This window comes from Scardinius erythrophthalmus (assembly GCF_964197995.2).
Source record: "Scardinius erythrophthalmus genome assembly, chromosome: 20".
NCBI classification, from domain to species: domain Eukaryota; kingdom Metazoa; phylum Chordata; class Actinopteri; order Cypriniformes; family Leuciscidae; genus Scardinius; species Scardinius erythrophthalmus.
This window is the reverse complement of record NC_138240.1, coordinates 30,122,937-30,699,652: the sequence shown is the minus strand read 5'-3', so window position 1 is coordinate 30,699,652 and position 576,716 is coordinate 30,122,937. Positions and strand designations below refer to the sequence as shown.

Sequence of the window (576,716 nt, the reverse complement as noted above, 5' to 3'; positions counted from 1 at the left end):
CCTCCCTGACTTTGCACAGCGTCAGTGCGAGAAGGTTAACTGGGTGAAACTCATACTTGCATAGGCCCCGGGTCCAGCTGTGTGCCAGTGCAGAGGGTTTCCTCGGTCAGGGAGTAAAACAACTGGCAGTGGGAGGTGTCCGGAAAAGCAAGCAGGTCTTCCTGAGCGTCACCTAAGCATCTCCAGATCAGCTGGACCGACCAGGGATGGAGCCGCCACTCTCCCGGGAACACTGGCTGTCATGAGAGCTCGTCGGCTGCACAATTCAGCTGGCCTGGAATATACATGGCACGAAGCAAACTAAGATGCTTCTGGCTCCAGAGGAGGAGATGGCGGGCAGGTTGCGACATGCAACAGGAACATAGACCATCTTGATGATGTAAGCAACGGTCGCAGTGTTGTCCACTCTAATGAAGCAATCCGAGCGGCGTCACACCCCTAAATCTCTTCATGCACTTCCGGGAAGAATGGCACTGGGCTTGGGCGTTGATGGTCAGCGTGCGCCGCCCCGAGAAACCAATCATCCAACCTTGAGGACACGGTGGAGGCGTCTGAAGGGGGAAACACAGTCGAGTTTTCATCCCAGAGGACACTAGCCCACCCTCCGATGCAGTGATCGACATCTGATCCTCCGCCGGAGCCCTGAATTAAACGCTAGGTCCCCCATGAGAAGGACCAGCAATCTCCCCCAGAAACTCCACAGTTTGCGATGCGCTAGAGGAGTGAGGGGGCCATGGAGATTGACTCGGCAGCTGGGGCATCAGCTTTGGCATTCACCAAAGTAGCCCTGTTCTGAACACCAGAAGAGGAACTAGATTGGGGCCTAACAGAGGGGACTCTATCTTTTTGCAGGTAATCGAGTCTCGACCGCAGCATCACGATGGTCATCTTCCCGCAGTGGTCGCATTACTCATCCACAAACGCTACCTCAGCGTGCTTTAAGCCCAAACACGTGAGGCAGTGATCGTGACTGTCAGACGGAGCCAGGTAACGACCTCATCGGGAAACACACGGACGGAATGACAGACATCTTTAAAAAGAGACAGTGTCACAACTGTGCTGCTCTTTTAGGGAAATTTCTCTTTTTAAAGAGCTGACACCAACACCGGGGAACCGTCCACAGACTAAGCAGGAATTTAAAGTGCAGCCTGCAGCTGTGATTGATAAATGCTCTTTTAGAAAGCTGAATAAACAGCAGGAAATTTGCCCTGTAGCGACCACCGCCACAGCAATGTCACACCAACAAAGAGCTTCCCAAACTCGTAGACACTTCAACTGATGATTAGAGCTGAGGAGAAACACTCGGCTCCTAAGCAAAAAGTTTGAATTTGGCTAGATTTGCAGGCTTCCTTTATATACCCGCTTTGCGGGGTGTGGTTCGCGATGCAAGTCTTGCCTGCCAATGTGTATTGGCTTGTTTAGTTACAGTCGAAGATGATTGGGCTCTCAGGCGAGATCCCAATTCGTCGGTAGCAGACTGAAAGGGAATAATACGTCACTAAGAATGGTGTAAAAGCCTTGTTGTAAGCCTAAACTTGATATTAAGCACAAAAAATATCCCTCAAATCTGATTGGTTGATTGCAATGTTGTTCCAGGAACATTTTCTACTTGGTGAGATCTTTAAATACTCACCATGTATGACTGAGTTTTGTTTACGCTCTGTTCACAGGTTGTCTTTACTCAGTTGTGGCAGTCGCAGCCGTACTGTTCGCAGAATACTGATTGCTTGTGTAATATCTTTCCTGTCTCTGCTTTCTGCTGTGACCATGGACTTCAACTCATCTTTGGCTCAATGGCAAGCAACTGAAGCTTCACTTAAAAAGCTAACGTCCTGTAGAACAAACGTCACTCTCAGACTCACTATGGAGCTCCAAACATTAAGAAACCTCAGTTCAACAAGAGAGAAAACAGTTCAAAATATCAAGAAAGAACAGATTCTGAACTCCTGGTCCCTGATAATGCTCACAGTTAACCATTGTTGTACTAGTACTGATATGGACAGTTTGGGCCAGCCATGTGGTGTTGAGTTACCTGAGTTTTGTGATAATCTTCAATCCAACCTCTCAGAGTTTCTCAATGCTACAGGGAGAGGTGAGTTAATGGATGCTAATGGTACCACAGTTTTTACTCTTGCAATTGAGAATATATTAAACATGTGGGGCATTAAAGATGTTGACATTGGTCTCCTCAAGCACAACCCAGAGTGGACAGATGTCCTTGCTCTGAAACTGCTCTTAACAGTCCATGAGTTTAACTATCGGTTGATAACAGGTGAAAAGAAGGAAGATATTCAGGATGAAATATGGCATGCAACAACAATCATGTCAGTCATAAAAGACATGTCTGAAAACCTTCATCACTGCTGGATGGAAAACCCTGATATTGAGCTAAACCTGACTAATATAAAATATTTAATCTACTCTACTGCCACAACTTCCGAAGGATCCACAGAGTTGACTTTAGCCTTGGAGAACACTCTGAGATGTTTTCTTTCTAGAGCTGGATGGGCTCTGAAACTGAAATCCAGAGACATCTCTTCCAATATCAGTCTGAAGATCTGCCTGCTTGCCATTGCCTGTCTCATTTACCCCATAGTGCTGCTCTCCTTCAAGCAAATGACGGAATGGATCCAGGACTACGCTCAGACCCTCAGGGAGAAGACAGAAGCCCTGAAGAGAGAAAGACGTCTCGCAGAAGATCTTCTTCATCAGATGTTGCCCAAAACTGTGGCCAAGCAGCTACGCCAAAACAAACACGTGAAGGCTGAGAGTTATGAGAAGGTAAATGGTTATAAGATTTTTTCAGTATATTCCCATATGATCTGCTAAAACAAAAGACATCTTCCCTTCTTCCAAAATTCCCTTTAACAAATCAAACTCAAGTCTAAAAAAAGGCAAGCATATTCATTAGGGATGTTGGCAAGATGGCAGTGTGTGGAAAGCGCACAAGGTTCCATTCTGTTTGTTCTTTTTGTTGTAGTAATTGCCTGTAATTATGGTATTCCATATTCATCAGGAGATAAAACAGCTCATGAGGGAGTGGGGTAAATTACACGTCTGTATATAGGCAAATGTGCGCACCTGAAGCTCGTCCCCTTAGATTTAGAGCACTTAAAGCAAAAAGATTTTTCGAAGAACTGGACATATAGTGTCACATGTAGCAGGATAATAATTTAATATTACATTTCAAAATAACAACACATTATGTGTCAGGTATGTGTAAGGTAAATAAACATTACTCATATGAGCAGATTATATTTATTAGTGGTTTATTCCCGCAGTGGTTAATATTACTTGTTTATTACATTTCATTATTGCTATTATTATTATTATTATTTCTCATAATTAAGGTTAGTGATCTGAACAAACCAATAATGCTAAGTATTAAACTTTGGTGCTTAACTTTTCATGCACTTTTTTTGCTCCAAATGCTGCAAATTGTGCAGCTTGTTGTGTGGATTTTAACCTGCAGATGAATATAATCTCAATATAATCATGAACATCATCAATATAAACTTCTTGTTGTTCTCTTTAGACCCCTTAGCAATGCAATAGAAACTACATTGAAACTACTAACACCATAGCATTGATTTCAATGGGCAAGCAACACTTTGCTCTTTTAGAAAATGTAATCTAGTTAATCGCGCTTTTCTCGATTAGCTGTGACATGTAGACATTGATATACTTGATTATTTTTTTCTAAGAAGCAACTAATACATTTATTGTCTTGCAGGTGACTATTTTCTTCTCGGACATTGTGGGTTTTACTACTATATCAGCCTCCTGCACTCCACTACAAGTTGTTGAGATGCTAAATAACCTCTACATGTGCTTCGACACACGTATTGACTCCTATGATGTCTACAAGGTATCAACATATTCTGAAAATCTCTATGAATTATCTTACAGCAAATAAGTTTATGCTTACAGTGCTTAGGAGAACATGTCTGAGTAATTTTTTTACCCAAAGAATTGTATTTAAAAAATAAAAAGATTCCTATTTTAGGATTTGTTTTTACATTGTGACTCTACATTTCCATGATCATAATACTAAATAAATAAATTGGGACAATGGCGCATTACTTAAAATGTTATAGAACACATAAATATTAAGCATCACAATTGTTTTCAACATTGATAATAAAATAAATATTTCCGAAGGACCATGTGACACTGAAGACTGGAGTAATGACTGCTGAAAATTCAGCTTTGCCATCACAAGAATACTGCAAATGACATTTTAAAACATATTAAAACCGTAACTTATTTTAAATTGTAGAAGTATCTCACCATGTAATTGTACTTTTACTGTATTTTTGATCAAATAAATGCAGCCTTAGTGAACATAAGATACTCAGAAAGATAAAAAAGGATCATACCGACCCCAAACTTTTGAACGGTAGTGTAGTATTTAGTATACTGTATTTAATTTGTGGTAATTAAATAAAGTGCAATTCTAAAGTGTGTATTAAACTGTGTATTATAGTAATGCGAATTTAATGAGAATAATAATAAAAACCAAAAAAATGCTCTACGGTAACGAGAATTGTCACAATTCCAAAAATATATATACTGTTTATATGCAAAATATATATATGTCATTTTTATCTCAAGTTAAAGAAGTATTCTTAATGCTGCTGGATTTCATCAAATACATCTTTAATGTCCATCACAATCATTAGTTGACAAGCTTGTGTGTTTGAATGAAACAGGTGGAGACAATAGGAGATGCATACATGGTGGTCAGTGGACTGCCAGAGAAAAACGAAGATAAACATGCTGATGAGATCGCTAAAATGTCTCTGGATCTGGTGGCTGCGGTCAGACAGGTGCCGATACCCCACATGCCAAACAAACGCCTTCAACTAAGAGCCGGCATACACACAGGTGTGTGTATTCTCTCTTTGCACAAAAACTGATGATTACAGATTTATTAATAAATATGAGGCATATTTGGCATAATGAGGCATAATGGGGAGTTATCAGACTTCAACAATGAGTAATTAAAGACATTTTTAGATTATTTTAGGTAAAACGGCTGAAATGTCATCACTACAACCACTAGTAATATGATTTACCTGCTTCTCACTTTTGGCCAGTTGTCAGCACGACCTATTGGCCAAAAGAGTTAAGTAGTTAAACCACACTGATGTTGTGTGGTCAGTGTGAGGTGGCAATATGTGATGTACGATATGAATATGACATCTAAAAGTGTGTTGGATGTCAGTTACAGCTGCAGATTCAAATCTTTTAATAACTTTTTGTATGAATGGTATTGCGATATTCTGAGCCGATTTTGGTGAATATCGGACGAATGGTCTAGGAGTTGGAAAAAGTAGGTTTTTAAAGAAATTCAAAATGATGGACAGACATTTTGACCGACTATGGCATAATTGGTATCATTGTCTCGGTATGAGACAAGGAATATGTCAACACTAGTTGCAACAACATGGACAGAATGAATCAAAAGCTATTAGAATTTTTGGAAATTTCATTATAATTTTACCATGAGGTTGCGCTGTATCAAAACATTTTGTGTTCCTTAAGCGCATGGTGCAGGTGACATACTGAGTCTCAAGACAATACGCTAATGCGTTTGTCAAATACAGCATTGTACAACAACATTTTTACATGCTCTTCGTAAAATTCATTTGTGCGTTTACTGAGAACAGTGTGGTTTATCAAAATTATTTTAATAACCTTTTGCCAGCATGGTCTGAAGATGATGTGAGTCAATTTGGTGAAAATCTGATGAACCATCTAGGACAAGATCCACAAAGTATGTTTTTTCGAAAAAATCCATATGGTGGAAATATTTTTATGACGGAAAATGACGAATCGAATCAAAAGTTACTAGCATGAATACAAGTAGGCTATATTTTTGGACCATTGGTAACACTAGAGGGATTGAGTTAGAGACTCCAAAATTGCTGTGGTAGTGTTGTCTTTCATGTCTCTAATACCTCTTAAAAGGCCCCTGTGTAGCTGGCATTGTTGGTTACAAGATGCCCCGGTACTGCTTGTTTGGAGACACAGTCAACACGGCCTCTCGGATGGAATCTACAAGTCTGCGTACGTTCATCTATCTAGTTAACGTGAAGTCTTTTCATCTTTTGCTGAGCATTTTTTATTTTACCACCATTGGTACTTCTGTATTCAGAGGTCATGAATATTTTCGCTCACTACATCACCATAGAGACCTCATCGTATTCGTCCATTGAGCTCCATTTCAACCATGACATTAGCATGTGGCTTAGCTAACAACATAATGTGTCTGAGTTTCACCTCAACACCAAAACATGTTTTGCATAACAGGTGAACATTAACGTTTCTTTTATTTGGTCATCAGCACAAAAGATTCATGCAAGCTCTGCTACATACCTGGCACTCATGAAGGACAATGCGTATGAACTGCAGTTACGGGGTGAGATTGAAGTAAAGGTGAGAGTGCAATGCTTAAAATCAGATTTAGTAAATCCACAATGTGGATTATCTATATTTCATTACAACATGATTTGAGGTTATGACATATGAATTAAATGTTTGTCTTCACAATATTTAATCGAAATGCAAAGATGTTAACATTAACAATTTGACATAAATGTGTTTGACTTGGGTTTTCAGGGAAAAGGAAAAATGAACACCTATTGGTTGATTGGTCACAAGAACTACAGTGTTCAGAATGACAGTTTGGTGTGCCACTGGAACCCCAATATCTCAAGAAAGAAAAAGGCCCCTGTGGGGAGCAACGTGTCCATAGAGAATGTAAGTGTTCTACTTGTACTACTACTTGTTCATGGAACATACCCTACCATTCAAAGTTCAGGATCAGTGAAACTTTTTCCAAAGAAATTAATACTTTTATTCAGCAAGGATGTATTAAACTCTTCAAAACTGACAGTACATACTTTCTATATAATCCTTTAAAAAAATCATTACAGCAGAACCACAATTTTCGATTGTGATAATAAAAAGAAATGTTATTTGAGCACTAAATCAGCTTATTTGAATGATTTTTGAAGGGTCATGTGACTGAAAACTGGAGTAATGATGCTAAAAATACAGCTTTGCTATTGCAGGAATAAATTACATTTTAAAATATAATAACATATAAAAACTTTATTTTAAATTGTAATAATATTTCACAATATTACTGTTTTTACTGTATTTTTTTATATATATCTTTGATGAATAAATCCTTGGTGGGCACGAGACCTCTTTCAATTTTTTTTTTTTAACAAATATTACAGACTTTTAAAAATAAAATTAATATATTAAGCATATTCACACATTTTGGAGATCATTTTCAAAAGATTAACAAAATAGTCAAGGTTAAATTTACTAAACATTTGCGCCACTTTACCATTTGCTAATTCAGTGCCTAAAAATAAATAAAAATACAATCCATCAGCAGTCCAACTTTTTCAGGATTGCTCGCCAAAATATAGTTTTAAAGTGATGTTTGTCAAATGATGATAAAAAAATTTAGAAAATCTTTATAATTACTTTGACCATAGTGGTGGAATGTTTCTGTAGAGCCCCGGTAAATTACACTAGATCATACTGTGATCTGTGACCTAGCAGGAAGTATTGTGACTTGATTTGCTTAAAGGTGCAAAAAGCGATTTCTGAGAAACACTGATGATATTTGAAATCAACCCAAACACAGACACCCAGGGCCTATAACTAACTTTTTGCCACACCTGCCAATGGCTGGTGACTCAAGAAAATTTACCGACTATTTTTTGCAAAAACAGGCAATATTGACACCAAAATTTTAGATACCAATGAAAATGCAAAATTTTCTATCCCAATTTCATCACACCAGCTCCAGACAAACAATGACACTCAAAACTGTCCTGTTACTATAGCTAACATTTCTTGGTTCTGTAAAAATATAGCAAAATCAACGTTACTCGCATGGAGCAGAAACAACGCAATCTCTGCGTCTCTTTTCAGGCCTTCCTGCTTCGGTCTCTCTAACGCTGGAAAGCTTTTCTAATATTAACACGGCTCCTAAAGCTCTTGCCTGATCATAACCCTTCTTTTCCCAGCAATATTGTAATGTCTCTCAGCCATCTCTCTTTCTCCAATCTTTCTTCAAATCTCCCTCTTGCTCTCTCTCTCTCTCTCCTCCCCCATCATGTGTGTATACACCTCCTACTGCTGATTGTGTTGTGGTGCTCGGTCCGATCCACTTTCAGCAGCGTTTGTCAGTAATCGCTTACGGCACTTTTAATTCTTGTACTGGATTAGGTGCTCGTAGATGATGACTGAAGTAAACAACACTATGAGCTTAGTTTACAATTCTTAGTAAATTCCTCCTGAAAACTATGTCCTAACTGGGACATGTAAATGTATGTTTTTGTCCATACCCGCCACTACTGTGCAAAGATCGATAAAACATTTTGTTGATCACTTTGATTTGATTTCTGGTGATCCAAAATTCCTCTTTACATCAATACATCAATGTTATTTGTTCGGATAATGTTCCACAGCAGTTTCACACTCAGTCTGGACAAATAGCTTTTCACTGGATATACCTCGTGCCTAGATAGGACACAATGCAAACTTCCATCATACACTTACATATCACTGTACATTATTGGAGAAGCTGTTACACAGTGCAAGAAAATGCACTGCTGTTAGACTGAGACTACATTGCTACAACATCTGCACCACATTTTTCAGTCCAGCATCACTGTCCAAAGTATAGCTGACAGTATCACACCAGTCTCTCAGCCGGAAGTCCTGCCCAAACTGAAGGGGTCAGAGGTCACACTGTGTGTTTGTGCACAGGTGGAGAACTGCGCCAGCAGCTTTGGCACGTTAGGCTCGATGGTGGGAGCACTGCAGGAGACGGAGGAACGTCCACCAGAGCAACACAACGATAAAAGCTCTCTGCTTCCTGGTGCAGTGTCTCACAGCTGATCTGCACTGGCCAGATTTACTAAATAACGTGCACACAATGATTTTACTGTTTTTTGTGTGAAGTTGAATGTGCTATGTGGGCCTTTACTATATATTTCACATACACTTTATATACACATTAATGTTTTAACACATCATCAAGGAAATTCTTAAAATATTGGTACTATATATTTTAAAATATATTTATATAAATGCATTTTAATATAGGTATTTATTTGTAGCTATATACAGTACAGTGTTAGCTACTTTATTTACTTTTTTGGAAATTGGAAGGGTTTCCTTGTTATAATTTGCCGTGATATTGACTATTTTCTTACTCCCAGAATAATACTGCTTATTACTAAATCTCACATATAAGAAAATAATAAATACATACAATAAAATAAAAATAACAGGATAAAAGGATAAACAGGAAAAACACTGTACAGATATGTTTAGGGGAGAGGTAGCAAATATAGTTAGAAATAGTTTTTTTTTTTTTGTCAATAATTTAGCCCTTTATTTGTGAAGTGAGGATATTTGTGAGAATGTTCAGAGGCCTACCTGTCTCAGTCCAATGTTTCTGTTATATTTCATGTTTTGTTCATATTTCTAGAGTATTAGATTTGTGAACTTTCTTTGTTAACTTTTTTTTCTGTTTTTTTTTTCTGTTATCTTGTCCTAGTTTTTATTCCATAATATTTTTTTCCTGTGTGTTTTTCTTGATCACATTTTAATCATAGGTTTTTTTGATGACAATAAATTAAAAATGAGTTGCATTGTATTCAACGGTTAAATAGACCAAATAAACATTTGTGCATTCAACCAAATTCTACTATTTGTGGATTGGGGAGATATAGAGAAATAAGGACCTGTTGTTATATTATGAAGAAACATTTTCCAAAAATTGATATTTTACAATTATGAATTTTGAGTAAATACTGGATGAAGTAAGTTCATTTCATTTCAGCAATTTAAATCAAAGTTTAAATTTCATTTGAATTAGATTATCACAGTAGACATCGGCCATTCAACCCCCAATATTGGTCTACCACTATTTACGACTCAATTTCGTGTTTTACAACAGAGAGAAATTGGCTAATTATGGCTTGAGTCTGTCAGCTTATAGGGTCTGCACCTGGAAATCACTGTAGGTGAAATGCAATAACCAGACGCCGTGAGGGGGAATTCCCCTTCATTTCAGCCTGCAGTTTCTCATGGCAGCAAGTCCTCAGCCAGATCCTCAAAGAACACGGAGCAAATCATCTCAATTAGCAGAAGTGGCAGATAATGAGAGAGAAATCCAGCGCACATGACGAATGATTAGGGATGGAGAAGCTCTTATTTAGAGGCTTTAAAATGACAAAGGCTTGCGCCCAGAGCCATTGTGTTCCAGTTAAATGAAGGTTGGGGTAATTACTTTGGCTGAGGCACAAGCTACTCAGGGTACAATGATACACACACACAAACACACAAGGGCCAAACCCTTCTTCTATAGAAAGTAAAAGCAGTGCCAAGACAGCAAAGGAACAGAAAATCTGTATGACTTTCAGGTTAATATAATGAAACAAACGAACACATTTTATTATCGGTTTTAGATTACAACCTTAGGCTCAGAAATAATTTGGCAAAGATTTATATTCACTCACTTGTAGACATTTTATAGTTTTTATTTATTTTATTTTTTTATCGTCAAATACCATGAGTACCATTTTCCCAACATCAAAGCCTCAGATTCATGTTTTAGAATCTGACCACAGGGGGGAGACATTATACCATATTTCACACACACAAACACATTGCAAGTAGTATTTGGTGTACAAGTACATCATATGGATATGGTAAACAGTAGTGAGAGGATATTTGTTTTTCATGGCCCTAAAAGTTTGATTAAACCATCAAAATATGAGGAAAATATTTGTCTTTTTATATATATTTTAAATATAAAGGAAGAACAAAACACTAAACTTGGTTAAGTTATTTATCTGACAATTTTTTTTGGGCGAATAAGGCAAACTACAGCTACAAGTTTAATTTTACTATCCAAATAAAAAAATACACAGAAAAACAAAAGGCTCAAAGAAAGAAAAAAAAGCATATATTGACTACAACATAATCAATATTTATTTTTCTCTCTTTCATAATCATAACTGGGCCAAAACTTAGGTCCGCACAATTTGGCATGTTTCATTGCGTTCATCACAAATAAAACAACAGACTCCAAGTCCAGCTACAAAATTTGCTTATGAAATCTTTAACAATTTTATAATAATATATGCATAAAGGCCTAAATAGGCCAGACATCACTTTAGGCTACTACTGTATGCATTAAGTTCTAACTTCTGTTTAAAAATTAATTAATAATTTTAAATAATTTTAAATGATGTTTCTTAAACTGGTCTAAAAGTCTAACAACAAAGGATCAATCAAAAATGTAAAAAAATAAAATAAACTGGAACTGGACATTGAAAATATAAAGACTACAATGCAGCTTACTGTAAACTACATTTAAAACAGCCATTTTAAAGACATGCTTTAATCTACCTTTCCCAAATTAATCATCTGACTGTAATTAATTGAACCTATATTGATTATTTGACTAAATGATCCATATCATTTGCCAGTTATGTGTATAATTCCTGTGCATATAGACTTAATCATGTCAGACAACAGTTGACATGACAATTACACTGTAATATGATTCTGTAAGAATAAATCGACTACGAGAAATGGGAAAAAAAAGAAAAGAACTCAGTTGAGCTCAGGTTGTGACTGATGCTGTCATCCTCAACCAGATCAATCCAGTCAGCACCAGGCATGGGAAAATAATGCAAATGTGCCAACAGGTGCGTTTCTCAAGCAGTCATTTGGGCTCTATTCTGGGCTCTGGGATAGTGTTACATAATATCAATTTGGATCTTGCATTTTTGCTGCATCTTGACAGCAGTAAACATTTGTTATGTTTGGGGTATGTAACTGGTTAAACATGTCTTATTCACAATTGTCATTATATGATAGCCTTGCAAAACTTGGGTGATTAACTGAATATTCCCACATGGAAACTTCAGTGCAACCCTCAGTGAGATGAAGCAGGCAGTTGAACCGTGCTTCTTTAATGCACTTCACACACAAGTGGAGTCTAGTTGCACCGGTGTTTGTCAAGTACTATACAGAAAATTAGTTTTCACTGAATCAAAATTGAGGGCATAACCTTGAAATTGAGAGAAAAAAAGCATTTTGGAAAGAGAAATCTGTCTGGAATTTTATCTAGCACTAGAACACATAAAAATTGAACAAATATGATAACAAGGGAAGAAACCAGCTGACTTTTATTTTTGCATGTTAATGTATTGCTGCATATATGTTGCTATTGTTGGTTGTTCAGAATGGATACTACTGATTATTGTTCAAATCTACTGAATACTATGCAGAACATACTGCTGTGTTAAATTATTATTATTTTTTTCATGATAAACATTTAAAAAAATGGTAAGACTGTTGTTGTCACATGACCCCAATCTACTTCGATTAAAATAATGGCTAATACATATTTACAATATACACACAAATCAGTTTTGTGTAAAATGTCTTAACTTTGTTAAGTTTTTTTTTTTTGTTTGTTTTTTAAAGATGTAAATAAAGTGTTTTTGTCTTACCCTGATTTACTATGATAAGCCTATTATAATAGTCCTTTATGGACCTGTCTAAATGCTGGTTTTTGCACTTGACCACTTGTCTAGTTAAAATACTTATTTCCTGTTTTTGGTTCAAATGGGCATGAAGACTGTAGAATGATTGAGTGTAGATCTTTCCAGTTAGTTGCAAATGTTGTACAAAATAGACTCATCTTAGTTTGCACCGATAAAATGTGCAACACTTTGGCCTGGTTTCACAAACAAGCCAGGATTAGGCTTTAGTTCAATTAGGACATTTAAGTAGCTTTTATCAAATAAAATAAAAATGACTGGTGTGCATCTTGAGACAAAACAATGGCACTGACATATTTTAATAATTGCCAGTCTTGTCTGTATATATATTTGTAAAATATATATTTTATATTTTACCACCAAATTATATTTCATTAATATCTAATTAATTTAACTTACAGTGGAATGTTTTCCTTGACATATCGCGATTTCAGGGCACGTGAGATATCTTAATACTATTCAAAGAAATTCGAGGTAGACGTGGGTTTATGCTGAGTGCATTCACGTGCTGTCAGAAATTTTAGGACTATACTTCCCACTTCTGAAATCGTGATTATGAGCTTATCGCATTCAAATTTTGACTTGAGAGGGCGTTCATCCATTATTTTAACAAGGAAACTATATTTCCTATATATAACACGTGAAGGCAGTGTTGCGCACTCTCAAGTGGCCAAGACAAGTTTGAGTATTTGGACGGGCCCTATATTTTAGACCTATCGGGATGGTTTTTGTTATATTCGGGGTTCAGCAGTGAGTTTTAAAGGACTACAGATTTTGCGGAAAATTGCGTACGCCACTCACCCGTGCATGTCTCGTCATATCCGTAAGTTGCTCCAGCAGCTACTTTGACTCCTATATGGTGTGTGAGTGGCATTGTCAGTTACAATCATCCGTTTAAAAAAACGCAGAACAGAGGTAGGCCTGTTTGAAATGTCTTTTACTCAACAGGTTTTATTGAAGATAAATTGCCACACGTAGAGTGAAGGGTCATATTCTTCCGCACAGTCACGCAGAGCCGAAGCACAACCAAAACAATGTTCTTCCGTAAAATGCCTGCAGTTTTGTTTTTGTTTTTTAATCGCTAGAGGGCCAAAAGTTGAATTTTAGAATGTTTTTCAGCCACTTAAGTAGGAATTAAGTATTACGTTAATGCAATTTCATATTTCTTTTGTTGTCTTTTAAATATGGTTAAAGTGTTCTGCCAAGTGTACTGCGTCTACTGACAAGCATTTATTGTAAAGTAATAGGTCTACTTTAACGTAATTTCTATTGAAACTGCAGTTTAGTACATTTCACGAGTTCACATCTACATATAATTAATACAATAAGTTTATGCGTATTTGGCGTGCTGTCCGGGGGGAGGGCTCCGAGCTCGGAGTTAGGCCCGAACCCAAAGTACTCCCCCCAGTTGGTAAGAGTAGATGGAAATGGAAGTGTAGATGGAACTGGAAGTGAGGAGATGGGGTGGAGGAGGGATGCTGACAAACTTTCAATGAACAGAGACAGGTCTGCTGTGAGTTTATACTCTGTCATTGAGTTGATTACTGATTAATCAACAGCTGTGCATGATTTGGTTAATTATCTGAACCTGCTCCTCCCGAACTTTGTTAAATAAAACCTCATTTAAAATATATGAACTTTGTAACATCTAATAACGCACAACAGTTACAATTATAATCAAGTTCTTTACATGTGCTTTAATTTAGTACACATCAAATTAAGTGTACCATTTTAAAGTACAAAAAAGATGATGAAAGCATGATTTCTTTAAAGTAAAACATTTTATGTGACATTATCACAAAGTGCACTTTTTAAAAATGTGTTAAGAAACATGAAATATGTCCTAAAAGTATACTACTCTCTTTCATTATTATTATATTATCTGCAGGTACAGAAAATATACCAATAAGATTTGAAGTACACTCCAAGTGCACATTTAATGGAATTAAGGGCACTTCTTCTTCTTTCTTAAAAAAAAGGGGGGGGGGGATCTCACACTGCGCATTTTGGCAAATGCATGTCATAGTCCAGTTATCTCATGCATTTAGACAACTGTGTGATCATAACCTACATTTGGACTGCAGAGATTGTAAGGAAGCTATTCCGTATACATTTCCAATATCTTTAATGGCTAAACATGTTACAGTGTTATGAAACAATAAAAATAAGTGACTAATTCTCCCGTACAGAAAGGGATTCGTCAAATGTCCCCTGCACCTCGTTACTGACGTCAGAGACAACAACATTAACACTTATTACACAGCTCCACAATTAACCTCTGCATCACATTACAGTGAATGAGGGGCTTGGAAGTCAAGTTGACAAGCATTTCAAACTCCCTCCCTCTCCAGCCCCATGTCACCCACACTCACTTGTCTGGAGGTGTGGAAGCTGGCGGAATCATTATTGGAAATGACTCTGCTCACATTCCTGCAGATAATGTGGTCGTCACGGGTGTAGACGCCACCAGGAACGCTTCATGGCCAGACCTGCCACCTCTGAGATCAGAAAGAGAGCCTCTTTTCTCCCCACGCTGACAGTCATAATCCACAGCTCCCACCGAGTAACTGCATCTCGTTCACAATCAAGTGTCTGTTTTGAAGTGAAGTTCTGAAGAAGTGCGTAACGCTGGGGAATAATTGAACAATGCACCATGGAACTTACAGCTTGCCTTGCATATACAGTAGTCAACATTTGAAGTATGATTGGCAATTTAATGTGAATCCCACTTGAACAATTTTTTAGAACTTGTAAGTGGTGTTTGTTACGGCAAGCATCTGATTAAGAATCTAATCAATTAAATCTAGTTTTAATAGATTTTTTTGGGACCACTTTATTTTGATGGTCCACTTTCTACATTCTATTGACGGAACGTTGCACCTACATGTTAACTAACTCTCATTAGAGTATTAGTAGATTGTATGATTAATATCTTCTAACACTTTATTTTGATAGTTTCCCAACAGACATTCTACTCACTATAAGTAACTTTGCAACTACATGTCAACTTATTCTAACCCTAACCCTGCCCCTAAAAGTCTACTAACACTCTGTCATGATGTACAACATATGTAAGTACAATGTTACTCATAGTCAACAAAGGCGACCATCAATATAAAGTGTAACCATTTTTTTCTCCTCTGAACAAACCATTTATATGCTAATCTGCAGTCAAGCATTGCCGTGCTGTTTGGTTACCAACCTGAGGACAAAAAGTTAAGCCATACTCAGACAAGCGCAATAAACCAGACAACCTTTTTCTAGGAATATGAAGCAGCGTTACCATGGTAACCGTTCAGTGATGGTGCTGTTTAGTACCTCTGTCCAAATATTGCTTTGGAAGCAAAAGAACGTTTAGTAAATATCAGTTCATCTGTCTAAGTGTACCTTCAATCCACTGGGGAAATTATTTCAAATTATACTTAAGGCATTAATATTAGGTTGGTCAGTAAGCCATGACCTCACAACCGTTTATTTTTTCTGCCTACAGAAAAATGATAATCACTGCTCTATTTTTTTAAAAACATAAGCAAAGCAGTATTAGGAATATACAGAGCATCACTTTCACATGTCTTTAGGTACCAAATACCAAGAAAAACAAAGTAACAAGTAGATCAGTAAACAAATAATGCATGTTTATCTTCCTAAAAAATAAAAAAATTGAAATATTTATGAACTCACATTAAGAATATTAAGAATTCACAACTCTTGTGAAACAGAAGTGTGCTTAATTGTTTTGAATGTGTACTTCAAATCTTAAATGTATATTTCAGAAAACTACTTGGATATTATAATATCGTAAAAATAAAAGCCCATTTAAGGGTAGCCTACTTTAAGAGAGAACACATACATATGTGTCTTAATACACTTCTAAAATGTGCAACTTGTAATAATGTCAAATGAAACGTTTTACTTTAAAGTACATTTTAAATCATTGTTTTAATAATCTTTCATCCTGCTTTAAAGAAGTACACTTATTTTGATGTGTTGACTAACAGAATAAAGCACATGTAATTGATTATAATTCAAAATGTTGTGTTATTTGATATTACATTTAAAGTTAATATATTTTAAATGTACTAAATTGTAACTTCACCATTATGTACTTTCAAATATATTTTACAAGTTTCAATAGAAATGACATTAAATTATATTTTAGTTTACCATAAATGCTTGTCAGTATTTTCGCAGTACACTTTAACCAAATTTCAAAAGACAATAGAAGTATTATTAAAGAATTATTTATATTAATATATAGTCAAACCAAAAATTATTCAGACATCAGATTTAATTTTTGCTTTCTTCTTTTTTATTAGTGGGAGCAAGACACTATAGTTCACTTTTGTAAGTGAGGATAGCAAAATAAATTAAACTGTGACATATCATACCCAACAATTCTTCATACAGTGGACTATAAAATTGATACAAATTTGGGACAAAAAAAATATTCAGACACTTAAACCTGACCATGTTTTATTTAAGTTTTTTTCTTTAATTGCTAATGCAACCTTTTTACACCACAGACTGAACAAAATTAAGCATTGCTTGGTAGTTGTTTGACCTAAACTGGTATTATCTAATTGTGTACTTAAATTTAACAGCTGACAGATATTCAACCTAATTCATTTGTGAGACAGTCTAACAGAAGGATGGCCAAAACCAGTGAAGTATCAATTGATTTGATAACTCTGAGTTCTTGTCATATTTTATTATCATTTTCTAAACTATAGCGAATAAACTCTGATAATGTAAGATATGTTGAAGGTGTCTGAATACATTTTGACTGTAATTCAAAAGATCACGGGAGGAACATTTTCAAGTATTTAGATAAAAAAATGAAAATCTATCTGGGAAACAACCTCTGATCAGCTTTCATATTTTCCCCAAATCTGAAGAGAGAAAACCCATGGCCCGTAATGCACCATTTTGCGCTTATATCTAGAACTTTCACAGGTGGGGGGTTGTGGCTACCAAGGGGACTGCCACATTCCACCCCAAAAAAGGCAGTGCCGTGGGGCAGATAGAGCCAGCAGCTCCAGCATGAGTTGACAACACAACAACCAAATATGCAGATCACTTCTTACAACTCTTGCTCATGTTAATGTGATTCAGTGGCTTTGCAGGTTTGAATGGCACAGCTAGTGCTTTTGGGTATTTGGACAGATTTCAAAGGTAGTCATACCTCATACATTCACAGAATAACAATGGAGCTGCATGTGATTGATTAAGGTTTCACCAGCATGTTGCTTTATAAAATCTTTAAAATCTGTTCATTACAAAAAGGATTCATTATTAAACTAATTACACAAGGTTATATGTAGCTGCTGGTTATTGACATGGCAAAGGTGTAATGGCTGAAACAGCACAGAGAATAAAGAAATGTCCCAGACTAACTGAATTTACCCTATTGTCCCTAAAATTAAATCATCAAAAAAGAAAAACTTGTAAGGCAATGTATCTTTTACCCTGGCTAGAATGGCTTCATTTTTCCTTTTTCTCTTATTGTTTCTCCAACAGCAGCCTCCACAGGGAACCCAAGCCCTACAGATATTCATTGATATCTGTCAGTAAGTTAGCAAAGACAGTTTAATGAAGCTGAAAGGACGGCTAATGAATGCATGATGGGATAGAATCTATGTCTGGAAGGGCTAATGTGACATATATATATATATATATATATATATATATATATATATATATATATATATATATATATATATATATATATATATATATATATAAAGGAACTGAAGCTGTCATGTCTTTACTTCATTTATTTGAATGGCATGGCATCTATCCTTTACTGTAGACAAGAATATATAATATCATGTTAAAGCAAAATATTTTATAAATGGTTCCATGTTTAAATTAAAGTCAATTGATTTACAGCTGAGATTTTGGTTTTGCTTTATGACCCAGATTTTACTTTGGACATCAAGTGGTGACCCAGCACAGAGCACAATAGTTTAACATATAAAAACAAAGTCCAACTGAGGAGGGAGGTTAGGGGCTCTGGTGGTGGAGCTGGACAAGCTGGCAGAGGGGAAACCCCATTGTGGAGATGATGGAGGGAGGTGCTTGGGTGGAGCCAGAAAACCGATCGACAGTGATGGAGGTAGGAGGGCTGGAAACTAGTGATGATGAAGGGACCAGGCAACACCGTAGGACCTGGAGGTCAAGGCAGAGCCGCTGTGACAAGTGGCCCCGGTGGAGCCAGAGTGCCAGAGGACTGAAGCAGAGCTGGTGGGAGTGAGAACCAAGGTGGAACTGGAGGGAAGGAGGAGCCAGATGGTGCCAACTGGTCGACGGACCAAGGGGAAGTGACAGGTTCAGTGGCCCAAGCGGAGCCAGGCAGCAGAGTGGAGCCAACAAAGGAGGAGCTGAAGGACTGAAGGGAGTCAGCAGAGGTTGGGCCGAGGAACTGGATGGCGAAGCAGACTTGGAGATGTGCGAAAAACGAAAAAAACTTGGAGCTTGGTGGGACCAACGGCAGCATTAGACTTTGGGGAATCATATTTTCCAATCCATCAATTAATAATGTAGAAACCTGGCACAGCTCAACCTCAGCAGTGGGAGTATGGGCAGGGCTCCACTTCATGCCCTCATACTCAACTAATATGGTTACCTCAACGGATGTTGGTGCCGGTTCTCCTGGTCCGACTCTCTGTGTGGCTTGGGCTTCAGGACAAAGATGGCCTCTGTAGTCTCTGGCACTGTTTTCGTGATGGGCTTGGTCTCCTTGTCTGCAGTGGGCTTAGGCTCTTGTTCCATGGTGGACGTTGTTAAAGTTTTGCTGTGCTCTTAGTCTGGAGTGGTTGTTCCTCGATGTAGATGGTAAAAGAGGATCCACACTGGACCAGGACCTACTCTACAGAGAGCGAATGTCCCTCGAGGACCGTTGTCGGGTAGTTGTGCCTTAGTTCGCTCATCCAGGCTAGTCTGGAAAAACACGCACATCCGGGAAATAAGACTCGCCAGGTCAAAAAAATTCCCTGTATGGTCCTCCTGGGTATGATTCTCTTACTCTAAGCAAAGCAGGCTGACAGCTGTAAAGTCCATAATATTTAACGTATAATCCTTTCTTTTTGGTGTTTGGTTTGTTCTATCACGACGTGGCTGTAGTAAACGCACAATGATTGACGACAAAAAAAAAAATCACAAATCCAATAGGAACATGCAGGAGATCACAGTAATAATACTCATAAAAAAACAACCACATAAAACATAGACAACACTGAACAATGAACAGAGGTAACTAAGTCATAAAATACACAGGGACTAATCAACATAACATGGAACAGGTGCGTAACTCAAATCAGAAACCATGGCAACTTACAGGGAAAATAATGAAGATGAAACCAAAACACAATGAAGCTTAACATAAGCCTGACAGGTTGCATTCATAGTTGATATAGTTTTCTAGTTGTATTTACACTGTTCTATCGATGCTTTTGTTGTTAGGTTTGGGTTAGGAGCACAGCGCGTTCTGTGACAATCTAGTTTACTATTCAAAATGACCCATTCATACTCAAAAACTAACCACTGATTGTTACTGTTATTGTGTATTGTGTACCATATTGAGGTATCTGTGTTCAGTTGGGTACCTCATTACCTATATTGTGTAGATATGGTGTCTAATAGTCTAGATTATACAACATTCAGACTGGTACATCATTTGGCTGGCTGAAAGTCTAACAAGAAATCTGCTAATTGTTATGGTTTTACACGTACATGTAAACCTAGTGGGAAAGGAAAATCCTTTGAGATGTTATCTTAAAGGTGAAATGGATTTAAGGTACACTTTTATTCTAATAAACAGTTTCAAACTAAATAAAATATTACATCATTATGTAAAAGGATCTTGGGCGATTTTATTATGTCTTTAATCTATGGTTACATTTCCCAAAACACCTCAGCACCAAAGACAGGGTCCTTTAAGAGCAACAACCCTTTTACCCATTAAAGGCCAATAAGTAACATGCTTGTTCCAGCTTCAGGGCAGAATATTTCCCACATTACTGTGGTGTGAAAATGGAAACAGTTGATTCACAATGGAATTCATTAAGCTAAAGCAAGGTAACAGAGAGATATAGGATGTACCTTACCCACAGACCTAGATTAATTTGTTGTGTTTGAGAAGGAAAATATCAGTATTACTATTGCTCATACTTAAACTTAAGCACTTAACCTGTTCTTGCACCACTTGTGGATTCAACTTCAGTTATTATTTACATTGAAGGAAGGACCTGGGTGATATCTAGATTATCACAAAAACAAGTGGTGAGCTCTTATGATGTAGTCCAGTAAGCAAAAACCTAGCAAACCCCAGAATACCCTAGCAACCACCTAGAAATGCCCTAGCAACCAAAGAGATCACCCTTGGAACTGCGTAGCAGCGCCTTTTAACTAACCAGAACACTGAATACCTGTCTAAAGGCACAATTGGAGGTGTAACAAGATATTTCTTTCTGTTTTGATTTTATAGCATTGTCAAACAAAACCTAAATAATCATATTTGCATGCAAGTTAAATATAGCAGAGGGCAAGGCTAAATATATCAAACTAGGCCTTGGCCTTATCTTTACCAAAATAGCACCATAGTTGATGGTGCAGAGGTGACAATACTCATGTAGTGTGGAGCGCTGTCAGTAGTTTGGAATGCAGTGGGCTGGATAAAAGCTGAAACAGGGGTGAACTATGATGTAATTTAAGGGATGTGGGAAGGATGTTGAGAAAGATGCAAAAATTTGAAGAGAGGTGTGAGGTGTTTATGAATTTGAAAGCCAATGATCTATCAGTCAATTCAATGATCTGAAAAACCAATTTCCTTCTATAGATAAATATATGTGGCTCAGAGCTTTCACTGAAATACTTCCTCTGGATTTTTAATGCATATTTCTTGCTACTGACCATTAATGGCCCCAAAATTATTTGGAAAAATAAGAATGCAACAAAAGAATGTGTGAATGTCATTGCATAAGATAATAAAATAGCAATGCAAGTGGCATTTACTGTTTTTGTTTTTGTTTTTGAAACAAGTTCTGCCGTTATCAATTATTTATTGAAATGGAATCATTGTTGAGTGTTCATTTACGGTAATATACTTGCTTTGTTGCCACTAGGTCTCATGATAAAACTCAAGAGTGTCATTCCAGAGAGTTTGAGGATGTTGCTGACAGGCTGAATGTCCGACAGAGCATCCTGTGTTTTATCAGCTCTGAGATTCCTTTAGCGGACATGGATATGTGTGACTAACTAAGAGTGTCAGAGTTCTCTTACCCCTTTGCATGGTCATATTGCTTGGCTAGATTGGTATGAGATTGTCAATTCTTTGTTTAGACTTAAGAATATTAAATATGAATTATTAAAAAAAACTGTACTTTAAACATAAATACAGTACCAAAAATGTTAATAAAATAAAATTAAGTAAAATAAACAATATCAATAATGTTGCTTTGGTTGCTAGTTGGTTTGCTTACTGGGCTAAAGTACAGTGAAACTATGAGGGGTTTTCTATTTTATTACCCCAAGGTTAAAATCTTAAAGGGACACTATATGTAACTTTTTTTTGTTCAAAATTAACAAAATTTCATACATTTCATTCAAAGTGTCAAACATCCTCTACCTGATTCACTATGGTAAGCCTATTATAAGTGTTTATTTAGACCTATCGGGATGGTTGTTGCAGGAAATTGTGTACATACCGTCATATCCGTAAATAGAGAAAAGTTGCTCCGGCTACTATGACGCGTATGGTATGAAAAGCCCTATTCGGACGGGAAAAGTTTAACATGGAGAGGTGGGGTAAGGTAATAATTACCAGAGCTTCTCTCTGATTTTATTCCCGTCCGAATGTGCCATCTCAGTAATCATTACGGATGATGTCAGTAAAGATTACAGCGACTTTTACCTTCAGTAAAAAGGTCTGAAAAAATTACCTCAGGTAATTTTAATCCCGTGCGAATAGACCCGCTGTAAATATGTACGTAAATATTTCGGCATTTCCTGTTTAAAAGTAGTTTTCCGTGGTTTTTCAAGTATGAAATAGCATTCATTTGCGTTCTAGACGCTTGGAGAAGTCTGTGGCAAAACTCAAGTGTTTTCCACACACCATTCACATCAGAAAGAAGATCGAAACTTGTTAGAGGCACGGTACATCCTTTAGCATTAGTTAAGTGCCTTTTACCATTTCCATCCTTCGGATGAGACATTAAACCGAGGTCCTGACTCTCTGTGGTCATTAAAAATCCCAGGAAGTTCTTCAAAAAAAAGTAGGGGGGTAACCCCAGCATCCTGGCCAAATTTGCCCCTTGGCCTCTGTCCATCCAGGCTGTATCCAGATCTGATGAAGGACCTGCGCCTGGACACGACGACAATGCAGTCCTGAAGTGTCAACTAGTCTTTCCCCTGTGAAGGCCTCCTTCCCTTAACTTTACCTCTGTACAGACGTTGTCGGGATTATTCCAGTTCAAGTGGAAGCGATAAAAATTATGTAATATAAATTTTAAGGCTAGACAAGTAGTTTGTTGAGGGTTGGTTTGTAAAGAAGGACTACACGCCTGCGCACATATATATTCAAACACGTATACCTATAGACTGAATTCGTAATACGCATGTGCATTGTGCACACCATCAGCGTTCTCACAGGTTCACGTTTTTAAAGTTTGGGCAGAGAGAACTTAAGGGTTTTCTGTTAGAATAGTGTCCTGTTAGCGGCCCCTAAGTTAATAACTAACAATCATTGCGACGGAAGTGAATCAATCAAAACTAACTTTAGCTGGACAATAACTTTATTCTAGAGCTGCTGTAAAGCCAAAACAATCTCTGTTACTTTAATTTCCTAGTACCCACTGTAAAGCTGCTTTGAAACAATCTATGTTGTTAAAAGCGCTATATAAATGAAGGTGACTTGACTTGACTTGAATAGTAAAGGGGACTATTAAAAGCCTGTAGTGTGCACAAAGCTCTTTTAGTTTTCAACTGCAATGGATGCAGAGAAAATACTCTTTTAGACTCCAGTGAATGCAGAGGAAATGTTCTTTAAATGGCAACCACCACTGACGCGCCGTCACACCAACACTCTCTGGAGAGCTACTTCAGGGTTTGTAGAACACACATACAGATGATTGCAGAGCAGAATCAATGAAACGCTCTGCTCCAAAGCTCACTCGAAGGTGAGATCCCACTTTGTTAGTCGTTCTGATGTGAAGTCGACAGTGGCTGACTGATAGGGCCCTAAATTAAAAGATAGCTTACTCTGTGGAGTTTAATTGTGAACAAACAAGTTATGTTTAAATTCGCTCTCAATGTCTAACGTGGAAAACATTTCCTTCTCTATTAAGGGTGGAATATCGTGACAAAATATCAATACCGTATGATATGGAAAAAATATTGTGATAATATTTTTGGCCATATCACCCAGCCTGTTCTAAAGAAGTAACAATTTAAGGTATCAGTCATGTTCTTAGCACAAACTGTTAAATGAATGTTAATTGCATTTTATTTAAGTGTCATTTGTTGCAGCTTTGTTGCATTATTTTACTGTTATATCTGTAAAGCTGCTTTGACACAATCTGCATTGTAAAAAGCGCTATATAAATAAATGTGACTTGACTTGTCATGTGTATTATCATTATGGTGTTTTGTATTTGTGTGAATTAATCTTACTCTCTTGGGGAAAAGCTTGTGATGAACTTTTGTTCCCTTTCAGTCGTTCACGTTCGACGTAGTTCTAGACGCTTCATGCTAGGGAGTCTGTCATCTTCGACAACTATTGAACAAACCAATGCAATTGGCGTGCGTGATTCGCATCACACACTCCGCCCCCACGGCGGAGGTGTTGGATAAACACTCTAGCCTATCGCCAAACCCTCAGCCGTAAACAGACCTTTCGTTTCTCCGGGCCAATGGCTCCTAGAACGAGTGTCCACTAATACCGGCTGAGGGGCCACATGTAAAGGACATGCAGTAACAGAGGTCTGGGTGCCCTCCGACTGCATTGGCATCAATTGCTTTGAGTTGCTTACAGTTTCCTCGCGTCGAGACACCGCTGCTCAGCGAGCATGTACTGGTCTGAAAAGACAACATTGCGAACGTCGGGCTACACTCCCCTCACATGTTGCAACTCGCCTACCACCTCCTCCTTGGAGTCAGAAGCTTCTATGGTCGCTTCATTACACTTATTACTGCTGGCCTGCTCAATCGTGCTGCTGACAAGCCTCATGACACCCTCTGGTCCAGATAGAGTGGAGACTCCATCCCCAGCTGGCCAGCTGTTTGGGACCACTTCGGGGTCGCACAGATACGTCTGTTGCCCCTCCGGACTCGTCCCTCCGCCAGTTGTTTCTTCTCCTGTCTGAGTGCATATCCCTCGTCACACAGTTTTAAAACTCTGGCCACAGTTGGCCCTGGAAATGCATTCCCCAGTGAGCCATCTTGCACTACGGTGCTAAAAACAGGAAGAGATGGAGCAGGTCCGGATAGTTGCCCCTTATTGGCCCAACCGACCTCTCCTCTCGACAGCCTTCCTGACTCATTCCTCTGAGTACATTCTCAGGGATGGGGCATGATGGCACCCATGTCTAGGCCTTGGAGAGTTCCAGGTCTGGTTCTAAAAAGAACGGGACGTGGAGGTTCTGGTTACAACTGCAAGATTTTTCGGTCGTCAGTGGAATATGTTGCCTATAGAGCTGATAAGAAGCACAAACTCTTACACGTTCTCACGTCTGACAAAGAAATGGCTTTTATCAAATCAAATTTGCACCCACCTGTGACCGATGTTGTGCATGTGAAGACTTGATTTTTTTTATTATTTATTTGGTCAATGTAAATTTCATTATTCATGTATGTATGATGTATTATGTATTTTATTATAACATCAGCCTGCCCAGGGACTACGGGTGGAAATTAGCTCTTGAGCTAAAACCTGGTACTATGCATCTCTCCCCTTGAGGTTAATGTTTATTGTACGCTGTCCCTGTTTCTCTAAATAAAAAAATAAACAAATAATAAATGTAAAAAAATGTATGCCGTAGACACCATCACTTCTGTGAGAGCACCCTCTCAAAAAGAGGCTCGCTCCCCCTTAGAAGTGGAACCTATTCATTGGTTGAGTCTTCTCTCAGTGAGGAGATCCCGAAGGTGTTCGATCACTTCAGTGCTTCCTTCCTGCAAACGGTTGGAGTGAGGGCTGTCTCCTCCACCTCAAAATGTTGTGACCTCTGTATTGACGCACATCATGATGCAGTAGATACAAATCCATGGGAAGTACGACTTGATCGTCAGGTTCCTGAGGGGAGCAAGGAGAGAAGAAATAACCTCCTTGCGTCCCCTCTTTACCCTCTTGGGACTTATTTCTGGTGCTACTGCACTGCAGAGACCTCCCTTGAGCCCTACAGGCAATGAGTTAAAATGTCTGTTTTTAAAGAAACAGTTCTCCTGCTTGTTTGGTCTCTATCTAGAGGGTAGGGACTTGCCCGCATTTTTGGTCAACGAATCGTGCCTGGAATTCGGGCCGGCTAACTCTCATGACTCCTGAGACCCCGGTCTGGATGTGTGCCCAAGGTTCCTACCTCTCCCTTAACGGGACCAGGTGGTGAGCCTGCAAGCGCTGCCCCTGAGGAGGCAGACCCAGCCATGGCTTTTCTCTGTCCATCCGCTCCAGTGCGGTTATACGTGATCAGAATGCAAAGCTTAGACCTTAGACCAGTTCTGTCTGTTACGGAAACCAGCAGAAGCTCCTCCTAAGGGTATTGCTCCCTCCTAGGCATTGACAGAGTGCCTCGCTGAACAGATGTTGAATAGAGTTGGGGGCTGGGCGACACCTATACATGTATGCTAGAGAACTAGCCTATGTGTCGAACCGTTGCTTCCCCGCGGGCTCCCTTCACATGAAGCCAGTTTCACTGTAAGCACGGTTCGAAGTGTCGGCTTGCTGTGCCATTCCCCTCCTATGGACTGGATACGTGCGCAATTCTTGCTCCAGTGAGTTCCCTTTCTTAGCCGAACCCTGTCGAGTTCCTCCATACCCTTCGGCAACGGACGTGGCGGAATGTCCAAAGCCAGGCCTATCACTTATATGCACCGGTGGAACCTGTGTTAGGCTGGGTCCATATGTTGTGATCCCTACGGCAATCCCATATGTGTATTCTTCCATGGTACGGCTCCGTGCGGTGAGCCCGTGTCTTCCCTCGGCAGAGTCCACTCTGCCGTCACTGTTCGGTTGATCCTCCCCCCTGTTATAGGTTGGAGTCATCCCAGTGACATTCCATATGTTATACTGCCGGTCATCCACTCAGTCCATATGTGTATTCTCCACATGTTACCTCCCTTCGGGCAGGATGTGGTTTCCGCAGCGTCCCTTCCTTCCTTGATAGGGTACGCTTTCCCAGTGGTCCTGTGGAACAGCAATTGACTTCCCTGGCCTAAGCCTTGCCCTTCTCCACCTCAAAATTGCGGGGGGTCAGGAGGCTTTCGTCCAGGTGTAACTGGTCCGTTCCAGACATGCTACACAGGCACTGGAAGGTGGCAGCTCTAATGGCGCTTTCCATAGTAAATCCCATTCAGTCGAACACCAACTACGTCGAATGTGAACGACTGAAAGGGAACGTCTCGGCTGCATATGCAACCCTCGTTTCCTGAAGGAGGGAACGGTGACGTAGTCCCTTAGCCACTATAACTGGACCACTGCTGACTCCCAGTTACTCCTCAGCGAAAAGCAACTAGTGCGTGCATCCACTTCCGTATTTATACCCGCGCCGTGGGGGCAGAGTGTGTGATGCGAATCACGCACGCCAATTACATTAGCTCGTTCAATAGTACTCGAAGATGACAGGCTCCCTAGCGTGATCCCATTCAGTTGAACGTCGGCTACGTCTCCGTTCCCTCCTTCAGGGAACGAGGGTTGCATACACAACCGAGACGATTCTTCATGTGGCTCCCTCTTTTACCACCTGAATTATCATGATGGTTGCCAGTATTTAATGGATCTTAGTGTGCACTGTAGGATTTACTGATTTCTTGTTTGTAAATTAGTTTGTAAATTTACTGTATGTTTTGTAATGTACTTGTTACATCATGAGAAGAATGGCATCTATGCCAATGTTAGTCTTTCTGTTTATTCCGAGGTTTACTGTAATCAGCCGTATCCAGATCAGATGGAGGACCTGCGCCTAGACACGACCACAACACATCCCTGAAGTGTCAGCAGAGATTGTGTCAACTTGACTCTCCTCTGTGAAGGCCTCATCGACACGACGGCCATCGGCACTGATCCTCAACAAATCCGTCTCCATACCGGCGTGATGGAACTGGATAATATTCTGATTGTTCCAATCCATTCTGACTTCTGACCTATAATGCTGACTGAATCATAATCATACACTGTTCGTTCGTTGGCGAGAGGAGAACTGCCCCCCCCCCTACTGACCCTACTGAGCCAAACATTTGTTTTTTTTTAATGAGGCCAATCTATGAACATTAAAATGCTCACTGCTTTAGTACTGCTACTAAACAATATTAGCATTAACATGATCTTAGTGTGGGAAAAAAATACTAACCTAAACAAGGGACGACTCACAATTATTATATGTGCTAAGAAAAATACTGTTGATTAAGTTTAACTTAGAATATTCTATTAAATTAGGCCACTTTTGTGAACAGTGATCTCAAACATGAAGCCTGTAAGCAGCTAAATCCTGTAAAAAAACAGAGTCTCATGGCAAGATCAAGGTAGGGCAAAAAACTTTAAGATAAATGTATCTCATCCTTTTAACATGACCGCTGGCTATTCAGGTTTGGGTTGAACCTCAAGAGAGGCCTGGCTCAAACCAATAAAGCCCTGAGGCTAGTTTCCACCCAGCATGAGGAGGACAGGTGGCGAGGGCTTGACTGATGATCTCTTGCAAGCTTTCCACTGGAGCACAGTATGAAGGCAAACAGGGACTGATTAGCATTTTAGCGGCCATCGGCATCTAGAGCAGCTATTAGAAAAACAGGTCGGAGGCCATCTGGAAGATATCTTTCCCTCTGCAAGTCTAATGACATGTGGCTATAAAAAATTTAAACACTAATTGCTGTGTTGAAATGGCTAATTTTGAAATTATAAGTTTTTAAAAGGACAATAAGCAAATATCTAAATAGTGAACTATCTAATCATGATTTGCAGTGTACCAGTAGTTTTATTTGTAGCACATTTATTATACATCATGAATATGATCTCTTTAGCAAATAAATGACATTTGAAACAGACTGCAGTGCAGCCTGTCATTAAAATCTTAATTAGCCCCATCGGCTTCTCATCAGGGAAAGAGCAGTGCTCAGTGAACTGTGCTTGAAGTTAAGAGCTTCCCAAATGAAATATGAGAGAATATAATAAACGCAGCCAATAGACAATATGATGGTAATGAGAGACAAAGATGGGTTAAAGCTGAAGTGTGTAATTTCAGAGCCACTGGCGTCACCAAAAGCAACTGTTAGAACAATAATTGTTCTCAAATAGGTTTCCTAAACACTTCTCCTGTCTGCCATTATGTGACCCATAGTCTCACCCCAAGCTCTCGCCACTGACTGAGACAATGTTGCTATGCCAGGCCCAAATACACAGAGCAATGTTTTGAGGAAAATAAACCTCCAAACAGCTTACTTAAAGTTGTCTCTGCAAGGAATAGGAGAAAGTAACATTGATTGAAAAGTTATATATTTCAGCTAGTGTTGAGAAATTGCTTTCAATTGTGTATTGATTATTTTAGTGGTTGGAGTTATGTTTATTTCAGTGTGATTCAAACATCTACCAAATAAAGGGTGGTCACAAATCCACACACATGGGAAAATTCAGCTGAAGACTTCTATTGTGTGTTCCTTTCTATTGTTTGAAGCTTTTCGAAAACATATTTCTACAGTTGTATAGACCTTATTTAGAGCAGCACCATGACAGGTATGGAAGCAAGGCTGTGAAGGATAGACTTACCGTGTTTGCAATGGTATCTGCTGTAAAAAGCTGTTTAAAGCTCCTAGATCACTTATAGGTTTCCACAGTTTTCTCATATTGTCTTTTTTTTTTTTTTTTGTCTACTGAAATTTCTCAGAAAGACACATCAAATTGAATGGAATAATGCTTATGTATTTTAATTGAATAATTGATAAGGATTGATCAATTATTCAGTTAAAATACATAAGGATTATTCAATTCAATTTGATGAAATTTTACTATTAATTCAATTGCGTAAATCTTAAAAAAAAAGGCTTTACGAATCTGATATTTTTGCAGTGTTTCAATCCAAAAACACATTGACTAACAATACAACTCATTGAGGAAATGTGTGTCCATCCCTCACAGCCTCGCTTTCATTCCCGTTAAAAATCAAAGATGGCGCTGCCATCATAAGTTGATTTAAAAATTACATTATCATTTTTATTTTTGCTTCTAGATAGAATATGCCCTTACTTATTTATTTGTGTACAGCCTTTAACTAAATGCACCAAGTATTGGATAAAAATGATAAAAACATTGGATAAAAACACTGAGATGGGCACACTATTGAAAATAAAGGTTCCTTATAGGCATCAACGGTTCCATGAAAAAGCTCAAACGGTTCTGTATAGTACAAAAAAGTAATCTGCACTGAATGGTTCTTTGGGGACCCGAAAATGGTTTTTCCATGTCATCGCTGTGAAAACCCCATTTCGGAAGCCTTATGTTATGAGTGATTGAACTGTTTTGGCATAAAAATTGTTCTTTAAAATTGAGTCAATAACTCTTGGCTTCTATATAAAACCCCACTGAACCTTTTTGTGTGGTAAAATAAAAGTTCTTTACTGGCATCAATGGTTCCATGAAGAACATTTAACCTTTTCAGAGCACAAATAGGAAAAATAATCGTTAGATTACCAAAATGTAAGAAAACTGGTTCTTTTAAGTGCTGTTCTATGGCATAACTGTGAAGAAAAAAAAAAAAAAAAAAAACCTTTTGGAACCTTTATTTGTAAGCGCATAGGCTATTAGGCTATATTAGAATGTACCTCCGTGACAAGAAGACACGAGATGATGTTCTGCGCTTGACATACAGTGCAATTTGAAGGAGGCTCCGGCACACGTCACCATTTTAATGATCGGTGATGAACAAGGTGGGAACTTGATGAAAATGAAGAGCCCTCCCCTTAGGGTCTGCTGGATTTTCCTGGGTGACCGTGACGAAACCAGCGAAATAAAAGAGCGCACCTGGACACGGTGCTTGGGTACGAGCGAAGACTTAACAGAGCCGCGCACAGATACTGAGCTGCTCTCCACAATACAACAATGATCGCCAACATCTCTATTTTCTGCGTGTCTTCACTTCTACTTTTAAACTTGGTCGGTGCCAAACCAGTTTCCAGTTTACAGGTGAGTTTTTCAGTCTTAGCTCACTACTCTGAAACGTTTATCATTAGACCCTGACTAATCATATACATTTTTACAGCAGAGTCTTAAGCAGTTGTTAGACGATGAAGAAGTCAACACGCCGTTTGTGGAGTCGGATGAGTCGACGTTGGAGCGGAAAGATGCGAGAGAGGAGAAGAGCGCACTGGACGAGCGCGCGGAGCAACTGTGGGAATCAGACGCGCGCAACTCCGCGCTGGCGGGAAAAGACAGAGCTTTCGAGCGTCTTCTGGGTGACTTACTGTCCACTTCCAAGCGCTCGTGGACTCGATTCAAGAAAGGCGGACTGAGGAGCTGCTTTGGGGTCAGACTCGAAAGAATCGGCTCTTTTAGCGGGCTCGGGTGTTAAGCAAAGGTATTTTAGGAGATGTTTGCTCATCTTGACGAGATTTAAACATTGGAAATTGTTCAAACGCGTATTAGAAATAAACTAAGTCATGTCTTACTACTTCATGTCATGTCACTTCTTGCAGGTTGGGACTTGAAATACTTGACACACCTGGGCAGGCATATCTTCTATTTAAAAAAAGAAGTGCTGACTGCAAGTTTACCGTAGATTTGTGTTCAAGTGATGCTGTGTGTGTGTTGATCATTATTTATTAAAGATTTAGACTTGTAAATAGTTTGTATTTGAAGATTCCATGACTGCTGATTTGTACTGTTGCATCTGTTTATTTATTTATTTATTTATTATTATTTGTGTCCTCTCTAAATACAGTCGAATAGATAATGTATATTGCTGCAAAATAAATATTTTGCATAACATGTGTGTCAGTGTGTCTGAAACTGAGTAAATTTGACAATGAACTTAGAATGCAAATTAGGCTACTGCGTATGTTCATGATACTTCGTTAAAAGAAAACGAAAAAAACTTAAAGAGCTTTTTTTTTTCTCTCCCAGAAAGAATTTCATTTTTTACTTTTGATTTTCATAACAAACCAGTGATTCAAAAGTGCAAATGTGACTAAAGGGTCCAGTTTCTACTTTAACATTTAAATGTAATCAGTCGATTTTTGACAAATAAAATATTTTTTTTTATTTAGATGTTGCATGACAAAAACATTTGGGTTACATGATAAACCTTTTTACAGTGTACGCTGGATCATAGTCCACTTTATTGTGATCACTTGGTTAATTTATTGACATAATCAATTAAATAAAAATATTTAGTGAGATCTTATCTATTGCCTTTATGCGTGACCGCAACGCGTCCAGATAGACAAACAAAATTCTAGCTATATACAGAAAAAGTAGAGTAGCTAATACATAATTTGCTACTGACTAAAATACGAAGCATTTATAAAAGGAAATCTTCTTTTGCAATTAAACGACTTTATCATTATTATTATTATTATTTTATTTTATGATCATATTTTAAGTGTTAAAGCATATATGTTTTACGTGACTGTTGAGAAAGTCCTCAATTGAAAACTTGATTGTGCCCATAGGTCCTGATCCACAGACCACATAACAAGCTGAAAACTGAAAACTGAAAACAGACTATTTGAGCACAAACTGTAATGTTTCCCTGAGAGAAACAACCTTTAAATACTCTGTAATTGCTAATAATTGGTTATTGGTAATTCCCACAACCAATGCAAGCTTCATTCATTCATTCATATTACGTAATAAACCTAACCATGTTTCTGTCAATCTGTTTTCCTTTATAAACCTCACATGAAATGAACCATTTGGGAGTGAAGGCTGAGAACTTTCAAACAGCACTGATATGAGATATACAGGGCTTGGACAATGAAACTGAAACTGGCTAATATAGTGTTGGAGGTTTCACACCTTTATATGTGCGGCCTGATGACCAATCTTCAAGTCGTCACCTTTATTTATACAATACAGATTGTTTCAAAGCAGCTTTACAGTGATAAAAAGGAAAACTTATGCATTTTGGCTGTTGTTCAGCTGAAGTCAGTTCAGTGTTGATTAAGGTCAGTTGAAAAGATCATCAATTTATTAAATTAACTGATTTAATAAAGCAGTAATAGTCCAGCTCAATTCAGTTCTCATACAACTACGTCAGATCAATAATATTGTTGAATATTAAGTTTCCCCAACTGAGCAAGCCAGAGGCGACAGTGGCGAGGAACCCAAACTCCATCAGGTGACAGAGTTCAGTTCTCCTCAGGCTCATGAACAAACATGGTGTCATTATGATTCATCACGCTGAGCTGAAGCTGACCATAGGGTCTGTGTGAAGGACCTGTCTGGTTCTTTTAGTCTCTGCTGTGGATCTGTGCCAACAAGGCCTTCACAGGGGATTGTCTAGTAGTCACAGTCTCTTCTGACATTCAGGGCTGTGCTGTGGTCGTGTCTAGGTGCGAGTCCACCATCTGATCTGGATACGGACCAGATCCCGCCGACTATGGTGACCTCAAGATAAGGATGAGACAGACAGACTAATATTAGCGTAGAAGCCATTCTTCTTACGACGTAACAAGTACATTATGAGAAGTGTTCCCGGTTCCGGCTGACCTAGTTTATGCAGCCTAACAATCATTTAACTGATTTGAATCATAGAAATTGATAATGTTCTATGTGTATGCCAGGTTAAAGAGATGTTTTTAGTCTAGATTTAAACTGACAGAGTGTGTCTGCTTATCTAGGCTAATTTAGCAGAGCAATAGCACAGCTGTACATGAAATATTGCAATCCACACAACATAATGCAAGACATTTCAGTTCAAAAGAGGACAAATGTTTGGTGCGTGTCTCGCTGGCTCATCTTTGACCAGGACAGCAAGTCTTTGTGGTGTATTGAGTGCCACGGTATTCAGGGTAATGTCGGAATACCTCCATGTAGGATGACCCACAACCACATCTGTTGACGCAAAAGGAAGCTGTCTGAAAGAGATGTTCTGGTCTAGCCCGGATTGTGTCCAAAAAACATAAAACCAAAGTGGCCCAACTCACCGCAGAATTAAATGCACACCTTGACTCTCCTATTTCCACCAAAACGGTTCGTCAGGAGCTCCACAGAGTCAATGTTCGCGGTCGGGCTGCTATAGACAAACTTTTGGTCACTCAGCCAAATGTTAGTTTCAATGGTGCCAGCAGTGCAAATTTTGGGCTGTGGACATTGTGGAACAGGAATTGTTCTCTGATGAGTCCAGAGTGAAGCACAGGGTTGATCAGTGATATTGGGCTGCAATATCATGGTATTCTGTGCTTGATGGACACATCACTAAGGACTACCAATCCTTTCTAGAGGATCATATGCACCTATTGTTCAAACGTTGTATGAAGTTGAACATCTCCCATGGCTTACACAGAACCAGATCTAAATATTTTTGAGCCACTTTGGGATATTTTGGAGGAAAACATTTCCTCCACCAGCTTCACATAGTGACCCAATGTTCTGGAAGAGGAATGGCTCAGAATCCCTCTAGTCACTGTGAAGGACTTGTATCAGTCATCCCCAACATGAATTGATGCTGATTTGGCCACAAAAGGCTGCACTCACCATACTAAAAAATTATTGTGGTCGAAAACCAGGTGTTTCAGTTTCATAGTCCAAACCCTGTATATGCCTATATAGTACATAAGCATACACCTATTAAATTCTTGACTAAATCATTACTATACGTTTGTACAAATCTCTGTTTATTTTAGTGTATTTTTTGTACAAAATCGGCTCTGTGGAATGCTTGATTCTGATTGGTCAATCGCGCCATCCGGTGGAATGTTATTCCTCGATAACAACCACTGAAAACAGATAACACAGGGTCATCCGGGTTACTGAAGTCAGCAGCTTGCTAGAAACGTTTTTTTTTTTTTCATGGAAGTTTTGCTTTTGGTGAGCTAATCAAATATTAAAACTCAGTCGAATCAATATTTTGTATAAAGTTATTTAATTATGCCATCCAGCATCGTTGACTCGCTCTCTCTTGTTTTTGGCTGCTGCCATTTTGTGACTATTTTTTGTACATTTTTTGTAGGGCTTATTATTGGAACTCAAGGTACACATATGTACCTTTTTGAGGGTCAAAAAGCATTAAAAGGTACATATACAGTATGTACCGTTTCTTTTAAAGGTTAAGGTACAATATTGTACCCTTGAGGGTACAGCCCCAGTGGCAAGCCATTGTACCCCTAAAGGTACAATTGTGTAGGCTACTTTATTTTCTGAGAGTGTATACTACCGTATCCCTTGTACATCTAGTTTGAACTTGCCATGCTAGCAACTGCTCTCTCCGTATAATAAAGCTTTGAGTTTTAAGCTCCGAGTCCGTATAATAAAGCTCAAAGCTTTGAGTTTAAAGACCTAATAAAATATTTAAACTCAGATAAATATTTTGTGTCAAAACTTCACTTATGTGGCAAGTAGCCGTGTAATAAGCGGGATAATGCACATCCAGCCGGTTATTATCTCAGAATAAACCCCCTTCAGGCTGATGCAAGACCCCTCCATTTATTCTGAGATAACAACCGCCTGGATGTACATTATCCCTTAGATAATACACATTACACCCGTAATAGCTGTTTTTTATAAACATTATTTAAATGCTTTTCTCCCCTACTCTGATATCCCCTACAAATGTCTTAATTAGATCTTTCTATTGGACAAGACAAGTATCCATTTAAAAAAGTTAATTAAAAGTTCTCATGATCTCACGAGAAAATGGGGGGGTGGGGGGGTGGGGGGGTTCAGTTCAACCACATGTGGTTTCATGTCATCTATACATTACACACCCCGTCGCCAAATCATAGAAAAATTCAGTTAAGACAGTTGTATTTATCTTAACAATACACAACAAATCAATATTGATGTAAAGTTTTTCTTTCTTCAAAGCAGAGACCAGGAGACAGTCGGGATCGCGTTCAACGGAAGTTATTCTTTATTGAGAACTCCTCCGTACGCGGCTGTAAAAAACTTCCAACATGATCTGATCTAACATAACTTTACATGTTATCTTATAGGCATTTTAGGAGGAGGGACTTTTTGAAGGTGGAGACAAATACAAACAAAGCATGTAAATGAGGTATACAGGTTAAGGTAACCTGCCCCAGACCCCAGCGTGTTTACCAGTATCAATTTAATCAGCATACCTATTCAAATGCTGATACTGGCCAGGAAACTCTGGTTCCACGGGCCATCCCAGAGCCATTTAAGACAAAGGGTGCTTCTTGGAGCTACTGGCTAGAGCCATTAAAGACTCATTTAAAACACAATAGAGAAAACAGGTCTGGTAGGAATAGGAGACTCTTGCTAGAGACTCAATAATCACTTTCTCAGTTTATATACTATCTAAATTAAAACCTCAAATGCTAAAATCAGTATTCTTCACCGTGATGTTATGTAAGGAAACATATCTGAAATAGATTCTTAAATTTGGATCCCTTCAATATACAGAAAATCAGATTTCTAAAATAAGGTATAGGCCACGAATCTGTGAGTAGCCTACAGTTTGCAAAACTGAACAGGTGATTTTGTGTAATATTCAGTTACTGTAAGAAACTGTTCCAGCGGGTGGAGATTACTGGTACTGAATATTACACATCACCTGAGTATCGCCTACTCCATTAACTGGAACAGATTTTCACTGGAACTGAATATTACATCCAAATATTGTTATGTAATCAATCAGCATATTGTTGTGTAACTTCACCTATTGGAACAGTATTTCACAATTTTTCTCAGGAACTGAATATTACAAACAACTATTGCGAAAGAAAGATTTACAAAACAACGATTGCGAAAGCGTGCACGGATTATGAATTTGTTCACTGTTACCTTGTATTTAGTTTTTTTGTTTGTTTGTATAGTTATATTTTGTTAATACATTTTGCATTCTATTTTGGCTTTCTCGTGTGTCCCTATTTTTGTTATGTCCCTTTTGAGCCACAGGGCGGAACGGGTACGGATTGAAAAACCAACTGTACGGTTTACAAATCTGCACTCAAAAAAATGATTTTAGCTCTTTGTTCAATTTCATTAATTAAAATGAGCATATACAACACAACCCTTCATAGAAATGATTCCAGCTTAATTTCATTAAATGTAATCAATGTAATTTTTAAAAAATTTGGTTTACCAAATTTTTTTTAATTGAGTCAACATGAATATTTTTCGTTCGTCTTAACCGGATGTCACTCAAAAAAAGAATTTTGGCCTCTTGTTAAAATAATTAATTACAATAAGCAAAAGTAACACGATTGTTTAATATTGTCACAACTTAATTTAATTGTGTTCAATCAACCTAATTCATTTGAGTGAAAACTACATGAATCATTGTTGTTGACATCTAACTGGGCAGTGGATCTGTAGTTCCCAGCATGCTTTGCAAGGGACTGCATTAAGAGGGTCAATTTAGGGAAAAAGTGTTATTTTATGTGTTTTTCAGTAAATGGAAAGATGTTGTTAGTTAATGTTAGTGTTTAATGTTCAGTTATGTTATAAACTTAGAGGACTTTCTGTAATGTTTTTGAATTTTGTGGTTACCATTATGCAGAAGAGTGGCGACTGTGTTTAGGCTGTGGGCTCAGTATTATGCTATATGTGCATTAAACCTCATGTTCAGGCTGTGGGCACTCAGTATACACTGTGTAAACCTCACTCACAGACCTGCACAAGTAATAATTCAATTTAATAATTCAGTAGTGTCTATCATTAGAAGTGACCATAGAGTCTAATTAACTAAAATTATAATGTTGGTTAATTAAGGCAGGACAAAAACTAAATGTAGTTAACCTGACATAACTTTATCTAGCAGGAATGACTAAATTAATTTAAATTCATACAACAAGATTACAACAAATTATATCAAACTATTTAGATTTTGTTGGAAAAATGTAATTCAATTTCGTGGAAAACCTTTCCTTAATTTAATTAAGTTCGTTCAACAGATTATTTTTTTGAGTGTGAGCACAGCTGAGACGTTTTCTCTGGTAGCCTACTTTTGGCGTATGAATGAGTGATGCGCTTTCCACTTTTAAAGTTTTAAAAAATAAGTAAGATATGGCTTGAATGGTTTAAAAGCATAGCAAGAATAAAAGCGCATAGTGTAACGCCATGCAGTCAAAGGATGACAGAAAAAAACGGATGCTGCGTTAATTGCGTTAAAGCCACACCGTGTAACTTTTCAACCTTCATAATATATTTCCAAGACCCTTGTGATGGTACATCGACTTACAATAGGTTGAATGACACGTCTGCCATAGCCTGACGGGGTCTGTATCGCTTTTACTGGCACTATGTAACTTCGGGGTTCGGGTAGTAACCAGAGCACAAAAAGAACTACAAAATTCGACTGCTTTATGGCATACGTCACTTCCCCCACCACTTCCTCAAATTCAGACTTGAGCGTTTATATACTGTCTATGGACGTGAGATGCCAACCAGCGTATGTTTTCGGCTTTCGTGCGTATGTTTTTGTCATGGGGGGCTGTTGTGTTTAGACCTGGCCACTTCATGCGTTTTCTCAGATCGGATAGCTATCCGATTGTGAAAAAACCAGGTGTAAATGCCCTCCGAAACGCATTCAAGACGGATTTGAATCCGATCGCTCAAACCACTTCAGGAGGAGGTCTGAGACGCATTCCAGACGAAACTGAACAAGTGTAAATGCATCTGGTTGTTGAAACCACATATGTAAATTGTACTCCTCCCAAAAATGCTAAAAAATAAATAATAAAAAAAACGTGTGAGAGCGTGTTATAGGATATATAGATTTACGACAGTGCAAGTATTCCACAGCGACTCTAGCTGTTTGACAAAAACACAATTCCTCCACAGTGTCCCTTCAAAAATTCACTTACCACTAGTAAAGTGAGTCTTAAGCTGAGTCTTTTCCCATTTCTACCAGTAACGCTTATTCAACTTCCCGCGTCTACTACCTGCGCAGATATCGACGGCACAACTGGGTTGTAGGTTGCCAGGTTGAGCTCACAAATGGGTTGAAATTTGTATGATGTGTTGATTGCGCGAGTACGATGGGTTTCATTCAAGATCTGGCAACTGAACAACCTTGGAACGGGTTGATTATTCATATAACGACCATTTGGGCCATACAAATTACGGGAGTTTCACGGGAGAAATAACAAAACGGGAGGGGGGCGGGAGATGGGTGTGAAATACAGGAGACTCCCGGGGAAAACGGGAGTGTTGACGTGCTACACACAGCCTACGACGTAGCTACGCCGTGAGTTCGAACCAGAAGTATAAATTGGGCTTCAGTGGACCGCGAGCATATCACGAAACTTTGATTGAGATCGTATACGAATTGAGTTGTTGGTTAATGTTCACAATTTATTAGTTGCACTTGCAATTTCACTTAATATATTTTCAGCCTAAACTGCTCTCTTTAGCATAGGCCTACAGTGTTTGTTACTGACAGACTAATTAGCCTATTAAGTTAGATAAAGTGTTATCATAAAACCTAGTAGCCTACTGTAATGTGCAATGCAAGACACTTGATGTGAATGATTTCAGGGAAGAGAGTACAATGTAATCATTTAGGAGTTTCCGTCACTGGACTCATCTATTAGCTTTAAAGGAGTCATTTCCGACAGCAGCCTTTATCAGACTGAGGTGTTGGAATGCAGCAGCCATTCTTCACATTACTGGCATGTCAAACTTTTAGGTATAAAAGAGCTTGAGGCTCAACTGAGAGTATACAGACAACGACACCGCAAGAAGAAGAAGACGAACAGCAAAAAAAGTCAGGAAACATGAAATCGCTTGACATTCCTCTAGTCTGCCTTATCTTACTCTTCAGCGTTCAGCTCACGGGTGCATTCCCGCTACAAAACTCAGCCTTAGCCACAGAGGACATGGATGTATTAAAGGTAAGAACAAAATCAGGAATAAGAGAGAGAGACTTGCTTAATAATGCTCGCACTAACAGTGACTAATGAGCCACGCTTTCAGCTTCTTCTACAGAGACTGGAAGAGTCCATTCCTGCGTCTTCTCAAGACCAAATACTGGCCAAAGTGGAAGAAGAAGCGGCACGAGAAGAAACCATCGTTAAACCTTATCCCAAGACTGACATGAGAGACTATCTGTCTGCTCTGGACTTGAGGACCGTCCGACAGGACTCCAAGAGATCCTCTGGGTGTTTCGGGAGCAGATTAGACAGAATCGGTTCCATGTCGTCCCTGGGATGTAACACTGCCCGGCGGTCAGGTAACGACTTCATTTCTATATGGCACAGCTACAGTTAATAGGAACATAGAATACATTGAATAAAAATGAATGAACAGTTTTTGGACAAATACGTGCATTTTCTCGACCCCTTAAAATACAGACTTGGTATAATGGTATGATGGTTCTCTAACTTACACTTTTCTCTATTTTTCTCTATTTCCAGGTCCTAAGAAGAAGTGAAGTCTTAATGATCAGCAGCTTCTACACTGCAAACATTGAAACAGTTGTTACGTACTTCATCTGACCTTACAGTGACTTTTTTTGTTGGTGTAACCTAGTGCATTCAGGTTGATTCAGTCATAATCAATAATAATGTTGACTTGAACAAAAAAACTTAAATTTAGATGTTACCATTTGAAGCACGTTTTAGGTTACCTGACAAAATATTTTTATACTGTTATTATTTGTAACAGACTCCAAAAATGTTCTTAACTATGCATATTTATTTATTAAATTATTTAAAAAGTGGAGTTATATATTTATATGCATCTTTAATTTAATTGTCAGTCAAATCAGTTGTATACATCCCCTCTTTAATATACAATAAATGTTTACACATGCCTTGGTTTTGGACATCTTTCATTCTTATTCAATTTTATTTTTTTCTTTAAGAACCCATGCATATAATTGTAGAAAGAGTTTTCACATAATCAAGATTTAAATCATAATGTGATGAGGTTATATTGAACTCTGGTCTGCTTTCTTTAATAGGCTAAGTGTAATAATCATTTTTATTTATAAAGCACTTTTCCTAAGCTCAAGGTCACTTGAGATATAGTTATTTACAAGCGCTATAGTTTAAGGGGAGTGATAATGTTCTTGCACTATTTGCCTGAAACAACAATAATACAGTGATCAAACTGTCCATAGAGTCCACCCTCAGGCCATCATTATCAACGCAACCGGTTTCAGCACCACGGAGAGCGGCATCACCTCACATTACTCAAGGTCATAATCCTGACTACTATAAATTAGACCTATGTTGTAACAAGGTTTGGCGGTGAAATTTAGAACAAAGTGTCTTGCAGTTGAAGTTGTTAAAGACCCCCTGTGGTGAAAATCAAGATTTCAATGTTGTTTATATGTCTATATTTGGTGTTTTTAACATGCTTTAAGACAAACCATGTCCAAAGTTATGTCAACACCATTGCTGAGTATTTTCACCGTAAAACTGTAGTGGGGGGTGGGGGGGGGGGTGGTGGTGGTGGATACTTCGTTTTAGAAGGCAGACTGAGATGGCGAACGGGAACATGGGTTGTGTAACATTAGCAACACATTATTAGCTGTTTAATAACGTAGTCATGCAAATGGCTAATCATATTAATTATCGCCAAAATGTGTTTGATGTTAGAACTAGAACTAGAGAGCTATACATAAAACAGATTACCATTCTGATGCATCCACTTGTAGATGAGCCTGAATAATTCACTCACTCTTCCACTTGCCATTGTGCAGCGTTTACTACAGTAAAGTTGACCAAGTGGATTAGGTATTCTGAGCTTGAGTGATTGAGTGGAGGCTGGACTAATTTGCATATACATGGCTCCACGTATAGTCAAGTCACCTTTATTTATATAGCGCTTTTTACAATACAAATTGTTTCAAAGCAGCTTTACAGAGATAACAGGAAAATCATGCAACAAAGTTTGTTTCCAGAAGGAAATAGCATCACAGTCCAGCTTAAGTAAGTTCAGTGATGGTTCATTTTTGTTGTAAAAAAGTTACTAATTTAGTAACATTTATATATATATATAGCCGCTCTGTCATATTTCATCTCAGTTCAGTTCTCATATAATAGAGTCCGTGCAGGCAGATCAAAAATATTGTGGAATATTAAATTAAATGTCCCCAACTAAGCAAGCCAAAGGTGACAAAGGCGAAATGAAGCAAGGGTGTGGAGTTATATTCAAGCTATTTTAAGGCATTAAGAATTTTTATTCACATGAAAAAAAAAAAAAAAAACGTTTAAATAACTAAATATGGAAAAACTGAATTATTTAACCATAAAGTTGTCGTCCAAACCAAAATTTCCAAGTCGGGAGAAGTTGTCACATGTATAAATCATTAATTAAAATTTCTGTTGGCCAAAACAGGTTGATATTTTCTTGTTCATCGCATGTTTTCTTTTTTTCCTGAACTATTTAGTTTCAAAATTGTTTTATTGTTTAATACATTTGAAATACAGACATTTTAAATACTTTAGATATTATGAATGTGTTCTATATTATATTATATTATATTATATTATATTATATTATATTATATTATATTATATTATATTATATTATATTATATTATATTATATTATATTATATTATATTATATTATATTATATTATATTATATTATATTATATTATATTACAAATTTCAGGGTATTGCCTGTCACAGTAAACCATTTTTTGTTGTCAAGCCCTCAAAGTACATTGACCTCATCCAAACTTTCCCTTTAGTAAAATATTTGACAAGTAGCCTCCGTCTACCTAATCAGCCACTCCAGTATAATCTCATAACCATTATATTAATTCTGCAACAAATTATTTTAGGTTTAGTTATTAGACAGCGAATAAATAAACCAGTCTTACACTGCAGCTTTGCAAATTTCCTGTTTGGCACTGAAACTATCACTCTAGTTTTTACATTGCCTTCTGGATTAAAATGTGTCTATTAACCAGTTTAGAGAAATGCATCTAGTTTAGTTTAGCTTTCACAACAGGGGTAAAAGTAGAGGTGTATTTTTATTTACCGTTTTTCCATAAAGTCCTCTTCTCAGTCAACATCATTGGGCTATATATAGACCATCATCTGCTTTAACCCCCTATGGTATACTTTTGTATCAGTTCTGAGGTGATGCAGGAACCATGTGAGACACTCGTGTAGCGGATGCATTCCCGATGATGCCTGAGGTCACTGTTTGTGTCCGAGTTACCAGACCCAACACAGATCAGGAGTTCTCCAGCAAGGCACCTCACACTGCACCAAACAGCCACTTAAAAGGAAATCTAGTCCAGGAACGTTATCAGAGATGAGGTGTTGGAATGCACTTCACACAGTTTACAAGGGATGAGCTCCTGACAGTCAACTGTCCCTTTATAAGAGTGAAGCAGGCAGACGGCCAGTTCAGAGGGCAAGAAACAGCATCCAGAGGAACCCAGAGATGATCAGAGAACTCATTCTTACGGGACTATTGGTCCTGCTTTGGCACCAGATGGATGTACAAGCGCATACATTGAGCAGACACAGTTCTGCCAGCAACATGGCCAAGCTGAAGGTAATTCTGCTTTGAATCCCTTTTCTTAAAAAACAAAGAGAACTTGCTGTGAAAGCAGATCGTTTGGATCTGTTTACTCAACGAGGCCTTGAATTAAATGAGATTTATTGTGCGCTAAACAGGCAAGAAACTACATTCTTAAAAATAAAGGTTCTTTATTGGTATCTTTGGTTCTGTGAAGAAAATTCACAGAACCTTTCCATTATTAAAATGTTCTAAGAAAAAAAAAAAAAAACGGTAACACTTTATTTTGATGGTCCCTTTGGAACATTCTGTTGACTAGAAGTAACTTTGCATGTCAACTAACTCTCATTAGAGTATTAGTAGACTGTCTGCTTAATATCTGCTAACTCTTTATTGTGTTGGTCCTCCAACAGACATTCTACTGACTATAAGTAACTTTGCAACTATGTCAACTTATTCTAACCCTACCAGTCTACTAATACTCTACTAACACTCAAATAAGAGTTAGTAGACATGTAGGTGCAAAGTTACTTAGACAACGTGAAACCAAAAAGACAGTTATTTATGAACAGGGTTAAGCTTAATTTCGATGGTCCACTTTAGACATACATGTCAACTAACTCTCATTAGAGTATGACCGTTATGTTAGAGTTAGTGGTTAGAATTCGAGTGAGTAGAACAAGTTGACATGTAGTTACTGATAGTCAGTAGAATGTCTGTTGGGGAGCATCACAATAAAGAGTTAGCAGATATTAAGCTGACAGTCTACTAATACTCTACTGAGAGTTAGTTATAGTTAGTAGAATGTCTAAAGTGGACCATCAAAATAAAGTGTTTTTGAGGAACCTATAATGGTTAAATGGGATCACTGCAAAAAAAAAAAAAACCTTGGAATCTTTATTTTTTTAAGAGTGTATATTATCAGCTTGAGCATGCAAATACTATTAAAGGGCACTAAATTATTATGCAGTTATACAGATTTCAAGAGAAGAAAATATTTCAATGGAAAGTCTATTATATTCAATTCAGTTGACTCTGTGCTGCTCTACCAGAGCTTATTGCAGCAGTTCGAGGAGGCCCTGGCCACAGAAGACAGAGCCTTAGATTATGAAGACAGCAACACCATGCTGGAGCAGAGCCCCGCTTCCACGTCCTGGGACAGAGACAGAGAGGACGAAGCAGCACCAGCGGAGGACACCAACCTCCCAGATGGATTCGAGACGCAGAGAAATCGCCTTATAGATCTTCTCATGTCCACCCGGAGCAAAAGCCTGTCTGGCTGTTTTGGGGGAAGGCTGGATCGCATAGGGTCCTCCAGCACCCTCGGGTGCAACTCTAAAAAAGGTTAGCTACAACCACTGAATACAGTGACATTAAAATGACAATATATTTTTATGGTATATAAATTATTTTACATGTGGATAGTTGTCCATTAACTTTTTTTTTTCATTTAAAATAAGGATTTCAGATTAAAAGTTACATTTAAAAGGGGGAAAGTATATTTAAATCTAACTGTCACCATTTCCCCCCGTTTTCAATTACCTTTGCTTTCAATAAGTATTTGTAATGGTTCTGTGGTGTGACAAATAATACAAGAAAAAAGTGCAATTATTTCATGTGCACTGGAAGGAAAATATCTGTAGACATTTTTTGCTAGGGCATTTTCCATTCATTTTCCAGACATTTCCTTTAAGCATGTAAAACACCTGTGAAAAATTAAAACGGGAAATGACTTGCCAAATGTATCTGACCTTTTCTGCATTGCCCCAATGTTTCTGAGCTCATAAAAACTGCATGAGTGGTAATTATGGTTGACATGGAAATTGAATTTGTAGGAGTAGAAAAATGAAAGCAAAATGTAAAACTGAAACTGTGTGAGATATTTAAACATGAAAACTAATGTAAAATGTGGAAATGAAACCAACAAGACTTTGTTACAAAAACCCTTCCATGTATTGACATCTGCTTTGTATTATCTGATGGTTGATATATTTATTACGTACAAGTAGTTGAGTGCTAATCTGAGTGTTGAAATACATACAGTATATGATATAATTATGTGCATTATTAATGCTTTACTCATTCTGCATTCATTTATGAGATTTGAATATCCCTGTTTGCTTTATCCAAGTAGCACTTCTGTTATTCTTTTTGTGTGTCACACATTTCTACAGCTGAAACTGTACTTCGGAATAAAATGTAAAACACATGTCGTTTTTGTCGTTGTTTATATCCCACGTTGCAAGACTTTTGAGGTGTAGTATTGAATGCTAATAAAATCCTGAGTTTAAAAACTTCTTTGAATTTGAATTGAATTTATTTCGAGAAATATATAATTACACATAACAAAGGCAATAAAGAAGCATTCTGATTAATCTATACAACAATATAAATTCATCATACTTTAACAAATAATTCCATCTATTGCTCGAAACGGAGTGGGTAGAAGTCAAACTTATTTAAACCCACCCCGGTATTTAACAGTGAAGCACAAAAACTCAAAGGCTAAACAGAGAAACTCACTCAGCACCTTTCCCTCGTTCAAAGGCATCTATGTTGTGACTCATTTAACACCCACACCATCTCTTCTAATGTCCATTATCAGACTCATTACAGGACACACTATAATGAGTGGAACAGCTGCAGGTGGTTATTACTCCTGAGCTTATCAACACCTGCCCTAAGCCTTAAAAACTACAGCCATGTCAGCTTTAATCCTATTACACAAGCTCGACGGGGTCTCTCCTGATTGCATGAATAATGCCTCCATTTCAGCAGTGGACGGCTCTCGTTAGAAACTTCAGATCTCCTCAGTGAGTGCGTCACATAGGCCTACTAACAGACTGTCCGAGCCTGATTTCTCTGGTCTAGTGTGAATACGGTTAGAAAGCACTGACAAGAGAATGAGCGAGTCGAGACCTTCATATCCTCCAATTAGACGAGCGCTCCTCTTGGAAATCTCATGCCATTCCCGAAGGTGAGGATTGGTGTTAGCCAGCGGGTTAATCCACTGCACTGAGAGATCAAGTGGCAGATGTGATGTATGACCATAGGCAAAATGTCCTCCAGTCAACGGACAATCATTTTTATACTTTCATAGACACTTACTGGGTAGAGCTGTCAGGACAGGATTTTTCACTCACCCAGTGGTGAGCAATCATTTTTATACTTTCTTGTAGTTTTAATGGGTAGACCTCTGTCAGGATAGGATTTTTTTTACCCACTGACCTGAAAAGTAATGAAGGGAATGACAGGAGTAGGTATATGGTCAATTCAAGTCAATTGAGATGACTGTCAAAAAGTGACTCGATTCCACCATATGCTGTAGTTTCTTATGGGCACTTTTGGTTATGTAAATGAAAACACATTTATCACACTTCACTAGTTTATTGCATTTGTCCACTAACAATGTCAGTGGATAGTGATACATAATAATCACGGATGAGAGAATTCTGTCTGAAAGTCATGAATATTTTTTACAATAGATATAACAATTATGTTAATGACAGTGATGGAAATGACTATGATTTTTTTGGGAATAAAATGTCATGGCTAGAATTTTATATCTTGTATATAATAATAATAATAATAATAAGGTTAAGTTTAATCAAGATTTTAGTAGGTAGCAAATTATGTATTAGCTACTCTCATTGACTTTTTCTGCATATTGCTAGAATATTCACACTTCATTTTCACTCGTTTTACATAATTTGACAAAACTGCAGCTTTATTGGATTTTTCTTCGTCTTCCTCACAAATCGCACTTTATATTTAGTTTCAAGCGTGTTCACTGACAATATTGGCACCTTGGTAAAAAAGTACATTAACTTTTGAAAAAGGTTGTGGTAAAATTGTTGATGGAAATGATGCCACAAATATATATAACACACATATATGTATATGTGTATATATATATATATATATATATGTGTGTGTGTATATATGTATGTGTGTATATATATATATATATACTGTATATATGTATATATATGTGTGTGTATGTATATATATGTGTATGTATATATGTATATGTATATATACACACACACACACACACACACATATATATACATATATGTATGTATATATATGCGTGTGTGTATATATATATATATATATATGTATGTATATGTATGTATATATGAAGACTTCAGATGCAAAAGCCTCTAAGTGCCATCTGAAATTTTCTTCTAGAATGATCATTTTTATCAAGCTTGTATATTTAAGTTCAATAATTTCACTTAAATGGCAATGCAAATTACCTATTAATTGTCATTTAAGTGAAATTACTTAAATATACAAGCTTTATAAAAATTATCATTCTAGAAGAAAATTTCAGATGGCACTTAGAGGCTTTTGCATCTGAACTCTTCATATATATATGTGTATATAAGTATATGTGTGTATATATGTATATGTGTGTATATATGTATGCATTGTTGTGAAAGATTGGAAACCTGTACAAGAATTGAAAATGTACACAGGTCCACGAACATGCTGCCTCCCTTATTCACTATAAATTCATTCTTTGTACAAAAGCACAGATGTGAACTGGAATGAAAGCAAAATGACAATGGCCTAATTTGCCATTGAGGAAAGCCACAATTAGCTCAACGTTTTATGAGCCTTGTTTCCTTGGTGGAAATCGGATCTGTGCTGAAATAGTCCATGTCCGACACATCAGCCTACATTAGGAGGTTTGATGCATGTGTCAGAGTGCCTTTAACTCCACACACTCGGCCGTGAAGAACTAAATGAATCCGCCACTGAGCTCCACTGTGAATATGACTGACTGAAAAGCAGGTGCAGGGACTCTTCATTCACGTCAAACTGCTCATTCCTGCTATAAAGTGCCTTTTCATGTTCTCATCATACACGTCTTAATACTGGATACTACAAAAAACTCACAATGTATATAGATTGAAAGCATGTAATTTATTGCTATATCACAGTTAAGTCCATTTGAAATAATTTCACTACATTGCTTTGAGCAGATGTTGCCATGTCCATCTCCCTCTAATGGAAATATTTCAAAGAAAATATGCATACTTTTTTTTACTAATAGTCAATTTATCGTCAAGTTTTGCCTTTGTCACTCCTCAATATCACTTTTATAGTATTATTCATTTAACTAAATGTAATTTCCTTAATGCCATCATCCTCCAGAAAATGACAGTGTTGCATTAGTGATCAATTGAAAATATATTAAAATGGAAAAGTTATTTTATATAAACATTATTACTGTTTTTATTGTATTTTGATTAAATAAATGCAGCCTTGGTGAGAATTAAAGACCTGCTTAGAGTCTTACCGACCAACAACTTCAATGGTAGTGTATTTGTATATGCCGTTCTAGAAGTAAGCCATATATATATATATATTTATGGCTTACTTCTAGAACAACATATACAAACACACTACCATTTAAAAGTACTGTGCAAAAGTCTTCGGCACATTGGTATTTTCACACACACACAAAAAGGTATTAAGCCAGTTATTTATATCTTTTGCTGTAGCGTGTCAGTAGGAAGTATCAGTTTACATTTCTATTGCCATTAATTGTAATAATCTAGTGAGATTTTTGTATGCACAAGGAGACTGACAACAGCCTGTATGATCCACACGGAGATCTGATCTCACCATCACAGAGTCCGTGTATGATTACATGAAGAAAAAGAAAAAAAATTAGACACTAAATCCAGAAGAAGTGTGGCAACATCTCCAAGACACTTGAAGAAACCTGTCAATTCTGATTTAATGGTGACTTTTATCAGGGCTTTTTTTTTTTTACTCTTTGTATAAGTACTTCCTTTAATGGCACACACATAGAAAAAGCATATAAGGTTGTGTTATAGCTGTGTAAGGTCCACCATTATGTACTCTGATTCAAATATTGATTTTTTTATGACAATGACCAACATCTGGTTATGAAAGCTGATTGGCACGTTTTATACAGATCTTCTAGCTTAGCTTAAACATTTCATTTCATAAATATATAATGAATAAAATTAGTTTCCGTAACCATTTTATGCTATAAGAACAGTCTTATAAATCCTACTAGGAATGCTGTAGAAATACTGACCCAAACCTGAACTCATTCTGCCAAGCAAGTTTACAAGGGAATTTTATTTTGACTATATTGCATCGTATCCATCACCTGAAAAACCATAATGATAGAATACATGACATTAGAATGGAGTATTGAGATTACAGATGATTTTCACATAACATTTGCATGTCACTTTATGAAGCTCTTATAACAGACGGATGGTGTTCAGTCAACTGTCTATACCTGCAGCACACATTTAGTCAAATAATCTGTATGGTTATAAAACATACACTTGAAAAGACACTGATGGTTTCACATCACAATAAAAAAACTGCAATAGATAAATGACATTTTAAAGCATAATTTAAAACAATATTTGCAGTGTGATATAATGTGACAAACTCTCCTCAGTGGAACTCATCTTAAATAAATCAAATTTAAAAAAAAAGAGAAGGAATGTGTAGTATATAAATGTGCTATCATTTCTTCTAATACTATTTAGTCTGCTCTTATAAGTCCCTTGAAATCAAACCACAGTCGCATTATGATACTGACATCATGACCGTACATTACAGTGGATGTCAGATTACAAAAACAAGAATATTACATAAATCCCTGTAATTTAGTGACTGGATGGTGGTTTGATTGGTTCATTAATACAAACACACCCTGAGAACTTTCTTCCCTGACAAAACAACATCAAGAATGTCAGGAAATTTCAATGGAATGGGCATAATGATTATTTGAAGATACGCTAATAACAGTAAAAATATTGTTAATGCCACAATTACAATTTTCCACTTGTTATAAATGCCAAAAATGACAGAGAGGTCTCATGAAAACAGGTCAAATTCCACCCCAAATCAAAGAAAAGGAAAAAATGTATTTGTTTAGAGTAAATTAAGCCTTACTTAACAATTTATTTAATTTTGGTGAATGTTAACGTTAATTTTACAATGTATAATTACTGTTATGCGCCATAAATAGATTTGAAGCAATTCCAATTATTTATATTTTGATGACTCTATTTACATTAATGAACAAATACAGAAAATTTTAAAACAAATATCTGTATTATTGTAATACAGTAATTTTATCGAAATCAGAATTTAAATAGAATTTAAATATTCCTTTGACAGAACAGTAACGAGAATAATTCTTCATTTGGGGGAAATGTGCTTCATTGTTATAATTCCATAATGCTAAAAAAATCCTAATGGTCTAAAATAAAAAGCAGCAGCATTTTCTTGATACACACACAAATCTTTCTTTTGATTCTGGGGTGAATAATGACACAGACTTGTTCTTGGTTTCATAATATTTACCCTTTAAGTAAAAAGATCTTGACCAGGGACTGTGGTCAGTGGTTTATCTCACTCTTTGTGCAAAAGCAAACATTCATAAATACACAGAAATGGTCAGCACAATTTAACACATTCAGAACTTAAAGAGACAAAATTAAAAGTGCTACAGTGAGGTTGGTAAAGCATCGTCAGTATGAGGAAATCAGGATGCTTTCCTGAAATGTGTCGATTAATGGTATCTCACCTGCATTAATTGTGTGTGTTTGTGCCTGGACGGGTCAGATACCGAACTCTAGCGGTCCACGCAGTAACTAGGAATGGCTTAAGGGTCGACCTGAAGCAGGGGTTCAGGTCCGGAGGCGATCTGGTCTCAGGTCCCTGGAGCGTTCGGCTCGTCTCCTCTCATCTCAAGCGAGCCGCTACTCGAGTATGGCTGATTGATCGCAGACGGGCGCCAGAGGAGTCTTAGATTGTGATGTAATGCTGTCGAAGTTTAGCAACTAAAAACTCATGGGTAAGATTGTGTCTGGTGATTATTCCCACAATCTGCAAGAGACACAAACAGCAAAACACAAATGTAGGAAACAATTCTTGCACAGTTTACTGAGCTTCATCCAAGAAAATATATTCTGAGAAAAAAAAGAGAAAAGGTTTATCCAAAAAAAATTAATTCTGTTGTCATACTCACCCTCAATAATATGGTTTGTTTTATGTTTAGCTTTTTTTGTTCATTTGGAGCTTTACAGCCCCTGGACACTATATACTTTCACTGAATGGGAAAAAAGCAGCATGAACATTGTACAAAATTTCACTTCTTGTGTTCCACACAACACCATAAATGCCAATGAGTGATGATAAAATTAAACATTTTTGGTGAACTATTCCTTTAAAGGGGTCATATGATGGTTCTAAAAAGAACATTATTTTGTGTATTTGGTTTAATGCAATGTTTACGCAGTTTTAGTAGGGCTGGGCGATATATCGCATGACATTGATATGCACCTCTCGTCAGTAAAGCCGGTTCCTTGATTAGCAGTAAATCGCCATCACCTGCTTTCAAATGGAGCGACATTTACTACACAGAGCCGTAGTTCACTGACAAGCTGAGCCATATCACATTAATTATCGCAGGCGATACGTCCGCATATCAATGTCATGCAATATATCGCCCAGCCCTAAGTTTTAGGTTAAAAAAAAAGTCACTATTTTACACATATCGTACATTATTGTTGCTCCTCTATGCCCCGCCTTTCTGAAACGCGTTGGTTTTCACAAAGCTCATCGTTCTGAAAAGCGCGGTGTGCTCTGATTGGCCAGCAATTCAGTGCATTGTGATTGGCCCGAAAACCTGAAGCGTGTGACGGAAATATCACTCCCCTTACCAGATTTGGAACATCAGCTCCCAAAGCAATAATGACAGGTCACAGGTGATAATGTCGGTACTACCTTATCAATTCGAGAGTGATCGATCAACTTTGCCAGCGCGACTGGACCAGAACTTATCAGATTGGTAAGATTCTATTTCATTGGGGAGATAATTATTGATTATAATGACTTATTCTGTCTTTTTAAGCATTGCGCCGCGTTAACGTTTTGGGGGGTAGAACACTATGTAAACATAAAAACCATATCTGCATTTGAGATCGTAGAAACAGCAAACAATTGTTACTCTCTGCTGCTCAAAACTCTCGTTTGAATAGTCAGCCTGTAAGTATGTTTTCATATTTTAAGAATTTGCTACTGTGTCTTTGAGTCAGAAGCGCCAGAATGCAAAGATGGAATTGCCCCACTTTCTAGAATCAACCTTTGAGCACAGCCGGCCTTGTACTCTCGCGGGTTCTGGAAACAGTCCTCCGAAAAATGCGCAGCACACAGTCGAATATTTTGGTTGTGCTGTTCTGGAACACTGTTGTAAATAAAGACGACCACTGTTTTCTAATTGTGTCCTCTTTTGGAAGGCCACACAAAGTAGTTTGGCTTTCGCAACGAGAAACACAGCGTCTCCACGACATGGCGGTAACAATTACACAGCGAGACTAAAAGTTCCGCCTTCTTTCTTTGCGTATACAATTGGGCGTTGTTATGAAACTCTGCCCCCACATACTGACGTAGATTTGTTGGGGGTGTTTGAACGAAACGTTTTAGGAAGGCGTGGCTGAGCCTTAACTTTTACAAAGAATATCTCTTTAGGTTTGAGACTTTGAGCTTTGTAACTCTGCAGATCTTAGGCCCCGTCCACACTACTGCGTTTTCGTTTAGAAACAGAGAATTAAAACGAATACGATCTCCGTCCACACCAGCGTTTTATCTGCGTATTAGAATTGATCTCCATCCACATTAAAACGACTGAAAACGCGGATCACGTGACCATTCACCAACACTGGGCGTGCGCGTGCCGGTGTAAACACAACTTCATTGATAAAATTATCCCACCATGCGCTGGTTCTTCCCGGGTTAACCCAAAACCAACGCTCCATGTACGGTCGATACCGCCACTGCACACGGGAATTGTCACAGATCGCTCGAATAATAGCTTGCCTCCGGCGCATGTAGGCAGTTATAGCATTGTAAAATGCAGAATTTACTTGGACAACAGCTGCTAGCAAAGATATACGCCATGACTGATGACACCCAATCATAGAGCCGAGTGTGAGCCTCTACTACATCATCGTTTCTAAAGTCCTCCGTTTTGACCCGTCCACACTAAACTTCTCCGTTTTTGCTGTTTTAGTGTGGACGGGAGGTGCAAACGTAGCAAAAGGTCTCCGTTTTTAAACGAAAACGCAGTAGTGTGGACGGGGCCTTATACATGCACAAACAGCTGCATAACACACTAAAGCATTCAAATTAATGAAGACACAGAAGGTTTCTTCTATATCTTTGCCACTTTGTTTCCATCGACGTGTTTAGATGTTTGTGCTAATTAAGGGTGTTTACACAACAACTAAAAACGGAAAAGTTTTTCTTTTGCCTTTCTGAAAACGATCCCCGTTCACACGGGTCCGCGAAAATGACTAAAAACGCTGCATTTTGCATTCCAGGCCAGTAGTTGCCGATGTCACTTTGTAAAGAAGCACTACGCTATAGACGGAACACATAATACGCATGCGCATGATGTCACCATTTCCACAAATTTGCATTTTTGTAGTTTACATGGGGCGTGATAATGGTATAGTTTTCAAAAACTTGCTTATAGTTTACTAAAGACTTTTAAAAGTCTTTAAAAGTTTGCATATTCAGGGCCCCAAAACTCATAAAAAGTTTTCTGTTTTCAGTTGAAAACAATGTAGTGTAAACGTCCCCCTCAGTCTAAGACGTACCTCTCCCACGGCATTGACTACAGGTAAGTGTCGAAGCCCCATGGTCCTGAACAGATTGAATACTTGGGAGACGCGTGTATTTGGAGAGACTGTATTCGGACAGGGGTTCATGTAAGGAGTCACATCCTGTAAAAAAAGAAAAAAGAAAAACAAAATTAGGCTAATTATGTCTGAGAGAGACCACTGAACAAACTGTCATCCCTGCATGGCTCACTTTACAACAAGAGCTCTTCAACGTTTCCAATTAACACCAATTAATAGTCGTTATGCACACCAACACACATCATGTATAACTGATATCCAGCAGTTTATGAACTGCTGTGAGAGTCACGGCATTCCCTGATGAGTTTTATAGGTCAGAGGACTTGCCACAATCATGCGTGGATTGAGAAGGGCCAGGTCGAGATCGTGGATGTCAGGGAATCGTGGGTAGTCCTCAGTCATCTCTGAATGAGAGAGCCGTGGCTGTGAGGCGCTCTACAGAGTGAGGAGAGAGATAGGTTGGTTGACATGTATCTGGTTGATTCGTGTAGAGCTATGAACAAGTTAAACAAGGGCAAATTAAAGTATCAAAGTTCCTAACTTTGTTTGCTGCTAATTCTGCTAAAGGAACTTATAAACTGCTGAATAATTATAGGTTTTTAGCAACCTATAATTTTTTTTTTTTTTTACTTATGGAATAAACTTCAAATATATACTCAAGTGTGAACTGAACATAATGTTTTCTTATCTGCATTTTAATTGGAATTAAATGAAAATGTATTATAGTTTAAATTTATATTAAATGCAATTAGTTTTTTGACACTTAAGTAGAACTGAAGTACTTTATTAATCTTCATTTATTAATTCATCATTATAAGGTTATAGTGTACTGGTAAATGTACTGACAAGCATTTATGGTAAAATAAAAAACACTTTAATGTCATTTCTATTGAAAAATAAATGCCATGTATTTAATTTTTTTTAGTAATTATGCAATTTGTAATTATGAATTTGCAATATTTAAAATATATTAAATGTACTAATGAATAACAGTTAAAATCATAATCATAACTACTTTGTATGTGCATAACAAAAGATTATTAAAACAATGATTTAAAATGTACTTAAACTTTTCATTTGACATTATTACAAAGTGAAATTTAGAAAATGAATTGTGTGAAAGTCATGAAAGTGTATTCTCTTTAAGCACACTTAAGTGGCCTTTTATTTTATTTATATTGTAATATCTACAAGTACAGTTTAAAAAAAAGTTTTACTACTAGAATAGGTTTTCATGCTTGAACATTCAAAAAACATTTTACATTGTTGCAGCACCTCTCTTCCCAGTCTGTCAGTAACTCTGTTTAGTTCCGGTCTCTATGAAGCCCCTCCTTCCAAATAGGGCAATGTGCTCTGATTGGTTGGCTGGACCAGTGTGTTGTGATTGGTCAATCGCTTCCAGATTGTTTGGGAAATATCATGCCCCTTACCATAACTGAGTTTCAACACATTACTATCACAACTCAACTAGGCCTCGCCCCTTTATTTTACATATGCCTTGGGCATGAATTATTTTAAGGGTCCTGTTATGCTTTTTCACTTTTTCCAACTTTAGTTAGTCTGTAATGTTGCTGTTGAGCATAAAAGAGATCTGCAAGGTTACAAAGCTCATAGTCCACTTCAAAGCAACATTAGGAAACTTTAAAATAGCATAATAGGGGCACTTTAACAGTTCAAATTATACGTTTTATGTAGTTGCTATGATGTAAAAAAAGAGCAAAGCTTTGCCTTCACCTGATAAACAACATTAGTGTTGATAGTGTTTACTGTAGCTTTTGTAAGCTCTCGCTTTTGTAAAGCTGTTCACCACCGCTTAGCACAATTAACCATGGTTTTGTGATCGATTACTGTTTGTAATCCTAGCAAACATAGTTTTCCAACAAATATCATGATTAAATGTAAAACGTATAATGAGTATAACGTTTATAAAATGTATAAGAAAATTACCAAAAAAACACACTACTCTAAAACGTCCTGTGAAATCCTGCTTGTGAAGTCTGTGCATGAAATCCGTTCTGGATGATCCTCATGTTTGTTAACATTCTTAAGTCTGAATCAGGCTTGAATTGGTTTGAAATTGACTGCATCCTTAATATTTACACCTGAGCAGATGAAATTTGCAGTTATTGTAAGGGGCGTGACATTTCCCAACGTGCCGAGCGGTGCCAATCACAACACTAACCAGCTAACCAATAACAGCACATTTCGTATTTCCGAAGGAGGAAGTTCATCGAAACCGGAACTATACGGCACGTTCAGAGCCAGATTAGGGAGAGAGGAGCTGTAATAATGTAAAATAATGCACTTTTTGAACAATCAAGAATGAAAGCATATGCTAGTACACCCCAAAAACAACACCATAAAACATTGTAAAAGCGCATTTAAATCAGGAATATTGTGATGTTTTTGTTCCCAGAAAAAACCTTAAGACTACAATGGAGGCATTTCAGGGAGTTCAGAAACTGTGCTTACTGATATAGAGAATAACTCCCTTTGGATTTGATTTGTGCTTTCTAACTTTGCAGACCTCTTTAATGCTCAAACAGCAACATTACACACACAAAAAAAAAAAAGCATAATAGGATCCCTTTAATGAGAGTGGTTAATAATAATACTGTTCCCTGATCATGCTGCCTTGATTAGCCAAATGATGGAGAAAGCTATAAAGTTTTAATAAAATATTATTAAAAAAACAGGAACAATTATTAATAAATTACCTAAATTATAATTGAATTTTAATGTGCACTTTCAAGTAATTATAAGGCATAAACATAAGGGGACTACAGGGATGATTTGACCTCGTCAAAGAATGATGAGAGTAATATAAAGAAAATCGAGGTGGGAAATGAAGGCAGGAGAAAATGTGATGAGACAGGAAGAGAACAAACAAACAAAGAATCAAGGGGGGGGGGGGGGGCGTTTGAATGACACTGACCGACTGGTTTTCAGCATAGCAGACGCCGCGGATCAGCAAGTTGACGAGCTGTGAACGCAGGATGAGCCCGTGAAAGGTGAGCGGCCGGAACCTCTCCTCCATGGTCCACTCCTCACTGGGAGACTGGTCCGGGTAAAGGTTTGGGTACGGCACATGCCTGCCAACATCAACACACAGCAGTCTCATGTTAACGGCTCATGTGGGAAAATAGATTTCCTTCGCTCTTTTTAAATAAAAGGCACAATACTGTCACAGCTCCTCCCCAGTACACCGACATCATTTATTAAAAACAGCAAAAACATTAATTGAAAAATATCAGCGTATTAACATATGATCTCTTATATTTTCAATATTCAGCTAACTGGTCTGCCCTGGATTACATATAGAGGACTTAAAAGTACATGAGCAAAAAAAACTGTTAAAGTCTAAGTGTAAAAGAGAGGATGGAAGTGGTCATCTCACCAAATGGCTGTTTTTAGTGTAAGAAAAAAATTATAAGTGGACTTCTGGGAGCTATAAATGCTCAAAAGTGGAGAATATGCAGTGTTTAAATATTTCTGTGACAATATACACTGCATGCAAAGTACTGTTATATGAATTCATCTTGTCTCAATGCTCAGTGTTCTCATAATATATATTCTTTTCAACTAGAACAGGGTGATAATAGTTCTGGAGGTAAAAGGTCAAAGTTCGTCCAACTGACCTCCTCTCCAGCATCTGCTGAAGCATGTCCTGCCCTTCCTCCGCCGGCTCCACAACAACCTGCTCATCACACACATTGCGTAGCTCACTCGACGGGTATGATTTCATCGACTGACATCTCCGTCTCTGCTCCCCCGCACGCGTCAACACACTGGTTTTCTGAAGGAGCAGAAACAACAAGAGTGAAACAGGGTTTCGTTTTTTTGGACAAAGAAACAAAAATAATTAGTAATCACAAACAATACAACATTTTTTAATTTTGGTTAATGTTAATTTCTAAACATGCTTATTGCTAATACATTTTTAGACAACTTTAAAATTTAATTTGTATCTATCCATCGGATTTAAGATGGATTTTGAGTGGATACATATTTTAGAAGTGGATAAAGTTATAATATATTAATGAAAGATTATTAAAAAGAATCGATTTTTTTTTAAATTACATATAGTCAAGTCACATTTATTTATATAGCGCTTTTTACAATACAGATTAAAAATAAAAATAAAAACACCCCCTAGTCTCTATGATAATCCGATCCCTAACTATGGTTCAGGTCCTTCCTTCAGTATAGTCTATTTTATCATCCGGCAGGCAAAGCGTCACTTCAACTATCAAATAAAGCTCATTTCTGTGTTACTGAGGGGGACGTAAAAACAGTAGACCATTTGCACCATCTTGTGGTCAAATCACTGTAGATAAATACTGGTACAAATGGTGTGATGTACCTTGAATTTGATATTGTTGCTTATGAGGATATTTCCCTTCATAAACTCCTTCTCGTTATCTCGGTTCTCGGTGACGACGGGGAAGGCGTGATAGACTGTGGTCCTCAGGATGCTGACCAGAGACTGAATACGGGTGTGAGGATACACGTATGTCAGGTTGGGCTCCATGATGTCACTGGCTGTCAATCTAACAGGGAGATGGGGATAAATTAAAAACAAACAAGACAAATTTGTTCAAGACAAATTATGAAGGGAAATATTAATTCATGCATGCATGCATTCATTCATTCATTAACAATTTTTTTTACAAAACAAACAAAGGATTTAAACGAATTTTGAGAAATATACTTAGTAATTGAATGAATTTTGAATGAACGCACGAACCAAGGATTTTAAGCAAAGAATGAATGAATGAAAGAGATGAACTAAAGATTTTAATGAATGAATGAATGAATGAATGAATGAATGAGATAAGGATTTTAAGCAGTGAATGAATGAATGCATGTTTTTTTTAAAGAGATGAACTTAAAGGGGGGGTGAATTGCTGTTTCATGCATACTGAGTTTTTACACTGTTAAAGAGTTGGATTCCCATGCTAAACATGGACAAAGTTTAAAAAATTAAGTTGTACGTTTGAAGGAGTATTTTTGTTCCAAAAATACTCCTTCCGGTTTGTCACAAGTTTCGGAAAGTTTTTTTCAAGTATGGCTCTGTCTTACGTAAGATAGGGCGGAATTTCCTTATATGGGTTCTAAGGGCACTTCTCCGGTAAGATCGCGGGCGCGCGCGCACTCGTAAAACAGAGCAAGAGAGTGAAAGCAGTTCGCCATCAAAGCGCCCTGCCCGGCTTTTGGGAAGTCAGTGTAGCCAAAGAAGTGTGTTTTTAGTTGCCAGGGCAAGACAACCCTGCACAGATTCCCAAAGAACCCAGCGTTAAGGGACCCGTGGATGGAGTTTGTTTTCCTGAGCATAAACGGAGTTGTGTAAGACTGTTTGTTCCCTGCATTTCGACGATGATTGTTTTATAAACAAAGCCCAGATCGACGGATTTGCAGATCGTCTAATGCTTAAGGATCGAGCAGTCGCAATGATAAAGGTTCGCGGTCGTGCGTTGGAACCGGACGGTGAGTAAAACTGTTGAACAAATGTCTCTGTGTGTTGTTAGCTATCGGCGCGTTAGCACAGCTTTAGCTCCGCCCACACGGCACGCCTCCAGCCGCTCGTTTTTTTCCGGAAAGACTCGGTACAGCCTATCTTTCTTTTATAAATATAATAAAACTAAAGACTTTTCGGAGATATGAAGGATGCAATACTACTCTATAGGTACTCAAGATTAACAGGAGATTGAGTGAAAATGAGCATTTCACCCCCCCTTTAAGATTTTAAGCAATGACTGAATTAATGAAATGTAAGAGATGAGATAAGGATTTTAAGCATTGAATGTGTGCAATGAATGAATGAAGTGGCCCCAAAAGCATTTAGACACATCATGTACGAACATCATTGCATTACAAAATATTATATTTTTCCAAGAACTTGGATTATTTGAAAGATAATGTTATGAAATGCAGAGATTTTTAAGTGTGTCTAAAAAGTTCAAATTCTTGGAGCCTCTGTGATCCACAATAATAAAAAGCCGCTGTGACACGTGTAATACAAAGGCCTCACTTGTCCATCTCGACTTCTGTTTCCCACTCCAGCAGCGGGACTCCTTTCAGGTGAATGTGAATATCATATATTCCCTTATTAAAGAAATCTCCTGTCCATTTGGCCACCTGACAAAACAATGGTAGTTAGAAGTCATTGAAGGGAAGAATGAGACGACATATGTAGATTCTTCTTTCTTTGTGTGTTTTTTTTTTTACCATATTCAATTTTAATTATGCTATACTGGGAAGACATTTATTAAGGGTGTAGTCTGATAGTTGAAAAGTCACACAAAATGTCCAAATAATAGTATTTATTATCACACAAATTTCCTGGATGATGATTTCCTATAAGACACCCCCCCCCCACCACCACCAAATTCAGATTTTTGTTGTCCTACCATCAGTGTAATCATAATGGGAAGTCCGTAGGTGATCTCATTGGTCGATTCAATTAAGATTACTGTCAGGCTGATGGTCATTCTAACCACGCCTCCGAGGAATGCAGCTGCTCCAATCAAGGCAAAGGTCCCCGAATAGATTTGCATGTGAAAGTTACTGCAATTACACAGTTAAACAACATTTTACATTTATGGCAAAAGATTATGATGAATAAGATGCATTAAATACATGTGTCCTGTTCCAAAAGGTGACCTTGGTAGTTCTTGAGACACTATAAACAGAAATAAATCTTACATTTTGAGGACATTGGCCACCAGGCGTCCAAGTGAAGCTCCACAGAGAAGAGATGGGACAAACAGACCACTGGGTACGGACACACCATATGTCCAACAGCTCAGAAAAAAATACAGCACAAAGAACAGCGAGAGGGTGACCGGGCTGAAGGTAGCTGTGAACAAAGCCAGAACAAGTAGGGAGATAAAAAGACAGAGAAGGTTAGAAAATAGAGTTGTATAGTCATATATACATCTCAGGAAACTTCAACTTGATTGCTACGGACCACAATATCATAGAGGCTGAGGGCTAGATATTAAATGAAAATTTGGATTATAACAATTATGAAAACAAGATAAATCAAGATAAAACTTTTATTGTGCCACATTCCGTTTCACAATGAGGCTCTAATTTTTTTTTTACTTTACAGCAGTGTGATTTCACCCTTGCTAAATGTTTAGTAGTTTTTAGTAGGAGTGGAAGTGCACTACAGTTAATTATTTTTGTCTCATTTATTTTAATACAATTTTTTTTTAAATATTCACTACTGTTCAAAGGTTTTAGATCGGTAAGCCTCTTCTGCTAACCAAGGCTGCATTTATTTGATCCAAAATACAGCAAAACAGTAATATTATGAAATATTTTGACAATTTAAAATAATTTTTATATTTTAATTTTCAGCATCATTACTCCAGTCTTCAGTGTCACATGATCCTTCAAAATTCATTCTAATATGCGGATTAGTCTTCCACCTCCACTAGTCTCATCGTGGAGGTGGAAACTAATTCAAATTACAACTCAAATTTGAGGTAAATAAGATTAAAGATAAATATATGATTTTTATTGAGCAAGGAGGCATTAAATTGATCAATAAATTGGTCTTTATTAAATTGAAGACTGGAGTAATAGGAATTAAAATATTTTTTTTATAATATTTCACAATATTACTGTTTTTGCTGTATTTTTTTACCAAATAAATAAAGTCTTGGTGAGCAAAAAAAGACTTAATTTTTTAATAAAAAAAAAAAATCATAATTATTCCAAACTTTTGACCTGTAGTGGATTATTAATAAGTCATTGAGTAATCATGATCTCAATATTGACCAAAAGATTATCTATGGAAATGTGTAGGTTGAGGTGGAGTAAATTACACACATGTCATATTTTGGGTAAAGGTCTGTAAGGATTAAAATCCTTTTGGTAGAATTTTCTGAAATGTCAATGGAGAACATAGGTTGCTGGAAAAGGGGGTGCTACATTCAAAATAGCAAACCATTCTGTGACTTAAAGAAAAAAAAAACCCTAACCCAAACAGTACATTGCTGCATGTAAGTTTCTTACCATTCTGGTGGAAGAGCTGATGGATTGCCACCTCTTGAGGGTTGAAGAACAGAGTCGCCATGTCATTATATGTGTTGTTGTAGCAGAAGAATCGTCGTATGGTTGAGTTCACCTCCTCACTTACAGAACCCTACAAAACACAAACCATTACTGGACCTACAGTCTAATACGGCACACGAAAAAGGACAGCTTTCTAGAAATTAGAAGTTATAATCTCATAAAAATAAACTGAAGTGTGGACCTGGGGTGTGTTTCCCAAAAGCATCGTTAGCCAACTATGGTTGCAAGTCATTACCAACAAAGCTAAACAACTTGTTTCCCGAAAGCATAGTTCCAAAGAACATTCGCAAACAGCATCGCAAACGTGCGTGGTTGGAACTATAGCTATCGAGCTGTGGTTAGAAGCATAGTTTCCTGTTAAAATGACATGTGGCACAGCATCAAGCTAACATTCATCTTTCATCCCATTTAAATATACATTTTAATCATACATTTTAGCATGTCAACAATCAGCCCCATTTTTGAGGAGTGTGCATGTGGATAAATGCACAAGGGAACTTTGGAGTATGATGTAGAGGATCCCGCGATTAATTAAACATTGAATAAAGCAAAATGACAGGGAACAAAAATAGTGAAGTAGTCCTCAGTTTGTTACAGCAGCATGTCATAAAATTTATGTTACGTGGAGAAAGCTGCTGACTGAATGAACCGCATGTATACAAGAGTAAAGTCTACGCCAAATACTGCATGTTAACGTGATTAAATGCATGCTATGTGTCGTTCAAACGAGAGAGGTGAGGTCCGCTTTAGGAAAATAGTCGTGATTAGCTAGTTAGTTTCTACAACGATGCATCAAACTTTGGTGGTTAAGCAGTGAGTTACGTTGCTGTGCAGGAAACACACCCCAGGTTGTATCAACAGTTCAATATCTTTCTGCTGTTATTTCAGCTCAGCAAATAATCATTACTTTCATCATTACTTACTGTTCATCTTGTATTGCAAAACACTTGTGCTGCTACTGAGTTGGGATACGGGTAAGGTTAAGGACAGGTATGGTGGTATGAGTAGGTTTAAGGGTGGCTTAACGGGTAAGGGAAGGTTCAAAAGTGTAATTATAGATGCAACCACAGAAATTAATTACAGATGTAATTACAACAAAGGCATTTTTACATATTAGTACAATGTAAAAACATCCATGTACTAGAGTTCTGGATAAATTGAGAATCACCTTTTTTTGTTTCAAAAAGAGATCATAATCCTCCCACGACTGAACAACTAAATAAAATAATGCAATTTACTAGAGGTTCTGACAAAATATAAATTGCTGCAGTCTATTTAAAACCGTTTAATTTATTCGAATTAATATTTAAAAAAATGGTTTGAATGAATGATTCAATGACTCACTCATGAGTGGATGAAACAGCGTTTTTGAACAAATCTCTTGAATGAATGATTTAATGACAATTTTTTTTTAAACAGTCACACCTGGTGGCATAACAATGTAATCGATACAATTGTTATTTGAAGCACCAAGTTAAGTTACTTTTTTAAAAGGATATTTGAATACTGCTATTCTGCTACTGATCCCAAACTGAATTCTGACTTATGATGCTGCCTGAATCATAATCACACCATGTTCGTTCATTGGCCAGTTCTCCCCGACTGAGCCAGGTTTCTTCCAAGGTTTATTTCTCAGTTCTGTCACCTGATGGAGTTTGAGTTCCTTGCCACTGTCGCCTCTGGCTTGCTTAGTTAGGGACACTTAATATTCAACAATATTATTGATCTGACTGTACTGATAAATGAGCTGAGCTGGATGACATTTATTTTTTATTTTTTTGTTGCAAAACTGCTTTATAGATGAAATTAACTAATTGAATAATTGATGATCTTTACAACAGAACTGAATCGACACTGAAATGACTTCAGCTGAACAACAGCCGGAATGCATTATTTTCCGGTGATTACTGTAAAGCTTCTTTGAAACAATCTGTATTGTATAAAATGCTATATAAATAAAGGTGACTTGACTTGGAGAAAGATTGTGTGGGTATTTGAATCAAGACTGCAATCTTTTAAGGATTAATCGTGCAGCTCTAGTGTGTACACAGTAAGAACATTGTGTCAAATTATTAATTTAAATGTTATTACAAAGTAGTTAAAGACATTTAATATAAAGTGGGAGAAAATAAGCTAAGAAAAATAGAGTAGCGTTATAAGAGAGAAAAAGAATGAAGTTATAAGAGAGAAAGGAAGCGGGTCTCATTCTGACCTGTGTTGATGTGTTGTTATTTATGGTGGAGACTAAATCTCGGCACTCCCCCAGAGTCACTGAAGCCATGAAGATCACTAGTGTGGTCACCATACATACCAATAGACTCTCCAACACCCTGCCAAAAATAGAAATATAAAATATTGTCAGAAAGCTACTCTCTTTATATCTGGGTAGTTAAATTCTAAAAGTTGTTTTGAGTAGTTTCATTCATTACTAAATCCATATAAGTAAGATATCTCTCAAGCACCTGATGAATCTTGCTTTGGGATGAACGTTTCTCATGCGGTATTTTGCCAGCCGTTTGTTGATGCAGTTGAACAGCGCGCCGAGCAGACCTCCTGCCACCCCCATTAATACAAAAAACGCCAAATCTACTGCCGTCCACAAATGACATGACTTATCTCCATCTGTGCACTAAAGATAGCAAAGAAAAACAAATAAGGCAACACCACAGTTTGCTTTTCATTAATTCATTGATCATTTTAAGTCAACAGGAAACTGCATTCGCAAATAATCAGCAAGCTTAAGGTCAAATTTAGCCTCAAGAGCATCTTAGCATTTATGACTCAATAAATAATAGTTAATGCAGTAATTTAATATCTTTTAATTTAAAAAAAGCATTACCTGCATTACCTATAACATTAGGTTAAATCAAATAGCGTTCTGGCTTCTAACTTTTTTTAAACTAAACATCAGGTGACTTCAGGTGAAAAGGACATTACAATTTTATAAAATATTACAACATTTTTTTTTTAAATACTGTGCACTAATTAATTATTCACAGTAAGAATGTGCAATAACTCTTAAATGCATAACTCTGGTCTTTTTAAAGTTAAGCATCAACCTTAGTGTTCATCAGTCTATTCATAAATAAACAATACAACAATAAAAATATATATAAGAATATCCGCAACAGTAATTGTTTGCAACAGTAATTGAATCTCTGATGACTCAATAAGTGCAATTCACCCTTTATTCTTAAGGGTAAAGAAAGTAATAGGCCAAATAAATATTTAAAAGTAAAGAGGACGTGAAAGGATTTGGTTCTTTTAAATGTTACTACCATATTATCACCTAACTTACATCAACACAGTAAAAATGCATATAATAAAGGGGACTTAATGTTTTCCTTCTGTAGTTCTTCACCTTGAACTCTCCAAAGTTGAGCAGGCCAGGGAGCTGGAATGATCCCCATTTATTGAAGTTGATCCCAGAACGAAAGAAGTTGAGTGTAAAAGTGGCAGACATGGAGCAGAACAACTAAAAGACAGAAGAGAGACAGAGACAGGGAATTATAATGGATTAAGGTCAAGTAGCACTTTCTGAGCACATCCCAAAAATACATGACCAAAACCCAACAAACATCAACATACCACTTTCCATGTGAGAGCCTGGTTCCAGAAGGATGACCCCTCCTCCAGACTAAAGAGTGTGCCCCCTATGGGTGCCCCGAAGGCAGCCGCAACTCCGGCTGCTGCACCCGCTGACACAAAATCCCTTTTGTCCCTTAACACAAACATAACATAAATAAAAAAATTAGGGCAATTTTGATATCCCAGTTATTAATACACAGTCAGTCTCATTGAGCACATTTAGGCTGTGCGCATTATTCTAAAGATGCAAACATTATTTTGTATAATATTATTTATAAAAATATTATTTAAGAATTATAATAAAATAATATCATACAACAGTAATATTCTAAAGATTAAAGGTTAACACTTAACAATAAGGCCTCATTAACATTAATGTATTAACTAACCTCCGCTAACATTAATATTAGTTCATACAAATCCAGCTGTTCATTGTTTGTTCATGTAAGGTCACAGTGCATTAACTAATGTTAAGAAAAACAACTTTTGATTTAAAAAAAAAATATTAGTAAATGATGAAATTAACATTAACTAAGATTAATAAATGCTGTAGAAGTAATTCTCATTCTTACCTCATGTTAACTAATGTTAACAAATGAAACCTTATTGTAAATAGTAACCAAAAAAAGTTTATCTTTTTAAAAGCTACACATGCTATTGGCTCATGTTAACCAAAAAACTATTTCTGTAATCTAGCTTTACACATTGATACATTTTCCATTTCAGTCAATTATCACTGGATAAAATGTTATATACTGCACATTTTCACAAAGAAATATACCACATTACAGAGGTAGAGGGTTGCAGCCAGTGGAGGTAAATGCTGTTTTACATTCATTTTCAACTATGTAATAAATTATTTAGTTTATTAGTAACTAATTTAGTAACTAATTAATAAATTATTTAGTTTATTTGATTTAGTGTTTGGTGTGATGCATTACTCACCTGTCACTGCGGAAATATGGGAAGTGAAAGCGAATCTTCTGGAAGGTGATGCTCTGAAACTAACCAGACATACAAACATGCGTTCAAAACATTTAACTATGACTGTGTCAGGAAAGATGATGCATAAAATGACTTACCAGGTAACATTCAGATCACAAAATCATTAACCATCTAAAGTATTGTAGGGCTGAGCGAATGTGGGTAGAACTCTTTACTGCCCTAGTACTTAAGAAATCCCTTTAATGGTATACATGTGAATTATACGTGGCACAATGGCCTTCATCATCACAGTATGCTAATGCGTATGTAATAAAAGGGATTCATCACTATGCGGATCGAGGACTGATGAGACTCTCCAGGCACTGGATGGCCTCTGAGGAGACAAGAATCGATTGCACCTCAAGGACACATCTGTACCATTTGCAGCACAACACACATGTGCTTTCCACTACAGACTATTTATCTACTGGTGTGTTCATGTAACTATGCCATGTTTGTTCTCATCTGACAGCTTTTAAACCGAACTGAAAGGTGGTGAACTTAGAGATATTTAAAGGTGAACTAAGTAACTTTTTTACCTTAACTGAACAGCTTCGGAGTCATTGGAATGGTTATATTACTTATTTCAGGTTGAATGGTGGTCGTCTCGCACCCCCCTGGTGCCCGTGAGCGGAAAATCCGCACTTGCAACTTTAAGCCGGCGGGCCGCGGCCGCCGCGTCAGGAAGTCTCGCGTGATATCAGGTCTCGCGATGTAAACAATTGCTTTACGGCCAAAAGAAATCTGCTAAAATGCTGTCCTTATTGCGCTCCCTCACGCTGTCCGAACCCGAATGAAGAAGACGTTTTAAAGAATGTCCCATCTGCTTTGATGTCGTTGATCTACTAGCCTCTGGTGTCTGAGAATCGCCAAAGAGTTTTTACAACAGTGTTGTCAAATATCTATTCCGAAGCTGTGGGGGGAGCTCTAGAGAGAAACCTGCGAGCAAAAAGCGAGAATACAGCGAAGAAATCCCGAAACTACTGAGCCCTGCTTTAAGTATCATAATGTACAATAAGGTACTATTTCTTTAAAAAAGCATTGAGGAGAATATGCTAATGTTCTTCTCCCCCTCTTGAACACCACCCATTTGCCTTATCTTTTGGTTTCCTGTCTGTCGGTTTTGTTGTTGGTATTCTACTCATGTTTAAAGGGGTGGTATAATGTCCCTTTTAACAATATGTAAAATAAGTCTATGTTGTCCCCAGAGTGTGTATGTGAAGTTTTAGCTCAAAATACCCCACAGATCATTTTTAACAGCATGTTAAAATTGTCCCTTTTTGAGGGTCAGTAAAAACGCGTTGTTTCGTGTGTGTCCCTTTAAATGCAAATGAGCTGCTGCTCTGCACAGAGGGCGGAGCTTCAAGAGCTTTTGTGTGTGTGTGTGTGAGCAGCTCTGATTACCTCACGCAGACAAGCACTAAAATGTCAAACTGTTCTGCCTTTTATGTTTAAACTAGAGTTGGACGATGACGGAGAGACTCAAGAAGAAGTGACAACATGTAGAATGCCACAGGACGTTTCTGAATGGTTAGTTGATGAATTTATGTTGCTGATGTGGAGTTAACTATCTTCAATTAGCATATTCTGTCAAGATAATCTATAAATTGCTCGTGTGGGAACTGTTGTAAGATGCCTACAGAGTGACATGCTATTGCATTTGTGTTACGTAGTGTATTGCATGTGAAAAGCCGGACGGAACAGCTTGAACAGACTCACAAATGTGCTCTACTACAACTCTTCCTCTTCCTCTTCCTCTTCTCAACATGGACTGTGTGTTTCCGGGGGCGGGGTTTATGTCATTTTCAGGGTTAGTGATGTCATTAACCCGGGAGGAATGTCGTGTAGTCCCTACCAGCCGTTTGTTGTAGTCTTTAAAAAACGATTTCTTTAAAAGCAAATATCTCCCTTTGCTTTAAACTTTGAGCGTTGTAACTTTGCAGATGTTGTTTATGCTCAAACAGCAACATTACACACTAACTAAAGTAAGAAAAGTGAAATCATAATCATCCACCCCTTTAACAATGCTTTGCTCAGGGTATAAGAAGGAAAAGTAACTGCTGACCTGGGAGAAAGGCTTTAACCCTGCCACTCCTAAATACCGGTGCGTAACCTCTTACTACAAGAAAGGCTTTTACGGCCTCTTCTGCACAGCAGTGCATTATGTAACTTAATAAATTACTTTGCTTGCTTTAAAGGCTGTAGGAATCTTTGAAAAAGAAAAAGTAAAGTTGTTGAAAGCTAAAGTAATTGTAACTTTCGTTCTCTAAGTTAAATCTTATGTTTTCATATCAGTTCTAAGAAAGACCTTTACCTTTAAAGAATAAGAGGTTAAAGAATAACAACAACTTTAATGGAGTCAGATTAATTATACTGGAGTCAGATAAATAACTGAATTATGCACGTCATCCTTCAACTTCTTTTTGTTCCGATTATTGGTTCAAAATAGCAGCGTAAGCTTCTAGCCTTACAGTACTGTCAACCTCAACATCTTTCTATGGCAGAAAGGTTAAAGATTAGTGAAATCAGTATGTGTGTTACTCAGCTCACGTTGGAAATATCAGCATATGTACCTGAGGAAGTCCTGCCCCTACTATCGCTCCACTGTGGATCATCGGTCCCTCTTTACCCACAAACAACCCTGAAACAAAAAACAATACTGAGTCAGTCTGAGTCACTGTCATCGGTCTGCAAGGCTCTGGAAAACATCATGTAATTTATCGACATATTACTAGTATCAGGCCAGTTTACACATTTGTTTCTTGAAAGTCTTAACCAAAGAGATTTAATTGGCAATCACCATTAAGTCAAATAGAGCACAGAGCCAGGCTTTATTATAATCTTTGTACGGCTGATATAGGCAATTTTCTCATAATTACCTCCAGCAACAGCAAACAGGACCCCAGTGACTTTACAAACGAAGGTCCGCAGCCGCACAATCCCTGGAATCTTTACTCCGTTAAGGTAACTTTTAATTTCTGGGATACCAGACCCAGCTGCAACAGGCTATATACAGGGAAAAAAATAGATTCATTATATACTCCCCCACACACAAACACTATACAATTATTAAATGAGCATTTTTTTTTAAGAATAGCATGCAATTTTATAATTTTTATAAATTATATATATATTTATGTAATTTATTTCTAAATAATATTATATATATATATGTGTGTATATGTGTGTGTGTGTGTGTGTGTGTGTGTGTGTGTGTGTGTGTGTGTTCACATCCTGATAGCAATCAATAATAAAAGTGGTCTAAATATTAAAACATTTATAAATCTTCTTTGGAAGTCTCAGGATCAAAAAATGTTTGTCCATAGGATGATAGGATGTCCTACCTGCCTGTCAACACATGTATTTCCATTACTTCACGCACCCTACTCGCTCAGACATCACACATCATTAGCACGTTTCATGTTATGCAGAGTTGCAGACAGACTGAGATTTATGCGTTTCTATGTCAACACTATCAAGTTAAGGGCTAATTTAACGCAGTCTTTCATCCCGGGATGCTTTGTAAACTCTGCTGTGCGTGTTCATGTGCTTTGAAGGAGACGTGGCTTTGGAAAGCACTGTGAAGGGAGGGTAGGATCTCATGCTTTCAAAGCTAGGCTGCTATTACTAGCCTCTCTGAAATTCCCTACCATAACTTTAATGTATATTCAGATGTTCTTACCTCAATGAGCACCAGAACACTGGAGATGAAAATGAACATCATATTGAGAGCCAGCAGCTCCAGTAATGAGAGAGCTAAACAGCCATTCTCACTGCAATCCTCCACAGCTAAACAACACGTCAAGGACTCCAATCAGCAAATAGTGCAAAATTACAAGCCAAAACACAAAGCAGCATTGAGCAGAAAAGATACATTGTCCAACCAAGTGGAACTTTAGCTGAGTGAAGAGCCGCACAAAGAAATCCACAAACAGGCCAGTCTGAAAAAAGAGAAAAATCAAAAAAAAAAAAAAAAAATTTATAACCATAAAACCTGTACTGAGATGAAATGTCAAATATTTCAGTTAAAAAAAAAATCAGTTACACTTTATTTTAAGGTGACTTAGTTACATTGTACTTACTCAAATAAGTATGTGTACTTACTACAGGGTTACGGTTAGGATTTGGTTTAGGGTTAGTTTAATTGTAAATATGCATAACTTACTGTTATTTCTATATTAAGTACATGTGTAACTAGGACGTCACCTTAAAATAAAGTGTAACAGAAGAATCTTGATGGTCTTGTAAGACTAGTCTTAGCAGTTTATGCAACCGGCCCTTGCTGGGCACTTTCATCAGTTTAAATATATTTGTATTTGTATGCACTAAATATAAAAACAACATAAAGTTACAGATAACCAATACTAATATCATAAACCAACTACTGACCACAACAAAGACATTAGTTCTCATTTTATATTGTAGTTATCATTTTATATTGCATATTCTACTCCCACAGGATCTACAATCCTCTATAAGTATAAAAACAGATTGCACCATTGATCAAAATTATTTTAGATACATAAACCACCCCGAAACATACCAGGCCTGTTGATACTCCAATTGCAAAGACCAAAATCCACTTTATCGCTTCATACTTTCTGGCTTTCTGTAAGAGAAATGAGATAATTAGCTTGGTAAACAAGGACTTGACATCATCGAATATGATAAATTATGACATAACACATTTTACCTTATTATCCAACCCCTCTAAAACCTCCAAGAATGGCTCATTAATACATCGGTCATAATCCAAACTCTGAAATGTCAAATATTAATGAAGACATAACATTGCAGTATTCATATTGTTCAAACATCACAGGTAAAGACAAAATATCAAGTATGTTTCAAGTCTTAGAATTACTTTATGTCCATTATTCACTGACCTCATAGTCTTTTCTTGGCAATATTTCTTCATCATCATCATCTCTGGTTTCACCCAGTATTGTCTAACAAGCAAAAGCCATCATAAAATTATACAATCAGATTAACACATTCAGAAAATGAGATCAGATGCTTTAGAAAGTAAATGCCCCAATCTGATGGTTTCCTTTTGGTGGTTCTAAGGTTTCCCAGACTGGGATGATCTCAGTCTTCATAATGAACAGATGGCATGTGACGACTCGAAACAATGGAGGGACTCTTTCTCAGTACATTTCTGACATTTCATTTTATTATACCTAGAATAATGACTGAAGCAGAAGATTTGTCTACAATCTCTACAACAATAGTCTTCACAAGAACAAGAAACTCATTAACAGAATTATTAAATCAGGATTATCATCATAAAATCAAGAATTTGATTGATTGAGTGTCCATAACCTAATGAGCTGCCTATCTAGATAATATTTTGGAGATATAATGATACAGTATAATTCCCAAATTACATGACGTCCAAATGACATGATGCCCTAATGACATTTTATCCAAAACTGCTGCACTGGCCAAACATGCCCAACAATGTAGTCTAGATAGGGAGCACACTAAATTCAGAAACAGTTACACTTTCACGTTCAGTGATAATGCATATGAATTCATTTACTGCTCTCAGTACACTCAGTTTGATTGCTAAACTCATTGTTAGTGTACACTAGATTTACATGGTGCTGTTTACAGTGAATGTGGGTGGAGAATAACAGATGAAGCATCATTTTGCGTATCAGAAAGGACGCGCATAACATTCAACAAGGCGCTTTGCTTTCTGAAACAAATAATACACATAAATTAACTCATACCAGCTCTTCTGGGGTTCTTATATCGCCTTCATTGCAGCAGCAGTGACAACACAAACAGCCTCCACAGCACGCCATCTTCAGCAACACACCGCTACTAGAGCGCACCTGATCACATGACCATCACACGAGAGCTGAGGCATTCAAGCGCGCACCAGCTGCGTAGCTGTAACGCAGACAAGCTGAATTCAATCGTTTTTTATTCAAGCGCGCAGCAGCTACGCAGCTTTACGTGTACAAAACGCACTAGGTCCGACACGGGAGCCGGTTAAGTTCATGTGCATTACAATATTACAGGGAAAATAAAACAAAAGACTTAAAAGAATGAAGAACAGTTTGAATAAATAGGTTGACTTTTCGTTTCTTTTTTCTGTGTGGGCGTGTGCGTATCTGCCTATGACAGACCCTGCAGCCAATTAGGACGATCCTATGGGTTGAGGTGGGCGTGACTCGTATGAAATGGGCGTGGCGTACCATAACACCATCCGTCGTCCATGCTGTGTTCGCACACGCTATTGAGCCAGAGCACTGGACCTGTACTATCCTCTCATAACTTCTAGGGGATCGGGAAAAGGTTGAAGGTAATGAAGCAAAGACTTCTTTACACGATTACAGAGCCGGTATGACTGTTATACCTGTTATGACTTTCGGTTAGGTAGTATTAGGTATTTATAGGCTGCAGTCGCGCGGACCCGCATGTCCAGTCCACCCTCTTGCACAATGGACAATACCAAAAGATGCAAAAATAATTTCTGAAATGAGTTATGTCATATAAAACGCTGTTTGTTGCTTGCATTGATTGCCTGCTTTAAAATCATGCCTTGAAACGCAACTTGTTATTATGTCAAATGAGACACGTTGTAATGGGCAAAACTGAATTAAAGTTAGCTTTCATAAGGATCATCATAATTTTTTTTATCAAACTTCACGTAACGTTACTGCTAACCATTCATGTTTATGATAAAGGAGATCGTGAGAAATTACCACAAATTTGCCTGCTGTCATTTTGTATGACTCGTATGCCATAAATATTTGAGAAAGACATTGAACGTAACGGATAACACTTATTGAACTAAGTATTTTAGCTGTCAATAATAAATGTTTAAGTAGTAAACTTTAAATTAAAAGTTTACATAATGATAATGTGCTTTTTTATCTCTTCAACTACGTATGTTACTGAAATAATGATACATAATTTTACACAATTTAAAGATTCAAGAGTCATGTGCACAGAACAGTGTTCTGGATACTGTATCCCAAAATACAGTGGCCCGACTTTTCATTTCCACTGTGAAGTCATTACATGTGCAATTTTTTACACATCTCTTTTGACTCATATGATCAGACTGCCGAATGTTAATACATTTTTACAAAATGTAATTAAAAATTACAAAATACCCATTTTGTTTTATTTGAAGGATGATGTATAATAAGATAGTGAATACCGTTTCACTTGTTATTTTTTGAATTAGTAGAATACAGTAATTTTGTGCAGCTAGTATCCCATTCTGAACATAGTCAGTGTCATCAATGTAGTTTGTTTGCGATTAAAAAAAATGGCCACTAGGATCCCAAACAGACAGGTTTAGAAACATTAAAAAGTCAACCTAGCTCAAAGTGATCATTTTTTCTGTTTTTTTTTTTTTGGGGTGATGTATGAACATATGAACACTTGGTACAGGAAACATGGTGAACCAAAGAGCTGACATAGGTTGGCAGTCCTCTAAGAGCGACTCTAGCGGGGCCAGTAACAGTGGAGAGAGCTCCAAAGAGAGCTCCAGGTGCTCAACCCCTGTACTGGACGCCGACCGCACTGACCGGCTGCGGGACAAGATGAAACGGCGGATCGAGTCTGGGGACCACTGGTTCTCACTAGAGTTCTTCCCACCACGCACAACATCTGGAGCAGTCAATCTTATCTCTAGGTAGGAAAGCAAAAAAAATGCTGATCTACTTTTTATGTTTTTGTAATTGGGTGAATCTCCCAAAAAAACATGTCCACAAATATATCATTGTATATGGACATATATATACCATTGTGACACATTTGAAAATATATTCATATTTCCCTGCCAAATTATCATTATATTTCTGTTCTTTGTGTGTTAGATTTGACCGAATGGGTTCCGGAGGTCCTCTCTTCATTGACATCACTTGGCATCCCGCTGGAGATCCGGGCTCAGATAAAGAAACGTCTTCCATGATGATAGCAAGCACAGCAGTCAATTATTGCGGCCTGGAGAGCGTCCTGCATTTGACATGCTGTAATCAGACGAAAGAGAAAATATCAGCCCATTTAAATAAAGCCAAGCGGCTAGGCCTAAAGAATATCATGGCCCTCAGAGGAGGTATGAACACTGACTAGGTTCAAACACATTTTTATGTGCCATTTTTTTTCACTATGGTTGTCTGTGATCCTGGGTTTGCCTTCCTGGTGAAGGATACATGTAGTACTGCTGTAGAATTTTTGGGTGTGTTCGCACTCGCCATGGTTGTTCCGATTAAAACAAACCCTGGTGCGATTGCTCTGTTTGAGCAGTTCACTTGAATAAGTGTGAACGCTGCCATCCGAATACTGGTGCGCACCAAACCAGCGGACCAAGACTGCTGTTGCGATGTTGCTCATCACAGTCCGATACAGGCGTCAGAACCACGTCTCCTCGCAGAAGATCTTCGTTTGTGTGTGACGGAGGGATTCCTGTCGCTGTTTTGACTCCTTTACACATTTTATAAGCTTTTCATGAGTTCTCAGCTGGTCAAAATAGTATTTTAGCGAGCACATGTAGCCCTGCACACAGCATTGTTTTGGATGTTCGGTAGAGTGAACCCGATTTGACCCGAATTGTCTTCTTTTGCAGATCCTATTGGGGAAGATTGGGTGGAGGAAGATGGAGGTTTCAACTATGCCACAGATCTGGTCAAGCACATTCGCTGTGAATTCGATGACTATTTTGATATCTGTGTTGCAGGTGAGCTTTAGACAGACAAGCAATTAATGGTGTTTGCTTTGGCAAATTACCATTGTTCACAGATGTTCTCCTGGTGGACGATAAAGTGCCATATGCTTACATTGAAGTAGGGTCCTGACCCAGTAACCACCTAGCAACCACTCAGAATACTTTACAACAACACAACAACACATGGTATTTTGGCAGCAAGTTTCTAGATTTCTGGTTCTAGTTGTGTACATTTGTACATTGTGATTTTTGCATGGAACTCTAACATTCACCAGCTCAAACCCCTCTCAAATGTAATGATAGGTTACCCCACGGGTCACCCAGAGGCTGAGAGCTATGGAGATGACCTCAGGCACTTGAAGGAGAAGGTTGATGCTGGTGCTCACTTCATCGTCACCCAGCTTTTTTTCAGGGCTGAAACTTTCCTTAAATTTACCAAAGACTGTCGGGCCATTGGCATCACCTGCCCCATTCTCCCAGGAATCTTCCCTATTCAGGTACATGAACACATTAACAGACCAATCACTGCACCTTGATGATGTGGAAGTCATCCAATTCTCTTATCTGCCAAACAGTGCTGCATAAACTGCCATATGATGTCATATCATTGCAAAAGACCAATTGAATTAATGCAATGATGTGATTCATGTATTTATTGTACCACATTTTTGTACAATAAAAAAAAGTTATCAGGCCAGCAGCACCACTGTGTAATGCTTTCTGTTTGTTTTAAAGTACTTCACCTAGCTCATTTGACTCTTAAAAATCTAATTTCTGTCATTTATTCATTCTTCTGTTGAGGTGTGTTCATGCCATGTCAGAATAACTGAACGGGAAAAAAATGGTCACGTTACTTGTAATCACAAATCGTAAACTCTGAATTATTGGAGAGCTCTGACTTGTACTCTGTCGTAGCAGCTTCAGCAGTAAAATGTAGTTAAGCAGTTATTTTGTAATTTTTCTGTTTAATGATTCCTATATGAGACTTTTGTTAATTGTCAACTTTTGTTAAGAGAATAATCTGCAAATAAACAATAGACATACAATCCAGCTTAATGCAAGTAGAAAAGAGTTGAACAACTATCTAATGTCCTGCTTAATAAATTATTTTTAATAGGTTTATTGTTTTTTTAATAAGGCATTTGCTTATTAAAGGGGGGAGGGGGTCCATAAATAGGACAATATCCTGAAATTTAAGGCAATTTTTACATTTATGCATATGATTATTCAGACTCGTCACATCACCAGATTTCAATAAAATGTTGTGAAGGGTATAACATCTTAGATTTCATTGTTACATTTCTCACACAAAACTATTAGAAGTCTTTAGAAGATTTTGTATGGGCTTTTATTTTGCTTTTTTGTGCATTCTTTAAAACCGGAATGTCCGTTGTTTGCACAGGGTTATCACTCACTCCGTCAGCTGGTCAAACTCTCCAAACTTGAAGTGCCAGAGGAGATCAAGCAGGTGATTGAGCCTATTAAAGAAAATGACGCCGCCATTCGGAACTATGGCATCCAGCAGGCGGTGGAGATGTGTAAGGTTCTGCTGGCCAGTGGAGAGGTCCCAGGCCTGCACTTTTACACACTCAACAGAGAGGTGGCCACCATGGAAGTGCTCAGACAGCTGGGCTTATGGGTAGAGGATCCACGGTGAGTGGCTTTGAAATGTACTTTAATTCTGAGAAACTGCTCTTGTTTTTCCCCCCCCTTTTTTCATTCACTTCAACCAATTGTGTTTTGGTGATAGTACAGCAAATGCTGAAGGCGATAATGGCTCTCAGGTGATTATGGATTGTGATGGACTTGAGTGCTGTATTGATTTTATATAACAGCAGCAGGTGTAATCAGGGTCCAGTTTAATCATATTCAAGGCCATAAAAAGTCTGGTATAATGGTATAACAAAAGTATCATTTTAGGTCTTATATGGGGATGGGAAAACAGGAATTGCGATAAGGCCTGATGGGATTATTAAACTTCAAAATGCATGATTTAATTAAATAAATATGAGTGCTGCATGTTCATAGTCACATTCTACAGGCTTTTGGTTTTACAGCAGTTCTCAAGCAATAAATACTCCACATTTATGCAAAGCGTTTACTTTACGTAGATTGCATATTCTATCTAAATCTTTTTGAAAGAGCAGCTAAAAGTAGTAAAGAATGGGCATTTCAAGATAAGAGTCCCAGTGTATGATGGTTTGCTTATAATAAAAAGTCCTGCATTACGCATAGTCATTTTTTCCTGGAAGTTAAACTGTATTTGGCATAGAGCTGAACGATTAATTACTAAAAGAATGCAATCTCGATTCAAACACCCATGCAATCTCATTCCTTAATGTCAACAATTTGCCTGTGTGTATTAAACCTTTGATAAAATCACACAGGAACAATCAAATCTGCATCGCCGCTGCCGCTGACCCAGAGAAAGCAGTTGTCATGTATGAAACAGCTTCACAAACAGTCCTTTTCAACCACACAGTATTGTTATTTCTATGCTACAAATATTCATATTATAGCAGAAGAAATGGGATAAAAGTTTATAGTTCGGATATAAACACTGATGTCCACTGAAGCAATCAAAATAGAGTAAATCACCTTTTGAAAGCAACATGACGCTTACATTGTGATTTGTCTTTGAATCAAGAGATAAGAGATTAGTTCCAAAAATGCTGATTCAATGAGTAATGAAAGTGATGCACTTATGAGTCATTGAATCATTCATTCAAACCAATTTAAAAAAAAAATAATTCATACAGATTCATTAAACATTTTAAATAAACTGCAACAATTAATATTTATAGAGTATATAGAAAGTAAATATAGAGTAAAGTACATGTTATTTTGTGTAGTTGTCAGTACAGAATCGTGGGAGGATCGTGATCGCTGTTTGAAAAAAATAAAAATAATCATGATTCAAGGAAGAAAAATTTACACATTCACATAGAATCGTTGTGTATTGCCGGCACTGGTTAGGACAAAACATGGAAAAAATACCTTCACTTTAGATGAGACTCAATGTAAAGAGACTTATATACTATATATCATTTCTTATTCTTTTCTTTAATTTGAGGGGAAAATAAAGACATGTTTCTGACCGTTTTTATGAGGTTCACCTATTTACATTGATATTATGTGAACTTTAGGCGACCTCTGCCCTGGGCCATCAGCGCCCATCCAAAGCGTAAGGAAGAAGACGTCAGGCCAATATTCTGGGCTTCCCGACCCAAAAGCTACATCTACAGAACACAGGACTGGGATGATTTCCCCAACGGAAGATGGTACATAAAATGTTTCCTCCCTCATTTCTGGGCTTTATGTGGATCGTTCAAGATGTAAAGACCAAAAATGTTAATTAATGTGTCGCCATCAGGGGTAACTCCTCCTCACCAGCCTTTGGCGAGCTGACAGACTACTACCTGTTCTACCTGAAGAGTAAGTCTCCTAAAGAGGCCCTTCTGCAGATGTGGGGTGAGGAACTAATGAGCGAGGAGAGTGTTTATGAAGTCTTCACCAACTACATCACGGGGCAAACCAATTGCAATGGACACAAGGTAGAGTGGTACAGCCAGGATCAGTATACAACCATGTACGGCTGGGCAGTATGATGGTAAAAGTACCAGTAGAGTTCTGCTATACTGTGGTAGATGTATTTGTGTGGGTGTGACTGGTTTATGTGAAGGAACACAGAGTAGTACACAAATGCAGACCACAGTGTGTTCTGAACAAGTCAAGATGTGCAAGAGCTTGTTATTAATTGGAACGACACAAAGGAAATTTAATTGTTTCTGGTTGCCAAATAATGTCGCAACTAGGCATACTTTTCTTATGAATATAGAATTCAACAAGTACTTATCAGCAAACAAAGTTACAGACAGAACATCTGTTTTATAATTTTTGATTTTTGAGTATTTTGTTTTACACAATGTGAAGCAGCTGTTTTTGCACTAACCAGACTTTGGTTTGTGGTAAAAAAAGAGAGGCATTTCCATATAGTTTCTTAATGTATAAATCACTTTTTTGGTTGAAATACCAACACAAAAAAATGTCTGAACCAACTGATTTACAGTTTCTGTGATGTAAGATTTTGTTCATAGTGCCCACTCATGTCATCAATTGAGTTATGTATGTGTCCTAAATATGCTACAAGTTATAAAAAAATACTACTACAATATTGCATGTAATATTAATATCTTAATGTTTTTTGTAGATCATGTGTCTGCCGTGGAACGACGACCCTCTGGCTCCAGAGACCAACCTGTTAAAGGATGAGTTGGAGAAGGTGAACCGCAGGGGTGTTCTCACCATTAACTCTCAACCCAACATTAACGGTAAAGCCTCATCCGACCCCATTGTAGGCTGGGGCCCTCCAGGAGGATACGTCTTTCAAAAGGTCAGCAAAACACTTTTCAACAGTGTGGAATGTAAAATAAGATATTTTCAAGAATGATCAAACTTCAATTTTCCATAAAATGAAAGGGGAAAAGGTAATAGATTTGTTGAGCTCGAAAAAATTACCATAAATGTAGTCTGTGTGACTTGTGTGTAACGTGTGTGCGTCGGCAGACTGATGAAGACGAAGATGAATAATGTTCCAATACAAGGTTTAATATACAAATCTAAACAGGTAGCAGGAGACACACACACTTAATAGTCTAGATCAGGGAACGGCAACTGGCGGCCCGCGGGCCAAAACTGGCCCGTCAGCAATATTTTCTGGCCCGCCGGATTATTTTGGCAGTCCTAAATGCTGTACAAAACTCTTCCACTACTTGAGAAAAGCCGTAGTCGCGCGGCGATTTCACCGCCGCATACTGTGTGAAACGCCCATAGGGAATCATGCGGTGCAGGATTACATTTTAAAGTATAACTGTGCGTTCACAACGGACGCGAATAGCGCGTCAAATTCGCGCCTGCCGCGTCTAGTTATATGCTTGACCACTTTGTGTCCATTCGCGCGTCAAAAGACGGTAGCGGTCAGAACTCTGGTGTACTTTGGACGGAGCGTGCGGTCTGACTGACAATAGCCAACTCCCGACATCTTTTGACAGCGTATCCGCACTTAATTCTGACCGCCTGTACACCTATCTCTGAGGAGCTGTTTGGTACTGAAACCATTGTCAGTCAACAACATTCTTTTTTTGCAAGGATGTTTGAAATAGTTCGACAGAAAATAGCCTACTTCATTTCGTCAGTAGGGCAATATGATTTTCGTTTATGTTGCTTAGAAACTTGAGTGATAGGCTTTGTCCTATTTAATTCATGTTATTTATATTTCATATTTTTTTTCTGTGACATTTTTTTTCTCTGCTGACAGTACAATGTTAAAATAGCCTAATATTTATACTGACACGAACACAATTTTTGTATAGCATTTATAATTATTATAGGCTACTCCAATCTCCTTCTTTCCATTAGAGACATTTGAATGTGAGATTATGGAAACGAGATCTAAATTTTGTGGACCCGTCAGGTCGGGAAATAAAGCGGGTGAACACCGAGTGTATTTTAAGCGGTTGCTGAATAGAACCTTGTGGGAGCGGGACGAAAAAAAAACAGTCCCACGCAGACCTCCTTAAACCTTAGGTGTGTATGTGTGTGTCCCCGAATAAATAATAATAATAAAAAAGGAATAAAGTTCAAAAGTCGGACTGTACGGAATGAGGCATGATTGCTATTCACACCTTTATTAAAATGGCTGTAATATGTTACCACAATAGTAGCCTACTTGATCTGTTTAAAATGGTTTCCTTGATATATGCATAAGGTGTTAAATTAAAACTTAAAAATCAAAATTTAAATTTGTCTAATCCAGTAATTCATTTTTTCTATTTTTGATCTGAGCACAATCAGAAAATCAGAAAACCCGTCCTTATTTTTTTTTTTTTTCATTTCAGTTTAGGAAATAAATAATGGAAAAACAAGTCGTTTTTCATCTTTTTATTTTTGGTTTTAATTTGAAAAAAAAAAAAACCGATTGAATGAATGATCCACGGACGGTGACGGACCCATCATATTCCGCAATTATAGGCCTATATAAGAGTATTTAATTTGTATCCATAGGCCTACTCTGTGTAGCTGGCCCGCCATCTACTGGCTAAAAAAAAATATTGGCCCGCGGCCAAAGTTACTTGCCGACCCCTGGTCTAGATGGAAATAGGGGTCCACGCGCACCCCCCGGCTTTTTTTATGCCACCTGATTTTTTCAAATCTTTAAAGTGTCTATTTTCAGAATCTGCCAGGTACCAAGCTGAATTAATGTCCCAAAGGCTTCATTTTTAACCCTTTGCTGCACCCGACCGGAACCCGAAAAATCAAAAAATTATATAGAAAGTGGCATAACATTTGAAGTAAACAACATACAGACACAAATGACTTGACTTGACTTGACTTGACAGACTTTATTGTCATTCAGTATACAACAAGTGTGTACAGAACGAAATTTCGTTTGCATAGGCCACAGTTTTTACAGTTTCAGTACAATGCAAATGTTTATGCAAAAAAATTCTGTAAACAAAATATAAATAAATATACAAATAGCAGAATGGATTAAATATTAAATATACAAATATCTAAATAGATGTATGACAGCAGTCTAGTGTAAGACCAGCAGCACTAAGTATTATTTTTTAAGTGTTCAACAGTCTGATGGCTTGGGGAAAAAAGCTGTTATAGAACCTGGTGGTCCTACACCGCATGCTGCGGAACCTCTTTCCGGAGGCCAGCAGAGTAAACAGACCATAATGGGGGTGAGAGGAGTCGCTGCAGATTTTTCTGGCCCGAGATGCACAGCGGTTCTCTGCAATGTCCTGAATGGAGGGGAGAGAAGTGCCGATGATTCTCTCTGCTGTCCTCACCACTCTTCTCACATCCTTCCAGTCAGAGGCACTACAGCCTCCACACCACACTGAGATACAGCTGGTCAAGATGCTCTCTATGGTGCTTCTGTAAAATGTGGTGAGGATAGGTGGGGGCAGATGAGCTCTTCTCATCCTCCGTAGGAAGTACATCCGCTGCTGTGCCCTCTTCACCAGTGATGCAGTGTTTACAGACCAGGTAAAATCGTGTGTGATAAGCACCCCCAGAAACTTTGTACTGCTGACCACCTCCACGGTTATGTTGTTGATGAGTAGTGGAGCATGGCTGGGCTGGTTCTTCCTGAAGTCGACAATGAGTTCTTTGGTCTTGTCGACATTCAGGATCAGGCTGTTGTCTCTGCACCAGCCCACCAACTGCTCCACCTCCTCTCTGTAGGCCAGGTCCTTGTCATCCCTGATGAGGCCTACCACTGTTGTGTCATCCGCAAATTTCACAATGTGATTAGTGGCGTGCCTAGGGACGCAATCATGTGTCATTAGAGTGAACAACAGAGGACTCAGGACACAGCCCTGAGGGGAGCCTGTACTGAGGGTGATGACGCTGGAGGTATTCTGTCCAACCCGCACTGACTGAGGTCTATCAGTGAGGAAATCAAGCAGCCAGTTCCGCAAGGGGGTGCTGAAGCCCAGAGGTTCCAGTTTGTCTACCAGGTGTTGAGGGATGATGGAATTAAAAGCTGAACTGAAGTCCAGGAACAACAGCCTAACATGCGTGTTCTTCTCCTCCAGATGTGCGAGGCTCAAGTGTAGAGCGGAGGAGATGGCATCCTCAGTGGAGCGATTTGGCCGGTAGGCAAACTGAAAGGGGTCCAGCGTGGGAGGGAGTCTGGAGATGATGTAGTCTTTGACCAGCCTTTCAAAGCACTTCATTATGATGGAAGTCAGTGCGATGGGCCGGTAGTCATTTAGAGAGGTGATCCGAGATTTTTTAGGCACTGGGATAATGGTGGCGGTCTTTAGGCACGATGGCACTGTGGCTTGGTCTAGCGAGGTGTTAAAAATATCCGTCAGAACACAAGCCAGCTGGTCTGCACAGTCCTTGAGCACTCGCCCCTGTATGTTATCAGGGCCTGGGGCCTTCCGGGTGTTTACCCTCCTCAGAGACTTCCGCACATCAGCTATGTCCAGGCAAAGTGTCTTTTCTTGCTGATGGGGAACTGCTTTCTCTGCACGAGTGCTGTTTAGTGCCTCAAACCTCGCAAAAAAAATATTTAATTCATTGAGGAGGTCAGTGTCAGCTTCACCTCCAAATGGAGGAGTTACCTTGTGGTTGGTGATAGCCCGTATGCCTTTCCACATGTTGCTGATGTTGGTGGAGTCATGGAACAAGTCCTGGATTTTTTTACTGTGAGTACGCTTTGCTAACCTGATGGCACGGTTCAGATTGGCTCTTGCTGTTCTCAGAGCCTCCACGTCGCCAGACTTGAAGGCAATGTTCCGTGCTTTTAGCATCTTGCGTACTTCTGCAGTCAGCCAGGGTTTCTGATTGGCTCGGGAAATGATGGTCTTCATGATGCTGACGTCCTCTGTACATTTGCTAATGTAAGCTGACACTGATATGGCGTACTCATCAATGCTCGTATGACCGTTGTAGGTGGCAGCTGACTTGAACATGTCCCAATCAGTGCAATCAAAACAGTCCTGGAGTGCCTCCATAGCCCCCTCCGACCATATTCTCACCTGCCTCACTGTAGGTTTCCCACTGATGAGCAGGGGCTTGAACATATGAACATATTTTCCCATACAATTCTGACCCCAGGAATTGAATGGAATGGTTATTTTTGACATTTGAAAACATATTGACCCTATTTCTGGACAAAAATAGCAAAAAATGGCCAAAAATGTCTAGAGGATAACCTATATTTTCATTTTCTCAAGCGCATAGGGTGATTTTTTTTTTTCACAAACTGTTATTTCTTTATCATTCAAGTGTCTATTTTAAAATTAAATTGGGTACCAAGCTGAAATAATGTCCAAAATGCTTTATTTTTAACCCTTTGCTGCACCCGACCGGAACCCGAAAAATCCAAAAATTATATCAAAGTGGCATAACATTTGAAGTAAACAACATACAGAGACAAATTAACATATTTTCCCATACAATTCTGACCCCAGGAATTGAATGGAATGGTTATTTTTGACATTTGAAAACATATTGACCCTATTTCTGGACAAAAATAGCAAAAAATGGCCAAAAATGTGTAGAGGATCGACTATATTTTTGTTTTCTCAAGCGCATAGGGTGATTTTTTTTTTTTTCACAAACTGTTATTTCTTTATCATTCAGGTGTCTATTTTAAAATTAAATTGGGTACCAAGCTGAAATAATGTCCAAAATGCTTTATTTTCAAACCTTTGCACCAAACCCGAAAAATCTAATGTGATATAAAGTGCCATAACTTTTGATGTAAACAACTCACAGAGACAAATGGACACATTTTTCCTTACAATTCTGACCTGGGGAAATTGTTATTTGTTATATTTTACAACATCTTGACCATCTATGGTCAAAAACAGCAAAAAAAAAAAGCTAATTTGACACAATTTTTATTATACTAATAGCAGCCTGAAATGGGGTTTATTTTAACCTTTTACTGCACCTATCCTGAACCTGAAGAAATTGAAAATAGCTTTACTTTTGAAGTACACAAAACAAAGCCAATTAACTTAAAAAGTTTGGGAATGTTGGGGCTTTGCAGTTGGCAGTTGGTGGCTGTCGGTTGGTACCTGCAGATAGCCATCTCCCACTGCTTTCTCTTTTGGAACAATTTCAGTACGTATTTGAAACTATAATTAAGATATACCTTTGAAGTCATAACTAAGTCATAATTCATTTTTCAACAGTTTTTACTATAATCACAGGCTTTCGGAAAGCAAGAAGCTGTCATATCTACACAGTATCCGAGATATGAGACTCTGTTAAGGAGCCAGTTCACCATACCGCATGATGGATATTTGTGAACAGATTCCATTAACATTAGAGGACTTGCCGTTGAATACAATTGGCTTTCACCAATACTGCTATAAAAGCTTTACAGGGAAAATAGATTGTTTTACAAGTGCCAAAGGCTTCTACATCTGGAGAATCATCATTAAAAAAGGACTCTTTGCGCCATGTCAAATCTCTGTCAATTCAATCTGAAGGATAGCCTGGAAATCCAGACCTAAATCTAAAAGATTAATGGTCTGGTGTCGACTAATGAAAATCGGCCAGCTCGAGGGGCGGCACCAAGCGTGCATTTGAAAATCTCACTGCACGCAATTGGATAACACTACTACCAGTCACAACAATAAACCCCATACGCTACCAGCGGAGCTAACTGGTAGATTATAGTCTTACCGTATCCGGTCGGCAAAACAGCAATAACATCCTTCTTGCAAAGGAACGATTCAAGCGCCGTCTTCTGTTCCTCTTTTAGATAAAAAGCCAAGTCTTACTCGTTCATTGTAGCGGCCAAAGCTGTTTCAAACAAATGGTATTCATCCATCTTGCAATGTTTACTAATGACTTCGACGTCACAGCCATAGACAGTAAAAGAAATGGACACAGCGACCCCATTGGATTCAACTGAGACAAAGTGAAGTCAATTAGAAGCTCTCACTTCCTGATGGCTGAGCGTACTGCGCAGACTCAAACTGAGCTTGACGATGTAGATGTGACGTGAGCAACCCGTCTGACTTCTAGTAGCTGTGCCGAGAGAAATCTGAATCATTCCCTTCCGAAACTTGCAGAGATGGAGTAGGAGGTGTCCATGAGCTAGGAGCAGGAGAAACCTTTTGATAAGTATTCTGATTAATTATTTTGTCACTTTGCCTCCACGTCCCCCCGATTGCCCGCGAGCTTCTCCATCTGTCCATACAGTAATCTCTTTACTGTGCGACAGAGAGTCGCGTGGTTATGACGCAATCGTTAGCCTATTTTTACAAAAATTGCTTCTACGGGGCCATAACATAAGCTACAAGGTAATGAAGCCTTTTATACATTTTCGTGTTTCTTTAGAAATAAATAATGGACAAATGGAGTCTTTAAACGCCTCAGATGTGAAGTTATTCGCTGTCAAAGTGACGCCAAAATGAATGGGAGTCAATGGGATGCTAACAGCAGGTGGGGGTCCGCTAGCAAATGGCGGCGCCCGGGGGTACCTTCAAAATAATAGAAAACCCTGCCCCCCTGGTCAGAGCACTTTCGTCATCTGTTTAGCTCGCCTCTGGCCCGCCTATATCAGGTTGGAAAATCAAGGTTCCCTTTCGAGAACGGTCACTTCATATTGCATAGCTAATACGCAGTGGCAAACTCCTTTCCTCGAGAATTTTAAAGCTAATAATTTAAAACGCAGTGCAGCTGCACAGCGAACACAGCAGAGCGTCTAGCTCGCCCATTGGCTGTGCTGCAGCAACTGCACAACCTATGACCAAGCGCCTCTGACGTGATGGGCGCCAAGTCATCTGATTGGGTCGCACGTCAGAGCGCCAACATGGGCGTGGCCTAAGTCTATAAAGGAATCCCATTCTGGCCAAATAGCAGGTTTAAATCGAATGAAGTGACAAACCCCGACAGATTGTAATAGTGCGGCAGGCTACGCAATACTTGTTCCCTTACTCTCAGGGAACCGAGGTTACGTTAGTAACCGAGTACGTTCCCTCTCGAGAACGGTCACTTCGTATTACGTAGCTAATACGCAGTGGGGACGCAATGTAAAATGCCACACTATTAGCAAGTGGCTGCATACAACTGGATCCTAGGGAAGCACCCCGAGGTTCACAGAAACAAGCCATAACAAACCCCAACATAGTGACAGTAACCAGACGTGAGTCGGGTTTCATGAATAAGGGGCTGGAGTATAAGGGTCGCTCCGAACATAAGTCCCAGGACAATTGTGCTAATGGACAGTAATAGGTAGACTAATAAGATTGGACCCTAGCTGGAGTACTGACGATGCAGCGGCCATGAGACCGAGAAGCCTCTGAAACTTCCTGAGGGGCATGCACGCACCTACCCTGAAGGACCCTTTATAGAGAGAGCATACTCTGGTGTGAGCCGCTCTCTCTCATTATTGTAGAGTCGATAACTGTGCCCATAAAGATTACGTTCTGGTTGGGTAACAGTTTGCTCTTGGAAAAATTTACCCTGAGCCCCAGGCATTCCAAATAGCTGAGGAGCCTGTCAATAATCTGTCAATAATTCGGTCTTCGACTGACACATAATGAGCCAATCGTGGAGATAGTTCAGCACGCGCACTCCGTTGCATCAGGGGAGAAAGCGCTGCGTCCATGCACTTTGTCAAAGTACGGGCTGCTAGAGACAGACCGAACAGTATGACCGTGTATTGATAAGCCTACTCCTCGAAGGCGAATCTCAAGAATGGCCTGTGATGGGGCGTTATCTTAATGTGAAAGTAAGCGTCTTTCAGATCCACCGTAAAAAAAACAATCCCCCGGGCGAACCTGTGCGAGGATTTGTTTGGTAGTTATCATTCTGAACGGCCATCTCATGAGAGCTTTGTTCAGGTGTCTCAGATTTAGAATGGGGCGAGTGCCACCGTCCTTTTTTGGTACAAGGAAGTAACGGCTGTAAAAGCCTGACTGGCTCAGTGCGGGGGGACTAATTCTATCGCCCTTTTTTCTAGCAGATTTTGTACTTAGGTGAGAAGCTAGTGAGCCACGCCGCTTCTCACCGAGGTCTCGATGACCGCCTGAAACCATGGGGGTCTGCGAGGGAATTGGAGCGAGTAACCTCTCTTTATAATGTACAAAACCCATTTCGACACTCCAGGGATGTCTTGTGAACCGCTCTGGATCTCCAGCCAACAGCAGTGGGCGGGCATAGATGGGCGGCAACTGCTTCTTCGAGCAGAGGCAGCTTCTCATAACCTTTTTCTGCTGCGCCGTCAACAGAGGAGAGCGTGACGGAAGTAAAAGCGCTCTTGCGTGCTGAGTACGGCGCACGCCATAATTTCGTGAGAGAAAAAAGGCGCTGGCTTGTGACGGGGGCCTGCTGGCGCCCAGGCAGAAACCATCCATCCAGCCTGCTTCTTGGTGGCTCCTCAGGACGAGGCCCATTCGAGACCGAGGTCTAAAACGGCCGCAGTGAGGATACGCAGCATCTCAGTGTCCGAATTAGCCTAGTTCCGGTAGCAGCAGCGCTAGCACCAGACTGTGAGAAGGCGGGGTCAGCTGGGCCGGTCCACTCTTCCTCAAGCGCAGCGATGGAGAGGCTGTCATCGTGTTTTTCGTGCGATCTGCTGAAGGAGACGAGACCTGTCGCTTGAAGGGAGAGGGGGCATTGGTCTGCTTGAGTGAACAGGACCGGCGAAGTAGAAAGTGAGTGAGAAAGTGAGAAAGCGACAGTGTCGCCGTCTCGAAAGAGAGCTAGCCGCGTCCGCAGTGTTGAGATGGGCAGGCTCTTGCAGTGAGAGCAACCTGCGGCAGAGAGTGCAGCTTCAGTGTGGGTGGGTCCCAGGCACGTGGCGCACTCCGAGTGCCAATCTTCCTTGTGTATGCGTGCTCCGCATGAGGTGCACGAGGGGCGAGGCATTTGAAACAACGTTCGCTAAATTTGACTCTTTTAGAACTGAGTGTCGCAGCAGCGAACACAACAGTAGCAGTAAAAGGATATAGCATTTTTCTCGCCGGATGGCCTCAGGAGAGCAGCTACAGAAGAGAATTCGGCTTCGAGGTGAGTTGAAGGCGTTGTCTGCTGTATGCAAGGCTTGCTCTAGCTGTTATTGCTTGTTTCGACGGCAAAAGCTTCAGAAGAGGTCAGAGTCGTGAAGAGTCGCTGAAGGAGATAAAATCTGCTATTTGGCCAGAATGGGATTCCTTTATAGACGAAGGCCATGCCCATTTAGGCGCGCTCTGACGTGCGACCCAATCAGATGACTTGGCGCCCATCACGTCAGAGAAGCTTGGCCATAGTTTGTGCAGTTGCTGCAGCACAGCCAATGGGCGAGCTAGACGCTCTGCTGTGTTCGCTGTGCAGCTGCACTGCGTTTTAAATTATTAGAAATAAATTATCAAAAGAGAAAGCAGTGGGAGATGGCGATCTGCAGGTACCAACCGACAGCCACCAACTGCCAACTGCAAAGCCCCAACATTCCCAAACTTTTTAAGTTAATTGGCTTTGTTTTGTTTACTTCAAAAGTAAAGCTATTTAAAATTTCTTCAGGTTCAGGATAGGTGCAGTAAAAGGTTAAAATAAACCCCATTTTAGGCTGCTATTAGTATAATAAAAATGGTGTCAAATTAGCTTTTTTTTTTGCTGTTTTTGACCATAGATGGTCAAGATGTTGTAAAATATAACAAATAACAATTTCCCCGGGTCAGAATTGTAAGGAAAAATGTGTCCATTTGTCTCTGTGAGTTGTTTACATCAAAAGTTACGGCACTTTATATCACATTAGATTTTTCGGGTTTGGTGCAAAGGTTTGAAAATAAAGCATTTTGGACATTATTTCAGCTTGGTACCCAATTTAATTTTAAAATAGACACCTGAATGATAAAGAAATAACAGTGTGAAAAAAAAAAATCACCCTATGCGCTTGAGAAAACGAAAATATAGTTGATCCTCTACACATTTTTGGCCATTTTTTGTTATTTTTGTCCAGAAATAGGGTCAATATGTTTTCAAATGTCAAAAATAACCATTCCATTCAATTCCTGGGGTCAGAATTGTATGGGAAAATATGTTCATTTGTGTCTGTATGTTGTTTACTTCAAATGTTATGCCACTTTCTATATAATTTTTTGATTTTTCGGGTTCCGGTCGGGTGCAGCAAAGGGTTAAAAATGAAGCCTTTGGGACATTAATTCAGCTTGGTACCTGGCAGATTCTGAAAATAGACACTTTAAAGATTTGAAAAAATCAGGTGGCATAAAAAAAAGCCGGGGGGTGCGCGTGGACCCCTATTTCCATCTAGACTATAACCGAAACGTGACCGGACCAACTCAAAGGGAACACATAGGAACTTATATACTAAAGGTAACAAGGTGAACACAGCTGAACCAAACTAATAACAGCAACCATAGAAACTAAAGAGTGGCGGGAGTCTAAACAATGGAACACATCTGACAAATGAAAAAGTCCATGAAAACTGAAATGAACTTAACATAACAGTGACAGTACACCCCCCTCCGACAAGGCGTGTGAAAGCAGATGAGGTGAGGCAGGGATGGAGGGGGTTTTGGAGGTGAACGAAGGTGTGGGGACAGGATGGGAAGACGACAATCCCCTGCCAGCGTCGGTGGTGGACGGCTGATGGCATGGACCCAGAGCCTGGTAGTGACGACAGCCCATGGTGCAGACAAGGTCATATGAATTTTGACATTTGGGGAATGACCAACGGTGGCGGAGCCAATGGATCCAAGGGCATAGATAGAGAGCCAATATAACAGTGTCATCGCTGGCATTGGAGGCCCAGGCAAAGTTGTGGCAATGACCGCCGAAGGAGAAGCCAGAGTACCCGAGGACTGAGACAATGCCGTGTGACCGCAGACCAAAGCAAGTCCGAAGGGAAGGAGCAGCCGCTGCAGCCATAGGGGTGGAGGAAGTCCATGGCGGAGGTGGTGTGACGACTGACCAAGGGGGAGCCACTGGGACGAGGGAACCCGGTTGAGTCGAGAGGCCGAGGGGGTCTGGTGGAGCCGAAGGTGGGAGAAGCCAGGCCGGAGCCACCAGGTTGACGGGTCCGAGATGATCAGAGTTCGGAGGCGGAGCCACGGGATCGCTCAGCTGCTGGTGGAGGATGTTGGATAAATGAAGTATAAATGAAAACCAACGCGTAGTCTATAGTGTAGAGGCCCCGGCGTAGGTCCGACGCAGAAGTATAAATCAGCCTTAAGTCTGGGTTTCTTTATATTAGCGCTGTTTTGGACTGATTGTTTGTATGCATCCGCTTAACTGGGTTATTAGACTGAAAACTTTTCCGGAGATTAGCAGCTTAAAATGATCTGATTTCAAATAGAGAAGCGAAGTTGGGTTAAGAGGTTGGTATAGAAATTTCCCCCCACCAGGGTTACAGGTGCTTGCGCCATTGTAGATGCTCAGTTTGATAAACTCCAGAATTCCATCTAACTGCGTGACATAAATACGTTAATGACGTAATTCACCGTGCTTCATTAATCTATTTGCGTTATTTGCTCTAAATTATTTGAATGTGTTAAGGATTTTGAATTAATCGCATGCATTTACACGCTAACATTGACAGCCCTAAATATACAATAATTAATTAAACCTTGATAAAAGTTATGCATATAAAAAAAAAAGATAAAAACACAACAAAACTACTAAAACTGTAATTAAAATTAAAATGATAACAGTAAATATCAAAGTAAAATCAATTAAATATATTCCAAGTACAAATTCATGGTTTACCAGGTCTAGTTATGCTTGTAATACTGTGGGAACTGTGCACTTGGTGATTTGTGGGTTTATTTTGGGTTTTCATTTTATTTTAGGTGCTTTTGGAATTGGCTGACTTTTGGAAATAGTTTTTTCAGCGTGTTTATTTTTACCTCTTGAAATCAACAGGCATATTTGGAGTTTTTCACATCAAGTGAAAATGTTACTGCACTTCTGCAAGTGCTGAAGAAATATGAACCTCGTGTCAACTACCATATTGTCAACGTTCAGGTAAAACAAGAACCAGATTACATTATATAATCTCCAGGTTTTAATATTGGCAATTTGAAATGTTTTCTCCTCTTTTTAGGGTAGGAATATCACAAATGCCCCTGACATGCAGCCCAACGCTGTGACATGGGGGATATTCCCAGGCAGAGAGATCGTTCAGCCCACCGTGGTGGATCCAGTCAGCTTTATGTTTTGGAAGGTGATGATTCGTCGACCTAGTAATCATCTTGAACACCCTAGCAACCACCTAACAATGCAAATTTCACTTTGTTTTCAAACCGATGTCCTAAATGAGGTGTTTAATCGGCTTGCTCATCCATGTGTGACGCTTCCGATTCCGAAACCCTCATTGACCTTACATTCTCACACTGTCCCAGTTTAGACAACCTTGGCACGCTTACAGGCACACTCACTGTTATTGTCTCAATGATAAGAGTGATTATGTGCTGTAGTAAAAGATAAAATAGACTAGAACTGAGCTCAATTCTTTCTGTTCCCGCAGGACGAGGCTTTCGCACTGTGGATCGAACAATGGGCAAAGTTGTACGAGGACGAATCGCCCTCACGCATGATCATTAAGTACATCCACGACAACTATTACCTCGTCAACCTCGTGGACAACGACTTCCCGCTAGACAGCTGCCTGTGGCAAGTGATTGAAGACATGTTTGTGCTTCTGGACTCCCCTCAAGTAACTCAGGACGAGGGAAGTGAATTGTAGCACCACAGAACTCAAAAAGTTTGCATGTGCTGCTATCTGATTCAAAGACCTCACAACGCACACACAGAGTACTTTACTTTAATGACACAGTATTTTTAGTCAGTTTCAGAGTTTTAATTTGTCATCACAGTCAATACATAGGAATTTTTTTTTTTTTTTTTTTGCAAATGTAGCACTACACAAGATGATTTGCCTTAATCTTTAAAGGGACTAGTTGGCTGTTTTGAGTGCCATTTTCTTATATTTTTAACTATTTATAAAATGTTTTGGATACTGCATATGTTCAATATATGAAATTAACTCTTGTAAGTCAGGTCAAATGTGTGGACACAAATACAGTATTTGGCTATGGTATTTCACTTAGACTTTATAGGTGGATCCTATGTCAAACAGGTTATTTTTCTCTCTGAATTCAAGACAAAAAACTAATCCCAAAAAAAAAAAAAAAAACAACCATAAGATTTTAGCTCATTTTTTTTCCATCCATTAAAAGTCCAAGCAACCATAATTTTCAAGCTTTGAAATGTACGTTAAGATGCAAAGTAATTCATAAGGATGAGATACAATCACTATTTTAAACAGATCTAATTTAGGCTTTTATCCACATATAAGCATTTGATCAACATGCATACACTGAGCACACATCAAATATGGTCAACAGAAGCTCAAATGTTTATGTTTGATGCACGAGAACCAGTGAAGTTTGTTCGTACATGTCAAGCAAGCACATTTGATCTTCAGCAAAACAATGAGGTTTGTTCTCATGCATGAAGTATGGCCATTGACCAAATTTGATGTGCTATATGTATACAAGTTGATCAATGTTTTTGCCTAAATAAATGCCTAAGTTAAATCAGTTCATCATATAAAGCGATCGTGCCTCTTCATAAGACTCAGATTAAAACTTTGATGTCTTTATGTACAGTACTTTTTGAAGTTTGAACATTTTGGTTGCGTGAACTTCCAATGGATGGACAAAAACGATAATCAAAATTTGTTGATGAATGAAAGTCATGCGTTTGGAACGACGTGCTGATCATTTCTGGGTGACCTATCACTAAAGATTTTTTCAATGACAATTAAGCAGATTTTCACTCTAAATAATAGTTACCATATTGCATTATTCTTTTGATGTTCATTACTGTAGTACAAAACAATTACAACCATGATATATAAATCATTTACAATTGAAATTGTATAGAATTTTTGCCATTTTACGATAATGAGAATTGGGAGTGAACGTTTAAAATGTACAGTGCCTTACATATGACATGTGAACAAAATATATATATATATATCATGGCCACGAATGTACAATTCGTTCACACGACTTACTAATGTGTCAGCATGTTTTACTAATTCGTTCACTCGAGGGAACAAATTTGTACAACATGGCCACAATTTACTAAATCGAGGGAACGGATTATTATATCGTATGCACAATTTACTTAAAACGTGGGGCCACGATTTCCTAAAATGATAGGATGAGTTCTTAATTCATGGCCACAATATATAGGCCTATATTTTTGTCTACTTGTCATATGCAGGTCTCCGTATAGTTGTAATGAATATAATGAAGAAAAAAAATATATTCTCAATCCTTTTAGTCTCTACCGTCATGTGTGAATTGATACTAGTGGAGTAACTGGTTTGTGACAGTATTGATTTGTGAATCACTTTGAATCTTTTTTTCCCCTATTTGGCCTTCTTTTTTTTACCATTTAAGAAGTATGATCATTTCTGTGCTGCCAAAAGAAAACGAAATAAACTTACGCTCCTCCACCTGTGCAAACTTGTCCAAGTTTGACATTATCACTGAGAATGATTTGTTTGCCTGTGATTCACATGTTTTATTTTTGGAGTTCACCTATATCTCAAAGTCCATGCCACTGTTGGGACGATTGATAATGGTGAAGATTTGGAAGAGGATGAAGGATTGGGTGCGCTGCCATCAGCAGATGTTATGTTAAACATGAAGGCATGCGCACATTCGAATCCACGTGCATTGTCTTATCTCATAGTCAGATGATGAAACATGACAGTTGTTGGAAGGAAGCCAACAGTTGAACAGTGTGAACTTGACCTCGGTTTTGCTTGAGTAGGCATGTGCAAATGCCATTGCTTAAACATAGTTATTAGACATGTTCATTTTTTTATGTGCATTTTATTTTCAGCATTTCTCATTGGTGAAGTTTGCATTTTGAATGTCTCGTTTTCTCTGTATACGTGTAAAAACCAATTAAACCGTGTGGTGTTTTTAAGCTAGTAAATATATTCAGGCATTTTTAAGTTTTAAAGACTCTTGACATTGATAAAGAGTTTTTCAAGCTGTTACACTTGTATTCTGCAATAAATATTTCCAATTAAAGATGCCTTCTCAGTAATGATGCCTTCTGAGTAATGACTAATTACAGTGTTATGTTTTGCAACAGGTTTTCCACTTTCATAGAAAACCTGGAAACATCAGGTTATTTTTAAAGTGATTTGCAGGCCTGTAAATATCATGGAAAATAATAAAGTAAATAAAATCAAGGAAAATTCGAAAGCAAATATCGGTTACACTTTATTTGGTAAAACTTTATTTTACAGTGTCTTAGTTACATACTTAGCATAGCAATAACAGTAAATTATGCATAACTACATGCAACTAACCCTCAACCAAATCTTACCCTAACCCTATAGTAACCCTAACATGTAGTAAATGAATATTACTCAATACTTAAATATATAATTACACTGTAACAATGATACCTTAAAATAAAGTGTAAGTATGTAATTTTGTAATAAACTATGTAATTACTTCATTGTAATTATGCAATTAAGTACTGAGTAATATTAATGAACGTACTTTAGGGTTAGGATTTGATTTAGAGTTAGTTGCTTGTAAGTACAGTATGCACAATTTACTGTTAATACTTTTAATATAATGTAACAAGGACACCTTAAAATAAAGGGTTAATAATGTAACATGTATAACAAAAACACTACAATAAAGTATTACCCAAATATATATATTTTCTTTAGTTATATTTGTATTTCAATGGCTAGTTCACCAAAAAATAAGAATTCTGTCATCATTTACTCACCCTCAATTTGTTCTAAACCTGTATGAGTTTCTTTGTTCCATTGAACACAAATAAGATATTTTGAAGAATGTGGTTAACCAAACAGTTGATGGATCCCATTGATTTCCATAGTATGAAAATCAAAATGCTATGGAAGTCGATGGGGACCAGAAACTTTTGTTAACCACATTCTTCAAAATATCTTCTTGTTCAACGGAACAAAGAAACTCATACTGGTTTAGAACAACTTGGGTGAGTAAATGATGACAGATTTTTTTTTTTTTTTTTTTTTTTGCGAACTATCCTTTTAAAAGTCTTGAAATATCTCTAGAATTTTTTTTTTTTTTTTTTTTTTTTACTTTTTTTTTAAGATTATCCAGTAATCCTGGAAACGGATTACTCCTTTTAAGTTTAAAAAGTTGTATTGGACACAGTATGAAAATATTCTACATCAATACTTGATTTAAATACATGAAGTATGTACAAATTGTTTAGTACCTTGGCAAGCTAACTGCCATTTTCTAAAAACCCATGAGAAAATGAAAAACTCTAGGTTCTTCCACTGAGTGCTCCTTCCACATGAGGAGAGGAGGAGGAGTCAGTAACCTGACACTCATTCTATATAGTCACTATAGGGCCATTACATAAGTGAACCCTATGAACCACTGGCACTTCTCGTGAAAGTTCTGGGAACTCTGTTTCTTCTGGAAATATCTATCAACACCTGCGCACTAATATCAGAGTGAAGCGCACTGACCAGGCAGAATGTCAAAGTACTTGAAACTGTTTTAATGAGAACGTTTAGTGAACTCACTGTCACAATTAGTTAGAAGGAGTCACCACCTACTGCTCTTTTACAACACTGAATGAGTTTTTTTAGAACGTTTTAAATGTCTAACAGTAGCTGAAAGAGTGATACTAATATACTATAGGGGTTCTTGCAGTCACTAACAAACCAATTTGAACTTTTTTTACTACAGAGATGAATGATATCTCGAATCATGCAGTTTTTTTAAGGAGAGGTGTTATGTTACTTTTCGATGATGTGGACTTGGTGGATAATACAATAGGTCTGGGGTGAAAAACCCTGTTTGGCTTTAGATCAAAGTATACCCTAGAAAATTAAATATACTAAAATCATGTATTTGAAATACATTTATTTTATGCTAAGTATCCTACAAATACATTTACACATTTATGTTCTTAATATCTGCAATTGTACTTTTGGTATACTTAAAGTCTGCTAAACGACTAATTTTGTACTTAAAGGTGCAGTGTGTGAGATTGACAGTGGTTGAAATGGGTACTGCAGTCCAAATTCAAAATATTGGAGAGTTATTTCCCCCGCCCCCTCCTGCTCAGACTCGACGCTCACGTGGGTTGCCAAATTGAGGACACGCAAAAGGAACCAGTGCAATTGACAATGAAAGGCGAGGAGACTTGCACACTCTGTAAGATGATGAGTTGATTTATTGATTTATGATGAGTTGATATCACGTTTTAATATGCTCCCGTTCATAGAAAAATTTAGATGGGTGCGGAGGCTTTTAGGTCGGGTAGAATCTGTGATCTCTGACCTAGCTGGCTGCAATATGCTGTGTTTGTCGGCCAACTGGCAACCTGTGGTGGTGACATACTATTGGGTAAATTGGCAACATGCGGTATCACACAGACCAAAACAAAAACAGACATTGCGACAGGGAACGCACATTTTAAAGTAAAATAACTGGCTGTAGAAGTGTGTTTTTTCAGAGAAAAGAGTCTGTGAACTCAGCATGTTTCCTAAATATCTGCAAACATATTATGGTATTTTTTTTGCTTTAGTTCAGTCAAAAACTTACATATAACACCTTTAATGCACTTCAGTTATCCGGAAGTAGTGTATCTATTTAAAGTCCCCCTATAGTCAATCATTTTATCCCTTAAAACTCATCTTTGATCACCAAAATAACATATTTAAAAGTTTTAAAATAGCTTGAATGTAACTACACCCTTGCATAATTTAGTATACACAGTTCTATGAATATGCAAATGAGCCCCGCCTCCACTCACTCACACCAGCTCAGAGATCCACTTGTTCATGATCACATTAAACTGTTACTGAATTATTTTGGAGGTGTTGTGGTGATGTCTGGAGTTACTGCAGTCTGCTATGATCTGTACTGGCTGGTTTCCATCTTTTAATACTCTGCTTGTAAACAAACAGAACTGGTTAGGGCTCAAAGGCTGATCCATGGGCTCGCTGCCACCACACTTGCAACACCTTCCAATAAAACAGAGTAGGAAAAAAAAACATTATTATCAATCTGAGTTGTTTGTTTGAATGGGTTAATCTTAGGGAATGGTGTCATTTGTGTGCCATGTGTTCCCTTCACTGATATACTTAACAGAATACTGAATTTAATTACATTATGATGTAAGTCTTACTTGTTTGTTTTTCATCACCCAATTTTCATGCATCCATACATCACATTATATTTTAGTGGCCTAAATGTTGCTTTAGTTAAAATATCATACTTTTACTATGTATATTTAGCATGCTTTTAAAAAAAGAGCATGCTTTATGGAAATAATATACTTTAAAAGGATTTACTTAAGGATGATCTAAATGTAATGTTTTCGGACACTTAATTAAACGTTATTTGCAATTTTCATTTTTATTAAATGCAATAAGTAGGCTAAAGCACTCTCAAGTTTGACTAAAGTAGGACTTAAGTACATCTTATTACTTATATTGTCTTTTAAATTTGGTTAAAGTGTACTACCAACTGTATTGACAAGCATTTATTGTAACTTAAATATACCTGAATGACATTTCTATTGAAACTTGTATATCAAGTATTTAAATGTGTTTGTAATTACACATTTGTAATGCTAAAGTTGCAATTTAGTACATTTAAAATATATGAACTTTAAATGTAATTTTGAACAGCACACTATGGTTAAAATATAAGTACATACATGTTGCTTTAGTATGTTAGTCAACACATCAAAATAAGTGTACTTCTTTGAAGCATGACAAAAATATTATTAAAATACAATGATTTAAAATGTACTTTAAGGACCTTCAATTTGACATTATTACAAAGTGCACTTTTTAATTTTTTTTTTACAAAACAATCATGAAAGGGCACTCTCTTTAAGTACACTTCAGTGGTCTTTTATTTCAGGAAAAATTTTATGTAAGTACAGTTCTCAAAAATATATATTTTTTTAAGATTTAAAGTACACTACTTGTGGATATTCAATACAGTTAAACACACTTCTTTTTCTCAAGGGAGCCTTAGAAGGTAAGCTCTGCATTGAGTCTCTATGACCCATTTCTCCATCTAAAAGCTCAAATTTTGCTCCACATCGCTACACACTGATAAGACAGTGTGAACGATAAGGGGTGAAAGTCAATGTTTATGAGTTTATTCATAGGCACACCGGGTTGATTAAGCACAGACCAGATTACAGTGACCTATTAGAGATACTAAGTGTATAGTGACCCCGTTTATCTTGTGAAAATATGGTGAGATTTCAAAGAGTTGTGGACTGTGTCTGCTTTACCTGGGCCAATAGCATGTTGTTAAAGTTGGCTGAGTGATCAGCAGACACTCTGTTCCTGATGTGTCTCTTTCTCCAGGTAAGCCAGGCTTTTTGCAGCACAGAGCGCTCATACTGCACCATAAAGACAAGGATAAAGTAAAACAAAAAATCTTTGCCATGGTAATGTTCTCAAAATACAAAATACAGTAAAAACAAAGAGACTCTGGTTGTTAGTGGCTTGTGTTCTTGCTGGTTGCTTGCAGGGGCTTGTGGACCCTGGGCAAGAAAATGGGCCCCACCAATACTGACAATATTAGAACTAGCCACTACAAACGTGACAATTGCACTGAAAAATAAATCACTAAAACTAAGCACACTGTACATAGTTTGTTGACAAGTAACATGCCCAATTTTTTCAACATTAAGTTAAAATGTAAAATGCTGCAGGGATGGCGTATGTTTAGGCCAAATCCCTGCTAATGAGTTAGCATTTTAGCATCTCCGGTTTCTGGCATTGTAGCCTTTTTTATGGGTTTTCGGTTAAATGTCTAAAATACTAACAGAAGCTCAAGCTATTTTCACATTTATCCTATGATATAACACATCAGCAAAAAGCTTTAAAAACGTTTTTACTTCGCTCGAAAAAGGTGGTTGCTAACAACTGGTTAAATGGGACTACAGAAGTTGTCATGGACGTTAAATATCATCGCACCAAACAGGGAAACTCATCTACTCACAAGTCGCTTTCATAGTCTCACTGCAGCAAGGTTTTTTAGTAATTCTAAAAACGTCCCTCTTAAGGTTGAGGTAAATGCGTCTTTTGTGTGTTCATTTTTTACTGATTTTTAGCAATATTTCAAGATAAACACCTACTGATCTGAAGCAACTTACATTTACTTGATTATCCATGCATCATTTTTTTTTTTTTTAAATCATGTTAAAATTATGTCAAATGTAAAAAATCTGACTTTTTAGGAATCTCGCAATCACATTTTATTGCATTATATGTGATATGCCATACGCAACATGAATAAATTATAGTTTTTTTGTCAGTTATTTGTTGTTTGGTGATGCCCCAGACAGCCACCTGTGTCGCCTATAGGAAGGTCTGGTCCTGGTTGCTTGGCAGTTCAATAACAGACAGATTTTGTCAAGCAATCATAATAATTAATGTTCATTTATGTTGATCACTTACTTGTTGTGTATACAGCAATGATGCTTCAGTTTGGTTTTTCCAACAGGTCCAGTAGAGATGGATCAGTCCATGAACTCTTCTCTCCACAGCTCTGATATGGCTCATGAAAATATCACTAATTATTAGCCAGATACTAATTACCAATATTCAAAAACAGACACTGCTCATTTCTCAAAAAATACAAACAGAAAAAGCTTTGTTTGTCTTCACACAACGTTTCACAATCTAGCTCTAAATGTATCATATTACTGTGGCAATCTTCTTGAGTTTTTAGGATTTTGTGTAGCCAATGTGAATTTGTTATTGTTGTGTGTGCGCGCTAGTATGAGTCTGTTTTATTTATCTTTTACTTAAAACCAATATAGTTTTTACCTGTGTGAAAGCTGTGTCTGTCTGTGCTGGGAGGCTTTCTGGTATTGTTGGTACACTCTGACCCAATGATGGAAACTTCTAGATACTCCTCTTCCCTCTAGCCAGAGACTCACAGCCTCCCCCATCTGCCTCTGAGCTTTATGATCTGGTGGGGGAAAAGCATTTGGACATTAAATACAAAATATCAAACAAGAGCTACAGGAACTTTTCTCAGCACTAACTAATTTCTGTGTAATTTTTACAATGACTTTACAGTCGTTTTGGTGATTTTTAGTGGCTATATGAAGTCAGTTTCACACAAACGTACAACCATAGGTGAAGTTCATCACATTAACTATAAACATCTTCCGCTACCATTTGACAACCACAAAGTGTCACAATAAAAGTTAATCTATTGTTTGATGTCACATGGTTTGATATTGTGACATTCAGACATATTTAAGGGTGGCTTAATATTATTATATTATATATTGTAGTTCACATTATATTTGCATGAGGTGACTGACCCAAACAGCTTATTCAATCGCCTGTATCACTTCTTTCCATAATTTCTATATTATTTAATAGTATCTGCAAGGCAAAGGTGTACAAATAGGCCTAGCAGTTTACCTTTGGCCCATAGTGACCATGTCCTTAGAGCTAACCGGGCTTCACTTCTTTCCTTCTTCACAAAAAACATATCTGCTACTTTCAACAAATCCCTGCTATGTGTCCAATGCTTGAACCACTGCAAAGAGAAGTAAATACACAACATTAAAATAAATGAAAGCACTTAATATTCAGCAATTATCATTGATTTGACTGTACTGACACTATTGGACGAGAGCTGCATTGAGCTGGATGATGACATCAGTGTTTTCTCCAGAGCTTCTTTATAGCTGAATTGAACTCATTCCATAATTGATGAACTTTACACGGATATTGAACCAAACTGAATCAACACTGAACTGATTTCAACTGAATAATGACACTATTGTCTATTTAGAGCTGCTTCACAGCAGAACTGAATTTAGTTAGCATCACTGCTCATTATTTCCCTGTTTATCACTGTAAAATTGCTTTGAATCAATCTGTATTGTATAAAGCACTATATAAATAAAGGTGGCTAGACTTGAATTTTCTGGATTTTTTTTTTATTTAAATAATAATAATAAATTAATTAATTTTAACTTCATTTTTAAATATTTGTAATATAATTTATAATAAATTATTTTTAATTAGAGACCCTCTTTTTTGCATTTGAATGCAATGAATGTTATTTTATTATAATTGATTTACTATTATATTTTTTGTTACTATTTTAAATTAGATTTTATTTCTATTCTTTTTGATTTTTCTTTATTTTTTTTAGTTTTAGTTATTTTAGCACTTAAACTAAATGAAATTAAGAAAGCCTTGGCAACTAGGTAAAAAATATATATATTTAACATTTTTTTTTTAAACTTTTACATTTTATTTTAGTTAATATTAGCTTTATTTCAAGTGATGAAAAAAATAATAATAAAATAAATAAATAGGTCAATACACTGCAATCTCCTAGACCTCATTTTTAAATTACATGAGATCAATCAGCCAAATGACTGATAAAATATAGAAAATGAATTAAAGAACTGAATCAAACCTTGTGAAGTAATCTGTTGTTAAATGTTTGAATCGCTCTACATTCTGTGGCAGCGGTTCTCCAGTGATGAAAAGCTCTTCTCTGATAGATGATGAGCTGGCTCTCCATTGTACACTTCTGCTGACCTTGGATCAGAGCTCTTCTCCACTGCATGAATACAGCAGCCAACACTCTCATCTCACTGCTGTACTGGAACCAGGCCTCTCTGTACCTCAGTCTTTGCTCTGATACTGTGTGTCTGGACCATGCCAGCAGAGCCCTACATAGAGAGCAAGTCCTGATAAAGCCAAAAATCTGGAATGTGCATACAAATGCAATGCAAATGACAGCACAGAAATGCTTTTCAGTGTTTTTATTATTATTTTGGGGGGCTTTTGCCGGTTTGTTGTGGCAGAGGTTGGTATCACATGCATTGTTTGCTACCAGGTTTGTGTGTGTGTGTGTGTGTGTTTGTTTTCTCATCTGTAAACCAGCAGCTTTGACATTCTGCTAAATATTTCATTTTGTGTTTCATGGAAGAAAGAAAGTCATATGGGATTGAATAACATGAGGGTAAATGATGACAGAATATTCATTTTTGGGTGAACTACCTCTTTAAGGCAAGACACTATATAGACTAAATCCGTTTTGCTTTTAAATGCACTGGTTATTTTGAGATTTTGGGATATTTTGCTTCCATAAGCCTTCTTTCAGAGCCATAAATCTCCACTTATGTAGCACTTACATACACTAAACTTTTCAGTTTCATTCCTATCTATATTCTGACGTTTTTTACAGAGGGGTTTGTTCACATAACATTCCTAATAACATGTTGATTTTTTTTCTTCTTCTGGCTCTTGACAGTATTTTCAGATTCTTAAAGAGATTTCCAAAACCCTGTCAGTAAAACCTTTAAAGGAACACTCCACCGTTTTTTGAAATAGGGCTTATTCACTTTCTTTCCTACATTTAGATAGGTGGGCAAATGCATTTTTGTCTCAGTGCATGCATTGTTTTAGTTTGACAGGGTCGGCGCTAGCTTAGCTTAGCATAATGAATGGAATCCTTTGTTGCCAGCTAGCATGTCCTGAGTAAAAGTGATATATATAAAAAAAAAAAAAAAACACCTAATTACTTCTTGTGGCCTGCATATTCACAACAAGTACAAATAGCAATGCAGATTAACACTAGGCGATTTCCTATGCAGATATTGACTTGGGACTAAATTAGGGGACAGCACAGGCAAAGCACTGGGCGCAGAGATATCACGCCCAAGTAGCAGTGCTTCGCCTGTGCTTCCCTCTAATATAGTCCTTAATATATAAGTCAATATCTGCCTAGGAAATCGCCTAGTGTTAATCTGCATCGCTATTTGTACTTGTTGTGAATACGCAGGCCACAAGAAGTAATTAGGTGTTTTTTTTTTATTTTTTATATCACTTTTACTCAGGACATGCTAGCTGGCAACAAAGGATTCCAATCATTATGCTAAGCTAAGCTAGCGCCGACCCTGTCAAACTAAAACAACGCATGCACTGAGACAAAAATGCATTTGCCCACCTATCTAAATGTAGGAAAGAAAGCGAATAAGCCCTATTTCAAAAAACGGTGGAGTGTTCCTTTAACTTAATTTGTCAACAAAATGGAAGAAGATTTTTTTACCTGGCTTTATGAAATGTATGACAATTAGTGCATATTTATCTAGATAATGCCTCACTTGCATATTTAAACATAACATTTCAGAAAACTTGTAATACAAAACCATTTTGCAATTCTTAAATTAAGTAATCAAAAGGCGGAAGTATGGTAATATCTATTAATTACATTTTTTACTGTGTTCACATGTGGTGTCCCAATCTCACCTCCTCTGCTGTCTCTGTGTACAGTGTCCTCTGCTCCTGACACTCTGTCTGTAAGCTGCTTTCCAACACAGGAACATGTTCTTCATCGTCTGCGTGATGTTTCTCCGCTTTCTGGCTCGTGAGATGTGCTGTCTCCACCGATGCATCACCAGTTGAGCCGTCTTCCTCTCAACAAGTCGCTCTTTGAACTGCCACAGACAGAAAGCTCTCTGCTGTATTCTCTTTGTCCTGACCTCCTCCAGTTCTCTGCTTATGCACAGCAGCTCTGACTGATGCCTGAACTCATGAATCCACTGAGAGAAATATCTGGAGGTAGAATAGAACAGAATCTTGAATGACTTCACCACAGAATGTTTTTTATTGAAGGTTTTTAGCAGCATTTAATAATGTTTGCGCTTATATTGGCTTAATCAACCTCAATAGTTCAATTCAGCTATTGGGGAAAAACAACTTCCCCCAGAAATCCCCATCAAAATTGTTAATTTATTTGTTTATTTATTTACTTCTTATGTGCTTATTTACTTCCTTACTGACATTCAGCCCCAAAACATTTGACAATTATTATTATTATTATTATAGATAATAATAAACATACTGTCATGGTTTTGGTTGTTTGTGTTCAGAGATTCTGAGCTTGAAGATTATTTTGTTCTGTTTTTCCATTTCTTGTTTAGTTCTCGTTTTCTTGGTTGTCGTGGTTTCTAAGTATGTTCTCATTTGTTCCCGTAGTTACTGATTAATTATGTTCACCACCTGTTTCTTGTTCAGTTCTCTTTGTCTTGTGTATTTAGGGTACGTTTACACATCAACGATGTACTAAAAACTGAAAAGTCTTTCCTTTGTGTTTTTCGTGTACAGACGACACTGTTATCAAAACGATCACCGTTCCCATGGATCCGCGAAAACGATTAAAAACGCTGTATTATTCATGCCAGGCCAGTAGTTGGCGATGTCACTTTGTAAAGAAACTACGCGCCTATAGACTAAAGACGTAATATACATGCACATGATGACACTGTTTTCACAAGTATGCTTTTTTGTAGTTTACACTTAGACAATGAATGTATTTGTTTTCAAAAACTTGCACTTTAAACAGTTTTAAGTTTTTACAAAGTGGTGTTGTGTAAACGCCCCCTTAAACCCTAAGTTTGGTTTTCTCTTTGTTTCGTGTCGTCTTTGTTTTACAAAGCTGCCACATTCCTTGAGTTTGAATTATCTCCTTTGTTTCTGTGTAAAATAAAATAATATTGCTACAAATAGATCCCCTGCTCTTTATCTCCCCTGACCTGTTGTGACACATTCTTGAGTAAATCCAATGGAGTACATTTGGATAATAATCACTCATTATTGGTTTATATATATCTTATGCCGACCAATTCTGCATTTACAGTATTTCATCCGAAAAAATACAGTAAGAACAGTAATATTGTGAAATACAATTGAAATTTTAAATAACTGTTTTCTATTTTAAAGCGTTTTAAAATGTAATTTATTCCTGTGACGCAAAGCTGAATTTTTAACATCATTACTCCAGTCTTCAGTGTCACATGATCCTTCATAAATTATATGCTAATATTTCTTATTATTATCAATGTTGAAAACAGTTGTGGTGCTTACTTTTTTATTTATTAATTAATTAATTAATACATTTTTGAAAAAAAAAAATATATATATATATATATATATATATATATATATATATATATATATATATATATATATATATATATATATATATATATATATATATATGGCTATGAGTGTGATATACATATTTTTGTACTTTCTATTCATCAAAGAATCCTGATAAAAGTATCCTAGTACACTGTGATCCTGATACACTATGCTTTTTCTCATTTCCACAAACACACACCTGTGTTTTAAGACTCTTTGGTGATAAAGCTGAGATCTCCTGAAATATTTCTCTGCCTGGCTCCACATGAGAAATGTTCTTCTCTTCATGACAGTCTTCCTCCTCTCATCATACTCACACAGAAGAGCCTGTCGATGGGCCCTATCTAAATCACAAGAACATGCATGTGCTTTTATTGGTTTATTAATAGTTATTTGTTATGTTATAATGCATACACTCAATATACTGCAATATTGCATTGTAATGTTCATTATAAGGCAATATGTATACTTTTTTGCATTATATATACATATTAAATATATCCAGGCCTTTTAAGAGAAATGTTTAAACTAACATTAAAGCATAACAGAAGAGCAAGAAAAAAAATCAATGATACAAATATGGCTTAATTCAATGATGATTTTGACTCACAGTTTTCATGTTTTCTCCACTGTTGTAAGATGATTTTGACTCTTAGGTGGAGTCTGTGTCGTAGAATGCTGTTGGCGAGCCGCTGCTGAGCACAGATGATTCTCCACTGACAGAAACAGACACGCAAGAGTCTGTAGTGTGAAAAGAACAGAGCTGATGCCTGCCTCTGCTTGCAGACCTGCACACACCTCAACCATGCCCCAAACACTCTTAAACATACAGAAACAGACACACACCAACACACACTATCATTAACATGCACTTCACATTGAGTTTCACATCACGTTCCATGTTGCAGTTAGATAAAACTAAGCAAAATATATAATTTAAGGTTAAAACAAGTGGTTGACCATTTCAATGACCAATGTATTTATTAATAATATATTAATAAATAATAATATAACACTTGTTTAGTATATCATTAACACACTAATGTAGTTTTTGTTCATATTTTGAATTATCTTTTATTTTTTACATTTTGTTCTCATTTTCTATTTCAGATAAAGTTGTAATAATTACGTTGTTTTGTCATTTTTATTAGTTTTTAAAAAATATGTCTATATAATGTTTATTAAGTTTTAAATGATTTACTTTTAGTTATTCAACTAAACGAAAATGGGAAATGTTGCCTTTTTTACTGCTTTAGTTGTAGTAAACAATAACCCTGCTTGTTTTATACAATATTTACTGAAATTTCCCTATTAAATTATTTCCATATTTTTTATTTTTTTTATACAGCCATGGTTGTTGATATTGTAAAAGTAAAATATTGGTTGATTAATCAGTCTGATCACCAATATGTGCAATGATAGTGGTGCATAAATTAAACACAACTGCTTTAAAACATGATAGTGACATCTGATAACCACCATAAAACAGCCAAAAATACATTCAGGCTGTCACAGATATGACGTGTACCTGTTCTGTAATGTGCGAATATAAACGGCTTTGGCAGTCTGCTGCTGGCTTACACACGTCACCCATGTGGAGAAGCTCAAGTTCAGTCTGTGTCTCTCTGCTTTGCTCTCCATCTGTTCAACAGCACACGCCTGCTGCTCGCAGTGCGGCCCCGCGGCCTATAACACGCATACAAGATTTAAATATGATTTATCAACATTAAACATTCACAACTCATTTTACTTCTCTAATATTGACAAAAGACAGGTTGTTAGAATGATTTAAGCTAAAGAAACCAAATGTATCTGATATTTGTTAGCCAAATTTTGTTTCTAATTTGAGAAATATTTCTTAAAATGTAATCATCATTATTTGAATCAATCATTCCCCATTCAAGTAGATGAGCTGTGTACCTATACAGAAAATAAGCCTGGGCCCATTACCATGGTGGCCATCAAGTGAACTGATATTCCTCAAAGGGACTTGAATAAGAACATGTATTAATGCTGCCATCACATGCTATGAGAATTATCATAAATACGAGTTTCCTAGTTAAAAATTGGACATGAACCTCTCGATTTGTATTTACCACTGGGGAACTCTGGGATAATTTTGATATGAAAGTTCCTGAGTTGGGCATGCCATAAAACATGGCGGAGGGGAGAACGATTGCTGCTGTGACTGGTATTCTTTATTAGTTTTTTCCACAACAGCTACATCGTCCTTGTCTTGTCATTAAAGTAGTGCATATTTACATGAATATGAATAAACATTTGAAGCATATTGTATGTTTTATACACCATGAAAATAGCCTGTATTTGACCGAAATTCCAGAATTGTTAGCAAGCTGACTATCAGGATAGCGCGGTCAATGTTTATATGGTTGTCAATTAATGGTACGCAAAATTTTCGACATTTTCCGATAGCACGTGAAAGCAGCACAAGGAAGTAAAAAGGGTCCATTATTAGTAATAATGGTACATTTTTATATTGTAAAACAATGGTAAAACAATGAAAAATCTAATTAAAATTAATTTTATACAAACATATTATTTACCCCTTCAACAAGTTTGTTTCCTTTAAAGAACTGGGGTTTCCCACGGTCCTGGAAAATCGGGATATATGAGGTAGCCAACATCTGTTATTTTTGTAATAGTACATTTAACTTTGCTACTTAGCTTTTTGCTGCTATTTTCTTTACTAAACATGCTGAAAGAGTTGTTTGAATCTTTTCAATAGATTTTTTTTTTGTAGAAAACGTACCAATTTTTAGTACAATTTTGAATCTTTCTTATATTGAAAAGGTAAAATGGCAAGTTGTATATCAAGAAAGAGGACAAAAGGACAAAAAGATTGATGTTCTTGTGTTTTTAAGTGTTTAATCAGAGACAGAATAGCACAAATTAGAATATATATATATTTTTTTCTCAGGGCCTGGGGTAAAAAAAGGTTGAGAACCACTGCTTTAAATATAAAAGGAAATAAAATAACAATCCTCCCAATGCTGATGGAGTTTTTCTGACTATATTGATATTTACAGTAACTAGGACAGATTCATAACATACATTTTTTACTTTGTTTTTACCATTCTGGTCCATGAACAGAAGCAGTGTCTGAGTAGATTGGTGTCATGGGTAAGCATTGCGTGCTGTTCCAACATGCGTTTCCTGCATCTCTGCCAAACCATTAGTTTCCAATGAATGACAGTGTGAAAAATCACCCTCCTCTCCTGTAAAAAAAAAAAATGTGTACAAAAACCCAAACCCAAATTTTCTCTTTTCTCTTCCAAAAGGTGTTTTTGTATGATACATTTAAAGAGGATGGAAACTGGGGCTGTTAAGTTCAAACTATATTAAAAACATCATACACGTATCATAAAAGTAGGCTATATGACTCATAAGTTAAATTTGTATTCTTCTGATGTCATACAATATAGCTTTGTGTCAGGGACAAGTCAAATGGTTGTTGTTAAAATCTTTTCCTCCACTGCTTCACATATCATTTTTTTATTTTCACAATCAAATATAGCATGTTAAGACAAGTTGCACAAAGCTATTGTATGGCTTCTGAAGACGTCAAATATATGTATGGACCACTTTATATTCTATAAATATCAGTTTTGGATCTTGACACCTTTTTCCAGTCACTGCATGAAAAAGAACCAAGACTATATATTGCATAATATCCACTTTGATCTCAAACCGGTTCAACGGAGGGCCTAGTGCATGCAGGTTTTCTCTTTTACCTTGAACCAAACTGATTGAGTAGGTCACTAATTGGTTAAGATCTCCCCTCACCTGGTAGTCTAGGTCTTAATTGGGCACTAATTGAAGGGAAAGACCAAAAACCTGCATACACTAGGCCCTCCGTGGAACTGGTTTGAGAACTCTTTACACAGAAGAAAGACAGTTATACATAATTGGAACAACATGGAGGTTACTAAATATTTACGGAACACTCATTTTTGGGTGAACTATTTTAGATATATTAACTATGGCTTTGGCTTAAAGAAAACGTCTCAGGATACATATGTAACCATGGTTCCCTAAGAAGGGTAACAAGACGTGGAGTTCTGGAGTTGACGCTATGGGAAACGCCCTCAGCGTCACTGGTGTCTGAACATGTACCAAACTTGTAATTTTATTGGCTGATGGCAGTCTATGAAATCATGAGCAGAGTGCCCATGAGTATAAGAGGGTGCCTGCAAAATATGTCATCTACTCTTTTGTCTGAAGGAGACGTGCAGGCAACCCGAGACAATCCATAGTTGGCATAGAATAGATTGACTCTACAGATCATCTAGTTGGAGTCAAGGGCTTCAACCACCAGGGCACAAATGTGACTCATAGCCTGCTTAATGGAGCCACTCCCTCAGCTCAATTTCTCTTATAGCATGAGAAGGTATATCAGCTTCTGTGCTCTATTGCAAGGGCAGTCCTGGCCTTTACAACCTTAAGTGCACCAAGAGCAAACAAAAGCTCTAATAATTGCTAGTTATGTCAATGCTTAAAGCGGCTAGGGAGTAGCTTACCAAACAGTCCTCAACTACAATCTTCGGTCTACCACTACTTCCAAGGTTGGGAATATAAACCTCTCTTCATCAGAAAGAATTAAAACAAGAGGGACATAGTGCAAAGGCTCTTGCCATCTCAACTCAACCTATAGGGAAACTGCAGGGGAGCTTAGGCTCTACAGTCACAAGGGAGAGCAAAGATTTTCTCCAGGAAATACTTCAATGAACTCATCTGATCAGAGTGCTGCCATAACAATATAGTTGGGGAGGGAACAAACAAAACCAAAGAATCTCGGAAACTCCATCCTTTCTACTCTACCTCATTGGTATCATGAGGGCAGCTGAAGAAAGGAAACATGACAAGTGCTCAAAACCCTTAGTAATTAGTCTTAATGAATATTTACTACAACTGCCCCTACAGGGTAGAGTCCCCTATACTCAGGAAGGATGGAAATGAAGCAAGGCATAATGCAGTGTGCCCAGTAATCCTCATTTCATAGACTCTAGACCCAAGGAACTTGAAGAGGAGTTTGGCCTTACTTAACGACAACAATGCAACTGGGGAAGAGCAGCTCATACCATGCCTTGAGTAAAGGTACAGCTACAGCTAGCGCCTCAAGACTATTTGGCACCAGGCCATAGTATGTGACAGATAAGAAGGAGAGAAACCCTCAGGCAAACTTCCTTCCATCATTAGCATTGACCATAGAAGACCATCTTCCCAAAGGGGAGTGATATCCCTACCTCATGGGTCCAACATTAATTGGAGAAGGGGGTCAACGGAACAGAGGGAATCTCGAGAACTGTCCATAGTAGCTCCGTCCACCCTACTCTACCCTAAGGTGAATCTTAAGAGCAGATTAAGAAAAGGAGCCTGTCAAGTGCTAAAACCTTCATAATGAACCTTCCAGGCAACAACCTTCACTATTGTTGCCCTTCAGGGGCACCCTAGTCCTTGCTCCTGCTTAGGAAAGGAAGGAGAATGAGAGCAGGGCATAATGCAGTGTGCCTACTAAATCTATTACCCAGACTCTAAGAAGAACAGCTGAACCCTGCCTTTAATAAAGGTACACAACATGTATTTCATGGCAGATAACAGGGAGGGATGCCCACAAGCAAAACACCTCTACTCATTAGTACTGTCACCATGGTCGAACACCCATTCAAAGAGGAGCGATATCCCTGCTTCAGAACCCAACAATAGTTTGAAAGGGTGGTAACTGAAGCATGGTTCTATTCACCCTGCTCTACCTAAATGGTACTTAAAAGCAACTGTCAAAAAGAGCAAGAAAGGCTGCTAAGAGCTGCTGTTCCTCCAAGAGGGAAGCCTACTTCTGTACTTTGCCAAAAAGGGAGGGAAATAAAGCAGGGCATAATGCAATGTGCCCAATAACTCCTACCACCCTACCGCAGGGGAGCTCAGTGCCTACTTAACAAACCCAATTTCATTAGGGAGAGTAGCACACACCCCATTATAGCTATCAATTAGTTTTATTAGAGCACCTATCCAAGGGAAAGCTAAATCCCTACTTCAGAACGTAGTAATAGGGAGATAGATAAAAAAAAGAAACATATAGGGAGATGTGAATGCCAGAGTTCCGTACGAGGAACGCCACCAGGGAGCACGAGGGCGGAGGACACACGAGGGTGCCACCAGGGAGCAAAGGGCGGAGGACAGCTCATACAGACTTAGCTCGTCAATGCGTCTTGATAACACATTCCAAAGAGAGCAACAACAACACAGTCGCCAAAAGTTGAAGGAGGTAATGAAGAGGAGGGGAAAATTTTATTATAGTAAACCCATGCCATTTACTCTATCCAAAGGAACATTAGAGCAGTTCCTCAAAGGTAGCTTGCAAAATGCTGACTTCCCAAACAAGCATCATAGGCTACAACCTTCAGGGCTGCTCCTAATACCAGACAAAGTACCTTCTTACGTGAAAGAGGTATGCAAGGACGAGGACATGCATTGAGCTATCCAGTGCACTGATTACCTCGGTTCAAACCTTTTGGAACCATTGGAAGCTTGCGCACCCTTGCTAAAGGCCCACTTGAAAGCGCTTGTCCAAACAACCACCGGCGACTTCCCATTTCTCACGTGACCAGGCCAAATTTAAGGGCTGGTGGGAGGAGCAGATTCAACTGAAACATCAACATGTTCTTCCCCAAACACAATCAGTTCCTCAGAACTGGAGGTTGCAGCATGCTTTCTGCTGGATCAGAGGAATCCACAGAGCCTCTGGATTGAGCAGATCGCTTGAACAAGCTTGAGGGGTCTGGAAAATACTAATAGTTACTGCTTCCCAAAACTCCTCAGCCAGTTCAACCTGCGAACCCCATGAGTGTAGACGCCGCACTGCCTCAGCAGCTGCAGGCCCTGACCCATGAGGCGCATGCGATTGTCCCTCTCTCCTCGAAAAGATTGAAAAATGTGAATGGAGCCTTCTTACTGTGAACCTGTCACAGTGCACATCCAGCTCCCTTGAGTGTCCTCGGGTGTAAGAAAGCATATACACGGAGGAACACACTGTCGAAAACTCTTGCTCCCACTTGCCATTATTGTCCATGTGCTCATAAACAAACAGCTCCTGAAGACAAAAAAGCAGATGATGTATTTTGCAGGCGCTGTATTTTTCTTATACTCATGGGTGCTCCGCTCATGACGTCATAGACTGTCGTCACCCAATTAAATTGGCGTGTTGCTGTGTACATGTGTTCAGACACCAGTGGGGTAGAGGGCATTCCCCATAGCTCCATGACGCAGTGTTGAAGTTCCACTTCGAAAGGGAACAATGTGTGAAAACATAAAACACCCATTTTTACCAGTGAAGCCATTTTTTCAAAGTTGGCATAGTTATTATGGAACAGCATTTCTGCCAGTGGACCAATATAAATGATTTTGTTGATTAATAATTAATTTACCCAGTGCCGGACAGCCCTGCAGTGTATTTGTGTATGAGCTCTCCACACCCTGAATGCCACAGTCAGGTCTTTACATCTCCTTCTTTTTCTACAGAGATCCCCCTGTAGTCTCATCTCTCTGTTAGTGTGCACTAGACTCCTCCACTGGGAAAAAGGCAGACTCAGATCAGGATGCATCATCCTGCCGAGGGCTCTTAGTAGCACAACCTAGGGAAGAATGAAAAAGTAGCAGATTTAAATGAATAGAACTGACTGCTGAATTGATTTAGTTTGGTCCCATGGGATCCTGTAAAATGATTAACATTTCGGTGGAAAGAATCAATACTCAAGTTATAACAAAGAATAAAAAGCCATAACAATCTAAACTCCTTATATTAAACTGTAATTTAGTTTCTCAAGTAAATTTAGCGGTTTAGATAGCTTTAATGGTAAAGCTAAACCACAAAATAAATAAATATTGATAGATTTAATACAAAAAGAACATGTTAAATATCAAGGAAATATTATAAACATTTTTAAACAAGATTTATGTATAAACAATATAAATTGCAATTGATTGATTGATTGATCAATACTACCTTTGATCCGCAAAGTCTGCAGTGATCATAGGAGCCCCAGAAACAACTATAAGCCATTCTCTCATCTCCTGGGTCTTCATATTGCTCAGAGATTTTACTGTGGGGGAAAAAAAGAACCAACGTAGAATGGTCTTTAGTCTTTAATTTAAGCTGTGTATTCAAATTATTGTAAAATTTAAATTTAATTTTGTAGCTAACCTGGTAAATGACAGCAGAGATCTGTGCTCCTCTGATCCGGTCCATGACATGTGGCTGTGCTGTGATTCTGTGGTCTGTAGAGGGCAGTGTAGCTCTCTGTGTGTCAACACAATTCGCTCCAAACTATCATCTTCTGCTGTGCAGTTTTTACATTCTACCAGAGAACCCTGAATGAATGATTAAACATTCACAATATCAAACATCAAAATATGCTTATTGAGAATACAAAAGTTATACTTTTCCAACTGATTACTTACAGCATGTTCCTTAGGAATTACTCAGCTAAAGAGCAAAACTTTTGACAAGTCGTCAATCACCTTTTTTGTCAACGATACTACAATATTAGCAGTACGGTGGTGCTTTTGAGACCTCCAGTCTGATTTACAAAGTCGTGGTCTAGGTTTTAAGAGCAAAACTAAGATTTTAAAAGCAAAACTTAGATAGTTTGGAGAACAGTTCTGCTAGCTGGAAAAATGCTAATTTAAACAAAACAAACAAAATCCACACAATGGGCAGCTTGCAAGCACTGAGTCTTGTACCTGAGGTACAGCAGTGGATACAGAGCAGGGTGAGGAAGATGACGATGGATGAACATGAGCCAGTTTGGCTGTGAAGAGCAGAACTGCATCAGAGAAAACAGCCTGAGTGTGTCGGTACCACTCCAGAAGAACAGCCCGCTGAACAGCTCTAACTCGAGCTGATCTGTGCGATCTCACAAAGAAATTTAAGAATTGAGCAGGGAAAGGTAGAGAGAGAAATATAGTTACAGAGAAAGAGAAAAAGAGGAGTTTAGCATACTGTGCCAACTGCTGTTTCACTAATATCTCTGTCCACTTATGAAAAATGTTGTGGAGTAGTAGCATGGATGATAGTTCTTGCGCTGAAAATTGTGTTTTCCATTTGAACACTTCCATCGTACAACCTAAAATCCAAACAGATTTTCAACATTGGTAATAATAAGAACTGTTTCTTGAGCATCAAATCAGCATATTAGGATGATTTCTGAAGAATCATTATCATGTAACACTGAAGACTGGAGTAATGGCTGGTGAATATTCAGTTTTAAAATATATTCAAATTATTATTATTTTAAGTTGTAATAATAGATCACAATATTACTGTTTACTGTATTTGTATCAAATAAATGCAGCCTTGGTGAACATAAGAGGATTTCTTTCAAATCTAACCAACCTTAAACTTTTGAAAGATAGTGTATATCACATATAGCTTACATCTTAAACACATAATCATACTCGTAAAATTACCTAACCTGTGTTTTTCTGTCTTGTATGAAACTGGTGGATGAGGAAATCCTTTTGAAGACAGTGTAGCTGTAGAGATCTGCTCCACTGCTGTAAGCATGTCTTGAGTGTCAGAGCCTTTCTGTGATAACAGTAATGCAGAAGCAATGCACTGCGCTGAACCAGTGATCTCCACGCTGATAAACACCTGCCATAAGCACACAGAGAATCAGTGCCACAACATCAATGAGTTTAGCAACACCCTATAAATAAACTAGAGCTCAAAAGTTTGGGGTAAGTACATTTTTGTTTTTCTGGTGGCCCTCTAAGACTATAACAAGTTCCCAGGTAGGCCTCAGCTGTCTGTTACCATGCAAGAAATGAGATACCAGAGGAATCTTCATCAATGTGAATGTGGCAAGCCGAAATAGCAGCCATGTAAAATTTAAGTGTAGCAAGGGCCAACCCTGCTGAAAGATGCTCCTGTAGGAACACAAGCAGTGAACCAACCAGACAATTACCAATACAATTTCCTTGTAGAGGGAGCTCTAGCATTAAAAATGGCTTAAATGATCGTTGCGACGGAAGCGAATCAATCAAAACTAACTTTAGCTGGAAAATAACTTTATTAAAGAACCGCTATAAAGCCAAACCAATCTCTGTTACCTTAAAATTATACGTTTATCTCTGTAAAGCTGCTTTGAAACAATCTACATTGTTAAAAGTGCTATATAAATGAAGATGACTTGACTTGACTTGACTTCAACAACCTAATTTGAGAGACCAGATTCTAGGAGCTGATCCTCCTCAGGGGCCAGACCCACCGGCTCCAAATCTCGGGTCGGGGGTGAAAGATCCCGGCACCTGAGACAAAAAGTCCCTCCTGGTCAGAATCTCCCACGGAGAGCCTTCCAGGATAAACACTAGACGCCCTATCATACACTCTGGTGCAATGCAGCGCCAGGGGCAACGCAAGTGTTTTTTGCTAGTTTCAGCCTGACGCAGTTATCATTTTCACGTCCTGCACCACTTTGTTTAAATAGCAAATACATTTGCGCCCATGTGCGCGCTGGTCTGAAAACGAGGTGTGTTCAGATGCCTTGTTGGCGCGTTGCTATTTTGAGGCAACTGAAATAGACTGCACCATTGACCAAATGAAACCTGGTCTAAAGTCCATGGCACAATTTTTTATTTTTATTTAAAGGGGGCATTAGTAATATGCGCCTATAGGCAACTGGCTTTTAAAGGGAATAGGAGATTAGACTCTGATTGGTTTATTGCACGTTACGCCCAAAGCACACCCATTACTAGAATATGGACAACCCTTTTAGACCATTTTTTCCGTCGTTAAACTAGCAAAAGTGGATTCGGACTAAACTCGGGCTGGCTCTTTCACATCAGTAGGGCGAACCAGAGGACGGTGCCTCTGCCAAATCAACTCAACCACATACGAGTGGAGTTCCCTGGTCCTCAGCCCCTGCCTCGACATCTGCCCCCAGATTCAAGTGTCCAGGGATATAAACCGCCCTTAGCAAGAGCAGTTTGTCCTCTTTCAAGGTCTTTTAAATTCTATGGGTCATATAAACATGGTCATTTAAAATGAATATAAAACAAAATAGCACAGATAATATTAAGTTTGACCTCCTGATGTTGGTAAATAACTTTTTCTGAAAGATAAACTCTTTCACTAACACTTTTATGAACAATTGACAACATTTCAAAAAAGTGTTTGTAACTTTCTTGATTATTTGTATAAAGTGCAAGCTTTTCAACATCTCATTTGAGTGTAACAGCCACAATGCAAATGAGGTACAGGAAAACAAGCTTGACTTACCCTGAGAGTTGAGCTCTTAGTAAATTCTCCCGTACTCTTCTTAACTCTTTCCTTGCCCGAGCGCTTTGACGCCATATTGTAAATCTAGTCCGTATTCTACTTTTATCCTGCAGATGGCACACTCTCTCCAGACATATCCTTGTTTCCTGCATCCTTCTTGTGACATCTCTCCACTTCCTGAAGTTTACTGCACAGATTTCAACAACAGCCATCACTCCCAGGCTGCGTTTAAGTCCAATTTTTTTATGCACTTCCCTCGCTAACTTCCCTCTGTCTTATTCACTCGGATGTATGTCGTTGCTTACGCTGCAATGTGCCCACTACTGGCGGAACCCTTGCACTGTGTAAGGCCTTCATCACTTGGAACCCGATATGGAGCTGATTTATTATTTATATATTTTTTTCCTTATAAATTTGTATGCTTGGGTTGATAAATTAAATACAAACAAATATAAAATATGAATATATTTATATTACATATAAAAAAATACACAAATGAAAATGATAACAATACAATAAACTGTAACTATGTAAAAACAGTCAGCTTAAGTTAGCTACACAATGCGGTTAAATGTCAATATAACTATCATACACTAGAGTTGTGTGGGGTGGGGGGCAAATTAAGCGCAATCTGCTGAGACGTCAAAATCCTGTTGCATTGTGGTCTATGGATCTGCCTGAAGAGTACTACATATTGAGTAGACGCGCTTCCTCAGCCAAAATCGAGGGGTAGAGGGTCTGTCCAAATAAACTTCCCTCGCCCACTTGATGAAGTTGAGCGGAAGGGATTCCCCAGAGGAGAAGTGCTTAGGGAAGTTTGTGAGTGTATGTCTAAAAGTGGAGTTAAACGCAGCCCCAGTCTCTAACCTCAGCAGACTCGTCTAAGTTATGAAAAGACCATAGGCAAAGTGCTGTAAGCGTCAGGGGCTGTTACTGAATGCTGTCAGTCCTGTCTGGAGGAGTTTTTTTTTTTGCTCCACCTACCTGCTAACATCCGTCTGGAAAGCACCCATGGGACTCTGGTGCTCAAACGTGTTAATTTTGTCTTCTGAACGTAGCAATGCCAGGAGTTCAGGGTGCGTCTGTGCAAGAAACAAATTATGTGGTTGCACATTTATACTGTATTCTTCTAGCAAACTCCAATTTGCATTGACACCTTCAGCTAAAAACTAGATTTTTGAACCACTTGCCCATACAAAAAAAAAAACACGCCTCTACAACTATGGTGTTTTATGTGGTTGCTATGGCCTTTCTATGTAGTTACTAGGTTATTTTAGATGGTTTCTTGGACTTTATTTTACATGGCTCTCTGAAATACTTAATTCTGATTGATCAGTCGCAACATTCCAAGGTCAGTTATTACCCAAAAATGTCACTAGCTACACTCTACAATAACCGCTCATCCAGGTATTTGGGGCTGGCGCGTCTTTCATATCTCTCGTATCTCAACACTGACACACTCGCTCTCTTATCATTCAAACGTGTGTTTCCCAAAAGCATTGCAAGTCATCATAAAGACATTTACACTCAGAATAAAGAAGTAACACATTTTTACATTTAGAGGTTCAACAGTTTGTCACTGGGGCATTACCCTTAAAACCCTTGTGCGAACCCTGGTGCGATTGCTCTGTTAGTGTGGTTCATTTGAATAAGTGTGACCACTGCCATCCGAATACTGGAGTGCACCAAACAAGTGGACTCAGACCGTCAAAAAGATGGGTCTCGGTCCACTTCCAAACAAACTCTGTGCGTTCGAATTAAATGTAAACGCAACAGTAACAAAGACATGCAAATGAACCAAAAACAGGACATGATGACACAAGATGCGACCCTAAAAAGGACAGAATCCTCAAGCATACCTGTTTTTTCACATCACAGTTATTACACAGTCACAGCTACCCATTACAGTTCGGTACAGGCATCAGAACCGCGATCTTCATTTGGGTGTGTGACAGAGGGATTCCTGCCACTGTTTTGACTTCTTTACACATTTTATAAGCTCTTCACAAGTTATCAGCTGGTCAAAATACCATCATATGTAGGCTACGCACATACAGTGAACGCATATATCCCAGCACACTGCATTGTTTTGGATGTTCGGTAAGTGCCATTTCGAAAACACGCCATAAAAGCAGACCAATCAGGTTGTGAATGTATCCCTATGCATTAAGGTTTGGTGTTAAAAATGCCAATGTGAATGCTAAGCGGACCAGGAATAAACGTTTTTTTTTTTTTTTTTTTTTTTGGTCCGGACCAAATGAGCCAAGTGAACCAAACTACAAGTGTGAACACACCCTAAGTGTACTGTCCCAGTGACAAACTTTTGTACCCCTAAAAGCACATTTGGTTTTTGTGTTCCATGGTAGTAAATCAGTCATGCAGTGAATGACATGGGGGTAATGATGTGAGAGGCAGATTGACCCTTACCGGCTCAAAACTAACTGTTTTTCTCTCTCTCTTTGACAGGATTCTGCTCTCTTCTGCCAACGATGGAAAGAGTGAAGAAGGTTGCTTATCTGAGTGGACTGCATCAACTTCTCCAGCTTCTTCTGACGGTAACGGATCTTCCATTTCTTCCATGCTGATGCTAACAAATGCATCCTAAAGAAAGACAGAGATCTCATTGATATCTAGGGGAAACATTATGAGATATTTATATAAGATATAGCAAATTCTGAGAATACAAATCAACATTCGGGAGACTAAAAAATATATATACTGCACTAGCATGTGCATGACACAGACATGGATATAGCATTGAGACAATGTCTGTACCTGTACTGATCTGTGGCCAGCTGTTTTCTCTGCCAGGTTAATATCCACAGGGTCCAGGCTTTGCTCTGGAGTCGTCTGTGCCAACACACACATGCCCACCACTCCTGCTGTCTCCTAGAGAACCGTTTTAAACACACCTGCTTCCACAGCAGCCAGTGCTTATACAGTACAGATAGACTGCAGGGTGTAAAGCACATACAGACACACTTAAATACACAACTAGATATTTACATGTGTTTAAGAAAAGGAGAGTGTTGTTTCTAAAAAGAGGTAACAAACCAACCAGGAACTACGTTATGCACAACTAAGATGAAACTCAGGATAGCTAGCAATGGGAAACCCTGATTCCTGTCCAAGATGGTGACTCAGGCATCCCTATTAACTCTTATTCATAGTGAGGTAACTAGATCTGACCCAGATTATGGGATGATTCTTACTGATAATGAATCACAGCTGTTCTGAGCAAACGTAGGTTCCTCCAGGTGGAACATGTGGTCATCAGAAACAAAGTTCTGCTGGGCTGAATGAGTCGTTTTCTCAAAGCATCTGTGTTGCTCTCATGGTGATTCTTCCACTGTAACAGAATGTGCTATTAACTTTAAGATATGAAGTTGAAATGCTTTGTTTAAAATACTGCCTAACACCATGAGCCCTATTTTAACCATCTAAGCTCATGGTCTAAAGCTCAAGGCGCAAGCGCACTTAGGGCGAGTCCAAATCCAATTTAGCTAGTTTAACGATGAGAAAAATGGTCGGCGCGCCCGGTCTAAAAGGTTTGTCCCTATTCTCTTAATGAGTAATGGGTGTGTTTTGAGTGTAACGTGCAATAAACCAATCAGAGTCTCATCTCCTATTCCCTTTAAAAGTCAGTTGCGTTCGCGCCATGGCGGATTGCTATTTACATGGCGGAATTTGCAAGCGGAAAAATTGAACGCTTCTCTAGCGAGGAAACAGATCTGCTCGTGCGCGAGGTTAAAGTGCGCAAGCAGACCATCTACGGGACAAGCCGGATTCCACCATATCTTTATGTACACAATTTTAATCTTTTACATTGTAATCCTTCTATTTTTAATATTTGGCATGTTTGTGTGCTGCTGCATGTCCCCCTGTTTGTAATAAGCAGAGTGTACATGCGTTGTGGACTCACCTATTTGCGCATATTACTAATGCACCCTTTAAAAAAAAAAAAAAAAAAAAAAATTGCGCCATGGACTTTAGACCAGGTTTCAGTTGGTCAATGGCGCAGTCTGTTTCAGTTGCCTCAAAATAGCAACGCGCCAACAATGCGCCTAAACACACCTTGTTTTCAGACCAGCACACCCATGGGTCCACAAATGGGCACAAATGCATTTGCTATTTAAACAATGTGGCGCAGGATGTTAAAATAATAACTGTGTCGGGCTAAAACTAGCAAAAAAACACTTGCATTGCGCCAGAGTGTATGTTAGGACCCCATGTGAAATTATGCCTTTTGACCATCCAAAAACTGTAGTTCATCATAGTTATCATAGTCAACTATGCTGTAAATTTCTGAGGGATATTCTCAGGAAACTCTGCCATTGTTTATAAAACACATTATCACAAGGGGATAGTGTATTATAGAGTATAAGGCTGTTGTACAAATTTCCCACCTGGTAAAAACTCTGATAGAGTATGAAATTACTTCTTCTCCTCTCCACTGCATCTGTATGAGCACAATGCATCTTTGCGGCCAATCTCAGAACATTCAGAGCTTTGTTTAAAACCCGTATTCTGTCATGACAGCAGGCTTGAGAGAGTAACCTGAGTCTTTTGGACCACATTCTCAGACAGCGCAACCGCAGACGGTACCTATACAGATCCTCACTCCTGCATAACACAGTGAAAATTGGCAAAAAAATTAACAGTGATGACAAGTCACCATACATATTTCACAGCCCAACCTCCAGATGAGTCTCTTGATCCCAATCTAAACACAGAACATGGGCTCGAAAAAGCATTTAATTCTATCCATTCAGCTGAGCTCAAAATTACAGGTACAAGTCACAACAAGTAAGAGATGTATTGTTTTATCAGCTCTATCAGAAGGGTTATTAAGCTTTCACAAGCACAGGCATTTGACACAGATACAGTTTGTTTTCTTTACCTTTCTTCTATTTTCTTTTCATCGAAGTCATCATAAGCCTCTGGTGTCACATCAAGCTTTTCAAACGAAAAGAAATATGTTAAAGATGTGTTCGGTTTTCTAATTACATCGAATTATATTAATCCTTCAAAACACCCTAGTCCAAAAAATCTTAAAGGAATGTGAATAGGTTTTCTTGGAAACCAATCCTAATGGAATCAAATAAAGAATCTATCCAGCAGGCATAAGACATTTCTATTTGGTTGAATATAAGTTCTGATGTAAAAATTCAATGATAGGTGTGTTAGACTTTAAGTGGCGCTGCACAGACCGTATAAGTATCGTATGCTTTCGACTTGCAGTATTTTGATGTCATACACCGACCTGTCTGTGCAGCGCCACTTTAAGTCTAACACACCTATTGTCCTGACACTGAATTTTGATCACCTGACAGGGAAGCGTTTTCTCTAAGCATTTACGTCAAGCCAGTGTTGGGCTTTGACTTTAACTGCTTTTCATTTTCAGCCAAAATCGTACTTCTGTCCAACGTCATTCTGGCATTACATTGACGTCCAGTGCCCACTGGGTTCTAAGGATGCGTCACACCCATGTACACTTAATATATAGCTACATCCAGTAATTTATAAGAAACATACATTTAAAAAATATATATATTATAGCAATGTCTTAAAGTCATTCTTAATTTTTATTTTTTTATTAATGATCTCCATTTATGACACTCTGGCTGGGCCATAAGAATCAAAAGGTATACTGTACATATTTGATTCTAATTCGATTTTGCAGTCAAAATGGATAATTTGTCATCCATATTAGAACTCTGGAATGTCTTACTGGAAAACAAAAGGAAATCAGAGGGGGAATGAGTTTTTAAATCTTAAAATTATTAAGGAATTCTCCATTTGAACTGGTTCCATATGATATAAATTCCAGTAGGCTTAATTTAGGATATTTTCATTATGGGATTTTGTATGCCAACATACCTGAGCAGAAATCTGAGCTTCTGTTGCAGCCAAGGCTTTAGACTTCGCAAAAGGTGAGTGTTGATGAGATGTAAGGTATTGCCCTTGAATAGATACTAGTTCATTCCTTCCTGCCAGTGCTGGAGGATATTCCCATGCTCCTCTAAGAAAAACTCTTTGCATAGTTTGCGTATGGTTCTTTGGTTCTTCCTCTCTATCAATCACCAGTGGGTACATTTGACTCAAATTCTCCTGGATTTTAAGCCTTTTATGAGGGTTAATCTCTGTAGGGCTTTCAAAAGCCAATTTGTTGCCATTAGGCCATATGTCTCTGACAAAATCTTTATTTTGTCCAGATTTGTTTGGTTGTTTGCTATGTATAGATTCTCTAGGGACTTGACTAGAGCTGAATCTTGTATTACAGCACTGAAACTGTTCATTTCTTGGTCGTCTTTTGATACCTCCAGGAATGTCGCAACTGTGCCTTTCACTTTCAGTGACAACAGGTATTGCGAGAAAGGAAACGGCTGAGGTAGATCCAGATAAGTTGGGCGTTTGAAGTTCCACAAAAGAGACTGCTTGTTCAGTTGTGTCGAAGTGGAGCATCGAGCAATGCAAGTTTGCAGACATCCACGAGGACTCAAGAAGCTCATGAAAGGTAGAGGATGAAAGCCTTTCATCTTGCTTTTGAAAAGTGAACGCTTCCTTTTGGGGTTTATAAGCAACGTCTGCAGAATTAAAGCAGGTCGGCTGGCTGTCTTTCTTTGAAATTGTGGATAATGAGGAATCCTCAGTAAAATCCCTCTCTTGAGTCTTCCATTGCTCACGCTTATGCTTGGCTGCTGTGTTACAACATATTAGGGCTGTAGCATCACTTGTTGTATCTCTCCTGGCATATTTTGAGCCACTTGCACTCTCTGAAACTGAATAAAAGTTCTTGTGGTGAGGAAGATCAAAAGTGCAGTCTGCTTTCCTCTTGAAGAATGTTTGCTGAATGAAAGGCTCAGAACCAAACGGTATGGGACGTCTACTCAGTGGGGTGTTCTTGTAAAAAGTTGTTGTACCGTCTTTCGGAGCATATGGAGGCTCATCTTCGTTTTCCTCAGGCAACGGCATGATGCTTGTTATTCACATTTTGCCGTTTCAATACAGATCAGTTCAGGTATCATTTTAAAACAAGGTCTCATTCCATCAACTCAATGAAATATTCATGCATAACCATGAGTGCTGCATTAAAAATTGCTGAACTTTTAAAACAATTAAATTAAAGATCCAATAATTTAAATGTCAACTGATTCAATATTTATATTCTTACATTTGGGTAATGCAGTGGCAATTATGATAATCGTTAGGCTACAGCTGTAAAGTATTTACAAAAAATCACTCACCCTTAGGGGCAGCATGTTATATTTGCTAATGCCTCCATGTTGTGTCATCTATAGTTAATGATCTGTATAAATTGTGGGCAAAACCTTCAAACTGCAGAGCGCACGTTGTGTGAGCTAAGAAGATTAGAAACAGATTACTGTACAACCAACCTGCTGGGAGGAGCCGGTAAATTAACTCAGTCTAGTTCTCAGTATAAGCTGAGAGACGACCTTTAAATAAAACTATATTTTACATTTTTGAAGAGAACATTGCTGGTGTTTGCCCATGCAAAACACTGCACCACAATGCTAAGATGCTATGGGAATTGATGTGCAGTTCCTAAGCTGTTCTGAGTGGTTAGTTCATTGCATTGGCTAATCTGGGTGGTTGCTGACTGGCCTGAATCAAAAGAGCCTATTCGCAAGTCTCTATGGGTTTGTTCAGACTGCAGGTAATTGTGGCCCAAATTCGACTTTTTTGCTCAGATATGTGACTCGGATCTGTTTTTGTCATGACAGTGTGAACAGCACAAACCAAATGAAATCTGATCTTTTCAATTCCGATTTGGGCCGCTTCCCTATGTGGTCTTAAATCTGATTCAGGTCAGATGTCAGTCTGGCAGTCGACTTTTACGTCCCTGTAGATAAACCTTTGTCACAATTCTGCGCTCATGGGAGTCACTTTAAAAATGTTACATACCCAAAGTTATCAAGAAAGTTTCGAAAGGTACTGTAGTCAAGTTGACAGTGATGTGTAACTTATAAGTATTACAGTGACATGACAGCTCTATATACATATATCTATCATGTGTTTAAAAACTCTGCTTTCTTATTTCGTATCCTTGTCTTAGTTTTTTTTATATTGCCTGTGCATAAATTCGCTGGTTTCCACGGCAGATCACGCTATAAATAAACACGTAACACTTCCTCTAATGTCCTCTGTGTTTACTTCCATATGACATTGTGCTGTGTGTCATCTTTTTATTGTTCTTTTGCGCATGCGGCTCAGTCCAGAAGATCTGTTCACACTGGAATCTGATATTAGCCATTTTAAAACAACAATGTGAACAGCTATACAAAAACAGATCTACGGAATAAATCGGAAATGAGCACTAAAGCTTGCAGTGTAGCCTATGATATTTTGGTATGTAAGCTGAATGATTTGAAGCATCATTCATGTCTGTGTGTACACTAAAGTGCACAAAGCCTTGCCCTGTTTAGTTTTTTTTTTATTACACATTTTTAAACATTTATTTAAAATAGTTTTAATTAAAATAAATATACAATTGTTTTTAGTAGATTGTCTTGACTATGGCTTGTCATGTTTGTATGGTTGTTAATCACTGTTTGCTAACACTATTGTCCTATTTGTTGTGCTACAGTATGTAAAATTTGACTTAGATAGTTTTGTCAGAAGCAATACACACATCAAATTTAGCAAAAATATCTTATTTTATTTGAGAAATGCTACAATTACCGTTAAATAGTCTGCATAATCAAATTAAATTGACAAATTTCAGGAAGAAATTTGTATTCATTGTCCATTTCATACAAAATACAAAATGTAATTTCCAGGTCATATGATCTTTAAACACTAATTACAGTAAGTTTTACAAACAGTGATGGAAAGTAAAACACAAGGGGTGTTAAATTCCCATAATCTTAATCAACCAAACGTTTACTTGTAGCTTCTCAGATAAACCAATCTGTGAGGCTGGAATTTCTCTCGACAAAGTGGGCATTCGGTCTACAATAAAAGCAACAAAGAAAATTACTTCTCGTACATCATTAATATGGAACTTTACACACCACAGCATTATGTAATATAAAAGTCTTGCCTTGGTATTGCACCACTCAGTAATGCACTCCCAGCAGAAGAGATGACCACAGGGAGTACTAGTGGTGTTTCTGCGCTCCTCCAAACACAAGATACAGCGTGAAGAACGAGACGTTGACTCACTGACCTGACGACTGAAAGGAAAAACAGACGTGTAAAGAAGAACACGAATAACCCAACATAAATCTATTATGTAAGCTAACTATTATGTAAGTATTATGAAAGCTCCCCTCAAGACTCCATAATGTCACATTTATTACCATAAAACGTCTCGGTTACTAATGTAATCCTCGTTCCCTGAAGGAGGAAACGCGAGACGTAACGTTGAAGTGATGACATAACTGGGATCACTTCAGGGAGCCCAATCAACTTCGAGTGTCTACAGAACGAGTCAATGACCGTTGGCGTGCGTGAATCGTGTAACGCGCCCCGCCCCACGCGGGTATAAACAGGAAGCGGGCGCACGCACACATTGTTTTTCGCTGAGGAGTCGAGATCGTGGCGGCCGTACTGCGGTGGTCATTATGTCTCCCGTTCCCTCCTTCAGGGAACGAGGGCTACATTAGTAATCGAGACATTCCCTATCAGTCGCTCACGTTCGAAGTAACGTCGACGTGACAACGTAATTGGGATCCCATGGAAAACGCCACGGATGCTGCCACATCCAGCGCTCTAACGCAAGACTCACAGACCCCCAACTAGCTGGGGTGGAAGGCCTGCGCAGAGGAGTTCAAACTGCTGTTCCGTTATACCCCACACAGTGGAACTCTTGGATAACACCAGGAAAGCGTGCCTTTCCAGGGGAGAGGGACGCTGCGGAAGCCCCATCCTGCCTGAAGGGAGGTAACATGTGGAGAATACACATATGGACTGGCCGATTAGGGGCAGTGCAACATATGGAATGTCACTGGGGTGAATCCAGCCTAAGAAAGGGGAGGTAACACCAAACAGTGACGGCAGAGCGGACTCTGCCAAGGGAAAGACACGGGCTTTGTCTTGAAAGGGAGCTGATCGTGGAAGAATACGCATATGGGATCGCCGCCGGGATCAGCACATATGAAACCCAGCCTAGCACAAGTTACACAAGCATATGAGCACTAGGCCTCCCTCACTAGGCACAGACGCTCCGCAACGTCCGACTGCCGAGGGGGTGTGGAGGAACTCACAGGGTCCGCCTGAGTGGGGAACTCGACTGGAGCAAAAAAGCACACGTATCCGCTCCATGTGGAGGGGAGTGGCGCAGCAAGCCGACACTAGAACGGGAACTTCGGTGTTACCGGCTGGTTGAAGCGAGCACACAGGAAGAAACCGGCTCAACACGTAGGCTATAAAACCTAGCGAACGTGTTAGGTGTCGCCCAGCCCGCAGCTCTACAGATGTCTGTCAGCGAGGCGCTGTGTGCCAGCGCCCAGGAAGAAGCGTCACTCCTAGTGGAGTGGGCTCTCAACCCGAGCAGGCAGGGCACGCCTTGGGCTTCGTAAGCCAAGGCGATGGCATCCACTATCCAGTGGGCCATCCTCTGATTGGAGACAGCCTTTCCCTTCTGCTGGCCTCCATAACAAATGAAGAGCTGATCTGAGGTCCTGAGGCTTTGTGTTCTGTCCACGTACAGACGCAGAGTTCGAACGGGACAGAGAAAAGCCGGGGCTGTGTCTGCCTCCTCCGAAGGCAGCGCTTGCAGGTTCACTACCTGGTCCTCTGAAGTGCCGAAAGGACCAGAGACAAATCCCAAGAGGGTATAGAGAGCGGGCATTCAGTCTCCTTGCTCCTGACGATCAGGTCGTGCTTTCCCAACGACTTACCTTCAACTGCATCGTGATGTGCGGCGATAGCAGCAACATACACTTTAAGGGTGGAGGGAGAAGGCCTTCGCTCCAACCCATCTTGCAGAAACGAGCCGCACTGCCATGCCCATCTCGGGACTCGATCGTGGAGCCAGTGTTGGAGCGGCCTCATATGAAGCAACCCGAGCGACGTTACCACGGCTGCAGATGCCATATGCCCCAAGAGCCTTTTCAGTGTTTCAGTGGTGCCGCTGTTCTGCGTCTGAGCGAGCTCACGCAGTTCAACACTGACTGGACTGTTGCGCTGTCATGTTGATCGAGTCCAACTTCATACTGAGAAAAGAGATCCTCTGCCCGGGGGTGAGTTTGCTCTTTTCCCAGTTGACCCGAAGCCCTAGGCGGCCCAAAGGGTACGACTTTGTACTGATATGCCCGTCCCTCGAACGCAAAGCAAAGAAACGTTCTGTGTCGAGGGAGAATGGAGACATGAAAGTACGCGTCCTTCAGGTCGATTGCTGCAAACCAATCTTGGGGACGGATGCATTTGAAAATGCGTTTCTGCATAAGCATCTTGAACGGCAGCCTGTGAAGGGACTGGTTCAGGACACGCAGGTCTAAGATTGGTTTCCCCCACTGGGGGAAAGAGCGGCGCCTTCGCCATCTCCTGAAGAGCAGTCTGATCCACCTCTGGGTCGCCCGTCTCAGGGTCGTCTGCACCTTCGCTTGCCTCCTGGTTTGGCAGCGGCCTGGACGGGCGGGGTCGACTTCCTGCGGCTTGCTCCACGCTGAGACCTAGGTGGTTGTTGCTGCTGAGGTTTCCCGGAGTGGAGGACGCCGCAGAAGATCGACCTCGGCGACGAGCAGAGGGAGGTTCTGCGGCCGGCGGATGGGTGGGGGCAGCAGCGGTCCGCCAGGGCAGAATGTGTCAGATGGTCTCCGTCTGCTTCGAGTCTCGATCTTAATGTGTCCATAGTCATATTCCCGCAATGGGAACATGAACTATTCACAAAAGCTGCCTCAGCATGCTGAATGCCCAAACATGAGAGGCAACTATTGAGGCCGTCTGCTGGCGCCAGGGAACGACTGCACCCAGAAACACACAAGCGCAGGGTCTCGCTTCTGTTGCTCTTTTAGTTGAAAAAGCGGGGCACTTGACGCGATTGGCTCGTTCTGTATACACTCGAAGTTGATAGGGCTCCCTGAAGTGATGCCAATTACGTTGTCACGTCAACGTTACGTCGAACGTGAGGGACTGAAAGGGATCTAATGCTAAAAAAAAAAGGCAAACAAGGATGTCTGAGATGAAAATTTTTTAAACCTTTTTGGTTTAATCACTCACAAAAGTGAAATGTTATTTAAATGTGATGTAAAAATTTATGTAACCATAAATTAAAAGTTTTGAAACATAATTTTCTAGATTTTTAAATTGCAAGTTAATATTTCACAATTCAGACTTTATCAGAATTGAGTTTATATCTCACGATTCTAATTTTATAACTCGCAATTGCAAGTTTATAACACACTTCTGAAGAAAAAATTAATTGTCAAACTTAGTCAAAATTGTGAGCTGACTTTTTTCTCAGAACTGCAATTTATATCTCGCAATTCAGACTTTATAACGAAAAAATAAAAAAATAAATAAAAAAGTTAGAATTGCGAGTTTTTTGAATATATTGAATTTATATATCGCAATTCAGATTATTTTCTCAGAATTTTGAGATAAAAACTTTTTGAGAGTTAAATAATGTTAGATTGCGAGATAAATATTTGCAATTACGAGAAAAAAAGTCAGAATTGTGAGAAAAAAAAATTAAGAACTTTATGACCCAAATTAAATCTCTCTCTCTCTCATACACACACACTCATGCACTCACCGGCCATTTTATTAGGTACACCTTGCTAATACTGGGTTGGACCCCCATATGACTTCAGAACTGAACTGCCTTAAAGGAACCGTATGTAAGAAATGTATTTCAATTAATCATAAAAAAAAAACTTACTGTGTAGGGTTCGTCACTAGCCATTGGAAGCTCCTTGTAGCAGCCTACGTTCCTGCTGGATCCTGCAGCGTAGCTGGCAACCTCGAGTCAGGGGGGAGGGGGAGGGGATACACCACTCTACAGTAATTTGAAAGTGATTGCAGTACCAGTTTTGGCCACAATCTTACATACAGTTCCTTTAATTTAACATTCCTCCGAGATTGTGGTCCTTTTCCAGCACATCTCAAAGCTGCTCTATTGGACTGAAATCTGGTGACTGTGCAACAACAACACTCAGGTAGGCTGTAACATTTAAACAATGCTCAATTGGTAGTAAGGGGACCAGAGTGTGCCAAGAAAATATACCCCACATCATTACACCACCATAACCAGCCTGAACCGTTGATACAAGGCAGGATTGATTCATGCTTTCATGTTGTTTACGCCAAATTCCAACCCTATCATCTAGAAATCAGAAATCAAGACTAGACAACATTTTTCCAATCTTCTATTGTCCAGTTTTGGAGAGCATATGCAAATTGTAGCCTCAGTTTTCTGTTCTTAGCTGACAGGAGTGGCACACAGTGTGGTCTTCTGCTGCTGTAGGCCAGTTGCTTCAAGGTTCAATGTGTTGTGCGTCCAGATACTATATATATATATATATATATATATATATATATATATATATATATATATATATATATATATAGACGATCTGCTGAAGTCTCAGTTACTGGGATTTTCACAATCTGCTCAGTTACTGGGATTTTCACAATCTGCCCAATCTGCTCAGTTACTGGGATTTTCACAATCTGCTCAGTTACTGGGATTTTCACAATGTGCTCAGTTACTGGGATTTTCACGCACAACCATTTCTAGGGTTTACAAAGAATGGTGTGAAAAGGGAAAAACATCCAGTATGCGGCAGTCCTGTAGGCGAAAATGCCTTGTTGATGCTAGAGGTCAGAGGAGAATGGGCCGACTGATTCAAGCTGATAGAAGAGCAACTTTGACTGAAATAACTCGTTACAACCGAGGTATGCAGCAAAGCATTTGTGAAACCACAACACGCACAACCTTGAGGCGGATGGGCTACAACAGCAGAAGACCCCACCTGGTACCACTCATCTCCACTACAAATAGGAAAAAGAGGCTACAATTTGCACGAGCTCACCAAAATTGGACAGTTGAATACTGGGAAAATGTTGCCTGGTTTGATGAGTCTCGATTTCTGTTGAGACATTCAGATGGCAGAGTCAGAATTTGGCGTAAACAGAATGAGAACATGGATCCATCATGCCTTGTTACCACTGTGCAGGCTGGTGGTGGTGGTGTAATGGTGTGGGGGATGTTTTCTTGGCACACTTTAGGCCCCTTAGTGCCAATTGGGCATCGTTTAAATGCCACGGCCTACCTGAGCATTGTTTCTGACCATGTCCATCCCTTTATGACCACCATGTACCCATCCTCTGATGGCTACTTCCAGCAGGATAATTTCAAATTGGTTTCTTGAACATGACAATGAGTTCACTGTACTAAAATGGCCCCCACAGAAACCAGATCTCAACCCAATAGAGCATCTTTGGGATGTGGTGGAACGGGAGCTTCGTGCCCTGGATGTGCATTCCACAAATGTCCATCAACTGCAAGATGCTATCCTATCAATATGGGCCAACATTTCTAAAGAATGCTTTCAGCACCTTGTTGAATCAATGCCACGTAGAATTAAGGCAGTTCTGAAGGCGAAAGGGGGTCAAACACAGTATTAGTATGGTGTTCCTAATAATCCTTTAGGTGAGTATATATATATGTACTCTGTATACACACACACACACACACACACACACACACACACACACACACACACACACACACACACACACACACACACACCTATATATATGCTGCCTTGGTGAACAAAGGAGACTAAAAAATTTTAATGTTTCCATATTTTCAAAAGAACAGGGGGTGTTAGGAGAGGAAGGAACAAGCCTTAAGGCACTACAGCGTTACCTGGGGACAAGGTTTCTGTGCTGTTTCCATTCCTGCCTTGCTCTCTGTCTTTGCTTGAGGTTGTTAAACTGCAGTGTGAGAGTGACGCCCAGCTGTAGAAGGGACAGCGCACCCAGCAGACGGTAACCGTTACTGATCCTTGGGTCATCGCCAGACACATTCCCCACTCTTAGCTAAAAAAACACATTCACAGTTACACAGAATAAACTTTTACACTACAGGAATATGATGTACACTACCATTCAAAAGTCAGTAAGATTCTTTTTTTTTTTAAACAAATGAACACGTTTATTCAGAAAGCATACATTAAATTGATTAAAAAAAGTAACTGTGAAGGCATTGTTACAAAAAAAATTATTGCTAATAAATGCTGTTCTTTCTATTTTCATTAAGGAATGTTGAATAAAAGTTACCATAGTTTCCACAAAAAACTAAATTAGCAGCACAACTGTTTTCAACATCCACCAAATCAGTATATTAGAATGATTTCTGAAGGATCATGTGACTGAAGACTGGAGTAATGATGCTGAAAATTCAGCTTTGCATCAAAGGAATAAATTATATTTTAAAATATATTAAAACATAAAGCATATTTTAAATTGTAATATTTTACAATATTACATGGTAACATTGACGTCTTTCAAAAAAATAAAACAAATCTTACAGACTTTTGAACGGTAGTGCATTTCAGAGAAAAACAGGATTTTTGAACAAGACAAAATCAGTTAGACTTGATTTTGGTGATCAGGAACTGATGGTGAAGAAAAGGCTCTAAACCTAAAGCTACACTGATATGCTGAGAAGTGGGTGTTTTTAAAGCAATAGCTTACAGAAAAAGTAGCAATGTATTTGCATGTTTTGGAGTATTCCACACTCCACAGTATTCTGTGAAGCACCTTGAGTACCATATAAATACCCTGACATATGATTTTGGTTATTAATTAGTACCATACCATGCATTGAAGTACCATGGTATTATGATCTCTTACAATTATTTTATCGTAAGGGATATAACACAAATCATCTGCCGTTATTACTGTGCTTCATTAAATGGTTAGTTCACCCAAACATGAAAATTCTGTCAATAATTACTCACCCTCATGTCGTCCCAAACCCGTAAGACTTTCGTTCATCTTCAGAACACAAATGAAGATATTTTTGATGAAATCTGAGAACTTTCTGTCCCTCCATTGACAGCTACACAACTGACACTTTGATGCTTCAAAAATTTCATAAAGAGATTGTAAAACTAATCCATATGTATCGAGCGGTTTAGTCCGCATTTTCTGAAGAGACTTTATCGCTTTATATGATGAACAGATTTAATTTGGGCATCACATTTAAACATTGATCAGAGAACATAAACAGAAGCTAAACCGAACCTGCTTGATGCGCGAGAACCTCATTGGTTCTTGTGGAAGCTCAAACGTGCTGCGTAACACAAAAATAATCCTTATTGGTTCTCATACGTCAAGCGAACATGCTTGAGCTTCCGTTTATTATAACTGTTGTGTGCGTTGATGAATGTTTATATGAATAAATGAAATCTGTTCATCATATAAAGCGATCATGTCTCTTCAAAAAAAAATTTGACAAAACCGCTCAATTCATATGGATTAGTTTTACAATCTCTTTATGATCTTTTTGAAGCGTCAAAGTGATAGTTGCACGGACTGTCAATACAGTGACAGAAATCTCTCAGATTTCATCAAAAGATCTTAATTTGTGTTCCGAAGATGAACGAAAGTCTTATGGGTTTGGAACGGCATGAGGGTGAGTAATTAATGACAGAATTTTCAGTTTTGGGTGAACTAACCCCAACTTATTCCCACAGTACAGGTTTTATAATAATAAAAGAACAAAAACTTACATAACTAACACCTGCAGCTCTTTTACCAATGTGGTAAAAGGCTCCACTGATGTAAAAGACAGCCACATGTAGCCTGTGCAGAAGAGTGATTCCCTGCTGCAGGGCAAACACAAGCGGAATCAAAGACTTCCTCTGAGACTCAGTCAGGATCCCCACAGCTCTCTGAATCCAGAACCGCACGCGTGATAACGGGTTCCAGGTTCTGCTCGTCTGGTGCTGCGAGTTCTGAGGTGCTTCTGCTTCCAACTCATTCTCAACACAGATCAAGACCTTGTCCATAAGATAAGGCACAAATGTGTGGAAGAAGATAAGTGCCGTTCGGCGCATTCGCGAGGGGATTCTTCTCTTGCTGGGGTCCACCTGGATGATGCTGACATACTCCTCACCCAGGGTCTGATATCCTAAATGAAATGGACAACAAAAACATGGCTCTGAAATAAAACTCATATAACAAATACATCAGCAGTGTTGCAATACAAGCGAATAACTTACCAGATAAAGTTGTTAGAACATAGTAGGTCAGATCAGATAGTAATTCAATTTCCTTTCTGCACTGTAGCCAACGTCTGGAACCTCAAGGGAAAAAAATTAAAAAATTAAAATTAAAAAGGGACGCATTAAAAGGGACGCATCATGGAAGACAGAATCAAAAAAATTGGATACCACTCTTGCAGTATGTAATATACTGTGTGCACAAGTGTTATTTTAGTATTACTTGTATACTGTTATAGTATTTATTAATATTATGAATTAGCTTGAATTTTTATATTTTAGTTTTATTTTTATACGTTTTTTTTGTAAATATTTCTATTTATAGGGGTTACAAATTGTCACATGAACAAGCAAATCCACAAAGGAAGAATAATAAAAATCATATAGGCTAATGCTAATTAGGAAGTTTTAATTTGGTAAAGTATTTAGATATGTCTTAGTCAAAGTCATCTAAAATTTAAGAACTCTCATAAGTAAAAATAAGACTTAAGATTTTTATGACCTTAAATTTTAAAAACCTTATTTAATACTTAAGACTTTTTAAGGATCCGCGGGAATGCTTTAATTAATTTCATTACAGTTTTAGTTTTAGATAAATTTTTCTCATTTAAACTTATTTATTTTAGTTAGTTGCCAAGTAAACGTTTATTTTACATTTTTTTATTTAAGTATTCCACCTAATATTTATGTTTATGTCAGATGAATACTAAATGTAAGGTTGGCCACACACTTGAAGATTTTAAACCCGATTTTTGGCCCGATTTGCAACCTCCAACGATCTTGAGGGGCGTGGCCCGATTCGAGGCTTCTGGCAACCAACTTTTTGTCCTCAATTGTGTAGTGTCATTGCGATTATTTTACTGTCCCCGATCGCGTCAGAGCCCGCACGATCCCAACGAGATCAAAGGCGGATATCGTGAGATTCACACTCATGCACTGTGTCGCTGATAACCTGGATGTAATTTAAGTTGTGTTGCTTTTATATGAAAATACATATATTAAACAAGACACCCAAAGTACTTGTTAATTATTTCCATCCGAAAGACATGTTAACATCAGTCAGTCATAAATATGACAACAATCACACAACCCATATAAAGATCGCACTGTCAGAGAGTTTGGGAATATTCACACATTATTTAAACTATAGGTGTAACAATATATTGAGTGTCACAATATATCACAATACAAAAATGCAACAATATGTATCGTGGATAGTGACAATATATATTGTGTATAGTTAAAAATATACTGTGTGAGATTAAATTCAAGTTTTCAGTGTAAACTATTATAGATAATTTTTAATGTATAATAATACAATGGGGGAATATCTGTGGGTCCTGATAATGCTAAATGTCTTATGTTACCTGTAAAAAGTGGCCTATAGTATTTTAAATATATCTAGTCAGTGAAAGAGTGCAAGCATATTTTTCGTCTGAAATAATTCGGTATTTTCAGCTTCAGAATCAGGAATATTTTTATTCTGGTGTCACCATTGAATTGGGTTACCAGCACCAGGTCCAAGCCTATTTATTAACACCCACAATGTAATGCCAAATTTAGCATTTTAATCAACAGTTTATTTTTCTTGGAGTATCACAATAATATAGTATTGTGAGTTCAGTATTGTGATATGCATCGAATAGTGACATGAGGGTATCGTTTCACCCCTAATTTATACACATAAAAACATGATATCAGAGTTTTGATTGTAAACATTGTAAAAGAGAACAATACATCACGGTTCTTTAAACCAATGAGCATTAAGTTGTGCCGTCAGCGCGTGATTTTTTTCCCCAAAACTAGTTCAGCGGAAATCTCGCCCTGCAGCTAATTTTCATTGGTTAAGGTTACAGTGACGGGTAGATTTAGGGATCAGTGTTTGGTGTAGGCAATTAGTACAGTGATTGACATGACCAATGAAATCTTTAGAATCGGCTGCAGGGCGGGATTTACACTGAACTGGTTTGGGGGAAAATCATGCTTTTGATCAACGCAGTCGGTGGAGAGCAACTGCGCCTGACTGCAGAATCCGACACGGCTGCCATTTTTAGCTATTTTTTAGGACTTCCGTTCCTGACGCGCAGACTCAAACCGACTCAAACAGAGCTTGATGACGTAGATGTGACGTGAGCAACCCGTCTGTCTTCTAGTAGCTGTGCCAAGAGAAATCTGAATCATTCCCTTCTGAATCTTGCAGAGACGGAGAGCGTGAGTAGGAGCTGCCCATGAGCTAGGAGCAGGATAAACTTTTGCTAGGTATTCTGATTAATTATTTTGTCATTTTGCCTCCACGTCCCCCCGATTGCCCGCGAGCTTCTCCTCCCGTCCATACGGTAATCTCTCTACAGTGCGACAGAGAGTCGCGTGGTTATGACGCAATCGTTAGCCTACTTTTACAAAAACTGCTTCTACGGGGCCATAACATAAGCTACAAGGTAATGGAGCATTTTATATATTGTCGTGTTTCTTTAGAAATAAATAATGGACAAATGGAGTCTTCAAACGCCTCAGATGTAAAGTTATTCGCTGTCAAAGTGACGCCAAAATGAATGGGAGTCAATGGGATGCTAACAGCAGGTGAAGTTCTGCTACAAGATGGTGGCACACGGCCGGCTTCAACTTCCGGTCGACTTCCTTCCCGCTTGATCTCAAACCCCGTTGCACACCGGTGCACGCCGTTTCCAGGAAACATGACGTTCAACCCGGAAACCGTTGCGCACCGTTTTGAACTTGAACGTGCCCCAGGCCTCTCCTTCCTCTTAACATTTGATCAAAGTAAAAACAGTTCAGACATTTTCACATAAAATTGGATGCCATTTCTCTAAGATTAGCATTAGTGTTGTAATGAGGTCAAGCGCCAACAATATGAACAATGTACAACACTGCTATTTAAAGTGTTTATAAGTGCATTTTGTGTACTTCACATATTGTGTATTTCACATATTATTAAATATACAGTAGGAACTATACAGTATACTGCACATTAAGCTATTATTCCATTTTGAATAGCATACTGAAACTATACTGAAAAAGTTGGCCTTTTAATGGTCATGATTATTATGCCACACCTACATCATATTAGCATATGACCGCCCACAAAAATGATATTTAAAATGCCTAAAAACTAAATTATAACTGAGCAAGACATTTTGATTTATAGTTAAGTATTCTTATTGAAAATAAATAGGGGGGGGGGGAAGCTAAATCAAATTTAAAAGTGTAGAATAAGCCCTTTTAATATCCCTAAACCATGCATTCAGTGTGCTTGGGATTGCTTTACCTGCAAAGGTGTGGACGAGCTCATTGGCGTTGTTTGTCAGGTTGTTCTGGTAGAACTCATCCTTCTGACACGAGCGGATCAGCTGCGGCTGGTTCGCAGGAACTAGAGGCATTGCTCAGTTCGGAAGACGTTAACGAGATCCTTAGAGGACGTGTATATACTAGCAGTTTACATATATCTCATTTTACAAAAAAAACCCCACAAGGATATACAGCGTTTATGGTTTTATTTACTGGTCTAGGTCACTTACTGTGCAATGCATGCTTCTAATGCTTCCGTGTTTAGTCATGTGATGCTCACGCGAGCACTCCATTGGTCGGTTGGTAACAGACGCTTCGCTGATTTGCGATCAGTTTTGCGGTTTGCAGTCTACAACAGCAAAATCGCCTTACTGAGCTGAGGTCATTATTTAGAAAGTGAGATTATGGTTCAAGTCTAAATGGTTCATCACATCACCAGATGAGTGGCGGCTCAAACGAATAAATAAACTGAACCAATCTTTTCTGGAAATGATTTACTACGACTTAGCATTCGAACAAGGAGGACATTCTGCTGTCGCATACATGCATGTAGCTAAATGCAGTGAACATTACATTGGAGAATACACATCTGAAACTGTGTAGAAGTTGAAGACATTCGTGAGTGTTTTTTTTTTATCCATTATGTTTATTTATTTATTTATTTATTTTAAATAGAGTTTGTGTAATCCCTGCACTATATATATATATATATATATATATATATATATATATATATATATATATATATATATGATTGGGTTTTTAATGTATCATCATAGTAACAATATATTTCACCCTCCATAAAAAAATAAATAAAATAAAAAATCACTATAAATATCAGCAAAATCTCCTTCAAGGAACAGACATTTCCAGAAAATCTGAGCTCACAAGAGGTAAAAAAAAAAAAAAAAAAAAAATTCAGTCTGAAGAAAAAATGAACTTTAGAAATCTGACCCATACCTTCAAAACAGTTGACACGACTGAACAGGAATAGGCCTATTAGAATAATAATGCTTAGGCCTACTCAATACGCTATACAGTAAACGATGTTTAGGCCTATTGCATTTTTTAAAACGCTATGATAGTTTACGAAGTGTCCTCCACAGAATACAAAAAATACAAAGGGTAATTGCAACTTTTTACCTCACATTTCTGACTTTTTTCTCAATTATTTTACATCTCGCAATTCTGACTTTTTGCCATTCCGAATTACGAGAAATAGCCTAAACTCGCGAGGCTATAGGTGTGAGATAGAATTGGACTTTATAACTCGCAATTGCGAGAAAAAAAGTCAGAATTTAGAGATAAATTCGCAATTATCTTTCAAATTGATGCGTGGCGTAAACATGCTTACATATTTTAAAACATGGCTTATTATATGTTATAGGCCTACTAATTCATTGATGACCCAGCTATCATAGGATAAACAAATATCATGCATTAGCCTATCTCATTAATAAATATTGATATTTAGTATAAAAAAATAAATAAAAAAAAAGTCACGAAATAGACATTGAAAATCACAGCTTATTCACACTTGACCTGAAACATCAAGTTGAGCAGTTAGCCAGTGCGATGTTGTAAACTAGAAATTTTGGCACATTTAGTAGGCTATGTGTGTATTGTATGTATTGAGCAAATGTAGCCTACATAGGCTACTGCACAGTATGCATACACTGAGAGTAAGTGTTTTATGGTCAGGGCCGGATCTAGACATTTGGAGGCCCTAGGCAAAATTCATGTTGGAGGCCCCCCACCCCCAATAAAACACACTTGAAACAAATATGATTCCTAACCTTTTTATTTATACAACATTTAATTTTAAATTTAGTATATTTTTACTTACACAGTACATAAGTTTGGACAAATTACTATTTGTAATGTTTTTGAAAGAAGTCTCTTATGCTCATCAAGCCTGGATTTATTTGATCAAAAATACAGAAAAATAATATAGTGAAATATTATTACAATTTAAAATAATGGTTTTCTATTTTACTAGGCTATACTTTAAAATATATTTCTGTGATGCAAAGCTGAATTTAGTGTCACGTGATCCTTCAGAAAACTTTATAATATTCTGATTTATTATCAAATGTTAGAAATGGTGCTTAATATTTATTTTATAACATGTGATACTTTTTTCATGATTCTTTGATTATTAAAAAGTTGTTTTAAAAAAGTCTTCAATATCACTTTTATAAATTTAACACATCCTTGCTGAATATTCCTGTTTTTTTTTCTGTATTTTTGATCAAATAAATGCAGGCTTGTAGCATAATAATAAACTTCTTTCAAAAACATTAAAAATAGTAATGGGTCCAGACTTTTTACTGGTAGCCTATCAAACTTTATCTAAGCTAATCTCTTTTTTTGTTTAATGAAGATGTTATTGTTATTGTTGTTATTTTGCTGTTTTATTCAGTTTATTCACAGTTCCAGAATACCACTTCAGTAGATGAACATCATGAACGTGCTTTTATCATTTTTCTGCGTTATGGGCAGGATTTTTCCCTCCCATTTAATCAATATTGACTGCAGATATTGTCATATTATTAATATCAGTAATATGTTATTATGTATTGCATTGCTACCTTAAATATGCTATACACAAATCAAGTGGAAGAGAAAGACACGATCGCTACTGAGCAGGAAAAAAAATCTAAACTAATATTCCTATAGGCTATGATGTCAGGGTATTATCTAATCATCAGCATCAGAATATAGAAGATAGACCCATAGATATGAGATCCTTTATTTGAAACATTTAAAAATGTTGCAGTGTGTTGGTTTTTTAACTTTGAATACAAACGTCTTGTCTTTTACTTTTGTAGCTTTTTTACTAGTCAGCTCTGGACGCGATGTTATTCATTGATTGTACGCGCAAATTCAAAGCGTCGCGTCTGGGCACGTTAATGACGCTCGCGCGCTCTTTTAAACTCATAAAGCGGTGAATGGTTTTTCCAGAAATGACGCTGATCTACAGTAGCCCACAAGTTTATATTTAAAATACATTGCAATCACACCAAAATCGATGACCTGCATTACGAGCTGTGCTTCTTTGCGTGCCTATTTCTGCTTTTGCTTCGCACTCAGCACCTGATGGATGCGTTCGTTGACCGCCTCTGATCGCCTCTGACGTCCCCTCGGACTAAACTGGCTGGCGCCTCTACAGTCATGGGCTGGCGTTAATGTGACGTAATGTAACAGTCTATAGTTAAGATAAACATCGTCACTATTTTTAGTTGATTAATAGGCTACATTTTGAAATAAATTGTAGATAGGACATTTAATTTTTTTTTTTTTTTTTTTTTTTTTTGTCCCTCTGTCTGGGCCCCATCCCGCCAATCGGGCCCTAGGCACGTGCCTAGTTTGCCTTTGCGTTAATCCGGCTCTGTTTATGGTACTAGCTATTGACATTCCTAACACAGGCTATGTCATCATCAATGATCATTTACAAAAATGAAATCCATTTATGATCTCTATATTATTTGCATAATTCTTCTGTATCCGTGCACTTTCATTTGCTCTCTCCATTTAGCTGTTCACAAGTCAGCTCTTTTTACAAGGTTGTAAAACCTGTTTCTTTGTTACTCTAATGCGTTTTGATCAGTCCAAACCATTGAAATTCTTAACACACACGCTAAACAACTTTATTCAGCTCTTTCCTAAAGCTGATCACGAAACCCATTAAGGTCAGATTGCAGTCTTGCAGAAGGCTGTTTACTCACAGTGCAGTCAAGGGAGCACTCAACTGTTTACACTTGAGCAAGGGATGTCTTTCTTTCTCATTGAGACTCCCGTGTGACTTCTTGCAGGCAGAGGTGAGGTTGTGCAGAGGACAGCTGAGGAGACCTGATCGTGGATGGAGCAGCAATAGAACCGTCTGAGGTAGGATGCTATGAATCATGGAATTATTCATAGTAATTTGCTTGGTAATTTCATGTGCATAGAGATACTGGGCTTCTATTAGGAATGCACAAGTGTTGTAGTAGCAGAGAACTCGCTTTAGTTTTTAGCCAGGCCTTGGATCTGGATGTATAAAGGTACTGCAGGGAACTGATATACTTAATTGTATTGAATGTGAACTTTTAGTAGGCCTGTAATTCAAATCTTAAAAGTATTTAAAATAAAATAAAAATCCTGTACTTGCAGATAATATCATATTTAATTAAATAAAACACCTTAAATAAAAGACTTAAGTGTACTCCCCTAAGAGAGACCTTACATGATTTTTTTAACACACTTAAGTGCACTTGTGAATAATGTCAAATGTTTACTTTAAAGTACATTGTTTTGATAAACTCTTGCGTGCTTTAAAGTACACTTATTTTGATGTGTCGACTACTAAAGGACATATTGCACATACTTGATTATGCATTTTCACATTTAGCACCAAAACTCTGGAATAGTCTTCCGGATACTGTTCGTTGCTCAGACTCGCTCTCCCAGTTTAAAACTAGATTAAAGACGCATCTTTTCAGCCAGGCATTCATATAATACTTTTAATTCTACAGTTAAATCCGACCTCTAGTTCATAAACGCCAGAGGAGAACTGGCCCCCGACTGAGCCCGGGTTCTCCCAAGGTTTTTTTTTCTCCATTAGGTCACCTGATGGAGTTTTTCGGTTCCTTGCCACTGTTGCCTTTGGCTTGCTCAGTTGGGGATATTTGGGGATATTTAATTTAATTAATCAATCAACGATACTATTGATCAGCATTACCGAACGTAGACGTTCCACTAGAAACAAACATTGATGTATTGTTCTAATTTATTACTGTGAAGCTGCTTTGATACAACCTGTGTTGTGAAAAGCGCTATATAAATAAACTTGACTTGACTTGACTTGACATACTTGATTATAATTTTAACTGTAGTGTGTTATTTAATATTATATTTAAATTTTATATATTTTAAATGCTTTAAATTGTAACTTCATCATTACAAATGTGTAATTGCAAATATATTTAAATACATGATACAAGTTTCAATAGAAATGACATTAAAGTATATTTAAGTTTACCATATATTCTTGTCAGTACATTTGTCAGTACACTTTAACCAAATTTCAAAGATGATAGATGTAATTATGCAATTAAATATAAATATGTATTTATATCCTGCTTAAGTGTTCAAAATGCACACTAAAGTTCAGCTTATTGCATTTAATGTAAATTTAAACTATGATGCATTTTCATTTAATTGCAATTAACAAGCCATTATGTGATCAAAAACATTACATTCAGTTCGCACTTCTTTTAAGTATATTATTTCCATAATGAGTGTTATTTTTAAAAGTACTAAAGTGTACTTTTCTTTTACACAAGGGATTGTTGAAACATATAGAGTATAAACAAACATACATTTCTTTCTGTCAGACAGAAAGAAGTAGTTATTTGAACAACGTTGACAATACTGCAACATAATGTTCTTTGTGGAAAATATTATACACTTACACGCAGAATACATATACTGTATATATATATATATATGTGTGTGTGTGTGTGTGTATATATATATATATATATATATATATATATATATATATATATATATATATATATTTTTTTTTTTGTATGATATAATTTTTATGGATAAATTACATGATTCAGGTACAACCTATGAGCCTATAGGTGGCATAAGAAGTAGACATGCTGCTTTGCACCACTACTCGAGTTCTTACAAGGTCCAGTAAAATATCACACTTTGCTCATTTGGAAACATTTTCATTACATAATGGGCCAATAAAATATGAAATGGTGTTATGGGAAGTCACATCAAAGGACTTTGAACCCTTTTTGTGCAGATTTATGAATGCACAGAAGACTGCACCTGCTGGATGTGTTGCTGTGAAAATTTCAAGACAATATTAAGCAATTGCTTTGTTGAGCACTGCACACTTGGTTGCTTCTATTAAAGAATCCCATAGAGTAAGATTAGTCATTACATTACCATGGTTGCATAACATCATTTAATGTGTTTAGAAAGTAACTGATTTACCTTTAACCCATTTACCTGGCCAATCTGAAACACGTCTCTACACACAAAATGACGGGATTTTAAAAGTTGCAACACCTTTCTGCTGTTTGCTAATGCCATACAATATAGAGAGAGTTCAAAAACCTAAACATAAATGACTGAAATATAATGCAAAACAGTCACAATTTTCCCCCTTTTCTGTTGACTATAAGTAACGTTGCACCTACATGTCAACTACCGGTCATTAGAGCATTAGTAGAGTATTAGTGACAGTTAGTAGAATAAGTTGACATGCACTTGCAAAGTTAATTCTAGTCTGTGGAATGTCTGTTGGGGAGCATCAAAATAAAGTGTTAAACAGATATATTAAGCAGACAGTCTACTAATACTCTAATGAGAGTTGGTGCAATGTTACTTATAGTCAACACAATGTCTAAAGGACACCATCAAAATAGAGTGTTACCATGATTCAAACTCAATTCAAGATGATTTAAACAACAAAATAAATGCTGATGTGAGAATAAACTTCCTTTAAAACTTGCAGACAATATGTCTATTTCCCATACACTGTAGTCGTCTGCACTCCACCCCATATCCCGCCCACCTGTGCAAAGACTCCTCTGCCTTTACTTGTCCAATTTCGACGCAGGGAAAACTGTTGCCCCATAAGGGAACACCCACTGTGTACAAAGAGCTTTCAAATGACAACTTCCTTTACCTGCAGTATGGGTCTGTGTGCCTGAAGCTTTTTGCCTGCAATAAAAAAGGCTTATTCTTTGTACAAAAGAAGATCAGAGCTGTTAAACAAGTGCCTGGAGAAGTGTTTCACTCACTATCACATCATCTGTGAACTACCTGCTTCTGCTCCTACAAGACCCACTTTCACAAAGGTAACGTGAGACTTGCAATACTTTCACAGTTTACTTATTCTTTTCAACATTTAGTAGGGGATTTTACTCGGGCGAGTTTACTCAGAAAAGATTTTCTGGCGCATGCCTGCATAGATGTAGAACTGTGGATGAAAGATTGGAAAGTTTGTTGCTTAGTTTCACTTGGGCTTTTTTTCTCTGGGAGTTTTGTATTCTGAAACTCAACACTTCTCATCTGGGTGCTCAGGTAGAAAGAATGAAAAGAAAGAAAGACACGATAAACTTTTGAGCGGTCTGTTGGTGTGTTTTCTGTGATTGTGATGTGACATTGTGCGAGTTAATCTCACAAAAACATGTCCAGGTTACATTTTTCCCCAAAATCAGAAGAATCAGTTTGTTACTTTTTTTTTTTTTTTGCATTGTATCATCATTTTCATGACATTTCAGCACATTTCTCCTGATTCTCATTCACGTAAAAAATGTTTATGTTATGTTTTTTTTTTTTTTTTTGCTAATTTATAATATTATCAATGATTATTCTCATTAGACTCTCATTACTGTAATACTACACTTTATTTTAAGGTGTCAGTGTAATTATATATTTAAGCACTGAGTAATATTAAGCAACTACATGTAGGCTACTTACTATAGAGTTAGGGTAGGATTAGGATTTGGTTGAGGGTTAGTTGCATGTAATTATGCATAATTTACTGTTATTACTATGGTAAGTACATGTAACATGTAACAAGGACACTGTAAAATAGTGTTACCATCATTTTTATTATATATTCATTACAAATTAAAAAATATATATATAAAGAAATTCACTGTACTGTAATAAGAATGCACTTTTTCTTACACTATAGATAATTTTTTGGTTATTTTCAATGTAATATTATCACAAGTTTCCTGCGATTCCTCTATATAAACAGTTTTTCCTGCATACTCATTGGAGAAACCTGATTTAATCTGTGTCTGTTACACTTGGTCTGTGCTTCAGGCTAAACATGAATCAGGCAGCCATAAATTAAAACCTAACCGGTGTACTTAGGCAGGGAACACCCTTCTATCTATGTCATTTCAGATGTTTATGTGCAATGATTGTAATTCATCTGAGTCACTTTAGTTCCATTTAAAGTAGATTTTGTTTGTCATTGTGGGTGACACAGTTATGCTCCCTGTTTCCTTTGGAAATCTCAACCCAAACACTGCGATGTAGGACGTCTTGTGAGTTGCAGTGCGAACTGGTTGAAACTGAAATAAAAGGTCTATTGTGTCATTCTCTCTGTGTAGTGGGGAGAAACTGAGCGATCGACGCCACGGTCACCGGCCTGCCAGCTGGTACGCCATTAGCTTGTCAACACACATCTGCTATTCGCCGTGCACCATCTCTGATCTATTTTTCCGTATGGACAACAGGAAAAGAAAGAAAAACAACTAGGAACCAGTAGAGTTATACAGACGTTAGGCTTTCAAATACTGGAATGTTGTTTGTGCTGTGATGGTGTGTGTTTGGTTCAGCCAGATTGGCCAGATCTCATGTTACGTTGAGGATTGAGTGCATTGTGTTGAGTGCAGGCTTGTTCTCGGGGGATGTTAAGATCAACCATGTGTCTTTGTTATTGCTTCACAAAAATGGCTTCACTTATCTGAAAGCAAATGATCTGCACGTTTGATTGATAATGACACTCTTTTTGTTTTTCTTATATTATGTTGAAGGGAAGGAAATTAAGGACAAACATTTGCATACTCACTGTGTTTCCTGTCAGTGTTGGGCTCAGGTTGAACACACAATGGCTTTTGTGTGTCTTTCAGTAGCAGATTTAAAGAGGTGCCAGCGTCCGAATAGATGTTTTGTGAGGCAATACATCTTCCTTTATACTTCCTATAAAACTATGGATTCAATTGTCTCTGCCTCTGCTTTGAACCTGGAGTGAATGAGAGAGTCTGTAAACAGTGCTTTTGATTCATTCCAATCTCTGACCTATTTCAGTCATTAATCTTCAGATACCTTTGATGTCACATTAATATTGAATAGACGAGTGAACCTCATGAACAGGTTACATTTCAACAAGTATTTCATTTGAAGCATTTATTGTGACATTAATTTTGTGATAATTACACACATTTCCCCCAAAAGTATCATTATTGTAATTTGCCCAGGAGGTGATTCTCATTAGATTCTTATTAATGCAATGCTCTAATTTACTGTAATATAATATTTTAGCATTTGATTCTGCATAAATTACACATAGTACAACAAATGTGATCACAATAAATAATAATGTTAGAACAACAGAAATAAACAGTATTATTATATTATTTTAATCAAAATAAATTATTATTATTATTATTATGTTACATTACACATAATGTGAGGGTGAGAATGCACTTAATTGCCATGTATATAATGTCCCATTTGTATTTTTTCTTTCTTTATGCAAATTATAATTTCTGGAATCTGCAAACCAAATCACAAATTAAGTCAGTTCAAAAATATTGTAAGAAAAAAAAGAGTCCACAATACAGGTTTACTGAAGAAATTAATAAAATTTACACAAAAATTACCACAAGTACAACTTGTCTTGACTTACTTGTTTTGAAGCAATGTACCCAATAATTATTTACAACATATAATTTGGAACAGGTGAATGAGATTCACCCATACTGTATCACATTAGTCAAGTCAAGTCACCTTTATTTAGCGCTTTAACATTATAGATTGTTTCAAAGCAGCTTTACAGGGATAATAGGTAATTAAAGTAACAGAGATTGTTTTGGCTTTGCAGCAGCTCTAGAATAAATATATTATCCAGCTAAAGTTATTAGACAATATTTATGTCTATAGTGCATTTAAGATATTTGTAATGCATGGCAATGCATTCATAATGCCCTACAGTATAATACATAGCTCAATATGTTGTATGTTCTTGTGAAAGAAGAACATTATAATGCATTATAATATAATTTAACAATAAAAATGAATTGTTTATGTGTCACAGGAATAATATATTATACTCTTAAGGTGTAGTGATGAATATAAGTATTATAGAGTTTTATAGCTGGTTGTTTTTCATAGAAAGACATCATGCTTTACAGTAAAAAAAAAATGCAAACAATAATTTGTCACGTCCCTCAAAAACAAAACAAAAAAAAACATTTTATACAGGCATCAAGTGAAGCATTTTCAAATAGATATCCATTGTTTTGTCTTCTGAGGAATTTAAGCCAGACAGATTTGTTTTAGCTGAGACTAGGGTGTTTTAGAGGGGGAGGGGATTGGTTTTTTAACCCCTCTCATCGTCTTATCTGTTACCTGAGGCCAGGTGTTACTTTGCTGACACGTCCAGTCCTGCATCCTCAGGTATCAACATGTCACGTCAAACACAACAAGCACTCGAAGTGAACATTCAAGCCATTGTTCAGGTTAGCAGGCAGTTGACATGTCTCTAGCACAGCTCCAGGTTGATGCTGCACATTAGTGGTGGTTGAGGAGGTTCCCCCCTTCCACGTAGAGCGCTTTGAGCGCAGAGAAAAGCGCTGTATAAATGTAACCAATTATTATTATTATTAAAGTCCCACTCCTGACAGAGTGGAGAGTGGAATTCAGAAAGAGGTCCTGTAAGAGATCAGCAATGATTACAAAGGGAGTGTTCAATTGTTGTTTCTCTCTTGAAGTATAAGACTTCATTGGCAGCCACGCAAAAATGAAAGATAAGACTTGAGTGATTACATCATTTGTTTTTCATCCCTACAGTAATATGAAAGTTTCCATTCATTCCTATGATCATATGTATGTGTTTCTGTGGCATGGTATCATTGTAGTACTTGGATGAGGTACCAAGATAAAACTGTGTTTTTTAACATCGTTTTGTCGGGGTGGTGGCCGTAGGGGTCAACAATGTTAATAACATGTTCTTTAGGATATGGTCAGTGCTCGAAGTGCTTGAAGGCTGGTACGCACCACAGTTCCGGCACTTCTATATTTCAGCGTCTACCCTTACTTTTTCTTGCGTACCGGCATTTCTCACGTTAGAGATGGAAATCTGTCAATAAAATCTGTCAGCAACTGTCTCATAAAATTTGTTTCTAAATGCTCAAATCATGACAAAAAAAAACACTGAATTTGTCATGCACTACTCAGAACACTGACTGTTTCTGTAACAACGGAGCTTCTAAGGGCAGCTGCAGTGGCGCAATGACTTTACCAATTGGCGATTGGCTATTTTATGCAGAAGGCGGGACTTATTCTGCCAGATTGTGCATTGTACTTTCTCCCATTCATAGTAATATGAGTGCACGCCTTTGTATATCTAAAAGTCTTTGGCATAAGTCAGTACTATGGTATACATTAAAGGACCATCTATAACCATTGTACCATGGTACCAGCATGCACACTGCTTTTTATAAGGTATTTTAAAACTCACATTATTAAGACTGCTCCGGGTGTGTGTGTCCACGGTTTGCGGTCTGTGTGTTGTGTGTTCACTACTCACTGCTCCATAATGTGCACTAACTTGAATAGGTTAAATGCAGAGGACAAATTTCAAGTATGGGTTACCATACTTGGCCTTCACATCATGTCACCTTCACTTGAAAATCCACCCATTTTCCAAACTGCTTTACCCTCTACAGGGTCGCAGAGATGCTGGAGTCTTTCCCAGCATCTCAGGCCGCAAGTGCGGAACATCCTGAACAGATGGCCAGTCTATCACAGACATTCAAAATCTTTATATTTAAGGTTGAGAACAAATTCTAGTACATTGCTGTTGAGGCTTAAGTGCATGTTTAAAAGCAGTCACAACTGATGCCATTTGTCCTCAAGGTTTTCCTTAAGTTTATCAAAATCCCTACTCGATGACTGTTTCACTCTCACACATTAGGGGCTTTCGCACCGGAGGGATCTTTCCATAGTTCTTAGAACTATTGGAGGAAGTACCTAGGCTTACGTCACTTCAGAGTTCCTACTGGCGGTGCGAATGCAACCAGGAAAACGTTCCTAAGGGAACTATTAGTTCTTGGGGAACCATCCTGGTGGCTAGTTCCTAGAACTAAGTTCCTAGAACTACCTGTTGCGAAAGCCCCAATCAGTGAGCTCAAAGACGATTGGTCAAAACTGAGTAATTAATCAAAAAATGTATTGGTTGAAATCATTAATGCATGTCATGTTTGTTTAATTAAGCACAAAAAAAAAATTGTTGGGTATTTTTATGGTGATAGTGTTGTATTTGTTAATGTTATTCAAAATCACATTCCTTGTTTATGATATTATTAGATAGTGTTTTTGCAAGTGCACTGTTAAAAAAACAATTTTTCAAAATAAAATAGAAATGATTAGACTACGTTTTACAAGAAAATTATATTTCAGGTGTTTTACTTCAAAATTTCATGTTTAATTCGATGTGTTACTTGTTTCTTTTGGAATTATTTGAGGTTTTTTTTTTTTTTTTTCAAAAGAAATCCTTAATTTTTCGTAGAAGTACATGTTTACACAATGTTTGAGTAGTTTGTAAAGCCTTGTATTTGCCATTTGTTAACAGGTGTGCATCCCGCTGCAGGTGTGGTTTTGTTCCAGGCCATCAGTACACTGACCTCGTCCTGTCTGAAGGTCAATTACTGGCTGTGGAGCTCCTTCAGATGGTTGTACCTCCAACTCTAATCACTCTCAAACCCAGACGTCCCACCAGCTGACTCTGCCTGAACATCTGCTAAACTTCCTGCTGTACACTGGAAACCAGGAGGAGAAGAGCACCATTGGGAAACAACAGACAGCTTTTTTCAGGAATTTGTCGAACCTAAATCATACATGACTGTTCCCGGGGTTGTTTAATGGTTTTGGATTCCCTTTGAATTAAAGAAACTAAGCAATATGGATACAGTATCTCTGAACACCTCCCTGTTCTCTGGCAGTCAAAGCATCAGTACGGATTCTCCCAGTTTGTCCATGAGATCTTTAGGTTTCACCAATGACACGGATTCTTCCCTCAGCAGCACACTCTTACACTGGAACTTCTTTCTGGCTGGCAACTACATCAGTGTGGGTGAGTTCTTTTTATAAAGTTATAAAAAAAGACTCAAGGAAAAGTTCACCCAAAAATATAAAGGTCTATACCCGGTCATTCTAAGCCATTTTGTTGGAGGAACATGAGTAGATTTTTTCATAAAACAACTTTTAATAGTGACCATGTCTGTCATAACGAAAAAGTCCCTGAAGCTTGCCTCTAACCCCCCATGTTCAGATTCAAAGATGACGTATCTGCATCATTTACATCAAATTTAATCATTTAAGTCAGTTATGACAGACCTTTATTTTTTTGGTGAACAATTCCGTTTATATCGCTGAGTGTCTGTTTGCTGTGCTCTTGTAAGGATCAATATTTGCATGAAGGAATACTTTTAAACTCCAAGCATATTTTGGAATGTTTGGACATTTTGAGTTTAATTTGTTAGAGAGATTTGTTCCATAATATTTGTAGCTAAAGTCAATAATATTTCAAGACTGAACAAATTAATCGCAGAGCTCTATCCAGACTTCTTTTAATCCAGACTCAAAGAAAACATGTTGTACTGTCATTTTTGCTGCTGGTAAAAGATGTACAACATCTCCTGACTCACCATGTGCGATCCCCCTTAATGAATCACTTATTGTTCACAAAGCTCCTGAAATGTATGTGTATGATGGCTGTTTTACAGTGCAGTGATCAGTTTATTGGCTGTGTCTGACTCTTTCATGTATGTGAGGTTATCTCTCGAATCACTGTCTAATCGCATAGCACAAAGTCTAGATCAAATTAAACGGCTGGTGCTGCAGACAATTCGCCGACATTCAGCTTGCTTCTTGTGTTTTGTGGTTTGTGTAAAGCCCCAATGGCATTGATCTTTCTCTAACACTGAAACATTAGAACATTAATTTTATATCTCACATTTTGATCTTAAAAAAGATTATTTATACATATAATATACACCATTTATGCTGCAAAGTATTATATTAAACTAAAAAATAACTTTTTGTTATTTAACCAGTTGAATGTCTTGTCCAAGACTTCCATTGTAAGTTTATTATTCAAAATGTCATATTTGTTTACTTTTACAAATCAAGGGATGAGTGTGAACTATTGTCTGAAGAACATTCCTTTAGTTTCACTTAATCCAGTATCAAATTTCCAAGGTCAGTATTTGAGTTAATTCTGTTAAAGTGTTTTATACTCTTTGTTAAGTGCTACATTGCCATGACAAATCTCTTGTGATGCTAATTTCCGCAATCACAGACATGTACATGTAAATGCTGGGAATCTAATTATGTGAACATTTCTAATGGAATTATTTAAGCTTGCATGTCTTTGCTGTCTCAATAAGGGCAATTACTGGTAATTACTTGTTGAAGGACATTAACACAAATAATTTACAACATCAACTGGATTCCATAACATTTACATAGCAACATGTTTCAATTAAAGGTCAGTTTAAAGCTGTCTTGATTTGATTTTGATAGCATGCTGCTTTACTATTTCTTTTAAATGAATTTATCCTCATTTGTTCCGACTGGTCGGATTATTTAACGGATCTCCTCACGGCTGTGTGAGCATTAGAGAATTCCCCTCACACAGATCTTACTCTACATAGCTCATTTCCTTGAAGGAATTTAAAGTTGGGTTCAATAGTGTTGTGCCACATTCAGAACTCAATTGAGAATGGAATCTCAATTTAATTCCAAAATTTAAGCATGTATTTGAACTAAAGGATAAACTAATGTGTTATATCGTTGTATTTTATTGAATTGAATATTTTCTTATCATTGTGGAACAACACTTTATTACATTCATTTACCCTGCAGTCCAGAGGTAAACAGCATGAAGCAGACTTGCATAATTAATTGCATTAATAATGATATAATTAAGATTTCTTTCAAAACTTGTTTGAATAATGAAATACATTTTGAATTCCTGTAGATTGCAATTCAGTAAATTCTGCTTGCCATCCCAATTCAAATTCCAATTCAACATCCTGTCTATTGTTGCCAATTTATTGTAACGTCTTAATTTGAATTAACCAACCACTATCGCTGGTTTCTGCTTCTTCTTTGGGGCTGTTTACATGATTTTCAGGATTTCAGGATTTTCAACTAAAAACGTAAAACTTTTTTTTGCGTTTTGGGTGGCTGAAGACGCAAACTTTTGAAAACGGGTTTCAAAGTGCATGTTTCTGAAAACTGTCTCCATGTAAACTACAAAAATGCAAATCTCCAAAAACGATGACGTCATGCACATGCGTATTACGTGTTCAATCTACAGTGTTTCATCGTCATCTAGTGGCCTGGCAACAGAATACAGCATTTTTAGTCGTTTTCATGGATCCTTGTGAATGGGGATCATTTGGACAAAGGTGTCCTCTGTACGCGGAAAACTCGTTTTAAGCATATCGTTGTCATGTAAACCTTACCCTTAGCTTGTTTTCGGACCCAGAGATTCTGTACTCTTTCAGAAGATGTGTAATAGGGCCATGAATTGTTGGAAAAAACATGAATTGTTGGAAAATTCCGTCAATGGCAGGGAAACAGTTAATCGGGGATTCATCTAGTCCAAGTGTTTAACATCATAAGATCATCTGTTATCATTTGTTACACTCTTACCAATGGTAACTTGCCAGGACATGTTCTATGTGAAGGATAACGTCAGTTATAAAAGTTTCCTATTATCGAAGCTCCTTATCTTTGTACAAAAGCACCTTTTTTAGTTTTCTGCATGGGTGGACTCTATAGTTCACTTCCAAACCTGTCAAACTTTCCACTTTCCTATTCCACCGGCAACTTGTCCCGACAGACCACTGTCCAGCCCATCGAAACGCCAACTACAAAAGCACACAAAACCATCGGCCCCATTTATCATCATCATCATCTCCTGACAGCTGTTACAGACTCCCAACGGCCGTCACACACTCACACATTGATTGCTCTCTGGGCTTTGCGATACTTTCTGTTAGGACACATTTTATTTCCAGCTAGGACGTATACAGTACTTTGATGCACACTGTACGTCACTCACACATCATTACACACAACATATTTACACAATATTGAATGTAAAGCCTATTTTCGCAGATTTTACAAGTTGGAAAAACAGTGTTTTTGGTTCCTCTTCATGAGGTGTTATCATTCAAATCTAAAGATTTTGATTTTGAGCTGATGCATTCAGATGCCTTCTCTTATTATCCAATAGAGGGCAGAATTAGTCCTTCTGTGGTCTTAATGTTATGTTCAGAATGGCCCACTATCATACTACTTTGACTATTTCTGGAGTATTCACTACATACTGTAATACTGAAATGTGTGTATGCATATAGAATATGACCTACTGCTTTTGCCAAATTGTGCAGCATACGAACAGAGCACTGCTTGAGATTCCTATCTTTCATCTTGATCTTCCATTCCAGCATAATGGATGAACTGGGTGTGTTTTCTTGACCCTTTATTTAAATATAAAAGATATAATGTAACTGTTTATTTTTTTCCGATATTACATGAACTTAACGTGGCTTGCTGAATTCAACGTGCAATGTAACAAAGTCATGTTTAGTGTCGCATAATACGTTCGGTTTTGCACTTTTTTCCCTTTTTTAACATCGTGAGACATTTGCGCAACAGAAAAACTGCAGTGTTTCGCTGCAGAATCTTCCCATGACAATACACTGTATATTGAATTTCTAGTCATATTTAATTATGCTAGTTACAATGTTTAAATTCCTATCAAAATCTCTAAAACTCATAGTACCTGTGTCTATAGAGATCAGCAACATAATGAATCACTTTTTACTGAATCTCTCACATATTGATTGACACTTATAGCTGTTCTGTGCCTTTAAGCCACACTCACTTACATGACTTCCCGTGTAAATCGGTTTTATTTCAGCGGCGCTGTTTAGATACTGAATAGCATATCCCTGGGTGTTCCATTGCCAATCCACTCTGAAAGTCATTATTAAGCAATAATTCTTTAACTTAATACATACCAAAATACTTAAGAGCATATCAGTATCCGAGCCACTCTACTATTCACAGCTGAATATAATGAACTGCTTTTGAAATTTGTTTGGGGTGGGGGGTTTTGGATGTGTTTCTGGTTGTCCTTGTTAAATAATTTGATGCTATCCCTCGTTTGTCATCCTTCTTCAAGAAAAAAAGCATGTGAAATGGTTTACACATGTCCCTCGCGGATCAGTATAATCAGGTACACCTTGTTATTTCTTTCCCTCTCTGTGATTTTGCCTGTTTACTTTTTTTTTTTACAAAGGACCATCTTCATATTGATGGGCTTGATTACTCAGGAAACAATTTTGCTTGCCTCCATAATCAAAAAAATCTGAAAAAGGCTTTGATGGTTATTTATGTAGCGCACAGCCTGAATAATCACAAAGCTAAAGTAGGCCACTGATTTTCCCAGACTCACGTGCCCTCAATCTAGTCAACAAAGCCAAAAACACCTCCCCTCCCCGCAGTATTATTAAAATAAAGCACTGCTTTCCTGAACAACACTTATTAATATTAATGTACAAAGAGAACTTGTCCTTGACCTTTCCTTTTGTACACATCCATTCAAAAGTTAAGGTTGGTAAGACTGTTTTATCTTTTTTGAAAGAAGTCTCTTATGCTCTCAATGCTGCATTTATTCGATCAAAATAGTACTATAGTGAAATATTATTACAATTTAAAATAGCTGTTATGTATTTTAATTTATTTTATAGGGATGCACAATATATAATCCAGACGGCCACCATATTGGTATCGGCAAATATATGTTATTTTTTTTTATTTTATTGGCCCGATAAGAAATACTGTAATTGATTATTTCCTTCAGCTGAGACACTTCAGATGTGCACTTTCGCTGTATATATATTTTTTTTATGTACTTGCGTAAACTATGTATCTCATAAAGATGCAGCTCATCTGACTCTGTTCAACTTGGTTATAGAAGTTATTTCAGGATAACGTGGAGGGCACATAAATTGAATTTTACAAAAAAAAAAAAACAATTTCACAGTTTATAGTTTTTCTCATCTGTGGCAAAGATCTTCTCATTTATCTGTTGTTTGGATCCCCTTGACTGGCTTTTTTCTCTAAACTCACCATGCTCTTCATTAAATTGGGTTTGTTTGTATCACGTCTGCAGGTTTGCTGGACTCTGCTAGAAGATTTTGAACTGCATTCCTCTTACTAAAAGAAGACAGTAGGCTATAATATTTGTTTGCATGTGGCTAAATCTTTGGCAGTGTTTGGGGATTTTAAAGGGGTGGTTGATTATGATTTCACTTTTCTAACTTTAGTTAGTGTGTAATGTTGCTGTTTGAGCAAACACAACATCTGCAAAGTTACAACGCTGAAAGTGCAAAGCAAAGGGAGATATTTGCTTTTTAAGCACTTCAACAAATGACAGATAGGGACTACACAACATTGCTTCCGGGTTAGTGACATCACTAACCCTAAAATGTACATAAACCCCGCCCCCAGAACACAATTTATAGATTATCAAGACAGAAAAAGGACACAAGCTCCGCCCTCTGCGCTAGGAGCAGCAGCTCATTTGCATTTAAAGGGACAGACACAAAAACGGTGCATTTTTACTCACCCTCAAAAAGTGATGATTTTAACATGCTATATAAAAATATCTGTGGGGTATTTTGAGCTAAAACGTCACATACACACTGGGGACATCAGATATTTATTTTACATCGTGTGAAAAGGGCATTATATCACCCCTTTTAAAGTTTTTGAACTCTCTCAATATTGTAAGGTTTCTAGTCAGATACAGAATAAAGTACCCATGTTCTGTTTGCCAGTGAAATTTCTTTGTAATCAGAGTTGGATTTAAATGGGGGGTAGAATTGGGCAAAACATCTGACAAAGCTGTTAGGCTCCATCATATAATACAAAAATGTAGAAAGCTAAATGTGATTTACAATGAGTTCCCACATTAAAGATCCCTGTGTGTGCTGACGTGGTTGTGTCTATACATGTGTTTAGTTGTGTTGGTGCTACTCTGAAGAGCTTCAGGAATGGAATAATTGTTCAGTTGCTTATCAGTGAGCGCACATGCTGTGTAAGTTATCACCACTCATGCACTTATAGTTGTGCTGAGCAAGAGAATCAACAGGCTTCAATGGCTCTCTTAAGGAAGCCATCAGGGCTAATCAGGATGATGCGAAAGGCCATCATTGTAAATCCACAGCCATTTTCCTCCCATAAATAGCCGTGCTTTATGTGTTTATGTGCTGCACTAAAAGGCACATTAAGGCAGAAATGTACTGCTATAAGATACGGATATGTTGGCTTAATAGCTTACTTCTGTCATGAGGTTTTAAGCAAGCACTTCAGGGAGGGTTCTCTAATGTTCCTACTTTGATTTTTCTACTAGTTTCTAACCACTGTGACACACTGCTTTGCAGAAAGCTTTTCTTTTTCGGAAGGATTGGAACAAAAGCCTCTGAGTCTATAAAGACCATTTCATAAAAAAACATTGACAAATGAATTGCGCATTCAATTGTCCCATTGTAGCATTTTTCATAGATCTCGTCATTACATTATTGATGTAAGAACTTGTTCTGCTGTGCCTGGGAGCATCTGTCTGAATGTCTAACTATTTCAGTGTCAATTGCACAATATATGATTGCCGTTTATCTTTCATATCAATTCAAGATAAATTCATTAAAGCAATGTTTTGGGTTCAGTGGAAGGGACTCTACCAACAGCATTTGTGGCAGAATATTGATTAAATCAATCCATGAATCAATCAATCAATCAATCAATCAATCAGTCAGTCAATCAATGATTTAATCCATCCACCCATCCATGCATCCATACATACATACATCCATACTTCCATACATCCATCCATCCATCCATCCATACTTCCATACATAAATACATACATACATACACGCATACAAGCATACACATACACATTCATACATAGACATTTTCATACCAGAATTTTCTAAGCAATAGGTTTAGGACATCATGGAAGAAGCATTATTTTTTTTATTACTACTACCACTACTAATACTAATGTATTACAAATAATAATGTAATACCATAATAATGTAATGTAAAACCGAAGTGCATATTTATGTCTTAATTTCATCACTTTCAATGGCATTGATTGACAGTAAATTCTTGATGATGCCAATGTAAATTCTTCTGTGTTTACACTTTAAGCTTCTGTTGGTATTTGGTATCATTTTCAATCTTGTAAAATGCTGGACACCTCTCAGGAAAATTTCTGAAATTACGAAAAAACTCAGAACACCTCCAGATAAGTATCAATTAGACTGAAGCTTGCCTTTTTTAAAAGCTTTTTCCATTAGTGTGTGCAAATTGCATCAAGGAGCACACTAACAGTGACCTAAAATCATTAATTTTCTATGAGAACTGGCAATTGTAATGCCACAGAAGTGACAGAGACAATAGGAATTGAACTTAAAGTGAATATGCAGCAACATGATGGGCCCTATTTTATCGATCTAAGCGCATGGTCTAAAGCGCACGGTGCAAGTGCACTTAGGGCGCCTCTGAATCCACTTTTGCTAGTTTGATGGGAAAAATGGTCGGCGCACCAGGTGCATGGTCTAAAAGGGTTGTTCCTATTCTCTTAATGAGATTTCGTTTGGGCGTAATGTACAATAATCCAATCAGAGTCTCATCTCCCATTTCCTTTAAAAGTCAGTTGTGATTGCACCATAGCGGATTCGCTATTTACATGGCGGAATTTGCAAGCAGAAAGACTGTGCGTGAGGTTAAAGCGTGCCAAGCAGACAATCTACGGGACAAAGTGTACGTGCGTTGTGGACCCGCCTACAGTATAGGCGCATATTACTAACGCGCTCTTCAAATAACTAAAAAGATACTGCGCTTTTTTTGAGTTGCCTCAAAATAGCAACGCGCCAACAATGCGCCAGAACACACCTCGTTTTCAGACCAGCACGCCCATGTGCACAAATGGGCACAAATGCATTAGCTATTTAAACAACGTGGCGCAGGGTGTAAAAAATGATAACTGCGTCGGGCTGAAACGATCAAAAAACACTTGCGTCGCGCCTGACGCTGCATTGCGCTGGAGTGTATGATAGGGCCCAAAAAGTCTGTTACCAACAGGAGTAAAGTAGTAAAGCTCATGCGATTCCTCCTGATACTACTGATACACCAGTTGAGTAAGAACGTTTACTAGCACCAACAGTAAAGCAGCTGCTCGTCCTTCAGTGATTTAATCACTGTCCTTATAAACGCCCCCTTCAGGCGGTCTGGGGACGATGCACAAGCTTGCCGCTTGAAGCTGGGATTGTTGTTATCATGTAAAAGTTATTCACATTCAAAATACAATGCATTTTTTTCCACACCAAATTAAAGTTTCTTTCCATTCATTGCTTGTAAATCCTGTTGCTTTTTTATAAATGAGATGTTAATGTGTGTTTGTAGTTTGAGAAAAGCTCTTAGTTTCATGTGCCCAGAGTCATCTCAGCCATGATTCAGCACAGGAAACATGATGAGCTGCAGAAGATGGATAACACCACTGAGAATATGACTTATCTCTCTCTTCCCTGGGGAAAGTGATTTAGCTTAATTTTTGCTCTTTTATCCCCAATTGTTTTGAAGAGCATGAAACCCAGAGGATGGGGGATAACGTGCAGTTGAATCCAAACCTCCTGCTGGGGGATGAAATCTCACTCTCTCTTTTTGTGTGTGTGGTTGGATTGCTGTACAAGCAGGTGAGCCTTTTGATGCATTTAGAAGCGAGTGACATCTTTCATGACAACACCTGTCATAAGCAGGCACATAAAACGCTGAGAAAAGTAGAGGAAAAATAAAGACACAAAACACGAAGAAGTGAGAGATGATTATGGCCCTTTCCCCAATTTAGAGTGAGCTGCATTGCTGTCTATTGCCTATTTAGGGTTTTTTAAAGGGCTTTCACATGTATATTAGTGACTATGGGCCCTATCTTGCACCTAGCGCAATTGACTTTGTACAATGACGCATGTATTATTCCTATTTTGCACCTGACGCACAGCGGACTTTTCCCTCGACAGACACGCGTCGGTAAATTAGGAAATTAAATTGTGCTCCCGGGGCAGTTCAGCGAAAAAAGGAGGCGTGTTCTGGTGCAAATGTTCCCTGGTGCTATTTTGCAGTTCCAGAAAACAATTTTCAGTGGCGCCTTCATATGCTATTTTAAGGGCGCATGCTTGGCCATAATGTAGCTTGTGCACAACATGCATACACTTTGCTTCTCTCATCTACACAGATGCAGGCAGCAGTTGCCATTTTTGCAAACCATACATAATTACAAGAAAAAATATTCCACATGAGGGAAATCATTGTGATGTCCATGAAGATGTGAAAAAATAGGCATAAATCTAGCTTACAAATTTACCAAAATTATTATACGCCTGCTTAACCTAAGCTTATTTGGGTGGGTTTCTCCCATTCCCATACAATGTCACTTCTCAGTCTTTTACAGCCCTGACAAGAACGTCGGTCTCCTCGGCTGTGAACCGCTCCTGGCGTGCGCCTGGCAAATCCACCGTTATAATAGCAATCCGCCATGGAACAAGCACCCCTGCTCTTAAAGGGAATGTGAGATGACGCTCTGATTGGTTTATTGCACGTTATGCCCAAACCACACCTATGAGTAATGTAGCTTCTTCAGACCATCCGATTTTAGATCCGCCCACAAAGTTACTTGCGTTTCATGTTTGATACTTGTGTTTCAGATCGTTATAATAAGGCCCCAAGAGTTGATTTGAGGAAATGTAAGCGATAGTCCGCCAATGAACGGGAATCTGACTGATACAGTTGGATACAGTGATAGAAAAACCTATTTGTGACAGTACAGAAATGCTGTAACCTAATTTATTTTGCCAGTTTTAATTGCCTAAAGGTGCAGTAAGTGATTTCTGAGAAATGCTGTTGATAGTAAATCGGACCGAGCAGCACACAATACTTGTAGCCAATCAGCAGTAGGGGGCGTTCCCACTCATAATGGGAGAGGAGAGAGAGTGAGCAAGAGGGAGATTTGATTAAAGACTTTAGAAAGAGAGATGGCTGAGGGACATTTACGAAAGAGAAAAGGTCGGTGGAATATCATTGGAAAAACATGGGTTATGATCAGGCAAGAGCTTTAGAACCGTGTTAAAATTAGAAAAGCTTTCCAGCGTTAGAGAGACCGAAGCAGGAAGGCCTGAAAACAGACGCAGAGGTTGCGTTGTTTCTACTTCATACGCGAGTAACATTGATTTTGCTTCTTTCTTTCTTTCTTTCTTTTTTTTTTTTTTTTTACAGAACCAAGATATGTTGTTGTAATGAGCTATAGTAAAAGGATAGTTTTGAGTGTAATCGTTTGTCTGGAGCTGGTGTACTGCTGGCGACTAACAACGCTTGTATACTCTTTGTGTGTTCATTTGTTCGTCATCTTAGATTTATTTTTCACAAAGCATTATTTTGCTTCACTTCTGCTAAGATAAAAAAGACATTCACTCTTGCATTGCGTGTTTGTGCTTTTTAGGGGCGGAGCAATGAAGGGAGGGGTGTGTTTGTTTGGGTTGATTTCAAATACAGTGTTTCTCAGATACTGCACATTAAATTGCTGTGCAAATGCCTTTTACAGCGGCATCCTGAAAATGAACCTCACAACCAGGCCTACACAGAATCTCTCCTGCAGAACCCCACACAATGATGCTGATTTCCATAGAATTTAAAGACCTATAATTCACAAAGCTCCACAAATCCCCTAATTCCATAGTGTATCATTGCTGAAAAAAATACTGTGTATATATAGTATTGTGCATTGATGGAACAGCACATTTGGTGGGAAAAGAAATCATAAAATTACTTATTTTATTTTAAAAATATTCATATAAATGGATGAAGTGTTGAAATAGCCTTTTATCCTACATCAAAGGCTCACCAGCATGGAGCAAAAGGCCCAAGTACTCACAAATAATTTAGCTGAAGTATTATGTTTTGCTTAATATCTAATTTAATACTTGTTCAAAACAATCTCTTCTGCAAAGTTCTGTTTATAATAAAATATTTTTATTTTTAATTATATTTATTCAAAAAATACACTGTAAAAGTTGACACATTTGACACATCTCACACATCTATCCATGTCCTGTCACCAAACAAAAAAGTCATCCAGCTATTTATCACATCAGTTATTGTGCCAGTTATCCTTTAGCCATGTTGTACTGTACTCCTCTAATGAACCATCCCTGAAGACTCAACTCACAGTCCATTTCAATAGTTTTACTGTTAGCATGTTGCTAAGCTAACAACACAACACTAAAGCAAAAGCATTACATTGCGCATTCATTTATATATTTTATAAAATAGTTGATTTTTAATTAATTTAACTGTTTTTTAAAATAGCTTTTTGGTATTGAGTGATTTCAAAATGTTTCTCTCATTTCGACTGACATCATTTTTACTTAAGGTGCCTTAGAATGCAGAATGATGGTACTGCTTTTTTTTTTTTTTAAGAGCCTTGCATCGCTTTTCCTATGATACCTTAAAATGCAGTCTACGTAGGCATCTCACTAGATTTTAGATCATAGCCCATGTCACATTTAATTCTGCTATTCAACGGCTTAATACAGTAACCAAACGGTTAATATAAGTAATGCACCATTCATCCGCAAAGCATACTCATTAGGCATTCATTAGCCTTGATGATGTGATAACATGTAATATAAATGTAAATGGGCATCACTGTGCTTAGAGTCATGTATTAGACACCATTAGTGACTGTCATTTTGAAGAACTTTTTGATCTATGCCTAATAGCATTATGCTAATTGCTGGAAAGGTACCGCTGGAGCAATCTTAGCATGCAGTAGATTCAGGATTTAATTTTCAACCCTTGCCTTTGCAGGCCAGATCTCAAGACCTATAATACCCCCATCACCAGCATGCTATATCTCATATATATCACTGACATTACGGTTGTATCCTGTAATTGTATATTTTGAGCTAACTTGTGTTAATTTGCAGTGAAACAGTAGTCAGTGAATGTAAACAGTTAAAGGGGCATTCCACCCATTTGAACATTGTTTTTTATTGAAAGTGGGTCATATATGTAGTCGAAATGTAAAATAAATTTTGAATTTGGTGCCTTCGTGACCGAGGAAAGACAAAAAATAACTTCAGGACGCATTTGTATGAAAGACAACAACTCCCACAATGCACCACATTGCACAGCTCCCCAAGCCACTCCCACTAATCCAGAAAGCGCATATCTGCCTATAAGAGAAATCACTCTTCCGTCTACAAGGCTAGCTACCACCAGAGCTTGAAATTCATTTCACATTCACACAAAATGTCTAGTTAGTTGGCGAACTCAGTGCATTACTCCTCGTTTGTATTTCTTTCGAAAAGATGAATTATTGCATGGTACCTGGATGTTCAGTCAGAACATATGCGGTGCGAAACTAGGATAGTTCTCAACACAAACGTCCGTGTCATCGTCTGATTCAGAGATTTTGTCCAGGAGAAATTGTCATTGTTGAAATTCTTTGCTGCGGACGGACTCTATCTCTGTGTTCATAGCGGTTCGTAGTTGCATAGTGAGATCACCGGCGCCACCGGTCCGCCCTAACTCGAGCCAGTCCGGGCTCCTCGTCTGCGGCAGGCAGGTCTTCTGCCTCGGCTGCTCTTCGCTATAATGTGGCTTGTAAAGGTAGCCACAAACACCTGATTCAAGCATCAGACTTCCGAAATCCTCTTCTTCTATATCATATTGAGTACTCTCCTCCGCTATTGTCATAACTGTACATCTGTCTCCACAGCGCCTGTTAGCTTAGCTTCAAACAAGATGGAGGATATTGCTTTCAGTTTCAGAGAGTAAAGTCCCACCCACTGATCTGTAATAGGTCTGTAGTGTGAGCGGGTCCCGCCCCCTGGGAAAGATGAGGAACGAGTGTCTGTAGTCTCAAAAGAAATCCCCCCCTCTTACACTTCCTCCTACAATGACGCAAAATGACGATTTTTGCGTCATTGTAGGAGGAAGTGTAAGAGGTAAATAGCGGATTTCTCCCGTCTCAGGGGAAAATGAGAGAGTGTTGCACGACCATTCAATAGTATGACTGGGTTTCTAACAATGCAAAGCTTAATGCAAATGGGTGGAGTGTCCCTTTAAAGGAAAAAGTACTTTAAAGTCATAGTACAAGCCAGCTAGTCTTCAGGTTACCCCGTTTGATCATCCACCAGATACAATTGTAAGTCGGCTTGCATACAAAAACAACAACACACCTCTCCTGAAAAAAAAAGGAACCATTAAAGTTGCGATAAATATATTTCTAGATATTTTCAACAGTATTGTAATGCACATCCTATGGCAAGCCGTTTTTACATTTAATCATTTTAACCGACTAGTCTCTATTTTCATGCTACTAGTACTTATTTTTTAGATACTAGTATTTATTCCATTAAGTACTTATACTTATTCATTAGCTACTAGTGCTTATTCTTTAGGTACTAGTGCTTATTCTTATATAAACTAACTTTAGATGGAAATAACTTAACTCTGCTGTAAAGCCGAAAATCTCTGTTACCTTAAATTATACGCTTATCTCTGTAAAGCTGCTTTGAGACAATCTACATTGTTAAAAGCGCTATATAAATGAAGATGACTTGACTTGACTTGACTTATTCAATAGATACTAGTTCTTATTCATTAGATACTAGTACCTATTAAATAGTAGGCTGTAATCTCCCAGTCGATTAGTCGATTATTTGGTCGATACGTTCTGACCAAAGTTCTGATTGGACGATTTTTTGCCGTGTTCATTTCATCAGTTTTGCCGCGTTCATTTCATCAGGTGGAAAGAACTAATTGCTAATGGGGGTGTTTTCAGAGCACCCCTGTTTCACAGGTAAGAGTCTGTCTTCAGAACACCCCCCTTGTTTTCACTTCTTTTGGATTAGCCCAACCCACTGGAGAAGAGCGACAGATTGAAGAAAGTAGGCAACTAGAAGGTTTGCTGAATATTATTTATTTAATTGTGAGAGCGTTTAATTCATAGTCAGTCAGTCCTCTTCTACCATGTCAACAAAGACATCAGCAGTGTGGCAGAATTTTTTTAAAAGTTAATAGTCTATTCGTGTCTCAGCCGCGAAGCTGAGCTCCACAGAGCGGCTGCACAGAGCGGCTGAAATGATAACGTTACTGTCTGTCAGTTATTATAATACATATGACAAAAACAATTGTCTAAATTATGTTGCATATTCCTCAAAAGTTCTAGTGATGATATCACTAGTTGACAACATAGTACTATTTTCGTAAATCATAGGCTCTGATATTGCACAGGTGCACGTTATGCAACGCTGTCAGAGCCGACAGACTCGTGTGTCAGACTCATTTCAGTGCAAAATAATTAGGTCAAAAACGATTTAATATACTGCAAATAGCCTACTAGTTTTGTATGTATATTTATAATTCATTTAGGCGGACACCAAGGCTACCAAGTAGCCTACTGCGCACAGTGCGCAGCTAATTAATTTAACGTTTTTTTTCCTAACGTAATTTTTAGCAGATTTTTAGTCGAAAATTTCAGGACTTCAGTCGACCAAGATTTTCTTTGGTTGATTACAGTCCTATTAAATAGATACTAGTACTTATTCATTAGATACTAGTTCTTATTTATTAGATACTAGTACTTATTCATTAGTTACTAGTACTTATTATTATATACTAGTACTTATTCATTAGATACTAGTACTTATTCCAATAGTGACTAGTAACTATTCTTTTGTTACTAGTAACAATTTTTTTTTTTTTTTTTTGCCATTGACTTCTATGGGGATCTGTCATTCAGATATCAACTATTCAGTTCTGACTAGTGTTCAATTGTGACTAGTACATATATATTAGATACTAGTAGTTATTAATTAGGTACTAGTACTTATTTTTTAGATACTAGTACCTATTACTAGATACTAGTATGTATTCAATAAATAGCCTACTAGTACTAAGTCATTAGATACTAGTACCTATTAAATAGATACTAGTACTTATTCATTAGATACTAGTACCTATTAAATAGATACTAGTACTTATTCATTAGATACTAGTACTTATTCAATAGATACTAGTACTTATTCTTTAGATACTAGTACCTATTAATTAGATACTAGTACTTATAAATTAGCTACTAGTACTTATTCAATAGATACTAGTACCTATTTATTAGATACTAGTATTTATTCCAAATGTTACTAGTACGATTTTTTATTTTACTAGTAAGATTTTTAATCAAACTCTCCAGTGGCCGTTCTGACTAGTCATAACATAAGACGAGTAAAAAAGCAGTTGTGACTAGTAAAATAAAAAATCTTACTAGTAACATTCGGAATAAATACTAGTATCTAATTAATAGGTACTAGTATCTATTGAATAAGTACTAGTACCTAAAGAATAAGTTCTAGTATCTAAAGAATAAGCACTAGTAGCTAATGAATAAGTACTAGTACTTAATGGAATAGATACTAGTATCTAAAAAATAAGTACTAGTAGCATGAAAATAGAGACTAGTCGGTTTAAATGATTAAATGTTAAACGGCTTGCCATATACACAGTGAACTAACATGAACATGAACATTTTTATTAACTAACACAAACAAAGGTTAATAAATGCTGTAAGAATATATTGTTCAGTAGTTCATGATATAGTTAATGCATTAACTTTAGATCCAACTTTATCAGCTTAAACTAGTTTTGAATGTTGAGAAATCTAAGATTATGCTTTATTCAAAATCTAAGAAGTCTTTGGACAGTCTTCCAAGTATTTTTACTATACATGCAGATCGAACAAGTCAAATTGTACAAATATTTGGGTATATTAATCGACGATCAGCTCTCTTTTATGTTGCACATTGATAAACTGGTACAAAAGCTCAAATTAAAAATAGGATTTTATTTTAGAAATAAAGCCTGTTTTTCTTGGAAAACCAGGAGGAGATTGGTTGCTGCCACCTTTCTCACTGCACTCAATTATGGTGATTTGCTTTATAGAAATGCGCCTGATCGAAGTTTGTCTTTGTTGGATACTGTCTACCATAATGCATTAAGATTTGTGACTGGATGTAAGGCATCAGTACATCATTGTACCTTGTACAAAATGACAAACTGGCCCTCATTGTCAGTAAGGAGACATATACATTGGCTTATTTTTATTTATAAGTCTATATTGGATATGCTTCCGTCTTATCTTTGCTCCTATATGTCACGTAATATCAGTTCTTATAATTTACGCTCTGGTAATTTGTACTTGTTAATTGTACCTACGGTTCGTACAGAGCTTGGTAAGAAGGCTTTTAGTTATGCAGCCCCAGCCACCTGGAACACATTACAGACTAATTTGCTATTGCGAACTCTGATTTCATTTGGTGAATTTAAACATCGCATGAAAGTGTTGGAAATAGATGCCATAAATTGTTGTCACTGTTTTTAAAATACCTAAATCGTTTTACACCTATGGTAGGTATAAATTGTATTTTTAAGTAGTCTGATGTTGATGTGGTTTGTTTATGTATCTTGAGGATCTTGTTTAAATGTTTCTTGTTGTTGTACGTATGCTTGGTGATCATATTTGTAACTATGCGTTGTTAGTATGCTGCCATTTTGGCCAGGTCTCTCTTGCAAAAGAGGTTTTAAATCTCAATGAGATCATCTGGTTAAATAAAGGTTAAAGTAATATTAACAAACGAGACCTTATTGTAAAGTGTTACTGAAAAATGTCTGTTTAGTTTCATTGTGTTTTGGTTTTGTTTTCTCCTTTCCTATTTTGCCTGTGTTCCTGGTCATTTTCAGTTTCCACGAATCAGTTTCCAGTTTTCTGATTTATCATGCACCTGTTTCTGTTCCTGTTAATTACCTCACTCTGTGTATTTAAGCCCTTGGCTTTCTCAGTTCAGTGTTTTACTGTTGTTAATGTTAAAGTGTAGTTGCCTTGTTAATTTTCTCCTATGTATTCTCCTGGTAAAAAAAAAAAAAAAAATCTGAATTCATTCTAAGTTGTGTGTGTCAAACTACACGTTACAACCAGAGAGAAGTCACTGAATTATTAAATTATGACATTTTGTTTACTTGACAGTATAGAGCGCAACAGTCGGGTTCCGGAAGTAAAAACTTGAAGGAAAATTGATTTTCAAAGATAACTTATAAAGGTATTGCTCTTCGCAATGATTCATGGAATTGTAGTTTTCTCCCTCACTAACACTTTAAGTGAAATTTAGTTTTATTAATGGAAATACATGAAATACATAAAACAAAAAACAATAAGTTTAATTGTATGTGAATGTGCACTGGTTGTGTACTTCAAATCTTAAATATGTATTTAAAAAAAAAACTGTACTTGCAGATGATATAATATTAATTACACATTATGAATTGTTAAAAACCTTATCATCACTGAAATTTGCTCGCAATATTCATCCTGCCAAAACAGCAGTCACATTAGATCGCATGATGAAAGATAGACCAACCAGGAAATGCAATTTAGCCACGGATCAGGTAATTCATGCCACACATGACCCATATACACATACACACATTCTTATGTGGTATGTTGGAGAGCTTTTGGATATGAGCTCTGGACCTCATCACACATAGCGTGGCATTTAAAATCATCCAAGCCTGGCCGCCTGCAAAATCATTTTCTCACCAGCAATATGTTCCACACCTCACTAGGCACTTCACAAATTATTATTAATCTGCTGAGGTTTGCCAAAAGTCCTATCCATTGTAATTGCCTTGAACACTTAATGAGCTTGGGCAAACATGATACTTGAGCTGCGAACAGGGCTGGTCCAACCCAGCTGAATATCTCACACATTGGGGTGCACCAATTGATCCACTGAGATCAATTGACGGCTGGCTTTTTTTCCTGCCAAGCATACTCGCATTGTGCCGCCACAATGGTGGCTGCTGCCTTTTGTGGTTTTGTAAGGTATGAGGGAATGGAATAAGAGGGGAATGTATTGTGTGCAGATGCAATTAGCTACAGTGGAGTGAACATCCATGGCAGCTACATGCTATGTGCTTGAGCACGATTCAAATTACAATGCATAGGTTGAAAATAAAACCTTAAATATATACAGCTTAAGCAAAAATTTGAATTCTGTCTTCATTTACTCACCCCCATGTCTTTCAAGACCTGACTTTCTTTCCCCTGTCTAATACAAAAGGAGTAATTTATAGCAGAATGTCCAGGCTGCTTTTTCCCATGCAGTGAAAGTGAATTGTAGCTATGGCTGTCAAGCAAGATTTTCAAGACAAGATTTTCAATGAATAATGAGTTCAATTTCAGGCTGTTCCTCACACACGCCTTTGAACATTTTGTCATTTTTTTGGTGCTTTTTATCATTTTTAGAGCCATATTCCATATTCATATTCATCCTATGGAAGAGAGAAGCATAGTCATCATTCTAAATGTCCCCCAACTGTAAAAAAAAAACAAAAAAAAACAACAACACTTAAATGAATAGTTAAAGAAACACAGCTGTGGTTGCCAGAAAATTATCATATACATATATGGTAGAAACATTTTAGTTTTATGAACTGAACTTAAATTTACGGTAAAAACCTGTATAGGCCTATTAAAGGAAGCTTGTTTCTGCTGCGTAATAAAATTGTGACGTTTTATCTTATGTTTCAGAATTTTCTTCTCAGAATTGCGAGTTTATATCTCACAATTCTGAAACTGTCCTTCAATTCTGAGTTAAAATACCACAATTCAGATTTTTTTTAAATTGTGAGATATAAACTCACAATTGGGAGTTATAAATTCTGAATTGCAAGATATAAACTGGCAATTCTTAGAAAAAAAAGTCTGACTTTTCTTCCTCGCAATTGTGAGTTTATATCTTTGCAATTCTGGTGATAAGAGAGTGTCACATGATAAATCAAAGTTCATCACTAGTAGCTTTTCCTCAAGCTGAGGTACTACAAGAAGAAACAATTATTTAACTGAAAAACCATGAATGCGAAGTGTCACGCAGGGAATTCTGGCATTAATGGCACAATACTGTCAATTTGTGGTGTTTCACTGTAAATTATAAGATGATTTGTTCTTTTTCACTTCCAAAAACTGTACATTTAACAGACTGTACAATAACATGTAATTTCCCTTTAGAACTTAGCATTAAAAAATGTAAAGGTTTTTACCATATCATTTTTTACACTCTTTTGCTCATTTTTAGACCTGAATATCATAGAGACATGGGGTGTAGATTTGTTTTCTTGGCCCAGTAAGTAAACACTCAAAATGCCTTAGAGACACATCTATAGCAACTCTCCCAAGGCAAAGGATGATGCAAAAGGTAAACAGCATAACTGTGCTGCCTTCCAAGGTCCTTTTACACCCGGCATATGTGTTTTTAATGAATGGATCATGATCAGATGCATCCAAGACTCACTGGAATCAGTTAATTGAAAATGCATTCGGAGACTGATTTTTACCAAAACTTTTGTACGGATAAGCACCACACCATTTCCTTAAGAAAATTTAAAAATCTAGTTTTATGATACATGCACAAATCAATTTCATGCATTTGAACAATTGCATTTTTCGGTGTTCCGCAGTCACACTCCCGTATATTAATTCTATGATCTGATAGCATGAGAGCAACACTTTCATCATTTGGCTGCCCCATTCCTCATTGTATTGCTCTCTTTTTATTATTTTCTATTTCTATTACAATATCTCATATATCCTATTATATCAACAACAACACAGCAGCTTTGACCCAAAATCTCATCCATCCAAATTCATAACAGCTCATTTAAAATGAAAGATGAATACTTGATTCATGCTGTCTGCTGACACGATCGAGATCAAGGCGAATCTGTGCGAATACATGAATACTGAATGAATGGTGGCAATGAGGAACTTGGGAAAACAGCCCATGGCTCCTTCATTCACAATTCAGGGGGATTCTTGGCTTCTGCATGCGTGTGCTGTTCTGTGTGTTTTCACCATGCAATTACCTGCATTCTACAGGATCGGACCTTGCTTTCCACTGAATTCAAAAGGGTGTAGGGATAAAATGTATAGATAGTGACTGCAGGGTGCTTGCGGAAGCATAATGGGGCCAGAAAGTAATGACATGTATTGAGAGCAGTCTTCATGCTGATCCCTAGAGATGTCACTGGAAAAACTCAAGGCGCAGGGAAGTTCAGTGGCGGCAACCCTCAATTTCTGCAATTCTAAATCAGTCCTGAGGGATAGACACATCCCTTCAGCCCAGTGGTCGCTTTCTTGCAGAATATAGCTACCCGGGGACTACAAAAACCAATAGAACAGAAGAGAATAGCATTTAGCTTTCCTTTCCTTTTAGAATTTCCTTTCTCTATTGTACAATCTTCCTGCTCCAGGTTTTCAAACCGTCCACCGTGTCATTGTGATATTTTCCTGGATGGATTGTTTTCCTCATCCCAGTCTTATGAAGACACAGCAGCTCTGTTCCAAAACCTGCTACGCTGCCTATCCAGATGTCAGTCTTCATGCTGATAGGAATCATAGACATGCTCCTGAAAGAGTTTTGGTCACATTCTAAGACAGCATTGCATGTGCTTTTCACAGATAAGTCAATCCCAGAATGCATGACGACAAGCTCAGTGAAACAATTTATTCGTGATTCAAAAATGCAGATTGTAAATATAGGCCCATGTATATTTAATTCTACTGAAATGTATTAAGTAAGGAATAATTGATGACGGGCTGTTGAATTAAACAATGCACACCAGAGGTGGTAATGCAGCCACAATGCAAAGCAGAGTTACACATCAGGTGAGCATTATTTTTTAATAATTTAGTAGACTGGAGTCAATTATTCTGCTTATACGGTTACTAGACATCAAGACATTGTTCAGTTGTCTTATGACATTTGTCCTTAAACCCAGCTAACAAAAAAATGTTCTAAGTTAGTTCTTAGTTAAACGAATGATAAAGTTCCCCTGTAGTGAATACTTTTATCCCTTAAAACTCATGTTTGATCACCAAAATTACATATTTAAAAAAAAAATTCCTGTGAAAAAAATATCTTCATGCCTTAAAATAGCTTGAATGTAGCTTTACACCCTAGCTTCATTTAGTATACGCAAATCTATGAATATGCTAATATCCGCTCGGCCAACTTACTGAGGTAGCGTTTACCGAGGTAGCGTTAGCGTTTAGGTAGCACAATGGTATCACTCTTTGCAAAGTCGGACACATAACGGTAATTAATATGATTAGCCTTTTGCTTGACTATGTTATTAAACAATTAATAATGTGTTGCTAATGTTACACAAACCATGTTCCCATTCACCATCTCAGAGTCAGACAGCTGCCTTCTAACAATCATCGGAAACGGTGACAGCCCTGTGATATGATAGAAGATAAGTCAGTGGCCCCTTTCACACGGCAATCCTGGTAAATTACCGTAAAATTTCCAGAAAGACTTTACCCGTAAATTAAAAATGTGCTGTTCACACAAGCAACGGCGTTCTGTTTTTTTTTTTTTTTTTTTATGATAACAGACCATTCACAAATCAGTTCCAAAATACCGGTAAACTCTGTGATGAGTTTATGCTTGGTTCCTGAAGAACAGTATCACTAACTGTTGTTGACAAATCTCTTCATCCGCCCGGACGAGGAGAAGCACTTTAGTTTCGGCATGACATTTGTAAACAGTGCTGAGTAAACGCGTCATCTGCGTCATAATTTTATGAATGGCCCAGAGCCGTTGCTCTTTTAACTGCTTCTGATTGGCCCAAATCCCTTCTTACGTCAGCGCATTCTGACCTTGTACGTGCAAAATAACGGTAATCTTCATTCCACGTTCACACAGCGCATAATACCGGTAATTTACTGGTAATGTTACAACTTCCCTTACTGGCAAATTGCTGGAACCAATGATGATCTGTTACCGGTAATTTACTGGTAATTTACCAGTAAAGGCTGAATGTGTGAAAGGAGCTAATAGGCCTTTATCGTATCACAATAGAACGCCGGAAGTAGCCGCGAAAAATTGCTGAAGCAGTGTACTGCGTCTTCCGGTTATTGCGTTCACCATGGCTGCCTGTTAATTACATAGACAGTAAAAGAAATGGACACAGCGACCCCATTGGATTCAACGGAGAAAAGTGAAGTCAATTAGAAGCACTCACTTCCTAATGGCTGACCGTACTGCGCAGACTCAAACTGAGCTTGACGGCGTAGATGTGACGTGAGCAACCTGTCTGTCTTCTAGTAGCTGTGCCAAGAGAAATCTGAATCATTCCCTTCCGAAACTTGCAGAGACGGAGAGTGAGTAGGAGGTGTCCAGGAGAATTATTTTGTCATTTTGCCTCCACGTCCCCCTGATTGCCCGCAAGATTCTCCTCCTGTCCATACGGTAATTTCTCTACTGTGTGACAGAGAGTCGCGTGGTTATGACGCAATCATTAGCCTATTTTTACAAAAACTGCTTCTACAGGGCCATAACGTAAGATAATGGAGCCTTTTATACATTTTCGTGTTTCTTTAGATCTTTAATAATGGACAAATGTAGTTTTTAAACGCCTCAGATGTAAAGTTATTCGCTGTCAAAGTGACGCCAAAATGAATGGGAGTCAATGGCATGCTAACAGCAGGTGGGGGTCGGCTAATCAATGGCGGCGCCCGGGGAAGCTTCAGTTTTTTCCGAAACATTGGCCCCTTGGTTAATTATCACTGGACTACTCTCGCATCTCCCAAAAGTTTATTTTTTTGTTTGTTTTCTTGATTCCATTTTAATGGTTTAATTAAGGTATTGTTATAACCAATTATTTAAAATGTAATGATTTAAGCAAAACTTTCTTCAAAGGTTAAACCAAACTTTTATTTTGACGGGTTGCCGTGCCGTCTCTCTGTGTTTTATGATATGACGATAGTTTTTCTCAAATGAAGCTAAAATGCTGTTGAAGTGACTCTCAGAGCGGCTGTGTTGATGAAGTGCATTAATGTCCTCATAGGCTGAAAACTTTGCGAGCGTCAAATCACGACTTCAAACCACGACTCACGACTTCGTAGCGTTCCAGGCCAGTCACGCCAAACTACCATGATCAATGCTGTCAAGTTCAGGTTTACGTCACCTTAACATTTCCATGCGGCAATACACTTTCATTATTGTTTCAGACACATAACATCGTAATACATAATCGTGTGTGTATTATAATCATTATTATTATATTATTATTAATTTGACTGCAACGTTATATTGTCCTTAAGTGTATTCTCACCGTGTACCGCCTGCAGAAACACTGCATTCGTAGGGGCTGCCATTGTTGTTTTGTATGGTTTCTCGGGCTATGTGACGTCAGAGCTCGTAACTGGGAGTACATCGATCTAGTACGAGTTCACGGGTGGGAAGTCACGGGTTTGACTGCCGTTCCAGTGCACTTTCACGGGTATAAGAAAAAAACACGGGTTACAGGTTGCCTGGAACGCACCATAAGTAACCACCGGAAGTGCGAGTACACTGCTTGGCGATTTTGAACGTTACGAATCCAGGAAATGAGATAAAGGCCTATGACTTGGTTCCAGAACTTGTGAGTTGTCTAGCTAGGCTGCATTTCAAGGCATCACTGGCATGCTTTTGATGTAAAGGGTGCATTAGTGCCAGTTCACACAGAACACGTATTTGCTGTTAAAAATGCCAGATGCAGGCCAGTAGAATGAAAAAATAGTGCAAGGTCTAGAGACGGGTTTTTAAAAAAAATTAAACTTATTTTAGTTTGAGCGCCGTGCTTTAGAAAGCTGTGTCATGCGCGAGATGCTGCAAAAGATGCGAGCACAACTGTTAAAGATTTACGTCTAGCGCATGTTTACATGGAAAAATAGTGGAAAAGTAGCGGAGAAAACACGTTCTGTGTGAACGGCCCTATATGCTGCATTTCAAATTTCCTATTTTGGCCAAGTTGTAATGTCAAACCCAGAAAACATTGTTTGAGCTCAGTGAAGACAACGGGATAAAGTGAGAGATTATAAATAACTTAAATATTGATACAGTGCTATGCATAAGTTTAGACACCCATGCTAAAGTTGACTAAAAAGAGGAATAAAAAATCATCTTTTGGAAATTGAACTTAATGCTTTAATTTAAAAAATGAGGAAAAATCCAACCTTTAAGGACACCAATTTTCTTTGTGAATGAATAATGTATCGTAAATAAATAAATGTTCTTCCTTAAAATACAGGGTGCATAAGTTTGGACACCCCTATGTTAAATTCCCATAGAGGCAGGCAGATTTTTATTTTTAAAGGCCAGTTACTTCATGGATCCAGGATACTATGCATCCTGATAAAGTTCCCTTGGCCTCTGGAATTAAAATAGCCCCACATCATCACATAGCCTTCAACATACCTAGAGATTGGCATGGAGTACTTTCCATAAGATCATCTCTCAATGCAAATCAAACTAGCTATTAGGCTAACTGAAATAAAACCATGCCAATCTCTAGGTATGGTGAAGGCTATGTGATGATGTGGGGCTATTTTAATTCCAAAGGCCAAGGGAACTTTATCAGGACTTCCTTATTTATTTCCCCTTATTGTATTGCTCTCTGAAATACTTGATTCCGATTGGTCAGTTGGACATTCTGAGGTGTGTTACTCCCCGATAAGGACTGTCGTCAATAGCAACGCTGAATAACATGCTGCCTATCTGGGTATCTAAATGTTTCATGTCTGTCGTATTATACCGCGGACTCACTCTCACTTGCTTAATAGAAATACAGCTGCTGCTATCTTGCGTCTCTTTTATATTTATGAGTTGTATAAAAAAATGTATATCAGAGGACTTCAGTATTAATAGTACTGTAATGTTTTTACTGTGTTCATTTTCTTGCCAGGACGATTGGTTTTGTACACTGTAATGGATTATAAAAAAATGCAAAAATAAAAACAGGTAAACAGGAAATAAACCAATGAATGGGATACCAATAGTACTCAGTGTTAAGATAATTTATTTTATTTAAATGTAATTCTGTTCCCTTAATAGTTAACATGTAACAAATATGCCACGTATAATTAATAAAATAACTTTTTTATTGCAACATTTTCTATATATACTATATATATATATATATATATATATATATATATATATATATATATATATATATATATATATATAAACAATAAAACTAAATGGTAAGATGAAAAATGTCTTTAGCAGTGAACATTGGCATAATTTTTCGCCTTAATACATTTTTGTCCCCATCGGGTTCTTTTTGAAAAATATTGAAAAGAACAACTTGCTCAACCCATGGAACACGGGCATCTCCAAACCCTTATAGTCTTCATAATTTAATTCATACATGCAACATGAAATTTGTGCTGGGCTCTTATTATCAGATCCGATGACACGATGAGTCAATTATGAGGGTTCAGTTAGAATGCTGCCTTAGGCATTAAACAGCAAAGAAGCTCACTAGGTTTTGGAACAGAGCTACTGAATATATTTCAAATCCGTGTCTCGCTTTCTAGGGTCACCACTACATTAGCTTGCGCGGTATTGCCCCAAGGTCTCTTTATTCTGCTGTCGCTATGGAAATGAGACTTCTGCAGTTTCACTCTTTCCTGAGCCACTTGCTCTGGCAGGAAATCTTTCGGGAGTTCTGGGATGAGATGCTCTGAATGTTTATTTAGCTGTCACTGTTGCATTTCCACTTTTTTATCCTGATAAGGATGTGTCAAAAAAAATATCAACAGAGCCAAGATAGGGACCGCATGGCTCAAAATACTTAATGGACACTATTGCAGTGGTTGGATTGTGGTTTTAAAGGGGAAGCAGATTGCTCCTGTGGGTGAAGCAATATGAGCACCAACAATTTACTACCTAAGCACCTTGAAAGTGAACTTGTCCACTTTTAACCACTTCCAGAGGTAGTCGAAAACGTATTCGACCACTGCTTTCGTAGTCCAAATGCTCATGTGTTCGAAAGATGCCTACTCTCTGCTAATGACCTAATGCGTAAACATTATGGGAAGTGCGCTAAACAGATGGGATTTAAAGTTTGTCGGCTGAAGACCCAAGTTTGGTTTGAAGATGAAAAACACAATGTTCTCTCACCATTGCTGATTTCTAACACACACTCACAGCATTCGGTGGGGTCTTTCAGCTATCAAAGCAGAAACGAAAGCTGCTGCTCTCCATAAGTTTTCCCGTTGTCTCTGGTCGCATTCATTTATAAATTGCATGAGCTCATTTCATCCAATGGATCAAAAGATCTGAAAAAGCCCATAGACCCTCCCCTCGAAGAAATCAGGGCAGAAACGTTGAAAGTGGACAAAAGAGGCAGATTAAAGCACTAGGCTTAAACAGGAGTGTCTTCCTCGTCCACTTGTTACACGATTGCCAAAAATGCATCTTAGTACCAGGTGTAAACAGGGCGTAAATGACAGGTGTTGAAAAATAAGGAGTTATGCCGCGTTCCATCCAGCGTCACAGCTTTTATTCCTCCCTCAAAGCCTAAATTTCACAACCAAATCAGCAAAATAAGAGAGTGTTGTAAAGCGCAGTCTACTGTTGCTAAACTGCGTGATATGTTTGTTATTAAACAGTGTTATTAAAAGCGGATAAAGCCCCAAAGGAGTCATTGTTCCCCAGGCGGCTTTCTGTGTGTGATTCCGTGTCGGAGCCAAAAGCAGATGGGCTTCGGATACGTGCCAAACAAACATAAAATGTCAAAATGCCTTTTTGGAGAGTATTCACAAAAAAACTGTGGGTTATGTCTTAAGTAAACGTACACAGCTGAGAAAAAATAATTGCATTTAATTTCATCTGTGATTATATATATATATATATATATATATATATATATATATATATATATATATATATTAGTTCAGATTAGACCATTTTTCCTGCAGTTTCATATATCTCGCTTTCCTTCACACTCTCACTGGATGTCAACCTCTTCTCTTGATCTCAGCACCGTGGCATTGATTTTTTTTTCCTGCATATCAGCTCTTTTTTTATTGTTTTATGCCATACTACCCCCATCTCTCTCTCTCTCTCTCTCTCTCTCTCTCTCTCTCTCTCTCTCTCTCTCTCTCTCTCTCTCTCTCTCTCTCTCTCTCTCTCTCCCTCCCTCTCTCTCTCTCTCTCTCTCTCTCTCTCTCTCTCTTCCTTTCTCTGCTTATCTCTCCTGCTCTTCTCTCTCTCTCTCTCTCTCTCTCTCTCTCTCTCTCTCTCTCTCTCTCTCTCTCTCTCTCTCTCTCTCTCGCTCGCTCTATCTTGTAACATCATAACCCCCGTCCCCTTGTTGCCACACCGTCACTATTGGTGTGAACATTACAGCACGGAGAAAGGAGAAGGTCTTTCTTTCTTTCTCTCTCTCTCTCTCTCTCTCTCTCTCATTCATTCACACACACTCACACATGTGCACTGAACTCACAGAAGAGCATGGCGAACATTGGAGCGCTGCCTCAAAAGCACAGTACGTACCTTTGAAAAATGTCTCGTTTTATCTCCTCTTCTAATTGCTCTTTCTGTGTATGTTGGATCCTATTCTCCTCATGTCTCTGTACTTTTTAATTAATGCATTTCTGAGTTTGCCTTTGAATCCCTGGTGGAACTGTTGCTTCAGGCATTTCTCTGCATGCTTGACATCATTGTGAGACAAATCACAAGTCTGTAAATGACTAAATGAGACTTGTGACCTGCGGTGAAGTTTTCGAGTCTATAAATGAGCTTTCTCAGTGCATGATCTCTTCTAATGAACATCTTCATATCGCATGTCAGTGATATTTGGATTAGTGATGAGAGCGTTTAACCTCTGCTCTGTTAACTATTGAATTAGACGATCATTTTTTGAAAAAAAAAAAAAAAGATTGGGATTGATTGTTCTTGTTTTAGAAATAAAAGCAAACATTAAGGTGCATGCATCAAATGGTTAATCCAATTATGCATTGTAATTATTATTATCAATTTGTGAGGAATAAAGACAGAAATGCACTGTTAAACATGCATTTGTTATCTTTCCTGACCTTTAATCAATGTAATTTTAAATTCAGTTTATGACTTTAACTGATTGATTTAGTTGCTAGCTTGCTACCACGCAATTTTTTTAGGTTCCTTTCCTTTTTTTGGGGGGGGGTTCAGGGATGTTTTCCCATTATTCCTAATAGCTGAAACAGATAAGGCAGAAATGTAATTCGAATGTCAGCCTTGACGTTGGAATGATGGATGCTCTGGTATTAAGAGAATCAAAGATTTAATGCAGAAAACACTTTATCTTTGAGCTCAGTATCAAAAAACGCTGTCGGATCAAAATGCTGTCAGATCTTTCAGACGCAGGGATAACTGAGAATCTTAATTATACACTTCTCTGCTTGACACAAAGGCACAAATGTGCTTATAAAGTTTTTTTCAAATGTAATTCCTATGTTATGATAATGGTTGTAATACCCACTAACAAGCCCCAGATTTTGTCTTTATGAGGAACAGGGATAAACGTCTGTTCTCTAGAACTACATTATATCTGGGTGTTTCAGCGGTTTCAGCTTTTTCTGTTTACCTGTGTCAGTTATAATTTTTTTGCACCCAAAAAAATATGTTGGTGCAACTTAGGGTGTACAATATAATTATATTTCCATTTAATTGCATACCAGTTAAAACACTTAGTTGTAGGTTACAGTTGTACTTTATCTTATTTGATTGTTTTTTTATATGGAACTTGATGGACAAAATATAGGATTAAACAAATGAATCTGGCATCAGTGCAAAAACAGAATAATAACAAAAAAATATTTAAGGCTGTAATTCTTTCTAAGTGTGTTTGGATGACCACGTTCAAACACATGTGACCATAAATTCAACAGAAGCCCTTACATTATACACTTACACGCCTATCTGACACAGTTTACAGAGTCTGCAATCATAAAGCTGATGCTGATGTAGTCTGCATTGTGTCTGATTTTTGAACATGTTCTGCAGATATACTGCAAAATTAACGGTATATCTACCAATTGACACATATCTACCATCACACAGTATATACCCTCGTATCAAGTCTTATTTCACACTTGCTTGATTTTTTTCTGCAACACAAAAGTCGTTATTCACTGAAAATCTTTCTCTCTGTTGTATCTCTCAAATCTCATTCCCATTCGCATACATAACATTTTTTGATTCAGTTTAATGCTGTTAAAAACCATTCTTTGGTAGCCTGGGAAAACCCAGACAACTTCCGGCAAATTTAGATTTGCTCTGCAATTAAGTCTGGCAAAGAGCTCATTCAAGTCCATTTCCCCATGCCGAGAAATCAAGGCACCAATCAGAAACGTTGAGGCGGGCTTTACACATGACGATCGCTCTGATTGGTTTTAGGTCTAGCCTATCCAGAGGCATTTGAGCGACGTCCACTCCGACGTCCGTTGGTGAAGCGCACCAACTTTTAAATGCATTATTATATTCAAATTGCAAACACATGAGAACAGTCTCCATGAAAGACCCACTGGCAGATGAGCGTGTTACTACATTTCTCTCCGAAACGGTAGGAAATTAAATTAGATTTAATAGAGGATTTTAACTGTGACAAGATGATTGACAGGGCAGTTTACGTGGCAGGATGCACGCGACAGATCCGTCCGATAAAGATGACGAAGTAGTATGTCCCAAAGTTGCCTACTTTTTTGCTACACATTCAAAAGTAAATACATTTTCTTCACAAAAAGAGTACATATGGCGTAGTGTAACCATAGACTGTAAAAAAATAGAGTGTAACATAGGCGAAATGGGACGCAGCATATGGCTTTACACATGACGATATCTGATTGATTTTAGGAGTTTTAGGTCTATCCAATTGCGCCCAGAGGCATTTGAGCGACGTCCGTTGGTGACGCCCCTTTGGAAATGAGTTATTAAAGGAGCTTTGCCAGACCCTAACTCAGTTACTACTGAGAATGGTCTGGTTTTAACCAGGCTAATTCTTTGGCTTAAGAAGACTTGAAATATCGCACGTGACCACTTTTATAGTTCTTGTTCTTGCAAAAATCCCTTTCTCTCATTGCCTTTTGTGTTCCATAGATGCAACAAAGTCATTCATATTTGAAACGACACTATGGCGAATAAATGAAATAAATGTCTACTGTATACTTTATTGCACATATTTCACTTTCTGTAAAGTGGTGTAATTTTGTTCCAGCAGCTGCAGAGGCCCATGAGCTAGAGAATATGCTAATACTGTTTCCAATGAAAACTTTTCTAAGCCAAATAATCCTGCATAGATTTATCTTAATGTAAATAGCTTGGTTGTTTTGACAGTAAGCTTTTGATGCTGTTGTGCTTTATTGTTCTTGCACTGGCAAACATTTGCATTATTAATAATTCACAGCAGCACACGGTTTTCTGCAGTCTAATGTTAACATAATTGCTACAAGTCTAGTACAGAAAGGATATAGTACACTTTATAACCATCATGTGCTTATGACAAGCTGTAAATACTAAAATATGCATTTTAAAGGTCCCATATTGTCAAAACTGAAATTTCCTGGCTTTTTCATAGGGGCTATGAAACTACCATATAAGTTTCAAAACAGTCAATCCACAGACAAATGCACACAGCCTGCATAAAGTAGCTGAGCCTTTTCACGAGCCGTTGTGACTTCCGTATAAATGTGATGTCAGAACTACTCAGTCACTGCCTTCAGTCACCACCCCGAGCACTGCCCACCGTCAGGAAACTACATCATTGAACAGGCTTCCGAACAACATTAATATAAGAGAACAGTGGCTCATGTTTATTTATTCAGAAACGCCACAACAATTTAGTTCGACCTTAAACGTCTGTTCTGCATATTTCACAATTGACTGCTTCGTTAATCAGGCACAGTTCAATGCCAGTTTTTCAAAGAAGCTACTCCTCAAAGATGCTGCAGTCCCTACAGTTCATAGTTTTACACGTTTACCATGGGCGTCAATTGCAGCATATGTTCTCGTGTTCTGTGTGCATCTTTGCACATTTACCACAAGTACACCTTTTACAGAAAAAAGTAACATTGAAAAAGAAATTGTAGCACGTCAACTTACTGTATCAGTAGGAAAGCAATAGTTAAATCGCTCTGCATTCAGTGTCTGTCTGCTAACGTTACATTATAAAGCAGTTATGTGTTTCAAAATCAGTGTATAACTAGCTATTAACGTACATATTTTGGAGATTTAAATCGAATTTGACAAGAAAAGTCTGAGTTTGTTTACAAACAGTTTAAATTAGCGTTAACGTTAAATTTGCGCGCAGCATTGATGTAATGGTAATTATAATACTCTTACAATAACGCCGAAAGTACGTTATTATATATGTACGAGTCCGGCTCGAACATGTAAGGCCGGTTATCATTTCCCTCAGCAATGTCCAGGTGTTTTATTTACCTTACTTGTAAACATCACCAAGCCACCGCAGGCTACAGCATACATGGTTGGCCGTGCGTCACTCAGAAAACAACAGGCCAATTTGAGAAGAGAGGCTCATGAATATTAATTAGAAAGGGCAAAATCCGCCTGTTCTTAGCAGATCTCCTGAGAAAGGAGCTGTAAAAATATATTGGGATTGTTTTTGGTACTTATACCACAAATATATATTCTTAAGGACATCACAACCTAAAATAAAACTTCAGAAAGGTGTACAATATGGGAACTTTAAAGTAGCCCGATTATACGTGGAACAACACAATTACATTTTGAGATCATTTGTAGGCTTCCTTTTAGATTGCAGCATTGTGGATATATTGTGGTTGTGCTTCTTGCAAGAAAAGCACACTGTGTTCATTTCAGGGACTGTTTCAGCACTTACTCTGTGGACAGCTCCTAATGGCCAACTGCTCACTGGATGAATCTTCATCTGAGCACTTTTTATAGGACTTCATGATCTTTGTGAATCATGGCCTATAAATTGTGTCCTTGAAACTCTTATGCCATGGTGCATAGCACACAGATAAAAAGTATTGCGTTACGCCATGTAACTCGTTCATGCCATGGCTTGTTGAGAACAGTTGTGTTATTTTCAGGGGAATCCCATACACTTAAATCGGAATGAACTGAAATTTATCTAGAAACTAAAATATGATAGAGCTTTGTGCTCTTTTGACTTGGAGCAGTAAGCAGCAAACCCAAAATTAATACTTTTATTCAGCAGGGATGCATTAATTTGATCAAAAGTCACAGTATTTATACATTACATGTTATACATTTGATGTCTGTTTCAAAATAAATGCTGCTCTTTTTGGACTGTATATTTATAAAAGAATAAAACAAGTGTATCAGTATTAAGAAGCACAATTTCTAAAAGGAATAAATGATATTTAAAAATATTCAATTAGAATATTGTTATTTTAAATTGTAATATTTCATAATATTACTGTTTTCATTGTATTCTTGATCAAATAAATGCTGCTTTGGTGAGCATAAGACGCTTCTTTAAAAGAAAAATATATAAACATATATTAAATTGAATTTATATTTATATTTATATTATATGTAATCTGTGTTGCGGAAAGTTACTTTTAAAAGTTATGCATTACAACATTGTGTTACTCTCTAAACATTTTGTCACCTGGGCTGGGCTTGCTTGTTTTTTTAATAACAGGAAAAGAAATAAAACACCTAAATGGTCTATTTTTGGCAAATGCAAAAACTCTTTCACAGCAAAAGTGAAATTAATAAGCCTCAGGTTGAAGGAAATGCAAATTCAAACTTGTGTGGGGGGAGACAAATGTGATATTTGGTCATAAATGTGTCATTAGTATTATATCCACATCTATTTTTGTCCACTGTTTCTATTATAAAATCTTTCATATAAATGAATTTGCCTAAGGAATATTTGCTCTTTAGTTTTAAATGAGCATGTCAAATGTTTAGCATGCGACTGTTTAATTACTGTCTTGCATGAACGCACATGCACCACATTATTATTCAAAGATGCATATTATCATTTTATAGCGCACCTCCAGCTTGCAACATATCTGAGCATGCAACTTTTTCTCTGTTTATACATTAATCCCCACTTATTTAATTAGAAAAATGGCATACAGTTGCTGGTGCAGTGGATATTAAGTATGTTTTTTAAAGTATCACCCCCCCCCCCAAAAGGAAAGCAATTAAAACGATGCGGAAGATTCCACAAGAGTGGATCATCTGTCATCGTTTCAATTTAGAGCTCTTTAAAACTGTATTGCTTCCTGTAAGTATTGAGAAGTAAATTAAGCGTGCTGTCAGACTCTCTTTGCTCTTGAAACAGCCTTTTAGAGAAGTGGTTTCTTGAGCTCACACAGCCATGAAACTATTGCAGACACTGGGATTTTACCTGAAGCCAACTAAAATAGTGAAACATCTGTGTGATTTAGCGGTGTCTGACAGTAGCATAATCCAATATATGTGTGGGTTTGTGCTTGTAAAAGAAAGCCAGATGGGAATAATTATTTATCTCTCTCTCAAAACTGTCAAAAAATAAACAGGATACAACATGACTTGTGTTTCTCAGGTGCTGGCTGATTAAACGGAGATGTTGTTGTACCTCAGGGCATTTCCTGTGCTGGATTGATAAGATGTTTTATTATCTGGCTAAAATTGATTGTAGCAGGTTATGATGACAAATTAAATAATGAGACATGAAAAGTTTTTAGAAAACTTTGAAAATTAATCAGGGACCGTTCCCCCTTGTAGCTGCAAAAACACCTCTCTCTCTTCCTTTCTCTATAATAACTGTGTGATCTCATTAGTTTCTGTTGGTAATCTTATGTAAGGTGTGCATGTGCATTTTTATATTTTAATTGACAATGATATGCACAATACTAACATATGGAGAGCTTGTAAAATGCAAACCTTTATACATAAAAATGTCAAAATATTTATTACACACACACACACACACACGTGGGGTTTTCATTGTTTATGGGGACTTCCCATAGGCATAATTATTTTTATACTGGACAAACTGTATAATCTATCACCTAACCTTAAACCTACCCTTAAACCTACCCATCGCAGAAAATGTCAGCATTTTTACATTTTCAAAAAACATAACTTGGTATATTTTCCTCATGGGGACCAAAAATGTCCCCAGTGGTACAAGGATTTCATATATTGCTATCTTTGTGGGGACAATTTGTCCCCATAACATAGGGTTTACACACACACAGTCATCACAGTCACACACAGTCATCATTAGTCATCTGGTCCAGTCATTATGTTTCACTCCAAAGTAAAAAAAAAAAAAAAAAAAATGAACTTCTATTTTGCATGAACAAAATAAAGCACTTTAAAATATATAAATATATATATATATTATATATATAATTTTTTTTTTTCATGACAACAACATTTTCATGACAATTAAGCACATTTCCATACAAAAAGTACAATAGTATAATGCGGGAAGAACCCAATCTAGTTATAAATATTATGACATTTTTTTCATTAAGACGATATGGCAGAAATATTTAAATAATCAGAGTATCGCAGAGATATGTGCTTCATATTCACAAAAAAATAGTATCACAAGGTGAAAAATGCAGTTATTTCTTCCTTTCATTTTTTTGTGAGACTTATATAAAAAATGAAACCTGCATCAAATATTGTACTTCGTAAACAGATGTATGTTCAAAGGTTGTATTTAATGCCAACCCATATCATAAAGGTACATTTATTTTAAATATTAATAAATATTAATATTAAGTTTTTAAAATGTAAAAAAGAATGTTTATAATCTCCATAAGGAATTCTATTATCATCATTTATCACTATATTTTGTCGCCTGCATGCTTGTTTTCGTTTAATCTGCTTTGAATGGATTTTCTTCTCTTTGTAAACTACTTAAGTGTCAGGGTCTGGAGGGCATGTGTGTAATTACCGATATTCTCACGAGTCTGACTCTACTGCATCAGAACTGAGTCTAGTCAATATCTTGTTTCTATTTTAAACAATTTCTTCGATATACAAGGATTTGTCCTTCGTCTATTCAGCAACTGTAATCAGTCTGCAAATAACAGTTTTGACTTAGCTCTATTTGTCTCAGTCCTATAGTATTCCCGCTTGGATTGCAATGTTCTGCTAATTTTTCCCATTGCCCATTCATTACTCATTTCCATTCAGCACTCACACATTGTCACTGGCTCCAATTTAATTGCCTTTATTTTTGTCTAAAAATTCATATAAATGTATAAAATAAATAAAAGTCAAATAATCAATTACAGTTATTATTATTAATAAAAAAGAATAAACAATTAATATACACTGAAAAAATGGTGTGGAAACAGTTTTCACTTGCAATTACAAAGAGAGCGAGTAACACATTTACCTTAACATAAAATGTTTAAGGTAGAAAAACTGAAACTGTATTTTCGGTCCCACTTTATATTAATTGGCTTTAAGTACTATGTACTTACATTGAAATTAATAATTTGATACAGTGTACATATTGTGTAACTACATGCTTTTACATTGTACTTACATTTAAAAAATTCCTGCATGTAATTACAGCTGTAATTAATTTATGTAATTGCATTTGTAATTACACAGCTGACCCTTCCCTTACACCTTAACTCACCCTTAAGCCTACCCATAGCCGCACACCTGTCCCTAACCTTACCCGTATCACACTTCAATAGCAGCAAAAGTGTTTTACAATACAACATGAACACAATAAGTACATTGTACTTATTTTTTGATGTAAGTACATAGTACTTAACGCCACTTAATATAAAGTGGGACCGTATTTTCTTGTAAAACCTACTCCAATCATTTTCAAAAAATAATTGTATTTAGTATTTAATAATGAAATCATTTTGTAATGTAGAAATTGTTTAAGATTCAAATGTAATAAGATTATTATTGAGCATTCTAATGGAGCTTCACAGCATATGAAATGTATACCTTGCTATAGTGGCCTTGTTAGATTTCAATTCAACGGGTGAAAGCTTGAGTGAAGACAATTTACAGCATGTCATAAATTCTCAGAAACTCAAATATAGCCAACTTTAATTTGATATTTTTAATGTTGATAAATTCCTGTTTAGCATATTGTTTGGCTTTGACTATATTTGGCAGTCTAAGTGTATTATGTGGGTAGGAGGCTGGTTAGTCAAATGGATATGTCTCTAAAATCAATATTGATATATATATAATATATTTACAATACTGCACAGCTCTTATACCAACGAGCCAAAAGCATTAAGACCACCTGCCTAATATGCTGTTGGTTCTCTGTGTGCTGCCAAAACAGCGCTGACCCGCCGAGGCATGGACTCTACAAGGTGTCCTGTGGTCTCTGGCACCAAGACATTAGCAGCAGACCCTTAAATTCCTGTAGGTTGTGAGGTGGATTGAACTTGTTGGTCCAGCACATCCCACAGTTGATCAACTGGATTGAGATCAGGGGAATTTGAAGGCCAGAGCAACACCTTGAACCTTTCATCACGTTCCTCAAACCATTCCTGAACAATGTGTGCAGTGTGTCAGCGATCATTATCCTGCTGAAAGAGGCCGCTTCCACCAGGCAACACCACTGTCATGAAGGGGTGTACCTGTTCTGCAGTAATGTTTAGGTAGGATACACGTGTCAAATTTACGTCCCAACAGAACATTGGCCAGAGCATCACACTCCCTCCACCATCTTGTCGTCATCCCATAGTGCCTCCTGGTGCATCACTTCCTCAGGTAAAACGGTGCACACTTGCACGGCCGTTCACGTGATGTAAAAGATAACGGGACTCAGCGGACCCGGCGACCTTTTCCACTGCTCCAATTTCCAGTTCCAACACTTGTAGGTGCTTTCGACGGTGGACAGGGGTCAACATAGGCACTCTAAATTAGTCTGTGCATACACAGCAGAGTGTGATGCACCATCCTCCCATAACCATCATTAAAATGTTGTGTTGCTTGCGCCACAGTAGACCTTCTATTGACTTCTATTGAGCCTTAGTTGCCCTCGTGTATCGATGAGCCTCGGGTGCCCGATTTGTCTCTCGGGTCACTGTTGGTAAATTCTCATCACCGCTGACCAGGAGCAACCCACAAGCCACTCTGACCCAGTCGCCTTGCCATAACGTTTCGTCTCACAGTCGCTCAGATCTTTAAAACTGCCTTTTTATCCTACATCCAACATATTGATGGCGAGAACTGATTGTTTGCTCACCATATAATCTACCCAGACCTTAATAGAGTATGTGGCCTTGTTAGGAGATGATCAACGATATTCGCTTGACCTGTGACAGTGTTATAATGTTTTGGCTCATCAGTGTATGTCTCTAATATCAATCTGTCTGTTCATGTTAGTTGACAGTGCAGTAATTAATGCTAACAAATACAAACTTTGATTTTAATAATGTATTAGTAAATGTTGAAATTAATATTAACTAAGATTAATAAATAGATTAATAAATAACTTCAATAACTTGTTCAGGCCAATCCTGAGCTCAGAGCCCTGAGCCAAAAATGCATAACCTTTAATCTATCTGATTATATGTAAGTGTGAACTCGTGAATTAATTTAGGAAGCAGCCATAGAATAAGCAGGTTAATATCAGCTTACATTGCATCAATAATTATAGGACTGTGCACCCCACTTGTGTTATTACATAAAACCACATACCTGCTCAAACTGTTTTCACACAGTGTTTGTCTGAACTGATGTGATATGAGTTATATGAGTTGAGTTCATATGGCTGTACAAACAACACTGTATTCAATTAAAGCCAGCTCAGATGAGTCACTGTACTTATTATCCATAAAGTATTTATGAAGCCAACGCTAATAAGGTTTTAGAGAGCATCTTTGTGGCTTTTGGCCTTTCTGTCAGAGCTGGTTTGCCTCTCTTTGCTGTTGTTAACCCACACTCAGTGTACAGAAAGGTCAAGGCCTGCACTGCTACAGAAAGGTCACGTGAGCTCTTTGAAGGTTAAAGCTTGGAGTTATAGCATCAGCAAGGATGTTACAAGGGAAGACATGGCACAGAAGTCTGAAAGCGGGGAACGGAAACGCTGACTTAAACATTTTGTGTAGATCAAAGTTACAAATTTGGGCTGGAAAGTTCCCCAAAAGTTCTAAAAGAATCATTAATGGAATAGATAACATGATAGTGAGTAAATTATATCAGAATTTTCATTTTTGAGTGAACTATCCCTTTGGATATGATTTTAATGCAATTTCAATGAACCCTTGTGGAAAAGTTGTTCAATTTTGCATGCATAGATTACTTATTACAGATATCATTTAAATAATATGCTTACTCTAAGTGTGAACTGAATGTAATGTTTTCTAATATTTAACTGTATGTTAATTGCAATTAAATGAAAATATATTATAGTTTAACTGAATTTATATTAAGGCTTTCCATTCTTAAGAGTACTATTTTTGAACCAAAAGTCCTTAAGTAGGACTTAAGTACATCTTTTATTTCATAATTACTTCTATTGTCTTTGAAATATGGTTAAAGTGTACTGCCAAATTTTGGTAAACTAATATATACTTTAATATAATTTATATTGAAACTTGTATGTCATGTATTTAAATCTATTTGTAATTACACATTTTTAATGATCAAGTTGCAAGTTATTTTAGTCAACAAACAAAATAATTATACTTGAAGGCATAACTAAAAGATTATTAAAACATAATGATTTCAATGTAACTTGATTTAAATTGAAACTTTTCATTTGACATTATTACAAAGTGCACTTTTTAAGAAACAGTCATGAACATGTACTCTCTTTGAGTACACTTTATTGACATTTTATTTCATTATTATTACATTATCTGTAAGTACAGTTTTTTAAAAGATACAGTAAGATTTTTAGTACACTGTGAGAACACATTGAGTAGAATTAAGCACATTTCCATTTCAGAAGGCCTCTAAGACTCTCTACAACAATCAATAAAATGTTATAAAATATATTGTAAAATCATATGTGACAACTTCTGTGGATATATGTCAGTGCACTCAACACCATAGAAAGAGAAACTGCAGTGGTTTCATACTAGCAGTGAGTTGTTATTTAGCACTTTTTACAGTACAGATTGTTTCAAAGCAGCTTTACAGTGATAACAGGAAAATAATGCAACAAAGTTTGTTTTGCCTGTACAGCAGATCAGAAGAAAATAGTGGACCTGACACAATGGTGGTTAATCAGCCAAATGAACATTATTGGTGAACAGCGATTATTTCAAAATGACTATTGGGATGTGTTTCCCGTACAACAACTTACAGTAACTGCTTAAGCACTGTAGAACGATCGTATGTATGGTCAGAGAAATGAACTAGCTAGTCACAAATGTCTCTCGAAACCGTAGTAACATGGTCGAACCTCTATCATTTGAACCACACTGATTCAACAGTATAGGACTTTTGTTAATGACCACTGTTACGTTTTGAGTTTGTTGATCTGTTTCTCTGTTCTGTTCATGTTTGAGTTTCTTTGTTAATCTTCTAGTCTGTTAATTAGTTAAGTTCTCCTCTGTTCTCGCCCTGTTTGGTTAGGTTCCAAAAAGTTTGCGAATATTCGTTAAATCTATAGGTTCTGGAAACACAGAATCATTGAACTATGTTGGTATAACAACAAAACTTGCAATCATAGTTGAATAACGATGCATTCAGAAAATACACCCCATGTCAATATAATGGTCTGTCCTTAGATGGAATGTTTAAGAAGGTCTTATAATAGACAATACCTTATCATGAATTCTCACTCTCAAAAAAAGCCTTATCTAGATCCTGTACTAATATTATCTGATATTTTCATAATCCTGCCGAGTCTGAAGCGGTGACCTATTGAAAAAAGGTGAACAGGAGGAGATGACCTTAGCTGTGCACAAATTTCAGGAACACCTCTGTGATTTGATGTCCATCAGACTGCAAATAGTCATCAGGAAAGGAAATAATATATTATCTGTGAAACCTTTTGGTGCTGACAGATATCTTGGAATCCTAGACCTAGATTCTCTCCAAGAGAATTGCATTAGGTGCTCTCTATGGATTTGAAGATTTTGAAAAAACAGGCTAATGTTTGTTGGAGGTTTCTCTGCAAACTCTGGCTGTTCAAACACATGATTTCTGCAGCTGTGCTATATTTGAGGTTGATATTTCTGCCGGAAAAATTGAAAGCTCATGCTGTGTAATATATTAAGCCTTTGCCTGGTTTGCAGAGAGGCGAGAAAGCCACCTTTAAAGATGCCGTAGCTGCCTCCAATCCTGCTCTGAAATGGATTTGAGGTTTTGACTCCCGGTGGCAACGCTAATAAGTCCTTGAATAAGGAGTGTAATATATTCTCATTCTCGTAATGATGGAAATATAGCTTAAATATGGTTTGCTTGTTTGTGTCGCCCGAAGTCAGTGTCTTTTTGCTTACTGATGCATACAGTAGCTCATCTGAAATGGATATTCCACAGTTACTGAATTTGAGGTTTTCTATCTGGTATGATTTTTTACACTGTTTGTTCAGGCAAGCATCACTAATACTTATGCATGCTTATGCTTATGATGCGTTCATACATACAGCAGTTTTATCGCTGGAGGTCGCCAGATGGATACTGTTGGTTGTATTTGGCGTTTCTACTGCTACTGTAGATGCTCTAATGTTATTAGTGGCCTGTGTAACTGGCCTTGACTTTTGAAATATGATCAATAATGAGATCTACTGACTGTTAAAATAATCTGATTCCAATTTAAAATGATAGTAATATAATTAAAAATAATTGGAATCAGATTTTTGGTGCTTCAACACTCTGGAGGTGTTGGAGATATATTGTTTGCTTTATATGTTTGATATAAATTGATTTGTTTTGATGAATCGCAACAGTGCGTCATTGTTCATTTGCATGACGTATGTCATAATGCTGGACAGTAAGTATTAAAATTTTTGCCAGGCAGACTGATAAAATGAGTGGGAAAAAATAACAGATTTACAATGAAGGAGGGACTAGAAGGTCCTAGCACCACCTAGCAACCAGCCAGGACAACTTAGCAACTCACAAGCGGCATCCAAAACACCCTCAAAACTGTATAGCAACATGTTTAAAAAAACACTGAGAGCACCTTAGAAACTGGGGCTTGCTGGATCACTAGGACAGAAATCTGTGAAAATGAATCATATGGTTGTGTTTGTTGTGTTGCATCTTAATATTGGTGTATTCTGTCATGTTTGGTGCTTTATCTTTAAGTATTTGCAGTGTGTATATGTGTGTAGGATGCTGTATCAACAAGCAGTGTTCTCTCCACCTCTTTTCATTTGCTTTTGAAGATACAAAAAGAAGTGTGTATTTTGGGGGGATCACTGATGAATAAGTTACAGCTCCAGTGGAACTTCAGGGCTCCATAAATCATTCACATCCAGCATTAAATTCTGAAAGACTGAAGGCTCTGTGGTGCAGATGTTGATATTGTACATACATACATGTGTTCACCACACACACCCAGTATCAGTCTATGCATTTTCAGCTATTCTTTTATTTCTTTATTTCTTAGTTTCACAGTAATGGGAAATATTGATTTGTAAATTAAATGCATTTTAATTTGTTGGAGCCGTGGCCTAGCAGTCACCCTCACCCAATATTCATTAGGGGCCAAACTGGGGAAGGTCTCTGATGGCACAATATTAGCTGTGCAAAAAATGTTTAATAAAGGTGCACAGTAAGGTTAGCCAATTCGGGGATTTGAACATGTCAGTCCTTCCAGCGTTATCACTGGGATCTCATCCAAATCCTACTACTGACTCCTACATGCGTTTTTGTGATTAAAAGAGTTCAATTAGCATATGAGTGTTAAAATATGAATATTCATGATTACATTATTAATGCATATTAACATTGCAAAAAGATCTATGCTATCTGAAGCTATATAGCTAGCTTTATATCTATCTATCTATCTGTCTGTCTGTCTGTCTGTCTGTCTGTCTGTCTGTCTGTCTGTCTGTCTGTGGATCTGCCCAACCATGGTAACCAATTATTATTCAAATCAGTTATTGTAACTATAATATAAACCGTGGTAACTTAGAATTATTCACGATTTATCACCTCTTTCCTCAAAAACAAAATTACATAATAGTAACTGTGTAATAACTATGTATCGATAGTAAAATGTGTGTCTTAGAGAATGCTATGTTTCCCATGGTAATTTTTGAAGCTGGGCCATGTTCTTCAAATTAATCTTTATCATGTACAGTACTCAGTTTGGATTTATTTACATTGTACAATAATTTAAAAATAGCAGTGAAAAAAAATGCACTGCAGCTTTAAAAGAGAGAAGTTTATTCAAACTAAAATAAATTCCACACCTAAGGCTGAATTATCTACAAAAAAAAAATAGTAATGGAGCAAAATCATGTTAAGCAGTTTGAGCTGAATTAATTGCAGTAAAAGAAAAAAGAAAAAAAGGAAAAAGAAGAGAGAGGAACGTCAGTGCAGTGCTGCAATATAATGACAAGTTCACACACACACACACACACACACACCACGCGCACACACACACACACACACACACACACACACACACACAGAAAACGATCCATTCATTCCACATTCTCTCATCTGTCTTCGGTCAGGCCTTTAGTTATGTGGGTGACGAGTAACCGACTCTTTAGTTTCTGCTAATTGCTCTCATTGAGTATAGCAGCGCATTGCAGTACTGCAGATGAATTATACAACCCTGACAGAAATATCTTCTCTCTAGAAACCCGGTTCTACACACCACAGCACTAATGAGACGTCCTCTCATTTCCAATGGTCATCTGTGTAGTGGTTTTGGCATAATGCAGCGGTAATGTGCAGCCAGATGTTAAGTCTTTGTGCTTGCAAATGTTTAGGGGCTGCTGAATTATTTGCTTTCGTTTTGTACTGAATTACTAATTGTCCGATTTAGTCAAGGTCTCTTGCACTAAAAAGTGCTAATTTAGTTTTTATGAACCATTTTACAGCTTCTTCCTGACCCTTACTCTGTGTCCTAACCAGACGTGATGCAAGAAGATTTCAGTGACAAGCACCAGACACTATACAAGACATGACACAATTCGACAAAATCAGTCATACTCACAACGAAATGAATAAGTACCAGGGCTTGGTATCGATACAGATACATTCAATGATTATGTTTTTACTGGCCCTACCAAAAAAGGTAATAAATTGATACAATATTTTTGTTGTTGTTTTTGACCCATGTATCCTTGTATTTTAATAAGTAAGGTTATGACACCAAAATTTTAGATACCAGTGAAATTTAACAATTCTCGATTACAATTTCGATACCACAGCTAAAACTAATATAAATTTCAAAGATTATTAAAGCCAAGAAAACAGTCATCAAACTACAAGCAATAGCACAAATAAATAAATATAATAGAAAAAAATATACAAATGAAATAATCAGTGCTTCACAAACTTTTCAGGTAGGTCTTACAGTAGTTTTCAGGTACAGAAATTGAATAAAGTAATCAAATGTAAAATAACACTGCATATAATCTTCACTGTATAAATTAAATAAAGATTATTCCTTATTAAAGTTACAAAAGTAATTCAGTGAGTGATTTCTTTGTCTCTTGTAGTTTGATTAACTTCAAAACAGACAGAATCAGGAATATTAGGCTGCTGTCACTTTAAGACTAATGCAGGATCCGAAATATACTGGCACACAAGCTACTTTTTTAATTACATTCACTTAAGGAGCTGTATGTAAGAAATGTATTTCAATTAATCATAAAATGGCCCTGATATGTCACTAGACATTAAGAAATCATGTTCATTTCAAATACTTATATCACTGACAACAGTAGTACGGCCAGGATATTGTCATTTAAAAAGTGAAGTTGCAGCCCTCAACTGATGTTGATGTTGTCATCTTGTGTTTTGGCCTGATGCTCCACCCTCCACCTATCTACCAATCACAAAGTCAGTAGTGTTTCGGCATCCGGGTTGCCAGCTCTGGCAACCTCGAGTCAGGGGGGAGGGGGAGGGGATACAGTGATTGCAATACCAGTTTTGGCCACAATCTTACATACAGCTCCTTTAAGCCATATCTGACTGTTTACTAGGATACTCGCATGGAAACCATGAAAAAGATACCTTTTATTGTGTTGTGCTGTTGCATTGTGTCTGGTTAGGAAAATGTGTCAAAGTGGAATAGAATTGCAGCTTTAATAACTGAATTTTTTGCATATTCTGAAGAAAACCTGACTGGCATTTGCTTATAAAGTTATGTCATGAATCTCTAGATGGTGCAGGCTGATAGGTCCTTAACTCAATCTGCTTGAAATCACATCATTCTCTATAGGGCACAGCTGATTGGTTCCTGCTGTATCAGTAGCCAATGAGCATGTGTCCTCAACCTTCAAATACTTGGTCAGCATTTGCTGTAGCAGTTTGCAGCATGCATTCAGAAACCCTCCACCTTTCCCAGCTCCACCTGTATAGATCTGCTACGGGTAATTCATGTATGCTATATTGTACAGTAGCAGCATGTCTCACTTGCTCGCAACAGCGTTGCAGATCTATTACACCAAGACCAAACATAACATTGTCTTATCTATAACCAGGCCAAACACTCAGAGGGCCCTATCTCGCACCCAGCGCAATTAACTTTGTACACCGACGCATGTATCATTCCTATTTTGCACCCACGCACAGCGGACTTTTCCCTCCACAGACGCACGTCGGTTAACTAAGAAATACACTTGCGCTCCCCGGGGCGGTTCAGTGCAAAGAGGAGGCGTGTTCCGGCGCAAACGTTCCCTGATGCTATTTTGCAGGTTTAGAAAACAATTCCGCCACTGACCAGGAAAAACCTAGTCTAAAGTCAGTGGCGCGTTGCGCATGTTATTCATATGCTATTTTGTATGGGCGCATGCTTGGCAATAATCAATGTAGCGTGTGCACAACGCGCATGCACTTTCCTTATCTCATCTACACAGAAGCAGCAGTTTTCATTTTTGCAAATCATACATTATTACAATAGATAGATAGATAGATAGATAGATAGATAGATAGATAGATAGATAGATAGATAGATAGATAGATAGATAGATAGATAGATAGATAGATAGATAGATAGACAGACAGTTTATTATAAAAGCATAAATCTAGCTTACACATTTACCCAAATTATCATACGCCTGTTTAACCGAAGTTAATTTGGGTGGGTTTCTCCCATCCCCAATGTCACTTCTCTGTGTTGTACGGCCCTGACGAGAACGTCGGTCTCCTCGGCTGTGAACCACTGCTGGCGCGCGCCTGCCTGGCAAATCGCTGTTATAATAGCAATCCGCTATAGAAAAAGCGCGCCTGCTCTTAAAGAGAATGTGAGATGTCGCTCTGATTGGTTTATTTCATGTTACGCCCAAACCACTCCTATGAATAATGAAGCTACTTCAGACCAACCCATTTTAGATTTGCGTCGGGCGCAAGAGTCATTTGTCCCGCCGGTATAATAGCAACAGCGCCCAAGACCCGCCCACAAAGTTACTTGCATTTCGCGCTTGATACTTGCATTTCAGACCGTTAAAATAGGGCCCAGAGAGTTGTCATGACAGAGTTATGATGTGCTGTATTTGCATAAGGTGTTTCTTGCTGCTAGGTCATTGCCAGGTGGTTGCTTGGTGTTTGCTTACTGGCTTAAGTTAAAACAGTGAAAAATCCTCTATGGTATGTCTCTATGATATGCTCGAATCTGTCTTTCATTGAAAGTGTATGGGATTTTTTTTTTGTCTTATTGCATTACTGTTTAGGCTAATTAATAGCACGTTTCGAAGTAGAATGCTGTAGTAGAGGTCTACACGAAGCACCCGAGACCCGAGGACCCGGGACCCGACTCGGGACCTGTACGGGTTCAGGTCTATATTTTAAATGGTCAGTCGGGTTAGACAAAAAGTTGTATTTTTCGCAACGGGTTTATTGACTTGTTAATAGCAATTTAGTGTGGAATATGTGTCATTCAGGTCCAGTCGGGTCAGTGTCTTCCCGCCGGGTTCGGGTCCAGCTTTCAAATTACAGACGGGTCTGGGTCGGTTCCGTGTAGCACATTAAGGGTCCCTTCGGGTTCGGGTACAATTTTTTTTACCCGTGTAGACCTCTATGCTGTAGCCAAACCATGTTATTGTGTGTTTAATCTCAGAAAGAATGAGAAGCTATGGACTAGCTATCGAGGCCCATTGGATTTAGTTTTTTATTGTGTTTGCTTTAAGTGGGAGCAAGAAAAGACAAACTTTCCCTGAGCCACTGACAGAGGATATTTATATCGTTTAGAAGGCCCCTTGAATGTGCCACACTGAGGGCGGTAATTGTGTAGGCCTGTTAGAGTTTATTACTAATTTGGAAACCTACAATAGAGAATTGAGAACACAATTGAGAGCTGATAGGAGTCAATACCAATACCAAAGGCCTGAAGAGTTAGTCAATAACTGACCCTTGCTTTGTGTGGGTTGGTATGCACTTATCCTTCTGGCTTCTATATATGAATAAATGCTGTTATGGTTGGCTAATTACTTTGCATGTGAAATTAGCAGATTATCGAATAATGAAGACTTGAAGAATGAAGATGCACATATATATTCAAACGCGCATACCTATAGACTAAACACGTAATACGCATGTGCACGCAGTCAGCGTTTTCACAGATTTGATAATATTACATTATGTAATATTGTTATTATGAACTCAAAATACTTTTACCTAGGGGTGTAACGATACCCTCATATCACGATTCGATACATATCACAATACTGAACTCATGGTACGATATTATTGCGATACTCCAAGACATATGATAAAAGGTTAACAAAAAAGTTACTGTTTATTAAAATGCAAAATTTTATATTACATTGTGGGTGTAAATGAATAGGCCTGGACTTGGTGCTGATAACCAAATGCATACATTATTCTGAAGCTGAAATACTAGTACATCACTGACTAGATATTTTTACAATAATGTAGGCCACTTTTTACTGGTAACATAAGACATTGGGCCCACAAATATTCCCCCATTGCATTAATACATATAGTTTAATGTAGTCTATAATTGTCTAATACGTTTTCATGTTTGCATCACATAACCATCTCCATATGAATGGCTTTTCTGATGTAGTAAGTTGTTAGGAGGCTCAAACGTGATAAAGCAGTAACTTTTAGCGCCACACTGGACATTTCATTTCTGAGCGATCACGACTACAGCCAACGCAATAAAAAGATGTCAGATTCATATTCATCTGATTAAGATAAAACTGCGCTTTTAGCACCACTCAATAGACATTTCACTTTGAAATTGTCGCGAAATGTGCAAGAAGCAATGAAATATCGTTTTGCACAAAAGTCGCCACAGGCACGTTTTTCCAATGATCCTGTGTTGCTATACTCAGGCAAACAATGATTTGTGTAAACAGATTTTCTGTAAAGAATGATTACAATGAGCACAAATTATAGCCCAGTACCTTATAAACACAGCTTTGTTTTCTGCCAGACTGACTCCCCAGCATGAAATGTTGGGTGGGTTTAAAACCTGTGCATGTAATGATAAACAGGTCGGAAGCAATTGCAAGTAAAAGTGTTTATTTCAGTAAAGAAATACTCAGAAGTCAAACAGCATGAAAACATTCAGCGTCGTCGGGACTCCTCTCTCACTCGCTCTCACTCTCGGGCTATCAGGAACGCAGACAGCAGGAGAGGTGACGCAGGGACTGAGACGGGCAGTGAAGAGTGCAGATGACGGCTGGTGAGTGGTGAGATTGGCGGTGATGTAGTCCAGGATCCGGTGCACACGAAACATGAGGAACAGGGAGACAAGCACACGAACAGGATGCATCAAACAACGATCTGACAAACATGAGACGAAAGACAGGGCATTAAATAAGGCTGATGATGACTAACAGCTGTCCTGATCAGCGACAACGCCCACATGAAACAAGAAACGTAACGAGACACACCCACCCGACTCAAACACATGAGACTAGAATGAGACAGTGGATCTGACAGCCAAGACAGGATTCTTGGCTACCAAACATCGCAACATTCTCTCCAGATCCTGGTTGGCTCGCTCAGACTGACCATTACTCTGGGGATGATACCCCGAAGACAGACTGACCGTGGCTCCTAACAATCTACAAAACTCCTGCCAGAATTTGGACACAAACTGGGAACCCCTGTCAGAGACCACGTCCATCGGGAGGCCATGTAACCGAAAGACGTGGTCAATCACAGTAACCGCTGTCTCCTTGGCTGATGGTAATTTGGGCAAGGGAATGAAATGTGCCGACTTCAAGAACCGGTCCACAAAGGTTAAAACAACCGTCATGCCTCTGGAGGGCGGGAGGGCGGTGACAAAATCTAGCGCAATGTGGGACCAGGGTCTAGAAGGGACAGACAGTGGCTGAAGTAACCCATCAGGAGGTCGGTGAGACGTCATACACATGGCACAATCAGAACAAGCCAAAACAAAATCGTGAATGTTGCAACCCATAAGTGGCCACCAAAATCGTTGCTTAACTAAGTGACTAGTGCGACTTACTCCTGGATGACAGGCCACGTTGGAGCAGTGACCCCATCGAATGACGTCGGACCGTAACTCCTCCGGAACAAACAAACGACTCAGTGGGCAAGCAGGCGGAGGCGTTACCCCTTCCAAGGCTGTCTTGACCTTCGACTCAACCTCCCATACGAGTGTTGAGATAACTACTTTCTCGGGTAAAATGCACTCGAGAGTCACCGGGCGTTCGGATGGATCAAAAATACGAGATAAGGAGTCGGGTTTGATGTTTTTGGAACCCGGGCGGTACGAGAGAGTAAAGTCAAAACGTCCGAAAAAAAGTGCCCACCTAGCCTGCCTGGAGTTGAGTCTTTTAGCAGATCTAATATATTCAAAGTTCTTGTGATCGGTCCAAACGATAAAAGGTACCCCCGAACCTTCTAACCAATGACGCCAATCCTCCAATGCTAACTTGACGGCCAACAACTCTGTTACCAATGTCATAGTTACGTTCGGCAGGCGACAAGCGATGTGAAAAAAAACGTGCAAGGGTGCATCTTGTCGTCTGAGGAAGCGCGTTGGGAAAGAACTGCTCCTACCCCCACCTCTGACGCGTCGACCTCCACCACGAACTGACGTGTGGAATCAGGGGCGACAAGGATGGGAGCCGAAACAAAGTGGCTCTTGAGGTTGGTAAACACAGCCTCGGCTGTGTCTGACCACCTGAACGTCGTTCTGGGGGAGGTCAAGGCAGTCAGAGGTGCGGCTAGCTGGCTGAAATTACGAATGAAACGTTGATAGAAATTGGCGAACCCCAGAAACCGCTGTAGGGCCTTACGGGAATCTGGACTTGGCCAATCTATCACAGCCTTAACCTTGTCAGAATCCATGCGCACTCCCTCAGACGAGACGATGTATCCTAGAAAAGAGACAGACTGTGCATGAAAATCGCATTTCTCCGCCTTAACAAAAAGCCCATTCTCTAACAACCTCTGAAGCACTCGTCTGACGTGTTGAACGTTTTCCTGGAGAGACGAAGAAGAAATCAATATGTCATCCAGGTAGACATATATGAACCGGTCTACCATGTCTCTCAACACGTCATTGACGAGTGCCTGGAAAACCGCTGGGCTATTGGAAAGCCCGAAAGGCATAACCAAATATTCAAAGTGCCCCCTAGGGGTGTTAAAAGCGTTTTTCCATTCATCCCCCTTCCTGATACGGACCACATGATATGCATTACGTAAGTCCGGTTTTGTGAAAATGGATGCTCTCTGCAACCTCTCGAAAGCTGAAGACATCAACGGCAAAGGATAAGTATTCTTTACCGTGATGTTGTTCAGCTCTCGGTAATCAATACAAGGTCGCAGAGAACCATCCTTCTTTCCAACAAAAAAGAACCCCGCCCCCGCAGGAGAAGAGGAAGGCTGGATGAACCCGGCTGCCAGAGAATCAGAAATATATTTCTCCATGGTCTCTCTCTCGGGAACAGACAGAGAGTAAAGCTTGCCTTTAGACGGAGACTTACCTGGCACTAAGTCTATAGCACAGTCATAGGGACGATGCGGAGGGAGCGAAGCAGCTCGAATACTGAACACTTCCTTCAGGTCCAGATACTCCGCGGGCACGTTTGACAGATCCGCTGGCTTCTCATGTAACACAGAAACAGACACAGATGCACAGGCAGAAACAAGACAGGACTCGTGGCAGGGCTCGCTCCACATAGAGATGGAGTTGGAGCCCCAATCCACACGAGGGTTGTGTTTAACCAGCCAGGGGTGACCCAACACAACAGGTGCAACCGGGGAGTCCATGAGGAGGAAAGGGATGGTCTCAGTGTGGTTGCCGGAGGTGATAAGGGTTATGGGGTCAGTAGAATGGGTAATGTTGGGGAGTTGTTGGCCATTCAGGGCATCGACAGAGATCTGGTGATGAAGCGGCGAGATGGGAAGGTGAAGTTGGTATGCAAGATAAATGTCCATGAAGTTACCCTCTGCTCCGGAATCCATGAGTGCTCAACAGGTGTGCGTACTGTTGACCCATCTCAGTCTAACCGGAAGGAGAGTGGATGGTGAGGACTTCCTGGCGGAGATCCCACCCGATAGTAGCCTCAACTTTACTATCGGGCTTGCTCTTTTACTGGGCATGCGTGTAGATAATGTCCCCAGCCACCACAGTAGAGACAGAGTCCCTGGGACCTCCGCCTCTCTCTCTCCTCCCGGGAAAGCCGAGCTCTACCCACCTGCATGGGCTCGTGATCGTCGACGTGACCGACCGTGTTGTCCTCCGGGATGCTGCGTTGAACCGCTCCTGCGGGATCGCGGGTGGCACGAAGATGGCGAACAAGCTGGTCTATGCGAGCATCCACCCGCAACGCCAGCTCTATAAGTCCATTGAGCGTGGAAGGAAGGTCCAGCATATATATCTCTCTCTTTTAACACGGTCGGCCAGCCCATGCAGTAACATATCCCACTGCGCCTCCTCGTTCCATTTGCACTCAGCCGCCAGCGTGCGAAATTCGATGGAGTAATCTGCGAGTTCCGATGAACTCCCCTGTTTAAGGTCCGCGAGTCTTCTGGCAGCCTCCTTACCAGCCACGGCTCGGTCGAAGACCCTCTTCATTTCAGCGCTGAGTGCTAGGAACGAGTCGCAGCAGTGGTCCTTGTTCTCCCACACCGCCGTCCCCCACAATGCTGCACGGCCTTTAGTAACGTGAGAACGAACGCCACTTTACGTCCGGGGCTGTCAGATCGTTCTGTAATGATAAACAGGTCGGAAGCAATTGCAAGTAAAAGTGTTTATTTCAGTAAAGAAATACTCAGAAGTCAAACAGCATGAAAACATTCAGCGTTGTCGGGACTCCTCTCTCACTCGCTCTCACTCTCGGGCGATCAGGAACGCAGACAGCAGGAGAGGTGACGCAGGGACTGAGACGGGCAGTGAAGAGTGCAGATGACGGCCGGTGAGTGGTGAGATCGGCGGTGATGTAGTCCAGGATCCGGTGCACACGAAACATGAGGAACAGGGAGACAAGCACGCGAACAGGATGCATCAAACAACGATCTGACAAACATGAGACGAAAGAAAGGGCATTAAATAAGGCTGATGATGACTAACAGATCAGCGACAACGCCCACATGAAACAAGGAACGTAACGAGACACACCCACCCGACACAAACACATGAGACTAGAATGAGACAGTGGATCTGACAACCGTGACAGTGCATCATCACGCCATTGGGCAGAGCTTGCCAATCAGATCAGAGTTTTGTCATTTTCAGGTCATTTTTGTGTGCCATCTGATTATCAGTGAAGGACCGTGAGCCATTTATGCACTTGCTTCCATCACATCCAAAGGCTTTTTGCCCTCCTTGAAAACCTCTCTTCATAAACACTACATGAAAAAGGAGAACTGACTGTTATTTGAAGGAAACTTCTCATGCTCTGGCGATTTGCACAGGGTTATTAGATATTGGATGTATGTTTCTCTCTCAGCAGGCAGAGGTCCGTGGGGATGTTTCACAGTCCATTAGTGTTACTGGACCGTAGTGTATGTCCGATCTGACAGCTCATCACTCCGTATTAAAGCAGCTATTGAGATGGCCATTTCTGAGATGTCAGCAAATGAGTTGCATCTCTGTTCTCATTCACTTCATATGTGCTTTGTCTCAGAGGATGCTGGTGTTCATAAACCTTCACACAGGTCCAGTTTTAATGGCATTCTTGCTTCTCTTTCCCTCTCTCTATCTCCCTGCCCACCTCCAGTTTTTACTATCTCCATATGTCTTCAGGATAAACAATCATTCCCCTAAATAAGGCTTGGAATTGCCCTGACCATGTAATTTTCTGTATTGGCCCCTCTCTCCGGAGAATAGAGGTGGCCCAAGGCGAGAAAAGACAGAAAGGAAAAAACAGAAGCAAAGGAAGCAGATACAGACAGTATTTTCTCAGTCTTCGTGCCTTTCTCTTTCTCAAATCACCATCAGTTCTTCTGTAGTGATTTGACTGTTGACACAAGATCTGTTTCAAAAGCTAGTGAGCTGTCTTGTAGTGTAATATTAATAGATCAGTATATCTTCTTAAATTGGCCATTTCGAGATTATTGCATGGTTCAATAACTGTACCCACTTGCTCAATAACCGAAACTTTAACTCTCTCCTGTGTCAGTTCCAAAACCTATTTCAGTGGATAATGAAAAATCTGAGAACAAAATGGCCTCAAATGTAACATGATTTGGTAGGGTACTGTACAAAACCTAAAAATCGAAATTAGCAAATAGATCTTTCTCTGAAGTATAAAATGCTGTCTAGGTAGGCATCTCACTTGTTTTTGGATCAAAGTTAAAATGTAGTTTTAGCCTGCTGCCTGTAAACTCCATTCCTCATTAATGTTCATTTTAGATGAATGCAGGTAATAAAAGTGAATGTGCGGCCCCAAACCTTCCCAGAAATCTCATTTACAGTAAGTCAGCTTTATTGCGATGCCATGTATGCCTAAAGTGCTTAAAATGCAATTGAGCTCAAACTAATGAGCTTTAAGTGGTTGCATTCATATTGCAGTGCTACTAAATTAATAGGGATGCTGTTTATACATTGCATGGGCCGTGATACCATTAGAATATTCATAGTAAACAACCTCATTCAGCTCTGTGAATCAAGACTGTAATGGCTAATTCACACCACACTGACAGACGCCAAACAACGGCCACGGACACTCCGTTGGGTTTTGACGGTTCAGTGTTTTACCCCTCAGCATCTGTTGACGCTCACTTTCTTGTCATTCCAAACCTTTGTGACTTTGTTTCTTCAAAAGGAGATGTTTCGAAGAATGTTCAAGCTGCTCTTTTCCATATAGTGACCAAAAATAACAATGTTAAATGTGAAGCTATACAGATAATATACACAGTAATGCTTACATCTGTCATGATTCCTGTCCTGTGTTTCCCTTGTCTTGTGTGCCCTTTTGTTATTTCCTGTTCTGTGCCATGTTTTGTAGTCCTTTGTAGTTTTTCATATTGATTAGTCTCCCCAGGTGTTTCCAATTAACCACACCCCCTTGTTATCTTGTTTAGCTTGTTTGTCCCTGTGTATTTATAGCCCCTGTGTTTCACGTGTTACTTTGTCAGTTGTTGTACATGTAAGGGTTGCTTCTAGTCTTGTCATGCTCGTGGTTTTGTTTCTTCGAGCCTGCACTTCACGCCAGCCCAGAGTCTCCTTCGCCGCTGGTCCTGCCCAGTTCAGAGTCTCCTTCGCCGCTGGTCCTGCCCAGCTCAGAGCCCTCTTCGCCGCTGGTCCTGCCCAGCTCAAAGCCCTCTTCGCCACTGGTTCCATTCATCGTAGGGACTTCATCGACGGTTTCGGAGTCTGTAATGTGCCGGAGAAAGCAGGCGGAAGCGAGGATCTAAACGCAAGGTTTTAATGAAATAAACATAGAACAAATAATAAAGAACTTCAGGGGAAAAGAAACAAAACCACGAGCATGACAAGACTAGAAGCAACCCTTACATGTACAACAACTGACAAAGTAACACGTGAAACACAGGGGCTATAAATACACAGGGACAAACAAGCTAAACAAGATAACAAGGGGGTGTGGTTAATTGGAAACACCTGGGGAGACTAATCAATATGAAAAACTACAAAGGACTACAAAACATGGCACAGAACAGGAAATAACAAAAGGGCACACAAGACAAGGGAAACACAGGACAGGAATCATGACAACATCAGAGTCTCCATGGTTTTTCAATGATTGATTAAGTTGAAGAACTGTTGCTTGTTTTTTTTTTTTTGATTGGTTTGGTTTTCAAAATATTGGGCTTGCTTCCAGTTCATCGCGTTATGTTGGTCGTTCTGTTTGTTATTCTGATTGAAAAGTATCCTGAGTATTTTGTTAATCTATAGTTTGTTAATAAACTTAAACAATTCTGCAATTAGATCCATCTTCATTTTTCCTCTCTGCATCAACCAACTGTGACAACCATTTGTTGAGACTGTGTTGCCTCTATTCAGACACTATATATTTTTTTCTATTTCGATCTATCATTGTGGTATTATAGCCTGTGCATAAATTGCATAAATCTAGACATGTATACATTTATTGTAACATGTCAATCAGACAGGCTTTTCCTCTTTAGTGGGCGTTTCTTGGCCAGAATATGCAGCAGTCAGTACCAGACATTTGGACGCAAGTAGCAATCCAGCTCCCCACTACTCACGTATATAGCACTGAATAAATTACTACTCAAGCTAGTGTATATCCAAAAGTTTGTTGTGATCATGTGACTTCAAAAGCACTCAGATGCAGTTAGATGTCTTAATACATCATATCAATGTCTGGGGCTTTATTTTTTAAATAAGCGAATTGAGGCACAGAAACCTCACTTTTTATATTAACCATGAGCAAACTCAGAGATAGATGACACATTGAAGTCAGTACAGTTTCTGTATCCTTATCTGTCCAGTTTACTTATATTGTGCAGTATGCTATTCACCATTTCTGGCTAAACTTATAACAGATTACATTTGCAGAATGGTTTCTGATTATCATGAAGGAAAATTAATAAATTAATATATTTTTTAATAATTAATACAATAAATAAACAAAAAAATGTAATTACCAAATCCCATTCGCAAGCTGCATTATGGTGTTAAAGGGGCTAATTTTATTGGTGTTAAAGGTGTTCAGCTGTGTGGAATACATCCACACCTCATTATCAGCTCTTTTTTTAACACATTCCCTTTCCTCAGAATGACAAGCAGGTTGTATCTCGAGCAAATCCTCACGCTAGAGTCTATTTTAAAGCAGCAGTCCTCTAGAGAGAAAGATCCTTGTTTGCCCGCAGCCCATTAGGATGGCAGTGGATTATCTGAAGTACTGTGTGTTTCATTTTACATCAGAAAACATGAAGTTTGCGTAGCGTGTGGAATGTATCTGCGCACCTTATTGTTTCTTGGGACACTTCAGTGACCAGACCATGAAACCATAGCTGACATACAACTGTTTACATTTTCCTTAAGTCCATCTTGCCTATGGGAGGAATGTTTGGAAAAATAGCAGTAAAAATGACACTGAGTCCAAAGGAACAGTATTTAATTCACACCACTGGAATCTTTTCATAGATCCTAGAACTATTGACCGGAGTACCCGTTTTTTTGGGCGTGTTCGCAATGCAGGAACTACAGTAGGAATGATTTTAGTTCTAGGAACTCATTTTGGAGGAACTCATTTTGCTCCTACTTCAGAGTAAGGTCTAAACCAGCATTACAAGAACTATCAGTGATGTTAGTGTGCGATGATTGTCAAAACACATGCGAAACACCGGCACCTGCCATTTAAATAAAAAACTGTGTACACACACAGATTATAGCCTTTATATCTACTTAAACTAACTCTACGAACATGGAAAACAGTGATGGATGGATCTCTCAAACTTTACGCTAAGGAGAAAATCCAACGCAACTTTGAGGGGACCAAGAGAAACATGATTATGTATTTCTGCATCAGCTAGCAACACTGGACATCAACCACACGGCATACGCTAATAACTTTTCATTAATGTTTACTTTCTATGTATAACAGTTCTATCTAATATCGTATTAGACTGGACTGTTAAACAGATCGTAAACTAATGAACATGGAGAATGCGAGCACTATGTGTCAAAATAAAGGTCCGCAAAACCGTTAAAAATAAAGGTCACAATAACAAGCGCAGCTTACGTCACTTCAGACTTGCCAATGGCGGTGCGAATGCAACCAGGAAAATGTTCCTTGGGGAACCATTCATTCTCGGGGAACCACCCTGGTGGCTTGTTCCTAGAACTACTCGGTGCGAAAGCCCCTAAAGCTACAAGCCACTCGAGGATGTGTGCCAAAGTGATTTTACCAGGGTAAGGGCCTGAAACCCCCTTAACTGTAAAAATACTGTAACACACGGCCTCACGTGGCCTATTGCTTCTATAAAATGGCAGTATAACCACATTTCCTTTTAAAGAAAATTTGTTAATTTGTTCTATTATCTATTAATTTAAGGAAAACTATTCCATGCAATCAGTTTAGGTCAGTAGAGCAAGATCAAGCTTGTTTAAACAAATAATGTTATGTTGAATCAACCCTAATACACTAGTTCCTATTTCAACTAGCAATATCACATGTTAGTATGCTAAAGTCAAATTTGTTTATTGTTATATATTTAAGGATGAGCAAGTAAGAAGAGTCTGATCTCAGAACTGACTTTAGCACAGTTATTGCTCAATGAATGAAGAAACACATATCATGGTCATCATTTATCCGGCCACAGCCTAAGCGCAAGCACCACTCTTCTACACACTGGTAACCATAAAACTCAAAAACATCTTAACATAACTAAATATTAAAAATTAGCAAGTATTTCTTTTTACTGAAAAAAATATAAAATAACTCTTAATTTCAAAATCTTCTAATTCAGTCCCATGCAAAGCAACTACAGTTGAACTGCAGATTCGCTGCCCAGTTAGTTATATCAACAAAAATGAATCGAGTAGTCCCAACACAAAATGATTAAGTTAACTTCCATTGTTGACAAGCTATTCTTCCATAAGCCTGACTTTACGCTGTTTATGGTTTCTACACAACAAAGCAAATTGAAATGTGTGTTTATCTGCCTTTTACAGCTTCAAAATGTTGCTCATCCAATTAGAATTTACAGTTAGAAGTGTGTTACAATGCAAAAGTAACTAAATAATTCCTACAGAACCATATTATATGAATAAACCTCATAAATAAAATGAATGCAAATGGCTGTAATTATATTCACTCCCCCCAATGCATTTGTCCCCCCTTGTATTACAAAGAAAAAAGCTTATCATTTATTACTGTATTCTTAATGCATCATAGTACCACTCATAATTTCAAATAATACAACCAAATTGCTGTATGTTCTCGTAATAATTGCAAGGAACATGAAACATCAACTCAATGTATTGATTTGAACTTTCGAGCGTGTAGTTATCTCACCATCTACCAAACAAAGGCTGTTGTAGATGTGTCTTAAGATAAATGAATGCTGTAGGTAATATGATTGAGGGTCGCTAGCTGATATATTCTTGATATTGATCTTGATATTGGGATGCTATTAACTGATATTAATTGCATCCCTTACGTTGTGGGCTCTGCCTGTACTACGTTCAATAAGTATGATTCCGGGATCGAAGTAGCAACACTGGTTTATAAGGAACAATTGCTGCAAGACAACAATAGTAGAGATTTATGAATCTGATTTCTTTTTCAGTAGTGTTCTGGGAATATTGGCCCATTTTGAACTGGGGGCATTGATATTCTGCAGTAAAATCACAGGCATTTCAGTGTTCATTTTTCATATTTATATGTACAGACAAATATACACACTCAGTTTCTTCAGTTTGCTTCAGGTCAGTTCCAACATTACATTTATAAAGTATATTAAGCTGAGAAAAAATCATTCCAGTTGCTAATTTGGAAAAGATGATCAGTGAAGCATGGAACATGATGGGACATGCTGATGTGACGGGCATTCAGCAGAACATGATTGTGATAAAGATCCATGACTGGCACAAAATCAAGCAATACTGAACGATGAATGATTATTCACTAGTCTCACAACACACACACACACCTAAATGGGGACATACAATATTGTTTTCATGTAAATTATAATAGAGCGTAGCCTAAATCCTAACCCTCAAAGAAAACAAAAAATATTCAATTTTTTTATAAATCAGTCGATTTAATTCTCCAACATGACAGTACATTCATTTTTTAAGCATTATTATTCACTCCCTCAGTCATATTATTGGCATTCTAGTTTAGTTTTGATATTAGTTTAGTTTTGTCCAAAGGTTTTTCTGCAGTGTTTACAGTATAGAGATTTTCTGACTGCCAACTTAACAAATCCAAACTTCCATCATGGCAAAACAGCATTTTGTGCAGAGCCTCTTTTGTTATGCCTGCACACCAACTCTTATGTAATGCTTGGCTTCTATGCACATATTTACAATAACTATATGGAGTATAAACTATAATATAAAATGTAAATGTGCAGAAAGTCACCTGGATGAACAAATATTTCTGTTATACATAAAATTAAATGCATTACACTTTATAAAGTGTGATTTAAAACATGCAATCACCAAATATATGCAGGCTAAACTACTGATTTACTAGATGAAACTAGATGAAATGGTGTAAATAAATGTCATAGTTAAAGATAAGGGCATTACAGGCAGGGTGAAATAATTAAAAATTACAATTGCTTCATAAAAATAACATTTTTTTTTTTTTTGCTTGCTTGCAGTGTTTCATCATTATAAGGCTATAATGACTACTTATGATTGCTGGACACATTTCCAGTGCTGTTTTATTATACTGTCTGACTGCATGTAAATGCTCATACACACAGTATGATTCTGCATAATGGCTGAACAGAACACAGCTGGGTTCCTTAAACCTTCTCTGTGTTGTGTTTATAACTGCATTATATATATATATAAAAAAAAGAATATTTGAGGGCTACTTTCTTTTCAGATCTTCTGAATCTTCACATTACATTCCTATTATGCAGGACATGTACATGTATGTATTGGATTATTTTAGTTTTTTTCAAACATGGAAAGCATATTACAAATCATAGTTTTGTTTTATTTTATTAAATTATTAAGTAAATTCAGGAATGTTTTCTCTGGTATTGGTTGCTTTGTCTCACACAACATTTCAGCTTGTTTGATAAAATTTCAGAAATCTGTATAAAGATTTTTATTTTTATTTTATTTTCTTCAACAACCTCCTATAAGATAACTGTCAATCACTTACTGATCAATGCTCATAATTAATAAAGCTTAAGTGTCTGAGCCTGACCTGAGCATATTTCTGAATATCTGGTATATATTCTCTATAAAATTACAACACAAATTATTACAATTATAAGTAGTATTAGTATTGCAGTTCAAAGGATGTTTAACAGAAATAGCCTTACTGTTAATATTTTCACATGCTCATTTTTTTAATAGATGTGTATGGGATTTATTTGCCCTTGTGGACAGCCTTCCCTGCCCCATCACTCTTTAAAAAGATCTATGTATTACATGTTTCTGTCTTTCCCAAAAATTACATTCTTGACCATGCAGTTTACATTTAGATATTTAGATATTCCTAAATAATTGAGTTCAGAATAAAATCTCTGTCAGAGCAAATATTTACACCTCTAAGAGACTGAAACGCCAGTAAATTCTTCCCCCGAAGTGCGATAGAGAAGGGAAAGCTGTGATTGAAGGTTAAATTGAAGTCATACTGGGATTGTGATTTGGTTTGTGAGATATTCAAGGAAATGTGAAAATCAAGCTACCTTATTTTCTCATCCATGTGTGTCACTAGACACGTTGATGGCAAGCTTATACTGAGAATTCAACATGGACTGAAAACCTGGCCTTGAAATGTATGTCTTTCAATAGTCACTGCATGGCCTTTCAGTAGAAGAACTGTCACACTTTGGGTCCTTGAAGAAGACTAGAAGGATGGCAGTTCAAATAATTGTGAAGCTTTAATTAGAATAAAAGAGACATCCACAAAACAGTTTGTAGAAAAACACAACCAAAACCAGACAATGAACACAGAGAACAGAAGGTTTTAAATACACCAGATAACAAACTCAAATGATTACAGGTGTGCGTTAATTAATAACGTAATGAATAGCAATGACAACATATGATGAGCGGGAACACAGGACACAAAGAAAAGCAAACTAAAAGTCTTTGAAAACGAAGCCAAAGCAGACTGAACGTGACATGAACACGTTTGTTGGGATGAACGAAGTCTGGATCCTTCAGTTTTAATGGATTTTTCACATTCTTTACATCTTTGTTATCATTAAACAATTCATGAGACATTGCTTCTAATGCAAAGTCTGTGATAAATGTGGCTTTAGTCAATAAATGAGTGGATGTAAAATTGTGTAGTATTGTAATGTCTCTATAGCCTATATACAGTATATTTATTGATTTTGCAGACACTTTTACAGAAACTGCAACCAGTTTTATCATGTGAGTTCCTGGAAAATGCACTTCCGAGGTACAATTACTATAGTAAAATCTCAGCTATCTATACTCAAGCTTCAGTTTAAAAAAGGATGCTGGCATAATGTTTATCATTATGATTAAGAATATTACAATATGAATGCAATAAGAATATTGGTAACACTATAATAAGGTTCATTAGTTACAACGCATTCTCATCCTAGGGCGTCATACACTGACGCTTTTGACATTTCGTCGACATCCGACGCACATGGCACCCTTTAGCGTCAGATTATGGGTAGGTTTAGGTCTGGGGTAGGGTTAGGGTTAGACCGCTAGGAGGCGCCTTCTGGCCCATATTTATCTGCGTCTCATATTGACGCTAAAGGGTGCCATGTGCGTCGGATGTAGACGAAATGTCAAAAGCGTCAGTGTATGACGCCTTGGGATGAGAACGGGCTAACATTAGTTAACTAGAACATGTACTAAGAATGAACAATACTTCTACAGCATTTATTAGTTAATGTTAATTTCATCATTTACTAATACATTATTAAAATCAAAGGTTGTATTTGTTAACATTTTTTTAATGCACTGTGAACTAACATGAACAAACAATGAATAACTGCATTTTTATTAACAATACAGTAACAAATGTATTCCTCATTGTTATTCATGTTAGTTAATACATTAACTAATGTTAACAAATGAACCTTATTGTAAAGTGTTACCAGAATTAAATGTTGTATGTACTGTATGTTACAGACCCTTAATTACATAATTGTATTTATTTATTTATATTACTTTATTTTTAGCAGATTTCAGACTTGGATGTGGGCTGGTGACCAACCTTTTAATTTTGTCCCGGGCTCTTTGAATTTGTGCTACAGCAAGTAACTGACTTGCCTTGAAGGGACTGTGATAGAACCACTGTCAAGTTATTGTCATACCTCATTGAATTAGTTCAACCAGGCAAGCAAACACTTAAATGTCTTTGTAATCCATATTATTGATTATATGAATTAGAGAACTAATGAGCATGAAACAGCGACTCGGCAGAACACAATCAATCTGATGAGCCGTAGCGTTGAGCGCTGAGCTCTGCCTTATCAGCTGAACATAACAGCATCACATCACTCTGAGACTCGCTCCAGCCGCTGGCTGATCCTTACGCTAGGGATGTGTGCAAACCCTATTACGCTGACAGACTCACTGTGTGTGGCACCATCCGAAATTAGTCTGTTCTCTCCGAGAGAGCAATTACAGTAAACGCCCAAAGGACTCGTGCTACAGGAAGGCCAAGGGGACCTAATGCAAACCTGAAGCACTACTGCACTCTTCACCTAGTCAGTCCTGTGCATTTGCTCTTGTCGTCACTGTAAATAGCATTACTGGTAAACGACTGCTTGAAAATGTTCAAATCAATAGATTTTCACAAAGCTAATGATGTAAAGACCATAATCATAGTTTATTCACCCTCAAGTCAACAAAATCCCCAATCTATTTTACATTAATAAAACAGGATTTAAATGGACAGAGCTTGATTCTATGCATCAGGAATTGATTGGATTAAGTGGGTTTTTACCAAAGTCAACTTTTGTTTCTAGACACTCAAATCAGGACGGAAAAACTGCATGTTTCAGGCTGGACCAGCCATTGCGCATGTGCAGTCGCGCGCCTCGAACACTGACTGTTTCTATAGCAACCAGAGCTTCTAAGGGCAGCTGCAGTGGCTCAACGACCAATTGGCGATTGGCTCTTTTATTTAGAAGGCGGGACTTATTTAGCCATATTGATCATTGCACTTTCTCCCATTCATATGACTGTATACCTAAAGTCTTTGGTGTTACATACAGAATGGAACTGAAAATAGGTTGAGAAATATAAAGGACTGGTGATGTCAGCTTAAAAACAGTAGTCAGTAGTTTCAGCAGAGTTACAAGTTAAGCAAGGGGTTTATTAAGACAAACATTTTTCTTTGGAAAAATGTGCACTGATAAATCATTCAGTATAAGATCAGGAATGTGCATTAGGATTCAGATTTCATGTTGACCTTAATAGTTAAAGAAGTAGATTCTTGGGGCACACTAACGCTCCCTCTTACGCCTTCTTCCTTATTTCCACAGAGAAACAGGCCAAAGATTGAATTAAAGCAGGAAGATCATGTTCCATTTCTTGCATTTGTGTACCATGTGGAATAGAATGAGTGCACTCGTTGTTTCTGTGAAAAATGAGACCAGGGCCATTGTCTCATGTTCAAATTCAGGGTTAAGATCACAATCTCTTGAAATGGAGAATTGTAGAGCCTTCTAGGTCACACTGCTTTTTTTAATGTGTGTAGCTGAGAAACTCAGGTGAGAAAGTCTCAATTCTACATTTGACTCTTTATATTTGAAATTTAAAGGAATTATTCATCCCAAATATAAAAATATTGTCATCATTTTCAACTCCCATGTCATTTCAAACCTGTATAACCTTATTATTCTATAGAACACAGAAGTAGATGTTTGGAAGCATGTTCACACTACTCTTTTCCCAGTATAGGCTCATTAGAAATAAGTTTAAAACTCCAAAAGCATACCTACAACACTAAAGCACCAATCACTTCTTTTTCCCTTTTCACACAAATGTTGGCAAATTATCAGGTAATAAAGCCTTATTTTTGTAAGACTTATTTTTCTTTTTTACTTTTGCATTGCATAAATATGACTTTCCTGATGTAGTCAACTTGCTCAGTAGTTCCCATTGTACAGAATTTCACTCAAATTGTACACAATTTCACAAATTGCCAAATTTGAGCGCACGAGTCCTGAGAAACACAAGTAAAAGAGCTCAAAGACTTGTAGAAGCAAGCTAAAATAACACGGTTGTTTCAGAAATTGTGTTTTTTATCTTACGTTTGGTTTGTCTAAATGAATTGGTTAGGTTCAGAGTAGGGTTTAGTGTAGGTGGTGCTTTTTTCCCCAAAAACGATAGATTATTAACCTTTTAGCGCCACTCACCAGACATATAATTTCCAAACTGCAGCGATATGTACAGCAACCAATGCAATGTATCTTTACCAGATTCACGTTGAAACAGAACACGCTTTTAGCTCCTCTCGCTGCATATTCCACTTTTGAAAGTGTCACAAAGCATGCAAAAAGCAGCGAAATATCATTTTACAGAACTGTTCGCCTGTGTTGTCCTTTCCACACAATGAAAGCATATTGTGACCTTGGGCTTTCAATATCCAAAAATGACATAAAAGCACAATAAAACTGCCATAAAAATAGTCCATACAACACATTTTCTGATGTTTTATGGTAGTTTTGTGTGAGGAACAGATTGATATATAATTTGATATTCTTAGAAATTCTCCATTGCCATATCTCTCGAGTCTTATTCACACTTTCACTTATTCATTTACATTTATTCATTTAGCAGACACTTTTATCTATTCAGACTTTATACCTGGAGACGAGTCATGGCAGGTTTGACATCAATGATGCCAAATTTCACTTGGTGACTCATAACCAATCCCATTTGAGAGCTACAGAAGAGAGTTTTTTGTCCTTCAGTGACAAAATCTGAACATCAGTTTTTGGGTCATGTGTAAAGAGCTGCTGCTAATGTACCAAATGCCATTTTGCCAACAGACATTAAAGGGTTATTTCTGTCACTGGTAGCTGGCCTGAATGAGGCGCACGACAGGAATAGTCCAAGGAAATAGTATGTTAATAATCACTCCAACACAGGAGAACACAACCACGTAAATTATAGATGAGAACGGACAGAGACTAAAGGAGAACTCAGAGTTTAAATGCATGGTACAAACAAAGGGAACTAATGAGATGATTAATGAGGTGAACAGGATAATTAACTAACTAAGCCAGGGGATAAACTCATTAGCACAAACACAGACCAACTGACTGAAACAAAAACATAACGACACTGAAAACCATGTCATCATTTACTCACCCTCATGTTGATCCAAACGTTTCTGAGTTTCTTTTGTTGTGTTCAGCAGAAGAAAGAAACTCATATAGGTTTGGATCAACATAAGGGTGAGTAAATGATGACAGAATTTTCATTTTTGGGTGAGCTATCCTTTTAAACACCACCAAAGGACAATGAATCTGGAATAATAGGAATTTTGTTGCTCTTCCAAAACAAACGATTTCAATCTATAGGCTATAACATTGACACTATAACTATGACTATACAAACATTGAGATATACAGATACAAGTAATTTGCATTCAGAAACCTTCAAGGTCCAGTGACAAAACAGCCTATTTCATTCTAAAAGTAAGAGATAAGGTGTGAAATGGCAATAAAATGCATATGACCCCTTTATGTGCTCCATGTTTGACTCCTGCTCTAATTCATTTTGTTTCTCAGTTCAATATTCACCTTTCTGAAGCAGTGGTCACAGAACTGTGGGCGTAAATCAATGGTGCTCATGCGTCTTCTCTCCTCCTTTCTCCCCTGTAAAGAATGCAGTGGCACATGCAGTGAACCGTGTTTGTATGTGTTTGTGTGTGTTGCCCTGAGTTCCAATTAGCATTTATATCTGTGAAACAGGTATGACCCAGGGGTTTGATAAAAAAACGATTATGGTGGTGAGACCACAAACTGCAGAAAATACGAGCAGTATTATCATCACAACAACCTATTACAGCTTGGTATTATATATTAACATCATGTTGTAAATAACAGTATCCTCTCCATGAGGTCCGTCTGTTCAAGTAGGTGCAGATAATTGGTACAGTATATATAGGCTTTTCGCATCATTTATACATTATATATAATGATATACTGTATGGTTTTCGCTATTGAAGATGCATATTATGCAGCATCTCTCTAGGATGTAAATTATGTGAATACACATCAGCACTCAACAGAAATTAGTTGCACGTCTGTGGTTTGAAGGTAACAGTGATTTTAACTAGATTAGATTACATTTTCTGAAAAAAAAAAATGTTGTGATGCTTGCAATACAGGCTCATTGGAAAAACGTACCCGTGGCAACATTTTTGCAAAATGCAAAATACTTACCAATACGGACATATCACTGCAGTTTCCAACAGAAATGAACACTAGAGGCAGTAAAACAGCAAGCACTTTTAATCGTTTTCACACGCAACTATGATTACTGGGGCTGGTTATGGATTAATAAAGACTTGTTTTTAGGTGGCTCCTTGCACACTTACAGTATTTTTATGACCTTAAAACACTTTTTACTATAGTGTAGCCTATGATTTGTTAACTAATATATTTTGGAGTTTGCATAACTTAACAAGCTCCAAATGTTAGGTTTTCCTGATGCACTAAGCTTGCTCTGTAGCTCAGCTGGCACAGTATTGTACTTGTGAGCTTGGGTACAAATCATGATAAAAGAGCTTGAAGACAAGAGTTCAAAAACAAGCTAAAATACTGTGGTTATGATTACGTTTTTATGTCACATTTGCTTTTGTTAACACCATCGGGTAGGTTTAGGCTTTAGTGTAGGTTTACGTTATTTTAAAATGGAGCATTGAACTTTTGGCACCACTCGTCGGCCATTTCAATTCAGAACTGCGGTGAAACTTACAAACTCCAACGTAATAAAACATTGCCATATTCACGTTCATCTGTTCCGGAAAAAACGAAATAAGCTTTTAGCGACACTAACTGGACATTTCACTTTGAAACTATCGCGAAATGTGCATGACACAACATATTTTGCGTTTTGCAAAATTTTTGCCACAGGTGCGTTTTTCAATCCACTGCCACAATGGTATGTTATGCACGTCCTGATTTTGCCGAGTTAGACGCTTTCCTGGGTCAACATATTTTGTTAGTCCAGGAACAATATTCTAACCATATCCCTACCTCTAAACCTAACCCTACCCATAACTCATCCCTAAAATCGGAATGAAATGATGGGTGAAAAACACTGATGTAGAAGCACCAAACCCTGACTATAAGCCTAAACTTGATACTGTAATACTGTACATAAACTGTAAACTTGTCCCTCAAATCGGATTGGTTTATTGGAATGTTTCTCCATGGTTTCCATGGCATTTCTATATAGTTGATTCAGTGTTGCTAGGTGGTTTGTTCAAATCTCTAAACATAAGAATGTGCAATAACAATAGTGATGGTTGCCTTAGCAATCACCACTAATCAATACAAATATTTGTAACAAGGATACTAGTTAAAGGAATAAATCTCCCAAAAATGAAAATTCTGTCATCATTTACTCACCCTCATGTCGTTCCAAAACTCTATGATTTTCTTTTTTCTTTGGAACATAAAAGAAAATATTCTGAGAAAGGTCTCAGTGTTTTTGTCCATCCAGTGGAAGTTATTGGTCACCAAACTGTTTGGCTACAAACGTTCTTCAAAATTTCTTCTTCAGTGTTCTACAGAATAAAGCCATATAGGTTTGCAATATCACAAGGGTGAGTAAATGTTGACGAATTCAAAATTTTTGGTTGAAAAATCCAAATATTATTACTGTAACTAATAACTAGCTTAAACTTGAGATGCATCCAGTGCATCTAGTGTCATATCCATACTTTCTCTGTCCATCTTTCCATCATCCCCTTTTGATCCTCCTCGTATTTCTTATCTTGGGTGTATGGCTGTAACTATTCAAGCCCCAGGGGACATGTATCGCTGAACTCTTGTCCATTAAAGGATGTGCTTGGGCAGAGTAGTGCTGACCAGCCAAACCTCATTCTTTTACATGTAATGCGGTCACATATGACCCTTGCCCTACAGTGTGTCCGCTCTCTCTGATCATCTTTTGCCTTTGAAAGTAGTTATTTTGAAGAACTAGAATAAATGTGTTCACACTAGGTGGTGCTGCTTGCATTTTAGTTAGTAATGGTTTTTTTAATTAGAATTTTTTCAATTAAAATTTAGATAGAATTTTGAAAGATTTTGTTTTTGTTTTTTTGTTATTTTCAGTGACTTACTGCCAAAAAGATGCCACATGCCACATTTTTTCACTGCTTTTTCCAACTGCCAAGTCTCCAAGTCCACATCCAAATAAAGTGAAATGAAAATCAATAATAGCTAAACAGGATCATATATTTCCATTATTCATATCTTGTTTCATTGGTTGTGCATTCTATATGCATAACAAGCATATAAAAGAATTGAGATGAATATGATTGTAAAGAACCCGTTTAATTTAACCTCAGTGCCTGGGGATAAGCACTGGGTTATATTGGATCATTCTTATTTATCCAGCACATTGAGTATATTTTGTCTTCGTCTGTAGTATGTCAGCTGTATCAGCTTCCGTGGAACTCATATAAATATTACAACATAGCCAGCCAGAGGCACTTTAACTGCTCATTATATGATAATGCAGCTTTGAAAAACAATGTCCTGCCTTTCTGTGTTGGGGGAAATGCAGATCAGGTTGTCACCAAATGTGTCTCATTTTGGCACTTCTAGAAAAGAATCTACTGAATCTAAGCTTAAGATAAAATCGACCTGGCGAAAGACGCTTTTGTTCCCTTTTCATCTCTTCTTTTCACTTTACTTCATCCCTTATCTTCCTGTTGAGGCAGTGAACCTATAGGATCCATCGGCGACGACAACTTTAGCACACACCCAGGTCTATCATTGATTAAAACCGCATGGAGAATGGAGTAATACCCAATTCAGGTTTAAAGGATTTAGAAACAGCCTCTAAAATGAGATGAGGATTATGGGAACTCTACAATATTTGAACCGTTTGTTTGACATGTGAAATTTTAGGAAACCTAATTCTTACACTTTATCTCGATAGTCCACTTTAGACATTCTACTAAGTAATATTGCAACAACATGTCAACTAACTCTTATTAGAGTATTAGTAGTCTTTTAGGGTTAGTATAGTCTCAGCCTCAGATGTCATTCCTACGGACCGTTGGCTGAACGTCTAATGCACAAGGCACACAAAATGGGAAACACTTCAGGAGTTTCAAAGTCGTCATCTACAAGATTTCAGGGAGACTTGTGTGTCACATTCTTTAATGGTCCACCTGGAAACAAAGCCTTCGTGATGCCAAACCCTCTAAGAAAGCTGTTGTGTTTACATCTGTGACAATGAGCGCTTATCAGGATCAACTAAACGCTGGGTTTTCAAAAGTATGTGAATTTCACAGCACCGTTGTTGCAGTAAACTTGCATAACATTCTTGAATTAATTATTTAATAGATGCATGCCAGTCTGTTATCGTATAGGGACATCGACTTTACATCTTCACGTCCCTAAACATACCGCGGAACAAAGCGAACTGTGATTGGTTGCTTTACATGTCGGTCAGAGGTTCTCTTTGGCGGTCCTTGGCCAATGAAATTTGCGATGGAGTCCAGACCCTATGCCATCTGTTGAAGGTCTGGCTATGTGAGACTAGGGTTTGTAGAATAAGTTGACATATACTTGCAAAGTTACTTATAGTCAGTAGAATGTCTGTTGGGGGAGCATCAAAATAAAGTGTTCGCATATTAAGCAGACAGTCTATTAATACTAATGACTGGTAGATGACATGTAGTTGTAAAGTTACTTGTAGTAAGTGGACTAACAAACTAGATTTTTACATTTTCCGAAAAGGTCAAAAGTCTCTATGATATTCTTTTCTCTATATATGGCTCAGTTCCCTTTTTCAGTTTAACAGTATTAATAGTGCGAACAGTGCCAATGGTTATGGCTAATCCTGAATGAGCAATAATAATAGAGATTCTTGCCTTAGCAAACACCACTAATTTCACATTTACCAAGTGCCCTTCCAGTGAATGTTATTTTAAGTACATTTTCAGATGTTTTGTAATTAAAATATGAATTTGATAATATTAATTTTACCCAGTGCATTTAGTCAGAACAGTTTGTCATCAGTTTAGTTAACAAAGAGCTATGCAAAAAGGTGTTTTCAATGCACAGATGGTCCAGTTCAGTTCAGTGTGCCTGTTCCTTCCCGTTGGTCTCTTCTGACCTACTTTCTTTGAGCTAAGGGTGATTCCCATAGGCAGACTGCTGGAGCTGTCAGAACCACGGACAGCTCCTGGACGCAGCCGCACACTCTTACTGCGCTTCTCCTGGGCTTTGCTTTCCATCTTTAGAGTAAACACATCCAAGGATTCTGGGTTCGTTTTAAAAGCATAAACAATTATGTATAATTTATTGTGATTTTTTTTTTTATGGTGTTGATCATGTGTCATCTGTTATTACAAGTTGTAATATGAATCCTAATAGATTACAACTCTTTGCTAGAACACACGGCTTAATAATGTATAAAATTAAATATTTATGAATGCATTAAGTATAGCTTTATTCTGTAGTGGATTACATATATAGGCTTCAAGAAAAAAACTTAATTTTTAAAATGCAGAAAATATGGTTTTAATAACAGCTCTGTTTAAATACCGATATAAATCTACTTTTAAGCTTCTGACATTTAAATAAAATCATTAATCCAATGGGGAGACATTTATTGCATCAGATGTGATGCAATAAATGTCTTCCCATTGGATTAATGTTCCAAACCACTTTAACAATGATATAAAATTGCATTAAAAATCAGTTTGTCTCTATCTTCTGTACAGGAGAGACAAACAACTGGCAGTTTTGTGTGTGTGTGTGTGTGTGTGTGTGTGTGTGTGTGTGTGTGTGTGTGTGTGTGTGTGTGTGTGTGTGTGTGTGTGTGTGTGTGTGTGTGTGTGTGTGTGTGTGTGTGTGTGTGTGTGTGTGTGTGTGTGTGTGTGTGTGTGTACTTCAAATGTGATGGATTATGCAAAATTGTATAAGTGATTTTTTTCTAGTTACCTTGTGTATCATGCATCATTGCATCATAAGTGCACTGATGTTTCAAAAATTGGAAGTGAGTTTTTTCCCCCACCATTGTCTGGAAAGCTTTTATTTGATGCACCCAACACATGTATAGCAGACAAAAACCCATTATCATCTCCTAAAGTACTTAAGCGACTGAATGAGTCTCATTGTCATGCCATTCAGGGAAAACTTCTTTGATGCGCTTTAAAAAGCTCATTCTTTACACACTTTTGTCATTTTATGTAGTTTTACCTTGCTTTTATGCAGTTGTTTTTCATTTTCCTAAAAGCAAAATAATTCTGTCATCATTTGCTCACCTTGATGCCATTTCAAACCTGTATAACTTTTTTCTTTTGTGAACTCTAAAGAATTTTAACTTTAGTTTCATCTGTTCATCACACAAAGCATTACAAGATTTCAGAACTCTTGGAATATGGTGAATATAGACTGTTTATGGTGCTTTTTTCCATCTTTTTGGAGCTTGACAGACATGGTTAATATGAAGTGTCATTGTATTCAACAGAGCTATAAGGAATCTATAAGGAAGTTCCTCTTTTTCTGTGTTTGACAAAAAAAATAACAGTCTACAACTTTGGAACAACATAAGCAAATACTGACAGAATGTTTCTAAAATTCCCTTCATATTCCTTCAATATTCTTTTCTTCCCTCCCTCTGTGTCACTGGTTTCCCTTCACCTGTGTTTCCGAAGCTTTCTTTCCTTAGCAGACGCACCCATTCACTCTCTCTGAGCAGAGCACCACTGAATAAAACATGAGATAGAGACAGAGACACTCCACTTCTGCAAATCACCATCACCTCATGCTACTTCGTCTCTCTTTGTCTTCCTCTCTCTTGCCATTTAAGTTCACTGGTCATCCCTTGGTCTTCTACCTTAATGTACTCACCCAGAATGTGATAAGGCACCACTGAACCGGCCACGCACGTGGCTCAGCTTTCTGAGCGAGCTCTTCTTGTACTCTCAGCAGCGTGTGGAGAGAAAGAGCGCTGGATGAGAAGGAGGAGGAGGCAGAGAGAGATAAAGCAAGGGAGGGAGAAGCAAATAATACAATCAAAGCAGAAAGACAGGAGCAGGTGCTTTGGTTTCCCATCTTTAGGATGAGACACAAGAATATGAGTATTCTGCCATTCTCATCTGGAAAAGCAGCTCATGGGATTGTTCTCCTGAACAGCAGCACGCATCTCACCACCTATTGTTAGCACATGGAGGCTTCTCAGTTTGAATTATGGAGGATTTTTGCAATATTAGGAGTCTTAGTCCGGAGAAAGGTAAGCTTTCACACTCTGTGATTTCTTTTGAGAACAAAAAGAGTGATTTCAAGTGAAGAGGCAAATAAGAAATAAAAAAATGGTGGATTTTTTTAAGTAGGAGTTCTTCTGGACTCCTCTCTCTTTCTCAAGGGAGGATTTCTGTCTTCAATGTAATTTCCAATTTTAGCTTATGATGTCCCTGTGGTTCACACCATTAAGCCTGTGTAAATATGCTCTAACATTGTGTGTCTGATTTTATATGCACTATTCCATTGCCACATGCACAGACTAAAAAAAAATTCAGTGCGTCTGGATCTTCTGTGCATGCATTGTAAAAAAGTGAACAAGTGCAGCCTTGTGACCCTTAAAAAAGACTTTGATTAGTGAAACTTGATTGAGTAATATTAACTCATTTTTTGACTTGAATAAAAAAACAGATAGATTTTAACACATAAAGCACATTTCTTACTGAAAGAAAGTGGTTTTATATTGTGCAGACATTTGATGACTGTACTGGTTAAAGCATGAGATGAGGAATGAGATGTGCTGTTTTTGCCAAAAGAGGTGAGTGGAAAGAATTCTGCAATATCATTTTAATTACATCACTATAGGAATATGAAAAACAAAAGTGTCAGCAAGCCAAGCGGAAATCAGTTTTGGAGAAATAAAAGAATTGATTATTCTGGGCTTTTCAGAGATAAGTTTAACAAAGCATGCAGTTTTCTAGACAAGCTGAATTTGCAATTACATCACAGGCATCTGTGTGCAACAATGGTCACCTAATGACATCTCAGTAGGTTCTGTGAGGTCTTGATTGTTAATTGGACATGTAAATACAGTATGACATAATAGCAATCGCAAGTACTGTTTTAAACATAAAAGCAAGCATAAGCATAAGAATAATTATTAACAAAATAATAATCATAAGCGCAATCGCAAATATAATCACCAGAATAATCAAAATCATAAAAATAATCATAACCGCAATTATTTTTGCAAAAAAAGTGTTACCATAAGCATAATCGTTAACATCATAGTAGTAATCATAAACATGATCTAAAAAATAATCAGAAGGTTAAGTGTAATCGGAATTGGGAACTATAAAATAAACAGAATTAACGAGTGAATAGGTTAAACATTATATCACAATTGTATTTATGCCTCTTCTGTGTTAAATTACATAGAGAACAAACTACTGGAGACAAAAAAGCTAAACTGAATAAAATCACTCTTTGCATGCACTGTTGAAAATATAGTGCTGATACTGTTAGATTGTCTTGCTTTACTGCAGTGTTGCGACTGCAGTGCTTCACTGTAACCTCCCTGTGATGCTCTAATGGTGCACACAATGTGAATACTAGCTTCAAGAATACTGCAAGCATCATCGCCTTGCACAAAACCAATCCAAAATAGAAGTGCTCTGACATCTTGAAGTTTTGAGCACCCTTCATCTTGTTATCACATACCCACTGTTTCACATCCAACTGTCACGCTTTCTCCATATTCCTTAGCCTGTACCTGTGGCCCTTGCCAGCTTCCTGTCAGCTGCATCTGCACACTGTGGTCATGGCGTGACTTCAGTCTGAAAAACAGAAGCTGCTTGGATGGTTTCTCCCTTTATGTTTCCATTACTTACAGCTTACGAAGACTCTGGTGATGCCTGTGTTTTCCCTTTGAGGGTCTATTAAACATAAAATGCGTCATTTTACAGTACAGAGAGTTTACATATCACTGTGGCAGTACATGCAGTATTCTCTTTCTTGCTCTTTAGTTTTAATTTTCATTTAAATAATTGATCATGGGATTAAAGGGCTGTCACAAAAGAGTTTTTGTTGAACACACGAATCAGTCTGATGTCAGAGCTTGGTTCATTTAGTTGATGTGAAAGCTGCTTTCTGAACTTGGGTGAGCACCAACAAACGATTTGTATGTCTGCTTGAAAAGATGGCGTGGAGTACCTTTCATTTGGGCACCATTACAGTTCACTATTAGTGCAAAAGTACTGTAATGTAGCCTTGCATGCAGAAGTGAACTGCCATTAATGACATACTGTACAGTACATTTTGCCTGTTATAAGTAAGGGATAATCCACGGCTAAAAGTCTATTAAATTATATTAATGCATGACGTGCAGGCAAAGAACCTCCGTGAAACATTGCTAGCATTGAAAACTTAAAGCTGTTATTGATGTTTGCAGCGCCATATTTAATCGGAAGGGTAAAATTGATGGTTATTTTCATCAGTTATGGCTCGTTCTATCTAGCATTCTGCCCACTTTGAATCAGACAGAGATAAAGTAGTGTGTAAGATTACATTTATTTGAATGAATGAATTATAACATTTATTTTAATTAATTAACAATTCAGTAGCAAAGCTATTTTATTACTAAAAGTCATGGGCAGCGTTGATGACAAGCTTCTGTGCTCCTGAATGTCTCTGTGTGTGCACAGCGCAAACTCCGCTCTCTGTGTGTGAGTGACGTATGTGTGTGCACTTCAATGAAAACAGCGCATTATTATAGAACAGTGATTAAACTGACTTGGAACTACCTGTGCATTAATTTATTGCACAACTTCCAGCCATTCAGAATCAAGTTTTCAGACAGACCATGGTATATTATAACTCTTTGCTGCATGTCTAAGCACAAACTACCTGTAGAGAGCAGCTTAAATCCTGAATCTCTCGCAATACATCCACAGCAGACAGAAGCACAAGTTTGTACGTGTTAAGGTTTTCTTGTAATACCAAAGGGCCAAAAACATAATTTTAACTTTGAGTCATTGCATAGAATGGTAAAAAGCAGCGTTTAGTACTCAAGAGTTTTACAGAAAGTTGATGACAAAATGTAACTGGTTTCAGAACCAAATATATAATAGCAAGAAAACAAGGTGTACTTTAACACTCTTCTAAGTTCTACTTTAGATACCTGATTTTTGTACCAACAGAAATGTTCCTGTCAAAGTGGGAAGGCCTGCTAGAATAAGCTGTGTGGACCAGACTTTGTACTCAGTGTCTGGCTAAGCAAGACAATCAAAGATAGACATTAATGGTTTGGCATGTACAAGGTTAGGACACCCTGAAGAGATTTGGACGTTCAAGCTGGTTCCAGATCATTTCCAGATGAGATCACAGAAATCCAAGGCCTTGCCTGGGTGAATGACATATGTGGTACTTCTACAGACAAAGTTAATTCAGATAGTCTGGCTAGATAGATTAGTCTGGCTATGCAGATTGAGCCAACCCCTAATATTGTTTATCCCTTGGCGAGAATGAAGTTGAATTCATAGTACAAATGGGATCTGAGCAAATCCGTAAAAAATGTTAATATCAAATGCAAAGTCAAAACCATGATGACACCAGGGTTTAAATTAGACTCAGAGCAGCTACCACACATTCATGCTAGACAACAACTCTCACAAAGTATTTGTTTGTGTGTTTGCCTGTCCTGAGATATTGCTTTTGAAGACTTCATGCAAGTATTTCATTAGAATGTCTCTGAGAGAAATTCATCTGTGCAGAGGATGTCAGGCACTGGTATTTGAAAACAATTTCAGGCATTTTATATACTGAAAATACCCAGCTGAAGACATGTTAAAGGTGAGAAGCATCACTTAACCAAAAATCATTGCTCAACCTCTTCTGTTGTGCTTTGAGGAGTTCAAGCTCTCTTCAGCTTTTCCTAACATGACATCTCTCTCTGATCGTGAAGAGGAAGAAAGGGCTGTTTTGTACCTGAGCAATGGTGTCAATAAAATTGACAGTGGAGAACAGAGGACTTTTTTTCAGAGGTTTTACCTCCAAATTCTAGTCAATCAAAAGTTAATTCTAATCAGTTGTATAGTATTTGAAGTTCCTGTGCTGCTATTAGTGTTAATCTTGTTATTGTAATCATTATTTTAAAATGCAGGATTCCATTATTTTATTTGAAAGGCTTGATACCTCATTGAAACCTCAGCTAAAACTTCTTTTCAGCTCCATACATATATTAATTCTGGAAATATAGCAATATTATCATTCTTAATATAGCAATATTGAGAGTACTACTAGGTGCCCGTCTTTGAAACTATGGTATATAGAATTGTACTGGAGATAGCTTTAAAGAGAATTATGGAATTTAGAATTCTAAAAACCCTTTGAGGTTCACTCCTTTGGTGAGATGCTGTATGATTTGTGCTTTTTTCCCCTTAAATATGGCAGAAAAGATTGCTCTTGCAGAGACAAAGCTAGCTGTATGTGGGAGGTGTTCTTTTATGCTGAAGACAGTGAAACGCGCTGGTGTGTTTGTGCATGGTTTTTACTTTGTGTTAGTACTGTAAGCGGTAGTCACAGGTAGAAGTGTAGCGCACAACATTTTGGTTTACTGTGACAATTCAAAGACAGGCTTGCACACTTTCCATAAGATCACAAGGCACAAAGAAGCTGAGTTTATTGCAATGTCCAATTGTCTGTGTGAAAGTGAGCGTTGAAATGTGATGCCTATGCTTTTGGAATTGTGCTTTGAGATCAAATAACTTCATATTGGCTTGATTTTGTTCAAAGGCCATATAATTAACATAGATCATTACCAATGGAGATGTTTAAAATAGCTGAGCCAACATGTGTGGGTTCTTTGTTAGTTCTCTGAACTTGTTGTCTTCCCTGAAGAGATCTCTAAAGAAAGGCAATACGAATTTTGCCAGACAGTACATAAATGTTCTGCTTGGTGAAATAGAAGTTAGTCAAATGTAATAGCTAAGAGCAAATTATTTTACAGAAATAGTATATTTATGTTTATTTATCTGGGTTACCATTCATAGATTATGAATCAAATCCAAGAGCTGCTTAATGGGTGGAAGTGAGTCATGGCACATGTTGAGTCATGGGACTTAACCTGAATCTCAAGGGGACAGTTTGTGCATTTAGAGGAGCACACCAACAATGGGGTCAACGTTTCTCTGGTTAGCTTCAGCGAAACCCCTGCTAACTAATGCTGTAACTACATCGTTATGGTGGCAAAAAGCATCTTTCTTCAATAGCAGCCATTTAGAAAGAGCAGCATATTCTGATTTCAGCTAATCAGTGTTTTTCATGTAATTTGTCTTCAGCACAGAGTAATTAGTATAGCATTCTTTTCAGCCCAATTTGTTTTTTTTAGAGCTAGGTTAGTTTGGGACTTTTGGAGATTTGGTGACCTTGATCCAGGAAAACAGGCACTCGGCAAAATCATGGTCACCCATGGCTCTAAGTCTTATGTAAAAAGTTGCTTTCTTTCTTTATAAAACGTATTAGTAGAATAAGTTCAACAGGGGTTAGCAGTAAACACAGAATACATAAGACAGGGTAAGTTTTTCATTTCAGTCAGTGCCGTCCATAGGCACAGGATTAGCTAAACCAGAACATTTGAGCTCCCTCCCTTGCCAAGCCTTCACCCGGGGAAAGTTTACCAGCAGGGCACTGCATCCTTTCCCCTGTGTTGCCATCTGTTCATTCAGACTCCCTTTCTCTCCACGCTGGAGACTGCCCTCTCTGTGCCGCTTTTGACGCTTGTGATCCAACCGGAGCGTTTCCTGTGAGGGGTGTGTGAGTGTGTGTAAGGGGAAGAGCAATGTGATTTCACTTTCATCTGAGATACAATTAGAGATAATTAAAACAGACCTGCTTGTTTTGAAAAGGATAGACCACAATCTCAATAAATGCAAATTAGTTAGAGTCGATCTTTCAACAAAGCACGTATAAACTATAGTATTGAGTCAAAAGTCAAAATCTAAATGTCCTCTAAATGTCTTTTTTTGTGTGTGAATTCTGATAGTAAAAATATATAGAGCTGTAAAGTACAGTAAAATAACTCAAGTGTGTTGTATTCATTGCAACACACTTCAGGCGCTGTAGATTTTGACCCTGTATAATTTGACCCAATTTCGTGCGCGCCTCCCGCAATGGACAAGGCATTTCTACTTTGCGCTCGCCGATGTACTATTCTTTGAAACGACAGGGTGCGACTCAGTGTAACTGTCATCTAAACCATCAGGAATCAGCGGTGAGAAGTAAGGTACACTCGTGAATGTTTATTTTAGTACAACACTTTAGTACACCAAAACCACACTACAAAATAATCGTTTAATGCAGTAAACCAGATTATTCCTTGTGACATTAGAAAAAAAAATGTCATTACATCATTTACATCATTTCTAAACATTTTTATTTAGTTTTGTGAACCTTTTTATATAACATGGCCATTCATTTTTATTTAAAGGGCTTATGTCTGCTATTGTAGGCTCATTTTGTTAATGTAAGCAACTAATTTAGACGCAAGAACTGGGTGCCGGTGCTGTGAGATGTACATGCTCGGCCAGATTCGGCTCGAAGTCGGGCGTCTTCGGATGCGGAGCCGAGCGCGTTAAAAAGCCGTGCACTGCACACTGCCACGCGAAATGTGGCCTTGCGCACCCAACGCGCACGACTGCCCACACCGCAAAGACGACATTTTTGCCGCGCGCACCGCCGCACCCTCGCGCTCGTGCTTCCGCACATAAATAAGAGATGCTTTATTTTCAGTTTTATAGCTGATTGTCTTATTTTGTTTACATCTTACTTTACACACTTCAGGGCAGGCTGTTGCAGCTAGCTCAGGGGAGAGACTGTATGACACTAGGTGGTACAGCCTGAGACATGCACAATAAAAAAAATTGCCTTCTGCATTTTTGTTTTGCTTTTCCCTCCATTGTACGGAACTCGCACCGAACCGTGATGCCTGAACCGAGGTATGAACCGAACCGTGACATCTGTGTACCGTTCCACCCCTAGTTAATATGCACAAGTTGATGTCAGAATCACTAAAACATCATACAAGTTAATGCTGGCTTCATGTCTTCTAAACGATCACATTTATGAGAAGAACTCACATAAACGTCGCATAAACCACAATGTTAATTACCAGTGTGAAACAGGATTTTTTATACACACAGACTTGTTTAAATTGGAAACGTGCCAATTAAAGAGTCATGCCAGAATATTTATATGTGGTAGAAATATATTTTTGTACGGTTGCTTGCCAGGAAATAAAAGTAATTTCTGATAATTTTCTGGCAGCACAACAATGTACATTGGTAAATCATCAGTTGCAAATGTGCATCTTTTTTCATTTTGCTGCAACGGGGCTAAACAAGTTTCCAGTCTTCGTAAGTGAAATATGAAATTGCCCAAACATTTTTTTTCTTGACTTAAACACATTTCTTCCCAGGATGACTTGAAGGGATAAGACTGAAGCAGACAAAACATCTTATTAGTTTGCTGGTACGTTAATATTGCTGGTGAAGAACACAAGGCTCAACTAAGCCAGATGGTTACTGATGAGGGCTTTCTTTTCCTTTTCACACTTGTTCATTTTGGACAATGTGTGGTCAGATCTTGCACTCAGAATAGAGTAATGGGCGAAGGCGGCATTGTATAGCTGGCATGGTATAGCTGCTGCATGTGTTGGCAAACAACATTGATTGTTTAACCAGACAACCATATGGCCCATCTGTTGAAGGTGAGCTTCCAAAAGACTAAATCCTTCAAGAGCCTGAAGTCTCACAAAACCAGCCTGAGTCTAGACCTTCCACAGAGCACATTTTGCCAGCATGTAGAACCTATGCGAGTGGCATTATGACCCCTTCACATCTGTTCATCTTGATAGCAACATGCCAGTTCAAATTTTTATAGGCTCTGAGGCTACTCCTCTAGCCTTTCAGCTTGGTCAGCCTCACAGATTCAGAACAGGGCATTTGCTTTTTTATCAGGAGAATTTGCTTTCATGACTTTTACGAGATGTCACCATAGAACAGGGTTGCTCAATCCTGTTCCTGGAGATCTACATTCCTGCAGTTTAGCTCCAACTATGAACAAACACAACCAAACCAGCTAATTAAGATCTTCAGGAGCACTTGATAATTACAGAGAGGTGTGTTGGAGTAGGGTTGGAACTGAACTCTGCAGGTAGATCTCCAGTACCTTAGAATCTTATTAAAGGAAAGAGGTGTCCAGTCCTGTTCCTAGAAGGTCACTATCCAACCAAATTTAGCTCTAGCCCCAATTAAACACATCTGAGCCAGCTAATCAAGTCTTTAGGATCACTAGAAACATCCAGGCGGGTGTGTTGGAGCTAAACTCTGTAGGAAAGTGGCCTTCCAGAATTGGACCCCTCTGTGATAGGGGAAAGACAGCACGGTCTCACTGGAAAAACGTACCTGTGGCAACATTTCTGCAAAACACAAAATACTTACCAATGCATACATATCACTGCAGCTTCCAACAGAAATGAACACTAGAGGCAGTAAAACAGCAAGCACTTTTAATCCCTTTCATACAAAATTATAAAGACAGATGATAGATTAATAAAGACTTATTTTCACACGGCTCCTTGCAAAATATTATATTATGACCTCAAAACATTTTTTACCATAGTGCATGATTTGTAAACGAATACATTTTGGAGTTTGCAACACATACCAGCTCCATATGTTTTGCTTTTCTGGCATTCAAAGCTTGCTCGGTAGCTCAGCTGGTACAGAGTCCCGTGAAACACGAGTTATGACAAAAGAGATGAAAGACTTCTAGAAATGAGCTAAAATGGCATGGTAACTTCAGCAGTTTAGGGTTTTGTGTAGGTGTACGTTATTTAAAAATGCGATGGAGCATTAACCTTTCAGCACCACTCACCAGACATTGCAATTCAGAACTGTGGTGATACGTAGGCTACCAAAACCAACATAATAAAACATTACTAGATTTCGAATAAAACTGAACATGCTTTTTTGCTTTTTCACTTTGAAACTGTTGCAAAACATTCACGGCGCAACATAATATCATTTTGTAGAAATGAAAAACAGGGATGTTTTTCCAATGAGTCTGGACTGGGGGAAAATCCCCTAGAGCATCCTAGAGTTGAATGTCTTGCTCAAGGGCGCAATGGAGATGGCTCATGCCACCGTTCTTGTGGGATCAAACAAGGAACATCATGGCTTGCAGCCCTGGTCTGGGTTTCCCAATAACATTGTCTCTTAGCGCGCTACGAAGACTCTTAAGGTATAACTTGACTAATGGTTACCGTTACCCGGTGCTGTCCGTGGTGATGGTGCTGAATTGGTTGATATCGATGGCTCGAGAATCAATTATTCTCTCGTGCAGGGGCTGCTTCACTGCATTATGTGAGAAAGCGGTGTTCTTTATAAAAGAAGCACTTCAGAAAAAATTGAAATTGCATTTATTAGGACTCATGATATATTATAAAAAAAATTATCCAAACTATAATAGCCTATAATAGCCTAGCCTACATATTTTAAAATTGTATTATTCATATTATTCAAATGTTTACATGCTTTCTACTCTTTCCCATTTTTGTTCACTGAGGTGGAGCTGCGATGAAATATTGTTCTTTTAAATACTTTCCAGCATTTCAGTAATAAAAGCGTACATCTTAGGCACGGTGATCGACAGTGATCAAAAAGGATTTAAGCAGTGAATTTTAAATCTCTACTTGTAAACTCAGTGATGTGGATTTAGACGGCAATTAAATTCCCACACGACCTGGGGTGCTTTCCCGAACAACGACGTAACTCGCTGCTTAACTACCATAGTACGATGCATCATTGAAGAAATCAACTAGCTAGTCACGACTGTTTCCCGAAACTGTATTGTCGCAAAGTGGTCATTCAACCACGTTGGTTTTTGACATCATGCACGTGGTGGAGTAATAACTTCTTTTAATGAATCTGTTTGAGATCGAATTAACGCTAGATGTTTTGCTATAAATTACAGACGTGACATCTGAGGACTATTTCAAATTTTTCTCAGTTATTTTGCTTTATTTCCAGATTCAGTCACAGGCTCGTTCTTACATAGAGCACGTTCGCACATGCGCACTCTTCAAAAACGGTGCTTTAAATCTCTTGACAAACTAAAAGACGTAAATGACATTTGTATGTATTCTAAATAAAAGACACAGGTTGTACTGAATGTCAGCTTGCTTATTTTGCTCAAGATGAGGATTTATTAAGTCCACATGTCATGCAAACTAGAAACTCTGCTTCTAACCACAGGTCGAGAGCTGTCGTTCCAACCACACAACTTTGCTATGCTGTTTACAAATGTTCGTTAGAACGATGGTTTCGGGAAACACTGACTCGTTGAACTATGCTGATAATGACGGAACTTGCGAACATAGTTGGCTAACGATGCTTTTGGGAAACGCACCCCTGTTTGTCAAAAAACAGTAGGTACTAATTTGGCCAGGGTTTTTTACACGGGTTTGGGTGAGAAAAAAAACACTGACATTATGGCTCTAAAATCCACGACTTGCCCCTGGAAATGTTTAAAATACCGTACTGTACGAGCCCATGCGAAACGATCAGCGTCCGAATAGGGCTTAACTGACAGTAGCCTATGGTTTCACTGGCCTTTAAAAGCGCTCCGTGGACGGCGCCGTCTTTTAGAACAACTGTTCGCTGTATCGCTACCATAGTTTGAGCAAACTCCCCACCACCATCATTCCCTTTTAAATAGACTATTAAGCCTTTAATGGTTTGAGAGCTGATGTACCTTTGGATAATATAATTAAAAATTTACCAACAATCAGTGTAATGACAGTTTTATTCTTTGCATGAAAACACTTGAATTAGCCTAACTGAATACTGTCTGGGTGTATTAAAACTTTAGAATTATATTCGTATAGACCTGCAACAGTGATGGTAAAGGTAAAGCTAAGAGTGGTCCAGACCAACCATTCCGAACGTATGACTTACAGAAGGCATGCTTAACTAAGAACGTTTTGGGAAACACGTATTAACGATAAGGTACAGCTTAAGGTGTAACTTAAGAACCACGTAGCGTTAAGAAGGCCCTGGACCTTACGTGTTGATGTTCAACATCAAATATCTATATATTGTACACATGTCAGCAAGAAACCTCTCTTTTTGTTCAGAGACAGAAAAAAAATCTTTAGTTAGGCAAATGTAACAAAGAAACTGTAAACACCTAGATCTTAATTTGCACCTGGAATCTAAATTTGTACCTGGAATTAATTTGCACCTGTTTTTTGACCATTCATAGCATTCATGCTAGCATTCATAAGAGGTACACTGAAAAAAGTACTTGGGTTTTTTTTGGGTAAAAAAAAAAAATAATTTGTTACAACCACATTTTTTTTTTTTTTTTTCTCAAATTATAATTACAGTTTGGTTTAAACCTTACATTTCGATTTAATATTATTTAAAAACTTTTTTTTTCATAAAGACAAAAACATTCTTGCTGGGTAAAATAATTATTTATTATAAAGACCATATCATACTTAATATATTTTCTTTAGACTGTAGCCAAAATGTTGCTTAATATGTAAACGTTTTTGAATATTTGATTAGCTATAACATTAAAAAAAATATATTTTCACTTAACATGTTGTTAGTCAATGTTTAATATAAATATTAATAAAGACAGGAATATTCTCTTCGATAAACCTTAATTTTTATTAGTAAATATTTTGCAAAATCTTTTCTGTTATGGACTAATTAATGAATAAATAAATAATTAAACATCTATAACCCATAATAATTTCTGCAGATAGTAAAGCTAGCAAGTATGTGTTCTACACATCAACACTCTGAATTTGAGCGAAAATACTATTTAAATAAAAAATATTTTTACAATAGTGGTATTTGGCAAACTGAACAAAACCATGTTTTTTCAATTAGACCAATATAAAAATGTGTAACACTTTATTTTGATGGTCCCTTTTGAATATTTTGTTTGCTATTTGTAACTTTGCCACTACATGTTAACTAACTCTCATTACAGTGTTACAGACATGTAGGTGAAACGTTACTTATAGTGAACAGAAGGGACCATCAAAATATAGTGAAACCTAAAAAGGCACTTTAAAGGGGCTATATGTAAGAATGTTCATGTAATAATAATTTGTTTATTGCCATTGTGTGAACAGCTTCTAACGAAACTTGACAAAATTAGACCTTCCTCGACTTCTTAAGTTGTCTATGAAAGCCTGTAGACTGATTTTATCTGAAGGATTCTGAATGCTTTTGCTGGGAAATCAAAAGGATGTGACAGTTACGCGCGCTTCCAAGAGCCTTTCTTCTGTTCAGTGAACTTAATGCTTATACAATGTTCAGGAAAATCCCAAAATCAGAATCAGAATCAGAAAGGGGGTTTATTCGCCATGAATGTGTGTTTCTGGTGGGGGTGGGGGGGTCTGTAGAACAGGACAGTCTAATTGTCTTTCAAATCGACAGTAGAACTCATTCAGGTCGTTAGTGGTGTGGGAGGCTCTGGACTTGTCGTTGGTAATCTGCCTGAGCCCCCTCCATACAGAAGCAAAGTCGTCAGCAGAGAACTGATGTTGAAGCCTCTCTGAATACAGTCGTTAAGCCTCATTCATAGCTTTGCGAAACCTGTTTTTCGTCTCCTTAAATCTGTCTATGTCCCCATACCTAAATGCTTTCTCTTTCTCTACCCTCAACCTTCTGAGTTTACCAGAGAACCAGGGCTTATCATTGTTAAAATTCACCCTGGTGCGTGTTGGAATACAGCAGTCTTCGCAGAAACTGATGTACGACGTCACAGCCTCTGTATGCTCATCCAGACTATTGGTAGTAGACCTGAACATGTCTCAGTCAGTAGAGTCAAACATTAGGACAGTAGAGTTCTTTAACATTAGCTCCCACTCACATTCAGTCTCTTGTATGTTACGTGTGCACGAGTGCGAGCACAAGAAATAATTTGCTGGCTGCAGTTCACTTAGCGGCCACCGGTGTCGCTAATAACAGGGGTTTCTGAATTCTACATGTGCCAGAGAAACAAGTGCGCAGCCATCTCTATAATTTTGTCTTCGAACATCCTTTTTGCAGTAGATCTGTATATTTCTATGGCATCGCTGTCGAAGAGTATTTAGCTGGTGAAGTGGATTTACTTATTGTAGAGTTAACGAAAGTTATAATGGGCATTGATTTGTTTGAAGCGGATGTCATAACAAACGTCAGTAGACCGGGAAGTTTTTAAAGCGAGTGTTTCATTCATAAATCCGTAAGACCTAACCTTCATTCTGTGTAAATATAAATTGGAAGACAGAACACCAATTGGAGGGCAGTGCTGAAAAGGGGCGGGGCTATAATAAAATGCAACCTTTTGTACATTTCATTGGTTTAAGGAAATTGCTTGAATCAATAAAGCATGTGAAGGTGGTTTGGTGGAAGTGTGTTTAAGTATAACCCATTCTAGCCTTTGAAAACAGATTGAGTGCTTTTGTTGACCCCGTCTTGTCCTTTATATTGACTGCAGTAGCCTGCAGTGTGCTTGTGGGTGCAAGCGTTTCTCAGGTGCAAGCTGGGGTGGATATTTTTATACAAAGCAGGGAATTCAAGCAGCCAGAGCACTGACACTGTGCCTTTCACCCGGCATTTGCTACTGTATCACAGTGTGACCTCTGCCTTTCCTTTAACCTACAACCTGGTAGACTTTTTATTATCTTTTGGCATTTTTTTTCCATCTGTTTGTTATTCACAGTGTACCCTGACACAGATAATACATTTAAATAATTGTGGATGCTTTTGAGCTTTTTTAAAGTGAAAGATAACCTGTGCTACCGTATAATTTCCTCCGCCTGCTTAGACAGTGAGGCAAAGAAGGACTCCTTTCTTTCATAAAATAAACGCAAAAAACAAATCCTTTAAATAATACTTAATTAGACATTAGGTGACGTAGCACACTTTCATCCCGGTACTGTTGTTCCAAACACTGAGCCAGGAAAAACAAAAACCCTTGTCTCGCTAATACATGCGTTACCTGAGCTACCTACGCTACCTGGCTCCAAATAAACGCTTGTGAAGTAAAGTTGTGTTAGACTGAGGTGGTAACCATAGCAACAGTACTCAGCTTGAGCGCTTTCCATTAGCATCAGTATGGGACATACAGTAGGTACCGTCATTATTTATTACTTTATTACATATTTATGCATCACATTTATATTACAAAAACTTTGTTTTTAAAAGGACATTAAGTAGATATTATAGATTCCTTTAAAAGTTAAGGGAAAATATGCACATTTGCTCATAAAACAATAACATTTACCTGAAACAAGCTTTATCCCATTTAGCAGTTAACTTTATGCAGAATAAAAGGTTATGGAATCATTTATTGAGTCTTATTTGTTGTCTATCATTTCAGTGGATATTCCAGGTAATATATATAGGCTAAATATTACCTGGAATATCCATTTATGCATTGCCTATTTTACCCTCTGTTGACTTAGTTGAGTATCATAAATCTAAACTCTAATAATCAGGGTTAAGGATTGATTTATTCAGGATGAGCAATGGTAACAGGGATGCTTGCTTTAGCAAGAACCACTAAAAACCTGTATGATCTTCCTGTTTATGGGAAAATACAATTACATCGCATCATTACTTTGATGTTCAGCTGTTAGAAACAATCATGTAGATGCTTTTATGATTATAGGAAGAGCTGATAAATGGAATAACTCTCTCTCTATCTCTTCCTCTGTCTCTGTACTGTCTCTGTGGTTCTGGGCGCAATAAGCTACCTAAATCCCCCATCCCTGGATTACAGTTCTGAGGGGATTTAAGTGTCAGCTTGACAGGTGTTGCACAGTCAATAAGTTAGCATCTTTACTAGTACGGCATCTCACAGCATGCCATCGGAAAGACTGCCGATGCTAAAACTGGTCTGATGTCTGCAAGACTATCCATCAAATCCCGTGGGTTTAGACGTTTAGTTTGTGTTCTTGCCGTCAGATTTTCTCGGGAAACGCTGCTGGATGGAGGTTTGCCTAGAGCTTTGTTTGAAAGAGTGATTGTAGGGATATAAAGGCAGGAAGTCAGAAGAAGCAGAGCGCGAGAAAGAAATCAAGGACACGCTAGTAAGTCGACAAAAACTCAAGAGTGATGTGCGCCGCCGTCATGCCTGCCAGTTCGGTCACTTCTGCCGGGATGCCCCCAACATTAGCGCTTGAAATGAAGCCAGTGCCTGCCGCTAACCGGGCAACACCTCTAGCCCGAGTGTCAACCCAAGTGGCAGCAATTGCCTGTTCTAAGGCTCTCCAGAAGCTGACCCTGTCACGACTCATGGCGGGATTCTTTTGGACTGGGGATAAAACTGTGTATGGATCCACATGGAGGCTAGGCTTATTTGGTAAGCGACCAATTAGATAAATCGATTTATTCCTGCCAGTTTTGTATTTCTTTAAATGATTTATTGAATTGTTTCAGTTTAATGAATCTTGACCACTTGTCTATTCATGACCTATTTCCTGTATTTGGTGGGCGTGAAGACTGCAAGTGTGTTTAGAACTTTTCATTACACACTAACAACATAGTGTTGTAAAACTGTAAGTAATGTTTTTACGGAGCTTTATTTACACATTTTGATTTTCAATGCACTTTAAAATAAACTTCTAAATGTCTGTTCAGTAGTCCCAGACAACACGATTTGTGATGCTTCTAATTAAGTGATAAAAAGCAGTTTCAATTGTGTTACAAAATACATTGTTCAACATGGTGGTTTGGTGGAAGTGTGTACATACTTACAATACATACTCATATCTGCACCAATAAAACACTTTATGTTTTACTACCAAATTATATGTAATATCTAATTAATTCAACTTTACAATCTTACCATTTTGGAGCAAATTAACCTGAATTATGGTATACGCTTAGCTTCAAATACTGATTTGAAGGATTGTGTCCATTAAGGTGCTTGAACTTTTAACCTTTTAATGCACACACTCTCAAGTGGCCAAATACCACAAGTGTTGGTATTAGGACACCCCCTTACTAATGCATCTGTGGGTGTACAATACATAGAAAAGGTTGGTAAATGGATCTAGCTCCATAGAGTGACATCAAAACAAAATTATCATGTCCATTCATTCACATATTTGAATTTAATTCTTAAAAAAAAAAAGGTTTTCATCTAAAATGCTGTGTCTGAAATCCTCCATTCAAGTCTAAATTTGATTAGTTTGATTGAATCGCACATCCCACAGATCACTGACAGTTCTGTTATCTTCCCATCCTCATGTTGTTCAAAAGTTGCATGAACAAAATAGTGCTAAACTGTAAAAACTGCCATTTTTCATTTAATTAAAATGTTGATCACTGTCAAGATCAGTATTTTTTTTTCCTTCATTACGAAATATGAAATAGCAATATGCCATATGTTTGACTGGAATTTGAACCAGTATACCCTTGTAAAAAGTTCCATCACAAAATGTTATAAGTTTTAATATGCATAACGGTCATGGTCATATATTATCCTGTTAACTGTCAGTATCCCTGTTGTGGGTAACTTGGCACACTTTTTATCACATATTTTAGCATCATTCAAAAGCAGAAATTTTTTTTAATTAGACATTACATTACTATGGAAATGGTACTTTTAATGGTACCTTTTAGCTGGCTCAATTTTTGTGATATCACCTTCAAATTTGGAAAACAACTTGGTTAGTAATATAGCTTTGATTTTCAAGCAATTAAGTCCAATTTACTTTGTAAAATATGTATTTTTTATAAAATCGAAAATGTTTAGTTCAGTACATATGCTTTACAGTAAAATTAAACAAATAAAAAAACAACTTTTTTACATAAAATTGTTTTGAAGCTGCTTTCACTTCTGCAATAATCTGCTGATTTTTTTCTTCAAAAAGTGACCAACATTAGATGTGTATTCCAAAGCATTCATAAATTACAACCATTTAAAGCCACACCGCGGGACTTTTGCGGGCGCTAGGGGCACTAGACCTGGAACTTTCACGTCTAGCGCCCCTAGAGGCCAAAAGCGCCGCAGCACTGTCGCAAAAGTCTAGAAGACAGTATATCAGAGCCTATGGTCACGTGACGGCCGTAAAGCGATACGTTCTCCAGGTCACATGACCTGTTCGACGACGGTCCGTCTCCTCCAAACTTACATAGGCGGTATTTCAAGAGGGCAGCCCCGCTCGGAGCATTAATAGTGTCAAACGCTGTATATTGGCCTGAGGAATCATTTAAAATAACTCGTATGCGTCAACTCTTTAGGTCACAAAGTCCACGGTGTGGCTTTAAGTTCAGTTATACAGTATGCTCAGAAAGGGGGTGGACAGCTTACAGGTTATCCTGCCTAGGGCATCCAGTAAACCAGCATTGCAGCCCTCTAAAAGAAATGAAAAAAAATTAAAAAAAATTAAAAATAAAATAAAAAAATAGCAATTGAATGTCATTGCTGTCATAAAATATTAGTTGTTTACTTGCTCTCCAAAATTCTTTCCCAGTTGTTTACCACACACCAGTGTGACATTTGGCTTCATCAACGCAGTGAGACGTCAAGAAGGCTGATTTCTTTTGTGTGGCATGATGGAAAGGCACCTGTTTGTACAAGGAGTGACATATGGGCAATCCCTTTAAGCTTTAATTCCCTGATGGATGGTGCTTGAGAGGTTTACCTTACTTTTCTCTGGCACACATCCTGCAGACGAGCCACTTTGACCTACTATGTGGCAGCATTAGAGGCTCAACTCTGATAAATGGGCTTACAATGGCACCAATCAGTGCATCTTCTTTTGACATTTTGTTGCCAACAATTTTCTTGAGCCAACTAGAGTATATGAGTATTCAAGCTGGTCAATTAGCAACGTGGCTAGTCTATTTACCTAAATTTCCATTCAGGTTCCTCAAACGTTTCAACCATGAACCTGGTTTCCATAGCAACCATTTCAGACCCACTAGAGGAGTGTTTTTGATGAGGTACCACATGGGAAACGCTTGCGTTAGACTGCTTTTGCACAACATGGGATACATTCACCAAAGCACTCTTCTCTTTTTTTTTGGTGTCTACTGTTCTAACAATCAAAAAGCAGTTTGGCTTAACCCCTATTGATCCTGAACTTCCTGCTGTGTGTTCAGCAATAGAGATCGGATCAATTTAAAAGACCACAGCTCTTGCGGGGATATTAAGAGAAAAAAAAAAACTGCTGGCTGAATTTACGGTGCATTGAGCTGGCATTATCTCACAGAACTTTTGTTAAACCAGTCTACATTCTATTCAAAGGTTTCTCTGGCAAATCAGCCACAAAGGTTGCCGGATCCATTCCACATTTTTTAAATAAATGTTCTTCAACAGTTCTTTGTGTAACCTTATGATTGTATAACCTATTTGTATCAAGAACCATTTTCCGCTGCTACTGAGTTGCAGTTTAGTTCTTTGGTGAAAATAAAAAGCTCTTGATTTTACTTAATATTTCTTCAAATCAGCATATTATTATTATTATTATTATTGGGGTGGTTTAAACTCCATTTTGACTCTATTTACATTCTTAATGCACATGCCTGGTCTTATTGTAAATGATTCATCTGTGCTTGTTATTACTAAGAAAAGAAATGTTTGTCTTAACTTGAGGCTTCCATTTTGTGATGTTGCCTTTCAAAATTGTGCCTATAGTAATAATTCAGTGCACTTTAACATGAAAGCTGATGACAACAGGCTTGCATTCAGGTCCATTCTGGTATGGAACAGCTACCTTTCATAATCCAGTATTTCACAACAGATGAAGTCAAGCTCCTGCATTTTTGCTTCATCAATATCTTGTTTCACTCAGAGACATGTCACATTACAAAGGGAAAATCCATCCATCCATGTTCGAAAACGCTTGTTTTATGTACGGTCACAGGGATGCTGGATCCTGGATGAAGGGCCAGTCTATCGCAGGAATGCAATTTCATGTTAACCACAAAGAGATAGCCACTTAAAAATGTATTTTCTGTCGTCATTTACTCGCCCTCATGTTGTTCCAAACGCACATGCATTTCTCTCTCCTTTGAAAGAGGTGAACTGTCCTTTTAAAGCACCTTTATATAGATGGTTTTCTACAGAGCTAGAGATCTGCTATGAGATCAGGCTGTAAAACATTTCTGGTTCTAATTGGAACTAAAAATGGTGGATTTTTAGTAGTTGTCATACCGATGATACTGGAACTCTATGAGTAACTAGGATCACCGCTTAGCCTTAGACAAGGTACTTTAGTCATGCAATCAGTGAACAGTCATTCTGAATAACACATAAGCGTATACACCAATCACTCAAACCTGGATTTAGCGATCTGCTCAAATCTTCTTATATTACATCCTGTCTGTCGATGCTCCCCGCGTAATTATCAAATAAAGAGCCACCTCAGATGAGCTCTGCCAATATTAATACCACATTAATACTAAGAGATGGAAACATAGAGTAATGGCACACTATTGTGAACACTTCATTGATTATTATATAATAGTCTCTCAGCTCATCTGCTGTTTATGTAACAGCGGTCTGTTCTCTGAAGAAACTTCTTCATAAAAGCCAGATCTGTGTTGTCTTAAGTGTTACTTCACACTCTTTCTGTTCATAAGTGCATGAATAATGAAAAACAAAAAGCTTGCAGTTCTCTGTTCCTGAAGGCAATTTGGTGGAGTAAAGTCTCCTGGGATTTTGTTCTTGTTAGTTTTTTTCCTTGCACTGTTATGACACTTTAAGTGCCATGGTTATACTATGTTTCTGGATATGTAGCACAGTGATGCAATGTAAATGTCAAAGCATCACTGTCCCATGGTACTGCTACAGTTTTTTATAAGGAGAACAGTACATTTGAAATGTTGTTTATGTTGTAACATTGCTTGGTTATTTCAATAATTTCCATTTTCATGGCAGCTTTCATCACAGTGTTAAAACATTAGTCCAGACAGGTTTAAACATTTTACAACTGGGTGTCAATTGCGGAATGAGCCATCTGGAGAAAATTTAAGAGTGAGAGAATGTGGCAGTTATTTAGAATGCATGATTGTTTCCAACAAGCGGATGCTTTCACAAGTGCAGTATATGAACCGAGAAATTGTCAATCTTGCCGAACAATTGTTGTATTGTGAAGGAAGATGGATGTTTGAAAATTAATTTGGATTTTGATCAGGTACATAAAGGTCACAGTATTGATTGTATTTTGATGGATTGTTAGTCCTCTGGGTAACAGACACATACTGAAATGCTGAAAAATGCTTGAGTGGGGTTTACCTATAATATTATGAGTAGCAGTCAACTTAACCTCTGACATTTGAAATGATAAAAAATATCATTGGAGTATGTTCGCTCTCATACACCACAGATATTAGAACATTATCAAGTTTTATTTATAGTTTTGGGTGGAAAGTGAGTGCGATATCCAGCCAGCTAATGTTTTATTTTTATTATTGTTTCGTTCATTCATCTGTTCATGAATTGATTTCCTATTACTATTTTTTCATTGTATTTCTTTATGAAAAAAGTAGACAGTACTGTACAGTAGAAATGCCTGAAATCATCCCTGTCTCTTGTGTCTCTGTTAGTGGAGAAATGCATGAGCTCCATGCAGACGGGCACTCAGATGGTGAAACTGCGTGGAGGATCCAAAGGCCTGGTGCGCTTTTTCTACTTGGACGAACACAAGTCCTGCATCCGCTGGCGACCGTCTAGGAAGAACGAGAAAGCCAAAAGTAAGTCTCATTCTTATTACTGAGGTTATGCCTCAACTGTCAATGTACTGTACTGTTTTTATTAGCCCTCTCTATTACTGACCACTATGTAAATCTCAGATGTGGCTCTTCAATAGCTCAGATGACTTGTTGATATATTTTAGGCAAGTATCTATATTATCTCAGATGTTGTCTCTGAAGAATAGGGCTATCAAACTAATGTTGCAACACTAAGAGAATGGAGATCTCAGTCATATCTCACTTAAGTATTAGCTTTAAATTTGATGAGAACAGTTTGAGTTCATATTGAGATCTGAGAACTATTGAGCACTGTTGATTGCAGAATTTGCTATCAGGTAAATCTTAGCATAGTTTGAGATATTGTTTGAGATGTCCTCTGAAACTCTAGAGGAGACACATGATAGATTACTCTTTTCTTAAGAGAACAAAAATTAGAAGCGGGATACTTAAGAAAGAAGAGAAACTACATTGATTTCATTCAGTTTTCTTTCGAATGAGAATCATTCTACAATGAATACTTCTATCTATTACAGATGTAATTTGATTGCTTTAACTGTCATGCATATGACTAGAATAGATTATCGTGTCTGTGTCTTGACCTGCCTCTTTTGCCTTACTATTTCCTGGAGATGTCCTCAACTATCATGAGTTATTGACATTACGCCTCACAGGGGATGGTTACTTCAGTAGCACAGCCGATGATTCATGTCTAAATGACAGCGCTCATTGTGTCTCACGAGGGGGGATAAAGAGTCCCAACATTCCACCGCAGGATGGGGAATTAATCAGCTTCTTAAGTTGAGTCAATTATTCATCAGTCTTAACCGGAAAGATTTCAGTATGCACCAGTTGGTTCATAAAAAAAAAAAAAACGTGAGATTCATTAGATAACTTTGAGTCTTTGAGCCTTTGAGTATATATACTGCAACAATAAGATCATCTGAGTTTTACTACCTCCTCAATCTGCATTATTTAACAGCCTAGAGGTCTCCTAGTGGAAATCGCACACAGATGGTACTTTTCATGCTTTTTATACTCGTGTTGTATCTGCTATAGTATAGATAAAAACCTCTTATCTTTATACATAAAGTTTCACTTTAATTTTAAACATTTAATCCATCATAAACCTATACTTTTGAAAACAGTTGTATAACAACATTAAAACAAAAAGATGCTTACTGTCACATTATGTTCAGTTAGTTTCATTATCATGGACTTTTAGTTTGTTTTCATGTTCATCATGTGTTCCTTTGTTAAGTTTTTCTGCTCCTCATTATTAGTTCATATGTGTCAGCTGTGTTCTATTAATCATCCTAATTTGTGTTTGCTATATAAGTTGGTCCCTCACATTCATTCTCTGTCCGATCACTGTTACCCTACGTGTGTGTTACCCTGCTTGTTTGCCTTTCTTGTGGATATTGATCATTAAATGTTATGTTGGAACTTGATTCTTCTGTCCTCCTGAACCCACACGTGACAGATGATCAGACCGCCCAAAAAGGACGAACGGGTTAAGTTCGTCGTCCTGGCTCCTGGCTTTGTTTGGCCATCACCAGCTGCCTGGACGACTAGACCCTAAAGACCCTATTCCGGATTGGGGCAACGTTCCACCAGCATATCGACCTCCCAGACACTACAGGGCTGGACTGGAGGGAGACCGTCATTCGGTGTCTGGAGAGCGTCACGTCCCGATTTGGAATCCAGCCAGACCCAGAGCAAACTTCGACCCAAACAACCGAGGAGAAGACACAAGAGCTCCCACAGATCGAGCAAAACCATCCGCCTCGACGAATGAGCTAGAGCCCGAGGATAAGACGCCAGAGCTTGCCATCACCCCGGTAGTGGAGTGGCTAGCAAAAAGTGGGTATGCACTATATGCGGCACATAGGGGCGCAGCACCATGGGGGCGCCAAAGCGATGGTAAAAATAATTTTTCATTTTTTGGGGTATTTTCTATATGTAGCTGCTATTGTGCGTTTCTAAATCCTTTCTGCATTTCCTCAATGTTATATAAAATTTTAGAGGACTAACTGGCTAGAGTAGGCGCCCTCATAAGATTCAATCATAGAATTTTGACATACAGTAGAAGAGGAGGGGGAGTGGGGTAATATTGTGAAGCAGGCGGGGGCACCGTGATTGCTGAGCAAGCAATGAGTTGTCTTCGAAAAAGATGGATAAAGCAAAAATGCTGTCGAGGGCTAAAAATAGAAAAAGAAAGAGGGAAAAGGAGATGGCATGTCAAGGGATGCGACAGCAGTTAAATAAGTGGATGGTGAAAGGCAACAGGTAGTAATTAAAAAAAGTGTGACGTCTGTGCTTGGAGGCTTGCAAATATTCATGTTAACAGACTAGCTATAACCAGTTAGATGGTAACTTTAAATAACCATTGAATCAAAATAAAATTTTACTCTTTTCTGTGAAATAAGCATGTGATTCAAAATTGCCAAAATTGTTGCTGAATACCCCTCTGACACTGGGTAGTTGCGCCCCTGAGTGAAGTCTCAGTGTGAATCTGACCAGGGGTGTGAGCCCACGACACCAGGGATTGAGGGAATGGAACATGAGAATTGGCTAATGGATTTGGATGGAGACTTGTCGGTTCCCACCCTATCCCACCCGGTGCCTGAATCCTTTGTGGACCATGAGAATTTTCTGGACAATATTCTGCTTGTTTGTTCGGAAGAACCACTGTTTTTGGACTGGGAGCTTTAATTTTCATTAACCTGCATAGACTGTGCCATTGTGACTGTGGCTTTAGCAAGTCTCCTCTCTCCGTCACCACAATGCTCAGCCATTCCTCCAGCCCCATTGCTACTAGATGTCTGCAGCCCTGCGCTGTCTCTGGGGATACCCTGCCAGGATGTCGAGCCTTTCCCAGAGGATCCTGCGGCTCCGCCTCTCGCCTTCGACCTCTTCCCTCCATCTCGGCCTGTCGACCTATCGGCTCCGCCAGAGACCCTCAGCCTAATGGCTCTTCCGGCTTCCCTCATCCCACCGGCTCCCCCTTGGTCTATCGTCACACTGCCTTCGCCACAGACTTTCGGGTCTTTCCTCCCTCCCGTCGGGTACTCCTCTGTCCTTGTTCACACCGTCATCGCCCCAATACTTGGGTGCTCTGGCTCCACCTCCATCGCTTGATTTGATGATGAATCAAACCGCTGATTCCGCGGAACTTGATTCTTCTGTCTTCCTGAACCCACACATGACACTTACTATCTTTAAGCTATTTATGGTATAATATTTTCCAGTATTTTGAATACTGGTTACACTATTTTAAGGTGTCATTAGCCACGTTTCCTCTCGTGATAAGTCATTTAAAAAATCATGGCAACGGACGTTGGTAAGTTTATATATATATGACAGCCACGTCCCGCACTAGACATTATTATTATTATTAAAGAAGGGAACGTAGGCATGTTATCCAAGCATTAATGACAAGGAAAGACCCTTATACTGTGTCTGTGAGCGGCACATATGAAGTGTTTCTGGGTTTTTCTCACTCATTTCTGCTCCGAGGTCTTGATTGTGGCATTTCTTTGAGGTTTAGAATCCAGTATTTCTGTCATTCTTTTGTCTTATATGAATTCAATAAAGAACTCCGTCTCGTATTCTGTCCAAACACACAGCGTCGTCTATGTCAGGTGACCTATAAATGCGCAAAAACTGTTTCCATTGCAGTTTTGCGAAATATTTATTTTCGAATTGCCTGAAAAACCACCTCATGCCAGCGTAAAAACTTTTTTGCGATAAATGGGAGTTTTTGCGAAATTGACGTGTTTCCATTGAGCGTATTTTCAATGCGCAATTTCAATTTGCGCAATTTGAAGGGTAATGGAAACGCGGCTAATGTTACACTGTAATTATACATTTGTGTACTGAGCAATATTAAGTAACTACATGTACTTATAGGGTTAGGATTAGGGTTTGGTTTAGTTTGGTTTAGGGTTAGCTTATAGTTATAACTAGGCCTATAGTAACTACATGTAACATACTGTTTGTAACAATGACACTGTAAAATAAAGTGTTACCAACATACTTTTAAGATTTAAAGTACACTGCAAGTTAAAAAAAAAACATTTGATTTTAATATATATATATATATATATATATATATATATATATATATTTATTTTTTTACTACTGAAACACCAAAAATGTAGTCAACTGTGGATTACACAAGTTGACAAGTGTGGTTTTGTCTTATAGCCAAATATTCCAAAAGCTTTTGGCTACTTTTCTAAAGGCTGTTTGACTCGTTGCTCCAACTTGCTGTTTCAAAATAAAATGTCAACACAAGAAAGAAAACTATGTTTGTTCATTCATTCCATCGGGTCTTTCTTGTAGCTTATCTTTCTTAACTGCACTTTCTTGTTGTTTATCTTTCTTTCTTTCTTAACTGCATTAACAATTTGTACTGTATAGTTCAGTTTAACACACATTAGTATCATTATACAAGAATATTTGAATGAAATTTACAGAAAGCCATGACTGACCATTGACCTATCAGAATCAAGTAATAAACAGAAATGTTGTGTTTTTTTCTCTAAAATCTCATCTTGAAATGTTACATTTCAAACATGGGTGTTTGAAAACAGGCATGTGTTGAATCAGATATCACTCGCTAGAATTGCTTTGTTTTTGGGTGGAGGAATGTGCTATTATAGCATGCTGTTCAGATATGGCTACTCTTGGCAGACATGATCTGGTTTAAATGAGCACAAATTGATGAATTAAGTGTTTCTAGATGTTGTACATTGGCATTGGAGAGTGTTTAATTTGAGGTAGCCATCTGCTCTTCTCATTTACATGATCTGTTCTTGAGGGATTTCATTACACACATTCGTAGCATTAGGATGTTGGTGCACGATGATGTTTCTTTGAGATTTTTGCAGCTTGAAGGAAAGTAGAATGTTAATGAACACCTCAGGATTATAGCATAAATGTCATCTCTTTCTTTAACTACTCAGTCCCTGTTGTCTTTTTCTCCTTCCAGTCCCAATCGACTCCATTCGGGAGGTGTGTGAGGGGAAGCAGTCTGAGATCTTCCAGCGGTATGCTGACGGTAGTTTTGATCCCAACTGCTGCTTCAGCATCTACTATGGCGAGCACATGGCGTCCCTTGACCTGGTGTCAGGTACAGGAGAAGAAGCTCGCACCTGGATCACTGGCCTTAAGTACCTTATGGCCGGCATCAGCGATGAAGACAGTCTGGCCAAACGACAACGCACTCGTGACCAATATCCTTTCTAAAGGAGTTTCAATGACAGAAACTCAATAAAGATGTTGCTATCTACCTTACTATCAATCAGATTTTTAGTAGATTGGGAAACATGAACATGTTTGAACTGTCAGCAGAGTTAGATTCCCTGTTGAGGAAGCTCCAAAACACAAGTTTCTCATAATTTAGTATTTCAAGCTATGCTTTTATAAAATTAGTTCACTACCGTCAACCTATCATTATGAAGACATAGTTACTGTCAAGCCATCATAAAAAAGCAGTTAGCTAGAGTCAAGCTACTGTCCCTGAATCTTCCCAAACTTGTCTTCCTTTTCTGGGAGACGTATAATGCAGTTCAGGATCTTCATCCCTGGGAATCAAATGAATCAGTAGTGACAAAGCCTTTTTATCATGCTACTCATTAAAAAAGAAAAGAAAGGTAGATTGTTACGTAAAAAGATACCCAGTTTTGAAAAAAATATGAGCTATTGTCATACTACTGGTTTAGACATTGTTTGGCAAACTCTAAATTTAAATTCTTGTTATGAAACAGTGCTTAACATAATATTTTGTTGGTGGGCGTGCTTGCCATTCTATGTTCTCAGACCCTTAACTCTTCCCATTACATGGCTGAAGCAGACCTTCGCAGAGGCAGATAAGAATGGAGACGGTTGCCTCAGCATCAGTGAAGTCCTACAGCTCCTGCACAAGCTCAATGTCAACCTGCCCAGACAGAAAGTCAAACAGATGTTTAAGGTAAGCTGACCACCAGGCCATTACGATCAGGAAAATCGGCAGAGATTGATAGAGACTATAGCCACATGCCAAATATTGCCAAATCAACTTTTAAAGGTACAACATCTGCAAAGTTACCAGGGGCTGTTTTAAAACCAACTGACTACTTTCATCAAAGTGTCTTTACCTTTTACATGCTTGAACCGTCAATATATTTTATGGTTTTTGTTATACTTTTTACATAAAGACTAGTCACATTGTAGCTTATTCTGGTCAAAAACACCCACTTAGATAGGAAGTCGCCTTCTTAGTCTGACTGACATGTAAAGTGACCAACCACAGTCTACTTTTTAGATTGTTAGGATCCTAACAGCTACAGTACACCAAAACTATTAGATCCTGCTGGTAATGCTACCAACTATGTCAAAAATGTTGCCAAAATTATGCCAAACCACCAGGAATATTGGATCCAATCTCTTCACCAGATCCCGTCTGAAGATGCCAAAAATGTTAGATCCTTCCAGCTATGCCATGTTGGAATGTTCTGAAATGCCAGGAATCAAATCATCAAATCAACTTTTATTTTTATATAGCACAATAAAAGCAACAGTAGCTGGCCATTGTGCTGTACAACAGGATAAATATCTAATATAAATATCCGTAAAAAAATTATAAAGGGAGTTTACATCAAAAACACCAATCAGAAAATTCAATGTTTTTAACTTAGATTTAAAATCAGACTCTGTGGCTACTAGTCTTAGGGATAGTGGAAGACTATTCCAAAATTTTGGACCAACAATAGAAAAAGCACGGTCACCCTTGGAACCATCAGCAATCTTTGTTGAGATGACCTTAATGATCTAGCAGAGTTATTTAATTTCAAAGATCAGAGAGTTTTTCTTTTCCTTCAATACCCACAGATTGTTCAAGTCATAAGATAAGAATGTTGTGGTCCACCGTATCAAAAGCAGCTCTTAAATCTAAGAGTTAATAAAGCTGACTCAGAAATGTCAGGAATATTGGATCCAATCTTTTCACCATATCCCATCAGAAGATCCCAAAAATGTAAGGTGCTGCCAGCTACGCCATGTTGGATTGTTCCAAAATGTTAGGAATATTGGATCCAAACTCTTCACTAGATCTGTCTGAAGACACCATAAAGGGTAGTTTAATATAACCCTGAAAGCAATGTGGTGTGTTGGCACTGTATTACTTAGTACTAGTTGGTATTTTCCTCAGCCTTGGAAACTCAAAATCAGCCTAGGAAGAAATTGCAGTAGTTAGAGCTTGGTATTTAGAAAATTTGCTTACCATATTTGGAATGTATACACATGAGACAGTCCTGTATTATCATTGCTCCCATTTATCTAGAATTATTCTAATTTGAATATGAAAATACAGATAATTGATCAGCACAGAAGATATTTGCAAAATGCATAATAAACAGTGTTTGACATATCGACATTCCTTTTTTTTTTCTGGGCCACACCATGACCTTCTTATGGTGTGTATGTGTATTGTTCCCACAATGCTCCAAAGCATTTTCCCAGGCCGTCTGGATTATTGTGTGAATATGTGATCGACACCTCAGCTGTTTGCAGGTCACTAAGCTTCACACTTCATCAGCATCCACCCCATCTGCTGTAAATGGACACAGATGGCCTTTAGTGTAAGACACAGTAAACCACAGGGGGGCAATCTGGCCCTGCTATCCAACAACAGAGAGTGACGTCACCTTAAGTCTTTGGCCCTGATTTCTCTGGCTCAACCTCATAAACAACCTGTGTGATTCTCTGTGTGCTGGAATCTTCTGTTTGTTTATTAATTGTGTATAAAACTGAAATCAAATATGTTTGAAATAATTTATAGTAGAGAAAAATGTATCATTTTTAAAAATCGTTTTAGTTTTGTAGTTTTTTTTAAATAATTTATTTAGTATTTTTTTAAATGCACTATATATCGTTTAAAAGTAAAAAGCTATTAAGATTTTTTTGAAAGAATATAATACTTATATTCAGCAAGGTTACATTTAATTGATCAAATGTGACAATAAAAAAAAGTAAAATATTATAAAAAAAAATATCTATTTCAAATAAATGCTGTGCTTTTGAACTTTCTATTCATCAAAGAATCCTGAAAGGACAATGTATCACGGTTTTTATATAGGCCTATTAAGCAGTATGACCATTTTTAAATGTGATAATAATTACTACTAATAATTATTCAAATGAAATAAAATAATTGCTTGAGCACCAAATTAGCATATTAATCAAGTGACACTGAAGATTCAGATTTGCCACCACAGGAATAAATTACATTTTATAATATATTAAAATAGAAAACAGTTATTTTAAATTGTAATAATATTTCACAATTTGACTTCGACATGTAATCTGCACCAATTGTTCTATTGGTGTAAATTATACCTCAATTTATGTTGCTTGTTGTGAAGAGGTGTTTGTCATTTTTCAAACAATTGGACTGGTCTGCCCAATAAAAAAGTGGATTTTTTTTTTTTTTTACATCTAGAGAACAGATTATCATATACATGGGTGGCCTTTTTGACAGTAAGTAACCTAGCAATCACTCGGAATACACTAACAACTGTATGACAATACCCTGACATTTTTAGATTTTTTTTTTAAATGTAATAATTTAATTATAAGTATATTTATTGTATAAAAAGTTCCATTTTTAATTATGTATTTATTTGTAAGGTCCATAATTTAGATACCTCAGTCCTGTACTCAGAGGAAGTGATGCCATCAGTGTGAATGCGGCTCTTCTCGGCATCTTCAGTGTTTGTGACCTGCTTTCACAATTCTCACCATAAAGCACCAATTCTCGGGCGCTTAGCTCAGGGTTTATTACATCCTCCACGCCTCGGCTCACCGCAAGCCTTTGTGTGTGTGTGTTTGACTCAGCAGCTCTCCGGATCAGCGCTGGCGTCTGAGTCTGGGATTCAGTGAGCTGAGAAAACGTTTCTGGGCTCTTATGGGCTGAGAGCTGTAGGAGAGATGTGGAGTCGCTGTTTTTTTTAGGGGTTTGACTTCTCAGCAAGGCCGGGGTTTAATTGTGATAGTGGGTTGCTGTTATTGAATGATCCATTTCTCCAGTTGATTGAAGAGCTGCTGGTTTATCCTCCATCAACCAATGATCAGTGACTGAAGTCATGGATTAGAGGCATATGTGGTATTTTCTGTAAGAGGATCTCTGGATGTAGAACGTGATGAGCAATTTATTTGCATGACATATCTTTACAAAAAAATGATCAGATATGAGGAGGCTAACTCTAAAATTTGTAATAAAAAAAAATCAGGAGAATATGCCATATGAATTTTATAACAAAATTAGCAGTATGTAAAAAGTCATCCAAAAAGAATTGTACACTTATTACAGAAACAGAACCGTTATTACAGTTACAATCCCCTGGAGCAACCAGGGTTTAAAAGAATAGTTAATTCAAAAATGTATTTTTTTCCCCCATTATTTGCCCAATGTGACTCTTTCATTTGTGGAACACAAAAGAAGTTGATTGGCAAAATGTTCACATTGCTCTTTGCAATATAATGAGAGTAAATCGATATGCTCACGGTCAAACTACAAAAAATTACAAAAAGGCATAACCTGTACAGTACAAGTCTTCTGAAGCGGTGCAATAGCTTTATGTGAGAAACAAAAATAATTGTAGTCGTTATTTTCTAAAAAATATTCCCCTCCCCCACAGTTACGAGGCACGTAAGAACCTCGCTGTTTGGCATCATTAACATGAAAATGGAATCTTGATATTTGAATATATGCAATGCAAGTAAAGTAAATTGTAATCCGTTTCTCCCACAAAAAGCCTCATATCGTATGACTTCAAAAGATTTGGAATACCACGCATGAGTCATATAGGCTACTTTTATGGTTCCTTCATGGTGGTTTTCCTTGTTTTTCTGAACTTGACAGCCCCTGAACACTATATGCTTTTGTTGTGTGGACCAGAGCAGCATGAACATTCTTTTAAACGTCTTCTTTTACAATGTTACTTACATGGCAAACAGTTTGATTCACCTTGATGTTCTTTCACTCCAAATTTCTCCATCTTTGATTTTAGGAGGCAGACACTGATGACAACCAAGGCACTCTGGGATTTGAGGAGTTCTGCTCTTTCTATAAGATGATGTCAACACGGCGCGATCTCTACCTGCTGATGCTCACCTACAGCAACCATAAAGACCACCTGGATACAGATGACCTCAAACGCTTCCTTGAGACTGAACAAAAGGTGAGGCGTGGTTGGCAGGTGAAATCCACTTGTAAGATAAAAATACAACAAAATGCTGCAGGTACTGTGAAGCATCAGTCATGCATGTTGTTTTCACGTCTTTTTAACTCAGGCCCATAATTTGATAAGCTCAATGAAAATACAATGTGACCTTTCCATGCTAATGTGACCGTTTATAGGCTTTTTCTCAACATTTTGGAAAGACTGTCCTCACACACCCTCAAATCCTTCTCTTTTATGGTCTTAAAGAACAGCACAGAAGTCAATGAAGCTTTGCTAAGGGGGGCAGCTTAAGATTTATTAGAATTTTTATTAGTGGCCTGAAACACTGTTAACACATTAACAGTACATTAACACTACTTAGTACATTAGCAGGTTGTTCACACTGAAAAATAAAATGTACATTTGCAGTAGTTATGAAATTCCTTGACCTTGTGACCTTGTTTAAACAAATATTTCAGTTTGAGTCCTCTTTTTGGAATAAGTCTGCAATATGGACCGTCTGCAAATGACAGGCATCTACATGCTGTCATATTATGAATCAATTGATTATAAAATTTAAATTCTAAAAATATAAAACACTGATTAAGGTTTATGAAGAAAGCGTTGCGTTACCAACCGTGCATTATGTGTGACTTTGAGAGACTACTTGGTATATTAGAACTTTAAAAAAAATTATCACCATATCTCCTTTTAAATTGAAGTTGTAAAGGTAATAATATGGTGTTAGGTAAATGCTAAACTGAACTGGGGTGCGTCTCCCATACAACAACATAACTCGCTGCTTCACTACCATAGTATGATGCATCGTTGAAGACATCAACTAGCTAGTCTCGACTGTTTCCCGAAACCGTATCGTCGCATATTGGTAGTTCAACCACGTTGGTTAATGATGTCACACAGGTGGTGGAGTAAAAACTACTTTTAATGAATATGTTTGAGATCGAATTAATGCTAGATGTTTTGCTATAAGATATGGACATGACATCTGAGGACTATTTCTCTCAGTTATTTTGCTTTATTTCCAGATTCAATCATTTACATTTATGCATTTAGCATTTTATCCAAAGTGACTTGCATTACATTTCAAGGTACACATTTACATTCTTATCAGTTCTTGCTTTTCCTGGGATTCGAACCCATGACTTTGGCGTTGCAAGCACCAGCGCTCTACTGTTTGAGCTACAGGAAAGCCTCAATCATTGGCTCGTTCTTATTTATATGTATTCTAAATAAAAGATACAGATTTTACAGAATGTCAGCTTTCTTATTTGGCTCAAGATAAGGATTTATTGAGTCCACATGTCACAAAAAACTCTGCTTCTAACCACAGGTCAAGAGCTGTCGTTCAAACCACACAACTTTGCGATGCTGTTTGCGAATGTTCATTAGAACTATGATTTTGGGAAACACAGACTTGTTGAACTATGCTGATAACGAATGAACTTGCGACCAAAGTTGGCTAACGATGCTTTTGGGAAATGCACCCCAGAATGGTGACAGATAAAGAGATGATGGAAGTGTTATGCCTCAACATTCAGGAAATTATTGTATGTCCACATGTCATAACATACAATTGATTGCATGTCATAACTGATTTGTGATTTAATTAGAATATTGCATTCATCTCAAGTGAATTGATATGTTAACAACTATGGATGATATTTAATTCTATTCTAATGTTCATTAACCTATGGAACCTCATTTGTAAAATCAACTCTAATGGTACATTTTCATATTACTTCAACTAGCAAATCAAAAATCCACTTGATGTTTGATTCAAGTGGTGTTTAAAGTAAGTGGTTGACAGAACGCTGATGTTTAAGGCGGTCATTAAAATCTCATTAAAAGTTTAAAAGCATTAATGTACAGCATTATAAAGTAGTAGCATGCAGTCAAATTGAAATTAAACATACACCATTAACTACATAAAATGAGAAAATTAGCATTTCAAGCAAAAATGAGTGACCTTTTCTTCATGATAACACTCCACTCTCATCCATGTCTCAAGTAGTTACCAGCAGAAAAAAAAGTGCCTCTTATCAAACAGCATTGGTTTCTAAATTGACTGTGCAAAATAGAGCTGAGAATAAAGTAGACCAATCCCTTTAAGTTCCACTAGCAGCTAATCATCAACAAGGATGTTGATGTACTGCAGTTTACTCCGTATCCACAGCTGGCAGTATCCCTCCATCCTCCACTGCATTAGCTGGAGGAAATATCTAACACTGATTGGCGTGGATGGGAATCTCATTGACTAATCAGTCCATTTAAACGCCAGCTGTCAGGCGTCACAATCGACTCCAGAGGGGAGATGGGCTAGTTGTGTGAGGATGGCTCCCTGTGGTGTTATTTATCACACATTTCATATGTAATATGAATAAAAATTGTCTGTAACTGTATTAAATGCATGCTTTACACATTTGTAAGTGTTTAATCATTCACTTGTTCATCTTTCTTTACTGTTTGTTTGTGTTTCAGATGACCAGTGTCTCAAAAGAGCACTGCCTCGAAATTGTGTCCAAGTTTGAGCCTTGTCCTGAAAACCAGACACTGGGTGTCCTGGGGATTGACGGTACGGATGTTTTATTTCTAAAATTTAGTTGCACAAATGTTACTTTTTAAGAGGTCAGGAGGTTTAAAGTGTGGTCACATTCCTTTCGATGGGAAATTCACATAATGGACCATTTTTACAACCTGTAATGACACCTTTACATTTAGTTGTTTATATTTCAATTTTTTTTTATGGCACATATATTACTTGGGCATTAAATTACAGATTGACTGGTTTACGCTGCTCTAGAGAATTTCTAATACAATGGCTGAGGGAGTGATGGCAAATTTGACATTTTTCTCTCTTCTGACAAAATCTCTCTCTATATATTTTGGAAAGTCTTAGACCTCAAAAATTATATTTGTTGTAGTTTCCGTTAACTACTATAGAAGTGTATCCAACTATGATGACTTCTGCTTCTGAGAAACCTGGAAATGTAAAAGGTTTCCCATTTCACATCAGAATTAAGTTGGTCATGTGAACTCGGCATGTTTACCAACAGAAAGCTGCTTGGTTTGAAAGTGACTTCTGTGTGAGCACTGATTGATGCATCACTACACTATTGACAGTGGACAATGGACCTTTTCCTCCGCGAATTGTTGCTAATGTGTTTGCGCCTTTAAAGGAGTTTTCAGTTATGTGTCAAGAATAAACTGGATGTTGCTAAAATACTTTAGGAGAAATAAACAGATACAAATAAGTAAATTGGGTAACACTTTATTTTGATGGTCCCTTTTAACATTCTGTTGACTATAAGTAACGTTGCACCTACATGTTAACTAACTCTCATTAGAGTATTAGTTTAACATTCTGTTGACTATAAGTAACGTTGCACCTACATGTCTCATTAGAGTATTAGTTGACTATCTGCTAACTCTTTATTTTGATGCTCCCCAACAGACATTCTACTGACTATAAGTAACTTTGGAACTACATGTCAACTTATTCTAACCCTACCAGTCTACTAATATACAGTAGAGTAGAGTTTCATTGGACCTTAAAGGGTTAGATCACTCGAAAATGAAAATTCTGTCATCAATTTACTTTTTGAAGCAACAAATTGGTAGTTGTGAGGACTGTCAATGGAGGGAAATAAATCGCTCAGATTTCCTTAAAAATATTTTCAATTGTGTTCTGACAATGAACGAAAGTCTTACTGGTTTGGAAAGACATGAGGGTGAGTAATTGATGACAATATTTTCATTTTTGGGTGAACTAACCCTTTAACCCAAACCCTGTGTAAATTGATTAAAATCAGGTATTAATTGATTTGTTGTAGTAGTTTTTTTAACAACAATGTTCAAAATCAATCGACACTGAAAACTTCAGTTTATTTGCAGTCCCATTGTTCAGTGATATGTTCATTTCTCTTTATTAACTACTTTGAATTGAATTGCTGGTGATGAAAATCAAGTTGAAACTTTATAAAAAAATGACATTTTTACATAGGTAGATTCTTTAGTTTTCAAGACTACATTGCATTAGTTTTTCTTTGTACTGCATCAACTAATGTTGACAGGAATTCACAATCTCCTCTAACTGTACCCCACAGGTTTTACAAATTACATGCGCAGTCCTGCTGGGGACATCTTCAACCCTGAGCATTACGAGGTTAACCAGGACATGACGCAGCCACTCAGTAACTACTTCATTGCTTCCTCCCACAACACCTACCTGATGGGCGACCAGCTCATGTCCCAGTCTCGGGTGGATATGTATGCCTGGGTGCTTCAGGCCGGCTGCAGATGTGTGGAAGGTAAGACTGGCCTGATTTTCTATAGTGCGTTTTTAGTGCTGCATCTTAAATAAGTGAATGAATTGTCCACAGTTTGTGATCCAAACTATTCATGAGAAGCAAAGCTCTGTGTGTGATTTGTAAAATATGCTTTAGTTTTCTTGAGAAATACAAAGGAAAAAGTATCAATCACATGTACATTTATTCAATTCATTTAAATGAATCCATTTAATACATTTTAACTTTGTTTTATTATCATCCTTTAGTGGATTGCTGGGATGGGCAGGATGGAGAACCAATCGTACATCATGGCTACACCCTGACTTCCAAAATCCTTTTTAAAGATGTTATTGAGACCATCAACAAATATGCATTCATCAAAACCCAGTAAGAGACATTGGATATATTGGATATTAACTGATTCAGAAGGTTATAGGTAGTGGTCGACTGAGATATAAACAACTAACAGACTTTGTGACTTTTTTTAAGCTGAGAAGAGCAAAACAAAGTATGTATAATTATTTCGAGTCAATTAAAGCAATTTTCAGTGTACACACACAAAGTTATTATGATTACGGGCCAAGCACTGACGCTGCTTCTTCCGCCATGAAAGTCTAAGCTAAGGCAGCCCACAGAACCGCTTGTGGAAAAGTTATGAAATTTGGCACACAGATAGAGGACAGTCTGAAGGACAGTCTGAACAGTTACCATAGCAAATTGGGAGTCTCTAACTCAAACCCCTCAAGCGCCACCAAATGTCCAAATTTTCACTAATGTTTATGCTAAGAACTTTTGAAATGTAAGGGCTAGAAACAAAACAGAAACAAAAATGTTTCCTCTGATTCTTTGGCTCAAGACAGTTCAAATGCAACCTATGATGTCATTTTCCATCATGAAAATGATTCCGTAATTTTGAATTTGATGAAAAACCTACATTTTCAAAATCCTAGAACGCTGCTCCAAATTTCACGAAAATCGAATTAGATCAACTTCAGACCATGCCAACAAAAAGTTATGGAATTCAAGTTGATTTTGTCAAACCGTTCATGTTGATGGCTTTTTCTTATTCTTTTTAGTTGTATAATTAAATACATATACATTTACATTTTTCAATTTCTGTATCTGTGAACAAATTACAATAATGAGATAATTAAACAGAAATCATAAGAAGCTGCTAAAACACTTTAATCAATTTATTATCTTGCCATATAATATATGCATGCTTAATACATAGATGTATATAGATGTATGCTTAAATCATGTGTCTATACACACACACAAGCACATACATATATATTTTGCTTTTCCGGCGTATATATGAGAGAGGACAACTGAAGTTACTCTGAAGTTTTTTTGAAGGTTTATGTGCCTGACAGCTGGCAGTGAAGGACAATCAATGCTAGCCCACAGTCACGCTGTTTTTGCAATTTCCCATTCTCTGAGCCTGACGACAGCACTGTTGAGCAGAGGGTCTAGGGAAAGTGTGAACGTGTGTGTCCACATGAACATTTCACACTGACAGCTTGTTTCTACATGACTTCCTCCATCGCTATGAGTTTCAGGTGTTGTTGTTGCTAAAGGTCATAATGCAACAAAGCCGCACACTGTTAAGGCTTCTTGTAGGTCGCAGTAAACAAAAAGCTATTTTGTGATAATGTGTCATTCATATGTCAGATGTGATATGCATCTGTTATGTGTATATTTGGCTTGCCATATTAGCATGTTTTTTTTATATAAACTGCAATGGCAGTAAAAGTACACAGTTAGCAGTATCTAGGGCTATTTGTTTTCACTTATGGATCTAGGTTTCTTGTACCAAAAATAGTGTTTTCCACAAATAGAGTACGAAATGAGACTTGAAATCACTGAAAATAATTATTGCTTAACCATCAGAAATGTTGTTTTTCCACCTTGCATAAGGATACAACTAAATATTACATGAGCTGTTTTATTTTAAGCCATAAAGATTCTGAAGATTTCTGCATAAGCTATTTGAAGCTTTGGCCACCTTTTTTTTTTAATTGTAAGCTGTTGTTTTAAACGTACATTAAGCGATTTCTGAGAAACACTGTTGATATTTTAAATCAACCCAAAAACACACACCCCCTCCCTTCATTGCTCCGCCCCCAAAATGCACAAACACGCAATGCAAGAGTGGATGTCTCTTTATCATAGCTGAAGCGAGGCAAAATAATGCTTAAATAAAGAGACAAAAAAAAAAATCCTGTCCTGTTACTATAGCTAACATTACAGCAACAGCATATCTTGGTTCTGTGAAACAACGAAACCAGTGTTCCTCATGTATGTAGCAGAATCAACGCAACCTCAGCATCCATTTTCAGCCATCTTTCTTTCTACAGTCTTTGTTCAAATCTCCCTCTTGCTCACTCTCTCTCCCCCTCCCTCATGAGTGGACACGCCCCCTACTGCTGATTGGCTAAGTGTGTTTTGGTGCTCGAGCCAATCCACTTTTAACAGCGTTTCTCAGGAAATGCTTACTACACCTTTAAGCATTCTGTCTCAAACCTGAATGACATTTTAAGTCTTTTTATTAGCCTCACTATTATCATAGATATGTAAATGCATGTTTTTGGACTGTATTTCCTCAGGTATCCAGTGATTCTGTCCATTGAGAATCACTGCAGTGTCCCTCAGCAAAAGAAGATGGCTCAGTATCTGACTGAAGTGTTTGGTGATAAACTGGACGTATCCTCCATCCCCACAGACCCATCTGGAGTCCTGCCTTCACCTGAAGACCTAAAAGGCAAAATACTCATCAAGGTACCTGTCAATTTTTTTTTTTTTTTTTTTTTACAAATGTTCATTCAAAAGCAGCAAATTTATGGTTATGTTCAGATGATGACTGCACTCACTCTGATGTAAAACAAGCATGGTGTAAAACAAATTATTTGTATAAACATACACAGTATAATTAACTATTACTATACTATAATTAAGCTACTAGAATAGAATATGCAAAAATATGCTTTCAATTTATTTTATGCAAATTAAAAAAGTGCATGGTATTAAAACTGTACTGTTTTATTTTATTTGATTGTTTTGGTGCTAAATATGTTGCTTATTTTTCTCTGAAAATGTTATTATGTGTAATCTTTTACCAAAGAATAAGAGAAATGTCTGCTGTTGTTGGTCGTTTTCTATCAGAAAAACTTTTAGAGCAGCAAAACCGTAGAGTCTTAATGATATAAAATCTATTTGCTGAAGTCCAGCCCTCTCCTGTGCTTTTAATAAAGTGTGAGGTTTGGAAATTGGGCCGTAGATAGAGCAGCTCGGCAAGCGAATTGGCGCTATAATTGGAAGGCAGACTGACGTTCCCACTAGAAAGTGAATCCTGAACTGTAAACTGGGCCAGCCGGTCGTATTGACAAATTGCTCGGCACAGGCTGTGAATCATGGAGCACGTGGCTCCTGGGAGCCCAGAAAACAGACTGTGTGTTATAATGCACTCTCATCGCAGCTCAATCGTTGAATTTGACTGGAATTTTGCTTTGTTACCGTTGAACAAAGCTATAATATATACTTAAATGTTTTCGACTCTACCCAAAAATGAAAATTCTGTCACCACCCTCATTTCGTTTCAAACTTGTATGAATTTCTTTCTTCTGAGGAACACAAAAGAAGATGTTTTGAAAAATGTTGGTAACGGTTCCCATTGACTTCCTTTTCTATGGACAAAACAATTCAATGGAAGTCAACGGGAACCAAAACTCTTTGGTTATCAACATTCTCCAAAAATATCTTCTTTTGTGTTCTGCAGAAGGAAGAACAGGTTTCATATAGGTTTGGAACAACATAAGGGTGAATACATTTTTTTGGGGTAGAGCATACCTTTAGGTTTAATTGATAGATTTAGTTTCATTTTAAGTAGTACAAAAGTTACAATACTTTGAATTTAATCCCTGATGATGAAAATCAAAAACTAATAAAACTGGGTATAGAGTTAAAAAGATTTTACATTGTGTTAATGCAACGTCAAAGCCAATAAACAACGCGAACTAACAGCACACACTAAATCTAATTACACACAGTTTGACCCTCTATTGATTTACCCATTTCTGTCTATCTATCACTGACCTCTTTCTGTTAATGTCCCTGTCAGTGTCAGTGCTGCATCTCTGTAGTACATAGATTAGTGCTGTTCTGTGCACTTTAATCATACTTTTTACTGATAAAGCAAAACCGATAAGAACCGGGATGTCCCCTGGGTTTTAATTGTCTTGTAAGATGCTGTTACTTCTATAACACCCTTGGGCCAGAAACATTCTCTACAGAAATGCAGATAAAAATGCATTTAGTATAGCAAGTAGGCAGTTATATGTACTTGCATCATGCGTTCGTGCAGTAGCAAAGCTCAGTCCTCAAAGGGGTGATAAAGTTTCTTTCAAATGTCTGTCTGCTTCCAAAATAGCATACTCTCTAAATAAGTTCTTTTGAATAAGTAATTACTTAGAGACCACTAAAAAAGTATTTTTTTTATATATAGTATACATGTGTTATATGAATGTAAAACTGTTCATGCAACTTGTACTTGTGTTGGGTTATACATTGCATCATGATAAACACAAACATGAAATCAAGCTTTGGTAGCTAAAAACATTTGCTTTCAAACATTTGTGTATAGATCCTAGTAGAGATTTTTTGCTACAAGAAACCGAGAGTCAGATTACTAATAGCTTGAACCAGCGCAAACCCTCTTTTGGCGTCAGGATTTACTAAAGACACACAGTGAAAAATTTGCTCTGAAAAGGCATGCACAGTTATTTTTGCGACTGACCTTATTGCATATGCATTTGTAGGAGAGGAAAGTTTTTAAATGTATCATGCAAGGTGATTTACTAAGGTTTGCGCTAGTTAATTCACTGGTTTTTGCACCATTATTTACTGCCCAAAGCATGTCTTAAACCAGATGCTAATTTGGGCTGCTCTTGCATTGGTCATTATTGAAATGATCCGGCTGTGTCTGTGTTCTTTAATTTGTTGTCAGTAGATTGCGCACAGAACTTTCCATTCCCATCAGCGTTTTCTTTTTTTAAATTGCGCTCTCATGCTAATTTGCCCTGTTTTGCATATCTGGCCCCAACTCTTCCAATTACTGCCAATGTGTCCTTACACTGTGTCCTAATGTAATTACTCTGGTTCTACTTGCACCACTCAGAGCGGGATTCGAACCAGCATTTCTGGCATGGAAGGCTAGCGTGCTAACAAGGACGCTAAAGACCACAGCGTCTACAGAGTCAGACGCTAATGCGCCTCTTGGGGCCAGGGGAGTGAGGTATACTCGCACAGCTCTTACTAGCTTGCCTCTGGTACACTCGCCCCCCTAAACCTCACTCCCATCCGGGTCACGGCACCAATGTAACCCTTTCATTTCTACTCGCAACGCTCCAAGCAGGATTCCAACTGCCGTATCTGGCATGGGAGGAGAGCGCGCTAACAAAGACGCTTAAGACCGCAGCCTCTAGAGTCAGTCGCTAGTGCGCCTCGAGGCCAGGAGAGTGAGGTTTACTTGCACAGCTCTTTCTAGCTTGCCTCCGTTACACTAACATTTCCTGAAAAAATAAATTAAAATGAAAAATTATTTGAAAATAGACAACAACAGCCAATCAGGGTAAAAAAAAAAAAAAAAAAAAGATGTTTAACCTACAGCTGTGCGAAATACGATTTTGGGCCATGTTATATTTCACTGTAGGTTAGGAACTGGATTCCAGAGTATTTTTGTTAGTGTCATCATATTATAGTTTATGAATGGTTGAAAGTGATTGCTCATTAAAACCACCTAATCAGCACCAGAAAGACATAAATGATGTTTACTTTGCCTTGATGATGTCTTAAAGGCCACATTTAGTTCTGCAACATTAGTGTCAACAAAGGAATTACAAAAATAATAGGTGTGTTCGACTTTGTGCTGCTAATCAGTGTCTAACTTAAAGCTGTGCATGTTAGTTGAAATTATGCAGACACATAATTTTCACGTTTTCTATTTGTTTCATAGGGTAAAAAACTGGCTGCAAATATAGACGAGAACGCAGAGGAGGGGGATGTGTCTGATGAAGACAGTGCAGATGAGATGGAGGACGACTGTAAGCTGATGAATGGAGATGTAAGTAATGTTAGATGATTGTATTTTAAATTATACTTTGTGGAAAAAATGTGTTAACTTTTAAGTAATCCGATCAAACAATGAGAGAGTAGCTAATGTTCATTCAACACACTGGAAATAGAAGGGCAAATCGAGTGCATTGTGGGATACAACATTCCATGATGTCCGCTGTTATATTATACGCTGCACATTTTGGCATATGCAGTAGGTCATTAATATACAGAATATACTATATCATTTATAAATATAAGATTTTAGTATTATGAACTCTGATGAAACATTTGTTTCTTCAAGAACTCTGATTGTGTATTTTTAATTAAAATACTAATACTACAAAAAATATAGTTATGTTTTCTTATAATTGTCCTTCATAAATGTTTTTTCATATTATAGTAATAGGAATGAGAGTTTTTTCACATTATAGAACTATTACTAACAGTTGGTGGAGAGATTTAATGTGTTTATTTATCATGAAAATAATGTCATTAGTCTTATAATGTGTTTTATTATTATTGTTTCATTTAGGGTTAAAATATCCCCTAGACATATTCTTGAAAGTTTAAGGAGAATTACCCTAATCCTCAATTCTTCAAGTCCTTCTATGTCTGGCATGTTATTTTAGCAGCACATTTCAATCGTACTGCTTGCAAAAGGCTCTTAGAGAAACCTCAAAGGCTCATGCATTTTAGATGAAAGTTCCTCTCTCTTTTAAGTGGCGTAATGTAAAAATAAAGGAGGCATTTTTGTAAGTGAATATTTGTCATGAATTTTTCTGTGTGTGTAAAATTGGGTCAAGGACTTAAGTTGAACTGACCTGGATATTTTGATGAATTCATATTTTGACCTTGATGTTCTCTGTAGAAAGCTGAAGATGCTATTGCAATGCTAATTTTAAGGCGTCACATGAGGTCCATTCAAATTCAGTTCTCTCTGTGTCTCCCACTTTCCAGACATCTATGAACAGGAAGCAGGCGGAAAATGTTGCAAAGAAAAAATTAGATAACCTCATGAAGGAGTCAAAGATTCGTGACCGGGAAGATCCAGACAACTTTACCATGGCAGCCCTGCCGCCCACGGGAAAACATGACAAATCACCGCAGAAGGTTAATACGCTGTACTTGACCCAAACTGCTTACATGTCACTCCCCCCTTTCCAGGAAACACAGCAAAAAAATCATGTATTCTCAGTATTTTTGTCTTGTTTTCCAGTACAAATATCTAAACATTCTTAAATCAAGCTGCATTTACTTGAGAAGCAAAACAATTTAGTCTTAATAAACAATCAAAATTAAGTGAGTTTATGTGTAAAATAATAACAAATATCTGTCTGTAAGTAAAGAAAAATGATTTTATACTCCATTTGAATTTTTGAATTTTATTGTTTCTGACCCCTCTGAGAGATATTTTTTTATTATTATTTTAAGGTTTCAGAATACAATTTTAAGTAATTTTGCTTCTCAAGTAAAATGATCTTTATTTAAGAATTTTTAGGTATTTGTACTGGAAAACAAGACAAAAATACTGAGCAAGTACTTTAATTAGGTTAGTTCTGCCCTTGTGTGGTTATAATGTGGTTATTTAAGGACTTACTTGAGGCCTAATATTTAAATAAGACAACTACACAGGACTGCTACACTGCCGTCCTTGACGGCCCACAGAGAAATAGGCAAGGGGGGCAATATGATATATTTTTGTAGCATTTTCCCCTGAAGTCCACCCTCTCCCAGTCTATTTAATGTACCTTTTAAGATTTCTAAATCTAAATGACCTATGTTATAGCTAAGTAGCTAAGTTAGTTCACACTGTCATTCATCAAGGTGGATCAATTTGCTAAATACTGAATAATGGGTTTATGTGTAAATGTGGATGATCATATCTTATTTGAGGCTTATTTGTCTTGCATAGTAAGGACATTGAAATAAATGTATTTTGTTAGTGTTAGAGTATGTCTACAGCACAATCAATCATTTAGAAAGAGCAAGAACAATCCTGTTTGAATAGGTTGCTACCGCCACCTAGTGATCATTGTGTCAAAGAATAAGTCTGTTGTCCATCCGCGGCAGAAAGTGTATCTATTGTTACTGTAACTGCACACTGTAAGTGTTTAACTGTCATGATAATGTCTAGTGTATATTTGGTATATTTAGTTTATACACCCCTGTCCAGATTTTCACTGCTATGCATCAATATTTTGAATTCAGGGGAAAGCAGAAGACAGTACTGACACTGGAGATGAGGCCAACGTCGGTGGCAACAAACGTGTGTCTAAATCTTTCATGGGGAGCTTTTCCAAACGCAAGGTACTTACAGATTACTTAGCAAATGCACCCACATTCAACAAAACAATGTTTCTTCCCATAATAACACACTGCACACACTGAAAAATACATCCTCTGCTGCATAGATCAATTATTCATACTGAATGAATGATTAATAGAAATAATAAAATGTGTGTATACAGCTCTCTGGAATACTTGATTCAGCTGTGTAATAAATGCTTTGTGAGTCCTGGCCACCCATTCAAGGTTTATTTTCCAATAGTGTTCGGCTATCTCTTACATATTGACTTAATTAACACTGCATCACCTCAACTCCATCTGTGCACTGTAGAAAAAGACGAGTAAACTGAAAAAATCCTCCAGTTTTGAGGATACGGACACCGATCAGGAGAGCTCGGGTGGGGCGTCTAAAGCACCAGCGCATCACAGCAGGTACCATTAGAACTGTTCATCATGTGTGAATTTATACAGTATACTGTATAGTCAGTTAAATATTTCAATATTTTGTGTTGATATGCTTCAACCTTCATGTAACTGTAACTGTAATCTATTTCAACAGAAAGAAAAAAACCATGAAGTTGTCAAGAGCACTTTCTGATCTGGTATACACTAAATCTGTCGGCATACCTGACTTTGAGGCACAAGGTGAGAAGAACAGAAAATATATGTGAAAATCTCTTAACATTTGCACACAGAACACTTCCTGTGAGGTTGATGAAAACTGTATTCTTTATTTAGGCTCTAGAGTGAAACTCCATTGAGCACTTAACCAATCGAGGAATCCATTAGAAATGTTTATTTTATTAAAGGATTAGTTAACTTCAGAATTAAAATTTCCTGAGAATTTACTCATCCCCACGTCATCCAAGATGTTCCTGTCTTTCTTTCTTCAGTCGAAAAGAAATTAAGGTTTTTGAGGAAAACATTTCAGGGTTTTTCTCCATAAAGTGGACTTCAACGGTTATCAACACCGTCCAGATTGCAGTTTCAATGCAGCTTCGAAGGCTCTATATGATCCCAGCTGAGGAATAAGGGTCTTATCTAGAGAAACGATTGGTCATTCCCCCCACCCCCCCAAAAAAAAATGCTTGTCTTGCACTAGCTCTGCGACCCGCCACGCATTACGTAATCACGTTGAAAGATCACACGTGACATCGGCGGATGCACCGACCTCATGTTTACAAAGCGAACGTGCAAGGACACGTAGTATTTTTTTATGGTCAAACACCATTTTTTATGGTCATAGTATCAAACACCATTGATAGTTTTTATGGTCAAACACCATTTACAACAAAAAATTATAATAATAAAAGGTAAAACAACTTCAAAATCGAATGATTTTGAAGTTGGAGTCAAGTCACCTTTATTTTTATATGGAGACGAGTTTTTTGAGGATAAGTGCCGATGGCTGTCGTGTCGATGTGGCCTTCACAAGGCTGATGAGGCTGGGACTTCATGGATGCGTCATGGATGGGTCCAGGCGCAGGTCCACCATCTGATCTGGATACGGCCGGAATCCGGCTGAATTCAGTTAACAGGGGAGGGACTGCTTGACACTTCAGGACTGCGTTGTCATCGTGTCCAGACGCAGGTCCTTCATCAGATCTGGATACAGCCTGGATCCGGCGGACTGCGGTAAACCTCGGGATAAACAGAGAGACTAATATTAGCGTAGACGCCATCCTTCTTATGATGTAACAAGTACATCAGGATTTATGGGGAGTGTTCCCGGTTCCGGTTGACCTGATCTATGCAGCCTAACATTGAATTATAGAAATTTATAATGTGTTATGTGAATGCTAGGTCAAAGAGATGTGTTTTTAGTCTAGATTTGAACTGACAGAGTGTGTCTGCTTCCCGGACAATGTTATGAAGATTGTTCCAAAGTTTTGGTGCTAAATAGGAGAAGGATCTACCGCCAGCAGTCGATTTTGATATTCTAGGTATTATCAACTTGCCAGAATTTTGGGATCGCAATAGACGTGAAGGACTATAATGCGTTAAGAGTTCGCTCAAGTACTGCGGAGCTAAACCATTTAGTGCTTTGTAAGTAATCAGCAATATTTTAAAATTGATGCAATGTTTAATAGGGAGCCAATGCAGTGTTGACAGAACTGGGCTAATATGGTCATACTTCCTGGTTCTGGTAAGAACTCGAGCTGCTGCGTTTTGAACCAGCTGTAGTTTGTTTATTAAGCGTGCAGGGCAACCACCCATAATAACATTACAATAATCTAGCCTTGATGTCATGAACGCATGAACTAATTGTTATGCATTTTTCATTGAGAGCATATGACGTAATTTAGATACATTTTTAAGATGAAAAATGCGGTTTAACAGATACTAGACACGTGACTTTCAAATGAAAGATTGGTATCAAATCTTTTTGATACTCGCCCTACCCTACATTTTTTAACTGGGAAATGCGTGATCTTTCAACGTGATTACGTAATATGTGGCGCATCGCAGAGCTAGTGCAAGACGAGCATTTGTGGTTAAAAAGTATACTTGTTTTTTTTGTTTGTTTGTTTCTCTAGATAAGACCTTTATTCCTCGGCTAGAATCGTGTAGAGCCTTTGAAGCTGCATTGAAAATGCAATTTGAACCCCATTGAAGTCCACTATATGGTGAAAAATCCTGAAATGTTTTCCTCAAAAACCTTAATTTCTTTTCGGCCGAAGAAAGAAAGACATTAGCATTGGATGGCATGGGGATGAGTAAATTATCAGAATTTTTTTAATTCTGAAGTAAACTAATCCTTTAAGGTTATATTACAATTCAGATTAAAGTTCATTACACAAAGAAATTACACTGAATAAAAAAAAAATGGTGTAGGATTTACTTTGAAACAATTTTCATTCAGAAATGTCTGGTAGATTTTACAAATAATTACAAAGAAACAGAAAAACAAAAACAAAAAAAAACATTTAATTAAACATGAAATTTTGAAGTAGAAAGACATATAGTATTTTAGTAGTATTATTTCTATTTTTAAAATAGTAAAAAGTACTCCAACAATCTTTGTTTTATTTTTATCAAAACATTCCAAATTCAAACATAAAAAACATTTCTTCTAGTGTGTTTGTTTTCATGTGATCAGCTGTGCAATTTTTAACTCATTTGGAAAATGGATTCAGAAAAAACACTTGTCTGTAAATGTCTGTTTTTTTTTTTTTTTGTATTTGTGATTTTATATTTGACTGATATTTGATTACTTCATTAGCACTCATCCTCCATATTGCTCCAGTTGTTCAGATGGGTGCAGTCCAGTGTTTATATGTCAGCACCTCATGCATGTGGTTTGCTCTGCAGTGAGCAGCTGCAGTTGGCAGGTGTCGTCGATGAGCGAGACCAAGGCCCATCAGTTAATGCAGCAGAAGCCAGTGCAGTTCGTCCGATTCAACCAGCGCCAGCTCTCCCGCATCTACCCCTCCCCTTATCGCGTGGACTCCAGCAACTTCAACCCACAGCCCTTCTGGAATGCTGGCTGCCATCTGGGTACGCCAGTCCACCCACAAACAAATATTTATGTTTATATTGGAGAGACTGAGAATAAACCGTATGCCTGAAACATACTGGGAATCTGCTGCTCATTACTCCATGCAGCATTTAAATTTAATATGAAAATGGTTCAATTCTTTGAAGACACAACTAGATTTACAGGAATTATTTATAATAAAAAAGGTACATTTTTATTTTTATTTTAATTGCTGGAATGGCCCTACACCACTGATTTGCTAGTAAATATAATCGTAATTGTCACTTTTTTTTTTCTTTCAGTTGCTTTGAACTACCAGTCAGAGGGTAGAGTGCTACAACTCAACAGAGCCAAGTTTTATTGCAACGGCAACTGTGGTTACATCCAGAAACCTGCCTGCATGTGTGAAGGTGAGTTTCTGCATTCCTATTTTGATAGTTTTTAGTCAGTTTTATTGTGTATGTCTATACACTACCGGTCAAAAGTTTTAGATCGGTAAGATTTTTAATGTTTTTAAAAGAAGTATCTTCTGCTCACCAAGGCTGCATTTATTTGATTAAAAATACAAACAAAAACAGTCATATTGTGAAATATTATTACAATTTAAAACAGCTGTTTTCTATGTGAATATACAGTAAAGTGTAATTTAATCCTGTGATCAAAGCTGAATTTTCAGCATCATTACTCCAGTCTTCAGTGTCACATGATCCTTCAGAATTCATTCTAATATGATGATTTGATGCTCAAGAAACATTTATGATTATTATCAATGTTGAAAACAGTTTTTTACATTTTTATTTCATGATGCTATGATGAATAGAAAGTTCAAAAGAACAGCATTTATCTGAAATCTAAAGCTTTTGTAACATTCCATGTTTTGGAACACTACCATTCAAAAGTTTGGGGTCAGTAAGAATTTTTATTTTATTTTTGGGGGAAAGAAATAAAATAAATCAATACTTTTATTCATCAAGGATGAGTTAAACTGATCAAAAGTTACAGTAAAGACATTTATAATGTTAGAAAATATTCTATTTTAAATAAATGCTGTTCTTTTGAACTTTCTATTTATCAAAGAATTTTGAAAAAAAAATTGTACACAACTTTTTTCAACATCGAAAATAATAATTAATGTTTTTTGAGCATAAAATCAGCATATTAGAACGATTTCTGAAGGATCATGTGACACTGAAGACTGGAGTAATGATGTTGAAAATTCAGCTATCATCTGAGGAATAAATTACATTTTAAAATATATTAAATTAGAAAACAGTCATTTTAAATTGTCATAATATCTCACAATAATACAGTTTTTTTCATCAAATGAATGCAGCCTTGGTGAGCAGAAGAGACTTCTTTTAAAAACATAAAAAATCTTACCGATCTAAAACTTTTGTATGTGTATAATATCTTCCTGGTTTTGTTATATTTCACTATAGTGTAGCTGCATTGTAATTTTTTTTACTCCATTATATATTATACAGTCAAACCAAAAAAGTATTCAGACATCAGATACATTTTTTTATATTTTTTTACTAGTAGGTGCAGGACACTATAGTTCATTTATGTAAGTGAGGATAGCAAAATAAAGTAAACTGTGACATATCATACCCAAAAATTCTTCATACAGTGGACTACCAGTAAAATGTATAAAAATTTGGGACCAAAAATTATTCAGACACTTTGACCTGTTCATGTTTTGCTTAAGTGTTTTTTCTTTAATTGCTAATGCGACCTTTTTACACCACAGACTGAACAAAATTAAGCATTGCTTGGTAGTTGTTTGACCTAAATAGTAGGATGTCCTGTTACTTTATCCTCTACAGTAAAAGACCTGGGTGTTATATTAGATTGCAACCTGTCTTTTGAAAATCATATTTCATATGTTACAAGAACAGCCTTTTTCCACCTTAGAAACATTGCTAAGCTACGTAATATGCTATCAGTTTCTGATGCAGAAAAGTTAGTTCATGCGTTCATGACCTCGAGACTAGATTACTGTAATGCTTTATTAGCCGGTTGTCCTGCAACCTCAATAAACAAGCTACAGTTAGTCCAAAATGCCGCCGCTAGAGTTCTAACTAGATCAAGAAAATATGATCATATAACACCGATTTTATCATCTCTACATTGGTTACCTATAAAATTCCGTATTAATTACAAGGTATTGCTACTGACTTATAAAGCCCTAAACAGCTTAGCTCCAGTCTATTTAACCAATCTTCTATCGCCTTATAATCCATCTCGCTCTTTAAGATCACTAAATTCGAGGCTTTTGGTCATACCTAGGATATCCAGATCCACCAAAGGAGGGAGATCATTTTCACATTTAGCTCCAAAACTCTGGAATGGCCTTCCTGATACTGTTCGTTGCTCAGACTCGCTCTCCCAGTTTAAAACTAGATTAAAGACGCATCTCTTCAGCCAGGCATTCATATAATATTCTTAATCTTACAGTTCAAACTACAATCCGACCTCTAGTTTATAAACGCCAGAGGAGAACTGGCCCCCGACTGAGCCTGGGTTCTCCCAAGTTTTTTTTTTTTTTTTCTCCATAGGTCACCTGATGGAGTCTTTCAGTTCCTTGCCATTGTTGCCTTTGGCTTGCTCAGTTGGGGATATTTTGGGAATATTTAATTTAATTTTACCAATCAATAAATGTCACTAGAAACAAACCTTGTTGTATTATTTTAATTTAATACTGTGAAGCTGTTTTGATACAATCTTTATTGTGAAAAGCGCTATAATATACTTGACTTGACTTGACTAAATTGGTATTATTAATTGTGTACTTAAATTTAACAGCTGACAGATATTCAACCTAATTCATTTATGACACTGTCAGAAGGAAGGATGGCCAACAGAAGGATGACCAAAACCAGTAAAATATAAATTGGTTTGATAACTCTGAGTTCTTGTCATATTTTATTACCATTTTCTAAACTATAGTGAATAAACTGTGAATATGTGAGAAATGTTGAAGGTGTCTGAATGAATTTTGGTTTGACTGTATATTCCATTCAGGAATATTCCATTCAGATTTTACTATTATATTAATCACAAAATCATTGTAATACAATGATAAAGTCAACAAATTACATTTTATTGTTATAGAAACAAAACGATGGCATTTATTAAAGAAATGAACAATATTCAATAGATCAGTCGATCATTCCATAGATCAAGTCAAAGTTAAGGTTAGCTATTCAAAGCTAAGTAAGCAAGCCAAACTAGGAACCTATTTCGCCAAAGAGTTATTGATGTTCTGAGATATGGAATTTAATTTGGAACTGTTATCCTTTGTTCTTGCAGGTTCTTTTAATCCAATGGCTGAGGATCCTTTACCAGGTCGGTTGAAAAAACAATTGGTTCTTAAGGTCATCAGTGGCCAGCAATTACCCAAACCCAAAGACTCCATGCTGGGTGACCGAGGAGAGGTAAATCATGACAGTGCTTAAATAGTCAACTTCAAATGGTCCTTTTAGCATGAACAACAAAAATCTTATTGAAGTTGTTTACAGAAAGCAAGCAGCATGACAATAGTAGAACATGTCCAATCCCATTATTATTACTAAAACTGTCACTCATCTACTCAACTACTTTGCAAGCAAGCAACACAACATGTTGCTTATCCAGAATAATTCTGAATTATGCAACCTATAAGCTTCAGATCTAAAGTTTAGCACACATTTTAAGCTCACACAAATATAAAGGCCAATTCACACTGCATCGACAGTCACAGACCAACTTGGACAATCCACAGATTGTTATACGTCACTTCTCAGACGTTTCATGACTCGTCAAATGGCCGATTCAGCATGTTCAATCTGCAGTAAAAAGCTTCGACAGACACCGACAGAGGTATCACACTGATCCAAAAAAAAAAAAAAAAAACGGCGTAGTGTCTGTTGCAGTGTAAATTGGCCTTATAACATTCATCAGATTGCTTAAAGTTCACACATTTTGTGCATTACGGATTGGACCGTTACCGATTCAAATGCCTCTGATTTACCCCTGCAATTCCTACACACCATAGAAATATTTATGATTTGTTACAATGCATTTAACTTCCATAATGTGAAGAGTGAAACGGAATATTCATTGAGGAATAATGCCAGGGCCTTCTATCCATCAGGATTTGAATGGATTGCGAAACATATGCTATGATATCCAAAACATTTTCTTGAATAATGTGCACTGATAACTAGTTTAATTTATTAAGGAAGAAAATGCAGTCTGTTAGCCTGCATGTAATCAGGCCTTCTCACAGCATGTAATCATTCCTTAAAATTATACAATTATTAGACCATAGCAAATCACCATAAAGACAAGGTAATAGCCTACAGTGTGCTTAAACTCTGTATTTATGTGCAAATCACTACCTACAAATGACACAGGTATGAAGCAAATATGTGTCCCTTAGAAGTTTTGTCCCTCAAGAATTTTATCTTGAGATGTTTAAACAGGTACTGTAACAAATAACAATAGTTGCATAGTTTGATTTTGGGATGTTTTAAATCTTTTATAAATGCTTCTTCTTTAGATAATTGACCCATTTGTGGAAGTGGAGATTATTGGTCTACCAGTGGATTGCTGCAAAGAGCAAACCAGAGTGGTTGATGACAACGGTGAGAGAGCAATATCCCATGACAGATTCTATATTATACACACAAACAACACAGTGTGCACATTTAACCTTTTATTGTTGGGGGATTGGTCAGTAAAGTGTCATTAAACCGTGAGGCCATTACTTAGAGTGTTCATTTGTTTGGAAGAGGTGCAGTATATTTATGCATGATACTTGTACTAGATCTCACCTCAAACTACATCCCTCGGCAACCAAACAATTCAATAATTCATGAACTTGATTTACATTTGCATTTGCATTTATTTTCTGATTCACTGTGATTCACAGGTGCATATAAAGCAGTACCGAGATAAAATAAAGTGACTGAGATTTGAAGTGTCATTAAGTGTTATTTGAAAAGTGGAGGTTTGATTTAGTGGTGGTGTATAGCATCATTTGGAAATTGCAACTTGACAGCATTTTGGGTGTTGTCAAATGCAGACTATTAAGGGATATGTACCTTCTCGAGGTGTCTGTGTGCAATTGAGGTTTGGAATTGGGCTGGTTTTCTTTATGTTATAGAACACAAAGTGTCATGAAGGGCCATCATTTTGGAAGGAATTGTTGAGGAACCGCTCACTCTTGTCGGGGTTGTTTTTCATAATGCCACCAGGTAAAAAAGAGAACAACATTGGCCCAAGAATAGAGCCATGTGGGACCTCAGACTCTATAGGGTACAGAGTATTGAAAATGATCTTTGTCAACTTGTATGTTAGAGCTTTTTGTCTAAGAAGGACCCTATATCTGTTGATTAACTGTGTTAAAAACAATGGACAAATCCATGACAACATTTGAGTGTAACAGTACTCTTGCAAGTTTAAGTTATTCAGCCACTCTGAGGAAAGCAATTTCAGTTAAGTGGCCTGTTTTGTCTGGTTTGGGAATGTCAAGCAGGTAATTTTGTTTGAGTGAAAAAGGTAGGTGAATGTGAACATTCTGACACCTCCAATCCTCTCATCCTTTCCATTATTTCTGCATAAAATAAGCCTATTTAATTCTAATACACCATCCTCTATCTTTCTCTCTCAGGATTTAATCCTATGTGGGAGGAGACACTCGTCTTCACTCTTCACATGCCAGAGATTGCTCTTATACGCTTCCTGGTTTGGGATCATGACCCGATTGGCCAAGATTTTATTGGCCAGAGGACCATCGCCTTTAACAGCATGATTCCAGGTACCAATTTAATTTTACATATCAGAAAAAAAAAATATTTTCAGTAGTCTTTGGCATATATTTAGTCAAGTATTAAGTCATTAATTAAAGTCTACTGCTTATACCTGATTATCTGTCTATATTTGATTGTCAGGTTACCGGCATGTGTATTTGGAAGGCATGGAGGAAGCTTCCATCTTTGTTCATGTTACAGTGAATGACATCACCAGTAAGGTGGGCACCTCATGTCGTTAACAGAACAAATATTTTGGTGCTGTTGTGTGCCAAGGGCATTTCTGGCATTGTTAATCTGCAATTCAAAAAATACTCTGTTCTAATCATGTGTTAAAAGACTGTGGAAAAAAAGTCTCTAACTTTCTAATATTTATTCTGGTCATTAGGCATTGCACATTTACAGTAAATATGTCATTTTAATAGTTTGTTGTAGATTGTCACAGTAGGTTCTTAACATAGCTAAATGGTATCGTAGGTAACTGTACTCCATCAAAAAAGAAATTACTTGAAAGATTCCCTGCCAACTAATTTTAAACTACTCATTTAAAACACTAATTTTATCAAAGTATGTTTTATATATATATATATTTATAGACTCAAATAACATCTATATAGTACAAAACAGGATCTGAAACTCTTTAAAAAAACTTTATTTTTAACAAATCAGTAAAAGGATTTCACAAAATATAGATTATCAACCTTATGACGTCAAATAAATATTATATGAGCGGTTTTATTTAAAAATAAATGTTATATGTGGTTTGCAACTCCATAACCCAAATTGATGTTGAAAATCCTGATTTATGTGATTTCATTACTTTCTAGCAATGAATATCAAACAAACACCATAAACAAATAAATAGGCAAAAGTTTAAGAGCAAAAAAGTTTATAGCAAAAAATTATAAAATAAATATATGATATCAGTCAGTAGGAGCTATCTGTATGTATGTATGTATGTATGTATGTATATATATATATATATATATATATATATATATATATATATATATATATATAAAAATATATATAAAAATGACCTATTAATTGTCATTTAAGTGAAATTGAACTTAAATATACGAGCTTGATAAAAAATGATCATTCAAGAAGAAAATTTCAGATGGCACTTAGAGGCTTTTGCATCTGAACTCTTCATATATATATATATATAGAGAGAGAGAGAGAGAGAGAGAGAGAGAGAGAGAGAGAGAGAGAGAGAGACCGAGAGAGAGAGAGAGAGACCGAGAGAGAGAGAGAGAGAGAGAGAGAGAGAGAGAGAGAGAGAGACCTATACACCAAGAGAGAGACCTGTAGCTAGTGTCATGATTCCTGTCTTGTTTTCCCCTGGTCTTGTGTGGACTTATATGTTATTTCTTGTTTTGCGCCATGTTTTGAGTGAGTCTGCTTTTACTGTGGGTGTCGTGGAGGATGAATGTGATATTCATGATGTACCTGTCACACTACCCACAGTAAAAGCAGACCCGCTCAGCAGCAATGCCAAGTTGATATAAAATACAATACAATCTAGAGTCCAACTAGGATCCCATAGGGGCATGATCAAGCTGAGCATCTCAGATAATTTGTAACGGTGGCAGAGGAACAGGGGTAGGATCCAAATGCAGCAAACATAATAAAAGTAAATTCAGGCAAAACTGATAAATCCAGACACAGGCAAGGAAGGCAAACAGAACTGACAACAAGCACGCACAGACATAAGATCCGTAGAAGGACAACACAAGAGAAGGAACATGAGGAACCCCCAATGGTATATATGGTATACATACACAAGGGGTGATTGGCAAAAAGACACACCTAGGAACAATCAAATAACTAATCAACAATAAAAACTACAAAGGACTACAAAACATGGCGCAAAACAGGAAATAACATAAAAGTCCATTCAAGATCAGGGGAATACAAGACAGGAATCATGACAGCTAGCTCCTACTGACTGATGTCAGCAGTGATACCAGCAGTCTGAATCTGCAATCCTGGTACCCATTCTGATGTGCGTGTGAGTTTCCAATAAATTCCTATAAAAAATATTGTTTTCTTCAAGTCAGCTTGGTAACTGGGTTCAATAGTTGTCTTAATGAATACAGTCAACACTTCAGCTATTTTAATTGTTAATTCCCATAATAATTGTTAATAACCATATATATGTGAGTGATACAGACCTGTATCTACTACCTATTTTTCATGCTATAGGTTAATTTTATGTTAGATTTATCAAATATATCTATATTTGCACCTCTAATGCTATAAAAAGTAATGAGAAAGTTTGTACCTTATTCATACAAAGTGACACATGATGTTGTAAACATGCTCACTGCTTACTTATGCCATGCTTTTGTCCATAATGTGTCCCCTTAACATTCGGCGTCAACAACAAATGTTCTTTGTGTAGTTTGTCTGTTTTTTTCCCCTCTCTCTCTTTCTCTCTTTCTTACTTCTCTTTCTCTTATGTTTGTGATTTCAGTGCACCCATCTTAGCTGTCTATAGAGGCAGGAAATTATTAGGATCCTCGTTCAAAACTCAGGTGTAGTGAGACCCAATCAGCACCCTGCATGCTCCTTGCAAACCCCTCCCGTTCCCCCCAGTGAGCGGTTAAGCCCTGATTCATTTGCTAGCTTTCACCATGCCAACTCATGCAAAATGAGTTGTGACATAATTGTGACTTCCTTCCTTGGCTGCATTCTCATTGACCCCTAAAGCAGATCCAGTGCCAATGTCCATATAGCAGGCGACAGCGTTCACTCCTATTTCACTTAACTCAGGGCATTTAAGGGCAATGATAGGGCTTTGGCTGCCTTGTTCGCAGTAATAGAGCACTCAAGCAGTAGAGTCCATGAGAGAAATGCGTTGATCTTGGTTTGTGAAGTGCGTTACATCCTCTCTATTCCTATCCATGACTATGAAGGTCTACTATGAGAGCTGGAATTTAGCAGGTACTTTTTTACATCCTTTTTTGGAGTTAAACATATCTTATGTTCTCAAAAGATAGCTGTCGTAACTGTGTGGATTAGCATAAATGCACTACATTTACTAGCAAATGCATGAAGTTATTTGATGCATCATTAGTGAAGAGATCAGATGGCTGAACTCTCACATGGATCTACTTGAACACGGTTCATGAAATGACACTGGGTGTTATGCAGAGAAATGGCTGTTTATTTTGAGAGAAAATAAATTCTTAAATACCTCTGTAATTATTAACATAATGTAATAAAGATTTCAAATCCTTGCTTTTCTATTCCAAAAAAGCTAGGCATCACCTACATTGCTTTAACAGATAATCCAGTGTCATTTTCTTCATGAGAGATGTCACCTTTCACTTGACATTTATTCACATTTCTCAGTTATTACTCATTACCACTACAATTTCCTAACATTGTCTGCATCTTCATGTTTAAAGGTCTGTGTTGATCACCCACATTTGTCTGATGATACTAAATTCTGCCATAACATTTGTTATTTAAAATGTCACTGCTTTCTAAAGGTAACACATTTAATACAGGAAGTTGTTGCATTATATTATAACAGAATTTAGCCGACAATTTGTGGATAAATCTTGGTAAATTATTATGTTTCTTGAACTAACAAAACTCATCAAATGATGTTGATCATGTAGCAGGTAAGAAAAAAAAAAGTGTTTTGTTGTGTTTTTGTGTCTCTATTCGATGCTGTGAAAAGCTTAAACCAACCCATTATGATTAGTTGGCCACCAATCTCGGCTGCATCATAAGACAAGTCATTGCCTTCTGATGCATTTGGGAATGCAGCCCTTATTTCTCCTGTCAGACTGGTCTGGTTTGATGGCTTTAGAAGGACATTTGGGAACTTGGCTAGGCTGGGAGGCCCCTTAAGGACCAGCAAACAACCTTAAACTGGTTTAAGCTATTTTTTTCCAGCTGGGCAGAAGTCAAAAGTGGTTTGGTACACATATTTTGTTTGGTTAATAAGTTTGAAGAAGACTTATTATTAATTGTGAAGGGGATTGAAAGAGTAGCTCCCCATATGACAGCCTAGTTATTTGTTATAGTGTTTAGATGATTCCATAAGTCATCTCTTAGATTCATATTGCCTACCCATTTTTCCGATGTCCCATTGCAGGTTCGAGCAGTCAGTGGTATAAAAGGACTGTTTCACAGAAACCCAAAGCAGGCGTCTCTCGACAGCCATGCTGCTGCTCTGCTCAAACGTAAGACCACCTTCGGTGCTCACCTCCTGCGCCGCACAGCCAGTGCCCCCACCAAGGGCCAACCCAAAGTCAAGAGGGGCTTCCCTGAGATCTCCATTGACACAAAAGATTGCAGCTCGGAGGGTGCCAGTGAAGAGCGAGAATCGGAAGAGGGGCCACTTGTCCACCACAATGGAGATAGCGCGCCTGGCAAATCATGGGATCATGGCACCAACGGGCAGCTTCACCCTGACGACAGTAAAGGTAAGAGTACTTTCTTTTATCCTGAGCCCCGTGCAACACCTTACAGAAACAGGGGTGCAGTGAGCGAACCTCTGAAGCGAGCCAACAAGTTGCGACTCCAGGATCCACTGGATGAGAAGCCGGGTGTGTTTGCACGTGTTGCTATCAACAGCTACGGGCGGGTTGGGATGACTTCCAATTGCATAAAGTGTGTAATTGGTTCCAAGGAGAGTCCTGAATTGGAGAGGAAGGATACAAGCACCTTCATCCAATGCACTCCTGCTCCCATTAGACCTGAAAGGGCATCTCGGTCTCCAACAGCTTCCAGACAAGTTCAGCCAGAGCCCATACTCAAACCACAAGCCTTGGCCCAAACTGACTCAAAGCCCAAATCAGACGCCCATGCTATTCCGAAGCCTGTACCCTTACCTAGATCAAAGGCAAAGCTCCGGCAAACATTGGCTGCACAACCCCTTCACCCCACTGAAGACCTAACTGTCAGAAATGCTCGCTCATGTAGCGTTCCACGCCGACTCTTTCAGTCCCCATGCACCCCACCTCCTCCAATTCCAGACGGCAAAACTAGCCTTTGTCGGCAATGCCCTGCACCACCCAACTATGGCAGCAACCACAGCGAGACTAGATCGGTGAATGACATAAAGAGATTGTCTGACAGTGACTCTAGCAGCTGTGACAGTTTGACCAGCCTTGATCTACCCACCATCTTTCCACCACGGGGAATGGAGAACCGGAAACGGGCCGCGGGGACACTGCAGCGTGAGATGAATGCTCTGTTTGCCCAGAAAATGGAGGAGATCCGCAGTAAATCCCCCTTGTTTTTCGCTGGTAAGGTGTACGCAGTTAGATGGATCTTCAGTTTTAGAATGTCCCAGTGCCTCAGTAATATAGATTTCAGTAGTTTGTGATGGAACCCAACAGATACCCTCCAAGACCTTGCGGGTGGTGTGGATCTCATTGAAGGCTCATCTCCACTGTGCAATGTCATCAATGAGAACCTATCACAGTATATTAAGAATTACTGTTGGATATTGTTTTATTGTGCATTTGCCCACCATTTCCTTTTAGTTTATGTGTCCTTAAATATCATAAAACCAGATTTGCATGCAAGACAGTGGGGTCAAAACTCCCTAGCTGACACAATTAGGGCATCCATCATTGTTTCTTTGTGATTTTGAAGTAATTGATTTGTGAAATGTTTGTGGAGCAAGGTTTTGCCAACATTGGCATTAATTACTGTGATATGTGGTCCGTAATTCCCTTCGTAAAACCTCATTAGCTTTTTGACCTTATAACAACATAGCATTCCTTAAAGGGTTAGTTCACCCAAAAATGAAAATTAGCCCATGATTTACTCAACCTCAAGTCATCCTAGGTGTATATGACTTTCTTCTTTCAGACGAATACAATACATACAAGTTATATTAAAAAATGTCCTGGATCTTCAAAGCTTTATAATGGCAGTGAATTGCTGTTTCTGTTTTTCAGTCCATAAAAGTGCATCTATCCATCATAAAAGTGCTCCACACGGCTCAGAGGGGTTAATAAAGGCCTTCTGAAGCAAAGCGATGAGTTTGTGTAAAAAAAAAAAATCCGTATTTAAAACTTTATAAAGTAAAATAACTAGCTTCCGGCCAAACATACGGATTCCACTTAAGTCTAAGCGCAACTTATGCAAGTAATGCGATGTACTGCTGATTTTACGATATGCCATGATGCTCCACGCTACATCCGACGTCACAAGTTGCATAAGTTTGGCCGGAAGCTAGAATTAACGTGTAAAATATGAATATTTTTCTTACACAAACTCATCGCTTCGCTTCAGAAGGTCTTTATAACCCCACGAAGCCATGTGGAGCACTTTTATTATGGATAGATGCACTTTTATGGACTTCAAAACAGAAACAGCAATTCACTGCCATTATAAAGCTTGGAAGAGCCAGTACATTTTTTTATATAACTCCAATTGTATTCATCTGAAAGAATAATGTCATATATGCCTAGGATGACTTGAAGAGGAGTAAATCATAGGATATTTTTCATTTTTAGGTGAACTATCCCTTTAAGACAGAAAAGATTTGTTTTTCTTATAATTCAATGAGATTAAATAGAGAGCAATTACTGTAGAACTCAACAATGTCTCAGATTTACCAAGACTCACAACAACTCATTGCAGCTGTGTCTGCTGGCATTTTGACAGTCAAAAATAGTCGATCTCTGAATGTAAATGAACTGACTCTGAATTTTAGTATTGCTTCTTATATGAGCATCCTTTTTCAAATACAAGGTCAATATTGATTTTCACTAACAACAAAACAACAAATTATCCGTGAATTTATATGGAACTAAGCTTTAGGAGCTTTCCATCTTTACTCTCCTCCCTGTTACGTTGCATTCGGAGATTAACTATTTTTGACTGTCAAAATGCCGGCGGACACAGCTACAGTGAGTTGTTCAAAATCTTTCTTTTTAGTGAACTCTGTGTACACAAACAATGTTCTCAATGCTCGAGTTCATGTGTAGAGCCCCTGGTGATGTTTTGAGCAAAGTTTCATGTTGTGTCGAGCCTTCTTAGTGTTTTAAAAATATCGATTTTCATACTATCATAGAAGTGCCCCAAGACATTATGCTTTTAAAACGAAAGTTTGCCTCAGGTAGATTAACAAAAAGACCCTAGGTTGCATTTTGGCGAGAGTTACCCTTTAATAAAAATAATAACAAATAAAATTGACATAGTGGATATAATTAATATATATTTCTGATATGCCATTTGTGTATGTGTAAAATTAAAATTAACTGATCAAAAGATGTGGTAACACTACTGGTAAAACTGTACATATTTTGTTGTATACATTTATTTCTCTATTAATGCTGCCAAGTAACTGATGGTAGTGCTGTCACAAGACTGTGAGAGTCACAAGACTCTTATATAAGTAGTGAGGATGTGTTCCTGTCCCACGCTCTTGAGCAAACACAAAACAGATGCTTGGTGTTACAACTGGGGCAGGTCTATAAATCACGGGTTTTCTACATGGGGAATATTGACTATTGCTATGTTCTTGCATATTGATGTGTGAGTTGGGGCAGTGGGGTGGAGGGGTTTATCATATGATTTATGAATGAGAGGGTGCAGCTGTGTTTTCTTTTTCCTAAAGGTATCACACACATCGTAGGTTCTAAGCTCCTCGTGATGTTGGTGCTAACCCTCTTAGTCACTACAACTAATTGGATCTCTAAACATTAACCTTCCCATGCCCTCATTCTTTATTGTGCATCTATCTATGGTTATCTTACAAAGCATTCATGTTGTGTCAGTGCATTTTCCTGGTGTAATCTCCTTTTTTACTACACTGAGTCCTTCTGTTTCATTCTGCACTTCTCCTGTTAAAATGCCTGTTTGTTCCTTCCTTCTTGCATGCTTTCTATCCTTAGTGCAAAACTGAGGGGCTGGCCAATTACCAGGTAAAAATATTTTTCAGCTTTTTGCTTAAGCAAGTTTACAGTAACTTTAAAAAAATCCATCATGATGCGTGTTATATTTATCATACATTGAATTTTAGTGTGAATGACATGACTACTGTATGTGATTGTTATTAATGTGTCATCTTGTTACGCAGCTTCAAATGTATGCCCAAAACAAATTTCCCTCTGGGGGACAAATAAAGTATTATCATCATTACCCTAAATAATACAGCAAACTTAAGCACATAACTCTTTATATACTTTATGGACATGATTGATCAAATCAAGAAACTTGTTGAGGAAAGGTCTGCTAATATTTTATGAAATAGATTGGGCTTTATATATTGATATATTTGCATTTGGGCTTAAAGATTTTTTGGTAACACTTTACAGTAAGGTTTATTAGTTAATTACCTTATTTAACATGAACTAAGAATGAACAATACTTCCTCAGCATTTATAAATCTTAGTTAATATGAATTTCAACATTTACTAATACAATATTGAAATAAAAGGTTGTATTTGTTAACAAACAATGAACAGATGTACTAATATTAACAAAGATTAATAAATACTGTAATAAATGTATTTCTCATTGTTAGTTCTTGTTAGTTAATACATTAACTAATGTTAACCAATGAACCTTATTGTAAAGTGTTCATTATTTTTTTTTAAACGTTGATCATCAATGAGAGAGGGATTTGCATGACAAGAAAAATGGACTTTTAATATATATATATATATATATATATATACAAAATCTAATTATTTTTATTTATTTATTCATGTATTGTATTGTATTGTTTTGTCAGTATCTTTTAAATCATTGTATTATATTTTGTTTATTTAAATACAAACGTTTGTGTCTAAATATTTGGTTTTGTTGAACTGCGCTCAAAGCTGAAGTGTGTTTTTTTTTTTTATGAAAAAAAACAAAAGTTTAATATGCACACACAACTTTAAGCCATTTGTAGGTTGATTTCTCCCAAAAGTGCAAATACCATGTCTCTGTGGGTCTATCAAAACATTGACTCAAAACAGCAACGTTGACTCAACCAATGGTGTTAATTTGAGGGCTGGTCTATGTTTTTCTGACCAATGGCAGACAAAAATGTACACGTGTTACAGAAATTACACACTTCAACTTTATTTTATTTTTTTCCTTTTTTGTTTTGCAGTACAAAATTGCATTATGTCATTCATGAGCAAAACTGTATGTTGTTGGCCTTGTTTGACATTCATGATATATTTTATGCAGTCTAATTGTGTGTTTTTTCTTATCTCTAACAGCATTTTAAGTGTCCCTATTTATATCTAATATTTTTCTGCTTGTTATGTGCTTCCAGAAAATTCTGAAGTGCAGAGTCCAACTCCATCTCTGAACGCCTCATGTCTAGAATCCATTTCTGAGCAATTTCAGGAGAACACTCCTTTGACCTCAACACAAAGTCCTCTGGATACCTCACCACGTTGTCCCTCCACTACATTGTCTTCATCATCCTCAGCAATAACAACATCTTCCAATGGGGAAAATATTAGCACCATGAAAAATAATGAGGACATTCTGAAATCATTTGCACTAACCGAGTGTATTGGTCCATACAGCATCAGAGGCAAGGATTCTAGGAATAGCCACATCAACTCTTCACTTTCCACAAATTACCTTGACATTGGATGCGATACGCCCCCTCTACCAGACCAGGCAGATGGTGAGGTTGTGCAAAAAGCAGACATTAACCCCAACATCGCTGAAATAAAAAGAGGACAGACTCTAGAGATAGATGCTGTAAAGGCAACAACTGTTATTCAGAGCTCTCAAAGGATTCAGGCGTTGAAGGGGGTGTTTGACAGAGACATTGGGCGAAGCCTGCAAACAGGACTGAGGACCCCTGTCAGAAGAACCAAAAGTGAAGGACAAATGAAGGCGGTAAAAAAAGCAGACGGCCCATCAGTGGTCCCCGAAGTCTCTATTGACGCCACGATAAATGACAGGCTCTGGAGCAAACTCGACCCCAGCAGCCATCGGGATAGTGTGTCATCGTCTTCCAGCATTTCATCCAATGACACTGTGATTGATTTGTCCTTGCCCAACCTTTCCAGGAAAAGCCTTACCTGTCTTAGTGCTGCCCGGGACTACTCGGACAACCAGGTATCGTTGCCCAACAGGACCAACCAGCCTCGTTCAACCATTGTGGCATGCAGCGTCTCACGTGTCAGCAAGAGCAAGTCCAACCCCAACCTGCGGGATGGTCAGATGTGCGAGCCAGAGGACGAGTTACAGCCTAGGCCTCTGGTGGCCGAGAAAGACCCCATCAGGCCCATGCAGAGGCGCCACACGTGGAGCAGGTTGTACATGGAGGGCTTAAAGCAGTCATCCACGCTTGCTGCTGCTGCTGTCTCCAAGAGGTCAACCATCCCCTCAACAAAAGACATGGACAGCAACTCAAAATCCAAAAGTCTTGGAGATCTCACCTCAGATGATATTGTCTGTAATTTTGAGAGCAAGTATCGCAGCATTAGTCGCAGTTTCATTGTGAGGCCAAGCCGCCAACAAGGGAAACATCTAAGAAAACCCCAGAATGACCTAACAGAGCAGCTCAAGCAGCTCACTGATGTGGAACCCCTTACAAGCAAAGACTTTGCTCAGTGCAGGATCGATTCCGAAGTGGGACAGGAAGAAGAGGAGATGCCCTCTTTGCGGAGGAGTTCCTCACGGAGCCAGAGTCGGGTGAGATACATTGCTAACCGTGCCAGGCAGGCCCAAGAGAGGCAGCGGCTACAAAGCCTGACCAGGACATCTGGGAGCCCCATCGAGGAGCGTGGCAATCCTGAAGGAGCTTGTAGTGTACCCCACAGTCCTTGTTCAAGCTTGGATCTTTTGAGCCAGCTTCCACCAGGACCGCCCCAACAAAGCCCCTTGAGCCCAGACAACGAGGTCTTCTTCATGCTTAAGCTGTAAAAGGACGAGAGTGTGTTGAGTGTTTTGTGGGAAGCAAATGGACACAAGGTGGCCACCCTCCACCTCACAATCGTTAAGATACTCCTGCGGATATGTTGAGCAGTCAAACATTTCTTATGTGCACTTACTGTAACACCTTCCAATTTTGGCTTGACGAAAAAAGTTAAAAGCACACACTTTTTTTTATGTCCATTGTTGACCTACTCCCAACCCCGTTAAATGGGATGCGATGCTAAGCTTTAAACTTTAAATTGGATGCAACCAATTATTTGTAAATGTGCATGCATTTGTTGAAAAAAAGCTAAAGGTTCCTTTTTCCGATGTATAAAAATATACAAGGTTGCATATAGAAATGATTACAAAACAGAAACATTCTAAATTTAGATTATGCCTGTGGCATCTGTGGTACTGTAATATTATTTTTTTTTTTTGTTTGTTTGTTTTTAAGATGCAACCTAGTGCAGTAGATAAAAGCAATAGATAAAAAAAATGTAAGCACTACTGATTCACCACAATAATTCCCTGGATTAAAGGGGTCTTAAAATGCAGTTTCAGATGTTTATATCATGTTTCTCTAAGTTAGTTTATAAAGTTTGTTAACTATTTTGCACAAAAAAGGACAAAAAAATTATTTTCTATCCTCATTTTCAAAGGGCGTTACCTCTTGCAGAAACAGAAGTAAACGCACACTGCTGTGATTGGCTAACTTCTTTGCACCGTATCCACCACGCCCTCCTTTACAGCATTTCATGTGTTTTGATACTTGAGATGGCAAGTGCTATGAAATTTTTGAACCTGAGAAAGAAGAAATTGAAACAACACAACCACAATGACTGCAACAGTCGGATTCAGCGTGGTAATTGCTTTTGCTTGCATAATTTTCACTAGTTCTAATATTACTTGTCGTATTACAAAATAATCTATAAGTTTAAAGTCCCCCAGTGGTGAAAATCAAGTTTTTAATGTTGTTTATTTGTCTGTGGTGTTTTTAATATGATTTAAGACAAACCATGTGCAAATTCATAAGTCAACACCATTGCTGAGTATTTTCTCTTTAAAACGGCAGTGAACAAAAGACAGTCTCAGTAACGCGGTTTGAAATCGCTGGTGTTTCTGACGTCACAAACTACCTTGTAACCAATCACGACAATGTGTGATCGTCAACAAGTGGATCTCGGAGCTAATTTTTTGCATATTCATAGAACCGTGTATAATAAATGAGGCAAGGATGTAGAGTTACATTCAAGCTATTTTAAGGCATGAAGGAAAAAACTTTTAAATATGTAATTTTGGTGATCAAAGATGAGTTTTAAGGAATAACTTTACATTCTATCTCATTTACTTTAATGACAAATTTTATTCTTAGTGGCAACACTTTGTCATATTCTGGTCTGATGTAAGATGTATAGTGGCGTACAAACTGCTGAATAGTTGATAACATTTGCTCCCCTATGTGTTTACCCCTAGATTTATAACAAGGTATAAACAAAGTAAGAATTCCTCCAAAAACACATTGCACACAATTAAATAAAGCATTTAAGGTTAATCAAATGGAAAAGCAACATAAATGTAACCAAATATCTATATATAATGTTTAATAAATATACACTATAATAAAATATATTTCAACTCAAGCAAATATTTCTGATTCGGGTACGTACTGATTTTCTTAGCAACACTCAAACAATGATATGCTTTGAGTCTTAATAGCATTAAATGCTGGTTTGACATTTAACACACTGTAAGATTAAAAATAAATCTATGTGCCGGCGTTGTCTCAGAATAAGAATAATTCACAAAACATTCCTTTGTGAAATGTGAAGCAGTTGCTCAGACACATCATTAACACTAAACTACAGCCATGCATTTGTAATGCTCTGATCTTTAGGAAAGCAATGTTTTTGGAGGTGCAGTTTGTTTACATCCACTAACAGAACAACGTCTGAGTTTGACCGTCTTACTTGACATCTTTATCCAACAGCAGTGTTGCGTGATTGATGGACTGATTGTTCAGAACACACCTCCTTGTTTACATACGACAATGTAAACGAACGTGTCAAATAGAATCATGACATCACAATTCTCCCGATTTCAAATCCGAATGTTTCAGAAGGGTAGAAAAGAATATCTCATATTTTGAACTATAGGAAGTTAGTTCTGAGTTCTGAAACTTGCAGTTGTTGTTTTTTTTATTCTACCACTTATATGTGTAAATATAAATAACATTTTGATTCTCCATTTCATGACCCCTTTAAAATGTTTATTAGTCTGCAGCCAAATACAAATGCATTTTGTCTGTAGTTAATGGTATGAGAACAAATTTTGTAACCAAGCATGGAATGTATTTGTCACAATAATTTATTGTCCCTTGAAACTATTTTAAAAATAGTTTTAGATGTAGTAACATTAATGACTGCTATGTTCTGTTGTTTTAGTTTTTAACTTAGTAAAATTACAATGTACAGTATGTTCTTTAGTTACTAATGAAGTGTAGCTCTAAAATACAGTAATACATATAAAATTGCATATCTTCACTTTATGTACAGTAGTTTACCTTTTGAAATTTAAAAAATTGTCACTTCTCCTTTGGTCTACTGTAGTTTTGATTTAAAGGTTTTATGATTTAAAAATGTACAGTCTAAGTGTGAAGTGTTATTCAATGTCATTGTCCAACTAATACCTTTTATTACTTTTTTAAAGAATGCTACTCAGTTACAGGGAAATAAATTTTTACCAGTTATATCATTCGTTCTTATGTTTACTGCATTCTGCTATCTGAAGTTAACAAACATTATAGTTTCTCTTTCCAAACAGTGAAGATATATCGCTTTTCATACAGTGTATTTCTTAAAATCATTATATTTGTTAAACAGCTTTAACCTCAGGACTGTATAGTGAAAAGTCACAAATGTATCAGGTTCAAAGGTAATCATGATATTACGAGCATTCCATCAAATTCAAGTTTCAAGGATATTTATATAGGATATGGATATACTTTATACAATACAGATTGTTTCAAAGCAATATTCTCATGAATCAGTCATTTCGGTTATGATTACAACTATAAAGTGCCTCTACAGAAGATAATATTGTAACATTATTCAGCTTAATTCAATTCTGTTATTCAGTGACCTCATTCGATAGTGTCAAGTACAGATTAATCGATACGTCTTTAAGCCAATTAACAGTGACAGTGTGAACAGTGTGATTGATAATTCTAAGTTGCAGCACAAGTCAATGTTATTGTAAAATGATGGTACAGTTGTAATCGAAATTATTCAACCCCCATTGCAAATCAGGTTTATTGGGACGATTTACAGACTTTCAGCTGTTTGCAATGAACAAATCAAACAAAAGTAATTGAAATAGCTTAACACAACAAATGTTTCAAGTGGTTTCCCCAAATTCAACTGAAAATGCACTTTTAATGACATTAATGACTGCAGTCTCAAAATCATTCAACCCCTTCATGGTAAGCATCTTTAGTACTTAGTAGAACACCGTTTTGCTGTAATGGCCTGCGGCAAATGAGATGTAAAACTAGACACCAGCTTCTGGCAGTGTTTCTGAGGAATCTTAGCCCATTCCTCATGAGCAATGGCCTCTAGTTCAGTAATATTCTTTGGTTTTCGTGCTGCAACCGCCTTCTTCAAATCCCACTAGAGATTTTCTATGGAGTTCAAGTCAGGTGACTGTAGCCGCGTTTCCATTACCCTTCAAATTGCGCAAATTGAAATTGCGAATTGAAAATACGCCCAATGGAAACACGTCAATTTCGCAAAAACTCCCATTTATCGCAAAAAAGTTTTTACGCTCAGATGAGGTGGTTTTTCAGGCAATTCAAAAAAGAAATATTTCGCAAAACTGCAATGGAAACAGTTTTTGCGCATTTACAGGTCACCTGACGTAAACGACGCGGTGTGTTTAGACAGAATACGAGACATAGTTCTTTATTAAATTCATATAAGACAAAAGAATTACAGGAATAATGGATTCTAAACCTCAAATAAATGCCACAATCAAGACCTCGAAGCCGATATGAGGGAGAAACACCCAGAAACACCTCATATGTGCCGCTCACAAGTATAAGGGTCGTTCCTTACCATTAATGCTTGGAAAACACGCTTACATCTCCTTCGATTAATAATAATGGCTAGTGCAGTGGCTGGGATATAGTACATAAACCTACCAACGTCCGTTGCCATGGTTTTTGGAATGATTTAACTTATCGCAATAGGAAAAAAATGAAGTTTTAGTCGCATATAAGATCGGTTAATGGAAACGGCGTCATTTTGCAATAGTTTTTTGTCGACATTTAGAAAAAATCGCAAAAGTTTTGCGCAATCCTGTAATGGAAACACGCCTTGTGATGGCCACTGTAGAATCTTCCAGGACTTTTTCTGCAACCAAGCCTTGGTGGAATTCTGGGATCCTGTTGGAAGGTCCAATGATGCTCAAGCTTGAACCTGCCTTGTATAGCTACCTTGATAGCTTCTTTTTTAGCCCTGTCCAGGTAGTGTAACCACTGTTCCTTAAACTTTGAACTTGCAAACTATGCTTCCAACGGTGTCTCTAGGAACAATTAGCGCCTTCACTATCTTTTTGTGTCCTGTTCCTTGTTTGTGAAGGGCGATGGTTCCTTCTCTTAACTTTTTGGACCTTTGGACTGCCGCCAAAGGGTACACTGGGATTCCCCCGGTTGAACACTCTGTTGCGATGCAACTGTGTCCTCTGAGCGCTTCATCCTGTGGCAATCCTAAGCATCCCTCCAAAGCCTGTAGGTTTTCGTCTACTTTGGTGGTTTTTGGAAATTATGACACTTCTCAGTTATTTGATGAACTTTCATTAAAATGTCATTGTAGGTTAGCTATTGTACATTATTTATCATTGTGATTTGGACAGCTACAATGCTTTAAAAAATATTTTAAGGGTGGTTGAGTGCCTTCTTTGCTTGCATAATGATGTTTTCTGTGCCACCCCAGAGTAAATGCTGGTCCCTGCCCGGCCACCCCTATGAAAAATTCCTGGGTCCACCACTGCGTGAGGGTATTTCACGGTGCCATTTACTTGTAAAATATCCTAAGTTAACATTATCTGTGATGCTAGTTTTTCTTGGCTTTCTAACGAATTTGTTATGTGTATAAATAACAAATGTGACTTTATTTGCAGCTTTGAAAGGAAGATTCCCCTGAAGCACTTGTGGCAGTTATTGATGAATTCATATATCTGTTTATAAATACAATCTTGAGTGAAATATGAGATAAAATTGATATATATATCAGAGATATTAAAGTAATTGCAGTCGCACTGCATACTGTGTTTTTGTCAGATTTTTTCATCTCGGGGGTCGGGGGCTTCCAACTGTTTCTTTGAAACGGGCCTCCGTATTGCAAAGGCCTCCTATGGCTCTATGCCCAACTCTAATTCTCGTTCTCCTGGACACTCTCCACCTGGATATAAAAGCTGCTGACGGTTCATACATTTTTGATGGATGACCTCGCAGCATGATTGGACTCTTGTCGTATCAAAACTGCTAGGACCTTTTTATGGATGTCGCCATCTTTGAAATTACTTTGGTTATGGTCGATGTAGAAGAGAATACGGGCTTGACTCCTGTTGAATGTTCATTCAGACAGTATTCGAGACGTTACTTTAAGCTGTAAGTTGTTGAAAGGGGACATTTCGAGAATCGCACCTGAAGGTAAATGTGGTTGTCAATCCCAACAACTGACCAAAAAGTGTGAATGTACCCTAAGTAAGTATGTTTGCCTTTGTTGTCAAAGTGATTCATCAGTTGATTTATTAGTCCCTACCTGTGCCTTTTTTCCTCCTTAGTTATCCTGTGTATATATAGTCATAGGTGTCTGTTGTTATTTGTCCGTTCTTGTTAATTGTAATGTGGTTTGCTTTACGTTCACTGTTTTCTTGATTTTCCTGTGCATTTGTATTTCAGTGTTTTTTGGTTAATAAATAAAACTGCTGCGACTAGATCCTGCCTCAGCTCATCCTCCCTGCATCCATTGCTGACAGTAATAGGAGCGGCTTGCGCAAATGTTATCACACTTATAGGTGAATGGTATAGTATCTTCAGTCATGTTGTGAAGATAACTGGTACTAGATGCATGTTTCGGATTGGAACTTAGCACTTATAAAAGGTCTGAACACATAATGTATGCAATTAAAGTTGTTGTAAATTATAGTTGTTCCTGGGACAGAAAAAGAGGACCAACAGGGCTACCCACTGAGTTACCGTACAGTTCTAAGTGGGTGTCCCAGAAGAGTAATCTCAGGTGTAGCTTATCACATAAACTATGAACATGTTCCATTAATGTCTGACAACCACAAAGTTGACAACAGTCAATCTATTCCCTCATAATTTCAATCCTAACAAACTTCTTTTTGCTATATTTAGCTTGTTTATGCTATCTTCCTTAAAAAATGAATGTGATATTTTGATTTCTAGTGATCATAATGACATGATTGTCCAGATACGGCCACTGTATATAATATCTATTACTAACTAGATTCAGATTCAGCAATAGTCTTTAAAGCTAACATCTAAATAAAGAAAATACATTGTTCCTGGTGCTGTAATTTTGGCCCTTTCTGAGAAGACACACTTTTATTTGCCTTCACCCTTCCTAGCCTCTTTAGCCTTGCACAGAGGACTCCCGCTGAGAAAAAAATGTCACAGGATAAAGCCTTGCCCCACACTAGATGTCCAATTACCTCTCAGGCCTAAACACAATTAAAATTTTTCTCACTTTCATGGTGCTAGTTTTTTACTGAAATGGTTATTGTCAAAAACCAAGATGTTTCAAGGATTAGCCCCCTTTTTTTTAACCCTTGATGACCTATTCATCATCACTTATGACTGACATGTTGTATAAAAGCTTAGGCATGCCGAGGGCCATGGTTACCAAGACTATAGCTGGTGAAAAGGACCATATTCGAATCCTTCTGTGCGGCTAAAAAAAATCCCTTGGGATTTGCATGACACTTTGATTGACAGAGATTGTAGGCTGTTGTCTCTCTTAACAAAAGTTCACTTCATTAGGATTCGAGTGGCAAAGCCTCTCGCTTTGGATGTGTATTTATCACTGTGGTTTAGTTTTCACTTCAGTTTTCAAGTTGCCTCATAGACCCATTTTAGCTTGTCTATAGTGGAGCCATGCATGAAAAATCCCTATTTACAATGCCAGAGTCAATTCTTTGAGGTTGTAAATTAGGATTAGGCCATTTTAGAGAGGTAAAAAGAAGTCTAACTATAAAATACAGCTATTCATTGACTTTTCTTTAAGCAGCTGCAGAGAACCATTTCTGCATGCCCTGTGTATTGAACGGCTCTCAGATCTCTTGTTTACAGGGTCACATGTGTCTTAATCTTTGTCCAAATTCCAATCCCCATCATCTAGCTTGCCTATAAATCCTTGTGGATTTGTTATGGTCAGACACAACCACCCCTTTCTCTCCACTCGAGAACGGCCCCTGGTCTCTTATTGGCTGTTTTCACATTCTTGGGTGTATCTGTAAGCTTTATATAGTGTGTTGCCTCATGCACTGAGCAATAATAAGGGGGTGACTAGAGTTTACGGTAAGCTTGCCATGTATTTTCTCATTTCCAGCTGCTTAGTAAATAATACTGTTTTCTTTGAGCATTTGGATCTTGGTTTTGTCTGTACTGTACTTTTAAATATTGGGCTAGAAAAAATTATAATATTTAAAATACTTAAAAGTGTAAAATGACATCTTTAAAGAAATCAGCTGACTTTCAAATGAAAATTTTACTGTATTTCTAACAGATTCTTGAATAAATCATGTTTTGAGAATTGAGCACTATGTATATCATTCCAGTTCAGGTTATTGGCAGTAAAATGGCTCCATTAGGACTCATCTTGGTCTCATCAGCACTACTGGCTGGGGTCTGGGCAGCAGGTAATATCATTACATAATGTAATACCAATTGTAGTAACACTACTATTAGGTCAATGTGTAGCTTTAAAAAGAATACTATTTTTATTATAAAGCTTTTTGCTTAGCCTTATGAATGAACCTTGTCAAGTTGTCAGGCGTTTGTTTATCCAATGCCTGATATTTTGTTGCAAATGGAAATTTGACTTTTCATAGATGTGGTTATGAAAACAAAAGTAGTTTCATCATAGTAGATCATCATTTTTTTAATTTATTATTTGTCTCACCAAGTGTGTGTTTAGCATAAAAAATATTTTTTTTTTAAATCATCGTAGTAACAGAAACCTAATTCAATGAATAATACTTTTGACAAAAGAGTTTAATTTGAAGCAGATCAAAGCTGAGATTACATGACCTATGATCTACGTCTTGCAATTCAACCGAAGTAATAAATTCATATTTAGTAAAAACAGAACATATCTCAAACATTTTGAAGTAAATGTCAACATGTGGGCTGGTCAATCTACAATAACATGACAAACTCCATTAGTGCTCCAGAGCTGGTGGGGGAGGCAGAGAAATTAATACGTTTTATTGACTGTACCATAGGGGTTAAAGGTAAAGTATGTAAGATGTTTTAATGTAAAAAAAAAAAAAAAAAAATGTAAATTATTGACAACTATTAGAATGCCATTAATGGGTTTATCTAGCCCAAAAGTCTAAACATTGAGCCTCCTGGGCACCATCAAAACATTGAGATCTGTTGATCTCTTACCAGCTCAACCAATAGCGATAGTTTGGGGTGTGGCTGCTGAGGGTGAGACAGATTGTGTTTAGTCAGTGTGGGAACATGGCTGACGCATTGCATGGGAAAGGACATACATCTTCGGTTACAAAAGTGCAAACCAAAATATGCTGCATTTAGACCCTTAAAAATGAAACAGGTTCAATACCATACAGAATCATCATGCACCTGTTCAGAAAGACAGATGTTCAAGTTTATAATGTCTATTCAGCATCAAACAGTTGTGGTACATGCCAAAAAAAATGTGCCCAGTGCAGATACTCATGTAACATGTCAACACAGAAAAAAGTATTCCTTACAAGTAGTCTACTTTAATCTGTTGAGATGTCTTTGCGAGTTCCTGTAAGAGCTATTTGTGATGATTGAGTTGTGGAGGTGCAATGCACGAAAGGGGTGTTTACAAGATTGTTTGAAAATATGCTTAGTTTTTTTTTTTCATTCTGCTAGGTGCCACTAGTGGTGCAGAAGCTACCATATAATCAAAATGATTCAACACCCATTGCAAATCAGGTTTATTGGCTAAATTTACAGACTTTCAGCTGTTTGCAAAGAACAAATCAAACAATTGTAATTGAAATAGCTCAACACAACAGTTTTCAAGTGGTTTCCCCAAATTCAAAGCATCTTTAGTACTTAATAGAACACCCTTTTGCTGTTATGGCCTGCTGCAAATGAGATGTAGAACCAGACACCAGCTTCTGGCAGCGTTTCTGAGGAATCTTAGCCCATTCCTCATGAGCAATGGCCTCCAGTTCAGTAATATTCTTGGGTTTGCATGCTGCAACCGCCTTCTTCAAATCCCACTAGAGATTTTCTATGGGGTTCAAGTCAGATGACTGTGATGGCCACTGTAGAATCTTCCAGGACTTCTTCTGCCACCAAGCCTTGGTGGAATTTGAGGTATGCTTGGGATCTTTGTCCTGTTGGAAGGTCTCATGATGCCCAACCTTCAGCTTCCTCACTGATGGCATGACATTTCTCCTAGGATTTCCTAATACTTCAATGAATCCATCTTGCCTTCCACACGCTGCATGTATCCAGTGCCAGAGGATGCAAAGCAGCCCCAGAGCATCACCGAGCCACAACATGCTTAACTGCAGACAGAGTGTTCTTTTCATCATATGCTTCATTCTTCTTCCTTCAGACATGCCTCTGATCCATAAGGCCGAAAAGTTCCAGTTTTGTTTCATCGCTCCACAGAACAGAATCCCAAAACTCCGGTGGCTTATTTATATGATTTTGAGCACTTTTATTGTTCTTTTGGGTCAGTAGTGGTGTAGGCCTTTGGAGTTCTGGCATGCATTTAGTACGCGCTTACTGGGCAAGCTGAAACCTCAGTGTCTGTTGCCACCAAGTCTTGCTGCATGTCTTTTGCAGTCACTCTAGGGTTTTTCTGAACCTGCTTTCTCAGAAATCTGGTTGCCGTCGTTTCTGCCCCATCCAACATACAAGTTATAAGGTGATAAAACAAGCAGTGAAATGTAAATCTGGCCATTTTCTGTGGACTGTGCCATAAAAATACACACAAATACTTTATATAAAGGATGCAACTATATTAAAATAACCTAGCAGTGTGCGTAAAGTGCAGTACAGTGTACTAAATAATTTATCAGTGTCCTTAAAATGCAATGTTTTTCATGTTAGAGTCTGATGGGCTAAAACTGAGAGGCTCAGGAGGAGCTTCTTTCTTTAGGCCATCAGACTCTAACATGAAAAACACTGCATTTCAGACTACGGAGGCGTCTGCCTGATCGCAGAAGGTTAAATAGTGAGTTTCCAGGGTGGGTGGAGTCCTTTAGGATCTTGACAGCCCTGACTTTGCATCGCCTGATGTGAATGTCGTGCAGAGAAGGGAGAGCGGTAGAGCTTTACGATCCTGGGCAGAGCAGTTCCCGATGAGATGCTTTGCCTAAAAATACTTTCTATAGTCCCAATATAGAACGTTTTTAAGATTGCAGAGGAAACCCTACATTTCCTCAGTAGTCTCAGATGGTACAGCCTTTGCCTGGCTTTCTTCTTGAATGTGATCAGTCCAGGTCAAATTCTCAGAGATGTGCACTCCGAGGTATTTGATAGGGCTGGGATGATACACCTATCTCCTGATTTGATACTATCAAGATACTTGGGTGCTGATACGATACTTATTGATATTGATATTGATAATTTGAACTATTGTATCACAGAAATAATGATTCTATAAGATTGAAAAGGCCTTTTGTGAAGCTGTGTCATGACAACTCTCTCTGGGTCAGCGGCAGCGCCAACACAGATTTGAATTTTGCGATATGATTTTGTCAAAAGTTTAATAGACAGACGAAATTGAAGAAGGTCGCGTGGGTGTTTGAATCGAGATCACTGTCTTTTAAAGATTAATCGTGTCTTTTATTATGTCTTGATTTATTAATCAGTCTTTTAAAGATTAATCGTGCAGCTCTACTGTCTTAACTCTCTCACAGTATATGAGTAGCGCGAGGGCTTTTCAGTGCATTCAGTCTCACGTCGCTTCCACGCGTCCACTAGAAAGGGATATTACGCCACTCAAGACTCATAGATAACGACACATTTCATCCTCTGTTGGAACGAAAGTGGCTAACTTCTGTCAACCTCATCTATAAGCAAGGACAAAAAATAAAGCAATTTAATTTGAATTAATATCGATTCTGTAATAAAAAATAAAAATTTATCGTTTAAAAAAAAAAATCGCAATAGTTAGGTGAATCGATTTTTTTTTCTCCTAGCCCTAGCATTTTAGGTATTCCAAGTATTCCAAGTAGTTTAACCACTGTTGTGTTGCTTGTGAAGGATGATGATATCTTCTCTTAACGTTTTGGACCATTCTTTTGACTTAGCCATATTTCTAACATGCAGCCAAACGTGACACTCAACAAACCTAGCCAGTTCAGTTATTTCATGTGTTCTAGCTCAAGCACAACTGGTGCAACTAATAAAGCACTTGATTATTTGCATCAGGTATGCTTGAGACAACATCTGTTTAGCAGAATTATTCTGTTGAAAGGGTTTCTATTCAGGGGGTTGAATAATTTTGAGACTGCAGAAGTCATTAAATGTTGCATTTTCAGTTGAATTTGGGGAAACCAACTTGAAACATTTGTTGTGTTTAGCTATTTCAATTACTTTTGTTTGATTAGTTCATTGCAAACAGCTGAAAGTCTGTCATTTTTGCCAGTAAACCTGATTTGCAATGGGGGTTGAATAATTTTGATTCCAACTGTATACATATTTTGTTAATGTTACTGAAAAAGCTTTTCACTCTTGTTGTATTTTATGTGCCTTTTATGTAAGTGTTGAGGTCTGTGTGTGCGTTTAAATCATTTCATGAGTGTACTTGTGTCCCTGTCATTAGAACAAGGATTTTAGGGGGCTGAGGTGAATAGGGTTTAATAGCACCAATAACCAGACGGTCCATGGACGTGCCGTCTGAGGTAGAGACAAAGCAGGATGTAGATAGAGCCAATATTAGTCTGACACGGCATGTTTCAGTCTAAGGCATAGCACTGCACTGGCACTGTCTCATGACATCCCGCAAGGCATGGAGCAGCCGGCATTCAAAGCAGAGAACACTACTGCTATTCACTATAATGAGTGTGATTAATCAATTAGCCACCACTAACCAAGCAGTCACTAATGTGGGGCAGCCCATGACATGACTTCAGTTTTGATGGCATGTTCGTTTTTCATGGTTTGAATGGGAGGATGAGGGGTGTCAGTGATATGCTGTGATACTGATGGAGGCCTGCTGTGTGTTGCACGGATCAAACGAATCAAACGGAAACAGCACATTCTCACCAAAAGCTGGCAGAACTTAATCAAGATTGCTCAAGCAGTTTAACTCTAACTTTACCTAGAAAGCAAATCTGGTTAGATACAGTTTCTTCTTAAAATCAAGAATGTTGTCAATGAAAATCATTTTAAAAGTAATAGTTCACTCAAAAATATATACTGTTATCACTTATATGTTACCATCATGTCGTTCCAAACTTTTATGACTTTTTTTTTCTTAGATCCCAGAAGAACAAAATCTGAGGTTTTCCATAATCTTAACCATGCAGTTACATAGAACAGGCACAAAGTATTTCAAGCTTAAAGGGACACAAAAGCAACATCAAATTTTAATTGAAATGATCTACGTTTTGTGCAATATTTCAAGACTTCTGAAGTCGTTTGTGTGAGAAACACAAATTAATTGATTGTCGACTGAAAGTTTTTCTTTCTTGTGGGCTGTTAACTGCTGTAACCTGGCTCATTGAGTCTGTGAATTGGTGAATTAACAACTTGAGAATAATGAATAAATCATTCAGAAAGGTTTTGGGTAACACTTTACAATAAGGTTCATTAGTTAACTACCTTATTTAACATGAACTAAGAAAGAACAATACTTCTTCAGCCTTTATTAATCTTAGTTAATATTAATTTCAACATGTATTAATGCGTTATTAAAATCAAAGGTTGTATTTGTTAACATTAGTTAATGCACTGTGAACGAACATGAACAAATAATGAACAGCTGTATTTTTATTAACTAACATTAACAAAGATTAATAAATACTGTAACAAATGTATTGCTCATTGTTAGTTCATGTTAGTTAATACATTATTACCTTATTGTAAAGTATTACCAGGTTTTGTGAACCAGATCAACTAATTTATTGAAAATACCTTTTTGAAAGTTTCTTTTCTTCATAAATTTGACTTGCACTTGCTTGGACTATATTTTATGAATATTTTGTTCTGCTTTTACATCTTTTTGCTTCTTCAATCTTTATTTGCTCGGAAAAGACAATGAAAGACAGTCTAGAAACATTCTTCTTGTTCCACGAATGAAAAAGTCATGTGGGTTTGGAATGAAATGAAGTTAAGTAAATAATAATAATAGAATGTTCGTTATTGGCAATTTTCTGCATGTATAAAGTGCAAATCGATTTTAAATGATGATAATGTATCTTACTTGAAATTGATATTTGCTTCTGTAAAAGTAAATCAGTATAAATTTAAATTACATTTAATAGCCAAAGGATCCTACTCGCAACCCATAATCTGAAAAGAGATCAACCATTCAAAGAAGTCGATGTTACCATGGAAATGTGGAAATACTGGAAATTGTGCAAAAAAGGCAACAGTGGTCATTCATTTCCATGAAATGTTGTGAATGACGTAACTTGAGTATACTGTTAAACATCTTACATATTTGTACACACTATTATTATTATTATTATTCATATGAGTGTGAGAACAATTCATTTAAATTACCAAAAACATTTAGGAATGCATGGAATGTCAGATGAAAAGACCATTTAAAATACAGAAATCCATGTATGATTTAAAAAAAACTACTCTTTGATTCTTGATTTGATTCTCTCACACACATTCATGCATCTATCAGCATGTCTGCTGGTTGATGTGGACTGGTCTGCATTAAACAGGATCAAAACAAAATAGGGAGCAACTTCCAAGTGGACTCTGATGCTGCAGCCAGACGAGTGGGGCACTTTCCCATCATTTTGTGAGCGCTTTCTTTAGAGAGTTACTGGAACTTTCCCAAACTCCCACCGCATCCGTTCCACTGCAGGAGACAGTACACACTCAAAAGCAAGCTTTTGTTTACTTCCAACTATCTCCTTTTAAGTTTCATTTGGTCAAAGTAAGATTAGTGGCCATGAGGCGACCCTTTCACCATAGTGCTGTAGCACAAATGGGACATTGTCTACATCTGCTAAATTTGGGAATATTAGTGGATGTTTGAAGAAGAATGCAAAGTACATCTCAGCGTGACAGAAAGCTTCATTAGCAACCAGGAATGCCATCCAAATGTTCTGCCCTTGTCAAATTGAGACAAGCATTGTTTTTTTTCCTAGTCCTGTTTCTACTCACTGATTCGAAAATTGGATTAGCTCACAAAAAACCCTGACATCAAATAGCCAATTAGACAAAAAGAATAATCATATTATGTAAAAAAAAAAGTAGAATAATTAGTGGGGTTTACTAAGTCAAGCATCACTTTTATTAGTGCTCATACTTAAGACTGGAATACACAACTTAAAATCTAAATAAATAGGAACACTTGTTGACTTTGTAAATAGTTACAGAGAAAAAACATCATACACTAAATGACTGAGGTTTATAGACTACCAAACATTCAAGTTGCTCTGAACACAACACACTAACACAGAAACATGTGCCTCGTTTCTAGGAGACATGTGACAAATGTAAACACTATGCTATTCGTTCCCTAATCGGCTAAAAATATCAAACATATTTGATATCCTGGATGGAATCATAATCTGGAATCATTAGCAATCTTCTATCACTGCTTCTTCGCCTGTTTTGATCCGGAGATTCTGTACAATTTCAGAAGATGCGTAATAGCGCCCCCTTTCGTATAACAGTGACAACATTGATAGCCGGAAAATTCAGTCAGTAGCGGGAAAATTGTAAAGTAGATTTTAAGTAAATTCCTATTTACACTATACCAGTCAACTAAAAATTCAGATTCTCATTTGGGAATATATCCGTTTTCTTTATAAATCAATATTTTCAAACAATGTAAGTTTATAAGACAGTATGTAAAACTATGTGAAAAAGTATTTAATAGGGTACACAATCAAAAGGGTAAACACAACTCCGATTATACTTTGACTACTTAAAGGAGAACTCCGGTCAATTTTAACATTGAGCTCATTTTTTTGTAAATTTGGAGTGCTGTCAATACAGAGAACAACGACTAAAATCGGTGTTGCCTACACTGTGTTATCCTCTTTTTAAAATTTGCACCCTGTTTACTTCAATGGGGCAAGTACTAAACCTGCTTTTAGCCTCTTAACATCCTTGATGTGTCATTACAAGTGCCCAGCCATGTGAGTGATTCCTTCTGAGTGAACACGGGTGAATCTGACTGCAGTAGATGTGAAAGATATGAATAAAAATGTTGTTATTTCAGTCACCTCACATACCTGTATTTACATCCTGTTTTCGGTCGAAGTCCACAGTAGTCGATTGTCGAGTTCACGCGCATAGGTTTAGTTACCTATGATCACGCGTGTGAACTTGACAAAATCGTTATTCGACAAAATATAGCCTATCGACAAAAAATAGTTATGTTACGTTACTTTTTTTATCCGATTTATGATTTTCATCTGGCGATAAAATAGTCAGAGACTTGAGCCATTTTTAAGTATTAAAATATCATATAGAAATTTGGGGTGGGTGGACCCTTTCGACTTGGGCCAGTAAGCAACTAACCAGAACACCCTCGCAACGCTCTAGCAATCACCCAGAAAACCCTAGTAGCATAACAATACAAAAACACCATTCAGAATGCCTCAGCCACCACATAGCAATGTCCTGGGAACCAACACTCAGATTTCATTACATTTCTTTTACAATGATGAACCAAGACATGAGCCGTTCCCTGTAGTAATGTAGAGTTAGAAAAGGATTCTTAAAATTTGTAACAAGTTGAATGAAATGTTGTTTTATATTTTAGAACCACAAACATTAAGAGTTACTACCATCAAGGTGAGTTAAATTCATTATATCTGGGCCACTTATAAATTACATTTTTGTAATGATTTGTAACTAAATAATGTTTTTGACACCATGCAGGAAGAACCATACGCGATGTCTAAAGGTTCCGAAATGGAGGGCTTCTGCATTGACCTGCTGTCAGCTGTTTCTAAGAAATTAGATTTTAAGTATGATATTCATCTTGTGAAAGATGGTCGATATGGTAAGCAAGATGACAGCGGCAACTGGAACGGCATGATTGGAGAGGTTGTAAGAGGGGTGAGTATCACAATCTTTGAGTAGACAAAACCTGTTCCATGTTAATATTTAAATGTTCTAATTTACAAATGCTCACACAAAACATTCAAATCTATTAGTTGTTTGACAACAATTAGAATATAAAACAATTATTAGCGGCGGAGCTTGGCCTGCCTTTTATCTAACTGTCAGTGCAGACCAGTGTTGCCAATTTAGCGACTTTGTCGCTAGATTTAGCAGCGTTTCAGACCCCTTTAGCTACTTTTTCCAAAAAAGCACCTAGTGACAAATCTTGTGACTTTTTGGAGAACCCTTAGCAACTTTCCAAATCTCACTAGTACTGTCCTGCAAGCGCGAGGTCTTGCTTTCCCGCTTTCACACCTCCCTCTGCTTCTGCTCTGTTCAGTGAGTGGCTGAGAGGAGCAATGCATTCCACTGACCGAATGGCAGCTGACATAGACGTGAATGAGCTGCGTATGTGCACACTGTGTTGTCACAGACCAATCACTTATCAGCTTCTCCATTGTTTTAAATTTTAACTTTATTTGACCATTTATTCTTGTCATGTGCTTATATTACGCACTATCACACTGCAGACACGTTTCAGAATGTCAGTGACTACCAGCCGAACAGATTCCATATTGGTTTATGGATACCTTAGTCACATGTGCCAAAAGGAGTTGTGGCGACAATGTGTCGTCAGCACCAACCCCTAAGAACTGTAAAACACGAAAGTATGACATTAGCTATCTTCCGTTTGGCTTTACGGTGGCTGGGATTTAACCGCTGCCCCAGTGCGTTATATGTGCAGATTTGCAGGCAAATGATACCATGAAGCCATGCGAGCTGAAGCGCCATTTAGAAACTAAACACCCGACACTCAAAGACAAACCCTTAGATTTTTTTTCAAATTAAAGTTCTTGCCTTGCACAACAAAAATGCAACATCAGCAAACACACATCAGTGTCCAACAGATGTCTAGAAGCATCCTACCACGTCTCGCAACAAGTTGCTAAATTAGGAAAACCTCACACAATTGCCGAGGTGCAAATCTTCCCTGCTGTCTGAGGTATCTGTCAAATTATGTTTGGAGAGAATTTCGCACAACAGATTGGTGACATCCCCCTTTCTAACGACATCGTTAGCCGCTGCATATCTGACATGGCAAGTGACGTTAAGGAGCAATTGCTAGCTAACATCATGCAAAGCCAGTACCATGTCCTGCAGTTTGATGAGACAACTGATGTTGCAGGGCTTGCACAGTTGCTTACCTATGTCAGATATATCAAATATGAAAAGATGTAAAGGAAATGGAAAGATGCTAGATGTATGCTTTTATAATAAATTGTCTATCTATCTATCTATCTATCTATCTATCTATCTATCTATCTATCTATCTATCTATCTATCTATCTATCTATCTATCTATCTATCAAAAACAGGTTATAGATTAGGTTATATATAGATATATTTTATATAGAATAGATAATCATTAATCCTGGTCTCCTTCAAATGGGGGGTGAGGAGGGGGGGGTAATGCCACATGATAGGGGAGGCTTGGGGGGGCTTTAGTTCCAAAAGTTTGAGAATCCTGCTCTAAGCGATGTTAGTTTTGTTAGTAACAGAGCCACTAGAAAAGTGTCAGAAATTCCTCAGATGCTGACTCCAAGAGCTTGAATGGGAAATCTGACTTCATTAATAGGCTTATTAGATGGCTAGCCAAAATAGCTTTCTAAGATGAGCTTTGAGTGTAGCAGAGTTTCCTGCTAAACGGCGCTCTTGTAGAAACTTCAGAACTCAACCAACCAGGCAGTAGACTGGGTCCAAATATAGCTGTTTGCACCATGAAGCAAAGAGTTGCCATTTCTGGGCATACAGTTTCCTAAATATAAATTTCATTTACATTAATCAATACTAAATTTTAGAATTAGTAACTTACTTTTCAGTCACGCAACTTCAAGCTCTGACGATATCCAGCTCTTTTTGATCAGTTCATTAAATTAGTGAGTTGTTGACTTGAAAACGTCTGCAATTACATCAGTTTGATTCACACATGAATCATTCAGTGTGATTTCAGGTTCATTGGAAAGGATCAGCTCGTTCATGAATCGGACATCGCTATTGTGTTTCGGGACGGGTGTCTATTTCTTCAAAATAATGAGGAACTACAGTATATGTTTTTATGAATTGCAGTGGAGTAAAAAGTACAATATTGTGCTTTGGAATGTAGTAAAATAAAAGTTTCCCCAAAATAAAAATACCCTGATAAAGTACAAATACTTAAAAAATGTACTTAAAGGGTAACTCTCGCCAAAATGCAACCTAGGGTCTTTTTGTTAATATACCCGAGGCAAACGTTGTGGCAAACATAATTAGAATGGAAATGGCACTTTTAAGTTTGACCGTATTTTCGTTTTTGGTCAAATTGCCTTTTGAATGGGAGTGCTTGGGGCACTTCTATGATAGCATCAAAAAATAGCTATTTTTTAAAACACTAAGAAGGCTCGACACAACATGAAACTTTTCTCGAAGTATCACCAGGGGCTCTACACATGAACTCCAGCATTGAGAACATTGTTTGTGTACACAGAGTTTACTAAAAAGAACGATTTTGAACAACTCACTGTAGCTGTGTCCGCCGGCATTTTGTCAGTCAAAAATAGTCTCTGAATGCGAATGAACTGACTTTTAGTATTGTTTCTTATATGAGCATCCTTTTTCAAATACAAGGTCAATATTGATTTTCACTAATGACAAAACAACAAATTATCCGAGAATTTATTTGGAACTAAGCTTTAGGAGCTTTCCATCTTTACTCTCCTCCCTGTTACGGAGACAAAATGCCGGCGGACGGAAACACAGTGAGTTGTTCAAAATCTTTCTTTTTAGTAAACTCTGTGTACAGAAACAATGTTCTCAATACTCGAGTTCATGTGAAGAGCCCCTGGTGATACTTCGAGCAAAGTTTCATGTTGTGTCGAGCCTTCTTAGTGTATTAAAGATAGCGATTTTTGATGCTATCATAGAAGTGCCCCAAGCACTCCCACTCAAAAGGCAATTTGACCGAAACCGAAAATACGGTCAAACTTAAAAGTGGTGTTTCCATTCTAATTATGCTTTTAAATGAAAGTTTGCCTTGGGTAGATTAAAAAAAAAAAGACCCTAGGTTGTATTTTGGTGAGAGTTACCCTTTAAAGGGACAATAAGTAACTTTTTAGGTATTTTATTATCTAAAATCAATATTTTTATTCATAAATATGTCCTCAATGGTGTCCAAATACCTCTGCCAATGATCTGACTTATCCTCGTAAACGAAGAATTTATTATCTTTATATACATGGGACGGGTAGGTCCACGGAGGCTTCCATGTAGTTCCGCCATCTTGAAAAACTATAATAGCAGAGAGGGACAAAAAGTACTAGGCCAACGCGTTTCCACAACGCGTTTTCGTTCAGAGCCCACGTCAAGTGACTGAAACCAGCAGAAACGGAGCAGAGCAGTGAGAGGCGCTTTTGTCACTGCCCCGGCAAGTTTAAAAGGCTGCACTGCACGGTTTAGTCAAAGGATAACGAGTCCTCTTAGTCGAAAAACTCCACAATAAGACCGTAAAAGGAAACGTGATCGGAGATTACAAAAACAAGGGTTATTAGCTATAATGTCGGGATAGCTAATGCAGGAGAAAGCTTTCAAAAGAGACGCTGAAGTTGCCTGCTTTCTTCTCGACAGGTAAGTCAATGTTAAGGTTGTTATGGGATTGCAGGAGATGAACCCAGAAGCAGACGAGGTGCAGACACTCAAGATTTATTAAAACACAAAAACAGAAAACAAAACCCACGAGGGGGCAAAACAAGACAGAGGACAGGTAACTTAGACTAAGACAAGATAACAAACAAAGACTAAACTCTGACTTGACGATAAAGGAAAACAAACTCTCAATACAGAATTAACAGGTCTCTGACAAAGTACTCACAGTGTAGATCATGTAAGACAATGTACCGACACAGGACAGAAAACATGAGGGGATTAAATAGGGAGAAAACTAATCAGGAACACAGGTGATAATGGGTAAAGCAATAATGACTAAACAAGGGTAACAAGGGGGCGGGGTTACATGACGAGACAACGCAAGCACATGGCCAAACAAATGGCCATGTGCTTACACACAAAACATGGGTCTGTCATGATTCTGCCTCAAAACAAGAGAAATCTAGGACACGAAGGCAGAATCATGACAAAGGTCTTAATTACAGGCTTTTTATTTTTTTATTAGCCTATATAGACCAGCGTTTCCCAGCGGGAAACTGTGTAAAAAAAAAACAAATCTTTACCATCAATCTCGGATCGTCGGAAGTCTCTAATAACAACAAATAATGCGCACAAATTTATAATACAAATGCAAATCATAAGTTTTTGGCGTTGAATTGCGGAGGTTGCGCTTGCATGTGATTTTATTCCCGTGCCTCATTCCCAGTGCGTCCACATAAAGCTGCCTATTTTTCATTGATGCGCTTACAGTCAAATACACACGAATTGTCACAACGTCCGTCTTGCCGCGTATTCACATCGGTTGTGCTGCTGTCAACGCAACGCGTGCGATTAATATTTTTCAATTTAACACGTTAAAAATATTTAACGCAATTAAAGCAGCATTTTTTTCTGTCATCCTTTGGCTAGCGTTACATTATATAATCACGTTCTTCTTCATGCAAATGCTTCTAACCATGCAAGCGAGAAAATACAAAAGAGAATGCGCTGTCCTGTGATGCTGACACGACGCGCGCCAGACTCGACTTCTCTTTCGAGCTTTCGCTTTGAGTATCCTCATGAGAGCAGTCTTAAATTAGTTAAATAAAGTCTTAAATGAACGTTAAGAGTTGTGAGAAAATGGGACGCTTGTGGGATCCACATGTGACAGTGCAGCAGTGACATCAGAATCAAATAACACTTCATTCATAAAAAGATGCCATTAAACAATTATTTGAAATATACTGTCTTTATGATGTTTCTACATTAATTTGGAGATTTACTGTGAAATTATTAGGCTACATAAAATATAGTAAAAACAAGCTATCTTGTGCAATTATAACAAAATTATATATTATATAAAATTAAAAATGTTTAATTCATTCATTCATTTGTAACATGCATGAACGAAGAAAAAAAAGGAACAGGAAGAAGAAAATCTTATGGTAGCCTACCTGTCATTTATTTGTGCACATCAAAAATAATAATAAAAAAAAAACAGCACATTTCAAAGTATAGTATCAAAGTAGTATCGTGACAACACTAGTGTAGGGTGCCACACATTTTTTTTTAATTTCAAAGGGTGCCTTGACTGAAAAAAGGTTGGGAAACACTGACAGTAGAACATAGTTAAAAGTTAAACAGGCTCTTTGATGAATAGCAGCTATTGAGTAAAGTAGAGATGGTCCTATAAACAAGGTTGTAAGTTTTGTTTGTTCAAAACTGTAACATTCGTTTGTTCGTTGTGTCAAGTTGTAGTTTGTTTGAAATAACAAACCAGTTCACCAGAAGGAAAACTCGACGAGGTGCTATTAGAAGACATCCTGTCAAAGCTTTTTGGTACATATCGCTTACCGTAGATGCAACGCGCATTTGAAAACGCGAGGCGCTGGAGAGCAAAATTAGTTTGATTGCAAAATACAAATTCACCACTAGATGGGAGTAATTCTTACTTACTGCCCCTTTAAGTACAGTAACGAAGTAAAAACACTTTTTTCATTAATTCTACTGTCCACTACTGATGCCCAAAGGGTGAAACCTCTGCTCTGAGTCACCGTAGCAATATGCTTCTACTCAGGCTATAACTGGGCAGCCATTCAAGACCGTACACCAGCCCTGAGGGGAGCATCCGTCGCAACACTGGTAACATCAAAATGCCCCAAGCAGGGGACCGAAGGTCGACACTGGGGTCTGTACCACAGAGAAAGGGTACAAATGCCTCAGCACATAACTCTTATGACTCGCAATACTCGGACAGTGGAACCTCTAATTTGAGTCTCTTTTGCAATATGCCTTCTACAGAGGCTATGAGCGAGGTGGTCATCCCAGACCATACCCCGGTCCATGAGGGAGACATCTGTCATAACACAGGTGACAGCAACATGCTACAAGGGTACAAATGCAACAGCGCATAACCCTTGTGACTCACAGAGGGATTCCTGGAGGCCGGAAACCCCACCTTTGAGCCATCATGAAAGCATCCCTGAAAAAGGCTAAACAATATGCCCAGGCCTATCCTGATATCACCTACAGAGGCAAGGATCGGCAAAAACATGCAGGGAATATATGCATGCATATTAAATCCCACAGTACCGAAAAGAAGAAGCTGACACTGGCATGCTTCACCCCCAAAAACAAACCTGGGGAACTTCCTATATTCAGGCAAATGACGTAGGTAGTAACAGTGTCACTGAAAAAGGCCAGGAGGCGAGATCTGGGCAACCAAGATTCCCTTTCATTCCCTTTGATCCCTGATAAATCAAGCCATCGATGCCTACGAAACGGCCAATTACATGGACCACTGAAGGCTAAATCTGTGGCCAAGCAAAGTTCTTTCACCACATAAGGGTTAGTCCTTCACCATTGAACCTAATTCTTTCAGGAGGTCAGCCTGGTATGCCTGCAAACCCATGTGGTGTGCAGAGATCCACCAGCCTGACCCGCTGCTGAATAAGCTTTGCTAATCAGACCAGGTGTGACTTGACAGGGTCTGGAAGGCAAAACAGGGCCCCTAAAGGATGATGCCAAAGAAGGGAAAAGATAATTGGATAATGTCTCTTCAACCCTGGGCATCACCCCATCTCCATGCCCATGCAAACCCATGATAGTCAAATAACTCAGCATCACAGGACTAAAAACACAGAATTTGATCTCTACACCTCAGTGTTTTTTTCTTTTTTTAAAGAGAAAAAATTATGTGGGGAGGAGAGAGAGAGAGAGAGATGCCCCTTGAATCTGCCTGCTTCAAATTTACCGGCATTCAGTTCTTCAGAGCTGGATACGGCCAGTACTATATCCTAATTTCGATTGGAAGAAACAGCTGAGTGGCCTTTCTGATCTAACGTGGACATCAAAGACAGAAGAAAGAGCACAAGAAAGAATACCCGTCTCAGCTCTTCTGCCAACCCTACATGCGATTCCCATGATCGGAGTCGCCGCAACGCCTCGGCAAACTCAGGACCCGAACACAGGGTCCACATGCCTGACTCTCTTCCTTCGAAAAGAGACCCAAGTTGGAGTGGAGCTTCTATCTTGGCATTTTATGGTCTTTATGACATGCCATGATACGCTACCTGACCCTTCTGTCTGCCAATGAAACTGGTGTGATTGCACTCATTCTCCAGACACTGGCAGACTGGAACATTGAAAGTGTTCCCATAGCCTCAACACCATGACGCAGCGCTGAGTTCCTGAAAGAGAACAGCATATTAGAAGGATTTCTGAAGGATCATGTGACACTTAAAGATTCATGTAATAGCTGCTGAAAATTATTCTTTGCCATCACAGGAATAAATTATATTTTAAAATATATTAAAATAGAAAACATATTTAAAATTATAATAATATTTCACAATATTACTTCCTTCCATTCATTAATTCTTGCATTTTCTGTATTTATACTTAAAGGCCCACTAAAGTCGCTTGAAAACGCGCAGCATTATTCAATGTGTTGACGTAATTTCCACTGAAACAGGAAGACAGGGCTGGACATATTGAACCGCTCCTCCCCTTTTTTATACCACATACAGCTCGGCCAGAGCCGTTGAGCTCAGTAAAGCCGCTGTTTCCTCCTAATCTCTAACCATTTCTCCTTCCAATCTCCTCCATGTCGCTTTAAAATAGACAATTCTGTGCAGAATTCAAATGGGTCTGATGTGTTTTCTGGTATACGCAGGCTCGTGGATATGATCCGCTCTGTGCTTTTGTGTCTCTGGAACGCAGCAGACCATGTGCGCTGCGGCGGTTCGTGTGACACTAACGTGAAACCAGACTTTATTTGCCCCAGTGGAAGGCATATTTACACTGTCTGAATCGTTCTCTATCCCCTATATAGCAAACTATGTGCCATTTGCCATATAGAAAATAGTAGTTGTGTTAACAAGTGATCAATTTTAGCCGCAGCTTCAGAGTCTATTTATAGTGTATGGGGCAGGATGCTTCAGATTCTGAGCATTTCATTGGACAGATAATCTGATGAGAATCTGAAGTCTACAGTGATATCATCAAAATCATTGCTTATATCTTCAAAATGCAGATTTTGTCATTGTTTTGACGCGTACTAACTTATAACAGTAAGGCTAACATATTCATCCTAAAAGCCAAAAAACTTCAACTTCTATGATTTCATGGGGACTTTAAATATATAATTTATTTCTGTGTTCGTCTTATCTGAAAATGTGAAGGTGTGCCTTTCTCATTGAGGCAATACTCTTAAATCTACACTTATAAATCTACACCTGTTTCTACAAAATTTGACCTGTATTATTTAAAAAGAGTCAAAAAGAAACCCTCCTTGTGTGTGTGTCCATGTGTATGTTGCTGATTTCTACAGGAAGCAGACATCGCTGTGGCACCACTAACTCTTACAGCTAATCGCGAGATGGCTGTGGACTTGAGCAAACCCTTCATGCAGACTGGCCTTAGTTTCATCCTAATAAAAGACTTGGCTTCAGATGACTCGCAGTTCCTGAGCCTTCTTAACCTGTTCTCCACTGAGATGTGGATGGGTGTACTGGTCGCCTACCTGTTGACCTCTGTCTGTATCTTCTTTGTGTCACGGTAAGGGTGGGATGGTAATATCATGGCACTTTGAAATGTAGGATGATAATGAATATGATATATCATATGATATGCCATGGTATTTATTTAGTTGGTGTTCCAAGATCCTTCAAATTGTCATGATATCTAAAAAAAAACTGCAAAACCATGCCTATGGTCTGTTTTTCAGGATAAGCCCCAGTGAATGGGAGCAACCAGAGAAAGAAAATAATTGCTTCACGCTCTCACACAGTTTTTGGTATACCATGGGAGCAATGACTCTTCAAGGTAGCTTACATAGCATGGATAAGTATGCTTACAATTATTTACACCCTCACACACTTTACAATACAACAACTTAGCAAATCGTGGGCTATTTTTCAAATTGGATTTGGATTTACCTGTATCATATTAAATGGTTAAGAGCCAGTTCATGAATAAACATTGGCAATTGGTGTATGATTTTGTTTAAATACATTGCAACAACCATAAAAGCATCATAGGCTCACTGGGGAAACGCCTCTATCCTTCAAAAACATACTGTACATAGGCTACATACATACAATTCACTACAGTTTTCAGCTAAAATGAACATCTGGAAGCCTAGGCTACAGAGTTTATGATAGGGCAGCATTGCACTTGCTCGGATATGAGTTGGCCTTCCTACTGTGAAACATGAGTCATGATAAAAGAGTTCATAGACTAAGATAAGCAAGCTAAAATGGCATGGTTGCTTCAGAAAATGCGTTTTTATCGATCGCTTTCTCTTGCATTTGTTAAAACTATCGATTGGGTTTAGGTTCAAGGTGGTAGGCCTAAATTATTTTATTCATACGCGATTCAGCATTTAGAGTCACGCACTGGAATTTATTTTTCGAACTGCCACAATATGTAGCCTACATCAACCAAGGTAATAAAACATTGCCACATTCATTAGTTTCATTTAAAACTGAACTCGCTTTTAGTGCCCCTCACTGGGCATTTCACTTAAACTTAATATAATTTTGCAGAATTATGCCACAGGCATTTATCCAGTGAGCCTAGGTTGCCAGATTAGCGACTTATAGTTTACTAAAAATTAAAAGTTTGTTCTAAATTTTACCGCAGGTGCTGGTCCTCACCCAAAGGCTCTTTCGGGAAGGGTCATTACAGCTATCTGGTGGCTGTTTTCATTAGTGTTGCTTGCTTGTTACTTTGCCAACCTTAGTTTATGGCTGCATTCAGACAACCAGCAACTGTCAATCAAGAGCTTTGAAGACCTTGCTAATCAAAACTTGATTGAGTATGGTACCATTAAAGATTCTTCTTCTTTTGCATTCTTCAAGGTAAGACAGAATTTATTCAATACAATATGATAATTCAAATTTGAATATATAAAATGATTATTATTATAGTTCATCAGAAAACTGAAAAATCTGTCAAATCACTCACCCTCATGTCATCCCAAACCTATACAACTTTTGGTCATCTTCTGAACACAAATGACATTTTTAATATTCTTTTTAATAACAATTTTTGTCCAGTAGGCCTAGGTAATCAAAAATATTTTCTCTTCAAAAAGTGTATGTATTTAACAAGTCTCCTGAAGAGACAGGATCACTGTTTTATTTACTTTAGGCTTTTATTCACATTTAAAAATTGGTCATCAGCAGCTTAGTTTACTTGGTGCACCGAGAACCTGTTCACCATATAAATACAGAAAACTTAGAATAAAAGGTTAGATTGGATTACTTTTATGATGTCTTAAATTACATTTAGAAGCTTGAAAATGTTGATTACAACTTTTAGTTGATGGACAAAAATCATGAGAGAAAATATCTTAATTTGTGTTCCGAAGATGAAGTCTTATGGGCTGAAATTGGAACAGCATAAGAGTGAATAAATGATGACAGAATTTAGATTTTTGGCTGTGTTTGACGCAATACTTTTAAGCTGTGATTTGACAGTATTGATAGATGACCAACAGCATTTTTAGAATATACAAAACCTTTCCAAACTAAGTCTGAATCTTGAATCATTTAATGTCAATTGCATGACTTTAAGCATTATTTGAAGAGCAGCTGCCAACTACTGAATGTTTTACTGTTACTTGCCTTTGACAGAACTCAAACAACCCCACACACCACAGAATCTATGAGCACATCAAGAAAGCTCAGAGCTATTCACTCAATGCAGAAGAAGGTTTCCGCAGGGCTCAGAAAGGCAACTATGCTTTCATCGGCGAGTCTGTGTCCCTCGACCTGGCAGTGGCAAGATACTGCAACCTAACACGTGCCCCAGAAATCATCGGCATGAGGGGTTACAGCATTGCTGCTCCTTTAGGTATGTTCTCTGTTCCATAAAATGATAGATTTTTGCATATGCCATGGTATTAGCATCTAGTACCACCACAGTACTCACCGTGTGTGTGTGTGTGTGTGTGTGTGTGTTAATGTCCTCAGGCTCTCCTCTACTGAAAAACATAAGTGTTGCCATTCTCCATCTGAGTGAGACGGGTGAGCTGGATTACTTCCGCAGTAAGTGGTGGGCTAGCAGTTGTGTGGCTAAAAATGGCAAGAGTGCTCCACTGAAGCCCAGCAGTCTGAAGGGAATCTACTTATTACTGGCACTCGGTCTGGGACTGGGCCTTTTCTTGGCTTTGATGGAACTGGCTGCCAAATCACGCAAAATCGCTAACTCTCAGCAGGTGAGAAGCCCCCCATCTCTCTGTATATGGATGGACAGTGTGATTTTGCCAAGTAAAGGCCCGTTCACACTAAGAACGATAACTATAAAGAAAGATAACTATATTTGCGTCCACACCAGTGGATGATATTGTTCCTTTTTGAATCTAAGTGAGTGCTTGTCTGCCACTTTAAATGCTTGAGCTCGTTACAGTAGGATGAATTCAGATTGGCTGTCATTGTTTTTATCGTTCATCAGCTGCGAAAAAATCGTTCTGACCCATTCCGATTCCAACTATATCGTTTCTCTGTGCCGTTATTGTTATAGCTGTGGCGTGGACTTTGCTATTCTTTGATATTGAGAATGATTTTTAGAACTATATCTTTATCATTATCTTTATAGTTGTGAACAGGTGTGAACAGGCCTTAAGACATGTTCCTGGATCCTGGAACAAAATTCCTATTTGAAAATTTAGTTCTACTCCTAACCCTATCCCTACTCCTAAGCCTAACCTAAAGCCTGATCAGAGGAAAATGGTAGGTGAATGAATAACACCGATGTAGAAGCACCTGACCCTGATTGTAAGCCTAAACATGACATAAACTGTAAACTTGTTCCTCAAATCTGATTGGTTGAGATTGGAATGCTGTTCCAGGATCAGCAAATATGTTGAAATCATGTTCATCATATCATATATATTTATTTCTAATTCAAAGGCATGTTTATAAAAAGCTTCTTAAATGTCCTAATTTAACTAAGGCCTAATCCTTGCTAAATCTAAGCCCAGTCTGTGAAACCAGGCCTATATATTTTATATATGTGCCTTAGAAAAAAACATTACTGGTGTGCATCTTGAGATAAAAACAATGGCTGACATATTTTAAGATATGTCAGTGCAAGTTGCTTTCAGTTAAAACAGCTCAAACATGCATTTTAGTCTAGGACTGAGTTTAAGCCTTATCTGTGAGAGCAAGAGCCTAATTTATCTGCCAAAGATTCCAACATTTAAAACAATGTAGGATGATAAGTTCATGATTAAAGTGGTAACAGTGTTTTCTGAAAATGGACCATGGTATTAAAGGTGCTATATGTAACTTTTTCATTCCACTAAAGCATACAAATACCATAATATGTTTACAGATATTTAGGAAATATCTAAGTTCACATACTCGTTTCTCTGAAAAACACTTCTAAAGCCAGTTATTTTACTTTGAAATGTGCGTTCCGTGTTGGAATGTCTCTTTCTGTTTTGGTCTGTGTGATCTCGCCCACTGCTAGTTTACCCAATAGTATTTTGACACCCCAGAAAGCCAGTTGGCAGGAAACACGGCCTATTGTAGCCAGCAAACAAACTGGGTCAGAGATTGCAGATTCTACTCAACCTAAAAAGCCTCGGTAAAAAAAAAAAAAAGCGAGAGCGTATAAAAACGCGGATAAATCAACTCATCAACTTAAAAAGTAAGTCTCCTCAGCTTTCATTGTCAATTGCGCTCGCTCCTGTTGCGTGTCCTCAAACTGGACAGGAAACAACGATCTCCGATATTTGGAATTTGGACTGCAGTACCTATTTCGAACACTAGCTGTCATTCTTACAGACTGCACCTTTAAATTGACCCGAGAGAATGGTGCACACACACACACACACACACACACAGAAAGTGAAAATGACCTACTTTCTTCCAGAAATCCTGCTGCTCCGTGATGTCAGCGGAACTCAGTCAGCGCTTCAGAGGTGGAGAGGTGACGTCACCGGAGTCCTCTGAGAAAAGCAAAGCCTAAACCCAATCAAAGCATTGAAACATGCATTTAACCACTTAACCTATTAAGTTCACATCAAAGTTATTCTCTACTAACTAAACAGGGTGGGTGAAACTCATTCAAAAAAATATATTTTTCACACTTTATTCAGTGCATTGTGATTTTTGAATTCCGGTGTTTTTTGTTTTGTTTTGTTTTTGGTAATGATTCACCGTAATAAACATTACCGTTATGTAAAAACACTTTCCAGTTTAAATATTATATTATTATGTTTTTACATTACAGTAACGAGAATGAGACTTATTCACACTTATTTTGGTGTGAAAAATCTTTTTGAAAGGTTTCATGAGATTCACCTGGGTAGTCTAGCATTGTGTATTTTTATTTTTAGTTTCATTTATTTTATAAAAAAAAAATCTAAGGTTTAGTTTTATTTGGGTTTAGTTGGATGGAGGTTACATCATTATTTTATTAACATCTTATGTTATGTTCTTTCAATACAAGATCGGTTACAGCTCTTAAGCTATAACATTTATTGGGAGAAAATAAAGATTACCTACAATTTTGAAAACACACACATTTCTGACCAAGTTGTCATATTCAACCTTTTTATTTCTAGATTACTGTGATCAACCCTTGTGCTATTTTAATATTGTGTGCCATGAGTAAAATTGTGATATTTCTAAAAATGAAAAAAAAAGAGACGGCATAAATATTTAAATGTTTTTTTTTTTTTATTCCTATTATAATAAAATGACGCATGCAACATTTCTGCCATGACTAAGCTCTCTCTCTCTCTCTCTCTCTCTCTCTCTTTCTATATATATAGTACAGAAAGCAGTTCCTTATTTTATGCATGGTTTTATTTTAGAGAATTTTCTTAACAAAATAAAAAGCTGAAATATGCAGTTCACATATAATTCTTGTTTCCAGTATTATTTTTACATATTAATAATTCTCCATCAGATCGGTGAATGGGATCGACTTCTTTGCATGCTTCAGTTCTGAAACAGAATTAAACAGGCTTTCCTGCAGTATTTCACTATGTTTTGCCTCATCCATTCTTCACTCTGTTTTTAAAAGAAAGTCCAGTCACTAAAGAGGACCATGGGCTGCAAGTTTAAGCTTTGGATTGGGTGTAAACAGTTCTTGGTCTCATCCAACCACAAAAACCTTTTCCCACGCTGAACTAAATCACTGTTTTCTTCACTGCAAATTCACATGGTTCTTTTTGAGTAATTGCATCTTTGTGCCAGCCTCTCATAGCAGCGTTATTCACGGCTCTTCTTCATTTGGTCAAGTGGGTCACCTTTACTCTGTTTTAGCTACTGAATTCTGCAGCTCTTTCAAAGTGAACGATGGCCTCTCTGTGGCTTCTCCCACAAATCTCCTTCTTCAAGCAGTGTTGAGCAATGCTCCCTCTAGTTTTTTTAATTCTCTATTGGGCGGACATTTTGGACCAAAAACATTCTTTATACCAGACCCGTACAGCGTAACACACAAAAACATCATGCAAGTTGTAACTTTTAACTTTAATGTGCTTTTTCTATTTGAATTGAACCTTGATGTAACTTAGTGATAATACATCATATTTTTATTCAATTTTATTTTATTAAAAAAAATATATATATAATATATAATAACTGAATATAATAATGAAGCAGTTACAATGAGATTTGGGACAGCCATGTGTTATTGTACGATTATTGGCAATTATAAGTCAGACAGTATTAAACCATCAAAAATAAATGTTTATTTAATAGCCTATAAATTTGCAAGATGGTCTATATCAGGGGTTTTTAAACTGTTTAATGACAAGGAGCCCTAACCAATCCTTTTGTGCAATCAATTCTTTATAATATAATATAATATAATATAAAGAATTTAAACTGATATAATATCAGATATAACAACTGATATAATATAGTATATCAGTTTAAATGTTTCTATTTGTTTTGATAGCCTATTATATTGTAATATTATGATATGAAAACAAACTGAAGTATTTAAACGGATCTAATAGGTAAATAAAAATAAATTAATTAATAAATAAAAGTGAACATGTGAATTATATTATAGTTATCTAAACATCCCTGAAACCCAAGGAAAAAAAAGTAGGCTAATTTTGAGTTTGAACGCTATAGCCTACCTGTGGTGGGTTTGTGATTATAAATCAGTGTGGTTTGAGGAACCCTGTTGTAAATGTCTCTGCCGTGCTCTGTGCCCAGCTCTTCTTTAAAACATGGTGGCGTTTTTACCTACATGTGTTCCGAGTTGTCTCTCGTATTATTTGGTCCGCGACTGATTTGGCTCACTGCCGTTCACGCGCTCACATCATTCTCTTTCTGAAACCCGAAAACCGCTTTCGCCGTTTCTAACTCAATAGCGACACTAACTCTTTAGCGGTGGACAGGAGCGCTGCAATTATTTCTCATTTAGATTTTTTCATTGCGATTTTTACAACAGGTTACATTACAATAACGTACAAACACTCTTTCAAACAATAAACAAGTTATGGCTCAGTAGTTAACAATAAAAATTATATAAAGAATTAATCTAATTAACCTATTCAAAAATATTTCCTAAGAAATGAAAGAGAAAGAAAAAAAGGGTGAGGGCACAAAAATTAATAACAGCATATTAAGAAAGAATTTTAAACATGGCACACATTCTATATATATATATAGCTTTCATATTAACAGACATTGAGATTGTATTTTAAACAAACTCAATTGTTGTTTGAAGATGTTAAAGCGGGTTTTACTTTTTGTATAATTATTTACATTTATGGATATAAAACTTTAAAATAAATGAAAGAAGGTTAATTCACAAACATGCTTTGATTAGATTCTTGTCATTAATATAAAACCCAAAAAAGAATACACTTGACAGGATAAAATCTGTAAATATTTTTATAAGATATTTCTTTAACTTTATTTGTTTTAAATTTCTGAGGGAGTGACCCAATATATACGCCCACTTAATATCATCAAAAATGTTCCAATAAGAAATGATGTAAGGAATTGAGGTAACAAGGTTCAAAAATAAAGACCTGGTTTTGCAAATGGATTTTTGTACAGAGAAACAAATAAAACCAACAACAGTGGATTCAGAGCTGGGGGGACAAACAGAAATCATTGAGACACTATTATTGTTTCTGAAGAGCAAATACGTTTCCAAAGAGATGGCCTTGAAAACTGGATTCAGTTCTTTCCCAGATGGAAATTAGTATCTCGATATAAAATCAGAGTAGCTGAATAAATGACCATCATTTCCAAACAGCTGGTCTACTAACATCGCTCCATTACTAAACCAGCTTTCAAGAAACAAGGATTTCCTCTTCCAAATAAAACATTTGCAAGGCGAGAAATTATGCTTGTAAATAAGTCGCCAAGCCAAAAGTATTTGCTGCTGATAATTGGAAAGTTTAATAATAGAATAATTGCACATTAAAAGGAAACCTATACCTAATTGAGAAAAGACATATAGGATTACACTCCTAATTGAAGATTGATTGTGGAGTAAGCGTTTAAGCCAATTAATTTTTTGGGTAGGGAGTCAACATCAATCAAATTTAAGCCGTCTTTGTTATAGGAATGTAATATAACTGATTTTCTAATATAATGAGTTTTATTTTTCCATAGAATAAGCAACACTAGTATACATCATTCTACTTACAAGTAGACCTATCCACAAATAAGGACTGAGCAGCACAGGACATCCTAATGGAGATAAGCAGAGCTCTGTCTTTCAGGGATAAATCTCTTATAACCAAAGATTTATTTGATTTATTTATTCTCTTCAAGAATTGAGTAAAAAAATCACCTGACATCTTAATTTAGTAGGCTATTTTTTTTATTTTTTTTTATTCATGAAACTTTCTTTAATTGGTATATTACAGAGAATGTAGCCTATATTTTTTAATCGGGAGTAATTCACATATACTGTATTAATATTAAGCTTAAGGCCGCACATGTATTCCTCCACACGTTCTGCGTCTGTCCTGACAATGCTCTTAGTCTTAGAGGGAACGTTGAATAGATGTTTTCAAAGCCAACAGTGTCCACCCAAGGACATTAGCCTACAACACTCAGGTATTGTGTTGTACCATATTTATAAATCCGTTTTAAGTTAAAGTATGAAGGTAAAATATGGGGGAATAATATATGGAAGTCAATGGGGCCCAGAAAATGTTTGCCCAGCTAACAGGGAACGTTCCCATAACTTTCACTAACGTATGTAAAACGTTTTTACGTATTTAGAACGTTGTTTTCTTGGTTTATGTGAATGTTAGAGGAACATTCTATCATTTTGGAAAGGTTATGAAAACGTTATTTCTGAATGTTTTTTAAACATTCAAAACATCCGGTTTTTAAAAGGTTTAAGAACGTTTTGTACTCGTATTTACATACATGGAAGTCAATAGGGCCCATTCTGGAACAGTCTTATAACGTTGAGTGAAAATGTGGAAAGTCTTTATGGTGTTAGTATTTGTATTTTACTGATGTTCTCATAATATTGAGAGAAAACGTTCTTATAGAACAACATCCACAGAAAACAAAAATATGTTCTTAGAATGTTTTGGTAACATTCCCATTAAGTTATGAAAACGTTATTTCTGAATGTTTTCTGAACGTTTAAATTTTTTATTTAGCCTATTTACGTATTTAAGAACGTTGTTTTCTTGGTTTATGTGAATGTTAGAGGAACATTCCATTCTATAATTTTTGAAAGGTTATGAAAACGTTATTTCTGAATGTTTTTTAAACATTCAAAACATCCAGTTTTTTAAATGTTTTAAGAACGTTTTGTCCTCACATTTACATACATTTTAAAGAACGTTAGTGAACGTTCTGGGAAGGTTCTCTTTAGGTTATAAAATAAAACCTAAAAATAACCTGCAGGGAACGTTCTGGAAAGTTCTCTTTAGGTTATAAAATAATAATCTACAGGGAACGTTCCTAGAACGTTCTTATTTGGTTCCCAAAAAAAATAACCAAACGGGAACCATATCATGGGAACGTTAGGGGAAGTTTCTGTGATTGCTGGGTTCCTCTATAGCTTGGACTGAACCTAATGCATTAATCAATCCGGACTTTGAATTTCCCTTCAGCTATACAGCATTTCATCTGATTCTAAACTAAACTCTCTCATTGTCTTTATCACTCACAACTCTGCTCATGCGTTCCATTCCACGCCATCTTTAAACCAGACATCCAGCATCTCCAGACAGCCGTTAAGGTCTCTCTTCAACTTGAAGCATCACTGGAAAATGACAATGTTTGAAACTCCATATGAAACAATTCATATACACAGAACACAATCTTGTGGTGTTTTCGTTTTCTCTTGTGTTGTTTTTCGAATTACTTGTTAGTATTATCTGATATTTTTGTATTTCCAATATTTAATGCACGTAGAAACTTTTAAACTCTGGAAAATTTTAAGAAATGTGTCTGTAACAAATGAATATGTAAATAAATATAAACAGGGCAGCACAGTGGCACTATCATCACCTCCTCGAGTGTAGGCTATGTGTGCGAGTCCGGTGATGGACGGGCCATCCGATCAGGATGTTTTGAATGTTCAGAAAACGTTCAGAAATAACATTTTCATAACATTTCCAAAATGCTAAAATTGGAATGTTCCTCTAACGTCCACATAAACCAAAGAAAAAACGTTCTTAATACGTAAAAAAAAAAAAAAAAAAAAAAAAAAAAAAAAAACTAGATGTTTTTAACGTTTTTAAAAAATTCAGAAATAACGTTTTCTAATGGGAATGTTAGCAAATCATTCTAAGAACATATTTTTGTTAGCTGTGTGGTTACCAACATTCTTCAAAATATCTTCTTTTGTGTTCAACAGGACAAAGAAACTCAAGTTTAGATACAATTTAAGAACAGCTTGGATGGATGACAGAATTTGTATTTTTGGGTGAACTACACCTTTAACTTTTGGAATGCTCTTTGGTCTGATTTGTATGATTTCTGGTTGGATTTTTTTTTTTTTTTTGTTTATTTTTATACAAAAAAATACAACAGCTATAAATATACAACAGTATATTGTTTTTTATACAACAGCTTTTGCTACACTGGGGCTATACAACAGAAATACAGGAATTTCAATAATTTTGAAGTTGTTCTTGAAGTTGAAGATGTTCTTTATTTAAATATTTTATTTTCATAGCACACAAATAATTTTGATAGGACTTTTAAATATATTACATTTTATACTTACAGTATATGGTTAAATATGATATAGTTATCAATCTGCCATAAGCGAAACGTGTAATATAATAATGCGATATAAGTTTATTCAGTATATATGTATGTCTCGGATTCATGTATTAATTTTTAAAGTCATTTTAATATAATGTAACTGAATGCGGCTAAACGGAAAGCGGAAGTAGGAGGTTGGCGGCGCTTCCGGTGTGGCTGATGATGTTCTGTTGGTTTTCATCAGCACTCATGACTGTCGCTTTGTGCAGTTCTCGCGCTTATGGATTCTGTTTTTACCAGCAAATACGTTTAAGAATTCAACAGGTCACAGATGAGAGTTTGCTTTGAGGGTCTACCTGTAAGTACCCACTTGCGATGTTGAGCGATCATGAGTTGAAATGATAATGTTCATAACAAAGCGGTTTGCTGTGAGCGGCCCGTCAACAGAGGCCGAGCAGACATGAAATCAGCTGATGATCTCTGACAATCAGCCGCACATAACGATCATCACATACAATAATCTGACGATGAGCTGATGAAGGTGCTTTGGTGTTTGACGGTATAAAGCTCATCTGATAGACCTGGAAAAGCAGAGAGATATTTATGCTAACATGATATTATCACCTGATATTATTATTAGCATTACTAGTATTATTAACTGGCAACTCTACGTGATATCTGTTGTGTAGAAGACATGGTTCACAAGTAATAATATCGTTATGTATTAAAAGTGTAATTTTGGGATTGATTTGACTTCCCGTCACCTAGATTTGATAGCAGCTCGGCTAACTGTTAGCACAGGCAACACACACGTACAACCGGTCAAACATGTCTTTGACTCATCAGCTGATTCTGACTCCAGGGATCTAAAACATCTGATGGCTCACACAAATCACTTACAGATCGGTTTAAAACATGTCACTTCTCAGTAAATGTGTGTTAGTTGGCAGTAAAGGCTGTTCATCTGCGCTAATGGAGTTTAAACATGAATGTGTGAGTGACTGTCGTTTGGATGTCATGGGGCGTTCGGTACTTTTTCCATCCAAGTAACGCATGTTACTGTAATCGAATAGAAATTGAGAAACACCCGTAAAGTCCGAAAAGTGCTGGGTAGATTACCTTTAAATTGTAGTCAGTTACTGATTCCAAATTACAGGACAAAAATTGTAGTTATTTGTAATGTAATCCATTACAGCACACATTTAAGGTAATATAATCTGATTACTTTTAGATTTCTTATGGCCTAACTCGTTTATCACATTGATTTGAATAGGATAATCTTGTACCATATTAATATAAAAAAATAAAAATGAAGAGAAAATATAGTCCATTCTTTATCAACAACATGAAGTGCATTAAATATTACATTGTAATATTTGTGTGGTTTGTGTGGTTCAATGAACAGCTGTTAATTAAATCATACAAAAAATAAATAAATAATTTTAAAAACAATACTTACTAAAAGATGTTTTTTTTAATGTTTACCTGCATGTCATGACCATTACCCGACATCAGAGAACTGTGAAGTAAACTTAATTCTATTTATGATTATTAATATTATTGACTTAATTTAATTATTGACCTAACTTATTAAATTAAAATTTTAAGGGCTTACTTCAAGTAAATATATTAGGTCAAAGAGGTCCAGCTGACAAAAAAAGTTGGGGAATCCCTTGCATTGCATTCACTTATGAAATTATGTGAATTTTAATGTTTGAAAGACAAAAGCCTTCCAAAAACAGTAATGCATTGCATGGTTAAATGATTTACATGATTTCATCATAAGTGATGATTCAAATAATACTGTTAATCACACTGTTAATCCTGGTACCGTGCACAACTGCACCTTTCACATTTTATTTTCACTCTGTGTCAATTTTGGGATAGCAATTATAATTTTAATGAAAAGAAGATCTACAAAACAGTACAATCAATGACAAACTCGCTTATGTTAAGCGTAGATCTTTTATTAACAAAATGAATAAGACTGCTTTATTAACAAATAAAGCGCCCTGTTGGGCAAGTTATATAATTAATGTGCAGCTGAACACTGTGTAACGCCAACTATCGCAGCAAACCTAATTACGTATATCTAAATACAAGTACTTGATTTTTGGAATCTGATTACGTAATCCAGATGACATGTTATCAATTATTACCCAAATCGAATTGCACGTTTGGAATGTGGACCAACCCTTCTGAACTCGCCTGTAACGGCAGCTTTAGGGATTCCTAAACCTTTTTTTTTTAAGTTAACATTTCAATCATATTAATATTAATGTTTGTTTTTTTTCCACACATGTTTGAGTGTGTTTTTGGGTCCCATCTGTCTTAATAAAGCAGCTTGCTAGTTTTGAAATGCAACAAGTACAACCAATGATTGATCTGTGGCACTTAAACTGGTTCGTCAAGAAACTGCCAAATGACAGTTAGTGACACTGCAAACCCAGGTTTAAAGTTGAATACTATTGAGATCAGCAGCTGTTGTTAGATTATGTCTGTAATACAAACCAGGAGCTGCTAGCTGTATGAATCTTGTCCTCATACGTGTCTTTTGGAACTCAATAATAAAAGCTCAATTTATAATGTTTTTACAATGCATTGAGCAACACAGTATTTCCGAATAAGAAGAAAGGTTAACAGTCATGTTGGAAACATTGTGTATTTTGTCCTTTACAAGCAGGTTCACTACTTTGAAACCTTTCAGTTTGAGAGTTTCAGTTTCCACAGATTGAATGGATGACTGTTATTTGAATAGCTTTTTGCTTGTGTCAGTCAAATGTTGTATTTTTAATGGGTCACACCAGCAAAACGTTGTTTAGTTTTCCATTACAGTTTTCACCCTCTCTCTAACCCTTACAATTAAACAAGCTGTTGTAGCTTCTATACCGTTTGGACTTCAGATTAGTTTTTTATGATTATTGAATCTATTCCCATGTGAAATAAGCAACACCAATAACCAATTTATACTTCTGTTCTATTGTCCTTGACAACCTCTTTTTTGCACCGTTTGCATTGCAGTGTGACAGGTTCACAAAATGATTAAACTTAACTGTACCACATCAAGATTATGGTAAGATGAGCCATATATAGACACCACCTGGAAAATATTATCAGCATCACCTTTTTTTGGCATAATAGCGTCTGTCCTACTTCCTCCTCCACATCACTCTTACCAACTTCGCACCCTCTCACATAGAGCCGAGATTAATAACATTCCTCATGCTAATGCTTAGTTATTTCTGAAACCTCAGTGGCTTGTATTTCCCTCCTATTGGAAAGTACATAACGACTGCTCATCATTTCTGCGGTAGATTTTGCATACAGTGCTTGCATCTGATTAAATGCAAACTGTATTAAGGGGAAGGAGGAGATTTACAGTTATCACGATTTACAGATATGTTTGCTCAACATTATTAAATGAATATCAGCTCCTGAAAAAACACATCGCAAAATTCTTTATATTATGGCTGTGAGTTTTAATCTAATTGCATGACATGCGATTTATTAAATCAAATTTTCATGAGAAAAGCCCTTAATGAAAAAAATGTAAAGACATTACAAGTAAGGCATGATATAAATACATGTATGTTTTCTTCTCTATCCTGCAGGTTGCCAGATCTTGTTGAGGGTTGTATGCTGGTTAATGCATAGAGGAAAAAGGCTGAAACTTGAAGACGACACTGAAGGTAGTTGGAAAAGGTACGGCAAGGTTTTTTTTTTTTTTTTTTTTTTACATTACCCCATTTTATATAAATCAAATGTCTTTTGAGTGTGTGGCTGATGGGTCGCTCCTGTGCTCAGTTTTGCAGCTGTCAGAATGACCGCAGTAGATGACATCTCGGACAGCACAGAGGTTGTGGAAATGGAAGACGTCCCCTCCCAGTTTTTTGTGGAGAAGCACTCATGGGATGGCTTGCGTGACATCATTCACGGCAGCCGGAAGTATTCGGGAATGATCATAAACAAGGCACCCCATGACTTCCAGTTCGTTCAGAAGCATGATGAGTCCGGCCCTCACTCGCACCGGCTCTACTACCTTGGTACTCCTTTTCATGAGAATGCAGCTTCTTGTATCAACAAATGCATCAGTTCCTCATTTCGTTATTAAAATATAGGTGTTTTTTTAGCCTGTATGTTTTTAAATGGAACATGTTTTTAAATTTCAAATTTTTTAGACGCATACCAAGTTGTTAGGAATGAATCATTATAAAACAACCTGAAGCAAACTTGGCTTGTCATAAAAGTCAAATTACCTGATGTAATGACCTAGACACAGTCATGAGGATCTGCAGGGTGCCTCTGATGTCATTTCCTGTTTTGTTTTTCCCCTCATGCATGTTGGTTGGACCACATGACTTTGCAGTTTGCACCACATGACCTTATACACTATTGTTCTAAAGTTTGGGGTCTGTAAGATTAATATTCAATAAACAGTAAAAATAGCAATATTCTGAAATAGTTAAAATTTTGAATAACTGCTTTTTAAAATATATTTTGATATATTTTTCTATTTTAATAATTAACTGCTTTCTGATTTGTTACTCCAGTCTTCAGTGTCAAATGATCCTTTCTTATCAGTGTTAAAAAAAGATTAACAGATAATATATAAAAGATAAAAGATTATCTTTTATTTATTGTCTATATAAATATTAAATATATATAAATTTATATTTCATATATGTAAAAATGATAATATTAAAAGACAATATTTTTGTTGAAACTGTGATGCATTTTTTTCAGGATTCTTTAATGAATAGAAAGTTCCAAAGAAGCACATTTATTTGAAATATAAATCTTTTGTAAGATTAAAATGTCTTTACTGATTTAATCAGTCTAATGATGAATAAAATTCAGTCCTTGCTGAATAAAAGTATTAATTTCTTTAAAAACAATATCTCACTGACCCTAAACTTTTGAATGGTAGTGTGTCTTTTAGTTGTCTCACCAACATTTTTGATGTTTTGATTCTGATGAGTCAAGTTTTTCTGCCTTTCTGTTCAAATTGTTCCAAGTTTCTTTCATTTCTATAATTTTCCTAATGTTTTCATCTTGTCATACTTAAATAGGAATGCCCTATGGGAGCAGAGAAAACTCATTATTGTACTCTGAAATCCCAAAGAAGATTCGGAAAGAAGCCCTCCTGGTGTTATCATGGAAACAGATGTTAGATCACTTTCAGGTATAATTTCTTGGTTTTGTTCTAGGAATATGATGCTAACAGCAGCAGAACCACATATATGAGCGATTATAACATTAATAACACATTAATTATATCATTCATTCGTGTTCTTCCTGTAGGCGACCCCGCATCATGGTGTATATTCCCGTGAGGAGGAGCTTCTCCGTGAGAGGAAGCGTCTGGGAGTCTTTGGCATCACGTCCTACGACTATCACCCACAAAGCGGCCTTTTCCTCTTCCAAGCAAGCAACAGCCTTTTCTATTGCCGTGATGGCGGCCATAACGGATTCATTGTGAGTCTAGCTGTTTTTATTCTGCTGCCCTCGGTTTAATCAGGGATGTGATTTTTCCGGATTAATCCGGAATTCCGGATTTTCCGACCTGAAAATGTGACCTACGTGAATCATGCAGATCTGTAAAAAAAAAAAAAAAAAAATGGGGGCCGGGGGGTAATCTCACAGCCGTCACCATGGTAACCCGGGACGGAACCACAATCGCCGCGAATCGCGGCCACACCGGGCGGCACGTCAACATGGTTACAGATGGCAGAGAGATGCAATCTTTCCGCGCCCAGCGAGTGCTTGAAGTGCGTCAGAAACAGAGCGCGCGCGCGATCAGTTGTTGGTAATTTGTTGTGTAGTGTGCGCGATGCCGCATCCAATGTAGACAGCATTGCTTTTGTTTGAGGGCGCTTAACACACAGGCTCGTAGAAACGGGCCTGGCAGCTCGCGCCAGTTCTAGACGCGGTGAAAGTTTCCTGATTGTGACGGATGGCCGAATTTACATGACACATTATAAATGAGCATTATAGTCTGCGATAGATACAGTGCCAAAAAGAAGAGAAGAGGATAAAAGGGGACAAAGACAGAGGTAAAGTGATGTAGTGAATGAACAGTTTATCTAATTGCATAGTCTATATAATTTCATGGCAGTTATTTACTTAATGTTAGCAGTTGTTCTGAGTTCCCCAGAGGCTTCAGACTGTGTGAGTTTGTGACAATCATGTCAGTTTTAAGACACATTTTTTATTATCACTTTTTTATTAATGTTTTACTCTACAGTTGTGCAGTTTTGGGGTGAATACAGTGCAGGCCAAAAGTTTGGAAACATTACTATTTGTTTTTGAAAGAAGTTTCTTCTGCTCATCAAGCCTGCATTTATTTGATCAAAAATACAGATTATTTTTTTTTATATTGTGATATATTATTACAATTTAAAATAATTGGTTTTCAATTTATTATACTTTAAATTATAATTTATTTCTGTGAAGCAAAGCTGAATTTTCAGGATCATTACTCCAGTCTTCAGCCAGTGACAGCCGGTCTATCACATGATCCTTTAGAAATCATTCTAATATTCTGATTTATTATGAGTGTTGGAAACAGTTCTGCTGCCTAATATATTTGATGAATAAAAAGGTTAAAAAGAACTGCATTTATTCATTTATCCAAATATTTTCTAATATAAATCTTCTTTACTATCACTTTTTATCAATTTAACACATCCTTGCTGAATAAAAGTATTGATTTATTTCAAAAAAGAAAGAAAAAAAAAATCTGAACCCAAATCACTGACCAGTAGTGTATATTGTTGTTACAAAATATTTCTATTTTTTTAAAAAAATTCTTCTTCTTTTTTTTTTTTTTTTAAATTTTATAACTTTTTATTCATCAAAGTATCCTAAAAGTATCACAGGTTAGGTTATTAAAAAATATTAAGCAGCAGAACTGTTTCCAACTTTGATAATGAATCATCATATTAGAATGATTTCTAAAGGACTGGAGTAATGATCCTGAAAATTCAGCTTTGCATCACAGAAAAAAAAATATAATTTAAATTATAGTCTAAAAATGGAAATCCAATTATTTTAAATTATTTTAAATTGTTGATGGCGCACTGTTGATGGCGTGGATTAGACACTTGACTTGGCTTTGATTTCCACTGCGACACATCCACCAAATAAGTTGTCATTTGTCATACTGTACAAAAAAAGTTGCATGTTGCACAACTAGCTGTAAAATAAATCAAAATATATTTTTTTGTTCAAATAAGTTGTTATGGGTCCTGCTTTACTATCCATATAGATCTGCCACCAGTTTGATCGGCGGGATGGGGGGGGGGGGTCTTAGTATATTTTCCTGCTTTTTTGTCCTTAGCCAATCACATGCCTGTTTAATATTCTGGGAAATTACTTCATAATGCATGCGTGTCTCTATGCCTGAAACTCATGTGATGTTTAGCAGGCTGCCTCAATGAAGCCTGTGGAAATAAAGACTCAGTGCTCAGGGATTCGCATGGACCCCAAGATCTCGCCCGGTGATCCCAGTTTCATTGCCTTCATAAATAATAACGACCTGTGGGTGACGAATATTGAAACTGGAGAAGAGCGAAGACTTACTTTCTGTCATAAAGGTTTGTTGAACTGTTAATATAAAGCAGCAGTTATGTTGTTTACCAATAAGGGTATAATCTGGGTCTTTTCAATTTAAAGGATTAGTTCAGTTCAGAATTTTAATTTCTTGATAATTTACTCACTCCCATGTCATCCAAGATGTTCATGTCTTTCTTTCTTTGGTCGAAAAGAAATAAAGGTTTTAGAGGATTTTTCTCCATATAGTGGACTTCAATGTGGGGTACAACAGGTTTGAAGGTCCAAATTGCAGTTTCAATGCAGCTTCAAAAACTGCAATTTGGACCTTCTAACCGTTGAAGTCCACTATATGGAGAAAAATCCTGGAATCCTTGGATGATTGGATGATTTTTTTTTTTTCTCTTTGAACATTGATCTATAAATAGAGAACATCAGGTTAAAGTGATTAGATGTTTCTGAAATCTGATATCTCTTCTACACTTGTCCAGGATTGAATAATGTCAAGGAAGACCCGAAGTCTGCTGGTGTCGCAACCTTTGTGATTCAGGAAGAATTTGACCGCTTCACCGGGTACTGGTGGTCTCCGGCTGCTCCTGAAGGTTTGTTGATCGCCAAAATCACAATTTCCATAATATTCACAATCAGTTGTGGTTAAATGAATTAACCACAGTTTATTTTATGATTTCCCACATTTTCAAGAACTGTTTGTTCTTCAATAAATACAGTAGTTAGTGAGAATCACTGACCTAGAGAGTTTATGGTTGTTTTATTTCGCTTGCTGAAGCCTTGTTTATACTTGACGCGCTCGCCATTGTACAGTTCTTTAAAACGACAGGGGTCGACTTGAAGTAATTGTTCTCTAAACCATCAGGAAGCAGCCGTGAGAAGGTACACACAATGATGTTTGTTTTTAGTACACTTCACCAAACCCACACTACAAAAGAATCAAAGAATCGTGTAAAAAAACCAGTTTGTCTTGAAATTACTACTTGAGATATTAGAACAAAATATATGGATATTAGAACATTTGTATAAAACTAAATGAAACAACAATATTTTCTAATTTCTTTAAACATTTTCATTAAAAGAAACACTTCAGTTGGAAATTGACAACGTCAATGTAAACCCATATTGAATCTGTTATTTACGCATTCGTTCCATTCCATTTGCCATTTATTGTAAATGTACAAACTATATTAGGTCAATCCAGTACTAAATCAAGGAGTTAATTGTTATTATTTTGGAAATAGAGATGACCAGGTTGTAAATACGAGATGCCGCATTGGACATTAAAGACTCACTCATTCATATTTATTGAAAGGGGAAGAGAAACTGGTTTGTGATTGTGTAAGAATTAAAGAGTGTAACACATATTTTAATAAAATGTCCTTTTTTAAATGATATTAGACAACGTTTTTATTCACAAAATATATTAATGGACATTTTTAAAAAGATTTCTCCTGGAAATATTTTAGAATTTCTATCAAATATTAAAGGGATAGTTCGCCCAAAAATTAAAATTCTGTCATCATTTACTCTCCTTCAAGTTGTATGATTTCCTTTCTTCTGCTAAACACAAAAGAAGATATTTTGAAGAAAGTCGGTAACCAAACGACTGATGGACCCCATTGACTTCCATAGTAGGAAAAAAAAATACTATGGATGTCAATGGGGACCAGCAACTGTTTAATTACCAACCTTCTTTAAAATATCTTCTTTTGTGTTTAGCAGAAGAAAGGAAATCATACAGGTTTGGAATTTTCATACAGAATTTTCATTTTTGGGTGAACTATCCCTTTAAATTGCCTCAAAGTTGTGCACCTTCAGAAGCGGAGCCGCATGCAAAGTTACAAACAAATGTTTTGCACACACCGTGATGATGTTATTTTTTCTGAATGCACTTGTGCAGATGCGGTGGGTATAAACCAGGCTTTGTTTTTGTTTTATTTGGGTCAAAATCCATTTGTACATTAGCCTGATTGGACACAAAATGCATCGACCACCTGCTGCATACCCTTATTCTGTTTGCGTTTGCTTGTAGATGCAGATGGAGGCAGAACGCTCCAGTTGCTGTATGAGGAGGTTGATGAATCAGAAGTAGAGATTATTCATGTGCCCTCACCAGCTTTGGAGGAGCGGAAGGCAGATGTGTACAGATATCCTCGCACTGGTAATCACAAACACACACTGTTAAAACAACACAAACATATGGTTGGGAACCAAGAATCAATTCCATTTAAAAAATCCATTTAAAATAAAAATACTACAAACATACAGTGGAACCAATGTAGTTTGTTTTGTGAATAAATGACTCCTGGGTTGCTAAAGACAACCTATGAATCAGTGAACTGATAACTCTTACTGAATCGGTCAAAGAGGTTCTTGACTTAACTATTGGACAGCAAGTCATTACTCTTAACCTGTTAATATGAATGATAGTAATGTTTGAACTAGGGCTGCACGTTTTCAAGTTTTTCATTAACCGTTAACCGAGGCCCTTAGCGGTTAATACTCGGTTAACCATAGTGTGCGCGCCGCAACCCCGAGATAGGCGTAATTTGCGGGTGGGACATGTCCCCACCACTATTTTCTAAGGTCGATATTGTCCCCACCACTTTTGAAACATCTCGCGACACGAATACCAATACAAATAAACAAAACATCTCCAGTTAACTAGAGCATTCATTTCGTTCGTTTTTTTTAGGCGATAGCGCTGAAATGTTTTGTTTTTTAAATCAAGTGATCAAAGTGCTCGTTGCCGCTGCGATCGAGAAGGGTCTTGTAAAACGTGCTGAGGTATTAATTATTCGTGGCCACGAAACAATTCACCTGAATATTCACCAATAAAAAATAAATAAATAAAAAAAGGAATAAAAAGCTGTACGAGATCTTCACAGGTAAGAAAAATAGTTTAATCATTATTAATTTGTGGCCACGAAATAATTCACCTGAATATTCACCAATTCACAAAAAAATAGGTCTTTAGCATTCTAATTAATAGTATCAAACTGTTTTTGGCCACGTTGTAATTCGTTAAATCAAAATGAGGGAGGGAATTAGTTCAACGTGTCCACGATTTATTAAAACGAGGGAACAAATAAGTCGTCGTAGCCTAACAACTAATTATTTAGATCAGTGGACAGGGCGCATAAGAACAGTGAGAGAGCCCCGGCCGCGCGCGCGCGCACTCTCACCGCCTTCAAACAACACGAGCGCTGTATTGCTCTCGCTCCCTCGCGCATATCAACACAATACTAAAAGGTCGGAAGACCGATTGTGTTTTATAGATTAGTAGTTTGTTCATATAAAGTGTTTGATTAGCAAGTACATGTTTAGGAAATGCATAATACAAATTGTATGGGTTAATGTAACGGTAAACGGACTCTGCGGGTAAAACTGTTGTGATGAAACTGCGCACGCCCGGGGTAAAACTGCTGGGGTAAAGCTGTGGCTCTGCGGCTCTGCAGACAGATATTATTGTGCTGCGATCAGTGGCGCGGATACTATGTTTGTTTCTGGCTCGCGCACAGCCTTCACTCTCGGACGCGCGCTTTCTTTGCCCGCTTAATATTAGAAAACTGGTCTAGCGGTCTCTGGTGGTGCAAAAATGTATTACAACTAAATTCAATGCACGCCATTGACGCCACTTAACCGAGCAAAATGTTTCACTCGGTTACACAATTTTTAACGGTTAATCGGTTAACCATGGACACCCCTAGTTTGAACATGCAATACTGACACAGATTTAACTGCTGTGACATATAACATGTCTTTATTTATCTTAAAATGAAATAAAGCCACTTCTCATAAAGAGACAAGAACATGGTCTTCTTTTTAATGAATGATATATGCATTCTTTATAACAGTTTGCATGCAACAGTCTTCATTATTTCAAGCGGACAAATTTATTTGTATAAAGTAAATAATTAACACTTTAATTCTTAAAAATGCAGGATATTCTTTGCATCGTTTTGTTTACTGTCAATATTTTGTCAATGGAGTTGTGCTTAATGTTAATAATTAATGCTGATGATCCCCTCTCGATGCTTTTAGGAAGTAAGAACCCTCAAATTAGCCTGAAACTAGCAGAGATTCGAACTGACCAGAATGGAAAGGTAGGTACCTGTGCCCAAGCTCACTTTTTCTTTCTTTATGCCTGGCAAAAAGGCTTTATAACGATCTCTTATTCTTTTTGTAGATTATTAGCGCACAAAACAAGGAGCTTGTTCTCCCATTCACAACACTCTTTCCTGGGGTTGAGTACATTGCGAGAGCTGGATGGACAAAAGATGGCAAATTGTAAGTAACAACAAATAATTGCTTTAAAGAAATTCACTCTCATGTCTTTTCTTTATACTGATGAGCCAAAACATTTTAACCAGTCACAGGTGAATATTGATAGATTAGATTAGATGGTAAGCAAACAATCAGCTCTCTTAGTAAACGTGTTGGGTTCAGGAGAAATGGGCAGTAATAAAGATCTGAAAGACCTTGACAAAGGGCCAAATTGTTATGGCAAGGCTTGTGGGTTGCAGAATTTACCAACATTTGTCCGAGGAGGGACAAACCACAAACCGGCGATAGGGTGTTGGACGCCCAAGGCTCATCGATACACGAGGACACGAGGCTATGCTGTCTGGTCTGAGCCAACAGAAGGTCTACTCTGACACACACAATTTTAATGATGGTTATAGGAGGAATTTCACAACACACAGTGCATCACACTCTGCTGTGTATGGGGTGGCCACAGACCAACCAAATTGCCTATTATGATCCCTGTCCACCTTTAAAAGCACCTACAATGGGCATGCGAGCGTCGAAACTGGACCTTGGAACAGTGGAAGAATTTCTCCTGGTCCGCTGAGTCCTGTTTTGTTTTACATCACGTGGACTGTAGTGTACATGTGCACTGTTTACCAGTGATGGCACCAGGATGCACTGTGGTGAAGGGTGTGTGATGTTCTAGGCAATGTTGTGCTGGGAAAACCTGAGATATGAAAATTGACACGTGTATCCTACCTAAACATTATTGCAGATCAGGTACGCCCCTTCATGACAGTGGTGTTGCCTGGTGGAAGCGGCCTCTTTCAGCAGGATAATGATCGCTGCCACACTGCACACATTGTTCAGGAATGGTTTGAGGAATGTGATGAAAAGTTCAAGGTGTTGCTCTGGCCTTCAAATTCCCCTGATCTCAATCCAGTTGATCATCTGTGGGATGTGCTGGACCAACAAGTTCGATCCACCTCGCAACCTACAGGAATTTAAGGGTCTGCTGCTAATGTCTTGGTGCCAGAGACCTCAGGACTCCATGTAGAGTCCATGCCTCGGCGGGTCAGCGCTGTTTTGGCAGCTCGCTGAAGACCAACTGCATATTGGGCAGCTGGTCTTAATGTTTTGGCTCATTGATGTATATAAACTCATATAAAAACAAGTAATAATAACTCGGTGAGTGTTTTAGCGCAATTTTCTCATCTCATGGGATCACAACACTAAGAGATAGTAAATCTTTTCCTGGATTTTTTTTGTGCGTTCCCGAGATTAGACCTTCCTTAACATAATGCCGAAAACCCGAAGTCTCTAGGTGGTCTGGTTGAGGAGTAGATAGAAGTGCAAGATTGCTGCGCACAGACGCACAGAACAGAAATCATGAGTTAACAATCGCAATTTGTCCGGTGGAAAATTGCGCTAAAAATGAGTATATATAAAAACAATGACTAGAAGATAACTACACATAAGCTGCATAAATTCATCAACTAACCCTTCAGAAATGTCCTGTTGCATTCTACATGTTGTCATTTCTTCTTGAGTCTCTCCATTTTGTCCGACTCCGGTTTAAACATAAAAGGCTTAAAGTTGTTGAAATTTTCAGTGCGTGTCTGTGTGAGGTAATCGCTCTGCCCTCTGTGCTGAGAGCAGCAGCTCATTTGCATTTAAAGGGACAGACACAAAAACGGTGCGTTTTTGCTCACCCTCAAAAAGTGACTATTTTAACATGAAAACATAAAAATATCTGTGGGGTATTTTGAGCTAAAATTTCACATACACACTCTGGGGACATCAAAAACTTATTTTACATCTTGTGAAAAGGGCATTATATCACCCCTTTAAGACACTAACAAATTAATGGTGGTAGACAATTAAGGTCACGGTTTCAAGAATTTGGGACACTCAAGAGACCTTTCTACTGACTGGGATAAACAGCAGGAGAAAGATGGCCAGGTTTTCCTGATCACCTGTGTAAACATGCCATAGGCTGCAGCAGAAGGCATGAGGACTGCAGATGTGACCAGAGCAATTACTGTGATGTCCATAATGAAAGACACCTAAGACAGAGCTAAAGGAAGGACAGCTTGATCGTCCTTGCAGTGCCAAACCACGTTACCAGATGTGCTTGAGAACTTGCAAGGGCCTTGATGAAAGATTGGAATAACATCTCACAGCAAGAACTGGCAAATCTAGCTCAGTCCGTGAGGATGAGATGCACTAAAGTACTGGAAGCAGCTGGTGACCACACCACATCCACTCTGTTCAGTATTCCATTTCTGTTCGTCAAATGTCTGTTTGTCTTAGTTGCCGAATCTTTTTATGTCCATACAAATATTTTTTTTTTCTTAATATGAAAGGAATACCGTGAAACACAAAAAGACAATTCTCAAAGTGTTCAGTGATCAGGGACTGAAAAGCTCTGGAAAAACAAAACACAATAAAACCAGTCCATAAAACAAGTCGCCTGAAGTCTGTAACTTTAGCTCGGTTTGAGCAATAGGTCAAAATTTAAGACATTAATCACAAAAAAATGGATCTTCCACTGTGGCATTTAAAGCTCATTTGCACATGAAAACTTGATGTGTCATGATTTTGTCATGGCATTTTTTGGCCATTTAATTGGTATGTTTTATATACAAGGGTTTATTAACTAAAACTAAGGCCTGGTTTCACAGACAGGGCTTAGATTAAGCCGGAATTAGGCCTTAGTTTAATTAGGATATTTAAGGTGTTTTCATACCTAGTTCATTTGAGCCCTCCAAACGCTTTTATAAACATGCCTTAGAAAAAAATACATTACTGGTGTGGATCTTGTGATAAAACAATGGCACTGACATATTTTAAGATATTTCAGTGCAAGTTACTTTCAGGTAAAACAGCTCAGACTTGTATTTTAGTCTGGGACAGGGCTTTTCTGAAACCGGGGGTAAAACCATCAAAAACAGCTTCATTACTTACCGTAAATTTATTTTATTTCAGTCAAGGTTTATTTTAAGTATATATAAATGTATAATTTATGTAAAAGTATATGTAAATAATGTTGTTGTTTTTTTTTTTCAGCTAGTTGCCAAGGATTTTTTTTTAGTTTATCTTGATGTACAAAAGTAACTAAAACTGAAATGAAAACTTCATTTTCTCTCTTTCCAGTGCTTGGGCAGTGTTACTAGACCGCAGTCAGCAGAAGCTTCAGATAGTGCTTTTACCACCTGCACTCTTCATACCCGTGAGCATGGATGATCCGCAGTGGGAGGAGCATGTGGAGGCCATGCCTGAGGGAGTCCAGCCCTTCATCATCTATGAGGAGATCACTGACATTTGGATCAACGTAAGACCCTTCAATAATAAGAGTAGTTGTGCACTGATATCGAAGTTTACAGACCACAGATTGGCTGATTACCAATACGATGGTCAATATACAGGGGGGGTGAGTGAGCTGTAACATTATCTTGCCTAATTAGAATATAGCAGAGTGCGGGCTAAAATTAATATTGGTTGATAGTGCTCTAGTCACTGACTAAAACAAAAGAAACAACCATGAAGCTTTCAGCATATCTTGCATATGTATGAAAGATATTTAACACCATGCCATATAGTTCACACTGGGTGCCTTAATTCCAATTTATTGCTCAGATCAGATTTTTTTTTTTTTATAGTTGTTCACATTGTTGTTTTAAATGTGGCCAATATCAGATTCCAGTGCGAACTGACCCACATGCGCAATAAAACGATAAAAGGCTTCACGCAGCACGCTGTCATACAGAAGTAAACACATAGGACTTTAAAGTAAGCGATTACGTGTTTGTGAATTAATCCACACAATATAAAAAATACAAAGACGAGGATACTGAAAAAGACAGCAGAACTTTTAAACATTAATGATACGAACCCTCATGTTTTGCTTGTATATAGAGCTGTCATCATAATACTTATGAGTTACACATCACTGACCTTCCACTGATAACTTTTTTGATAACTTCGGGTATGTAAAATCTTTGAAGTGACTCCCATGAGCACAGATTGGTGACATACGTTAATCTACAGTGATGTAAAAGTCGAATGAATTCCTATATGACCGTTGGCAAAACATCTGACCTGTATCGGATTTAGGACCATATATGGAAGTGGCACAAATCTGTATGGAAAAGATCAGATTCCATGTGATTTGTGCAGTTTACACTGTCATGACAAAAACAGATCTGAGTCACATATGAGCAAAAAAAAAAACCCTGCACATTTACCTGCTGTTTGAACGTAGCCATAGAGATGTGAAAGAACACATTAAAATTTGGGGTCTGTAAAAAAAAAAAAAATATGTATATACTTTTATCAAGGAATCATTAAACTGATCAAAAGTGACATATGTTGTAACATTATAAATGTCTTTATTATTTAAAATAAATGCTGTTCTTTTGAATTTTATGTTCTTTAATGAATCCTAAAAAAAGTGCCAAATCCCATTTCCAAAAAAATATTAAACAGCACAACTCTTTTCAACATTGATTATAATGAGAAATGTTTCTTGAGCACCAAATCAGCATATTACAATGATTCCTGAAGGATCATGTGACACTGAAGACTGGAGTAATGGCTGGTGAATATTCCGTTTAATTAATTATTTATTTTTAATATTAATCATTTTTATTAATACAAATTTAAAATATGAAGTTGTTTTAAAATTGTAAAATTTCACAATATTACTGTTCAAATGAATGCAGCTTTAATGAGCATTAGAGGAAAACAAATTCTTACCGACCCCCCAACTTTTGAATGATAGTCTATGTATTCTGGAATGTTATACTAGAGGACTAGTTTCTGCAAACTGCACAAAATGCTCAGGATGAATCTTTTAAAAGCAGCATGTGAAACGGTACACATAATGTGGGATAATTTGGGGATACATTTTCCATGTAGATGGTCATGAGGGTCTATGCACACAGAACATTTGTGTACTATATAATTGAAAATAGTGTAAGAATATGTTATTTCAAACATGACCATAGTCTTGGTTTATTTGACTGTTTTGTATTCATTTCTTGTCTTATTTCCCAATAGGTCCATGATATCTTCTATCCCTTCATTCAAACAACTAATGACAAGATCAGCTTCCTGTGGGTGAACGAATCACAAACGGGCTTCTGCCATTTGTACAGAATAACCAGTCTCTTACAGCCAGGCTGCCAGCAGTGGTCCAGAGAATACAGTCCTTCAGAAGGTCAGTGTTAAACATGCAGTTGTGTATGTCTCTTTGTATGTGTATGTGTATGTGTCTGTGATATCTGTAAAAATAACATACTGTACATCTGTCCAGTTGATCTGCCACATCCTGTACAAAATTCCAATCTATATCACTATATCTAATGTTTCTATGTGTGAGCTCTGCAAGGACTGCCTCCCTCATTTCCAGAAATAATACAGCAGGGCTCGCAAAATTTCAAAATCGCTGGTAGCCCTTCGGGCAGCCACTCTCCAGATTTTGGTAGCCCGAAATGAATTTTACTAGCCCAGATAAAAAGACAATTTTATTAATGTAGTCAAAACACAAAATATCAATAAATATGCATCTGGTTCTAACTGAACTGAAAGGTGTGTGACCAGTATGTAAAATGAATCAGTCTGTGTCTGTGGCTCAGCCCCCAATGAGGGTATGATAATAAAAAAAAAAGTAACACTTTAGTTTAGGGTCTAATGCTCACTATTAAGTTTCATTAACCTGCAGATGGCAGGGTTTTATCATCACTGAGGTCCCGAATGTGAGGTAGACTAGTTAGGGGGGTTCGGGGGCACCCCTGAGAAAATTTTGATTTCTCTGATCTACATATGTGCATTTTAAGATGTTTTGAGGGCCAAAAAAATTGGATAACAATAGCTTTAAAACCATGTAAGTGGGCAGCTGATTATTTTTCGCTCCTCATCAGCATCACACTCCTATTCTCTTTGTTTTTCTCTTGCTCTGTCTCTTCCCCTCCTAAAGCTGAGCTTTGACTGATATAGGCTTTTCATTTTTGTCTGTCAGTGAAGTAAACATAGGGTCAACTGATAGGTTGATTTATAAATCATTTTCTGAGACGCATTAATTTACTGAAAGCTACTAGGAAAGCTAGGTAGCCTAACTAAGTTTATTAAATTTATTCACAGTATGTACACATTCATTATTGATCTTATTCCTAACACAGGGCTTTATAATCATATAGGCCTAGGTCCTACATTTAAGGTTATTAGGGGGTTAACATTTTTTATTTCTCTGATATGTCCATTTCAAGACGTTTGAATGCCAAAAAAAGGATAAGAAATAGCTTTAAAACAATGTCAGTGGGCAGTAGATTATGTGTCAATACCTGCTCTCTCCTCTTATCCATCACTCTTTCTTTTTCTCTCAGTCTCCTCATCTTGCCCTGTCTCTTCCCCTCCTAAAGCTGAACTTTTTTAATTTACTGAAGGATACAAATTGTATATTAATTCTCAACATGTACACACACATTCATTATTAATCTTGTGCCTAACATGAAAACGGCTTTGTTAATGCTCTAATGTCCCCTCACAATGACAGTAAACTAATTATTAGTCACGTTACATAGGCCTATTTTCAGTTCAAAATGGCGAAATTCGACAAAAGTATATTCGTTTGTCTGATTATTTTTGTCTATCGTTTCATATTTATGACCTAAAAAAGCTGTCAAATATGAAATGTTTAGTTTAGCTACTTGCATCTTATCTCGCACTTGACCGTAAACTGAAGCGTCAGTTAGTTGCTCTGCTCAAATTCGCGCTCTGCAGCTTCTTGTGAACATAAAGCCCGCCTACTTCGATTTGATTGGTCATCTAAAATATTCTGACATTGACAGACCAATGAGACTCAGATAAACACACACACACACACACACACACACACACACACACCTTTCTGACGTGCGCTCTGCTCTGAGCCGCTACGGATTGAAGATGAAGAACGCGCTGAATCTGATTATAACAAGACTGACGCGAACACTATTTTAGATAGCCCGTCGGGCAGGCCGGTTATGAATTTTGGTAGCCCGACTGGAAAACACAATAGCCCCGGGACGTCGGGCAGGCGATTTTGCGAGCCCTGTACAGATAAAATACAAAGAATAAACATAAATACAGAAAATAATAAATTAAAGAAAGAGTAATACAAAATAAATTCAGGATTAATTTGAACAAAAAAAGAATTATTTGTTTTATCAAGTCATTTATTATTTTATTTATTTTCCTATTACATTTACTTATTTATATATTTATTTAAATGTCCCATATGGTGACACTTAAACTTATATTTGTACTGTTTATATGTCTATTAAACACTAATTTAATAGTGTTACCAAAAAAAAAGTTGAGTTGATTTTCCCACACTTTTCTGAGAGCCTTTTTTCTCCCCTCCCACAAACGCTTGGATTCGCTGCTGGATGGAATGTTCACGTTCATGTTTGAAAGTCACAGAAACCACTTAGACTAGAGTGAATGATGTGTTTTCATGCTATTATCATACTTTCGGTGATGTGTCTGTGTTTATGTTCCGGTGCACGGCACATAGTGTTACCTGACACACGCCCACCTACTCTTTCCCCGGCTCTCTGTGCGCCGCTGTTGCCTGGAAAAGGCCGCTAGTAGACGATATAGTACGACCTTATTTGTAGTTTTATAAAATGATGCATTTCTCATGGCCGGTTTTCAGGGACGACTGAACTCCAGACATGATTCCCGCTTCTTCTCGGATTCGAGAAAGTAGGCGGGGCTAGGTCGAGTTTTGGAACACAACACCCATTGGTTACCCTGGTTCCACGTAGCAAAATACATCAAATTCTAACTGGCCCGTTTAGCTGGCAGGCGGTCTAGTTTTGTGGGGGGTGGAGAAATGTCGGCAGTGAGCAATTTCATATTTTCACAGCTTTAAATTTACACCCCCGAGCCTATATTACACACAAAATCCCATAAAAACCCATTTTCACCATATGGGACCTTTAAGTATTTATTTTTAATTTCTGCAGGTTTTATGGACAACTATGGCTTGTCCTTCTATCAAAATGTAAGCATGGGGCCTTGTAATAACTTACCTTTTTTGTCATTATTATTATTAGATGATTTTAAATGCCAGATAGAAGAGGAGGTGACTATAACGAGTGGAGAGTGGGAAGTCTTGGCTAGACACGGATCAAAGGTTTGCTGTATTATTCAACAAATTCAAAATACATATGTCTTGCACACATTCCCGTTCTTTTACATTTTTCTTTCACCTATATTTGCAGATCTGGGTCAACGAAGACACCAAACTGGTGTACTTCCAGGGCACTAAAGACACTCCACTTGAGCACCATCTTTATGTTGTGAGCTACGAATCTCCTGGAGAAACCGTCAGACTTACTAAGCCGGGCTTCTCTCACAGCTGCTCTGTTAGCCAGGTGTGTGTGTGTGTGTGTGTGTGTGTGTGCGTACCAAATCGTTGGTGACAAAATGGCATTCTGAAACGTACAAAAATAGCAAATGATTTTTTACAAAAAAAGGCTGAACCGTATTTATTTCTGGCAAAGAATCCCCTGGAAATATAGTCTGGAGAATATTGGTAGTTAATCATTTATTTTTGGCTTAGAATATCCAGAATTTGCAACTTTTTTTTGCAGTTTTAGTCAAGAATTTCATGTCGTTGCATCATGGGTTGTATCTTACAGGGTGCATGGGTGAGGAAAAATAGATGTTTCAATTCACTAACACATTAGAATACGATTGTATACATTGATGTTAGATAATACAGTAGTACTGTGAACTAAAAACAATACTTTTACAGCATTTATTATTCTTGGTTTATGTTATTTATGTTAAGGTTAATACATATTTTTTCAAGTTGCATAAACATTAGTGTTAGTTAAACAAGCTAGCATTTTTAATTAATAATTATTCTGGTTTATTGAAAACCATACACATGACTAAACAGATAACTGATGCAGATAACTGTCCTGCAGTATATAAAAAAAGCTTTGTTTTACAATATTTTGCAGAAGCAAACCAAACAGTGTTCCATGACCGGCAGTCTCACTCTGACTATCTGTTTCTCTGTTCTGTTTCAATACAGAACTTTGACATGTTCATTAGCCACTACAGTAACGTGAGCACCCCTCCGTGTGTTCATGTCTACAAACTGACGGGTTCTGACAGTGACCCCATACACAAGGAACCGGAGTTCTGGGCGAGCATGATGGAGGCTACAGGTGAGGTCAGGGTGATGTTGCACAGCTGTTGGAAAGAATAACAGATGCCCTAATAACCTGTTTGCTTTTGTCTGTGTTGTGCAGGTTGTCCAGCTGATTATGTCCCTCCTGAGATATTTAGCTTCCCTGCCAATTCCGGTTTCCGCCTATATGGAATGCTGTACAAACCACACAACCTGAAACCAGGCAAAAAACACCCCACAATCCTGTTTGTGTACGGCGGCCCACAGGTTGGTTTGGCTGAAAAGTATCACTATAGATTTTTTTGAAAACTGCCCATTAAGATTTAGTAATAGTTTCACCCAAAATGTAAATTCTGACCACCCTCGAGATGTTCCTTTGGCTGGGTCTTTCAAAGCTCCAAAATAATAACAATAAAAAAAATGATACATTTGGCCTGTATGACTTGTGCAATATGTGATTTGTTTGTGAAACTTAATTGATACAGTTCCTGAATTCAGTTCACTGATTATTTGATATGGTTTCAGGCATTCACAACCCATTGGAAGGAAATATTTAAATACAAACTTTTTTTGCTCTGATTCTCTATGAAAACTGTTGTATTGTTTGGAATGTGGTGCCATTTGTTCTTCGAAAGCTCCACTCACCATTTATTGTAACTGCAGTGAAAAAAGCAACTGGTAAAAAAAAAATTCCCCCATGGAAGAATTAAAATACAAACAATGTGAGAGTGAGTAAGTGATTACACTTTATTTTTGGGTGGGCTATGCCTTCTGAATTACAGTACTGAATTGAATGTCTTTAAATTTTGGTTTGTGACACAGCTAAAAGTTGCATTGTAAATTCTTAAATATGTCTAATTTTAACATGTTTCCCTTTTTCTTTTGTTTATTAGGTGCAGTTAGTAAATAACTCCTACAAGGGTGTGAAGTATCTGCGTCTGAACACGTTGGCGTCTCTGGGTTATGCAGTGGTGGTCATTGATGGAAGAGGGTCATGCCAAAGAGGCCTTAAGTTTGAGGGGGCCCTTAAAAACAAAATGGTAACTAGAATTGACAGTCTACAATTGTAGCCAGACATTTGACATCTGAACAACATCACAGCAAATCTTTGCTAAGGAACTGCCACTTACATAGGAAGAGATTGTTTGTTTGATTGTATTTAAAACAAAAAAAGGTGATTGGTCATATAATATATATTAACATATAGTAAATGCTACTTTTCAGGAAATGGAAAAAACACTATTTTTTAAATAATTAAATACCACATTGTCAAAGTTGATATTGTGACTTTATATATGGCCAGAGACAACTTATTATTAACATTTTACCAAAATCAAGCTCAAATGGAGTTACAAGGTTTTTGACCAGTGAATTTCGGACGTGTGTTTTGTTTGAACGGCCACATGACCTCATCTGAGGCAGTAAATGCATCACATTACGTTTTCATCAACTTACAGATTATACAGTTTATTGTAGCTATGTGAGTGCTCCGCTTTTTCTTTTATTTGGCTAAAATCCCATGTTATTAAAGATGAAATGCTATGCACGCACATTCATTTAAGACTGTATTGGCTATGACTCAATGAAAGATGCTAGACTAAGTCACTCCTCTCCACTATACAGGGTGGGCCATTTATATGGATACACCGTAATAACATGGGAATGGTTGGTGATATTAAAGTCCTGTTTGTGGCACATTAGTATATGTGAGGGGGCAAACTCCTCAAGATGGGTGGTGACCATGGTGGCCATTTAGAAGTCGGCCATCTTGGATACAACTTTTGTTTTTTCAATAGGAAGTGGGCCATGTGACACATCAAACTTATTGGTAATGTCACAAGAAAAACAATGGTGTGCTTGGTTTCAACGTAACTTTATTCGTTCATGAGTTATTTACAAGTTTCTGACCACTTATAAAATGTGTTCAATGTGCTGCCCATTGTGTTGGATTGTCAATGCAACCTTGTTCTCCCACTCTTCACACACTGATAGCAACACCGCAGGAGAAATGCCAGCACAGGCATCCAGTATCCGTAGTTTCAGGTGCTGCACATCTCGTATCTTCACACCATAGACAATTGCCTTCAAATGACCCCAAAGATAAAAGTCTAAGGGGGTCAGATCAGGAGACCTTGGGGGCCATTCAGTGTGTGAAGTGGGAGAACAGGGTTGCATTGACAATCCAACACAATGGGCAGCACATTGAACACATTTTATAAGTGGTCAGAAACTTGTAAATAACTCATGAACGAATAAGGTTACGTTGAAACTAATACACCATTGTTTTTCTTGTGACGTTACCAATAAGTTTGATGTGTCACATGGCCCTCTTCCTATTGAAAAAAACAAAAGTTGTATCCAAGATGGCCGACTTCTAAATGGTCACCACACCCATCTTGAGGAGTTTGCCCCCTCACATATACTAATGTGCCACAAACAGGACTTTAATATCACCAACCATTCCCATGTTATTACGGTGTATCCATATAAATGGCCCACGCTGTATATTTGCATTACAAACAAGCAGAGATGGTCCAAACCGCGTGCGGCACGCACAATAGAGGCCAGGTGGTTTTACCTATGTTTTAGGTATTAAGATGCGTTTTGGTTGATCGGATCACAAGTGGATGACGCTAAATAGAAGTGTAAACGGGGTCTAAAATGTTTTAAGCTTGTCCAATTCTGACCACTTCCAGAGGTAGTTGAAAACTCATTTGGTCGGATTGCTTTCATAATGTAAATGCTCATGTGGTTGAATGTGTTTGAATAGCTGCAAAAGACTGCCTACTCTCCACCTACTGATCTAACCGCGTAAACATTATGGGAAGCAACGCTAGCCAGACGGGATTTAAAATTTAGCTGGAGACCAAAGTTTGGTTTGAAGACGGGAATGTACCAAGCACAATGTTCTCTCACCATTCCTGATTTCTATCACACACTCACAGAGTTCAGCTGGTCTTGCGGCTGTCAGTGCAGAAATGAAAGTTGCTGCACTCAGTATTTTTTCTGTTTTCTCCGGGCGCATTCATATGTAAAGTGCGGGAGCTTATTTTGTCCATTAGAAAGAAATATCTGAAAAAGCCCACACAAGTGGTTGAAAGTGGACAAAAGAGGCATTAAAAGACCAGGTGTAAACGGGCATGTGTCTCTTTCCTCTACTTCTGATTCTAGCGACCAAATCGCATCTTAATACCAGGTGTAAACAGGGGCTTAGACCCCGTTTACACCTGTATTTAGCGTCGTCCACTTGTGATCCAATCGGCCAAAACACATCTTAAAGCCAGTTGTAAACAGTTGCCTCACATTTAACACATTAGGGTCTGCTTTTAAAAGGTCAGCCAGCATGTGTTGAAAACAGGTTGCATAAATGCTTTATATAGACACAAATATGATCATGCTGCAATTTAAGTGGCTGGAATGGTTGGTCAAGAAATGTTAAGGTGTTAAAATTATTACTGAGTGACAGCTCACACTGGCTCTGACATATGATCCCACTTATTACTCACAGTCAAAGACTGAATTAGACACCTTCAGTTCTGTCCAACTCATCTCTATCACTGCTTATTGAAGCTTACTTAGGTGTGATATGAAGTCAATTTGTATGATAACTTGTATTGGGACATAACTACTGCTTGTTAATTACAAGTTAACGTTTTATAAATAAAGGATAGGCTGTTTTGTCTCAGAACAGTAAGAAACCACTTAACATTCACCCAGAACAAAGCCATCTAGCAACGCCTGTATATACACTGTGGTTCAAAACTTCAAAAGTTTTCTTTTTTGGAAATGAATACTTTTATTCAGAAATTCATTACAGAAATTTAGGTGACAAAAGACATTTAGAATGTTATAAAAGATTTCTATTTCAAATAAATTCTGTTCTTTTAAACTTTCCATTCAGCAAAGAATCCAGAAACAAAGTGTATCATGGGTTTCCAAAAAAAATGTTAAGCAGCAAAATTGATAGGAAATGTCAGGATCATGTGACACTGAAAACTGGAGTAATGCCAGTTGAAAATTCAACTTTAAAATCACAGGAATAAATGATATTTTAAAATGATTTAAAAACAGAAAACATTTTAAACTGTAATGTTTCACGACATTGTTTTACTGTATTTTATATCAAATGAATTCAGCCTTGGTGAGACTTCGGTCACACTTTAGATTAGTGTCCAACTCTCACTATTAACTAACTATTAACTATGACTTTTGCCTCAATAAACTCCTAATTTCTGCTTATTGATATTTAGTAAGGTAGTTGTTACCTTTAGGTATTGGGTAGGATTAGGAATGTACAATAAGATCATGCAGAATAAGGCATTAATATGTGATTAATTACTAATAAACAGCCACTATCCTAGTAATATGCATGTTAATAGTGGGAATTGGACCCTAAACTAAGACTTCTTTCAAAAACATTAAATAAATCATTCTAACTACAAACTATTGAACATCAGTGTGTAAGTTTAAACATTGTTTATGTATTTGAAAGAAACATGTAAATTACCTTGAGTGTTTCACATGGTTGAATGTAAAGATCATTGAATGCAGCATACCAGGCTTTAGGTAAGGTATATAAAACATGGAATACGGTACTCTTTATTCATATCCCTATTATTTTCTCCTCAACCTCAGGGGCAGGTGGAGATTGAAGATCAAGTGGAGGGGCTTCAGTTTGTGGCAGAGAAGTACAAGTTCATAGACTTGAGTCGGGTTGCCATCCATGGTTGGTCCTACGGTGGATTCCTCTCTCTCATGGGCCTCATTCACAGGCCAAACATCTTCAAGGTGAGATTTACAGCTGCCCCAATGTTACGTCATCATCTAACATCATCATCTTTTTTGCTCAACTGTCCCTCAACCCCACCCATTCATGCGCTTTCACCAGCAGGTGGCGTCTCAAATGCACCTTACTAGAGATTGAATTGCTGAACTTTGTTGCTTTTCTGAAATTGTAATCATGGTCAATTAGCTTTTTTATGCTTTTGGAATTACCATAATAGAAAATAAGAGCTGTATTTTGGATATAAGGGAAGAAACATTTTCAAACGTGTGTACTTTGAGACTAAAATTAGTATCTGTACGTTTGTTCTGATCATTCTGTGCTCCAGGTGGCCATAGCAGGAGCTCCTGTGACGGTGTGGATGGCATACGATACTGGCTACACCGAGCGCTACATGGACGTGCCTGAAAATAACCAGCAGGGATATGAGGCGGGCTCCGTCGCACTGCACGTCGACAAACTTCCCAACGAGTGAGTTACTGCGGCTCAGGCCAGAGGACGTGCAACGTTTGTTCACCCTAATTATATGTTCTTGGCATACAACTTCATCTCAGTGATTGTCTTCTAACCTTAAAAAAGCCCAGCATCTGAAGTTGCTTGGATTTTGTTATAATAGTCAGAAATCTCTTTTATTTTTTTAAGTTTGAGCATTTAGACAGGATTTTGCATGTTTTTTTGTTTTTTTTTTGAGTATCATATTTAATATTATTTGAGCCATGAAAGCCTGATGGATGAGATATGAGAATATGGAGGTCATACTTGAGGCGAGAGGGAAAAAACACTTACATTTTATTCAGATGTGTCAACTGAGCTAAGGGGTTTCTGAAATTTATATGGCCAAAGTTTAAGATGAAATTATAATAGCTTGCAATGTAAATCAATGAGATCCAGCACTACTTGCAAAAAAATGCATATAAATATAAGTTGTCACTTTATATCTCCCAGTAAGATGATATTTAAATGCTTAGTTTTATGATCAAATCTCTGTAGTTTTTATTGTGTTGGGGGGTTGCATCGCTTTAAATATAATGCAATGCAATACAATATAATGATGATTTAAAGATGTATAAGTAAGCATTCCTCAAAAGCCTGATGTATTGTATTTGATCAGTTTTAATATGATTTTTCTTTAAAAAATACATAAACTATCAATCGAGTAGACGAAATTAATCGAGTAGACGAAGATATGAATCTCTCCAGTTCGATCAAACCATATAGTTAACTCCTAATATAGCTAGCAATTGATTATCTTTTCACTTTGCTAACTAGACACTAACGTTTTTCCTTTGTTTTTTTTTCCCAAGGCCAAACCGATTACTGATTTTACATGGGTTCCTTGATGAAAACGTGCACTTTTTCCACACCAACTTCCTGGTGTCTCAACTCATCCGTGCAGGAAAGCCATATCAGCTACAGGTTTGAAAACAGAGTCTTAAAAATATACAATGTTACTATTTTTTTTCCTCAACCAAATAAGTCATCACACTTTTTCTCCATAGATCTACCCCAATGAGAGACACAGCATTCGCTGTCCTGAGTCCGGTGAGCACTACGAGATCATGCTACTGTACTTCCTCCAACAGCACCTCTGATCAGGGCCTTCTCCATTCCCACCCTCCTCCACTTCCTTCAGCAGGAATGACAGCATACCGGTCCCCGAACCCATCTTTTGCTTTCTAGCACTCTTTCTGGAAGGAGTGTCTTTGCAGCAGTCAGAAACAGACTCGTCCCCAAACTTCGTGTCATTTTGCGCATGTCGGCACACTTTTAACAGAAAGGACACGTCTGAGAACGGAGAAGAACCCAGTAGCTCATTAACCTCATTAAACAGATTTTGGATTATGTGCCACACCTAGGTAATGTTTCTTTTCCGGCTCCCTTTGGAACACTGTTTATGTTGCCAAATGTGTCTTTATTTTTTAAATTTGTAGTTAGTGGCTTATCAGAATACAGAGACTGGATTTCTACACATACATACAGATATGCTCTTATCACCCCATCCCCCTTTTCCTGTTAACTGCTCATTTAACTTAAGCGTTTTCAGTGCTATGAATGCAGTCGTGTCTCGGTCCAACATGAATTCCAGCGTCACTGTTAGCCGCACTCGTGTGGCTCTCACGTAAGGACACCTCACACTACTACCTGCAGTTCATATTTTAAGTGTGTATTATTAAAGGAACATATTTTTTATGAAGTTGTGGCCATCTGACTTGTATGCTGTTTTAATTGAAGTAGTGTATTCTTTTCATTTCAAGCTTTCTGGTATATGATGTACTGTATTTCCATGGGACTCAAAATATTTAATGAGGAAAAAGGGTGGGGCTTGATTTTATTCTATCAGGAATTGATTGGACCGTGAAAGGTGAGTTGTCACATTTATTTATATGGCGCTTTATATAATACAGAAAATAAGTGTTAATGTTTGTAAAATTCATGTAAAGCAGCTCTACGGTAATTATTCAGCTCAGTTTTATTCAGTGTTTCAATTCAGTTCAATAACTGTCAGTGAAGTCTGTCTGGCTAGTGATGTCAACTGGGAAGGAATGTCACAGGTGGAGCAAGATTTTATTTAGATGGTCAGTTCTTCTGTCCACCCAGTCCATTTATTAAAACTTAAAGGGTTAGTTCACCCAAAAATTAACAAAATTTCATTAATTACTCACCCTCATGTCGTTCCAAACCTGTAAGATTTTTGTTCATTTTCGAAACACAAATGAAGATATTTTAAATAAAACCTAAGATTTCTGTCCCTCCATTGACAGTCCATGCAACTACCAGTTTGACTCTTCAAAAAGTTAATAAAGAGATTGTGAAACTAATCCATATGATTCAAGCAGTTTAGTCAAAATATTCATTTATATGATGAACAGATTGAATTTAGGCTTTTATTCACATTTAAGATCAACAAACATAATCTTATCCATATGTGCTTGATGCATAAGGACAAACCTCATTGGTTCTCGCACGTCAAGCAAGCATGATTGAGATTCCGTTTAGCATAACTGATGTGTAAGTTGCTGAATGTTTAAATGCCATAAAAGCCTAAATTCAATCTGATCATCATTAAAGCGATTGTGTCTCTTCAGAAAATTTGGACTAATTTGCTCAATTCATATGGATTAGTTTTACGATTTCTATGAACTTTTTGAAGCATCAAAATGATTGTGATGACTGTCAGTGGAGGGACAGAAATCTCTCAGATTTCATTCAATTATCTAAATTTGTGTTCCGAAGATGAACGAAAGTCATGTGGGTTTGGAATAACATGAGGGGGAGTAATTGAAACAATTTAGGTTGAACTAAACCTTTAACTGCAAAACTGATTTGTTCTGTATTTTTCATTTTTTAATATTTCCTACCGCTTTTATTTCCATGCAAAGAGGTTAACGTCTCGGGTTACTCACCATAACCATGGTTCCCTGAGAGTATGGAACGAGACATTGCGTCACTAGCTGACGCTTTGGGGAAACTCCTTTCACAGAAAATACTGAAGCCTGTTTGAATCGCACTATTGCAACTGCAATAGTCAATGGCGCACTCGAGCGAGGGGCGGAGTCAACCGCTATGTAGCTCTGTGCTGAGCGCTATTGCCTCAGAATCTTTCTACGAGAGAGAGCATACATGCAAAGACACTGAGGAGATTTTACACGGCAACTTACGCAATGTCTTGTTCTCTACTCTCTCAGGGAACCAGGGTTACATAAAGTAACCCGAGACGTGTAAAATCCCCGCCGTTTAAAAACGACACAGTCCCTAAATCTAAAAAAAAAAAAAGTTGAAACTGGAAAGAGATAAAAACATGCCTCGTGTGGCATAAGCAGGTAGAAGAGTGCCGAGCGCTCCTTAGGTTGGTCACTGGACCTAGTGGAGACACTCAACCAGTCAGTTCGCAATCAGCCAAGAAGGCACAGGGTTGAAGCCACGGCGTTAGACCAGTGTAATGCAATGAGAGGAGAATAAGCAACAATAACACATTGGTGCATTCATAACACACGATCAGCTCAGACGAGCGGATCACTGACTGAACACAGCCCATAAACGCATAATACATAAGCACAACACGGGTAAAAATGACAATGTCCTGCACTTTGGGAGGCAGGCAGCCAACAGCTGGAGCCTCATGAAAATACCAATGCAGAACACTGCAGGTTGTGCGATTCAATATACTTGTTATTAATTTAGGACATAGAAAGCCAGCACATCGCGGGACCGAGCAATGATAAGCCAGTCATCGAGATCATTTGAAATGTGCATCCAAGTCTCAAGGGGGAAAGCGCTGCATTAATACACTTTGTGAACGTGCATGGGGCCAGAGCCAGCACAAATGGCAGGAGTTTGAACTCTCAGAAAGCGCCGTAATGAGGAGCTCTTTGGATGGGAAAGTAAGTGTACTTTAGGTCACGTGTCGTGCTTGTCCGGGAGCTCTATAGGCCCACCACGTATGCGGCACATTCCTTGCAGAAACATCTTCCTGCCGGATCGCAGGAGGGGATCGCTGCTTTGCGTCGTCTACTCAGGTCCACAGCAAAGTAGGCTTCAAAGTGAAGGAGAAAGATTCTGCGGCATTGGCTATTGCAATTGCAATAGCACGGTTCAGTCAGGCTTCGGTATTTACGGTGAAAGGAGATTCCCCAAAGCGTCAGATAGTGACGCAATGTCGCGAGACCTACCTCGAAAGGGAACTGATCAGAGCTTATTTACATATAGAGTCCTAAAGTTACAGGAGGCAGCGAGTTTCAGTCAAGAGAGAGGGTGGAAAACGGTCATACAATAAATTGGGGAGGAACTTCAGGAGGAAATGTGTATGACCTCTTGAAGATTTGTTTGTTCTTGAAACATGGCTGTGCTGCCTTTTATTTGCATCCACTGCGGATCTGAATGCAGTTTAGCAATGTGAATGAACTTGTTTCCATGGGGAAACAAAAGGAATGAATAGCTGGTATGATTCACAGCATTTTCCAAATAGGCTTTCAAAGTGTCTTACTGCAGGTTTTTTTTTTTCAGGATTTGTATTCATTGAACTTTTATGGTAGATTTTAAGATGTTAATAAATCTTTTCATTTTAATTATGTTTAAGTTGGTCGCGATAGTCCCATTTAGACATTCTACTAACTATAACTTTGCAACCATATACGTCAACTAATTCTTATTACATGCCAGCTAACTCTGAGTATTAGTAGACTGTTATTTTAGGGTTAGTAGAATAATTTGACATGTACTTGTACTTGTCTGTTGTGGTGGGACCATCAAAATAATGTTAGACGATATAAAGCAGACAATCTACTAGTACTTTAATTACTGTTAGTTGTCGTGTACTAAGTAGAATGTCGAAAGTTGATTATTGAAATATTGTTACCTTTAGATTTAGTGCTGCCCAACACTTTAGCAGTCCTCTACAGTCCAGTTTAGATGGTTCTAATATTGAGAAATGTAAGCGTCATTCTGGTGCTACACTGATTTTAGCAAGTATTGTGCTCATGGCTGTGAACATCTTCAACTGTAAGGTGGAAGACTAACCTGTGTCTTGCCAGAGGCTGGAGTGTGAAAGAAACACACACAGGCAGCATTGTACATTTAGCTTATTGCACAAATTTCCACTAAAAGTTGTTCTCGTATTAAAAAAACATTTTTGTCTTCTAACAGATTTCTGTGCATAATTGTCATGAACCTACATCTTTAAAGAAGTAGACTGAAGCTACACACATGTAGTCAAGACAAGACTCACTAAGCCCCAGATCTCTTAGTCCAAGAAAAAGTTCATTTTAATTGAGTTGAAATGGAGAAAAGGCATACATTTCAAAGACAGAGCCACGCTGTACAGTGGCTAAGCAAGCCGTTCAGAACCATGCAATTCTTGAAAATGATCTGTAATGAAGATACCGTGCAGATTAGTGGTTGAGGTAATGATCAACTTCAGTACGGTAGAAATAGACTGTGGTCCAGCCTGAGACCATGAGTTAAGGCCCAGATTCAAGGCCACATTTAGGTGCAACATAAAAACTCCTAACTATGCCAAAAGGACACAGCATTCTTTGGTTCTGATCAACTATTCTTCAAGCCTATAAAGCAACAGAACCCATTATTACCATTATTTTGACCAGCTGGCCATACAAATGCAGGTGGTTCACCTATTGACGGCAAATGTTCTGTAATGATATTCTTTTTATTTAGGTTTCTCATGTTTTAATATGATCCAGGCTTTGATATATAGGTCAATGTGATGTTTTATATAACCAAAATGCACTATTTTAGTGTAGGTAGGTGCATTCTCTTAATAAGTAACTGGCATTAAATAACTTTCCTTTAATTGTACATTTAAAAAATGCTAACTTAAATAGCAAAAGCTGCATAGCATGATACAATCACTTAAACAAAGCATTGATACCATATAAAATAGACAATAAACAAAAATACAGACAGACCTAAAATGATACAAAACCATTCTTAAGTATGGTTAAAAAAAAATAGTACAATTGAATACATCAAAATATGTTTAAAAGAGCAACTAAAGGACGTTTGCCTGCTTACAGTGTTGCTGCAGCATCTTTGGGCAACATTAAAGATTGTCTGTAATTGAAATCTACAGTAAACATTCTAGTTTAGTTTAAGAATTTTACAGGTATTTAACTCAACACCTGGTTTCTTAATTTGTGTAAAGTGCTGAGTTCAGTTATCAGTGTATTGACGTTAGTGAACCAAGCAAACTCTGACGGACAGCAAAAAATTATAAATGGAAAAGAAATCTTACGTAAGTGTCCTAACAGAGTAACCACAGATTAGTTAATCACATTAACTGTATGTTCTACTAACATTTCACAACCACAAAGTATCATGATTTTAAGCTTAACATCTGAAAAGTGCTATTTTTCTTTCAAATGTCACTTGTTTTGATTCGTCTAAATACTGTATGTTTTGGAGATATTCCTGACTGATATAATTTCTTCAGTTTTTAAGTTCAATTCTGTTTAACCCTTCTGTGATTGGTCCATATCTCTTTTTTAAAAGCGAGACAATGTCCATTTAGCTCAAACAACAGATCACAAGGGGGGGGGGGGGGGGGGAAATACCACCATCAAATCCAGACATGACAGACTATGTATGTAATGGCTGACTCTGAGTTTTATCCAATTAGATTGGAGGATAAAAATAAATGTAGAACTGTGGTGGAAAACAAGGGTGGAGTCCATGTAGGTGTTTTCTGCTGCCCTTTTTCAAACAGCATGTAATTACAGTGGTCACAGGTTGCCTGCATTATGAAGCCACAATGCCTGAGATTAATGATTATTGAGGGGTTGAGTTTCTCAAATGTGGGATGAAGGATTCACCCTAATCTGCTGCAATACTTCGTCCTCATATCTGAACAACAGGACACGTTATTATGTTGTTATGATTTGCACATGAACTATGTAATCACAATAACATTACAGCTAAGCTGTGGTCATCCCAAATACCTTATTTGCTTATTTAAACACGATATCACGGTAGGACAATACATTTACTATAGTAAATACACCTGTTGAAGATTAAAAGCAAGTAAAATTCTTGATCTTACCTACATTAATGTTTACATAATATTTTACATAGTAATGTTGCGGTATAGAGCATTAAAAGTGGATAAAAAAAGTATTCAGTGAATAAATATAAACTTGTAACATAGACATTATTAATCTTCTAGTAAAGCTGGTTAATCTTATTTTTATATCCTTTTTGTACTTAATGTGTCCATACAGTATGTCACTCTGAGGGCCATGTTTTTCTAGGGCTGGCTTTAGGTGATGCCTAAACAAAGAACAAACACAAAAGTTATGTTAGTAACCACAATGGTAACTTATTTCTCACCAGAATTATACAATTTGAATGATTACATTTTAAATGAATGTACTAATTTTTCATTCATTTACATCTCCTTTTAATCTGATGTCAATTAGGTTGCATGGACTGTTGGGTAATGTTAACCAGTAATCAAACAACTATTTCGGCATTGCTTCAACAAACTCCCATTCACATCTGGCTCCATTTTGGTGTGTAGCATTCATGACCCAATCAATCCCAAACTGCTGAAATCAAGTCTCGCCCTACATTTTACTGAATTAATATCTTTATTTAACAAGTTTTGTAAAGTGACCATTAAAAGTAATTAAACTGCTTGTTCTACTTAACATAAACGGTCAGTGGGAGAGGACTTACTTCCGCTTGCGTTTTAGAGTAGTTCATGTGGGCATACAGTAGAACTGCAATGTCATTGTGGGATGCCTCCAGGGCAATGGAGAGAGCATTACTGCCATCCTAAAGGAAAGAAGCCAAAGGGCATACATTTAACCATAATGCATTGTTGGGTTGAATACCAGGTCCCACAACATTAAGGGTGTGACTTTTTCTGTGACATCATTTTCTGGAAAACACACAGTACAATATCCTACTATAATGGAACAAGCGACTGCACTGGATTTCAAACATACACAATTACTTTGGGCCCCACATACTGTATATGGCCAACAGGAAATGACTTTAGAACAATAAAATCAAGATCTTTAAAATACACCATTTATCTGCTTCTTATGGAAGCTTGTTTCCGCCACAGAATAAAAAATGACAAAAAGTACTTTTAGCAAAGTAAAGACTTTTTATCTCACAATTCTGACAATTTTTGCGAGTTATAAAGGTCAGATTTGTAAGATATAAACTCACAATTGTGGAAATATTTATTTTATTTTTTACTCTGAGGCAGAAACAAGCTTCTATAGCATTCAAATATAATATTGAAAATAAAAATGATTATTATTCATTTTTAACCCAAAGTCTTGTGGGTTCAATCAAGTAAGACAAGCTCAAGGTGGCTTTATAATAAGAATTATAACACTGAAACATTAGTCATAAGAAAAAAAACATGGCTAAAATGTATTTCTCTATTTGTCACACTAGAATTGGAAGGTCAAGCTGAGCTCATTGCATTGTGGAATAAAGTATTTCAAATGTAGTAGGTCATCCATGTATTCACGTCAGAAATACTGTGTTCACCTTCATTTGAATGTTAGTGTGGCCAACAGTTTAATAATTTATCCCAGACAGCAACATAGCGTCGGCCCAGATCCGGCCCACATCTTGTACACGTGGATTCCACACGGCCCGGATCTGGGCCGACACTATGTCGTTGTATGGGATGGCTTTATTTTAGGATACAGTGTTCTGCCGAAAGTGTGTCATCATGGTTGTATGAAGGTATTTGTGGGGTACTCACATTGTCCACAACCGAAATGTCACACCCCGGCTGCTCCAGCAGCAAGGAGACAATCTCAGCTCGACCGTGTTCGCTTGCACACATCAGAGCAGTGGAGCCCTCGTCATCTTGGATGTTCACGTTTGCACCACAATCGAGCAGGGCTCGCACCATCTCCTGCCGCCCATGACTCACGGCCAGCATCAAAGCCGTCTGTCCTGCCTAACCACAGACAGGACGAGAGATAGGAGCGTTTAACTAAAGGGTCTTTTGTCTGGCAATCAATGCATCCCTTTCATTAACTTGCACTCTGTTTTTATTTTTTTTCAAATGTGCACAAAAACTGATATATAGTAGCCCCTAAATATTATTTAGACAATTAAGCCAGACTGAATGTAATATCCGAATTTCATTGCGTTACATGCAAAATATCAAACCAAGTGGCAAATCTGCAAATGTTCTCAGAACTTAACTTCTCTGAGCCATTTTGCCTGTGATTAACTCTCTTTAAAATGAATTCCACTTGGTTTTTTTTTTTTTAATCTAATGAAATGACAATGACTTCCATACATTTTTAAGTGTATAAAACTTGAGAGTCCAAACTTTTGACTGATATCAGAAAATCTTTTGAATGGCACACTACCGTTTGAAAGTTTGGGGTTGGTACGCTTTTTTAATGTTTTTGAAATAAGTGTCTTATGCTCATCAATGCTGCATTTGTTTGTTCAAACACATAGTAGTATTGTGAAATATAAAATATGTTTATATGTTAATATATTGTAAAATTATGTAATTTATTCCTGTCAAGGCAAAGCAGAATTTTTCAGTCTTCAATGATCCATTCAGAAATCATTCTAATATGCTGATTTGATGCTCAAAAAGCATCTCTTATTATTATCAATGCTGAAAACCTTTGTGCTGCTTTTATTTGTGTGGAAACATTGTTCTTTTTAGGATGCTTTGCAAAATAGAAAGTTCAGAAGTACTGTATTTACTGAAATAGAAATCTTTTGTAACATTATAAATGTCTTTACTGTCACTTTTGATCAATTTAATAAAAGTATGAATATCCTAAAAACAAAATCTTATTGACCCCAAACCTTTCAACAGTTGTGTACATGAATGGAGAGCATTCTTTTAAACTGTTAAACTCAAAACTTCAAAAATAAAAGTTCCAAAAAGGGGTTTTCGCAGTGATGCCATAGAAGAACCATTTTAAGTTCACCAAATCTTTCAGTGAATAGTCCTTAAAAGAACATTTTGATATTCTGAAGAACCTTTTTCCACTATAAACAACCTTTTGTGCAATGAAAAGAATCCATGGATGCTAGATTCTTCATGGAACAATAGATGGCAATAATAAACCTTCATTTTTAGGAACATGACTTGAAATGCCATTCTCAAATTAGCACAGGATATAATCGCAGATGAATATCTAATTAACCGGGTGACTTACTTGGCTCGCCTTGGCATTGACGTTGCCCAGACGGAAGAGTTTCTGGACGACTGCCATGTCGTCCTCTTCCTTCACCGCTGAAAGGGCTGCCAGCATCACAGCTGTATATCCGGCTTTATTTTGCTGATCAACATTGCACATGCCTGCACATGAACACACACAAAGCTGAATATGCTTTGCCTGAAGTTGCCTGTATTGTAACAATGTCCCAAACATTGGACAACTCAGAACAGCTCAATACCATATAGTGTATAAAGATGCTAAAAGATTATGTGTATTTCAGTTATCTTTGGTCAGATGCATTTACTTTATTAATGTGCCACAGATGCTATCAATTGAAACTGTGTCTGTAAAGGTGTGAACCAAAAAGCCCATTCAGACGTATGGCCCATAGAAACTGATTAGTGAATCAATTAACCTATACCGCCAGATGGCCCATACAGTACGTCCAAATGGCCCATAGAATTAGATTATCTAATGGGTGTATTGCAGGATCTCCTGTGGAAGGTCCTAACAGCATTGCATCTATTGTTTGTAGCAGGTATAAAGTTCAGTTCCACAGACAATTCTTCAAAGGCCAACATGCTAACACTGTTGCTGAAGAACTGTGACACTACTACCTTCAATAAATTCTTCTCCCCATAAGAACTCAAGCTTACTTATTTTGTGTATAAGAGAAATCTAACATACTTTTCCTAGCATTAAGCTAAGTAATGTAGCTGGGTGCATTTTCCCATGGTTTAAGACCCATTCAAACCAAGAACTAAAATTATAAAATAACTATAACGATAAATATAGTAGCGTCAACACGAGCGGACGATATTGTTCTGTTTATTCTGAGCGCACATTGCAGTTTTGTCGTCTGAGGCTTTAAATGCTTGAGCTCTTTAAAGCCAGATGGATTATTATTGGCTGTCAATGTTTGTATCCTTCATCAGCTGAAAAAATCGTTCTGAAAGTGATTCCAATAAAATTGTGTCTCTGTGCCATTATTGTCATTGTAGTTATCGTCCTTGGCACGAACGGGCCTTTATTCAACCGTGCTAGCTGTATATTTTAAGGACACCAAAAGTTGATTTATTCTCAAACTTACATTCATTTACTACATTACTTCCTTTGCAAAAGAATGAATTCAGGAACACTATTAGGTACTGGTTGTTATAATCGCATGTTATTCTGAAAAAAATTCAATTAACCTGTGTCAAGCAACAGGTCCACAACAGCAAAGTTGGAATGGGAGACGCTGTAGTGTAAAGCAGTGTTGCCATTGCCGTCGGTCATGTTGACTATGTGTTCCAGAAGGATGGGGGAGACCTCTGAGAAAGCCATCAGGTAATTTGACACACGTAACGGCTGGACCATCTTTGCACTGGATACTCGGAACCACTCCAGCTGAACGATATGAGTGCTGGACAACTGTGGAAGTAAACAAAGTTTTACTCAAAGTCAAGTTTTACTGGAAGGAATTGATTAATTTGGAATAATAACCACAATGTGAATAAAATATAATATGTGTAATTTGTTCCTACCACTTCTTTACTCTTCACTGTTTTGGCTCCATCATTAAGATGGTTCTTCACAATTAGACAAGCCTCTCGCATTTTGGCACTTAGTTCAAACCTGTAAGATAATGTCCATTTAGTGTTGTACTGTATACGTATATGTCTATACATAGAGCATTTCTCGGAAATTGCTTACTGCACATTTAAGGCAAACTACTTTTTTATTGACTTCATCCACCATTTTTTTTCACTAAATTCAACAAAAAACATTCTGAGATTGCTTTTTTTCAGGACACATATGATGCTCATTACTTTTTTTTTTTTTTGCCAATAGGCTTTAATTATTTCATAGCACTGAACGAGGATTAAAATCAGAAAAAAATCTGTAGTAAAAGATGAGTCAATAACATTTTTAGTCAACATGATTTTTTTGCTTAAAATTCATTTTTAGAAGTAATCTAGCAAAGAGATTAATTTAAAGCCGAGACATGTGGACTAAAAGACAAAACTGTTTTGTGATATGTGACATTTCGGTCATCACAAAAATCTACATGCACTTACTTTTCCTTCACTTCGTCTGCCTGATCCTTTAAATCTTCAGTCCCAGCTGGCATGTTTTCATCACTATCAGTTTCATCCACATTTATATTCATCTCTTCTTCGGATGTATCCTCTAGAGCTGCCTCTTCTTCCACGCTGCTGTCTGAACATGCACCAGCCTCACTCCCATCAGAGGAACTCTCTTCATCCTCTTCTTCATCCTCTTCACTAGAGGTAGACTCATACCTGCAAGAATTTAGGTGGAGAAATTCAGTATAGTATCATCAAAATGGAAGAGCCAAGTTGGAAGCCAATGATATACATCCATTTGTTACTTGGCATAAGAATTATTTATTATAATTAAAAAATGTAACTGTCTTTTATCATATTACTATTGTTGCCATTTTATAAAAGCAATTCGCCGTGAGACGCATGTCGGTGACATTGATGTTATTATAGTAAAGGCACTTTGTACCATGCCTAACAATATTTAACTATTTTAAAAATCTGCTCTAGCAACTCACCCTCCATTTAGAATTCCAACAAACTTCAAGCTCTTTTTGCCACCACTGGAAGCTGCACCAGCACCACTCCCATCCTTCCTCTTCATGATAGATTTCAGAGGGCCTGCGACTTTATTGCAAAGAAATCACTCTTGAAGGGGTTTTCCAGATATATTTAAATCATCATGAAACAGCATTCTCAATACTTTTGAGATAAAGGATATTACACAAGTAATAAATGTGTGGTTGGATTTGATTTTATCCATTCTAAATTGACTGGATTGTGCCGTAACTTGTGATTGTGTGATTATGATTACATGAATGCTAACAGGCTTTAAAGTATTGCTGCATTTATTTAACTGCGTTAACTACTGGCAACATGTTAGAGAGGCTGTATTACCTCCAACAGTAAAGTAGCAGTGCAAAAGTGGAGCATTTATCTTAACAAGGCAATTTTTTTCTTTGGAGTAACTGTGCAAAGTATGAACAAGAACATGCTTTAAGAAAGTACAAATTTTTGTTGACATTTAAAAATAACAATGCTTACTCTCTGCAGAAGTTGTCTGTTCTTCACTGTCTCGTGCATCAGTGACGTAGAGACATTCCCACTGGATACCAATGCTTACTAACTCCACAGTTTTTTCCTTTGAAGATTCCACAGGATCTGTTTGAACGCTTTGGTCATTTTTTAAAATGTACTCCGGGTCAGTCACATCTGGAAACAACACTCCAACTGAACAAACTTCAGCAGGACATGTTTGCATTTGGGCATTGACTGCCTCTGGTTTCGCTATTGTCTCTTTGTCCAACATAATCTTAGACGTCCTCACAATTTCCTGAGCCCTTAAAGTTTCAAGATCTTGGCTGGTCTGAGTTAATTGTGTCTCAAGAACCTGGATTGACTCTTGTTGAAATTTGATAGTGTGTTGCAGGGTATCAATTTCTCGTTCTGTCTCACTTTTTAGCCCTAGAAATGACTCTGTTACCCAGACTGCCACATCTTCTGTATCCACTCCAGTCTGAATTCCCTCATCATGCATGACCGTAGTCTCAGTCGCAATAGCTGCATGACAAACATCAATAGTAGTTTCGACAGCAGCATCCTTGAGTGCTTGACGATTGAAGAATACCACAGTCTCAAGAGGAATGTCACTACCTACTGCTATGGATATTTTTTCTACAGGAGAGGTGGTTTGCTTTTTATCTTGTTCATCACTTTTGCTCTCTGGCCTTTTATTCCAAAGTGATGGCGATGGTAGGGGTCCTGGTTGAAAGGCTTCCACTACTGCATCAGTGGAGACTTGTAATTTGAGCGTTGCATCAAGTTCTTCTGTTTTCTTTCGAAGTTCCAGAGCCAATCTTTCCTTTTCTGCACGGAGCATGGCAACTTCTCTTTCCAGAGCTGGTACTCCTTTCACTTTCTCTTCCATCTCTCTCAGCTGCCTAAGGGCTGTGGCCATCTGTTCCCGCACTGTCTGAAGCTGCCCAGGAGGCAAAGTTCCTGAGTTGGAGGCTGGAGTGCTCCTTCCAGATGTCTGAGGACTTGCTCTGGTCCAGATCCCGGAAAGGGGTGTCTGCACAACAGGGGATATCTGCAGCAAGTGAGCATCTGAAGCAAGCTGAGAAGAAGCTAAAGAGAAGTCCCTATTAGATCCACTGGCTTTGGAACTCACTTTGGAAAGGTCGGACAAATTAGAGCCTAAACCATTTGAAAACTGACTCTGCTCTTGTTGCAGACGAAGGCTAGTTTCGAGAAGTGTTCTCTCAACCCTAGGGTTGCGTGGTGGAGGTGGTGGTGGCACTTTGGACCAAGTAGGTTGACTGGGACTGACCACTGGTAATGGAGAAAGTGGTTGTGATTTACTAGGTGATGCAATTGTGCTCTGGAGAAAAGGTTGGTTAGTCTGGCCATTTTCACTGGTTGTTGAGGAAAGGGACTCAGTGGAGGTCCAACCACTAGTCCGACCCCCAATACCCAAATTCCGCTGGTGCCCACGGTCACCCCGAGATCCCCTCCGAGGGTTCACATTAGCTCTACGAATGCTGTGTCCACTCTCGATTTCTTCAACATACTTGAGAAAATCAAGGTCCAGCTGGAATCCGTAGGGTGTCTGTACAGAATAGGAGCCACCTTGATCTGTTTCTTCCTCAGTAGAGCAATGAAAAGGGGCACTCAGATCTGCAATGCAAACACAACAGATGCTTAGTTCATCTTGAAACGATACTATCTATCGAGAGCAGCAAAACATCTACTTACTTGGCAGTTTGGAGGTTATGTGCACCGATTGGGTCATTTTAGGGAGCCTTCTGTTGCCCCTCCAGAAGACAAATCAGCACACCTGCAAGCAAAAGACAAAATTTCAGTGCCATAGAAAAATCAGACTAATGAAAAAATAGTTTGGGAGCTGCAGAGCTGGTGACCTGCAACTGAACCTAAAAGCATCTCTAGACTGTTTGATTCTACAACATGTTTTTGATCTATATGTATTCGCTATCAAGGTTTTAAGGGTTGAGCCAATGGTAGGTCCTAGATTGTCATAATTGACATGTTGCATTGCATGTTTATTCAGTCACAGCAATGATGGATAAGCCAAGATGACAGTTTCTAGCTGAAACATGCTCTGGTCTTACATAATTGAAATAGCTGTTTTTAGACACATAGTCCTGAGGTTTTTGTGATCATATGAATATTGTGGTTAGCTCTCCAGCAAACTTAATGGGTAATATCAAAACAAGATTTGGCTGACAATAAATACAGCTTATAACAAGTAAACTGCGTGCCTTATTGCATACCGTGATCTTTTTATTTTTGTAGTATAATGGGTTATGCATTACTGTTAAACGCTTAGATTGTAGTATTGCACACTTGTAGTATTGTAGCATTATTAATTTTTCTGACTGATAAATTGCTTGTCTTTTCTTAATTTCTTTTCTTTTAAAAAAAAATCATCTGCAAAATAAATAAATGTGTAATTTTGCTACTTTAAACTCATTTAATGTACTATAATAATTTATCAAGTTACCAATTTTGAGCTTCATTCTTGACTATGATTGTAAATATCCTTATACAACCCCCTATATAAAGCCAAATATGTTAAATTGAAAAATAATAAAAGATTCTGCTGTTCAGTGCATCTACAGAATTAGATTAAAATATTGTTGAGAGGGAATACAGGGGTTTTCTTTGGCCATGGTACCATGGTAATACTACAAATTATACACTCACCTAAAGGATTATTAGGAACACCTGTTCAATTTCTCATTAATGCAATTATCTAATCAACCAGTCACATGGCAGTTGCTTCAATGCATTTAGGGGTGTGGTCCTGGTCAAGACAATGTCCTGAACTCCAAACTGAATGTCAGAATGGGAAAGAAAGATGATTTAAGCAATTTTGAGAGTGGCATGGTTGTTGGTGCCAGACGGGCCGGTCTGAGTATTTCACAATCTGCTCAGTTACTGGGATTTTCACGCACAACCATTTCTAGGGTTTACAAAGAATGGTGTGAAAAGGGAAAAACATCCAGTATGCGGCAGTCCTGTGGGCGAAAATGCCTTGTTGATGCTAGAGGTCAGAGGAGAATGGGCCGACTGATTCAAGCTGATAGAAGAGCAACTTTGACTGAAATAACCACTCGTTACAACCGAGGTATGCAGCAAAGCATTTGTGAAGCCACAACACGCACAACCTTGAGGCGGATGGGCTACAACAGCCCCACCGGGTACCACTCATCTCCACTACAAATAGGAAAAAGAGGCTACAATTTGCACGAGCTCACCAAAATTGGACAGTTGAAGACTGGAAAAATGTTGCCTGGTCTGATGAGTCTCGATTTCTGTTGAGACATTCAGATGGTAGAGTCAGAATTTGGCGTAAACAGAATGAGAACATGGATCCATCATGCCTTGTTACCACTGTGCAGGCTGGTGGTGGTGGTGTAATGGTGTGGGGGATGTTTTCTTGGCACACTTTAGGCCCCTTAGTGCCAATTGGGCATCGTTTAAATGCCACGGCCTACCTGAGCATTGTTTCTGACCATGTCCATCCCTTTATGACCACCATGTACCCATCCTCTGATGGCTACTTCCAGCAGGATAATGCACAATGTCACAAAGCTTGAATCATTTCAAATTGGTTTCTTGAACATGACAGTGAGTTCACTGTGCTAAAATGGCCCCCACAGTCACCAGATCTCAACCCAATAGAGCATCTTTGGGATGTGGTGGAACGGGAGCTTCGTGCCCTGGATGTGCATCCCACAAATCTCCATCAACTGCAAGATGCTATCCTATCAATATGGGCCAACATTTCTAAAGAATGCTTTCAGCACCTTGTTGAATCAATGCCACATTGAATTAAGGCAGTTCTGAAGGCGAAAGGGGGTCAAACACAGTATTAGTATGGTGTTCCTAATAATCCGTTAGGTGAGTGTATTATTAGCATGACACTTTTAGTGAAAATTTTTAATGCTTAGTATGTCATCATAGTATGTCACCCTTTTAGTTTAAATGTGCAGTAAGCGATTTCTGAGAAACGCTGTTGATATTTTAAATCACCAAAACAAACACACCCCTACTCAAAAGGATCACACGTCTATCTTGATAGCTTTGCTCCTAAATGCACGACCACGCTATGCAGCACAGGCACCTCCTTCCTCATGGGTGTATACACCCCTTACTGCTGATTTGCTACAAGTGTGTTTTGGTGCTCGGTCAGATCCACTTTCAACAGTGTTTCTAAGAAATCGCTTACGGAACCTTTAATGACAGCAACACTTAAGCTGAGCTGACATGAACAAAACCCGATGATCATATTTTCCACCATGATTTAAGAATGATAAAACAGCATTTTGCATCTAAATGAAGAAAATATATGACCTATTGTACAAAGAAGTTCACTGCTCAATGTCTTCAATTTGCTTTTTGATCAGTGACCTTAGAGCAGAATATTAAATATTTCTCATTCATTAATTATTTCTGAGTTTTCATTGTGGTCCCGACAGTAATTATTACCATGCATCCAATATAGTGTATCACTATTTCATCATGGCACCACTACATTCATTTTATATGATTTCAATAAATAACACACACCTCACATATTATTAATAACAAATATTATGCACACATCCTTTAGCATGCTAAATTCCAATACCAACGGACAGAGCAGGCCATGGAAATATAGTTAAAACACACACACCCACCCTGTCAGAGGAGGGGAAGCATGTTACACATAACTGTTTTCACAGAGCCCCAGGCACATTCCACCAGACACTTCCTATTTCACACAGTGCTAATATGACCAGGCTCGGACATGTCATTCAAGCACAAAGACTCCACAAAGGCAGTAAACGGCTTGAATGCAGGATATAATGAGCAGAAGAAAAAAACAAAAACAAAAAAACAGAAGCACTACACTGGTTTAAGTGGTGCTGGCAAAGGCTGTGTCTAATTAAAAGCATACTGCGTACCGTTTGATCACATTTAACAGGCCAACGCTGTTTTTTCCACTGACTGAGCAAAGTAACGGTACCATGTGGAGACTGAACCCGAATGCTTCAATATGTTTTGCATTGGACAAACTGACTGTATCTGGCGCAATCCAGCATGTTGTGCATGCAGCTGACCAGGTTTCCAGTCCCTGCAACTACAACTGTCTAGCCTGTCAACTCAAAGCGTGTTCTCTTGATTTGCAGCTTGCAGGACTTCCCCGTCCCTCCAGCTGTGAGCTGAGAGGTATCACTGTGTTTGCCTGCTGGTAACAGCCTAATTACAAGGCAAGAGGGGAAAAACACATTCCTGTCTAACTCCAGCGCTTCTTAACCAGCATGCTACAAACATGCCAGGCTCACAAAAACAAAAGCGGTTTCCACCATTTGACAAAGAACTGAACATTTACACTACAAGATGCAAGTTTGGACACACCTACCCTTTTTTGTCATTATGTTTTTCCACATTTTGGGGGGGGGGGGGGGCGATCCACATTTTGGAATCATCACAACTACAAAATAACACAAATGGAAGTATGGAAATGATGTATTGACTAACTTTAGCTTCTCCAAAGTTGCCATCCTCAGATTCCAACTCGGGACACTTGGACATTGATCCAAATTCATGAGGTAATTCCTGGGAAGCATTCTGAACATTATAAAAGAAGTTTCCACATATGCTGGACACTTGTTTATATTTGTCCACTACACTATTTTAAGTGAGAAATCTTTCGATTTTTTTTTAAGAAGACGAGAAGCATAAGTTCAATCGAGTTCAAACGTTTGACTGTTACTGTATATCATCTATTTCAGTGCTTGTCAAGTCAAATCAGAAGAAATCTGTGTTATAACCCTGTAACTTTCATTCTTTCACTTAGTTCTGGTCCATAAAAAAATAAGAGCTTTGTGAATAACATTCAACACTTTGAACATGGGAACAGTGACTTCTCAGAGCAGGCAAATAACTGGAACAAATCTTTCACTGTGGCGTTGTCTGAATGGGAGTCATGTTTTGAAAGTGACCTCATAGCACTCCCTCCCGTTTTCCTGCAGAGGAAGCAGGAGGTCTCTATTCCCATTATATGTTATGTGAACTCTGCAGGCTGGGTAAGGTCACATCTTACTTATAACAGGGCCAATTTTATGAGTGGGCAGTCCCATAAAAATCTTTGACAGAGCCTTCTGACGCCAGCCTTAAAGCACTGTCAGGAAACTGTGTCCAATCACATGACTTTAAGGAATAGCACACCAAACAATTGTCATCATTTATGCACATTCATGTTGTTTGAAACCCATGTGACTTCCTTCAATAGAACACAAAATTAGATATTTAGCAGAATGCCTAGGCTTCTCCTTTCCATATAATGGAATCATATAGTTACCATTTCATATATTTCTGAAGCAATATGATGGGAATAGATAGATGGGAATAGTTAGAAATAAAGGCCATTATATATTTCAGTAAATAACTTAAATTTAGTTGTTTATTGGTTCTTGCGCGTCACACGCTCACATTTGAGCTTCCGTCTTTACCATATTTGATGTGCTCTAAGTGTGTTAATCATTGTTTAGATGTGAATTAAATCTGTTCATCATATAAAGCAATCATATATCTTCACAAGGCTTGGATTAATCTACTTGATTCACATGGATTAGATTTACAATGACCTTTTTGTAATGCCAAGGTTTTGCTTGTGTGGACTTTCAATGGAGAAACAGAAACTTATCTTGATTTGTGGTTTGAAGAAGAATTCAAGTAAATGATGACACAATTTTCATTTTGTGTGAACTAAGAAATATTGGAATACAGAGCACATTTATATGGAAACATGATTCTTTTATGGCATTTGTCATTTCGGAGCTCTGTAATTACCTTGTTTTATGTAAAAGCATTCTGCTAAATATCTCTTTTTCTGCTCAACATATGAAAATAATTCATCTTTGGAATTATTTTATAGTACTTCATAGTGCCCTTTGTCTTCATGGCTTTAGAGTCTTCATTTTTGGGTGAACTATTCTTTTAAGCTACAGAAAGACGGTGCATTGCATTGTTGTTTTACCAGTGTCCCAGCCTGCGCAGCAACACAGCTGCTCTTTCCTGAAGGGAAGTGGGCCTGATAAGACCCCAGGGTCTCCTGGAAAAGCAGCTATTGTCTTTCAGGACAGTGAGTGCTAGACATTTGATCAATATATCAAAAGCTGTTTCCTCAAGGACCAGGCTAGGAAAAATAAACAAAGAAATGAAGCCAGTGCAAATGCTCTAAAAACGACATCCCTAGTCCCTTCAGGATACAAAAGCTAATGTTTAAAGTCGTAGATGCTCCAGGAAATAAGATTTTATTTTAAAGACCAAAACATGTTATTCAGTGAGCATCAATCACATTTATCATGCTTATGTACACGTCTAACAAACTTCACTCAACGTGAATTGGCTTTGAAGATGGCTGAATCCTTCTAATCTCATCTTCACAAGTTCACATCTATGAAACAAAGAATTGATTAAATGATAATAGGGTTACATTTTTACTAGTCTCAGCGTCAGACGGCACACCCAAGGTCTGTTAACTGAACATCTGACTCATATTGCACACAAAAAAAGCACACAAAGAAATGGTTGGTTAAAAAACTGCCCGTTCAAAATGGACTAGCTTCGAGGGGTCAAGGCGTGCCATTTACAATTTAGAAATGTCGTTTTAACAAACATTTGCAAGTTGTTGCTACATTTACATTTATGCATTTGGCAGACGCTTTTATCCAAGGTACACTTTTTGCATTCTTATCAGTTCTTGCTTTCCCTGGGAATCGAACCCATGTCCTAGCTGCAGGAAAGCTGACAATAAACACTTTTGAAAAAGAGCTAATCGCTAGATTTGCCAGTTTGAGATTCGTGGCATCAAATATTTCAAAAAGATTCAATTTCGTTTGAAGCACTTACTAGTAACTAAATCACATATTCATGAGAAGAACTGTATTTTTAGGTTTAGTTAATTTTTTTGTAAAATAGAGTGGAGCAGGTATGACGTCAGAACCCGGAAGACTACTGTAATTCGTCGCTGTGGGATCATATAATCATTATAATGGGGGTTGTCGATTTATGTGTAAAATAAAGCCTGTGGTAAACATAACTTGACTATACTTTGACGTTTCATTTTTGAAAATTTACGTTTTTAACAAGTAACTAGATAAGACAGCTTGGTTTGTGAGCGTGTGCAGTGTACATATTGTAGAACAAAACATCAAAGTATCATCAAGTTATGTTTACCACACCACAGGCTTTATTTTACTCATAAATTGAAAAACCCCATTATAAAACTCCATAGGAAAATGAGCGAACCAGCGGGTGAATTAGACTTCCGGGTTCTGAAGTCATACCTGCACCACTCTTTTTAAAAAGCATGTTATGCCACACACAGAATTATAAAAACAAAACTGCATTTATCTTTATATAAAATGAAACAGCATGCCAACACAGAGCATGCAGTACACTAGACGTGTATCAACAGAATCACACGTATCAGGACACATTCAGTGACATCATAATAAAGCTGAACAAATCTGGCAAAACATGAGAGTGCTCTTGCAAGATCAATACGTACATGTAGAATACATGTTTTAATGACTGCACAACAAGGTTAATGCTATTAATGCTAAGAGGGTGATCACCAAGAACATTATGCAATTGTTTTACTGGCTAGTAGTATGGCTTGAAAAAAAAACTATAAAATACTGACAGATGGAACAATCTCTCAACATGGTTGCACCATTTTACACACTTACATAGAAAAAAAAACCTATTATTTAGTTTTTTGGTGTAAAATTTTAGTAAAACACTACTTAGTGCATCTTTAAAAAAGCCTGATAGAGGCCAGCTGCTTTGACACAGTTTGGTCAATAACAGCAACATCCTTCCATTGTTTCTAAAAGCTGCTTCAGAAAATGGACTCTTCCTGTGAAAAAAATAAAGCTAATTTACAGAAGTAAAAACAGATTCTCAAGGCCAGTAACAGACAGTGGAGTCATTATTTAGTGGTGCTTTCTTCAGCAAGCATCACTGCTATTGCTGCACATACTCAAACATCGGGTTATATAAATATCACACACTGAGTGTGTGATACGTACCAAAAAACTTTAAGCTGGCTATGATTAAACCGCTTGTTAAAAAAACGCAACTTGATCCTTCAGAATTAGTCAATCACAGGCCGATCTCGAATCTACCTTTTCTGTCAAAGATATTAGAAAAGGCAGTATCCTCACAACTGTGTTCCTTTCTTGAAAGAAATGATATCTGTGAGGATTTCCAGTCCGGATTTAGACCGTACCATAGTACCGAGACAGCTCTCGTTAGAGTCACAAATGATTTGCTCTTATCATCCGTTCGTGGTTGTATCTCGCTATTAGTGTTACTCGATCTTAGTGCTGCATTTGACACCATCGACCACAACGTTCTTTTAAATAGATTAGAACATTATGTTGGCATTACGGGAAATGCACTAGCATGGTTTAAATCATACTTATCTGACCGTTATCAATTTGTAGCAGTAAATGATGAGATGTCTCATCGATCACAAGTTCAGTATGGCGTACCACAAGGCTCAGTACTAGGACCGCTGCTGTTCACTCTGTACATGCTACCCTTAGGAGATATCATTAGGAAACATGGCATTAGCTTTCACTGTTATGCCGATGATACTCAGCTCTATATTTCTTCAAAACCTAACGAAACTTATCAATTCACAAAATTAACGGAATGCATAGCGGATATAAAAAATTGGATGACTTGTAATTTCCTACTTCTAAATTCTGAAAAAACAGAGTTTCTAATTATTGGACAAAAAACTTCCTCACGTAATAATCTAGAATACTGTCTAACACTTGATGGCTGCTCTGTTAAGTCTTCGTCGTCGGTTAGGAACCTGGGTGTGCTCTTTGATACCAATCTTTCATTTGAAAGTCACGTGTCTAGTATCTGTAAAACTGCATTTTTCCATCTTAAAAATATATCTAAATTACGTCACATGCTCTCATTGACAAATGCGGAACAATTGGTTCATGCGTTCATGACCTCAAGGCTAGATTATTGTAATGCTCTACTGGGTGGTTGCCCTGCACGCTTAATAAACAAACTACAGCTGGTTCAAAACGCAGCAGCTCGAGTTCTTACCAGAACCAGGAAGTATGACCATATTAGCCCAGTTCTGTCAAAACTGCATTGGCTCCCTATTAAACATCGCATCAATTTTAAAATATTGCTGATCACTTACAAAGCACTAAATGGTTTAGCTCCGCAGTACTTGAGCGAGCTCTTAACGCATTATAGTCCTTCACGTCTATTACGATCTCAAAATTCCGGCCAGTTGATAATACCTAGAATATCAAAATCGACTGCTGGCGGTAGATCCTTTTCCTATTTAGCACCAAAACTCTGGAACAGTCTTCCTACCATTGTCCGGGAAGCAGACACACTCTGTCAGTTCAAAGCCAGATTAAAGACACCTCTCTTTGACCTAGCATTCACATAATACATTATAGACTTCTATAATTTAATGTTAGGCTGCATATAGTAGGTCAGCCGGAACCGGGAACACTTCCCAAAAATCCTGATGTACTCGTTACATCATGAGAAGAATGGCATCTATGCTAATTTTAGTGTCTGTGTTTATCCCGAGGTTTCCCTGCAGCCTGCCGGATCCAGGCCGTATCCAGATCTGACGAAGGACCTTCACCTGGACCGATGTCAACGCAGTGCTGAAGTGCCAACTAGTCTCTCCCTATGGAGGATCCCTCTACCACTATACAGATAAGGCGTTGTCGGGAAAATTCGTCTCGCGGTCCTACCCCAAAGCAACAAATAAAATATAATTCCTTATCAAAATTTATAAGGAAAGACAAGTATTTTGTTTAGGCTTGGCTTGTAGGGAATTCCAAACCTGCGTATATTCTAACGCACATAACTATAGAACCCATTCTAAATGCGCATGTGAACGCGATCAGCGTTTCTCACAGGTTCGCGTTTAAAGTCTATGTAGAGAGAATGGTGTCGTCTTAGCTGCCCCTAATTTAATAACAAATGATCATTGCGACAGAAGCAAATCAATTAAAACTAACTTTAGATGGAAATAACTTAACTCTGCTATAAAGCCAAAACAATCTCTGTTACCTTAAATTATACGCTTATCTCTGTAAAGCTGCTTTGAAACAATCTACATTGTTAAAAGTGCTATATAAATGAAGATGACTTGACTTGACTTGACTGAGCAAAAAATAGGGCTGCATGATACTGAAGAAAAATGCGATATCCGATAACTCATTTAATAATGCGATATTCGATATGTGATATGATAATGCTTAAATGTGTGTCTTTAAGCATGACCGTGCTTAAAGTGTGTAAAATAAATAAAAAGGATATTTCAAATGTATTAAAAATTATACAACCAACTTATCTTTTTGTCAGAAGAAAGCATCCCTACAACTTCTGATAGTGGACAGCAGTGTTTTACTGTAGCATAAGTAGTCCTTTTAACATCAGTGTAACCAGGGGGAATAGGGTTTCAGGTAGGCTTACATTGGGTTTATTTAACAGCAGAAACTGAATAATCAAATGTAAAAATAAAGCGCTGCTTAGTCTTCACTGTATGTATTAAACATGCGAAGAAGTGCCATCTGAAATTTCATTCATTTTTATCAAGCTTGTATGTTTATGTTTAGTTATTTCACTTTAATGGCAAATGACCTATTAATTGTCATTAAAGTGAAATTAATGAACCTAAATATACGAGCTTGATAAAAATGCTAATTTTAGAAGAAAATTTCAGATGGAACTTAGAGGCTTTTGCATCTGAAGTCTTCATACACTGATACTTATTAAAGCAACAAAAGTTATTCAGTCAAGAGCAGTGAGTGTCTCATGTCTTTTGTCCCTGACCCCAGTTATTGCAAGCCTCAAATTATGCTGCTTGTTTAGGAGAAGTGTGCTATTACTTTTAAGAGGTCACTTTTGAAGGAGGGACCCCAGACACCAGAATGTCATGGATACTTGAGGTTGTGCTCTTTTGACTTGTAGCACTAGACAAGCAACCAACAACCACTCAAAACAGCTTAGCAAGCATAGTATATGTCAGTATTCATTATGACAAATCTATATGCAAAGTTGTAATCAAGCTCACCTCTGCATATAAAGAACAGAATGTGCAGTTCATTATATCTAGCACTTGATGTGTGTTTATTCTGGGGTATTATTGGCCTTGACAAGCAGAAGGTTGATCTTACATGAGTCTATTTCCAACTTCCAACTTCCAAATTCAGGGTAGGTAGTTCTCCCATAACAGTACATGACAGTATGTTTCTTCCACTTCATAGATCATTTGAAGTGTCAAGTAGTGCAAGAGAGAAAGTTTGATAGTCGCTAGGGGTGTAACAGTACACAAAAGTCACAGTTCGGTATGTACCTCGGTTTTGGGGTCACGGTTCAATACGAGTTCGGTACAATACGAAGAATGGTCACACTTAAATTTAGTGTCCAACTCTCACTATTAACTAACTATTAACTATGACTTTTGTCTCAATAAACCCATAATTACTGCTTGGGATGTACAATAAGGTATCATGCTATTAATATGTGCTTTATAAGTACTAATAAACAGCCAATGTCATAGTAATATGCTAGCCTGGTAATACCAAACTCTGCTACTTCGCTTTGCTTCGTAGACAGAGTCTGGCATGGCATAATTGAAAAGTGTTTTCTTTCTAGCGGGGGTGGGCGCTTGTCTGAAGTTTAAAATCATTGGTTACCCGTAAGCCAATCACATAAAGTTTGGTTATGACGTGTGTTATGCGCAAGCTCAGCCGCATCTAACTTCCACTGTAAACACATGTATGATGCGAAAACAAAACCATCGAGCGAAATACCGGAGTGAACATGGCCGTGAACGACTTTTGCAGATTATATGAAGTAAATCTACGCATCCTAGGTACAATCAGCGTCTACGTCACGGCTCTCAGCCCGCCCTCTGTTTGTTGATTGGCCGGCTGTTTTGAGGCTGGAGGAAAACGGGGAGAAAGGTCGCTATCTCAGACTGAGTACAGAAGCGAACTGAAATTGAGCGGAAGTATGAAGTCTGACGTAGTCAGGCTAGTTAAATGCATGCTAATAAGCAACTATAATAGTGAGTGTGCGAGCCTTTCAAAGTATGCATTCGACGAGTGCACACTATCTAGGGGACTTGTTTTCAAGCGCTCAAGTCATTCACACATGCGCTGCAATTCTTCTGCTCTTTTTCCTGTTTTGGCAGCTAGCAAACAGCATTGCATTACAGAGCGTGCCACCTTTTGGATTGGAGTGTGGATCGCCAGTAACTTTGACTGACTGTATTCTTCATCTGACTGCATGCACCGAATCATTTCGTCCTTACCGTGACAGTTCGGGACGAATGCATGTACCGTTACACCCTTAATAGTCGCACATGAGCTTGTTGAATCAACAAAGACCAGACAAGGAACATTTTAAATTCTCTGCCTGCATTTCTGCCATTTTGCTAACTTCATGCCAGACATAACTACTGAATTGATGTCCCCATCCCTTCAAACACACACACACACACACACATACACATACCTCATGTCTGCCAACCCGATGTCACTAAACCCTAGATCACTAAATTCAATAACAATAACTATGTGAACTGTAAAAAATTGGCTGATTTGAACTGATTTGAAAGGCTCATACTGCCACAAGTTTCCTATACATCCAATTGTATTTTCTTCACACTGGCTACAAAATGGTTCTTTTATGGAATCACTTTCATGTCACTCACATTTTTTTAAGAATTAACGCTGTCATTATTGTTGTGCTAAACATTCAGATAACTTCATGTGGAGACTAAATAATACCCTTCACTGACTTTCATTGAACTCCATTGTATAATTTAACTTCACTGTATTCTCTGCATTTCTCCTCTTTCACAGCTTCCCTCCTCATATGGCTGTCTAATTAACCAGGCATGTTATATTACGAATATTGTTGGCTGTTTGACAAATTGTTTTTGTTCCTCTTTTGTAAGTCGCGTTAGATACAAGTAGCTGTTAAATACATAAATATAAATGAACTGTCACAGTACAGATAAAAGCAAACAAAAAACTAAGTCAAAGACCACTTTAAAATGTTCTATGCTGATGTCTGTAAACGTACAGATATAAAGGCACTAACTTTGTGATGTGCTAATTGGTTTAACGTTTTCAGACAGAGCTCTGTCTCCCAGCCTGGTACAATGTTCGGTATTATCCACACATACCGACAAATAATGTGATTTAGAGGAAGAGAAAGTCTCTAGAACATGCTGCTGTGAACACTGCAGGCTCTATTCGCCTGTAAACAACTTATACAAATTCGGATGAACAAAGAACTATTGTCAGGAAAGTGAGTCAAATCATGTCCCACTATTTAACTATATTAGATTAAGGATGAGATTGTATTAGACCACATTTAATAGTGAATCAGTGCAAAGCAGCAAAAGCCAGCCTTACTTATAGTATGGGGCACACAACAATCAGTTTTTACTATTATGACAGGAAAGCACAATATACATGTCAGCATTGTTCTGAATGTAATACTTTGCATGTATTCCACTTAATATGTAAAAGGAGAAGGGCAAGTGGAGGGGCGACCCAGACAGAGGAATGGCCCATAAATAGAATCATGAGACCTGAAGCATGTGATTCTTTAGTGTTTTGGAGGCAAGTTTAATTTTTAAGCTACAGAACTTTTTTGGGACAACAACATTAAACTCTATTGTTAATGGTAGTTTTGTCTGCAGATAACATAGGTTATGCAATGCCATAATTCTTCATTTTGAACTATTTTCTCCCTTTGTTCATATAGCATTCATTATTTTTATTAATAATATTAATTTATTCATTGCGTTCCAAGTAAAGAGACTTTGAGTATGCATGGTACAAAACAGTTAAAACACATATCACCTTTTTTCTATTTTGTATTGTCATACATATTTTTTTTGCAATCCTGTTACCATAATTTAGGGCATGTTTGAATGCAAATTAAAACCCTGATATCTGTGACATTATTTTTCTTACAACAAACATTAAATAAACATAAACATAATAAATAAATCAGGTTAAATGTTTTAATAAAAGAAAAATGCTTCAGAATATAAGGGTTTGAGATGTAACCCTTCACTAGTTTAATCACTCAATAGCTTGTTTGGCACCACATTGTTTTCTGTAGTTACTGATAAACCTATAATCTTCCCATTCATTTAATACATTTGCGAACACAATAACTTTGCAAACAGGGTTAAATGGTTGAGCTTCATGAACGCAGTGAACACGTTTGTGTACAAAAACTAAATTAATTTTAGCTTATATAGGCCTAATATATCTAATAGTTATTTTCCCCCCATGCAAAGACTAAAGGTTTGTGCTTCAATCAATCAATAAATAAACAAATTAATCAATCAATCAATAAAGAAATTGGACATTAATTTGTACCATACTGTTGAAGCAATGGGCTACAGGCTGCACTATAGCCTACACATATTGACACTAACATACAATTCTTTATCTTGACTTTAATTAATCTAAAGCCTTGTCTCAGTTTAAACTTTAGTTGTGTTATTCTGCGGATATATGAAAATGCTATTGGTGTTAAAATACTAAACGTGCCAGAACAAAAAAAATTAAAGTCAAAAAGGCATAAAGTCCCGTGTAGCCTATCTCTCATGTAGGCTATTGCGATACAACGTTTTAAATACCAAATTATTGCAGTGACAGCCAAGCTTTATCATTGTTAAATCGATTATGTTAAGCCAAACCCTTTAACTATCATCAAAGTAAGAGCAATCTGGTAATAGAAGAAACAGCACTCTCCACACTGATAGTCTGCAGACTTTTCGGAAGTCAAGAAAATGTTCTTACCCTTTGGGTGAAGTTTGCTATTTTTTTTTTTTTTTTTTTTTTTTTTTTGCGCTATAACAATCCGGATATGTGCTGATTAATTTTCAGCCGTCAGACGAGCAGTAGTTAGCGTTCATTCCGAGTTCGTGAATTATTAACGGTGTGTGGCGGGATCCAGTTGAAATGGTGTGTTTTACTGTATCGCTCGCGCTCATGGGCGGCGCTCGTGGCTTCTGCTGGCATCGCTTTGAATGGGTGGTCCTGATTTCTTCCCACCCATGTAACTACGTCCTAATCTTCATGTTCAAGAGCTCTACATTTAGACCGATCTGAGTCAGGCACACATATTGAATATCGCAGACTGGAATTCCCCAAGAAACCCAATTATTGAATGCAAGGGCAGATGTGCTCTTATGTGTAAAGTATGGTTAGTAAATGTATGTGCATAAAAATAGCTTTTTAAAAGTTGATATAGGCTATAGACTAGACCTGAACACAATAAAAGCCTAATATGTAAAATTATTGGATACATGCCTGGTCATAATATGTTTATGTAATATGGCATTGTTCCATGTAGCCTATAACAATAGCAGAATATCTAATATGGACTAGATGTGAACTATATTGACAGATTTCAGTCTTTTGTTAAATTAAATTCAATTAATTTATTAAATTATTTAATAAATATACTACCAAATAATATTGTGTTAATCCATTACAATATGAATGATACATACGAAAATGCTGCTTTTACACTGAAAACTATGTGACAATATATTTACTTATTGTAATGAACACAATTTTATATTCAATATTACACTTCATAATGTACATGTAATAAAATATATATTTGAACATATACTGTAGGCCTATATGTAGGCTACTCAATATATATGTAACAATAAATATTCACCCTCCTCCCCACCATACGGCAGCGTGATGTATCCCAAGCAGAAGGAGTTGGATGAAATGTTCTGAATGATATCAATCCACAATCTGACTTGTGTGATGCAGCCTAGAATCATAATTCCACTATGTTCGTTTGTTTAGCCAGAGGACTGGTCCCCCCATGGCGTATGGTTTTTCCCAAGATTATTTTTTTTTTCTCCATTTCTGTCACCTGTTGGAGTCTGGGTTCCTTTCAACTGTCACCTCTGGCTTGCTTAGTTACGAACACTTAATATTCAGCAATATTATTGCCTTGACTGCACTGACACTGACGAGAACTGAATTGAGCAGCATGCATGATGACATCACTGTTTTCTGCTTTATAGCTGAATTGAACTCATTTCATACACAGTTATTGAACTGAACTGAATCAACACTGAACTGACTTCAGCTGATCAATGACACTTTTGTGTTTTTTTTGTGCTGCTTTACAGCAGAATTGAATTCTGTCTACATTATTGATTATTATGACCGCCGCTAGCGTAGCTAGCGAAAGCGGTCATATGGGATTGTCAAAGTTTTTTTTTTTTTTTTTTTTCGTCACCTTACTGAATTTTTCGTCAACGATACCAGGGACACCGAAGCACCGGGGAACATGAAATTTGGTAGGCATGTAGCCCCACTAGACTTCTAAGGAAAAATTTCGTTTGGTCCCCGGGGGCCACTCCCCCCCCGCGCTGGGCCCCCCCAAACACCAAAAAATGCAGTTTTTCCTAAATAACTACCTGAACCGTGGCACCGAGGATGAAGAAATTTTTATGGTATGTTGGTCTACTAGACTTTTACAGAAAAATTTCGTTTGGTCCCCGGGGGCCACTTCCCCCCCCGCGCTGGGGCCCCCGTAAATTTTTCGTCAACGATACCAGGGACACCGAAGCACCGGGGAACATGAAATTTGGTGGGCATGTAGCCCCACTAGACTTCTAAGGAAAAATTTCGTTTGGTCCCCGGGGGCCACTCCCCCCCCGCGCTGGGCCCCCCCAAACCCCAAAAAATGCAGTTTTTCCTAAATAACTACCTGAACCGTGGCACCGAGGATGAAGAAATTTTTATGGTATGTTGGTCTACTAGACTTTTACAGAAAAATTTCGTTTGGTCCCCGGGGGCCACTTCCCCCCCCCGCGCTGGGGCCCCCGTAAATTTTTCGTCAACGATACCAGGGACACCGAAGGACCGGGGAACATGAAATTTGGTAGGCATGTAGCCCCACTAGACTTCTCAGGAAAAAATTAGTTTTGTCCCCGGGGGCCACTCCCCCCCCCGCGCTGGGCCCCCCCAAACCCCAAAAAATTCAGTTTTTCCTAAATAACTACCTGAACCGTGGCACCGAGGATGAAGAAATTTTTATGGTATGTTGGTCTACTAGACTTTTACAGAAAAATTTCGTTTGGTCCCCGGGGGCCACTTCCCTCCCCGCGCTGGGGCCCCCGTAAATTTTTCGTCAACGATACCAGGGACACCGAAGCACCGGGGAACATGAAATTTGGTGGGCATGTAGCCCCCCTAGACTTCTAAGGAAAAATTTCGTTTGGTCCCCGGGGGCCACTCCCCCCCCCGCGCTGGGCCCCCCCAAACCCAAAAAAATGCAGTTTTTCCTAAATAACTACCTGAACCGTGGCACCGAGGATGAAGAAATTTTTATGGTATGTTGGTCTACTAGACTTTTACAGAAAAATTTCGTTTGGTCCCCGGGGGCCACTTCCCCCCCCGCGCTGGGGCCCCCGTAAATTTTTCGTCAACGATACCAGGGACACCGAAGCACCGGGGAACATGAAATTTGGTGGGCATGTAGCCCCACTAGACTTCTAAGGAAAAATTTCGTTTGGTCCCCGGGGGCCACTCCCCCCCCGCGCTGGGCCCCCCCAAACCCCAAAAAATTCAGTTTTTCCTAAATAACTACCTGAACCGTGGCACCGAGGATGAAGAAATTTTTATGGTATGTTGGTCTACTAGACTTTTACAGAAAAATTTCGTTTGGTCCCCGGGGGCCACTTCCCTCCCCGCGCTGGGGCCCCCGTAAATTTTTCGTCAACGATACCAGGGACACCGAAGCACCGGGGAACATGAAATTTGGTGGGCATGTAGCACCCCTAGACTTCTAAGGAAAAATTTCGTTTGGTCCCCGGGGGCCACTCCCCCCCCCGCGCTGGGCCCCCCCAAACCCCAAAAAAATGCAGTTTTTCCTAAATAACTACCTGAACCGTGGCACCGAGGATGAAGAAATTTTTATGGTATGTTGGTCTACTAGACTTTTACGGAAAAATTTCGTTTGGTCCCCGGGGGCCACTTCCCTCCCCGCGCTGGGGCCCCCGTAAATTTTTCGTCAACGATACCAGGGACACCGAAGCACCGGGGAACATGAAATTTGGTGGGCATGCAGCCCCTCTAGACTTCTAAGGAAAAATTTCGTTTGGTCCCCGGGGGCCACTCCCCCCCCCCCCCGCGCTGGTCCCCCCCAAACCCAAAAAAATGCAGTTTTTCCTAAATAACTACCTGAACCGTGGCACCGAGGATGAAGAATTTTTTATGGTATGTTGGTCTACTAGACTTTTACGGAAAAATTTAGTTTGGTCCCCGGGGGCCACTTCCTCCCCCCCCCCCCCCGCGCTGGGGCCCCCGTAAATTTTTCGTCAACGATACCAGGGACACCGAAGCACCGGGGGACATGACATTTGGTGGGCATGTAGCCCCACTACACTTCTACAGAAAAATTTTGTTTGGTCCCCGGGGGCCACTCCCCCCCCCCACGCTGGGCCCCCCCAAACCCCAAAAAATGCAGTTTTTCCTAAATAACTACCTGAACCGTGGCACCGAGGATGAAGAAATTTTTATGGTATGTAGGGCCCACTCTTAAGGGCCCACATCAACCTAGCCCATAATCAGTCATTTGTGATTTGCGCCCCTCCCATAAAAAATGAAAATGCAATATTATTCTGCTTTAATCGCCCCTATCTTCAGTGGAGATGTTCAGAACTGCACCATATTTCATGTGTATGATTAACTTGACATCCTCTGGGGGTATCCTCTGCTAAGTTTTGTAGAATTTCATCCATGGGGGGGGTATAAAATAAATTCATTTATGTGCACATTTAGTGATTGTACACTCATCGGCCTGTAGATGGTGCTGTTGAGCGAAGGGTTGCTGGTTTAGGATGATACTGTCACACACACACATGCAGGAATACAAACAAATGCAAGCATGCACACACACTGACATCCACACGCACAGACACACACCCATACACACACATACAAATCCACATGCACAGACACACATACATACACGCACAGACACACACACACACACACACACACACACACACACACACACACACACACACAGACACACACATACACAAACACACACACACACACACACACACACACACACACACACACACACACACACACACACACACACACACACACACACACACACACACACACACACACACACACACACACACACACAGACAGACAGACATGCACATACTATTACTTTTTATAGGTATATACATAAACACGCAATACAGCCAAATTACTCCACGTCATTTATTTTTGTGGAAAGCCAGTGCAGGCCTGAGCGGCGGTCATATTTTGTACCGCGATGCGGTACATCTAGTTATTTTCTTGTTTATCACTGTAAAGCTGCTTTGGAACAATCTGTATTGTATAAAACACAATATAAAGGTAAATAAAGGCCTATGGCAACATGTGCAATATAATTATGAGGAAACTATGCCTATTTATATTTGTAAAATCAAAATTTTCACAACGTTGCCATAAGAGATCCAGTTGTCATTTTCCCTCATACATACCATCACATTTTTCATATATGAAATGTGAAATATGCAAAAAAAAAAAAACCTAGTTTCCCATATATAGAAATGTATTATCTCATTAGCCTATATTTTCAGTATATTTCCATATGCTATACTTTTTGTTTTGTAAGGGATAGGCCTATATATATTGGTCTATCCTAATCTGCTATATTTATATATTCACATATATCTGGATCAGTTACATCTATCTATTGTTTTAAACCTACATCTAAAAATGGTCCTTATTGAGTCATTATCTCTCTCTCTAAACAAGTGGTTAAATTGGTGATTAATAGTGCTTTTCATCCATTGAAGGAATAGTTTACTTAAAAATGAAAACTCTGTCATCATTTACTCATCCTCAAGTTGTTTCAAACCTGTTTGAATTTATTTCTTCTGCTGAACACAAAGGAAGATATTTTGAAGAATGTCTGTAACCAAACAGTTGCTGGACCCCATTGACTTCCATTGTATTTATTTTTATTTTTTTCTACAATGGAAGTCATGGGGTCTATCAACTGTCTGGTTACAGACATTCTTCAAAATATCTTCCTTTGTGTTCAGCAGAAGAAAGAAACAACTTGAGGGTGAGTAATGACAGAATTTTCATTTTTAAATGAACTATTCCTTTAAGCAGTCGATGTCGTTAGTTTGCGTTTGATTCGACAGGTGGCGCGAATTTCTGCAGCTCTTGCGGATGTGACGGTCACTGAACCAGAGAATAAGAAAAAGACTTCCGGCCCGCCGGTCCTTTTGATGCTGCTGCATCTGACCCAGGATCAGCTTCACTTCCTTACATTCTCTTCATGGTTGTGGGGTATCGTTCAACTAAAACTGATTCAGCAACAGATTCACAGTGAACAGCGATTTCACCTTGACACCAAGTATGGCGTCGGCTACGAAAATTATCCAGAGACTGAGGAATTATCTGTCAGGGGTGAGATGATGATGATGATTTTAATCGTTTATCAGTCATGCACCGTTAGACATACAGTGTGACAACGGGTAGAAAAAACGTCCGTGTATTCATGTGTGTATTTGCTTGCTTGTCTCTGAGTTGGTAAGCAGAGGCTACAGAAACTTCACATCCTAATTCTTGACTTAAGGTTTAAAAAGATGTATTTCCTCAGGGAAGATACCATCACCGTTACAGAAAAGATTCTGAGTTAGGATGTTTCTGTAATACAGCCACAGCTATTTTCATGTCTAGATAATATTTGGTTCAGTACATTGACTTTTCTCGTTCCTTAACAGCAAGATCTCCAATCAAAACTACAACTTCGGTACACCGAAATTGCAAAGAGGTAACTTAACGTTAGATATATTTGCATATTTCACATAATACTTTGAGGTCTTGAAATGGATTATCACTTTATCAGTAACACTTTGCAATAAGGTCTCATTCCTTAACATTAGTTAATGTATTAACTAACAGAAACTAACATTTGCATTATTTATTATTTTTTGTTAATGTTAGTTAATAAAAAATACAGTCGTTGATTGTTTGTTCAAGCTAGTTCACAGTGCATTAACTAATGTCAACAAAAAACTTTTGGTTTTAATAATGTATTAGCAAATGCACATTAAGTAAGATTAATAAATACTGTAGAATCATTGTTCATTCTAAGTTAATTTTAACTAAAGTAGTTTACTGATGTTAACTAATGAAACCTTATTGTAAAGTGTTACCGGACTATCTAACTGAAACCAACGTTATACATTTTATTAAAATAATATTTATAGATTTTTATGAATGGGTAGTTGACAGATTTAGGTAGAAATTAAGTATTTGTATAAAATATATATATATATAATTGTGTCTTCATTTCAGTTGATCTGCAGTTAAATAATTAAATTTAGTTGAAAATGTGTAGTAGAAATATAAAGACTGGCCTTTTTCTTTGAAGACAGTAAAGTTGTTGTCATGTGAACTGCCCAATATATTTATGTATTTAGATTTACTTTAATAACCTTATTTTCAATATAAGTTATGATGACAGACAGTGAGTGCAATCATTAATCCATGGTGAATATTTATTAATTTCATTTATGGTAGGACTCAGCCACCACCCAAACTTCCTGTTGGACCCAGCCATAAATTTGCAAATAACTACTACTGTCAGAGAGATGGACGCAGAGAGTCTGTTCCTCCGTCTGTGATCATGTCTTCCCAGAAGGCCCTAACAGCTGGAAGGTGGGTTGGCATTGCTTAATTTAAATGATTAAAAAATATTTTGTACAGTGTATATTTTATGTTTTTTAGTAGAAATTCCTTTACACAAGCCACCTCAAAATAGTCAGCTAAACAACAATCGTTAGATAGGCTGTGAATACCTATTTGGAGAAGCTCTTATGTAAATTCAGTAAATTGATATTTCATTTGTTCTGAATTAAGTACCCCAGTCTAAAAAAAAAAGCAATTATGTTCCTTGACAATGGAATTCATTATTTGGTTTGTTTTATGAAGATGTTGCTTGCTTGTTATTAACAGTTGGGTGTAATGCATTACTAAGTAATTAAAGGGTTAGTTCACCCAAAAATGAAAATTCTGTCAGTAATTACTCACCCTCATGTTGTTCCAACCCCGTAAGACTTTCGTTCATCTTCGGAACACAAATTAAGATATTTTTGATGAAATCTGAGAGCTGGATCACTCCTCCTGCAGGCTTATGGACACCTTAACTTGCTGGCCCAGAAAATGTATTAAAGACATTGTTGATATAGTCCAAGTGACTCCAGTGGCTCAATCTTAAGTTTATAAAGCGACGAGAATACTTTTTGTGCGCAAAAACAAACAAAAATAACGACTTTATTCCACTTTTCATTTCCTTCTCTCTGGACCTCGAGTCTTTTTACGTAGTGTAATAGCGTAGCGCGTCTGTGTTTCACGTCACCACGTATCACACATGACCAGAGTAGCCTACGTGGTGACGTGCAACACAGACGCGCTACGCTTAAACACTACGTAAAAAGACTCGAGGTCCAGAGAGAAGGAAATGAAAAGTGGAATAAAGTCGTTATTTTTGTTTGTTTTTGCGTTTCAAGATTGAGCCATTGGAGTCACTTAACAATGTCTTTAATACATTTTCTGGGCCAGCAAGTTATAGTGTCCATAAGCCTGCAGGAGGAGTGATCCAGCTCTCAGATTTCATCAAAAATATCTTAATTTGTGTTCCGAAGATGAACGAAAGTCTTACGGGGCTGGAACAACATGAGGGTGAGTAATTACTGACAGAATTTTCATTTTTGGGTGAACTAACCCTTTAAATACTTTTCCATTGAAAAAGTCAAATAAGGGATTACTCAAATTTTTTTCTGTAATTCACAGTTACTCCTGATGTAATTGCATTTAATACTTTAATGCAAAAATTCAACATCTAATGTTAAAATGTATGTTTTTAATGTAACCATCACCCTTTAAATGCTTTGGTCAGTTCAAGAATAATTGATACAATTTTATATTATTTATTTGAAATTAAAAAATTAAATTAAAAAATTAGAAATTAATTTTTAGAAAAAACTTTTAGAAATTAAAAGAGTTTCATGTACGTCCTTGTATTGTTAAACTGGTCAAGGTTGATAAAAGTAATTAGTAATGAGTAATGCAATACTCTTTACAGAGAGGAATTGAGTAGCCTACATACATCTAATTACACTGTTGAAGATGTAATTAGTAGTTAGTAATTAATCACTTTTTAAGAGTAACCTACCCAGCACTGGTTATTAATACCCCAATACATAGAATAATCCCAAAGTTATTTGCAAGTTTGTGTTTTTCCCAAGCATGTATTTTATTCTTTCCATATGTATAAAAAGGATAACTGATTGTTGTGGAACAGAATTTCTTGACACATTCTGTGCTGACATGATAATGCTATATACAGTTCTCCTCATAAGTTTACATACCCCTTGCAGAATATGCAATAAAAGCAGGGGGTGTAAACTTTTTAAATTGGATGATCGGGGTAAATTGTACTGATTTTGTTTTTGGGGAAACATCTTAGGTAGCTTCTGAAAGGCATTGCTAAAAAAAAAAATAATAATTAACAATATAAGAAGAAATGTACACCTTGAGCATCATTGAATGTTCTCGCCTTTTTACATAGTTGTGTATGCATCCCTCAATGTTAAAAGATTATTGGTCTCAAAATCATAGTCCCTGTTATAAATATGCAGATGGTGCTAGAAAACCAATGAATATGCAGGACCTGGAGGAGTTTTCTGAAGAACAAGTGCTCAGTCTAACTGTACAGGACAAACAATGGACTCATGAACAACTATCAGTAAATGTAAAAACAGTCATGGTAAGCTAACAATCAGTTCTCGTAATGAACATGTTGGATGCAGATGAAATGGGCAAGAATAAAGATCTGACTATACTTAACAAGGGCCAAATCCTTATGGCAAGGCGACTAGGTCAGATTATTGGCTTGTGTGTTGCTCCCAGTTAACAGTGATGAGAATTTACCAACAATGGTCTGAGGAGGGACAGACCACAAACCGGCTCATCGATGCACGAGGACACGAGGCTGTCCTGTCTGGTTCGAGCCAACAGAAGGTCTACTGTGGCACAAGTCACAAACATGATGGTGATGGGAGGAATGTGCCACAACACACAGGTGAATCAGAGTGCCTATTATGACCCCTGTCCACGGCCGAAAGCACCTACAAGCGTAGCGAGCGTAGGCATGCGAGCGTTGGAACTGGACCTTGGAGCAGTGGAGGACGCCTGGTCCGATTAGTCCTGTTTTCTTTTACATCACGTGGACGGCCGTGTAGGTGTGCATTGTTTACCTGGGGAAGTGATGGCACCAGGAAGCACTGTGGTGAAGGGTGTGTGATGCTCTAGGCAATGTTGTGCTGGCAAAACCTGAGATATGAAATTTGACACGTGTATCCTACCTAAACATTGTTGCAGAACATCTTGGTGCCAGATACCATAGGACACCTTCAGGGGTCTTGTAGAGCAGGGGTTCTCAAACTTGTTCTGCTGGAGAACCTCCAGCCCAGCACATTTTGTATGTCTCCCTTGAATTGAATTGAATTGAATTGAAATATCTTTAATGTCCCCAAGGGGCAATTTGGTTCACAACAAGTAGCCAACACATACACATACACATTCACACAAAAAACACATAAAACCATGAGATAATAAATAGATAAAAACATAAATACACATGTACCTATAGTTTGTTGAGAAACCCAACAGCTAATGGTACAAATGATCTCAGATATCTGTTGGACCTGGCACGTTTTCAGTAGGTATACCTCCTTCCTGATGAGTGTAATGGGTGAGTGGTGTTAGCCAAAATGGCCATTGCCCTCTGTGTAGCTCTGGCCTCGTACATATGCTCAATGCTGTTGAGATCAGTGCCAATTATTTTCCGACATATGCTTACATTTCTTCCCAATCTGTTTTTGTTAGTTACACTCAAATTGCCAAACCAACAGATCTGACATCCAGTTCAGGTCTTGCAGTCTCTACTAATGAGTTGTATGAGTTGAGGACATGTTTGACAACCCCTGTTGTAGAGTCCATGCTTCGGCGGGTCGGTGCCGTTTTGGAGGACCAACAGCATATTAGGGAGGTGGTCATAATGCTTTGACTCATCGCTGTATGTAAACATCTGTTATGAAAAACAGCTTATTCCAGACTGTACTAAAAAAAATTAAATGCAATTTTTATGATCCCTCTAATTTTCTTTTAGTGTTATTTGCATCTTGCATATTCTTCAGGTGGTGTGTAAAGTTATGAGCAGAACTGTATACATCTATAGCACTCTGTCATGGTTTATTTTGGTTACTTATTTGGTTATTTTTTTTTTTTTGGTGCCTTAGTCAATGCGTGCATGAATTAGCCTGGGTTTTGAAAACATCTTAAATGATACATTCATATTTGAATGAAATTTACTTGTTTAAATTTCAATAAGATTTTTTGGGAAAATGGGGTTTAAATTCCGTCAAATTATGCCTTTCCATAATAATTGTCATTAATCTCTTAATATTTTCTTTTTTTTTTTCACAGTGATGTGTCTGGAAAACTAAAATGCCCTGTTGTGCCCGGGCCCCAGCCGAAGGAGCTTCCAGTGAGCGCTGACTAAATTTATGGTGTAAAATATGTGTAACTCTTAATAAAGGATGTGTATATACAAGAAACATATTCATTGTACTCTTTTCGTTTATTATTATAATTCTTTTTTGATTATTATTTCTTGTGGTCGTCACAGCTTTACTAGTACTTCATGAGTAATTGATGACCATAAACAAGAAGGTTTTGTTTGTTTTTATGTATCTTTTTTTAGTAAGTAAGTACAAACCTTGTGACAACCTACTAACAGTGATTGGAGAAAAAATGTCTTTTAAATATAAAATACGATCTAATGGGAAAATCAGTCTTCCACTGCACATCTGTATTGAAAATATAATCTTAATACTCTTCACCGATATGTACAGTAATTATGAAATCAGCAGAAGTTAAATGAAGTGGAATAAAAGGACATTATTTAAAGCACAACATTCAAATTGTCCCATTATAAATGTAAACCGCTCTAGCATGCCCCGTTTATTAAATAATAATAATGATAACCTTGTCCTGAAAACACAGTACCTTACTGTATTTAAATGTGATTTTATTGTATGTTGATTCAACATCTATAGCAAAAATATGATGAGAATGGGATTTCAGCTTTGTACAGTATTCACAGAAATATAACAGGCTATTAAGTTTTGATCTAGGCATTTGAAACTAACATACAAGACCACTGCTGGTGAAAAAGCATTTGTGTAATCAAACGTAATTGGAATGTATAATACATAATTATAGACAAACACAATCAGACTAACACAAACGATTGTAACTTTCAGTATCTTTTTTTTTATTTTTATTTTTTATTGAATACACTGAGGACTTATGCATCCAAGTTTCTGAAGGCTTATATTTAACAATAAATTCATGTTTCTGAATCAACTAAACATTTACTGCTGTAGTCAAAGAAGCTAGTTGTAGAAAGCTTCTAGAAGCAGATGCAAAACCAGCTGCTTTTATGTGTGAACCCAATCTTTCAATCTTTGTGAACACGAGATGGCAGTAACAGAGCTTCAATTAACCGTGGCACTATGGCAGCTTTGGGTAGGGTTGGTACACATTGTAGGCTACTAATTTATAGTATTTGACCCTTTATTAAAAAGGATCCAATTATATTTCACATTTTCGGAACTAGTAGATTTAAACGATTATACTTTTTGTGAACAAACGTCTCTTGTAGAGGAAAAAAACAGTCCCGAGGTCCAAATGCGGCTGAATGGTTGATTCGTCTCTCTGAGTCGTAATTGTCACTCGGTTGTATCCGTAGAAAGTCCTCCTGGTTACCGTAGTGACGTCATGGGTGAACGTTTTTGAATCGTTCATATGAAACTCATGTGTGTAAAAATTGGGAAACATTAATAGCTCATATTTCTGCAGTCTGGAGTGATATACGCCTGAAAATAGCCATGAACGTCCAGCCTTCAAATCCCAATAACCCGATAGTGTTTTTCGACGTCACCATTGGAGGGCAAGTAAGTTTAAATTCACATTGTTGTCTTCATTAGCAGATCAGCTAGCTGACACTAAATTACGTAGAGCCGTTTTTTAAAACATGCGCGCTATCTATTTAAGTAACGTTAGAAAAAAATAGCATGTGGGGCATCAGAGTAAGCTGTCAAGTTGGCCAAGATGCTAACTTACTCTCGCTTCATTTCTAAAAATGCTTAACGTTATGGTCTCAACTCTCCTGCTTGATTATCAAGCGTCATTCCATCTCAAGTGGTCCAGATATTTAAACGTTGGTTGCCTGACCATTTCACTTTTTTTTTTTTCTCGGTTATCGGTATCGGCCAATATTTTCATATCGGTGCATCCCTAAAAAACAGCAATGTCGAATATATATATTTAAGCTGATAAATAATGGATTATTTCCTTCAGCTGAGACACTTCAGATGCACAATGTTCACCATGATGATTCTGAATTGCTTGAAATATGATTGGAATCACTTCAAAAAGGGAAAATGCAGAAATTTAAAAATGTTCTGTCATATTAGGCTACATACAATTATAATGAGAAGGATGGCTTTTAATTGTGAGACTTTTGTTTTTGTAATCAGGCTCTCAAAAATTATATTAAAATTTGGATTTAGATTTACCGGACAATATATCGGTTATTGGCTTTCAAACATAAAGAATTATCAGTATCGGCCAATATTTTCATATTGGTGCATCCCTGAAAAGCAGCAATGTTGAATAGGGGTTGAATAATTATGGCACAGCTGTATTATGAATAATATAGGCTAATACATAATATATAGCCTAATATCACGTTTGCTATGCCACTTAAGTGTTATAATAACTCTGGATGCTTAGAAAAGCTAACATTTTTACAGACTCTGTAGGGTTGAATAATTTTGATAGGACACAACAGTATTGTAAAAATGAACAATAATGTTGTTACAATTAAATTGGTACAGTAATTGTTTATGATTGACATCCAATAGCTTATGCTTGTCAGTGAAGTCTAAAACTTGTGGTTAGGACTTCAGAATAAACAATAGTAATTAAGGGTGGGCGATATGGCAAAAATATCATGATTTTTATCATATCGAATAATTTTGAGACTGCAGAAGTCATTAAAAGTTGCATTCTCACTTGAATTTGGTGAAACCACTTGAAACATTTGTTGTGTTGAGCTATTTAAATTACTTTTGTTTGATTTGTTCATTGCAAACTGCTGAAAATCTGTAGCTACATTTTGCCAATAAACCTGATTTGCAATGGAGGTTGAATGATTGCGATTACAACTGTATGTCATCTTTTCAACTCAAGTTATAAGCGGAGGACAGAGGAGGATACTATTTTTGTAAACATAATCCATCTCTGTCTGCACTGTTGATCGCAAGAACGACAAACAATATGAGTTACACTATACTGCACAACTCTATATTTGAACAGTCAATAGCGAATACTTTAACAAATAATAAAACATACTTACAGGCTTTGATTCAGAAGTACCAGATTGCCTTAACAAAGTTGGAATTACCCCATTTTTTTAGAAATAGCGTTTATGAGAGGGCAACAAAAAATGAACGAGGGGGGGGTTTCTGTGAGTCTTATTGTCTTTACAGGACTGTCTGGGATGTGTGTGAACACAAGTAGCCTACAGAATACATGTAAACTCTGGCAGTGTAAACACACAAAATCAAGAAATCCAGTAAGGTTATACTGAATGTATTTTCTGTAGATGTTTTGGAATCTCTGTGTGAAAGGGTCTTATAATGTTTCCTACTAGATTCTCCTTACTGTAACAGTCACTTTTACTTCATACAGTAGACTAGACTACAGTAATCATACTTTTGGAATTATCATACTCTTTTTGTCTACAAAAGAGGAGTAGGGCCTATCTGTTTCATTTCAAAATCAATGTGTAACTAACTACCGGTAACCTAATAATAAAATGGGTTCAGTACAAGTTGAACTCAATCAATCACTTGTGGTGTAATATTGATTATCACAACAATTCATTTTTTCTTTAATTAAAATCTGGGTTCCAGTGAGGCACATACAATGCAAGTAAATAGGGTCAATCAGTTAATGTTAAAATACTCACTGTTTCAAAAGTATAGACAACAAATGTAAATAATAAAACATTATTATTGTATTGTGAATAAAAGTTATATCTGATTTTACAACTTTATTTCCATGGAAAGTTACACCAAAATCCATAAAACGACTGTAAAATCTACAAGAATGTCTAATGTTTAAAGTACTAAAAAACACAAACTTTAAAAATAAAAAAAAATAAATAACTAAAATAATGTCAGTTTTTTTTATACAAAATCATACAAGCTTCACATTCCTTCATTTCGACCCTCCAATAAAATAAAATAAAATAAAAAAGTCTAAAAAATAAAAACTTGTGTTAAAGTTATGCAAATGGTTAATTATTTAGTCAAGTAATTCAATTAAACTAATTAAATAGTCAAGTCTTGTAAAAGCATTAGATTGAAAACATTTCATATAAACTAATTTCATTAAGTGTGTTTAGAGACGCAGTTCAAAATGACCTTTCTTTAAATGCAAATGTTCATTGAGTATTTCATTTGTGAAGGTAAATCATGTACTCACTATACTCCTAATTACAAGAAGAAGAAAAAACTGCTATTAGACTGGGTGTGTGACTGGCTGTGGAATGGGGTTTGGCCGAGGAAAAATTCAATCAATTTTTTTTTCGCTTTAACCCCTGTACTGTATGTCTCTCTTATTTAATACACTGTAAAACCCAACAAGATAAGGTAACTCAATCCATTTGAGGAAACTGATTGCCTAATTGCCTTAACTAATATTTATAAGTACTGTGAACTTATTCAGTTTGAGTCCACATAATATTATATTAAACTATAATTCAACTTAAATACTTTGTGTAGCTGAAACTTCAGATTCTTCTAAAGAATCAGATTCTTTAATTTAACTCAACTCTTTTACTGTTAAGTGTTAACTGCTATTAGCAACAAGCACAACTGCATGTACTAAAGTAATTAGCATAGAGACTGTGCTGAACTGCACGGCTGTAAATAAAACAACATATAGAATTCATGTTATTTGACCAATGCTCGTTCTAACTTCAGGCTCTACTCTTCAGCACAATGGTACCCCTCAAAACTCCCGAGCATTAAACACTAACAGATCACCCCCTATATTAATCCTGGTGAAAAACCCCCCATAATATAACACTTTAATTTTAATATTTACTCTCTTTTAACAGTCAGAAAAATAGCATGATGGAAACTCTCCTTATGGATAAATCTCCTGTAACTCATTCCATTTGAGTTCTGCTGCTTAATATAATCAGTTATTGAGTTCACCTAACTTTTTTTCTAGCACTTGCCAAACAACAATTGAAAGTAAAAATCTGCATTGGCAGGCATATGAAATGGTGTTGATAACCAGTTGGCCGGTAACAATTTTTGAATTCTAGCAACGCATTGTTGTGAGAGTGATACGTTTTGATAAGTGTAGGCTATCTCTACTATTTTTCTGACGTTAGTAAATCAAATGTTTTTTGTTTTTTTTCCAAACACCCGATCACCAGATATACAAATATTAAAAATAGCCAAATGTTCATTGATTATTTTTATATGTGAAATGAAATTTAAGTATATCAAACATTTCTCTTGACTTATGTCATGTTGGATGTTTATTTTTTAATTTAGCTTGTAACAATGCAATACATGAAATATACATGAAATATACATGTGGTACTGGCTTAAATTTTAAATGAGATGTCTTAGAAAATGGCACAATTATGCTGCTTAAATTCATCTATTTTATAAGTGCTTGTTAGATCTTGCTGTGAATGACTTATCCATGTATACTTATACTTTTTTTTTTTTTTAATTGACCAAGTAATATTTCAATAAAAATAACGAATTCTTTAGTGAAACCATAGACTTCTCTCTGGACTTCTCCAGTCCAGTCATTAAATCCACTTAAACCCTCCACAATTAACTTCAAGCTCACATTTATTTTTGAGTTCAACGGCTACATCTCAAAGTCCAATCAACAACCGATGGATAGAAGCATGTCCCTACATAAAAAAATAAAATAAACATTCTGATGTACTTTACCAAATGAAAGAAAAGATCTTTTGCAACATCCGTTTCATTGCAACTTTGGAACAGAGCTATTTGAACATGCTCATAACATGCATGTTTGCAAGAGAGTATCATACCAGCCCTGAAACTTGTTAGACTAGATCTCTTGAAAAGGCGTAGTGGGCTTGTGAACAATTAATCACGTAGGCAGCTTTGTGTCCACTGTCCACAGTTGATGATGTTTCTTTGCTCAAGTGCCAGTAGGTGTTCCAAAAACAAGTGTCATCTGGGAGTTTGCTGTAAGGTCCAATCCTGTCACTTCTGAACCAAAAGGCAATGCCAACCAGTGCACTGTTGGCACAGGCCATCCACAGAAGGTTGACACTGGCATAAGATGGCACCATAAAACCCACCAACTCACATGTCAAACACATCAACAGGTAGGGCACCCAGTTCACAGCAAAACCTAGTGTCAGACTGACAAAGAGAGGAGGGGAACTTTCTTGAATTTCCGATTTTCCATATTCCCCAAAATGACTATAAGTGAAGTCTTGATCAGAAACAAACACTGTGTTTGTCAGCTCTGCCAATTTATTGGCTCTACTGATCCAACCAATTACCAGTTTCTTAAAATGAAGCGCAAGTATGAGACCCACTGCAATAGATATCAGCATATTAAATTGAAACACTACGTTAGATCCGTGAACGGGACACGCTAGCACACTCAACTTGTCTTTGTAAATCTCTATAGGTTGTGTGTCTGTGAAGTTGTAGGTGAAAACAAAGGCTGATGCCCACATAAACGCAACCGTAATGCAGTAACTAACAAGCCTGCTCCGAGAGCTACGGGTAATGTCTAGGTTTGGGTAGCTAGCGTAGTCAAACGCCCCAGCGATGAGAATGAGTAGAGGAAGCAGGGCGTAGACAGCCGATCCATGAGCCAGGATGAAGCACATCCAGGTAGAGGTGGGTAGGTGTTCTTTGAAGAGCCATGCGCTGGAGACCGCACAGACCAACAGCACGTCTGCCACGTATATCGAGACACTGCAGAGCCCCAGGAGTGACTTGAGAATGCTATGCCTCCAGAAAGACAAAACGAATGTGTTCAAAGCTACTTTGGTGCACAGAATTAACAGGTACTGCAGGGTCTCATCATGGGGAAAGTTCTCATTTATCCCCTTTGACAAGATGACAGCCATCATAATTGCTGATGAGTGCAGATTGAACATTTGGTCTCAGTTCACCCTAAAATCACAAAATAATCAAATGAATGGTCAAAGTTAATAAAAGACATCTCCCATAGTCTAACAGTGTCACTAAGCAAATGTTTTGAAATTAAAATTCATCATATGCACCAATATAAAATTAAAGACCCCCTGTGGTGAAAAATCAAGTTTTTAATGTTTAATTTCTATATGTGGTGTTTTTAATGTTTTAAGTTAAACCATGAGCAAATTCATAATCAACACCATTGCTGAGTATTTTCTCCTTAAAACTGCAGTGAAAGACAGTGTGAAAAATGCAGTTTGAAATCGCCTGTGTTTCTTATGTCACAAACTACCTTGTAACCAATCAGGTCATCGTGCCGGCGGGCTTTAGCATATCATTACTATGACCGCTGTGAAACGGGGGTCTCAAGAGAAGCCAAGTTACCAGGTTATATTTTTCTGTTGCTGTGAAAAATCAAGCACATTGATTTAGCAATATAGCCGGGTGAATTATGTATATGATGTATATTAGGATGTTATGATAAACTATAGGCCTATGCCTTTCTCCACTGACGTTCTAAGTTGTTTAAAGCGTTTCTAAGGATGCAGACTTTTAGAAGGCAGCTGTTCTATTAAAGGTCCCGTTGCATGCGATTCCATGTTTCAAACTTTAGTTAGTGTGTAATGTTGCTGTTAGAGCATAAATAATATCTGTAAAATTATAAAGCTCAAAGTTCAATGCCAAGCGAGATATTTTATTTAACAGAAGTTGACTACAAAAAACGGCTCGATTGGACTACACCCCTCTACATCCTGCATTAGTGACATCACCAGAACCGTTTCTTGACTAACCTCCGCCCACAGGAATGCTCCCTCAACTCTACTGGCTACTTGCACACTTCTTATAACTTAGCCTACTGTGTTTACTCAGCTCTTACGGTGATTTTCTGAAGTAAAACTGACGCTTCATCTTTTGTGTGATGTACAATAAACTTTATTAAACTCATCAGTACATGTTTGATCATCATTCAGACAGCAGACTTGTAGGCTATTAATAAATAATGGATACATAGCCTACAAGCAGATGACAAATACGTTATAATAACCGTAATTAAACTACTAAACTATACCTGTTTCATCTCTATACAGCACTCTGACTCTGTAGGCATTATTGTCCGACTCGAAATGAACGCCGTTACTGAGAGTTTCTGATATTATCATCATTCCGTGAGATGAATTTTTCCTGACAGACTGAGCACGAGCTCATGAAGCTCCGCCCCCTGTGTCGTCCAGCAGCACCTCATTTGCATTTAAAGGGGACACACTGAAACGGCTCGTTTTTCTGAGCCCCAAAAAATGTCAATTTAAACATGCTGTAAAAAATGATCTGTTGGGTATTTTGAGCTCAAACTTCACATACACACTCTGGGGACATCAGAGACTTATTTTACATCTTGTGAAAAGGGGCATAGAACGGGACCTTTAACGTTTGATAACGTAGTCAAGCCAAAAGCTAATCACAGATTAGACTCTAAGCTTTCAAATGACATCAACTTTGTGTTTATCAAGGCAAGATTTTTGAAAAATACGGTAATGAATATTTTCGCAGCTAGGTGGCGCCTGCTGGCGGTACACTCGGTTTTAGAGGGATTACTCAGCAGTCGTTAGGAGTTAACAGAGGTGGGAGTAAGTCACACATGTGCAAGTCACAAGCAAGTCTCAAGTCTTAACCTTCAAGTCTCAAGCAAGTCCAAGTCAATTTTGTAAAAAGCAAGTCAAGTCAAGTCAAGTCACTGCTTTATGTCAAGCAAGTCAAGTCAAGTCGTAGCTTGGGTCACAAGTCACGGCAAGTCATACAAACGTTTGATGATTTCACAGAATTTATATATTAAAATAAGTTAAAACTACATAAGTTGTGGACTATGGTTTTATTTGCAACATTTTTTTAAATATGCATTTCCACATACAGCTGAGTGGTTAAAAATCTAAAAAAAGAAATAAAATTTCAAACTACATAGCCTAAAATGTAAATGTAACTGAAATTAGACCAACATTAAAGCATGAAAAAATATATATGCCTCAAACATCGCAGAAGACCATTAAAAGATATTAAACAATTCACAATTCAAGTATAATGGTTCCTATGCCACCAAATGGCATTCTTCAAACTGGCATCCCCTTATGGATCATGAACACATCCTTAACAACAAGTTAGATCTTTCCTTTTTAACAAAAGAATAACAAGAAAAAAAAACAGTAATAATTGAATTGACACAAAACTTACACCTGTCAATCAGGTGGATTGACTATTGTACATTATTAATCTGTGCGAGTGAGTGATTTATTAATATTTGTGAATGATGTGTGTGCATGTGTATGAGTGAAAGGTGTATTGTTTGCATGTCCATGGTTGTGTTTGACTTTCTCTCTCTGTGTGTGTGTGTGTGTGTGTGAGAGAGAGAGAGAGAGAGAGAGAGAGAGAGGTGATTTGATTGAGTGTGATTGATTCATTAATATTTGTGAGTGAATGTGTGTGTGTGTGTGTGTGTGTGTGTGTGTATGAGTGAAGAGTGTATTGTTTGTTTGCATGTGTGCATTGTTGTGCTTGCAAGTTTGAATTTTTGTTTTGTTTATTTGTGTATGTGTATTTGTGTATAGGTTCGAAAGTCTGTATGTTTTTTTTTCTTTGTGTGTAGGTGTCTTTTTACAATCTTTTATGTGCATCCCCAAAAACTATCCAATTATTAGTCACTGTACACATGCTATTATGCCATTAAAGGACAACTCCGGCGCAAAATGAACCTGGGGTGTAATAACACATGGGAACCGAGTCGACCGTTCTCTGGGATTTGTTTTCATGATAATCGAATGTAAAGAGTTTTATCTCTAAAAACTGATTAGCTTATAACGCTAGTGTATGGGGCATAGAGTAAGTAAAAAGAAATCGCTAGTTAATACCACTAACAAGGCTCAAAATAGCCTCACACTAACATGGTAGCATAATGAGGGTGCTTGTTAGTGGTATTAACTAGCGATTTCTTTTTACTTACTCTGTGCCCCATACACTAGCGTTATAAGCTAATCAGTTTTTAGAGATAAAACTCTTTACATTCGATTATCATGAAACAAATCCCAGAGAACGGTAGACTCTGTACCAATGTGTTATTAATTATTATTAAATTACAGTTACATTTTTTTTATATTTCTTTTAACATTCAAGTCAACCCTGGGATAGCAGACTATATTGGTAGCATATAACTAGACAGTACAAAGGGATGTATGCAGGTAAGAAAAACTGGAATATGGCATATTTTAACATATTTTAACCCAATTTTAATTTTCAAGAAATGTTTTGTTTTTCGCTGTGCTTTTGTATGTAAGGGATTATTCAGATCATAAAAAAATCATTAATCCAAGGCACTCGAATATTATTAAAAATATATAGAAAGCCTTTATTTCATCATGGCTTTAATATTTTAAAATCAGGTGACAAGTAGCTACTTGCACACCTATGCGTTGCGGCTAATGAGCCTTCGTCAGGGTGTGTGACCTTAAGCCCCTTTCACACAGAGATTCCGGAAAATACACGGATTAAGTGACCCGAGATTTGACTCGGGTTAGTTTGATTTAGGTTCATTCACACTGCCAGTGATTTTCCGGAATAAGAGAGTGCGTTCACACACAACCCGTAAAAATCCCGTAAAGACATGTGACATCGATGTGACTTTAATGTCTCAGCAGCGTCTTAAGTTTGCTTATGAGCTGTGATTTCTCTCTCGAGAAACCATGCTTGTGCATTTTTTTCCTCTCCGATTCGATCATAAACTTGCGCATTACATACCGTTTCACAGCTGGCGAACGATCCCGCGCTTCAGCGTCATCACTACAACACGCGGCTTTTGTTCACACAGCGCGTTCCTGCTGCGTCACGTGATTGTTGCGGTGCGTTCAAATACAGATATTTATTTTTAAAAAGACAAGTTATTTCGAGTCATTTACCTCAAGTCCGAGTCAAGTCTCAAGTCATGAATATCAAGTCAAAGTCAAGTCAAGTCTTTTATTAATATTTGTCAAGCAAGTCTCAAGTCCTAAAATTTGCGACTTAAAGTCCACATGAAATCAAAATTGACCATATTTACTTTGTTTGCCTAAATTGATCGTTTTGTGGTGAACAATTCATCCATGCAAGTCAATCCACACAAAAAAATTTTTTTGGCTTCGTAATCTTTAATCAAAATCTGAAAATGCCCCTCCCCTCTGCTTTGGAGGACCTTCCCTGATGACGTAGGTTTGAGGACTTGGGTTGGGAAACGCTTAACCACTCCCCTCAAACCGTTAGTCTGCTATGAGCAGAGATGGAGAGGAGGAGCGCTAGAGTAAAACCCTGCCCTCTGTTCAATATTCCTTTTCACTGGGAAATACGTCACAACACTGGAGAAAAGTCGTTTGCAACTTCCGGTTCACGCGGACTTTAAGTCTGACTCGAGTCAAGTCATTGACTCGAGTCCCCCATCTCTGGGAGTTAATAAATGTAATTAGATGCATTAAAAAGCTGAGATCCTAAGCTTAAATGTGTTCCATTCAGTGGTTGCTTAGTAATTAATATTTTTCTTTTCGAATGGGAATAAAAATAAATAAAATAAAAAAATAAAAAAGCTATAGGCAGCCTATAGGCGGTTATAGGACATGACACATATTAATATATTTTAAAGCCACTAGATGGCGCTCTTCTCACTTGAAAAATTTTTTTTTTAGGCCTGCACTCTATTTTGATGTGAAATGTTGCATTTATAAAAAAAAAAAATATATATATATATATATATATATATATATATATATATATATATATTAATTCTAATGGAAAAAATAGCTCGTATATATAATTAATGCAAAGTATCATAAAAAACTCAAAAAATTCTAAATAATAATCAGAAAATATTATAGAACAAAAATATATTTGATTGGTTATCCTGGGAAAAAATAAAGTTACATTTTAAGGCTTCGTCCGTTTTTGACCTGGAGGAAGCTAAGTGTGACCCATTTACGAAGAAGCCTAGATGGATAAGTTAAACATTAAAACACATTAGCAGGTTTATAAGCCCGATCCCACGGGTCGCATTTGAATATAGACCTACTGTCTTTGATCACTTGAGATATAACGACTTTGTTTACTGGGATACTCGCCAAGACGGGCGTTTTTACATAATTTTGTTTGAAATCGTCCGTTCAAGGGCAGGACATGAAATAGAATTAAATTCTGTATTCGTGCGCTGTCTGAGACGGCGGCAAACACTAATACGTGGTTTTTGGTGTTTTTGTTTGCCACCTGCAACAGTCCTGTAATAATGTAGGTAACCACTCGTCATACATAAATCACGAAATACTTCATGTTTTACTTGCATACGATTTAGTTTTAATCCAAATGACACGTGTGCTGAGTTAACGGCCAGCAATCAAGAGCATGCAACAGAAGCTCTCTCTCTCTCCTCCTTTACAGTCAGTTAACGTTAAAGTGGTGTATTTTCCCATAGGCTTTTGGATTGTCGCTAAAAACGAGCTCTGTGACCAACAAAAGTTTATGATACTTGCACGTTTTGTCCATCAAGATAGTTAGCCTATCACTGATGAACACAACTTTTCTAAATTTTGAAGCCTAAATGCAGACACCAGAAGTGCAACCACTTACCATATATATTTTTTTATTAAATTCAACGAATAATTTTTTTCAGTGCTGCTGATAAGTGGTATGAAAATGCCTTTGCTTCTGGTCAAACCTGACAAGCAGGATATTGTGGTCTGCCACTTTAGTTCTGTTTACAAATAGACAGAGGTACTTCCTTAAAAGAAAATTGTAAAGATGTTGTTTAAAGCAGTGTTTCTTTCTTCAAGTTTTCCAAAAAGCTAGATCTATCCCATGCAGTCATGTAATATAAAATGTTCACATGACAGCAGTATAATAATGTAATAAAATCCAGTTAAATACCTTCTGAAATTGTAGTTGTCGTGATCTTGATAAACATTCATGAGCTCCATCCCTAGCAAGAGAATCTTTAACTGAGTCTGTAACCTAGTCTTGTTAGGTGAGTAAATGAGATGTCAGAGCACACTCTTTAAACCACACCTATTTACCGGTACATTCATTCTGTCCCTGTACAATAACTAGGCGGTCCTGACTTTTTTGGACTCTGCTCATGTGACCCTCTTTTTAGAACAAGACAGAATATATTGGAAGTTGTGTTGCCTTTTTTTATAACACTCATATTTGGTTTATGCTTTTCTTAATGCTCTAGTTTATGAATTGAAAGCCGGGATTAAGATAATTGCTTGTGGGATTGTGTAATATAACTAGTAACGCAACTCTTAATGCAACTTGATGTCTTTGCATGTCTGTCCAGACTAGCTTCCCTTGTGGTATGGGTGGAGATCAGAGCTCGAATGATTCTTAGGAGATATACCATGTTTTTTTTAAAGCAATGTTTGGAATAGATACATTGCTACTTTGGTACTAAACACACTTCTTTGTGTGTGTGTGTGTGTGTGTGTGTGTGTGTGTGTGTGTGTGTGTGTGTGTGTGTGTGTGTGTGTGTGTGTGTGTGTGTGTGTGTGTGTGTGTGTGTGTGTGTGTGTGTGTTTGTGTGTGTGTGTGTGTGTGTGTGTGTGTGTGTGTGTGTGTTTAGGAGAGAGAGTGGTAGAAAGTAAATATTTTCATTTTATCCTATTGTTTCTCATAATAATCAGTTTTGTTGTGGTTATTTCGCTGCTGGCTGTATGGCTCTTCAAAATATAAAAAATAATGTGATGGAGTGATAAGGAACTGAATTGCGTTCCAGACCTGCAATTACTTTAAAGTTGTGCAGTTTTAGAAAAATCATCAACCGTGCCGTGTTTGAGTTGTAGTATGCAATAGAAATGACACCGTAGCATAGGCAGAAGTGCTAATATATAAATAACCTATATATATATATATATATATATATATATATATATATATATATATATATATATATATATATATATATATAGCCTATATAAATAGGCTATATATTAGTTAGTTAGGCCTAGTTATTTAATTACCACAGTTATAGTTGACATCGTGGCATTGGCAGAATTGGCCAATTGCCACATTGGCTGTGTGTGTTTATATATATATATATGTTGTTGCACTGTCATTATTAATCATTAAACTTTCAGTAAAGTGAGTAGTATAGGCTACATATCAAATTATCTGTAAAAGCAAAACAATAGTGACACATGGTAAAAGCACTGTTACTCACACTTGTGTGTTGTAACGTTACTGTCGGATTCAATATAGTCAGCACTGCATCAACTTTTACTTTCAGTCTCTAGAAAAAGCTAGAACTGTGAACTGTCTTGTTTAAAAACGATTCACCAGTATGAAAATGAACAGTGTCTTAATGATGCAATCTGGATTTTCATAAAAATAAAGTTCAGGATCGCAAGGATGGCAATGGAAAGACTGGTTTTCCACAACTTTGCACTGCAAAAGGTCTTGTAATCCTCAGATGCATCTCTATTGTTTTGCTGCTAGAGAAATCCTGTGTTTGTGATTCTCTGGTATTTACTCACTCCTACACGCGTGAATCGGCGGGCGGGGCTAAAGAGGCAATGATGTTGAAACAGGTGTTGATCTTCTCTAGCAATTATTCTTGTCATACCTGTTACTGCTCCTTATTCAAACATGTGTAATGAAACCCCTTCCCTTGTGAAAAAACTGCATACACAGAATGCCATCTCATTGTTTGAATGTGACGTGGTCAATTTAAATGTGAATATTTGCCTCTTTGTTTGGAGTCAGCATTTTTTTTTTTTTTTTTTTTTTTAAATAGGAAGTTGGCAGAATGAAGATAGAGCTTTTTGCTGACATTGTTCCAAAGACTGCGGAAAATTTTCGGTAAGAAGATTCCTCAGTCCATTTATGTATGAAAACCAGAAAATACTATGTGTGTGTGTGTGTTATGTAAAATGTTTAACCCTTTTCTTTACTACTTGCATGGCAATTTATTGGTTCTTCTAAATGTAAGTTCTAGATTTTGGTTTATTTGTGCCAGTCCTCATGTGAATCTGTTTTTCTGTCTTTCAGGCAGTTCTGTACTGGTGAATTCAAGTAAGTCAGTCTCAGATTTCAGTGGGTTAATTAGCCTAAGGGTTGTTGTACTTTAACCACATGTATGGCTGAACGTATATTACCAGATACTCATTTTACGTTTGTTTGTTTTTTATTATGTGTTATTGTGACTGATGCTTTTGAGTATGTTCAAATCATCCTATAAGACACATGTGCTGGATAAGGCTACAGATTAAACCGCTCTTTCTCTTTCTGGTTTTGTGTATTTGCATGTACTTTGACCATGTGCTGCTTTTGTTCATTGTAGGAAGGATGGAGTTCCTGTGGGCTATAAAGGCTGCACATTTCATAGGTGAGACGCTTTACTCGGTATTGCTCACAGATACGAAATGAACAAAAATGTAGATAGCAAAATTTATTAGAATATTCACTACTTATACTTAACTACTTAAAAGCCATTGCTGTCTCAAAAGTTTTTGGCAGAATATGGAAAGTTGTGTGTGGAGTGATGAATCACAATGAAACACGAGTTGCATGGTGATGCTCCAGAGTGCTGTCTTTAAAAAAATCTGCTGAGAAATGTAATAATAAATGCATCTCTAGCAAGTAATGAATAATGGAGGAGGAGTGTCATTGTGTGGGGAGCCTCTTTAGCTTCTGGTATTGGTGAGCTGCTTCACTGTGAAACATCATTTAAGACTTTGGAGTACAGGAGAATATTGCAGAATGGCTTGCTTCCCACAAATGAAAAGTTATCTAAAGAGGAATGATCAGAGGTTATTTTTCAACAAGACAATGCTCCTGCCCAAATTGCAAAGACAACCTAGAAGTGGCTTGAGAACGAGCCCATCTGGCTCATGTTTTGGCCTGGTAAGAGTCCAGATTTGAACCCTGTAGTGAATATTTGCTCTCAAATTAGACTCAAACCAACTGGGAGACAATTTTTCAATGTTGTTTTTTTTTTTTTTTTTTTTTTTTTGGCCAACATATTGGAGAAATTCAGTTATTATTGGTACTGGCCAAGCCAATCTATTACTGTTGCTCATAATTAGAATTAGAAGTTTGTTCAAGTCCATACTTCTAAGTATAAAGCTTTGGCTTATTTGGCTTATTATGTCCTACAGACAGTATTTAAATATTTAGTAGTTTTTTCATTGATCAAAGTTTCAATGCAAATACACCTCGAATGATGTTTTGCAATTCAAAACAGTACTATGATGTTGTCGTTTTCAAGTCACGTTTACGTTGAGTCAGTTGTCAGATAGTGAACATGACAGACCAAATTAATCCTAGGCCAGGAGTGTCAAACTCTGTTCCTGGAGGCCGGCCGCTGTCCTGCAGAGTTTAGCTCAAATGCAGTCAATTGAAGACAGTTTTGGATACTAGAAAATTCTTTAACTACATACATCTCATAAGCTTAAAGAAGTCATTCAACTCATTTGAAATTTAGAAGGAAAAATATTGATTAATACCTAGATTATAATCACTCATTAGATATGCATTGAAGCGGCAGTGGATTCCAGAATCCACCCACTTCAGTCCCCCCATAAAGACCAATTTGGGGTCCTAAACACTACATCTGGTCTACCAATTGAGGCTGCTTCAAAATTTTAGATGAATGCCTCTATGTTTTCCAATTTATTCTATAATACAACAAGATGGATTTATAAATCCAATTCTTTCACTACACCCCTTACAGACGATTTTAGGTTCAAAACACAACGATGGTCTAGTTAGCCTGGAAATCCAGACCTAAATCTAAAAGATTCCTTCTTGCAAAGGAACGATTCTAGCGGCGTCTTCTGTTTCTGTTTTAGATAAAAAGCCAAGTCTAACTCGTTCATTGTAGCGGCCAAAGCCGTTTCAAACAACTGGTGTTCATCCATAGCCATCTTTCAATGTTTACTAATGACTTCGACGTCACAGCGCTGTCGTCTTCTGTTTAGCTCGCCTCTGGCCCGCCTATATCAGATAACCCGATGTGATTGGTGCAGCTCAGATCGAGGGGCATATTTAATGAGCATCATTACTCGACACCAGAGTAAACTCGCTGAGCAAATTCAACTTGTGCTCTCGCGAGAACTCTGGATTACCAGGGTAGGTCTAACTAAAAATAAACTGAAAAAAAATAAGACAAACTCATAATATTCCATCTTAACACTTTAAGTTTCTAGTGAATGCATCCTACATTTTACAGTTTACAGACATATAGCATGTACCATATTGATTTCAGAACATCGTATAATTTTGTTTTTCAAAAATAGAAATAAAAGAAATCACATCATTTCAATCATTATTTCCACTAAAACTTAATAACCCTGTGGTTTCACCACAGACCCATTTACAGTCTTTAACGCCAATAAAATAGAACATAAATGAACATAAACTTTGTTAATGTTAAAACATTTCATCAAAATGACATCAGTATCAAAGCATATACATTCAATAATAGTAGCTTGTTCAGCATGCATCTTTATATCATTATAAAGTTAATATAGTACTGTTAATCATACTCAATACTAATTATTTTTAATCTAAAACTCACTTTTCATAGAATTTCACAGTACTCCCCCTTCGTTCATCTGTGTCATTTTGCAGTGATACTGATCATCAAATACTCATTAGGCTTGTCAAAACACCAAAATTGTTATAATTTGAACAAGAACTGACAGATCTTCATAATCTTCCATATCACTATAAATTATACAGATTTTTTACTGTATAAGGCATCATCAATTTCTTTAAAGCTGTTTTGAAACAGTTTTACATTTGGAAAAGCACTGTTGAAGTTCATAATAACATTAACTTAATTTGACAACAGGTGTTCATAAATAGTTCCATAAATCTGAATTTTTATTTTCATAACATTCATTTTAACTGCTTTACATCACTGTATTCCTCTATCAAATTGTTAGTCTTCAGATGCAAAAAGTATTATCAGTATTGTCTCAGTCCCACTTATCTCTCTTCATATATTTTGAATAGTGACTTAGCCAACGTGTCACTGTTTCTCTGCCGTCAAGTCTGTTAATTACATTTACCATTTTGGATCACATAGTTGACCGTATTCAGATTTAGACCCTCAGTTGAATTTAGACATCATTTTAACCCATAATGGACGCAATCATCAATTTCACTCTTCGGATTTTCATAAATACACTTAAAATCCAGAGAGTAATTCAAATCAACATCACAAATGACAAAAGTAGTCATAAATTACCAGTAGCAGACAGAGCTGGATAACCAATCCACTAAATCCAATCCAAGCTCGTCCCATGTTCTGTATCATCTATTCATCAGATTCACTCAGAATTATCAGCTTCTTTGAAGTTTGTAGTTTCACTTAATCCATCTGTAATGATAAAACACTAATTCCAGAGGTTAGTGACACTATACACACAATCAGGACAGAATAGTTCCCTGAATTAACACATACAAAACATAAAGTGTAGGCACCATCACTAACGCTCACACTAGACACGTGAATATGAACTGCTCAAAAATTTAAATGTTGCATTTTTCTGCAGGTTTTACCTAGCTTTTACATGGACTCTTGTCCAGTTTAAGAGCATGTCTCTTTAGTCACCTGGGTTTTTTTGGTTCATTATCATTGCTTTTTGTTTAAGCTTACTTTGTTTAAGTAGGCTGATAAGAGACCGAGTACCATCCCTGCCTCCACTCAAGCAGTCTCTCTCACCTATCTTACTGCACAAATGGTCTTTTCAACAGTCTCATAAGACTGTAACTTAGACAGAATATAATATTAAATTCATTACAGTATAGAACCCTTAATCATTTACAAAGGTTAAAATGTAAATGTTTAACTCTCAAATAAAAACTTGTGCGACTAAAATACATTATGCTAGGAGCCTTTATACCGGATATATTTAGTTTAAATGCTGAATTCACTTAACCTTGTTCTCCAGACTTTCTCTTGAATCTGCAAAAGTGGTCTTCATCTTTAGCCACCACCATGTCTTGGAATTATCCTTTGCCAGTGCCATGTCTAATGACCTGCAGGAGTGAAAACTATGATAGAGACATATTAGTTCAATATTAACACAGCCTCACAGATTCAGGGATTAACCGTAATGCTGAATCTGAAACTTCTATACAGTTCTTGCCCATAAGGCAACCAACATCATGCTCATCATATAAATTTATTAGTTTTGCTATGGTCTACACAGGAATAAATGATGGTCACCTAATGGATCAGCAAAACAACCCCATTCAAGGAATGTGGTTTCTGGGGATAAGGTATGGAGGAGCTCACATTTTTGCGTCAGACTGCTGTAACTTCTCAAAGCTCATCCCCCCTCAATGATGCTGCTGGCCTCTCAAGCATCTGCTCAGCTTTCATACACATCTCACGTATCACACCTCCTTTCGGCGGTAACCCCCTGTCTTAGGTTGTCCCCTGTTTGGCCAAAGAAGATCTTACCCATCATTGAAAAATCACCTCTCACACACTGGCAACCGCCCTTTCCCACCACAAAATCTTTGACCTTTTTCTTCAACAGAATCAGATGTTTTTTTGGAGCTTAGGGAAGGTGCCTTCAAGAGCCACCAGAGCCATTTGGACTGCCTAGTATCATTAAAACAGGGAGACAGGTTAATTACAGCAGTATTTAATCACTAAAATCACTTAGAGACCTTCAAAGCAGCTACATAGCAATGCTGAGATTATACTCAGTGAATTTAGTCATTCAGTGAATTGTTCTGGAACCAGAGCCACCAGCCCAGTATCATGGTGGAGACTAAGATGAGACAAAAAAAAAAACGTTCTGGTCATAGAATAAATTAGTCAAAAATGTCACCACCTATCATTTGAGGTCTGTATTATCATTTTAAAGACTTCTTTTAAAGTCCGTGAGTTTTACTTTGAAACATTTAACTACAAATTGCCCTCTTTATGGCAATCATTTGTTTTAACATCTATGTAAAATCTATGATTTACTATACATAGCTTATTACTTATGACACAGGCTCAGATAGCAACTTTTAGCTGACTTTGAATAAGAGAGAGAGAGACTCTTGGGGCATTCAGGACTGGTAACTGCTTTTTTTAAAATAAACTTTTAGCATCAGACTTGATCTACTATCTTTTAGCTCTAGCCCAGCTTAAAAACATCTTTGTCAGAAAAGACAAGCGTTTTCAAAGAAACTTCATTTTTATATTTGCCACATTTCGGCATACTCTGACCACATTTTATTTTATCTGATGAATTGGTTTCAGCCTCTAGAGCAGCAGAAACTTTGTCTATAGTTTGAACATTGTGAGCTTGTAAATGGCTCCAACTTTACAGCACACCATCAAATCAGTGTGTCCCAATTAGGAATGTATACAGAGCCACTGATAAGCAGTTCTCTGTATACTTTTGACAGTCCTCCGATGGCGGATTGAATCACACTAGCCGAATCATAATCATCTTCACTATTTTTAGCAGCACAGTAATATTCATATGATGTATGGAAATGCTTAACATATTCTAAGGGGTTTTCACCAGGTTTTTGTTTAACTTGTGTCACACTTGCGTCCAGGGAAATGATCCCCGACCCCAACCTCCGAGGTCACAAAACTACGTTTCTAGGCACCAGCAAATCGAAGAAAACATGTAATTTCATCTCCCCAGGGTGCCAGTTGTCCACTCTACCAATACAGGACCTGTAACAGAGAGTACTAGCACACATACACAGGATACACAACTTCACCAAGGGTGGGGTTGGTTGAGCTCTAACTAGAAACTTATTCTTATTCTCTAGTTTGAATAGAGAAAAGTAATGCTTTAAGTCTACATGGCCCCTGTGACCTCTGCTGTCTTGTCAGCTAGAAGAGTAAATTTGTTTTAACATTTTTTATGTGCCATTCAAAAATATTGGGAGTGTACATTCCATTAAACAGACATTTAATTCTTTAACTACATAAATATCATGTCATTCAACTCATTTGATATTTAGAAGGAAAAACATTGATTAATACCTCAATTATAATCACTTCCAGAATCCACCACCTTCACTATATTACCTCTAGATCAGAAATTTATATCGAACAATATACATTTTTAATATCACAATCAATGTAATAAGTATAATGACAAAAAAAAATCACAATTACATAATATATTTACTGGAGTGCCCCAGTTACTGCGTACTTACAGTAAGTGTACGATATCACAAAAACTGTTTAAAATCTCACAAAAATTGCCTATGTTACTAATTCTAATGTATGTTCTGTTCTTTTGGTAGGGTGATAAAGGACTTCATGATTCAGGGTGGCGATTTTGTCAATGTAAGTTTTGCCTTGTGATCCAGACAGTGGAGTTGAATTTCGCTTGTTTGACATTATAGAAGGTTGTTTTTTTGTGCAAACAATGTTTGCACTCTGTGTACTGACTGCCATACATGACATCCATTAAATCAAATAAGGATGTGCCCTTATAAATAGGCAAATAAGGTAAATAAGGATGTACCCTTGTATTTGCAGTAATCCAGCTTCTGTTTTTGTTTGATATTAATTTCCCATTAATACACAGGCAAACTATTTCTGACATTGTTTGTATAGATCAAGGAAGAGCTGTCAGGTTTAAATCAATTTAAAATAATTAAATCAATATACATTAAGTTTTAAGTTCTGATATGGCGAATTCTTATTACATTTTCACTTTATTTCTTAAACTAATACCATTTTTTTTATTTAACCCTCATGTGGTCTTCGGGTCATTTTGACCCGGAGAAGATTTTCTTTTTCCCCAAAATACTAGTTAATGTTATCGCATTGGACTGAAACTTAGTGACTCTGTTCCCAAAGGGTATAACTACTTCTCAAATGTTTTTTGAAAATTTTCTTACTTTTTTAGGGGGGGTTTTGTTACCTTGTTACACTTGTGGTCTTCCCGGGTCAAAATGACCCGCCTATAAAAAATAGCTTATAAATCACTCATTATACCATATTTTCACCAAATCTTGGATTCAATCTTTTTGTCAACTTGTTCTCGTTCAATTAGGACTGGTTTTGTATTTTCATTTGCATGTGATTAATTGTGGGCCTCATTTATCTGAGAGTAGGCATCTCATTTTTTGAGTAAAAAAAACGTAATTTTTTAACAATTTTGGATTTTTGGATTTTTTTTTTTTTTTGAAAATTGGTACTGTTGATCACACTAGTCTACTTTAATGTTTCACCGGGAAGTTTGTTTTGAAAAACTTTTATTTTGTAAAAAATGGTACATAGTCACACTTGTGGTCTTCCCGGGTCAAAATGACCCGCCTATAAAAAATAGCTTATAAATCACTCATTATACCATATTTTCACCCAATCTTGGATTCAATCTTTTTGTCAACTTGTTCTCTTTCAATTAGGACTGGTTTTGTATTTCCATTTGCATCTGATTAATCGTGGGCCTCATTTATCTGAGAGTAGGCATCTCATTTTTTGAGTAAAAAAAAATATATTTTTGAATAATTTTTGGAAAAATAAAATAAAATCTGAAGAAAATTGGCACTGTTGATCACACTAGTGTACTTTAATTTTTCACCAGGAATTTTGTTTTGAAAAACTTTTATTTTGTACAATATGGCACAGAGTTACACTTGTGGTGTTCCACTGGGCCATTGAGGGCCATTGTGGGCCATTGTTTCAATGGGCCATTGAAAGTGAATGGGAGAGACCAATGCAAAAAATGAATGGAACAACACAAAATATGTATCATTTTAAAGCTTAGAATCTCAGCTTTTTAATGCACCTAATCACTTTGATCAACTCCTAACGAGAGCTGAGTTATCACTCTAAAACAGAGTGTTCCCCCGCAGGCGCCACCTAGCTGCGAAATAAATAATCATAATATTTTTCAAAACTATTACCTTGATCAACTTAAAATAGGTGTCATTTGAAAGCTTAGAGTCTGAAATTTACAATGAATGTAGCCAATTTGATAAACTCCTAAGTAGTGCTGAGTTATTTGCTGATAAATAGAAAAAAAACAAATTCATAATTTATAAACTACTTTTTTGTACTACATTCAGCAATATGTCAAATACATCATACAGCTCAGATAGTCCTGTGTCATATGTCATTTGAAAGGTCTCAATTAGTAGAATACAGCAAGCATAATTGTTTCAGGCTTTTTACTAAACTTGAGTGAGATTTTTGTAAAAGAAGCCCTTCAAGAGACCCATGTGTAAACCATACATGGATGGTACAATTTTAGACACATTTCCGCTCGTAACTTCATGAAACATGCTCCGATTGTGGAAAATCACACATCATTATTTACAGCAGATGCTTACAATTAAAATGAGTCCAAACTCAACATAATCCATCACTCAGAACTAAAGATATTCCTCATGGAGTTCTAACACAAAAAATACTACAGACACACAGACTCACATAGCCAAGCAAGGTAGCTTAGACTTGGCCTTTTTACTCGTAACTTCATGAAACATACATCGATCATGGAAAATGACACATCGTTATTTACAGCAGGAGCTCACGATTAAAAAGAGCCCAAACTCAATATATTCCATCAATAAGATCTAAAGATATTCCTCATGGCGCTCTAACACAAAAAATACCACAGACGTACCTAGCCAAGTATATACTCATGAAGCTCTCACGTTTGGTTTTTGCTCATAACTTCACGAAGCATGCACAGATCATAGAAAAATGTACATCATTATTTTCAATAGACTATCACAATTAAAAAGAGCCCAAACTCAGCATAATCCATCACTCAGATCTAAAGATATTCCTAATGGAGTTGTAACACACAAACCCCCACAGGCGCTCACAGAGCCTTGAATATAGATGTAGCCTAGCACTTATGTCGCGTTTTAACTCGTAACTCAATGAAGCATGCATAAATTGTGGAAAATGGCACATCATTATTTACGTGAGATTGTTAAGATTAAAAAGAGCCCAAACTCACCATAATCCATCACATGCTCATATGTGTACATAAACAATGAACATGCTCCTGAAAATGTTTCAGTCTCTCCCATTCACTTTCAATGGCCCATTGAAACAATGGCCCTCAATGGCCCAGTGGAACACCGCAAGTGTAATTCTGTGCCATTTTGTACAAAATAAAAGTTTTTCAAAACAAAATTCCTGGTGAAAAATTAAAGTAGACTAGTGTGATCAACAGTGCCAATTTTCTTCAGATTTTATTTAATATTTCCAAAATTATTCAAAAATAATGTTTTTTTTACTCAAAAAATGAGATGCCTACTCTCAAATAAATGAGGCCTACGGTTAATCAGATGCAAATAGAAATATAAAACCAGTCCTAATTGAAAGAGAACAAGTTGACAAAAAGATTGAATCCAAGATTGGGTGAAAGTATGGTATAATGAGTGATTTATAAGCAATTTTTAATAGGCGGGTCATTTTGACCCGGGAAGACCACAAGTGTGACAATGTGCCATTTTGTACAAAATAAAAGTTTTTCAAAACAAAATTCCTGGTGAAATATTAAAGTAGACTAGTGTGATAAACAGTGCCAATTTTCTTCAGATTTCATTTAATATTTCCAAAATTATTCAAAAATAATGTTTTTTTTACTCAAAAAATGAGATGCCTACTCTCAAATAAATGAGGCCTACGGTTAATCAGATGCAAATACAAATATAAAACCAGTCCTAATTGAAAGAGAACAAGTTGACAAAAAGATTGAATCCAAGATTGGGTGAAAATATGGTATAATGAGTGATTTATAAGCTATTTTTAATAGGCGGGTCATTTTGACCCGGGAAGACCACAAGTGTGACAATGTGCCATTTTGTACAAAATAAAAGTTTTTCAAAACAAAATTCCTGGTGAAATATTAAAGTAGACTAGTGTGATAAACAGTGCCAATTTTCTTCAGATTTCATTTAATATTTCCAAAATTAATCAAAAATAATGTTTTTTTTACTCAAAAAATGAGATCCCTACTGTCAAATAAATGAGGCCTACAATTAATTAGATGCAAATAGAAATATAAAACCAGTCCTAATTGAAAGAGAACAAGTTGACAAAAAGATTGAATCCAAGATTGGGTGAAAGTATGGTATAATGAGTGATTTATAAGCAATTTTTAATAGGCGGGTCATTTTGACCCGGGAAGACCACAAGTGTGACAATGTGCCATTTTGTACAAAATAAAAGTTTTTCAAAACAAAATTCCTGGTGAAATATTAAAGTAGACTAGTGTGATAAACAGTGCCAATTTTCTTCAGATTTCATTTAATATTTCCAAAATTATTCAAAAATAATGTTTTTTTTACTCAAAAAATGAGATCCCTACTGTCAAATAAATGAGGCCTACGATTAATTAGATTCAAATAGAAATATAAAACCAGTCCTAATTGAAAGAGAACAAGTTGACAAAAAGATTGATTCCAAGATTGGGTGAAAATATGGTATAATGAGTGATTTATAAGCTATTTTTTATAGGCGGGTCATTTTGACCCGGGAAGACCACAGGTGTTATAGGGTTTTGAACACCACATGAGGGTTAAGGGGTGAGCAAAGCCAACAACAAACAGAAATAACTAGCTTTCAAAACAAAAGCACCTAAGCTGCTGAATAAAGAAAAATACAATGCGCTCCCTACAGAACCGTGAAGCAAGAATAAGCATTATATACATCCACTAAAGTTTCCAAAGTCAGATTAATATTTCCAAAAGGTGTTTTATTATACACTCAGTCAACGCAGACAGGTGTGTAGTAGATCAGTGGATCTGCCAAAAGTGCACATTTTGTATGCCTCCCTTATCCAGTTTCCTATGGCCCATGACTCTTTGTGTGAATTATGGGAGTAACTTAGTAACTGTTGAACTGTAAACAATCAGCGAAATATTCGCTCTATAACGCAATGCGCATTTTCAAAAACTGAGTACAATGAGATGATATTCTACTCACCCCTCAACCATCGAACATTAAAAGGACATTTTAAAAGCATTAACAAATTACTTCCACAAACCCCTGAGTAACCCCTGATTATTTCCACAGCAATATTACAGACATTAAATATCATTGTATAATATATGTCTGTATTATGTAACACATTGCCGTAATCAAATATGTTCTTTAACTGGAACACTGAGTGATAATAATTCAAAGTGCTCTCCATCATTGTGACAGACTGTAAATATTGTACTTGTAATTGTATTGGGGACAATTACATTTCGTGTGAAAACACACCTGGAAAGAGACGTGAGGATTTGTGGAGAAAAAACAAGAGATTCTTAGTGCATTCCAGTAAATTATTAATGGGATATATTCCATATTAAACTTACAGAAAGCAGATCACAAGTGCGCTGTATATGTTGTATTTTTTCATAGTGTTGCAGCGGAATACAAAGGAAAAAAAGGAAATAATCAGGAGGAAAATAATGCAGCAACTGAAACGAGCTCTTGCCATGGATGTTGTTGTACCACATCACATTAAAATACCAAGCGTTACGTTATTCTCTTGAACATGAAGGAAATTTTCAAACTAAAAAGTTTGTCAAACTAACAGATAAGGATTATTTGTAACGCAACATTATGCTTTGAAATGATTTGTTTCAGTCTTTTTGAATAGAACTTCCTCCCATAATCTTAAACACAGTAGGCTTGTTAGGAAAAAGGTGGTTATGAAAAGCCAATTTTTTGTCTATTAGTGAGCTGACAAGTTGAATCAGGTGTGTTTGATTAGGGATGCATACAAATGTACAGAGTTGGCGGGACTCCAGAATCCGAGTTAGGAACCACTGTACTAGTAGACCAATCACGAGTCCAGTACTGCTCCACACACAACCCTAACACACAACAAGAGAAACAGCAAAACATGCAGAGAGCTCCTCCCAGAGGTCTTGCAGTTGCCTTTAAACTCCATGTGCCTTGCCTTACCAGTCATCAGCAAAGATGAATTAACTTCGGGTCCAGTCCTGAGAAGCGGGTGAGACAGAACAAGGAAGGCGGGGCGAAACAGCAGCAACCACAATGCAGCACTATGTAAAAAGTTCTGTAAAAGTTAAGCTCAAATGACAGCATTTGTGGCATAAAGTTAATTTTAACTGTCAAATTAATTTCCATACTTTCTTCAGTGATCTACTGATATGATGCAAATTTTCTATTTTCAAATATTTTAGTTAATTGTAAGTATGAACAATCTTTACTGATTTTTGTAAAGTGAACATGATCATTACTTTTATATTGTTATTAATATTTTAAGAGGAACACTTACTGGACTGAAGCAAGGTTAGGTTTATCATTTTTTTTAGAAATAAAAGTATCAAATATAATACATCAAGCTTTTGAGGAAAGTTTTTGTTAATTTCTCAATCATCTTTGCATTTCATTTTAGGTTTTTCCACCTCAATAAAAACAACTGAATTTGATCATAAAACTAAGCATTTAAAATTCATCTGACTAAGACATATTTGGAGATATACAGTGCTATGCATAAGTGAATACACCTATGCTAAAGTTGACTAAAAAGAGGAATAAAAAAATCATATTTTGGAAATTTAACGTAATGCCTTAATTTAAAAAATTAGGAAAAATCCAACCTTTAAGGACACCAATTTTCTTTGTGAATGAATAATGTATCGTAAATAAATAAATGTTCTTCCTTAAAATACATGGTGCATAAGTGAGTACACCCCTATGTTAAATTCCCATAGAGGCAGGCAAATTTGTATTTTTAAGTTTTTTTTTTTTTTTTTTTTTTTTAGGATACTATGCATCCTGATAAAGTTCCCTTGGCCTTTGGAATTAAAATAGCTCCACATCATCACATAGCCTTCACCATACCTAGAGATTGGCATGGTTTTATTTCAGTTAGCCTAATAGCTAGTTTGATTTGCATTGAGAGATGATCTTATGGAAAGTACCTCATGCCAATCTCTAGGTATGGTGAAGGCTATGGTATGATGTGGGGCTATTTTAATTCCAAAGGCCAAGGGAACTTTATCAGGATGCATAGTATCCTAAAAAAAAAACTTAAAAATAAAAATCTGCCTGCCTCTATGGGAATTTAACATAGGGGTGTACTAACTTATGCACCATGTATTTTAAGGAAGAACATTTATTTATTTACGATACATTATTCATTCACAAAGAAAATTGGTGTCCTTAAAGGTTGGATTTTTCCTAATTTTTTAAATTAAGGCATTACGTTAAATTTCCAAAATATGATTTTTTATTCCTCTTTTTAGTCAACTTTAGCATGGGTGTATTCACTTATGCATTGCACTGTATAGTGACAATTGATGTTTATATGCATTTTTGAAAATAGTCTGCCACACTGTTATAAAGATCCCATTGATTTACGTGACCGCTATCAGAATTGTATCTGTTTTCAGCTGCACCAAATTGGGTATTTTTGATCAATCTAAATATCTGAACAAGTAATAAATGTTTTTCCTCCTTGAATATAAGGTCCATATTCTCCTATATAATACATGAGTCATAAAAGCCTGCTGTATCAAATATGATACTAAACAAAAACACACATGCAATGTCTTAATGACTATGACTTTGCTAAAAGGGTTTTGATAAAGTGGTGGGTGTAAAAAAAAAAAAAAAGCCAGTTCAGCCAGTCCAGCACATTCCTTGTGTATGTTTGTCTGCCTCTAGTGGTCATATGAACCTACTGCAGACACACAGCTATCTCTTGACATGTAGTTCTTAACAGTTTGAGTGAATCAGATCTTCTAAATGTGAATGGTTTTAAATGTTATATTCTTGTCTGTCAGGGTGACGGCACTGGCATCTGCAGTATTTACAGGGGACCATTTGCAGATGAAAACTTCAGAATGAAACACTCTGGCCCAGGACTCCTGTCACTGGTAAATCTATACACACTGGCCCTGTAAAGAAACTCTTGCTGTACCTTTACAGTATGCTTTATGCCAGCATATCAGCAGTGTTAGATTAACAGTGCTTAAATTCTGTTTAAGTTGACTCTCGGTCAGACTCGGTCAGAGTACTGTTGTAACGTCAAAAATCTTTGTGGCCCAAAATCTTGTGGAAAAAAAATTGATTTTCCAAATTTACTCCAAATCTAATGCGGAAAAATTTCAAAAAAGGAGGGTTATTATATTATATATACTTTATTTTGTGTCCTTGTTACGTTGTAATTATATATTTAAGTACTGAGTAATATTAATTAACAACATGTAGGGTTTGGTTTAAAGGAATAGTTCACTTTAAAATGAAAATTCTGTCATCATATACTCGCCCTCATGTTGTTTCAAACCTGTATAAATTTCTTTTTTCTGCTGAACAGAAAGAAAGATATTTAGAAGAATGTCAGTAACCAGACAGTTTCTGGGTCCCATTAACTTCCATAGTAGGAAAAAAATATACTATGGAAGTCAATGGGACCCAGAAACTTGACCAATTTTGAGGGATTTGCCAAATGAGGCTTTTAAGATTGTATTACACCGATATGCTTCAAACAGAACACTATATAGACATATACATTATAAAATAAAGTCAATTTAATGTTTAATGTAACTTTAGAATTTGTTTCTCATTTTCCTGACAAAGTGACTGGCAAGACCTTTAGCACTTGAGAAGTCAGGCAAACATACAGTACATTGATACTATAGGATAAACACACTCCATCTACCTATCAGATTATTTATTCTCTACTGTTTCCAAAGGAGACGTTAATGTTTGTTTTTTCCCGATAGGCCAACAGTGGACCAGGAACAAATGGCTGTCAGTTTTTTATTACCTGCACAAAGTGTGACTGGTTGGATGGGAAGCATGTAGTATTTGGTAAGTCTTGACAAGTCCTGTGTTGATTCTGTACTGAGAGAACTCAATCACTGGTCACACCATTAACTGCTTTGGGTTTTCCTTACAGGAAAAGTGGTGGATGGTTTGCTCGTCATGAGGAAAATTGAGGTGAGACGATATTTTAAGTTTTAAGTTGATTAATTTCAAGGTTCATAATCCTTTCAAAGGAATTTATTAGTGATCCTGTTGAAGATTTATAAGTTAACTAGTGTGGCACTGGCAAGAGATCTGCTGTGCTTAAAGTAAATTAAGAAATGGGATATGTCAGCAATCTCTGCACTTACCTTAGAGTCTGAGAGAATTCTTTGTTGTTATGTATGAGATGGATTTCACAGCACTTAATTGGTCTCTTTGAGTGTTTAACCAAGAGAAAAAAAATCTGAAAATATTCACTTAAATGCAGCCAGCTGACTTTTAAAATAAAATGATAATAATAAAACTACATCTGGAGTCAGATAAATAGACCTGGGACCTGAGTGCTTTTTGTGACATTAATCGTATTTCTCCATAATTCTCCATTACAGAATGTACCAACAGGACCCAACAACAAGCCCAAGCTGCCCATTGTCATTGCCCAGTGTGGAGAAATGTGATATGTGATATATTTTGTACTGTTACACATCAGCAAAGACACATGACCTTTGCTTTAAAGTAAATAGATAAGCCATTTTGGATGACTTGCCATTCATGATCTCCATTTGCAAATCACATCCTTTTGAATTTTTTTTTGTAATTTTGTGGGATTTACTGATTATTTGTGAAAAATTCTTGGTTGAACAAGGTTGTAGTTTTATTTTGTACAATGTTAATTACAGCAGAAGTGAAGGTTAGAGGTCGTCACTGATTCAAAGCCGATTTCATGATTAGCTCATATGTCACTTGCAAATGTCCATAAAAGACAAACTTGACATTCAAGATAGAAACAAACATGTAATCTTTATATATCGTGAAGAACAAGGCTTTTTATTGTTGATCAGCCTTTTGAAAGGGCCTTGTTGAGGGTTTTTTTTATCCTTCAATAAATTTTGACCCATGTTTTTTAAAGCTTGGAGCATTCTTTTTCATTTTAAATTCAGAGAGAATCGAAATCAGGACATTTCCTGAATCATAAAGGGCTTTTCGAGTTTATGATACTAAACCAACACCTTAAAGGGCACGCCACTCAATGCAAATTCCTTATGAGTGTACTCCCCTTGTCTTTTTATTGTTACTTACCCTAACCCACATCCTAACCCAGAAACCCCTTCCCCCATCTCTTGGACCGTGTCCCACTCAGACAAAAGGGCTCTTTCAGCTGAAGTGCAGGAAGAGTTTGGGCTCGGTGGGAGGCTTCTAGGGTCAATGTTAAAGCCCGTCTTTGTGTGGGACAACAGGGCCGGGCCATTAACAATAAAATCACACTTCAACCAGGTCTCCTCAACAGTGCCAAAAACATATTTACATGACAAAGGGGAAGGGGGTAGTTTGGGTCTGTCTCACAACTAGCCAGGGTCTGTCTCATCTGTGGTCGTTGAGTGCTCCCTTTATAATGCTGTGGGAGAAGTCAATGATGGGATTTATCTAAAAAACATCATCCTTACATTGAAACCATTCCCTATTCCTGTTCCGAATCTCTCACTGATGAATAAAGCCTGCTTTATTTTTGTTCCTTGTTGGTTTGGTGTCTGTTAAATATTTTGTTGATGAGATGACTGCTGGAGAGATAATGCATAAAATTAAGACATTTAGATATAAATGGGATTTTAATGATATTACATATACATTACATATACACCAATTCCCAAAATTATTTACATTAAATTACCAAAATAATTACATCCTTCTTGTCTCTGAACAACCAGCTGGATGTCAACCAACCTGGCTTCAAGAAAGGGCATTCAACTGAGACTGCATTACTGTCGGTCACAGAAGCCTTACGGATCGCAAAATCTGCTTCCAAATCTTCAGTTCTCATTCTCCTGGATCTGTCCGCTGCCTTCGACACTGTGAATCATCAGATCCTTATGTCCAGCCTCTCATCACTGGGCATCGCAGGAACTCCTCTCCACTGGTTTGAGTCCTATCTCACAGGTAGATCCTTCAGGGTCGCATGGAGAAGCGAGGTATCCAAAGCACATAAACTGACCACAGGGGTTTCTCAGGGCCAGTTCTTGGACCCCTCCTCTTCTTTATTTACACCACATCACTGGGACACATCATACAGGCACGTGGTTTCTCTTACCATTGCTATGCTGATGACACATAGCTCTTCCTCTCATTTTAACCAGATGATCCCACAGTAGCTGCATGTATCTCAAGCATTGATGAAGGAACATCACCTGCAGCTCAACCTGGCAAAGACTGAGCTTCTCGTCCTCCCTGCCAATCCGTCTCTACAGCACGACTTCACTATCTAGCTAGATTAATCATCAATCACCCCATCAAGGTCGGTCAGAAATCTTGGAGTAATATTTGATGACTAGCTGACCTTCACAGATCACATTTCAAAGACAGCTCGATCATGCAGGTTTGCACTGCACAACATCAGGAAGATCAGGCCTTTCCTAACTGAGCATGCAACACAACTTCTCGTCCAGGCCCTGGTCATCTCTAGGCTTGACTACTGCAATGCTCTTCTGGCTGGACTTCCATCATGTGCAACTAAACCCCTACAAATGATTCATAATGCTGCAGCTCGTCTTGTCTTCAACGAGCCCAAGAGGGCACACGTCACTCCACTGTTCATCTCTCTGCACTGGCTACCTCTCGCTGCTCGCATCAAGTTCAAGGCATTGACGCTTGCTTACAGATCTATCACAGGCTCAGCTCCCTCCTACTTTCACTCACTCCTACGAGCCTACATCCCTACCAGACGCCTACGATCGGTCAACTAGCGACGGCTCGTGGTACCATCACAGAGAGCCACAAAATCACTCTCCAGAACATTCTCATTCATGGTTACATGATGGTGGAATGCTCTCCCCACCCTCATCTGGAATGCAGAATCCCTGACAACATTCAAAAGAAAACTGAAAACTCATCTCATTAAACTCATTAAAAAAAATCCTTTAATCCTCCCTTGTCTGGCATTTGCTATCTGAGCAATACCTGTATTTTGTATTTTGAGCACTTCTTGCGGTGTGTTTGTCTCTTCACCATGACTCGCTTATTTTAGTCCTAATTTGTAAGTCGCTTTGGACAAACGACTAAATGTAAAAATGTAAATGTTTTATACCAAACAAATAATGGAAAGAAAAGAAATATGCAATATAGCAATAACAATAAAATAGTATTGCAATAGGGTGTTTAAAAAAAGTTACAAATAAAATATACAATTAAAATTATATATATATATATATATATATATATATATATATATATATATATATATATATATATATATATATATATAATATATAAGCTATATATATATATATATATATATATATATATATATATATATATATATATATGTATATATATATATAGCTTATTTTATATCAACTTTGTACTTAATTCAATTCAAAAGAGCTTTATTAGCATGACTAGGGATGCTATATTTAAAAATAGCTGAAATGTACATTATCGTTCATGTTCTGGTCAGTATTTTCTTTATGTTTGGGTTTTACATATATGCCAGAATGTCTGGAAGGTTAAATGGGGTCTTGAATTCTGGGCGGTGGTAAAAAAAATTCTAACCAATCATAGCCAGACTTAATGTTATTTCCATTTGATTGACAGTAATTGTATCCAATACGCATCAGTGAAATAATTGACGTTGCCAAATCACAAGTTAACCGACCAATTGGATTCAGGAATGGGTGGAGAGATGTGACAGAATATCGTCCGGCATCTTTACTCAGTCCGTCCAGTTCGATCGGCAACGGGAGCGGAGAAAGGAAAGCGGAGAGCCCGAAGGCAGCAGCCCCCACCACCGCCGGCCCAGGTTACCATCTAGCACCGGGAAAAAACACACTAGAGAGCCACCGCCGGCTTTAACAACAAGAAAACAACATGAGCAGCGAGGCCGAAACACAGCAGCAGCCGCCGCAGCCTGCCGCCGACGTGGAGAGCCCGTCCAGCCCGGCAGCCGCAGCTACCGCGGGGGATAAGAAGGTCATCGGTAAGTCTTAGCCCTTTACCCTACGGTTTTCGTTCCTTCAAAATAATATATTTTCTTTCATGCGTCGACGTTTCAAGTTTTTATACACTTTTACGTTAACGGGTTTTTCAGTTAGGGAAAGCGTGTGGCCTCACCGCGACTGTGTGGTGTCATTATTTAGTCACAAACTTACTAGTAATGCTGTATACCCGTGGCTACCTGTCTTAGAGTTTTTGTAATGGAGTTGCCTGTCTATTTCATACATATTAGGATTTAAATGGGTTAAACTTTAGACGTTAAACGGTCTCAGTAAGTTTAAATGTTCGCTCGCGCGCCGCGTTCCAACACATCCGCGTGTGAACTGATAACCGCCATGACGCGTGCTCGAGCCCGCGGCCTACTACATTGAACAAGAGTCACAACGCGGTTCTCGCTTTATAGAACTACTATCGTGATAGAGCCACTATCATTATTATTTACTCCACAAGATACCCCCAATACGATAATTTTATTGTAAATATACGTATTTGTTTACTAATAAAGACTGCCCATGAAACCCTTGAGCTTGGCCTTGAGCGTGACATGATGACCCAGATCATTTTGAACTATTCGTATAAAACACATATACGAGTCCAGTTGTCGCGGTCGGCCCGAACCGCGTCGGATTTTAAACTTAATGGGTTAGTTTGAGGGTTGGATTCTTGGGTAAGCCAGGTTAAGCGCTCGCTCAGTTTCCCTTTGTTCGTGCGTGTTGTGCGTTTGACGCGTCGTGCATACGTGTCCTCATCTCTATTAACACCATCAACGCCGTCCCCGGAAGATCCCATCATCCCACAGACGATTTATTGTATAGCTTACAAGACGGTAGTAATATGGATAATGATAATCTATATCAATCTCACCACACCAGATATAAAATGTCCGCCATGGTGTTTGGATGATGGACGCTGCTTTTGTCTGATCTGCCGATACAAACCCAGACACGTTTAACTTGAAACGCTAATCGCTTGTCAAATCTAGAACTAAACGTATAGATGTGTCTTCTCGTAGTGCCTATCGTGTCCTGTATTGAGGATGGAGGATCAGGGCTGTTTGGCTTCAATCCGGCCACATGGCTGAGGCTAATGTGCTAACTGCAGTTAGCATCTCAACATCATCACTTCCTACTTCAACAACACATTGGGCAAATGAATGTGCTTATTAATATATACTGCAGTGTAAACTGAATCTATTGAACCAACACCTTTCACCCAAAGACCTAGGGATTTGAAGCCCATTTAAAAAATTATTAATTTTTTTTACCTGAGTTTCTTTGTAATATTGCTGTCAACATCAGTGGTGATTCTTATTACTGTAATAAAGTGACTTTTTATGGTAATGGATATTTGGATTGATTGTCATGAAAATGTGAAGCAAACCTAACACAATATATATATATATATTATGTGTGTATATGCATGTATATACGTGTGTGTCTATTTATTTATTTATTTTTTTCCTTAATGCACATTCATTTATGGTAATGGTAATTTGGATTGATTGCCAGGAAAATGTGAAACAAAACCAGCAAGGTCATAACAAAGACTTTTTTTTTTTAATTTTTTTTTTTTTTTATAAGACTTCTTGAGCTAGTGGGAATCTCACAAACCTTTTTTCCAGTCTCATGCAACATTTTTGGCCTCAGCAATTTTTTTTTTAAATGGAGTTTTCCATCTTTTAAATGCCACAGGCCCCCAAATATGAATATCCTTGTGCAAATGACTCCCATCCACAAATTTAAAAGGCATCCATTTATTTTAATTTATAAAGACACAATTTATACTGTGAAAAATCAATATTATAAATGTGTAAAACCTATTTGGAACCTACGTTTCTATTGTTGCATTGCATTTTTTTTTTCTACTTAATATAGTACTGTACGGTTAGATGTTTATTTTAATTAATTTTCTTACATTTTTACACTGTCTCCCTTGTGGTCCCCCGGGGGTGCCCCGACTCCAGATTAATGTCTTTATTTCTTTAAACTCTTGCCTGAATCTTAATATTCTTAATTCAGAAATTGGCATGTCAGTCATCATAACTTGAATAAGATGTTAATAATGTGAACTCTGAGGGTCAGAGCCTTTCATGGTGATGGAGGTTCTTCTGATAAGAGCAGCTGCTTTTGCATCACAATCTATTAAAAGCACGCCAGTTGGAGGTTATAAATAGAGGACACAAAATGATCTCCACTCACAAAGAGTTGCTTTTAAATGGCTTTGCTAGTTTAATGCATCTTTTTCTGTCAACAGTTGTAATTTGATTCTTGAAAATACTGTTTTTGACACATGTTGGATCTATCTAAACAATCTGTCTGTGGTTTTCTTTTCTCTTTGTAGCAACAAAAGTCCTGGGGACAGTTAAATGGTTCAATGTAAGGAACGGCTACGGTTTCATCAACAGGTAAATTACATTCAGCCTCTAAAGACTCTCTCTAATATAATATGTGGGTCAGGGAACATCCACAATCCTATTACAGCCTTTATGTGCTTATAAAGCTAGACCTGACTTGCACGCTATTATTTATTCAAATATTTAACTTGCTCTTCGACTCTGCATGCTTGTTTTCTCCATCTGTCCTCAATTATTAACTTTTCACTCGGAACTTTCACAGGAATGACACAAAGGAAGATGTCTTTGTGCACCAGGTAATTATTTTTTCTCTGATTGTCACCATATTGACATACTTACATACAGATGTGTTTTCTGATTGCTTTTGCTTTGTATCCAGACCGCCATTAAGAAGAACAATCCAAGGAAATATCTTCGTAGCGTTGGGGATGGAGAGACTGTGGAGTTTGACGTCGTAGAAGGGGAGAAGGTGAGCTTGAGTTTTCTTTGTTGATTTAGAGTTTCACCGAAATACTCAACTTTATAGTTCCTTGCATAACATTAGGGTTGGGAATTGAATCAATTCAGTTTAAAATACTAACAAATAAAATGTTTTCATGAAATTCGTTAAAGGGATCGTTTTTGTTCACCCAAAAATTAAACTTCTGTCTCAAAGGAGAACTCCGGTCAATTTTAACATTGAGCTCATTTTTTTGTAAATTTGGAGTGCTGTCAGTACAGAGAACAACGACAAAAATCGGTGTTGCCTACACCATGTTATCCTCTTTTTAAAATTTGGACCCTGTTGACTTCAATGGGGCAAGTTTTAAACCTGCTTTTAGCCTCTTAACATCCTTGATGGGTCATTACAAGTGCACAGGTCATGTGAGTGATTTCTTCAGAGTGATCACGGGTGAATCTGACTGCAGTATATGTGAAAGATATTAATAAAAGTGATGTTATTTCAGCCAGCGCAAATACCTTATTTACATCCTGTTTTCGGTCGAAGTCCACAGTAGTCGATCGAGTTTACGCGCATAAGTTTAGTTACCTATGATCACGCGCGTGAACTCGACAATCGACTACTGTTGTTCTCTGTACTGACAGCGCTCCAAATGTACAAAAAAATGAGCTCAATGTTAAAATTGACCGGAGTTCTCCTTTAATTACTCACCCACCTGTTGTTCCAAACCTGTAAGACTTTCGTTCATCTTTGGAACACAAATGAGGATCTTTTTGATGAAATCTGAGTGATATCTGTCCCTCCATTGACAGTCCGCACAACTTCCACTTTGATGCTTCAAAACGTTCATATAGAGATCGTAAAACTAATCCATATGAATTGAGCAGTTTAGTCCAAAATGTTCTGAAGAGACACGATCACTTAATATGATGAACAGATTGAAGTTAGGCTTTTATTACATATAAACATTCATCAACTTACACATCAGTTGTGGTAAATGGAAGTTGACGACGGGAATTAATAAGGATTATTTTCGTGTTACGCAGCACGTATGAGGTTGTCGCGCGTCAAGCAGGTTCAGTTAAGCTTCTGGTCCGCTGATCAATGTGAATAAAAGCCTAAATGAAATCTGTTCAGTGTATAAAGTGACGAGTCTCTTTAGAAAATTTGGACTAAACCGCTTGAAACATATGGATTGGTTTTACAATCTCTTTATGAATTTTTTGTGGGAGTTGTGTGGACTGTCAATGGAGCAACAGAAAGCTCTCAGATTTCATCAAAAAAAAAAATCTTCATTTGGTTTTCAAGACGAATGAAAGTCTTAGAGGTGTGATACAACACGGGGGTGAGTAATTAATCTGCACCAGAAACATTGTGCTATGCATAAGTTCATACAGTGCTATGCATAAGTTTAGACACCCATACTAAAGTTGACTAAAAAGAGGAATAAAAAATCATCTTTTGGAAATTGAACTTAATGCCTTAATTTAAAAAATGAGGAAAAATCCAACCTTTAAGGACACCAATTTTCTTTGTGAATGAATAATGTATCGTAAATAAATAAATGTTCTTCCTTAAAATACAGGGTGCATAAGTTTGGACACCCCTATGTTAAATTCCCATAGAGGCAGGCAGATTTTTATTTTTAAGTATTTAAAAAAAATTTTTTTTAGGATACTATGCACACATCATCACATAGCCTTCACCATACCTAGAGATTGGCATGGGGTACTTTCCATAAGATCATCTCTCAATGCAAATCAAACTAGCTATTAGGCTAACTGAAATAAAACCATGCCAATCTCTAGGTATGGTGAAGGCTATGTGATGATGTGGGGCTATTTTAATTCCAAAGGCCAAGGGAACTTAATCAGGATGCATAGTATCCTAAAAAAAAAAAAAAAAAAAATACAATACTATAGTATGGGTGTCTAAACTTATGCATAGCACTGTATATATATATATATATATATATGTATATCAGTCAAGAGTTTCTTTGGACATCTTTAATGCATTTTTAATTAAAGCCTTAAATTTGTTTTGGATACAGAAATTGAATTTCCTTAGAATATTAATTTGAATGCGTGTGAACTTAAGAAGCTGGTTGAAAGAATGTGGAGAGACTAGATTGGCAGCTTTGAAGAAAGTGACTTTGTTTTTAAATTACAACATTTGTTTGTTCACTACTTAATTCCAATACGTCCATTTATTTCACAGTTTGATTTTGTCTAAAATAACAATTAATTGTTAACAATTTTGACTGAATGTATAGTTAGGACCATTAGGGTTACTTCCTCAAATGTGCTAAAAGAATTCTTAGTGGATCCAGAAAAAAATGGTTAAATTCTCTACTTTTAACTATATGAAGGAGATATTGATTAAATATCACATTTCTGCCCAGACTATAGTAGAGCAGCCCTTTCAGAGTGACTTACAGGAAATTCCTCCATTCTGCGGCCATTATCCAAACTAAATGTGCGTCTATTGAATTAGCAGACATTTGATGTACATTTTGTCTTCATTCTATCAGGGTGCCGAGGCAGCCAATGTTACTGGCCCCGGTGGCGTCCCTGTGCAGGGTAGCAAGTATGCGGCTGACAGGAACCGGTACAGGCGGTACCCACGCAGGAGGGGCCCCCCTCGTGACTACCAGGAGAACTATCAGAGCGACGGGGAGGGAGAGGTACGGGAGAAGAGAGAAGGGGAAGAAAATCCCCCTGAGGGTGAGATGGAGCAACAGCAGCGTAGACCCACCTACCCCGGCAGACGGCGCTACCCACCATACTTTGTGCGGAGGCGTTACGGCAGACGTCCGCCCTATTCCAACACACCCCAGAGAGGGGACATGACAGAGGTAGGCAGACAAAGAAAAGTTATAATATTGCAAAATCAATATTGTTGCAAGCTCTTTGACTGAGAGATGCTGTTCTTGGCTTCTAGGGTGGGGAAGTTGAAGAGAGCCAAGGTGGTCCAGACCCAGGCAACAAACCAATGAGGCAGAACTACTACAGAGGCTTCAGACCAAGGTTCAGACCCAGGTTTGCATGTTGTTTTTGCAGACGTGAGGCTGTAGCATGTGAAAAAAAAAAAAAAAAGTTACAAATAACTAGCAATTGTGAGTTTATATCCCACAATTCTGAGAAAAAAGAATTGCGAGGGGGGGAGGTAGAATTGTGACTGAATGACTCATAATTCTGACTTTATAACTCGCAATTGCGAGTTTATATTTCACAATTTGGAGAGAAAAGTTAGAATTGTGAAATTTAAAAAGGCGCAATTAACCTTATTTTGTTTATTCAGTGGCGGAAACAAGCTTCCATAAGGATGAAATCAAAAATGACCGTTCTAATTTAATAGAATATTAGTGTTTATTATAAATGATTTATCCATGCAAATTTATTCCTTTTTCCCCTCATAATCTTTAATCAAAATGACTTCTCTGTGTTTACTGTTGGCTGGACAACCTGTCACTCACAGGAGATTTACCAATAACAAACCACAACGATTCAATCAATTCCTCATGGACAATAGTGCCACTCTACAATTTTTCTTTTTTTTTTTCATTGTGTATATACGTCACAATAGGGAAGACCCCCGTTTCATTCCAATTATAACTCTCCTAACTCAGAGTTCCTCAAATCCTCTGGAGAGCCACTGCCCTGCAGAATTTACATCCAACTCTAATCAAAAACACTTGAGTAAGCTGATCAAGGTCTTCAGAGTTACCGGAAAACTACAGATAGGTGTTTGATCTGGGTTTAAACTAAACTCTGCAGGGCTGGATTTGAGGAAACCTGTCCTGAATACTGTAATTTGACTAGTTTTGCAAGTTTTGAGTCACAAGTATGAGTGACAAAAGTCAGATTTTTAAACCTCACTAGCAAAAATGTAGTTGGCAAGTTTGGTATAGTTCTGCTAATGTCCAAACTGTCGGTTTTAAATAATTAATTTAAAAGGTTTATTCATCACTCACGTCTGCATGGCATTTTGCATATTAAAATGTTTTGGAAATGAACAGCATTTTATGTAGTTAAGCTTGTATGTTTTCTATGTTGTTGATATACTGTATAATAATGTTGAAAATGTGCCTTTCTGCTTGCATTTATTTATTTTGACTTTTTTTGTGAAGTTCAGCTTCAAACCGTGGTGGAAATTAATGCTGCCTTCACACGAGTTTCCTAGTGTGAAATTGGACATGAACGCCCTCAAGTTGTGTTTGCAACTGGAAAACTCTGAGAAGTTTGAGTAGGGCGGCCCATGAACTTTAAACGGTGCAGGGGAGAATTACTGCTGCGACTGTTATTTTTATTTTTTTCATAACCAATAGCTACATCACTATATCTCATCTTTAAGTAGTGCATATTTACATATGACAAACCATTTGAAGCATATTGTATCTTTTACAAACTGAAAAATACTTTTTTTGACCTTAATTTCTAGAATCGTTAGCAAGCTATCTGAATTGTACTGTGAATGTTAATATGGTTGTCAACGAATGGGACGCGACATTTGAATTAAAATTAATGTCCAGTACATTTGGCTTTAATAAGATTTTCTCAAGAAATAGGCAGGAATAAATCTTGTCATGATTCCAATTCTTTTCAAAAACAAAGCACTTGAACAAGACAAACCCGTAATCGTGACTTAAGAAGTGGAAAGTAGGACATTTCCGATAACGTGAAGGCAGAATATGTAGTCAAGTATGACTATGTACTGGGGCAGTTGCACAGACTGCTAGGACTAGTCTTACTAGTTAGTCATCTATGTATATTGTTTCTTTAATGAAATCATTTTTGGGTGAACCATCCCTTTAATTACTCATCCTCATGTCATTTCAAAACTGTAAGACTTTTGTTCATCTTCAGAACACTATCTTTTTTTTTTTTTTTTTTTATGAAATCTGAGAGCTTTCTGTCCTCCTATAGACTGCTACGCAACTGATACTTTCAAAAAGTTAATAGAGATCGTAAAACTAACCCATATGAATAAAGCGGTTTAGTCCAGATTTTCTGAAGAGACTCGATCACTTTATACTCTGAACAGATTTAATTTAGGCTTTTATAAACATTGATACAAACAGAAGCTCAACCGAACCTCCTATGGAAGCTCAAACGTGCTGCGTAACACGAGAATGAGCTGTTTTGTTTTTTTTTTTTTTTTTTTTTTCACATCAAGCGAACATGCTTAAACATGCTATAAAAACAAGTCTTACAGCTTTGGAACAACATTAGGGTGAGTTATTAGCCAAATAATAAATGTTTCGGTGTAATAACCCTTTAACCCTTTAACTGTCACCCCCCCTTTTTTCGCATAGACAAAAAAATCACTATACAAACTTAAATGGTTGTAATTCAAGAATGCTTTGGAATATAGACATATGGTTGGTCTTGTTTTTAAGAAGACATTTGCCAGATTATTGTAGAAGTGAAATAAATTATGAAAGTGAAACAGAAAAAAAGTTATATAAATTTGAGTTTATGAAAATATAGAATGTAAAAATTTAGAATGTAATTATTTATATTTTATATAAAATATATATTTTACAAAATATATTTTACTCTAAAACTGCTAGAAAATTAAAGCCAAAAATCTAAACAAGTTGTTTTCCAAATTTTAGGTTGATATCTCAAAAAATGAGCTTTCAGTAAGATTTTATTTGGGCGCAGTACCAAACATTTTCACTAGATGGACAGCCAGCTTCCTTAGTAACCATATAAGGGCGTCTCAATTTTCATATATGTTTTGAGTGATCTAAACCATGTATTTCCATAATTTCATACAATTTATGAAGTCTACATCCTATTCAGAAATAGTATGGGTGTTTTGGCAGTATTTGATTTGGTTTCAACCTCTAATAAACATATAAAGAGCACATATGCGCGTTATAGCTCGCTGCCGCATCACAAATCGAGAATCCATAATATTTTTCTTTATATTCTAAACATTTTCAGACCTTTTTTTCTCTTAAAATTTAATTGGTGTTATCTTTTGAACTCTTGGCATGAAAACAAACTGAGGTTTCTACCAATCTTTCATGATTTTTCATGTTTATTTCTATTTCAAAATAAAGGCCTAAACATGCCTAATGAATATGAAATATTCTTGTTGCATATTGATAAATTACTGCTCCTCTGTAATTTATTTTAAAAAACAGACACCAAATATGACAACTAGAGATTGTAAGCTTTCAAATGATATATAGTTTGTCAATATTACTTTAGGTTTTTACTAAGATATTTTTGTTTTAAATATATATGGGCAAACGTCCCACCTGTGGGACGGTGACAGTTAAGAGGTTAAAGACAGCTCATAACTTTTTCAAAGTCAGATACATAAAAACAGATTGATCTAATTTGATACCGAAAAGACTGATTACCCATAACTAACTGCTAGTTGGTCATACTAATTATTAACATAATGGCTATGTTTATGCAACCGGCCCCTGGTCCCTTTTAATGGCTCATATTTGGCTCGATGTACCTCTGAGAACTTGACCCTGATTGATCCTCGACTGCAGCTTCTTTTGTGGCCATTTCTCTTATTTGAACCTTTAGGTTTGTTGGGTCTTTCAAGCTTCATGTGTAATTGAATGTGCATTAGATCCTCATGTACACCAAGTTCCCAGCATAACCAAAAACAAATAATTTTTTAGCAGGGGTCCCCCACGTCCCCGGCCAGTGCGGGAACCCCGGGAAGGGGAGGAGGACAAGGAGAACCAGAGCGAGAGTGGGCAGAGCCAGGAGCCCCGTCAGCGCCGCTACCGTCGCAACTTCAACTACCGCCGCAGACGGCCCCAGACAACCAAGCCTCAGGACGGCAAGGACAGCAAGGCAGCCGATGCATCAGCCGAAAAATCAGCCGCTCCCGAAGCCGAACAGGGCGGAGCAGATTAACCGGCTCGAACATCTAGACCATCCGGCCGGGTGGGTTAACTGCTTCAGATGAGAAGTTTCTGCATGTAAATTAACATACTTGTTTATCAAGTGTGTTGTGATTTCTTTTGACTGTAGCGCTCTTTCTTAGCGTGAACTATTCATGGTTCCATTCTGTAGTAGTCTTTTTTTTTTTTTTTTTTTTTTTTCCAGTCTTTGGGCTGCTTTTTCATTTTCTTTTCTTTTTTGGTAAATAACATGAAACATGTCCAGACTACATAACTCCCAAAATAAAATAAAAAACTAAATGCAGAAAAAAAAATTAACAAGAAAATAAAGCCTTTTTGTTTGAGCACTAAGATTTATCTTGCATTGCCATTTCTTTTCATGACAATTGAGCACATTTTCTCCCAGACTTTTTTTTACATGTCATGGTAATGTTTTACTGGGTTTTGATGCTGATTACAAAATGTATAATTTTACAGGAAAAGTGCTTGATTGTCAGGAAAATGTCTATTGTAAAATAACTCAATTTATGTATGTTCGTGTGAAGTGACTAGGATGTTTCCATGAGATTTCCATTTGATCAGATTCATTGTTTCATTAGCATCAATTATATGTGGGAGAGGATGGGTGGGGGGTCTGCACATAATGGATGGTGTTTCAGCTTCAGTTTGCACTTTTCATTGATGGAAGGCTAGATGATGATAATGCAGTGGATTTGATTTAGCAGACGGTCTGCTCTGTCCTGGCAAACACTCATGTGCTCATAGCAACTTCTAAAATCAATCAACCAGTAGCACAAGCATGCTAATCTATTTTTGTGTGTGTGTGTTTGCCTTTTGCAGTTTTGTCAAGAAACAACATCCAAGATCTGAGCAATAAGAAACGGATATGATCGTCTAAGCTTGCAAAAATGCATTTCGACCAGATTACCACCGATTGCCTGCAGACTCTATGCAGACCTGTTTTCTTTTCCATTCTTTTTATGTGACAGCTAAAAGTTTTGGGGAAACAGCAGATGTTTTTCTAAATCGGTCTTAAGTTTTTACACCAAATGGTTTTTAAAAGTAATTTGATATCTGGTCAGTTTGACATTTTTAAATAACTTTTTATGTATCCAAACATGAATTTTAACAAAGGCAAGCTGAAATAAAACCAGAAACAGTTCTTCTAGTGTGAGTGGTGTTTGTTGTCAACTAACAGTTCATGCTGACAGTGTTCTACATTACAAGCACTTCAGACACTCTGTTTACAGAGATCCTAATAGTTTATGTATCAGGAGTACAGTATGTTCCAGTCCGCTCAGACGTCAGTCTCCTTGCGTAGTCGCGCCATACGCTGTATGTTGTTCTCCATCGCAGTGCGGTTCGTGATCTGAGTGGCACAGCTGGCAGGAAACCAGCCCCTCTCGCCGTCTCTCATCCGCTCTCCATGACACCAACCTACAACACAGCCGATCACTCTCATTCACTTAATTGTTCCATATGTACACAGCAACTCGCAAATAAGAAAAAGCATTTACCACTGAGTCAGTGTATGTGAACAGCTCAGAGTAGAGGCACAGTTGTCAACTCATACTTATGACGCAACGGCTGCATAGTAGGTGAAATAAATTACATGACAAAAGAATGTCCAAATTCACAGTACTCAAGAGTAGGCGGTGAGATTCTGAAGTGTGCATATGATAGACACTTTACTATCCCATGAGGCCACTGGAGAGGATTTGTGAATGGGAGTGAAGCAAAGTAACTGATGCTGGTAGGTCACATGATGATAACATGGCAAATGTAGTATGTCAAGAATACATTCGTACTGCAAACATTTATACTATATAGAATGTATTTTTTGTGGTAAAGTTATTATTCAAAAAAAGTGCCTACTCAAGAGTATGCAATTTCAGATGCAGAGTTAGCGTGTGAAAGTGGGGTTTGAGGAGGAGGGTTAAATGGTCTGCCTGGTGTATGATTGAAACGATGACAGAAAGCCACCATGCTTACCGTCCACTTCCTGTAAAACGATGACCACTTCTGCCTGCTGCAGGCTCAGCTCATCTGGCGCTTTTGGCATATAGGCTTTGGTAGCTTCATATTGAGGCAGATCTTGGAATCCCCAAACAAAATTAAGTGTCAAAGATAGATGTTAACATGACTAGCTTAACCAAAACGTGGTTTCCAAACTCAATTAATGTGCACAAAAATCAAGTTACAAGGCTACATTGACAAATTACATTCAATGATCAGACTCACCATCATTAGCAATGCTGTTGCTTTGTTTGACATCACTGAGTCCTGTGACCCATCGAGCTCTGTCCAGCCTACAATACATTTCAGAGGAATAATCTGAATCAATCTGACACAAGTATATAGCGCAAAAACAAAATATTATGATCTAATATTTAGATTACAGTAATCCTGGTGAAAAAGTTACTTTTCAGTATAATTACCTGGTTAATATGGTTTTGAAAAAATAGTCATGCATATATAGCCTTACACACACATTCACTAAGTGATATTACATTAGTTTCATGTTGTGTTTAACCTTATAAGACTTGAGTCATATTTGATGCACAAATTTCTAGAGTCTTCAGATCATCACCACATTTAAAACTTTAACCCAAAAGTCACATAAAAACAGCTATTGATAACTTACTTGCTTTCTGCAACGAATATCATCTGTTCGCAACGGCCTTCGCTGTTGGGACTCATCATCAGCTTCAGATTGAGTTTGGAGTCTGTGATTTCCTCTTCCACCTCCACCTTCTCCACAGTGGCATAGTCCAACACAACATAACTCTCCTCACTAAATGAAAACGGAGTGTTACTGACATACCAGCACCCATAATATCACTGCAAATAAACCTTAAAGGGGTAGTTCACCCGAAAGTAAAAATTCTGTCATCTACTCTCCCTACTGTCGGTCCAAACCCGTAACACTTCGGTAACACAAATTCACATATTTTTGAAATGAAACCTGAGAATGAAAGTGCAGGTAACCAAAACTTTGCAGCGTAAAATGAATCCATATGAATTGAACGGATTAATCAAAGTCTTGTGAAGTGATGTACAATAGCTTTATATGATCAGCAGATTTAATTTAGGCTTTTATTTCTATCTAAAAAAGCAAACATACATATAGCACATCATCACATAAAGTAAATGAAATCTGTTCATCATCTAAAGCGATCTTATCTCTTCACAAGACTTGCTCGATTCACATGGATTCGCTTTACGACTCCTTAGGACCTTTCAGGATCTTACAATTTTTGGTTACTTGGACTTTCAATGGAAGGACAGAAACCTTACAGATTTGGTTAATAATATATGAACTGATGTTTCAGAGATGAACCAAAGTCTTATGGATTCGGAATGACATGAGGGCGAGTAAATGACCACAATTTTCTAAGCCTTTAATGCAAGTTACTCCCCATTAACTGAAAGCGGCAAGGATGGAGATGTTCTGTCTACGTTTGGCAAATACTGTATATGCTATAGGTTTACATTTTGAAATGACTAGATGAAAGTCTGTTTTTAATAAATAAATAGCATTTCTCAGCAGTAAGAACGAAGCATGTAAAAAGTTTGCAGTATGAACTTAAAGATGTTGAAATGGTGTCTAAGCTCATTGATAGCTGAAAGTATTAGCAAATTATCCGAAATATTTTTACCAACACGGAAGGGGTCTTGAATTCTGAATGTTTGAATTCTGCAAGGCCAGATTTCAGTGCAGGATCGGTCATGTAAGAAACAATCGCTGATACACTTCTGCTGAATTATTTAAAACTAATGCACATTTGTGCACATTTACTGCATTAATGTTGAATGATTCAGCAGTCCTGTGTCAATTAACCACGTTTGAATTCTGCGTACGTCAATGTTATTAAACAACTTCCTATCGCCCCAGAATAAGTATCTTGATGAACACAGTAACTACTTCAGAAACACTCTAATGTGGTCAGCACCAGAATTAATGACTGAAAAGAGTGCTGTGACTTGACAGAGTTGGCACTGAATGAAGTTGTCATTTGGTAAAGGACTGTAACGGCATCACTGGTCTGACCTCTTTTTCTTTGTGACGATGAGCACATCATTGAAGAGGAACAGGTAGAAGCTCTTGTAGCTGAAAGCCTTCCTGAAAATGCTGAGATCATCAGTGTACGCAGCCAGCTCACCACTCTTTTTTAGCCAGCGAGATGACGACACTAACGGGAAAGGCTAAAACCATACATGAAGTGTAAGAGACACACTACAGGATTATTAAAACAGTATGACAAAGATTTTAAATACAAAGTTTAGGTTCGAGGAATAATCCTTTCTTTCTTAAAACACATCCCTGAACTTACGAGTTTGTCTTTACCTTTACCTCCAAAAACTTGGGATGTAATGTTCACTTTTTATGATCCAATCAATTCCAGATGCATAAAATCAATCAATTTTTTCCATGTTAAATTTATTTGGTAACACTTTACAATAAGGTTCGATAGTTAATGTATTAACTAACATGAGCAAACAATGAACAGCTGTATTTTTATTAACAAAGATTAACTAACACAGTAACAAATGTATTCCTCATTGTTATTCATGTTAGTTAATACATTAACTAGTTACTGTATTAGTTCATCTTTGTTAATGTAAGTTAATAAAAACGCAGCTATTCATTGTTTGTTCACGTTAGTTCACAGTGCATTAACTAATGTTAACAAGTACAACTTTTAATTTTAATAATGTATTAGTAAATGTTGAAATAAACATTAACTAAGATTAATAAATGCTGTAGAAGTATTGTTGATTCTTAGTTCATGTCTACTAAGGTAGTTAACTAATGAACCTTATTTTAGGTGTTACCATTTATTCAGTCAGAAATAAGTCTGGTTATGGTTAACCAGAAATATGGTTGCGAAGGACCAGGTTTTATTTTTGTATATATTTAAAAAAATCTCAAAAGAATGAAGGACAAAACTCGGAAACAAGAGCATTTGATCACTTCAAAACTTCAAACCAAGTCAATGTTTTTTTTTGAATGGGTTTTTGGTAAAATGCTTGAAATAAGGTCTGTGGTGAACACAAGCTCAAGACATATTCACGTTTTATTCTATGATATACAATACATCAGTTATACCTTCTTGTCATTTTTACAGCTTTTGCTTGTCTTGATATTAAAAAGTGGCAAAAAAAATGATTCCATTCTGTCACCTGAACCTGAGTTTTGGTTCCTTGCCACTGTTACCTTTGGCTTGCTTAGTTTGGGACACTTAATATTCAACAATATTATTGATCTGACTGTACTGACACCATTATGAGAACTGAGCTGAACTGGATGATGACATCACTGTTTTCTCCAGAGCGGCTATACATATAAATCAACTAAATTAATAACTTTTTTACAACAAAGATGAACCATCACTGAATTTACTTAAGCTAGTCTATGATGCTATTTTCTTCTAGATCTGCTGTACAGTGAAACAAACTCTTGCATTAATATTCTGTTATCACTGTAAAGCTACTTTGATACAACCAGTATTGTAAAAAGCGCTATATAAATAAAGGTGACCTTGGCGTAGTTCGTTTATACTAACCTACGTTTAACTTTTGACTTCTGACGACTGTATGCGCTTCAAAATTCGTAAAATTTGTGTTTGTTTGTGAAGATTATCAAGACAAAAAGTGTATGAATCATAAGATTTTGTTAGTCACAGACCTTATTTTCTGAAATAATCCAAAAAAGCCGATGGAAAAGTCTTATTTGTTTTTTGTCGAGGGAAACAGGGTGATGCTCTGCAAGAATACGTCATTACTGCAAAACCTTATATCTAAAAACTAGGCCTCAACTGGGTCAGAAAAGTCAATTGCTTTCTTTAATGTGTCCTTTATCAGCCACCTGGGCAAACATGTACCTTGATTTTGCCAAACTCCATCTGTTTCTGGATGGTGTACATCTGCTCCGTCCGCTCCATCCTCCGTGCTCCATCATTACAGTTCTTCACCAACTGACAGGAGTAAAGAGAGAAAAAGCTTGAGAACTATGAAAAACTGCTTCGGTACAGCACAGTTTGTGATACTAAATCATTTCTGAGAAACACTCATATTTTAGGCAACTTTATTATATAGGGGTGAATTCAGGTTGATTGGGACACTTTTTGTCATTGAGATGACTGAAAATATATGTACCTGAATCCACCCCTATGAAAATATAAGTACTAGAATAAGTAAGCTGTATTTCTGTAACTTGTGGCTTCAACAATAGCATATATCAGTTGTTAACCACTGAGGTTTTGTTGAAATTTTTTTTGGAACAACAAAACCTTCGGTTATTTATCTTGTGGACATGACTCCAACTTTTACTCTTGTGAAGTAGACGTCCAGACACCTAGTACATTTTGAAAAGGTGCACTTTTTCACATCCCAAGTTGATGGATAGAGAGAAGCACCATACCTTACTGATAGCTTTTAAAGCCCAACGGGCAGCATAGTATTCAGCTTTATCGTGTGGGGTTTTCTGACAGATGGTCTGTGTAGATATGGAAAGACAAACAAAATAGCACACAAGTTCAATACAAATTCTGAGGGTCTTCAGGCTCACTTGAAAATGACAAGTAGGTTTGCCGCAGTGTGTTATGCTGCTTTCAAGACGAGTGCACATGAACACCAGCAGTTTATTACAGGCTTTTCCAACAAAATCATTCCCTGCGGCAGCACATGAAGGATAAAATACATAAAGCATTCATTAGATTCCTCATTTACAAAACATTAGCAAAACAAATCATTCATAAAACCATGCTTTTGTAAATTAAGTAAATCGTTTTTTAATTGCTCACCAAAGCTACATGTATTTGACCAAACACAGTAAAAACAGTAATATTTTGAAATATTATTACCATTTTTAAATGTTTTTTTTTTTTTTTAAAGGTCTCTTATTATTTTCTCAATGTTGAAAACATTGTTTTTACTGTTTAATACTTTTGGGGAAACCGTGAAACTTTTTTTTTTTTTTTTCAGGATTTATTGATGAATAGAAGGCTTTTGATTGGTAGTACAGCACATTCCCTAAAAATATTAAGCAGCTGTTGATAAACATTAATAACACTTTACAATAAGGTTCATTAGTTAACTACATTAGTTAGCATGAACTAATAATGAACTGCACTTATACAGCAATTATTAATCTTTGTCGATGTTTTAATACTTTATTAAAATCTTGTTAACATCAGTTAATGCACTGTGAACTAACATGAACAAACAATGAACAGCTGTATTTTTATTAACTAACATTAACAAAGATGAACAAATACAGTAACAAATGCATTGCTCACATTGTTAGTTCATGTTAGTTAATACATTAACTAATGTTAACTAATGAAGTGTTACCATAAAAATAAATCCATTTCAGAAAAAAGCACATTAGAATGGTTTTTGAAGGACCATGTGACACTGAAGACTGGAGTAATGGCTGCGGAAAATTCAGCTTTGCCATCACAGGGAGAAAATAACACTTTAAAATATATTCAAGTGGAAACGGTTATTTAAAAATGTAACAATATTTACAATTACAAATAACAATATATTTTATTTTCTGCATTTCTTATCAAATAAATGCAGCCTTGGTGAGCATAAAATCCTTCTTTCAAAAACATTTCAAATCTTATTTATAACTTTTGACCAGTAGTGTATTCCATAAGACTAACTGCAATAATGCAATCTTTAGTTTATTTACTAGCCACAAACAACCTTCTTATGGCTGTTTGCAAAGTGAAATAGAGAGAAAGCGAGATTTTATTCCAATTTCCAAACTCATAAACTCATATAAAGCTGTTGGTAACAGGAGGAATGTGTCTCTTACGTCCAAAAGAAGTGGCAGACGGGTAACTCTCTGCATGGGTAAGATGAGGAAGGAGATCATGGGCAGACCACCACACTCTTCACTGCCTTCAATCTGCTTCAAACTCTCTCGAAACGCATTGTTGCTTGACCTAAAACACAAAAATACATCACAGGCCACAATGAATTCCACCTAAACACTATTTTCCAATCTATACCGTTTTGTTAGCATCTGTTGTTTATTTAATATTGTATTGTGTGTATTGGCACTTACAGTAGTTTCTGGAGTGTTCTCTGCTGGAAAGTCTCATTGGAACAATACACAATATACGGCTCAAAGTGGTGAGTCGCATGATTCTGCACTATATCACTGATGTCCTGAATCACAGGGTATCTTTGGTGACGCTTTTCCAGGTCTTCAAAAAACCTGAGAAACATTAGGGTGTAGAGAGTTTGGTAAAGATATGTGGGTAATTCTATGCAAAGTGTTGCAAACCACGTCTAAATAATACCATATTTAAAAATAAAAGTAAATAATTATTTCTATTTCTAAATAAAATAAATATTTCCTAATTCTATTAGGTAATAAAAAATAAAAATACTAGCATGTAAACCTGTTTTGAGGGGATAACCAGCCTAACTCGAACCAAACCACCAGGGGGCGCAAAAGCAACTTGTAACACCCTCTGTTTTGTTGTGAGGGGAAACTTTTAGTATAATTGTAAAAACATCAACATTCGGGTCATGGTGCAACATATCTATTTACTTTAAATTCTTTACTGATCTTTTAATAAAGTAACATGAGGATACTATTTATATTCTTAGTAATATTTCAAGATCAACACTTACTGGACTGAAGCAAGGTTAGGCTTACATCATCCATAGGCTACATGCTTTTTAGTTTTGTTAAGAAAATCCTGTTAAAATTAAAGTATCAAATATGATACATCAGGCTTATGAGGGTTTCTACATCTCTCAGTCATCATTGTATTGCATTTGTATGTTTTGCTCCCAGAACAGAAAATCAAAGAGCTTTGATGCAGTCAAAAGTGGGCCTTCTAAATAGAGGGGTTTTTCCTCCCCAAGTATGAGCTCCATATTTTTCCTATATCATACTATATAAGCCATGAAAGACTGACGTATCAGCCATAAAAAAAGGTTAAATGACTAACCTTAATGTTACATGCTTCTGTCTAAATGTTAAAAGACCCTTCAAATATACTATCATGACCCCAGCCTGCGTTCCACTGGTCTTGTGTGGTCTTATGTTATTTCCTGTTCTGCACTATGTTTTGTAGTCCTTTGTAGACCTTGACTAGTTTTGTTGTTCATATGAGTGTTTCTTATTATGTTTTCTATTTTCAATTCTTCAAAGTAGCCATCTTTCGCTTTGATGACCACTTTGAATACTCTTGGCATTCTCTGTAAGCCTTATGAGGTTGTCACCTGGAATGGTTTTCCAACTATCCCAGTTCTCAACAGTTCCCAGAGGTGTTGCGTACTTTCCCTTCACTCTCCGGTCCAACTCATCCCAAACATCTCAACTGGATTTAGATCGGTGGTTGTGGAGGCCAGGTCATCTGATGCAGCACTCTATCACTCTCCTTGGACAAATAGCTCTTACATAACCTAGAGGTGTGTTTGGGGTCACTGTCCTGTTACTAAGCGCAAACCAGATGGGATGGCATGTCGCTGCAAAATGCTGTGGTAGCCTGGTTAAGTTTGACTAACTACAGTGTCACCAGCAAAGCACCTCCAAACCATCACACCTCCTCCTCCATGCCTCACAGTGGGAGCCACACATTCAGGAACCATCTGTTCACCCTCTCTACATCGATCAAAAACTCATCAAACTAAAGGACAGTTTTCCACTATTGATTCTTGGCCCAACAAGTCTCTTCTACTTGTTGTTCTTCCAAAGTAATGGTTTCTTTGCCAGAATTTGACCATGAAGGCCTGACTCACGCAGTCTCCTCTGAACAGTGGATGTTTAAATAGGTCTGCCACATGAACTCCGAGAAGCTTTTATGTGGGCTGTTATCTGAGGTGCTGTGAATAGGTGGTTTCCGAGGCTGGTAATTCAAATAAACTTATCCTCTGCAGAAGTAGCTCTTGGTCTTCCTTTCCCGGGACGGTCCTCATGAGAGCCAGGTTCTTCATAGCGTTTGATAGTTTTTGGCGACTGCACTTGGGGATACATTTAAAGGTCATGAAATTTTTCGGATTGATTGACCTTCATTTCTTAAAGTAACAACGGACTGTCTTTTCTCTTTATTTTCCCTCTACTGAGCGTTTCTTGCCATAATATGGATTTGTAGTTGTAGTAGCACTTATAGAGCTATTGACTATAGAGCACATTAAGAAGGCAAGAAATGTCACAAATGAACTCTAGACAAGGCACACCTGTGAACTGAAAACCATTCCAGGTGACTACTTCGTAAATCTGATAAGAGAATGCCATTAGTGTGCCAAGCTGTCATCAAAGCTAAACAATAGTCTAACGTTACACTATCGCTTTGAATCTAAAACTGTCATGATCAAAGACTTCAGAAAATGTAAATAAATTAAGTATTTAAATAAGATGGAATTATTGACCACTTGGCTGATAAGTTTGTAAGATAATATATGGTTTGACTTGAACTGTAAAGCTACATAATTCCATGCATGTTCTTTCATAGATTGTACATTAATACTGAAGATATCCAATGTTGAAAATAATAAAAATTATCTAAACGTTTGACTGGGGTGTCACACAAGACCCACACTAACTTGATGGTTAAGCTAGTCTCTTCTAGTCTAAACAACTGGCTCACCTTAACACGGTTTCATTTCGCATCAGTTACTTGCCTCTATTTTCAATGGAAGCTTGTTTCCGCCATAGAATACATTTTTTTTAAAAGGTAATTGCGACGTTTTATCTCACAATTCAGACTTTTTTTTCCCTCACAATTGCGAGTCTTCACTGTCACATGATTCTTCAGAAATCATTCTAATATGATGATTTGATGCTCAAGAAATATTTCTCATTATTATCAATGTTGAAAGTCAGAATTGCGTGATATAAACTCTCAGAATTGCATAATTCTTACTTTACGCAACATTCTTACTAACACGCAATTGCAAATTTATAATCACACAATTCTGACTTTATATCTCGCAATACTGAGAAATAAAGTCGCAACTAAATGTTTTATTCTGTGGCGGAAAACAAGCTTAAATAATACAATACAAAGGTAATACAAAGTTCAATTTTAAGCTATATGTGAGATGCATATCAAACAGAACATTTTAAGTCTGTTCTTTATTAGCTCTAAGGGCAACTCCCAGACTGGAAGGAATCACTCCCACAGTCAAGCTAATTTAGTGTGCTTGTTTCATAAACAACACCAAACTGCATGACACAACATGTTTCAAAAGCTTTAGTATAGATTACAGCCACTTTACTTTAGCCTATAGAGCCACACCATTCAGTGCTTACCGTAGAACACATGCACAGCTTCGAGGGAAACGGGTATAAAGTTGCATTGTAAATGTGTGAAAGACCCTGTTTTGAGAAACATGAATCCAGGCAGCAGCAAGCTGCTTAACCAGTTCAACTAGCACGTCTGAACACGTCCAGCAGTGCATTTACTGCACTCAGGTCTGCTAGAAACTCCTGCATGATCCTGCATCCGTTTTTTTATTACTGGTTCAGCACCTTTCTGAGCCAGATCTAATACAGCTCATTAACCTCAGAAATGTGCTGAACCAGTAATTCCACTATTAATGTTACACTATCGTTTCATATCTAAAGCTGTCATGCTCAAAGACTTTAGGGAAATTAAAATAATCACAGATGTTTATGCCACCCTAAAATGAGAAGAAACAAACCATATGTGATATAAACTAGCACTCTCTAAGGACCAAATGATTAAAGTGTTGAGTAAATAAAATGGAATTATTGGCCACTTGGCTGATAACTTTGTAAGATAATATATGTTTTGACTTGAACTTCAAGAACAATTGTCTGACTGTCACTAATGAAAATGATCAAATCATATTTAAGAAACTGAACCACACCATGATAGAAATCTCTAGACATGCATATTCTAAAACCCTTTACTACTTTCCACAATCAGATGTTTATCTACAATGCTTCACAATAAGACATCATGCAGCAAGGGAATGACCTGCACTTGAACAAATAATATTAAAGTCGCAAAACGGAAGTAGCAACAGATTTCAAAAAATTTATATAAAATTAATATAAAAATATATTATAATATATATATATATATGATTATACAACTCCTTAAAAAAACTTTTTTTTCTCAACAGTTGTTGTATCCTAATCCATATTAGAATTTGGAACATAAGAGGATCTTTGTACCATTTGATCCATATTAAAATTTAGAAGGTAAAAGAATATTCATACCGTTTGCTGACTTCCTGGATGACCGATATGTTGGAGAACAGGTGATGGTGTTCCGTTGCTGTCATGGTCTTTTTCAAATCTGTGCTGTCCTTAAAATGACGCACCAGGATGCTTAAACTGTGCTGGTAGGAAAATTCTGATGTGATGATTTCAAAGATGGCCTGCACAAATACAGAGACACAATATAAATTGTTTAATACACAGGTATTACAAAATACTGAATAGGTTGTATAACTTATGCTGATTTTTTCCCCCTCAAATGGCAGGAACAAGATGCCAGGAACCAATACCCTGATGTAGAAACATCAAGAACTTTTCTAGTCTCCAAAGAACCATATAACAACTCAAGAACCCAAAAAGCTAAGAAACGTTCATGATAAAAAGAGGATTCTATGAAGAACCTAAGGTAAACGCAAGTTGTTGTTTAATAAAAGAAGAAGAAAAGGCCAGAAAAGGCCTTTTTCTAAGTGCCAGAGCTATGATCTCCACCCACTGGATAACGAAATCACACAGACTTATTGAAGGATGACCCGAACCATATGTTGAGAGTTGAGACAATATCATATGCAGTACTAAGAATTATAAGAGATCTGTCGTGTTTCTTTTACTCTCCTGAAGAGACTTATCTTATTTACCAAAACATGTTTTATAAGAGAAGTTGAAAGTTCATGGCCTAAAAGCTTTAGAAATGAATGGCTTTTCCATGAAAATACACAAGACAGCCTCATTGAAGGCAGCAGGGGGAACAAAGGAGCAGGTAAGAGTCAGGTGTCTGGGTGTGTCTGTGTGGAGTGCACAAAGTGAACTTTAGTATTTACACAGCCGTGCGAGTACACTCATATACAACAGCCATCTGATGAAAGGACTTCATATACTAGTGCTCGTCATATTGGCCCAAAATATATTTGGATACACTGATAACTTGTCATTTTATTAGATTGGTCTTTCTCAATCATGTTTCCTGAGGACTCCAAACAGTGCATCTTTTGGATTTAACACACCTGAACCCACGATTTGCTCATTGGTGGAGCTCTTAATGAACTGAACTGGGTGTGTCAAATGGAAACATCCAAACTGTGCTACATCCAACTTTGCAAAAACCTATATTCAGTCTCCCAAAACTACATGGAAACATGTTTTATGCTCTGATAAAACATAGATTGATATTTTTGAATATTGTAATAGGTATGTTTGGAGCAAAAACAACAGCACATCAGCAAAACACCACCATACCCACGGTGATGCATGGTGCTGGCAGCATAATGCTTTGGGGCTGCTTTTCTTAAAGGATTAGCTCATTTCAGAATTAATTTCCTGATAATTTACTCACCCCCACGCCATCCAAGATATTAATGTCTTTCTTTCTTCAGTCGAAAAGAAATTAAGGTTTTTGAGGAAAACATTCCAGGATTTTTCTTCATATAGTGGACTTCAACGGTTATCATTGGGTTGAAGGTCCAAATTGTAGTTTCAGTGCAGCTTCAAAGGGCTCTACATGATCCCAGTCGAAGAATAAAGGTCTTATCTAGCAAAACGAAAATAAATAAATAAATAAATAAATAAATATTCATTCCTTCAGATTTATATATATATATGGCCATATTATTTATATATATATATATATATATATATACATATACACACACACACTACTGGTCAAAAGTTTTAGATCGGTAAGATTTTAATGTTTTTAATAGAAGTCTCTTCTGCTCACCAAGGCTGCATTTATTTGATAAAAAAAACAATTTAAAAAAACTGTATTATTGTGAAATATTATGACAATTTAAAATGACTGTTTTCTATTTTAATATATTTTAAAATGTAATTTGTTCCTCAGATGAAAGCTGAATTTTCAGCATCATTACTTTAGTCTTCAGTGTCACATGATCCTTCAGAAATCGTTTTAATATGCTGATTTGATGCTCAAAAAACATTAATTATTATTTTCAATGTTGAAAACAGTTGTGTAAAATTTATTTTCAAAATTATTTGATGAACAGAAAGTTCAAAAGAACAGCATTTATTTAAAATAGAATATTTTGTAACATTATAAATGTCTTTACTGTAACTTTTGATCAATTTAACTCATCCTTGATGAATAAAAGTATTGATTTATTTTATTTCTTTCCCCCAAAAATAAAATAAAAATTCTTACTGACCCCAAACTTTTGAAAGGTAGTGTTTAATGTTACAAAAGCTTTAGATTTCAGTTAAATGCTGTTCTTTTGAACTTTCTATTCATCATAGCATCATGAAATAAAAATGTACAAAACTGTTTTCAACATTGATAATAACCATAAATGTTTCTTGAGCATCAAATCATCATATTAGGGTGATTTCTGAAGGATCATGTGACACTGAAGACTGGAGTAATGATGCTGAAAATTCAGCTTTGATCACAGGAATAAATTACACTTTACTGTATATTCACATAGAAAACAGCTGTTTTAAATTGTAATAATATTTCACAATATGACTGTTTTTGTTTGTATTTTTAATCAAATAAATGCAGCCTTGGTGAGCAGAAGATACTTCTTTTAAAAACATTAAAAATCTTACCGATCTAAAAATGTAGGGTAGGGCAAAAAACTCCATCTCATTTTCTCCTCCAACTTCAAAATCGTCCGTTTGACTTGGTCTTTGCACATTCGCTTTGTAAACACTAGGTCAGTATTTCCCCCTACGTCACGCTTGACCTTTCAATGCGTAATGCGTGGTGCATTGCAGTGCTAGATCAAGACGAGAATTTGTGATTAAAAAGTATATAAAGGTTTTTTTTTTTTTTTTTAATGATCGACTGTTTCGCTTGATAAGACCCTTTTTCCTCAGCTGGGATCATGTAGAGCCTTTGAAGCTGCATTGAAACTGCAATTTGGACCTTCAACCTGTTGTACCCCACTTAAGTCCACTACATGGAGAAAAATCCTGGAATGTTTTCCTCAAAAACCTTAATTTTTTTCCACATGAAGAAAGAAAGACATGAACATCTTGGATGACGTGGGGATGAGTAAATTATCAGGAAAGTTTAATTCTGAAATGAACTAATCATTTAAGCTGGAACTGAGGCTTTAGTAAAGGTGGGGGGAATCATGAATAGCTGCAAGTGCCAGTCGATTTTGGCATCTGCTAGAAAGCTGAAAATCAAGAGAACTTTCACCTTTCATCATGACAATGATCCAAAACAGATCTAAATCAACAAAAGAATGGCTACAGCAAAGACAGATTAATGTTTTGGAATGGCCCCAGCCAGAGACAAGACCAGAATCCTGTAGAAAATCTGTGGGTTGACCTGAACAGATGCACTTTATCAGATCTGAAAGTTGGGTAACACTTTATTTTAAGGTGACGTAGTTACACTTTCCTACATGTACTTACTACAGTAATAACAGTAAATGCACAATTACAAGTAACTAATCCTAACCCTAAACCATACCCTAACTATAGTAATTACATGTAGTTAATTAATATTACTCCGTAAGGTAACTGCGTCAACCTTAAAATAAAGTGTAACCAAACATTGTTGCAAAGAAATATTCCCAAGTCAAGATGAGCCAAGCTAATAGAGTCCTATCCAAATAGACTGTAATAAAATCAAAGGGTGCTTCAACTAGGTATTAGTTCAGGGGTGTGCAGTTAGTTATTTCAAGTTTATTTTGTCTGAAATTTGTCACTTTGGTTTCAGTGGCATTGCATAGTTTGTCATTTTTACATTAAAGGTGCAAAAGTTCTGATATGATTTATATTTGTTTCATTTTTTACATCACAAACACCAGTGAACATGCTAAGACTCACTTCTTGTCTTTTGCGTTCTTCAGGAGAGATGATATCCAAAATGCCCAAATCCTTCACCTAAGTTTGAAATAAGAAAATAAAAGTACTGATCAGGAATCAGCAACTCTTATACAAGCCTAAATATATATATTTATAGATTAAGTCTAAATGTCGTGTTACTGGCAGTATTTCACAGCCACGACATTTTCTCCCTTCACAGAGGTTTCAACCAGAGCTTGATCAAAACCGAGTGACTTTTCAACAGCATTTGACCCTCATCACCTGTTGTAGTTGACTCCATGTTATGTACGCTGCCCTGTAGTTCTTCACCACAATGCCCTGATCCTCCTCCGGTGGCTCGGTCGGTGTGAACTCATCATCCTCAGTGCTCAGGTTATTGGCGTTCAGACCTCGCTCCCTTATTTCCTGGTAAAAGCGCGGATCTATGAGAGAACGATGCACAACTTACAACTTGCTGTAGTTCAGCTCAGCTTCTCCTGTTTTTTGGGGGAAAGGGGTGGCTTTGACAAGCACTAGCAAATTCAAGCCTGCAGTACTGAAGAAAATGCAATGTCAAAATATGTTGATATCTGGTTTTCATTTTATCTTATAAATCACAACAAATATTACAGTTTTTACGATCGTTAGGACACATTTCTCAATACTTGGGTCACAACTCTTTACACAGTGAAACACAACATCAGTCTGAACGGCTAAACTGTGGATTATTAATCATTGCTTTGGCACAAAATGCATTCAATGACTTCATTTAAATTGAACTGAATTCACATTTCTCACTTAGACACAACCTACGGCAAAACTCTATATACTACAAGGCCAATTTGCACGTTTACGTACTCTTTTCAAAACTGTTAAACTTAAGTTCAAAACATAACATAATACAAAATTGAATAAGACAACAATTTGCTACATTTATACAGTAATAACATATTGAAATGTTTTCTGAATCTAAAAACTGAAATACTATCAGAACAATTATATGTAGCTGAACCTACACAGGTGTTAGTCTTTCAATTTCATTAGCATCTAAAAAGAAACAATCATTTTGTACAGTAATGTGACACTGCAGTGAATTCTAAACAGTAGAGTGTCATTCTTGTTTTACAAAAGAAAACATTGTATAATGCTACCTGTTGTTAGTGTTTTTAGGTCAGAGTTGATTTGAGACGTGTATGAAGTGTTTTGGTATAGTTTTAGTGCATTTTAATTGAGATTAACTGGTTGAAAGTTGGTTAGGAGAACTCTGTGAAGAGTTTTGAAAAAGTGACCCAAGTATTGAGAAATGTGTCCTAGCGATTGTAAAAAACTGTAAGAACAACAGTTTGGGCTGTTAAAAGTTGTACAACAATCCCTTAGGGAGTAACATTCCATCTCATTTTATTTATCTGTTTTCAAACCAAAATCTAATTTCTCGGAAGTCAGACTGCATTTATAGGTACAATAGTGACACAAAATGAAGTAGAAAGTGAAAGTTCCATCCAGGCAAATTAGAATGGTGTTTTGACAACATCACTTTGCATATGCTTACAGTGGTTCTCTTGGTGACCCACTGCTGTGCACATTTTGTATGTTTCCCTTATTTGACACACTCAGTTCAATTAATGGAGCTCTTTCCGGTCACACTTTATGTTAGGCGTCTCTAACTACTTACATCAAAACTTAAGTACAATGTACTTATTGTGTTCATGTTGTATTGCAAAACATGTTTGCTGCAGGTTTGGTGGTATGAATAGGTTTAAGGGTGGATTAAGAGGTAGGGGAAGGGTCAACAGTGTAATTATAGATGCAATTACTGAAATTAATTACAGATTTAATTGCAGTATTTTTTTTTAATATAAGTAAATATATAAGTGAATTGTACCAAATGGTTAGTTTAAACGTACAGTAGAGGCGTAGATTGATGACGCAACATTTGCTAAGAATTATGGATCTTGTCGTCAACGTCAAGCCGACCGATCTAATAATGTTTATGGATGTTTATGGATGAGTAAATACATTGATGCTTTTATCATGACTGTGATATAAAGCAGTTCGGGATTGCTATCAGCAAGAGAGACAGCTATCAGCTCCAAACGCGACGTGAGTCCCGCAGATATAAAAGGAATACGGACATTTCATTCTACCGAACTACACGCAGAATTACTACTCACAGGTCAGTTTATTAGACAAATAAAACTTGTGAGGTAACGCAGCGCTGTTACACTTGGTCTAACATTACACTATAACACTAAACTGCATTTGAGTGTGTTGAAATGTAGCGTTATGTGTTAGTTTGTCTGTATGAGACTAGCAGTAAACTAGATCAACATTAGAATAACATACAGATCATATTCGACATTTTATCATTGTTGAACTATAAAACATTGATTAGTTTTATGTAAATGTGCTCACCTGTTTAATAAAGTACATGTAGGATCGGTCGAAGTCTCGGACGTGGAGCTCTCGTTTATATAGGCTACTGTCTATGGGAGCTCTCTGCATCTCGAAAACACCGCGCTGATATTGATTCTCGTTTTAGTTCTCCTTTTTTTATCCAAAGTCTGCTTGCCATGGTCCATAATGTTTGAATGAAACAACAACAGCGTGCAAATAGACATTGGCAGCACGAGTGGAAACCAGGGACAACGCGGATATGACGGCATTGGCGGCGACAAAACGGAAATAAAGAAACGGGACGTTTCTCGAATTAAATTACAAATTTCTCCTGGTTTGAAAGTTGTTGTAAACTGTCGGGAGAATGTAAGTACACAACTAAAAAAAATATATAACATAGATATAGTGATTTTTGCTATTTTTAAAGCAAAAAAGTTACATATTGTGCCTTTAAATGTTAGTACACAGTAGTTAAAGACACCTAATATAAAGTGGGACCCTCTTTCCTACCAAACTAATGATCTGAATCAGGTATGTTAAATACATACAAGATACAAAAATGAGTTGAGAACCGAGGTCTAGGGAACAACAGCGAAAAACAAACCATCTTTAAATGAGCCAGCATGCTTCCTGTTCCTGATCCTCCCCAATGTTTTCTGTGAGGAAAGACAGCATATGAGATTGTGATATCAAAAAAACTTGATCTCTGCATGCTTAAAAATGTAAAAGTTTCTTTGATATTTGATTACTTGGGAATTATTAGCATTCTTAGTTTGTCTTATCTAAATTGATGACATTCCATGGAATTACATAAACTCTTCTAATGGTTTGAATGAGGACAGAGAATATTTGTTGCCTTTACTGACAGAACAGCATAAAGTGGAAAGCTATATTTAACATTGCTGTAATCCTGTATAAAACTGAGTTTGATTAGGGCTTTTTACACTTGAATTAGGTAACCCTGGGTCATTGTAAACTGAATCCTGGGCTATCTTGCTTCACGTTTCACACTGATCATAATTTACCTAGGGTTAATCCTGGGTATTCATAAGATGCCGTTTCACACTGTACAATCCTAAACCCTGGTTTAATGTCCTTATTTGCATATTTCTGGTTCACTGATTTGAAAAACAACGAACACAATATGTCTACATTAATGCTTTACTATCAAGTTTATCCTGAATGGACTTGAAAACTAAAACGGTCTCTTTTTCACTCCAACTGTCGCGTTTCCTCTCAAACACTTAAAGGCCCCAGTTTTTCAGCTTTTAGTATGAATAGGATAGTCTTAAGGTTATGAATAAGCTGGTGTGTTCCAAAACAATGACAAAATACGCATTTAGGAGATATAAGCATTCAAACCGTACAGTCTCTCACTTCCGCTAAAATGATCACGGATTTTTATGATATCAGATTCAGCTTCTCATCACATCTTTTGTCCAATCAAATGCTCATGAGAATCTAAAGCTCCGCCCCCTATACTATAAATACCACCTGGCCAAAGCGACCGTTGACACGTCACAGAGCAGTACGGGTTGAAGATGTGTGTTCAGTTGCTCAAACCCTCGATTTTTATTCTGTTTTCCAACTGTACATTACTTAAAAATGAAATGGCTAGAATTTATTCACACCTCTACTATTGAATCAAACGTATCATCAGCACTCGGATTCACTTCCATGGTTCTATTGCAGTCTGTGAGGTAAACTAAACGCTATTGGATATTTATAAAGGGGGAGGAGCCTTTCAATATGTCCCGCCTTAGCTTCCTGTTCCATTGGAAATTACGTCAATGCATCATACAAAGCTGCGCTTTCAAGGGCACTTCAATTCTAATTCTAACATCGGATAGTATCACACTGTACAAGTTTGTAAAAAGCTATGCTAACCCCGCTTCTAAATTACAAGTGTGAAACGTTCCTTTACCCGCCTGGTGTTAAAAGCGGTGTTTAGAACGACGATAACCCAGGGTTAAGCGCAGTGTGAAAAGCTCTGTTGTGAATTCAACAAACTACATAAATTCAAAAGCATCCAAGTGGTTCAATAACATAATAATCCGAGAACAAGACACTTGCCTTGCGTCCCGATTTGTGTGCTTGCTTTTGGTTGGCCGCCTTCGCTTCACTGACCAGTGTCAGCGTTTCTGTTTGGAGTTCGCTTGGCAAAGCATCAATATTCAAACTGGTGACTGCAGCACGGTACGACTGATTCCTGCGGTTTCTCCTCAGTGAAAACCCATCACCTGCATCGCTGTCATAGTCCTCCCAGGAGATATCCGTGGCCTGCAGGGAGACGGGCAGCGTCACCACGGTCGTGTGGTGGCGGTTTTTTGGGCGGCTAGTCACAGCCAGGTTCTTGGGAATGAGCTGTTGAGTGCCCAGCTTCCGAGCTGCATTACTCTGGGTGCTGAGCACTACAGTTCTCCTCTCATCTTCTGGTGAACTGACAGTGGACAGGTTGATGCTCGAAGTCGAACGTCCTGGCGGCTGGTCCAGCGTAAGGGCTGAGCTGAAATAGCTCCCCGGAACAAGAAGAGACTTGTCACCCATGGAGCCATCAGATTTTCTGTGAGACATGGCACCTTTACTTGGTTTCCTGTTTGGCTGGTTGAAAGTGTTTTTCACTTATAGAACATCAGCTTGGGGTCCACAGCAGATCACTGCCAAAACCTGTGACAACAGAGATAGATTGTTGGTGGCCGATCTGAATTCTGACTTATGATGCTGCCTGAATCATAATGACACCTTGTTTGTTCGTTGGCCCCCCGACTGAGCCTGGTTTCTCCCAAGGTTTTTTCTCCATTCTGTCACCTGATGGAGTTTGGGTCATTGCCACTGTCGCCTCTGGCTTGCTTATTTGGGGACACTTAATATTCATCAAAAATGATTGATCTGACTATACTGACGCTGTTGTACGAGAACTGAACTGAGCTGGATGACTATTTTTTATTTTTTTGCAGAACTGCTTTATAGATGAAATTAATTAATTGAATAATTGATGATCTTTACAACAGAACTGAATTAACACAGAACTGACTTTAGCTGAACAACAGCCGAAAACACATCACTTTCCTGTTAACAATGCAAGTGATGCAACTAATGCCTATTCACCACCCTTTTTCATTCAACAAAGTACTTAATGAAGTGAAAGGAAATGTTATTATGAACTAGATTTTGCTTATACTGTTTAATATATGTACCATCTAAAGTTAGCCTAATGCAGCAACATATCTAGCTTTTCACTCCGATAACAAAATATAAACCAATATTACATAAGTCTTTTTTTTATACATTATTTATATTATAGAGATAAATCAGCATACATTTTAAACAGTATCATAAATACTACCATAAACACACAATATATATATATATATAAAGTCAAGTCACATTTATTTATATAGCGCTTTAAACAATAAAGATTGTTTCAAAGCAGCGTCACATTAATAAACAGGAAAATAACAGTGTTAATGTTATAAAATCCATCAATTATGAAACAAATTAAATTTCAGCTAAAAAGGGTCATTATTCAATTCATTGTTAATTCAATTAAGTTCAAAACAGTGTCAATGTTGCAAAATTTGGGTCATTCTCCAGCTCAATTCAGTCCAAATGTTGTTCTCTTCCGATAGTGTCAGTGATTTAAATTGATTACTGAATCAATAAACAAAAAAAAGTATCAAATATAACATTTTATGATGAGAAATGAGAATTAAACAATAGACATGTCTTTCAGTTATATGCCACACCAATGTGGGTTTTATTTTAAATCTTAGTTTACAGTCTAAGTCTCCCTGTTCTTGTGCATTGCAAATAAGAAAAATATGCTGCATGTATAGGCCTATCTGTTTTAATTACTTATTTGTGACCCTGGATCACAAAGCCAGTCACAATATACCATGTTGCACGGGTACATTTGTGGCAATAGCCAACAAAACATTGTATGGGTCAAAATTATAGATTTTCCTTTTATGCCAAAAATTATTAGGATATTAAGTACAGATCATGTTCCATGAAGATATTTTGTAAATTTCCCACCTTAAATATATAAAACATTTATTTTTGTGAATGGATGCAGCACTATCGCCAATAGAAATGGACAACTTTAAAGGCGATTTTCTCAATATTTCGATTTTTCTGTACCCTCAGATTCCAGATTTTCAAATAGTTGTATCTCGGCCAAATATTGTCCTATCCTAACAAATCATACATCATTGGAAAGATTATGTATTCAGCTTTCAGATGATGTATGAATCTCAATTAAAAAAAAATTACACATAAGACTGGTTTTGTGGTCCAGGGTCACATTTTATATACATGTTTCAGGATTGCCAAAGCGTGATACTGCAACTGCCGCTAATAACACTGTCTGTTTTTTTTTTTTCCAGGAACCCTGTCTCACATCTGTTTGGAATGTCCCTTGATCACGGAAACAGGTGCAATCATTAATCATGGGAGACATTTGTAAAAGCCTTGCATAATAGCCTCACATAAACAAACAATTATGCCACTTGGGCAACAGAATTAGTTCAGTAGCCATTTACACTCAAAAATAAAGGTTCAAAAAGGTGCTTTTCACAGCAATGTCATAGAAGAACCTTTCAGTGAACATTATTTTAACTTTTTTTTTTATTCAGTGTGAAGATGAAGCATTTTTTGTATTTCTCAATATACTATAATTGATCTGAAGATCTTTTCAGAGCTTCCATGGATGTTAAAGGAACCATAGATGCCATTTGCCAACAAAAAAACATTTATTGTACAGATTGACATTATCAAGTAGCCTGTGTTAATGGCACATGGGGTCGAAATAGATACGCTATAATATTTCAAAATGTAGGCTAATAAAAAGTCCAAACTGTTAGTCTGACTGAACTTTGTTCTTTAGAGACGTTTCGACATATAGCATAACGTTGGGTACAACTCTATAGACACGGTGGGAATATTTTAACACACATTACTGATCGCAGTCACCTGGATAAAGAAAACTCAACTCAACCCGGACAGACTTTATCAAAACAACAGCACTTTCAGTCTGTTTAAAGGTCATACATAAATAATGGCTGGACTTACCCGGCTAATTTCACATGCACTGTGCTTTTAAAAAGTGTGAAGATGTCAGATTTCCCTGCCTGCACGGACCCAGAACATATTATATATCTTTTTAGCAGACCTTCAACACATTCCTACGCCGTCTCTGTATTAAAACGCAACACGTCACTCCAGGTGAGCCGAGAAACACCCACCGGTGATTGAGTTTATACTTCCTCAAACTCTCACACTTTACAGACACTTGAAAACGTATTCTTCTTTTCGTACAAACGAGATATTGATTTGAGCACTTAGGACCAGACCGAATATGTGTTTAATTTATTGTTATATCTATTTTATAATCTACAGGTTTTCCAGTAACGCACTTCAACGGTAAATATGCTCATTGCGCCATCTGCTGGTGAAGGTTGACACTACATTAACACTTCGCTAAACCCCGCCCCCTTAGTTACTGGCTGTTTCTGATTCTGAATTCATGAAGTAGCCTACGTCGTTTTAAAGTGAACATCATGGAAGATGTTGTTGTCAAATTTCCCCTGAGACTATTAATCATCTATTTTGGGAGTGTCCCAAGACCCAAATATTTAGGAAAGAACTGAATGGAAGTAATTACCTACAAAGAAAAGCTATGATTACTGCTAACTTTGAAGAACTAAAATGTCTATATCATTTGATGGTGATAAAAATATTTTGTTTATATTTTATTTAATTATTATACTTGCCCGTTACTATATTCATAAAGTCAAATTAATGAAAAAAAGCCAAATTTCGGAACAATTTAAAATTAATAATAAAATATATTTAGAAACAATATCAAAATATAAAAACTTAAAAGCAAGGAAAACTACACAGCTGTTTAATAGGTAAAAAAATAAATAAAAATAAAACAAAAATCTGTAAAATGCCTTTTTTTATTTTATCTTTCTTTCTTTCTTCGTTTTTTTCCCCTTTTGTTTACCCCTGACATGTATGGTTATATGTACTCCTGTATGTAAACTATGTTTAATGTTTATGTATGTTATGTCCTATCACATTAATGTTAAGTTATTTCTTGCTTGCATTTATTTGTAACATTCAGTCCTGTAACTTAATTTGTATTCACGAACACTCTGTAAAAAACAAATAAATCAGCTAGAGCATCTTTGAAATGTCACTGAAATTGATATTTCAGACTGCTCCTTGTTTAACAGTTGTCACTATATAGGCCTATATGGATTGGATGTGTTTTTTTGTAATGTAAATTAAATATTTCACAGGCAAAAATTATTTACAATTTTTATTACATTACTTGTTTTGCCACTGGGAAAATGAAAGTTTACAATTAGTATGCCTATGAAAGTCAGGCTGAAAAACATTTAACTGATATTATAGGGCCGTAGGAGTTTATAAGCATTTCTGTATGGAGTAATTATGAATAGAAAATCTTCGAATGGCAATGGCGATCACATCTTTGATTTCAGCATCATTATGGCATCTGATAAAAGCAGAATGTTCCTAAACTCAAGGAGGGCCATGCATTTTTTTTTTTTTACAGTTGTACAGGAAAACAAAAACAAAAACACTTAAAATACATCAACTCTAACCATCGCACAGTGTATGACACAGGATAGACAAATGACATTTACATGCACGTGTATGCACACACATATACTTTCTCACACATGCACGCACACATACAGATTCACATCCCGCACTTTTCTGATGTCTAGTTACTCTAAACACATTAACAATAGAGAATAAGCAGAGAAAGAAAAAAAAAGCTTATTTTTGGGGACCACAGCATGACTGAATACAATGCCATGATTTCATGACATATTAAGCTACAAACATCATTTCCCCTCCTCCCAATGTAAACTTCCTATGTAAATCTCAGCACAGATGACTTTTAATTAAAGATGCAATAGAGTATTTAAGACATTGGCTTCTTATGGGTTTTAGCGCTGGTTTGATGGATAGGTCTGATAAACATTATCTGGGAAGACCTGCTATGGCCAAATATCAATTGTGACCTCTGACACCATCTTCTGGTGAAATATTGCTGTTGCATTATGAACAATGAACCCATTGCTCTAACATCCAAAGAAACTACTGGTAAAATATGTATACTTGATATTTCCAAATTGCACAATTATTTAATATAAAGAAATAAAGATGTACCATAACACAAAGCATCACTTATTTTATGCAAGAATACACCTGTTCAGAACTATCATACTTCGTAGATTATGACCACATGAAGTAAATTGAAAAAAGCATTCAAGCAGAGTACATGTGATTTCCTTGACATATATTATCTATCTATACATAAAAATACTACTAGAGATTTGAAATGAGACGTAAAACAAGTATGTGTGAAGCTGGAAGTGTCAAGCTAACGTATCAGGTGGCGAGTGCTAAAAAATATCTTCTGAAAAATAACTTGCACATCTTTTTAATTCTCAAGACTGCCAAATAATCATATACATAAGACTTGACCATAGTAAAACATTAGTTTGATTCATTTTCATCTTCAGGGCTAAATAACATTAGGAGACTCTGAGGAAGTGATGATGAAGTGGTCGAGCAAGCCAGAAGGTGGTCTGGTGACCCGTCCGGGGTTTGTGTCTAAAGGGTCTGGCAGATTCTGACCCGTGTCAGCAGAGAGTTGTGCAAGAGTGATGAATGTGAGTTTACTACTGTTTGGCTATGTCGCCTTTCTTTAAAATGATCTGCCGTTGCCACGGCGCCAGCTTGGTTTCATCATAGCCTAGTGTTCGTAGTCGCTCCTGTTCCGACTTCTCCTCGTTCTCTTTCTCTTTTCGCCGTCGTTCCTCCTCTTTTCTGCCAGGACGAGAAAAGAAAAGAAAAGTAAAGGAGGGTACATTAACAATCACATATAATGCACATTAATACAATCAAAATGTAGCATAGTCTTGATTGAATAGAAACTGCTTCTACAACTACTTTTAGTACTGCAACTATCACTAGCAAAAGTCTTACCTTTTCTGTTCCCTGTCCATCCAGGAGTGAACAAAAGAAATTAGAGGATTACACGTATATTTATATATAGATATATATATGTGTGTATATTTTAAAATGTTTGTACAGAAGTCACTACAACAGTCAAAAATACTACAACAGAAAATACTTTACAGTTTTACTTACTTATTATCACTTTGGTATTATAATCCACAAAAGATATTGAGAGTAAAAGACAGAAAATTCATTTGCATGGAAGAAACTTCAGGCATAACTTTTAAAGGCAGTACTATCTGTCTTATCCATTAGGTTTGTCATAAAAATAAAAATAATAATAAAAAAAACCCACAAAAAAAAAACAAAGCTAATACTTTTTGATATTAGAAATGGGCAAAAGTTCCATTTATCTGTAACCCTCTGGTGCTCTTCGCGTGGGGAGTCAAAAAATACTTTTTTTGTTTCGTTTTTTTTTTTTTTTTAATGAAAGGAATGTACTATATTTTAGTTTGATAATGTTATTTATTTAATATTTTGTATTTTTAGGGGATTTTATGGTACAACATTATATTTACGCAGTAGTTATAATCCGTTTATTCACGTTTTAAGCATAGACCTGATAATTTAATTTCCAACTTAAACTGCCGTAATTCTTGAATGCTTTTAGAGTACAGACTTAAGTTTGATCTCTTTTTAAAGACGACACTTGTCAGATTATTGCTAAAGTGAGAAAAGTTCAAAAAAAGTGAAGTGAAGTGAAAAAAGTTATATTTGTATGTTTATTGTAATGAAAAATGCCCAAAAATACAATTTTCAATTTTTGTATGAAATCTATCTTTTCAAAAACACGTTTACTCTAAAACTGCAAGAAAATAAAAGCCATACATCTAAACAAGTTGTGTTGAACTTGATATCTCAAAAAATGAGCTTTCAGTAAGATTTTGCTTGGCCGCAGTACCAAAAGTTTTCACTAGATGAAATTCGTCTCCCATTCATTTCCAATGCGGTCATTTTTATTTTTTTTCAATGCGGTCATTTTTGACCACGATGAGCACAAGTGTGACTATTTTTTTCAGGACCATTTAACCTTTTCGAATCATGTCCATGATTTTTGTTTGTTTTTTGTTTACAGAGCAAGTGCCAAAACCTTTACCAAGTTTTATACTATTTCGATGAAGTAAAATATTTTATTTTTAAATACAAAAAAACATTACATTTTTCAGTCAAAAAGGACAGAAGAGCACCAGAGGGGTTATGATTGTTCATAGTAATGAAATAAACACTAATGTGATGAAGGAGGTTTACAAACAGTAAATAGAAAAACACAGGAGACAAAAAGAAGGAAAGAGAAAGCCAAAAGCAAGAGCCCTGGCTTTAACTTACTTTTCTTCATCCATCTTTTTCTTCATAATATCTCTCCTCCAGGCAGGCAAGGAAGCCAGACGAGCCGCCTCTTCGTCAGTCTGTCACAAACAGGAAAGAAAGACACATAGCTGAGGATGAGATCAGCAAAGATTTTTTAGGTTAATAACATTTCATGTAGACAACTTCAAGATCATTTTGATGTCACTTCAGTGACCTAAAAAAATTAAATAAAAATAAAAAATCACAAAGCATTGGAGTGCATACTGGTACTGTCAAATCTGCCAGCTGGAGTGCACATGATACCCACCAGAGGGCACTCCTCTCCATTCCAAAACTATCAGATCATGCACTTCATTTCCCATAACTCATTGCCTGGACTCATTATGTTGTGATTACATTCAGCTGTGTCTCATTACCTTGTTAAACTCTGCCTATATAAGCCCTGTATTTTTCACTTATTCTTTGTGAAGCCTTGTTAGTGTCACACTGTACTTTTGTGCGCACATGGGCTCGTGTATCCAGTCTTATGATGATTCCGCCCGGTTCCCGGATTTCCCTGTATCTTGGATTCTGTTATTGTTTAGATTATCTTCCCTGTGGTTTTGATCCTTGCCTGTCATTTTGATTTCGATTGTGGATTACCCTTAATAAATGGCTGCGTTTGGATCTTCAACCTGCGTGTGTTAGAGCAGTTCATGACAGGTACACTCTCTGAATAAAAGGAACAAACACTGGTGTGGGACACTTTCAAAAGATACTAATATGTACCTTTATGGTGCTAACATGCACCCCTTTGGGGTAAATAAGGTACAAAGGTGTACCCTTTTGAAAGAGTCCTAGTGACAGCTTTTGTACTTTTTTTTTTTTTTTTTGGAGAGTGCATGTACAAGTATCTTGAATGCTAGAATATTGGAAACACTATAAAGCTCAAGAACTACATTTTATAATGTGAAGTACAATACATAAATCTAAAAATAAATATAAAGAAAAAAACAAATCCTATCAGTGTATAATTAAACAGGATATATATATATATATATATTTATAGGGCTTGTGTATAGGACATGTGAAAAGGAGATCCTGAATATTTCTATCAGGCCATGCCATATATGTTCAGGCTGTACTGAACATAACGACAATATAGCAAAGCAACTCATACTATTGTGCTTATTAACATTTACAACCAGTCTAAACTCGAGGTGACCTCGGGTGCTCCAGTGCAACCACAACTCCTCATACATGGTAGCATCCTACTATTTAAACAAATTCCATGGTTTTCATACAGACTATTCCACCGAAACCCTTTAACACACTCTTTAAAAAAGAAAGAAAAAAAAAACACATTTTCTGTATACACTCCCCAATAAAGTTTCTCTTTCTTTCACTCAGACAGGTAGTATGTGCACAGTGTGAAAAGGGATCTTCTTCCTCCATTCAGATGGTAACTATATCCCAGCAGAGGAGGTGGCCATCTTCAGCTTCTCATTTCCCCTTCAAACGGATTGATTACCTCAAATGCTACCGTGAAATGCTATTGGTAACAGCCAGAGTAAACTAATCCGTGTATTAATATTTCATTATTCCCCTGGGAATTATATGCCAAAAAAAAAAAAAAAAAAAAAAAAAGACACGGAAAAGAAAACTAAAAATGCCAAAGATGAAATGCTTTGATACATGCAGAAGTTTAGAGGGTGCCGCAATGAAATTAGCTGTTCTTTCATCATTACCTCCATTAATAATATAGTATTGCTTTTCTTTTAAATGTTGGGTAGCCTTTGGATTTTTCCTAATAATTTGGAAAATTTGAAAGACATTAAATGACAGATATAAAAATATTTTTGAACCTTTTCAAGAAAAAGGCTATACTGAATCTATAGAAGGAAAAGGAAATCCATTGCTGTAGAGAACCCAGTTACTGTTGAAAGTTTGTAGTTGAAAGATTAGTGAAAAATTACACACACACACACACACACACACACACACACACACACACACACACACACACACACACACACACACACACACACACACACACACACACACACACACACACACACACACACACACACGTTAGTTAAGAACGATATTTCCAGACTAGGGCTACTCCAACAGAGAGATCAATGTATTCGTACAGAGAAATATTTTGGTCTCATTAAAATGTCATATTTTACCTGAAATCAAAAGAAATGGTATTTTGCATAAAAAATACAGCATATTTTTGTACCATTATGCATTTACATTATTTTCATGCGATTCCCCCAAAACTGTCATTATGGTATGTGTCCAGATGATTTAGATTTTTTTTTTTAAGAATCAGCATTAGGGTATAAAAAAGGCTTATAATAAAAATATAATATTACTTTTGATTTGGGGGAAATATGACCTGAAATACGACTAAATTATTTGAGTGTCTATGATATAATCAGAAATAAAACATTTTATTTTTTCCTTAAAATATACAGCATTGTTTTAACATGGTGCATATTTAATATGTGCCATTATATACTTTTCTAATTGACATTGACACACACTTCCTTCAGTCCTGCCTTCTTAAGAAAACGGCTGCTAAATGCCTTCAAGAACACAGCTTGAGCTTGACTCCAAAAATAGCCGTGATGCCATAGTTAACTCTCTAATTCTTATTTAACTCTTTAGCTAAGTAAGTCCATGGAACCTAACAGGAGTTAATTGTAGGGCAATAAATAACTGTACTAAGCAAACATTAAATGGTAAATTTAAGTCACTAAGTAAAACATATGTTCTTAAAAAGGTGTTCAATAATTGTAATAATGTTATAACAGGAAATCACAAATGAAATGATCTCGACTTATGTACCCAATGATGAACTTTAGATTTATTAATTTTGTGTAAATTTCTCAAAAAATTAACAAACCATCAAACCGACACTTCAAACATGGCTAGATGGAACAAAACCGTAACAGTTGAATAATTTAAACCTCAATGTTAGGTGTAAAAAAAACAACAACAACAACAAAAAAAGCGTATGAATATCAATGGCAAAAAAACCCTTTGCAGTTAAGTAGAAATCCATCTGCTTTTTAAAACCTCTCAAAAACAACATTGCCAAACACAACGGCTAACAAAAGACAATAAAACTGAAAGATAAAAAGGTCAAGAATGCTCATACACAAATGCATCATGGTTGAGTAAATAAAAACATTGATTATTTTCAGAAACTAAGAGCTGTGTATTCTTACCTCAAAAGAACACCAAGAAAAGAGGGAACACATTCACTCCTATCCTAAAAACGATTTTGATATTTTCCAAATAATTACGCAACATGCAAAATAAACCATTGAAAACAGATGATGTAAAACATATTGCAACTGTAATTTATGTCAATGGGCTTATGTGATAGCTTCTGATACACCCAATTGTAAGTCATACAAATACCAAACAATATAGTTCAAAGTTACAAAATTCAAATGGCTTCTTGTAATGAATGAATCAGAAAGAATTCAATCAATAAGCAAAATGATGTTTAAAAAAATGGTCAGAATAATCTTACACTTTAATTTCAAGAAAATGTATTTTGTGCTTCAAAGTGTGAGCTGATTATTTTATTGTTTTATATATATACACTCACTGAAAAGTTGTTGTTCTGCTAAAAAAGACTGTGATCTTTCCTTCACTTCACCCGGTGAGATGAGGTGCTATGATATTTCTATGTATCTATTGTTTTATCTGCATGACAGCAGTTTCCAAAACGTCTGATGACAAATGATGACAGGACAGGTTGTTGCTTAAATTCAGTTAAGCTCAACATTTGATTGTTTCTTTTAACAATCAAGACCTCAACATTTTCTAGAACTAAACTGCCTTTCTGACCAAACTTTTGCTGATCTGCTTAACACAAGCATTTATTCTGTCTCCTTATAATTGTGTTTCATCCTTCAAATAATTTGACCTGATAAGTCATATGTCAAACATCTCAGCTTCCTTCTCTTTCCAGAAGGCGAAGCTTCGGTCAATATATCTAATAATTTCCTCATTGCTAAACTCTTTAAGTTCATAAATAAGCTTGATGGAGTCCTCATTGGGCTCCTCTTTGGTATTTGCCGGGCCCTGTTTATTCACAGTGTGTGGAGCTTCCGTCTGGGGGCTTTCAACTGTTATGGTTGCTTGCGTTACTGTGTTTTCTGACTGTGGTGCATCTTGTGCTGCAATGGGTGGTAGTTCAACTTCAGTACCACTCTTCTGTATTGTTGTATGATTTTTAATGTTCTCCGCTGAGTCTTCTGAAGAGCCCTGTTGGGTGGCCATTGGACAGTCATCTGAAGTTGGTCCTGGGTGTTCAAAGGGGATGTCTGGTGGTGAAATACCTGAGAGACTTGCATCTGGAGCCCTTTGTGATATGCTTACGGATGCCTGCAGAACCTCTGGTGGGAGAATGAGCTCAGCAGCTTCCAGCAGCCCACCACCCTCAACAGAGTGACCAAAATACTTCACCTTGATATCTTCAAATCCATCTGACCAATCACGTTTCCCTTTCTCAATACTCTCCATTACCTCTCGGTGGAACTGGCGGATCACTTCCCATGGGTGACTGCCAAGTCTGTCAAACATTTCATAGCAAAGCAAGTGGCGGAACTTCCGCTCAGTGCGGGACATGTTCATCTCAAGAAGCTGGAAGTAGCCAAGCATGAAAAGGTCAAGGGTTAGACTCTCATATTGAACAGGTGACCCGTTGATGTGGGGAAGGAAGTGCTCAGGCCAGTAGATCATCTGAGCTCGACTGAGTCTCCGGATTTGTCGCGTGGGCACCTGGCTCATAATGGTCCTCCAGTGGCCAAGAAGATTTCCCACAACCTGTCTCTGTTTCATGAAATACAGCAGTTGGTCATCCTCCGTTTGCATGGTACCATCTGGCTTAGCTAGGTTCTGATAATACAGGGAATGACGGTCATTCTCTTCAACACTTAGAGTCTTCCCTCTTCCTGAACACTTGAAGGATTCAGTCATTGTGTACTTTCTCCAGTGTTCCAGGAACAGAAACACAATCCTCTCCTTTCGCATCTCGATGCACTCCTGGACGTAGCTCAGGTCTGTTTGCACCTCTAGACTGCGGGTGAGCTGTTCTGAGGTTAGTGGATTCGTAGAGATGTCAGGTTGGTCATGGTGTTCTGAGTCAGATGGTCCTGTTCTTTCAGACCCAGTGTACATCAAAGTTGCATGGGACGGTGTTATAAGTTCCTCATTCACCAATGGTACATTTGGATCTTGCTCTATTGGTGACCCATCTCCGATTTGGGAGTTACTCTCACTGAGAGAGAACAGCAGCTCATCCTCCAAGATTGGCTCTGATGGGTAGCTACATTCACTAACTGCCGGCAAGGACCTTGTACGTTTGTATACGCGGTTCATTTTGTCATCCTCATACTTTGACTGGCTATGAATTTCATAATTGGCTTTCAGGTTCTTCACAGACACACCACACTGCTTAATCTCCTTCTCCACCTCCTCTCGAGTGGAGAATGATTGCGATCGACCAATGTTTCCAGAGGCAACTGTATCTGAGATCCCTGTCTGGCCACTCTTTAGACCTTCGTACGTATATCCTTGAGTGATCATTTCCAGAATATCGATCTCCTTTCCACCCAAAGTGGCAAGCAAAATGGCCATGCTTTTGAGCAGTGTCGAGATCTTGCTGCACCAGGCAGGCAAGTCTTCTGCTTGCCCATGAACCTGTTTGGGGTTGACAGAGAAGTGGTCTTGGTTCAAAGCTGCAGACACAGGCAAGAGTTGCTTCAACTCTTGCTCCAGCTGTTCCAGATCTTTCTCCACCTCTGTCACTTTGTGCATGACTTGGAGGTTCTCAATCTGCTTCTCAATGCGGATAAGGTCGTCCTCTGTCATTAGTTCTCCAAATGGACCCAGAATAGCATTGTGCACATGAGAATAATGCCAGTCTTGGGCTTGATAGTATCCACTGCCAGCAAACTAAAGTAGGTTTAGAGGAGGGTATAGAAAGGAACAAAACAGAGGAGGGGGTGCCCTTCAGCTTGTAGATCCGATGCGTTACATACACGCTTTTAAAGTCTCTTCACCCCAAACGTTTCAAACTTTACATGAATTTAGTGGTGCGATGATACTGCCTTGTTTTCACTGAGTTGACTTGCACAAGAAGATTCAGGCCAAAAAAAAAACAAAAAAAAAACACAAAAACAGCTTATTTGTCTTAAAATTAATTTGATGGTTTTGGTTAGAATCTATTAATTATATTAAATGAATAATCTGGGTTACTTTCAAATGATTGTCTATGGATACAATCAGTGACATGCTATTGAATACCGAATATTGAACACAATAATTTAAATGCAATTCAGTTTTTAAAAAAAGAAGAAGAAACAAACAAACAAAAAGGGACTATAAAACGCATAGTATGCAAGTCTGGTAGGTAGGTGGGCCAGTGGATTTAAAAGCTCTTATTTTTGTAAAAGCACTTCAATTCCTTGAGCCATAAAGTTGCCTAAACTGTCCCTGTGGGTTACCAACATAATCTTTGTGGATGGAGTGTGCATGACTCAGTTCCATGTAAATACTTCTTGTTTTCACATTAAGCTGATAAATGTGTTATGTCACTTCCTAGTATTATTGTGCAGATACCATCAAACTGGGTTTATTTTTAGCTGGTTGTGACATTCATTTAAAGATTAGTTACAACTTTGTACAGACAGGTTTGGTAAGCAATTCTATCACACCAGTTTAATAATAACGTGTATTATTCAAGATTTGCTGGCCACTTTTCTGCTGGACTTCCATTGTTAGGGTATTTAGAGTAATATAAGTGTTGTACGTGTGTTGTACACTTTAAGTGTATGTACAGTACATGTTTCCCATTCAGTTTGATGAATACAAGTCTTAATTTAATGCCAGTAATTCCACAGCCTGCCATAGATGCTGTCCATAAAGACATTCATTTGAAAATGACCCAGAAGTTTCCTTACTTTATCTGTAAATTATATTTAGCCTGTGTTTCCAGGAAACTTGACCAATTTCCACAAATCTAAAATAAATAAATAAATATTGAGAAGTTTTCTGAGTGTTAACAAGATGCATGAAAGTATAAGATAAAAATAAAAGCTTAATGAGTAGAATGAGCAAGATGACCAAGCACCAGTTGCAGTGTGAAGGGGCTTTGCATCACACCACTGAATCCCCATGTAAAAACTTAGAGCTGTCGTGCACCATCGCCAGTAAGCCACATTAAACTAATACTTCCTTAGTAAATGTCAAACACACTTAGGCTTGTCTTTGGATAGTCACAACAGCCCCAAATTAAACACTGCATCACTCAACACAAAGTATAGGAAAAGCCAACCAAATGTCACGCTACACGATACTATAAAAACCATACCAAAAATAAAGATTGAGTATTATTTTTAAAGTCTATCTTTGCCATGGGCTGAAAACTATGTCTGATCAGAAATATAAAACTCTTTACACTTTAAGCTTTTTCAAATCAGAGCCAACTCTTACATACATGTTTTTTTCCCCAGCTATTTGACTTTGTAATCAAGTACATGCCAGAGGGACACATCGATGTATTCACAATAATTAAATAAATAAATATGTAGGAACAAAGTAGCCTGTAAAAGTGATTCGATAATACCATCTAAGGCAAGTAGAAGTAATCTAGCCTAGCTGACTGATGCATGCTGTCATGTAAAGCAATGTTCCCTGGATAAAATATATACACATATAATAACCACACAATATTATTGATTCAATCACCAATTAATATCTCATCCCAACACTAATTCTCAATCCTTTCATCTATTAACAACATATTTCTAGGACTTATGTACTGACAATTCCTGCTAACCCATATATGGCCGCAGTTATGAAATAATTCAGAGCTGCACAAATGTTTGCTCATTCACACGACACTGCTATGGTTACCCAAAGATCATAAATTCATTAGCCAGTTTCTCATTAGGGTCTAATGGAGAAGTGAATGATCACAATTTGTTTTAAATTTATAGATATTTTCTAAATGGTTGGATATAGTTTTCTAAAAGAGTGTATACTCGAAAATCGGTCACACTTTAGAGTATTGTCCAATTCTCACTATTAACTAAGTATAAACTACAACTTTTGCCTCAATAAACTCCCAATTACTGCTTATTAATAGTTAGCTGTGAAGTTTATGTATTGGGTAGAATTAAGGATGTAGAGTATGGTCATGTATAGAATAAGGCATTAATATGTGCTTTATAAGAACTACTAAACAGCCAATATCCTAGTAATCCTAGTAATATGCATGCTAATGAGCAGCTAGTTAATAGTGAGAATTTGACTCTAAACTAAAGTGTTATCCAAAAATCACCATGCAGAGACTCATTGCTAAGCTATCCTCCATGTAGAAACTGTAGCTCAAACCTCAATTTCAAAGTTATCATTTACATTTTAAATCATAAGCCTTTATAAAATCTAATGAGGTGATACTATAGCCCACACTACTAAAACTACAGGAGGATACTGTTGATCTCATAAGCTGAGAAAGTGCACTCATTTCCAATTATCAATTGTAAATGTTAAATTGTTAGTCATTTTTTTATAAACAGCAGTCTATATAAACATTTCAAAACAATTAGAAATGAACTGTGAGATTGACTATGTTCAGAAGTACACTGTATACTGCATACTATTAACAGCAGCATGATACATTGTTGTCACACGACCTCATCATGTTACATGTGAGTGGCAACCAAGTATCATCTTGGAAATAAACATGGTTACTTTGTATTTTAAATGATATGATAATGATAATCTTAACATGTCATAACTTTTGGAAGCCCAATTAAATAAGTCAAGAAATCACACCTTATATTACTTTCTTTCATTACAATGAAATTAAAGGTCAAATTAAAAATTAAAGGAAATTAAAGGAAATCAAAGGTCGAATGAGGTGCATTCCATGTATAAAGACAATTTGCATACTGTGCACAATATTCATGTACTGCAAAAACAGTAGTATATTAGTATGCTATTCCGAACATAGTGATTATTTAACATGCTTAAGGACCCCATGAAATGCCTTGACATGCAGTTTTTTCTCTTGTGCTGACGGATATCCTACTGAAATGTGAAGTGGGGCTGGCACTATTGAGGAGCTTATCCCCTTTTTAAAAAAATAGCAAATAGCCTTTAGTTGATAAAACATAAAAAAAAAAAAAAACATTGACAAAAGAGTTTTAGACTGAATAAATACCAGCTACTTCCTTTCTAACCAATTAATGTATGGGAAAGGAAATATATTTGATCGATAATTTTGGGATGTTGGGATTGCATGCAGGTTCTGTCAGCTCTTAGGAATGTAGGCCTATTAGCATATAGGAGTCAAAGCTGGAAAACTCTAATTGTGATTCTGTGGGGTCTTTAAGTATGTTATGAGGCTAGGATTTAAAAGCTTTGGTTAAAGTGTCTAACTGTTGAAATCTAAGCTGGATAAGAGATGAGATGCACTGCCTCAGCTTATGTTTAAAACACCCAACTGATTCATCACTCACCTTTCTCTTGTTCTCTTCCTCCTCCTGCATCTTCACTTGTAGTTTCCTCACCATCACCTGTCTCTTCCACTCTGGGATGGCTCGGCCCTGCTCGTCATGTGTGGGCACCAGATTCTCAACATCCACCACACTGGATTTGCTCTGGCCAACAGCAGTATTTCCATTGACGGTGGCTGCAAGCTGCTCACTGCTCTGTGAAACGGACAGGTTCTGGGGTGACCCACCACTGGTGGTGGGGGTGGGTGGCGTGGGTGGACAAACAGGCGGTGGAGATTCTGGCTTCGCGGATTGGGTGTCGTTGGACTGGGGTTTTGGCAGAGGCTGTGGCGGCGATGATGGACGTTCCTCCTGGAATTCAAATTGATAAATCAGAATTGAATGTTGCAGAAGAAAATATAGATACAATGGCTGCTGAATTGAATAATAAAAAGACACTCTTAAAAATAAAGACTCTTCAATGGTTCTTCGCAGCATCTAAGGGTAGGGACACAGCAAACTGACGCCGAAGAACTAGCGCTAATGAAAGCCGACTGTGTTGTCGCCTCGCGTTGCCTGCGTTGGGGCAAAAAATCTGCACTTGAACACACCAAGAGAGCTACAGCTGACTGCCAACTAGCATGTGCTTTCTGCGCCTGCGTATAAATAAGACAACTGTCTATTTCGGAAGATTTATTTGTCTATATTCGTTGTTCAAAAAGGGAAACCGCTGCAGGCTACAGGTACACAAATTGTAACACAAATCGCCCAGGAACACTCTTCTATATAGAACAGCCTTCTATCTGTACCGTTTTGACTTCTTTGCTCGCTGTTTTGTTATTATTCTAGTGCACTGACTCATTCTAAAAGCTGAACAGCCAATCAGAGTTCTCTCTCTCACCGAATTGGCCCAAAAAAACCCAGCAGCGTCCGACTAGAGCCAACATTGCAGAAAACACCAAAAAAACTGAGTCGGCTGGAAATTGTCAGCTGATCGTCGGCTTGGTGTGTCCCGAGGCTTAAGGATCAGTTAACAATTGTCTTCCTAAAAAGAATTGGGTTCACTTGCAATGAGGTTAAACGTGATCTGTGCAAACCATTGTTTTTGCGAGATGAATTATTGGCTGTCTATATAGTTCTTGTTAATATTAATAAATGTCACTTATCTTATAGACTTTTATTTTTATTTTTGTACAACAAACCATTTCTTTTTGCATTTGCTATTTTATGTTCAATGTAAAATCTGATTTTTGAAGCAAACACTTTTTAAGAACCATTTTTCTTATAAAGAACCAGGGTTCTTAAGTTGGTTATATGGTTCTTTAAAAATCATTGTATGTCGCATACATTTTAAACAATGCATTACAAAAATTAAGCAATTCAAAAATTCCATCCTAATTTTGTCTTTGTCAGACTCAAAATCACTGTTTGGTAATTCATAATTTTTTGACAGCTCAGACTTATCCAAATTTACCGTTGTTATGTAATAAAACCAGTACATTACAACTTCAGTTCAGAGAATAAATGTCTTCAACACAACAACAAAGTCATCTTGTAATTATGATACTTGTAATAGTTACTCAACATTAAACTTTGGAAAAATTGAAACATTCATTTACATAAGCAACCATACGTGTGTCAGACCTCTTGTTCTAGTCAAGAAATTACTGGTCAGCAAATTAAGTTAGATGAAAGGATTCGAACGCTCCAACTGTCATTTCCTCAATTACATAACTTTGATAAATTGTGCTATTGTGTTACAGTACCAATAACTGAGTTACACAAGCGTCTCACTGAACTGGTTGAATTATCCTGGACAATAGATTTGGAGCCCGATTGCTGAGCTGCACTTTTATTATGCACCAAACTACAACTTTATACACTGTAATTTTGCTCTGAATTTCATTACTTTTGTGGCCCTAGCAGTTTGGGAATACTGATCCATTTTTAATGTATCTATCTCCATAATAATAACTGGAATTTTTTTCTATGCGTATTCAATACATTATTCTTTTCTCATGTTTTTAAAGAAATATCACTCCATGTCCATCCTGCCCATTGGTATCTATGTGACATATCTGATTTTACGGTGACGCATTGCTGCCACATACATATTATTTTTTCCACATAATTATGTAGTAATAACGAGATCTTATGTCGTTTTAACAACATATTTTCTCGTAATAACGAGATCTTATGTCGTTAAAACGACATCTTTTTCTCGTAATAATGAGATCTTATGTCGTTAAAACAACATATTTTTCTCGTAATAACGAGATGCTATGTCGTTAAAACGACATATTTTCTTGGCCTTATAAGGACATGTGTAGTCATGAACAAAATATGCCTTTATCCACCTAAAATTGACAGCCTATCCCGCCTTTATCACACTTCTACATTCAAAAAGCTGAAGCAGCCCCCAATGGACATTCATGTTAAAAGATCAAATTCTGTACACACCTTATTAATAGCAGATGAGCCCAGAATACGAACATTGCGTTTAAAGGCACATTAGGCTAAGCATTTTCCTCCCATAGAAAACCCTTATAATAAAGAAAAAGCTTAATGTGGCTCAATAGGCTACTTCAGTGATAAAGATCAAATGCTGTACACACCTTATTAATAAACCATACTATCCTACAGAAAAGCAGATGAGCCCAGAATATGAACGCAATGCATTTAATTATACGTTAAGAGTTTTCCTCCTATAGAAACCCTTTATTATATTAAATTATTATTATATTATATAATTATTATATAATTATAATTATTATTATATTATATATAAATTATATTATTATATTATATTATATTATATTATATTATATTATATTATATTATATTATATTATATTATATTATATTATATTATATTATATTATATTATATTATATTAAGAAAATATAGGTGGCTCTTAACGTGTCTCTCTATGGGAGGATGGCATTGCGGTGCACAGCAAATCCAAATGGTATTCAATGCAAAACAAAAATGAAAAATACAAGTAGCCAATAAAATAAACAAATTATTGTGGCATTAATTAGCCCACAAACAATATTTATTTTAAAGCCTAAACAAATTTATTTAAAGAAAAACACCAGCGTTGAGCGTTTATCTATCTGTATAGGATAAGTGTATCAGCCGCCCTATTCAAACTGACGCAATAAAATGCAACAGAATTTGATTTGTTAAACATGAAGAGGATTATCCGTCTGGCATGGCCGCTCGCTCTAACATTAACCTATATAAATGTTCGCAATTATTAAGTGCATATCCAAGTGTTTGTGCGGAGTGTGGAGCGCGCACTGCTTGACATGGAGGCGCCGGTGCCATCACTCGCATTTTCCTATCAACAGTGGAAACAACTTAAAATACTCCATCATTTCTGGTCATACAGAAAAGAATAATACATCAGTCGCAACTACTTTTATTTGTGTAAACTCAAAACAACAAGAAAACGTTGTGCTTTTGTAAAATAAAATAAAATGAACAGGGCGCGCTTTCATGATTTCTGTGAATTGGAGCGCGTCTCAAAAATGAACTGAAAAACAGTGTATAGACAAGCCTCACAGACATGAGAAATATAACTATCTATATAAAGTTTCTAAAAAAAAATGTCCACCAACGAAAAAATCCAATCGAAAGCAAACACGGTACCATCTGATCTGAATCTGATTATGCAATCCTGTCCGTATGAAAGGCGCATCTAGGCTACATTACAGCGCAGATGTATGGAGATATGTTTGCAGGCAGCCTACACTGATTTAGAAAAGACTAGTTCATTAATAAACAATTAAAATGCTTCGTTATTTTTTTCAGACACATTTATTATATCATTAGCCTACTTTTGCCGGTGCTTTGCGGCAAGTTTTATGCATGCGCTTGAGCGCGGAATATAGGCTATACATGCACCCTGAATATAAACGTGCGATTAGTCCTAATTGCTTAAATGAATGGCTAGTAGTCTAGAAAAATCCTTTAGTCTATGGCAACTCTAATCAATAGCCTACATTTAATATTTGACATTATTAATTAGTAATTCGTATCCAGCTCTTTACATTAAATTAGATGAGTTAGCATAATTAGTTAATGAACTAATAAAATAATAAAAATAAAGTTTAAATTAAGATACTACCGGTAACCATATATTTCTATATAGCATTGCTTATTCCACCACACAAAGGACTGTTTATAAGGTGACAATCCGTTATATATGTGAAGATTGTATGGCTGTATCTTGAAGATTTTTGTATTGTATTGTATCTTCTGTTATAAAGACGAAGACTGACATTTCGTTAATTAAACAAAATAAGAACACAATGTTGTAAAAAATAAACAACTTAGGTGTTCTGTTGTTCTAATGTTCTGTTAGATGCGTTTTGACTACTTTTTGTTTAATTATATCTCTAGGTAATGAAGATATAGCCTATTAACAAAAATAAATATTATATATAGGCCTAATATATTATCATAAAAAATGTATAGGCCTATATAAAACATATTTTAAAAAAAGGGCCTCATTGATTAATTTTGCCTGATTGGGGGCTGCTACTATTTGCTTAAGCTTTTTGAACGTAGAAGTGTGATAAAGGCGGGATAGGCTGTCAATTTTATGTGGATAAAGGCATATTTTGTACATGACACATGATGTCCTTATAAGGGCAAAAAAAGATGTCGTTTTAACGACATAGCATCTCGTTATTACGAGAAAAAGATGTCGTTTTAACGACATAAGATCTCGTTATTACGACATAATTGAGGGAAAAAAAAATATGTATGTGGCAGCAATGCGTCACCGTATGATTTGACTTTTGTTTCTATCGATAAGCATCAGTATTTCTAATGCAAACAATATTACTTCACATCTCAAGCCAAACAATGCAGTGACACCCAAATGAGAGATCACAAGTTAGAAGTAGACAACAGCTGTAACTCATATAATAAAATAAAATACTTTTCATTTCTGAGAATCACTATTAATAATATGTGACCCTGGATCACAAAACCAGTCACAAGTCGCATTGGTACAGTATATTTGTGGCAATAGCCAACAATACATTCTATGGGTCAAAATTATCGATTTTTCTTTTATTCCAAAAATCATTAGGATATTAAATAAAGATCATGTTCCATGAAGATATTTTGTAAATGTCCTACTGTAAATATATAAAACATTTATTTTTGTGAGTGAATGCAGCAATATCGCGAACATAAATGGACAACTCTAAAGGTGATTTTCTCAATGCTCGATTTTTTTGCACCCTCAGATTCCAGATTTTCAAATAGTTGTATCTCGGTCTAATATTGTTCTATCCTAACAAACCATACATCAATGGAAAGCTTATTTATCAGCTTTCAGATTATGTATAAACCTCAGTTTAAAAAAATTTACCCATGTGACTGGTTTTGTGGTCCAGGGTCACATATACATAATACTAACTTATATCAACTATATAAACTTATAAGCTCAAAACAAACTTACAGTATAAGTAAAACATTACAGTAATAACAATGCTCTTGACATGCTTCAGGAAATGAAGTGTTTTCACTTTATAGGTAAGAACTAAATTTAGAAAGGAAAAAGTAAAATTAAAAAAGAAAGGGAGTGTGACCTACATTGTTCCCCGCTGGGCCGCTGTTAGAGAATACGGTCGTGTAGCCTTTAGTGTGAGGTGTCGGCTTCAGACTCTTCCCAGCTTTAATTTCGGCCAGAAGCTCAGAATTATCTCCAGTGGGGGACATCATGTTGAAGGATTTATTGCCTGAGATAAAGACAGAGGGAAACTGAGCCAGGATGAATGGATGCGTGAAGAGAAAGAGAGAGACACACCGGACAAGCTTCTCCCCTAAATATTTCATTTAAAACCCCAGACGTCAAAACAAATGTCTAAAGCACTCAGTAACTGTGCTAGTACTTAACAGTACGAATTAAAAGAATCCACTCACTAAATAAAGTTTTGAAAAGAAAGGACCAAAAGTAAAGAACATAAAAAAAAAAAACATTCAGGCCTTTGTTGAAGTTTCAACCATCAAAATGATTTAAAATGTACATGACATATTCAAATGCCTTGACCCACTGCTGTGTAGAAAATACTGAATGAAAATTCACAAATATATTACAATAATAATTCTAATTACCATAATTATTTGCAGAAATTTGGTGAATGTGAAAGAGAACGATAGGATAGTGGATGGCAAATGAGGACAAATGGGATTTTATGAGACTTGTGGTGTGAAAATATAGAACTTATATCTTAAATTTAAGATTGTTATATAACATAATCTACTTGACCAAATGTGGCCTCTGCTCTTTAAGTTTTAGTGCCACAATACATTGCAGTGCCAGAAAACAAAAGGTTGTTGTACACAGTGTCTAATAACAATCTCTAAACAATCTACAAATTTGACTCTTAACATGATTGTATCCTCTTTAATTATGGAAATTATATAAAGTAAAAAAAAAAAAAAAAAAAAAAAAAACTTTAACCATAACGTTTTAAACCACCAGAAAAGCACGTATTACCGAATATAAATGAATGCTGACAGCTACAGGTATAAATAGAACACAAATCTACTCTGCAAGAAAAAAACTAAAGAGCTAAATTATGTAAAAAAAATAAAATAAAAATACATACAAATCTGTATTTAAAAAGTATAACCATAGACCACTGCACTACTCAAACTCTCAAATTAATTTTTAAACTTCTTACACATACAAAACTGAAATAAATGAACAATATTAAAGAAATAATCAAATAAAGTACATCACCTGGTGTTCTTGATTTAAATCTCCAGAATGCCTCGTAACAGACGTTCTATTGTTTTGTCATAGCTGTGGTTATGAATAAGTCTTCTCAGACCGAGAGAACCAGTCAGATCTACAACCCTCCTGATTCAAACTCTCCTCTCCTCCCCCAAGAACAAAAAAACTGCGTTCGCTTACTGCCGGTGGCTCATCACAGTTGGGGGAAGTCAGAACGGATCAGCGGTAATCAACTCTGACAAGAGACGGCTGCCAAATTGGAGCTGGATTTGAAGTCCACTCACTGACCCTACGTCCTCTCCTCACTCTCACTGACCCTTCTCCTTACTCACAGTTCTGTCCTCTGATCAGCCACCCTCTCGCTCTAACTCTCCAACTCTTGCTCAGCAACCAGCTGAGTGGATTAACAGGAAAGTCTCACACATCATGCTGAGCAACACATAAACGGTGAATAACACACCTGAAAAAGATGCTTTCTGTTGATTTTCTTTCATAAGCTGTCAGTAAATCCACCCATGTCTACAAATTACCTTACAATGACCGTACAAATGACCATTGCCCGCTGAAAAATAAACAACTTAAACCAGCCTAAGATGGCGTCTTAGCTGTCTTAGCTGGTTAAAACTGCTCTACTTGGTCTTCCGTCCTGATCAAACAACCCTTCAAAACCAGCAAACAATAAGTCATGACAGTCATGACAGCATGGCTGGGAGCCCCAGACCAAATGCAACAATGAGCAATTAATTGAAGGGGGGGTGAAATGCTATTTCATGCATACTGAGTTTTTTACACTGTTAAAGAGTTGGATTCCCATGCTAAACATGGACAAAGTTTCAAAAATTAAGTTGTACGTTTGATGGAGTATTTCTGTGCGAAAAATACTCCTTCCGGTTTGTCACAAGTTTCGGAAAGTTTTTTTCGAGTATGGGCATGTGTGACGTCAGATGGAGCGATATATTCTATAGATATATACACTAGATGTCGCCTTCGCTACTGCAGTTCATTGGAACGAAACCGTAGCCAAGGCGACATCTATATATATATCTATACCCGCCCGCGCCCTCAGATCATTTGGACGCGGCTGTGTTCAAGAGGTAACAACGATATAAATACTGTTCGTTTTCTCACACAAACCGCTCGTTTCGTGTCTTAGGCCATCAATGTGTACTTACGATGGGGAATTGTTTAATTTGGACGATGTGGAATTGTTTTAATTTGGACTCTGTGCTTGCTCTTTGAGACAGTGACCGTATAACAATACGTTACCTGCATTATATGACTGACAGACAAGAACGGTTTGGCCTAAAAATATCAAAATTGAAACTACTGCGGAAAAGAAGACACCTACATCTTGGATGCCCTTGAGGTAAGCTAAAACATACCAAAATTTTATTTCAAAGTGAACTATCCATTTAAATTTGGCTGAAAATCACTAGTAATATGATTTAATGGTTTATCTCTTTCGACCAATAGGTGACGTTGTGAACAAATTGATGTGGTGTGGTCAGAGGTGATAATGACACATGCAAAGTTTGGTGTCAATATGCCAAACTATTGCAGAGATAGAGCCTCAGTAGTTTTGGCATCATGCCATCAATTTGTTGATGTGATATATATGAGAACTGTTTCATCTATCGATAAGGAATCCATGTCTGAAGATGGTATAATTTAATTTTGGTGAAAAATGTACCACCGGTCTAGGATGAGTTTGAAAATGTACGTTTTTAAAGATAATCAAAATGCCATGATAGGCAAGTGATGTAATCGGTGTGCGACTGAACACAGTGTAACCGACTATCGCAGCAAGAAAATTTGGACAGTTGGTGGCGCAAAAGCGATTGAGTTAGAGACTCAAAAATCACTGTGGTTAATGTTCAGACTGTCCTCTATCTGTGTGCCAAATTTCATAACTTTCCAGCAAGCGGTTCTATGGGCTGCCATAGACTTCAAGAGCAGAAGAAGAAGAAGAATAGGAACACTACGCAACTTCAGTGCTTTGACCCTAATAATAAAATGCAACTTACAACATGTCATTTGCATTGATACGACAGCAATACTGTATGCTTAACAACTTTTAAAGGGATGTTTGTACAAACTCTTTTGGAACAAATATCATGCCCTAATCCTCAAAATCCTCCCAAAAAAAATCCTCATTACCAAAACGACAAAAGAAAATATGGGCCAGATTACAAATACACAGTTTTGCAACTCTGTGGGCTTGCCAAATGATATTAAATGTAAAATTTGGGTTCTGAAGAAACTAGTTGATAACCACCATTGATCATATTCAACAAATCAATTTAACTAAAATGTTACTTCTGCATTTGGGATATCACTTAAAATGTCAACATGTATAGGTAAACATTGCAATTAATTACTACTGTATGACCTTATTTTTTAATGCATATAAATGAAAATGACTATATATCACTCCTCCCTTTGTTCGCTTTGTTCAAGTATGGAAAACATTATGTTAATCATTCTTTACTTTGTTAACACTGACCATTTACTTGGTAACAATGTATATTTGGTTGAAATAATAGTTCCTCTGATTGAACAAAACATTACCCTTTTAGTCATTTCAGAGTAAATAAAAAAAAGAAAGAAATTCATCAAAATATAATTTATGTTTCAGCTATTTTGCCCAGCATTAGCTATTAAATAAATCATCATATATCTCAGTAAAAACACACTATACGTTACCTTCAACCTTTACTTGACAAATCTTCATTTATGAACTGTAACTAAATATCACGTTAATAACTTAAACAAAGGCAAACAGAAGAACTTGAGCCTGAATACGAGCAGAAAAAAGAGGATCAAGATGTTAACAATAGCTGTGCATAGTGAGGAATGATGTGACGTAGGTTGAAGGTGTTGCATTGACGGGAGGGCAGAGTCAATAAGGCCGCCCACTGTTTACACACCTTCGTACTCATTCACTACAGTATGACTCTGCAGACCAGTGTCAAATGACAGCACTTTAATAGATGAATTGCTTGTAAATTCAATACATTTAGCAAAATTGTAAACGATTTTTAAGAGGATAAGTCAACATGAAAACAAAAGTTCCAATGGTTTTATTGTAGATAATTCATCGGTGCATTTCATAATCTTTCATCAAAATATAACAACTTGCTCTGTGTCTGAAACAACTTAACTTCTGCTGATGATGTCTTCAAGACCTCTTGGTGTCAACCAACCACCTGCCTCCATTCTGGTATGACACGCCCACTTTTTATAACAATTTATCATTGACTATCCTGTTTCACTCAGATATACATCAGTAAAATGGGTTGTGAATGCCATTTCATGTTGACTTTTTTTAAAAAAAAAGTGTGTTTTGAGCCACAAAACAACCTCACCCTCAGCACAATTTCATCATTCAATATAGCTAAGCTGTATTAATAATCACAGCTGACGTGCCAGAATCCCCACAGCATCTGGGAAACCTGTGGGCTGATCGAAACTGGAATCACAGAAAAACTCACTCTGGGTGCTGTGGTTTCTTTGGCTATCTGAAGTGACTAGAATATTCATGGTAATATTGAAAATGATTGATAATTGAAAATGAAAATGATTACTTCAGCTTGTGGTCCAGTAGCCAAACAAACAACACACTTAATGCTCTCAATGAAGGGAAATTAGAATAATTAATGTAAAGAATGAAACATATAAATGTCAAAACACACACGCGCACACACACACACACACACACACACACACACACATAATGAGGTTTGGGGGAAAATACTTACTCTTCCTCTGACGGAGTGTTTCTGGAGCAGGGTTGACAGAGGAAGACAGATGCGTAGAAGAAAGATCTACTTCTGTAGAGTGATTGCGTCATAAGAAGAGAATAATATGGAAAGCCAGAAGGCACAGCAAAGTAAGTGTCCATGCAAAGCAGACAGCCAGAGAGAAAGAGAGACAGATCCCAGCAGACAGGTGTTCAGTAAGACAGGTGTGGTGAAGGCAGACACAGAGGATGATGGGATGACAAATACAGTAAGGACATGGAGGAGATGAAACAAACAAACAAACAAAAAACGAAACACAATGAAACACAATATTGTTTTAATTAACTTGTTTGGCTCTTCACTAAATACAACAAGTGCCTTTTTAATTTTTAAATCAATTCAATTGGCAAAAAAAAAAAAAATCAATTAATTGTGTTCATTATGATCTATAAATGCTCTGAAAATATTTGATTGAAAACATTTATTAAATTCCTAAACCAGTAAAATGGAACAGGGCAATAAAACACTGGATCTTTGTCTAAAGTGCTTGCAAAACTTGCCCTCAGGCAGATGGTTTGGTTGCTAGGTATTTGCTATGAGGTTGCAAAGGTGTTCTGAGGTCTTTTAGAATGCGCAGTAGGTTGCTAGGGTACTCTGGTGGCTGCTCGGGTGTTTTGTGTGGTTGCTAAAGCATTGCTAGGGGGTTTCTATGGTCATCTGAATGCTACCATGGAATTGCTAAAGGAGGTTGCAATGGTGCCCAGGGTGGTTGCTACAGTAGCAAGTAAGCAGGATGTTTGCTAACTTGTCCAAGCCATTTTTACCCATTTTATTATCTGACAGGTGAAAATTGCACCTTTCCTAATCGAGTCATACAAATTCAAAACTGTGCAGGACAAGTCACACACTTAACATTTAAAGGATTAGTTCACTTTCAAAAAAGTTTTTGCTGATAATTTACTCACCCCAATGTCATCCAAGATATCCATATCTTTCTTTCTTCAGTCGAAAAGAAAATTAAGGTTTTTGAGGAAAACATTCCAGGATTATTCTACACAAAATGGACTTCAATGGCAACCAACTAATGTTCAAAGAAGGTTCAAATGTCCGTCTCAATGCAGCTTCAAAGTCTTTACACGATCCCAGTCGAGAAAAGAGGGTCTTATCTAATGAAACGATCTGTCATTTTCTAAAAAATAAATAAATAAATAAATAAATAAATAATATATATATATATATATATATATATATATATATATATATATATATATATATATATATATATATATATATATATATACTTTTTAACCAGAAATGCCATGATTGTACCATCTCTGAGATGCATTACATGATGTATTACGTCATCACGTTGGAAAGGTCATGAAAAAAAAATGAAAAAAAGATGTCGGACGATTTTGAAGTTGGAGGAGAAAATGAGATGACATTTTTCGCCCGTCCCTACCTTTTAACCTGAGTACACAGACAAATAACTTAGATAGATGACATGAAGCGTGACCTTTCCAACGTGATGGTTTCCATCTCAGAGATGGTACATGACGAGCATTTGTGGTTAAAAAGTATATATATATATACACAGTACAGGCCAAAAGTTTGGAAACATTACTATTTTTAATATTTTTGTAATAAGTTTCTTCTGCTCATCAAGCCTGCATTTATTTGATCAAAAATACAGAAAAAAAATGTAATATTGTGATATATTATTACAATTTAAAATTATTGGTTTTCAATTTATTATACTTTAAATTATCATTTATTTCTGTGAAGCAAAGCTGAATTTTCAGGATCATTACTCCAGTCTATCACATGATTCTTTAGAAATCATTCTAATATGATGATTCATTATCAAAGTTGGAAACAGTTCTGCTGCTTAATATTTTTTCATAACCTGTCATACTTTTTAAGGATACTTTGATGAAAAAAAAAAAAAAAAAGAAGCAAATGTTTTAAAAATATAAATCTTTTGTAACAACAATATACACTACTGGTCAGTAATTTTTTTTTTCTTTTTTTGAAATAAGTCAATACTTTTATTCAGCAAGGATGTGTTAAATGGATCAAAAGTGATAGTAAAGAAGATTTATATTATTAGAAAATATTTTTTTTATTTTGAATAAATGCAATTCTTTTTAACCTTTTATTCATATTTATAATCAAATATATTAGGCAGCAGAACTGTTTCCAACACTCATAATAAATCAGAATATTAGAATGATTTCTAAAGGATCATGTGATAATATAAAGTATAATAAATTGAATTATTTTAAATTGTAATAATATATCACAATATTACATTTTTTTTCTATATTTTTGATCAAACAAATGCAGGCTTGATGAGCAGAAGAAACTTCTTTCAAAAACATTAAAAATAGTAATGTTTCCAAACTTTTGGCCTGTACTGTATATATATATATATATATATATATATATATATATATATATATATATATATATATATATATATATATTGATTGATTTTTTTTTTTTTTTTTTTTAGAAAATGACAGATCTTTTCGCTAGATAAGTTCCTTATTTCTCGACTGGGATCGTGTAGAGACTTTGAAGCTGCATTGAAACGGACATTTGAACCTTCTTTGAACATTGGTATAGTTGGTTGCAATTGGAGTCCATTCTGTGTAGAATAATCCTGCAATGTTTTCCTCAAAAACCTTAATTTATTTTCGACTGAAGAAAGAAAGACATGGATATCTTAGATGACATCGGGGTGAGTAAATTATCAGCAACATTTTTTTTGAAAGTGAACTAATCCTTTAGTATACATGGTTATGCGTTTGTTCAAATGTATAATCAATAACTATGATGGAAGAATTAGAGATTCATTATTTCATGCTTGAGTACCTTAAAACACCAATTCTTTGCAACAGAATAAGGAAATCAGGTGTCCAGGTGTGGGCTTTCTGTCTGTGTATTCACTGCTTTTGTTTTCTCTTTCACAGGCCACCATAGATGCAAATGGACGGTGTAAATCAATGGCTAGTGACTGTATAAAGTGTTACATTTCCCTGACATAACACTGAATTGTACAACACATCATGGATATTGTCCTGTCCTGAAGACATGTCAAGTATCCCTTGGAGGAAGAACAATTAAGTAAATGGTAGAACACTAAACCCGATTTCAAAGTAACAATAGCCCATGCACATTAATTCGTAAATAGACTTTGGAATGAGCAGGCCGCCAGATCTCATGTTAACAGGCTAGAACTTTGTAAGATTTACCTTGTGGCCGTTTCTAAGTCTTCCATCTTGTGCTCTTGGAGAGCACTTGGTGATATCGAGAGTTGGGCTGAACATGGACATGTCTACTGATATCCACAACATCTGGTTTAAATAAACAGTTTAGGATAGCAGACTAAACAGCATGAATATTTTAAATTGGATGTTAGATTGGTTGCACATTCACCCATGGCTGAAGATCCAAGCAAACACAAATACGTAAATTGACACCTATGAGCTCACACCAGTCATGTTAGATTTCATATTAAACATTTTAAAGGAATATTCTCTGTTAAAAATAATTAACAATCTGTCAACAGGATCTGTGACATACTGTTGATTACCACATACAATTATTTTATTGTTTGGCTTTAGATGGTTATATTACAACTGAAACTTGAAAGAGCTTGAGAGTGGCTTTTGCGTAATAAAGAAAAAATTGGAGAATCCATACTATTTACAATATTTCATAGACATAATGTTTCCAAGGTCTGGCTCTCTAAAATATACCCTAACATTGATGACAAATGCAACAGATGCCTGGCTTCCACTCAAATGGGGCCTCATTTATAAAACGTGTGTATGCACAGATTTGATCTTAGAGTGTGCGTTTGCCAAAATCCATGTCAACATTCAAATTTTTTAAAAACGGTCTTTGACGTGAAAAAGTGCTTATCGCCATGTCAGGTTCTAAACAGATGTACGCACTTTTCCTTGCGGCACAGAGTCGGAGTACTGCAGTTATTTGGGAATCTAAGCAATTCTTGCCACTCGCCATTCTCAATTAAAGGATTTGGACGTTGACTGGAGAAACCATTAAACTGTGCAATATTTATATATATTTTACATCTGGAAGAGAAACGTACGTACATTTTTTGTGCGTACATTCGTTCTCTGAATCACACATTTGCTCATTTGAGAAATGATTGTAATATCAAATGTAGGATGGTGCCTATGCAACATTTTTAGACCCCTGGTGTTTTTCCAATAGTCTAAAGAGTTTGGATGAATTACTTTGTCAAAAGTACTCAAATTCAATGTACTGTAGCTATTTGCCCTGCTGCAATTAGTTGGTTTCTCAGCATCTGGACTTTTAGCCTTTATCTACTGTATACTATTTCACAGGATATTTCTCAAATCACCAACTATTTGACAAAGGCTTTTAGATAGTCTAGCTGTGTTCTGATCGACAGGATCCTTATGCAGTGTTCACTGCTTCCGGTTTATCAGGATATAAGCAGAAGTTCACCTAACTTAATTTTTTTTTTATAAATGTGTTTATTCGGATCAACCTGCAACATCATCACACAGGCAAAACTTTAGTCATTTATATTAGGGGAGTTGTATATAACACTATACAAAACACTTTTCTGTGGTAATCCACATCCTGCAAAAGATGCCATCAATAGCCCTTTACTTGTTTTTAGCCAGAAATATTTCTTTAAGAATAAAAGTTGATCCTGGATTTTGGCACAATAAATGTACTTGATAAGGCCATCCTGGGAGTCTTGTTCCTGAGTCTTCAGCTTCTTATAGACATTTTCTTCCTCAAAAGTGCACAAATAAGTATTTGACAAATCTACTGGCTATTATAAAAAAGCCTAAACAAAAGTATCAACGTATTAACTTATTTTGTACAATCTGTCAAAGCTGTGACATAGCATGGCTGTATTTGTCATCACTTTCTGGCACTAATAATCTGCCCTCTAGGGATAGGAGAAGATAGGGGTTATGTCGAATACATAACCCCTAAGTAAGCATTGTTACTTATTTCAAAGGCAAAGAGGTCAGCTAAATATAACTAAAGGCCTTCACGTACAAGTCTTAAGGGGTGCTTGCATTGTCAATGGTTAAATTCATAAAGTAGATAGACAAATCTCACTGCTGTAAGGCTAAAATGTGTTCCTTCTCCATCACTGTATCAGGCTACAAATCACTGTCTACACACCCCCATTAGTAGTCACCACATTGCATTGCTGCTCATTATGCAACTTCATTTGCGTAAATCTGAGCCGTGGTCAACTTTGTTGCATTGTCAATGGTTGCTGTCACTCATGTTGCCTCAATTCGCTAACTGAAAATAACTAAATCACTTTGTCATTGCACATTGCTGTTAGTATGAACGCCCTTTAAAGTTACCATAACAAAAACAGCCTGGTCAATTATAAAGCCTGTGACACACCAAACAGACATCAAAGAACCAGTGATGTTAAAATGTTGAGATTGAATACATTGCAAAGACTACTAGTACGTATGTTCTGTGCCTGCGTGAGAGGAAATAACTGTCTATATAGAATAGTATAGAGTATAGTACATATATGGTATAGTCTACCTTCGTCTGCGGGTATACAAACCATAAAGAATGAGAACTTGCTTAACATTTTGAATATGTTGATCAGTTGGTTTTTACTTTCTTCATTCCAGACGTCCATGCTGTAGTGAAAATATTTACATTGAAATGCTCAGATAAGTGAAGATGTAAAATTAAAAGAGCTGTCTGTCTGTACACTCCTAGCATCACATTTTTATTGCTTTCTTGCTCTCGTACACTCGTTCAATAAGTTGAACAGCCAATCAGAGTTGTCCCTTGCACCAACTGTCTGATGCCAATTCAAAATAACCAACCGGCCAAAAAGTTGCAGACAGGCCGCAAAAAACTAGACTGACAGCCGCTCAACAAAGGCTCGACTTTGGCCAATGGCTGACCATCGGCTTGGTGTTACAGCCTTAAAGGGATAGTTCAACTAAAAATGAAAATTCTGTCATCATTTACTCACCCTCAAGTTGCTCCAAACCTGTATAAATGTCTTTGTTCTGCTGAACACAAAGGAAGATATTTTAAAGGATGTTGGTAACCAAACAGATCTCGGGCCCCATAGGAACTACCATAGGAGGCCCCATAGGAACTACCATGACTACCATAGGAAAAAAAATACTATGGTAGTCAATGGGGCCTGACATCTGCTTGGTTACAAACATTCTTTCAAATATCTTCCTTTGTGTACATCAGAACAAAGACATATATACAGGTTTGGAACAATTTGAGAGTGAGTAAACAATGACACTATTTTTATTTTTGGGTGAACTATCCCTGTAAGGACTGTTTAATTGAAAGGCACCAAAAACAGAGTATAACCGCAAAAGCTGGCTTGTGTTGTGCTTTCACATTGACAGTATATTGTTACTTGGTATGAAATATACAATGAAAATGAATGCTGTTAATGCATGACCCCTTTAAACACTTTATATCATCATTAATTTCCAAGAGAGATAAAAGATTGTTAAAGGAGAACTTGGTAACTTTTTTAACTTAATAAAACTGTCTAGAAATCATTTGGATGGTTAAACAACCTGTTTTGGTGATATTGGTGACTTTCCCCGCTCCCCCCAGCGTTCCCAGGCGGAAAACCAACCTTGCAACTTGGGGACTACCGTCCCGGCAAAATAGAAATTGGAAGTCTCGTGAGAAGCGAGAACGAGAACGAGAACGAGAACGAGCGCGAAACACGAATCGCTTTACGGCAATTCGACATAAACACACACGCATGTATGATGTATTACCAGATTACCCACCTCGGTAGACAAAGCTCCACACGATTCAGTTGGCTTGCTCCGATCAAAACAAACGCACATGAGCAGCGGTAGAGAGGGGGAGGAGGCCGCCGCAAGTGAGTTTTTTACGACCGTGTTGTGACATATACGCCCCCCCACAGCTGTAGGGGGAGCTCGTGGGGAAAACATGCGACAACAAAAGGGAAAATCAGCGAAGAAGTGACTAGAGTTCGCTAGAGTTGCCGAGTTCTCCTTTAAGTTCTGGATGAGATGTGCTAGTACTCACTGCTGGAGGAGGAAGACATGCGACGCTGGGAAGGGGCTGGTGTGCTGGTGGATGGGGGAGGAGGGGGCAGATCCGATGGAAGAGGTGGAGGAGGAGGTGGAGGAGGGATGAAGGTGCTGGTGGGTGGGGGAGGTGGTGGAGGAGGAAGGGGTAGATCCTCTGCGGTTCCTGTCCCGTTCTCAGGAGCAGGGGCTTTGTCTGCAGAGTCCTCCAACAGTGCTGAACCCTGTAGAGAGAACAGGTGAGCATGGATCATTCACATGGACTCCACATATCTTATCTAAAAACCTTCATTTGTGTTCAACTGAAGAAAGAAAGTCATATACATCAGGGATGACATGAGTTTGAGTAAATGATTAGAAAGTTTTAATTTTTGGGTAACCCATACCATTAATATACAGAGACCACTGTAATTGAGTAAGGTAATTGTAAAACTGTTTCCCTGAAAATTGTGAACAATTTGCAACAACCCTTATGAAAAAGAAGTATGCTTCGAGTTCATTTTATAAAGTATACTTAAGTAATGTTCAAGTAGTACTATTTCAATACTGCTTGGGACTAAATTGGCTCACTTTTAGTACATAAAAGTATACGTTTGTAGTGTACTATAAATGTAACAGTAGTAAGCTTTAAGTGCACATCTAGTTCACAACTACATTTCTCGTTTGTACTGTCTCTGTACTATAAGTGAACTTATAAATATACAAGTAGTTTACTATTTTAATGAGTGTAGTAATTTTTTTAGTTTATGAAAGTACACTTTGTAGTTTTATACTGCAAGTATACTTGTAAGTTTTCTTTAAGTGAACATAACATACTTATAGTTTACTATTTATTCATTATTTTTATACATAAAGTATACTAGTGTGTTCCAATTTAGGTATTAATTTTTTATACTTGAAATATAATTGTACTGTAACTCTTTATCACTACTTGAAAAAAGCAACATTTTAAACAAAAAGATGAGAAAATCGCATATTCTTGTCAAAGACCGGATTGGATTCAGAATGATCCCCCAAAGCTTCACAGTCATTTCCTCTTCATGGGTTCAACATTTCATTCGGTAACATTAGGCAGTTTTGATTTATATGCTGTTTAATGTTTGATGATCGCGTTGTTTTACATTTGTGTAAGCTATCTTCTACTAGTTTCTACTTCTTCGCATGTGTTTTGATCTGGAGATTCTGTACTAGAAGGCCCTGTCCCAAATGGCAGACTTCTTCATATGCACTTTCAGTCTTGTGGACTTACAACGGTTGCCGTGTGCGTGTGTCCGTTAAGTCCATGAGACCGTAGGGTGTCTCATTTGTCATTTTAGGTTTCAGAAGTGTACCCGTGAGCTCCCCCTTTGCAGTCAATATGAGCGATGCACACTTATGCGAGCCGACAGTCAGATCGGCGTTACGTCACAAAAGTGCGGACTTGTAGGAAGACCGTGAGTGCTTAGGGTGCCATTTGGGACAGGGCCGAAGATGCGTAATAGCGCCCCCCTACTGTATAACAGTGAAAACATGGACAGCCAGAATATTCCGTCAATGGCGAAGAAAGAGTAAAGTTGATTTTAAGTAAATTCCTATGTACACCAGTGGACTAGCATACACAAAAATGAATATGCTCAGAATTAAGAACACGTTTTTTGTTTGGGTGAAGTTCTCGAGGGAGCTGCCTGTGCAAACTGTGAGCGTTTTCCTTTGAGAACGCTCTGCTCTCGTCTGGCCCTCTTCTCAAATGTGAAGATGGTTCAGCGTCTGGACCTCGTGGTTCGGGTCCCACTCGTGCTGAGGCAGAGCGGCGACGAGCATCATGGGGTTCCCAGATGGAGCTCGCCGATCGCCTTGAGAGGGGAATAATCCTCTCAGACGACTCAGTGGCTGACGAGGGTGAGCCGCATTTCTCTCCTCCACCTAGCCCAGCAGTGAGTGCTCTTCAGGATAAGCAGGAGATGGATGATGAGGGTGGTGATAATCAGATCAATGTATTCTGAGCTGGTGGATGTAATGGATCGTGCTGCAGGCAGGCTGAGGTTGCCTTGGCAGTGCGTTAGGGGAGAGATCGCTCGCGGTAGGCTTGACGATCGGTTTCTCCCCGGCCATAAACCACTAGCTCAGGTGAGCCTTCCATTCCTTCCTGATCTCCATACGGAGATCGAGAGGGCATGGAAGAACCCATTTTCGGCCCGTATCCACCGACATCAGCGGGCTTGTTTCGCTGATGTTGAGGGCATAGGAGAGCATGGGTATGTGTCAATGCCGCCCATCGACGAGACGTTAGCAAACTATCTCGCGTCTGGGCGGGGATCGACACTGAGAGCTCCAACCCTGCCATCCAAACCTTTGAAAGCAACATCGTGTTTGAATGGCAGAGCATACACAGCAGCGGGTCAGGCTGGTGCTGCCCTGCACACGATCTGCTGGGGCATCTCGACCAGGGGGCAGGGATGTCCCCTGAGGCAGTTGCTGAGCTGCGCCGCACCACAGATCTTGCTCTCGGGGCCAATAAGCAAACTGCTGCCGCGATCGGCCGGTTGATGGCGGCGATGATGGCAATAGAGAGACATCTGTGGTTGAACTAGGCCGATATCGGGGAGAAAGATAAGGGCTTTCTCCTCGATTCGCCAGTTTCGCCCTCCGAACTTTTCGGCACCTCCGTGGAGGCGGTGGTTGGAAGGTTCAGAGAGACGAAGGCGCGCTCAGCTGCATTTAGGACCTGCATACCGCTGAGATCCGCTTCCGTGCCCAGACAAGCGGGAGGACCGGACCCATAACGGTCCGAGGACTGTAAAAAGGAACAGAGAGCCAGCGTCACCTCTCGTGCGCCCCCTCCATGGAGGAGTAGGTCGCAGAAGGACTCCCGCAAGAAGAAGTATCTGACGGAGGTGATCCAGCACAATTGCACACAGTGTCGTGATGGATCACCTCCCCTGAGGGCGTAATTATTTCTTAGCCCTTTCCTCTCTTCCACGACTCCCCAGGCGCTTCTTACTTCAGGCCTGAGGCTGGGCCCATGATGAGTGAAATACGATATTCTGATTGCCCACCTTGGCTTGGTTAGTGAGAGTGCCTCTTTCAGGCATGTAATGGTGGTAGACCCCAGGTTCAGAGAGAACTGTGGGTGAGTCTGCACTTCGCACGCCACAGGTGAGCTCATTCTAGATGTAAACTATGTTAACAGCTAGGCTCCCTCTCATTATGAGAGCATTTTGAGGCCACGGCTCATTTCTACTGGAATGTTAGCGGAGCACTAATTGGCAGAACATCATTTAAAAAAAGAATGGAAACGTTGAATGCTGCCGCTTGGTTTATTGTCTAAATACATCTGTTTAAGCCCTCAGGCTATTAGCCATCACAGGGAAGAGTAGTTTGTCTCCTCTCTTAAATAATTATAAAAAAAAAATATTAGAGAGTATATAGATTTCCTTCTAGAGACTGACGCTGGAGCTTCAGATCGATCTTATGTCCGGCCCACGGGGCCGTCAGACATTTTCCTGAGTACATCGCTCCCTTGAGCTCTGTTTGGATTTTTCATACAGGCTTAGTGGTTTTTGCAGCCTCTCATAGGAGAAATCTTTCCCTTGAGGCTGTTGCTCCTCCGAGCCTCAGGTATATCTATGCTTATAGGCTGGCCCTCACCAGGGCTGCCTCAATAGCTGGCCTAGGCTATACTAGGGATAGTGGAGGCGGTCTGCTGAAGCATTTCTGCCTCTGGCCTTTCACTATGTGAATTTAGGCTGTGTTAGCATCCCTAGATGACAGCCTCCTCTCAATGGGAGTCGTTCGGCCAAGGCCTACCCCCTTCTCTGCATTCGGGGGTGAGAAGAGTAATGCAGGTTGGTGTAGAGGCATGACTGATAAAGACCTAGGGTTAGGCTTTCCAATAAGGCCTCCCCAGTACAATGGGTCTTTTTGGGCAGGGTTAGGTCGTCTTTTGCTCTGCGAAGCCCCACTCCCCTAGGCTGGGCATAGAAAAATTTCTGTTACCTCTAGAGCCACTGGCAGACCCGCACCCTGTTAAATTCTCAGGGGCAGGTGGTTGGTACTCCCCTGTTGATACAGGGTAGTTCTGAGAACTCCACACTCAGCTCTGTATCATTCAACCTCACACCACTATGGCACGGGTCGAGCGGAAAGTTCTAACCTACACTTCATTTTGGTTTCCCTTGAAGCCAAAGCATTGCCATGAGCTGATGTCCATGAGTATAGATGATAGGCCCCTCAATCTGGGGCCTCCATTGAGGCAGGGTGGCTTATGTTGTACTCCCCTTGCTTAAAGGGTGTTGCGTTTTTTCTGAGTACACTGCCATGGGCAATGTGGTTAGGTACCAGGATACTGTAGGCGCTTATCTGCCAACGAAGGCTGCACGCTGTCAAGTAGTAGGCCTCAGCAGGCCTCCTTGACTGGGAGCCCCCAAAAAAGGACTCTTCAGGCCAGCTTGCCTCAGGTGGTTGGCCTTAGTAGTTTGGGCAGTAGACTCACTGACTGGTAGTAGGCCTTAACAGGCCTCCTCTGAAGAGAGTCCCAACGTTGTGGGACATAGCTGCAACCAGGTAGCCAGCCTCAAGAGGCCTCCTGTGGGTGGCCCCAATATTTGAGTTGGTGTAGTATGGTTCCCAACGGTGTTGTGTTCGTAGCAGAATAGACTTGTCATCAGCTTGAAGGCCCTACCAGGCCTCCCTGGAAGCGAGTCCCCAGCAGTATGGGTAGTTGGCTGACAGCACTGGTGTGCCTCAGTGCTGTCTCATGAGTTTTCAAATGACAGGGTACACAGCCAGCAGATAGGGTGCTTGGCTGTTAAATTCCCTGACCAATCAGACAATTGGCTTCAGTGGGCCTCTCTGGAGGCGAGTCAAGTCAAGTCAAGTCATCTTCATTCATATAGCGCTTTTAACAATGTAGATTGTTCCAATGTAGATTGTAGCGAGCCCCGATCATGATCAGCCAAATAAGATTTGCCACTGTATAGTTGGCCGTTTAGGCCACCATGAAGCAGTCCCCAACCTTACTGTGCCATGGCAGTCAGTTCCTTACCTACCTTTCTTACAAGTTTCTTACCTTAGCAGGCCACTCTGGGACTGACACTCGGAATCATAGAAACCAGTTTTCTAGCTTGCTATCAGGTAGTAGGCCTCTCCAGACCTCCCTGAAGGCGAGTTCCCACATATGGGCAACTGGACAGCTAGCCTGACTGGCTATTAGGTAGTAGGCCTCACCAGGCCTACCTGTAAGTGGTTTCCCAGCGATACTGGGTTCTGGCAGTTAGTGGTCGCTTGCTATCAGTCCAGCTTACCTTAGCAGGCAGCTTCTGAAGGCGAGCTTGCACCCTAGCACGATTAAAGTGTTCACTTTCTGCTACTGGTTCCCTCTCAGAATTTCTTTTTTAGCCTACAGCCTGGTTTGACTACCAGGCAGGCCATGTGCTCCCCTCACTGAGAGTCACTATGAGTACTCGGCCTCCTGAGTCAGGTCTCTCGTGAGGCCTCCCAGTTAGATCAGTTCTTAGGCCTTTTCAGGCCTCCTCATTGCTTTGAAACACAAGCGCTGGGTAGATCTGTGTCCAATGTAAGTGACTCCAGGTCAGGTCTTCCTGGTGGAATTTCGGGTGAGTATTTTACCCTGAATAGTGATTGGCTGGGGCTCCTTCGGGTTCCCTAGCCATATTCCCTAGAAGGGACCCCTTCTAATTTGAAGCTGTGGTCCTAGGCCCTTGAGCAGGCCCAGGTAGGCCTTTCATTAAACAAAGTTTATGGAGGTTTTCCTGTGAAGCGTATAGCTTGGGCCCACTGTGACCTGAGGGTGAGTGGTTCTGGCATTTCATTTAAATTTTGCTGGTTCTGACAGTTGTCACTGCCAATGGGCATTCAGTCCCCTTAGCACTGTGGCATTGGTATATCGTTCCCCAAAGCGTCATCAACGCAGTGCGAGTTCCCTTTCGAAAGGAAACGTCTAGGTTACGACTGTAACCTCTGTTTCCTGAGAACAGGGAACGAGACATCTTTTCGCCATGCCTCTGGACCTGCGTGCCAAACAGTCCCTTCAGATGAAAGGTGATTGTCATGTTTGCAAGGCACCCTTTTATACTTCCGGGTTGCACGTTAATGAAGTTAGTATTTTTAATGTGCTTTAAGACAAATCGTGTGCAAATGCAAAGCCAACACCATTGCTGAGTATTTTCTCTTTAAAACTGCAGTGAACAGTCTGAAAAATGCGATTTGAAATCACTGGTGTTTCTGACGTCTCAAACTACCTTGTGACCAATCACGCCAACGTGCGAATCTCTGAGCTGGTGTGAGTGAGTGGAGGCGGGGCTAATTTGCATATTCATAGAACCGTGTATACTAAATGGGGCAAGGGTGTAGAGTTACATTCAAACTATTTCACTGCATGAATTTTCTTTTTTCAAGGAAAAAAAATTTAAATATGTAATTTTGGTGATCAAAGATGAGTTTTAGGGGATACAATTATTGACTACAGGGGGACTTTACAAAAAGTGCATTACTTTTTGTATTTAGGTGACACAAGTATCAGAAACTAGCCAGAACATGTTTTGAAGTGGTCATCTGTCATCTAATTTATTATCCCTAAAGCCTAATGTATCATATTTATTATGTAACTTTATAAAGCCTAAATTATCAACATGATCAAGGTACATGCCTTCAGGCCTGTAATTGATACTTTAAGTACAAAAAGTCACTAAAAGTTATTTTTAGTATAATTCTAAAAATGTCCCCTTCAGGTCGTAATACACATATGTTTTTGCAGTGAAATCTTTAATGATTTGTATAAAATAAATAAGAATAACTCAATATGAACACTTGCTGGACTGAAACAACTAAGGTTTACTAGATTATAGTAGTGTGCTGTACTGTTATTAAGATCTCTGAATTTCGTCTTACTTTTTGGCTATATAAATAGCACCAAACTGCATATTTTTGCTCAGTTTGGTCCTCTGAATAAAAACTTTTTCCCCCTCTTTAAGCGTGAGCTCCATATTGCCCTACTGTATATCATACTATATGAGCCATAAAGTAATAATGTATCAAATTTGATACAAAAAACATGATTTTTTGTTAAACTTTTTGTTAAAATATTTTGTCTAAATATTTTGATAACTATTATTTCACATGTCAGGCTTTACAGGGTTAAAAGTTCAATTTAAAAATTAAATTTTGGACACTAAAATGATCATAGGCTGAATAAAATAACAAATATATTTCCCAAAACCACTTAATCTGACCCACATACCTCCCACTGCACCCCGCTGTATGCATTACCACTGGTGAATACACAATTAGATCTAATTGAGTGGTTTGCTGGAATGACATGACATCTGCTAAGCTAAGAGCGGCAGTCCTTCACACTCAGAATCTCTAGAGACCACCCGCCCCTATCGACTGACGCCAAGTAAACAAGCCCTGACCTTTCAGCCCATGCACCCCCACCTCTTGGACGCGTGCCACGCACGTGCCAGTTATCCCCTCCCCTCCTCATCATCATCACTATCTCCACCATATGGTGCGTTTCATGTCCCATGCATGTCCGTGTTAATGGGTAATTCCCCAAAGGGACATGTGGAGTACCATCTGGTTCAATCAAGTGGCCAGATGCCCCACTGGGCATCTAATTGGCTCAATGAAGATTAGATCCAATAGCAGAGAGGGGCTATATGAAATGCTGATATCTTGCAAAATATTCTTTCTTTAGATATGACAGATGTTTCTCCAAAACTTCCTTAGGATTAATTAAAATAAACAGAAATTGGACCTTTTTGGGTAACACTTTATTTAGATAGTCCACTTTAGACATCTTACTAACTATAAGTAACTATGCAACCTCGTGTCAAGTACTAGTCAGTATTAGCAGATTGTCTGCTTAATAATAATAACACTTTATTTTGATAGTCCCCCAACACACATTCTACTGACTATAGACCCCTTTTGCGCCGACGTCACAATTACGTCACAGCGTTAGCTGGAGGCAAAACAAACGGAAAACTGGAGGCGGCCAATACAAACCAGCACAGATTCGGCTACATAATAAGGAGCTTAAATTATTATTATTGTTATTAAATGTCATCTTGTTGTGTTGTTGGGTGCCAGATTTGACGGAGTACAGGCTCCAATTTGAAATTTTATCGCATAATGTTTTCTAAATTATTGTGATTATTTGTGAATCATCTATGATTGTAATCATTGTTTTGATTGATTGTGACTAGACTTTTTGAAGAACCTGGTAAGAAAGTGAAATCAAATACATAGTTAAAAAATGAATATGCTGTATCTGGTATTTTTATTTCTAGAAAATATTCACATCATTAAAATTGCACCGTAATGTCACTCTTTACATTGTCGTCTTCTGTCTGGCCTTGGCGCTGGCTAGGCAGAACTGCGGATCGTAGGCTACCACACAAGTCTTGTACGTGACCATTTAGTACAGTTCTAAAGATTAATATATCCTCAGTTTCTCTTTACACTCAGTTTCTCTATCAGGTCGGTGTAGAAGTCAGGCCACTCAACCGGAGCGTTGACGTTAATCCTGTCAGATCGTCTATCCATTGACTGAGCGTGTACGGGTCAGCCAATCTGGGATGTCCGTTAAAATTGACTTTTGCAAATAACAATCGTGGTCCTGGACAGTGAGTGACCTTGCACATTAAGATACAATCGGATTTTCTCCAGTCATTGTTAAAAAACAAGCTAACAAAACTTGCACACTAACGTTAATGAAGCGCCCAGAGGGATCGTTCTGTCTCCACCTAAGCTCCACCCACAAAAAAAGTCACCATGTTTACCAACTGAAAAAGGGTCTATAAGTAACTTTGCAAGTACATGTCAACTTATTCTACTAACCTTTATAACCATATCCCTAACCTAACTGTCTATTAATACTCTGCGCCCTATCTTGCACCCAGCACAATTAACTTTGTACACCGACGCATGTATCATTCCTATTTTGCACCCGTGCACAGTGGACTTTTCCTTCCACAGACGCACGTTGGTAAATTAGGAAATTAACTTGCGCTCCCGGGGGGCGGTTCAGCGCAAAGAGGAGGCGTGTTCCGGCGCAAACGTTCCCTGGTGCTATTTTGCAGGTTTAGAAAACAATTCCGCCACTGACCAAGAAAAACCTAGTCTAAAGTCAGTGGCGCGTTGCACATGTTATTCATATACTATTTTAAGGGCACGTGCTTGGCAATAATCAATGTAGCGTGTGCACAACGCGCATGCACTTTCCTTATCTCATCTACACACAGACGCAGCAGTTCTCATTTTTCGAAAACCATACATTATTACAAGGAAAACTATTAACACAGAGGGAAATCATTGTTGTGTCCATGAAGATGTGAAAAAATGGGCATAAATCTAGCTTACACATTTACCCAAATTTTTATACGCCTGTTGAAACCGAAGCTAATTTGGGTGGGTTTCTCCCATCCCCATACAATGTCACTTCTCTGTCTTTTACGACCCTGACGAAAACGTCGGTCTCCTCGGCTGTGAACCGCTCCTGGCGTGCGCCTGGCAAATCCACCGTTATAATAGCAATCCGCCATGGAACAAGCGCGCCTGCTCTTAAAGGGAATGTGAGATGTTGCTCTAATTGGTTTATTTCTCGTTACGCCCAAACCACGCCTATGAATAATGAAGCTACTTCAGACCACCCTATTTTAGATTTGCGTCGGGCGCAAGAGTCATTTATCCCACCGGTATAATAGCAACAGACCCCAAGACCCACCCACAAAGTTACTTGCGTTTCACGCTCGATACTTGCGTTTCAGATCGTTAAACTAGGGCCCTCTAAGTGTTAGTTGACATGTAGTTGCGAAGTAGAATTCATTTAATATTCAACAATATTATTGATTTGACTGCACTGATACTATTGGATGAGAACTGAACTGAGTTGGGCTGCGTTTCCCAAAAGCATTGTATGCCTAAATCGATCGTAGAACCGTTGCCACCAATGCTCTCTACGATCAACTTAGGCTTACAGTACTTTTTAGAAATGTAGCCCTGGAAGATGACATAACTGTTTATCTGCAGAACTGGTTTATAGATTAAATGAACTAATTTAATAATGGATGATCTTTACAACGGAACTGAATCAACACTGAATAGGTCTCCACTAAACAATGACACTATTTTCTTTTAGAGCTGCTGTACAGCCAAAATGAACTGTTTGCATCATTGAATCATTTTCCTGTTATCACCGTAAAGCTGCTTTTAAATAATCTGTATTGTATAAAGTGCTATATAAATAAAAAGGGGGGGGGGGTATTTTATAGTTTAGAAATAAAAATGTAACACATTTTTTACATTATTTACCCTCATTACATTATTGACCAGGGCTGTGTTTCTCAAAAGCCAAATGGTGCCAATGGTTTCCACAATCTTCTTAAAATGTACAATCCTAGCTGCTTTTCAAATAATAAAAGTGGACAGGGATCAGGGGCATATGTGGTCACTTTAATTTGGAAAAGAGCAGCTTCAACATTTTGCTAGAAAACTCCTTTTTCATTCCATGGAAGAAAGAAAGTCATACAGGTTTGATACAATGTATTTTGTTGATCCTGGAACAACATTCCTGTCCAAAAACATAGTCCTAACCCCTAAATCCCTACCCATAAAGCTGACCCTACCCATAACTTATCCCTAAAATCAGAGGGAAATGACAGACGAATAAGAATGGCGTAGAAGCCCCTAACTCTTGTTTTAAGCCTAAACTTGACTTTAACTGTAAATCTATCCCTCAAATTGATTGGTTGATGGATTGGTTGATTGAAATGTAAATGTTAATTTTCTTTCCCATGAGTTATCCTTCATTTATAATAGGAGAAATCTGCGCTAGTAAATGGAGAGTTCAGGGGAAAACACAACAGTTGTAGGCCCAGCCGTCAGACTTACATAGAACAATAAAGAAAAGGCAGTACTGTTTACCCAGTAGCCCAATGTGTTTACAATAAATGTTGAACTGCAATGCTAGCTCTGGGATGCCACACCTTGCATGGATTTATGTTGCAATGTGACAGGTGATGAAGTGAAACCAGCTTCATTTAGAAAGAAGACAGCTGACTGCCCAGGAAACTGCTTTGTGTTTTGGCAACCATTATGGTTGTGGTTTTCCAAGTCACATGATGTAAGGCATTGTTTCCTGCTATCGATACATTTATCATTCAGTTATTTGCAAGTGTGAGCATTTTAGTGTAGAAATGCATAAAGACAAAGTGTTTGTGCTTTGCATTGTTTAGGATCTTATTAAAAACTATGAAATGCAAGCATATAAAGCTTTTTAAAGGGGTCCTATTTTGCTTTTTTAATTTGACTCATTTAAATAATCAGTGCCCACAAAATATGCAAAAAATACGCCTGGCTGAGCTGATGCTATGTCAAAGAGACACTGTTTGAAACTCATTTATTTGACCTTCCTAAGGCTGATGAACTTAGAGTGGTTAAAATTTATATTAAACACTGTACTGTAGCTTTTGTAAGCTCTTGCTTTTTGTAAGGCTGTTCACCGCCCCTTAGCAAAATTAGTCATGATTTTGTGATCGATTACTGTTTATATTACCATAGTTTTCCAACAAGTATCATGCATCATTAAATGGTGTTTAACTTCAGATCTAAAATGTATAAGAAAAAAAATAAATAAATACCACTCTGAAAAGTCCTGTGAAATCTGTGCTTGCAAAATCCATGCACGAAATCCGGTCTGGACGATCCTCTTGTTTGTTAACATTCTTAAGTCTGAATCAGGCTTGAACTGGTTTGAAATTGACGCCATCCTACATAGTCACATCTGAGTAGAGCTTGCGGTTATGGCAAGGGGCGTGACATTTCCTGAACACGCTAAGTGGTACCAATCACAACACACTGGGCTAGCTAACCAATCACAGCACATTTCATATTTCGGAAGGAAGGGCTTAATCGAAACAGGAAATAATCGTCACGTTCAGCATAGACTGGGGAGAGAGGAGCTGTAATAATGTAAAATATGTGAAAAAGAATGTTTTTTTAACAATCAAGCATGAAAGCATATTCTAGTACACCACACTTTTTTATTCTGTGGCATTGTTAGTCTTACAGATATTATTTGACGTCCAAGTCCTAAGTCCAGATTTAAGATGTAGCAAGCATACAAATAACCATTCATCCTCTTACTGAAATAGAAAAAAAATATGAACATGAATATGTAATTGCTTTACCTCTTCGTTGGGTGCCATGGCTCTGTTGGGGTACTGGTCCGTGGTATCGCTACCCAGGGTTTTGTAGTAATCCCCAGTGCTGGGCTGCTTGCTGAAGCTGCGAGACTTCCGATTAGAGTCGACTCTTCGAAGTCTTTCGTGGCTCTCGCCAGGATTCAACTCCTGCCGAAATGAACAGCACATGTTCAGAGATGGAAACAAAATAAAATGCAGAATTTGAACAATCAGTCATTGAAAGAAAATCATACGAATCAATCACTTCATCTCAATGTTGGGGAACGTGCCTATGGTCTCTAGGCTTTACCAGTAATATGTGGATATCTGTAAAATCCAAAGAGTTAAAGTCACCATAAAATCAAATTGATGAATCATATTTTTTCTTTTAAATGTATGTGCCCTTTTTTGTATTATTCTTCAATAATAATAACTCCCTCTTGCAACAACATCTCTTCTCTTCATGTAAGGTGTGTTTACTGACGTTTACTGCCGCAAGGGCGGGGAAACCTGTTACTCACATGAGATTGATGCAAACAACAATGATCCAATGATCCAATCAATTCCAGATGAACAAAATCAAGTCCTGCCCAACATTTAAGACTTTCATTCATCTTCAAAAAACAAATAAAGATATTTTAAAATTGTCCCTCCATTGACAGTCCATGCAATTATCAATTTGTTGCTTCAACTAATGAACTAATAGTAAAACTAATCCATATGAATTGAGCAGTCAAATTTTCTGAAGAGACTCGATCGCTTTATATGATGAACATTGAATTTATTGCTTCCGGAAGCTCAAACATGCTGCGTAACACGAGAATGAACCTCATTGGTTCTCGCACGTAAAGCAAACATGCTTGAGCTTCCGTTTACCACAACTGATGAGTGAGCTGATGAATGTTTATATGTGAATAAAAGCCTAAATTAAATCTGTTCATCATATAAATCGATCAGATTATTTGGACTAAACCACTCGATTCATATGGATTGGTTTTACAATCTCTTCATTAACTTTTTGAAGTGACAAAGAGGTAGTTGTGTGGACTTTCAATAAAGATTTAATTAAAATATGTTCATTTGTGTTTTAAAGATGAACGAAAGACTTACGGATTTGAACGACATGAGGGTGAGGAATTTCATTTGTGGATAAGGTACATTTTTGGTTTCCATTGAAACGGTTAAACCATTGAAGTTTAAAAAACAATATTTATGAGTACTGTTAACCTATTTCAAGAGTCCATTAAAAAATATATTTTTATAATTAAATTACACTATAAACTCTACTCAAATACTTAGAGTGACTAAAACTTAACTGAACCGAGTAAAATCCTTAAAATTAGAAACATCCATTTAAAGGGGTGGTTGAATATGATTTCACTTTTCTAACTTTATTTAGTGTTTAATGTTGCTGTTTGAGCATAAACAACATCTGCAAAGTTACAACGCTCAAAGTTCAAAGCAAAGGGAGATATTTTCTTTTAAAGAAATGGCTTTTTAAGGACTACAACAAAAGGCTGGTATGGGACTACCGGGTTAGTGACATCACTAACCCTAAAATTGACATAAACCTGCCCCAGGGAATGCAATTTATAGATTATCAAGACAGAATATGCTAATCAATGACTAGAAGATAACTACACATAAGCTACATAAATTCACCAACTAACCATTCGGAAATGTTGTCTACATGTTGTCACTTCTTCTTGAGTCTCTACATTTTTCTGACTTCGGTTTGAACATAAAAGGCTCAAGTTTTTTTTTATTTCCAGTGCATGTTTGTATGAGGTAAAAGGACACAAGCTTTTTGTGGCCCTCTGTGCTGGGAGCAGCAGCTCATTTGCATTTAAAGGAACAGACACAAAAAAAGTGTGTTTTTGTTCACCCTCAAAAAGTGACAACTTTAACATGCTATATAAAAATATCTGTGGGGTATTTTGAGCAAAAATTTCACATACCACTCTAGGGACATCAAAGACTTATTTTACATCTTGTGAAAAGGGCATTATACCACCCCTTTAACATAAATCTTTTGGAGTCAATTGCTTGCTAGCAGTAGTGCACATGCATGTGCTAACATAACTAGCAGATTATCACTGTATTAATTTGTGAACAATTATTGTGTTTTAAATAAAGCATCACGCAGCAATAATATAATCACAATATTCTTTGACCCATCCTTGACCAAACCACAGACCCTACCCTTCAGCACAATGGTAACCCTTAAAACTCCAGCATTATAGAAACAACTTTAAATCCTGACAGAACATTAACATGTACACATCTCCGCCTATATTATTATTGAGCAAACATTTTTTGTAACATTTACACTCCTTATACAGTGTCAATTTTTTAAATGGTATATTTTAGGGAACTGGTCAACATTTTTTACACTCTTTTTAATAAATGTGTATAGGGTTTTTTTTTTTTTTGGAGGAGGGGTGTAGCAAATGAAATATCTAAAATATTATGTGTTTATAAAAAACATATGAATAATAAGTATATTACAAGAATTATAAAAAATATTTTTTAAATTAGTTTTAGAAGAAGTTGAATAAGTATAGCAGAAATTTTTAAAAATAGCAGTCACTTTTTGAAATGACACATCACCTTACATATTTGAATACTGACTTCCCACCCCCACACGCACACCATGAATACTAAATAAGGTTATATTAACTTTGTATGTGACAGGCTTTAGTGTCAGTATGAGATTTTGACAATTCTCCTTCCCATTGTTGATAGCACTGCTTGAAAATGCCACAAACCATTGCCAGATCTTCTGTTTTTACACAATTCTAAGTAATCTGAAACAGACTATTAATTGCATTTTCATCCCATATTAAAGTTGCTCCACTTTAGAAAAACCTGACAAATTAAGCCACATAAACTCTCAGTAATTCCCCTTGAGTTTATTTGGAAAAGCCTCATGTGACCAGCTGATTTACCTGAAAACAAAAAGACTTTTCATGGCACAAAAGCTGAACTGTAACATGGATTTCTAAGCCTCACCGTCTTAGTAGAAGGCAAACAACACAGCAGGCTAAAAGAGAGACTGTCTGACCCCTTGTATGTTGTTTCAGTATCAATGCACTGAACGGTTTCACTTTCTACAGCTGTCACTCACTTGTGTATGATAGTGAATCTTCAACACTGATCTAAAACCATCACCTGCCTTTAGTAAAGGCTTAACATCACAAGAACAACAGAAATTACATTAGAGCAATCTCAGATGTGTTTTCAAGACCTTCTAGAAATTTCCAACACAAAAAAGGCAATGCTTTGTTTTCTCTCAAGATTTCCCTAATGCAAAGTCCTTGAATTTGCATAGTAATCAACCTTATGCAATGCAATTCTAAATACATAATGTCACAGAATAGTTAAAGAAAAGCACCAAATATGAGACATTAATCAGTTGTTTGATGTTATATTGTGATTTAAAACATTAAAGGTACCTTTCATAAAATAATTAAAAAGAACATATTGGATATAAAAAAAAGGAATACAGCATGATCTCTGCCTGAAAGCATATCCACACATCTATTACAATGAATTTGAATTCTGTCATATGAGGGTTTTTATGTCTCATGCCAGCTCTGAGAATGGTATTATCCATGCATGTTCTTCCAGCATCCAATTTGCATTGTTGTCTAAAGCACTGTCCTTCATGCAGAATTACTCCCAGTGTAACTCGATTCATCTCAGTGCAGATGGTTTGATTATCATACCTCAGGGAAATCGCTGCTTGAAAGGCTATAGCTGACCTCTATACAATGTGGATGGACCTGAGCCTATTTAAAACCTGCTAAATTTTTCATCACCAGTCACCAATACTTATTCTTCAGGCTTTTGAAACACACAGGGACTCAGCTGCGACTGATAAAGAGTGTGCAGTAAGGTCAGAAGAAGACAAATTGAGTGAAGAAAATGAATGCAGAATGCAGTTGAACGAATATCTGATTATGTATTCAGTGCATTTGAAAGGTTCTCTAGGTTATCACAGGTTACTAACCAACCAAACAACCAGCCAGAGGTTACATTATCTTATAATAACTAGACATAAGTAATACTGAAAGTCTGGAAAACGTTCCTGACAAAAACGCCTTTTGCAGCTGCAAAGGCAATTACATAATTACACGCAAAGCTTGAGTAAATACAACTAAACCAAACCAACACAGTTTTAACGCTTGCCAACATCATTATTTCATAATAAAATAACACTGAATAGCAGTCTTACCCTTTCTGACTGCCCTTATTTCTTTCCACAGTGCTGTCACCTTACGCAAAGGTTTAAACTGAGAGCCGGTAGATGCACAGGTGTCACAGGATCTCCATTCTACTGTGAGTCATTCTACCTGACACACGACTTGCCTTTCCCCGCCCCTTTCAAACAATCACATCCCAGAGCCATGACTTCACTGCTCACCTGTTAACCAACCACAGGTCACAGCGCTCATGGGCTCTTATGCAAACCATTGTGACACAGTGGCTAAGCATGGCCGTTCCGACTCGGCTTTCTCACCGGTCGAAGGATTGCATTATGCACACCGGCCACCAAAGGGAATCTGATTACAAATAAAAGTGGAGTAGTTGATTTACAAAAATAACAAGTGGCAGTGGGTGATAAGAGTGTAGCAGAACAGTGTAAATTAGAAATAGAACATAATGTGAATCTTTTGTGTATAAGAACAGAAAGTGTATAAGAATTATGTTGAATGAAGTGCCGATCTTGGATTAAAAATAAGCCTGAAAGTGAACTCAGGTGAACTTGTATAACATTCTAGTGTAAGTTGAACGAATCATAGCCTAATATGGGCCTGAGTTACTAAATGGTGTGGTATTCAAATATATTAGAGCTCTATAAACAAACTAACCTTGAGCGAGTTGAACTACACTAAACACAACCCAGAACTGTCAGTATGCGGTTGCTATGCATACTTGTTTTACCATGGTATTCAAGCAAGGGGATGTTTTTTTTCTTTAATACACATTGTTTCTTCATTTTCCCCTCCAAACTTTGATAAATGTTTGTGTGAGAATAAGCGAAAAATAAACAGTATGTATTATATTTCTCTTTGCATATACGAGTAATATTCACCTCTTCATGTAACATGGGCATTACAAATCTGATATATATGATTATTAAAAATACATATGAATGTTATATCTCTCTACATATCTATGAAGATTACACACCTCACCTGTAAGGTTGAAAAAATAAGATGTAATCTGTTAAGTAAGTGTATGATTGTCATCTCTAAATCCCTCCTCATGATCATCCCCGACCAACAGCAACAGCATAAGTCTTTGACCATAAAAGGAAAAGCAGACTGCATATGATTTGAGACGACGGGTTCTAGAAGATTTCTTCATGTCTTATTAAAGTATTTATTTTCATTAGAAGGAGACTACATTTTTTGCTCTGTGTAGTTAATAAAGTACTGAATTAGTCATGATTTGGTCATGAAATATTTATATAATGTACTTACACTCTATAACATATTTTACAGTTTATGGGACCTATTGAGTCACAAATATTTAAGAAATGTGAGTTACTTGAAACTACATAAAAACCGATGTTAGACAAGCAGAATTCCCAAGTGTCAAGTGCTGAGTGTGTTCCCAAGTGTCAAGTGTTAGTCATGTGCTAACCTTTAAAAACTATATCCTATAATCATTATTATATTAAATTGTTACATAATTATATTATTATATCATGTGTTACTAACAACAATTATTAAGACAGTAGTTGAAATAACTTAAAAATCTAAATACATCATGTTGACTTGACGTTTTTAACTTTTTATCAATTCCTTTTAACAGTGCAGTACAATAGAATTTCAAGGCATTTCAGAGGGTTAAATGGCAGAAATTCAGGTTGTATTTTTAAGTTTGTATATTTATTCTTCCATACAAAAATGTTTATTTGACCTGTCTAAATCATCATGAAAGGAATTATATTGGATAAAACTATAGACAGACAACATTAGTAAGTGATTCTTAGAAGTAAGTGCATTACGGTAAAGTGCACCTTTTTTTACATGTATTGAAATTTGAAGGATATTTTTTCAGCATATGTGCTACTGAACCCCTAGCAATTATTATCTCCTAAAGTGTGGGATTTTCTAAAGTTAAAAAGGTTACCACATCCCTAGGATACACTAAACACACAGGGACAATTTTTCTTCAAGAGACTAATCACCGTCTCTGCTCTATGGCCCAGTGAAAGAGATACTGTCTGAGAGGAGAGACAGGGATCAGGCAGAGGGTCATTCTGGGGGTCAGAAGTCATAGACAGGGTCTAACTGAAGGTTTCATTATGTTTGGTGAATAAAGTAGTAATGGATGCCACTTCAGTGTTGGGGAAAGTTACTTTTAAAAGTAATGGATTACAATATTGCTTTACTCCTTAAAAAGTACTATTTGCATTACTTGGTTACTTTTTATGGAAAGTAATGCGTCATGTTACTATTGTATTACGTTTTCTCACCTGGGTTGAGGTTGCTTGTTTGTTTTAGTTACTTTTAATGGAAAGTAATGCATCATGTTACTTTTGCGTTACGTTTTCTCACCTGGATGGAGGTTACTTGTTTGTTTTTTAATAACAAAAATAAAAATAAAAGTTCGATTTTGCCAAATGTAAAGACCCTTTCACACCAAACGTGAAATGAAAAAGCCTCAGGTTGAAGGAAATGCTAATTCATGTCTGTACACAGTAGAGGGCGCAGCTCAAACAATCCTTTCAACTGCGCTGCCCCAAGGAGAAGAAAGTTTGGTAACACTTACTGTAAAAGTATACAGTAATAAAGTACTTACAAACTATTAGTTTATAGTCAATTCATAGTTAATATATTGTAGTCTCTACATTGTTAATATATTACAGTTTTTCTGAATTGCTAAAACACTAAATCCCATTCTTTGAAACAAATTCTCAAAAGCCTAAACCAATTTGTCGAATAAACCTACATAAATCTTTTTGCAAAACTCTAAACACTTTCTCACTCACTAAAACACAATTTGCACTGTGATGCATTTATGTTTCAAAAATGCTAAACACAGGCAGACAAAAGTTAAACACAACTACAACACAGTTGTCATCGTTTACCCACAACGACAAAATGTTGCACTGAATGTTGATAAAAACAATGTAAGTTTAATGTACAGTATTTGAAAATATTTTAAGAAACACTGAAAATGATTGCAATTAACTCAACATTTTCCCATTTTTTCCATGACCTAATCTAAAGTGAGAACTATTTACTATTAGTCATTATTACTCTACTCAACTATAACTCATTATAACCAGTGATGTCCTATAATTCCTTTACTATGAGCTACTAATTGTGTTAAAGGTACAATCTGTAATTTTTTCGCTGCCAGAGGTTGCATTTCCAAAACAATAACAAAGGCGAAGCTTGATGACGCTATGAAGGAGAGTGGAACGATGAGAGATGTCGTTTTCACCATCCAGAGATGTATGGAATTCATGAATCATATAAATTGTAGCCTATATCAGCTAATAAATTAGTTTTTGTATTACCTGTACGTTTGATCACACGGTTTTATGTCATCGTAATGAATTAGCTGCAAGGCAAGTGAAATGTGTAATATGTGACTATTTGTCGAATGATTTGGTGGGTTAATGCTGCGCAGTTTTATACGTTTAAAACAATCGTACTAAAAGTACATTTAAACAAACCCACAGTATTTGCAAGTAATGGCTAAATATTTTTGTGCAAGACATACTGTATTTAATTTCACTGCCACAGACTTGGTCACCAGACTTGATAAAAAGCGTTACTGAAGTACAAAGAAAGTTCAATATAATGTGTAATGTTTGTGTACAATAAATAATTTGTTCACCTGTATTTTTAAACACATGCGAGAGCAGAGTCTCTGTCACGTCCAAGTTTGTCACAAAGCTCTCTCCATCTCGAAAAAGCCACGCCGATATTGATCCTTGTTTTATTTCTCTGTTTGTTCCAAAGCCTGCTTGCCTCAGTTGATCTACGTTTACGTTTTTTTGGGGGGATTTTCTGTACTCGCCAATCAATAATCGTGAACTATCACATGATGACTGAACGACATAACACCGGTGAGCGTGATATTGTCTCATATATATGTATACATTGATCGCTCATTAGCGGCTTACGTATAGCGGCCCATTGAAACTGCCACTAATGAGTGATTATGTATTATTCTATGATTTCTACAAGCGGAAACTGAGGATAGCGTGATTGATTATGCGATTGATATGCATATTATGTGATTGATATGTGACAATGATAAGGGACGAGCCAATATTTAAAAACTGGAACTTCTCTGCATTTACAAATCCTTAGGAACATTTGGGATAATGTAAGTACACAACTGCATGAAATATATCACTGTGGTTTAATATGCAAGTGGTTTAACTATAAACTAATAGTTTGTTAATGATTACTTTGTAACTGTATACTTATTATAAAGTATTACCGAAAGGGTATTGCTCAAGTAAGAGAAGAGCCCTCTTGTGCAATAATAATAAAAAAGCAACACAAATGTGATGTTTATCTAAAGTCATTTTTTGCTTGGTTTAAGTATGGTTGAATTGGATCATTAAAGGTGAGCAGCAAAGACAATGGTTAACAAAGTAAGATTAAATACAAAAAATTGTATTATTTAATATTTTTGCACAATTTTCTGAGTTTGCATTTCACTGTTTTTATTCATTTTGAGGAATACTGAATCTGTTTATTTGCAAGCGAGATGAGTAAGGATTATATTTAGTCTAAAACTACAATCATAATATAATCTGAAATGTGTTGTGAAGCAAGCCAATGAAAATGAATAAAAATTACACTCAGACATTTTAAGTGTATAGTTCATTTTTGGAGCCTCTGAATACATATATTTATTGCATACTAAGTGAAGTGTTAAGTTCTGATGGTTTTTTTCACGAGTTAGTCCACCATAAGGTACAGTGATAATCATGAAAACAAGGTTTGATATGAAGATACAAGCTATTACTTCAAATGCTTAGCAAACAGGCAAGACAACAAGTGCATTATCTGCTCTTCATGTTCCAAAGATGCCATTAGTACAGTTGAATTCCCAGTAGGGGAGAGTGGGGTGATTTGTGCCAGGGGGGAAGTAGTTCCAGCCTTTTTTCTGGAAAACCATAGAAGAAATTGGTCATGTGTCCACATCATTTTGAAAAGCAATCACTTTTACTTGTCCTCCAAAGACGGGAGACACATGGCATGAGAGTTAAGCATATTTTAGTGCAAAAAACTGTTTTTTCCCTTTCAAAGTAAAATTTCTATTATTAAGGTTTTTTGATTGTAGTGTCTGAACAATTATAGACAAGTTTGAAAACATTTCACACATGTTTTAGTGCTTTAGTAGGCTACACAATGAGTCTATACAGTTAGCATGATGTTAGCTCTTAACTGCTGGATCATGCTAGTTTTTCAAACCTGTGGGTCTGGGGTGATTTGTGCCAAAGGGCCTGGGGTAAGTTGTGCCAGATCCAGACCACCTAGACCTACATACTCACAGGGGATAATCTTGAGAAGTGTGGAGATGGGCATGCCTCATCAGTGTTTTACTTGGGCCTGCCTGTTATTTGTTTAATTTAGCTAACACTGATTTCAGTTTTGAGTTTGCTCTATGTTATTAAAAAGATGTTTTATTCCGTTTTTAAGTGGCCTATGTCAGGATGTTTAGAAATTAGCCTAGTCACTTTATTCTTATATGTTACATAATTGACAGACAGCGCTATGTCAACAGGCATCTATTGCCAAAGCCTTTTTGCCTGAAATGATTCACAAATATCATATATTGTGTTGCTATGGTGCTCTAAATGGTTGCTAGGGCGTAGTTTGATAGCTTCACAATGATCCTGAGAGACTGATTGGTCGTCTGAGTAAAATGAGCCCGCCCCCTTGTCTCTATGACACTGTGATCCAGAGTTATGTTCAATACAAAATCCCTATGCAATTGACCATAGTTGGAAAAACGCATGCTATGGTATTCCAGGGTGAAAATATCTAAATAAACCTTAAATGATTCATTTTGTATTGAATTTATCTTGCTTTCATATAGCATTATGGTTTATAACATTAAAATGTTCTGTTTTACTTCAGAAATCACTGGCACAATTTACCCCCAATGTATTCCCCCAAAGGCACAACTTCCCCCGCACCAGGGGCAAGTTGTGCCATGAGACCACTTTTTTTCCAAGAGCTATATTTCTGAAACAATTTATTTCAGATCCACAGTTATTGTTCTCAGGGATGCACCACATCCTGAAATATATGTACATCCTTAAGTTGAAGGCATTACTGCCATGGCCTCACTTTAAAGTCACTTTGAGTAAAAACTGGCACAACTCACCCCACTCTCCCCTAATGATCTGAGAATTTGTGTGTTGGGATGTGCTGGCATATCTGACAGTTTAATTAGTTAAATTAATGTCAAATATGTCATGCAATGCATCAATAGAGCCTTTGGAAGGTCAGCTTGGCTAATGGAAGCCCTCATTAACGAGAACACAAAAGTAGCATTGTATTTTTGTCTATACGAGTGTTTGAGTCCATATCGTGTATGTGCACCTGCTCTGGGCTTAGCCGCATTGTGTTTATTAGTGTGCTCAGTGTTGTGTGTTTTTTTTTAGCACAGATTGAAGTTTGTTGGCCAGACAACAGAAGATGCACTGCTGGACTGATTATCCAGCTTTATAATGGCCGCTGTGCACCACTGTGTGCTATTTGTGACAAACCGCTGTGATTAAGTTTATGGATGATTAATTAGAACATATTGTGTTGCTTTACTGTCAAAGCTAACTGAGGTGTTATCTTACACCTACATTTTTATTTCATGCCAATTAAAAAAGGATGAGATTGTGGTAAGTGTGTGTTAATTAGATGTAAAATCCACAGGGAATGCTTTGCTATTATGGGCCTATACGCAGAATAACAAAAGCTCTGTGGAATATTTAGTTACACAAGATTCAGATGGGATGCAACTAACTCGGCAAGCTGGTCTTTGTAATTAACTGAGCTGTATAATTATATCATATTGCTTGAATGCATTTATTTTAACTTTAAAAGATGTTAAGTCATTAACATCATAATAGTGATTGAGATATTATTAAATATTCTGGAATCTTTAGTTCTGTTCTACAACCTAGTGAGCTGAATATCTAGTCAACTCATGACTTTAAAGACAACATTAAAAGGCCTTCACAACCTATTTTATTTCTGTATTAAGTATTTTACAGAATGCACTTCGAAAAGCTCAAAAAATAATTTTAGATGGAAGATGAATCAAGAGAAATTTAAAGTAGATTATAAATATACATACATTTGATTCAAAGCTTGAAAGTATTGAAAAAAACAAAACAAATTACAATTATTACAAGTATTTCATCCAAAATGTATGTGTACTGTGTAATTTATGTGTTTTTATGCTTATTTGTGTTGTTAGGTCAAGTCTAATTTAAGTGTATAGCAATTTTCACATTACTTCGAAGTAGCTTTACAGACAATCATGATGTTAATGTTTATAATATTAATATCTTTATGCCTTGTCGCATTTAGCAGATTAGAACTCAGCAATAATATAGATTACATTTTGAGACTATACAACCAATCAAGAAACTGGAATTTGCTAAATAATATATCTCACCCTACACAAGTATACTGTATGTTTGCGGATACAGCATACTGGTGATATATGGATATATGGAATCAATTCAGGAAGTTGTGTCTCTTGTGCACTTCACATGAGTAGCACTGTTTTGCGTGCCATGCAGAGTTGCCTATGTAAAGCATTTTAAATCAGTCTCCATTTTATGTGGGCTGCCTTTTGTGTAGTGGTACATGTTCATTTGCAGTTCTGTTCTGATTGTGAGCCTTACATGCATAAGAAACAATAAAATGTATGAGTCCTGTATATAAGCATACAGGATCATAGCTTTACTCACTCTTGTCCACTAGTATACAGCAATTCAGGTAAAGGCTTTTATTCTATCCTGTCCATTAGTACAAATAACACTCTTTTATGTTCTATGAATAAACATTGTGACCTAGGACTTTAATCCTCATGGCTTCATATCTGTTTGATCAGCAGGAACACACTGCAGATGATGACTCACTAGAGGCCATGTGCGCTGCACTCCGAATGGATGAATTTTCAGTGTAGCTCTAATAATCAATGATCTTATTTTTAAAAGGGTCATAAAATGCATTTTCAGATCTTATGTTGTGTTTCTGAACATTAGCTTATCAAGTTAAGTCAAATTCTTAAGTCAAGCCTTTCAGTTATAAGGGGTCATAAGCCAAATGCCTTTCTAAGTCGAAGAAGAGGAAAACGTCTAGGTTACCTATTGTACACCCCTGAAGGAGGGAAAGGAGATGCTACGTCAGTGACTGACTAATTGGGATCTCGCCTGAGAGCCCTATCACCTTTGAGTGTCAACAGAACCGGCCAATGGACTTTGAACCCGTGCTGTGGGTATAAGAAACCGTGCAGTACTCACTCATTCAGGTTTTTCACTGAGGAGCCGGGCCAGTGCCCGGCCGCTCAGCGGTGGACAAAGGGATTGTGGCGACGGGACGTAACATCTTAGTTCCCTCCTTCAGGTTACAATAGGTAATCTACACATTCCCATTCAGTAACTACGAGTTACTTCAGAGATGCCACATGGGGTGCCATATGGTGCCCTGTCCCTGAGAAAAAGGGTCCTTCATCAGGGAAATGAGCCAGGGAGGGGCTGTTGCGAGGAGCATGAGTTCTGGGAATCAGGTCCGGATGAGCCAATACAGCGCAACCAGCAAGACCTGCTCCTCATCCTACCTGACCTTGCACAGGGTCTGTGCGAATAGGCTCACTGGGGGAAACACATACTTGCGTAGGCCCCGGGGCCAGCTGTGTGCCAGTGCATCTAAGCCGAGGGTCCCCTTGGTCAGGGAATAGAACAACTGGCAGTGGGACGTGTCTGGAGTGGCAAACAAGTCTACTTGAGCAGCTCCGAAGCGCCTCCAAATCAGCTGGATCACCTGGGGGAGGAGTCTCGACTCTCCCGGGAGTGTGAGCTGTCGTGAGAGCATGTCGGCTGTATGATTGAGCTCGCCCGGTATCTGAATGACGGGAGTGTAGACCACCTTGACGGTTGATTACGCAACGGTCGATGTGTTGCCTATCTATCCGGACCTAGGGCTGGGTATCGTTAAAAATCTTTCGATCCGGTGCCATTTTCGATTCCTCAGTTTCAATACCGGTTCCTAACGATAATTTTTTTCGATACCAATTTTATGAAATCCATTTTAACAAGATTACATAACACATTACCTCAGAAAATTTTGGTTTTATTTTTTCAGTTTGACTCATGCTCCTTAGCCAGTGCACAAAGGAACAAAAAAAGCACAAAGGAACAAAAAATGTTTTATAAAGAGCTCATGCTCACCAAAGCTGATTTTTTTTAATAAAAAATACAGTAAAACTTGTAATATTGTGAAATAGTATTACAATTTAAAATCTTATTTGAATATATTTCAAAATGTAGTTTATTCCTGTGATGTCAAAGCTGAATTTTCAAAATCATTACTTCAGTGTCACATGATCCTTCAGAAATATGAAAACAGTTTGCTGCTTAATATTTTGGAAACTACAGTATGATAACATTTTTTCATGATTCTTTGATGAATAAACATGTCAAAAGAACAGCATTTATTTAAAAACGAAATATTTTGTAACATTACACGGTTTAATGTCAGTTTTGATAACTTTAATGCATCCTTACTGCAAAAAAAAAAATCTGACTAACCAACACATTTTTGAACGGCTGTGTACACTCAGTAGGTCATTATTGCAATATAAACACTGTCAGAGTGATCAACAAGGTATCTCTTCATTTACCAGTCGAAGACGGAGCCTTTTTTTGCTATTATGTTTACTCCGTGGCCGTGGTCAAGGTCTTCATTATATTTGTCGTGGTACCGGTCTTTGCAGCAATTATTTTACCGCAAATAGGCTACTGCATCGCGCGCTGTTGGCATCGAGCCTGGAGAAATGTAGCCACACTTTTGATCGACTTTTCCACATCTTTAAGGTATTATGTGTGTGTGTGTGTGTGTGTGTGCTCGCGTCTCATTGAGTATGTGCGCGAGTTTTGTGTGTGTGCTCGCGTCTCAAATATGCGCGTGGAGAGTTTGTGTGTGCGCGAGTTTGTGTGTATTTGTTTGAGCACTGATGTTGACGAGTTAACCCCTTAGGTATCAAAATCTGGTACCGAACAACATGTCATTTTTCGATACTCGATAGTATCGAGGCAATTCGATAGGTACCTAAAAAGTATCGAAACTCGGTACCCAGCCCTATCCGGACCGGTACATGCTTGTCCCGCAGCCACAGTAGAAACCAGCGGAGGGCAAGGAATACTGCTAGCAACTTGAGGCAATAGATATGTCACTGGAGTCGAGGTCCTGTCCACGAGCCCGAGCCAGCATGCCTGTAGCATATGGCACCCCAGCCAGTGGTGGTGTCATCTGTTGAAACAACAACATGCTTGGACACTTGTTCTAGGGGGACTTGCCCATAGAAAGGCAAGGTCTGACCATGGGCTGAAAGTTCAGCGACAGGTCGGAGTGATGATCCCCTGGACCCGGTTGTGTAGCCAGTGCTGAAGCGATCTCATATGAAGCAATCAGATCTCAGATGATGCCATATGCCCCTGGAGCCTCTGAAATCATTTCAGTGGAACTGTTGTCCTGCCTTTGAATAAATTCAAGCAGTTCAGCACTGACTGAGCATGCTCGTTCGTGAGACGAGCAGTCAGGTTGACCGAGTCCAACTCCATTTGAGACATGAAAGTATGCGTCCTTCAGGTTGATCGCTGCAAACCAATCTTGGGAGCGAAAGCATTCGAGAAGGCTTTTCTGCGTAGCATTTTGAACGGAAGCTTGCGAAGGGCCCGATTCAAAACATGCAGATCCATGATTGGTCGTAACCCACCACTCTTCTTGGGTATTATGAAGTAGGGGCTGTAAAACCCTGACCTCATGTCGGCTGGAGGGACCGACTCTATCGCATCCTTCACCAGTAGGACTGCGATCTCAGCGCACAGAACAGGGACGTCTACTATAGCCACTGAGGTAAAACAGATGCCGCTGAACCCGGGGGGATGCTGGGCGAACTGGACCCCCCAATACAGTAAAACTGCACATTTTAGAGTGGCCTTTTATTGTGGCCAGCCTAAGGCACACCTGTGCAATAATCATGCTGTCTAATCAGCATCTTGATATGCCACACGTGTGAGGTGGATGGATTATCTCGGCAAAGGAGAAGTGCTCACTAACACAGATTTAGACAGATTTGTGAACAATATTTGAGAGAAATAGGCCTTTTGTGTACATAGAAAAAGTCTTAGATCTTTGAGTTCAGCTCATGAAAAATGGAGGCAAAAACAAAAGTGTTGCGTTTATAATTTTGTTCAGTGTATACTTGCATATAGATGCCTTAACAGATATGACCTAAAGTCACAAAAACAATTTTTTAAATTTATCCCTGTAAGATCAGTTACAGATTTTGAGAATGAGTCATTGGGAACTGAGGAGGACATTCTGAAAGTATATTAAGTATAGTGTATTAAGTATAACATTAAACTCTTATAAAACATATTTCCTTTAATTGTTTTCACTGGTTTACAAATTCTGCTTTGTAGTTTTAAACAAGGGGATTCTTAAAGGAGGATGCGCAAACAACAAGAAAATGTATAGCATACCTCTTTTTTGACAACTTCATTCTCCACTCTACGAAGGTTCCTCTTCACCTTCAAGTATTCGGCGGACGCTTCCTCCTCAGGTGGTTTGGGTGGGGGGTAGGCAGGTGGGGGTGGTGGTATATGGGAAGAATCGGATGGAGGTGGGGGTGGGGGAAACGTTGGAGGGGGCGGCAAGTGTGCAGGTTCTTTTGCATTCTGGGAGCTTCCTGCTACATCAGGGTTCAGCATGTCCATATAGGTCTGCATGTCTGTAATGGTCGAATCTGCACCTCCTGCAATAAAACGTTATTAATTGATTTAGTCAAACATCAAACATTCTTATAGAGTAAATAAAATATAATATAGAGTAATGTAAAAAAAAACAAAAAAAAAAAAACCTTTATTACCATATTATATTTATAAAAATTACACTTTAATGTGATATTTTTACAGGATAAATCTCTTATAAATATAGCCTTTTATAATCTTGTCACTAAATTGTTTGTATTCACTGCAGTTTGTTCTACTTTTACTCAGTTGGCTGGTGTGTTATTTTTCATTTATGTATTTATTATGTAATTTTAAAATTCTTTCTTTCTTTTTTTCTTTCTTTCTTGGATATTTTTATTTTAGCCACAGAAGTTAATGGCTAACTATGGTAACTGTAATTGTTTCCCTCAATACTAAACCATGCCCACCGAGGCAGAGCTATGGATACTACTAGGTTGAGAAATATTTTATATAATATATTATGTAATATATTTTAATATGTAATATATTTTACTTATTATTATTCAATAATATTATTCATTTTCAGTTCTTGTTTAATAAACGTGTTTATTTTATTTATTTATTTATTTTAGACTTGTGAGTATGTCACACTTGGAAAAACTCTTATTTATCTTATTTTAAAGATTAGCAAAATGCATTCTATATTTATGAAAGGTATTCACAGTGCTTACACCAACCTAATAATATTCACTATACCATTAATAGTCGAAAGTCTGGACACACCTCATTCTTATTTGTTACCATTGTTCGACATTTTAGAATAATAATCATTATAAATAATCAAAATTATAAACACTAAATGTAAGTATGGGAATGTTGTAGTGGTGAAAAATGTTAAATAAATCAAAAGCTTTTATTAAGATCATAAAAACATAAATTCAGTCAAGTGTGTCCAAACTTCTGACTGCTAGTGAAATCTATACCACTGTTGCCTACTGTTTCCAAATGTGTCCACTAGAGGACATTACTGGGAAGGCTCACAGCAGGTTTCCTGGACAATGCTATGGCAACATGGTTCTGAATGAGTTCTGCTTCAGCGAGCTCAGCTTTTCCCACCATTGTTAAGACAATGCTTCAATCATAGAGCACTGAGCAAACATATGCGCAATGAACATGGGGTTTTGTCATTTCAGAGGGAGTTCAATTCAAAACACAGGAATGCAGGAGATGGGAACAGAACATTTTGTATCAAGTTAATGATATAAAATAAATGGTTAAAAAGGTTCAAAGTATGGGGTTGGTAATTTTTTTTAAAATGTTTTTAAAAGAATTCTCATATGCTCATCAAGCCTGCATTTGATCAAAAATACAGAAAAAAAAATGTTTTCTATTTTAATATGTTTTAAAATGTATTTTATTCCTGTGATGGCAAAGCAAAAATGTCAGCATCATTACTCCAGTCTTTAGTGTCACATGATCCTTCAGATGCTGATTTGGTGTTCAAGCATTTCTTATAGTTATCAATATTGAAAACTGTTGTGCTGCTTAATATTAAACCGTGATGCATTTTTTTCAGGATACTTTGATGAGTAGAAAGTATAACAGAGCAGCATTTATTTAAGACAGAAATCATTTGTAACATTATAAATGTCTATACTGTCACTTTTTACAGTGTTAATATCAAATGACTGATATGTTGGCTATAAATGCGTGTTTCTCTGACCTGTCGGTACTCTTGAGGGAGGCGTGCCACTCCTTTTCTCTCCAGTACTGGATTGGCTGGAGTTTGCAGAGTCGTAATTGGACAGCGAGCTGGAGGGTGAGCAGATGTCAAAGTGGGCTGCAGGGGGGGCTGGGGTGGGCAGGGTGGCGTTGGGAGAGGAGAGGCCTGAGTCAGGTTGCTTATACTCCAGATCTGCTGAAGGGTCCCGTGACAAGACTCTGTGTTCCACACTCTGAGATGAAAGCTAGTGTTATTGTTAGGCATAGATTAGTGGCACTTATTTGGCAGGTTGAGCTTAAAGATGCCTGTAACTGTTTAATGAACTCTTTGAGAGTGCTTAAAGGAATAAATTCCTTTTGATAAACAAAAGTTAATTACAGGCAGTAACAAATGAGATTGCAGCTGATGAGGAGGCAAAAAACCACATCACTACACTGGGGACATGCAATTATTCTCTACACACTCACAACAACCTACTTATAATGTATCCTACATGTACAATTAGAGGTGCACTTAGTTGTTCCTCATTAAAGTTTTACACATACAGAAACAGGCTAAAATTTTGTGCACACAATTAGAATTGAATCTTTTATATTGGTAATCCCATAATTGAACACATTACCTCACAGAAAAATAAAATAAAAAATGAATAAAAAGGAAATTACCAGAAACAATATATATATGCATATGTGATGAGATTTTAACATTTCTTTTGTTGTACATCCCTTGTTTAAGACTGTGTGTGGTTGTGTTTGTACTGTATCTCACCATGTTTTCGACAGTGCGGAGGTACTTGGCACACTGTTGATGCCCGTTGTATTCAGCTAGGTCTGCTGCTGAGAATCCATCCTGGTCCCGTAATCCCAGATCCACTCCATTCACAACCAGAATTTGACAGCACTACACAGAGAAAAAACACATTTACATTAACACCCAGATAATCTGGGACTGCTTTATTAAATATGTCTACTGCTGTCTGCCAAAACAAGCATTACTTCTATTGCTCATTCTTAAAGGGATGGTTCAGAGTAAAATCAACCTAGGGTCCTTTGCACCATGACCTCGAGCCAAACATTGGTTTTACTCTGAACCATCCCTTTAAGGCTAGGGATGTGAACAAACCCTTTTTTAAACTATGGAGCATAATCGGACATATATATTATACACAGAGTTTTGAGAAAATGTTTAACTACATAATATATAATATTTTTGACTGATTTGATAATGCTTCCAACTATCAGTACTAGTCAAGTCACCTTCATTTATATTGCGCTTTTTACAATACAGATGGTTTCAAAGCAGCTTTACAGTGATAATAGGAAATTAATGGAACAAAGATTGTTTTAGTTGTACTGTAGCTCTAGAAGAAAGTCATTGTCCAGTTTAAGTACGTTTTTCATTAATTCATTTCCATTGTAAAAATCATTAGTTAACTTAGGGGCCGTTTACACAACACCGTTTTCAGCTGAAAACAGATAACTTTTAATTCGTGGCCATTAATTTACATGACAACAGTGTTTTGGTGGCCTGAAAATGCAAACTTTGAAGTAGGTTTCAAAGTGCAAGTTTTTGAAACCAAGTTTTGAAAACGATACCATCATCATCACAGTGTAAACTTCAAAAACGTGAATCTGTGAAAACGGTGATGGCATGCACATACGTATTTCGTGTTTAGTCTATAGTTATACGTGTTTGAATGCGTATAAGCGTGGGCACATAGTCTTTCTTTACAAAGTGACATTGCCAAATTACTTGTCTGGCATGCATAATACAGCGTTTTTAGTCGTTTCTGCAGATCCATGTGAACGGGAATCATTTTGTGAATATTTTTATCTGTAGAGAGGGAAAGGGAAGGGGAGGAGGCCCGAGGAGGCATTTGCAGGGGATAGTCAGTCTCTGCTGACACTTCAGGGCTGCGTTGTGGTCATGTCTAGGTAGGGGTGTGAAGTAACGAATTACAAATAGGCTACTCATGTTACTGTAATTAAGTCGTTTTTTTTTCAGAAATTCTACTTTTTTGAGTAGTTTAAAAATTGTGTAATTTTACTTTTACTTGAGTACATTTTAAGTGATGTATCGGTACTTTTACTTCGCTATTTTCCTTCTGTTGGTGGTCGTTACTCGTTACATGCTTGTTTTAATTTTATTTTAACCCATCAACGTGATTGGATCGAGTAATCGGTCATCGGTCATCAAATCAAATTAAGCATTGAAAACTTTAACCGCCTATTCCTGCTGTTACTCGTGACTGCTGTGGAAGTGCATTATTCAAGCATCAATTCAATCCAGATATCAGCGTCTTCCTCTAATATGCTAAGGTACACTTCACATTTCTGCTTAATATGACATGTATATAGGCTGGGCTATCTACAGGGCCTAACATTTGGTGTGAGGTGGGGGGTACTGCGTGACGAGTTCATAATGCGGTGAATTCCCGCTCCCATTTAGTTCACAATAACATTATGGAGACGCGCGTCACGATCTGTGCACTGCTGCATCTCGCGCTCGCCATGCCGCCAGATTCAGTATGCAGTGCACCTTATGAACCATGGCGTTAATTTGAACAGCATTTCTGTCAGTGCGTGACTACAGCTCGTTAATAAACAACGTTTTTTGATTGATCCATTTCATACAATCCGTCTTCATTTTGCAAGTGCACTTGCGAGAAATTGGGTATTTTTTAATCTCTCTATTTAACCCATCTCATGGTGTGTGATGCTGAACTATCATATGAGTTTCTAAAGGTTTTTGAATTCTTTGCACAGTTATGAATATTGATATTTTATGTGCAACAATAGCATACTCAGGCTCAGTGGCCTTTCGCTTAATTTTAAATGCTTTTTTTTTTCAAATAATATGATTTAAATGGTGTTGAGTGTTCTGGTTTGATGCATTTTAAAAAGATGGATGATAGATATTCTTCAATCTTTCTGACAAAGAACAAAATCTAATGTGAATTACAGTATGTGCAATTTTTTTTTATTTATAAATTGTAGTGCACAGTGTTTATTATAAGGGGGTAGAATTCGCAGCTCAGTACTCACTACTCACTACTCATGAGTACTTTTAAATTAGCTACTTTTTTACTCTTACTCAAGTAGTTTTTTGGACAAGTACTTTTGACTCTATTTTTTGGAATGTAATGCTTTTACTTGAGTATGTTTTTTTTTTTTTTTTTTTGCACATATTTTTGCCTAAACATCTTCAGTTAAAAGAGTGTGTGCTCTTCCTGTAGGGTGTGAGTGTTTGTCTGTTGACATTTGAGAGTTTGAGAAAGACAGTTGAGTAAAGTATTAGTGGTTTTAAAATATATGCAGTAAAAGGGTTCTTTTAATGACAGCTGTCATGCGTTTAGCCATCTGGTGGAAAACAAGAGACAATACTCTCTGTTTCTGTTTCTGTTCCTCACTTTTTCTGTCAACTACCCTCAGACGGATCATGTTACAACGAATAGTATACTGTGCTTCTGTGCAAACTTCAATGCTTTCTGCAACCTGCTTTACAATAATCTCATATAAGTTATGACATAAAAACACTTTTCTTTTAATTAATTTTATTTATTTTAATAATAATACATTGTTATTTTAAAGGTTCCTAATTTTGTTTTGGAAGTCTCCTTCAATTGTCACAACTTGATGTGGTCAACAAAAAAACACAGGAACACAGGAAATAGAAATACAAGCACAAAATGAAAACTAACAAGTGCACTAACAAATCCTTCTGAAAGCCACATCCAGCTGTGTACGTTGGAGGGGGGTTCTTGGAGGTGGATGAGTAGCTGGCGATGTACAGGGAACTAGAGAAGCCGGCAAAGGGGGGGTGGACCCCTGATGGACATTTCAGACAGTGGCCGGGGGCCGACTGACGAATGCATAGCCAGAAGAGGTGGAGACCCAGGTGGAGCTGATGGTCTTGGGCGATATCACAGGCCCAGAAGTCCAAGGCATGCGGACCAAGGTGGAGACGGGAGCCCGGAAGACCGGAGTGAAAACATAGAAGGAGCTGGAGGGAAGGAGGAGCCCAGCAAAGCCGAAGAGGTGGAGGGCTGAGGCACAGCCGGAGGCCCGGAAGTCCACGATGGAACCAGAACGACGAGTGACCAAGGTGGAGCCGGAAGTGGCCTTGGGACGGATCTGGCGATTGGCTCTGGCTCCAGGACAAATTCTGTGGCTGGCTCTGTCTCTGTCTCACTCTGGGCTGAGAAGATGAGTCCCATCTGGAACGGTCAGAGAGATGGCTGGTGGAGGCTGTACTGGTTCCGGGGAGTCGGAGATGATAGTGTTTGTGCAATCATGCACAAAAAAGAATTGAAGTTAAATCATCTTTTAATAATCAAACTAAACGTGTAGGAGAAATGTGGAGAATCACAGGAGTAATCATTCATCAAATCCACAAACGAAACAGACGAGAACCGAAAAAGACAACTAAAAACTTGGGCTGCCCACTAATAGTTGACTTTAGTGGGATTGATGTTAGTAGACTAGAAGAGGCTTAGTCGACCAAAATTATATTAGTCAGTTAGTTGTAGGACAAAAAATCTTGTGGCGAAGTCACACAGTCTGTGAGAGACAGATAGTTAATGGCGGGGTCTGGCGGGCCACATTATCTCAGATTAAACAATTTGAATGGTTGGTTGCTCTAAATTTGTACCACAATGACTCTGTTATCATATGTTGCATTTAGTTGCATCATATGTTGAATGGCAAGAGAGATGTAAGAAACATTATTGTAAAGTAATTTTCATGGTGATTTCTTTTACATACCTCCAGCTCTCCATTCTCAGCAGCGTCATGAAGAGGCGTACCACCCCAGCTGTCTGTCACTATTTCCCCTCCATGCAGGAGGAGCCAGCTGAGAACCTTGGAATGGCCACGGCTGGCAGCAAAGTGCATGGCACTGGCCCCATCATTGTCTCTGTCAGCTAGGCTGATTTCTGTGAAACTCATCTATAGAAGCCAAAAAAAGTGAAATTCACATGAAGTCACACTAAAATGTCTCAACCTCCATACCATAAGCCTGATCAAGCATCTACAGATATGATGTTAAACTACAAATATTAAAACAACCAGCTTCATGGGACTTCAGAATCCTGCTCATTATAGTAGTCCATTTAGCATATGCTATAGTAGCTCAAATGATGCACCTTTAGGTTCGATTCTCAATACCGACAGGAAATGACTGAGGTGCCTTTGAGCACATAACCCCCAATCGCAGCAAATGGCTGCTCCAGGTGTGTGTCCATGGTTTGCTGTGTGTTTGTGTGTTTACTACTCGCTGCTCCTAATGTGTGTGCACTAACTTGGATGGGTTTAATGCAGAGGACAAATCATGCCAATTTTTTTATTTAGAAAGTACTTTTTACAATATAAATCCTTTCAAAGCAGCTTCACATTAATAAGTCAGTAAAACAACAGGACAAAGCTGTAAAGCAGCTTTACAGAAGATAATAGCGTCATTATTATTTAGCTCAGTGTTATTTTAATTCAGTTCGATAACTGTGTCAGTATTGCCAAGTCCATTAATCAAGTTCAATTCAACTATAAGCAGCTATCAATCTCAGTTCATTTAAAAATTTGTTCTCATCCTATAGGAAAACCACAGAAAACTCAGGTGTTCTAAGGAGCTAAAGCTGTCAAAAAATGTGAAGTTTTAGTTATACAACAAAAACGAAACAAATACATTTCTATATTTTTCATTTGAAATGCTCACAGATTTTGATGTATTTCTGTAACATTTGCTTATTTTTGCTGGAGAGCTTATACGTATATGTGGTATGTATATTTTCAGCAAAGTGAAAATTATTTTCTGTGATAATCAGCATTTTCTCAATAAAGCTTAACTTGTGTTGAACCCGGGAAAATCCTGTAACAACATATTTGAAATTGTATACTTTAAATAATAAAGAACTCATCCAAAAAGGCAGCTCACCAGCCAGACAATGACAGTGTTGTGTCCCATTTGGGCAGCAGCATGCAATGGTGTCATCCCATCATTGGCTCTGATACTTGGCTCCGCCCCGCAGTCCTTCACTAGGTACTGGACAACTTCCAGGTGGCCCTCCTGACATGCAAGGTATAGTGGTGTGGCACCATTCTTGGTTTGAAAATTGACAACTCTAAAACACAAAGAAAAACACAAAATCAAGGAAATTATAGCCCTACAATTAAATAATAGGTGATTAGAGATACAAAAGAATGTTTAATGTTGTTTCTATATAAACAGTACCTCTATCTTAGTCACGTAAAAAACCTTCTTGGTATAAAAATGTGGAACTGCAGCAAAAACCTAACCCATCATAATTATATGATTTTATGACACGGGACTCTAGAATGTTTTCAATTGCAGCATTGCTGCACATTTTTGTATTCTGATATATCTTATGACAAAATCCAGTTAAGACAGCTCTAAGTACCAGATGATTGACAGCAGAAAGCAGTGAGGGGGCCCAACTAAATTTACAGCAAATTGGATAATATTTTATAATATCTCACCACCATGAAACTAGGATATTGTGAGTGTTGAGCCACTGGTTGCTAGGTGGATGCTTGTGGTGTTCTGAGAAGTTGTTAGTGTCATGTCTTGTTTTGGTTTTGTTTCATGGTCTTGTTTCATGTCTCTGTCATGTGATTCCCTGTTCTAGTATTGTGAGCCTGCCATGTGTCCTGTCTAGTCATTGGTTAATTCTCTTGATTATGTTCACAGGTGTCCCTTGTCTTGTCATTTAGCCTTGTGTGTTTAGCCATGTGTATTCCATGTCCATGTCCATGTCCATGTCACGCCTTTTTTATGTTTGATCGTGTTTTGAATAATATTAAACTGCACTTGGGTTCTGCAAACTTGCCTCCAGTGGATCAATGTTACAGTTAGTATAGCAGTACACACCATTGTGGTTCCAGAGGTCTGGACCTCTGTATTTTTCCGAGGTGTATAATAAAAGTCATGAAATAATTGACAAATAATAACTATACTTTGGTGCTATAAGATATTTTATAACGCCAAGATCTCATGAGCTGATCAGTGCTTCTTAATGTCAAAATGACTAAGATGCTGATGACAATCAAATCAAAGAAAGATGTCATTATTGTTACTTTATACAGAAGAAGAGCATGAATTCCAACATGCTTCCATTTTAACAGCCAAAAAGTGAGAAGTAAGATATATATAAGATAAAACATTTAATATTTGTGTTACAATAAAAATGTTAAACAACCAACAGCGATATCCAGGCATGCAAACCAGAGCCATTTTCAGCATACTGGGCATAGCTTAAGAATGAATGTGTGCATGAACTAAAACATGGTAAAATAGGTTGCCTGCAGAAATATACAGCATAGCGGGTCACCATAAAAAAAGTTTGTTTTGCATGTTGGAACCAGCATTAGATGCTGGTTGCTGGATTGCTGGTCGCCAGCATGGGAAGCAGTAGTGTTGGTGAACTAGATACACCAGTTCAGTTTTGGTTGAGAACAGCATGACTAATCTACCAGCTACACCAGCACTATACCAGCCCTAACCAGCATAAATGAGCCTGGACCAACATTGAATTTATGCTGGTTTATGACGGATTTTTCCGCAGGGTTGTGGTCAGGCACATGCACACGCACTCTGGGCCTGGGCTGAAGATGCCCCTATGGAAAAGCATATTCATTCTCCCAGGTGTGCCTTGTTTTCTTGTTACCCTTGTTAGCCCTGTGTCTATACTGCATATAGCCCTTGTCTTTCTTTTGTTCTCTGTCAATTGTTGTATGTAATGGTTGCTTGTGTTCCTTTTTGTCTTGCTCTCTGTGTTTCTAGTTTGGCATTTTGTTCCTAATATTAAAACACCCGCAAATAGATTCCAGTTTCTAGAAGATGGCAAAGTCTAAATACCTATAAATGCTCAATCACATTTCATTCCAAATTCAAAAAAGGTTCCAAAGATATTGTTGACCCTCTGAGACAAATTGATAAAACAGTGTTTGCCTTTCTGAGGGGAAGCATCCAGCATTAATGTCTGTCCCAGATCCTTCCTCAAAGTCACAAGCAGGAGTTCCACGAGAGAACAGGATTCTTCCTATAAATACCATAAAGCTCAGCTTTATTTGGACACAGACTGACAAGGCATCAATGAGTCTCTTAAGAGGATCAGCGCTACTTCACTCACTGTATTCATTCGCTGTAATCACCGGCTCTTTACAGGGGACAAACTATGAGGATTGTTACAAAAGGAAAAGTGATTGTTGTTTTCTCTGTAGCTCATTTCCAATTTTACATATTTTGCTCTTGTATCCCCTCATCCCCTAAACCACCTTTCTCTAGAAAAGTAATGAAAAGAATACAGTTATAGTATGTATCTGTGGCAAGCATGACGAGGTCAAGGGCCGTGAGAGAATGGCGCAAGGCCGGTGACGTGATTACTGATGAGCGCCACCTGTGCAGGTGCTTTGGAAGCATAACAGGAGGAGCGACGACAGTGAAGGATGAAAGATGACCAGGCCTGGACTTTACATTGTGTTTTATAATTATTAAAATACGTTGAACGTTCACCGGTTCCCGCCTCCTTCTTCTCATACAGCATACCTTGCTACAGTTTATTTTATGTGGATTCAAGATGGACTGTTTAGAATAGCATACTGCCATACTATTCTATTGTTCTAGCAATGTAGTATGTATACTGTGCAAAGAATTTCTGTATAACCCTAACCTAACATTTCTATAGTGACATTTAAATCAAAGGTAATATTATGTAAAATATTTTTTAGAGAAAGTTGAATTAAAATTGCTAAATAATATTTCCAATTAGGATTGGGTGATATACTGGTAGACACGATTAACCGATAGAAATTTGTCAATCGGTAGAGATTTTGCACCATCATCTCTATCGCGGACTATCACTCATGTGAATTACTGTGCTGAAGAAAGAAAGCTTATCATTTGCATGTGTTTTTAAGCATTGCGATTTAAAAACAAGTGATTTATAAAACCGTTGAAATGCAATAAGCAGCGAAAGAGAAGTCATTTCGCTATGTGTGTGCTGTCCAAGATGTTTTCTGAATGCTGTCACAGACTCGTGCACACATGAAGCCGCAGCTCATATGCCACATACATAAGTTTCAGGAGGGACAACCACATTTAAATGCAGGATTGAGTCCACTAAATTATCGTTCTACGCAACATGACTCACTCCCGAATCTGTGGTGATTAGCCGCTTTTCCATTGTCTGCCCAGTGAGAGCCAGGGCTAACAGCGTGCCTCAAGCACAGACTCCAAAATCAAGTGCGTTTCCACAGTCGGGCCAGTACCCCCGCAGCGCTACACTAAAATCCGCCCTTAACACACCCTCCATAGAACAGATGTCACACAACCTCACCGCTTCACCAGCTGACTGAAAACTAGCTAGATTGCAAAATAAGCATGACATAAGCAAACGTTTGGTCGTTACTTAAAGACCAATGTTTTACAATAGAATTTTACAGAGACTGTAATTTATACATAATTTATTTATGTAATTTGTGTCAGGAGTGCACATTAATCAAGCAGAAGCAAACTGGTATTTACCATTTCACAAAAAGAGAGCAATTGACACCTAAAATACATTACATCTATAATTTATATTCAAGAGAAGCTATTGTTTCACCAATGAAACCAATAAACCAATATAAAGTACTGATGGGGTCTCATTCTATTCAGGTGCACCTACTTATTTATTTGCGATCACAAGAATGCACAAAACAAACTCCATTCAGGCTTTTAAGTCCAAAGGCTTATACATATAGAAAAATACTGATAAAATATCATGTTTATGTCACATTTCTTTAGACATTTAGAAAGAGTGAGCATTTATTAAGTTTCCACGAAATGATGTGATCTGATGAGATTTGAGTAATCTCTTCTCACTATACTGTTATCCTTTCCCAGAGCAACATCCCAGAGCAACAGAGGGAGCTCACAGACAGAAAGGAAGAGTGTAATTTATCATGTAGATGCATTAGTCAGGTATCAATAAAGGCACAGGGAAGAGAGAGATGGATAAAACATTAAACCAAATAAATACACGATTATAATCATGTATGATTTGTCTATGTTCTTCAAGCAGTGTCTGGTATTTTCCACAAACATATGTGTATTTATTATCGCAATGGTTACGCATAAGTAGCCTTCAGCATCCCATATACATATTTTTCTGATATTTTAGTCTTATTTTCAGCATAAAGCATTTGGATTTATTTCAGTTTATTGTGGGCTTGTTTGCTGTTTTTCTAGCAAGATATGGCAACATGAATGAGTCAAGGCTTATGCCGCTTATCTTGTGATTTCTTGCACCGCACATTAAAGTAAATGGGCTTGAGCGGTTAAATACACATACTTATGTGTTAAAATGCCCGTCTCTTCAAGTATTCTAATAAACACAGTCATTTATGTCTTAAGTGAACGTAAACAGTTGAGAAAGAAAACATTTCGGGTTACTTGACTGCAACCCTGTTCCCAGAAAAAGCAAGAACGAGATGCTGCGCGAACAGCGATATGGGGGAAAACATCTTCGTTTGACCGGTTGTGAACACATGTGGCAAACACGGCCAATAATTTGGCTTAAATAACCTCTGATGATGACGTCAGAGGGTACAATTAGATGTGTGACAGGTGCGCTCATCAGGTCATTTTGTCTGAAGAACATCCTGAACATGCCCTCAAACCCTACCAAGGCCAAAGAGTAGCAGGACTGACAGGTTTTCCTGCAGAAACTCCATCACTGAAACAATCTGGCAGTGGACTGGTTCTGCATGATGTATAGTACACCACCTTTCAAAGACATGCCACTTAAGGGCGTACATCCTTCTAGTGGAGGGACTTACATCCACTGAAAGTCCAGCATCACTTAGATGCTTAGATCTCTGAAAATTTCATAACTCGGGCCAGGGATGGAATATTGTCCCCTGCGCCTGAGCCAGACGATCTCTCCTGTTCGGTATCACCTACGGAGAGCCGTCAGGAGAAATATTATTTCTGAGAACCAGGCTCTGCCAACAAGGCGTTATCAGCAATAGGCATGACCCTTGTTGACAGACCTTCGCCAGGACTCCCAGGAGCAGAGCGAACGGTGGAAACGCATATAGATGCTTCCTGGGCCGGACATGGGTCATGGTGTCCAGACTCAGGGGGGCTGGAGGAGTCAGCAAGTAGTACAGGGAACACTGCACTGTGGACCTGCATTGTTTCATGTGAGGCAAAGAGGTCCCTCTCTGCTTTGTAAAATCTTTCCCAGATCTGACTGACTACAATGGGATGGAGCTTCCAATCCCCATGTGTGACCTCCTGTCTGGACAATAGATCTGCTCCCACATTCATGCTTCTAGGAATGTAAATCGCCCTGAGGGACAGGAACTTGTCCTGAGTTCAAAGCAGAACCTGCTGTGCTTGTTTGTTCAAACGGCACGAACGCAGTCTGCCCTGGCGATTTATACAGTATAAGCGACTACTGCAGTGTTGTCCACCCGCACTAGGATATGGTAGCCTCTTAACTACCGGTGGAAGTATTTTAGGGCAAGAAATACAGCCATCAATTCGAGGTAATTGATGTGCCAATCGAGATGACAGCCTCTCCAGATCCTTTGGGCTGGATGGCCATCTAAGACAGCTCCCCAGCAAGTCAGGGAAGCATCTGTCATTAGCATCCTGCAATGACAACACGCACCTAGTGTGGGACCCAAGGTAAGGAACCGGGGTCTGAGCCACAAAGAAAGGGAACAAAGCCTGCAGCACGTAAGCCTTAACATAAAAATGGATTGCACAAAGTGCACAAAGTGCTCAGCGCGTGCGCTTACCATAAGCATGGATTTTTAGACATCACCATGGACACAGCTGCCATAAGACCTAGAACACTTTGAAAGTGATGTAAACTTCAAATGTCCGCATGGTGAGAGAGTTCCAAACAATCCCTAAATATGTTGTCCTCTGGGCAGGAGAGAGAACGCTTTTCTTGGCATTAAATCTCAACCCCAGAGATACAAGATGATCGAGGACAACATCCAATGTCGAAGCACAAACTCTTGAGGCTGGGCCAAAATCAGCCACTAGTTTCTTTATTGACAAGAGAACCTACATCCTCAGACAGGAGGACAATGTCATCTGAAGAGAGAACGAGAGAAAGGGAAGGACCAGTCTCCCGCTCCTCAGCCAGATCGACTTGCGATGTGTGAGGCGATCATGAAGCACTTTAATGGAGAACTCCATTGTGTTGTAAACGCCATTCTCTCAACATGATTCTTTTTTTTTTCAACTCTTTTCTTTTCGTTGTAGAGAAAGAGAAAGAGAGTGAGAAAAGCTTTATTCCTGCCTGACAAAACTAAATCTTAGCAAAAGGGATAGTTTGAGAAGAGGTTGAAAAGCACACACAGCACACAAAGTGGTTCTGAAGACAAAAGAACCTGATGAGTGCACCTTTAACACATCTATTTATAGCCTCTGATGTGCGCATTCCGATGACACCATCATCAGAGGTTATTTAAGCCAAATTCTTTGAGGTGTTTGCCACACGTGTTCACAAGCAGTCAAATGAAGACGTTTTTCCCCATAGCGCTGTTTGCGCAGCATTGTGTGTAGCTTTTAAAAGGGAGCACGTGTGTAACAGTATATTGAACCCGTGCATTATGTCTAAAAGTGACAAATGTAGGCTAACAGTTATTGTTCAGTTTGGTTTCATTACCTTCATCTTTATCATCATCGGACTAGAACGTGGCAGAATACTGGACCTCAAAAGAAACTGTAAGTTGCAGCTATCAACGTTGCGCCACGAAGCTGTAAGAGACCGAAAGAAGGAATCATAATTTTTATTTTCCAGGGTAGACGAAAGTATACCAAGTAGACTACGTGGAGAGGTTTCCTAACATCTGCCACCAAGCAACGTGCAATGACCTAACCATAATGGAAGGTTTTCAGTGTGGCTGGATGAATACCTCTGCTTCCTGATTTCCAAGGGGTACCTGCTGGAGTTTAGATGAATACACTCCATGGGTGGATGTATCCTCCTTTACTGTCAGCAAAGCGGAGGAGGAAAACAGAGCCTGAGATGTGGACAGAGCCAATCATTGCCCCCGAGCGCAAGCCCAACTGTGACTCTGACCTGGTGTGTAAGGTGGCATCACTGTGTATTGCCATGGAACATTTAGTGGTATACGAGGGAATGGAGGAAAACCCTGACCACAATTCTCCCCTAACACCACTCAGTTGTGTGGATCTGCCACGTGTCTCCAGCTCTGCCCAGTCAAATTGATCTCATGGCTCTGCCTCAAGCCTCTATGTCCATCACTCCACCTCAGCCTGTCGACCTGTCTGCTGCACCTTGGCTCCTTCCTCCCTTGGCTCCACTAGATACCATTGTCCTCACGCCTCCACTGCATTCGCTCGTCCCTCCGGTTCCACCTTAGTCAGACATCACCTAGTCTCGCGTAGTCCGACCTTCAGACTGACGGCCCACCCAAGAGGACGTTTGGCTAACATGTATTGCAACCAATCACAGTTCGTTTTGTTCTGCTTCATGTTTAGGGGCGTGGAAATGTCAATGTCCCTACAATAACAGACCAGGATGCATCTATAAAGTATTCATTCAAGAACATTGTGCAAGTTTACTGGAACAATGGAGCAGTGAACTTCACATACTTTGAAAATTCAGCGTTTAGTTGATCCTGGTAAGCGGCCATTGTCACAACTGTAAACACAACGGCGTTCTTCTTTCACACGGTGGTTTGGCATCATGGAATTTGGTGTCATGGAATTTATTTCCAGGCGGACCATTAAAGAATGTGACAGACACATCTACTGGACATCCTGTAAAATTCAACCAACCAGATGACGACTTTGAAACTCCTGAAGTGTTTCCAGATAAGTGTGCCATATGCATCAGTTGTTCAGCCAACGGTCCATAGGCGTGATGTCTGAGGCTGAGACTAGATGTCACCCTGTCTGTGGCATGGACTTACAGGCCTTCAGCTATGCTTCATCCCTACACCCATTCGGCTCCGCTTTCCTTCCAGCTGCGCTTTGGTCCTCAGTCACACTGGCTCCGCCTCAGTCCTCTGGCACCCTGGCTTCACCTTGAATGCTTGTCACAGTGGCTCCGCCTTAGTCTTCAAAACCATCGGTGTCATTTAGTCCCATTAGCTCTCTGTCTGCACCCTGGTCTCCTCTTCCATCAGCTCCATCTCTGTCTGTCGTTCCCCTGGTGTCATCAGCCAAGATTCCACCATGGCTCCTCTCTCCATCGATTCCACCGTGGGCACAAATAATACAGCCAAAATTGTACTTGTAAGGATATGTGTACACAGAGGAAAGCCTAACTACTATTATTAGTGAAGCATGGAGATCATGCCAAAAAAAAAAACATTCTCATAAAGATGTTAAGCCTTAATTACTTACCTTAATATGGGGACTTTTTGTACTTGCTGTTTTGGTGCACTGAAAAATGGCCTTATGTCCGTTTTTCTTTTCTCTGTCATTTTCTCTGGCCATTATAATTATTCAATTATCTTGTGTCCTCCAGTATTTTAGGTTTCATATGGGACAGAGGACGTTTCTTACTTAGATATTTAACTGCAACAAGCCCACTAATCTGTCACTTAACATCATACTATGCAAAACCCAACATAACAGCAGATCTACAATATTAGCCTAATATCAGTTCACACATAGGCTTATCACGAGTTAGTTGTAGTGGGTGACCTACCAACCAGCTACGCTATTAAACAAGCAACCTAGTACCAAACTAGCTAGATAATGTTATAATCGCTAACATAGCGGACTCATGAAAAAATACTAGGGCTGGTCCGAATACCATTTTTTGAGCTTCGAAGCTTCGGTAGTATTGAACATCGAATATTCGAAGCTTCAGAGAGAGGGGGCTGAACATATTCTTCTCTCTAATAAAAGCAGTATTCTCTATGTGTCTGTCTGCCCGTTTGCATTTTGATTATTTCGAGAACCGTTCATCCAATCGACTTCACAAGGGAGTGCAGTGTCGCATTTGGTGCAATATAGATAGACACGCGTGACGCGACACGTTCAGAATTAATAAACTTTTAGTAAACTACAGAACAGCGCGAGCGGGAAGCGGCGCGCCTCATGCGGGCAGGGCTTATGCTCCGAGAACGGACACTGCACTACTGATATAAAACACACACAGGTCTGTTATCTTAAGCAATACTTTTAAGGTAGTCTAATATTTTTCTGACTAACAAATTACTGATACAGTAAAGGGTACATTTAAATAAAGAAAAACAAAATTTAAATAAAGAAAAACTAAATTTAAATGAAGAAAAACGAAATTTAAATAAAGAAAAACTAAATTAAGTTAAATTAAAAACGAGATTAATTTAGATCGATAATAACGGGTAAAAGGCTAATACATTTTGTTTCTATTACTCTGTTTTCCACAATGTCAAAGCAATGCAGCTTAACCCAAAATACAAGCTCAGGCATGCACTTCTGTCCACACACACTCCGCTGTTCTGCGCTCTAGCTAGAGAATACTGCCGTTGCAGGAACACTTTAGTAGGCCAAGAAGAAGCAAATATATTTATTAAGTATAAAGAGGTTGGGTTCCTTCAACTGTCCATCCTATTAAAAATGGCTAGGCTATATAAGATAATTGTAAAAAAGAGTATTGTATTTCACCAGATTTTATAGTGTTAAACATATTCAAGCGCAAATGAGAACCGTTTCGAGGGGGATGCCAGGTGTGCAAGAAAACCAACAAAAAAAAACAAATATTCGAATGTCAAATTTTCAAATCGAATACCAACCAACCGAACGAATATTCGAATATTCGGGTCCAGCCCTAAAAAATACATCAGTTATTATAATTTTTTTGACACGACTAATTTATAAATGACTCAGCATCATCTGTATTAAAGAGAAAATAACCACTTCATCCGATGTTTAAAGTGAATAAAAATAGCCTTGACAGCCTACTTACTGAGTTCCACAACTACTGAAGAACTTTGTGTGTGTACAGTAAGTGAGGTACATTGGGAAAGCAGGCAGTGTACTAAAGCACTGTGAGGCATGGGAGGGGGGACTCAAAATGTTTCTTAACTTAAATGTTTTTTTTTTTTTTTTTTTTTTCGTTTGCATTTGTATTGTTGTACTACTTACACAATTATTTTAAGTATAAATCATTATATTGTTTACAAAACACAGCATGGTTTTTAATGATATTTTTATGGGGGGACAACCCTCAGAGGTCCTAAGCAAGGCATGCTGGGAACTACACTTTTAGTTACAACATCAAAAATCATTTCGAGCTAAGCTTGATTGGTTCACATTCGCCCTTCATAATACGTAAAACATAATATTTTACAAATGCACAGACTTTCATTAATAACATTACTTTTTTGTGTGTGTGGCTATTTACAATTTTAATTTCAAAGCTAAATTATAATTGAAGAATTTTGTTAGTCAATTATTCATTTTGCTTACTTATCATTAATAACTTCAAAGGACCTTTTTAAAGTGTACATACATTTTTTTTTGTTATGCACTACAAAAAAACTACCAGAAAAATGAATAAAACCCATAATCATTTCTGTCAGTAAAGGTAGCCAGTATGTGTTCTGCCAGTATGCGTTTCACTCTGTCAAGTGAAAATACAATTTAAACAAAATTGTTTATTTTATTTTTTTCTATAGAGAGTGTTATTTGCTTTTAGTCAAACCGAACAAATCAGGTTTAATGATTTGATTTTGATTCAGGTTGCATTGTGTTGCTTGCTCTCTTTGTTGACAGAGTACACACATACAGTCACACACAGGATTAAAGAGCAGAATTTAAGCCTGTGAGTAACCAGGTAAACAGTCTGACTGTGGAAACATCTAATGCAGCAATCAGACAAAACAACACAGCCGCATTAGATATTCAGCATATAATTGGTGTTTAAAAAAATATATTGACAACATTACCAGATGATTCAGATAAGAATGGGTTGTTAATCTAAAAAAACAAATACAAAACAAACATTTGACTGTGGTGGAGGGACCTCCAGAGAAAAATAAAGAGATGGTGAATTTTTAAAACAGGAAGAGGAATTAATCAGGGACTCAGTCATTAGGAAGTGATCAGACATGTGAATCTTTCATGAGTGTAACCCTAACAGGCACAGTCATCCGTGCCCTGGGGGGGCCACACACACACACACACACACACACACACACACACACACACACACACACACACACACACACACACACACACACACACACGCACACAAACACACCAATAGACTTACGTAATGACCACAATTACACATACACATTATTTATATGGCTAAAAAAGAATTACAAATTAAAATACATTACATCTATCATTTATATTCAAGAGAAGCTATTGTTTCACCCATGAAACCAATAAACCAATATAAAGTATTGATTGTGTATCATAATCAACATTATTTTCTAATTTACAGTCTATATTATGTCTATACAACCCCAGGACTTCCTCATCTCTACATAAACAATGTTTGTAATGACATCATAACACTATTGTATGTTCACAAAGATCCCTGACCTGATACAGCCTTATTTGAGGCACAGCTGTCCTTCCTGTATGAATAATTTAGGCTCCAGTGAAAAGGTAACAGAAGCAGCTGTCAGAAGATGTGGCAGAGCAAAGCACTTCAACCAACAAAGTCCCACTTGACCTCTTTTTCACAAGGCTCAGTTGATCAGCTTTTTTTAAATGTAACAGTAATGTTCTTTCAAGAGGTAGACCTTGATAAAAGAGAACATGTCAGCCAACTTTAAATGATACTAGGAAGTAATGAAAACACACTGAAATTGGACAAAAGGACACATTTGGAATTATGTACCAGTAGCTCTATTCCTTGCAATTACAGTGAATGTCCTGCAACCAGATCATTAAATCAGTGAGCTGAATTTGAGAACAGGACCATTCTGAAAGAATCATTCACTTTCTGTTAACTGAATGAACAGATTAAAAGAATCAGACTCTGCTACTTCTCTCAGAGGAGAGCTTAGGGAAAGTGCGAAGCTATACCAGAAGTGTAGATGGGACAGTCGCATATTTACACAATACCTTCACATACTTAACCATCGCTGTGAAAAAGATAGGCCTACACTTCCGTTTTACACTTCCAGCAATGGCCGTACGCGCATTCACAAGAAAGTCGTGTTCTGGCAGAAGGGTGACCTCTGAAACAACTTAAAAGTTGCTTTTCTTCTCTTTTATTGAAATCCTCTCGACATTTTTCTTTAAAACTTCTTTTTATTTTAGACTTCTAATTCGTGACCAGTGTTTTGTCTTGCTCTATCTTCTGCGCTATCTTCTTCTTCTCCAATTCTCACCTAAGCTTAGGTTAGGGTTAGGGTTGTATGCTACGCCTACATCATTCGTCCTACATCAGGTCAGAGGTCACCCTTCCGCCAGAACTCGGAAAGAAAAATGTCATGTACACCTAGGATGGCTTGAGGGTGAGTCAATTATGGAACAATTTTTAGTTGAACTATTCCTTTAAGTATCAAATTAATACAATCCTATTCAATCCTAGTTACACCACTGGGCTAGTGTCAAGATTTGTAGTGAATAATGACTGTCCTGTGATACTATTATGGTGAGTTTTTTTTTTTTTTTCGTACTCTGGAGTTTGACAGATATCAAAGGGTGAACAATCGGAATTAACTTGACTAATATATTTAACACAAATATATCAACAGCACTGTCATTTTTGATTCTTACACTTTATGACACATGAGGTAATTGAAGTTAATGCCCCTAATCTGTATTAGCTGCTTGTGTAACATCCCCCACCCCACCGCCCCTTTGTGGCACCTTATGTTTACATTGAGTTTTATGACCAATGCATTCATGTCATTAGCTTTATCACCAGAGGACCATGTCCTCCTCGGCCTGTGAGAACAAGATATACATGAGCAACACCCAAATTTGTCCTCTTCTCATAAATCACTGGTTCATTCCCTTTATCTACATCTGTCCCGGCACATATTCTTCTTTGACAAAAGACACTGATACCCTAATAATGCCAACAGAGCGCTTCATTGAGCAGTCAGTCTTACATAAGGAGATAAAGCTTGGTGTGTCCAGCCATGTTCAAAAGACAGTGAGATAGCAGTAGACAAAAGACAAAATTGTGCAGTAGTCTTCTGCTTTTTTATGCTCTATTATATATTGCATGGTAAATGAAAGTTGCCTTATGTTTTCACATATCTGTAACAAGATATGTTGTGTTATTAATGTGTTGTTTTAACTTTTCACAGCAGTAATACAGTGTCTTTGAATTTTATATAATTTTATATAATTTTATGTTATGTTATTTCTTGTAACTATAGTAGTGCAGGATGATGTCAGAACCCGGAAAACTAATTCGCCGCTGGTTCCTTCAAGATTGTCCTATGGGGTTTTATAACAAAGTTATACTCTTTCAGTGCAGTGATTACGTATTTTTGTAGGCCATTTTTGTCCCTCGACAAAAACCCAACAGGATTTTTCAATTGGCTTTTGGATTATAGCAGAAAATAAGCTGTGACCAACAAAAGTTTATGATTATTAGATTTTGTGCATCATAATAATCTTCACAAATGAACAAATTTTTAAATTGAATTGCCAGAAGTAAAAAGATAAATATAGGCTATAAAAAAATCTATTGACTTTGAGACGATTTCTAAAATGCTCTCGTTTCCAGGTTTTGGCATACAAAAATACGTCATCCCTGCAACACTCTATGAGTAATGAAATATTTTTATTGACACCGGTCCAATCAATCATCATTCTGCCTGTAGGCTCCCAAATCTATAGTGCATTTTCTGCTCAAACAGCTAAAATCGTATGGATTACTTTTATGATGGCTTTATGAAGCTGAATTTTTTGGTGAAATGGAGGGAGAGAAATCTCAAGAGTTTCATAAAAAAAAAAATGATTTGTGTTTTAAAGAGGAACAAAAGTCGTATGTGTTTGGAACGCAAGGGTGAGTAAATTATAACAGATTTTTACATTTTTGGGTAAACTATCCCTTTAAGATGGTATGGCATATTGAATGGTACACCTATAATTTGTTTTCAAGCAATTTCAATTTGGCATCTATCTGTTCATTGAAATAAAATAGTTCAAGAGTAGGTATGATGTCACAATATTGGGACATTCAGCTGATTTGCCTACCCTGGCAGAAGTGTGTGGCTAAAAACATCAGTGAAAATGGTGTGTTTCAATTGCAAAATAGCTAGGTATGCAAGGAATCGAGTGTCACCACCATTAGTGTCATTTTCTGCACTCCCCATTTGGTCAGCCATAGTGTTCTTGTAGACAGCTGTGCTATGGCATTATCAACATCAGTAGGCTGCTTTGCTAAAAATCATCATATAAAATCACTATGCGGCACCTAATTTTACCCACCATGTCAAAATTCATGACCCCTGACCCATGAGACATTCCCTGTAATAAGGAAAGGACACAATACACGTGCCCTGACCCTCTGACATGAGAATGTTATCTCTACCCTCCAAAAGCAACCTTATCATCACAATGCAGAAAACTCCTACATAGCAGACCTCTATTCAAGAGTATTTGTTTACCTCATTAGTTTATCACTTGTGTGATACTGACAGTCACCATTAAGACAGGAATACACAGTGCTGAATGAGCAAAAGCAACATCTCTCTTACTGATTAAACTTTCAGGGGGGTTTACTAAGGATTAACTGATAGCATTGTTTATTTGCAGCCGCTGTCTGTTGTTTTAGCACCCAGTATGCTAAATGTATTATGCAAATCAGATAACAACACAAACTGCTGAACTTCAATTTACACAGCACAGTGCCCCAAATTATGGGTCAGTTTTAAATGCTAGGTTGTGCACTGTAAGAAAAATGGAAAAGGTACTGGTGATTTTCTGTCTGGAGGACATTATCTGTTAAGTTTACTGACATTTCCTTTAACCCTAATACACTACACAATGCAATGAGTAATTCAAAATGCGGGTGAAACCTTAACCCTATCCTATGAAAAATCAAGATGGAAAATTCCTTTATATAACCTAGTACATTTTGCCATATGTCACAAGGACAATACATTTAAAGGTATAACTTTGTACCTTATCTACCCCTAAAAGGTGCACCTTAGAGTGCGGCAATATGTATCCTTGAGGTATACAGTTATGAACCATTTAGGTTCAAGATATAAAGATATAACTTTGAGGGAACTGACAAGCTGTTGTTCCTCTAAAGGTTAAAAGAGCTTAATTGTATATGCCAACTCCTAAAGGTAAAGGTTCTTTATTAGCATCTATGATTCCATGAAGAATCTTTAACATCTATAAAGCCTTTCCATGCACAAAGGTTTCTTTATAGTGGAACAAGTTTCTTCACACTTTAGAAAAAAATATTGTTCTAAGAATTATTCACTGAAAGGTTCTTTGAGGAAGCTAATTGGCATTGCTGCAAAAACTTTAAGAAAATGCTTTATATTGCAACTGTTTGTGATGAAATACCACACGCAAAAGTGAAGCAATTTCTTTAAATTCAAAATGTTTAGTGAAGTTGCACCTCAACAGTTTTGCATTTATCCAGCTTAAAGTCAATGTGACATCAAAACTGACCTTATTTACTACACTACACATTCTTGGTCTTACTGTGCATGGTTCATAATTACACCTTATTCCACATGATCTTAATATCAAAATGTGTCAACTTGTTCCATTTCTGAACTGATTTACCCTTTTGAGATGTTGTCACAAATCCCTTTCCCTTTTCAACATCTCCCCTCTAACCACTTCCATTCTAGTTAACAACAGACACTTTTTACAATCCAATCAATTACAGGATAAAACAGTCCTGATGTTAGGGGTTTGATGTGTTTCAGTGTGTTTTAAAGTGCCCCTTTGGTGAAAATCTAGTTTTTAAAGTTGTTTATATGTCTATGTGGTGTTTTTAATATGCTCTAAGACAAACCATGAGCAAATTCCTAAGTCCACACCATTGCTGAGTATTTTCTCTTTAAAACTGCCGTGAAAAAAAGTCATTCTCAAAAACACGGTTTGAAATCGCTGGTGTTTCTGACGTCACAAACTACCTTGTAACACCAGGTAATACTGATGCGAATAGGGCTTAAGTCATGTCTTCCTTCAGTTCATTTTTCAATCAATCAATCTCAAGGTGTGTTTTGTCCATTTCCCTGAGTTCTCCTGTAATATATTTTGATTAAATAATATTTTGTTTGAATTTTCGTCTTTGTGCGCTTCCTGGTAGCAGACACCTGAATTATATTTGTATTCTTATGAATCCCCTGTTTCACTCACTCAGCCATATCAAATACTGTAAATTACCAAGTCAGTTCACTCGTATGAATGGGAGAAACTGCAGCTCGCAATATGGCGGCTCTAGAAAAGGAAGTCTCACTTTCTAAATAAAAGGACCAAACACCAAGTACAGTCAGCACATCACTGCTGATTACACACTTCCCACCTGAAATATATGCTGTTTTTAATGTTATGAGAAGAATTACAGTATATGAGAAGGTCTGCTCACACCATCACAAAAATTCAGTGTGATAAATAATTTCCTAAATATCTACAATATGGACAGAATCAATTGTATCACTTAAAAAGGACATCCAGCAGTAATAGCTGACTAAACTCAGCGATCAATGATAGTGGACATTGATCTTGGCAGCTGGCTGCAGTGCAGATTATATAGCAATAAACATGACAGTCCTCATATACAGCAGGAAATGAGGTGTAATCATATCTGCCTTTACAAATAATTACGCTCTTTTGAAGCCAAGAGTCTTTCCTGAAAGACTTAACCATTTTTCATATAAATAGTGTAACATTGCTGGACTGAATGTTGGATATGTTGTAGTTAGTGTTTACAAAGGCAAGCATGCAGCACTATTCCTGTTGCTCATATTTACAAAAAAGCTAAAATCCTAATTTTTAGTTGTAGGAAAATTAAATGGACAAAAATAAATCCCAGTTACTGGCATTACATGAAGGACCAGAGCCATGTCTAAAGACCAGAATATCATAGAGACTTAGTGGACGGACTCTTTTTACTCTTTATATCAGCGTACCAAGCAGCCATCAGAACATTCTAGTAACCCTGTCAATCATTTGCATGCATAAGCACCACTAAAAAAAGTAAAACTGTTAAAGTAAAATCTGATTCTGCTATTGAACTGTAAGGTTAGGAAGCAATACAAAATATTAACTTGACATTAAACTATGAGGCAACTTCCTTTATTGGAAATTAATTGGTTTAAAGAATTCTAGGATGTTTCGAATCTGTTTGAATAGTAACGCTTATAATACCAGTGTTGATAACAATGAACATGATCTTAAACCAATGCATGTGTTATCTCAGTAAGAAGAAAAGAAAGTCTGTTTCAAAGAAATTATGTTAATGCATGTTGATATAATGAAAGTAAAATGCTTTTTGCCAGTCATCAATAATGTAAATACAATCCATCTTTGTCACAAAAACTGTAATAAACAGATAATCTATAAACAGATATTTCTTTACCCTGTTTAACTATGTCTTTATAAATTTTCACTTGTAAGATTTTATTAATTTCCATGAATTTCATTTATCTCAAGAAAAAGTCCAGATGCAAATTCCTGACTGGGAGTCAGTGTAAAGTTTGAAAAGCCTGTGGCTACCCAGATTGGGCTTTTCTGTGAAAAGAGTCCTTGCAGAAAAAAAAGGCTAACAAAGGAACAACAAAATATATAGAATATCACTGCTATTCCGCATACAAACAAAACATTTCATGCCATGCCCTATGCGTTTATGCCTAAGAGCCACTTGTTTAAGAACATTCACTGATCTTAAAGTCCCCCAGTGGTGAAAATCAAGCTTTTAAATGTTGATTATTTGCCTATGTGGTGTTTTAATGTGCTTTAAGACAAACCATGTACAAATTCATGTCAACACCATTGTTGAGTATTTTCTCCTTAAAACTGCAGTGAACCAAAGACAGTCTCAAAAATGCGGTTTGAAATCGCTGGTGTTTCTGACTTCACAAACTACCTTGTAACCAATCACGTCAATGTGTGATCATCAACGAGTGGATCTCTGAGCTGGTGTGAGTGAGTGGAGACGGGGCTAATTTGCATTTTCATAGAACCGCGTATACTAAATGAAGCAAGGGTGTAGAGTTGAATTTAAGCTATTTTAAGGCATGAAGACATTTTTTTTTCAAGGGCAAAACGTCATTTTGTTGATCAAAGATGAGTTTTAAGGGATACAATTATTGACTACAGGGGGACTTTAACAATCACTAGTCTAATAAGATTGTGACATGTTTATGAAAATGCTTGGATGAGAGTCAAAAAAGGAAAAAACAAAGTCCTGCTACTTTGGATGAATTCTACCAAACACAATTATTTCACACTCCCACTGTGATCTTACTTTGGGCTGTGTTCCAGTAGCAGCCTGAGTGACGGCAAGTCCCCTTTAGCTGCAGCATAATGAACAGGCAATGCCCCCGTATCCGTGGCAACAGTAGGATCCCCTTCCCCACTTTTCAGCAACCAATCAATGATCTCATGATGGCTGAAGCGAGAAGCCAGATGCAGGACAGTGGCCCCTGAGCTGTCCTTATCCTGCAGACAACACAGTACATAATAAATAACATATGTTAAACTATAACATTCAACTGGAATTCAGAAATGTAATTCTATGGTAAATTTCTCTATTATTCAAGGGCAAAAACTTCAATAAAAATCACTGACAGGGAACATGGGTGGATTTTAAAAGATTTATTAATATGAGAGACTATATTTTTATTAGCTAATCATTTTTAGCACATATCCGCTGACCCAGAGTCTCTTCTGGATCATATTTAACTGGCCAAAGTTTTGTAGTCAATCAACTTCCTGTGCAGGTATGAAACACAATAATGAAATGTGAAGCCCTGCTGTAGGTGTCCCGCTCCCCATTGATGTCAGAGATAACTTCCACTACTGCATGTACACAGAAGGAAAAATGGACAATAACAAGACCTCTACTTTCTCATTACGGCAGCTACATTTTTTGGTCACATTTTAGTTTAGGGTCCAATTGTCTCTAGTAACTAACTATTGACTACAACTTTTGTCTCAATACAATTACTGCATATTAATAGCAAGGTAGTTGTTAAGTTTAAGTATTGAGAAGGTTTAAAGGGATAGTTCACCCAAAAATGAAAATTCTGTCATCATTTACTCTCCCTCAAGTTATTCCAAACCTGTATGATTTCCTTTCTTTTGCTAAACACAAAAGAAGATATTTTGAAGAAAGTCGGTAACCAAACGACTGATGGACCCCATTGACTTCCATAGTAGGAAAAAAAAATACTATGGATGTCAATGGGGACCAGCAACTGTTTAATTACCAACCTTCTTTAAAATATCTTCTTTTGTGTTTAGCAGAAGAAAGGAAATCATACAGGTTTGGAACAACTTGAGGGAGAGTAAATGATGACAGAATTTTCATTTTTGGGTGAACTATCCCTTTAAGGGATGTAGAATATGGTCATGCAGAATAAGACATTAATATGTGCTCTATAAGTACTAATAAACAGCCAATAGTAATCCTAGTAATATGCATGCTAATGAGCAACTAGTTAATAGTGAGAATTGGACTCTAAAATAAAGTGTTGCCATTTTTTTTTTTGACAAGTGATAAGGTGAGGTGTACCACTATACCTAATAATTGGATATAGACTAACAATATTAATGTTACTTTTACATGTAATTTTTTCCCCACAAAGTTCTAGTATATCGGCATTATAATGGCAGGAAAAAAACTACTACATGTTGTTACTATAGAGTTAGGATTAGGGTTTGGATTAGGGTTAGTTGCATGTAATTATGCATAATTTATAGTTATTACTACAGTAACAACATGTAACATGTAACAAGAGCACTGTAATATAAAGTGTTAACAAAATGTTCCACCTATTGAGAATGATGTAGTGTCATCGACACTGTTCTGTCATTAATTACTCACCCTCATGTTGTTCTAAACCAATAAAACCTTTGTTCATCTTTGGAACACAGATATTTTTTGATGAAATCTGAGAGGTTTCTGAACCAGCTGTTATACGTCATTGCAACTTTCAAGGCCCAGAAAGGTAGTAAAGACATAGTTAAAATAGTCCATATGACTACAGTGGTTCAACCTTAATGTTATGAAGCGACGAGAATACTTTTTTGTGCACAAAAAACTAACAAAAATAACGATTTTATTCAACAATTTCTTCTCTTCCATCTCAGCCTCCTATACTGATCATATAGTAAACACAGTGCAGCACTTCTGGGTTCTGCATCAGAATGCTCATTGGCCGGCTCCTGCGTCAGCATTAAATGCATGCATCATGGTGCTAATGTGAACAGCGTCGGCCAATAATGAACTGGCATTCTGACTTAGAACCTGGAAGCGCTACACTGTTTACACTACCTCAACAGCATAGGAGACTGACATGAAAGAGAAGAAAATGTTGAATAAAGTCGTTATTTTTGTTTTGTTTTGTTTTTCGCACAAAAAGTATTCTCGTCGCTTATGTGTACTACTTTAAAGCTAAAAAGGTACTTTAGTAAAACTTTTTGACAATTATTGGTGCACTTTTTTTTAAAGTGTGTGTTACGAAACATAGTTATGAATTATTTCAGTAAATATTATATTATATTTCACAAGGGTCCAATAATGCTTCACAACAGATTATTGAACAGGCGATTTTCTGACGCATTTAATTGGAAGATGTATAATCTGTATAACTCAATTCCAGTGACTCAAAATAAAACTCCTTGTGGGCCTGTGATGTTTATGGAAGCTATCTGAGACTACCTTTTCCTGAAAACAGCAATTAGACAAACACACTAACATGGCCCTTCTATCTCATTCCACTGAAATCTTTCCTTCCTTTTGTTTTGCAGGTTATATCTATCTGAACACTTGTAGCACTTACAGAACACACTGGCTTCATTCCATAATTATATTTACTGCATGAATCACACACTTGACTCCATGAGGACGGTATTATCCACAGCCCGGGTCAAGCGGCTAAACTGAAGTCACACTCTTAATAAGACCTCATGAACACTGTTGAGTAAATTCTTTGACCATGAGACTGAAGGTTAGATGAGTGTTATATCTTCTACTAATAAGATGGGATTTCTTAGCATACGAGGTGACGATTAGGCCATTAAAGCATTGTATGCACCATTGTGGATGCTTTATTAGACAGAACAAAGCTTAGTGATTTTAAAAGCCAAATTTGGCATAACTGCAGGGTCGTTTGAGGACTGAGTCATTTACTCCCCTTCATGTTGTTCCAAACCTGTATGATTTTCTTTCTTCTGTTGAACACAAAAGAAGAAATTTTAAAGAATGTTGGTAAGACAGTTGATGGCACCCATTGACTTCCATAGTATTATTATTATTATTATTATTATTATTATTTCTTCTTCGTACTATGGAAGTCAATGGGTGCTGTAACCGTCAACTGTCTGGTTACCAACATTCTTTAAAATATTTTCTGTTTTGTTCAACAGAAGAAAGGAACTCATACAGGTTTGGAACAACTTGACGCCAATATTTTCATTTTTGGGTGAACTATTCCTTTAATATTAGCATACTTTTAAATAACTGTTTATATAATGTAATGTAAAGTGTTACTGAAAAAGTAAGTTAAATACTCACGTCCGCTCGACACCCTCCGTGCGTCACGAGCCACTGTAGGCAGGTCAGGTTGCCCGTGGCTGCGGCGTCATGAGCAGGACTCGCGCCGTTTCTCGCCAGGCTGTTCGCCGGTAAACCCGCTTCCTCAACCAAATACCGCAGACAGGTGAGCTTCCCTGCTCGAGCGGCGTGGTGTACGGGAGTCGCTCCCAGCACATCTTTTACATCGCCGTTGAGTACTTTCTCCGCTAATTGTACTTTCAAAGTTTGAACATCCCCTTGCCTTGCTGCGAGAAGTGTCCTCTCAACCACCATGATGATGTATCCTCCAAACAAATGACTATTAGCGCACCATTAAGCGTCAGTTAGAAGTCCTCACTACAGAAAGCGTTCTTAGCGCAGCCTCCCGTAAGCGAGTTACATCGTTCTGTCCATCCCTCTTTGTTTGAATCACCAGAACATAACGGTATAGACATATATCTAAGAAATATATTCAGATGATATAGTATTAATTAGTATATGGCATTTTGATCAAAATTACCTTCATTTACCGCGTAGCTCCTACCTAAAGAAAACCAGCCACGCATTTCTTTACGGTCTTCTTTGAATGTATCCACTGGCTATAGGCTACTGTATATTCCACCTGTTATGTCCCTTAACTAAACATAGACACAGGGTAAACTAAACAATAACACCGCAAAACCAATGCGTCTATAGGGTATGGCTTGTTGTCAAACGGTTCGTTCAAAAGTCTTGAGGGACTGAACTTGTGAATAATCCATTAAGGGGAGGAGAACTGTAACATGTTGGCCCCACTCAAATCGGCTCAGATGTTAAAGTGACAGCGCTTCATGATGACGTTGTTTGGTTGGAGCCTTCGAGTATCTCATGTTTTCTAAAACAAAGGATAGGCCTATTAATTTTATGCATATTATAGTATTTCTTATTGGTCTGTGTTGTCATGCGTTTATGTTTCTTTAATCGACATGGTTAGAAGGCATAGCCTAGTAGCCTAGATAATACTTTATCCTCTACTCTTCATCTACTTAAGTATTCAATAAAAAAATGTAGATTGCAAACTCTAACATAGGCCAATACTCATTCATAGTTTATATGTATTCGATATTAGCCTAATGTTGATATCTAATTTGGAACGGGCAAATGCAACCGAGTGGCTAGGATTAGCCTACCTCAAAGGCCTTACCAACAGATGGCAGGCTCGCACAATATTTGTTGTAGGCTACATCGGTCGCCAAAATGTCAGCAATATAAAACAGCCTATTTTCTTTTCCATTTTAGAATTAGTTTGTTCCCATATCACGTTATTGTATTGTCGTGGAGACCTGATAACGTTAGGCCTACGTGTTCTTTACAATTCGCTCTCTCATTATTTTCATGATCACGAAATGTGTGGCCAAAAAGAATTAAATATAGACAATATGGATTTTGGGTTCTCCAGACACTTGGGTTTGTGCTTGTTTGGTTGGTCACTTAATTCGAAGTTAACGGTATATGTGCATGTAGGCTACTCATTTAGCACTTGTCCACTCAAATCTTATGCTATAAGTTAGCCTACATGTTGGCTTAAACATCATGTAGCCTATGCCTAAGGGTAAAACTGTTGCAGTGTCTTGAAAAAGTATTCTTAGCAATTCGTCTGAACATCAATGTTTGTGAGATTTATGTGAACAGTTGATCTACAATCGTGAGTCACTGAATAGTGAAGCTGCGACATTCTAAACGAGGTAACTATTCTCATCAGAATTGGGTGGGGAAAAAAACAGTCAGTTGTTCGGAATATTATTATAATTGACAAATTATAATGATTCATTATGTTTATTTGATTGATTTTTAACAAACCCTTGTGTTAGATGTAGCCTAGGCCTACATTTTAAACATCCCTGTTTATTTAGGCTATTTTTGGGGGAATGTTAGTTATGTGGTGTCAGTGGTGATATTCATAATTAATTAATTATGACCTACTTTCAATTAAAATATGGATGCCTAAATATGTAATTCATATTATTGGTACCTTTCAGAAGAATCTATTTGACTGTGATTCTGCTATTTGATTTAAACTTGTCACAACGCCTGATAAATAGGCCTGATTTAATATTGTATACATTAAAGTCACCTTTAATATAATATTTTTTTTTTGTGCCATGACAATTAAATAAGTAAATGTTTCTATCTCCAATAATACATTGACTGATTTTTCCTTATTCTAAACTTCTGTAAATGCACATTGTTCTTAAGGACATCTTTCTTATATCTCTCATGCATCAGGTCTATCACGTAGATGCACATCGTCTAGGTCAGGCCACCACTTATTTATTTTTTCATTCGCGAATAGGACTAAAATGCTTTAGTGTTTAGGCTACTTGGTGTTCCTTGCTTCCGATAAACTCTGAAAATACTTGAGATAATTGAATTTGCCCCCATTGGATTTACTAGAAGTTTGAGGCTCTTGTTAATTTACAACATTTTTATTGATTTTGTTTTTGGAAAATTAAGAAAAAATAACAAATTAACTAGGCTATTTCGTGAGTAGAGGCCTACGTCTAGCGCTCCAGCCTACTTCTTTTTAATCGAAACACAACACCCCACACTCAGTCTCCATATGCTGGACAGTAATTGTTGGAGCTGGCGCGTGATTTATGCTGACATCTCCCATTTGGCGTCAGTCTCGTGCCTGGCGCGTGCCATCCTCATCTATTTAACTATACAGGGACGCACGAGCGAGGCTTGTTAATGGATAATCCCTCAGGGGCTGTGCGCAACATGTCTCATAGGACAGCTTAGATCTTTGGTTGAGTGATTGTTTATTGTTGAGCAGTGCTTACAAAGAGTAGCCTATATATATTTAGGCTAATATCTAACACAGTTGCATTTACCTTACATGAGGTAGGCAACTCGGATTTCATTAAATATTTAAAATGTCATAATTATATATTTAAAATGCATTTAACCAAACGTATCTTTGTAAATTAACTATGATTTATCGTGTAGGCCTATATTAACTTTCCAACAGAACACTGTATATAAGTAGTAACCTGCTATGCTTACTAAGCTGTTAATACTTGATTTAAAATTTGTAATGTAGCCTATTTATGTTGGGGGAAAAAACAATAAACTTTGACATTAAACACATTTAAAGCTTTTTTTAAAAAACATTTTCAGTGTAGTTACCCAGTTGTTTTAGCTAGTATAGGTTCTATACTTGTCACAATTAAGTGCATATTTTAAAGGTGGTGTTCCTTTGACCCTGGTTTACTGATTCACTTTCATTTAGCATCATGTTGTGAACATCTTTGTGTCAAAAAATGTAGGTCACGTCAACCGTTAAATGAGCTTTGTCTTCTCTTCCTCAAACGGATAGCTATTCAAATTCCTCACAAATTACTCGTGTGAAAACAGGCTACCAAGTTGTCCTACAATTCAAATAGATAATCTAACGGTCATTTTCTGAAAGGCAGAGGGCGTGGGAGCATGGAAAAAAGTGGAATATAAACTGCACGCGTCGAGCGTGTGACAGTTATTCAAATTTCCCTCCAATTAGGCCAACCGAAACTCTGTTGTATTGGCCATCTGCTGCCGGTCCCGCATGGGACTGTTCTAGGACAGTTTTTAACCTTATCCGTGAAGAGTAGGAAAACGAGACACTGTAGCTTTGGTATGGACAATCTGCACTTCGAGCCACATTAACATGTTTCACATAAATTACACTCTGATTCATACTAATCCCCGTTTTTTATGAAGGATAGGCTATTTTCCGATTGATTGAAATGCAATGCATGCAACATGTCCTAGATACATTGCACACAATGTTTGTTTGATTATTATTATTATTATTATTATTATTATTTTGTCTATTTATTTACTTCCTTTGATTTTAACGTTGGTACAGCTCATCATGGTGGATTTTAATAAAACAATATAGCTTAGGCTATATGATTTATTTTATTTTTGTTTTGTTTTATTTTATTTTATTTAAGATTTTGCAGCCTAAAGTATATATTTTGGTATATATAATTTTCTATCATATCTCAAAATTCCTACGCAAGTTGTTTATTTGCCGTTCCTTCACACCATGTTCCACACTGTGGGCCATCTGCCACCCCTGCACGTGCCATTCATTAGCACAGGCTCAGGCTGTAAGAAAGACTGCGTGAATTAATATAGAAGACTTTGAGTTTGTATTTATAGCATATGCCCCTATTGTTTGAATTGAAGTTAAACAGGCCTATGCAACTGTTATCTATTTCAACAAATCCTCTCAAAATTACCATACTTGTTGTGTGCTGTAAGGTTGATTCTGCATGTCATATCAAATGTTTATATATTTTTTTTTTGAACAGAAGTAAATTTCAGTTAATTCTGCCACATGAAGGTTTTCTTACTGACAAAACATTTTACAGAGCATTGAGAACAACAGAGACTGCAGAGGTGCAAAGACAAGATTTAAGATTAGCTTTATGTTAGTAGCTAATGCAGTAAAATATTATGGAAACAATTAAGCAGAGATTTAAATGAAAGAAGACAACACAGAGGATAGAAAAGTACTTTATTTTGTGTGCATGTTTATTTGATATGATGTTCATGTTCGCAATAAAGACTCGGAGGCCAGGTGGTAAAGTATGTTTATTTCGCAATCTCTCTGCGCACGCGCGTACGCACGCACGTACCCACGCATGCACGCACGCACACAAACACACACACACAGACACACACACATCATTGTGAGGACAGTTATTATATTGTACAAACTGTACATTTTATCCCCCTAAAATGACCATACCCCTAACCCATCACAGAAAACTTTATGCATTTTTAATAAAACATTGTTTAGTATGATTTTAAGCCATTTTAATTACGAAGACTGAGGAAAATTCCTCATAAACCAAGTTTATGTTGTAATGTCAGTGTAATATGTGTGTAATTCATGTTTTATGGGGACTTTCCGTAGACATATTGTATATTCTATTCCCAAACTCTAACCCCAAACACAGCCCTCACAGAAAACATTCTGCATTTAAACATTTAAAAAACAATAACAGAATTTATAAGCTGTTTTCATCATGTGGACCAAAGCAATTGTCCCCACAAGGTCAAAAATGTCATCCTTGTGGGGACATTTTGTCCCCACAGGGATAACCCAGATCACACACACTATGAATATAAGTATACTTACCTAAATGGGGACATGCAGTACTATAGAATTCTGGTGTTTTTAATCTAGGACACCGTTATTTTACAGTTTAAATAGTCTAACATCACCAGATTTCCCCAAATGAGGTTTTGTCAGATGTAGATCACTTCTGGGGTAATTTTTTTTATAAGGAGGTATACACATAGGCCTATATTTAATGAACTAGGTAGTCTGTTATTTTGGTCTTAGTAGGCCTAAATGCGAAGGCTTATAATTGCAAGTGATTTGCTATCTCTGCACTCTTAACCCGAATTAGTTGACTTTACTCGCAAATCGCGAGGAAACCCGTTGCCTTATACCACTTTAGTTTTTACACAAGCAGAAACTAAACATGTTGAGTTGTATTAACATATAACCCTAACCTTTTACACAAGCTGAAACTTAACATGTTATGTTGTATTTACATGGTTTACGATAATAGGTTTACTATTGGGTACCCAGCATGCATTGCAAGTGTCATCATTGATGAGATTCATAAACAATTCTGTTGGATTTCCTGCTGTAAAACCACAGGAAAAGTCAAGTGCTACTGCCTTTAGTGACTTATAATCTCTATTGATAACAACATCAATAGGCAGTTGTAGTCAATTGATCACTTTATTCTTGGCTTTTTGCTATAACTATTGTGCTAACTCACAGTTAAAGCAGCCAGATTAAATATAATGTTTAAGTATCAAAGGCAAGAGCCCAACTAAAGCCAACACCTTTCACCATCATGGTGACTACAAATGAAACAATAAATAATCACCATCTAAACCTCTGTTGATTCTCAACAAGATCTTTTGTAGACGTCTGACAGAAATAAAGTCAGTCTGTTTTGTAATAAGTTAAGCTGGTAATGTTCGACTCTTCGGTTCAAACTTTAAATGGCGCACTCTGCGCACTGTCACCTGTTTAAATAGGCCATGCCCCTCCCTTACAGAAGCTTAACATAGCGAGTTATCTCAGCTTAACATGATTAGTGCAATGAATCTTTCAGCTAAATAGTGCAAACAACTAATGTTGTTTAGTAATGATAGCAGGTTTTTACTAAACATAAAAGAATAAGTAATGATTACTCGTAAGTTTAATTAGAAACAAAATCTGGGTTTACAGTGTGCCATTAAAAAAACTAAATAAAATAAACAACTTATTCTTCTTACATTGTTTGAGGGAGATATTAATTATAGGCTACAATATAATAGCAAATGTGCCAACTTTGGTGGTTATTGTGGTAAATGTTTATTTCAATAGAATACATGTTAAAATAAATGTTAGAATACACAATATTTGTGGCCAATAGCTTTTGAGTAAGAATGTAAACATTGTTGCAGTTTGCAATGCTTAATTTTCTCAAATTCTCCTAGAGGCACAGTGGTTAGCTTCAGGGGACAGTGGAAACATACTCTGGAGTTGTGGGAAGACAAGGCGTTCATTAGGCTTAGAGCGCCATCGTTTTCATGCGAGACCGAAAGTGACTGTCATGTTTTTGTATCAACCTGCAAATGCATTTGAACATTTCCTCCATAGATGTAATATTATGTCTATTTATTTATTTACTTTCTTTGAATTTAACGTTGGTACAGCGCATCATGGTGGATTTTAATAAAACAATATAGTCTAGGCAAGATTTATTTTAGTTTTATTTTATTTTATTTAAGATTATGCAGCATAAAGTATTTATATTTTAGGTATATATTTAAGTATATATTTTAGTATAAGTTTATATTATATAAACTTATACTATAATATTTATATAATATAATATAAATATTATATATTTTAAAATATTTAGTATATTTAGTATAAGTATATATATTTTTAAGTATATATTTACTGTACACAGATTTGTGTACAGTATTTTGCCTACATTGCATGAAAAGTACGCGTAATAACGGTACTAAGTAATGTTGTGTTATCTCATGTAGCCTACTAAGTTACGGGAACCAGCCTAAGAACACTGCATATAGTAAAAATGACTAATTTTGCTGTGTTGAAAATTTAATTGAAATCCAAAGATTCAGTTAGAACACCAAACTCACCAAACTCTTTTTAACATTATCCATATCTGACGAGTTTTATGGTAGTGCATTTAGAATAGATAGCAAGTTATTTTTGCGAAACGTTCAGTCTGACATTTATGATCATTTATCTTAATTACAGTTTAAAATAATGTAGAATTTTTTTAAAAACCAAGTCACTGTTTGAGCGTCATTCTTTATGATATTTAATAATGTACTAATGATATAATATCGTGCATGACCCTGATAACATTTGCATACAATCATACACTGTTCAATCATCATAACGTTTAATTTGATCAGAGTGGAACGTGACGGTAAATCGAATGTTTTCAATGTAAAGAATAAAGGTAAGCCTATTTGAATATATATTTTTAGATTGATTGCGATATGAATGCCATAATCTCACAAGAAACATGTCACACAATACAGTTTTTGTTTATATGAATCAAAAAGAGATTATATACGTTTTGCTTACGATTTGACATTATAATGATGCATTACAATCCATACTTTAAAGGTAGTATTTAACAATAACATTATACAACGTGTACAGTAACAATTATAGTAATGAGACTGTATACAGTGGTTGGTCATCATGGCTTCTTTGTCAGAATAAGATGCTGTTTTAGCCTATTTGTATAGGAAAACATGCAGTTGTTACATCAAGGCAAAAAATGAACTGACTCTTGAATACAACTTCTGCAACGAAACTCAAGTCAAAGTAGCCTTTAAGCTATTATTATTTTACTAAAATCAGTTCATTTAAGATATTACGTGTAAACACAATGTGTTATGTGACAAAGCATTTTACAGTTAACTAATCTGACAATTAACACAAATAGTAGCTAAAGTTTACTGCAGTAGTCTATTTGCAAGATTTCTTTCATATCAACTAAACTGGCATTGCTTTGAAAAAAAGAACCACTTACCCACACTGTTACTACCTGCTTTCAAACGCGAGCACATTATTGCAGGTTTTGCGGAAGCCTCTGGATGAAAGCGTATTGTTAAAGCTCAATCGTGTGCTTGTATTTAGCGCCCATTTACGCGGAGAGCCTGCTCGCAAATGAAGAGAAGGCACGCGCTTTGTGGGCGTGGAGGGTGTCCGCCCTTTCTGAGGTCGCCATGCTATCAAACTCGTGTAGTGTCTAGCGCGAAAACTGAACAATTCGATACTTTACGCAAACACTATGTACAATTTTAGCAGCTATTCGTATAATTGCACTAGATAGCTTACATATAAGTGATATGACATTGCTATCAAAAATAAAATAATAAAATTGTACATATGATCCATAATGTAAATTAGATAACAAACAAGGCCTTTCGTAGCCTATCTATAATTCATTATAATTGCACAGCCATCTGGTCTTTTGTCCCCATGGCTCGTGCCATTCTCGTGCCTTGCGCGAGCGGGGACCTAAGAGCCCCATGCGCACATTTACAAGGAAAACGCATCTTTTCGTTGTTTTTCCCTGGTCTTTTCTTTAGGGGCTGAGGAAGTTGCTAAAAAAACCACGCTTCTCACATCTACCGTGCTGTAGGCTATGTGCTGATGCAGTTCTCACTCAAAGTATTACAATGGGGAAGCTTTTTTACATAGTCTACTGCTAGGCTACGTCACAAAATCATGCACTATGGGCGAATCATTATAGGGGAAAACAAGTCTTTGTGTGAAAAGTTACATCACCAGATGTGCATTCATTTGGCTTGGCTTTTGGCTTGGGTATTTGAATTAAGACTTGATGTTGTTTGCTAGATGTTATTGATGGGGTTTGCGATATTTGGGTTGATATTCACATACGAATAGCCTAATTGTTTGGCTGATGCATGGACGCGCATGTTTATCTTTCAGCTTTTGTCTGGGTTCTGATGATTGCAAACACTGCTGAAATACATTTCAGACTGTTTATTATTTTTGATAAATTGTTTGGGTTGTCAATGTAGCACATTCTACTTTTTACAAGCTAGGTCGTAAGAAGCACGAAGTAGGTTAGAGTGCATTAAGATTTTATTCATACTCAGAAACATAACGTTGAGCATTAAGATTTGTCCATGATTTAAGAGGAAATAAACCTGTGCGATCTCAATGAGTCTTGCTCATTTGCTCCATTAAAATGTAAAAGGACTCACCCGTGATTTTAACAATTTTACTAATAGCCTATTTACTTGTTTATGCAATATGCGATCAAAACGACTACAAACGCACGCACAGACAAACAAATACTTGGTCTGGATTCTCAGCGTGATGCTGAGAGAGACGCGCAGCTTTGCGAAACACCACATGTCTGCTCATCCGGTCCACATGAACTTATTTGGTTTTAGGTTCCAAACAACACAAATTATGTAGTGATTGCTAGTAAGTCTATGCAATATTGCGTGTCAACAGCTGTTTGCAGGCAGCGTTGGTTTTGGCTTGGGAAGCATACTTTATTTGGGCTTTCTTTCATGTCGCTCTGCAGCGTTTGCTTGTTTTTCAAGTGAAATAAATAATATATGTATATATGATTTAACCCACATGTTCCTGAACATAAAGCTTTTTTTTTTTTTAAGTTGATTCTGTAATGTTTTGTAGCTACTTTTCATTTTCTAACATGTTTATCTGTAAGGATCATTTAGAAGTGATTATTTGGAGGTTGAATTTTATTATCAAACATCATACAGTATTTATTATTACTTGATGTCATGCTTTTTGATTAAATATCTATCTTCACCTGTTTATGATCTTATATTACAAACTTAGGCTATATATGATTATAAGCAGGATGCACTTTAAATAAATGAAGAAAATCAGGACACACAAAAGAAGGAAAGTCACCATAAATTTAATAAGCGTATTTAGTAGGACAGCCTACATCACAAATACCCTAGGGTCAGCTGATACTGGCTAACTTTATTTTGTAGCATTTGAAATATATCTTAATATGACTGTTTTATCTAAATTACCTTTGCTGATGACTGGTTGCATTAAAAAATGTATGCATTAAACCATAAAGCTTTGTGGCCATTTTAACATGATGCAATACACTTCATAAAGTACATTTCTAAATGATGTTTTATTAACAAAGATCGGGAGGCATTTAGCATTTTACTGCTCAAGGTGTTTTCATATTCCTATTTTATAGATTTAAGATTGTATATACATAAATGAGACCGCAATCATCTGAGCTATAAGAAGATTTCAAATCACCATCATATTTTTAAACTTGAATCTTAACTTTCAGCTATTCATCATATTAATCATTACTAAAATGGTTTAAAACTTCCTTATGAATATTTCTAAATTTGTTACTTTCTATACGCATAAAACTCGTTTCTTTATCTTTCCAAAGCAAGCTATAGTACACTGTTAATTCGTTTTAAGAAATAGAGAAATATATTATTTTTTTCCCCAAGTTAGGTCGTTAACCACGACATATTTGAATTAGTGTAAATTAAGATTTAAGAGATTGCGCAAAAACATAAATAACGCTTATATAAAACCACTAAAATTCGTCTTTAAATAAACCATCAACAAAGTGTGACCATCTCGATGGCTCTTGATGCATTCAAACAGCCTAAATGTAAAATGGCCATTTGACTCACCAGTGATTTTAGTATCTAATATTTGAAAATACTGCTATTAATGATTGAACTCGACTGTCCCGCATTAAAAAGATACTCGATCTGCTGCTGTATGAGTTCAGCTTTTACCCTCTGGTATATATATATATATATATATATATATATATATATATATATATATATATATATATATATATATATATATATATATATATATATATATATATATATATATATATATATATATATGGTCTGTTTATTCAATTTATTCAGCTTTACAGACGACTCAAACGGACAAGACCAGTACAAGCCAACAAGTACATTGAAGGTTAATTGATGCGCTCTTGGAGACATCAGTGACGCGTGCCTGCCTCTGATGGAACATTCAAAAGGTCTTCAACCCACAAATAATAGTTTTTGCTCTTATCACTTTCATAATGTGTAGCCAATAAATAAATAAATAAATAAATAAATAAATAAAAGCAATACAAATTAAGACATGTTCGAGATTGTGCTAGACTTTCAGTTGCACCAATCAGTTTGACTGTTATATCGCAGACAACACACCAAAACAAGGCACAAGCTGTCGAGATACATTTTTGATGGTGGTAGGCCTATATAATTATAATTTTGTATGCGTGTCACCCTATTCCCTACTTCCCTCAGCCCGGAACAAAGAAAAAAAAGAAGAAGAAGGGGGTAAAAAACCTTCTCTTCGTGTCACCCCGTGAAGCTTTATTGTCATATTCGGTCATATGGCTCAGACACAGACGCCAATAGATTGGAAAGACACGCCATAAATGCAGCAATGTGATAGGGTAGTAATATAGCAAACAGGTGACTAAAGAGTTTGGCAGTCTTTACTCAAGGGAGTTGGGATTCAAACTAGTGGCGCGCTTTGTTGTGATTGGAGGAACAGACATCCATCTGTTACATAGTAACGGCGCGTGTCAGGCGCGTGAGATCACCACTGATTTGAAATATGAAGCAAGGCCTTTAATATAAACCCCTGAAAAGCTAAAATGTATGGCCACTGGTAAATAAACCAGAAATAAACCAGAAAGAAATGTTTAGGGAGGAAAACCTTATTTATAAACCCATAGGCATAAAATTGATATATATATATATATATATATATATATATATATATATATATATAATTGTCCTTTTTTTAGGCTATTGGTGTTTTTTTTGTGTGTGTGTGTGTGTGTTTGTGTGTGTGTGTGTGTGTGTGTGTGTGTGTGTGTGTGTGTGGGGGTGCCCTTGTTTATATTACATTGTGGGGACCAAATGTCCCCATAAGAATAGTAAAACCTGCCAGCGGTCCCCACTTTTCAAAAGGCTTATAAATCACACAGGATGAGTTGTTTTGAGAAAGTAAAAATGCAGAATGTTTCCTGTGATGGGTAGGTTTAGGGACAGGGGCAGTGTAAGGGGATAGAATGTACAGTTTGTACGGTATAAAAACCATTACGTCTATGGAGAGTCCCCACAAAGATAGTGAACCAGACATGTGTGTGTGTGTGTGTGTGTGTGTGTGTGTGTGTGTGTGTGTGTGTGTGTGTGTGTGTGTGTGTGTGTGTGTGTGTGTGTTAACTATGTTGTATTGCAAACCTCTTGAATTAGCTCAATATTGACTTAAATGTAGTCTACTTGCCAACGTATTGCTTTATGACATTAGAGTAATAAGAACTTATCCAACATGGTCCGAACTTAAGCAGATGTTAACTATAGCGTGGCTTGGTTAATTATTGCGTGCATCATGCCCTGTATTATTTATCAGTAGGCCTATAGGCCAATACATGGCGGATTTCTTTGTGAAACAAATATGTTACAGCACAAATTTTAATAGAGCAATGCCAAGTCAAAATGAGAGTAAACAAATAAACTTTAAATGTATTTTGTAGGCTATTGTAGTTTGTTTTGCAGTAAACATTAAACCCAGAATGCGATCTAGAAAACGAACTTGTATTTTGTAAATTGTTTTAATCTCCACGTTTTATTGTGAACTACATACGAATTTGGCTTGTAGGCTATATAGTTTATAATCATGCAAACTCATGAGGAGATCTATGAAACAATGAAAATTGTTATCAATGACATGCGAATACCAGTGGTTTGAATGAAGCTAACATCAATCAACAGATGGTAACTTTCGGGACAGTCAGATCAGATCTCATCCAGCATCCCCATCTGCGTCAAACCGAAGGCACAATGGAATAGAAGCCCTCCCTCCACGCCAAAGAGCCCTATAAAAGACCCCTCTCGCCCACCCTGACCACAAAACTCTACTCTTCTCTCTTAGAGACACCAACAGATCAAATCATGACTCCAAACATTATTACCGAAGCTCATTCCCACTCAATCGGCACTCGAATGACTGTAGCTCAGAGAAAAGAGGCACATGAATTGAGAAAGGTGAGGACGATTTTGAGTTCCTTTTAATGAACACCCCTAAACCATTTTAACGATAGACCTTGTAGTCACTAAAAACTCACACTTACATTAACCGATTTCTTTCTTTTTTTCAGACTCTCAAGCCATTGATGGAAAAGAGGAGGCGGGCTCGCATTAACGAGAGCCTCAATCACTTAAAAACACTAATACTCCCTCTGGTCGGCAAAGACGTAAGTATCTTAACTTTTAAGCTTGCATGGTAGGCCTATTACTTGCCATACACCCAAGTGCTCGTCAGTGTCTGAACAATATCCTAATGTGCCAAATCATTTTCAATTTGTAGGCTTCACGTTATTCAAAGCTCGAGAAAGCTGACATTCTCGAAATGACTGTCCGGTTTCTCAAAGATATGCCTTCCTCTTCAGCTAAAGGTGAGTGATCTATAGTGATTTACTTTTGTTTACACCATTCTCAGCATTTAATTGAAATCTGAGTTATTTCAAATGGGCCAAGTATATTTAATGATTTTATTTTTTTCCCGCAAAGGTCAAACAGACAGCTATAAAGAGGGTTATAAAGCCTGTTTGCAGCGCATCTCTGTGATGCTGCCTCAGTCTAACCTAGGAACAGAAACCTCTCAGCGCGTCAACGAGTTCATTCAGCACTCGATGGTGTCTGCGGCATCGTCCTGCGAGAACTGCTGTGGTCAGAACTCCAGAATGATTTCACAAATGCACCAGAGACTCGTGAGCTTGAGGAACAACAGCTCTACAATGGAGAACCACTCCATCAGCAACGCGTCAGCACCCAGCCAAGCTCAGCCTGCGCCACAGACAGCTGTGGACATGTGGAGACCGTGGTGACCAAACACGCAACAGGAGGCTTCAGGGAAATTGTGTATTATTAACTTTGTATATTATTTATTTGTCGTAATAAGCTTGAGAAATGTAAAGCCTGTTATTGAGATTACATGTAAGGATTTTAAGTATTTATTACCTAAAATATGGCTACTTTGTAAATGAGAGCCAGCTGGCACAGATCATGGAAGTAGTTGTATTCTATGAGCATAACGTTATGCAATCCTCGATGGGGTTTAAATATTATGCGTTGTAAACAACAGAATTGTAAACCCCAAGGGTTAAAATGTATTTATGAGGTTTGCACAATTGACTTTATTTCATTTCTGTGCAAAGAAGCTGTAAACACTGTGTGTTAATTACTATTGGCAAAAAGAATGTCCCTGAAGGAAACATAATCACAAAAATGTTAAACATTGTGAAGCAACAGAAGAATAAAATCATTTTGCTTTGAAATTCTTGAAATCTTGTTTTTTTCTTCAAAATGTCTAAATGGAAGAATAAAGCAACTGGACGTTGTAGACGAAAGAAAAAAATATGTTAAATGACAAAAATGTCGAACACATAAATAGCAAAACTACACTGTAAAAACTAAAGGAGCCTCAAGTATCCTGTCGGATACTCAAGGAACTTCAAAATGTAATTTTGGTGCCTCAAAGCTCTTTTTCCTATAGTAGGGTTACTGGAGGACCATTGACAATCTTTGAGGTTCTTGCTGGAACTTATGGGATCCTTTAAGCACTTTGTATTTACTTCAGAGGTTCTGGAGTCACCTTTTCATTACCATGAGACCTCGAAGTGCTTTGGGGGAAAATAGAGGAACCTGAATGCGATAAAAGGGTTATTGGAAGATCTTTTAACATTCAAGTGGTTCCTGGAAGATCTCTTAAGTTAAAGCCAGCATCTGGAGGAACCCAATGGTTCAGTGAGGCCCGAATTAGATTATTATTCTATTATTATTATTATTATCCTATTATTATTATTATTATTATTATTATAGGCTACTTAAGTTTGATTCAGAATACATACCCAGGTGAAAAAGACGTACTATTAAATGTATTAAAAATGTACTTGAGTGTGTTTTTAGTAGACCTACAATACAAATATAGCCTACTTTAATGCATTTTTATTATTATTATTATTATAGGCAAGTTTGATTCAGTATACATACCCAGGTGAAAAAGATGTACTATTAAATGTATTAAAAATGTACTTGAGTGTGTTTTTAGTAGACCTACAATACAAATATACTTTAATGCATTTTTAATACATTTAACAGTAACTATAGTCTTTTTCACTTGGGTAGCTTACATATATTTAGTATAGGCCTATTTTATTAAGTCATTTAAACCTTAAACAACAACACTAAATAATAATAATATTATATGAAGAAGAAGAAGCAGGAGGAGAAAAGTATTATTCTGTCACGAAACTGCTGCTAGCCTATTCCTCTGCTGTCGTCGCTTCAGTGATCCTCGCGCTGCTCGCGCGCAACAAAGCTCAGCTGATCGTCATCAGGAAAGTAACGGCAGAGAATCTGGTAACGGCTCCTCTCATCAAAGCTTCCGCCGTTTGTTCGGCTCTCCGTTACAAGGTTTGTAAACTCGCCAAATAAATATAAATACAGAGTCTACTCACTATTCAAACACACACATATATCTAAACTAAATTTATTATACATTACTACGTTTTTACAGTGTTTACCACTCGTTTATTGCACAGTATCTGGTATGAAGGTTTTAGCCGCGATGCTAACTACGTTGATCTAATGAACAAATGGAAATGATTGACTTATTGTCTTACATTGATTTAGTCATTCAATTCAACATATTTTGTACAACTGTGTCTTCAAATTGCTGATATAGCCTAACTAATTTAGAAAATTCTCTGATTCTTGGCGTTTGTTATGAATAACAAAAACAGGTTATAGTTTGCTCTGTTTTTGTTTAGCCTAACTTTACTACAGGTGTCCTCATTCTCTCAAATACCATTTTAAAGCCATTTACTGGTCAATAAATATTATGTTGTGAATAATCAGCTTTGTTCTTTTGTTTCCCCAGAACAACCATTACATTTCTAAAATAATCTGAACATTTCAGTGGCAACATTGAATTACAGTAAGTTACCTGCACCACATGCAAGCGCTTTATTACTATGAACTTTCTCTGTGTGAAATTGTATTGTTTGACTGTGTACTTGTGTTTTTTAATCAGTTACTCTCTGAAAATCTTTTCTCATGATCTCAAATCTCATTCATGTTACTCAGAAAAATAATATCACAGGTTTGATTCACAAAAAATGCTATAGACATTTTAACTCTGAATTATAACTTCAAGTTTAGTCTTTTTCAACAAACAAAAAAATAAATAAATAGGAAAAAGCTATTAGGCTTCAGAAGACTTGCAACACAACCCATAACACATGAGTTGTGAACTCATTGATTATTTTTAGGATCTTTTCTGGGACATTTTTGGAGCTTAACCATTTTTACATAAATTGTTGCATTGAATTGAGCTAGACAAGTGTGCATAAGAATGGTTTCATGAATGATTTACACAATTGTTTTCTGCTTGTGTTTCATGCAGTGTCAGCGATCGGTGACTGGGGTTGCATTATGCCTGAGATCTGCTTTTGGGTTCCACAGACAGAAAGTCAAACAGGTTTGGAACGTCACAAGGCTGAGGAAATTATTTAAATTTCACAACTATCACTTTAATAACATTACTAACAGTAAATTTTGTACTTTGCAGGGATCTCGGAAAGCTGAAATACAAGTTTGATCAAGAATAAAAATCCTCCTGTAGACCTGAAAATCACTGAAGTGCCTGGACCATCCTCCAGAAAAGAGGAAAAACAAATGGAAAACGATGCTGTACCTTTTCACTTTTCTAACTCGTTAAGTACCTCACACCAACTTGGTCCCATAGTGACATTTTTGACCACAAACGAAATTGCTGATCGTGTGGATTCATATTGAAATGACTGAATTCACCAGTGAACATTCACAGAACAACAGATCATTTTACTGCACCTTAACTCTGTTTCGGGTCGAAGCCTCTACTTCTACTTCCTCTATCTTGTTTCATGAGAATACTCAACAACCATTTATGAACACTGTTGATTCAAGTCACACATTTAAGATTTTCAAAAGCCACAGTGTACATTACAGTCTCCAATCTAACGGCATCCCAGACTTAAACATTTTATGATTCAAAATAGCTGAATAACTAACCATCTGAGATTTCGGTATAGAGATAAAGGTTACAGCACAATGAGTGTATATTAGCACTGTTGTTTGTTTTTGGCATCTGATAGAGCTTTTGGACTTGGAAACAGTGATGTCAGACTCACCATCGGACTGAAACACAAATGTTTTAAAGTTAAGTATGATGGACATTTTTAATTAGTTCAAATGTAATTTTTTTACATTGATTTATTTAGTGGAACATATGTGTTTCCATGCATTTTGTTGAGATGTCTTTTCTTGTTTATCTATTGTATATACATGGTTGATTATTCATGTTGCTTATGTATTATACTATTTTTTTGTGTAGTCATTGATATTAATCTGTAGTTAGCTTTTTTCCCCATGTGCATGGAAGTGTATGTATAAAAATGAATATCAAATATGTAATAAACAATTCTTATTTTGTATTTGGTTCAATTTGTTTATTATAATAGAAGTCAAAGGTAACCATAGTAATAACATGAAATTAAATATTTAAAAAAAAATGAAATTTGGTTCCTGGAGGCACCCAAAGTGGTTCCACACAGTGCCTAATATAAGAGTTCCTCAGGAAACCTGTGTGGTTCCTCAGAGAACCGGCCCTTTTTAAAGGGTGCCTAGAGGATCTACAGACGGTTCCGCCGGTGTGGCAAAGTGAAGAACCCCAAAAGGTTCCTCCAGGCACCTTTTATTTTTACAGTGTAGTTCGCTAATAAATAGGCACACATAAGCCTGCACGCACTGATCTGGGTAAGAAAACTGGGAAACAATTTAAACAATCGTCGATTTAGCATCTGTTATGAGGAGATACATGCAGGGGTTATTTTGGAAGGGTTTTTTTGTACTTTCAATTACCTTTCAGATTTATTAAATATAAAACATTTTATGACTCAAAGAACATTAAACATTTCATGTTTCCTCCAAACATTATTTTCTTCAGTATCAAGTAAAGTAACATTTATGATATGCAGGGCCGGTTCTAGACATTAGGAGGCCCTAGGCAAAATTCATGTTGGAGGCCCCCCACCCCCAATAAAAAAACACTTGAAACAAAAATGATTCCTAACCTTTTTATTTATACAACATTTAATTTTAAAAGCAGTATATTTTTACTTACACAGTACATAAGTTTGGACACATTACTATTTTTAATGTTTTTGAAAGAAGTCTCTTATGCTCATCAAGCCTGGATTTATTTGATCAAAAATACAGAAAAATAATATAGTGAAAATAGTTAAAATTTAAAATAATGGTTTTCTATTTTACTATACTTTATATTTCTGTGATGCAAAGCTGAATTTAGTGCCACGTGATCATTCTGATTTATTATGTTAGAAATGGTGCTTAATATTTATTTTATAACCTGTGATACTTTTTTTCAGGATCTTTGATTATTAAAAAGTTGTTTTAAAAAAGTCTTCACTGTCACTTTTTATATATTTAACACATCCTTGCTGAATATTCCTGTTTTTTTTTCTCTGTATTTTTGATCAAATAAATGCAGGCTTGTAGAGCATAATAATAAACTTCTTTCAAAAACATTAAAAATAGTAATGGGTCCAGACTTTTACCGGTACTGTATGTACATATTAATCAAACTTTATCTAAGGTAATCTCTTTTTTGTTTAATGAAGATGTTATTGTTGTTGTTGTTATTTTGCTGTTTTATTCAATTTATTCACAGTTCCAGAATCCCACTTCAGTAGATGAGCATAAGTGATTTTATATTGCATTGCTACCTTAAATATGCTATACACAAATCAAGTGGAAGAGAAAGACACGATCGCTACTGAGCAGAAAAAAATATATAAAGTGATATTATTGGCGTAATGTCAGGAATCTAATCATCAGCAGAATTTAGAAGATAGACCCATAGATATGAGATCCTTTATTTGAAACATTTAAAAATGTTGTAGTGTGTTGGCTTTTTAACTTAGAATACAGACGTCTTGTCTTTTAATTGTGTAGCTTTTTTACTAGTCAGCTCCCGACGCGATGTTATTCATTGTACGCGCAAATTCAAAGCGTCGCGTCTTGGGCACGTTACGCTCGCGCTCTTTTAAACTCGTAATAAAGCGGTGAATGATTTTTCCAGAAATGACGCTGATCTACAGTACAAGTTTATATTTAGAATACATTGCAATCACTCCAAAATAGATGACGACAACTCACACACCTGCATTATGAGATGTGCTTCTTTGTGTGCTTATTAGGCTTTTGCCTCGCAGCACCTGATGGATGCGTTCTTTACACATACTTTCAGAAGCCGGCACCCGCTTTGTAACGGACACATTAATTGGTTTAACTGTAGTAATGTAACAGTCTATGGTTAAGATAAACATCGTCACTATTTTTAGTTAATAAATAAATATTGAAATAAATTGTAGATAGGACATTTGTACATTTTTTTTTTTTTTTTTTTTGTCCCTCTGTCTGGGCCCCATCCCGCCAATCGGGCCCTAGGCACGTGCCTAGTTTGCCTTTGCGTTAATCCGGCTCTGATGATATGGCACAAACAGCTTCATTCAACAGAATCTCCGCTTGGAGATATTTACCTACCTGTTTAATTTAAGCCAAATTAAAGATAGGCTACATTGGAATTCACAACCCGGTGCGAGTTTAACAGGCCACAGAATTGAAAGATTATTTAGTTGATCTCCCCCTCTTTCTCACAACCCGCTTCATCAAATGTGGTTACTATAATGCTGTTTTCACTAATAATTTTGTGGGAATTTTTCGTTCAAGTGCAAGAGGAGGTGAAAGCAGTAGGCCTAACCTTGCGCGGAGACGCGGCTTTCTCACACAGCCACTTCTCACATAGTACCGAAATGAGTCCTCTGTGCAAACAATAAGCATAATGCAGGGATAGAGTGAAAGATGCTCTGGACAGTTGACATCAACCCGATCTCATGAAATGCGTCTGGCACTTTATCGTGCAATTTTACAAGAGAAATGAGACCTATCGTGCAATTTTACAAGAGAAATGAGACGCATTTCATGAGATCAGGCTGCATGGATAATTTTAGATACCTAAATTGTCTGTCACTTTGAAAGGTTGTAAATAATCTATTATTATCCCATCATTATAATTTTCATGTTTTAAATAGATAATAATACTTTTAATACACATTTTAATTAATTACATTTTAATTTTCCTTTACAAACGTACAGGACGAGCATATGCATTTATTTATTTAAGAAGAGAACAGATGAACAGATGTCACTTTTTATGTTCAACACCATGTTTTTTCCCCCTCGCAGTAACAGCGATGGCCACTAAACACGACTTTAGTGACTGAACAGGCAAATATCAAAATACAACTCCGATTATTATATAAACAAAACCTAAAAATATATGAAATATGAAGAGAACTAAATTCAATCGACGCCCTGTATCAGCCTGAACTCAAATCTTCCTTCTGGTTCGCAGCGACTTCGGGGACATTCTAAGGGCGCTTTCACACTTGGTTCGATTGCCTGTTCCGAACCCGAGTTAGATTGCTCCCTCCTATTCCCGCCTTTTTGTTTTTTAAATCTGTGCAAAGCCACCCCAGACAGCAACATAGATCCGGGCCACATCTGGTGTGGATGCGCGTACCAGATGTGGGCCAGATCTGGGTCGACACTATGTTGCTGTTTGGGACCTCATTACTGATTTTCTGGAGCTCAGCTATACAACTACACATACTGTCAACATACTCTTAACAGGTGAATTATTTCTTTCTTAAAATGTCTAAAAATTCTAACTTTAAAACTTGTAACTGTTCTCACATGTCTTTTTTTTTTTTTAGTTTAGGCTAACTGAACATGTAAGTGTGAGCAGCTCTGTTCAGTTAAGGATACTCATCTTCTCTTCTCCACAAAGTAACAGAGATATGGAATTTATGATCCATATTGTCAGATTTTTTTTTTTATTATTACTTTATGCCTAAACATACCCAGTCACAAAAAAACATTAAAGCTATCCCATGACTTTATATCACCTTTTCCTTTTAACAGGGCTCATACTGTCCATTTGTGCTAATTTTGGCCTTCATGAACATAATTGTTTTTACATAATCAAATGGAAGTGACACAATGTACATGAACACAATTATAAACGCAACACACTTGTTTTTGCCCCCATTTTTCATGAGCTGAACTCAAAGATCTAAGACTTTTTCTATGTATACAAAAGGCCTATTTCTCTCAAAAATTGTTCACAAATCTGTCTAAATCTGTGTTAGTGAGCACTTCTCCTTTGCCGAGATAACCATTCCGAATTCCGAAAACCAGTCAGTAACTGGTGTGACCACCATTTGCCTCATGCAGTGCAAGACATCTCCTTCGCATAGAGTTGATCAGGTTGTTGATAGTGGCCTGTGGAATGTTGGTCCACTCCTCTTCAATGGCTGTGCGAAGTTGCTGGATATTGGCAGGACCTGGAACAGGCTGTCATATACGCCAATCCAGAGCATTCCAAACATGCTCAATGGGTGACATATATGCAGTGAGTATGCTGGCCATGCAAGAACTGGGATGTTTTCAGCTTCCAGAAATTGAGTACAGATCCTTGCAATATGGGACTGTGCATTATCATGCTGCAACATGAGGTGATGGTCGTGGATGAATGGCACAACAATGGATCTCGTCACGGTATCTCTGTGCATTCAAAATGCCATCAATAAAATGCACCTGTGCTCGTTGTCCATAACATACGCCTGCCCATAACCCCACCGCCACCATGGCACTCGATCCACAACGTTGACATCAGCAAACCGCTCACCCACACGATGCCATACACGCTGTCTGCCATCTGCCCTGTACAGTGAAAACCGGGATTCATCCGTGAAGAGAACACCTCTCCAAAGTGCCAGATGCCATCGAATGTGAGCATTTGCCCTCTCAAGTCAGTTACGACGACAAACTGCAGTCAGGTCGAGACCCTGTTGAGGACGACGAGCATGCAGATGAGCTTCCCTAAGATGGTTTCTGACAGTTTGTGCAGAAATTCTTTGGTTATGCAAACCAATTTTTGAAGCAGCTGTCCGGGTGGCTGGTCTCAGACGATCTTGGAGGTTAAGATGCTGGATGTGGGCTGGTGTGGTTACACGTGATCTGCGGTTGTGAGGCCGGTTGGATGTACTGCCAAATTCTCTGAAATGCCTTTGAAGACGGCTTATGGTAGAGAAATGAACATTCAATTCACAGGCAACAGCTCTGGTGGACATTCCTGCAATCAGCATGCTAATTGCACACTGTGCTGGCATTGTGCTGTGTGATAAAACTGCACATTTTAGAGTGGCCTTTTATTGTGGCCAGCTTAAGGCACACCTGTGAAATAATCATGCTGTCTAATCAGCATCTTGATATGCCACACAGGTGAGGTGGATGGATTATCTCGGCAAAGGAGAAGTGCTCACTAACACAGATTTAGACAGATCCACGGATTCACACTTACATCATATTAAACTGAGTAAAGATTATGCATATTTGGTGTGCTGTCCGGGGGAGGGCTCCAGGCTCGGAATTTGGCCCGAACCCAGGGTATGGGGGCAAAAACAAATGGTTGCATTTATAATTTTGTTCAGTGTAACTCTAAACTCAATTGTGTATTTCAGATGCTGTCACATATCATAACCTCATCATCTGCACAGAGAAACTGCCACTCAGAATATACACACATAATGAAGGACGGAAAGTCATCATGTGGGATTGTAAAGATATTTCACTGGAACTTGGTCTTCATTACATCTATATCATGTTCAATTGTCAATTGTTATTTATTAATGTATTCAGCTAACAACTGTTGAGCACTGTCACTTTCAGCTAAGAGCACTGTCATTTTTGCTACAATCTGCCATGCCAATAAAAAATAAATGTACATAATTAACACAACATGCTGTTTTTTTAAATGCAAAGCCCAAATAGAGGCAACAAAAGATATAAGACCAAGCAGATAGTATAAGCAAAATTTTATTTATATAGCACATTTACAACAGTCACTAGGCTGACCAAAGTGCTTTACAGAACCACAAGATTAAAAGAAGATAAACATGCATAACAAAAAAGAAAACAAAAAATAACAGCAACATACATTGTAAAAAAAAAAAAAAGCTGCTATTGTTACAAGCCGAAGAACTCTAATTTGGTACTGTTTAGGACCCTTTTTCTTAAGAGTGTATATTTAACGCAGTAGAATGATAGTTTCTCATGCAATGCCATCTGAGGGCTCGAAGATCACACACATTCAACAGAGGTTTCCTGCCTTGCCCTACACAGACTGAGATTTCTTTTGATTCCCTGAATCTTTTCACAATGTTATGTATGGTAAATGGTGAAAGACCTAAATACTTTGCAATCTTGCATTGAGAAATGTGATTTTAGAATTGTTTGATAATTCTCTCATGACATTTGGCACAAAGTGGTGAGCCCTTACCCATCTTTGTTTGCAAAGGCTGAGCCTTTGGTGGATGTTCATTCTATACTTAATCACGACACCCTCACCAACTACCAATTCACCTGCTTATTGTGGACTGTTTCAAAACATTTTAACTGGGATATTCTGTAATCTTTTCACTTTTATTTTGCCTCTGTCCCAACTTTTTTTTGGAGTATGTTGCAGCAATTTTATTTTCATATTTACAAAATACAATTCGTTTGGCCAGAGAAAACATTGACAATTTTTTCTTTGTACTTTTGTCAATCAAATAAAGGTTCAAGAGACATAATGGCAGATTCTTAATTGTATTGCCTTTTACAAAATGTCCCAACTTTTCTGGAATTGAGGTTGTATGTGTTATTGTCCACCTGGGGAAATCTAGATAAGATAAATAAATAAAACTGAATGATTTCAACCATGTCTTGAGCCATAGCCCAAATGGTGTGGAACCAGTCAGTTTAATTCATAGTTTCAGGATTTTGTTCAAATCATTAACAGCAGTAAATAAAGCACTAATAAAGGCCGCTGTTTGTCAAAGTTTTTATGTACATCCTTTGAACTTTGAACATAGAGTAGATTCTGGTTATGACTGAAAGTATGCTTGGGCAAGCATCATAAATATTGTTGCTCGTATTTAAAGATTTGAATAACCACCTAACCCTAAGTTTTAAACATAAGCCTATAAATCATCCCACTCTGCTTGTTCCACAGGCAAGACTGATGACAGTTGTCAGAAAACAACAGAATTTGTGACAGTTGTCAGAAAACTGAAGAAAACTTTGGACAGTGGTCCGGCTTGTTGACAAGTTTTTAGACTGATTAATGTCATGTGTTGGACAACAAAACTGAGCAATCAAAATCTCATAGACTTTCATTAATGGCGTGACCCAAGCAATATCCAGAGACCTGGAGAGAATAATAAAGAGGACTCTTTTGGCTTCACTATAGTAATCAACCAAACAATAGCAGTAACACTAGCAGAACACCCATTAGTCAAAATATTATTTAATATTGCTGAATAAAACTAAATACAATAAATTACACTTAAAAATTCATTTGTATTGGTTAAATCAAGTAAAACACTGATAAGGTTATCACTTATTACAGTGCATAGTATTTTAATAGATAGTTTTTAATATGTTCAAAATGAAGGAATGGCCTGGGTGGGGGTGGGGGTGGGGGTGAGGGGGGGTGGGGGGTACGGATGCTTATTGTTGCATATGGCAAGTAGTTGCTAATCCTCTTGAGAGTGGGGGTTGTCTTACTGAAATGCTTGAGTTGAATGAAAGAGAACAATGAGTTCATAGTTCGGACAATTTTGGTAAGAATGTCTAGTCCCAGTGCACAGCATCATGTCACAAGCATGGAGGAGGGTTGAATTTATTTGCAAACTTCATCGCACATCCTGCCAGTACTCAAAAACATGGAAAAAGGTTTATCCTATATGCTTAAGATAAACCTTTTTTCATGTTTTTGAAAAAGATTTGAGAAAAAAAATTGAGAACAAATAATATGTAAAAGCTAATTGTTTTGAATACTCAAAAGAATGAAAGCATAAATTAATAATTTAGATAAACGTTCACCATCCCTTTATACATAAAGAAATAATTACATTAATGTGAGGATCTAAATAAAGAAATATAAATCACCATTACATTATGTATTAATCTGATTAATCTCTTTGTAAATTGAATTTGCTCCTGAAATTGGTCGTCACCTTTATTTAAATAGCTATTTTTTTCCAATACAGATTGTTTCAAAGCAGCAGGAAGACAGGATAACAGGAAAATAATGCAACAGAGTTGGTTTAGGCTGTACAGCAGTTCTAGAAGAAACGAGTGTCATAGTCCAATTTAACTAAGTTCAGTGATGGTTAATTTTTTTTGTAAAAAAGTTATTAATTTAATTAAAGGCACACTGTGCAAGATTTCTACCTTAATATAACAGCTTCGAAATCATTTAGATGGTAAACAAACTCGTAATAGGGCGAATCATCCCGATAGCAAAGCAGGTGGGGGACGCCGTTGGAAAAACCAGCAATGCAAGTTTGAGAGGTGGCGTCCCGACAAATCTTGCAAGAATCACGACTTGCTTTATGGCACGACATTACATACATCAACAACATATGAAGCAGCCTCTATGGAAGACACTAGCACGCATTTCAGACGTGAATCATGGCAGAGGCAATGAAGAAAACGCGGTCGGAAGAGTCAAGGAAAAGAAAACGAGAAAGTGAGACACAAGAATCCCACTCGGTCAGGCTTTCACTCAGCGAGAGCTAAAAATCAGCAAAGGATGCAGCAGCGATGCTGACCTGGCGTTCTTGTTGATGGACTATTAAGTAAATCTCTTATGTGTAAACTTCCTTGCGTTCTATGTTGTATGTTGTTGCGCATGCTTGTTGTATGTCATTTTTTACGAAGTTGTTCATTCATCCATTGTTGATAATAAGACCAGTCCACTAATTTCCAGATGTCTAGCTAGCTGTCGATTAGCAGAGCTATTAGCAGACTTGATAACAAACACTTGTTTCTCTTACGTGGGTTTGCGTTATGTTTTATCGCCCAGCTCACCTCACAAGCAAGTTTACCAGCTGAACTCAGGTGTTGTGATGTGTATTTATCACGTAGTCCTTTGTCTGGTTCAGGTTTCGTATGGCATGTGCACTGTGCTTATGCAAACTTTAACAGGCAAATCGTGAAATATTACCTCGTCTGTAGACATCTTCGGAGGCTATCTGTGCCTGCTCGATGTCCGACGCTTCCATCCTACTGAACAGGTACTGGTATACAGGGGGCAGAGGATCAGGTCGTGAGTGCAGAGACTGCTCTGCGTGAGTGGTATTTACGACAGTAACGTTAAATACAAGTACTCCACAGCGACAAGTAGTTGTCGCTGTTTGACAAAAACGGAAAAATGCATAGTGTGCCTTTAATTTACATATATATAGCCGCTCTGGAGAAAACATCATCCAGTTCAGTTCAGTTCTCATAATGGTGTCAATGCAGGCAGATCAATAATATTGTGGAATATTAAAGGGGTCATATAATGGTACATGCACTTTTACAAGTTGATTGCACTGAAATGTCTTTTGGCAGTGCCTGTACACAACCATCCTATCATGATTAAAATCCATCCAGTGGTTTTGTTTTAAAAACAGCCGTCGTCATAGTAGTCCGCTGTTGGTATGCTGGAGTAGAATGGCGTCTAAGCGATTGTGGTGTTCTGTTCTTAGATGTAATAAGGAACACAGCAGTCATTTGGATGCTCCTAAATCCGAGCCGTTGAAGATGCAGTGGCTGAGTCTTGTTTTTGAAGTGATATGCCCAAAGGATCGACGCGGGGATTCCCTCACGGGGATTCCCCACAATCGTCCATGCTTTCATGTTTACGCGAATCATTTCACACCAGACAGCTTTACAAACGAGAAAAAACGGATCGGTACCAACGTGTTCCTGCTGAACCTCCAGAAGATGTGAGTGTAATGTTTTATTTATATAGCATTTATATTAATATACCTTTATATTAGCATTTATATTAATCTTTGCGAAATTTGCAAACCTTGCTGCAGGCTTCACAATGAATGCGTCTAAGGTTTACACTCAGGGTACATTACGGCATGTTTTCTATGTACGACGTTCTCAATATAATTCATAATCACACGTTTATAACGAATAACACGTGGTTATTGTGTTAGATACGGTGTACCCACAGAACAGAGGGGCGGGGTGAGCAAAGGTCATTATCATTTAAAGACGCATGCACTGAAACGGCGTGCTGAAAACAGAGCTGTTTTTGACCAGGTAAAATTAGTGTTTTCTTACAATACTAATGAGAATTTTTCATTAAAGTATATTACAAACTTTTAATTTAGACCCTAAAGAATCATATTAGCTTGTACAAAAATGGCATTATATGACCCCTTTAAAGGGATGGTTCGAAGTAAAAATAAACCTAGGGTCCTTTGCACCATGACCTTGAGCCAAACACCCCCCCAGAAGCCTTTTTTCCCTTGGTCGAACATTATTAAAGTTAGAGCTTATTTAGAGATATCAGCCGAATGGCTTAGTGCAGGTGCTAACGGATCCAAGGATGTATCTCGTAAATTACCCCACTAATAATGCCCAGAATGGTACCAAACTTCTACAGTAGTACAAATAGGTTCTGTACTCATAAAACGAGGCATTGGAAAGTTTGTAAGTACATCAGGAGTTTATTTAAATAACACTTGCCTGATGGCTCATGCTACTGCTAACCCGGACGTCGAGGTCACTTCCGTGATTTGGGAAAAGCACGTAAAAGTCATGGCAGAAAGCGATGCATAAGGATGTAGTGTAACATAAGAAACATAAGGTGAATTAAGGTTGATTGTGACACTTTTTCTTAGTCACCTCAATGGCAAAAAGTGTCCCAATAAACCTGAATTCACCATATTCAAAACAATCCACACTGGAACTTGCACGGCAAGAGCAATTAAAGCAGCACTATGCAGCGTTGCCGATTTCTTCGCTGTTTTCTCGCTTTTTGCTTGCGGATTTCTCTATAGAGCTCCCCCTACAGCTTCGGAATAGATATTTGACAACACTGTCGTCAAAACTTGTTGGCGACTCTCCCCCCTCCCATCTTCTCCCGCTGGTCATGTGCATTTGTTTTCAAAAAACCCGGTGAACACACGGAGCCATGTCCACTGAGGTATGTATGATACACAGAAGGCTAGCAAATAAATGTTTAGATAGTGTATGTGTGCAGTGCCGTAAAGCAATTCGTTACATCGCAAGACCTGATATCACGAGATACTTCCTGACGCTGAGGCTGGCGGCCCGCCGGCCCAAAGTTGCAAGTCTGGTTTTTCGGCTCACAGGCGCTCGGGGGGTGCGAGACGACCACCATTCAACCCGAAAAATGTCACATAACCATTCCAATTACTCGAAGCTGTTCAAATTAAGCTAAAAAAACTGCATAGTGCTGCTTTAAAGAAATGGTTTGTATGCCAACTATTTCATTTTCAGGCTGTTAACCATTATGACTCCTAATTATCTTTGGGAAGAGGTCAAAAACAAAAGCTAAATCCAGGCAAATTACACTAAACTCCCTGTTGAAATGGGTGAATTTGCCGTGGCATTGCGGTTCCAATCTGCCTCGCTGCTGAGTGTTTTGCTATTGTAGTTCTGTGTGTAGTTCTGGGTGATGTGTGTGATGGCGGCGCCCATGTCGGCAGCGGCTGCAATGGCTCACGGCAAAAATATAGATAAAAGTTTTTAAAACACAGACCGAGATCCGACTGCTGAACGACTAAGCGAGAGGAGACTGGCTTATGATCGGCATGATCTACTGTTACTGCTTAGAGTTGGTAAAGTAGGAACTATCGATCATAACACTGCGGATTCACTCAAGACGCTTGGACTGTTATGTTCTTCGCGAGAGGCCTGCACAACACCGACTCCTCGCTCCAGCGCTACCCGCCATCAGAGGAAGTGGAGGCGGTGTTTGCGGAGGCAGAAGAGGGGTAAGCGCCAGGGGGGCAGCGTTTCATATTATGTTGAAGCTTCCCCGGGCGCCGCCATTGGCTATCAGACCATCACCTGCTGTTAGCATCCCATTGACTCCCATTCATTTTGGCGTCACTTTGACAGCGAATAACTTTACATCTGAGGCGTTTAAAGACTCCATTTGTCCATTATTTATTTCTAAAGAAACACGAAAATGTATAAAAGGCTCCATTACCTTGTATCTTACGTTATGGCCCCGTAGAAGCAGTTTTTGTAAAAATAGGCTAACGATTGCGTCATACCAACGCGACTCTCTGTCGCACAGTAGAGAGATTACCGTATGGACAGGAGGAGAAGCTCGCTCGCAATCGGGGGGACGTGGAGACAAAATGGCAAAGTAATTAATCAGAATACTTAGAAAAAGTTTCTCCTGCTCCAGCTCATGGACACCTCCTACTCACACTCTCCGTCTCTGCAAGTTTCGGAAGGGAATGATTCAGATTTCGCTTGGCACAGCTACTAGAAGACAGACGGGTTGCTCACGTCACATCTACGTCGTCAAGCTCAGTGTGAGTCTGCGCAGTACGCTCGACCATCTGGAAGTTTGTGCTTCTAATTGACTTCACTTGCCTCCGTTGAATCCAATGGGGTCGCTGTGTCCAGTTTATATACTGTCTATGGTAAGCGCGGAGGAGCTAGTGTTAAGCTCAGAGCTAACCCATGCAGAACGCCTTTACCATTAATCCTGCTGGCTAACGTCCGCTCATTGGAGAACAAATTGGACTATATCAGACTGGACCTAGCAACAAAACGGGAGGTGAGCGATTGTTGTGCTCTGATTTTCACTGAGACCTGGTTAAATGACACAGTTACATAGAACGCCATTAGCATGGAGGGGCTAACTACTTTCCGTACGGATAGAAGTGGAGCCCTCAGTGGAAAATCTAAAGGCGGCGGGGTGTGCATCTATATCAATAACAGATGGTGCACAAACACAGTGAATTTGTACACAGACATTGAATTTTTAACAGTTAAATGCCGCCCGCCCCTTCTATCTTCCAAGGGACTTCTCTGTCATAATTATTATTGGTGTCTATATACCTCCCGATGCACTGTAAAACCTAACAGTAATATTTACTAAATAAAATTGAGTTCACAGCACTCAAATAGTACCGAAACTTGAATGACTGAAACAGAACTCAAACTGAATGAATTATAGAACATTTCTAGATCCCAGAATGATAATTGTATAATTAAGTGATTAATTAAGTGATGATTGAGCATTAGTGATGAGCACCTGCTGTTAACAAGCAGAATCACTGAAGGAAAGAGAAACACAAGAACTACAACTGACTTCCAACCACAGCAAAATCAACTGGAGATAAAAGAAGACATTAAATATCTCAAGATCTCAGCAGAGGAGGATTAAAGCTGCATGTTAGGCTGCATAGATTAGGTCAGCTGGAACCGGAAACACTTCCCATAAATCCTGATGTACTCGTTACATCATAAGAAGAATGGCATCTACGCTAATTTTAGTGTCTTTGTTTATCCCGAGGTTTTCCCGCAGCCTGCCAGGCTGTATCCAGGCCGTATCCAGATCTGATGAAGGACCTGCGCCTGGACCCGATCCAACGCAGTGCTGAAGTGCCAACTAGTCTCTTCCTATGGAGGATCCCTTTACCACTCTACAGATAAAGCGTTGTCGGGAAACTCAATTCGCGTATCTACCCCGAATTGATCAAATAAAATAAAATTCTGTATCAAAAATTATAAGGAAACGCCAGTACTTTGTTTAGGCTTGGTTTGTAGGGAATTCCGAACCTGCGTACATATATTCAAACGCACATAACTATAGAACCAATTCTTAATGCGCAATTCTTAACGCCATCAGCGTTTCTCACAGGTTCGCGTTTAAAGTCTGTGTAGAGAGAATGGTGTCGTCTTAGCGGCCCCAAATTTAATAACAAATGATCGTTGCGACGGAAGCGAATCAATCAAAACTAACTTTAGCTGGAAAATAACTTTATTAAAGAACCGCTATAAAGCCAAAACAATCTCTGTTACCTTAAATTATACGTTTATCTCTGTAAAGCTGCTTTGAAACAATCTACATTGTTAAAAGCGCTATATAAATGAAGATGACTTGACTTGACTTAAACAACTCCACGAACAGCATTACAAGCTTCACTTTTTATTAACCACTTTGAGTTTATTACTGCCATTCGTCTACAGAAGTTCTTATTAGAATTAACAAAGGTTTAGAAGTTGATGATTTGAGTTTCATTTAAGGCCATGATGGAGATCAGCGTTTGCTTTAGTTGGGCTCTTGACCCTTGACTTTTCTTTGATTTTCTTTGGCTGCTATAATTAAGTGTTTATAAAACATATTTGTTATGGCACAAAAGGCAAGGAAAAGTCTGATCGGGTGTTGATGGTGAAGGATTAATGATGACAATCATCATTTAGTGACTTGATTCACTGATTTCATTCAGAGTCTGATCTCTGATTAAAAGGGCAACATATTAGTTTTACTCAAAACTGTGATTTTACAGCATAAGAGCTAGCCATGACATGTTGTGACCATCAGATAATATGAAGGATTTTACAAATAGTTGTGCACAAACAGTTTCACAGAAAAGGTATTGCATTACAAGACTCACACAGACAGCAAGAATCAGCATATGAATCTCAACAATGGTGACCATTAAAAAATGATTCATGCTGCAATGCATGCTGGGTACTATCATAATACAAAACTTATCAATGGCTCCCAGCATGCATTGCAGCATAAATCATTTTTTAATGGTCACCATTGTTGAGATTCATATGCTGATTCTTGATTACTGTGTAAGTCAGCATGATACCATAGAGGTTTTTAAAATCTGATTGTCACAACAATGGGCCTTACAGCAGAATCAGTTCTATTATAATTAATAATACCAAGGGCGTAACTTTGGGTCTACCATTGGGGGGGTTAAACTCGCTGCATATTTATTAATTTATTTATTGAATAATTTTCTTGTGTAAAAGGTAATTTGCCGTTCCTGTTTTAGAAATACATTGTGATACTTTTACTGATTTAGGCTACTTAACGTAAATGCAGTTGTTCACTTGACTATTTATGCCATAATGACACAGTGTTTAAGCACTAGCCAGCAGTGGCAGCTTCCAATTAATTGATTTTTTGTGTGTTCAATATCTTATAAAAAAAAAACTAAAAAAAAAAAAAAAACTTAAAGATTAATCAATTGCATCACTGTATTGGCACCTACATGCAGCAAATGTATTATGCACAATTCAACTCTCAATATTACAATATAGGGTGGCACACTGGAGTGCAGCTTGCACCTTTATTCTGAACAGATTTCACATATTGGTGGGCATCACCAAAACTCACCATCCACTAACAAAATCTTTAAGTTTATCTGTTAAAATGTATTTTATTAACATCACATTTTAAAAACTTAACATCAAATAACAGCATTAAAAACTTTCAAAGAGAGAAAATGAAAGTGCAATTATATTATCACTTTGCATGAAATAAGACTCAAAAGTAGATAAAAAAAAATTGTGTTTGCATTTAGCCTCTGATAACATCAAATTCAGAAACTGGGAAAGTGTGGACTAGTTGTGCTTTGATTCATTTTGTCACTTTGCAAACTGCAAAAAGAACAAAAAAATTATAAAAAAATAAAAATAATGATAATAATCTCAAATTGAGCCGGAGGTGGTAAATTCCTAATAATTTACGTATTTTTGTTTTTAGGTATTTTAAGATAACTTACCTAAAATACGTTGCGCATACAACTAACGCGA

At 37.4% G+C, this 576,716-nt stretch overlaps 20 protein-coding genes across 31 annotated transcripts; 11 read left to right on the top strand and 9 right to left on the bottom strand.

Moving 5' to 3' along the window:
- Positions 1 to 30,621: 30,621 nt before the first annotated feature.
- nppal (natriuretic peptide A-like) lies at positions 30,622 to 32,204 on the top strand (the record flags this gene model as incomplete). Of its 3 annotated transcripts, XM_081348518.1 has the most annotated exons (3): positions 30,622 to 30,996; positions 31,073 to 31,387; positions 31,506 to 32,204. In XM_081348518.1, 2 exons carry the CDS (start codon positions 30,913 to 30,915, stop codon positions 31,379 to 31,381), a joined length of 393 nt encoding a protein of 130 aa, XP_081204644.1. The 3 variants fall into 3 exon arrangements, with proteins under 3 accessions (XP_081204644.1, XP_081204643.1, XP_081204645.1); XM_081348517.1 differs by having other exon boundaries at positions 30,650 to 30,996; positions 31,073 to 31,885; XM_081348519.1 differs by lacking the exon at positions 31,506 to 32,204 and having other exon boundaries at positions 30,913 to 30,996; positions 31,076 to 31,381.
- A 7,249-nt stretch (positions 32,205 to 39,453) lies between these two features.
- On the top strand, positions 39,454 to 40,947 carry nppb (natriuretic peptide B). Its single transcript, XM_081350138.1, has 3 exons — positions 39,454 to 39,830; positions 39,913 to 40,168; positions 40,353 to 40,947. Exons 1-3 carry the CDS (start codon positions 39,714 to 39,716, stop codon positions 40,367 to 40,369), a joined length of 390 nt encoding a protein of 129 aa, XP_081206264.1. The 5' UTR covers positions 39,454 to 39,713; the 3' UTR covers positions 40,370 to 40,947.
- A 2,110-nt stretch (positions 40,948 to 43,057) lies between these two features.
- Positions 43,058 to 45,724, top strand: nppa (natriuretic peptide A). Its single transcript, XM_081349912.1, has 2 exons — positions 43,058 to 43,458; positions 44,475 to 45,724. The coding sequence occupies exons 1-2, from the start codon at positions 43,345 to 43,347 to the stop codon at positions 44,769 to 44,771; spliced, it is 411 nt and encodes a 136-aa protein (XP_081206038.1). The 5' UTR covers positions 43,058 to 43,344; the 3' UTR covers positions 44,772 to 45,724.
- Positions 45,725 to 49,211: 3,487 nt separating this feature from the next.
- On the bottom strand, positions 49,212 to 72,902 carry clcn6 (chloride channel 6). Of its 2 annotated transcripts, XR_014028967.1 has the most exons (24): positions 72,530 to 72,859; positions 71,681 to 71,743; positions 71,488 to 71,553; positions 71,338 to 71,403; positions 70,669 to 70,735; positions 70,477 to 70,583; positions 69,674 to 69,800; positions 69,368 to 69,435; positions 66,756 to 66,814; positions 65,811 to 65,943; positions 65,584 to 65,697; positions 64,685 to 64,851; positions 64,435 to 64,552; positions 62,163 to 62,292; positions 60,843 to 60,996; positions 60,548 to 60,704; positions 60,169 to 60,275; positions 58,501 to 58,687; positions 57,776 to 57,933; positions 57,073 to 57,229; positions 54,465 to 54,572; positions 54,096 to 54,221; positions 51,020 to 51,321; positions 49,212 to 49,579 (listed from the first exon to the last, which is right to left on the bottom strand). XR_014028967.1 is itself a non-coding variant. In XM_081349408.1 (23 exons), exons 1-23 carry the CDS (start codon positions 72,602 to 72,604, stop codon positions 51,241 to 51,243), a joined length of 2,595 nt encoding a protein of 864 aa, XP_081205534.1. In that variant the 5' UTR covers positions 72,605 to 72,902; the 3' UTR covers positions 49,212 to 51,240. The 2 variants fall into 2 exon arrangements, 1 of the variants encoding a protein (XP_081205534.1); XM_081349408.1 differs by having other exon boundaries at positions 49,212 to 51,321; positions 72,530 to 72,902.
- An 80-nt stretch (positions 72,903 to 72,982) lies between these two features.
- Positions 72,983 to 95,078, top strand: mthfr (methylenetetrahydrofolate reductase (NAD(P)H)). Its single transcript, XM_081349911.1, has 12 exons — positions 72,983 to 73,107; positions 74,208 to 74,451; positions 74,636 to 74,874; positions 75,385 to 75,495; positions 75,787 to 75,980; positions 76,886 to 77,136; positions 78,630 to 78,764; positions 78,857 to 79,037; positions 79,694 to 79,876; positions 91,888 to 91,989; positions 92,069 to 92,188; positions 92,492 to 95,078. The coding sequence occupies exons 2-12, from the start codon at positions 74,213 to 74,215 to the stop codon at positions 92,708 to 92,710; spliced, it is 1,974 nt and encodes a 657-aa protein (XP_081206037.1). The 5' UTR covers positions 72,983 to 73,107; positions 74,208 to 74,212; the 3' UTR covers positions 92,711 to 95,078.
- A 2,149-nt stretch (positions 95,079 to 97,227) lies between these two features.
- LOC308681029 (uncharacterized protein) lies at positions 97,228 to 115,023 on the bottom strand (the record flags this gene model as incomplete). Its single annotated transcript, XM_081349550.1, has 16 exons — positions 97,228 to 98,038; positions 99,328 to 99,438; positions 100,502 to 100,592; positions 100,874 to 101,018; positions 101,483 to 101,600; positions 102,495 to 102,753; positions 104,336 to 104,641; positions 106,209 to 106,353; positions 106,620 to 106,828; positions 107,538 to 107,695; positions 109,102 to 109,245; positions 113,452 to 113,658; positions 114,030 to 114,126; positions 114,228 to 114,394; positions 114,767 to 114,929; positions 114,995 to 115,023. The coding sequence occupies 16 exons, from the start codon at positions 115,021 to 115,023 to the stop codon at positions 97,988 to 97,990; spliced, it is 2,400 nt and encodes a 799-aa protein (XP_081205676.1). The 3' UTR covers positions 97,228 to 97,987.
- On the bottom strand, positions 114,940 to 120,206 carry LOC308680698 (uncharacterized protein). 2 transcript variants are annotated; one of them, XM_081348975.1, is made up of 5 exons: positions 120,078 to 120,206; positions 119,730 to 119,903; positions 117,303 to 117,489; positions 115,498 to 115,676; positions 114,940 to 115,149 (listed from the first exon to the last, which is right to left on the bottom strand). In XM_081348975.1, exons 3-5 carry the CDS (start codon positions 117,375 to 117,377, stop codon positions 115,062 to 115,064), a joined length of 342 nt encoding a protein of 113 aa, XP_081205101.1. In that variant the 5' UTR covers positions 117,378 to 117,489; positions 119,730 to 119,903; positions 120,078 to 120,206; the 3' UTR covers positions 114,940 to 115,061. The 2 variants fall into 2 exon arrangements, with proteins under 2 accessions (XP_081205101.1, XP_081205102.1); XM_081348976.1 differs by lacking the exon at positions 120,078 to 120,206 and adding an exon at positions 118,287 to 118,384 and having other exon boundaries at positions 119,730 to 119,818.
- A 5,758-nt stretch (positions 120,207 to 125,964) lies between these two features.
- Positions 125,965 to 138,104, bottom strand: pex10 (peroxisomal biogenesis factor 10). 2 transcript variants are annotated; one of them, XM_081348503.1, is made up of 7 exons: positions 138,037 to 138,084; positions 137,787 to 137,927; positions 134,504 to 134,584; positions 134,012 to 134,412; positions 132,142 to 132,314; positions 126,367 to 126,499; positions 125,965 to 126,275 (listed from the first exon to the last, which is right to left on the bottom strand). In XM_081348503.1, exons 2-7 carry the CDS (start codon positions 137,896 to 137,898, stop codon positions 126,207 to 126,209), a joined length of 969 nt encoding a protein of 322 aa, XP_081204629.1. In that variant the 5' UTR covers positions 137,899 to 137,927; positions 138,037 to 138,084; the 3' UTR covers positions 125,965 to 126,206. The 2 variants fall into 2 exon arrangements, with proteins under 2 accessions (XP_081204629.1, XP_081204628.1); XM_081348502.1 differs by having other exon boundaries at positions 137,787 to 138,104.
- A 12,155-nt stretch (positions 138,105 to 150,259) lies between these two features.
- Positions 150,260 to 285,774, top strand: plch2a (phospholipase C, eta 2a; the record flags this gene model as incomplete). The annotated part of the gene is made up of 22 exons (XM_081348450.1): positions 150,260 to 150,692; positions 242,580 to 242,726; positions 247,720 to 247,963; positions 248,550 to 248,700; positions 252,779 to 252,949; positions 255,431 to 255,524; positions 257,056 to 257,259; positions 257,505 to 257,625; positions 259,848 to 260,019; positions 263,252 to 263,359; positions 264,310 to 264,462; positions 265,561 to 265,659; positions 265,970 to 266,070; positions 266,198 to 266,305; positions 268,964 to 269,136; positions 269,419 to 269,526; positions 272,429 to 272,553; positions 273,660 to 273,744; positions 274,773 to 274,919; positions 275,053 to 275,132; positions 279,026 to 279,356; positions 284,162 to 285,774. The coding sequence occupies exons 1-22, from the start codon at positions 150,521 to 150,523 to the stop codon at positions 285,772 to 285,774; spliced, it is 4,707 nt and encodes a 1,568-aa protein (XP_081204576.1). The 5' UTR covers positions 150,260 to 150,520.
- Positions 285,775 to 293,227: 7,453 nt separating this feature from the next.
- Positions 293,228 to 316,392, top strand: LOC308681225 (putative glutamate receptor). Its single transcript, XM_081349915.1, has 10 exons — positions 293,228 to 293,368; positions 293,629 to 293,709; positions 301,992 to 302,023; positions 302,111 to 302,290; positions 310,845 to 311,071; positions 311,241 to 311,338; positions 312,158 to 312,375; positions 313,153 to 313,372; positions 313,492 to 313,736; positions 315,398 to 316,392. Exons 2-10 carry the CDS (start codon positions 293,649 to 293,651, stop codon positions 315,491 to 315,493), a joined length of 1,377 nt encoding a protein of 458 aa, XP_081206041.1. The 5' UTR covers positions 293,228 to 293,368; positions 293,629 to 293,648; the 3' UTR covers positions 315,494 to 316,392.
- Positions 316,393 to 321,861: 5,469 nt separating this feature from the next.
- On the top strand, positions 321,862 to 349,676 carry dpp9 (dipeptidyl-peptidase 9). 3 transcript variants are annotated; one of them, XM_081349305.1, is made up of 22 exons: positions 321,862 to 322,045; positions 325,299 to 325,389; positions 325,492 to 325,730; positions 326,757 to 326,869; positions 326,989 to 327,162; positions 329,111 to 329,282; positions 329,730 to 329,840; positions 331,283 to 331,411; positions 333,295 to 333,356; positions 333,440 to 333,540; positions 336,658 to 336,835; positions 338,563 to 338,722; positions 341,604 to 341,683; positions 341,772 to 341,924; positions 342,593 to 342,728; positions 342,813 to 342,958; positions 343,585 to 343,731; positions 347,327 to 347,479; positions 347,803 to 347,945; positions 348,779 to 348,890; positions 348,974 to 349,016; positions 349,111 to 349,676. In XM_081349305.1, the coding sequence occupies exons 2-22, from the start codon at positions 325,334 to 325,336 to the stop codon at positions 349,152 to 349,154; spliced, it is 2,652 nt and encodes an 883-aa protein (XP_081205431.1). In that variant the 5' UTR covers positions 321,862 to 322,045; positions 325,299 to 325,333; the 3' UTR covers positions 349,155 to 349,676. The 3 variants fall into 3 exon arrangements, with proteins under 3 accessions (XP_081205431.1, XP_081205430.1, XP_081205429.1); XM_081349304.1 differs by having other exon boundaries at positions 329,114 to 329,282; positions 348,974 to 349,212; XM_081349303.1 differs by having other exon boundaries at positions 348,974 to 349,212.
- Positions 349,677 to 353,212: 3,536 nt separating this feature from the next.
- Positions 353,213 to 377,309, bottom strand: kank3 (KN motif and ankyrin repeat domains 3). Of its 3 annotated transcripts, none has more exons than XM_081349302.1 (12): positions 377,109 to 377,306; positions 364,473 to 364,529; positions 362,950 to 363,031; positions 361,240 to 362,871; positions 360,714 to 360,822; positions 360,211 to 360,435; positions 359,677 to 359,767; positions 359,344 to 359,563; positions 358,148 to 358,290; positions 356,713 to 356,913; positions 355,662 to 355,760; positions 353,213 to 355,253 (listed from the first exon to the last, which is right to left on the bottom strand). In XM_081349302.1, the coding sequence occupies exons 3-12, from the start codon at positions 362,984 to 362,986 to the stop codon at positions 355,209 to 355,211; spliced, it is 2,802 nt and encodes a 933-aa protein (XP_081205428.1). In that variant the 5' UTR covers positions 362,987 to 363,031; positions 364,473 to 364,529; positions 377,109 to 377,306; the 3' UTR covers positions 353,213 to 355,208. The 3 variants fall into 3 exon arrangements, with proteins under 3 accessions (XP_081205428.1, XP_081205427.1, XP_081205426.1); XM_081349301.1 differs by lacking the exon at positions 364,473 to 364,529 and adding an exon at positions 366,623 to 366,694 and having other exon boundaries at positions 377,109 to 377,242; XM_081349300.1 differs by lacking the exon at positions 364,473 to 364,529 and having other exon boundaries at positions 377,109 to 377,309.
- Positions 377,310 to 382,540: 5,231 nt separating this feature from the next.
- On the top strand, positions 382,541 to 388,013 carry ndufa7 (NADH:ubiquinone oxidoreductase subunit A7). The gene is made up of 4 exons (XM_081348800.1): positions 382,541 to 382,793; positions 383,111 to 383,160; positions 383,913 to 384,050; positions 387,882 to 388,013. Exons 1-4 carry the CDS (start codon positions 382,743 to 382,745, stop codon positions 387,955 to 387,957), a joined length of 315 nt encoding a protein of 104 aa, XP_081204926.1. The 5' UTR covers positions 382,541 to 382,742; the 3' UTR covers positions 387,958 to 388,013.
- Positions 388,014 to 389,174: 1,161 nt separating this feature from the next.
- ppih (peptidylprolyl isomerase H (cyclophilin H)) lies at positions 389,175 to 419,188 on the top strand. Its single transcript, XM_081349847.1, has 9 exons — positions 389,175 to 389,413; positions 402,534 to 402,598; positions 402,788 to 402,811; positions 403,080 to 403,124; positions 409,019 to 409,061; positions 416,495 to 416,587; positions 417,437 to 417,524; positions 417,613 to 417,653; positions 418,070 to 419,188. The coding sequence occupies exons 1-9, from the start codon at positions 389,348 to 389,350 to the stop codon at positions 418,136 to 418,138; spliced, it is 534 nt and encodes a 177-aa protein (XP_081205973.1). The 5' UTR covers positions 389,175 to 389,347; the 3' UTR covers positions 418,139 to 419,188.
- LOC308681184 (putative G-protein coupled receptor 160) lies at positions 393,391 to 400,724 on the bottom strand. 2 transcript variants are annotated; one of them, XM_081349846.1, is made up of 2 exons: positions 398,528 to 398,611; positions 393,391 to 394,723 (listed from the first exon to the last, which is right to left on the bottom strand). In XM_081349846.1, the coding sequence occupies exon 2, from the start codon at positions 394,705 to 394,707 to the stop codon at positions 393,631 to 393,633; it is 1,077 nt and encodes a 358-aa protein (XP_081205972.1). In that variant the 5' UTR covers positions 394,708 to 394,723; positions 398,528 to 398,611; the 3' UTR covers positions 393,391 to 393,630. The 2 variants fall into 2 exon arrangements, with proteins under 2 accessions (XP_081205972.1, XP_081205971.1); XM_081349845.1 differs by lacking the exon at positions 398,528 to 398,611 and adding an exon at positions 400,670 to 400,724 and having other exon boundaries at positions 393,580 to 394,723.
- Positions 419,189 to 421,205: 2,017 nt separating the features above from the next.
- Positions 421,206 to 432,501, top strand: ybx1 (Y box binding protein 1). 2 transcript variants are annotated; one of them, XM_081349661.1, is made up of 8 exons: positions 421,206 to 421,647; positions 424,005 to 424,068; positions 424,280 to 424,313; positions 424,397 to 424,486; positions 426,990 to 427,313; positions 427,400 to 427,485; positions 431,112 to 431,382; positions 432,180 to 432,501. In XM_081349661.1, the coding sequence occupies exons 1-7, from the start codon at positions 421,539 to 421,541 to the stop codon at positions 431,350 to 431,352; spliced, it is 948 nt and encodes a 315-aa protein (XP_081205787.1). In that variant the 5' UTR covers positions 421,206 to 421,538; the 3' UTR covers positions 431,353 to 431,382; positions 432,180 to 432,501. The 2 variants fall into 2 exon arrangements, with proteins under 2 accessions (XP_081205787.1, XP_081205788.1); XM_081349662.1 differs by having other exon boundaries at positions 421,320 to 421,647; positions 431,115 to 431,382.
- arhgef16 (Rho guanine nucleotide exchange factor (GEF) 16) lies at positions 432,425 to 455,165 on the bottom strand. The gene is made up of 15 exons (XM_081349660.1): positions 454,795 to 455,165; positions 451,798 to 452,391; positions 450,329 to 450,380; positions 447,613 to 447,773; positions 447,352 to 447,408; positions 443,560 to 443,720; positions 439,420 to 439,572; positions 439,168 to 439,297; positions 437,764 to 437,838; positions 437,225 to 437,317; positions 435,391 to 435,545; positions 433,984 to 434,133; positions 433,581 to 433,648; positions 433,332 to 433,433; positions 432,425 to 432,776 (listed from the first exon to the last, which is right to left on the bottom strand). Exons 2-15 carry the CDS (start codon positions 452,296 to 452,298, stop codon positions 432,637 to 432,639), a joined length of 1,998 nt encoding a protein of 665 aa, XP_081205786.1. The 5' UTR covers positions 452,299 to 452,391; positions 454,795 to 455,165; the 3' UTR covers positions 432,425 to 432,636.
- A 2,280-nt stretch (positions 455,166 to 457,445) lies between these two features.
- espn (espin) lies at positions 457,446 to 544,046 on the bottom strand (the record flags this gene model as incomplete). Its single annotated transcript, XM_081349853.1, has 14 exons — positions 457,446 to 457,593; positions 459,112 to 459,191; positions 468,627 to 468,974; positions 474,215 to 474,360; positions 479,120 to 479,191; positions 486,194 to 486,419; positions 498,387 to 498,548; positions 514,147 to 514,418; positions 516,080 to 516,311; positions 516,848 to 516,979; positions 520,843 to 521,025; positions 522,008 to 522,194; positions 540,480 to 540,673; positions 543,753 to 544,046. The coding sequence occupies 14 exons, from the start codon at positions 544,044 to 544,046 to the stop codon at positions 457,446 to 457,448; spliced, it is 2,676 nt and encodes an 891-aa protein (XP_081205979.1).
- On the bottom strand, positions 463,030 to 464,970 carry LOC308680413 (espin-like protein; the record flags this gene model as incomplete). The annotated part of the gene is made up of 1 exon (XM_081348540.1): positions 463,030 to 464,970. One exon carries the CDS (start codon positions 464,968 to 464,970, stop codon positions 463,030 to 463,032), a length of 1,941 nt encoding a protein of 646 aa, XP_081204666.1.
- Positions 544,047 to 556,832: 12,786 nt separating the features above from the next.
- hes2.1 (hes family bHLH transcription factor 2, tandem duplicate 1) lies at positions 556,833 to 557,767 on the top strand (the record flags this gene model as incomplete). The annotated part of the gene is made up of 4 exons (XM_081348908.1): positions 556,833 to 556,925; positions 557,039 to 557,134; positions 557,248 to 557,335; positions 557,451 to 557,767. 4 exons carry the CDS (start codon positions 556,833 to 556,835, stop codon positions 557,765 to 557,767), a joined length of 594 nt encoding a protein of 197 aa, XP_081205034.1.
- Between the last annotated feature and the right edge of the window lie 18,949 nt (positions 557,768 to 576,716).

What these genes read in the sequence shown, in the direction of transcription:
- nppa (XM_081349912.1), top strand. Translation starts at nt 43,345, where the DNA reads ATGATCAGAGAACTCATTCTTACGGGACTATTGGTCCTGCTTTGGCAC. An exon ending in GCAACATGGCCAAGCTGAAG is followed by an intron (nt 43,459 to 44,474) that starts GTAATTCTGCTT and finishes CTGCTCTACCAG; the next exon opens with AGCTTATTGCAGCAGTTCGA.
- dpp9 (XM_081349303.1), top strand. Translation starts at nt 325,334, where the DNA reads ATGCATAGAGGAAAAAGGCTGAAACTTGAAGACGACACTGAAGGTAGT. An exon ending in ACTGAAGGTAGTTGGAAAAG is followed by an intron (nt 325,390 to 325,491) that starts GTACGGCAAGGT and finishes TCCTGTGCTCAG; the next exon opens with TTTTGCAGCTGTCAGAATGA. An exon ending in TGGCTAGACACGGATCAAAG is followed by an intron (nt 341,684 to 341,771) that starts GTTTGCTGTATT and finishes CTATATTTGCAG; the next exon opens with ATCTGGGTCAACGAAGACAC.
- ybx1 (XM_081349661.1), top strand. Translation starts at nt 421,539, where the DNA reads ATGAGCAGCGAGGCCGAAACACAGCAGCAGCCGCCGCAGCCTGCCGCC. An exon ending in AAGATGTCTTTGTGCACCAG is followed by an intron (nt 424,314 to 424,396) that starts GTAATTATTTTT and finishes CTTTGTATCCAG; the next exon opens with ACCGCCATTAAGAAGAACAA. An exon ending in TACAGAGGCTTCAGACCAAG is followed by an intron (nt 427,486 to 431,111) that starts GTTCAGACCCAG and finishes ATAATTTTTTAG; the next exon opens with CAGGGGTCCCCCACGTCCCC.
- arhgef16 (XM_081349660.1), bottom strand. Translation starts at nt 452,298, where the DNA reads ATGTCTCACAGAAAATCTGATGGCTCCATGGGTGACAAGTCTCTTCTT. An exon ending in TGCTGGCTCATTTAAAGATG is followed by an intron (nt 447,774 to 450,328) that starts GTTTGTTTTTCG and finishes GTTCTCTCATAG; the next exon opens with ATCCGCGCTTTTACCAGGAA. An exon ending in AAGAACGCAAAAGACAAGAA is followed by an intron (nt 443,721 to 447,351) that starts GTGAGTCTTAGC and finishes GTATTTGTGCAG; the next exon opens with GCCATCTTTGAAATCATCAC.
- LOC308681225 (XM_081349915.1), top strand. Translation starts at nt 293,649, where the DNA reads ATGGCTCCATTAGGACTCATCTTGGTCTCATCAGCACTACTGGCTGGG. An exon ending in CTTCTTTTGCATTCTTCAAG is followed by an intron (nt 312,376 to 313,152) that starts GTAAGACAGAAT and finishes TGCCTTTGACAG; the next exon opens with AACTCAAACAACCCCACACA. An exon ending in AAATCGCTAACTCTCAGCAG is followed by an intron (nt 313,737 to 315,397) that starts GTGAGAAGCCCC and finishes ACTTTCTTCCAG; the next exon opens with AAATCCTGCTGCTCCGTGAT.
- mthfr (XM_081349911.1), top strand. Translation starts at nt 74,213, where the DNA reads ATGGTGAACCAAAGAGCTGACATAGGTTGGCAGTCCTCTAAGAGCGAC. An exon ending in GCAGTCAATCTTATCTCTAG is followed by an intron (nt 74,452 to 74,635) that starts GTAGGAAAGCAA and finishes TTTGTGTGTTAG; the next exon opens with ATTTGACCGAATGGGTTCCG. An exon ending in TCAGCTTTATGTTTTGGAAG is followed by an intron (nt 92,189 to 92,491) that starts GTGATGATTCGT and finishes CTGTTCCCGCAG; the next exon opens with GACGAGGCTTTCGCACTGTG.
- nppb (XM_081350138.1), top strand. Translation starts at nt 39,714, where the DNA reads ATGAAATCGCTTGACATTCCTCTAGTCTGCCTTATCTTACTCTTCAGC. An exon ending in AGGACATGGATGTATTAAAG is followed by an intron (nt 39,831 to 39,912) that starts GTAAGAACAAAA and finishes CCACGCTTTCAG; the next exon opens with CTTCTTCTACAGAGACTGGA.
- ndufa7 (XM_081348800.1), top strand. Translation starts at nt 382,743, where the DNA reads ATGGCGTCGGCTACGAAAATTATCCAGAGACTGAGGAATTATCTGTCA. An exon ending in TACACCGAAATTGCAAAGAG is followed by an intron (nt 383,161 to 383,912) that starts GTAACTTAACGT and finishes CATTTATGGTAG; the next exon opens with GACTCAGCCACCACCCAAAC. An exon ending in AAGGCCCTAACAGCTGGAAG is followed by an intron (nt 384,051 to 387,881) that starts GTGGGTTGGCAT and finishes TTTTTTTCACAG; the next exon opens with TGATGTGTCTGGAAAACTAA.
- pex10 (XM_081348502.1), bottom strand. Translation starts at nt 137,898, where the DNA reads ATGCCTCTAGTTCCTGCGAACCAGCCGCAGCTGATCCGCTCGTGTCAG. An exon ending in GCTCGTCCACACCTTTGCAG is followed by an intron (nt 134,585 to 137,786) that starts GTAAAGCAATCC and finishes TTTTCCCTTGAG; the next exon opens with GTTCCAGACGTTGGCTACAG. An exon ending in GAGCTGCAGGTGTTAGTTAT is followed by an intron (nt 132,315 to 134,011) that starts GTAAGTTTTTGT and finishes GTGTTTTTTTAG; the next exon opens with CTAAGAGTGGGGAATGTGTC.
- LOC308680698 (XM_081348975.1), bottom strand. Translation starts at nt 117,377, where the DNA reads ATGGCGTCAAAGCGCTCGGGCAAGGAAAGAGTTAAGAAGAGTACGGGA. An exon ending in CTAAGAGCTCAACTCTCAGG is followed by an intron (nt 115,677 to 117,302) that starts GTAAGTCAAGCT and finishes TGCTTATGGCAG; the next exon opens with GTGTTTATCAGCGTGGAGAT. An exon ending in TACAAGACAGAAAAACACAG is followed by an intron (nt 115,150 to 115,497) that starts GTTAGGTAATTT and finishes TTTGGATTTTAG; the next exon opens with GTTGTACGATGGAAGTGTTC.
- LOC308681184 (XM_081349845.1), bottom strand. Translation starts at nt 394,707, where the DNA reads ATGTTCAATCTGCACTCATCAGCAATTATGATGGCTGTCATCTTGTCA.
- clcn6 (XM_081349408.1), bottom strand. Translation starts at nt 72,604, where the DNA reads ATGGCGTGCTGTGGAGGCTGTTTGTGTTGTCACTGCTGCTGCAATGAA. An exon ending in TTGGAGTATCAACAGGCCTG is followed by an intron (nt 70,736 to 71,337) that starts GTATGTTTCGGG and finishes CTCTTTTTTCAG; the next exon opens with ACTGGCCTGTTTGTGGATTT. An exon ending in TCAACTTTGGAGAGTTCAAG is followed by an intron (nt 64,852 to 65,583) that starts GTGAAGAACTAC and finishes TGCTATCTTTAG; the next exon opens with TGCACAGATGGAGATAAGTC.
- ppih (XM_081349847.1), top strand. Translation starts at nt 389,348, where the DNA reads ATGAACGTCCAGCCTTCAAATCCCAATAACCCGATAGTGTTTTTCGAC. An exon ending in TTCTGTACTGGTGAATTCAA is followed by an intron (nt 402,812 to 403,079) that starts GTAAGTCAGTCT and finishes TGTTCATTGTAG; the next exon opens with GAAGGATGGAGTTCCTGTGG. An exon ending in AGGGTGGCGATTTTGTCAAT is followed by an intron (nt 409,062 to 416,494) that starts GTAAGTTTTGCC and finishes CTTGTCTGTCAG; the next exon opens with GGTGACGGCACTGGCATCTG.
- kank3 (XM_081349300.1), bottom strand. Translation starts at nt 362,986, where the DNA reads ATGACCCAATCGGTGCACATAACCTCCAAACTGCCAA. An exon ending in CATAACCTCCAAACTGCCAA is followed by an intron (nt 362,872 to 362,949) that starts GTAAGTAGATGT and finishes TTTGCATTGCAG; the next exon opens with ATCTGAGTGCCCCTTTTCAT. An exon ending in ACTCTAAAACGCAAGCGGAA is followed by an intron (nt 355,254 to 355,661) that starts GTAAGTCCTCTC and finishes TTCTTTGTTTAG; the next exon opens with GCATCACCTAAAGCCAGCCC.